This window comes from Dermacentor andersoni, chromosome 4, assembly GCF_023375885.2.
Source record: "Dermacentor andersoni chromosome 4, qqDerAnde1_hic_scaffold, whole genome shotgun sequence".
Taxonomy (NCBI): domain Eukaryota; kingdom Metazoa; phylum Arthropoda; class Arachnida; order Ixodida; family Ixodidae; genus Dermacentor; species Dermacentor andersoni.
In genome coordinates, this window is record NC_092817.1 from 39,851,002 (window position 1) to 40,427,717 (window position 576,716).

General features: G+C 47.4%; 2 protein-coding genes and 1 long non-coding RNA gene across 6 annotated transcripts; 1 reads left to right on the top strand and 2 right to left on the bottom strand.

Annotated features, from left to right (window-relative positions):
• Positions 1–166,459: 166,459 nt before the first annotated feature.
• LOC126536965 (leucine-rich repeat, immunoglobulin-like domain and transmembrane domain-containing protein 3) lies at positions 166,460–461,236 on the bottom strand. Of its 2 annotated transcripts, XM_050184043.3 has the most exons (5): positions 460,202–461,236; positions 318,066–318,141; positions 205,378–206,386; positions 202,389–203,505; positions 166,460–169,598 (listed from the first exon to the last, which is right to left on the bottom strand). In XM_050184043.3, exons 3-4 carry the CDS (start codon positions 205,954–205,956, stop codon positions 202,396–202,398), a joined length of 1,689 nt encoding a protein of 562 aa, XP_050040000.2. In that variant the 5' UTR covers positions 205,957–206,386; positions 318,066–318,141; positions 460,202–461,236; the 3' UTR covers positions 166,460–169,598; positions 202,389–202,395. The 2 variants fall into 2 exon arrangements, with proteins under 2 accessions (XP_050040000.2, XP_054929605.2); XM_055073630.2 differs by lacking the exon at positions 318,066–318,141.
• On the bottom strand, positions 421,691–429,369 carry LOC140217326 (uncharacterized). Of its 3 annotated transcripts, none has more exons than XR_011893819.1 (4): positions 428,459–429,369; positions 427,364–427,468; positions 424,549–424,693; positions 421,691–421,800 (listed from the first exon to the last, which is right to left on the bottom strand). It is a non-coding gene; the product is annotated as an uncharacterized lncRNA (long non-coding RNA). The 3 variants fall into 3 exon arrangements; XR_011893820.1 differs by lacking the exon at positions 428,459–429,369 and adding an exon at positions 428,008–428,024; XR_011893818.1 differs by lacking the exon at positions 428,459–429,369 and having other exon boundaries at positions 427,364–427,998.
• LOC140217226 (uncharacterized) lies at positions 431,143–463,200 on the top strand. Its single transcript, XM_072287597.1, has 5 exons — positions 431,143–431,397; positions 432,291–432,785; positions 432,837–433,564; positions 433,628–433,770; positions 463,115–463,200. The coding sequence occupies exons 1-5, from the start codon at positions 431,143–431,145 to the stop codon at positions 463,198–463,200; spliced, it is 1,707 nt and encodes a 568-aa protein (XP_072143698.1).
• Positions 463,201–576,716: the final 113,516 nt, after the last annotated feature.

Sequence of the window (576,716 nt, forward strand, 5' to 3'; positions counted from 1 at the left end):
GACTTCAAGAGGGAATTGACACTGTTAGTCACGTTCATGTTCTGCTAAGCATGTTGGAACTTGGTCTGTCTGGCAGGTCCTTGCGATGGATCTCTGAATTTCTATCAGGTCGTAAAATATTTGTTCAGACGGGTGAAGAAAAGATTGCTGAACATGTTGTCGTACCACATGGAAGCGTACTCAGCCCCTTCCGTTTTAACTGCATCATGGCTGATTTAACAAGAAGGCTGCCATCACAGTTAAAGTTTTCACTGTATGCAGATGATGTGTGTATTTGGACATCTGGGTCTAATGCTCAACTACTTCAGATGGCATTGCAAGACGGCATAAATATCATCAACCAATTTTTGAGAGAGAGAGGAATGGTACTATCACACGCAAAGACAGCTGTATTGCCCTTCACTCGGAGGCAGTTAAAATTTCACTCTTAATCTGGAAGGACACCCTCTAATGATTGTCACACAGCATCGATTTTTTGGCATAATACTTGATAGGCAGCTATCCTGGGCACCCCACATAAATAAACTCGAAAACGAAGTCAATGCCATAGTGACTGTATTTTGTAGAGAGAGAGAGAGAGAGAGAGAGAGAAAACAAGGATATGAAAGGCAGGGACGTCAACCAGAACAGCAACCGGTTTGCTACAAGCATGGGCAGAGAATAAAGGCATATTGGGGGAACTTGAGAATGACTTCAGTATCGGTAGGCGTCTGGAAGATAACTTATTTGTTCTTACTCAGCATAGTGAAATATCCAGAGTAGAAAGGAGAGCATTAGATGTGGCTTCTTTAAACGTCACAGGAGCGTATAACAACGTAGACCACAACATTCTGTGTGATATTCTGAAAGCGGAAAGCTTAAGCAACGATTGTATACAGCTTTTCAGCGAGGTTTCCCTAGAAAATACCGTTTGCGTTGAGTGGGATGTCATGAAGCGCGAGGAGGAAGTTGATATCAACAAGGGACTGACGTATGGGTGCTTTTTATCTCCACTACTGTTTATGATGTACATGGTAAGGATGGAAAGCGCGCTAGAGGGAAGTAACATCGGGTCTAGGAAGGAAGGAAGGAAGGAAAAAGTAGAGAAGGAAAGGTAGGGAGGTTAAAAAGTTTAGCTTAACCGGTTTGCTACCCTACACATGGGAGAGGAATGGGGGCGAAGAAAGATGGGTAAGGGAGAGAGAGAGAGAGAGAGCACATAGCACAGCACACGCACATCGTCCGTTAGAGTCCATCAATCTGGCATGGTACGTGATATCACTGTCACAGCCGCTTGTCCAATCCCGTCTCTTTCAAAAACCGAAGTGGTCCCTTCGTCGCCGTCACCTGCGATGTCTTCTGTCGGCGGCATATGAAAATCGTGTCGAGGGACAATGGTCTAGTGTCAAGGTGCGCTAGAACGGATGCCAGGGACTGTCGCTGAACATTATATTCTGGACAGTCGCACAGAATGTGTTCCAGCGTCTCCTCGGAAAGACAGGCATTGCAGAGAGCGTTGTCGGCCATACCAATGCGGAATGAGTAAGATTTCGTGAAAGCCACCCCTAGCCATAAGCGATAAAGCAGAGTCGCCCCTCTGGGGCGGAGTCCAGTTGGCACATAGAGATGTATCAAAGAGGGCAGGTGGTATTGACTGTTGCTCTGGTTGGTCTGGCTGTTTGGTGTGCACCATAGAGAGAGCGTGATCTCCTGTGCAAGCCCTCGAAGTCTGCTAGCTGCGTCGGATCGTGAAAGCGGTATGGCCTCTTCTTGTGCGTCAATATCGGGTCTAATTTCTCATACAAACAGGCGGGTGCAGTAGCAGAGCAGCAGCTTCCAGGTTTGTTTTATGCAGACAACATTGTGTTGCTAGCTAACAAGCAAAGTGATATGCAACGTGTGGTTAATATCTGTGGGCAGGAAGGCGAGAATTTAAGTCTGAAATTTAGAGTTAAAAAATCAGATATTATGGTATTCAGAGAAAACAGTGAACAGACAGTATTAGTATTAGGCCAGGAAATACCTCGGGTAAAAGAATATAAACACCTTGCGCCATATTAATAAACGAAGGCAATAGATTATGGAAACACAGGAAGAAACAATAACAACAATGGGGACAAGAAATGCGGCTATATATATATATATATATATATATATATATATATATATATATACAGAGAGAGAGAGAGATGAAGAGGAAAGGCAGGGAAGGTTAACCAGATATTAGTATACGGTTTGCTATCCTACACTGGGGTTGGGAGAAAGGGATTACAAAGAGGACAGAGAGGAAAGGGTTAAAAAAATACACGCACAGAGAAACACATGAAGGGCGTTCCAATTACAGACGTTTACAAACGCCGGTAGATCGAAAGAAGCGCAATAGCGTTTGCATGGCCTTCTTCTGCGACGTTAGGTCCCGTTGATTGTGTAGAATTCCTTCTTCCGATAGTGGCCGGTGGTCTAGCTGGTTGAGCTCGTCGCAAAGGGATTCACCCTGTGGACTGTACTGCGAGCAGTCGCACAAAATATGGCCAATCGATTCTTCATGGCCGCAATGGTCACAGGTTGCGGTTTCGGCCATCTCTATGCGGTCCACGACCAAGCTTTGATGGAACTCGAAGGCTTAATGTGGAATCAAGGGAGTATAGTCGCGAATTCCTGAAATGTGGCTTATTTAATTGCGACGTTGCTCACTGGCGAGCAAGCAGGCGTCAGTTCTAGAAAGTGGTATTGGTACGTGGTGGTCCTCAGTATGGGCTGGACGGGCAGCTTGACCGGCCAGTTCATTGCCGGTAATCCTGCAGTGACTTGGAAGCCATTGGAAAGTTATTTCATGACCTGCATCACTTATATGGACGTCAAAGGGTCATATGACAACGTTATGCCTGAAGCCATCCTCTCTGCTCTCGCAGAGGTTGGAGTGGGTGGTCGGATGTTTCAACGGATACGGAGCTATCTCTCCATGCGATCCTTCTTTGTAAGCACCGAGGAAGGCCGTACTTTTCTACATTATAGCTACCGCGGCGTCCCCCAGGGCGGTGTACTTAGCCCTGTATTATTTAATCTAGCCCTAGTTGCTCTCCTTGGGCGCGTGCCAAGCACAGTCAGGCTATCAATGTACGCGGATGACATCTGCATATGGACGTCTGCAGTAGCACGCCTACAGCTTCCACTGAGAAGAGAGCTACCACCCAAACTGCTTTCTACCTCCGTAATCGAGGCCTGGAAATTTCCTCAGAGAAATGCGCACTAGTGCCATTTACGCGCAAACCCATGACAAACTACAGCGTAATGATAAATGGCCGAATAATACCATATGTTCGACCTTACAAGTTTCTAGGTGTCATAATATAATCGACAGGGCGTTGTCATGGTGCCCTCCCGTATCATACGTGAAAAAACGGTTCAAGTCCACTGTTCAAGTGTTTCACTGGCAAGTGTTGGATAATGTCGACAAGCGCTATGCTACAACTATACAGGGTGCTTTTTCTCGGCTTTCTGCGGTACAGCTTGCCAGCAATAACCAACACAGGCAAACGGAATCTACGCACAGTACAAAGTGTTCAGGCTCAAGCGCTCCGGATCTGTCTAGGCCTGCCTCAGAGTGTATCAACAGTCGCGACTATAGCAATCGCTGATACCACGTTGTCAAGAACCAAATTGAAACTGAAGGGCTGAGAACCCAAATAAGGCATCTTGCTAGGACTCCTCGCCAACGCCTAGCCTCTCTACCAGCAGACAGACCACGCACCTCTTTCAGCCAAACGATAACCGCACATGGTGAATCATTGCCAGCTCGTTTCACTCCGGCTGCGAGACCTTCGATTCCTCCATGGTGCCTCACTTAGCCAAAAATCAACCTGACACTACCTGGCACCACGAAAAAAAATTTATCTATCATCACCAGCCCTTAAACAGCTCGCGTTAGCGCTTTTGTACGAGAACTACCATGACTCTACGCATACCTACACTGATGGATCTGTCCTGCCAAACAGCTCCGCTGCGGCAATCGTGATACTAGAGAAAGTTACAACCATCAAATTTAAGACGACTCACGCGACAACATCGATGGCAGCAGAGATCGCAGCGTTCTTTATTGCCCTTTATTGCATCGTTGATGAGCCGCCACACAAGTAGACGATCTTCTTCGATTCAAAGGCAGCACTGCGATCTCTACTGTCACCTTTACGACGCGGACCGCACGAACACCTAGGATTTTGGATTACAGAGATGATGCCGCTATAATGAAACAAAGAGCCCTATGGGGATAAAATAGGTGCGAGGTGCTCCCGGGTATGTGGAAAGGTGTAATGGTTCATGGACTTACATTTGGAAATGCGGTTGGTTGCTTGAAGTCAGGGGTACAATCAGGACTTGATGGCAAACAGTAAGTCCGTCCGTCCGTCCGTCCGTCCGTCCGTCCGCCCGTCCGTCCGTCCGTCCGTCCGTCCGTCCGTCCGTCCGTCCGTCCATCCATCCATCCATCCATCCATCCATCCGTCCGTCCGTCCGTCCGTCCGTCCGTCCGTCCGTCCGTCCATCCATCCATCCATCCATCCATCCATCCATCCATCCATCCATCCATCCATCCATCCATCCGTCCGTCCGTCCGTCCGTCCGTCCGTCCGTCCGTCCGTCCATCCATCCATCCATCCATCCATCCATCCATCCATCCATCCATCCATCCATCCATCCATCCATCCATCCGTCCGTCCGTCCGTCCGTCCATCCATCCATCCATCCATCCATCCATCCATCCATCCATCCATCCATCCATCCATCCATCCATCCATCCATCCATCCATCCATCCATCCATCCATCCATCCATCTACCTATCATGAACGCCCGTAGACCGCATGTGTCTTAGTAACGCGAATAAGGCCTTCTGCGCGGATGTTTTTTGGAAGTATTGGCTTAGAGCTTTTATTTCTGATTGTGAACGATTGTCCAATTGGTTCAGCACTGTGCACATCTCTTGCTCTCGGATCTATAGCGCGGGATAGGGATACCAAGAACTTTATTAAAAGGATCCTGAGAAGCGCCGGCCCTTAGGGCGACACCGCTGGCCGCTCCCACGTGGGGACAGTTAGGCCTAACCTAACCAAGGCATCGCAGGCTCTCTGGACACCCCAAAGCTGACGATGGTATTCCGAGCTCTTGATGGCTGAGTTCCACTTTTGTTCAGTGAGTTCCTTATCCACTCGTAACGAGGGACACGGCCAGAGCATGTGTGTGTTCAAACACCTTGTGGTGTATATAGTGAACCGACTACCGGTGAAACCGTGATTACGCGCAGCTGTACTTCGCGTCTGTGTCTGGAGGGCATATTTAGCCGCACGGTGAACTAGGCCTGGAAGTTATGTGTATAGCGCGGGTAGACACAAATAATCTGTGCGAGCGTCTCATCACAGCTGCATGTGTCGCACGTGGGGTTGTTGGCTATTCCAATAAGGAAAACATAAGAGTTGGGAAATGGAACGCTTAGGCACAGACGGTACAACATGGTCTGTTCCCTTCGTGGCAGTCCAGGTGGTAGATGCATCAATATGTCCGGAGACAACGAAAGCAAACGGCACATACCAAAAACGTTCAGGTCCCACTGGGGCAAAGTAACGTCACGGGACACCACTCGCAGACCAGCCGCAGCATCTGTTCGCGAAAGCGTAATCAATCCAGTGACCCATTTCATGCGCAGAAAAGGTTTCTTCGTCGGCGTGTTCATTCGCGCTGACGTTGCAATGTCCTGGAAGCCATTGAAATATTATGCTGTGTCCCTTATCATGGCTGCGATGATATATTTGTCGGATTTCTGAGGCCAGTTGTTCATTAGGTAAGTGGCGCAGAGGACTTTGTATGCACTGAAGGGCTGCCTTGGAATCACTAAATACATTGTTACAATGATTCCTGATTAATGAATAAAGTGCTGCATGGAGTGTCGCAAACTCTGCACGCATGGAGGCGGTCTCACATGAAGTTTTCTATTTGACTTCTTTAGATTTTGCTGGGATGATGACTGCAGCAGCAGAGCTGTTTAGTTATACAGAACCATCTTTGTAGACATGTTGGCCGACTCTGTGCACGTTATAAATGTGTTCCGATGTTGCTTGCTTCAAAGCTTGCAACGGCGCTCCAGCTTTCTTTTTGATGCCCGGAATTTTGAAATGTATCTTGCGCCGATCATCGGAAACCCGGCACCAGGCGCTCAAGCAACTAACTTTACTTCTCTTGTACGAGAAATACAGCGACTGCACACACGTCTACACTGATGGATCAACTACATCAACCAGTTCCGGCGGCGCTGTAGTTATACCAGCAATGGGAATAACCAAGCGGTTCAGGACTTCCCATGTCACTACGTCTACAGCTGCAGAGCTCGCGGCTCTCCGCGACGCGCTTCAATTGATAAATACTGAAAGTCCTAGAAAATGGGCAGTCTTCTGCGATTCAAGGCCGGCCTTGCAATGTGTGCATTCATTTCTCCGACATGGAACTCACGATCAGCTCACGTGCGAAATCGCGGAACTTGTCCATCACTTAAGAGAAAAAGGCCATGATATCTCTTTTCAGTGGATACCAGGTCATTGCGGTATCATTGGTAATGATGACGCCGATAAGGCAGCTCGGACGTCAAACCAAGAAGACCGCTGCGTCCCCATTCCGCTCTCAAGGACCGACGCCGCGAGACAACTTGGCATTCTGGCAAGCACTATCTCCTTAGCAGAGTGGAATACCGTACATACAAGGCGCACAAGACTGCACCGACTCAACCCGTCACTTCAACTCAGACCTCCAGCCGGTGTGCACCGGCGTGAAGCGTCTCTTCTGTGTCGGTTATGGCTTGGAGTGGCCTTCACAAATGCCTACTCAGCACTAATTGGAATGGCTGATAGTCCTGCATGTGATGTTTGCGCATGCGAGGAGAACATTGACCACATATTGTGCCATTGTCCTCAATTTCAAGCACAAAGACAGTATTTGTCCGACACATTGAGGAAACTAGACGATCGTCCTCTGAGTGAACAGGCAATATTAGAGCACCGTCCCGACCGATCATCGGCTCAGAAGGCAGTGAAGGCACTTTTGTGTTTTCTCAGAACTTCTGGTTTGCTCGAGCGACTTTAACTGAAGTGCTATCCGTACACGTACCTACACCTTCTCTCTCCCTTCTTTCTCGTCCCCTTCTCCCTTCCCCCAGTGTAGGGTAGCCAACCAGACTACTGACTGGTTAACATCCCTGCCTTCCTGTATTCTTATCTCTCTCTCTCTCTATCTTGCGCCGATGCAGACAGCACAATGGGACTGATAATCGTGCAGTAGGCGTGAATTGCGTTGGCAAGTAGGACTGAAGTTGAATGTGGCCTCATTGTTCGCAAGCAAGCAAGATTCTGTGAGGGAATCCGAGACATGTGTCGGATGTGTGCTCTGAGGACATCTGTAGCAACGTAGACTGTCAAAGGAGAATCTCAGGCAATTTCCACTGTCTCAATCGATGCTCTATTTTTGGGAGACCAAGAGATGTTCTGAGTGCTTGGGCTTGTACACTCTCGTGTGTGTGGATATTTGTAGTGCATTTTCTATTATAGGTAAGCTGTACCGCAGGAAGCCCAAGAATAGGGCTTCATATTCAACTTCGATGGTACCGTAGCGCGTAGAACTTCCCGCGGAGAAACGCGAGAAGCGCCACAGTGGCGGCCTAACGCTGTGTTATGTTCCAGACGCGAGGGCCCCAAGGCAAGTTTCTATAAATCGCGACGCCAAGAAATTGGTGCGTTCGTTTGTAAAGTACACTTTGGCCATTAATCCGCAAGGCATACGCGACCATCGCTTTGCAAATAAAAGCAACGAGTGCCTACTTCTCAGGGGAAAGCTCCAGGCCTTGCCTTCTCAAATATGTTGACACGGCCGTTGAAGCCTTTGAAGTCGTGGGCAGACTTGTACGCGTGTCCTTCCTGATGGTCATATGCAAATATCGCCGGCATATACGGATACCTGTATGGTTTGCGGCAACGAATCGACCAGACGAACGAGCCCCGGGTTGAATAGAGCAGGGCTAAGTGCTTCGCCTTGTGGTACACCGCGACTGGTATAGATAGAGGGCGTTGGTATATCTTCAGTCAAAATAAAGAAATATATTTCATTCAAATAGCTGCATATTCAGTGAAAGGCGTGTCCACCAACCCCTACATATTCTAAGGCGCCCAGATTTGCATGATGAGCTATATTGACGTAGGCGCGTTTAACATCAAGGAACAGGGCCACAGCGATTCATTTCAGGTGTTTCTGGTGCTGTACATACGTCACAAGGTCAATAACGCTATCTATTGACGAGTTTCCACGTCGAAAGCCAGCCATTACCTCTGGATAGACGTTGTAAAATTCCAAGTAACATTCTAACCGTGTAAGGTCCATTCTCTCCCTTACCCTGCTAACTCAGCTGGCCAGTGCTTTTGGACAGTAAGCCGACAATCCTAATGGATATTTGCGAGGCTTGAGGAATGGAACAGAGCGACTGGATTTCCACGTCGTAGGGACCAAGCTGTCACGCCATGAGGCGTTATACAGGCTGTTTTTTTTTAGCTGCACCAAATTTTTAAGATTACAAAAATATAAATCACGGTAATGTTATGTTCACCATTCGAGTGTACGGACTGGCAGCCTCTAGATACAGAGCAATTTCTGCAATTACATGCCTCATCAGCGAAGTTACGGTAATGAACTTTCTAATTATTAACAATAGGTGGGTACAGCAAATGAGCACTTTGAAGCCCCGTCCCCGACGCTACCTATCCCAGCGATTAAATTTTGAATACCGGATTTCATGTGGGAGCTACGCGAACAATTAGTTCCCCTCGGCAGGCTCCTTGTAACCGAAACTGGCTGGGAAAAGAGCGTCTGTGTATCTCCTTGATGTCTGTGGCGTTGGCCTAGCGCTTCAATGGCGGCGGGCTGCCAAATTTACTTCGTCATTCCGTTCGGCCCCTGAAACGGCATTTCGTCGGTGGAAGTGGACATGTGGCGCCCAACGGAATGACGAAGCAAATTTGGCGGACAGCCGGCATTCAAGCGGTAGGCCAACGCCGCACACAACAAGGAGATAACGCAAGCTGTTCGCAGGTGGGACCGGCGGTGACATCGGAGACGTGACGAAAGGCGCGGGGGCAGCTACATCTACGACACAGGCGCTCTTTTTCCACCCAGTTTCGGTTTCAAGGAGCCTGACAAGGGGAACTAATTGTTCGCGTATCTCCCACATGAAATGCGCTATTCAAAATTTAATCGTTTGGGTAGGTAGTGTCGAGGACGGGCTTCAAAGTACTCATTTGGTGTAGCCACGTATTGTTGATAATCAGAAAGTTAACGTAACCTCGCTAATTAGACGTAATTTCAAAATTGTTCTGTATCTAGAGGCTGCCAATCCGTACACTCGAATGGTAAACATAACGTTACCTCGATTTATATATTTCTCATTTTAAGCATTTGGTGTAGCCAAAAAAGAAACTCCTTTATACACCAAGGTGTGCATCTCTGCCCTCTTGACCAAGCTTTGCAAGCGCAGGAGGAGGAAGAGGAGGAGGAGGGGGAGAAGGAGGAAATAAAGAGAGAAGGCAGAGATGTTAACCAGAAATGCGTCTGGGTGACTACCCTAATCTGGGGGACGGGAGAGAGGGAATTGAGAGATGAGATAGCGGGAGGGGAGGGCGGGAGGGAGTACGTCTTACTCTTAGCATGAGCTACAGATCAGACCAGACATCTTTCTGGAAGAGCACGTCATGACACGTCAGCGCAAGCAAGCTGCATCAAATGTGTCCGCTTTTAAACCAGTTCATTTTCCTAGATGACCAGACTGGTAATCTGATAACTGTGTCTCGGTCAGCAAAATCCCTCCTATGACGTCGCACCGTTCCGCCGGATTCCGCCTCCAATGTTGTGCAATCTCCCCCACATATGGTGGAACCTTCTCGCGATATGGGAGCCTGATGTCGATGCCGTTCACACGAAAGACGTTGGCCCCTTGTATCTATTAGGGGGCTCTGTGTGACGGTCATCTTGGAGGGAGCTTCTTTGTTGACCCGTCACTGTTTATATCGGGCATCGCTGCCGTCCTGCGCTATGCTGGCGTGACGTATTGTGAGCTTCATAAAGCTGATTGGTTGCAGGAAAGCAGGGGAAGCTCGAAGGCCGATGGCTCCGCTAGCCGATCGTAACAATATGTGCTCCAAGTTGTGACGCGATCTTGGTCATTCTATGGCCACCATTCCAGCTTCGTAATGTTACTATCGTCATGATGTCACCGTCACGCTTTATACCCCTACCCAACGGCCCAAGTTGTTTAATAGCTTTGACCACTAAATATAGACACGCGGTCATGATGCCGTCGTGGTCGTTCGATCTTCTTTATTCTAGCTTTGTCAACCTACACCTCGCTATACTTTCGTCGTCAAGCCATCGCCGTCATACAGTCGTCATGCTAATAAATGAATACCGGTAAGCGCAGTTTCAAGGCGGGACAAGTCGTCGTGCATTCGTTGTTACGCCAACATCGTGATGTCGTCTTGGTCATACAACCGTCGTCATTCCAGCTTCGTGACCTTACTCTCGCCATGCCGTCGTCGTCTCGCCTTCTATCCTGACCTAGTCGCCAATTATGATCATCATCAGCCTGGTTACGCCCACTGCAGGGCAAAGGCCTCTCCCATACTTCTCCAACTACCCCGGTCATGTACTAATTGTGGCCATGTCGTCCCTGCAAACTTCTTAATCTCATCCACCCAACTAACTTTCTGCCGCCCCCTGCTACGCTTCCCTTCCCTTGAAATCTAGTCCGTAACCCTTAATGACCATCGGTTATCTTCCCTCCTCATTACATGTCCTGCCCATGCCCATTTCTTTTTCTTGGTTTAAACTAAGATGTCATTAACTCGGGTTTGTTCCCTCACCCAATCTGCTCTTTTCTTATCCCTTAACGTTACACCCATCATTCTTCTTTCCATAGCTCGTTGCGTCGTCCTCAATTTAAGTAGAACCCTTTTCGTAAGCCTCCAGGTTTCTGCCCCGTACGTGAGTACTGGTAGGACACAGCTATTATACACTTTTCTCTTTATGGATAATGGCAACCTGCTGTTCATGATCTGAGAATGCCTGCCAAACGCACCCCAGCCAATTCTTATTCTTCTGATTATTTCAGTCTCATGTTCCGGACCCGCGGTCGCTACCTGCCCTAAGTAGATGTATTCCCTTACCACTTCCAGTGCCTCGCTACCTATCGTAAACTGCTGTTCTCCTCCGAGACTGTTAAACATTACTTTAGTTTTCTGCAGATTAATTTTTAGACCCACCCTTATGCTTTGCCTCTCCAGATCAGTGAGCATGCATTGCAATTGGTCCCCTGAGGTACTAAGCCAAACTAAACAGTCGCCAATGTTGTCCACTAACTTGGACCACTAAGTACGGGCTTGCGGTTGTGATGCCGTCGTAGTCTTTGCATCGTCTTTACTCCTGCTTTGTGATCTGACTCTTGTCATGTCATCGTCGTTGAGCCATCGTCGTCACACAATCGTAGACATGCCATCGTCGCCATGCGGTTGTTTTATAATTGTCATCAGTTTAGTAACGTCATCTCAGTGTTGTCAGGCCGTCGTTGCCATACCACCTTCGTCGTTCCAGTCCCGCCAATCTTTCTTCGTGATTCTATTATAATCATACTGTCGTCATTCATTCGTGATTGTGCCGCTGTTGTGATGCCGTCATCGCGAGACGGTCGCTATCATGCATCCGCTGCCAGACCGCCGTCGTCATGCCGTCGTGCTTGCGCCATTGTCATCAGACCAGCTTCGTCATCCAACCCTCGTCATTCCGTCGTCGTCACGCTATATTAGCCATGCAGGTTTCATAATAGAACGATCGTTACGCCATTGTCATCATAGACTTGTCGTCATTGATTGCATCGTTGTCATACAGTCGTCGTCACGCATTCGTTGTAACACCATATTCGCGACGGCGTCGCGGTCGTTACATCGTCGCATTGTAACTTCGACATACAATTCTTTTCATGCCGTCGTCGTGAGCTGTCGTCGTCACACAGCCGTTTTCATACCCTTTTCATCATGCCATCATCGTTTCGCCGTCGTTTCACCATCGTCATTACTTCTGTACAGTCGTCCCACTGTCTTCATTCCGTTGTCGTCTTACCACCTTCACCGATCCTTGTTAGTCATCCCATTGTAATCATGCTGTCATCATTCAGTCGTGATTATGCCAACTTTCTCATGCCATCGTCGTCATTGGTTCGTCGTCACGCAGACGCTATCCTGCATCCGTTGTCACACTGTTGTCGTAATACCATCGTCGTCACGTCACCGTCGCTATGCAGTCGTCACTTCATTGTCCTCATGTCGTTGTCGTCATGCGGTTGCTACACTATTGCATAATCTATTAACCGATATCTCATTGTCCTCATGCTGTCGGCGTTTTACCTCATTTGTTTTTTAATCGATATCATTCTTCGTCATTTCATCGTCACTACGTCGGCGTCACACAGTCGTCGTCATGGCGAAATGCTTATGGGCGGCCTTGGCAAATGGGTGCCATAGCAAAATGGGACGATATCGCAGTATGGGGCATATAACCGAGGCAACAAAACTCTGACGGTTACCACTACACTTGTTTAATAAACGTGACTTCTGGACTACGGTCTGTCGTTACATCGCTCGAATGGTATTCGCATTACCATCGACAGACATCGCGAGATGAGATCTGCCGTAACTTTTTCGACGAAAATGTATAAGCATCATCCAACAGTATCCCCATGTGGCTGGTGTTTGCCTTAAGATGCCTGTTGCCGCACCGTCTCCGGTATATGGAAAGAAAGCAAAATAGAAACGGCAGTGCATTAGGAAGCCGCCATACACATATTCTCGCCAGCTCCTCTGCCAACCCCTCGGTTTAGACGTCCCGTCTCCGCACTTATCGCTTTTTCTTCCTTCGAACTGCGGAAAAGCAACCGTGGCAGCGCCTCTCGGTCGGTCCATTTGCTTGGCGGCGCCGTCGCTCGACCGAGGCTGTCCGAATGCACTTCGGTTCCGACGCGGGACTGTATAGGCAGCGCATCCTCTTTTCCACGACGCCTCCTCCTCTCCAACCTCCCAACGCCACCGCAGGCTGTCAGGCCCTAGCCATGTAAGCCACCCCAATCCATGGACACAGGAGTAGAGAGGAGGCTTACGGGAAAGGGGGGCGGGAAATGGCGGACAAATGCGACTGCAGCGCAGCGGACGCCCGCATACAACGCCACCGGTCCGTTGATTCATGGCGAAGCATGCGAGACCCTCCATCCGTTTCCCGTGCGACCGCCAGCAGGGCCGCCCAGCGGTTCGACGCCGTTATCTTGTCGTCGTTGGCTCCCGTGGGAGGGGCAGCGCCCCCCCACCCCCTTCCTTTCCAGTCATTTTTATTTCTTCCTGCGGTGCTCATCGTTTATTCTAATTCGGGGCCCTGTGCCTTATCTCTCCTTCGGACGCATGCCCCGGTTTTCGCCCGCCAGCCAGCGCGCCCCAGTGTTGCGCGCGGCTCTGCATGTCTGCGCCCTCCTCTTCGCATCTCCATTCGCGTCAACGAACAAGGGGACCAGCGTGTGTCTCTTGAGCTTCTATCGTCGCCGCGGCGACGGACGGGCCAAGCGCGAACTGCAGACTCGACTCTTGTGCCGAAAAGAGCACTCGGTGCCCTACTTCCGCTCATGTTTATATTTGCCGGTGCCACTGCTGCGCTCTCAAGGAGAAAGCAGACTGCGCGCTCACTCACGCGCCATATAGTCGGGGGGTAGGCGCGGCTGCCTGGCTCTCCCTTAATTTACAATCGAGGGTCAAGCCTGTTCGCCCCATCTCTCAGCACCGCCTCCGCTGCACTCAGCGCTCGCGAGGGGGCGCGCGCGACCTTTATGCAAAAGAGAAGAGAAAGAATCGGTAGACCACGCGTTCCATTGTTACTTCTCGCACAATGGCGGAACAAAGGGGAGGCCTTACTCGTACAAGTTGGAAGAAGGAGCGCTCGAGTGCATTTTGATTAATTCGTGCCTTGCAATGAGAGAGATCAAGAAACAGAAACGCGTAGTGCGCGCAGTGCGGACTGCGGTGCCCATTGTTGAATCGGCTCGGGCCGGAGCTTGTTAAGAACATCCGGCCTGGTGGAAGAAAAATGAGAAGCCCAGTCATGTGAAGCGTATATTCTTTTTTTTTTTTTTTTGAATAGCTAAGGATTACGTTTCTTGGAGGGCGACTAGCAGGGACCCAAGAGCTTGCCAGCCACTTATGTGTCAAGTGTTTACCTTTCTTTATTTATATATCTCTCTTTGTCTTTCTTTACCTCTCTTTTTATATCTCTCTTATAAGGTGACAATTCTCTCTTCCTATCTTCGAGACGCCAGCGCTGATCTTCATTAGTTCTCCATTTTTCTGCAGCCTTCAAGCGAGTATTGATAAGAAACCATGTCGCGGAAAACGTTTAAAATACTGCACTTGCCTATAGACGTCACTCGGGCCTTTTCTCATTCATTAAACCGACAAGAATAAGCACTTGAATCTGATAAGAATAGAATGCGAGACCTTCCTATTCGAATGTTCAAAGCTTCCGCGAATGCTTCTTAATAAAAAAAAAAAAATACGATACTTTCTCCGACAGCGTTGTTCTCTGTGATAGAACTCTCAAAGACGCAGCACTGCGGATTGAGAGACGCAATACATGGACAGAACTCAGGCTCCCGTGAAATATCGCAAGAAAGGACAAACTTTGAGCGCCATTCCGATATAAAAAAAAATCATCTGTAACTATAACGAAACTCTCTCACGTAGATTAGGAAAGAACTTTAAATGCGTGTCATAGGGGCTGCCTTTGGTGTCTCACGGCATGACCACTAGAATAAATGAAAGAATCCTTCCCCGCACCAACAAAACGGCTCTGTTGTGATAAATATATATTCTATTTACTTTTGTTACTTCACCTGTCAACACGTTGTAACGTTTTGCCCGTCGTTTCTGACTGTCGCGTGATCCAGAGAGAGGTGCACTCTCTTCAACTTTCGAAAGTGCCAGTGAAGATTTGAAAATTAGATCTTGGTTTACGTGGTGAAAACACGCTATTATTTTCTTAATATTATTCTTATTCAGTTACCTCACAGGCTCCTGAAGGAGTATTGCGTGAGGGGAGGATACAGGGAACTAGCAACAAAAAAAAAGGAGTACAAGGAAATTATACATTGTTAGCGAGTAAACACGAAAGAACAAATATCTAAAAATATAAATAACGCGATAAATGAAACAAAACGATTGTGTGAAGTAGCTAAAAAGGAGCACCAAGAAATTATACAAATGGTAGCTGGTGAAGATGAAAGAACAAGCCTCTAACAATGTTAACGCAATACAAAAAAAAAAAAGAAACTATACAACTTCGCTAGAAGTATTTACTTGGGTGCGCAGTAAGGTTTAGTTGTGATAAATTATGGAAATAATATGCACAAGCGTGCTTTGAAGGATACAGGGTCAAGAATGTCAACTATGTCGTTTGGTAGGTTATTCCAATGCTTAATGACACGTAGTAACGTGGAAGAATTGAAAGCATTGGTTCGACCAAGGATACGCTGCACACTGAGATGATTCTGCAGACGTCGAGATGTGCGAGATGGACGAGTGAGCGGCAGGGTGGACGGGCGCGTGCTATCGACTATTTTGTGAAACAGACAAAGCAATGCTATGGTTCTGCATGATTCAAAAGATGAGAGGGATAAAGTTGATTTATTGCTAGTCATGCTAGGGTCGCGGTGATAATCTCTGACAATGAAGCGGGCGGCGCGGTTTTGGTCTGAGTCGAGAGTCGCGATTAGGAAAGCTTGATGAGGTGACCAGATAGGGGCTGCGAATTCCTGTTGTGGCCTTACGAATGTCTTATAGGCGATTTGCCTGGTGAGGGCAGGAGCATCGCGCAGGTTACGTTTAAGATAACCGAGCGTACGTGAGGCTTTAGCACTTATTTTTTCTATACAATGACAGGTTAGGTGTAAGGAGAATGCCGAGGTAGTTGTATTAGTTGGTGCGTGTGACTGGGTTCTTGTCTAGTGAGCAATCTAAAGCGCAATATTTCTTTTTACGGGTGAATGTTATTAGTTTGCAATTATCAGCGTTTAGGGTCATTTGCCAAGAAGAGAACCAGTTAGTAATACGGTCGTGATCTCGTTGGAGAGCGACGTGATCGGTAGGTGAGCAGATTTGACGATAGATCACACAATCGTCTGCGAACAAGCGAATGGATGACGTTACTTCGGATGGCAGGTCGTTAATATAGATCAGAAAAAGAATTGGTCAGAGGACGCTTCCTCGTGGAACACCAGATGTTACATCGCTGATACTGGAAATAGTTATCGACGACGGTGAATTGCTAACGGAATGACAAGAAATTTCTTATCCAAGATACTGTTAGGGAATCGATGTTTAAGCATGAAAGTTTGGCTATAAGACGGCAATGTGCAACACGATCGAAAGCTTTAGCGAAGTCTATGAAAATGGAATCTGTCTGTGGCACCCTATCCATGTTAAGGAAAATATCTGTAGTCAATTCGAATAGTTGCGTTTCGCATTATAGACCATTTCTAAAACCATGATGATGTTTAAAGAAGAACTTGTTAGTTTCCAAGTGATTTACTACGTTTGAAAGGATTATGTTTTCTAGTAGCTTACCGGGGACGCTTGCTAGTGATATTGGGCGGTAGTTGTTAACAGCGCTTTTATCGCCAGACTTTAAAAGAATGTATAACTTCACCGACCTTTCAGTCATAAGGAACTTCCCATGTTGAGAGGGACTGTTGAAACAAGCGAGAGAGGACTGTGCTAGAGGGCACTACTGTATATTTTAAGATTCTCTACTTTATACCGCCCATGCCGGAAGAAGTGGACATCTTGAGGTTGTTGATCAGCTCAGCAACACCAGTGGTTGTTATATTGATAGGGGCCATGTATAGGTAATCGAGTTTGATGGATGTTGGTATTTTTGAATGGTCTTCCTTTGTAAATACGGCCGCGAAGTAATTGTTAAGGATAGATGCTGAAAGCTCTCGTTCAATCGGCAAGCGAGAACTATCAAGTAGTTGTGAAATGTTGGAATCTTTAACGGGAGAGATCGTTTTCCAAAATTTTTTTGGGTTGTTTTAAAGCAGTGATTGCAGATCGCAAAAGAAAGACTTTTGCTTGGCTTGACGCAGGGCATTGTAGTAGGCTACATCACAAGACTTAAGTTTCCTCCAAGATACAGGTGTGTCCACACGTATGGCAGTCCTGTAGAGACGCTTAATTATTTTTAATTTTTTTTTAGAGTACGAAGAGCTTTACTGAACCATGGTTTCGATGAGTTAATGCGAAATGAAACCTTCGGTATACGCGCATATGCTAACTCCATTAATTTTTTTTTGTACAGTCCCCAATTCTCGTTGACTGTCCGCTCAGAAAAAGTTGCTAAGAATGACGACATGAAGCTTTCCAAACCATTGTTAGTAGCGCTGACGTTTGCTCTTCTGTAATCAAATACTTGTTTAGTTTTTGGGTGACGTGAGCATGAAGGTGTATGAACTGTGAATTGTAATAACCGGTGGTCACTGAACCCATCCGCAAAAGTGATAGTGCTAACCCTCTCGGGCGTGGATGATAGAACAAGACCGAAAGTGTTATTGACACGAGTTGGTTGGTCGGTTAATTGCACTATATGATTATAAGGCATATCGTAGTAGGACACATGGGATTAATTATGGCCACCCTGGAGTTCTTTCACGTGCATCTAAATCAAAGTGCATCAACGTTTTGGTATTTCGCCCCCATCGAAATGTGGACACCGCGACCGGGATCGAACCCGCCATCTCTGTAGCTCAGCAGCCGCATTGCTATAGTCACAAAGCTACCACACCAGATATTGAAGATTTTAGTGGACCCAGAGCCGTGGACCCAATTTCCAAATATTGATTTGGAAATTCTTGAATTGGTATGTTAGGACAGCTGCTACTGTTTTTGGTCGCAAATAACGCTTACCTCAAAATAAGCTTCGGAATCCTGTCTCACCAACTGCGCATAAGACTCGTGTCAGCTAAACAAAAACAAGAACCAACTGCATGTTCCAAGGAGGCGAGGAAGGCTCGCCCATGGTGTATTACCAATACGTTCGTGAAGTTTCCAATCAATCGCTCTGAAGGCAAACGGAGGCGGACAATGGGGGTGGGAGCCCTTCTTCTGGCTGACGTGGCCCATAACTTTAACTGCACTGCGCGCGGGTTGTTGAGATGGAGAATATATACTTATTTGCCCATCGCCATCATTGAAGCCTTTAATGCGATCATCATTCTTCGGCTATCTTACTCAGTGATTGCTCTGCGACCGTCTGTGTACATAACCGTTTCTTTTTTCAACCTCTTCAACAAAAGAGGAACCCACGCCACGCGGCTTCCTCAAGCCTAGATGAGCGTTCACAGACAGGTGGACGTTCAGCGCTCGTGTGTGCTCCTCAATCAGTGCACGTCTGAGTTAACGCTATTATATGAATATGAAAATCAACGAGCACGAGATTAAGTGGGAAAAAGAGAGGTGCTCCTGAGTGAAAACTGAAGTCGTTTACCTGGAGGCACGCCTTAGCATGCTACTATTCAGCGATGATAACTAAAACAATGCGCACAGCGCTCATCCCAGACGCATAGCATGAAACAAAACGCACCACAATCCCAAATACGAAAAACTGATTAAGGTATCTCGTTGAGACCGGTGTGCCGAAATAAACTTAATATGCATCCTTGCAGCGCGGCACCGCGCTTTCAGTATACTATAGTTCAGGAGGATAAAAGGCAAGTAGAGGACAGGAATGTTAACCGGACAGCGTCTGATTGGCTACCCTAGGCTGGGGAAGGCGAAACGGAGAATTGAACGAAAGTGAGAGCAAGTGAAGACGCGGCGAATGCGTGCGTGCGAGCGGACCGCACAACGCAGCCAAGGACGTTCACACAGCACAGTCCCCCTTAATAAGCGCAAGAAACTTGGCAGTCCCGGCCAAATGGCGAAGCATTGACAACGATACCAAAAATTAGCGGTGCGTTTGAACTCCTCGGATGGTGTTGTCACTATACGCGGGTGCGACATGTTGGGGCGACGCAGCACCGAAGGCAACTCCTTCTGGACAGAAGGAACAACGCCCTGACAGCTACCAGGCGTCCCACAACGCGGCCGGGATGAAGAGCACCACCAGTAAAGCTGCAGGCATCGCTCCTGTAAGGTGCACAATACGATATCGACGAGGAACCGCGTGCGTTAGCCATTGCCCAGTGAAATCGGGCCAGTACGCAGGGGAAGATATAACACTGCCCTAGCTCCACCCTAGCTCCACATTGCCCCTGCCCTAGCTTCGTCACCGAGGCCAGTGAACGTAGCCGTTGATGGGTGCGTCCACTTTGATTCGTCCTTTCTGCAACCATACGCACTCTGTGTCTCTGGAGAACTCACTCTTAATGCGCCGTCGAACTGGAACGCATGACAATGAGGACGCCATATGTACAGCCGCACGGCCATCACTGCAGTCTGGTTCATCACTGTCATCATCATCACTACCATCGGTGACATTCACATGTTCGCAGCACTGTCGCTCGTCGCGGAATCGAATAAAGAGCAGTTGAGTCTTGCCGCTTATGCATAGATGCATCGTCGAGTCTTCCAGTAGAAAAGTAGAAGAAAGAGGCACAAAAAGCCTCGCTTGGTCATGCCGCATGCTTGGAGCGTGCGCTGTATAGAACAAGCAGATATATAGCCACGCATCTACCTCTGCTTCGGACGCTCCTGTAGTCCACAGTGGGTGGTTAGACCACTCAGTAAGTGTGATTCACACTGTGCTGTATGCTGTTACTACTAACGAAACGTATTTCATTCGTTGGCGTAAACCTAGCCTTGCAAAAGAGGTCGTCACGCAATGTACCTAAAGGCAACGATATGAACGGTTGTCAAAGTAAACAGCAATATTATTCTCCAGCAGAATGGTACTCAAACTCTTAAGATTGTCATATGTTTGATCACTATTCACTTTTGCTAAACTAGAGCTTACAATGGCATTGAGAAGCTACAGCAAGGCCACATTTGTGAAACGAATTTTCAGAAATGCACAACTGATCTACGAGACTGGCTGTAGGCTCAAACACGTGAGCGCACATCGGGGTAGGTACTCCGTCCACCTCAACGCCAGCGGAACCACCGGCCATGCCGACGAGAACCATCACCAGAAACTGCCGCCTAGCGTATACATGTCATACAACGTGGAGCGCTCACCCAAGACAGTATGCGAAGTGTCCATAGATGTTGCACTGCCTACGCAATATGGCGCCGCCAACAAAAAAAAAGAGGAAAAGAAGAAAAAGAAAGGGAGGTCTGCGGGTGATAATTATTCCGCGATTGCACTATACCCCTGTAAAGGATGCACTGCCGTACTTAAAGGCATGCTGAGGCAAAGCCACCATACAGTACACTTTCCATTAAGATTTCAGATTAAGCAGTGCCGTGACCACGCAAACAGCTCACTTTCGGAACGTTCGGTTTGACTCCTACGACACAAAGTGGGCCGTCCGCCGAATTTGTGAGAACGGGAGGGAGAGCACAACCGATAGACTAGCGAGCGCAACCCCGGAAGTCTGCTTCGCCAGTTTGGGTTTAAATTGGGGATGGTACATCAACGGCAGAATGTTTCTGGAGCTTGAAAAAAAAGCCTCATGCTGAAAACATTATTTTAGTCTCACAACACATGATATTTGCAGCTCAAGTTATGATTGAATGTTACAACCATTTAGTAGCCTCATTATTTTTCTCTGGGCGCTAGGTGGTGTCGCATGCGGACAGCGTTGCGTGTCGTCTGCTGTATGTCGTCTGCACAAAATTGTGCAGAAATGGAATAAACCTGTGAACCTGCATGTTCACAGGTTTATTCCATTCCCCCTGCACTTTGTGAACCAGTTCCCGCAAGTTCAGTGCCCGTTCCTGCTCGTGTCGAACCTGCAAGGCACCACCTGCACGACCGCAGCACTGCCTTTGTGACGAAGCCTGCACTGAGAAACGAATAGCGACGTGCAGGTGCCGTCATGTTAAACAAGTGAAACGAATAGTGAAGTGCGACACCTCGTGAACTTGTGCAGGAAGTTCAAGAAACTTCGTACACTGCAAGCTTGTCTTGCGCCGAGCGACAACGGTGAAAACATACCCTCGCCAAAAAAAAAAAAGCGAGACAACGGCGATTTGCCCAATGACTTCGAACACTGCCGGTTAAAAATGAAAATAATGGCTCTCCCCTAATCGAGAGTAGCTGTAAGCATGAAATAGCTGCTACCGGCAAAGCAGATTGGTTGGAGGTGATACTAGCCACAATCTTAAAATAGGTATAATGCATGTTAGCAACGGCACACCCCACAACACCACACCATAGCGCACGAACCTGCGTTGAACTGAACCTCATTGCAAATGTAGTCTCGATCAAACAGCCATCCGCGGCGCGCCGGGCATGCCGGCTTGGTCACGAAGCGTGGCGCCATCTCTCGAGCTGGCGCAAAACTACCGTCGCGAGACTCACGGACCACTGGCGTTGAACAGACAACCCTGTCTCAGCGCCAAAAGATGACAATCAAGCACATGGTGCCCTGTATCTGCCTTTTGGACGTCGCTATTGGAAATGACAAATAAAACTTTAGCGTACTAGAAGTTGCAGCTTTAATGATATTGTGAACAAACATTAGGAAGAACTCGGAAGCAATACATTTTGTAACTTGTTTAGGCTGTAACTAGCGTATGTAATGCGACACTGTACAAATGGTCGGGGGCCAGAGGCCGCATTTTCTCGAAGGACCCCTCACAAGGCCCCATAACAAATATTGTTATACGCTGGAGGTTATTACGTGCCCTCTAGGGAGCATTCTGCCGCAAAAAGTTTTCAAATCGGCTCACTAATAGCACAGATATAAATATTTTAATACCGCGGACCCATGATTTCAGCAGGCTGGCTCCACAGCCAAGCGAGAGACTCTCTCCACTCGCCCAGTCTAGCCCCCACAAGCGAAATTCCTTCCCTACGATCTCCCATACCGGAGCTCCAGGATCGCGTGACGCTTACGTCATGGGCCCCACCTTCACATTTTTCTCCTCGATTCTTTTTTTTCCGCGCTGCGCACTTCCGCTGACGGCGCTGCGCGCGACCTCTTGTGATTGTATCGTTTCGCCCAGCGCATGATTTTCCGCGCTGTGCGAAAGTACACGTGACTAGTGGTATAATTCAGTGCTGCACGAATACTGAGGCAGAACAAGCGGATTGCAAAGTATGATCACGCGCTGGAACATGGTAGAAAATGACATAGTTTCGATATCTGCGCACGTGCTTGCACGACCATGGGAACAAGCAGACGAAGCGGAAGTACATCTCTCTTACTTCGGTGCGAAGTAAAACAAATAACACGCGGACATTCCGTTTGTGTGCTTTATTATATTCCTAAACTTCAATTCGTCAATTCAAGCAACAGTTCACACAAATGGCATATGTTGCCTTGAATAATTCTCGAAGTCACATGTCACCACGAGCGACGTCACACTGCGGAGACGAGTACGTAGGCGCAGGTACACTAGTACGTCGCCGTCTGGCTTGGAGCACGGTCGCAGCGAGGGAAAGGGAAAACGGCGTTCCGATTGAAATTTCAAACATTTCCGTGGCGAGTAGCGATGTAATACCTTGCAGACACGATCGTTAGTGCGCATTGTATGCTCTGCGCTTGTCAGCTTAAAATGGCCAGACCTGGTGAGGGGCCTCTTAAGTTTTGACTGGTTGTCTGGATGATCTCGTTTTGTTCTTGCAACTTATATAAACATCTCATAGCATCACTACAAGTTATGTAAAGTGTCTCTGTCACATCGTCGTTGTACATAAACATTGCGTACACTGTATATATTAAACATCATTCTATACATGTGACAATTAGTTTATGTGTAACTGTGCCTTCAGTGGCAGCATGTGCTTAATGTTAGTGAGTTCGGGCTCGGACACTACTTTGAAAACGTGCCGTGTATACAATGCTTCGTTTTATGTATATGTTATCGTCCTGGTGGAATTGTGCCCTGATTGTGACTCAGTGTTCGTATCGTCTCTTGTTGATATAAACTTTTTCTAAACTCAACTTGCCCCGATGACGGCTCTGGCTTTTGGCTCAACGTCACTTGAAGGTCGCCGACAACGGTAGCTAAAAGAATTTCACGCTTAAAAACAAGAGGTCACAAAGGAGATGCTTTTGCGCCCCGAGGCCACTGGCTCGCTGGTTACCGAGAACGCCCACCATTCGGTCAAAGAAGTGGAGGCGGAACGCGTCTCTATATCGAAAAACGCATCCCACGACACCCACCGAGGACGGGCGAGCGACAATAAGATGACGAGAGGGGTGGCCATTAGGAGCCGACGGGAAACGCATCGTAAGCTACAAGCAAAACGGCCACTCATTTCAAAGCGAACAGCAAAGTGAACAACCTCGTCGTCCGTGCCACTCCCACCAGATGACGACGTTCGGTTTTCGAACGATTGACAGCAACGTGACGTGCGCGCATTTTTTGGCCCCGTTCTGGCGCAGTGGAAGCCACTGACGCAAGCGTGGCGCCAACGAATCCCGAGAGGGCAACCGAGTGTTCAGAAAAGCGAGCAGCTTGCGAGCTCGCTCACCACGGCTCGCATGAGGCAATTGTGTCTAAAAGGTGGTTTTGCAAGTGCCCGCAAGTTGCGAGCATTACTCGCAGAGTAAGTAAAATTAACAGTACGGACATAATTAGCACAAATATAGACGAAACTTAACCACACTGCACAATAGACTGAACTATTGAGGGATCGGCTCACCTGAACTTTCGGTCAAAAAATGAATATATGCCAACCAAATGTCGACGCTAATGAAGAGAAAGTCGAAGTAACTGCGCGTCAACTACGAGACAAATAAGACATGAAACAAGGGAATAATTACCATGAAAGAGATAGATTAGCGACATATAAATGATATCTCCATATTCTTATATCACAAAATCAACATTTATTCATCGAAACATGTGAACCACCATTACGTAGACGTTGTCTTCTTTAGCGTCGACACTTCGTTGAACCTTCCTTTTTTTTAGCATAATTTACTCGCGCCCCTAATGCACATATTTACAGAGACATGGTAACTGTATCGCGCTTTACATCACGTAATAGTTAAGGGAGGTTCTCGCACCGAAGCTGCAAATGAACCTTGAGGGACGCCATTTGAGAGTGCCAGGGAATAATGTGGCCACCCACGGAGCTTTAACGTTGACCTGAATCTAAACACAGTGGCCAGTTCTCAATCCCCACTTGCCGGCACATGCCCTGCGTGGCCGAGAGTCAAGCCTGAAACCTTGCTCTCGGCAAGAGAAAGCTGCACCCGCTTAACCAGCACGGTGAGTGTTCCGCATGTCGACCGGAGAGCACATAGTCGACCGGAGATGCGCGTAGTTGCGAAGGCAACACCCAACTTGCTCCCGTTGTTTCGCGCATATGCCAAACGAACAGGGAAATGTTTCACCTGTTATCTTATTACAGTCATGTGCGACATACGGACAAAAAAAAGAAAGTCGAGAACGAATCCAGGGTCTCTGGTCTAATATTCAGGCGAAGAGGCCCGTATAGCTCTACGAGACGATTTCCGCGCTTTTCAATGTTTGCACCGGGGATCGGCTCGTTAGCAAGTTAATGAGTAGGAAAACAGCGGCTCGCTAAATCTCTCTCGGGTCGCATGGCTAACGCGCTGGTGCGAATAGAGATGGAAAGAAAAAGAAAAGTGACGCTCGCAAACGAATTTCCGCTTAAGTTGCGTAAATCGAAAGTAGGGTAACAGCGTTCCGCAGTGTGAACGACGAATGAGCGCAAAGTACGCGACCTCGTCGGCAATCGAAATTAAAACGAAATCGAGACAAAACGAACCATGCCCTGAGATTGCGGAGATCACCAAAATTGTTCTCTTTGTATGATTCAGCATTTCCTGCAGACAACTTTTGTCTGCTCCAATACATGCATCCCTTTCTTTCTTTCTTTCTTTCTTTCTTTCTTTCTTTCTTTCTTTCTTTCTTTCTTTCTTTCTTTTCTTTCTTTCTTTCTTTCTTTCTTCATGAACGAACGATGAGTCCCATAGGAAGGAGAATGAAGAGAGCAGTGAAAATTTGTAGAACATAGGGGGGAAAACATCCGCAAGGTTAGCGTTAATAAATGCATCTTCAAGTTTCGTCTCCAGAATATTTCCATTATTTTATTATTTGCTCGATTTCTTGCCGCAGTAGACTGCCAGTAGACAATTTGGGAGGACGTTCTCGTAGCGATCTCCTAACTAACTAACTAACTAACTAACTAACTAACTAACTAACTAACTAACTAACTAACTAACTAACTAACTAACTAACTAACTAACTAACTAACTAACTAACTAACTAACTAACTAACTAACTAACTAACTAACTAACTAACTAACTAACGAACGAACGAACGAACGAACGAACTAGCTAACTAAATAAATAAATAAAAAGAGAGAGATGGGAAGGCAGAGAACCAGAGAAAAATGATAAAAGGTGCTAATGATGACGGGGTGGGTAAAAAGGAGTGGAGGGGTGACATAGTAACGAAGCGAGAAGCACAGTTTATATTTTCGAATAAAAAGGAGGTGACCGAGAACAGCAATACAATATGGCGGATTATACATGTCATATAATCTTATCAGCAAGGTGCGCATAAATTCTTTAAGCTTACCAATCGAGCACAGTGCGACCCAAGAAAAAGCAAATGTTTACTATTACTCAGGTCCAGCGCAGAGTTTAAAAATGTCACATTGGCTTCATGCTGCCTGTTCGGGCGTTTTATTTCTCTCTGCAAAGAGGTACATTGAAATACCCCTTGCTTTTATGATCTTTGCGCATCACCTTTCACCTTTTTTTAACTACAAACGACAAAACCTTTTGGTTGTCCCCTCTTTACTGTGTTTATCTTTTCACTTTTAACTTTTCATGCCACCTCCAGTACACTCCGGGCGACATGGTCGTTAACGGAATTCCTGAGCTCACGTGCAGCAGCCTAAAGTCATAGCCGTCGAGCTACTTGAATGGCTACGTGCAAACAGGGTAATAAACCAAGCCTAATCCTCAAACGAGTCAACGCGGAACCGCTAAAGGCACGCTGTTTTCTTTCACTCAAAGTGGGTGGCTGAGAGGGCTGCTCTTTGCGGATTGAAGCGAGGGCACTCACACAGATGTGCGATTGTTTCATTGCACCCGCAGAAATCACAAAGTGGGCTGTTGGCCATTCCGATAACAAAGAAGTACGCATTTGAAAATGCTACTCCAAGGTATAGACGGACTAGAAGGGTGCAGTTACGTTGTGGATAGTCGGCCGGAACACGGAGCTGTAAATTAGGATCAAGAGTATAAAGGCGTGCACTTGTAAATTCTGATGAATTACACTAAGCTAATGTTAATTCACGAGCAAGTGCGGAAAGCTTTTTCGCGGCGTCGGCTCTTGGAATGACAATGCAGTTGACGCCGTCAGGGCAGATCAGGCAGCTGCGTCCGCTAGATCCTTGTCACGTATGACAGTGACTAGGCAACCACTGTTATATCGTGTCCTTCGTAAACTATATGATGGTGGACTTCTCTGATCTCTGCGACGAACTGCATATGTGATTCGTGGCTCAGTGCTGAGAGTACACTCTGTAAGGCTGCCTTGGAATCACAGAAGGTTACCATGCATGTGGTGGTTCCTCCTGATTGAAATGAAGAGCCGCACGCAGCGCTACCAGTTGAGCAGCTGTCGTTGATGATACATGTGACGTTTTTAGCTGTGTTTTGACGGATCTTGCTGGTATCACCACAGCGGCAGCTGAACTTGTAGGTGTGACCGAGCCATCGATGTACACATGCATGAGGCCACTGTGCACCTCATATAAAAGTCCTAATGTGGGCTGCTTCAGGGCAAACGACGGCATGTTAGCTTTCTTCGTGATTCCTGGGATGGTGAGGCGTATTTCAGGTTTGTGCAGGCGCCATAAAGGTGAGGATGGTGTTGCTACAGGCATGTAGTTCGATGGCAACGAGGTACGATTGGCAACAATTATACGACTGAAAGTTGTGTGTAGCCTTTCTGCAGGAAAAGCAGCAAGATGGTGAGAAGGTTGTCGGGTAACGCGCCGAATATGCGCCCTGAGAGCGTCGGTGACTAACTAAGTACGTTGACATTGGGTGATCTCGAGCTATAAGAATTTTTCGCGCTGTTTCGTAAGACGGAGACACGTCCTTAGGGCTTCCCCTTGTAGCCCCTGGGTTACACGCAAGTTTTTTAGGTGCTACCAAGCACAGGGAGGCTGTCTCTCGCGAAACCGAGGAACAAGGCGTTATAAAGCTGCAACAGTGACCGCACCGATGTCCCCCATAACTTTCCGCCAAGAAATTTGGGGAGATGTATTATTGTCACTAACCTCCTCTTTAGATATGAAAGTGCAGGCTCCCTGATAGGTCGCGGTCGATAATTACCCCCAAAAGAGCGGTGTTTCCATGCGCTTTCCATTGCTTGCCCATTGACACCTACAGAGTAAGGCTTCACTGCCTTCCGAGCGAATGTAACAAGTCAGCATTTCTCTAAAGACAGCTCTAAGTTCTGTTTTCGCAAGTACAGTGATGTTAACGTTGCTGCCGTTGGTAGCCTTGCTCGTAAATCCAGTCGCATTACAGCAGACGCCCAGATGCGGATGTCTTCAGCATAGATTGATACTTGAACTGTGTAGGGCAAGCATCTGACTAGGCCAACGAGCACTGGTTGAATAGCGTCGCGCCCCAACACCCCACCTTGCGGTACTGCTCAGAATGTTTGGGGTTGAGTCGTGGCGTCATCCTGGCGTCATCACAAAGAAATGCCTGTCGGTCAAATAACTGCGCAGCCACTGAAAAGTGCGGCCACCGATTCCGGCTTCAATCAGGGCCTGTATAATGACATAATGTGCTACATTATCATAGGCGCCTTTTATGGCAAGAAATAATGCCGCAGTGAGTCGTTTCAGACGTTTTTGATGTTGAACAAACATGACCAAATCGATGACATTATGTATGCATGGGCGCCCACGCCGGAAGCAAGCCAATGCATCTGGGTACACGTTATAATTTTCCAGGTACCATTCCAGGCGCACCAAAATCATTCTTTTCATTATTTTCCCAATGCGACTGGACAGAGCGATGGGGCGGTACGATGACAAATCTAACGGTGATTTACCGGGTTTGAGAAGTGGAACCAAACCATTGCGCCAAAACTCGTTGTAATGGTTTAGCTGCATGAGTTGTGCTTTCTGCCCAAGATTGCCGAGCGCTGCATAAGTAACGCTGTCCGGCCCCCGTGACGAAGAGCGCCTGCATGTCGCCAGAGCCGCTTCAAGCTCCTCCATTGAAAACATTACATTCTTGCGGGAATCCCGAGGCATAGGAGTGGCACATGGTGTAAGTGCACGTTGGGGCTCCAAGCTGGCCAGTCTTGAGCAAAATTCTACAGCAATGTCAATTTCTCTTTGACCTTGGTGCAAAGCAACAGATTTGAAAGGAACACACTGTTGCTGTTATACGCGAAGTCCACACACGGTTCCCCATATCTGAGATAAGCACTGACGTGGATCCAATGACTCCCTTCATTTTTTCCATCTTTGAGATTGTAGTGCATCAATGCGGCGTTGAATCTTCTTTTGCATCCGCCTTGCCTCTCTGAGATCATGGATGGATTCAGTTCTCCTGTATCTTCTTTCAGCCCGCCGGCGAATCACTCGTAGGCGCCCCCCCCCCCTCCCCACACTGCAGTTCTGCCTCAAATTCTTCATATTTTGGGAAAGGCTGAAAACCGCGCGTAGCCCCTTGCAGGGCTTTTTGAGTATCGTGTTCCAGACTAGAATGGTTTCCTTCCTGATATACTTTCTCCATGTGTGACCAAAACGCCGACCAGTCAATTCCCCGGAGAGTCGTGGAGGAGTATTGAAACAGCTTCTCTATCTTGTGGGAATATGGTCGCTTCCGTATGATTCGATATCTGGGAACCATTGCACGTTTCTTTCAAGGCATCGAGAAACTAGGGTCAAGTCTAGGCAGCTGCTGTATGTAGGCCTGCCTAAGTATGTCGAACTACCATCGTTGAGGCAGTAAAGCTCGTCCTGTGTGGTAAAAGATGCTAGTCTCCTTCCCCTGGAGTCCATCTTAAAACTCCCCTAAAGCGGATGGTGAGCATTGAAATCTTCAGTGAGAATTATAGGGCCGGCTGTCGCCGACAACACGGCGTGCAGTCGTTTAGAGTGGAAGCAACTTGAAGGAGCAATGTAAACAGCGACGAGAGTGAACGTAAGCTTTTTTGTTTTGTGTGTGTGATAACTTTATTTGGAATCCGGCGATTGGGAGGGCCGGACCTGGAGCTGCCTAGATGGCCGCTCGGAGCTGCTGCTCGTGTGCGGCCATCTAGGCTAGGGCTAAGAGCTAGGGCGGCGACCTTAGCCAACGGCATTCCGTAATAAGATCCGACCACGCTTCTCCTAACTCCCCTTCCTTTTTTCCTTAAATAAAACGTTTTCATCATCATCGTCATCATCTGCTCTATTCTTGCGTCTGCCGTCGTTGTAACCTGGATGCATGTTCTTGGGTATATTTGGTACTAGGAGTTTGTCACGAATTTCTCTCGTTATCGTCATCTTTTCCCCGTATAGATTGTGGTAATTCATTCCTAGTTTGCGTAGTATATGCCGTCCCATTTTGGTTTTGGTTAGTCGTTCTGCCTGAGATGTTTGTTGTGCTTCTATGAGTTCGTCCAGTGTGCTGTGGAGTCCTAACTTTAGCAAGAGATCCGTGCTCGTACTGATGAGAATCCCTAGTGCTAGTTTGTATGTCTTTTTTATCAGGTTTTCATTTTAGTCTTTTCAGCTGCAAACCAATTGTTGAAGGCTGCTATGTATGTGAACTGAATGACTGAATACGAATGATTGTATCAGCCGTTTGATACTTTCTCCCTTCATACCCTGGTGTTTGTTAGTATTTTGTTTGATTAATCTCATGGTGTTTGCCACCTTTCTGTCTAACGTCTTTATGGTTTCCCCATTTTTGCCTTTGTTCTCGATTACTAGACCCAGCACATTGAGCTGGTTGACTGACTATTGGGATATTCCGCCCGTTCTTGGTGTGTAGCTTGATTTCCTCATGAGCCTTTTTTCTGTCGTATCCTTCGGGAGGCCTGCCTCTTAGTGTGGGGCGCTACAAGAAAAGTTCAGATTTCTCTGCAGAGCATGTGAGGCCTGTTCCTATGAGGTATTCCTCTACTGTGTTAATTTCAGTCTGGAGTCCTTGTTCTATTGATCCGTCGCTGCCATCACAGGTCCAGATAGTAACATCGTCCGCGTAGATTGTGTGATTCAGGAATTCTATGTGATTTCATTTTTTGGGGAGTCCCATCAAGACGAGATTAAACAGCATCGGCGAGACGACAGCGCCTTGCGGTTACAATTAAACAAACGTACTGGTTGTCGTCGTGAGGTGGGACTGAATGTAACATGTATGCCAGATCACATCTAATAATACAATGACTTTGCTAACATCACCACAGGTAGAGGACATGAATGTCTCATAGCCAGAAATATGTATGATATTCCGGACGTTCGGTTCACAAATTAAGAGCATTTGCAATAGGTTTTCGAAGACAAAGTGTCTGGAATCTGAAATTCTCGATTTGAGGCGGCGGGCATTGCACTGCAATATAGATGCTTTCTTGACTTTCTTGTGGAAGGATAGCGAGGGGTGGGCCATGGTGCTATGCGAAGCTTTCAAGCACTGGAGTCAGCGCGTCCAGTACTTGCAGTGCGCTACGAGCAGCCGGAGTGTCCATGTTTGTGAGTAGTAGACACATGGCATTCGTGAATGACTTTAGCATAGCAATCACTTCTGAATCCTTGTCTCGCATGTGGTCAACTGCAGCAATATTGGACTTTAAATGGCGAGTCATGTGCTGTGGCTCTGGTGCGAGGCATGTCTTCGGTAGTGCTGGCCACACCCCATTTGATGAATCATAAATAACATGGCCACTTTTTTTGCTGACATTCGTGCTCTTATTGAAGACAGAAGGAAGAGGAGGCGGCGTTACCGGACCAAGCATTTCCTTTGAACCGGAAGAGGATTTCGTAGACTTTCGGTTCCGGGAGCGATTTCGCCTAATCGCAGCAGAAGCATCTCTGTGTGATGATCCGTCTCTGGCTATTTCTTTAGGCGTGGACAGTCTTTTGAGGATGCAGCGTGCGAGCCTCGACAATTTGGGGGCTTGAGTCCCGTTGCACGGCAAGTGTCAGTGACGTGTTCGGAACATTGTGGGCACACCGTTGAATTTCGGCAAACAGCACTCCCGTGTGCAATTCTTGGACACCTTCTGCACTGAAGTGGTCTGGGTACGAAAGGCCGTACCCATGCCGAAAGTGGCCTACCTTTACATGTCAGAGTAGGCAGTCACCTTCAAAGACAAGCATGACACAGGTTGAATTGCCAAGGCGCCGAGCTTGCAGTAAGGCAACACCATCTGTTGCAGGTTTGATTAAAATTTGCAGCTCGCTGTCGCTAATCAATGCGTCAATATCATAAAGAACACCAACCGTGGTTTCGTTGTCCTGCGGAATGAGGGCATTGATGTTTCCCAGGAGCTTTACTGCAATCAAAGCATTGATTGCGCTTCGGTTGTGGACATCAATAGCCAGGACGTTCTTTCCATTATTAATTCTGACATCCTTGATTTCTCTTGAGATAAGAGCCTCCAGAGAAACGAAAATCGCTTGTGGACTAAGGCGGTTGACGTTGTCGGCAGGCGTGCCCGGCACAAAAAGAATTGTGTGCACCGATGGCCTTAGTTCTGGCCTGACGGTTGACTTACCTGACGAGAACCTTCCGCTGATGTTTCTTCTCTTGGCCTTCCGGTGTATCACTCTTTCGAAGCCTTCTTCATCATCTGAAGAGTCATCACTTGAGTAGAAGTACAACACAGTGTCCTTGCTGTCAGCTTGACTTGGAGGGCAATTTCTCTTCCTCGAAACGGTTCCTGCCGAAGTAGTCACGTTGCGTCGGCGTTCTGCCGACTCCACTTCCATTGCCGTGACAATGGGAGTGGCGTCTCGCAGTAACACATGGGAGAAAAGCGGAAATACTGCAGTGCGAAGGAACAGTGGTCTCTACAAGAAACACTTCGTCGTCGTATGGAGTAAGTATAACTTGCAGACGATCTTTTTTGTTTGCGATGCTAATGCACAATGTGTTAGTTAGATTAATTGTCATGCCAACTTCATCTCACTACTGTTCAAGAGATATCAATCATTCGTTCAGTAGTACTTGGTCTGAAACACTTTTCACAAGGCAAAAATCAAGGCGATCACCGAGAAACAGCTTGACTTCAATCGAACTGTAGCTTGTTGCGTAATAGGCTTCAACGCACCTAATAATTTGAATCTGAATCCCGAAGGCATGTATCTTATACGAAAGCTTCTTGTAGGATAGCCTGCCAAATGCTTTCATTAAATCGATTGATATAACATCTATTTGTCCATTGGAGTTGATTTCTGAAGCGCAATAACGCAACATTTCAAAGAATTGTTTTACCTTTGAGACAGCCTTGCTGAACCCATGCTGCTCAGTATAAAAAAAAGTTATTGCTTTCCGTATATTCGGCTAACTGCTTCCTAATAATGTGTTCCAAGATTTTACAGACCGTACATGTGATTGAAATGGGACATAAGTTTTCCACGACTGGTTTGTCTCCGGCTTTAAAAATCGGTATTGCTCTGGCCAGAAGCCAGTCATCTGGTACAGTGCCCTGACACAAAGACACGCTAAAGAGTTCGAGAAGAAACGTCGATACCTACTTACCGCAACGTTTCAGAATTAAGTACGTACATCGCTATAAAAATACACCTGAAGCTCAAAAGTTATCTCATTCTCAATATTTCAAACAAATTTGAATTAGTCTTTCTTTCTTATTGCGATAGCAATTATATTGACACTCAAGGCGTATTTCTGCCATCGGCGTCGCCGTCGCCGTGAGGCTCCGTATAAAGTCCAAGGGCGATAAGATCCTTGCCGCGCGCCGTACGCTGTATGCGCGAGTGAAAGCGTTCGAGGGTGAGCCGGCGATCGCAGCTCAATCTCGCGCACACAAGGGAGGAAAGCGGGGAGAAGCGCGCCGCCTTCCGTCGTGGGCAAGGCTTCGAGGGGAGAGCAGTGACGGGGGGGGGGGGGGGGGGGGGGGCTGCGTTCTAGTCTGGCCAGCCCGGGTAGCGGCGCGCGCCCAGCCGGGCCGCTGTATCTTGAAAGCCATCTGCGATGGGTACAGAGTACGTGCTGTGCTGTGTTTACGCGGCGTACTTCACGTTGATGCGACCGGCTGCAAAAACGTTAATTAGCTCGCTGCTGCTGCCACACTTCATCACTCCAGGGTTTTGACAGCGAGTTTCCGCGTTCATCGAGTGAGATGTGTTCAGGTTGACTAGTGTGCGAGTGGCACCATGCTTGTTAACTTAATTAGTATGGCTATGTTTACAAGTCACTATGACCGATATAACTACTACCCTTACTTCGCATAGCTGTCCACTAATTTTCTATCGTAGTCGATGCTTTGCCTTTCGGTCGAAACAGCGACTTTTTGTACCTGTTTTCTTTTTTGCTTTTTTGCACCTTACTGAAAAAAGATTAATCCTAGCGATTGGTAGGAGTAGAAAAATAATTTCGTGCTCAAATTGGCCGGCGGAAATTTTAGAAAGCTGTCAAATTGTAGAAAAACACCGCCAAATTTTAGTTTACAGATTCTGTGACTTCGAACTAATAACCAATATTGTAAATGTGTGAGCTGAATCTGTCGGAGTATGTGAGGTGGACAAATGTATTGCATATTTAGTAAACTGTATGCGGTATAGGATAAGTTGAGGAACTTTACGTATTCGTTAGCACTTTAGTTGAAGTACTTACTTTATTTACGTAAGGCTAATGAATGTCCCGGTCAAAAATGTTATGCGCAGTCTCTTATATATTATTACGATATTACGATACTCAAGGGATGAGCCGCCGCGAGAACGACGACGAAGTGGGTCGGTGCTTTTGGCGCGAGCAAATGTCGGCCTGGCGCTCTGGCTCCAATCCATTGTAAATAGCCTGTAAATAGCCTCTACAGGCAGGCTTGGTCGATGGGCTTTGAGGCTACAAGAATTTTCATATTCCGTGGTCTACAAGTCTGGCCGCCTGCACCAAGACGCTGACAGCTTGTCGCGATACCCTGTTGACGACCCTGACTCCTCTAATATTACCAGTGCTGCTTGCGTAATCTCTGTATCACAGCTGCTTCATTGCGCCGACGAGCGACGTCGTGACGCCTACATCAGAGCACTCATCGACCGTTTTGAACACTCTCTGACCGATGCCACTCTACGCCTCTTCGTCCTCCTTCGTCGTAACCTTCATTCGGACGGCTCTGAGTTCCTACTTGTCATACCTAAACACCTCCGCTCAACCGTTCTAGAAGAGCTTCACCTCGCACCAACGGCAGGACACCTCGGGTATCTCAAACCTATGACCGTGTACGTCGCCGTTTTTTGTGGCCGGGCCTTGCCCGTTCCGTACGACGTTACGTCGCCGCTTGTGAACTTTGCCAACAAAGCAAGAAGCCTTCCCAGCTTCCCTCTGGTTACCTGCAGCCGCTCCACATCCCTGCCGAGCCCTTCCATCGTGTTGGCTTAGACCTTCTCGGCCCATTTCCGGAATCTACGTCAGGAAACAAGTGGGGCTCACTACGCGACTCGCTACGCCGTGACCCGCGCTCTTCCGACCAGTTACGCAACTGACGTTGCGGAGTTCCTTCTACATGATATCATTTTGATGCATGGTGCTCCGCGTCAATTGCTAACAGACCTTGGCCGTACGTTTTTGGCCAAGGTCATTGACGACATCATGCGGGCCTGCTCCACACAGCATAAATTTACCACCTCCTACCACCCTCAAACGAAAGGTCTCACTGATCGTTTGAACCGCACCCTTACCGACATGCTATCGAAATACGTTTCAGACGACCACCGTGACTGGGACCTGGCTCAGCCTTACATTACCTTTGCGTACAATTCTTCCCGTCTCGAAACTGCTGGCTTTTCCCCGTTTTACCTCTTGTATAGCCGAGGACCAACGCTACTACTAGACACTGTGCTTCCGTCCGCCAAAGCTTCAACTAGCGCTTATGCCCGTGATGCAATCGCCCGTGCTGACCATGCTCGTCAACTGGCGCGTTCGTCTACAATTGTCTCAAAGTAAACAGAAGCAATGCTACGACCTCCGTCACCGTGATGTCCATCTTGTGCCAGGCATCCTCGTGTTGCTTTGGTCACCATGGCGTAAAGTTGGCCTTTGTGAGAAACTGCTTTCCTGTTATACAGGCCCATATCGCGTGCTCTGCCAAGTGACCGATGTCACCTATAAAATTGCTCCAGCCACGCCCACTACATCCTCCGCTGTGACAACCAGTGACATTGTCCACGTCGCCCGACTCTCAAGCCCTACAACTCTCCACGCGCCTTGGATATTTAACAGCACCGTGACGGCGCTTTTGCCACCGGGGGGTAGTATTACGATATTACGATACTCAAGAGACCAGCCGCCGCGAGAACGACGACGAAGTGGGTCGGTGCTTTTGGCGCGAGCGAATTTCGGCCTGGCGCTCTGGCTCCAGTCCAGTGTAGATAGCCTGTAAATAGCCTCTTTCGTCTGGGTCTTTCTACACGTAACAATATTAACATTGTACCCTTTATACTGTCTGATATATATGCTTTTTGCAGAATTGCCATATCTGCTTCTGTTGCAGAGTATTATAATTGTTAACTTGATGCTGTATACAGGGTGTCGCAGCCAAATTTAGCCAAAGTGTAAAAATATGCCGATGCACTCTAAGACGACGCGACCAAGCGCATGTTGCTGACTATTATATAGAGTCAGTAACACTATTATTTTTATTCTGTTCAGTTGCATAATTAGCCAAGATTAATTAACTAACTTTGGGAGCAACGAAGTTAGGCGAAAAATTCTAATTTGAAATTTGTAGAGCGCTTTGCAAAATGTCCGACTAAACAATTTCCAACTTTCTATCTATTAGGCATTAGTGTATTTTTCCCCTTACTGCAGATGCCCACGGAATATAAAAAAAATACCCTGTGACAAATCCCCTTGCGCGCCGGGATTGCAGCGCTTCGAAACGCTCCGCGTAAAAACGAACATATCATTTAGCCGGGTGTGCTGCCACTGCGCCTGCTTATCGCTATCATGAACCGCCGCGAGCGAAGCACATCGGTGGCGTAAATCGCACTGCGAACGCCTTCGTCACGGCCCTGTCGCCTTTTAATTGGCGGCAGCGCACCTTGCTAGATTCTATGTTTGTACGAGAAAGAAAAGTGAGCGACATGCATTTGGTCCCGTCGTCTTAGAGTGCATCGGCATATTTTTAAGCTCTGGCTAAAGTTAGCTGAAACGCCCTATATAAGGGTAATGCAAGCTTTGTTTACGGTTTCGCGGTGGAGGCCTACCTGACAAGCTGCGATTTTTTATTGACATTCTGTCATTTCGCTTTTGGAAGTCTAGCTGTGCAGAAGCTTTATCTTTTACACTACAACTAGTTCTGTTTTCCTTACAACAGGCTATTTAACGTGTGTCTATGGTAAACAAGCCCTTCAATAGCTTTTCTTTTTCCCCTTCCGCTATTTTTAATCTTTTGGGCGAACATTTATTTAGTCTTTTTGTAAGGCTAATCAGATAGCCATATTTTTTGCGGGCTTGTTTGCCGCCAGGCTCTAATGTCTTTGAGAGGCTGCGCATGCAGTTTTTCTAACGACAATTTGTGATCTTGTGTTTAAAAAATATCCTTTGTTTCTGATAGATAGTTCTCATTTTTTGCACTAGTCGGTACAGATATTCTATTTAATAATACCGAAAGAAATATTCCTCCTGTGAATATATGCGTCTGCGTCTGATTTATGGATACTTACTGCTCGCACTTGATTCGTATTCCAAAGAAAAATTTATATTCGCCCACCTCTAGTGGGCGAATATAATTTTTTTTATAGAACACAGGGTGTTTCACATAACTTTAGCCAAACTTTGAAATGAAATGCTACGTAGCTGGGCCAAATCAAGGTAATTTTGTCTGCCTCTGCTTGAGATACGCAGATTGTTTCTATTGGATTCGGCCGAATCAGATAATTAGTCTTAATCAATTATATATATCAACTTCTAAAATGTTATAATTAGATGAAAAGTGTCAATGAGGAAATTGTAGAGCAACATGAAAAACTCCCGATACAGTTTTCTGTTGCCCAATACGTGCTGCCTAAAAGTGTTTTTCTTTTTTCGGAGTGTGATAGCAGCCCTCGAATAAACACAAAATTGCCGCGCGACAGGCCGCTCGAGTACTTTGCGTCTATTTGTGGGCTCGTTTCACGCTCGGAAAAAAAAATTATGTAGCACGCATTGGGCAACAGAAAGCTGTATCGGGAGTTCTTCATCTTGCTCTGCAATTTTCTCATTGCACTTTTTGTCTAACAACAATAATTGAGAAGTTGATTGAATAATGAAGACTAGTTACGTAATTAGACGGAATGCAACAAATAATCATAGTATCTCCAAGCGACGGCAAATAATATTGGCTTGGTTTGGTTCTGTCCAGCTACGTCGCATTTGCATATTTTAAATCTTGGGGCATGATAGTTGGCACACCCTGTATATCTCTTCCCGTAACGCACTGTAACGGAGTGTGCACTGAACACGCGCCATGAACTCTCATACGCTGATTTACTCTCAACCTGATGATTTACAACTTCCACCAGCGGGGACACGCCCTGATGGCCACAGAGAGGTGGCATGCAGTGGCAAAAAAGAGCGTACCAAAGCACGTACGGCTGCCACCTGTTGCAGTTCGTTTGTCGGCTACGGCAATTACCTCCGGATTGTTTTATCCACTGTTGTTTCAAGGGAGCTATGAGATTAAGACTTCGATGCTCAGGCTGTCATTCGAATAATTATGGGGTTTTACGTGCCAAAACCACTTTCTGATTATGAGGCACGCCGTAGTGGAGGACTCCGGAAATTTCGACCACCTGGGGTTCTTTAAAGAGCACCTAAATCTAAATACACGAGTGTTTTCGCATTTCGCCCCCATCGAAATGCGGCCGCCGTAGCCGCAACCTCGTGCTCAGCAGCCTAACACCATAGCCACTGAGCAACCACGGCGGTTAGGCTGTAATTCGATGTACAGAGGGCACATGTTTCACTTCACCTTGTTACGTAGTTACCGTCTTGTTGCAAACGGTACTGTCGTCGCCATTGTTATTTCGGCTAATATTCGCGAAAGGATGAGAACCTGAGAAACGATTAGCAATAAGGAAATGCTCCGACCCAAAAACGCCAAAGGTAAACCCAGTCGGCTAGGAACTGGGAGAGAAATAAATAAAGAAACAAGAACAGGACTGGGCAAGTCTGCCCAGTCCCAGTTGACCAAACCACCGGCAGGACATTCGACGTACAGCCATGTACGCATAGCTGACGCACGTGCACACAGTGCGTCAACGCTGACGCTGGTGCCTGCTGACAGTGGAAACAGCGACGTGCGCACAGTTGCGACGCAGTAAAAAGAGCAACCCCTTACAGTTCGTAGAAATAAATCACTGTCGTAAATCAGGACGGCGCATGTTGTCGCGCACGAGCGTTCGAGGAGTACTTGCAAAAGTCGCTCGTCGCAGTCGTATAATGAACGGTGACGCACGAAAGATCTTTATTCTCGGAAAAAAAAAAAAAAGCTCGCGTCTCGCCCACTCACCGCGCGGACGTCACTTGAGCAAACAGCGCTATTTCGGTAACTCGCTCGGCGAACCCCAATTTGGCGCGCGCGAAGCTTTCTTTTTTTCTTTTTCGCAAGGCTGGTACACGTAACGCAACGAGGCCGCCTACTTGCTGCTGGCGGGCGTTTAGCGACTACTTCTCGTCCGGGAAAACTTAATGGCGCGATGAATACGCGGCGCTGCCAGTAAGTACGTCGGAGGCACCTGAGAAAGATACGAGAGAGGCTCTATGGGCCTCTCCTGTCATCACCTCGTTGGTGCCAGAGCCTCGGCAGCTGGCTCGTTCATGGCCGCTCGGCTCCTTTTATGAGCCATTTAAGGGCCAGCAGGCCCAGCCACTCCTCGGCGGGTACAGGGTACAGGCGTCCTCCTGACGATCTCTTCAACAGGCCGCCCCGTTCTGCTCTTCTGTAGCCGTCGCGTTGGAGTGTTGCTTGCCCCCGCAGCGCGGCAGCGGAGAGCCAGCTAGTCGCCGACGAGCAGCGATCGCGGAGTCGTGACCCCGCACCTTCGAAGGCCCTCCTGAGGGTCTCTTGTTTATTGTTCCGCGAGGAGTGCCTGTCATAACGACTCTCGGTTGACTGTTCGTGGTGATATAAGAGAGGGAGAAGTGCGCTTGCGCGTGCTCTTCTTTTGTTTTGTTTTGTTTCGTTTGTTTCTTTGTTTGTTTGTTTGTTTGTTTGTTTGTTTGTTTGTTTGTTTGTTTGTTTGTTTATGGTACTGGTACGGACGGAAATACAGTACATCGAGCAATTGTAACATTTAATTGAATTATGGAGTTTTTTTTTTTTCGCGTGCAGGAACCACGATCTCATTATGAGGCCCGCCGTCGTGGGCGACTCGGGAATAAATTCGACCACTTGGGGTTCTTTGCCGTACACCTTATTCCGGTACGCAGGCATTCACATTTAGCAGTCATCGAAATGCGGCCGCCCGGGTCAGCATTTGATCCCGTGAGTTCGTGCTTAGTAGCGTGACGCCAAAGACACTAGGGCCTTTGTATCTTGCAGCAGAATCATACGCGCGGGTGTTCCAGTTAAAGAAAGAAGCTGTTAGAACTAAAAGGAAAGAAAACAAACAGATGGTATTTATCTGCGCGTATTTCACTTTCCCCTACGCTATTTCTTTTATCCTTCCTCGCGTGTTACACCGAGAGATGCCTGCCATGAACTGGAATAAGTTCGTCAGTTGTCGACAGACTTTCTCTGCTTCTATCAACAACCATTACCATAAAGCAAAGCACCACGTGGTTAGTAGCTTGATTTGTTAACGGTTGCGTTACGTCACTCTTTGTTTAGCTATTTTACTACGTCGAATAGAAGAGCACGTCAGCATAAGAAGAAGCGCAAGGATAATATGTGCTGAGGTTTGCAACTTTAAGTGGAGGAAGGAGTAAATTATTGAGTAGGCAAACTGGAAAGAACTGGGGCAGAAGTCATAAACATTTTCATTCTTAAGTGATCTTTTCCACATGTCGGCCGCCTTCGCTGATAGTATGGCCTTGATCAGGATTGACGGTAATTTTTTTTCTTAGTGACAATTCAAGGGTAAGAGCTTGGCGTGAATACGGGCCTTGATCTATAACGGCGAGCTCATAAAGCATGCGACGTAGCTGATAATCTGCAATTCAGAAAACAAATAAACTGACTCTCCCCTTTTCTCACGATACATTCCGTCAAGAACAAATCCTTTCTCCCTGACCAACCCGTTGTACAGGTGAAGCTATTTGCCGGCTCTTAAATTTTAAGACGTTCGTAACACTAATCGGCAGCAATATAATGCGCAAATAAAAAAAAAACATGTTCCGATATTGCGTTGACAATATATTTCTTGTTAAATTTATTTACATATACTGCGAGCTTTTTTTGTTTTTTGGTCTGTTACGGGGTAAGAATTTTGATTAAGAAGAAATGAGCAAGCCCACAACATTCAGCCGGTCATTACAACAGTACCGGAACAATATACAGATAGCAGCATGTGGCATGTATACGGCATATGCAAACACCATAGGGCTCTTCGAACTAATAGCAAATAATAAGCAAATAAACAATGCGAAAACAACATAAAAATAACATTAAATAGGATACAAATACCATACATTCAACACAATAGAACCTTAAATTAAACAAGTACCCACTCCAATTTCTTACACCACATTGTGGGGAAATTCGTGCCTCCAGGCATATCAGTCTTTAGTTCTATTCCAGTTTTCTATTGTCCTGGGGAAGGAATGAATAATGAATGTTTCAAGACATAGGGGAAGAGAAACTTAAGAAACGTGAGAAGAGAGGCCTCTTTATAGCCGGCTATCCCAAAATACCAACACGCTATTCAACAACCATTAAAAAAACACGCATTCAGCAGCCGTGAGTTGATGACTGAGCTAAGCAGCTCCACTGCAATGTACCCGCACACTTTCCTTAGCAAGCCCAGTTATACAACCGAATGAATGTTTACACCAGCAAAGCTCTCAAGTTTGGCCTACACCTGAATACTGCTGAGCGCTGCTCAGTAACTCTTGTCACTTTGCGCCCTACAAGCGGGCAAATTTATCCTAAGGCCGGTTTAAGTTATTTGTGACATGGCGAAGTCCGCAATTCTCTGGAACATCAAATGTACCAGTCAGGAACGACTCCTCCGAAAATGTACACCTAGGCCAAGGAGCCGGCGGTAAAAGATGGTTCGGTAAGTAAGCGAGAAAGGGGAAATTTTACGGATTATTTTTAATATACTACTTTACGAATAATAGTGTTCTTCACTATTCAGTGATCTTAGCACGACACATGACACTCAAGTTGTCGATCCTATTTCTTTTTTTTTTTGCCTGCGAGAAGCTCATTCATTCAATGGGTGAAACATTAGACCGACGTTTAACTGGGAACATTACAAATTTGCGTTGCCTAAACGTGTGTTGGTTCTGCAGAACATTAAGCCGATTTGTATTAGTACGTCTATAATTAGACTTTTATCAGACCATTCATTACTGCACGTGATCTGCATCAAGAATAGCCATCGCAACATTATGAAGAGAACGATCCTTTCGACCACTCAACATTATGCCATTAGGCTTGCTGGTGGCCTCTGCCCGACCACTCTGTCTTTCCTATAATAAATTCTCTAGATCGTATACAGATCAATATATTTAGACACGACAGTGCTTCCATATGAAGCTTATCGTATTGACGCGGTCAGAATTAGATATATTATTCAAGAGTAATTGAGGAGTAGACATTGACTTTCGAGTTCGTACACAATCTGCGCTTGCTCATTTATATGCCATTCGACGTATGTTAAACCTTTTTGCAAACAACAGGTACTAGCGTGATCATTCCATACGTCTACACTTGGCTCCCTGAATAGCGTGAGCGCGCATAAGTTATACGCCATTATATCTATATTCCTATGCAGCATATATAAGTAGACATGGCATAGTCTGTTGACAGGCGATAGACGGCTTACAGAAAGGCTTAGAGAAAAGACGAAGACGGCGGTTTGAATCTACAGAATCCTGGACCAGGTAGCCCGCCCACCAGCCAGCTCTTTTTACGTTTAATACGGATTCTTTCGTCCTCCGCCGCCAGACTTGTACCTCATGCACCAATGAGAGAGAGATAGAGATAGAGAGAGAGAGAGAGAGAGAGAGATGGAAATGAGAGAAAGGCAGGGAGGTTAACCAAAGTTTAGCGTTGGACTAGTTGATGCTGCATCATCAGAGTTCCTCAGCGCGTCAGATAGGCACAACAAAAATGGTCATTCACGAAGAACTAACAACTCCAAGACTAACAGATCTGTTCTATAGCGCTGAAAAAACCGCCTGAGATGCGCGTGAATCGTCAACCACTGTCTTCAGGCCACGTCCACGTTGAAATTGGCGTACATTATAGTTTCGGCATGCTATCGCTTACATAACGGCACATGTGTTAGACACGTATCGCGGAACGCTCAATCGCCGAAAGCTTGAGCCGCCAGCCGGGCCACCCCCGTTCGGTGACTGCCGGTACTCCGGCATCACGGGGAAAGATGCTGCTCACGCTTTCACTCAGCAAGAATTGAAACAGACGGCAACAAACAGGACGGAAGATGCTAAATGTGTGAAGGGAGACTACTATCAGGGCATTTACATGAACCCGACAGAAGCGGGTCGAGTCGGCTTGCTGGGCTGAAATCGGCCTGTCGAGTTCTCTAGTAAACGCTCGGCGGCCGGGTTGAACGAGCACCGAGTCGGGCTGAGTTAGCCGGAGTGCATGTGGCATGTTGCCCAGCCCGACCCTTTTGCAGAGTGCATGTAAACGCGGAGGAGTCGGGCCAGCCAGCGCTGAGAGTTGCTTGGAACCTGTGTCATCATCCCGATTTATGTGCCAACAGTGGTAATGGTATCAGGATAAGGCAAAGACAGACAGTGCCCAGCTCAACCTCATCGTAATAATAAGACCCCTGGAATATAGCTGTTGCAGCCAGCTACGGGAACCGGATGCCCAATTCGAATGTGTTGATATCTGGGTTCGATGCTGCTTGCTGTCGTTGTCCAGACTCCACAGAAGCGAGTTCACGTAAACGCGGTCACGTGGGTCAGCTCGATTAATGACTTGACCCGTTCGTTAATGGAAACGTAGCCTATGAGCTGGTCAGAACTCGCCTGGTTTTGCAGTCAGCACACTCGTAGGTTTGGAACGGAGTTGGGCTGCGTAAAGCTCCTTAGCAGCGCGTGAATTGAGATGCCACCTCTCGACAAAAGAGAACTACGACTAACCACCGGGGTGAGCTCGCGGGTGACCTCACCCGCCAAGAGGAGGTGTCACTACGAAGAGCCGGCGTGCACGAGTGCGGGTGTCACAACGCCAATCGTTGCATAGCATATATGCACTGACACGACTCTTCGAACTGCCTGTATTGTTCTGCTACACTGTGTTAGTTAAACCTGAGCTACCTTCTACGCTCGTGCCCCGTACTGCAACTCGCCTGTCGACGTCATCTGCTCCGTGTGGGTTTTAATCCCTACCGGCCACCGGAATTTTTGCGGTCGACAAGGCTATAAAATTGTTGGATATTGTTCAAGAAAGAAAGACGACGAATCCTCCTGCGGCCTCTGCCATCAGCATCGCTCCCTCAGTATGCGATGAAACGAAGTGACCGCACGGGTCACAGTCGTAAACTGCACTGGCTCCTGTGAACCGGGAATGACCCGCCGTGGTTGCTCAGTCGCTATGGTGTTTGGCTGCTGAGCACGAGGTCGCGGGATCGAATCCCGGCCGCGGCGGCCGCATTTCGATGAGGGCGAGATGCGAAAAACTCGTGTACTTAGATTTAGGTGCGCGTTAAAGAACCCCAGGTGGTCTAAATTTCCAGAGTCCTCTACTACAGCGTGCCTCATAATCAGAAAGTGGTTTTGGCACGTTAAACCCCATATTTAATTTAACCCGGGAATGATGTACTGAGAGGCGAGACGACCGAGCGGAATGTTGCAGTATGCATCGACCACTCTTTACCTGCGCTCGTTCGCGGATTTCTGTAACAACTGGCGGCCTCAGCGCAGGTTCTTTTACCGTGGCTCTCATTCATCTCTCTCTATCTGTGGCAACGGCCGTCAGCGGCCGGGGTATTCCCGTGACCGCCGTCACTCTGCGCGGGCGCAACATAGAAGTTGCCGAGGAAATTGCGATCGCATTAGCTTGCGCTGGGACGGACGCGAAATTTGTGATCAGTGACAGCAAAACTGCCATACAAAATTTTAGCAAGGGAAGGATCTCGCCCTTAGCGGCCAGAATCCTAGGCCAGAGAAAGCTAAATAGAAAAATTCAAATAATTTGGACTCCGGCGCACGAAGCCGTCCCCGGCAACGAGGCGGCCCACGAGCTGGCTCGAGATCTCTACCGCCGAGCCGCTACGGGGCCCCTCGATGACCAAGGGAGCGGAGAGCGCATTCTAAAATATGGGGAGATCACGCAGCATTATAGATTGGCTCGTAGACTGGTATCCCCGCCAGACCCAAAATTAAACAACAGACAAGCAGTCGCGTGGAGACTACAAACTTATACATATCCGCACCCGGTTATGGCGAACCACATGTTCCCCGAGGCCAGGAGCGATAAATGTAATCTTTGTGGGGCGAGAGGGACCCTCGACCATATAATATGGGAATGTCCGTACTCTCCCGGGGGAACACACAAAATAGATAGTAGAGACGCCTGGGAGACCCTGCTGCGCAGCTCGGACTCTGAGCTCCAGCTCCGGCTCGTCCAACTGGCTGAAGAGGCTGCTGGGACCCAAGACCTCCCAGCCTGCATCTGAGGCGGCGGCACTCGCCCCCTGCCCTGCGTGTCGGGGGGTGGGTAGATCACCTAATCTGTTGGACATTAAAGTTTATTCTATCTATCTATCTGATCTTTCCATTCTCCTTTACCCGTCCCCTAGCGTAGGATAGCTCACCAGACGATCTTCTTGTTACCAACCCTGCCTTCTGCCTTTCTTTCATTCTCCTCCTCCTTCTGTTCCATTTCTACAGAAACAATCACGCTGACAAAATGTTTGATGCCGGAGGGCAAAATAACTTTTAAAAGGGAGGTTAACGACGTTTACGTCAACAGCGTCCTCGTTCCGCAGGCCTTTTGTCAGGAAGGGATCAGTGAAGAGCGCATACGCTACACGCGTCGTCGCTGTACTACTCCGGGGAGACACACGTCAGCCGTCATAACAGCACGAAATGCGCTCGCTTCGAGTGCTTTTTCACCCAGTCGCGCCATTCTTCACGTAATTCTGCAAAGTGAATGCACGCGGTAAATTGGGTATCGCTCGTATGCTTTCGCTCATTCTCGTTTCCAAAAATATGCAAGAAGAAGAAGAAGAAGAAGGAAAGGCCATCACGCGTGTCGCGCGCCCTTCGGCGAGCCTTCTTAAGCCTCGTCAAACGCTTCGCCGGGACGTCGCGAACGTCATCATTGCGGATTCCTCAAACGGCAACTCGCCGAGGGCCTCTCGCTACTCGCACGAACGGAGACGGCGAGGCAACAGCGGCAGCGGCGGCGGCGTCCCCTTTTCGTTACGCCGGGGAGTGGAGTGCATCGTCTTGTCTCGAACTGGAAACGTGCCTCGCGAGCACGTTTCGCAGCCGAGCAGCCACACTTGTACGCGTTCCTCTCTGCGCGGTGATTCCACCCTCTCCCGTATCAGACGAGGTCGAACGCCGGGCTGCGCTAGGAACCACGAGCGGTGAAGCACAGTGGGCCTGTGATCTCTAGTATACTGGAACCGAGCCTTGCGTCAGATGATAGATGATAGATGATAGATATTTATTTCTCTCAAAAAACAAAGTACAGAAATGAGAGAGGACGGAAGGGAAAAAGCTGCCTCCTTCCTGATCTTCCGTCCTCTCTCATTTCTGTACTTTGTTTTTTGAGAGAAATAAATATCTATCATCTATCATCTAACCACTAGGAACTTGCCCGGTTCACTGTCATCCTTAATAAATAAGAAAAAGTGAGGCAGCAACTAGCAGGCATCTTGGCGTTCCGACGCATGTTGCAGTGGTCGACCTCCAGAACATTGCGCAATTTTATTAAACAGCGCCAGGCCTCGGATAATCAGGACAGTTACCACACGAAAGTGCATGCATGTTTATTTATACGCTGCAACAACAGGCACCGTCGACACGTTACATACAAGTGATGACCGCCAATGATACACGCACACACGCAATGCGCACCAACACACATCCACTCTCAGAACCCGCTGTAAGGGGCTTCTGCGTTTACATGAAAACGCAGCAGTTATTTTCCTCGGCAACCCCAGCACCGAATTTGATGAGGATTGTCGCATAAAAAGAAAAGGGAAAACCTAGTGACTGCATGAAGCGGAAGTTTAATTTATGCCATTATTCTTTTTTTCATTGCTGAAATTTTCGGAATTGCTAGAAAAAATTGTTATATCAAGTTTACAACTCTGTAACTCAGCATCAAAGAAATGGCATCACAATACTGTAAACACGCCTAAAAATCAATCTATAGCGGACTAAATTGATGTATTACACTGCCCTGCAATATACCTCTCATTTGTGGGTAGGACTTCTGCAAAACCTTAGTCAACATTGTAAAAATCAGCCGTCAGCTGCAAATTAATGTAAACAATTCTTTTCTCGGTATGCTCTACCAGACGCAGCTTGCCGAAATACGATATCTTAGCTACGGGTTTGTAAACTTCGCGCTTGATTTTTTTTTTACCGACTTTCGAGAATATTCATAAAAATTTACAGCCAGAAATCGAAAGTTTGCTTCAAACATTCTTTAGAATTCAACTTTTTCTCCCAAACTCAACAAATGTCCTTCAAATCGATCCAGTGGTCTTTCAGAAAAACACTGCTGCGTTTTTGTAAATATTTCAAAAGGGAAATGTTTGAAGTTGCATCTTGGCGGAACCAACTCAACACAGCTGTTTCCGCCTAGATGCATCCGTCTATGAACCAACTTGTCCGTAATCGAGCTCTCACGAATGCCGTTTCTAATGAACTGGGTTCACTTATGTGTCGTACAATCCTAATTTAGCTAAAGACGCCACAGCCATGTGCACAGGTTCTTCGCGGTCTTGTGTTTAGATAGCGCCAGGAGATCCCCTTTAAAATGGCAGCTAACAAGCCGAGCTTCTCTGTACGAACCGAGAGCGTGCCACATCGCTCCAGGCACAATTCACGGCGATGACGTAACGCAGCCTTGAAGCACAATCAGGCCTGAGAGGACGCTACCTCTGGTCATCCGGGCAAGTGCGCGACCTCGAGTGCAGGTCGGCACGGCGCTTTCGCGACGGGCTGCGGTGTGGAGGACGAGCGAGCTCAGCTCCGTCAGCGTCTCATTACCATTCGACGAGTGGAGGCAGCCCCGATTGGCTTCGTTTACTAGCTTGCCGATCTTATAGCTGAAGCTGCGTCGGATTTACTGGCATGCAAGGGGCAGGGTTGAGCCAGCGCACTGACTTTGGAAATGACTGAGAGCTGCAGGCGACCGCTGCATTGCGGCGACAACGGTGGTTACCGTCGTGATGCACCAACTGGGTGCGTTTTGGACAATGCTGGTCGAAGAGAGAGAGAGAGAGAGAGAGAGAGGGCGGTTCTAGCATCCCCATTCGAGCGTTTGCGCGTGCGACATGCACTTGACTGCATCTGCTTATGCGTAGGCATATAAGTACGTGCTAGCGCACTTTACACGAGCGTTCACAGGTGCGTTCGTGTGTATTCTCGGGTGATCTTGCAGGCTTAAGTGTGTTTGCAGGTTGGGTGTGCGCACACATGATTTTGTGGACATGTGCACTGGTATGTGCTGACGGGTACTTGACTGCCTATGTGGCTACTCAAAGCAGCTTCAGCAATTTTTTTTGCTATTTTCGCAGACTAGTGCACCACAACACAGGGTTTGCTGGTCTGCTATACAATGAAACAGCAACACCCGTCCGAAGGTACACTCTTCCAAAATTATTCTATACCATAGCTCATCATCATAGATCATCATCCGGTGCTATTATCCAATATTGCACCCACAACACTCTGCGCTATCTAGCGTCGCCACCGAAAAGTTTGCACGTGCCGCGACTGGGGAATGCGTACCTATGCAGACAAGATTTATTGCATTCGACGCGGGTTTGATTACGTCCAGCAATGCATAAATTTTAAAGGATCTTTTTTTCTGTCATTGAAAAGCGACACACAGCCAGTGGCACATAGGTACCCAGTGACCCAAGTTGCATAGCGTGAAAACTGTTCATCAACGATCGGGATACACCCAGCTGCACATAGACATGCAACGATCCAGGTTGGCGTCAGAGAGGTTCACTGAAGAGCGGCCCATACATACTGTCACATGCACGCCCTGTGACCAAAGATGGTCCGACGTTTGGTTTCAAACCCAGTTCACTCATCACAGCAGCACGATGCTAGACTCATTACACCATGCCCTACTAAGGGATCCCAGTTCACGAGAAAATGGTTTGGCACGCTGACAGTCCGATAGATGGGTAAATAGATAGATAGACATCGAAAGTGCGAGAAGTATCCTAAGGATGCTCATCGCATTAAAAGATGGTTCCGGCAAGTACAGCACAATGCAGGGCTTGCACACGCATCAGAAAGAGATAGAAATAACATATAGAGAGCTACTTTACTGAAAGTTTGAGACCTTAGACTAGAAAAATGCCTCGCATGCTAGATGGTATGATTAGGACGGAATAACAAAAGGATAACAAATGCAAAATAATTTCCAAAGACACGAAAAATACAAACATACGTAAATACTTAAACTTCAACTGCAAGTGTACTCATTCACGAAAGGAAGAAAATAAACATAGCCACCGATGAAAGAAATACGTGAACAAAATAAAGGCGACAAGGATTCATTAGGGGCCCTAGTGACGCAAAACAGTCAAAGCCGTTTGTGTCGCGCGTAAAGCTGAATAAGTGGGTCCTTGCAGTCCAATTAAACATCGCAGTTTGCAGGCGAACATTGCGACAGAGGTTAATGGGGCACTTAAGTCGTTTCTTGATGTCTGAAACGCTTGGAAGTACAAATTGGCAGAGCCTAGTCTTCTCGAACGTACGACACGTTGAAGCACTGTGAAGCGGAATTTCAAGCATAAGTCTATCAGTGAAAGCGATGTTGGACCTAATGCTATGATAGCGCGCAATATCGTGCCTGTCACGTAAATTTCACAACTCGGACCCTCATGGAGAAACAGCCCGTACTGTGGTTCACTAGCACTGCACGCATGTAACTTATCATTGTTACTTAGATTCAATGCATTTTATGAACATCATTTTTGTTAATTACAAGCAGTATTGCAGCAAGAACATCAGCATCCAACACCATGAACCAGTATGATGAATAAAAAAATATCAGTACATTTGAGCAGTGCAATAACTAGGATAGATAAAAGCAGCTTGAAAAAATGCAGGAGATCCAACCACTTGGGGCCTATGCACGGTAAAGCTTTGTGTGAAATCATAAAGAGTCTAAACGTGATTACATGGACGCACACGAACACATACGTGCACGCATGGGCGCACGTAAATTACATCGAGCCTTTTGTTAAGCGGAGTTGCTGGCTACAAGGGAGTACGACGGAGGCCTTGAATGCATCATGGGGCCCTATAACATAAAATTATTCCAATGTGTTTTTATTCCAATCTCCTGACGTCACATTTACGTAACCAGCGACGCAAGCATCGGGAGTTAACCTGCATCATTGTTTGAAAAGCCGGATCAAACGCACTCCTCGTTTAAAGGAGGTCAATTTTTTTTTTTTTTTTTTTGCTTTCAAAGCGAATAGTATTGCCTACATTGAGCGGTTTTCCTTATCTAATTGATTGACACGAGGCGAGGAGCACCCTCAAGTGCAGAGGGTTTCGATGGGACCGAGCTAGCTCGCTGAAAATATTTAACCGGATGAAGAGGGAGGTGCTGGCTTCTGCGATTGGCCCGCATTTCCTTACTTAGCTTGCGGTGGCTGGTCGAAAATTTCGGCGGCGTGGAACTGAAAGTTAGGATTGCCGGAAAACGGATCCTTAGCAAAGCAGAGTTGGCCGAGCGACGTCGTAAACGTGCCGAAAGTGCTCGAAAACATTATACGGCCACGGAAAAGGTTTTATTATACACAAGTAAACCCATGGTCCTGGCAGGTGTGAGTAGCCAGTGTCTGAGCGATCGGCGGAAGCCATCTTTTATTCCTTTCGGAACAGGGAAGCCTGAGACTATTCAGGAAAAAATACAGTTTTGTTCGGCATATTTATGCATTTTTAACGTGCACACGTCAGTTTGATGCGGTGAGTTTTTGCAGCTTTGTGACGTTGCGTGAAAGACAGGCGAAGTGGGCGCAGCCCTAAAACTTTTCACCAATAGCAGAGAGTTGTTGGCAAAAAGGCGTCGAATCAGAAATAACCATTTTTCTTTTGTTCGGTTCGATCATGCACAATCAGTGTGTACATACGTCATATCAGATGGGGAGAAATTGCGGTTTTCGTGACGTCTTTTGACTGACAGGCGAAATGGGGGTGACCCGAAAAATTTTTCACGAGCTGTGGAGGGCTGATTGCAGAATTGGAATAGAAATGTTTGGAACAGCTTTACGTTATAGCGCCCATGGTTGCAGAGGCAGCATGCGCATACGTACGCAGCGCAATTGGAATTAATCCTGTTCGCAAGAAGCGTTTACTTCCTCATTAATGAGAAGCCGCGGATGCGCGAAAGCGAGCTTTCCGTTTCTGTTTCGTTCTTTCACCTGCACGGCAGGCGCCGCCGCTGCCGCAGAGGCGCGGAGGTGAGCGCTATCTGGTGGTGCTGCAAGGAACCCAGCGGCGCGCGTACTCCTCTGTGATTTGTTGGCCTATTCGGAAAGTGAACCGCCAGGCCGCAGCCACGGTCGCGAAACTCAGCGACGTTCGCAAAGAAAACCTTCGCTTTTAAAAATGTGTAACGCTTATAAAGCGATTACTTGCAATTCCACGGAATTCAACACACAGAGAAGGAAAGGAAATTCATTGGAAAAGATAAACGTGCTAGCTGCAGAGGCCAAGCTTCCACAACTCCTGCAAGATGATATCGTGGCGGTCCACCGAGTGCTAGCAAAGAACGAAAAAAAAAACGACAGCCATGATTTGTCGCCTTGCGAAAAAACTCAAGCGAGATGAATGGTGGCAAGATAGAAAAAAAAAAACGAGCAGTACTGATGGTAAAGTCGTCTTGGAGGAAAACGTAACAAAGCGAACACGGGCAGTTCTTTACGAAGTGAAAAACTGGGCAAAGGTAAAAGGCTTCAAGTTTGTCTGGCAAAACGATGGGCAAGTCCTCGAACGCAATGCTAAAGTGGGGAAGGCGACAGTCATTTCAAGTTCTTGCGACTTGGATAAGCTATTATAAGAGGCATGGCAGCTTCTCAGATTGCTAACTGAAATCATGACAGGCGCTGGTGAAGGTTATGTACTGCCACACAAACTTAAATGTCACCTAGGACAAGCATATGTGAAATCACTGAAGCGCTTTCACCTAAACAAATGGTCAATAAAGCACGAAGAACCTGAACTTCGTCTCTTTTTTCAGCAGCTTGATAACATATTTGACGTGATAATGCTCACAGAAACATGGAGCACAGATAACGCGAATGTTTTTCGTTTGCCGTCCCACCAGACGTTTTATGTCATTCGGGCTAGTGGTCGTGGTGGTGGAATATGCGCCTTGGTAAAATATGTTTTCACGTGTGAGCTGCTGGAAAATTTCTGCGTAAACACAAGTGACTGTGAACTTCTGCCACTGAAACTGCAAAACACTGTACTTGTGGTCGGTCACCAAATAACAGCCTTCGAATGGAATGATGACCCCGATTTTAGATCACTTAGCAGATTTGTTTGCATTTGTAAATGATTATCATTTTGATCTCATTTTTGGTGGTGAAGTTAATATAAATATGTTAAGCAATGATTCCTCAAAAGTTAAACTCGATGTTCTGTCGAGGGCGAATGGCCTTGCAGATGTCATTAATCTTGCAACAAGAGTGACACTGACTACATCAACGTAAATCGATATTTTTGTTACAAATATAACGCTGGAGAGACTCAGAGCAGGGGTTATTATGGCTCAGCTGAGTTATCATTTACCTGTCTTCTTGTGCTGCAGCAAGAAGGTCAGCAAAAAGAAAAATTCGCCTGTAAATTTAATACAGCGTGTGATAGCGCCAGATTTTTCCACATTTCTCGAAAAACATTTCTATAGCGTCATGGGCTAGTGTGTATAATGAGACAGATGTTTGCGCCACTTATGAAGAATTACATAATATCCTTAAACCCATATATGCCGACTGTTATCCTTTTGTGCGGTTCAAACAGAACACAAATATCCGTAAGCCGTGGATAACCCCCGACCTAGCCGCGAAGCTACAGGAGAAAAATACAATGTTTAGCAGGTTTGTTAAGAACAAAGATCCAGACGGCCTTGAAGAAATTTAAAACTGAATGAAATCGTTTAGACAAAGAACTGACGAAAGCCCGAAAACTGTACTTTAATAATTTATTTACCTCTTCTTCTGGATGCAGAAATACTCTACGGAAGAATCTACACTTCCTGTCAAAGTATAACGTTAAGAATGAGTCAGTTCGTGAAACAAAAAACAATGGCGTCGAGTTGTCAGGTAAAGCGTTAGCCAATGCTTTTAATACTCAGATTGTGAATACCACTGACCAAGTGACATTACGTAATGATTTAGATAATGTCTACTACAATTGCAGCTCTGTTTTTCTTGATCCTGTCAGTGAAACTGAAGTGACATGGGTAATAAGAAGCCTAAATAACCGCAGCGCTACTGATATTGATGGGATGCAAGTAAAGCCTTTGAAACATTTCAACACCAAATGCAAGTTGCTCGTGCGAAGGTACTTATAAGAAAGGTGACAAGAACGATATGCGGAGTTATCGACCTGTTTCCATATTACCCGTGCTCTCAAAGGGATTTGAAAAAAATCAGCCTCACGAGATTTTAGAAATTTGAACAGAAACATAACAGCACTGTTGATTGCCAGTATGGTTTTCGTAAAGGCTTTAGCACTGAGTCGGCACTTCTTGCACAAAAGGGTACATTTTAGACCATATCGAAAAAGAAAATGTGATACTAAGCATATTCATGGATTTCGCAAAGGCATTTCACCTTATTAATCATGACCTGCTCATCAAAAAGCCTGAAAGCTATGGATGCCTCGCTAATCTGCTCATATTTAGAAAACATGCAGCAAATTGTAGACATAGAATGCTTTTGCTCGGATCCATTAGCCGTCTCTTGTGGAGTGCCACAAGGTAGTATTTTGTGGCCTTTTCTTCTTAATCTCTACATAAATGATAGCATCAGTATAGCGCCAGCGATAAAATTCATCCTTTACGCGGATGATACAGGTATATTTTTGTCAGCAAAAGAAACCAACCAAGTTATTCGTCATGCGAACGAAATTCTAGCTAAGCTAGAAATATACCAGAGGGAAACTACCTAAAAATAAATATACAAGAACGAAGGCAGTGTTATTTCTTGCTAGAAATAAAGACATAACAATAAATGAAACTGTCCTGCTGAAATCAACCCCAGTTGAAGTTGTCCCGTGTAATAAAACATTAGGCGTTGTCTTTCACGAAATCATGTCTTGGGATGCACATATAAACTGCTTAACTAGCACACTATCACAAGTGGTTGGACTCGTATATCGAAATACAAGTTTACTGCCGCGTAATGTAATGATGGTACTCTATAATACCTCATTTTGTTCGAGACTTAATTATTGCTGTTTAGTTCGGGCCTCTACGACACAAAACAATCTGAATAAAGTTCACCTTCTACAAAATCGGTTTCTTAGTGCTGTGACAAATGTCTCCATGAAATATCCCTCTGAACCTACATTTAGAGGTATAATGTCTTACCTGTTACAAAGACTTATGATTATCGTCTGTGCAAACGATATAAATAAGAGATAAAGAATAATATTTGTTTCTAGCGCCCGCTAGCAAAGCTAAAGAAACATTCTACCACATATAACGCACTAACGTTTGAGAGATAGGACGCTGACACATGAAGAACAGCATTTGTTTACTATTGTTAAAAAACAGGCTATCGAGATTATTAAGTACACATTGCATAAGAAAACCATTGAACCTGAGAACATTACTTTCAAGAAACTTCGTGACTACTTTAGTAACTAGAAAAGAAAAACGCGAAATCGCTACTCTATTCTTCCATTTGCTTTAGTTTCATTACAATGCCTTCTGTACGTATTTTCTGTCGGTAGTCTATTGTCGGAGTTACGCTCTCTATGTTGAGCCAAGCCTTTGTGTGGATTTATCCTTGTTAATGTAGTACCTTCTGTTTTCTTTAATGGATTGTGAATTTTAACTGTGTTAGATGTATGCAGAAACTTCTGTTTGTTGATTGTGAGTTTAAAAACTTTGTTAGATTTATGGTGTCCTGAAATTTGAATGTATGCGGTTCGTACTTCTGGACATTGAAACGCGATGCCATCAAAGTTGAATGTATTCTTCTTCTTATTTATGCACAAATTTCAATGCTTTTGGATATTTGTTAAATTTTGCATGATTTGCTGACCGCTACGGGAAGTTGCCAGTGCGGGCGCCGGCGGCCTTGTCAAGCTGCCAATATGACAGCTTTTTCTGCAGGCCTCCAGCATCATGTATGCGCGTGAAGCGAGTAAAGTTTATTAATATTATTATTATTATTATTATTATTATTATTATTATTATTATTATTATTATTATTATTATTATTATTAAAGGGAAAATCAGACATCCACCCATTCGTAGCAATTGCTAGCGAAAAATTGGAAAGTTAGAATTGCCCCGCGCAAGGCACCACTGATAAAAGATCACCTCCGGCGCTTGTTGAATGGGTGCCACAGTGCTACAGTTCTTACGAGGGGCGCGGGGGGGGGGGGGGGGGGGGGAGGGGGCGAGCTCCTACTTAAAGAAAGAAGGGGCATCTGCGTCCCCCCCTCCTTTCGGCTTTCGGGACCCCCTGACTTTATTTAAGCTATGTGTATGCCTATGCATACGACATCACATTTCTCGGGGCAGCAAAAGACATCAATTCCATTTACCTTCTTTGCAAGCATACCTTTGTACTCTAGAGACCTGAATTCACAATATTTATCTTCCAGTAAACGTAAACAAAAGTCTAGTCCTTGCCTTTCCGTTTTCCGGGCCGATACAGTTATCTTTAGTATATGATTAGAGAACCGTTCTCCAGGAAGAGTCGCTTAACTACCTGGGTATCACATATGACAGAACGCTTAACTGGTATTCTCACACAGAAAATATAGCAACTAGAGTGCACGAGCCGTAGGTATACTACGCAGAATAAGTGAGGGGCGTTCTCGTATGCGAAGTGACAAATTAATGATGATTTACCATATGTATATACGACCGACCTGGAATATGGCTCTGTTTTGTTTTCCGGAAGTGTAAAATATAAAATAGGACAACTTGTTCTTTTAGAGAGGGAAGCTCTTTGACTATGTTTGGGTCTTCCTAAATTCGTTGCTAAAAAGTGTTATGTGTTATACCAGAAAGCGTGCCTACGTTCTCTTCACACACGATTCCGCATGCTTACGGTGCAGACCTACTAAATAACTTATGAATCTGGTGGCCGCGGTTGCATACTCCACAGGTTGTATTTGTGCAGGCACAATTAGCACCTTTAAATGTTCGTATTAGGAAAATAATTCCGTTTGATATGTCTACAGTGTCACTGAAAATTGAATTTGCGGTCATTTCTTCCCAGTAATGGCAAACTGCTGCCCCCAACATATTTGAATGCCCTTTTGCAACGATATTTTGCCCATTTCCCAATAAATGCAACAGCGACTGATTATTCCTCGTGTGAAGAGAAAGCAGGCATGGGAATATACTCACCATCCCTCGACAATCTTTCATGCCGAACTCCCGCCAAAAACAAAAAGGTTCTTGCTTTGAGAAAGTTACCACTTTGTGCAACACGAGTAGTTATCGTCCCGGATTCTCTTTGTTTGCAGCGCGCTTGACGCGTCTACAAATTCGGAAGCTATGAAGACATTCTATGGATTAGATCCGCCTCAGTTAAGTTTACCTCAATTTACTCTTTAATTAGTATGGGTACCAGGCAACCGGACCATTCATCTTAATGAAACAGCCGATTTTCTAGCATGAGCTTCTTTAAATGGTCGTGCGATATATGTGCTGCGCATATTAGTGTGGCTAGACAAAGGCAGGTTTCTTTTACCGAAGACAGGAAAAGCCCCTCATTAGATAAAGCTACGGACTTTATGCATGTAAATTATTCTTAGAACCGACAATGGTATCCATACCGACGATTCGAAGTATCATTTACAAGGCTGCGTTGCCGTATTCTACCACTTAATCTTCACTTGCACCGATGTAGTCTGGCGATCTTCTCTTTATTCTACCTCTGCAATGAGCCGGAATCCATCGATCGTCTTCTACTATCGTGTAGGCGGTTTTTCGCTCAACGAAAACGATGGTCGGGAATTCCGCTTCGTGGTGTAGGGCTGCCTTTATGCAGTACTGTTCTACTTTCGCTTGGAGTATGTGTATTAGGACACAGTCACAGGAACGTTTGCCGAGCCATTTATAATTACCTCTTCCACACAAAAAGACTACCTATTAACATTTCCCATTTCTCATGATTGATTTACTTCAGGTTTAAAAAATTACCAATTGAAGTTACTCATTATTTAAGTCTGCCCTTTGCTTTAGTTGTTCTTGATATTAGGTTCATGTTACTCCACCTGTCTATGGAAGGCGGATTACTTTTTGTACACCATATTGTTTCATTTATTATTGGTTTCATTCTCGTCCTCGATAATCCGTTTAATTTCCTTAGTTTGTTTTTGTTATATGTGACGCAACAATGTGACGCAATATGTGAAGCTTTAGGGTTGTAAAGTGAATGTTAGTGTTCTTTTAGTGTAATATTAATGCACCTGCCGCTCTGTCCAATGTAAGTCTTCCCGCATTTGAGAGGAATATGATAAACTATACCAGCGTTACAAGGCACAAAAAGGGGCACATGTCTAACACCGCGATCATCTTTTCTTTTTTTGCCACCCTGTTCAAGTTTCCTATTTATCATAGGGCACATGACAGACAACTTGCGGGGCCGAGAAAACTTTATCCACGTCATATCTATTGGCCACGTTCCCTAAACCATGGGATAATCTATGTACATAGGGCGCCACAGCAAACCTTATTTTTTCTGTTTTTCTTGTTTCTTAGCGGGGCCTTTTACCAATTTTAAAAGCTTTTCGCAGGTTAGTGATCATAAATGCACAGGATAACTAGGCTTCTCGAGCCTATCTATTTGTTGTGAAAAACTTTGTTTCATATTGCGTGGACATGACTTAGTAATGGCAAACTTAAGAGCTGAGTAAGCTAGTCATGTCCACACAATATGAAACAATGTTTTTCACAACAAATAGGCTCGAGAAGGCTAGTTATCCTGTGCATTTATTATCACTAACCTGCGAAAAGCTTTTAAAATGGATAAAAAGCCCCCCTAAGAAACAAGAAAAAAGAAAGAAGGTTTGCTGTGGTGCCCTATGTACATAGATTATCCCATGGTTTAGGGAACGTGGCCAATAGATATGACGTGGATAAAGTTTTCTCGGCCCCGCAAGTTGTCTATCATGTGCCCTATGATAAATACGAAACTTCAACAGGGTGGCAAAAAAGAAAAGATGATTGCGGCATTAGACATCCGTCCGTTTTTGTGCCTTGTAACACTGGTATAGTTTATCAGATTCCTCTCAAGTGCGGAAGACTTACATTGGACGGAGCGGCAGGTGCATTAATATTCGACCAGAAGAACACAAACATTTACTTAACAATCCTAATGCTTCACATCTAGCGTTCTAGCGTCACATCGTTTCAATTGCAGTTGTAAACCTTTGTTTGAAGACACGAAAATCCTTTCAAGACACAAACGCCAAACCACACAGGAAATAATCGAGGCATTCCACATTAAATGATTGGGAGAGACTTGCGTTAGCCAGGCATCTTCGTCTCTGTTAGAATGCGAATTTCAGTATTTTCACAACAGGTGTGTTAATCTAAAGTAGTGTCTTTTTGTTGTTTCCTTCTTTGACATCCCTACTTCCTGATATGTTTAACTGATGTCTTCATACCTTGTCATGTTCTTATGTTGCGGTTCTTTTGCAATCACCCATATTTATGTGTTCTTCGTTTCAATAAAAATTTAGTTGAGAGTCGGTGCCCGTGTCACTTCGCGCTACAATCCAAGATGATGTTACCGTACCAACTCGCCCAACTTCCTATCCTTGTGTTCACATAGACACACTCAGACTTGTTCTTTCTTATGTGGCGGGTTATTTTTGTACTTTGTAATAAGATGCAGTGCTTTTCGAATGAAAATGTGATAGTTCGTAGTGAGGTTATTTAAAAAAACTTTTATGCTTAAAATTTAATTGAACAAGCCTGTGCCATCATTCGTTGCTTATGTCTGTGTATTGGTATGGTTTTACTCCTTATGTTCCTTTTTACTTTTAAAATGTGCAAACATTATTATGTAACCATTTCTCTTTTATGAAATAATAAATACCTTTATTCTGACATTTCGTCACAAATTTTACAATGATTTTGTTCAATTAAGTAACCTTAGACTAGCTGATTGTTGTTCTGGTAGCTTAACTTACAATGCCTGTGGGATATTCAGTGCAAGCACATGGTGAAAAATAAACTAAATTATTGGGTATAAGCAGGTCACTGGCAGTAAATGAAGCATACATACATTTCTGGAAATAGTGCATGCTTATATATTAAACAGTATGCACAACTACACATGCAGTTTTGTTTGTAAATGCTGAAACATTCTAAGTGGAAGTGCTTTGTTCCACTTTGTTTGGCTTTCAGTGCTACCTTTAAGTCATATGTGAAGGTACTAGTAGAAGCATCCCGTGGAGGCAAATGACAACTTTGATGAATAGAGGTATAAAATATGTGCTTAAAACGGCAAAAAACTGATTGACAGGCAAACGTATGCTTCTGTAGTACTGCACTTGTTACCGTCACCAATCCGTGCATTGCTTGCGCTCTATTGCATTCAATATGAGCTACAACAACGAGCTGTGGTGTCTTTCCCTCCTGGTCGAGCTGGTGTTGCTGCGAAAATTTTTGACCAAGAAAAGTGGAGGTTTTTAATTATTTCTGAAATGCATGTAACATCATGCTTTTGGCTGTGTGCTGTTTCCATGGAATGATAAATACTGGTGCACCAAGGTGCGGGATATCCTGTGTCCTTAGTGCAGCGCGCGTTATTGCGTTCTGCATCCTGCCGGCAGTGTACTATCACTGCAGAGAAGGATTACGAAAAGCATAGGGCGTGTGCATTGCTGCGATCGTGAAACGTAATTTTTTTTGCCTGAGAGGGTCGCACGTTATATATGCTACCACAGGACGGACCAGAAGCGCAATATGACGACGTCTCACAGATTCTGGCTCATACTGAACAAGGTAGTACCATATCTAAGACTAGGCAGCATTCACAACAGCTAGTCTGTCCATTAACTGCATGGCTGTAGTGAACGCTAAAATACTTGCAGGGACGACACCCTTTTGGAAGGGTGTTGTCCATGCTACACCCATATTGAAAGGGTGGTGTCTGTGTTACGCCCATATAGAAAGGGTGTTGTTTGTTTTACACCCATAGGCAAGGTGACGTCATATTAACACCCTTCCCTTTGTGGGGTGTTAATTTACACCCCTTTGCTTGGGGTGTAGCAATACACCCAAAAAGGGTGTCACCCATGGTACAAGTCATTTACACCCTTAAGGGTGTTAAAATTTTTAGAGTGCATGAGCGTGCTAAAAAAAAAGTATCGAAACGACATGCCAAATCGCAGTGAAGTGCCAAGATGTTCACCCAACGAGACCTGTAGGGCAGTGTATGCCCTCGAGAACCGTTTGGATTCAAAGAATATGGAAGGAATGAATGGTCAGCAATGGAGATAATCAAAAGACGTATATAGTATTGGTGGAAAAAAGAATGACTCGCCGTCCCGGCCCTGCAAAAGTGGATGACCAGTGAAGCCGTTGAATACCTCCGCTACAAGTGCTGGGGGTGGTATGCAAGGCCTTATGGCATTATAGTAATGGTAGTAACGGTAATGTATAGTAATGGGAGTAACGGTAATTTATAGTAATGGGAGTAACGGTAATTTTGACAGCACGCCGCCGCTGGCCGTATTGCCATTTATTTTTCCGTTTGCCGCTCCTAGTATTCACGCAGCTCCCCGGGAGTCCTACCTATGGGTTGCCTACCTATAGCGGTGCTGCAACAACAATGGAATCAGCTGCTGGGCTGGTTCTTTAATATACGAAAGGCTAGTGATGTCACTCCCTAAGTCGCCAGCTGCTGTTGCCGCGGCAGCTTGCGCATCAGTAATCTTTACCGGGAAACGTATGCGGGGAGCATTACGTGCTTCGCACTGTTATCAAGAGCGCCTTGTCATCAATTATCTGGTTCGGATGCTTGTTTTGTTCCTGTTATTTATTGAAACGAAGGCTGTTTTGTACGTTGCATGCGTGATTCCAAAGAATGTATGTACTTTTCAGTTCACTTTGCTGAGTGCTTGAAGCCTACTTCACCTCCACCGCGGCTCGGCCCGGCATGGCACAACCTCCAGGATTGGCCCACAATTTCGACCACGGACGTGGAAACGCAAAATTCCGACCAACGACAGGCGAACAGCTTCGCTGTAAAAAGCAGGGAATAGATTGATTGGACAGTATCTGTTGCAGCTATAGGTAACTAGCTGTACAGGGTAGATATAGAGTTTTTAAGAGAGGCAGAAAATATTAGAGAGATAGGCAACATGCTAGAATGATGAGCATGTAAAGATCACCCGATTAGCTCAGGTGGGCTAGCTATTTATCGCTACCCCGTTTCGAAGTGGATGCCACTAAATCATGAACATCATCATCATCAGCAGCAGCAGAAACGGAAAATAGCAATATTTTTACAGAAAAGGTGAATCTCTCTGGTTTTCTCTGATTAACGCAATACCAGATCACGGGATCACGACCTCTCGTGACTGTTTGTTTAACCGTATTTACAAACGTTCTCGTGTTGCATGGCTATCCTTTTAGGAAGGGACAAAAGAAAAACAAAACTAATAGCAAATATTGCTTTTGCTGACCCCTGACACACTTACACCAGCAGCTAAGCAGATCATGCTCGCCGAAAATTTAGTTTTGTACGCTGCAGTTGAACTCGAGCGCCACAAGATGGCGGCCTCAACGCTCCTCGCCTCCAGTATGTCGTAAACAGTAACAGTTCACCGACAGACCATAAAACTCGCTATTGTGTATCAGTATCGCTGCCTGCCGTAGACTTTATGAAAAAGCGAGTGGCCTGCTAAGAAATCGGTACAATAGTTCGCATGGAGCTAATGACTGCGCAGTACTGTGGAAGATTGAAAAGAATCGCACTAAAAAAAAAAAAAGCGGAAATCTGCCTCGAAGATAAGCCTCATAATATTGACGTCGAATGTCCCTTCCTTCGACGGCAAGAAGGTTGGAAGTTTAAAGTAAAAGAAAAAAAAAGGGAGGGTGAGGGGATTAGAAGGGTATCGCGAAACACGTGATTGAATCATTGACGTGTCTGAACAAGGCACTCCTGCAGGCTTCCAAGAAGGCCTTCGCCCTTATCCTTCCCCTCTGCCTCACCCTCATTCTACTCGCCAAGCAGTGAGCCGGAGACGGTTCAGCCGTTAACGGCTCTACGGTTGCGCCCGGGCTCCCACGATCACGCTCGATTCTACTTCTTCATTCTGCGTATCTTTAATGCTGTCTCCTCTCTATCCGGTTCCTGCCTTCTTCCTTTTTTTTTTCTCGCGCGTTTGCTTTTCTATGTTTCACCTCTGTCGAGGCGCAGTTTCCTCCAACGCGTGCTTCGTGGGGCGGAGAAAATTAATTTCTCCTGCTAAAGACAAGGACTTTTTGAAAGCGGCGCTCATTACATAGAAGCTCGGTTCTCAATTCTCCCGGCGCTTGCTTGCTTCTCCAGCTTCGCAATTTCTTTTCTTCCTTTCACTATTTCTCTCTTTCTCTCTCTCTCTTTCTCTCTAGCTTGTGTGTATCTCAATTTCTTCTTTTACAGTGATCTAAGTGTGTTCCCATGCTCAGCCAACGCGCGCTTAAGCTGTACAGGAAAAGAAGAAGAGGCACGTCGGGCCTCGTGTTGTGGGTGCTGTCTACGCCAGCGCTAATTTCTGAAAGTTTCCCTCTTCAATCCCCGCGGCGATCTCTGAACGCAAATGATCCGCAAAACCGAGACGGGCGAAAGAGGAGGCGACCCTCGCGTGTCGGGTCCATGTAACGCGCGCGCTTTGCGATCGGTCGTTTAGGATCGCGCTCGGTTCTTCGCAGAAGCTCTCCGTGGCCTCGGAGCGCCTTCTCGCCCCAATGCCGATCCCCTTTTCTTTTCTTTCTTTTTTTTTTCTCCACTGCATTGCTGACTCTCTCTCCGACAAACTTAAAGGAAGTGGTGTGAACGCGATTGCTCAGCGGGCTGTGATTTCGCCAGCGCTGCCTGCGAGTCTGCGGTCCCGCCTGGTGCTGGCACCGTAATGAGAGAGAAGGAACAACGGGAAGATTAGGTAGGGGGAACGAGCAACAATGAAAAATGCAGACGGAGTGCCAGTGATTTGAGATTTCGGGCGGGCGCGTCCATTTGTCAGGCCTCCCCCCGGTTGGTATAATTAATGGCCTTGAGCGCAAAATGTTCCCCAAGACCTGTCATATGCGTTCTGCGTTTGAAAACGGAAAAGAAAAAGTCCGCTTACCGTGATTCACCTTCGACTCCCCCATTCGAAGGTTATGCTTAGCTTTGAGACATCACGAGACCTTAAGCATTCTGATTTACACGAAAGCAGAAGCAGACCATGAGCCGAACGACAAATCCGCCGCCTTGTTTGAACAGCAAGCCGAGCACGCTGCTACCTGTAGCTACTGGCCACATTTCATGCTCGAGAATAGTTAATTGATTCATTCATGAGGCTTAACGCTTCTTACCACGACCGGTAATCGAACCTGCTACCTCGTGCCTAGCAGCACACGTGACAGCCACTGTGCCAGCGCAGCGGGTCGTCCTCGAGTCGTTCAGTTCCCGCACACCTTCGTGAACATACACAGGTTCATCGGCGTCCGTGGTTGGGCACGTGTATTTGCCAACCAATGCGTGCGACCTCTTCAACTATACCACCGCTTGCATAACAATTGCGTGCTCTACGCGTTGTCCTTTTAGTAAATTCAAGAGGTTAACTTTGTTAACTTTTAACAAATTTAACAAATTTAACTTTGTTAGAACCTATGTTCGCTGCGAAGGCGCGTCGCGTATGCGCTGACTTCGAGTAAGGGCAAATGCCACCATACATCTCCAGAGCATGGTACACGTCCAAAACGCAAGTAATTCGTTTCCGGGACACATAGGAAGAGAGGCATGAAATAAAGGAGTCTTCTGGACAGAAAGCTTCGAGAAGATAGGAGAAAAAACGGAGTGAAGGACGGGGAGGTTAGCTAGTCATTGCAAGTGCTGGCTGGCCAGCAGGTGGTGGGTAGAGCAAGCCGAGCCGAAATGAAACGACGGGTGAAAGTCTGAACATTTATGAATAGGGAAATATGAAAACAGCTACGCGTAGGATATGGTGTGTCAAAGCCTCCCCAAGCATTTCGTATTCCTTTCTTCACCTAAGAGAAAAACGATTAGTAAAGATTACATCACAGCGCAAGCATAGTTGTTGCTCGGCTGTATACGCCGGACGAAGCTGTCGGTCATCCCTAAAGCTGAAGCTACAGTACGGGCAACCAGATCCAAACCAGCCAGACCCCAGAGTTGTCACCGTTTTCGAAACGTAAACTAACGAGGCTCAAAGGATCCATTTCCGCACAGTGAGCCGCGCAAAGCGGGGACGCCAAGCAAACGTACAAATATAGGCGCACAGACTTTGAGAGCGTCGAATTGACAAGCTTGACACGCGGTAGGCGTCGGGCGCGGCGCGCCATCTTAATTGGTTTTCCATCGCCTTATACCGGGGCGACGCGATAGCGTTGACCCCGACTGCGCCCGACTGGGAACCGAGCAGGGGATTAAAACTGGCGCACGCGGCGGCGGCCTTAATCCGATTTCAGAGTCGCACAGCCAAACAAACACTCGAGGAGAGGTAGGTCTAAATGTAAAAAAAATAGAAGGAAAACACGGATGAAGAATGTAAGGGCAAAAAAACGGTGAAGGCGTCTGAAGCAGAGCGCGTGTTCGACAGATGGATGCGGCTGCAGAGACGGGCCGCCCCGCATTGTGAAAACAGGAGGGCTCGCCGGATTTTGGCCGCTTTTGTTTAGGTCTCGTGGCTCTAGTCCCGAATCGGATGGGGGAAGGAGGTGATGGGAGTGAGCCTGGCTTGCGGCGCCCAACGCGGAGGAAGCAGCATGCGTGAAATTGAGTCGGCGCCCTGAGCGGATCGCGGGACCCGGGTTTGCGGCGCGAGGCTTGGCGCTCTAATCCGTCATGTCCGCCGCGCCCTTCTACCTCGGGGCCTCGATGAACGGTTGGCGCGCGAGCGAGCGAAGCGACTACGCCTTTTGTGAAGGGCGCGCGCGTGGCGCGCATTTGCTTCTATACTGCTCTGCACTACTCCGACACCTCTCTCCTGCTCCTCCTCCTCCTCGTCCTCGCTTTCCTACGCCTCTCCGGATGGTTCTTGTGGAAATGAGGTTATCAGACTCACGCTAAAGCCTCCTCTCATTCCTTCATAAAAGTTGGTTTCTTTTTTATGTGCGTGTCAGAAAACCACCACGCCCTGTTTACAAAAAGAAAGAGAAAAAAAGTTGAAATTGATGGTCGCCTATCATATCTTTACAGAGAAAAATATATGCAAAACTGTGTTTTTTTTTTTTCACATTCTCAACACTTCCGCCACCTATTACCACTGTCTGCTTTGCCTTGGAAAGTTGCTCGTAAAGTGTTAAACAGTACGCGTTTTTTAGTCATTCTGAGGTTAACAGAAGAAGAAAAGGAAGACAACGGCAACAAAGCACATAATGTCATAGGCAGCTCCATCATACTTTTCCCCGCACCAGCCTTTAGAACACCGCTATTCTTTATTGCGCCTTGCTTTCCCGCCGAAAGAAGTACATGTCTTCACGGTTGTTGCGACATCAAACTAAGGCTGTCAGGAACTGTTTATTTAATGCCTAGAGGAGCGTGTCTCCTCAACACCGTACTTTTCGCCAACCGGAACTAAAAGGAAAGTTTTAGCCCAAAGTTTGCATTAGTGGGAAAGTTTCGCGTTTGCATTACGTCATATGTACAACGCAATGCATCGTTAGATCTACGCGTATGGTACCAAAAACTTGCCAACCACGTCTCAGCGAAGGTACTAGTCTCAAGCGCCGAATCATCGAGAATACAAGACCAGCGTTCTTGCACCACTTCGCAAAACAGGTGGGACCAAGTGTCGGTGGCCGGTCACGTATGAATTATTCTGAGAAACATGGTGCGGCAGGGGCTCGAAACGCTTAAGGAAGCTTGCTCTTTTTAACCCTGCTGCTGTTAAAAAATTGCGATTCGTGCACTGCCAGCATCGAAGTGAACAAGAGATGGCAGCGCCGGAGCTTGCGTCGCGCAAGCGGGTACCTCTGGCGCGTGCAACGCTATCGGTGATATTCGGCCGTTTTGAGCCAGCCGAGTTGGGCTGAGTCACTTGCGTATCGTGAGACAGCGATAACACGGTCTAGAACGTCCGCTCATCCCCACTTGTAGGTCACGTATGTTGTCTCAAGGTAGAAAGCAAGCGCGTTGGCGCCAGTATACGATCACTCGTTTCGTTTCCCGGGTACACGTATACCAACCAATGAAGCAGACGACGGAATCCAGAAGTGTTTTCTTTTCGACGGAGTTATTGTACGCTTTGAGCTAGCTGCTTCATTTTTACGCTGGAGGAAAACTGTTTTGCTTTACCAAGAACGTTAGCCTCAGTGCCTTTATTTCAATTTCTTAGGCAAAAGGACAAGTTTGCAACCCCTTACAAAAGCAAAACAGCGCCGTCTGCGCCATTTTGTACGCGTCACACGCACATCAAGCCTCGAAGAAAATTGCGGAATGTACAGAATAGAGCCCCGAATATGGCCAAGTCGCTTACGCTTCACAATATAGCGTTAACACGGCCTGCAGCGTGCGCCAATCACCGCTGGCTGGTCGCTTACGGTTGCTCAAGGCAGAAAGCAAGCACGTTGGTGCCGATATACGATGACTTATTTAGTTTCTCAGACAGGCGCATTCTGAGTAATGAAGCAGACGGTGACTTGCTTCATTACGGTGGCTTGCTTCAGGACGAGGCAGTGAAAACCAGACACACACGAACAATGCGAGCGCAGACGACGGAAATGAGAGGCGCTTTCGACGGAAAAAATCGTACGTTTTGAGCTAGCTGCTTTGCTTTACTGAGGAGGAAAACTACTTTACTTTATGAAGAGCGTTTGTTCCATTAGGCAGTATTAGTTTAGCGTTCGCAACCAAATGTAAACGTATTAGGTACGTAAAGAAATAGCGTTGTCCCCACTGCGAATGCTCTGAACGTTATTGGGTTTCCATGGTTTACGTGCGCCATGATAACGTAAGTTATTTGGCGGGTTTAACGTTCGAATGTTTACGTACGCTGAGAAATAGCGTCGTCGAACATGGCAGCACCCATGGCTCTCGCTTCAGTGTGAATTCCCGTGATGGCTGTGCTCTGACTAGCGTTGGTCTCCAGTAACTATTGAAATGAGCTTTCTCTTTCTCTACACTCACCTGAAACGTTAGTTACGAGCGCATAGCGCGTCCAATTTCTGACATGGTTCGGCGATTCCGGCGCCCGTACGCCTAACGAGACGCGTCAGAATAGCAACAACGGGACGGTCGCTATTGGATTGTCTTGACTTGGATACGTTTGGCACGAGGAACCAGACGGCTGCGTGTTTTATAACGTCTTCCTTCTGTTTGTGTTCCCGTACGGTAAACTAAAAGTCTTGAAAGGACACGCACCGTAACGTCCCGCAAAGGTGATTACGTTTAACGTACGTACAAGACGACAAACGCTATTCTAAAACTGCCTACTGTCTCCATTTCAGTTTCTTAAAGTATACACCCCATGCAAGTGATCTTGCACGCGACAGCGGCAAGCGACGCGATGGAGATGGCTGTCGCGTTCGCTCGTCGCGTACAAGTTGTACCCCACGCGAGCGACGACTTCAAGCGACGTCTCCCCAGTGTTGTCGGTATGAGGGCAGCAATATAGGCGCCGAAACTAGCGTGACGCGTGCTTTATTAACTTAAGTTGATGTGTTTTACTGTAAAAAGCAGCATAAAGTATTTCTGAAAGTCTTGCAGTAGGTTCATATTCTTGCACATATAAAAATTGAATCGTTTGCTCGTTCCGTGCGACAATCGCAAGTACTTGAGTTATGTACACTGTCGTCCTTTATGAAAGGGAACACGCGAGCGCGTGGCATGCGCTCTGCGATGGCTGCCTACAGCACCATCAACCGACAGCTTAAGAATGCACGTCCGCTTTTGGCGTCATCTGTTGGCAAACAAAACAACGAGTCATGGCCGGTGGACAAGCGCTGCTAGATTACACTCCCTCTTCACTCGCGCAACGGGCGATGGTTGTAGCGCGTCGTATGCCGCCAACAAATCGGGCGTGGTGCACAAGCACGGTCGTTATTTTGTTTGCCAATAGATGACGCCAAAAGCGGACGCGCTTTCTTTAGCTGTAGGTTGATGGCACTGCAGGCAGCCGCCGCAGAGCGCAGGCCACGCGCTCGCGTGTTCCCTTTCATAAAGGACGACAGTGTACATCGAGTTCCCGCTTCGCGCTATTAGCTAGTCGCTCATAGCACTTCCGGGCGACGAGCGACGAATTCTAAATTTGCAGAACCGAGCGATCGTGCGACAAGACCGAGCGATCTGTTCACGCGACGGCCCGATCCGTCGCTCCAAGCCGTCGCTCGTCGCTGTCGCGCACAAGATCGCGCTCATGGGGTTTAGCCTTAAAGCGAAAGATCGAGTTTGAGTCTGCTAACGAAAGAAAATCTGCGCCATCAGCGCCGGCGTTGCGCGTATACAAAAGTACGCGTAACGCCGACATAACGCCTCGAAGAAAATGGCGGAATGTCCAGACCAGAGCCCGTGGCGTGCCGTGTGCTGCGCCATGACGAAGCACTCTGCGGTAAGCGCGCGCTCAGCGGCAAGTGTGGCGCGCCGCAATCGTAGCAGACTGCTGCTGTGGCCTATGAGAAGTGCCCTACACGACGTGACGGCGACGTGACTATGGCGCTGTGGCTTTCTGGTGCTGAGCCCGAGGTCGAGTCGGCTAGGGAAGACGACGGTGTTAAAAGCGGTAACATTTCGTGCAGTAAGGCCGACGTGTCCTGACGTGAACTCGGACGTGTAACATGCTCCTGCATGGAGTGGGCTTCCGTGTAACCGGAGCCGTGTAGCTAACGTCAAATAAACCATTTTTCCTTATTCCTACCACTGGACGTATTCGTCGATGGGCTTGGTGGATTCCTTGCCCTAACGCCACCTCGAGCCGCAACAGTCCCGATTTCGCACTACGGCACCACTGTGGCTGCGCCAAACTCGGAAGCTACACTGCCGGTGCTGCCTCATATATTTCTCTCGGATTGCGAGAACCCGACACTGCCAACGACGTTCTCAACGCACAAGACAATGCGCCCGGTGTCCAGACTTGGTGTTCCTACAGCACCGTCTGGACATTTAACCTGGACACCATACCTGGAATTTACCTGAATTCCTTAACGTACACTAATCCGAGACGCGGAATCGCGCCTGGCACTGCAATATCTAAATACATTTTAAATTTTGAATTAGTACAAGAAGCGAACTTGTTTGTATTTTGGCCCGCTGTACTCGCGTGGAAGGTGAACCGTGTTGAAGGATGTTTCACGCGTTCGATATGGGTGAAAAACACGGAAAGAGCTGCAACAAGTGCCTGTGATTTTTCCTTGCTCAATACACTTTATGCATTTCAATTCAATTGGTTGTTTACTTTTGTTACTGCATACATTGCCGGATTTTGTTTGATTGTATGTTGACGTTTACTCCTTCTAAAGAAGTTTTAAGCAATTGGGGTTTAAATGTACTTGCTCCTTCAGCATACTGCGATCTCTTTGTTGTAACACGGTGCATATAGGCGTTCAATTGTCGCCTATAGCATTACGTCCAGGTGCCACAGCATTTGTATGTTGGATGCTAAAATAAAGTATAATTCACATATGTCGCCTCCCGTGTTCACATGGGCTGCCCCTACTATAGCAAGACCTCTGACATCAAGGGACTCTGTTGCTCCGCTATCCTTTTTCTACCTGTTGTTCTGCAGTGATTCGGCAAAAATGGGTTACTGATGCAAGTCACGTCTTATGCTTGATTCTAAACCAAAGAGGCCGCATTCTAATGGGGCGGAATTCAGACGCCTGGAGTTTTACGTGCCACAACGATGATATGTTTATGAGGCACGCCCGTAGTGTGCCACTTCGGATTAAGTTTAACCACCTGGCGGTCTTCAACGTGCTCCCAATGCACGCTACATTTCGTCTCAATCAAACAGTGGCCGCCGCAGCCAGGATTCGTTCGCCAACATCACCGATACAACACTATGGGGGGTACATGTTACGGACCAAAGGATCAAAATTACAGCACAACTCTCCTCTACGGCATCCTTCATATATCCTACGGTATAAAGCTTTAGGGAGGGACATGCCTATATAAAATTCAACGTTTCCTTTTATTGTTTATGGGATAACGAAGCTACTCAAACTACAATCACGCCACTTGTATTTCTTTTTCCCTCCGTCACTGCCACTTATATCCGCAAACCTAATTGCTAGATAAACAATAATTCTACTCACGGTTGTTCAGATTGTCTGTTGTAAAGCGTCGTATTCTTTCTAAACTTCTTCTCTCTCTGTGTGTGTGTGTGTGCGTGCGTGCGTGCGTGCGTGCGTGCGTGCGTGTGTGTGTGTGTGTGTGTGTGTGTGTGTGTGTGTGTGTGTGTGTGTGTGTGTGTGTGTGTGTGTGTGTGTGTGTGTGTGTGTGTGTGTGTGTGTGTGTGTGTGTGTGTGAGAGAGAGAGAGAGAGAGAGAGCGTGCGTGCGTGCGTGTGCGTGTGCGTGTGCCTGTGAGTTCGAGACGATTACATCCGTCAAGCCATAAATATAAAAGAAAGGCGTTTAGGTTCTCATCACCCTCGTCACCGGAAAGCCTTTTCCGCGATATTACGGCAGCCATAGCCAGCGTTGACAGAAAAAGTTCACGTGTCAAGCTTAGCGCTACAGTTGCTGGAAAACGCGTGGACGCGACAGAATTCATGCGCTCTCCAGCGCTTTAGTGAGACAGAGAGAGAGAGACAAGAAGAGTAGGAAAGACAGGGACGTTAGCCAGTGTAAATATCGCCTGGCTACCTTGTGCTGGGGAATGGTGTAAAGAGAATAAAAGGGGAAAGAAGAATCTAAGGCTTAGCGACACCGTAGAAACCCAGAACGGAACTCCGTACGCGTTCCTATTGCAGCGAATACGCCATTTCCTTCAAAATAGAAGCAGCTACGTACCAGCCGCTTATTAACGCACAAAGTCTGACATATACTCACCGTGCACAAGCCACATGGCGCCTACAACGGATTCAGCCGTTCAACTTCCAACAAGCGCCGCCAAATCCAGACGCTTGCTCTTTGACGGAAACGAGACGGCGCATCCGAGTCCGAGCCACGACAAATGCGCATCGCTTGATGCATGACTAGCGCGATCTCGATAAGCGAAACTGTCTGAACCAAGGCCGCCCTATGTGCAAGATGTGCAAGACCGTAGAGTACAGCGCATGCGCAGTTGTAGCCCTGGAGACAGCGTCAGCTCTCGCCTCGAAATGAGCGATGCCAGGTGGATCGTGAATGCGCAGCGTTTCCTTCACCATATAGCTGCTGCCAGCAAGGAAAGCTGCATTTCGCGATTTCTGTAGTCGTTCTCATATTTTGCGCAGCAGGCCAAAGCTATGGGCCTATGGGCCGCGTCACCCAATAAGAGGAGCCAACGTCACCCACGTGCCCATAATGTTCAGCCCGCAACGCATCTCTGTGCGCCTGTACCACCTCCTCTGAGAAGCACGGAGACGACGACGCGCCAAGAAAACGGTCCGTCTGGCCCTGCACATTAGTTTTTCACGACTAAACGAGTACAAAAATTATGCAGATCCCACGAACTGTGGCAATCACTATTACGCGAGACAGTGTGGGTAGCTGACTATCGGGCCTCGTTTGGGGTTGCGCAAGGTGTTCCCGGATTACAATGTGCGCGCCGAAGGCGAGAAACTGTGTCTGTGACGCGACGATGCACGTGACCATAACGACGAGAGGACGGCGACGACGTTGGCATGGCGACGAAGGCGTCCGTGGTGACGATGTGTATCGCGCACTCTAGCATGGGCGACCGAAGCAAGATAAGCTGTCGCAACATCACTGGCCATTTCTGCATTCGATAAGGATCTAGCTCAGAGCGTGCTCACACTGGGGAGCATGCCGAGAGAACTCGATGCGTTCCGCGCCGTAGCCGCAATATTGCGAAGTGGTAGAACGTATTCTGCTTTCCCACTGAACGCACATGACTGAAATACGTGACGCACAATGTGCCACCAAAACACTTCTGTAATGCTAGCGCTGCCAGTTGCCAGATATAGGATTAGAACCGTCTGGTTCCCATCCTCCTGCATACGGCGCTGAGCGTGATGGTGATCGGAGTATCAATGAACTTTGAGACACGCAGCGCCTTAAAAGCGACGCTGGCTTTTTTTCAAGCTTGGCCTGCTCTGACGGCGTAGAAGCGGTGAAGCGAACTACAGACCTGCTACAGACCCCAGCGTGAGAGATTTTGAGTGCGCAAATGCCGATGATTTTGGAAACAGGTAAGAACTGCTGTTTTGTTTGTTACGGCTTTATTAATGCCTAAGCATTCTTTGGCGAGCTCCCCAGCTCTGTCACCCGAAACGTGCAATGCCTTGTATCTGCACAAAAATACGTAATTTGCAATGACATGTAATCGTTATCATAGTGTAAATGAATATGATTGGACGCTTTTAGGGATAATGAACAATTTACAGCAAGGAACAATAACGTAAAAAGAGAATACTCATATGAGACATAGGGCGCCTTAGAAAATGCATGGGTATGCTTATAGTAGCGTTGGACCAACTGAAATTTAGGGGTGAGTCAAATTGAAATTTGTGATTGGGCTAACTTGAAATTTGGACGTGGACCAAATTAAATTTGGGGGTAGGCCAAGTTAAAATTTGGTGGTAGCCCAACTGAAATTTTGGGGAGTGCCACCTCAAATTAGGGGGTGGAGCAACTTGAAATTCGAGGGTGGCCCAACCTAAACTTGGGGTTGGGCCAACTTGAAATTTGGGTGTGGGCCAACTTGAGATTTTGGGGTGGCACAATGTCCAGTTGAATGCTGCGCTGCTGAGCGTCCTTCCAGTTATGAACACCTCACGGGCAGTCCAGCCACGGCCATGGACGTACTGGCTCACTCCACCACTCCATGCAACTAATTACACTCTCTTGCCGGTGCTTATCGAGCACGTCAGAGACGTGTTGGGTGAGGACTGGTAGCTGACCGACCAGAGGTGAGCGCCGGACGCTGGCGTAGGAGGAGGAATAAACTTTTATTGTACAACCAGCACTTTATGATGGCCGGGCCTAAGCCTCCCATGAGGGGACGTCGAGGGCTTGCCTCGCCGCCGCCTCACGGGCGTGCGGGGTCGCCCAGGTTTGGTCATCGAGGGCGGAGCTCCGTAGAGCCTCATGCAACCTCGACGAGAGAGTCGTGGCGTTAGTCTGTGTGTACTGTGTTGGGCACTCAGACAGCATATGCGGAAGCTTAGCCGAGTGAATGCCACAGAACCGGCAGTTGGGGGTAGTGTAGACGTCTGGAAATATAAGGCGGAGGCGGGCGGGTGAAGGGTACGTGTCTGTTTGTAGCAGACGCAGGGTGGTAGGTAGCCGGCGCCCGGCTGAACTTGTGGTGAGGCAGGGGGAAGGTTCGGCGACTGAGGTAAAAGGCCTTAACGAGATCGTTATACGTTGTCAGATTGTCCCTGGTGTCCAATTCATCTCCAGTGACTCCGGCGCGGTTGACTAGGCCTCGCGCAATGGAGTGGGTGACCTCGTTGAGATTGGGGAGGTGTGGGTTGACAGGGCCCGCATGGGCCGGGATCCATGTCAGGGAGATTATGCTGTCACTAGAGTGTGATGCCTGGCAGAGGATGCGAAGAGCTTGGGGAGAAATACGGCCTTTGCTGAAGTTAGTGACGGCTGAGCGAGAGTCACACACCATGGTGTGACAGGTGGGATCTAGAGTGGCCAGTGCTCCCATCAGTTGATAGTCGGCGTTCGTGTTGTCCACTTCTCTACTCTTGTGTCATGTCTGCACGCCTCACTTTTTTGCATAATGAATCCTTACCAACTAGCTAAACTTTCCGTCGTTCTAAACATAAAAGGAGATGTATCCAGCAAGGTACACATCCGGTGCTTATTATTTCCGGTGAAGAGAGAAAGCAGGCGAAATATAAAGAATATGTGGCCACCCTCCCTCGTGTACGGAATAGCAGCAGCATTGAATTCTGTTTCTGCGGGAAAGCAAGCTGCGATAGTCAGTGTTGTATGATACGAATTTTGTATGTGCGCCGAATGCAAGTAGCGACAGACTTAAATCACCCCTGTACGCTGACCGACAAAATAGTGCCAATAAGCGCACGTCTGTTGTGCGTAATAAAAAGAAAATTTCTTCCCAAAGCCTGAACATACAATTTCGGCTCATAGAAATCTCGAAAGAACGTAGACTTCCCGATAAAATAGAGTGTTATATATATTCAGCGGTCTCTTATTTTCTTTCTTTGATTTAGCCATTCGGTATAATGCCGCTGCGTCTGGGTCCATTTTTGAGCAATCCTCTAAAATAGGCATGTGCCCCTGTACCACAACACGTATATAGTTTTCACGTTTTTAGCGCACGAAAAGGGACGGGAGACCGAAATTCGACGCGGACACAGCGCTGTGTCCGCGTCGAATTTCGATCTCTCGTCCCTTTTCGTGCGCTAAAAACGTAAAAGTTACGGACTACCAACAAGCCCAAACTTGCGCTCTTTCACGTATGCATTCCCGGAATGTAGCCAGGTATGTGTCCTATACTTCTCTGTGCATAATACACATGTCAGCGTCATTCCTCCGTCGACAAGAGAGAAACAGAATCAGCATCATCCAATGCATCGCCTTCGTCCTGGCGACATCACTGCATAGATGCCTGACATTGGGCGACGCTTTTTGCATTTCAGCAAAGTTAGTTCACAAGTTATGCCGTGAGCCTAATGCATAAACATAAAACTCTATTATATTGGAGTTGTGAGCTTTCTGGTCAATATACATGAACGTTCCATGAGGTGGCACGGTGCATAACATGGAAGTAAACACAGTTGCACGCATTACCTTTAGTTGCATTAGCCTCGTGCGCGGCCGATGGCTGCTTTCCGGCGACATCAGTCGAGGGCGGGTGGCGTGAGGAGGGCGGGGGCACCAGCTTTTGCCGTCTGCTACGCTCCGGCTATAAGATAGCTTGATTTCCATGCATTTTCTCACCCTCTGACCCCGTGTCGCATAGCATGGCGCTCTCCAATTACTGTCTGTATTTCTGCTAGCTTTAGTTCTATAAACGACAGCATTAAGAAGACAACAAACGTTGTACATTTAATGTATCTTCTATATCACCACCCGATGTAGTAGCCCAAAGGCTATGTCATTGCGCTGCTAAGCTCGAGGTCGCTCATTCGACCCATGCCCTGGCGACTACATTTCGACGGGGGCGAAACGCGAAAATGCTCGCATATACTTAAATTTAGGTGCGCGTTAAACGACCTCAGGTAGTCAGAATGAATCCGGCATCTTCCACTGCGGCGTGTCTCATCATCAGTAATATGGTTGTTTTGACACGTAACATCCCAGAATTTAACCTTTTCAAATAAAGCAAATATTGAGTATAACCACCGCCCTCGCGGGCAGGGAAACGAGCTCGTAACTCAGTCGTAAACATGGCGCCGAGCGAGTAAATGGGTCAACGCAAGACTGGAAACGAGGCAGATCGGAGGACACATTCGCAATATTCTCGCATTGACTAAGTCGCATTGTTGGGGAATGCATATGTTAAATTTCGCTCATAACTTTAGTCACTTGGATTTGCATCTATAAAACTTCTTTCTGACCAGAAAATTTTAATTTGCTCAATGGCTAGCGGTTATGTCTCGAACATTAGTTGTACCACTATCTGTCATGTTTCGCAAACGTCAAGCATGCTTCACACTATTTTCTTGCAAGTAAATCTCATCGCGACTTTCTAATGCAAAAAAAAAAGAAGGTATTTGCTTAAGGTATAGCACAGGACTATTTCTGTTCAACACACTTTCAGACTATATACCGGAGACCACTGGGAAGACATCATGTTATTAGCGCAGAAATAAAAATGCTCTTATAGAAAAAATGCAGGAGCGCCTTTGATTTTCTTGTTGCGCCTTTGTACGTCTACCCTCCCCCCCAACTCGCCTCCCCCCCTTTTTCCCTAGTGCGTCTAGCGCTACAGCTACTCATTTAGTCAAGTACCAGCCAGCCTGCACTTCTGAATTTTTGTTAGGACGGATAGCGGGACGTGTTGGTTGAGCATGATCTGACTTGAAAGGCGCGTGTTTGTGTTTTTCTCTCTTGGCCCGTTGTCGTCTTCTCGCCTTTCACCCCAGATCTTCTAAGCTTTCTTCATTTTTCAGTTTTAAATACGGATAACGCGCTTACAGATCAAAGTTTATTGAAAACGGTGATTTAGGGAAGGCTTGTCGCCTTTCTTTATAGCGCCAATTCTCATCGCTGGACGAATCTCGCCCGGAAAATGTGCCCGCTACCCATGGCAGGAGCAAATAAAGAAAGGGTTACGCTGAGCCGAGTAACTTGCAGGGGCGAGCTGTGGGACGATGGAAGCAATTAAGTTTAATTTAAGAAATGATCTGGCGAAGGTAAGCACAGCAGCACGAGGCTACGTAACTTTGTTCTGACCACTACTTTCGTCCGCACATCTGTCAGACGTTCCAGACCCCATTTTGAGGCAATACTGCTATATCAGTGCGTGCATTAATGCACCGCAGCGACCATTTCGTTTCCTGAGAATGGCATCAAACGTCTATCGTGATATGCCTAACGCGCTGGGCAGTAACAAAATTGAAGTGTCTGTGGCCAATGGAGAGGGGTGACCGAACACGCAGCGCGCGCCCTACAACGAACACAGTATTAAAGCGACGACGCAGTAGCTGAAGGCCAAATGCTGCAGTTCGTCGTCGAAAAAGGACCGACAAATCATTATGAGTGCGCTGCGACAACGGAACAGCGATGACGAGTAAACAACGCCATACGCGCACGTGTATACGCACTGATGACTATGTAGCAGGCGATGCCAGGAGCAATCAATGATGGTGACGATGGCGACTCCGCTCGATTTCACAGCAAATAGTGTCCAGGAACATTCCGCATTTACTGTTCTACAAGCCTGCGGACTCGCATTTGGAAAAATTGAGCGGAGCATGCAGGTCGGCCGAAAGCGCCAAGTTGACTTCACGTAGCAAGGAAGCGGGGCGGCAGCGGAGTCCCCCCTCTGACGTCACACGCAAGAGGGTGCCATTCAAAGATCGCGGGGCTAATAGGATTCAAGAACACATCGCTTGACTAGAACCACGCTTCACGTAGATTCGAAGGTGTGCGCTGTATCTGCCAATTTAGTTTTGTGCATTTACATACTTTGGTATGGGCGCGCGGATTATATGGGAAAAGGACTGGCGTCCTGTCCTTAAATTTGCCATGGAAATGACCTAGCTTCCAATTTGTCCACAGCTGTTAAAGAAATAACGATAAACAGCATTAAAAATGACATTGTTACGTTGCCCCGGGCCTGGATATTCCTGTGCTGATACCTTATTGATGAAAAAGCTAAAATAGCCGCCAATCTGTGCCTGTCAGTGTTTAGTCTACTTGCTCATTGTTAGTGTTTCTCGAGAGTGATTCTCGAATGGCAGGTTCACTGTCGGAAAGCAAGATATCTTCAAATATCTGCTGTAGTCTGCAGCAGCCTTTCGGTGCCATCAGGCGCACCTATATTCCGGGAAGATTTGTCCCGAAGTCATATTCACCGCAAAGGTTCTTTGTCGTTACAGCAAATTAGGCGAGGTCTCTTTTAACCGACGTTCAGACGGCCGCCGTTCAATAAGTTAGGACGGCACGCGAAAGGAACGTTCTTCGAAGCGCAGGCACTGCGGTCTGTTTGTCGCGCAGAATGGATGCTCCGCAATCAATTGCGCACCGGCCGTGCGGCACGCCCGTCCTTTGTGGAGCGACCGAAGAAAGACTTGTGGGCCATGCTGATTCGAGAGAAACCCGATTCCTCTTCAAGCAGAGCGCCGAGGTTTCGGGTCAGAGAAGGAACGCAGAGTCGAAAGAAAGGAAGAGGGCGCGCGCTGCCGTGCGAGGAGGACGGTAAAAAAAAAAAAAAGTTTCCCCCCAGTACGGTAAACTCGAGCTGCTCCGTCGCCGCCGAAACCTCCCAGATTATATTGGCTCATGAATAATTCAAGTTACCCCCTTCCAACAGTGTCTGCCCAGGCAAAACATGCCCCGCGCTTTCGGATGCCCTTGTTCTTGGCTTCGCGATAACGGCCGAGCGAGCGAGCCTCCCTCGGACCAGCGCACTCCTCAAAACATCTCGGCACTGCGCGCGGGCATCGAGCACAGCCGGTTTGCGCCGCAACCGTAGCCGAAACCTCGGCGGGCTGCGGTTGGGAGTCGGCCGTTCAACGAGCACCGCAGCTCAGTACGCGCGAGCACAAACAGCGGCTGGCTGTGTTTCTGCGAGATGCCTGGCCAGCGACTGGCCGCAGGCAGGAAAGGTCTCGTGAGCCGTGTTTGCTTATACTTTCCTGCGCAGCGTCCTTCTATTAAACTGTCTCCCCGTTTGAGGGGGCTGACATCGTGTGGTTGCTGGTAGGTCGACGTTCTCGCGTCTTTGAAGCTTGGCTTGTCAACATTACTTCGTCCTCGATTGTCAAGTCCGAGTGACGTCTGACTAGCTTTTCTTTCTTCTTCTTTTTTTGCTAGTTAGTTCACACTTGTTACGTTGCAACAGACCCAAATCGATACGAGGAAATGACTGGCTCCACAAGAGTTCCATTTTCGGCACCACACACTAGAGGGTCTTCGCGGCGAAGTCACTTCATGTCGCTTTCACGAGAGCGATCTGAACTGTCCGCCCGGCGTCGATGGCGGGCTACGGCTTGTGTGTGACCCCTGGTGGAATACAACGAAACTGCAGTGCAAACTTTGCACATGTGCAGAGTTACGCGCGTGGATGCGAATTAGCAGCATCGGGCTCAGGCGGCCGCTGTGCAGAAAGCAGGACAAACCGCAGGACAAGCCGCAGCTCGCCGTCGACACAGGGCGGACAGTTCAGATCGTTCTCATAAAAACGACGCGAAAGGACTTCGCCGTGGAGACCCTGTAGTTCATGGTGCCGAAAGCGGAGCTCCTATGAAGCCACTCGTCCAGGTTACGCTGTGATTATGCTGCGTGTGCCACTCAGACCTGTGGCTTCCTTCTTTTTTTTTTCTTTTCTCATTGCCGGCGAGAGCTACTACAAACACCGGACACCGGCGACGGCGGTGGTGGCGGTCATCATGGCCAACAGAAACGGCTATTGGAATGAGCCCATAACAGCTTACGCTGTAAAAGTGGAAAGCAAAGTAGGAACATTTGTTACGCTGACGCATGATGAAGTCATAGACTACGCGTGCCCTGGCGTGCCAGATGGCACTCAGCAGCAGCTCTCATAAAATGCGCCGGGGTAGGCAAAGAATGCTTCTCATTAACAAAAGAGCGGCACAGACGTTAGTTCTGGGCGCTATTTTGCGTCCTTAGCGGTTTTTGGTGACCGTGTGCTTGAACCTAAAGTGAGAGGGCGTGAGAAATGACCGCACTTTGGCCATCTTCGCCCAACTATCGCCATGGTCTGGCACGTAGGGAAGCGCTATTACATCGTTGATTTTCTCGCAGAAAGGCACTATCCTCTCCTTCCTGAAACTCGAGAACTCTCTGGGGCGTATTATATTTACCTTTGACACACAAAGGGACACGTAAACCTGGAGAATTTATAGGATGTCTTTTTAAGCTTGTGCATCAGTTTTTCTATACATCAGTCTATGGAAGAGAAGGGAGTCTAAAGACAGTGAGAGTTGACAAATGTTCCTAATAACCTAGTAATGCATAAAATGCACTTTGCATAACAAATTCATAACTAGCCACGAATTTAAGATCGCCGGAACGTACGGAATGCCGTTTTTAGATTATTATCTCCTAATATGGATGAGGTTTCGCGCATGCGACAAGTCTGAGCGACATCCTTTCTTCTTCCGTGTATATATGTTATTTTCATTATTTTCACATCCTACGCCAGCATAGCAGATTTTCAGGCGAATTCCTAGATATGTTCCAAAACGAAATATATAAACGGATTATAGTAAAGCAACTACTCTCTCTCTCTCTCTCTCTTCTATTTCTTATTCCCTTTAGTTTAACCGGATGAAGAAGAGGGGGCTTCCATCACGCACGCAACGCGGCTTGCATGTTGAGGGCGGTGAAATCCAAGACACCGCGGTGGGGACCAGCTTGCAAACAAAAAGCCGCGCAGTCGGTGCCTCCAGCTATTCATCCCCACTTTGCATGGGGCCTCGAGGGCGCGCTTTTGAATACGGGACATGTCGGTTGCGACGCGCGCGTGCCCACTCTCTCTCTCTCTCTCTCTCTCGGGTCGCCATTCCACTCTTCAAAAGTGCACTGCGCGCGCTATCATCTGTCTAATGGATTGCACGAGACTCGCACTTTCCGCTCGCGCAGCCCGATCCGAGTCCTCTTTCTCGTCCCATATCTGCTTTCACGACGCGGTTTCTCCCTCTTTTTCTAACCCTGCGACGAAGCGGCGGCTTCAACTTTCAAGAAGAGCGAAGGTCGGCGCTTTTCTCTCTCTCTCTCTCTCTCTTGGAACGTACCCGTTTTAATTCAGTTTGAAGAATCTCCAACTCTATCCCTCCCCGTCCACATCGTCTGGCTAATAAACGTCGAACACAACCGGGGAGAACAGCAGGAACATCAAAATACGGCGTTTTTTTTCGGTTTCTTTTGGCCGTTTATGTCGTTCTTATCTTCAAGTTTCGGCTCGTATATGCGAGGCCCACCGGTCGCGACGGTCACACGCAACGAGAGGGGCAAGCTGTCCGCGTTCCTCCACCGTTGTATCAGAGCCCGCGCGGCAAGGCGCGCGCGAGCGAGTGCTCGGACCTCGGCTCAAAATGAAGAGCTATGGCGAGCGCGACGCACCGAAGGGCTCAGCTGATGTACGACCCGGTCGTTCTCAATAACGGCCTCGGCTGAGGAGGCGGCCCGCCCCCAAATGAAGACGGAAAGACGAGCGCCGCGCGGAGCTCCGGCGCCTGCTGCTTCTTTCTCAGCCGCTGTACGCGGCGGCGGCCAGGCTGCAGCTGATTGTTATTCCAGTGCCGCTCGCGGCTGTCCTTAGGGGTGCTGTCACACGCTCGCTCGACCAGCAGCGCTTTGAAGCGGCACCTCTCGCGCGTCCTCCTCTCCGCGCTATAGCGAACCTCTTGTTTCTCTCTGTCGCGAACTAGCGAACAGATAACCCCGAAGAGACGAAATTGGTAACAACGATTTCGTCGCGCTCTTATGAGGCGGGGACACGGCGCGAGGAAGTTTTCTTTCTTCGGTCGGCTTTCCCTTCCCCGGGAAAAGTCGTTAGAAGCGCGAACGACAAAGGATCGTGAAGATTGTTCCAAGGGCAAAGGGGGCAGCAAGGGATGGAGGGGGGGGGGGGGGAGGTACGGTGCGCGTGACGACTTTTCTGCCTGCGATTTACGAGATATGCTGGAATGATTTCCTGCCTTCTGTACGAATACGAAAGTGAAGCGATAGCATGTCGCGATCCCCAATTTTTTTCTCTGTGGCGACCATTTACTGCCTCGTGAGGTGAAAGACCGGATGAATCTACGGGGATAAAAAGAATTTGGAAAGCTTAAGACTCATTTTCTGTGTGTCGGTGATACCCGCCTGACATGAACAAAGCTGTCGTTTTCTTTCTTCTTCTTTTTCTCCCCCAATATCTCCTGTGCCTTCTCGGTCACTGTACTTTAAGATGTTTCCAGCTTTCGTGATTCAACCTTTACCGTCTTGTTTTTTGTCAAAGCTCTGCCAGTTCAGCACTGGACTGCGCCTTCCAACTCTATTTTGTAGGCGTAGTATAGTAGCCTGGAGGTAGAGCCTCCGCCTCGTATGAGAGAAGTACTGAGTTTGAATCACGGTACCACAGGGAACCCACAGGTTTTCCTAATAGGTAGAAATGTTCTCCGCCTCGGTGTTCGGCTACATGTGGGGGTTTCTTTTTTTTTTTTTTCTCGTCTCGAAATCGCGCCCTGTACAGTCTGAGAGGTCTCCGGGTGCCTCTCGTCTAACCACAGACCGGTTTCTGGTAAAGCATCCGATCTACTACGCTGTGAGGGGCAGCCGAGAGCTACCACAGGTTAGCTGCTGGTAAAATAGGCACATGAGCGCTACCGGCCAGGCGCATGACCATTACGGGACTTCGATGCTTGGGAAGGACACCCGCCTGATGGGAAATTGCCGGTGTAGAACCGCAGACATCCTTTTCAGATTTGTGCTGTGTTTTTTTTTGTATTGGCTCTTTGCATACCAAACGTAACGCTCTGTACGAACCTCTCCCAAGCAACTCACCCTTGGAAAGCCGCACACCTCGCCGTAGCGCTGTTCTACCGCTTTATATACCGTTGAGTGTCCGGAGGTAGTGACAGAATCACGCACCGTTCCGCAGCCGAGCCGGGTGTCCAAACTACTGGGTCACGGTTGCACTTACACACTTATAGAAGCACTTGTGAAAGTTCTTAATTTTTTTTTTTAGAAATTAGAGAGCTTCAGCAGACAGGTGATTGGGATAGGCTTGTAGTGGCTCACATGAAATGTGCACAACTTCATCGCTTCCCGTTTCACGTGCATGTCATTTAATTTCATTTTTACATGAACCGTCGTTTTTTTTTTAATTAATATGGTGGGAAGAGTGTTGCAGTTCGAAGACTTTGTATAGAGTCGGCAAATTACGAAAGGAAGAACAGAAGAAAACAGAGGCAAGTCACCTAAAAAGAACCTGAAAGAGAGTGGAAAATTGTTAAGGATCAAAGCGGCAGCGGGATTCGAACTACTGACCTAGGCGACAGCTTGCACTGGAATACGTACTGGACCACACTTCTCAACTACAGCGCTTTGGATTGGTTACATACGTACTTTTTTTTACTCATACTGTAGGCGTGTCGGCCGTTACAGGGTGGGTCAAAAGCAGCACTTCAACAATTCGTACAATACATGAATATTCCAATATTACATAAAGCAAAAAAAAAAAATACACGTCAATAGCAGCATTTCGGCAGTTAATACAGTACATTAATAAGGCAGTACATTAATATGCGAACATAAGCGAACAATAAAGATACATAAGCGAAATATTCTGCACATACTCCGATCAATAATACAAGATTATACACAGAGAGAGAGAGAGAGAGAGAGAGAGAGAGAGAAAGAGCAAATGATAAAGGAAAGGTAGGGAGGTTAACCAGGATTGAGCCCGGTTGGCTACCCTACACTGGGGAAAGGGAAAAGGGGACGGAAAGATTAAAAGAAGAAGAGAAAGTCTACTGGGGTCATCGTTCGGTCACTCAGTCCGGATCACAGACTATAAATTTAGCGCTAACAAACGAGCTCATACACATCAAAAAAAAAAAAAAAAAAGTGGTGAGCACATATGCATGCGTGAATATTTCAACGTAGCTTTAAGTTTTTCTCAAATTGTTATGCACTGGTGCTTTCTCGCGTTAACACCGGTAATTCATTCCTTTCTTTAATTGGTCTTGGGAAGAAAGAAAATGCGTAAGTGTTAATGTGCATCTGAGGTATTTGAAAAGTATTATATTTCCTTTTCCGTAGCGTTCTACCTTGTCGTGCTATCAAATACTGTTCACTATTGATGTTGAATGTGTTTTCAGTGAGAAGAAAAAAAGAACTTTAACCTAGCTATGAGCCTACGTTCAGCGAGCGCAAGCAAGTTCAGCAAACTGAGCATTTTGGAGACAGAATCTGTGTGAGAATAACGTGATAGAATAAACCTTGCTGCTCGACGTTGAACTCTCTCAATTAACGCTGACTGATAACGGTCCCAGATTATGCTGGCATATTCTAGCATGGGCCAAATGTACGTTAAATAAGCTGTTAGTTTTACTTACTGTAAGGCTATCTGCAATTTCCGTCGCCAAAACCAAAGCTTCTTTTCCGCAGTTTCGCATATTTTTATAACATGGCTTTACCAGCTTAAGTTCGCGTATATATGTATGCCTAAGTATTTCAGCACGTCAACCGTGGAAAGCACCGAAGAATTCACTGCGTAATTAAAATCGAAAATATGTTTATTTTATTCGTTATGCGCAATACAACAGTTTTACTCTCATTTATTTTCATTTTCCATTTTTCTATAACCCTAAGAGCGTCTTTTAGTAATTGCTGATATTCCGTGATATTAATTTTTTGTATGAGCAATCGTCGGCGGAAAGTCGCACCGTGATACCTTCCCCAATTGCAGAGGAAATGTCATTAATATATATTAAAAATAGTCCAGGACCTAACACAGACCCTTGTGGGACACCAGACATCCCGTTCAACGGCTTTGATTTAGTGTGTTCCACTTCTAGGTATTAAGTTCTGCCCCGGAGGTACACGGTCATCCATTTAATGTTTTCGCGTTTATTCCCATACCAGTCTGTTTCACAATCAATTCTGCATGCAGAACTCTGTCGAATGCTTTCGACAGATCAAGACAGATGGCATCTATCTGTTTCTTATTGTTTAATGCGCTGGCAGATTGTTTAAAGAAGCTGTGTTGTTGTGGAAAGGCGCTGTCGGAATCCGTGTTGGTTGGGAAAAAATTTGTTCGCCTTTTCCATGTACGTGTGAATTGGCTGTACCTTACTGCAATGGACGTAATTAGTCCACACTTTGAACTTGGACTGCACATTAACATAACGTACCTCTAATTTTAAACAAATATAAACAAGGCGGCTTGTTGAGTTTACCGAGGGCGCCGGGGAAATTATTTACGAATCTCATATATACCACATAAAGAAAAAAGAACGTGGGTTCAGTATAATCAATCGCAACGGTTCTGATGGGGATAGGGACGCAAACGTTTACCACGCTTTGTATTACCATGACTCCCCTTTCCACGTAATACAAGCTTGTAACGTAAGAGTTATGTCGGCACACTGGCAAGCATAGCTGACAACGGCTTAACAAAACTTTCGAACACATAACATGTCTCTTCCTTGTATTTTTTTTTTTTTTTTTTTTTTTTGCAAAGGCTGTATTTTACACCCCCGCATTTAACTTCGCATAGGGATTGGCAATAGCGTCCCCCATATTTTTGCAAAATTTTGATCTCGCTGGCATTCGCAGTTCTACCAGGGCAGCTGGCTAAATCTCGCGCCGCATGTAAGGCACGCTCATAACGTTCCAGATTGCTTGTATACATAGCGTATAGGAGAGGCCGCAAATAACCCCAGCCCTTATAACGTTCCCAGTATGTAACAAATTACCTCGCCCTAACTTTCACCAAACAAGGTGCCCTGTTCAGTACACTGAGCACACAACGCGAAGATCATATAAGGCATAGAAATACCAAAAATACGAGGGTTCTGTAATTACACGTAACTCTTAATTAAGCCAGGAAGGTTAAAATTGCGATACACATTGGTCTTTAAGGTAGCCCCGATTCCTGCTAAATATAAGCTTTGTGTTGCGCCGACATCTCTTGTAACATTAGGAAGCGTAACTTATAACGACCACCTGACACTTTCAGGCACTTGCTTACGAATGTTTTTGCGAAAGCTATACATGATCCACATGAATGTACCTTCGTACGCACACACATTTTCTATAGCTATAATTGTCGCCATGTTTGTTAAACATAATCGCGGTGGCAGTTGTAGTTTGCGTCCCTCATAAATCAAACTCCCAGCCCTCCAGAACACTTAAATAAATAATTTATTGAAAAGGTCGCAACTAACCCACACACTTTGAACTTTGCCTACACGTTACCCGTAACCTGCCCTTGATTTTACACTGGAACGCTTGAATAACTAACATTCTATAAATGCTATAATTACCATATACAGATTAAACATTTATTGTTCAAGACTCACAACATGCCTCGTGCTTCAATGAAATGTAAACACCGTGCCTCGCATAGTTCGTCGAGGAGAGCACAGATATGCAACTACATCTCTCGCATAACAAATGAAAATTGGGAGAAAACAGGTATGCAATAATTATTTTGAAGGAGGTTCCTTAGTGATCCAGATTTTTCATAAACTTGGGAGAAGTGGCATATAATGTTTCTGGGCGCTTCAAGTCACATTGACAGCTTGACTTCTAAAAAAAAAGGAAATAAAAAATGCGCATTAGTTGGCAACCTTTTCAAGCCTACTGTTCTGAAGGTGTAATGGTTGCGTAAACAGTGTGTTGCATAAAATGTTCACCAAGATTATCACCATAGGATCAGGGCAACAACTGACTTCAATAAGCCAAAAGAACGGGCTGGCTTCAGGAACGGATACACTAAGATGCATCACGTCCATATCATCAAACAAGTAATTGAGAAATCTGTAGTGTACAATCAATCTCTCCCTATAGATTTCATAGATTATGAAAAGGCATTTGACTGAGTAAATATACCAGCAGTCATGGAGGCATTGCGTAATCAAGGAGTACAGGAGGCACACGTATCTTGATAAACAAGTACAAAGATTCGACAGCTACCTTGTTCAACAAGAAAAGTTCAAAATTATCTATCAAGAAAGAAGTCAGGCAACAACACACAATCTCTCCAATGCTGTTCCCTGCAAGCGTATAAATATTCAATCTATTATACTGTGAAGAGATAGGAGCGAGGATCAGCGGTGAATATCTGAATAATTTTCGGCTTGCAGATGATAAATTGTACTGTTCAGCAACACTGTGAATGGATTGCAACAAAGGAATCAGGACCTTAACTTAACGAAGAAAGTATAAGGGTAGGGTTGAGGATTAATGCGTAAAAGACAAAGGTAATGTTCGACAGCCTGGCAAGAGAACAAGAATTCATGATCGCCAGTCAGCCTCTTAATTCTGAGCAGGAGTACGTTTAGCTAGGTAAATTACTCAAAGAGGGTCCTGACTGCAAGAAGGAAATTTACAGAAGAATAAAAATGTGCTGGATTGCATACGACAGGCATTAGCAAATCCTGGCTGGGAGCTTAGCACTGTCGTTGAAAAGAAAAGTGTTAAATTATTGCGTTCTACCGATTCTGACATATGGGTCAGAAACGTGGAGGTTAACGAGCAAGCTCGAGAACAAGCTAAGGACCGCGCACAAAGCTATGAAACGAAAACTTTTAGGCGTAACGTTAAGAGGCAGGAAGAGAGCGGTGTGGATCAGAAAGCAAACAGGAGTAGCCGATATTCGCGTTGACATTAAGTGAAAAAAATATAGCTGTACAGGACATATAGTTCGTAGGGCAGATAACCGGTGGACGTCTCTAGTTACTGAGTGGTTGCCAAGGGAAAGGAAGTGCAGTTGAGGACGGCAGAAAATTAAGTGCGGGGATGAAATTAGGACATTTGCATGCGCAAGTTGGCATCAATTGGCGCAGGACAGGCGTAATCGGAGATCGCTGGAAAAGTCCTTTATCATGCAGCGGACATAAATACAGGTTATAGTGGCTCCCGTAAAACGAAACAGCAAGCAGTAAAATCGTCCATTGTTGACTTGTGTGCTTTACGTAATCCAAGAGGCGCAATTCACGATATTGCAGTAACTATTTCGGTGGGGAGTTGGGGAGTTATTGTTGTTTGGAGCTTTAGCCTTTTCTCAATTTTTGTCAATTTCTCGCAATTTTCGTAAAATACTCTGTGGCTGACAATGAAATTCCTGCTATATATGTTAAAGAACTTCATTTAATGTAAAGGAATCTTATTGCAATCGTTTCAGTTGCTGCCTAATGCTGATATTTCTTTGCTGCAGGTTCTTCAATAGGTCAATCTGAGTTGCTCCCGAGGTAATGCCTTTATACTGGGTGATCATTTCTAAGTTTTCCTGAATTATTAAAAATCGCCTGTTGCGAATAACATAATTCTACTCCTTGAGCTTAATTATTCATAGAGGTGTGCATTACTTGAACGAGAGATCGAAACACCTAATCAACTAATTAAAGAAATCACTAATTAACTTCGTGTATTATTCTGCGGCACATATTCCAGTTCACAAGTTATAGCCAGTGAACTTACAAGGTGTATCTACTTGAAATTAATCTCCAGTATGACACCGGTTGCGAGATGTGCGCCATCAAACTCGTCGTAAAAATGCACTTTTGTTCCACCTACTTTTTTAACACCGTCTTTCATGCATTGAAGCACAAAAGTAACTGGTACGCCTATGTTTTTGATCCCACACTTTGGGGGAATATATCTCGAAATTGGTATCATCTTGGATACTCATTTTATGTGTATACGTCTTGCAAACTCACTGGCTACAGTTCGTTAATTGCAATATGTGCAGTAAATTAATTAAGTGAATTATACCTTTTTTTAATATAAATGAATTTGTGTTTGCATTTCTTGCGCTAGTAATGTCCACCTATTCAAATAATCCAACTCAAGGACAAGAATTATGCTATATGCCACAGGCGATTTTTTAAAAATTCCGCATGCTTTTGCTCGGTCAGTCAGAGCTTTCGGACAAATTCACTGTATTCTGCGAGTGCCAACTTAGGCGGCGAAAGCTTCACAGCTAACAAAGAAACTTGAACCGGCAAGCTATGTATTGCTCATCGAGACATGTTAAAGATATGGTGAGCATCAACATGTCGATGGCCCGTATATCGCTGCTTTGTGGATGGGAACGACGTAACGGAATGTCCCACGTGACCACCACACTTGTCACACGCAACAGAGACAAAAGCCTGCCGTCTTTCCGCTCGTGTTATAACTCGCAGACATTCCATTTAGGCCGATCTAAATTCGCTCTTATTCCCTCTAGATGACAGCTGTAGGTTTGGTTCTGCGTTCCCATCAGGCTATCTCTGTACACGAATTCACGCTAGCATTCGGTCACATATAGCTGGGACTTGACATCTTTTGTACATAAAATTCAAGACGGTAAGGATCACCAGTACACGTTACGCATTTGCTTAGTTCCAGCAACGCGGTGGCATAAACGGAAAGATGTTCCCTAAATCGCAAGTGCTTCGCCGCCATGTAGCGAATTCGCCGTCTTTAAACACTCTTAAGCGGTGGAATGGAAGCGCAACACTCATTGTGGTGCCGTCAGAACGTAAACATGTGGCCGCGGAGGTCTCTGGGTTTAGTGCTTCCATTAGGTACACGCGGGAACAGTCTCGCGGCGCATTCGAGGGAACGCCATTCCGAGAGAACTCGGCCCGCCATTTGTCGCTTTCACGCTCACTTGACGCGGCTGGTAATTTCCCGCTTTCGTCATTAGTCTTAATTAAAGTGATGGGACCGGCTTGGCGGAAGCGAAGCGGGGGCACTCTTAAAGCCAAGGGCTCCGGGACTTGATTTGCTGTCTTGGGAGCCTTCAGAAAGTTCGAAACCGCCTGTCGCACTTTTTCGTGTTAGCGCTTCGCTGTTTTTGTTTATGTCGAGCTAGAGAGCTTACGAAGCGGCTGCTAGAAGTCGGAATGCATCACTCGTGTCGCACTCTGAATTTCGCCAGCGTCAGAAAACAAAAAATAAACCAGTTTGTAAGCAGTATTTTTCAACGCGTGCGCATAGAATGCGTGCTACCACTGAAACAACTGCGTGGGGACACAGGGTGAATAGCTTTCTTTTGCTGCGATATTTATTTTTTTTTGGATGCAACAAACCCGAATGCGAAGGTGGGAGGAGTGAAGCGGCAAATGTTTGTGACTTTCTTTTTGGTTATTAATATATATTTTGGGAGGGATTAGGTATTTATGTGCCGCCTTATGCTATTGTTAAGCAACATAGTTAATTTTTATCGTGTATAAATGTTACGAGCAAAACTGGTCTTGGTGGCTCAGTGGCTGTGGTGTGTTACTTTTGAGCGCGAGGTCTCTGGTTCGACTCGCTCACAGCAGGCCGCATTCCTATGGAAGCAGAATCCAAAAAAAAAAAAGAAGGGAACCCGCCCGGGTGTCATGCTTTAGGTGTCCATTAAGTAACTCCGCGCGGTCGAAATGATTCCAGAGCCCTCCACTCAGGCGTCCCCCGTAAGCAACTTCAGTTACAGTACGTTCAACCTCCGTTGATAATGGTGATGATGATTCATTTGCATCCCCTCTGAAACGGGCCAACGAAAAACAGTGACACGGTATGCTTGAATTAGTAAGGTATGCTATACATGATTTCTATTCTAACGTTCTTGTATACCCCTCCTCAATCTTTTTTTTTTTCTTATCCAAAAAACTTCTCTATCTACCTTGTACCGCTACCTATCCCTTTAACAGGTATGGTTACATTAATCTCTTCCCTACTTTTTTCCGTCACTAATGTAAACCTATCTTGCTTATCTCGACTGCTCAGTGGTTGATGCTTCCGTCCACGTTACAAGGGGTAGCCAGTGTCACCTATGGGCGCCAACATCTACTGACGCTATAATATAACTATAATAGACCACGTTGGAGGTACTTTCTTTTTCATTCCATAGTTTGCCCCGCGGCATAACACAGGTGAACCTTATTAGATGTACATATATAGCATGGTCGATTCAGTGAAGTCTAGCAGTGATCTACGGTGTGGACCATTGATGCACTGAAGGTAGATCCGCTGAGCGACTTGAATGTATATGCCCTTTCGACCGGTAATGGCGCCTTGACGAACCTAATCCGGGACAACTTCGCAAGATGTGCAGCACGTCTGCGAGAGCAGCTGGTCGACGGCGGAAGGGACAAGAGGCGTCGAAGACTTGCCGACAGCCCGCGCTCTTATAGACAGGTTGCTGCTGCTGTTGACAATGCAGCATCCACGCGGATTCTCATCGCGACCTCCTTGCGGCGAGAGAGACAGCGCGGGAGGTGATTCGCGCAGAGGTATGAATTCTTGTGTGTATAGCGGCGTACGATTTTGTGTTTTAGCAGTCACGCGGAAGGGGAGGGGGAGGGGGAGCACTTTGTGTTGAGGCTGCACCGGTAATGGATATGTACCTGGATATTTGTTCTTTACTGAACAGCGTCTGCTTACAAATGTCCGACGGGAGAAAGACAGCGTATGTTTGCGGGTACGTCGACACTTCGGTACGCACTTTGTCTGCGAAAGGGGATCCATCCGAAAGGCATTATCCCCACTCCCATCTCTCTGTCTCTGTCTCTAAATTATCTATTCCCCTTTCCCTTCCACCAGCGTAGGATATCAAGTCTGATTTTGTCTTCTGGTCTACCTCCCTATCATTCATCTTTCCTTCGTTTCTTTATATCTATCTCTTCTTCTCAAGATGATCGCAGAAATCCCACAATGTTGGGGCGCCAGGAAGCGAATTGCAAGTTATAATTTGTCGCTGTGCTTTCATGTTATCACTGATTTTTGCTTTGTGAATTAACCACAGATATGCCAAGTGTTCGTTTTCAACAGTGCTGCGTAGCAACAACAACAAAACCCGCCTCCATTCGGTCCTGTGAAAATGGCTGTGCTACGCAGCTGTTTCCGACGTTATACAAGCACTACCCCCAGAAGCGACGTACGCCACGCGCGCGCGCACGTGTGCGGAAGTGCAGCATATATGCTCACTCCTTTAGGCCCACCGCCAAGCGCAAGTGCATTATTCGACTAATTGAATTCCTTAAAGTAAATGGTGTCAGAAAATTCGCAAAGTGCGACTAACCCACAGGCTTCAGGCGTGACAGCTTCGGAATGTAATCCGGATATACGAGAATAACGTCATCATCAGGTGGCAACATCACCTGATGGCGTAATCTGATGATATCATCACGTCAAAGCTGACGTGACGGGATGACGTCTTCGTCAGGTGATGATGTCACCCGATGACGTCATGTGCTGCCTCTTGGAGAAGCAGCACGCTGTGCGCTTTCCGCTTCATGGCACTGGCTCCGTGATCGGCCCACATTTTTCTGTGAGCAGCGCCCACGCGGATATGAAAATGCTGACCAACTAGAGGCTAATAACTGCGCGGTAAAAAAAAATCTACATCTCTGTCGAAGTCGTGCTTTGCACAAGCCCTGCCGCGTTACTCGATCTTCTGCATATACTTGAAAGGATTCATCATCATCATCATCATCATCATCATCATCATCATTGTCATCCTATTTTATGTCCCCTGCGGGACGAAGGCTCTCGCTGCGATCTCCAATTACCCCTGTCCTGCGCCAACCGATTCCAACTAGCACCCGCAAATTTCCTAATTTCGTCTCACCATCTAGTCTTCTACCGTCCTCTACTGCGCTTTCCTTCTCTTGGTACCCATTCAGTAGCCCTAATGGTCCAACGGTTATCTAAACTGCGCATTACATGACCTGCCCAGCTCCATTTTTTTCTGTTAATGTCAATTAGAATATCGCCTGTGCCCGCTAACTCTCTGATCCAAACCGCTCTCTTTCTGTCACTTAAAGTTATGCCTCGCATTCTTCATTCCATCGCTCTTTGCGTGGTCCTTAACTTGTTATCAAGCTTCTTTGTCAGTCTCCAAGTCTCGGCCCCATATGTCAGCACATGTAATAATATAATGGTAAGCTTCGAGTCAGGAGCTCACGACGTCTGCCGTATTCGATCCAACCCATTTTTATTCTTCTGCGAATTTCCTTCTCTTGGTTAGGGTTCCCTGTGATTAGTTGACCTAGGTAAACGTACTCCTTCACAGACTCTAGAGGCTGACTGGCGATCCTGAACTCTTGTTCCCTTGCCCGGCTATTGATTCTTATCTTTGTCTTCTGCATATTGATCTTCAACCCCACTCTTACACTCCCCCTGTTAAGGTCCTCGATCATTTCTTGTAACTCGTCTGCAGTGTTGCTGAATAGAACAATGTCATCGGCAAACCGAAGGTTGCTGAGGTATCCTCCGTCAATCCGTACTCCTTAACCTTCCCAGTTTAATAGCTTGAATACTTCTTCCAAGCACGCAGTGAATAGCATCGGAGAGAATGTGTCTCCTTGATTGACCCCTTTCGTTATAGGTATGTTCCTACTTTTCTTGTGTAGAATTAAGGTAGCTGTGGTATCTGTCGATATTTTCCAGGGTAATTACGTAAGCGGTCTGTACTCTTTGATTACGCAATGCCCCTATGACTGCTGGTATCTCTACTGAATCAAATGCTTTTTCGTAATCTATGAAAGCCATATAAAGAGGCTTATTGTACTCTGGGTATTTCTCGATAACCTGATTAATGACATGGATGTGATCCATTGTAGAGTACCCCTTCCTGAAGCCAGCCTGTTCCCTTGGTTGACTAAAGTCCAGTGTTACCCTTATTCTACTGGAGATTATTTCGGTGAATATTTTATATAATACTGGGAGTAAGCTAATGGGCCTATAATTCTACGTCTGCCCTTGTGTGGATTAGTATAATGTTTGCATTCTTCCAGTTTTTGGGACCCTTGCGATCGATAGACAATTTGTATAGACAGCCGCCAGTTTTTCTATCATTACGTCTCCTCCATCTTTGATTAAATCGACTGTTATTCCATCTTCTCCTGCCGCTTTTCCCGTTTCATATCTTGCAAGACCCTTCTGACCTCATCTCTAGCTATAGCAGGAGTTTCTTTATCCGGTTGATAATTGTTTCGAATGGAGCACTACCGAGTCTTCTGGTTACTGTACAGGTCAGTATAGAATTCTTCCGCTGCTTTTATTATACCTTCGAGAGAGAGAGAGAGAGAGAGACAGAAGAAAGGGGAAAGGCAGGGAGGTTAACCAGAGGGGAAAATCCGGTTTACTACCCTACGCTGGGGAGAGAGGGGAGGGGGAGGTAAAGTGGTAACAAAGTAGAGATAAAGAAAGAAAGAAGCGTAGACATACAATCACAGTCGGTCACTGTCGCCGCATATTGCCACCGCACAGCACAGTAGCATTTGCAGCACTATAAACATCTGTTCAGGCTACAGCCGCTTGTCCAATTATGTCGCTCTCAAAAACCGCAACAGTGCCCTCGTGGCCCTCTGCTGCAATGGCTTGTGATGGCGGCATTTTAAGATGAGTTCCTCTGTGAGAGGTTTTCGGTCAAAGCGCGCTATCGCGATTGCGAGTGATCGCCTCTGTAAATTATAGCGTGGACAGTCACAAATAAGGTGTTGAAGAGTCTCCTCGTTACCACAGTCCTCACACGAGGCGTCGTCGGCCCATCGAATTCGGAAAGCAAATGACTCGGTGAAAGCCACCCCTAGCCATATTCGACAAAGCAGGGTAGCTTCGCGACGGCAGAGTCCAGCTGGAATGCAAAGACGTAGAGAGGAGTCAAGATTGTGGAGTCGGTTGTTTTGTAGACTTCCTGCCTTCCACAAGGAGAACGTGATGTCACGGCTGAGCATTCGAAGTTTTCTAGCGGCATCTGTCCTTGATAACGGTATCGGATCCTCTTCGAGATTGCTGATGATATTACCCTGCTTAACCTTCAGTGCATACATCTTGGTTTGTAGTATTCCAAGCTTCTTTCTCACTGATTTCAGGCGGCGTCCATTTTTTACGGCTTCTTCAGTCTTTCTCACGTTATATAGTTTCGAATATCAGTTATTTTCGCCTCAGTTATTTTCGAATATCAGTTATTTTCAATTTTGACAGTTCCGCAAATTCTAACTTATCTCTTGAGTTGGACACTTTCATTCTTTGTCGTTTCTTTATTAGGTCCTTTGTTACTTGGGAGAGCTTGCCTACTGGTTGCCTTGGTGCCTTACCTCCCACATCAATTGCTGCCTCTGAATCTAGCCTTGTTACGGTTTCATTCATTACCTCTGTGTCATCATTATCATTGATTGCTATGTTCTAAGGCTGCATATTTGTTTTCAAGTACCAGCCTAAATTTGTCTATTTTTACCCTTACTGCTTCTAAGTTAACCTATTTCTTCTTGACCAATTTTACTCTTTCTCTGTTCAAATTGAGGTGAATCCTAGCCCTCACTAACCTATGATTACTGCACTTTACCCTGCCTATCACTTCTACATCCTGCACTATGTTGATATCAGCAGAAAGTATTAAATCAACTTCATTTCTTGTGTCACCATTAGGGCTTTTCCAGGTCCACTTTCTGTTGCTACGCTTCCTGAACAAGGCGTTCATTATTCTCAGCTTATTCCTTTCTGCGAATTCTACCAGCGTCTCTCCTTTAGCGTTTCTAGAATCGAAGCCGTAGTTGCCAATTGCCTGTTCACCCGCCTGCATTTCCCCATTTTTGCATTGAAGTCACCCATTACTAATGTATACCGAGTTTGAACTTTTCTCATCGCTAATTCAACATCTTCATAAAACAGATCTACTTCCTCATCGTCGTGACTGCATGTCGGAGTGTAGGCTTGTATTACCTTTAATCTATACCTCTCATCAATTTTGGTTACGACTATTGCTACCCTCTCATTAATGCTGTAGAATTCGTCAATGTTGCCTGCTATGTCGTTATGAATTTGGAATCCTACTCCGTATTGCTTCTTATTTGGGAGACCTCTATAGCAGAGGACATGGCCATGGAGGACATGGAATGTTAACGCTCTGCTCCAAATTCATCTCCGTCACATCACTAACTCAAATATTTTCCAATTAAATGCGCTAACAAGCTGAAAAGTGGTTTGCTAAAGGCAGCTCTGCCACTTAGTAATTTATGTGGAAACCCTTCCAAGGCTATGTCAACTTTGAGCAAGGTACAAATTTTCTCAAAAACACCATTCTTCTTTAGATTGAGCGTCGTAGAAAAAGAAATCAGTCCATGAACAGTTCTGACAAATGGCGTATAGGCGGAATAAACGAACGGCAAACTTGCCTTTTGTAAGTTTTGCGACCCAGCAGCAACACCAGTACGTTAATATGACACCACGATTTTTTAAGTATTCTCATATCCTAGAAGCTCTAAAAGTTAAATCTTCGGTTAGCTTATAATGCGGTGTAATGCGGTGTAATATAAGTTTATCAATAAACCATTCACAAGAACTGGAGCAGACGCCATTCAAATTTAGAGTTCTTTTTTTTCTCGCGTCTCTTCTGCCACATCATTATTTCACTCATGTTATGTCTTACGTCTCGGGAATTTCGGGAGTGTTCAAAGAAGTTTAAATAAGATTCCTCACAAAAACTCAAAGTTTATGCAAGTTTGTACGTATGCATGTTCGCTTTAATAGCACTATCGTGTAGCCGTCTTCTTTGCGCTGTTAGTGCAAACATGTAAGATTCCTCCTGAATGTCATTTTACTAGGAGTCTGACGGGAGCCAACGGATTTTTTCTTGCAAAATAGGTCTAATCGCTTGAAAGGATTATTTTCCACAATTACGATACAATGGCTGTATCACAGATCTCGCACTTCCGAAAATGATATGTTTAATGTTATATAGAAGACGCCTTGGAAGCAGAAAAAAAGCTTACGTCAAATGGGGGCAATCAAGTGAAAGCGTGCTACAGACTACGATACAACCCAAAGCCATTTATTGGTAAATAATTCGATGCGATACAATACAGCACAATGCAATACGATACAATACCCGAGAACCCTGCTTCCTTAAAAGACATGGACGAGGCTGCAGGCTGTAGGTAAGAGTTTCCCTTTAAAGAGACTCTTTAGGTTGACGCCAAGTTAGCATGTCTGGCAAATTATTCTTCAAAGAGTAAATTGGATTTATACGGCGGAAAGAGTATTGGTTACCCCTTATTCATAAAAGTTGTAGGACTGACCTTGCAGGAATGAACTTGCGATATAATGACTCTAAGTCGTACCACAGTAATGCAATCGGCTTTCTAGGCACAGCTGCCGCCGTTTCTGGAGCAAAAGGAGGCAGGCAGAGATAGCGTCATCCGTGATGCTCTTCTGCACATTCACGCGGCGTCCACGTGACCTCCAACACTGGGCGCTCGGGAAGACGGCGTGCATCAATTCACCATCTTTGATGGCTCACCCTCGCATACTTACACTCCCACCCACACAACATCACGTGACCACCAACATATATGGCGCGTGGGCCGCTCATTCTCTTTGCACATGGACTTTATTTCGGACAGCACGGAGTACGACCACGGCAGAAATCCGCCTGAAGTGTAATCGCAATATGGGTAATCACGCAGCGAAATGACGGGTGAATAGGGGGAATGTGTTACAACATAAATACACAGCGTTCTTGGACTGATAATGTAGTGTGGACCTCGTCTTGTGAAATAAGAACCACTGTCCAGATGACGACAAATCAGAAGGGTGCTGCCGAATCGCTCGGAGAAAAAGTTTAGCACATCAACGGAGAAGCTTTGGTTTATTTTTTCTCATTCCCGCATATATTCATGTTGCACCAAGCCTCTATATCATTAATAAGTGCGCTCAACATTGTTTTTGTTTTTGGTCGGTTTGTCTTGGCCGCCTGGCTGTTAGATGCTGGGGGCTGTTGGGCCGGCCGCTATCTCGGCAGATGTATTTAATTATGGCTATATAGTATACAGAAAGATTATATGTCCGTCAAATGAAAGTACCAGCGAATCGGCTGACCTTTGTACGTAGCTTGTATGCTTGTAGGCTGACCGAGTATACCCACCTGTGTTCTAACAGAAAATTCCTTCCGTCATATAACTTGAACACATAATTTTGGCTCATAGGCCTCTAAAGCCCGTAGATATAGTTATAGAACGGTGAATTACGTTTAAGGGATTCCTTGATTTATTTATTTTTTATTTTTTTTATTTTTTTTAGCCACTGAGTATGTGTCGATGTGGGTGTGCCCATTCTTTGCAAATCTCCCAGAATGTTTATGTCCTACTGTGACACAACAGATACAGAATTCCTAAATATTGCTTGATATGCGTCGTAATTTTCCGTGCACGCACCTGTGATCACCATTCTTTCCTCGAAAAGCATATAGTGCATCGGCGTCGTCCTTGTGACATCGCTGGGTACACGTCTCACACTGTGCATCCACCTGATTTGGAGTTGTATTTCGGCATAGCTTGTTAGCGATGTATTGAATAAACATAAAAATTGCATGAGAGGAAAGTTGTGACGTTTATGGTGAATAAACTTAAACATTCCATGAGATTACTCGTTGCATAGCATAAAAGTAAACAAAATTGTACGCATCGCCGTTAGTTGTAAAACATATATAATTAAGCGCTTCACATACATTCCGACATGTGCGTTGGATCTGCATATTTCAGGTTGTTTTTCTACGGCAGATTAACCAGGCCATAATGATAACACTAGCTTGCCCCTCCAGCTATGATGCTTAACACAATTATGAGATCACTTCTGACCCTTTCTAACACTCGAGCTCCAACTGCTCTTTCTTTCTGTTCCTCTAGCAGTGCGTGAGGAGGTTTTCTTTATTTTTGCGTTCAGTATCCCGCTTCTATAAATGGTTCCGTGGAATCTGGTTACACGAAACGTTGTATAAATTCAGATCTTCTCATGTCATGCGGTCATATCATGCAGTAACTGCCTCACGTGCTCTAAACGTCCACGTGCAGCCGCATGTGGACGTTTACGGGAGGTCGATCGACTCTGGGAACATCTTATGTAACAGCGCGAAACAATAAGGAAGGGACGACAATAGAAACCGAATGAAAAGAGCGCTCTTCTATTCGTTCAGTCTCCGTCGTCGCCCCTTCCTTATTTTTCCGCACTGTTACAGAAGTTGCAACGAACCAATTAGCCCAGCCAAGCAACCATCCTGGGATTATCGTTGCCTTCTTTGCCTTGCCGAAACATTCACAACCATCCAAAGACACTGCCTCTCGATAATCCCCCGTCACCATAAACTTGCTTAATCATGTCCCATGTTTCACTCGGAGCTTGCCCTAGCCTAATAAAGAATTTAATGTTAACGCTCTGCTCCGAATTCGTCTCCATCACATCACTAGCTCAAATATTTTCCAATTAAATGCGCTAACAAGCTGAAAATTAGTTTGCTAAGGGCAGCTCTGCCACCTAGTAATTTATGTGGAATCCCTTCCAAGCTTATGTCGACTTTGAGCACCGTACAAATCTCCTCAAAAACACCATTCTTCTTTAGATTGAGCGTCGTAGAAAAAGAAAGTTGTCCTTGAACTTTTCTGACAAATGGCGTATAGGCGGAATAAACGAACGGCAAACTTGCTTTTCTTAATTTTGCGACCTAGCAGCAACGCCGGCGCGTTAGTTTGGCACCTCGATTTTTAATGTATTCTCATATCCTTGAAGCTCTACAAGTTAAGTCTTAGGTTAGTTTAGAATTTGATGGAATATAAGTTGATCAATAGACCATTCACAAGGGCTGGAACCGACGCCATTCAAATTGAGGGTTGATTTTTTTTTCTCCCACCTCTTCTGCCCCATCAGTATTTCACTCATGCTATGTCTTTCGTCTCGGATATGTTGGGAGTGTTCACCAAAGAAGTTTAAATATGATTCCTCGCAAGAACTCCAAGTTTATGCAAGTTTGTACGTATGCATGTTCGCCTTAATAGCACTCTCGTGTCGCCGTCTTCTTTGCCCTGTTAGTGCAAACATGTAAGATTCCTCCTTAATGTCCTTTTACTAGGAGTCTGACAGGAGCCAACGGATTTTTTTCTTGCAAAGCAGGTCGAGTGGATTTCGAAAAAAAGCCGCACCAAACTGATAAACACGAATCGGAATAGAGCTTCCAACTTGCACTCCTATTAGATACGTGCTCGAACCAAGCGCCATGCCTTTCTACCGGGTAGAGTCAAGGCATCTCGTTAAACGCCCTCTCTATCTGACCAAAGCTGGCAAGCGTCCCGCGTTTTGACCCGACATTCAGTGTTACGTATATGATACGAGACCTCTCCCTGTTCCGGCTTTCTAAGTGGGAGATTTCTGTAGGGCACTCCTGAATGCAGACTCAGAAGAGCATGAATAGGTTGTTCATGCCTGTCTTAAAGATGAGACCCCTGTAAACTATGTTTGTATTGTTGAGGACACTAACGGTACTTCCTGCGCCGAATCACAGAACTGGTCCTATGAACTGAACAGTGTGTTTAGAACTCATTTCCCCGCCATACCTAAGTGAAAGATATGTTTTTAAGGGAACTGCTGCGCCAATTTTAATGCAGCGTTACCTTGCATATATATCTCGTTAAGTATTCATTACGTTCTTGTTCAAAACAGGATACTCTCTAAGTACATTCACAATGCATTTGTGACCACGCGGATGAAGACATAAATAATCGATTACTGTAACGTCCGCGATATGATATTGAAAGACGCCGTCTGATAGACCACAGATCCATAACCATTAAAAAGATTCTAGGTCAATGGCCAACAGATACATTACGAAGGCGAGCGCTGGTGGTCCGCCAAATAATTCTGGTTGGGAATAATGCTGTTAAAAAAATTATTATTGCAGTTTCTACTACTTTCTCTGCCCATAACCATTCGAACTGCTGTGGCCTGACTTCCTGTTTTCTGTATTTTGTGTATAACATCTGAGTTCACATTCTAGGACGTCTTATGCGACACCTGCTGGGATTTCAATTTACTGTATGCAAGCCGACTTTTCGCCCTAACGTGTTGTGGTTTATCTATTGTACAATTATGTAAGATCTTTATGTTCAAACTGTCTTTTGATGTGATTTGTGTTCTGAACTGTTTCAATGCACTTATGTCGTCTGATTGTCTGGCGTTTTATATGTTACCTTTCTTTTGCTCAGTGCCGGCTTGGTATGCCATATTTAGTATACCGGTTGTTCAATATTAAGCTTTGTGGTTTTCTTAAAATTAGGAACTGGGAGGCACGCGAAGACCACGTGTAAAAATACGTTATGTGGCCAGGGAGACACAAAGTGAGACGGTAATTATCGCTGTCACCAGCCCAATTAACTAAAATTGAATAATTACATTTTCATTCACTGCATAAAGTGGGTATGTTGGTATTGAAAACTTAGAGGCACTCGTGTTCCTACATATTATCAGTTCGAAGAATTCTTCTAGCGTGTCTGTACTTAGAGGTATCCGGCTGGCGAAATCAAGATATGACAGTGCGGAGTACCCTGCAGTTGTTGCTCTTGATTTGAATAAAACCTACAATACTTGGAAATCAGCAGTCACTTTATTTGCACGACCCAGAAAAGGACAACGTCCGCTAGTCTAGTCACCATTATGCAAGCACGCTGCCCTCCGGCTTCTCCACTCGATCCATCATCTCGGAATGGCAGCTGGCGCCATCGTTACAGACTGCGCAGTCACGTGTTACGACATCGGTTCCGGGTTCTTCGATGTTTTATTTCGCCAGCCTGGAGGGGAAGGGGACAGTTATTATCTTTGCCAATGCATCCGCCCCGTTGTCAGACTAAACGTGGCACGCAAAAGCCGGTCACATGGGGGAGGAGCTTTGCGCTGATTCTCACTCTCTTGCATGGGTAATCGTGCGAACGACAATTAAAATTTGCAGTAGGATATCTCGGAGCACAGACACGCTGGAAGAATTATTCCAGCTGATACCGTGTAGAAGCACGACTGCCTCTAACTTTTCAGTACAAATTTACCCACTTACTGCAGTAAAAAAAAGTTAATTATTCAATTTTAGGTAATTGGGCTACTGGCAGCGCTATTTATCATCTCACTTTGTGTCTCCCTGGCCACACAACTTATTTGCACAGGTGGTCTTCGTGTGCCTCCCAGTGCCTAACATTAAGTAAACAATAAAGCTTAATTTTGAACACGCAGTATACTTATTTATAAGAAAAGGAATAGCCGGTCCCGCCTAAAGGCACCAACATCTCCTAAATATTATATATTAGAAATACCCACTGCAAAGCGAGAGCAAGGTGCTGTGTATGTATGTGAGTGTGTGCGTGTGTGTGTGCGAAAGAGAGCGTTCGCATATGCATGCTTGTATGTCAAGGTTGCACAAAGGCTTCGTAAAATTTCCAGCACTGTGGTTTGTGCACCTGCGCGGCAGTTATTTCTGCACCGCACATCACCATGATTTTCTGTAATTGCACGTACTTGACTCGACGGTCGCCACTTCGCACTACAGCCGTATCGATTTAGTTAGCAATATTTCTCAAAGGGAAGTGGAGAAAAATTGTGCCGAGGAAATGCTCATTTTCGAAAATATGTAAGCGAGGCTTTTGCGAAACGGTAAATAAATTCTATACAACTACGGCGATAAGCACAATTGTATTTACTTTCATACTATACAACTTGCAATCTCGCGCAACGTCTAAGTTTATCCACCGGGAAAGTCACAACTTTAATATCATGCAACTTCTGACTCTTTGGGTACGTAACTATCTATCTACCTATCAATCTAACCGTTTTCAGCACATCGGGCTGCTGTGCTGTGGTAACAAGGTTAGAAACCAACCATCGGACCAACTTGGGTTACCGAGTATGTGGCAACGTGTACGCGCGTGCCGCTCTTCAACGAACCTCCTACGCACCGACATGGATAACTGTAGATGCGAGACTGGGCAGGCACCGTTGTTCGAAGAGACTATTTCACGTCGACTTGGAGCACTAATACGCGCCACTCTGTCTGTGCTAGTATCCAATGAACCTCTTTGATACCGACTTGGCGCACTGGGTGCGTTCCATTAGGTGTGGGCCGCTCTTCAATGAACATATTTAACGCCAATTTTGGTAACTATGGTATGTAAAACGGGTAATGTGGCGCCCTACAATGATGCCTTAAATGTCCTTAAATTAAATCGAATATCTCCTGAAATTTCTCTGACTCTGAGCGGAATCGAACCCACGTCACAAGGGCACCTCAAGGATAGCAACGCGACGTGTTTGCAGGCTGCGACACAAATGTGTCTGCCGCTTTTCTGTGAACGCCTTCCACGCCAACGCTTTTAGCGAGCTGCGCCATCAATACGCTAGGTATGTGCCGCTCTTCATTGAAGGTTTCACGAACTCGGGTCACCGAGTACGTGGCGCTGAGTGTGCGACCAAGTGAGGGAACAATTCTGAGCATTCGCAGGCGCCGGCACGCCACGCTTCTCGTCTCGGAGGCCACGCGCGAACTTCTCGGCAACGCCACTAGAAGGCGCAGCGGGGCCAGAGAGAAGCGCGAGAGAGGAGCCAGATCGTCGCATGACACCTTTGTCAGCTGTCGCGCGCACCGGCACATCATGCATTGTCGGAGGTCACGTGCAGGCTTTGTGGCGGCGGCGCTAGGTCGCGCTCTGTTCTTAGGGAAACGAGAGCAGGGAGAAAGTAAGCGTGCGCGCAGTAGAGATTAGTAAGCAGCGATTGGAAGATTGGTGGAAGTAGGGAAACGCCAAACAACGGAGGCGTGCTAAAACAAAGTTCACAATAGGGGTTCAGAAAGTTTGGTTATGGGAATTCATCGTGGAGTTTTTTTTTTTTTCTTTTTTTTTCTTCTTAACATAGGTGGGAAATTAGGCCATATAATAATAAGAGCTTGGTGCCGCAACCCACCGCCCCGCTCCAAAGGGGACGCTCATAGCACCCATTCATTCATCCATCCATCCATCCATCCATCCATCCATCCATCCATCCAGCGCGAAACGGGAGTCCCACGCAGTACACGCCTCACACATAACTCCTTTCGACGCTGTTAATACATTGAATTGCCATATTATTTCAATGCTAACGCATTACCGCCGACAGTCGTCATGAAATGAATTCTGCCGCATTTTTTTTTTTTTTTTGTAGCCATCTGCTGCACATGCTTCTCTCTACCGTTTATTTTCCAGCGTGATTGGGGGACAATGCGTTAGCGAGCAACATGTTGCATTTCCGACAGCTGATCGCACAGTGTCAGGGAAGAAGCAGCAGTGCTTTCGTATTCAAGCACTTTTGCTGAGGTAACGGACGGACACGGATTGGATGGATGGATGGATGGATGGATGGACGGACGGACGGACGGATGGATGGATGGATGAATGGATGGATGGACTTCAAAACTTCAAAGAACCTGGAAAGGCAATAAGCTATTAAGAGTAACAACGGGTTATTTTTATTGCACTAATCACATCAAGATGGCAAACTTGCAGAGTAATTATTCACACAGTGCAGACTGTAATATGACAACACATTTTTCTTGATCTCTTACCGCTCAGAGAAGAGCCAGTAGTTGAAGACACTGTATCAAGTCAATGAAATCACTGAAGCAGGCTTTGCCCAAAAAGCCAGGTTACAAAGCTTTGTGACCTATCGCATCAGAAAATTTTACGTCATTCAACAGTGCATTCACTCCACTCCCGCCCACAGGAAACAACATTCACCAGAGCACAACGTAGATTTCCAGCATGTTTAATTGAACGACAAGTTTTGTTCCACTGGCACCGCGTAGAGCGCTTTACCGCCTTCCGTGCGGTTTGTGCAGTGTGGTGCGCTGCACCCCGTCATGCTGGAATACAAGTGCCAGTACGATGTGTTTCGTATCACTTCACTAAGGTCCTTGACTTCACATCGTCGAATACCGTACCTGAAACCCGCAGCTGCTCCTCTGAACGCACGATCGACGGTCCCGGACGCTTATTGCAATGGCGATGGCACTGACGGAAACGACGAGTTCGCATGAGTCGGCGATGCGCCCGGAAAGTTGGCTTCGAAGCGGCGCGGATCATTTGACGTCATTTTTCGCGCTCGGCCAATAGCGGTGCGAGCGGCGCCGGAAAAGGTATGCGCAACTCTGCTCCCTGCGGGAGCATATACAGGAACACTACTCGTACCTATTGTATCCCCATAGCGCTCTGTGTTTCATTATGGCCGCATTTCTCTTCCCCTTCACTGTTGTTTTTTCTTGTGCTTCAATATATATATTGCCTTCGTTTATCCATATAGCAAGATATTATGCGAAGCATATTACTAGAGTTCAACCCAGCTCCTCAGGCGCGGTGGTGTCGCCTTCAATGACCTTTGACCCCATGCCATACCACGTGACACCGTGACGTCACGACAGAGGAGAAACGGGGCTCCAACTCGCGCCGTCGCTCGCGGCGTCGCCTTCAAGGCTGACCACGTGACACCGTGACGTCACGACAGAGGAGAAACGGGGCTCCAACTCGCGCCGTCACTCGCGGCGTCGCCGCGGTATATAAGCAGCTGCGCTTGTTTGTAGGTGGCTTTGGCTCAACTCTTGCAAGATGGGCTGGGTGGGAATCGAACCAGGGTCTCCGGAGTGTGAGACGGAGACGCTACCACTGAGCCACGAGTACGATGCTCCAAAGCGGTACAAAAGCGCCTCTAGTGAATGCGGTGTTGCCTTAGACACGAGCTGTTTCTAAGGCTCAGGCGTGCGTCGCTTGCTCAGGCGCACATTTCGTTGCCGCGCCGAACGCTGCGTTGCTCGACGCTCACCGCGTCCAATGCGCGGCGCGTAGTCGCTGCGCCGTAGCCCATTGTCTTACACCCCTTGGTGGGTCGACGGGAACGCTGTCGCGTTCCACTCTTGAAGGCGAAGCAGAGTAACGCATGAGTTGTTTCTTCGTCTAGCCGAACCAAATATAGCCAAGCAACAGCAGTTCACCAGGCTAAACAGTGGTTCAACAACTAAAATAAAGGCTAGTATTCTTCGCATCCTGGGCTTAACCTTAGCTAAGCCACAGCCATTTTTTTTCCCGCTGTTTTTACTAGAGTTTCCTTACTTTTTGGTCCCAGTTCATTAATGAGCCGAACGAGAACCTCGTATAGCCCGATGGCTATGCGCTTAGGAATTTTCTCTTCAGCTTTCTTGCAGTTCAAATTTCTCAGCACCAAATTCTTTTCCACCTGGGTCTCTTTCATGCTTTTTCTTCTTCAAATACAACCTCGTCATTGCCTTGGAAAGATTCGGCTGTTATAATTCGGATGTATGTTAAAGCCGCTTCCCCTTCCAGTTTGTTTAGATCTTCATCTAGGGTATGTTGCTGTATTGTTGTTGACTTTCTGCCTAATAATTGTATGTGGTTCCAAAATATTCTAGGTGCGGCCTTCTTTTTCTCACGTATTTCTGACAATCAACGTTCACTTTCACCTTTTATCTCGGCTTGCACCAGTATTTGAACCAGAGACTTTTTCTCCCGGTATATCTCCCATTTACTGCCCGCTTCTTCTCGCGACAACTGCGCCTTCTTTGCCTGCCTGTGCGCTCGGGATGCTTTCTGTCGTTCGGCGATCCCTTATCGTATCTCCCTGTTCCACCAGCTTTTCGGTTTCTTTTTTACCTTTCCAACGAACATGTTGTTTCTTTTTCCGTATTTCTGTCGTTATTATATTTAGAAGCTCACTGTATTCCCACTCTTTACTTGGCCATTTGCCAAGTTCTTCCTCGACTCTAGTGACTATATTTGTTATTTGTTCAGCGTTCAAATTTGGAGTGGCCATTTTGCCCTCCTTGCTCTCTTTCCCAACTACATATCCGATTTTCAAAATGATGCGTTTATGGTCACTCCCTATGCTGCTATACCCTTCCACATCAATGACCATTTCTCTCAACTTATCATGAATTCCCTGTCATCAGAAAGTAATCAATGGTTGATCACCGGTTTCCCACTTCCCACATGATCTGCCCTTCACACTTAGGCCCTGTATTCACGATAACGAGGTTATGTTGCTCACAAAGGTCTAGCATTGACTTCCTGTTGTTGTCGGTATAGCCATCTAAATCCTGTATGTGGGCATTAATGTCACCTAATAGTATAATTTCAGCATCATTCCCGAAATGCTTAATATCAGAACTTATGCATTGCACTAACTCTTGATTCTTCTTGGTGCAATTATTTCAAATACGTAACGCCCAGCCATGTTCTTTTTTTCCACTCATTGTACCTGATAACTAAAGATGCTCTTGACATTTTGAATTTACTCTTTTCCATTTGGCTCGCTGATGGATGAGCATTCCGATTCCCACTCTCTTTCTTTCCGACTCAGTTCTGTTGCACCCTTCCCATACATAATTCTCAATCACTGGCGGTCTTCCGAGTCTCTAAGGTGCGTTTCTGTAACAGCATACACCCCTATTTGTTCTCTATTTAGCTGCTCCTCAATCTCTACCCACTTTTCCTTTCTTCTGCCGCCCTGCATGTTGCGGCGCACCGCCGAAAGCGCCAGCTCATTGCTCTTGAGCAAAGTACTCCGTCAAAAGGGTCTATAATGCGCTATACGATTATGTGGTCGTTGTACTTTAGAGATACCTCTAAGCCGACACTATATGTTCAAGGTTTGTATAGGAACTGTACATATATATATATATTATCTCCGCAGAACAGACGTGCGCTTACTCTTACTTCTTTATCGGTCAGCGCACAAGATTCATTTAAGCCCGTTCATTGGTAGCTGAACTAGGCGCCCAGATATAACGCATTTGTGTATTCATACACGACTGTCTTTGATGCGTCTTGTTTGTGTCCGCGGCGGTTTCCTTGGTGGACAGTACTTCGGATTTTGTTTGTATGCAATATGGGCCTTTTGTCGTATGTCCGTTTTCGTTCGTACCCTTTGTGGACTCTGTTTTCATGTCTCTCGTGACGTCATACTGTAGGAGCCGATCGTTGGCCGCTCTCATTTTGTTTCTGTATCTAAATAGCCTGTTGAGCATCCTTTGTCCCCAAACGTATCCGCCGAGATAGCGAGTGACACAGCATTAGACAGCAGCAGCCACAGTTGAATTCCGGAAAGTAGGCGAAGAAAGCTTGAATATACAAGAAACGAAGCATGCAACAGAAATGTGATACCATCTTCATCTGACGTGAAATATATTCACAGCACAAGTCACTTAGAATCAGTTAGACAGCGGTCTTAACAGCTGCTTAATGTAATTTGCAAGTGTAACGTGAGTACAAAAACCTCTAAAGTAGAAAGTGAGCTAAAATTTCCTGCTTGAAAAAACAACCCGCCAAAATATACGCCCACTAGGCATGATGATGGACCACGGACTTAGTGTTGCCATCTGTCGGTGCAGGGGCGCAACGCTCGTAGAGTCGCAGGCCTCGCGTCTCGGAGGTCGTGCGATCAATAGAAAGCGCGCGAAGTCTATTTATTTCGAGAAGTGCAGATTGGCTTTTTTTACCGTTAGCTGAACTGCTCACGACCAAGTAGCCGCACTTATTTATTTATTTATTTATTTATTTATTTATTTATTTATTTATTTATCTATCTATATACCTACAGGGCCCGAGGGCATTGCAGAAAGGAGTGGAATGCATGACAATCAAATGTATCTAACACAGAAATGCGACAATACAGAAAACAGAAACATTAACAACAGTTGCCTGCATGCTTCTATTTAGCTCCATTATGGCACTATGCCGTGTGGCGAACCAAGCGCAAAAAAAAAAAAGGAAATGAAAGCACGTGTAGAGCTGCGCTCAAATGTCGCATTACGGAGCATCGTAATCATCAGTGAATTTTGTTCAGACCCTGCAAGATCCGACGTCTTGGCGCACTGGACTATGAGGTCTTGTCAGACGGCATTTCGCCATCACAGCGGCAGCACTCTGTACCTGAAATTGTCCATGTTGTGCGCCTTAAACTGTACTACCAGTGCTAAGAATTTTCTGACTTTGTTTCCCTGTTGCTTTATTTTATGTACTAAGTGCGCTTTTGTTTTTCGCTGTCGTGTTATGGTGTTATCTTTGCAGCACCGGAACGATGATATTTAAGAGGGGGGCGTTGACACACATACTTCTTTATCTGTATCTGGTGACCGCATTTCACTAGATAACAAATGGTAAAAGTTATCACCCAACGCAAGTCGCGCCTTTCTGTATCAGAAGTTTCTCGAATGTTATCGATGGTTCTATCTGTTGTCTATGTTGTCACCGAGGCACGTGTAGTCGAATAAATTCTGTGCGCGACGGGGAAAAATGATGCACACGGTGGTTTTTTATGGAAGCGAATACACGAGCGCGTGGCGTGTGTTCTGTGGAGGCTTCTTAGAGCACCAGCAAGTGGCAGCACGGGCAAGCACGTCCGCTTGTGGCGTCATCTATTGGCGGGCAGAATAACCAGGCATGGCCAATAGGCGAGCGCCTGCTGGAATTAGCTGGACAACCCTCACCCCCGCCGCATGACTATTGCGCAAGGAGCTGTCTGGTGCTAGCAAACCACGCTGGGTACGCAAGCGCACTTGAAACGTGGAAGTGCCAACATACGCCCGGTAATTATTAGGCCTTCATTGTGCATATTAATGTGTGAGCATTCTGGGCTACTTCATTCGTAACCCTGTCCGTCTGTAACGTGTGACACGATGCACTGCATTCACAGGTACACATGAGGTCGTATAGACGAATATATGAGAATGCCTTACGACTAGGTATGACTAGTGAGATTTGTGACTATGAGTGTAGATAGTGAGTACTGAAAAGGTATAATAGCAATGAATGTTAATGAATACTAATCAGATTAATTACGAAAATGTTGTCAAGTGTAACGACGAGAAAATGAGGACAATTAAGAATAGTGAGGCTAATTAAAATTAATTTATGTTAAATTATTACAATCAGAATCAGTTGAGGTTTATTCACGCTATCGGTGAAGTGGGGAGCAAGAGCTGCGCACTGCAAGAAAGTATGCAGAAACTCCACTGAAGTTGTCTAAGGATGCATAAGCATATGCCCCCGAATTTCAGTTCGCCCACATTTCAGTTTGGCCCACCCCTACTATAACCTTCCGCATGCATTTCCTATGGAGCCCATTGGGTATATTCTCTTTGATCTATTTTATTTTTTCTTGTGTGGATTGTTCCTTATCGCTTATAAAGCTACCAATCACCTAAATTTGCACTATTATAACGATTAAAGGTAGTAATTTCGCAAATACGCATTTTTGTACGGATACAAGGCATTACACTTTTCGCGTATCTGCTATATGTTGCTGGAGTACTCGTCGAAGAATGCTTGCGCAATAAAATACGCTGGGTGTACCTATTAAACAGCGGGCATATACGGCATTTGTTGGCCGCTTCCACGTTTCCAGTGCTGCTGGCTTACCGAGCGCGGTTTGCTGGAAGCAGACTGTGCGCTGCACGCCTGGCGCATTCATCTGGCGGGAGTCCAGCAGGCGCTTGCCTATTATCAGCCATGCCTGGTTGTTCTTGCCGCCAGTAGATGACGCCACAAGCGGACGTGCTTCCCCTTGCTGCCACTTTCCTATATAAGCTCTGAGCAGCGACCGCAGAGCACAGGCCACGCGCTCGCGTGTTCCCTCGAGTAATGCGAACCACCCCGTACATTCTAGGACTCGCGCAAGAACCAGCGATTACGCCGGAAGATTCCTCGAGCAACGTATAAATAGCCGACGCGCCTGATCCGCTTATAACATGTTCGACGATCGCCGACTCTGCTCGCTCGACTGTTACTACTTGTTTCGCTGGACGCAAGTTCGCCCGGTACAGAGCTAAATTTGTAACTACCAAGTTTTGACGCTGCATCGTTCTTCACCGTCAGCACGACGTGACAAAATGCGTGAGGCGGTTTTCCAGGCAGACGTGCTTTAGTAAATTCGAAACGGTTACTGTCGGCGTTTCGCTTACCTTTACGTGCATCTTATCCGCATCAAAAACAATTAGTTATCCCATAGTCATTGTAGCGTACACTTAAACGCCATGCGCGCATCCTTCAGCAAATGCGCTTTATTAACCGCACTTGGGCAGAAAAATCCCTATGCTCCGACGAAGGCAGGAAGACCGCTCGCGTGAACGATTCCGCCCACCTCAAATAACCTCTTTGGTACTCTTTGGTTTCATCATATTTTAGGATTTAGGGTTGTGTATAGTATAGTATAGTATAGTATAGTATAGTATAGTATAGTATAGTATAGTATAGTATAGTATAGTATTCGCAAACCTCCTGCTCTTAACCCTCGTGGGGCGTTAAATGAAGCCATGGATAAAAAGATTGAGGCCGCCCGTTCTTCTGCAGGTATTTGCTGCACATCTTCCATTATCCTCTGTTACAGGGAAACATGCAAATACAAATTTGGTTTCTATCACCACAATACATGTGTAAATGTGGGTGAGCGCGCAGACGAAGCACCAGTGAAGGAACATGACAGGGCGTGCGCCCTTTTTCGAAACAACAGAGACGGAACAGAAGACACATTGCAAATGTATTCCATGTTCTGAAGAAACCGCGAGAAAAGAAAGAAAGAAGGAAAGGAAGTGCCTTCAACGTACACAGAAATTAGTAAAAAAAAAAGACCGCTTAAACACTTCTTCAAACAGAAATAAAATGAAGAAATTGGAACGGACTCTCTTAAATGGTTACTATCTTGTTTAGGGCGTTTGGCAGGGCTTTTCGAATCTTCTGTGCCGCGACGTAAGGGCTTGTGTTGGGCATTTTTCATCCGTCACTGCTTCGCGTGTCAAACGGAATAGTTATTTCTTGTGGCTCTGTGATAGGGGTCTTTAATAAATACGTCCTTGCCTATCACCCTCACTTCGAAGCGCTTTATTAAGTCGCAGAAGTATAAGTTTGTTATCGGCAGGAGCTTAAGTTGTCCAAAAATAGGCTTAGAATGTGCCTCATACTTAACGGTAGCCTCATACTTAATGTTTGCACAGTAATGTAGTGACTCGGGATATTTTACTACATTTAAGCTTAATTTGAGTGCCCCATGACATGTTTTTGCTGAACGTTGCACCAACGCGTTTTAACACGGGAACAAATTCAATATAATGCAAACCAAGATAAAGGCTTATGTTCTTGTCTATAACCCTATTTTTCGTTCGGGAAAGGACTTCCATAGTTTTGGACGCATTGATTATTAGAGAATTGTTTAAAGAAGGAACCTAAGACCCTTCCTAGTTGTGTGTGTAATATATATATATATATATTGTTACGTAGGAAGACGCAGATCAAAAGCTATATACAAGTATATTTACAAAGACATACGCCGCACTTGGCCAAGAGGCAACAGCCCGCACTAGCCTCTAATCGTAGTCGTCGTCTTCACGCTGCTCACCTCTTCGTCATCGCAAATACTGTTCCGTAGTACTACCCCCCGGGGCAAAAGCGCCGTTCCGGAGTGACTAAAGGCCGGACTCGGAAGCAGTGCAGTGGGCCTTAAGCCTACTGACGTGCACGACATCACTAGATGCCAGAGCAGAGGACGAGGTTGAACTCACAGAAGCAATTTCGTACGTCACAGGCGTCACCTGGCGCAGCACGCGGTAGGGCCCTGTGTATCGCGAAAGGAGCTTTTCTGAAAGTCCGACGGGACGAGACGGCGACCACAGGAGCCCGAGCACACCAGGCCAAAACTGTACGTCACGGTGGCGGGCGTTGTACTGACGCTGCTGAGTGGTTTGCGAGGCCGTCAGTCGAGTATAGGGCAAGCTGGCGTGCATGGTCTGCAAGGGCGATGGCGTCGCACGCATACTCGCTTATTGAGGTCGCAGCAGGAGGAAGTGCCGTGTCTAGGGGCAAGGTCGGTTCGCTACCGTACAGTAGATAAAATGGAGAAAATCCTGCGGTGTCGTGCCGGGAAGAATTATACGCAAATGTCACGTAAGGAAGGGCAATGTCCCAGTCGTGGTGGTCCTTGGAAACGTACTTGGACAGCATATCGGTAAGAGTACGGTTTAACCACACTGTCAGGCCATTGGTTTGAGGATGGCATGAGGTTATCAGCTTGTGTTGAACGGAGCAGGAACGCACAATGTCGTCGATAACTTTCGAGAGGAAGTTACGACCACTGTCAGTAAGCAGCTGTCGCGGGGCGCCATGAAGCAAGATAATGTCACGCAAGAGAAAGTCCTCAACGTCATGGCGCAACTGGTAGGGAGAGCCCGCGTGATAGCGTATCGGGTGGCGTAATCAGTTGCGACGGCTACCCATTTGTTCCCAGAGGATGACGTGGGAAAGGGACCGAGGAGGTCTTATCCAACACAAAAGAACGGTTCTACAGGGACGGTGATCGGCTGGAAATGACCGCCAGGTAGCACCTGAGGTGTTTCCCGACGCTGGCAGGGATCACAGGCAGCAACATAGCGTCAAACGGAGCGAGCGAGACGAGGCCAATAGAAGCGGCGGCGGACGCGGTCGTACGTGCGGGTTACCCCAAAATGTCCTGCCGTGGGTGTGTCATGCATCTCACAAAGCAGTCTGTCGTAGATGTTTCGGCACGACAAGAAGAAGATCAGATCCGTCAGGGAGGAAGTTCCTTTGATACAGAATGCCGCCCTGGAGGACATATCGGCGAACGGATGCGTCGGTAGGTGTAGAGCGCAGACGCTCGATGAGTGCTCGCAGCGATAGGTCGCGGTACTGCTCATCGGCGATGTTAGCGAAGGCAGACACAGAGAAAATGCTGTTGGCTGTACTACTGTCGGCGTCGTCAGGCTCATCTACCGGGTAGTGAGACAGGCAGTCAGCGTCCTTGTGTAGTCGGACAGATTTGTAGGCGACAGAATACGAATATTCTTGGAGGCGTAAGGCCCAGCGACCAAGTCTTCCTGTATGATCTTTCAGTGAGCATAACCAGCAAAGCGCGTGATAGTCTGTGACAACGGAAAAGGGTCGGTCATATAAGTGTGGGCGGAACTTCGCAACCGCCCAAACTAGGGCCAGATGCTCACGCTCGGTGATGGAATAGTTTTGCTCCGCGGGTGAGAGGAGCCTGCTGGCGTAAGCGATAACACGTTCGTGGCTTCGCTAGCGTTGTGCCTGCACTGCGCCAATTCCGCGACCGCTGGCATCAGTACGGACTTCGGTAGGCGCAGAAGGATCGAAATGGGCCAGAACGGGAGGCGTTGTGAGCAGGTCGATTAGATGCGAGAATGCAGAGGCCTTGTTATCGCCCCACTGGAAAGGGGCGTCTTTCTTCAAAAGCTCGGTTAGGGGTCGTGCTATGGCCGCGAAATTTTTCACGAAACGGTGGAAGTACGAACAAAGGCTGATGAAGCTGCGCACATCCTTGACACACTTCGGAACAGGGAAGTCCGTAACAGCATTGATCTTGCCTGGGTCCGGTTGCATTCCGTTCGCGTCAACGAGATGTCCAAGGACGGCAATCTGACGACGGCCGAATTGGCACTACGATGCGTTGAGTTGCAGACCGGCTCGACGAAAAACGTCCAGGACTGCTGAGAGGCGCTCGAGGTGCGTAGCGAACGTTGGGGAGAATACTATAACGTCGTCTAAGTAGCACAGGCACGTGGTCCACTTGAAACCGTGAAGAAGGGAGTCCGTCATGCGCTCAAAAGTGGCAGGAGTGTAACATAGACCGAACGGCATCACCTTGAATTGATAAAGACTGTCGGGTGTTACAAAAGCAGTCTTCTCGCGGTCGAGATCGTCCACGGCAATCTGCCAGTAGCCGGAGCGAAGGTCAATAGAGGAGAAATAACGAGTACCGTGGCGGCAGTCAAGGGCGTCATGAATCCGAGGTATGGGATACACGTCCTTTTTGGTAACCCTGTTAAGGTGCCGATAATCCACGCAAAATTCCATGAGCCATCCTTCTTTTTTCTTGGTCAAGTGGAGTCAGCCCTCCAAACGGCGATTGACACGGTTGAAGCCTACCTCCAAGGGACCGGACTGCGCTGTTCGCCGGCTAAATCGGAGCTTCTGCTCTACAAGCCCATTCAGCGGGGTCGCCCTCCCAAACACCAATCTGATCACCGACCCTGTGACGCCATCACCCTACGCCTTCAAGATGGCAGTCCTATCCCACACGTCCCTAGTATCCAGGTCCTCGGTGTCACCATCTCTACCAACGGCTCCAACGCCTTGGCTCTCAACAAGATCTGTGCCCAATCTCAAAACACGCTACGACTTCTTAAACGTATCTCTCACCGACGAGGGGGACTCAAAGAAGAAAGCCTTCTCCGCCTCGTGCAATCCTTTGTCATATGTCACATTACTTACGTTGCTGCGTACCTCAACTGGTACCGGGCTGAGAAAAACAAGCACGACACCCTCATACGAGGGGTCTACAAGCAAGCACTTCGCCTCCCGCATTGTACCAGCACAGAACTCTTCAACCAACTGGGAGTTCACAACAACGTTTCCGAACGCATTGAAGCCCAAAAACGCTCTCAGCTTGAACGGCTCACCCTTACTGAAACGGGATGCTTTATTCTATCCACGCTTGACTTCACCTACCATCAGCAACAGGGCCCCAAACAACCGTCCCGACCGACATCCGTAGCTGGATCTACATAGACCCTATCCCTATAAACATGCACCCTGAATATAACAGGGCCCGGCGCCAAGCTCGGGCCGGATCTATCATAAAAGCCCTTGCTTATGTACCTGGCGTCACAGTTGTTGATTCAGCCCAATATTCCCATGGCACACGATTTGTGGCCGTCGCCACACGTGATGAAGTCCTATACCACGCCCCCAGCGTCACTGCACCCACTGCCGAGACGGCTGAAGAAGTGGCCATCGCCCTGGCCATTCTAGATCCCACCTGTCACACCATCGTGTGTGACTCTCGCTCAGCCGACTGGATATGTTGCGCACAAGAATTGCAGCATAAAGTCATTTCCCACAGGAAGTGCCGCCCTTTACGTACGAAGAGAGATTCCTCATGTGGCTGTGAACGTTACCGATCTTTGCACCGATAGCATTGAGGTAGCGGCTGTGAAGATACGGCTCGGCTTTCGAACTCTTTCAGTTGCATCCGTATACGTGTCTCCGCGGAAGAAGGTAGCAATGGATTTGTTTCTCCAGCAGCTTTGTGACCGTTGCCCAGCGCCCCGAATTATCTGCGGTGACTTCAACGCCCATCACTCGGTCTGGGGTGACAGGAACACAGACTCCCGCGGACGCGAACTGGTAGAAGTTATCGACAGTTTGGACCTGTGCGTGGCCAATGACGGAAGTCCCACTTTCTTCCGGCCTCCCGCCTCAGCCACATCTATAGACCTCACTCTGCATTCACCTGACATTCGTGTGAAGTGGTCAACTGCACCTGACCGCATGGGAAGTGATCACTACCCAATTTTTGTGTTTACTGCCGACTTCAATACGCGCGGCACTAAAAGAAGCCATGTTGTTAATTGGGACAAATACAGGGAGCAACTTGCACATGTTTCTGGAGATGTGATAGAAAAAATGATTTATGGCAAGATGGCAGCTACCACGGCGGTCAAGTTGCCTAATCATTTTCCGACTCCAGATTTAAAACTCAGGAACCTTTGCGCAGCGCGCAGAAGGGCGGAGCGACAAATGATGCGGAAGAAGGACGACAGATCCTTGAAGACGACCTATAACAGGCTTAACTCTGCCATTCGTCGCCATACGAACAAGCTCTGTAGGTCGCAGTGGGCGTCCTTCTGCGCCAGCTTGTCTGTTTTTTCACCAATGACGAGAATTTGGCGAGTCATTGGCAGCCTTGCTGGTGATTCTCGTCCTCGTAAGCCTTTCGAAGCGCTTGCACTGCTAAAGCAGAAACCTCTCGCTTGCTTGGCAGAGGAATTTGCAGATGCATTTGTACGTGCAAGCTCAGGAATTCATCAGTGCGCTCGGCCTGCAACATCTACGTCTGTTATGGACGCCCCGTTCACACTTCGAGAGCTACAGACAGCACTCAGCAGCCTGCGGCGTCGATGTGCACCAGGTCCTGACGACATTACCAACCAGATGATGCAGAACCTACCTCTAGAACACCGGAAGATGCTCCTAAGCTTTCTCAATCGAGTATGGGAGACTGGCGACGTCCCTCCTTCATGGAAGGTGGCTTGTGTTGTCCCAGTGCTGAAACCCGGCAAAGAAATGACAGACTTGGCCTCGTATCGACCTGTATCATTGACGTCGTGTGTGGCTAAGCTCATGGAGAAGCTGGCAAGTAAGCGTTTATCATGGTGGCTTGAAGATAGAAGGGCTCTGCCAACATGCATGACTGGATTCCGCACAGGTCTAAGCGCGCAAGATAGCGTCTTGGACTTGATAAGCCACATTGAACATCAAAGAGCTTTCGGCCTCTCAACACTAGCTATTTTCCTAGACGTATCAAAGGCTTATGATAACGTACTTCAAAGTTCAGTACTAAATAGCTTGATGGACATAGGCGTACAGGGCTATCTTCTGCGCTTCATTCACTCACTTATCAGTGATCGTAAAATCCAAGTGCGGTTAGGAAGTACCATAAGCACCGAAAGGGCGGTATCGCGAGGTGTACCTCAGGGAAGTGTTCTTTCCCCGACGCTGTTTAATGTTGTAATGGCTGGTCTTCCCGCTGAAGTGCAAAAACATTGCAGGCATATCCATATGTCGATATACGCGGACGACATTTGTATTTGGTTAAGCGGATATCAACACAAACGTTTAGCTCTGATAGCTCGACAGGCCTTACTTTCAGTTCAAAATTACCTTCAAGGTGTAGGGTTGACTCTCTCGGTGGAAAAATCTGGCTTCATCATGTTTCCAGGTAGAGGAAGACGGTATGCGCGGCTGAAGATAGACATTGATCAATCTTGCCTTCGTCAATTGAAGTACAAACGCTTTTTGGGCGTAATTATTGACTACCGTCTACAGTGGCGACGAGCTGTGGACTCTATTGTGACATCACTATCTCCGCGTCTCAATGTGATCCGTAGAGTTGCAAGTGAGCAATGGGGAAATCACCCTTCTTCAATGATCAGGCTGCACGATGCACTAGTGACGAGTCGAATAATGTACCAGCTCCCTTTAATTTCCCCCTCACTATCACAGCTGGAACGACTTGAGGTTTTGCACAGAAAGGGCCTAAGGAGGGCTCTTGGCGTTCCGCAGTCTGCTCCTAATAATGCAGTACTTTATGAGTCTCTATCGAGACCTCTTAGCCTAGTCGCTTCACAAAGGCTATTGATGCAAATCGGCCGCCTCAAACAGACGATAGCCGGTCGAGCCCTTCTACAGAGCCTTCGAAAGAGATCCGAGTCCCGAGCGTACTTGGCCCTTAATACTATTGGTTACCTGGGTCTTGACGCTAGAGGTCGAACTAAGAGGTTGAATCCACCTTGGTCTTTCGCGAGCCTCGATTGTTCGTTGACAATTCCTCACGTTCGTGCTAAGCGGAGTTCTCCTTTGGCGGCAACACGTTCGCTCGTACTGGAACATCTTGAAACTGAATATGCACGTCATCTTCAAATTTTTACTGATGGCTCTGTGGACAAGGTCAGAGGATCTAGTGCAGCTGCTTTTCATATTCCCGCTTTAAAGTATGATTGGTCGGTTCGCTTCACTACAGTCGTGTCCTCCACAACGGCCGAAAGCGTTGCCATTGAGGCAGCCCTAAAAAAGCTACGGCTTTGTACGCCTCAACCCGTAGTCATTCTTACAGATTCGAAATCCGCCCTTCAAAGGTTAGAGTATGGGTTCCCTACTGATGCTTTAGGTCTAAGCTCCCTACGCTCGGTGCACACTCTCCTTATCAAAGGCTTCTCCATACGATTCCAATGGGTGCCCTCGCACATAGGTATCATAGGCAACGAGATGGCGGACAGCCTTGCCCATAGAGCGCTGTCTGGGAATCCTTTGAGAAAAGTGCCTCAAGAGGACAAGAGACTCTTCAGAGAAGCGGTGTCGTGCCACTTCCACTCTTTGTGGAGCTCACCTCACAAGCCATGTGTGACTAAGGGTCTCAAAAGAAACCAAGCCACTTTACTGCTCCGCATTCGCACGGGCTCTGCTCGTACCCCTGCGTGGATGTGTAAGACTGGCCTGGCGTTGTCACCATTATGTTCAACGTGTGGTGTGTGCGGTGACATAGAACATTACCTTATGTGCTGTACTCTGTATGACGCGGAAAGGAGCGTGTTATTCGGGTCCCTCAAGAGGACAGGAATTCCCCACAGTTCTATACAGGACATTGTTTTCCTGCGCGGGAACCGGTTAGATAGGAAGGAGGTTTCTCGCCTTCTTTTAAATTACCTGCAGGACACGGATTTGGCCTCCACATGGTGACCTTAGGTGTGACTATGTGTAGTGTAGTTGTGAGGTCTGTGTCTGATTTATATGATTTATGTATTTTAAGTGTCGCTACGGTGGAGCAATTGCCGGCAGCTACTGCAAGGCTAATCCCACCAGTAGCCTACAACCACTCAACTCAACTCAACTCAACTCTCGCTCAGCCGTCACTAACTTCAGCAAAGGCCGTATTTCTCCCCAAGCTCTTCGCATTCTCTGCCAGGCACCACACTCTAAGGACAGCATAATCTCCCTGATGTGGATCCCGGCCCATGCGGGCCCTGTCCACCCACACCTCCCCAATCTCAACGAGGTCACCCACTCCATTGCGCGAGGCCTAGTCAACCGCGCCGGAGTCACTGGAGATGAGTTGGACACCAGGGACAATCTGACAACGTATAACGATCTCGTTAAGGCCTTTTACCTCAGTCGCCGAACCTACCCCCGCATCACCCCAAGTTCAGCCAGGCGCAGGCTACCACCCTGCGTCTGCTACAAACAAACACGTACCCTTCACCCGCCCGCCTCCACGTTATATTTCCAGACGTCTACACTACCCCCAACTGCCGGTGCTGTGGCATTCACCCGGCTACGCTTCCGCATATGCTGTGGGAGTGCCCAGCGCAGTACACACAGACTAACACCACGACTCTCTCGTCGAGGTTGCATGAGGCTCTGCGGAGCTCCGCCCTCGACGACCAAACCTGGGCGACCCAGCACGCCCGTGAGGCGGCGGCGAGGCAAGCCCTCGACGTCCCCTCATGGTAGGCTTAGGCCCGGCCATCATAATGTGCTGGTTGTATAATAAAAGTTTATTCCTCCCTCCCTCAAGAGAAACAAGATGGCTGACAACGCATATTGGGCTGACGCCTATGCATTAAAAACAAAGAAGCCTTCCGTGATCATTCATGCCATGTTTCAGGTATAACCGATAGCCAAAGACTAAACGGGCGTTTCCTTCACCGGTGACCTATACTCTACGTGAACTACTCTCTACGTGAACGGCACGAGCTTCGCTATCTCTTTTGCACACACGTTTCACGTTTGTTTGCATATGTTGAGCTTCACGGTATGCGAAATATATGGCCCTATATATATTCAGTGTTACAACCGAGTGAAAAGTGGTTAGACAAGTAGTTACATTATGCCACTTCTGTTGCAGTATTGCAACGCAGGACATGCCTCAGAAGGAGGTTTAAGCCATCGGCGATTGGACCGTTCTACTGCCTCAATCTCGGCTATTTCCGCTTCGTTTCCCCCATTTCGCTTGAAAAGGGGCTTATGCACACGGAAGAACTGCTGCTTTGTAGGAAGATTGCGCGATTAATCGTCTCCGAGCAGCGCTCGCTCCTGCTCAGACTCATTAATTATTTGAAGATTTATTTTCATTTTTTTTTCTTTCGAGAACAAACTGACAGGTAATAAGGGTGGGAACCGTCGTAGTGGGTAGACAGCGCACCGGCAGCTGCTGTACTTTATGCCTTGTCACATGTCCAGGTTTTAAGAAAAGCTGCGCAGAAAAAGAAATGGTTAAGAAAGCTTCGGAAATCCACGTTTAAGAGCGCGTATGTGCTGCTGATTGAAATAAACTACAGAAAAACGGAAGCTGTTGAGAATTCTTGATGTTTAATGCTCCGAAGTTGCATCAAGGGAAAGGGGGGGATCGGTCGTGAGTGGCGCCTTAAAGGAGAGCGCCAGATTAGGGTTGTCCACGTGGGCTCCATAATTATTTAAACATTTTGTCATAGCTATATTAGGCCTACCAGTTTGTACCGTTGTCAGCCAAGACAGGTCATATACGCCAAAGTAGACTCTTCTTTGACCATGTACGAATTAATTGCATTTAAGTTACCATGGGTCACGGGAATGTGGCCAATATGTGACGAATACGCCGTGCGTCGACGACGTGAATTCTGCGCCGACCCGAAAGGTTGAGGCAAATTCACGGAAAGGAAAGTTGGACGCCCACGTGAGTGTGGTACCAACTTACAAAACATGCTAAACAAACGGAGTTCCACGGGTGAAGAATAAGTTGTCCCGGGGTCGACGTTTGATTATCATTATTATTATTATTATTATTATTATTATTATTATTATTATTATTATTATTATTATTATTATTATTATTATTATTATTATTATTATTATTATTATGGCTCAGTTAGTGGCACAGACCCATTGTTGGGGATAGCCCACGAACCAGGTGGTAATATAATTGAAAAATGATATAACTTACCCAGTCAATAACTAATTTATTAGACTTTTGCACATGATCCATTCCATTATCCCTCTTCTTTATTTTTTTTGTCCCCTCGTCATTGCCTCGGACGACGCTATGGCACAGTTATCGTCGCTACCGGCACGGAAACCACAGAAAATTCGGAAGGCAATTGCATTGTTTTGCACGACTGTTCTAGAAGACCTAACAGCGCTAGCGACGGCAAATTCGGTGCGACCGACATGTTTTCTAACATAAAGATGGTGGCGTCTTCTGGATTTCTGCGAACAGTGACATTACGGGGAATGAACAAGCGCCATCCTGCGCAGGAAGGCGCGCAGACCGAAAGAAACGAAGGAAAGGCAACACTATCGACTGATGGAACGACTGGATTGAACTAAAGGAAGCGAAGCAAAGGCATAGGGAGACAAACGAGCGGTGCATCCTAACTTCAAGGGTCACAGCTCTCCAGACCTCACACGATGTGACTCCGTCGCACCGGAAGTAATTAGACCTGGGACGTGGATAACGCCAGTGGTCGCCTACAATGGCGACTAAAATGCAGCACCATATACTGCGGATGATTCGGTCACGCCACAACACTCAGGGAAAGGCAGAAGTACCATGCACGTAACCTTGAAGCTACGGAACGTTTAACATTTATTTCCTACAGGGATGCAGAGTGATGCAAAGCGATGGAAATCTCAATATCATACAGGTAGCTCCAGCCCAGCGGCCTGAAGATTCATCGGAGAGGCCACGAACAGAGACGAAGCTGCTTAACTAAAAACAAAACTTGTATTTACATCACCGCTCGACAAGCTGATCGTAACGAAAAGTGAAGGCTCCTGCTTCTTGGCGAGAGGACGCTTTTTTGTAGCTTCCTCTCGCACCAGAGAGCCAGGGAATCGTCAGTGTCCGCGCTTCGTTTACGGCCGCATGGCACGATTATTTGTGTCAAAGCGCCGAACTGCAACACAGGCGACTTCGTATGTCGTGACATGCTGCGAGGACAAAGGGGGGATGATGCGGCGGTACAGCTGGCAGATCTTTATGTCATAGGAAGAAAAGCCGGGATCAAGGTTTTTTCACATAATAACAAAGTAAAGCGCCCCACACTTCACCTCATGTCAGTATCCTTCATGGAAAACGAGAAGAAAGGGCGTCAACTGAGGGGCCCAATGTTTTATTAGTCATGTCATCAGAAGCTAACAAACACTGACACCAAGGACAACATAGGGGAAATTACTTGTTCTTAATAAATGAAATAAAGAAACGATAAATTAATGGAAATGAAAGTGGATGAAAAACAACTTGTCGCAGGTGGGGAACGATCCCCCAACCTTCGCATTTCACGGGCGATGCTCTACTAATTGAGCTACCGCGGCGCAGTTTCCCCATCCCCTTTCTTGGGTATTTGTTTACAATTAGAATCCTGGGAGTGTTAGCCAGCGCCACCACTCACAGACCTTGGCGGCGGATGTGGAACATCCTTTCTGCCGCAGGTGTCACAAGAACGTGATCTTTATGGGTGAAGGCAACTGGCAACTGGCAAAATCGGGCCCCTCGGTTAACCCCTTTTCTTCTCGTTTATCACATAACGAGGGTCTCGAATGCGGCAACATTGATGCCTTCAACTAGCATGTGTGGGTTTATTTAGCAGCTACCTTCACCCAAAAAGATTACGTTCTCGTGGCGCCTGCGGCAGAAAGGATGCTCCACATCCGCCGCGAAGGTCAGTGAGTGATGGCGCTGACTAACACTCCCACGGTTCTACTAGGAAACATAAATACCCAAGAAAGTGGACGGGGAAACGCCGACGCGGTAGCCCAATTGGTAGAGCATCGCACGCGAAATGCGAAGGTTGCGGGATCGTTCCGCACTTGCGGCAAGTTCCTTTTGTCCTCCACTTTCATTTCCACTAATTTATTGTTTCTTTATTTCATTCATTAAGAACAAATAATTTCCCCTATGTTGTCCTTGGTGTCAGTGTTTGTTGGCTTCTGATGATATCCTTTGTGAAGCAATTTATAATTTGCGAGGAAACCACAAGATAATATAGTTGCCCCAATTTCTAACAATCTACACGCAAATAACTCGTTTGTTTGCTCACTAAAGCACGTACATAAGGGAAACAAAACCGGTGCGCTCATTTAGATGAGTGGATTTTTTATGAGAATTTCTTGAATCTGAATTTTAGTTTCTACAGTGCAGTACCTTCGACGTAGTCGACAAAAGTACCACAATTTTTGAACAATGTGCATGAAACCTAAAGTGTCATGTACTTTTATATTGAAGAAGATTGCGCACAGGGCAAAATGCACACACAGATGCCTACGCGCGCGGACACGGCCATTCATATGCACCGCTTGAAACACGGGGTTTTTGGCGCTTCGAGAGAAAAGATAGAAAGGGAAAGGCAGGGAGGCTAGCCAGATTTGAGTTTCCGGTTCGCTACCCTGCACTGGGGTGGAGAAAGAGTACAGAGAGAGAGAGAGAAAAAAAAAGATAAACAGGTAGGTCGTTTCAATTAAAGGCGTTGACACAAGCAGGTGAATCACAAGAAGCGCAGCAGCGCTTGCACGGCCTTGTGGTGCGATCCTAAGTCGCGTCGATGTTTTAGTATTCTTTCTTCTCACGGAGGCCGGTCGTCTGACGGGTTGAGCACGATGGAAAGCGATTGTCTCTTCACCCTATCGGCAACGTCTTCGTCGTCCGAGTGATGGATCAAGGCACTTCGCCTCGTTTAAGGCCGCCGGGCACGAACATTCGTTGCGGAGGTGAGCCGTAACAGTTGCTACACACTTTCCTTTTATCAACAGTGAATGTACGTAAAGAGACAGCGACATTTCTAATGTGGCAAATATTGTTATCAATGTTGGTAATAGCAGATCGTCTTCCACGTTCCAAACTATGCCACAGAACTTTAAATACGAGACACCTGGTGAGTATTTGAAAGATTATACATATCTCACTGAGTAAGCTTGCCCTATACTTCTAATAAAGGCAAAAGAAAATTCGTACCAATATGTACAGCGCGAAACAAAGTGCTTAATAGTGTATATTTACGTATTTTATCAGCTCACTAAAACATTGTTGTCGTAACATGGAGGATAATGACAGAAAATTAGAAAGGAATCGATTACTAATTCATATTCTCAGCGCACGCTACGTAGAACGCCAGCTTATCCATTTTTGAACTCCGCACCCTATAATGTTATTATCGCTTATTTTGCCGTATTACTAATTTTCTTTCTTTATCGAGATCTCGTCCTGCTCCGAAGGCTGCTCTAATCTCTTGGTGTACAGTGACGGCAAATGTTTATCTCGATCGCGCCGTCATTACAAACTTGATCAAAGTTTGCTCAGACCCGAGCGCTTTCGGACTGTTTTCGTTCGGTGCATGCTATATTCAATTGCCGAAGGGGTTAGAATGTAAAATTTATGCCTGCCCGCGCGCTTCCCACTTCATTAAAAACGCTTCTCGCTTTTGAACAATTAAAGCCCGACTGTATGCCGGCGAGCGAAGAGGTGGTGGCGGTGGTGGTGGGGGGATAATAATAATATAAAAAAAATCGATAATCTGACAGGACCGTTTGTTGTCGGCCAGAACTAATGACGTATCCAGGATTAACGACGTCGCCGATGGCATCGGAAGGCTCGCACCGGGAGTCCCGCTGGCCGCAGTACGGCTCGGGCGCCCAATCAAGCATTCACCACGCCTGGCGTTCGCTCTCTTCGATTGTGGCGCCGTGTTCTTTTGCGAGTCGTTCTTTGCACTCGCTCGCCCGGCACGGGGGAACACCTTCGCTGACCGTGCCTGCTTAATAATTTAGCGCCTCCGCCGCCGCCGCCGCTGCGGAAAGCCGGCCACGTCCTTCTTGCGATATTCATTACAGCCGGCGACCGACACTTGGCAGTTCCCCTGTCAGCGAGCGGTGGCGCTGCTTTCGCCACGATCCGATCCAGCGCCCCGAAATCGCCTCTCGCCGTGCAAACATCCGGCATTCAGGTATTCGGCAAGCCCGTGTGATGCGAGGGTCGCCGGGTCGGAGCTGCGCGTGCAGGTGCGAAAATGCGCTTAGCTCGAGGTCTCACGTTTTGGACGCCCTCGTCGCGTGTTCGCTTTCGGTGATTACTGAAAGCTAGCTACGGACGGTGAGCTCGTCCGCAGCTCATTAACGAACGCGGGAAAGCTACGCCCGTGTGCTGAAAGGAGTTGCGTCATCCCTTTCTTTTTATTCCGCGGAAAAGCTTCGGTGACTGTTATTTCGTATTTGGATGTAGCTGCGACTGTCGTTCGCCGCGAACGAAGTTTGTCAGGCTCGACGACTGTCGAGAGTAGTGATTGTCGAAACCTGAACTCGAAATGCGCAGCCTAGTTGGAAAGACACCTTTTGGAATACGGAAGACTTAGTGATGTAATACTGTGACGTCGCACAGAAAGAAAAAAGACAATTGTTCCTACTTTTAATACGATATGTGGGCAACGCCTGCGGGGTGGTTAGGTTCTTTTCTTACACTCCCTTTTTTTTTTTTTTCGAAAGATGACTTTCAATGTGACCGTCAGCTGTTGGGGGTTAAAAATTAAGGGGTTTTACGTGCCAAAACCACTCTCTGATTATGAGGTACGCCGTAGTGGGGGAGTCCGGGAATTTCGACCACTTGGGGTTCTTTAACGTGCCGCTAAATCTAAGTACACGGGCGTTTTCACATTTCGCCCCTATCGAAATGCGGCCGCCGTGGCCGGGATTCGATCTCGCGACCTTGTGCTCAGCAGCACAACACCATAGCAACTGAGCAACCACGGCGGGTTGCTGTTGGGGGTTGCTAACGCCGTCGGGTACCACACTATACAACACGCGCCAATAAATCAGGCTTGGTATCATGGGGGTTCTAGTTTCTTGTACGTATAGACACCTTGCACCAACCAGATGACGCTCCGACCATTTCATTTGTCGCACCGTCATAGCCTTCTGTATTACATCAGTGCCATCCCCAGGACGCCCAAACCGACGGTCACTGAAAAAGCGCCACTTTCCCAAAAGTTGACCACAGTTTGTGGGGCATGGTTAGGGTTACGTCAACTTTATCGTACGTCATGTCGCACCTCATGCAGAAGCCAAGGAGTGGACACCGGGTGGCAGCAGCGACAAGCCTAAGTGGTGCATACTCTAGCAACAATGTGTATAAAATGTGGTGCCGGGTCTCGCATTTACAAGGAGGAGACTTAGCAAGTATAAAAGTCGGAAACCAAAATATATTTTAATTTGGTATTAAGCGAGAGAGATAGAGAGCAAATGCGAAATGAAAGATAGGGAGGTTAACCAGGACTGAGCCCGACTGGCTACCCTACACTGGGGAAAGGGCAAAGGGGACGGAAAGATGAAAAGAAACTCCACTGGGGATATCGTTCAGTCACTCAGTCCGGATCACAGACGCTGACTCAATCCTGTAGCTTTCAAATATCGCAGTAGCGCTTTCGTGGCCTTTTGTAGCTGCGATATCCGAGGCCATGGTCCCAAGATATTGTTCAAGGTGAACCGTTTTCTATCTAACTGGTTGAGAGCTGTGCAGAGATCTTGTCTTTCATTTTGAAAAGATGGGCAGTAGCACAGTAGATGTTCTATAGTTTCCTCGACAGCGCAGGCATTGCACTCGGCGCTATCAGCCATTCCAGTCAGAAACGTATATGCATTCGTGAATGCGACGCCCAAGCGTAAGCGGCACAGCATTGTTTCCTCATTACGCGGAAGCCCTGGTAACAGCCACAGTTGCATAGATGGATCGAGAGAATGCAATCGATGTTGAGTGAATTCAGGTGTGTGCCACTTCTCCAATGTCATACGGTGCGCTAGCTTGCCTAAGTGTTGGGCTGCGTCAGTCCGCGATAAAGGTATAAAAACAAGGGTTGCTCCTTCCTGTACTTTCCTAGCAGCTTCGTCAATTTCGTCTCTAAACAATAGCTCTGGCGTCACCGACATAATTATGAGGTTATTTATTTATTTATTTATTTATTTATTTATTTATTTATTTATTTATCTTTCACAGTACCCATAAAGCGCCCGTAAGGACATTAGTGTAGGAAGAGGGAGGAAGTGAATTTATTTATTTATTTATTTATTTATTTATTTATTTATTTATTTATTTATTTATTTCACAATAACGCTAAAGGCCCTCTAGGGAGGGTATTACATAGGGCAAAGGTTACATCGGTGAGCCAAAGAAGAGTGCATTAATGTAAATACAACACAAAAACAAAACTGGGATGAGATTAATTACAGTGCATCAACGTAAACACACAGAAGAAACCAAAAAAGAAAAAGAAATAGAAATAGAAAGTACTGCAACATTAAATGATTTGCACAAACTATGACCACGTCACGGAGACTGGTTATCGGCGCATGAAAAAAAAATCAGTTTAAAATCGGAGAGCGAAACGTCATATATATGGTATGCATGGTACTGCGCAAAGCGTCTGTAAATTTCGAGGCATTTGTTTCCGTGACAGTGTGCGATGGCAGATTATCCCACTTTACCGCGGTGCGAGGTATAAATGACTGACCAAATGCAAGAGAACGACACATGATGCATTTGACTTTGCAAGGATTACACCTACGCGGAAAAATGGCTGAGGGCTCACACATGCACTCGTTATGAAGAGATACGTGATAGTAAAGCTTATAGAATAGTGTTAAACGAGATATATTACGACGAATGGACAAGGCTTCAAGCTCGGCGCGATCTTTTAATGCTGTTATACTGGTTTGACATGTATAATCTGAAAAGATGAAGCATACACCACGGTTCCGCAGGGCTTCTAAGTCAGTTATTAGGTATGTCTGATGGGGATACCATATGGCTGAAACGTACTCTATTTTAGGGCGTATTAGTGTTGTGTATGCCAATTTGCGTAAGTGTACGGGAGCATATTTGAGGTTACGTTCATGGAAACCAAGCGAACGGTTTGCAGATGCGAGGATATGGTTAATGTGATTATTCCACGTCAAGTTAGGGGTTAGGTGTACGCCAAGATATTTGTAGCTGGAAACTTGTTCAACAAGGCTGCCGTTTAAGATGTAAGATGTTGAAGTTCGACGTGCCTGATTAGTAAAAAACATGAATTTACTTTTAGCAAGATTTAGAGGCATTAGCCAGGTTGAACACCATGCGTTTATGTCGTTTAGGTCAGACTGAAGAATGTCATGATCACAGTTAGAGTGAATATTACGATATATGACGCAGTCGTGAGCAAATAGTCTGATATTGCATTTGATGCCGTTAGGTAGATCATTAATACAAATTAGGAAAAGTAGAGGCCCAAGCACACTTCCCTGTGGTACACCAGATGTTACGGGGACTAGAGATGAGTTGTGATTGTTAACCGATGTAAATTGTATCCTGTTATAAAGAAAGTATTTTATCCATGTGACAGCAGTACAGTCGATGTTCAGCCGTGTAAGCTTGCGAATGAGTCCCCAATGAGGGACACGGTCAAATGCTTTTGAAAAATCTAAGAATACGGCATCTAAGTGAATTCCGATGTCTATTGATGAATGTATGTAGTAAATGAAGCCAGCGAGCTGAGTGTCACATGAATAGCCTCTGCGAAAACCGTGCTGTTGCTTAAATGTGTGGTTAACACAGCACTTGACGTTAATAACAGCATTGAAGATATAGATAATACATATACATAATAAAATGAAATCTGGTAACAGCTCATTCATACTAATGAAGATAATGACAATAAACATATCAGTTAATATTAACAGCGGGTAACCAACGTTCACAAAAAGTTAAGCATAAGTGTTACAATAAAAAGAAGAATGTTACCATGCTCAATGCGGACCAGTTTGATTGAAAATACATTCCTGAAGCGAGGAAGACAATGCCGAAAGGGAAGCACAGTCAATTTTCTGGGGGAGCTAATTCCGTTCGCGACTTGTTCGGGTGAAAAAAAAAGCGCAATTAAGTAAAATGGTCCTGCATGCAAATTCATGTACACTCAAAGAGTGGCCTGTACGGAGGCTCCTTTATGTATCTTTTTCTTTTCTCATACCCGACTTAGCCTGAAATATTTCACACAAAAAAAAGGTGGATTGAGTGAAAACTATTCAAAATGTTCGGTGATTTGGGCGGGGTCCATAAACACCCCAGCCTAGGTGACGGCCTCGAGTCCTTGGGCACGGGCGGCTTCCTCGGCGTGCCGGACGGCCCACAGTTGATCGGCGAGGTCGTGGCTGAGCAGGGCCGCCTCCCATCGCGCCGCGCGGATCGAGACTGCCGTGTCTACCCCGTTGGTCGGGGTCTCCTGCTGCTCCCTATACCAGTGCATTCCCACAGCATGCGCTGCAGCGTCGCTCTGGCTCCGCACGCTTTTCGATCGTCGGATCAATAAAGGTAGGGGTAACCGTAAATATTTCCACCTGTGTTGACGCAGAGGCCACCTTAAAGCAATTCGGGTGTAAAGTGATCTCTTGGAAAAGTCATATTCACCCTGTCTTAACGGGCCGTTTTCAACTGCGCAAGCTCCGAAGCATCATGCCATACTAGATCATGACATGCTAGAGCAACAATTTCTTACATCGTGTAGCAAAATGAGGCCGCAGGGAGGCAGTATATCATAACACCATGGCGCACCCTTCTCCGGTGTTCCGAAATCAAAGTGGTATCGTAGAAAGAAAGCTAACGGATGCAGTGCCGCACCTCAGCGGTCTTGCCCATATTATTACCCTAAGAAAATGGAACACACCGGAGTTCACCAACAAGCGTTTATATGCCATGGACCCGCAATGACATTGCAACTGGGGAGGAGGAGGAAAGAGAAAAGTAGAAGGCAGGGAGGTTAACCAGAATAACGTCCGGTTGGCTACCCTACACCGGGGGAATGGGAAAGGGGAAAACAAAGATCACAGGGAGAGAGAGGAGGGAAGGAAAGAAGGAAATTGCGGCGAGTTCGCTGACGCGTGTGGTCTTACAGAAATCGTGTTAATAGTCACAGATGGTCGCACAAACCCGTCGTCCTTAAGAAACACAAAAGCGCCTTCACCGCTTTATGGGCCGACGGGCGATGGGGGCGGTGTTCTAGCAGCACCTGCACAGAAAGCGGCCGATTGTCCAGTTTTTGGAAAGCTTTGGCAAGTTCTTGTCTCTCTGAGGCATATCTTGGACAGTGGCACAGCAGGTGGTCGATGTTTTCTTCGGTGCCACAGACCTCGCAAGCTGTACATTGCAACTGAGGTGCCTGGTTATAACCGACGGTAAGAAATGCTACCGTGCCGCTTGCGAATAGGCGTTTCTTCCACAAATGCCTACTCATATCTACTCATATACTTTTGTCCGAAAGTACATTCGCTCGTGCACAGCGTGCCAACGACGCAATCTTCCTGCCCATCGTCCTTCTGGTCCTTTGCAGCCCATTCCTTGTCCATCCCGACCATTCGACCGCGTCGGCATCGATCTCTACGGTCGTCTTCCCTGCACATCAGCTGGCAATCGCTGGATTATTGTCACTGTCGACCATCTCACCCGCTATGCAGAAACTGCGGCACTGCAAACAGCGACAGCCCGCGACGTTGCGTCCTTCCTCCTGCATCACTTCATAATGCGTCATGGGGCACCACGGGAACTTCGAGTGACAGAGGGCGTGCGTTTCTTTCCGAAGTTCTTAACGCCCTTCTGACCGCGTGCCATACCGTCCATCGCACCACTACAGCTTATCATCCGCAAACGAACGGCATAACAGAACGGTTCAACCGTACTTTGGGCGACATGCTATCCATGTACATTACATCGGATCATACCAACTGGGACCTTGTTTTGCCATATGTTACGTACGCCTATAACACCGCTTCACAGGCCACAACGGGATTTTCGCCATTCTTTCTCGTATATGGCCGTGAACCGACCTGTACGCTCGACACCATTCTCCCCTTCCGGCCTGACCCATCAGAGGGCACGCCTCTGTCTGAAGCCTCCAAGTATGCCGAGGAATGCCGTCGGCTGGCTCGTTCGTTCACGACGGAAGACCAGAGTCTCCAAAAATTCTGTCGCGATGATGACCGACCTTCCTAGCTGCACCTACCAGCCGGACTCACTAGTCCGGCTTTGCATACCTTCAAGCACCCCTGGTCTATCCTCTAAACTCCTCGCTCAATACCACGGTCCCTACCGCGACGTACAATAGACGACGCCAGTCAACTACGTCGTCGAGCCGCTAACGCCATCTACTGACTTGAGGTGCCGCAGACGCGAGACAGTCCACGTCCAGAGGCTTAAACCCTATTACGACCCCCTTGTCCTCGCTTCTCCTTGAGTCGTCAGGATGGCTCCTTCTTCTCCAGGGGGCAGTTGTAGCGAAGAAGACTGGCGCGCCCTATGGACGCACTATCATCATCAGCCCGCCGACGAAGAGGGCGCTCTCGGTATCTGACACTCGACTGAGACGGTCGCGTTCCTGACTGCTCAATAAACTGCATAACAATATATATATATATATATATATATATATATATATATATATATATATATATATATGTTTTGATGACAAGTTCAAATGACATATTTCTCATGTATTTCTTATGTTGTTTGTACCACTGTTGTACATCATTGAGGTCACCAGCATTTCAAATAAATAAATAAAGTAAATAAACAGAGATGATGATAATAATAATAATAATAATAATAATAATAATAATAATAATAAAACGCAATTGGGAAATGTCATGCCAGTATTCCGCGAAAGTGAAAAACAAAGCGGAATATAGACAACACAGTGAGGGTGATCAGGGCAGCAATAACATTTTCCCAATCTCTTCACCCGTGATTTTGGCGCAGCCTGCTGATTTCTGGTACTCGCGATGCTCGTCAGTGAACTGATGTATGCAAGTGGAGTGTGTCCAGTAGAGTGATTCCGTGAGCGATGGTAATTTGAACAGCTGGTCTTTACGCCGGTGTCTTCGCGCCAGCAAGGGGCTTGCTCCTTGAAAGCGTGACTCATTTGCCATGAGGGCGGTCTCGATTTTAACATGTCCGACACTGATATGTCGTTTCGCTGTCGTCGCGCACACAGAGCTTCGAAGCCGCAGGTCACTGTTGCCAGTGAAGGCAATTCGTGAGGTGTAACGGGGTGAGGATGTTCGGTATTACATGTACCGCACGAGGATAAGTTGAGTAGAGTGCAAAGTCGGGCAACATCGAAGCATAGGAGCGCTAAAATTCTCGAGAAAGAAAAATCTGACATGAAAGCAACTTTTTTTGTTTGCTGAGAGTCTTTACTACAGTATAATTTTTGGCGTCGTAAGTGTTATAATTGAGCTGTTTCCTAGCACTGTATGTTTAATTAAGTACATGTGTTTCAATGTTAGTTTCTTCCCTTAATTCGTCTTTTTATCTAGTACCAAGTTTATCAATTGTCATCATGGGGAAACATATCCCTGTTTATAGACTTAAACTCAGAGTTTCCCTTTTTCTACTCCTGTTCTAGGACGACCAGTTCTTCCTTTTACTTGCCCTTCCCCCCTTTAAATGAATTACCTAGATTTTCTTTATTCATCTTCTACATGCAACTACTATAACCACAAGAAGAAAGCAAACCGGGGGGGGGGGGGGGTGGACATCATTCACAATCATAAAATGCCAGCACACAATGACATCAAGGAAAGCATAAGGTGAATTCCTTGCCTATCTAATTCTTCAAATGTAGAAACTACAAATAAGCGGAAATACCCGCCGTGGTTGCTTAGTGGCTATGGTGTTAGGCTGCTGAGCACGAGGTCGCGGGATCGAATCCCGGCCATGGCGGCCGCATTTCGATGGAGGCGAAATGCCAAAACACCCGTGTACTTAGATTTAGGTGCACGTTAAAGATCCCCAGGTGGTCGAAATTTCCGGAGTCCTCCACTACGCCGTGCCTCATAATCAGAAAGTGGTTTTGGCCCGTTAAACCCCATAATTTAATTTAAATAAACGAAAATGAAAGTGGCCGCCAATATAACTTGCCGCAGGTGTGATACGAAGTGTAGGACACACTATCTATCACAGGCGTCACGTAGTACGTTGAACGTTTTGGATGAAGGCAACTGACCAATAAACTCTTGCATGCCACCGGAAGACATCAAGGTTACGCCCGCTGGCATCTATTCTGCATGTCTTCTTTTTACGCGCAGAACAAAATCCTTGCCAAAGAAAGATTGCGTTTCGCACACCTAAAGTTCAGAGGCCATCAGGTGTGAATGGAAACAACCGTAGAGCGACCATGGCTGCGTTCAGTAATCTCACGCATCGCGTGCGCGGCCGTATGTACGTCAACGATACGCAGTCCACGTGAGCCCGCGTAGCAAAGATGTCAAACTCATGGCGTCCGCGCTCCTCTCCACGCCCTATATGAATAGTTCATATGCGTGTTTAGTATGCCGGCGCCCATATCCTCATTTCTTGGGGCCACCTCCCGAATTTTCAATGCCGGAAACGAGCGGAGAAACAGAAGCCCGCTTTACAATTCCTCTCGGGACGCCTAAGGTGCCCGGCGGAATAAATTAATACGAAGAAACTGAGGCGCGGTGAAAACAGCAAGCGGACTCGCGGAGACTATTTTTCAGCTTCGTTTCGTGGAAGCGTTCGTTCTAGAGGCTGCTCCGAACCTTTTCTTTTTCCCTCCCTGCACGCGCGTACACCGCACGGCACTGAGACATTCAGGAAAACGCGTGCGACGTGAGCGGAGGAGAATTAAAAAAAAAAAAAAAGAAACGTGAGCCTGAACGTTTACAATCAATGAGAGTAGTAGCAGCAGCAGCAGCAGCAAGTTAAGAACCGCCACGCGGTTCGGGACTTACATTCCACCCTTAAACGAGTAACGGTGCCTCGGCCTTCGAAACAGCGGTAAAAAGAAATACGTTTACAATTAAATGAAAGGATCGGGAACGGCAAAGGCCTCTTGAGAGTTTCGAGAGCGATGGAAGTAAAGGCACTCCCTGTCAGAGAACTTCCTATGCCGCTTTGCCAAGGCAGCCTGGCAAGGCGTATGCGTTACCCCCCAGCGTTACCATCTCTTTTTCTTTTTTCGCATTAATTTTCGCTCGAGCTTTGGTTGCTAGTTTATTACACTCACGCTGATTACACGAAAACAAACAAAGAAACAAATGAAACACTGCTTATCATTCGTGCCACTTTGCGTTGGAGAATGTGTTTAATTTGTCACGTCCTCGTTCTTGCTCTTACTTGAGCCCGTGGCTGGACTTATCTTCAACTGAGACCTCCCGGAGAGAGCTAAAAAAAAAACAGAAATATACATAAAGAGCAACTCCTCGCTGGAGTTCTTTTTTTTTTTTTTTTGCTTCCTAGACAATTGATTATGTATTCTTCTTTATTCCTCCAATAACGATTCTCAACACATTCTTTTAAATTAACACGTCACGACGACAGTAACTATGAAACGTCACTATGGCACTTCAGCGCGCATCACCGGCTATAGGGAAGCACGAAGATTAGCTTCAGAGAGCAGAATGACGGCAACCAAATGTATCGGCGGAGCACTTACTTGGGCTTGACTGATTTCAAGGCGCTTTGCTACGTGCACACACAGTGTTTCCTCTATCCCGCTTTCCTCTTTCTGTTCCCCCTTTCCCTTCCCCCAGTGTAAGGTGGCAAACCGGACGCTCATCTGGTTTACTTTCCTGCTTTTCCTCTCGTTGCTCTCTCTCTCTCTCTCACACTCACTCACTCACTCACTCACTATGGCGTGCACATTGATTTAGATTGCTTTAAGCAGACAGGAACACAGAAGGTGATGACTGACGCCAAATTATGGCGTAAACAACAACAATAATAACAACTACAACTACAACAACAAAGGGGCTTAAAGTAGCGAGTGAGGTGTCCATAGACGTACTTGCGTCTGTGTGTGCTTTCTGATGAATAATTTTTTCTACGTACGTCCCAGGCTATCTACCCTGGCCTGGGATAATGTAACGATTCTATTCCATACTTCATTCTATGTATTCTATGCATATTCTATGAATTTTGCGGGTAATCTAACGATTCTGTTTCAGACTATATTTTCTTTTGCACTCAGTGGTTCGAGCGGTGGTCCGTCCGCATTATCACCGGGACCGGCGGGATGTGAGCGGCTGAATGATAAGAATGAAATTGAATCGAGGGAAAAAATTCTGCCGTTACATCGACGCTGCTTCCATCTTGTTTTCATTAAGGGTGCTTGCGCTGTATGCGGGAGGTTGTAAAGTTTCTCAACCATGTGGGCTGTGCCAAGCCCGTTGTGGGATTTCTAAGCGCAGGAAATTTGCGTACGCTGTGATCTATTCTTAGAGGTAACACCAAAGGAGCACTGAACTCTTTAACATAGAAATTCCTTCTTGAGATTGACCAGCACAAAAAAAAACGTTCGATTATCCCGCATGAGAGAACAGTTGTCCCGCCTTTAACACTTCACACCCAGGTCGCGAACCGCGGGTCGCGACCGAGGCGCCTCCTCTTGAAGTGCTAAATAAAGAACAGTAGCCGAGGGTTGTTGGTCGATCTTGAGCGGTCTCCGCTAGATGGAGCCCGTGCCCGTGGAAGAGACGAGCGCCTTGGGCAACCTTTTTCCCCCCGTGATATCGCTTCTTCCTTCAAACTTCGGGGCGGCAGTGCGCCTAAGTGTCGTAGTCTAAATGCATTGCTGAAAAGAAGGGCTTCTCGGTGCACTTGTTGGTGTGTTAAGTTAATAGGCAAACGCTCACCCGCCGTGGTGGCGTAGTGGCTTCGACGATGCGCTGCTAAGCCCCAGGGTGCGGGATCCAATCCCGGGCGCGGGGGCGGCGGCGGCATTTCGACGGGGGCGACGTGCTATAACGCTCGTCTATGGCATGCATTGGGTGCACGTTAAAGATCCCCAGGTGGTCAAAATTAACCCGGAGTCGCCGACAACGGCGTGCCTCATAGTCATAGCCTGGTTTCGGCCCGTAAAACACCAAAATTTAGTTTAGCCTTATTGCGCTTGTTTATTATGGATGGCATTATAAAATTATACTATCATAGAAGTAGTCGAGTCTTGGACGGGACACCGTAACCTGGCGAGGGGAATGTTTGTTTCCTATAACTTCAGTTGTGCCATAGAAGCAGCAGCGCGGCGTTCCTCTAGCATTGAAATGCATCACGGATGTGCTTAGAAGAAACGTTCGCGCGTCTGACTTACGCGTCATTTTCTACTACGCGGAGGATGCAAAACACTAAACGGGAGAAATAGGTACATCAGCCTATTCACCTCACAGTGTTCCAGCGATTTTTAAACCATACGTCTGCCTCATTGACAGTCTGCATGCTTCCGCGTTCGTGCTTCATGCATGCTGCCTAGGTGGTTTTTATGCTTCCCGATTCAGCCATTTACTTATGTGAAACTGGAGATGTCGGCAATTATATTCTCTCGACTTCGGCACCCACAATGCATTGGTCAGAGATTAAAGGTTGACAACATGAGGTGTTACGAGAGCATTCGATCAGTTATTAAGCAAAATGATTACACAATTTCCATGCTTTGAGGAATAGGGAATCCTGCTTATAAATGATATAAAAATTTCGCTTGTTTAGGAGCACGGCTTTGGGAACGTTCACATGTCAGTCGAGGCACTATGTGACAATTCTGGGACTAGTGACTAGTGACATGCCGCGTCACTACATTCATGCTTCACGTTGTATGAAAAATGCTGTAGCGTGTTGATGTGAATTACACGGTTATCGTTTGTACGTTTGCTTGTGCGTGTGTGGGCATACAACTAGTCGCTCTTGTCAACGTGTATTCGTGCTCTCAACAGCGCGTTAGCGTTGCCATTGTTACTACATGAAAACGTGTAAGCACCCCACAATAGAGAAAGGGACTCGAGCTAGCGATTATCTCCTGTAAGGAATACAACGGTCCCCCGCTTGGTCAGGAGGAAAGAAGAAAGGAACAGAAAGGAGGAGGTATAGCCCCGCGTATCACATCGCACACAAACCAGAGCAGGAACACTAACAATGAAGGTCATGTCCGGTAGTTTAAGATATGTGTAGGAGGTCTGTGTTAACCTCGAATGGATTTTAAGAACGGCGTTTTTTTTTTTAAGTTTTTCATTAAGCGAAGATCAAGCCGTGGGAGCTTTCTCAGCGGCACAGATTAACGACTGCGGAAGTTTGAGAATTGTAACGACAGATGCTCAAGAGTCTCAAAGCCGTTTCAACTTGCGTAGGTGTCGTCGTATTTCTACGAAGTTGAGAGTGTTCACGTGAACTCACGGACACCTCCTACATGTGGGAAATTTTCAGCGTGTGCTCTCGGGCCTCTGTCCGCGCGTTAATCGGAGAAGCGAATGCTTCTTCGCGAACGCTGTCTCGGCGTTCGCACTCATGGCATAGTTATGCGGTGACGGCCGAGCTGCACCAAAACACCCCGCTCGCATCCGCAGGCCAAGCGGCCGACAGGGTCGGGCGCGCGGAAACTTTAAATGGTGGCCGCGGGCGCTTTATCTGACTGGCCAGAACAGAATTAATTGGTTGCGCTGTCAAGATCTACGGTAATTAGAGCGCCCCGTCGTCTGGCACCACAGCTCCGGGCCGGACCATCTGCCGCGGAGAGGCCTCTATAAGGTGGCGTGTGGCAGAAACGCCCTTTTGCGGCAGCGCGCCCTGGCAGGCTGACGGCACGTTGCACGGGAGCGCGGATGGACGTGACACCCGCCTTGGTCCAGATTTGGCCTCCCAATTAGACTTGGGGCCACCGGGATTGACACCCATGGTAATCACACTTTGTCACCCACCACCTCTATCTTGCTTTGTATCTCGGAAACGCCTGTGAAGGCTCGTCTTCGCGATCGAAGCATTGGGGAGAAGAGGGTAGGAGGGACGTTTGGGAACATCCAACGTAGAAGGGGATGGGTTCGTGTTGTCAAGCTATATACTGTATAACTGTGCGGCGTAGCAGACTCGACCAGCTTAGCTAAATGTTTACTTCATCGGGAGCACAGTAATTATATGGGACGCCACTCTCACTCCTTATGTCGGAAAACGTGTCGACTGAGTGCCAAACGATAGGTTTATTGGCCGGTCCTCGACGGCAGGGACATGGAAAGATCGGTAGAATATCCGTCGTCGGTCAATTCGGTTAATGAATTGACGGGAGCAAGCTCTTGATGTCAAGTTGTACTGTATAACATCGCTGCACACCAAACGATTCTGCAAGGGTGCCTGTGTTTGCTTCACCAGTATGATAATTTTAAGGGGAGTTACTTCTCATTTCTTTAATTCTTTATATGTTTCTTATGCAACAGAAAAGAGGGGGGGGAGAACGAAGCCGACCGAAAACTTAACGATGCGTTTATTTGCCAATTTGCACGTGGCATAAGCATGGAGATATAAGAAAAAGCCGGTGTGAATCACTTCGCTTAATATACGCGCCGAAGCCTTTTGAGGTTAGGAAGCCAGACCTGAGCGTATAGATAGCGACGGCTTCTGACCTAGCGATTCGATCGAATATCGCTGCAGTATGCGACGGGATGCTTCGGTGGCTTAACATACCGAATTGGTCTGAGCACCGCTTATAGCGCATTCGGCTACCCAGGGCGTCGCCAAAGTCGCGAGTGTTTGTTCAGTCTGGAGCAACTCTTACGCTTACGGAAGAGTGACACTACACGAAGTTTCCTTAACAGGGTTCTCATAGTGCTCCATGTTTGTAGCTAAGGGCTCTCACTGGAAAACAGCCAGAGGTGGAGTCTCCCGTCTAGGCGCCAAGATTACCGTATGGGCAATTGATTACCGAGGTCCTCTCTGCTCGGCGACGTCCTTGCTGAGCCGTCCATTAAGCGGGCTTGTGCTGTTTTTTGCCTGCGCGGTCCGGTCAGGCGTGAAACCGGTAATAGTATCACGAACACGGTGGGTGTCGCACCGCTACTGCGCTTCCCAAGCCAACTCAAAAAGGTGAAACAGCAGCAGTGTTCTCGACAGCTTTCTGCTCACCGAGAATGTTGTCTTTTTTGTCGAAGGCGGCAACACTAAATGATAAACGGGCATATCGAAAGCCACTCGCTTCTAAACTCCTAACTGGTATCGGAAAGCCCAGACGACGTGGATTTCACATGTCGGCGCTGCTATTCACGCCTGCTCTCCACTGGGCTTCATAGTATCTAGATCTCCGGGCAGGTGAGAGGCATGTGGACGACGCAGGTGTGTAGGCACTTGATAACTCCAACAAATAAGACCCCAACACGTCAATTAACATTAGTAGTCATGTTCGACGATGTGCGGAAAGCTGCGAGAAATAGCGCTGAAATTCCTTTATTGTGAGGGGAGTAATCTCTTTCTGCTATCGCCAAGTCCGGGATTGCTGCGAAGGCGCCCGCATATTCTTCCAAATGTATGCTGCTCTTTCGCTACTTCAAAATTCAGAGATTTTTGTGCAACCATCAGCAGCAGTTGAAGGGTCCTTTCTTATCAAGCAGGTTCGTTGCGGACTTCTGGGGATTTGTTTTTCCTGCACTGCACCTAGTCATAGCCATGACGACAAAAATGGCAACAGAGAGAGGGAGAGAGAAAAGGGAAGAAATGAGAGGGAGGTTAGCCAGTGTAAGAATCGGCTGGCTACCCTGTGCTGGGAAAAGGGGCAAAGGGAATAAAAGGAGAAATAAGAAAAGAAAATGTCGTAGCGCTTAGCATCGCATTATTTAAAATTTTCTCAAACAATGGCCAAAGATGTTTGATTAATGTGCTTTAACATCCCAAAGTGACACATGAGCTATGGGAGGGGTCAGCGCCGAAATAATCTTTACCTCCCTATGTTCTGCAGGACTTCTATTAAAGTTTTTCCAATCCAATCCCTATGTTCTTTGACATGTATGGGAAGCTCTGCACTCGAGCGCTTTGGCATTTCGTCCTAGTCAGAAAAGGGCGCTGTAGCCGGGAATCGAACCAGCAACGTCGTTATCACTTGCAAAACGCAAACGCCATAGCCGCTGAGTAGCAACGAGAAGTAATGAAGAAAGTGATGAAAGAAAAGTAAGAATACAGGAGAAAAATCAAGTTCGGTGAAAACTATTTTCACAATTCTAACCAGTAGAAAAGCGTGCTCTCTAAAGTACTTAGTGCACCTTTTACAAAATTTGCTGCATAAATTACGTGGAGCTTCCACTGACATTTTGATGCCTTATATTGACTTTCTGCGCAGATGTAATAAAATATCGTGCGTTATATTTGCAACGGACCAAGTTAGGTTAGGTGAGGTTAGTTCGTTCACTTCATAGAAACGCCCCCAGGGACACAAAGGCACAAAACGTATAGCGAGAAGAAGAAGAAGAAGAAGGAGAAGAAGAAGAGAGTCATCTCCGAAGGCTTGAAGCGGCTGCTCTATACGGCTTATACCCTGAACAAGAAACCATAAGGTCGCGCCTCCTACGGGGAAGACCAAAGAGAAATGGGTCGCGCACACCTGCGTATACGAGCAGGGGTTCTGATGTAACCTGCATTTCCCGCTCTATTTCCTATCTTTTTTTGTATCCGTCTCCTTCCTCCAATAGCGACGGTGGCGGGGTAGCGTAGCGCGTCGCAGCGAGCAGAGCAGCGCAGCGCAGCGCAGCGCCCGAGCGGCCGCACAACAGGCGCATTCATCTTGCTGCCACCTCCGGGCCCGGCCGGCGTCTGGGAGACGCAGTCGTCGATCAGGCCCGATCTCCGGCGCCAGTGGGATGGCAAGCGGGGGGGGGGGGGGGGGGGGGGGGGCAATTTGCGGTGCGTTCCGCCTGGATGGGCCATGCACGCCGGGGCCGCCTTCTTCCAGCCGGAGACGGCTCGGACACGGCCCGGCGCATCTGTCCCATTCCCCGGCCCGCGGAGAAAGGACCGTGCGCGCCGCACAACCGCCTCCGTACGATGGAAACGACGCAGCGGCCCAAGATCGCTTCATTGAGCTCGCCTCCCCCCTTCATCTCCCCTCCCCCCCCGTCTGGTGCGCGGCAACTGTTTGTAGCAATTATATCTGGAGCTGTTCGGTAAGGTTGCCCGAGACACCGCACCAATTAATTGTTGGATGACGCAAATCTCCATACGAGAACGGGATATTTGGTGACCTTCAATGCCCTGGTGTTTATCCGAGCAAGGGGAAAAGGACAAAGCATTAGACGACAAGGCACCCGACAATACCGCCGTGTTTTATCTTGCCTCGATTTATTTATTTTTTCTCTGATTCTCACGTGATTTAGCTAACTTTCTGCCCTTCTCATCAATTCCGTGCGGTCATGGCGAAAAGTGTGGGCGGCGTTGGCGAGTCACGAAGAAAACTGGCCGTGCGGCCCCGTGAGAGAGGAAGGACTCACCCTTTGTTCGGTGCTAAACTTTCCTGGATCCTATCGCTCGACAGGGTGGTGGTGCACGTGAGAATTAACTGTGGTCACGTGGCAACAGAAGGTCTGTCTTCATTCCTTGTTGTCTAGAGGGGCCTCTTTCGTTCACTGCGTGCGTGCGTGCGTGCGTGCGTTCGTTCGTTCGTTCGTTCGTTCGTTCGTTCGTTCGTTCGTTCGTTCGTTCGTTCGTTCGTTCGTTCGTTCGTTCGTTCGTTCGTTCGTTCGTTCGTTCGTTCTTTCGTTCGTTCGTTCGTAAAATTTATTAAACCTTTCGCTCATTTAAAACACAGTGTAGTCCTTTTTTGACCACTGATAAATGAACTAGGTCCTAGCAGGCGCCGTCGAAATCCATGACGTCACAGCGAGCTAGTGCGGGAACTTCAAGGCGGTGTCGCCACCCGTCTTTCCTTTTTTTTTTCTGCCTTAACACGTCTCGTCTAGCGGTAAAGGTGGCGTTTTTTATATTGGAGAGCGGTAGTTCACTAACACAGACGAAGTTATTTTCTCCTTAATGTCCCTTTAACGTATGCGTCCTCTGCGAACCAAAACAGAACCATGACATCTTTCTACTGGCAATTCTGGATCCGCACTGGAAATAGCACGAAAGAAAAAGGGTCATTCCAGTGTGAAACTGAGCTATGTACGTGCCTTGAAGACGCGCACTTCAGTATGGTTCACCATAAAATGTGAATTGTATCTACTCGCATCGGCACAATAGCAAGAGAACATACCATCCAGCTTCTTCGTTCTTTCTTTTTTTAAATCAAGCACGAGCGCGAAGCGATCCTATATTTCTAGGCACATATAGCGCGAGAGATTCGTTATCATCAGCTTCATTGCGCTCAATTCTGCTGGAAGTGGCGGGCCGTAAATCAATGAAGCGTTCACATTCTCATTTCTTAATGGCGGAAAGCAAAGCTCAGAGATGGTTTTTACGATCTTTGGTTGATGAGCTCGCAGAAACATTCACGTGTCCTAGCGCATAAGTTCACGATACCTGAAGCATGAAGCAAGGTTCTGGTTTTCAACTTCTAATTTCGTCGGCGACGTACTTCGACGTGAAGCGTCGCTCCGCACTGAAGTCGGCGTAAATTCGACGGTGATAATTACCGAAGCTATAACTCTGATGAAGTGAATGATACTATTTCGCTCAGAAGTGCTGCCGTTTTTCTTGATGAAAGTTAACAGCAGCGCCTATTTTACTTGGCGTGAAACATATCCCGTGGAGTAGGTACGTCGCAATTACAGTACCGCAAGCATTCAGCCACTCGGTGCTCTCCTCATTAAAAACAGAGGTCATTGACACTTGTTAATATTTAACGAGAGCTGTTAGCTGATACGCGACGAACAATAAAGGGCGTTCTTTGGATATCTAAGTAATTAACTACTTTGCCGCAGAAATTCGTAAGCTTTAGGTCAGTGCTCCCAAAGAACATTTGCGCTGAAGGCCTTACTAGCATTACTAAGGTTCCTGAAGTCTACAGGGCTTCACGATAGAGTTTAAGAACGCCACCCCCTACCTCTCCATAGTGTACGCGGTTTGTTTGTGCTCGTCTCTCTTTCTCTATCTCTATCTCCCCCTTCCACTTTCTTTCTCTTTTTATTATTTTAAATCTGAAATGACGACAACGGTATAAGGACAACCGTATGACGCCGATGGAAAGACCACGAAAGCATGACGATGACTGTCTGACGTAGGCACAATGAGGACGATGACATAACAACGGTGGCACAATCAGGATTGAGTGACCACAGCACGATTACGATAGATTGACGAAGAAGGAGTGAGTCGATGGAGCGACGAAGGTGGCATGAAAGCTATGATGGCACACGGAATATGCCATGACGTTTCTAAAGTGATCACGATGGTAAGACGACAGGCGACGACGACGTTATGACGACAATGGTATTACGACGACTATGTGACGATGATGGCAACGATCGAAATTTGTCGTCTATGAAGACGACCACGGCGCAATGGCGACGATATCGCTTAACAACTGTATATCAGGGTTATGGGATGACGACCGGGTTATTACAACGATGGCATGACTTGGTCTCTATAAAGATGGCGTGATGATGACGTCGTGACGACGGCGGCATGAGGAGAATCAGATGACAAAGCGAGAGCGACGACGACGGTGGAACGACCATAACGGCATCACGACTACGGTTGAAAACAAATTCGTCACAGCTATATGACGACGGGGATGGCGTGGCGACGACGGTATGCCGAGAGTCGGATGACGAAGCTGTAACGACGACGGTACAACGACTGCGACGGCCTCACGACCAAAAGCACATACACTGTGGGTCAGTTGTGTGTGTGTATATATATATATGTATATATATAGTTAGAAGCGATCAAAGACACCAAGGACAACATAGGGGAAATTACTTGTACACACTAACTGAAATAAGGAAATGTTAATTTAATGGAAAAGCAAGTGGATGAAAAGACAAGTGGCCGCAGGTGGGATACGGAATCACGTCCTCGCATTAGTATGTCTGTGAAACTCGTCTGTGAAACTGAACTTCGTTATTTGTGATGCTGTACTTCTTGATCAGTTCTCGGACAATTCGAAGCACATGTGTTTTCATATGCATCTGTATACATGTTAACTTTATGTGCGTCCCTTGACTCATGTACAGAACTTAGTAATATTTCTGACTAACTGTTCTTGTGATACTTTCGTGCCACATTTTGTTACAAATTTTGATATATTTTTCTTTGCCAAGCGACGAGTCATTGCTGGTGCCACGTAAAAGGGGCGAACCTCTCTTGTTACATCATGGCAATAAAAAAGAGGTAATGAGGTTGATTGATTGATTGATTGATTGATTGATTGATTGATTGATTGATTGATTGATTGATTGATTGATTGATTGATTGATTGATTGATTGATTGATTGATTGATTGATTGATTGATTGATTGGGGTGAAATTCGAAAAATAACTGTTTCAGTCACGGTGTCTCCATTGGAGACGCGACTTTCTGCAAAAAACGATGGAATCACGCTGCACAACAGTGCAGCTAATATGCGCAACATAAATAAACGTAATGAACGCCATCTGATATGAAGCGGCAAAACACTGAATAAAAAGATGTTTGAAGACGGAAAGCTCCGCGTTTTACGAAAGCTCTGGTATGTCGCTGTTCAAATTTCCCTTCTACAGTAATACAGAACAATACGCAGAATAATACAGAACAGTTAAAAACACCTGTTCTGTGTAAATAAATAGCTACTTCTTATTTAAAAAACAGTTACTCAATACAGAAGGTTCTGTTACTGAATAGTCTGACCCTGCTTTCATCCGGGTCTCTTTCACTGTGACTTACTCACTCTTTCTTTACCACGCCAGCGACCCATAGGCACCGCGCGAAAATTTAAAACTGCCGACACTTTTTGGACTTGTGCCATTTAGTTTACAGTCAAATAATCAAATTTTGTTTTTGTTTTTTTTTTAGTATTCCTTTTAATCTTGAGTAGCGGAAATTTTTTAATGTAGTACGAAGATCTCCGTGCGTACTCTATGATCGCGAAGATGCTAGACGCTCACGTTTCCGGACCATCAAGAGAACGACGTCGGCCCGGCAATTATGTCGCGTGCTCGAGTGGTTGTCCGGATGTCAGTGACTCTTAGTTTGATGACAGGTGAATAGAATAGAATTTCGTTCGGGCGAAGCTGACCCACAGAAGCAGCACAGACTGTTGTTTTTATATTTGAGAATTTTATCGGCACTGAAGTTTAGCATTGTTTCTTTAATGCCATTCGTCAATAGCTCATTTTATTTCCCCGTCCTTGCTCTAAACGTGATGCGATTCTGTGAGGTACGATGCGAAGGACCACTGGCCCCGGCAAGTCCAATCGGGCCGTTTTCGTAGGGCTGCAAGTACGAGAAGCGTGTGGCGAAAACCAGGGGGCCACTCTTCGAAATGCGATATTATCTTGTGCGTCGCAGCTTAGAAGAACTGTTTCTTCGAGTTTCATAGGCTGTGAGCCCGTTGATACACCGCTCGCACAGTCTTGAATAAATAATTTCCCTCCTTTCTGTCGACTTCCAAAACGTACCTGCGAAAAAAAGAAGAGTGTTAGTATTGAGTCACGAGGTCTGCAGGTGAGGACGCGACTGCATTTGCATAATAATGCTCATAGAACGGCGAATATCCTTCGCACTCTGGGAGCCTAAAAGATCCATATCTGGAAGTTTTGCAATTGCTCCTGCCGAATATCATAATTCATGACTAATTTATTTAGCAGATTTTGCAAACGTGCCTATAGAGTCAATACAAGAAAATAAAAAGAAGCAGCACCAACACAGCACGTGCTGCAGTTCCTGCCATTATTCTCAAGTCAGTCAACCAATTCAACGGAATAATATAAAGAAAAAAAAAACATGCACAATGACACGGTTAGTGTTATACATAAACACAAAACGTGCGTATTTCTTTCTTGCAAGTCACATTATCCCGAGCTGATTCTGTGCGTGCTTTGACGCAGCATTCTTTTTGTACATACACATTTTTTTTAATGCCCAAACTTCTACTTTCACATATACCACAATACATCATCTTCAGGTAGAACGCTCGAGGATCGCACGACGAATCCTAACGTTCAAATACATTATTCTCTGGCTTCAAGCATATAACTTTCCCTAATTATTCACTTGAGGGAACATGTTGCGACAGCGAAACTAATTCATACAGAACTCGTGCGAACCATATAATGTTTTATTAATGGATACGACTTGAATATTACTTCGCTTCATTTGTGATATTGCAACATGTGTCACATATATTAAAATTTTCAAAGCTCGATAGAGAAAAATTTGTTAATTGCCTACCTGAACAATGTGATTTACAATACGAAATGAACGTCTATCCACTGATATACACCTGAAAAGGTGGGATAGCGCTATCTTTCATAGCAGTTTCTTAAATATCTGATCGGACTAAAAGAACAATAAATGTGATAGCTGTGTTTGTAAGTTAATTCATGCTGGCGGGCTGGTCATATCATTTTATGGAGACTAGTCGCCGAAAATAGCTGGTACAATTTTATGCAGTTAAGGGCGTTCGTTCTTAAGATTCAGTGCGATTGTGTTAAGAGCTCCATGTCACGGAAAATCCGGTGTCAGTGTCGGAGTAGTTCTCCATGAGTGAAAATTTCCGTATATATTTAGGTATGTGTATATGCCACGCCTTGCTATATGACATGCAGTATATGCGGGTTATATTGCCACACCATTCTATCAATACCTTGCTCATACCTTGTCTTATATTCTTTGCAAAGTTATTCCTAGGATTTTTGAGAATGACAGCCCATAAACAAATATCGTGAAAATAAACGCCGACAGCGCATGACTTTTATGTTAAGTCTTCTCAGACTTGAAAGTGCGACTAACTAACTAACTAACCGAAAGTGCGAAAAAAAAAACACTCAGTGCCCTTCCACTCTGTGAAGAAGGATGACTAGCCAAGCAATGTATGTAGGCCACTTAATGACGAACTGCACCTCCGCCGCGGGTCGGCGTGGCATTGCACTATCTTCGGGATGAGCGCACGTATGGGTTTTTTTTTTCTACACACGGACACAATCCTGGGGGAACTAGACCTTAGAAGCTTCGCTCTAACAGCAGGAACCTGAAACTGATGTCTTTTCTTTTTTCCTTTTTGTGGTGTGGCTGTGCACAACCTCCAGAATCGGCCCATGCAAGAGGCCGCGTTTCGAGCAGAAAGCTCGCCTTCGTGCATAGCGTTCGCGGCCAGCATTTCGCGGTAAACATTACGCTTACATAAGCTGCAGTTGCCAGGAAGTGTGAGAAGCAGTCAGGGATCTTCGAATGCTACCGCATTCCACTCTTAAACGTCCGCCACATTTTAGAGCGATAGCTCTACTACTCCGTGTACAAACCCATGCAGAAAACGCCTGTTTCAAGCTAAGCCAAGGTCAAGCTGGGACTTAGCCTGTAATGCGTTGTGGCGTGAAAGCGAACAGCGGCTCAAGGTAAGTCTATCGTCTCGTCACCGCCAGATGCGCTGGCTGCATCCAAGTTCATGACGCTGGGTTCTGTCATGGAGCGAGCAAAAGCAAAGCTCGCGGAAAATGCCCACGTGCTCAACCTTGTCGTAGTAGCAGGTGGGCTAAATGACGTCCTAAACAGGAAAGGAACAAGACTAGCCCAGCGCTTGGCGAAGGGGGTGGACGACTTGCGCGAGCTATCCCCTCACTTTCCGATCGTGGTGTGCACGGTGCCGGAGGTGCCTGTACGTGACAGTCACGTACAAAGAGCCGTAGTGGCTGCTAATGACGCGATATGGAAAATGAGCCGAGAAAAAGGCTTCGAGGTTGTCGAAGTAAACAGGGAAGTGAGAAGGTGTGGTGGTTTTCAACGAGACGGGATCCACTTCAATTACAGGCCCGCACGAGAAGTGGGCCGGCGACTTGCTGGTCGCGCTGTTGCTTTTTTAGCGGTCCCACGGGCGCTCAGGAGGCCAGAGTAGGTAGTAATGAAGAAGGTCCCCTACGGGAACCTCAGTATATCATCACCGTCAACAACAGAAAAAGGAGGAAAGGAAGAAAGAGAGCTCGCCATGCATTAGGCTACATAAACATGCACGGCAGCAGAAGAAAGGAAAAGTGGGCAGAGAGAGAGAGAGGAGAGCAGTTAAATAGAGAACAAATAGGGGGTATGCGCTTACATAACGCACCTTAGAGACTCGGAAGAGCCGCCAGTGATTGAGAATTATGTTTGGGAACGGTGCAACAGAACTAAGTCGGAAAGAAAGGGAGAGGGAGTCGGAATGCTCATCCTTGAGGGAGCCAAATGGAAAAGAGTAAATTCAAAATGTCAATAGCACCTTTGGTTATCAGGTACAATGAGTGGGGAAAGAAGTAAGGACACTCTAGTGAAAGCAGTGGAAAAAACTTTAAAAGATAGACGAATATACCAGACAGTTGGCGACAAAGTAGAATGAATTTAGTTTATCAAGGTAAGGGGGAGAAAGATAGAATTCACTCGTATAGACCGTTGACCATTTACATCGGTAATATACAGGCTAGCAATGCAGGCAATCAAATTAAAGCTTCAAGCATGGGCAGAGAATAGTGGCATTTTGGGAGAACTTCAGAATGGCTTCAGAATTGGTAGGCGTTTAGATGATAATTTATTTGTTCTTACCCAGTGAATTGAAATATCAAAAGTAGAAAGCAGACCGTTATATATGGCCTTCTTAGACATTACCGGAGCCTATGACAACGTATACCCCAACATTTTGTGAGATATTCTGGAAGGGGAAGGCTTACGTGACGATTGTCTACAGCTTTTGAGAGAGTTACCTAGAAAATACCGTTTGCGTTGAATGGAAAGGGATGAGGAGCGAGGAGATAGTTGATATCAACAAGGGACTGAGGCAGGGGTTCATTTTATCCCCATTGCTGCTTATGATGTACATGGTGAAGACGGAGAGGGCGCTAGAAGGAAGCAATATCGGGTTTAATCTCTCATACAAACAGGCGGGTACAGTAGTACAGCAGCAGCTTCCAGGTTTATTTTATGCGGACGACATTGTGTTGCTACCTACCAAGCAAAGTGATTTGCAATGTCTGGCTAATATCTGTGGACAGGAAGGCAACAATTTAGGTTGGAAATTTTGTGTTATAATATCAGGTGTTATGGTATTCAATGAAAACAGTGAACAGACAGTGGGAATACAGGGCCAGGAAATGCCTCGGGTAGGAGAATATAAGTACCTTGGTACAGGGATAAACGAAGGCAATAGATATATGAAACCACAGGAAAAAATAATAACAGTGAAGGGGAAGAGAAATGCAGCCATAATGGAGCACAGAGTGCCATGGGGATACGATAGCTACAAGTTGCTCCGGGGTATGTGGAAAGGTGTAATGGTTCCAGGACCTACTTTTGGAAATGCGGTTGTTTGCTTTAAATAAGGGGTACGATCAGAGCTCGATGGGAACCAAAGGTCAGAGGGACGCCTCGCATTGGTCGCATATGGTCTGGACTAGTTTTGAAGTGAGGGAAGCTCGCAGTAAAATTGAGTATGAAGAACGGCTGAGGAATATGGAAAAAAGTAAATGGGCTGGGAGAGTGTTCAGGAGTCTGTACAAGAAAAACATTGATTCACAGTGGAGGAAAAAAACTAGGAAGCTTACCAGCAAGTATGTGGCTGTAGGGTGGGCAACACAGCAACAAAGAAGGTCACGCGGAAAGTCAGAGAGGTTGAAATAATCTCATGAGTGGCGGCAATGGAAAAGAAACCTGCCATGAGTAACTACTTAAGAGGAAAAAAAGAAATCGAAAAAAAACAACAATTGATGATAACTCAAAGGGAAGCTGATTACTTTTCGAAGCGATATCGAGATGCCTTAGAACACGCACCTATAAAGCGAGATATAAGAAGGAAGAAGAAGCAGGTGCTTGCTGCGGTAAAGCTAGGGAAACAATGGATCATGTTTTATTAGAATGTGAAGACGTCTACCCAGCGGTCGATTTAGGCACCACTGGCCTGCTTGAAGCCCTTGGGTTCAGAGAAAGCTGTGAAAAAGTAAACATACCCGCGATAGAAATTACTAAGAGGCGATTGGAAAAATGGTGGAAGAAAAGTAGGGAAACGACAAAAAGCGGAGACATACAAAAGCGAAGTTCGCAATAGGGAATCAGAAAATTTGGTTATGGGAGTTCATATTGGTTTTTTTCTTTAATTCTTTTTTAGCCTAGGTAGGACATTAGGCAGTATAATAGCAAGAGGTTGCTGGCACAACCGACCACCCCGTTCCAAAGGGGACGCTCATAACATCCATCCTTCCATCCTTCACTGCGCATTGGCGCCTAGAGCGCCGAGCAGCGTCTGTGTGTTGTGGCGCAATTGTAGATGCGGTAGTTGCTGCTACGAAAAGTTAAATGTCTGCAAACCAATGGTCTCGTCCTTTCCAAAAGCAAGCAAAACCGAGCTATCGCTGGACAAACTTAGTTTCGCTGCGTTCAACCACGGCAAATTTTTTTCCGTCCCCCCAACCTCCCATCCACCCTTCTTCTATATGTCAGCGTTCACTATGCGTGCGAAAGTGTCTTTTTCATTTTCATTTTTATTTCCTAATTTTAATTCGTTCAATTTCAAGATAGATTTATGCTTTCCCTATAAGTGAAATGGAGTCGCCATGGAGAGGCTTACCTCTTCTAATGTTTCCAGTTAGACCTCATTTAACCCTGCCTACCTACCTACCTAGCAACTGAAAAGGAAGTCTGCTGGTACAGATGCACACTCGCGACTAACGTTATTTTTTCGTCACGTGAAATGGGCGTGGTAGTGGCCACTAACAAAAAGGCCTAATCAAACCCGTGAACATTGCATACTGAAACTTGCGTTTTGCCACATCGAAAGGACCTACCGTCACAGAAGAAGGCCGTGCAAACGCTATTACGCTTTTTGCGATCTACCGGCCTGTGTGAACGACTTTAACTGAAACGCCTTTTGTGTGTGTGCCTCCATGTGTGCGTGTTTTCTTTTCAATTTTTTTAGCGTTTTCCTCTCTGTCATCTTTCTAACCCCTATCCCCCATCCCCAGTGTAGGGTAGCAAACCGGAGACTCATATCTGGTTAACCTCCCTGCCTTTACTCTTCATTCTCTCTCTCTCTCTCTCTCTCTTGCCATATCAAATTCGGCTCAGTACAGTGGCGCTGTACAGCGCTGCACGCGTGCTTTCGCCGCATCAGTTTCCTTCCTCGCATTCTTAATTTCTTTCTTCTATCCCGTTATCCCTCATCTTCACCGTAAGTAGCAAAACCGGGCATGTGCCCGATGCGCCCTTGCGCCTGGAATGACTTTCCCAAGACACCGGCGTGCTCTGTACGTGTGTGCCCCCCACTCGTTCGCGAAGGACTCTCAGCCTGGCGAAGACGAACGTCGGAGAAACCGTCCAACGCTAGCTTGTATCACTACCCGCTATATATAGTACCTCTTTCGGGGAAATGGAGTGCGGTAAGAAGACAAGATGGAACAACATTTCGCGGTGTCGACAACGTGGGAGTTCAACAGTTTCTCCTTTCTCTTTTTCTCTCTCTTTTAAACTTATCGCGGCGTACTTTAACCGGACAACGGCTGAAAATAGATAACGGAATACTAGAGAAAAGGGGAGGGGAGGGGAATGAAAGAAACGAAGGCAATTTCTTTCCTTTTTTTTCCGAGCATAAAATATTGGCGAGTGAGGTGGGTATTCGAAAACGAGAGCAAAAGAAGCAAGCTGTTGGGAAAAAGCGAAGAAAAAGAAGAAAGCCGGTGGTGGTGGTTAATCTCTGGTCCTGCGGGGTGGTTTCTGGCGCGGCGGCGGCGAGAAGCGACAGGCTTTTCGGCTGGCCGCCCATAGTACTATACCTCGTAGCGTCGTCGCCGGCCATTCGGAGCCAGCTCCATTCGTCTCTGTCGCCAAAAATTAAACGTCCACACACCAGCCGCTCCATATCTCACCCTCTGACTGCTGCCGCCGCCAGCCATGACGCCGATAGGCCTCCCTCCATCACTCTTTCCCCTCGTCCTTTCTACGTCCCTCTCTCTCCCACTCTCTTAAACATCCCCCTCCTCCCCACAACCCACTCACACCCTGCAGACATGACTCGCTCTTCACGAAGACTGGCTTTTGTGGCTTTCAAAGTCGTTATGTCTCACGTCGTTGCTGGCCTTCTCGGTTTTCTTTATCTCCTGTTGGCTCTGCCTTTTTCTACTTACTCTTTTGTTGTGTTCACTAGAATTTTTTTTTTCATTCACTAGACATATTTCTCACCTTGCCATTGTTTGCAAGACTGGAGCTTCTTTTCTTCTTTTTTTTGGTCGCACATTTTTATGGCCAGCGTCCGTCTTATCATTCTTAAATACCATATTGTTTCGTTCCTCTGAGCTTTAAATCTCTTACCTGTCCAATCACCTTGTCGTTACTAACCGCTTTATCCGTTTGGAGCACACACTGCCGGGCAGGAGGACTTCTCAAATACATTCGTAAGCATTGTAACGATTTCACTCAAGCTGTAAATCTACGAACCAGATTTGTGCACTCAAGCTTCTCTGCAAAATGTAGTTTACAAAACTGGGATATCTGCTCTTGATGCAGATTTATGGATTTGTAAACTTCATGCTTCTATTTCCTTCTTTTTATTTCTTTAGCTTGCCGATTTCTGGTGATTTCTGTAAAAAGAAATCGAGTCCATAGATCAAAATTCCGTTTCCTAGATCTGCGGAAATTTACCTTCCTCTCTCAAATGCAACTAATTTCACCCAAATCACTCGAAAATTTCATTAAGGAAATCGGTGCTGGCCCCGAGCTAAATCTTCTTAACCAAGTCCTCCTGCAGTTCACTTTGCTTTACCGCGCAGCGCGGAAGGGTTATCCTGGGACGCGTCTGATTCGTGCAGAAACAGGACACTGTCGGTTGCAGGCTCGCAGCTGTAGGCCAAAATAAATCAAAAGAAGAAATTAGCGTGTGCTCTCCAAGAGGCATGCGTCATTCGTTCCTCCGATTAACCGAGATGATGGACTTAAGCCTGAGCAGCTCTTCGCTCATCGTTCGTAACTATAAACCCCGTACCAGCGATCTTTGCGGATAACGGTGATACGGGACGCGATGGAGATGGCTGTCGCGTCTGCTCGTCGCCTATACAAGTCGAACTCCGCGCGAGCGACGGCATTGAGCGACGTCTCCCCGGTGGTACCCGTATGAGGGCAGAAAATACGCGCCGAAACTGGTGCGACGCATGCTCTAGTAATATAGGTTCATTTGTTTTGCTCTAGAGAGCAGCGTAGATATTTGTGAAGCTCTTGCAGTCAGTTTTATACATCCTTGCACGTATCGAAGTTCGGTCGTTTGCTCGTTCCGTGCGACAACCGGTAGTATGTTACTGATGCACATCATGTTCTTGCTTCCCGCTAATGGCTAGTCGTTCCTAGCACTTCCGGGTGACGAGCGACGAGTTCTAGATTTCTGGAGCCGAGCAATGATGGAGCGACAAGAATTAGCCATCCGTTCGCGCGACCGCCCCTTTCGTCGCTCCAAGCCGTCGCTCGTCACTGTCTCGTACTAAACCGCTCTGATGGGGTTTGGGCTTTAAGGCGAAGTTTTCTTTCCGAAATCATCCCGGCCTTTGCTGGCCGTGGTAGCACGCTGCTGCATAGGACAGGCGAGAGCACGAGTATGTTCCAGTTTCCAATATAAGCCATTGAATTGAATTGTATTATGGAATTTTCCGTGCCACAACCCCGGTTCGATTATGAGGCACGCCGCAGTCCAGGGGGACTCAGGATTAATTTCGACCACCAGGGAATCTTTAACGTGCCCTCAAAGCACATGACACGGGTGTTTCCGCCCCCATCGCGTTTCGGCCGCCGCGGCCGGGATTTGCACCTGCCACCTCGCGCTTAGCAGTGCAACATAGCCGCTAAGCCACCGCGGTGCGTCACTATATAGGCCGTAGACGCTACAATAAAACGGGTTGAGTAACATTCAACCTTACCACTGTCAATCAGCCCAAGTTAGGATGTTATTGCAGCTTACCACAATATATTCGCGTCGTACTTCTCTCTGCCGTTAAACTCTCCCTACCATTCTTCCTTGACAAACATGAAACATCGCCTTCGTCCTCGCGACATCACTGAATCGAGTGTCTCATAGTGTGCATCCGCATGAACTCGGCGTAGCTTGTGAACCGCGCACTGCATAAACATAAACATAACATTACATTATTGTCGTGACCTGTCGGGTGCATACGCAGAAGCATTCGAGAAGATTACGTGATGAATAGCACGACAATAAAAAGAATTGTGCGCATCATGTTTAGTATTATAACATCCAATTAACCACTACATAAAGTCTCACCTTCACATAGATGCCAACATGTGCGTTAGATCGGCATAGGCATTTTAAGGCGAAAGCCTCAAGTGGCTCATACCCTCGATAGCCTTGAAAAAGAAAACGCGTTGCGTTGTTCGGTTCAGTGGTACATAAACTATTATCACCATCAATGGATCATACCCTCCTAAGCAAGCAAAAACTGCAACGAGTCATCCCTCTCGTGATGCTGAGGCTACAAGCAGTCATCAAAGTGAAGCTTACAGTGCATACATTCGTTGGAAACACGCATAAAACGTACAGAAACGCGGCGTCTAGTCGATTGGTACAAGAAAAACATGTTACCTTCTGAATGGTTCATACCCCCGTAAGCAAGCAAAATATGCAAAGGTTCATACCCCCGTAAGGCTGAGGCTACAAGCGCTCAACAAAGTGGAGCGAACAGTGCACACATTCATTAAAATCTTCCATATAACACACAGAGCAGCATACGTTTCCATCCCCTGCTGAGAGGACACTCAACAAAGTGAAGCGAACAGTGCCCACATTCATTAAAATCTTCCATATAACACACAGAACAGCATACGTTTCCATCCCCTGCTGAGAGGATGCAACGTAAAGTCTAACAGAAACGTCGTTGGCGCGAGTGTGACCGCGCTATGCGAGCGCGCGAAGCCGAGGTAATCGTCTAAAACGAGCCAAAGGAGCCGAACTGCGAAAGCAGCAACGCGACGATGCGAAACGGCGCATTATACCGAGGGTGCAGCGGGCTTTCGCCTTGACGTGTTACAAGAGTGTAAAATGCTGCAGGATTTCCTAAATTTTTTTCATGCTTGAAAGTAAATTATTGCCGCGCTAAACTTCCTTTTAGTATTTACGAACGCTTTCACTATGGGTATTTTTCTTGTTTTCTTCAACGTTCTTTTTTTTTGTACATGGGGACAATTTCGTGCAATTTCTCGTACGTAAGAATGGTTGTCATTACGCTATATATACGCGATGACTTCGTGGATACGGTGTTCTGCCGCCGAAAACGACGACGCGGGTTGGAAATTCTGGGCAACGGCCACCACATTTTGATGGAAGCAGAACGCAACATCTCTGGAGTAATTAGATTTACGTTCCCGTCGTGGAACCGTAGAGGTCCGAAACTCGAGAAACGTCCGCTTGAATTATGCAAAGAGAATGCTTGAATAGTATTTGTCGGGTTTGCGTTTCAGCGGGGGTCCAAATACCTGTGCCACCAAAATTCCTATTCTGAAACCTAGAATGACGCACCGTTCGTAAAACAAGCATTTAAAGCTCCGGAACGCTTGCATAATAAGTGATTCACTGCAAACGCCGTAATTAAACGACACACTTTGAACTTTACCGGCACATCATACATATCCTGGTCCCTATTTCCGCTAAGTATGAGAAAAGGGGTCTCTCGTTTTGTAAACCGAAGACGACGCGGGCGCCTCGCAATACACTTGAATATAGGGAGAGAACGAGGATCGAGTAATTATTTTCAAAGCTTATACTTAGGCAGGAAAGGTTGAAGTTTCTCTATAAGTTACATTTTATATGCCTCCCATTTCCACAGAATGTGAATTTAATGACATCTGTGATTCTCCTAGGACACTCCAAAACATGGTACATAAAAGCCGCTATCGAGCCCTTGATGAAGGCATTGTTTGCAAACGGTCTCATTCATCCAACCACACTTAAGATAGGATGCATATCGGCTATCAATTAACTTGCCTGGATTTCCCTGAATTTTATATCTATGGGCTATATATTTCTTCGAGGATAGCAGGGTAATTTGTGCGTCCTTCGTGAAACACATTTAGAACGCTCTGTAGCACTCGCAGCTGTAGTTTATTGCAAAATTCAGGATTCGTCCTCACAAGTAGGGCGCTACGACGTAAAGTTATGCAAAACAATTCTATTCCAATTCTGCAATCAGCACTCCGTGATTTCTGAAGAACTTTTTTGGACCCCTCATATTTCGCTTGTCCGTCGCGCGACGTCACGAAAAGCGCGTTAGCTTCTAATCTGATATGACGTGTACACACTGATCATGCATTATTCTACCGAACAAAGGAAAAATAATTTTTTTTCTGATTCGCTGCCTTTTCGCCAGTAACCCTCTGCCAATGGTCGAAATGCTTGAGGCTGCACCCACATGACCTGTCTGTCACTCGACGTCCCAAAACCGGGAACACTCAATGCGTCAAAGTGACGTGTACGCATTAAAGGTGCATTAATATGCCGAACAAAACTGGATTTTTTTCTGAATAGCCAGAGGCTGCCCCGTTCCGAAAAGAATAGAAGACGGCTGCCGCCGATCGCTCCCGCACTGGCTACTCGCTCCTGCCAGAGAGCGTGGGTTTATTTGTGCGTAACAAAACTTTTTGCGCGGCCGTATAACGATGTCGAGCCCTTTCGGCACGTATTCGACATGGCTCTGCCAACTCTTCTTTGTTGAGGATCCGTTTTTGCGGCATTTTTAACTGTCCGTTGCACGCCGCCGCGAGTTTCGACAAGCCACCGCGAGCTAAGTAAGGGGAAGCGGACCAATAGCAGACTCCGGCACCGCCCTCTTCATCCGGTTATCTATTTTCAGTGCGCTGGCTCGGCCCCATCGAAACCCTCTCCAATTGAGCGTGATCCTCGCCTCTTGTCAGCCAATTAGATAAGAAAAACGGCTGAATGTAGGCTATTCGTTTTGAAAACAAACAAAAGTGACCTCTTATAAACGAGGAGAGCATTTGAGTAGGCTGTTCAGGCAACGCGGCGAGTCGCCGCCCGATGCTTGCGTCGGCGGTGACGCTAATTTGACGCTAGGAGGTTGGAGTAAAAACATATCTCAATAGTTTTACGTTATAGGACCCATAGATAATTTCATTTACACAACAACCATAACCTGTCCCTCACTGAGGACACTGGAGAAACCTACTATGATCCTCGTACGGTGCGTAGAAATAGGGGAAGAAACGGTGGTTCTGTGATTATTTGGGAAGTTCATAATCAAGCCAGAAACATTTAACTTTTTCTGTGATACACATCTAACATTACTCCCATTTCTGTCAAATGTGAACTCGGTGTCAATACAGTTCTCCTAGGACATTGGGAAACATTTCGTATAACCGCAGTATGACACTCCGAAGCACTCATAATTAACTTACACTCTCGAAATTTTTCCCACAAAGATGTAGAACTGTTAACTTTGTGGCACGTTCATTTCTTTCAGAACGATTTGGGAAACTTCCTGCGCGGTACGTAGGAGCTTGTAAATGTCCGGAACGCTTGTATAAGAAAATTCACTGCAAAGGCTGTAATTAATCTACACAGTTCAAATGTTATCGTACATCACCTAGAACATTTTTCTTTCAATGAAGTATAAGCAACGTGCCTCTCTTAGTTCGCACGTAGGACCAGCAAAATCGACTACGTGCCTTAAATAACGCATGAAAATAGAGAAAAAGCGACAAGTCGATGACTATTCTTGAGACACACATTTAACTAATACACACTTCAATACTTCGGTGCACATCACCGATGGCTAACGTTGCCACCATTCTTTCCAAAATTAAAAATACTGCCGCTATTGTATTTTTTCCGTCCCAGGAGAGCTGGGAAACTTTGTACACGTTCTATGCTATAACGCATGATCATAACCTGCTATAACTGGTCGGTTTCTCCTCAAAAACGATACACCGGAGGCATGAAGAACATCCGGTAACGTTGCCGGTCTCTTGCGTTATGGCGATTGCAATTATATAAACACTCGAGGCGCGTTCTCCACGTTGCGGGTGCCGTGCAGTGCAGTCCCGGCATATATATATATATAACAAACGAGAAGAAAAGGCATTTAACCGAGGGGCCCGATGTTTATCAGTCATATCATAAGGAGCCAACAAACGCTGACACGAAGGACAACATAGGGGAAATTACTTGTACTTAATAACTTACTCACCATCATATATATATATATATATATATGTATATATATATATATATATATATATATATATATATATATATATATATATATATATATATATATATATATATATATATGTGTGTGTGTGTGTGTGTGTGTGTGTGTGTGTGTGTGTGTGTGTGTGTGTGTGTGCTTGCGCTGCAGCTGCGTGCATACCACTGTAGTGCGTATACAGCATTGTCTGTGCGGAATGGGCTTTCTTTCTGTCTGTCTCGTATCTCGTACACCAGTGAGGTACGACACCTGCCGTGCCGGTGGCGGGGCTTCTCATCCCGCCAGCGTTGTGAAACGCCTGGATATAAGTAGCGACAGCTAAGGAATAGCATAGTTAGTCTTGGTTAATCTTGATTGCAAGTCCAGGTTAGTCTGGTTGTCTAGCTATGTTGCGGCGTTTAGCCAGTCGTTCGGCGCGCTGTTGGGTCTGTTTCCTGGCGATTCGTTTCCTCTTCATCTCGTTCCGATGTCGATTCCAGGCCTCCTCCTGCTGATCAGAATTGTCGCCGTCCATACTACCGCCTCAACTGTGGTGGCGGTGCATGCGAGCTCTCATTTTCAATCCTCCGACATGTTAATAGGCATGCGACGCAACTGGCTAAGCCAGCGGAGGCGAGCGAAACGACGCGGAACGCGGTGTGGCGTCATGTGCCTCCTCGGAGCACGGCCACGGCGAAATCACAAGTTCGCGGCCAGTAAAGCTTTCGCGTTAAAAGCAAAAAAAAAAAGAAACTCCGATGGAATTCATTTACGGTGGTGGTCTGTACAAGTGAACAAATGTCGGAAGCGCGTCGGCTATACTTATACAAGGCTCGTCGTAGATTCCAGCGTAAACGCTTGCGCTCGCGTGCGTTCCAGAATTTAAAACGCTATTCGCGTCACGCATGCAATCTGATTAGACAATGTTCCCTCGCTTTAGTATCGGCGACAACATTGCAGACCGCCAATACATTAACTAAGGCGTGGCTCGCACCGAGCGATAACATTGCAACAGTTTTTAGCCGGAGACGAGCGGCTGCCGGAAAGAAAGATAAACAAGTAAGCGTGTCAATAACCCCCACTTGGAAAGCATCGCTCCAATTCTGCAAACAGAACATAAAAACGATGAAAAAAAATGCACGTAGAAAAATAAACATAATGCGTACTTGCGTTACAATTCTTCCCAATAGCCGATGACAGCCAATTGCGGTGTCGGACACATTATTAGCGAGGGCAACCGGCCAACGGAAAAGAGCACTTACGAAAGAACAGCGCAGTGAACGGGACTCCAGAGTCACAGAGTTCGCAAGCGCGCGACTTAAGGTACACTGCGTGTACGACTGTAGGTCACGTGCGGTGCCGCTGTGAACGCGTAATGCCGTCGGGCACGACCTCGTAGTCCAGCGCGCCTAGGCGCCGGTGTTTCTTGTATGGCCCGAAATTGCATCACAGTAGTTTTTCACTGAGTCCACGCCGGCGTATTGGCATCTAAACTCAAACATGGTTCCCGGGCTGGTATTCCACGGAGCGTCGTCGAAGATTGTATCGGCTGCCGGTCTTTTGCTCGCTCTTGAAGTACAGGCGGGCGAGCTGTCGTGCGTCTTCGGTGCTCTGCACATAGGCGGCGACGTGGAGGTTGTCTTCGTCGATGACATTTTGTAGCATAGCATCAAGCGTGGTCGCAGGCTTCCTTCCGTAAACCAGCTCGAACGGTGTCGACTGCTTTGCTTCCTGCACTGCCGTGCTGTAGGCAAATGTTATATACAAAACGATGTCCTTTCGCGTCTTGTGCCCGACGTCGACGCACATCGTCAAGATGTCGGCCAGGGTCTTGTTAGGGTGTTCCGTAAGGATAATTCGTCTGCGGGTGGTAGGGGTTTGTCGTCCGGTTACTTGTATCAGTGTGCTGCCACATCGCGTGAGTAAACGCCGCTGTAAAAGCCGTTCCTCTGTCAGCGATTTAGACTTCTGCGGCACCTTGTCGCAGCAGACTGGTCGCGACGAAGAATTTCGCCACTTTGGCCGCATTGATAGGCACTGATAGGCCTAATGTAGCTGTGACCAAAGAGTCCAGTAATTACGGAGCCTACGTGGAAGACTCTAATCCGGAGCTCTTCTTTAAGGCGTCAGTCAGCACCGACTAACCTCCCCCCCCCCCCAACAACCCCGTTCTGCGGCTTTGAAGCATTAGGGCTCGAAAATTCTTCACCATTTTCATTTTCCTAAAGTAAGTCTTCACATCTATTTCTTGATTTCACTCAGCAGCATACATACGTGCGTCAGCGTGGATTTCGGAAGCTTTCTTAACTTGTTCTTTCTGCGCGGCTTTCGTTAAAAGGTGCATGTACACGTGACAAGGTACAAAGTATAGCAGCCGCGGCACGCTGTCTACCCACTACGACGGTTCCCACCCTTATTACCTGTCAGTTTGTTTTTGAAAGAAAAAAAAGAAAAGAAATCTTGAAATAATTAGTGAATCTGAGCAGGAGCGAGCGCTGCTCGGAGACGATTAATCGCGCAGTCTTCCGACAAAGCAGCAGTCTCCTTCCGTGTGTATAAGCCACTTTTCAAGCGAAATGGGGGAAACGAAGCGAAAATAGCTGAGATTGAGGCAGCAGAAAGAGCCAATCGCCGAAGGCTTAAGCCTCCTTGTGAAGGATGTTCTGGGTTGCAATACTGCTACAACAGAAGTGGCATAATGTAACTACTTGTCTAACCACTTTTCACTCGGCTGTAACACTGAATAATGCCATATTTTTTTCATACCGTGAAGCTCAACATATACAAAAGAGATAGCGAAGCTCGTGCCATTAACGTAGAGTATATATGGTCACCCGATAAAAGGAACACCCATTTAGTCTTTGGCTGTCGGTTATAGCTGAAATATGGCATGAATGATCGCGAGAAGCTTTGTTCTTTACATGCATAGGCGTCAGCCTAATACTTGGTGTCAGCCATCTTCTTTCTTTGGATACAATGGAATTTTTTTAGTTGTATTGGCTTTAATATTAGCTATTCTACCCAATCTAGTCAATCTTTCTGGTATTATTTTAAAATTAAGCGGCGATTTGGCTCTAAATGTGAAAGAAATGATCCGGCATTACGTCGCACCTCTTCGAAATCCCGGATCTATGATATGAACCATGTTCACCACATTGGAAAGTGTTCTCGACACACGCCCTGCCTCTTCGCGGAGCCAAGTAGGGCAGCCTACCGTCATATATATATATATATATATATATATATATATATATATATATATATATATATATATATATATATCCACGGAGAAAGCGGTGGTCGGGTGGAGTAATTGTCCGCAACTTTTGCAAGGCTAGCTTCTCCTGCATGGAGTCACACTTCTCCTCCGCCTCCTCCTGGTCCTCGCAGCAGCGACAGGTGCAAAATTATTTATTGTTGAACTGCAGCGCGCGCATAATACGAAGAATAAAGACAGACTTAACAAACAAGCGCTCAATCTTCATGAACACTGGCGACACTTCAGTTCTTTCTTTTTCACACATGAATAAAATAACAGGCACAATAGCTGATGATTTCCCTATAAGAAAGCACGCATGTATATATATAGAGCACACATTATATAGTGGGTCATCGGTCTCACTCCCTGAAAAAGAACTCCATTTCCTGAATGCCGCGTGACGAACTCACGTTTGTTATTTGTTGCAGTTTTTAAAATTTAGTTGAACCACGAAGCTTAGTTTTACACGTGCTAATTTTAGTCATTTGGTGCACCTGCTTTGTCCAGAAGATGTACACCTCCTTTTCCAAAGTAAACTTGCGAGTTCAGAGCTTGTTTGCCAACTCTGCGAGTGTTGGTCGTTCTTTGTACGCACCGTATTTCAACAATGAATCATTTACAACTCGCCAAACGTTCGCTTCTATTGAGATGCAAAGAAGGTGTGCGATAGACCGCTGATAAACAGCGACTGTCGCATAAGTATGCGTCGCCAATCTAAATGTAAAGCGAATGCGCCTGTGTGAACGGCACACTCAGCCGCAAGCGACACAATAATGTTGCATGATAGAGATGTGAGGGATAAAACAAGAACAATAACATTTTGTAAAAATTACTTGTTCTTCTCGATTTTGTTTCCGGTGCTTAAAAACCGAAAATAAAACCTAACAGCCCGAATTTATTCAATAAAATGGAGTACGTTCGTGCAAATCATGCAAAAAATTACGTTAGCGTCATTTTACGAGCACAAACATTCAGGTGATATACGTATTGTATCATCCAGTTTGTATAACATGTTTTGTGGCCGTGGTTGCTGCATCTCCATCGCTTGTTGCTCAAAAAGGCAACCTCCACGTGCGTCGCTTATTGTGGGTAGGGTGGCTAGAACATCACAGTACACGGGGTCTGACCTTTCTATCGGTGAAGAACGACAAGGAGAACGCTCTCATTCATGATGATCACACACACAAAAAAAAACCGGCTTTGAAAGCCACGTCGAATTCTTTGCCTACTCTGTCAATGGACATCCGAGTCAGTACCCAGAACATAATTTGTTTTAGTTTTCAGCTAGTGCTAAAGTTCAGGCGAGCCGAGCGATTAGCGATTCAGTGCAGAGTTTTTGAGTAGATAGCTACTCTGCGCTTGCGCTTCTTGGCGTCAAATCGAGCGCCGCGTTCTGTAGCAGTTCTATTTGGTTTTCGCTGTATTGATACAAAAGCACATCCCCTGCCTTTCCCTCGCAAATTTACAAATTTTTATGCCAGTAGCTTTTCTGCGTGAAGGAACAGCTTGACTTGGACTTCTGTCTCATTCAAACAAATAAAGCTTGCACAGAAGTTCCTTCTTTGCCTTGACTCTCGATTTCGGAGCAAGCTTTCATACTTTAATGTTCCAAGGTAATTGGCTATCTGGGTGCACAACTCGAACTGACGCACTTCTAAATCAATAATTTCGAGCTGTTGCTCGCACAAATGAATTCAGCACTAAGTAACATGTCAGGCGGGTAATTCTTACTCTTCAAGGTACACTAAAGAAACAGGTTGCGCAGTATGAATACATTACGTTTCACAAATGACAAAGAGCCCCCTTTTACCACGGGTACCACGGGGAAAAGTGAGGCAGAAAAACAACGCAAAAAGTGAAATCCGGGTTCCGCCGCTGCCCTCAAGTTTCGAGCTCGCGAAGACGTCTTGGATTTCGAAATCACTTGAAGGTATATATAGTTACCAGTTTTTCATTGAAAAATGACTACATTTCATTTTGCATAAACCAAAGGTTCGACCTAGCAAGTCTTGGCAACTTACCTGGCGTCACAAATGCCCCATGTACGAGAACAAAAATTGAAATGCTCGTCTCTCTTTCTCTTTGTCTCTCCCTTTCGCTATCCTTTTCTCTCTATCCCCCTACTCTTTCCCCCCGTACAGGGTAACAGAAATGCCTCTGGTTAACCTCCCTGCTTTCCTGTGCATCCTCTCACTCTCTCTTTTTCTCAAATCCGTGGCGTCAAATTTAATGACGGCCTCTGCGGTTTCAACAAAAAAAAATTTACTCAATAAAAATGCTTCTTCATTTCTTTCAATTATTCACCCAAACTTTCCTCACAGTTACACCGGAAGCATAGCGCGCAAATGACGATCCACAAAGACCAGACAGGACAAGCGCTAACTTTGTTTGTGTGTAACTATGTTTTACCAACCAGCCCAAGCCTATACTCTTCCGAAGACCATTTCCTCACAGAATGAATAAAATCAGTTCTGGAAGACTACTTCACCATTGTTAACTTATTTAAAGCGGTTCGCAAGAAAGATTGTACTTATGGCTGCTCCTTTCCCACAATACGGTACGGTTAAAGGCAACGACACGTTTCATCTACACAGTTTTTGCCACGCTGAACCCGCAACATGTAATCGACCACGTGGCACCTGCAATCCGAAAAAGCTACACTTCCAGAAGTGTGCGGACGACAGCTTCCACTTCCTCATAGAGTAAAGGGGTACACCCTTCATGGTCGGTAGACGAGAATTCCGAATGCTACCAAGAATCTCCGAGGAAATAAAAAAGGCGGTTATTTGTTGTAGAACCTCAGCATCTTTCGCCCCAACTTTTGAAAACATATTTGCATGAACCCTTGTCTGCTCTTATTATTTCTTTTTGTTTCAGTGTGCTAAGAAAGGTCAGAATATTTTCCCAATATTTCCAAAATTTGCGGGGCATAACGTGGTCACTTTGTGTACGTGTGCTTTCTTTTCACGCCTTCAAAATTTCTGAAAATGTTATGTCTCTAGAAATTGCATCGCAGTGGGAGAGGTTCTGCGGTATCTGTAGCTTCATGAAAAGATCTACAATTCGCAGGTGACAGTTTGAAAAACTGAGAAGGTTCCCATCACCTATCCCTCTTCTTCGCTTCGATATCCCTCTCTCTTCATAGCCTTTCTGCTCTTTTTTTTTCCCTCTTCTCTGTCACCCTTTGCAGAGCGCATTCGAGCCGCCATAAACCGTTGTTTAATTCCCGAATGGACCCGACTGCGTGCAGGACAAATTAACCAAGCGTGCCCAACCAACTCTGTTGTCTACGCTTCTGACCACGGCGGTCGTTCGCTAACTGAGGCCATACATTCTCGAGCCAGCATTGTCGTCGCTGGACGCCGCATGGCCTCAAATGAGTGTCTTCTTGCTGAGCAACAGTGCTTGTTTTAGCTCCTCCGGGAACTATTCTTAAGTGCGTGCCGACTTTTATTTACATTACGTATTTATTGTTTTTATATTCAGCCATCCTCTGTTTACCCTGTATTGTTAGGCTAAGTGATAAGGGGCAGTCATTATCGATGCTGGTTTCTCGTATTCGCAAGTTTAGTACCGAAAAGAACCACCGAGTCAGCAATGAGCAGTTTATTGCGATAAAAGTGATCTTAACAAATCAGCTCGACATTGTTTAGACGCCGTAATTTGCAATTAGTTAAGCCAAGTATGGTCTTTCGCCTTTCGAAATTCGTGTCTTCTTATCTTCGACTCTATCTATTCGGTATCTTTTCTGGGTATCTGTTCTCGTTCTTCCTATAACGACGACCGAGAGTTGATGAGATGGATCACTTTAGGCCAAGTTGCGCTGCGTCACTTGCAGAGAAACGCGATTTCCTAAGGTGCGCCCCCGATGACAATGCAATGCCTGAAAACGCAGGAAAATGCAGATAATGGATAGAAAGATGGTGCCAGCGCAGAGTAACCTGGGGCTCGTAGAGGCGTTGACAGCACACTTACCTCAGATTTGCGGACGAAGTAAGCCGCAGATTGCAGATGAAGTAGGTCAAGAAGTGTGAGTTGGAGGATTAGAGTCCGGAAATGAAAATTCCAGGGAGCTTTGTTCCTGAATCCGCGCCTTTGTTGTCACTTTATTTATGTTCTACGTTCATTATTTCGCGGAGTGATGAAGACTGACTTCGTAAGGCTGCCTTCGGCGTCACTTTTTTTTCTTTACTTTCTTCACTTTTTCTTTCTTTACTGACTGGCTCCCGTTTTGCATCAACCGACTGTAACTACAATCTGTTTGATGGATCAGCTGCCAGGTTAACTGAACATTCCTAGCGTTGTTAACATCCCTGCGTTCTCTCTTCATTTCCTCCTCCTCCTCCTCCTCCTCGCCTGCTATCTGCTGATTGGGGGCCCGTTTCCTGCATTTTACCACTAATGCGCGACGCTCTCCACTATCCTTTAAGGACAAGCGTAGTTCTTGTATCTCGATATGTCACGAAGGTAGAGACGATATCCAAAAACCGATTGCCAGAAGCAACCGTGCTTGTCACGCGATTCGAGCGCAACGGCATCCTAAACGCGGCAAGTTTAACAGAAGTTCACGTTATAACACTTTATCCGTAACCGGCGTTCTGCGCGGAGCAAGCACCAGAAGTAACTTTTTTTTTGTCGAGAGCCAACCACAGGCCAATCCAAGATATGCATCCTTCCTGCGCTCGCGCACAGGGCTACACTGGGCGAGTTCAAAATCCCGCCTAGCGGCGACCGTGCTGTGATGGAGTGCTCGAATCCCCGCGCCATGTCTTTACCGACTCGGCGGGTAGAGACAAATTGCGGGACGTTGCAGAGAATTATCAAAGCTGCTCATATAGCTGTCGGACCGTGTTTTCCTGCATGGCGTGGCAGCCAAGTGGTGAAAAAAGAGGCACGCTTTGGTCGCGTGCAGTGAATACGTAACGAGGTGCGCTGGGAAAAGGGAAACAAAACTAAAGAAAGAAAGAAAAAGGGGGATCGGGGAGGGCTATGAAAGACAGGGGAGGCCAGGGTGGAGGAACGGAATGAATCATCACTATGCGCCGAGCGTAAGGAAAACAAAACATTTTAATATTCGCACGTAATTTGACACCGTTCCTTCGAGAGCAAGATGGATGAGGCCTGCCGGCCTGGGACGACCCATTGTCGCCGCTCAAAATCCCTCCCGCGATCCCCACATAGGGTACGCGGATTAGCGCCGCTAAGGGCGCCCTTAGCCAACTACCTTACGCGGTCGGCGGGGGGAACATGCTATCTTGTCTTTGTTTCGTGTTTTTAAGTTCCTCTCTAGTGTCGTTACAGAGCAATATCTCGACGCTCTCTCTGTCTCTCTTTATTTATTTTACTTTCCTGCGCTTTCTTCCTTTTTTTAATTTCTTCACTTCCTCTTTCCTTACTCTAGCCAACATACTCTCTCCTTCGTGGTCTACCCTTTCTCCTGCGCGCGGTCCTCATTTCCCAAGTTATGCATGTTCCGATACTCTGTTTCCTGCTTCTGCGTCTTCTAGAACGAACGACATTTCGCGAGCCGAGAGACTCTCGCTGTTTAATTAGGTGACCCGCCCGAAAGAAAAAGGTCAGTTTTCTTTCCCTTTTCTTTTTGGTCACGGAGAGCTTAATTTTAAAACTTCGACGTCGAGCAACTTTTCGTTTTTGTGTGGGAGGAATTGAACCTCTCTCCTTCGTCGCTGTGCCCCCGATAGTCTCGCATCGGTAACGTGACGTGGCATACGCCATAGATCTCGTAAATGAAGGAATAAGGCGTTGCACTTTAGCAACAACCACAACAAAAAGAAAAGTAGTAATCCGGGATGGAACACGAAGGTCGATGTCACTACGTTGACCCGCCTCCCCCCCCCCCCCCTCCGCGCAACGTCAATCTCCTGGGGGAGAAGAGGGCGTCTCAATCGTAGTCAGGGAGTCCTCTCGTCTCGAAGGTATTGCACGGCACGCAATCTGCATCAGGCGCATTCGTCCTTGTTCACTTTTTTTTTTTTGTCACGGCGAGCCGATGACGCGCACAAGCACAGACACACACACACAGAACATGAAGGTGGTGCTTCGATATGGCTTTGTTTCTTTCTTCTTTCTTCTTATTTTCGCGCGTGGGATGATCATCCCTTTGCGAACTCCTGTTGATTAAGAAGCTGCAGTAGTAGCAGTAGCAGTTGCAGTAGTAGTAGTAGTAGCAGTAGTCGTGGGCTGCGGCGTGTAGCGTTCGAGGAGCGGCCGCGCGCAAGTGAGTTCGCCACTCCTTCTTTGGTCCGCTTGGTACACAAAGACACTCAAATACGCAGACCGCGAGCCAGCAGGCGCACAGACACAACAATCACGCACCACAACAACTGACGGCCCCTCTTCGCTGCGAAGGAAAGCCTCTTTCATCGCCAACAAGAATATGGGCCACCGCCGTAACGTGTCGTAACTCGCGAGAAACTATCGTTGTCTTAGAGGTCAAGGAACTCGGGCGCCAAGGTGCGGGGGTAGGCGGGCAAAATCGTGGCTCCTTCATATTGCTGGAAATTACCGATTGCGAATTGCCTCAGCCAACACCGCCAATACACTTCCAATGAGGTTCTGGCCTTTGCTATAGGCCCGCTTTGTTTCCTTTGCTTTTGTTTTCTCTTTTCTTTCCTTTTTTGCTATATCTTCAAACTGGCTGCTTTCGTTTTTAACTAGAACCACGTGGGATGTCTTTTTCTTTTCCATTTTATTTCAAGCGACTTTTTTCTCTTCTTTTTTCAACTCTTTCAGCATACTTTACAATCGGCTTCCTTGAGCTGTGGCTCTTGCAATGCTAGGTCTCAACTGTTTTTGTATTCGATGGGGCTTGATAATATTGAGTCGGTGTCTATTGGAAGATGACCCTTCTCGTATCTCATCATCGGTGCAGTTACTTCGACGTTAGCACGTGCGGATTTCTTTATCTCCAGAATGAGGTCTTCGTCACCGTTCACTGTGTGAACCTTATGTGGCCGCAGCTGTTCTGCCTGCTTATTTGTACCTATTTGAGATCAATCGGAGGTCAATCAAACTTTCATTGCAACTGCTAGTACGCTCAACTTAAGTCTGCGACACTTGCAGTGCACGTGAAAAGGGGAAAATAAAAATAAACGCGGATCGACTTAAAGTGCCTACTGCTTGTTGTAAATTCGGCTGCAACACAACATCTGGCGCCCGACTTGCTATGACTTTAATTATAAACTCATTATTCCTTTACCAACGTCAACTTTCGTAAATCTCTCACATAGTTACTTTTCGAACTTGATTTCATTGCGAGATTCTCTGGTAATACTTTATCACGTAAAATATACTTCACGTTTGGATGTACAGCGCTGTGTATAGTTAATGCGGCGTTATTACACTCCAAGCGAACCGACTAGTGGGCTAGATGGTACTGCATAACTTGAGGTTAAGCGCAAGAGTGCATGTAGGACAATAGAAGGGGACGAAGACACAGCGCTACTAACAACTATATAATTATTGCACATGGTTAACATATATATATATATCATGGTACAACGGGAAGAAAAGCCACGGTCATAGCGTAGATTACTTTTCGGCATAATCATCCACTACAGGCCTCTGATTAGAAGCAATAACTCTGTAAGTTGCCCATCTGTCTCGTTCTCAAAAAAAAAAAAAATATTAGAAGCAACAACTCTTTAATTTGCCCATCTTTTTCGTTGTCAGAAAAGATATCCTGTTTCTATCGCGTTGTAGTGGCCTGTGATTGATGATTAGCGAAAAAGTAATCTATTACTGCGACGGTGGCTTTTCTTCCTGTTGTACCATGATATGCGTTAACCACGTGCAATAAAAACTTAGTTGTTAGCAGCAGCGCTGTGTGTTCGTGCCCTTCTATTGTCTTACCGTGCTCTATTGCGCTTAACCTCATGTTATTACACTCATGTCCTCTTACATCGGAGCCATCTCTGTGCAGACGAAAACAGTTGAATTCGATAACGATAACGGAACGTTGTCGCTTAATGTCACTCCTCTTGGTATCATATACAGGCCTCTCAAAACCATCGATGCGCATGGAACTCCAGCCGGCGAAGTGCAGAATGTAAGTTTTTTTCTTCGTCACGGAATGTCCTTGCTACCGTTTATGCTGATGAGCAACAATGATCCAGGCTACTGCTTGGCAGGCATGAACTGCTTGGCAGGCGTCCAATCAGTCCGTCTCCTGTAATAGAAGAGCATAAGAAGAGAAGGGAAGTTAGTTTGCACTTTTACCTGTTCACCGCCATCTGAAATAGCAAGCTCTCGCATGTAGTTTAGCAAACAACGATGTTGGGCTTGTTGCCGCTTAGTTGTCAATGTTTGTGGCGGAGAATATAAGTGGAACAAGGAATAGGCGGACGGAACAGAATGACCAGACCATTACAGGACTGGCAGCTTGAGTTTAAACTTTTCTGTATTTGTCATCGAGCCACAATAACAACGCTTTGTCCGGGTGTTCACACTGTAGTAAATTGATCGAGAATGGTTTCACTTCATCTCCAAATGCACGAGTTCCTTCCTTTCGATTTTGTGGCATAGCAGCGGCACTTTACACAGGGAGAAAGAAAGCGGGGATGCTAACCAGGGGCCGTACTCTTGTTGCGTTACTGTTCGGTGCTTTTTTTCACTTTTGCGTGACGTAACGTCCAGTGCAAAGCCTCGCTAGCGTGATGGATATTTTATAGGTTGACTCGAAAACTTGACGACGTCAAAATAACCCTGATGAGAGGTGTGCCCTCGCTTTCGTAAAAACCATTTCTGCGGGTAATTCAGACGCGTTGAATATGACATTCCCAATTGTGATCGGCCAATCTTACGGTACCAGGAAAGTGTCCAGATGGGTATACATTACGCTAGGGCAAGAAAAGAAGGAGATCAAACATAATTGATGCTTCATTCATTAGTGTACTCAGCGTCATTGGCTTAGCGGAGCAGCATGTAAAATGGACTTGTTAGCTGTTTGTCATTGCGATGAACTGCGTAACATTTTTTATCACTGAAAGTGTCACGTGAATAAAATTGAATAGACAACGAATATCAACAGAAAATGCATAGAATAAGAAGCATCGCATGAATAGAAAAGAAGGCAACTCAAAAGAGAAACATTTCGACGAAAAGATTACCGTTTTCTAAAGCAGCTCACTTAGCTCACTTTGCACTATACAGCGTCATTCATGCCCAATACCGTTGTTTCTTTGGGACATGTAATTTCACCATCTGTGTTGGGCCGGACTGTTGCGCCTATGCTGTATACGTGTTTGTGTCTTGTTGTTGTTTTGTGTTTGAGAAACACCTAAAACACTCCGTCATCTGTTATTCTTTTTTTTTTCGTTTGTGACCCGTGCGTGTGTTGTACTCCTCACTTTCTTTCGTCGCCTCTCTCTCAAAATCCACTTCCCTCACCGCTTGTTTGCCGAGTAGCAAACAACCGGATACTCCCATCTGGTCAACCTCTCTGCCCTTCCTCGCGTCCCTCTCCCGCTTCCTTCCTCTGTCGCTAGCATTCACTCTCGCTCTGTTTAACCATCGTTTTCATCAGCCACACACTCGTCCTATATCCTGCTTTGTTTACTTCCCGCTAAGCTACACCGACCCAGTACGTCAGTGACAGGGTGTTGTTCCCCCTCTTACTCACAGTGGCTTAGAAACCTCAGTTGTGCATTTCCATCACTGCCGCGGTAACACGCACGTTCTCACGTGATCACGTCGTCACTGGCCCGCCGTACCGTGACGATGCGTAGCCCTCAAAGCGACCGGCCGCGACGCTGCCATGCAGCGTGCGGCAGCTAACTTCACGGTGCCCGCTTTTACGAGCGTGGTTGTTTCCGTCTACCTCGTTACGAGTGCTGTTCGCACTTGCCGGGAAATAGGGCACGCGCGATGCGTTATGAGAAAGAACGTTTCCAGGGCGTTCAAAACAAACAACACGTGAAGTGTGCACCAAAATGGGGCAAACGGCACAGGTGGTTAGTATACCACGCAGGCGCACAGATTACCTCAAGCAGTCGTTAAGACAATCCTTACCTTCAGCTTTAAATGGCTACGACTAAGAAAATGTCATTACAAGTACCTTAACCCGGAAACAAACTAAAGCGTATTTTTGTCAACAGAAATAAGTGCGAGCAGATATTAAAAGGGGAGAAAAACAAATTTTTATTCCAGATTGATTGCTGCGTGTCGTTTTCATCCGGACTCGTTTTTTTCTGATCACTTGGAACATGCTAATGGGCGTCTCAGCCATACTGAGAGCAGTGTTAATTTTTGGCTGCATATACACTGTAAGATGTACTCTTATATGTATCCTAGGTGTATTCATGACATCATATCTTTTTATCTTTTCTTTATAATTACGTTGTGATTATATAAGTTAAATGATGAGTAGTTTTCACGTTGTATATCGGACGTCGTTTATTTGTTTTATGTAATTCTGCCTGTTAAAATGAGTGCTTTTATGTTGAATGTCTATGGCAGACGTACTGCTACCGTGTGATTGCGTTCAGGCACATTCAAGTGCTATGTCGCATCTTTTAGCCTGCAGGATCCCCAACAAGCAAAACGTTCTGTATTGTGCATTCTGTAACCACGACGCGAAATAGAGTTGTCTCGAAGCTTGTTGTCGAGTGTATGGAAATGTGAATGAGCCGATTTATTGGCCACGACGCCTAATGCCAATAGCAGACGCGGCACGCCCTTTAGGCGGCGAAAATAGACTACACGCACTCCTCTCCCTCGTCTCTCCTCCCGATGCTAACACAATTTTACCGGGTGCCCTCATTTCAAAAATATGCAATGTTAACTACAGAAGTGGTGTCTGCCAGGCACCGGTAATTTAACTTCTGGTTCAATAATTCTTACAGAAGACCGATGAAAAGGCAGTAGAGCGCGCATATGTCGATATACCCTGTACTAAAGTAGAACTAGCAAACAAGTCGAGCTGATACACATAGAGGGTGTCCCAGCTAACTTTACCCAAGCTGTTCAATGAAAAAGAAGTTAATAATATGGTGCAAGATACAATAATAAAAACAAGGATATTTGGTGGTCAATGTTCTGGCCACCAAACACCGTACGTCTTAAGATCGTATCGTGCAACGTTTTCTTTAATCCTTTTTTTTTTACTTTTGTTGAACAATTTGGCTCTGAGCTGGAATACTCTCCTGCTTAAATAAATATATATATATATATATATATATATATATATATATATATATATATATATATATATATATATATATATATATATATATATATATATATATATATATATATATATATATAAGGCGTGGACGCGCGTGGCTGTGTATGTTTGTACTTACATACTGAGCAAGTCCATGCACTTTAGGAAAACGCATTTAGGCTTTACTACAAAATGCGAGCAAGGAGGAATACAAGGTTACGGCGGTAGTAGCAACCAATGAGCAGGATGAACGCCTTGGGTGAAAGACGCCGCTGAGCTATAACTAAATCTATAAAAATGCAGAGACGCACATGAAGAATTGCTTTCCCGGAGATCTGTATCAGTTTTTTTTACTATTATTATTAGCCTGAACATGATAGGAAGGCGCTGTCGGTGTACATACTCGCTCATACAGCATACGGTGCGCGGCGACGATGATATCGCACTTGGACTTTATACGGAATGTTACGGTGACGCCGACGACGACGGCATAAATGCGCTTGGGGTATCCTTATAATTGCTATTTCCGTAACATGAACATGTTAAACCACTTTTATGGTTATCTCAATCGATAGAACGAGTACCTGAAAATGTTCTCTACTATCATCCCGGATAGTTTCCTAGGATTCTTTATAATCACGATGATTTATGACTGTCGTGAGACTGCAGTCGCCGTAGACTACCTTACACAAAGTGGTGACGTGTGTACCGATAACCCTAAGTCATTTATTGAATATCAGAGGGAAAAAACAAATCAAACATCCCCTTCTAAGCAACCGCGCCTATTATAGACGCTGAACGCTGTGACAAATAGCTTGCCGATAAAAATTACTAATAATCTGGCAAAATAAGCACGGCACGATGTTATCGATGCGGCAGTGTTAAGTTAGCCACTTCTAGGAGCACTAATGTTCTCGTCAAAGAACCGCAGCTCAGCGTTTTATGACAAAAGCGTGCCCCTTGCAACCACCTGCGCCATATATGTAAGCAGTACTTAACATATTACACCAAAACAGCATCGTAAGGGTCGACATATTGATTAGATGAGCCACATACATGCATTGTGCTCGTCGAGCCGTCTTTTCCCCTAACCTTTGCCCCAGTACATGTTAGCCAAACCAGAATCTTGTCCGGTTAACTTCCCTGCCCTTCCCATCCCGTAGCCCTCGTAACACTTGTCTATATACTAAAGGCAACTGAAACGGTTTGTTGTTAAGGTATGATCTGGCTGAGTCTACCACAGGCCGCTGGTTCCATAACAGCGTCATCGAGAATATGTTTCCGCATGCAAATGCCAGCTAGGCGAAGAAACAGCGCATCTTGTGTTTTTAAGATGTGCTCCGCGTTCTTTCTCTGCCATGTTGCCGGACGGTCCAACCTCTCACCTTTTCTGTTGATAATTGGCTGCGACTGTGGATGGATGGATGAATCTTAATACGAACATTCTTTTTGAAACAAGATGGTGGCGGGCGCCACCAACCTCGTTACTTATTCCAATATTTCAACGTTTACTCTCACTGATTAAGAGGAGTCTGGGTGTGCGCGTGTGTGTGTGTGTGTGTGCGTGTGTGTGTGCGTGTGCGTGTGTGTGTGCGTGTGTGTGTGTGTGTGTGTCTGTGCGTGTGTGTGTGTGTGTGTGTGTGTGTGTGTGTGTGTGTGTGTGTGTGTGTGTGTGTGTGTGTGTGTGTGTGTGTGTGTGTGTGTGTGTGTGTGTTTGTTTGTGTGTGCGTGTGTGTGCGTGTGCGTGTGTGCGTGTGTACGTGTGTTCGCGCGCGCGCGCACGCGCGTGGGGGGGGGGGGGGGTCTTTCTCAATGAGTGACGATCGAAATTAAATATTTTGTCGGCCTAACAATTGACGTTGTTTTCATATTGCATATGCCTTACATTTACACCCCCAAGACATCATCTATATATAGAGCCGACATACGCATGCCTACTCCCACAGTACTAGGAAAAATAGGTGTATGGAGGCTTCCTGCCTCCATCTCGATATGCAGTAGCTCTACCTCCATCCATCTGTGGGTGACCCTCGGCGGCCGCTGCGCCAGCTATACCGGCCTTGACGAGCCGTGGTGGGACGCGCCCAGAGAACACAGCTCGCCAGAGCTAGAATATGCAGTCTCGTTGGAAGAGGTGCTAAAACCTCGGCTGTTCTGAGTGTTCTCGGTGTCGTTAACCGGAACTGTGCTGACCTGGGTCACGGCTGAGTCCGGGAACCCAAGCTGGGAACCTCTTATTGAGAACGCTAACCTACGCCAGCCCGACTCTGCAAGCTGTAAGGTGAAGGCGTCACTTGTCACGTTGTGGGGCTTAGGGATAATCTGCTGCCTAGAAGACATAGCACGAAAAGTGGTGATCTCCAGTCAGGCAGAGTACTCGCTCGGAAAAGAGTTGTCTCGAATAGGCGATGGTCGGTACATGGCACAGACTGACACTGCAGCAAAGCGTTCTCAATCTTTATAAAAGTGTACTGATGGCTTTGCACGCTTTCTTGTGGGACAGCCGAGCACTTTAGTTGCATTGAAATTACTTGTCAATCACACGCCACAATTAGAAAGACAGGAGGAAGAACCGTGGAGTTTTACACTGTGTGCTAAAGGGAACACTGGTGTTGCTATGTGCTGAAGCTCCGTGCTTTGCACTGAAGCTACGTGCTCCGCTTTAGTGTAGCTTTTCGGAATAGCCGTTTAATCAGCCCGGTGAGATGTGCAGTACATGCCATTTGCCTGAACTTCGGCATCCTGGCTTGGAGCGTCCCGGCATTCCCGCGGCGACTAATATTAAAGTGGAGGCAACAGCTGGCCACGCAGGCAAGGCGGCAACTTTCAACGCGAAAGACGAACAGAAGTTGTGTCGTCCATTCGACTTCTTTCCCGATTCATGGGACCCCGCGAATTCCACTAAGTGTAAGTCTGCTACATGCTAAAACATATCTACATTATCGCGTGCGATAAATTAACTCGTCGTTGTTGACCTGACACAAAGCAGGACGGCGCTAAAAAAAGCATTACATCTGTCTCTTAAGACTCACGTCAGCGTTGCCCTTTGCGGCATGTGCAGGACGAGCGTCTGAGGCTTAAAGAGACTCGTGCCTGAAAAACTCAGACGCCTTAAGAAAAGCGCGTCAGCTTATATGAAACATTACTTTCTCCCTTCTACGTGAAGACGGAGCATTTTCATCCGACGGCTGTTGCAAAGCGATTTCCTTTTTTTCTTTGCGGACGGCGCGGTAAATGCATCGGGTCTTCAGCGGCTCTCATCGGTGGTGCCGAGCACGTCTGCAGCTGCAGTAAGCTTTGTTTCGCTATTTTGCTTCGAGCCGTAAAAGAGAAGTATTACTCCCCTCTTTCTTTATATATATATATATATATATATATATGGTCATTTTTAGAAACTCCCTCGACAATGTCACGGAACAGCCTGAGATGGATAACGCAGCAGCAGGATAACAGAGTGTCGTCGCCGTGTCTCTGGTGAAAGTGCTGTAAAACACAGCGAGGAGCAACGCTAACTGTATAACTCGTCCCACGTCTGTGTTATTGATGCGCAGAGGCCGTAAACAGTAAGCTAAACTCCAGACCCAAAGTGCGAAGGTATTTGAAGAAGCTGCATACTATAAGATGCTGGGGCTTCGGGCTAGAATGTAGAAAAGCCCTGAAATAAAAGCAATCGGTGAAGGCCTACTTTTTCACGTTATTACGGGTTGATGTTGACAGAGCCGCTTTCAGCTTTGGGCCACTGCCGGCTGTATCGCCTGCGGAGAGAGCCAATGCCTTAGCAACGAAGCAGCGGCCTCTGGCGGTGAAAGTAGAAGCTTCCCGTGTAGTCCCCGGGGTACGATCGGGGCCCGAAAAATACGGCCGGAGAAGCGCTGCCATACTGGAGCGAGTTAGGCGGATGCACTCCAAAGTTTGTCCCGTGTTCGCCCTCCAGGTTCCTGGCTCAAGGAACTTCGTGCTGAACCTACTCCGTTTTCATTAGTTTCCTCTTGTTTTTTTCTTTAAGCCTGAAAGTTCCCTCCTTTATTCTACTTTATTTCTGAAAGTACGAAGTCTGCGAGGAAAATTAACCAGCGGTTCTTTTATTGTTTTGGTTGTCTCCCATGTACTTCTATTAAGGTCCTAAAGTTTTCACCTCTCAAAGGACGGTATTTAAAACATTTCTGTCACGGAAATTCCGCCCGCGATTGATCTTCACCGCGGCGATCGCATTCGTATTGTGTCAATCGTTATTAAGCTTTTCTGTTTAGCTCTGTAACGCTGTTTTCGAAACGCCGCTAATAAGCACCCTAAATTCAATGTCATATCGCTAGAAGTTTATTCTTCCTTTTACGTTGATGAATAGACGTATTGACGGCACCGAATAACTTTGTGATGCACCAAGGAAACTATGTGGTTTGTGTATACACCAATGAAAAAAAAAAAACAATCGTGAGACATTCTACTCTGTGAAGGTGGTCGACCAGCCAAGCTGTTTGTCACACAACACGGTATTAAATCACACGACACGGTATTAAACACATAATTTCGAACAAAGGTACGAACTCATTTATTGTTTTGGTGGGTGGTCACTATTTCACTCGCAACGGCAATCACATTCTTTGATAATGTCAAATCGATGCACATACGCCTCTGGGTGGTCGGTTAGGCGGGATCTGTGTGCAATGGATGTGTCTGCACTACGGAACGCGTAAACCGCTCCCTTTTCGGTGCCGACAATTCCACATTGAAATAACCGACGACAGCAGCGCTAGCGTCATCGTAGCAAATTCAGGCAAAGTGAGTAGCCATGAACCTTACGGGACTATGATTGGATTGAATAAACTTTATTATACGGGTCTATGAGTCATCGCATTTTTTTGTCATCGAATTTTTCGCTTGCTTACGGGGCTTTGAGCCATTGATGATGACAGTTTTCGACATGGTGTTCTCTATGTTGTATGCGTGATTAGAAAGAATTTAAGCACTGTTCGCTTCACTTTGCTGAGTGCTCGTCATTGAGTCATGAGTCATTGCATCTTTTGCCTGTTTACGGAAAAACAATGGAAAGAATGATTTTAACACGTCTGGAATGGTACTTAGAGTAATATGAAATCTATCCACATGCTATGGCCGGATTCAGACGGGGCCGTTCGTCAACAGACAGCGTTGTTGACTTGATAACATTTGTGCAACACCAAAAGGCCTGTAAGCGACTATCTGCTGCTCTGTTTCTAGACGTTAAAGGAGCCTATGATAATGTCACCCATGAAGCCATCCTTAGCACGTTAGAAGCCGTCGGACTGGGTGGTAAGATGTATATGTGGGTGCGCAACTACTTACAGAGGAGACCATTCTACGTGTACACAGAAAATGGCCCGACATCCGAGCATTACGGTAGCCGAGGAGTCCCTCAAGGAGGAGTGCTTAGCCTGACTCTTTTCAATCTCACCCTCAGTGGATTAGTTTACAACCTGCCAAGCACCGTACGACTTTCCATCCATGCGTACGACATCTGCATTTGGGCATCAGGTGTGACACGACTTCAGCTTCACGCTCGGCTTCAGAAGGCAGCCACAATGACATCTTGCTACCTTCGTGAACAAGGACTTGAAATTTCATGTGGAAAGTGCTCAATGGTGGCATTCACAAGGAAGCCAATGTCTGGTTACGGCGTATCTATTAACGGACAACTTATACCATACAGCAGAAGTCACAGATTCTTGGGAGTCGTAATTGACAGAGACCTGTTTCGGACTCCGCACGTCAATTACGTGAAAAAGCGGCTGACTGCTATCTGTCACCTGTTCAGGTTCCTTGCAGGAAAAAGTTGGGGAGTATCTATACACGCTATGTTACAGCTGTACATGGCGTTGTTCGTTGGATTCCTGCGATACAGCCTGCCTGCAATATCCAACACCTGCCAGACTAACCTGCGTACGATTCAGAGTATTCAAGCTCAAGCCCTTAAGATATGTCTTGGCTTACCACGCAGTGCATCAACAGCTGAAACCATTGCCCTTGCGCAGGATTACCCGATCACGACGCACATTACCATTGAGACAGTGCGTATGCATCTCAGGCATTATGCTAGGACCCCTTCCCACCACTTGGCGAGCCTCACTGCTGCAAGGCCCTGCTCGACATTTAGCGGTATTGTCAGTGCACATCGTGCGTCGTTTACTTCAGGGTACGCACCTGCGGCCAAGCCAGCGTTTCCTCCGTGGTGTTTGAGCCGTCCACAAGTACATATAATGATTCCAGGACTACAGAAGAAGACAGATATACCGGCCCCTGCTCTAAAACAGCTGAGCTTACTTCTTCTGCATGAAAAGTACAGCAACCACGTGCACATCTATACCGATGGATCGACTACGTCATGCAGTTCTTCTGGTGCCGTGGCTATACCAATGCGAGGAATGACACTGTGGTTCAAGACATCGCATGTCACGACCTCAATGGCGGCAGAACTAACGGCCCTGCGTCGAGCACTGGAATTCATTGATTCTGAAAGACCTAGAATATGGGCTCTGTTTTGTGATTCAAAACCGGCATTACAGTACACACAGTCAGTTCTCCGACACGGATGTCATGACCAATGGACATACGAAGTGGTGAAACTTTACCATGATGTCCAACAAAAAGGTCACGAGGTCGTTTTTCAATGGGTACCTGACCACTGTGGAATCAGTGGCAATGATTCCGCCGATAACGCTGCTCGCACAGCACATCAAGAAGAGCACAGCGTTCCAATTCCGCTTTCGAGGACTACGCTGCAAGGCAGCTTCGACACCTGGCACGCAGTCTCACACTGACCGAGTGGAACTCGCCAAACTTACGACTTACGCGACTGCATCGACTAAACCCCTCCCTGCAACTCCGACCTCCACTCGGACTCCCTCGACGTGAAGCTGCGCTTCTCTGCCGCCTTTGGTTAGGAGTGGCCTTCACAAAGGCATGCTCTACATTAATTGGAGTGACTGACCGTGCAGCATGCGAGGTCTGTGGCACTGAAGAAAACATCGATCACCTGCTGTGCCACTGTCCAAGATATGCCCCAGACAGACAAGAGCTTGCCAAAGCGTTCCAAAAACTGGACAATCGGCCGCTTTCTGTGCAGGTGCTGGAATACCGCCCCCATCGCCCGCCGGCCCATAAAGCGGTGAAGGCGCTCTTGTGCTTCTTAAGGACGACGGGTTTGTGCGACCATCTGTGACTATTAATGCAATTTCTGTAAGACCACACGCGTCTCAGCGAACTCGCCACAATTTCCTTCTTTCCTTCCCTCCTCTCTCTCCCTGTGATCTTTGTTTTCCCATTTCCCATTCCCCCAGTGTAAGGTAGCCAACCGGACGTTATTCTGGTTAACCTCCCTGCCTTCTACTTTTCTCTTTCCTCCTCCTCCCTACGGGAGCATGAATGCTTACGGGGGGTATGAACCACTGATGATGATAGTTTTTGTTCACGGACAACACAAATGCACGAATCCCTAGCCACATATCGGCCTGCCCTGCTGACTTGAAGCACCGGGGCCGACTTCTGCAGGAGTCCTCCCGCCTGGGGCTCCCATGTTCACGACAAGAAGATATCCTCTTCCCCAGTCGTAATCAGCTACCAGCCTTCCTAAGTGTCATCGAGTACCTCGACTCGTCGGCGCTCTCGGCGAGACTCTAGGAAATTTCAAAGGCGAATAGCCTAACGGCTATTCACCATCTCGGGCCTCCTGATCCGCCTCAACTTCGCTTCTTCTGGGCCACCTCCTATGGTCTATCACCAGTCCACTCCTCCGGTCGAAGCCTATGGGCCTTCCCGGTCGGGCTGCTCCGCTGCTGCCATGGCGACTCTCTACCTTTCTCCCTCCTTCTGTCTCCTTCACTCCCACATCCATCCCCCTGCTGGCGCTGAGCCGCGCTCCCGCAAGGGTTGCAGAAGATAGTGCCAGCCTTTCCTCCTTTCCCCACAAGAACCACTTCTCTTCTCTAGTCACATATCGTTTAACTGTAAAATGCGTGAAGGAATGACGACGACTGCTTGTGCTGGAGCTCACGTCTGCACTAATGTATATCACCTGCCGGCCGGGGCCGACTCGGTTTTCGCTATATCGGGTGCCTGTTCGCGTTGCAAGGTAGCGGCCAGTTGTGCAATGCAGCCGCAACCAGCACTTGCAAAGTGAAAGGAAGAGACAAGGAAAGCTTTGCTCTGAAATGACAGGGATTCGGGTGCTTTACCATCACAACAAAAGGCCCCCGTGGGTAGAAAACTGTGAGGCACTGGTCTGCTCCAACTTCTTAGGACTATCGTAATGTGGTAATGAGAGAGAGAGAGAAAAGTCAAGAGAGCAAACCGGGTTGCACCTGGTTTGCTACCCTACACTGGAGGAGGGAAAAACTTGTTTTCCTTTTCTTCCGCCTTACATTTTTTCTTAATGCACCGGTGAAACAGTGCCGAATTCGGCACCACCCTATCATCTGGTAATCAATGCTGCTTGCGTCAGCTGGTAAAGAACCTGCCCTATCGCGTCAGGGTCGCCCGAGGATGGCGCCATAGAGCAGTGTAAATTATCCTTCGTGTTAGTATCATGACCTAATTCGGCTGGTCGTTTCGGATCGCCGTGGAATCTCTACTATGGCAACGTAAAAGAGCCATAAAGCATTTGTGCTGGCATAAAACGACTTAATTGATGATACTGAAGCCACATTATAACTACCGTACCCAGTTATCCTCGCAGTACTGCTTTAAAGCGTTTTTTTTTTTTGCAACCTTATTATTAGCACTGCCAGAGGGCTCTCAAACGACTACATCAATGTGCCATAAGTGTAGATTTACAGATGCGACCGAGGGTAAGGGAAAGAAGGGAGGCAAGTGGTGGACGTGTTAATCAAAAGCATAACTGCGCTAGAAACAGTTACATCTAGAAACTACATTATTAGTTCGCGGAAGACATTTGCGCCTTGTATTTGCCCTTGCGTGCACCCGTCTCTTCCCGATCTCCTTTTCGCATAGCGGAAACAACAATATAATAATATTTGTAAGAAAATGAAAAGAAACCACGTCATACGGTCATAAATCCACAGCACACAGTCCTATACACCAATGAACATATCAGTATGTTTTTTTTTTTTTGCTTCATGAGCACCACCTCCCATAATAAAGCTAACATAAATGACGAGTTCACGAAGAAAAGCTAGAAGTTCGCATTCATTTCAGAAGCATTACCAGTTCTTAAACCTAAGTCTGCTTGTGCTAGCTTCATGGAGGTTGTTTAGGCAAATACTCAAAAAAAAAACCCGAATGTAAAACGAGAGCTGCCCAGTATAAGCGATAAAAGAAACTTCGCAGGGCGAATAAATATTAAAAAAAATCAGACTCGGTTTCACGCAATTTTTGTTGTCCATAACCAAGTAACTGCTAATGTCAAGTTAACACCGTGTTTGCAATTCTAAATCAGCGCGAGGCAAGAAATAGAAAGAACGAAGCGTAACTCTGGCAGCACGGAAGAGGGTAAAGGACGCCGAGTTGGATCCCGCCGGAAATGGAGGAGCCCCGCATATATTACGTGGGGTAGGGAAAAGGGGGGGGGGGGGAGGGGGGCTGGAAGGGTTGGAAGCTTATCGTAATAATCCCCGGGAACAAGGAACCCCTTTCCCTGCCGTGTCTTTTTCCCCCGAGCGAGGGGTAGAAATAAGGTCAGAGCAACGCAAGGAAGGCGAACCGCCTGGGCTGGCCAAGATCCTCAGCAAAGGCCTGTACCCGACTGCATGTATACTTTGCCATTTCAGCAGTTCTATGCAGCAATGTAGATACTATAGACGCTGCTTTAGCCGATGAGGAAAGGCCGCATTTTGTCAGACTGACAAGAGAGAGAAAAGAGAGAGAGAAAGAGCTGTACCTTCTTCCCCCCGTGCAGGGTAGCAAACCGGACGTGCGTCTGGTTAACCTGCCCGCCTTTGCTCTTTTCTATTTCCGTCTCTCTCTCTCTCTCTCTGTGTGTCCGACTGACTGTGTTCGTCTGCTGCAGTGAACATGCCCACGCCTTTGCGTCGTCGTCTTGCTTCGAAAGAGAGGCACGCGCTGACGATGATAGGTAATGCAGACGGACAATGGTGTTAGCAGCGCAGATGGACAACCGCATTGCCACACAAGAGCACCAGAATACTAGTGGAGCGCGTCCTGCGTAATCTCGTGCAACACTACACCAGAGAGGCACGGTAATGTATACGCACATTGGGCGAATTCCGCTGCGTTGCATAATTCTGATTAGACTAAAGGAGCCTACACGGCGGAATCACCCGAGAAGCTGCGTTTGTTCAGGCAGGAAAGAAAGGTCGTTTCTGCGAGCACAGGACACCGCAAAACGATAGCTGACGTTGCTTAAGCGAGAGTGCATATAACTTGTACAGCGATGGTGTGCGGCACGGATGCGCCGCTGTCAAAAACTCGAGAATTACTTTATTCCGTGCGCCAGAGATAGCCGCAGAGCGAACGTGGTAGAATTCAGAGTACTGCACGGTATTAGTAAGATACCAGGCACTGCTGTGCACACGGGCGGAATGCAGCGCTGAGCAGACCGTAAGAGTTCCCGACCAGTCCACCTTAAGGGAGCGGTGCCTTGTCGCTCACTGGCTCCTTTCACAGTGGGCCGGTGTGCGTCCTTGGCCAGCCGGGCAACGAGGCCTCCGGTATAAGAGGTGGCGGTGTCGTTCCTGGCAGGTTGGGGGGAATCTGAGGATTTCGGGCCGAGTCCCCGCTAATCCCCTCGGGAGTAGACCGGCGGCGGGGTACTAGGTTCGAGACTCTCCGAAAGACGACCAGCGTATATAGACGACAAAAAAACAAAAACAGCAAGGACTCGAAGGAAACAGACGGAATACTTGTGTGGCGCACGCCCGCGGAAATGGGGGAAGGACGCACAGACGGTCGACCGGAAGGGACTGACGGACGGACGAAAAAAGACGGACGGACATGACGATGCACGGCGCTCAATAATCGATGGCCGTGCTCGGAAATAGCGGGCAGCGGGGGAGGGGATTAGGGCCCGTTCGTGTAATGAACGCGCCGCCGCCGACGCTCTGTTCCATAATGAAGGACGGTCGATCCGTTGCCGCCGTCCATGCGAAGATCCGCGGTGCGCATCGACGAGACGTGGCTGGCATGTAGCGCTGTTGCGCCAACCTCCCCCTTCCACCATCACGCCGTGTTCTCACGCGGCCCATGGGCTGTGTGGCGAGCCTTGTCCGACGAGAGAGAGCCACTCGAAATCCCTGTTCTGCCACGCCGCGCTCCCGTGTCTATCTCGCGTCCTGTCTTGAGCGATTAAAAGCTGGTAAATGCCATTACGGTCATCCCAGCCGCCATCTCCCGCAGTCAGTGCACTGTGAGAGAGAGGGACGAGCTTTAATGAACGGAACGCGGAGAGGTCAACCCCGAAAGACATGTTCCAAGGCTTGCTTCGTCGATCCCACCTCGGGACCAGCTGGGGAACGAGAGAGGAAGGGCGGAAGAAAGACTCTAGGGCTAGATTAGTGATAATGATGAAGATAGTTCTCACACAACCATATATAGCGATGTTCCGTACCATTGTCGAGAACGAGTGCAGCGTGGCACCTCAGCGCTCTTGCCCATATTACTTATCTAAGTAAATGGAACACACTGAAATTCACCAACCGGTGCCTATATCTCATGGACCTTGGCGTATGAGATTACAACTTTTACCGGGTGTTAACCGAAGAAAAGAAACTTTACGAACCACCTGCAAGTAGGAGTTTCTTTCCCAAACGCCTCCTCATATTCCTAATTGGAATGATGGACAGTCCCAATTGCAGCAGATATTACGTCTAAGAAACAACCAAATATATCGTGTGTGACTTCCCTACATACGAAGACGAGATGAGTACCTTTTGCACAGCTTTGGAGCACTTAGACGACCGTCCTTTCACAGAGGAGGAGATCTTGGGCCCGTGACCTCATGCGTCTGCTATGTGCAAGGCCACAAAGGTGCTGGTGCGTTTCTTGAGATGCACCAGCCGGTATGAACGCCTGTGACTGACTCAGTGGTGCACGCTTGTATGCGTAACAGTGGACTCTGGCCTTCTTTCTTCCTTCTCCTCTTGCAATCCCCGTTCCCGCTTCCCCAGCGCAGGGTCGCCTACCGGACTCAGCCTGGTTAACGTCCCTCCCTTTCCCTTATTGGCATACATATATATATATATATATATCTTCCGTACACACGATGCCCCGTAATGCTCATCGGTATTTTCCGTTTTCTAGAAAGGCTTGTGCCGACGGAGCCGAAAACAGCACATGTCGAAAGAGATAGGAAAATAGAATTGGTCCGATTGACATCACGACTACGAGTTCTTTCTTTCTATTTAACCACTGAATGGTTCAAAAACCGTTCGCTTTTGTGAAAGCGAGTGCATATTTGTGACTGAAGCTGCATACTAGCTTGATAACAGTGATCTTAATAGTAGAGCGCTTTATTAGAAAAACAAATAACAAAGAGAAGCACTGAGACAGTCTGACATAGCCTCGTTTTAACACGCTGCAGTTTTAAATATGTCACACCAGCTAGCCTAAAAAAAGCTTTCTAGTTAACGGTGGTGAAACGGTATGCTGCAAATCTACCGGCGCAATTCATGTTCATGAAAATAGTAACGCTGATGCGGCCATCAACGCAAAGCAAGAATAAGAAGCATGTGCGCCCTTGTGATAAACGCAAAGGAATGGAACGACTCAGCATGTCTTTTAGAACTTCTGCCGTGTTCCTCCAGACGCCGTTAAACACTGCATATTATCATGACGATGAGCAAAACGAGAACAAGGTGAAAGCAGGAGCCCTGCTTTCACCTTGTTCTCGTTTTGTTCATCGTCTTGAATTTCCATCTCCCGCATTCCCCGTGTTTTCCCTACATATTAACATGTTCCTCAAGAGTACTTGCTATCACGATTGACCCACAATATCCACGGCTTCGAGCGCAGCTGGATTCGGATCGAGCAAGATTGAAAAGCATAATTCATTAGTGTTTTTATTACCCGCGCGGGACTCGTAATATTATTTAATGTTCACTGTAGTCAACGCCGCAGGCTTAGAGCACCAAGAACTGCATGTTTTACTTTTTATTTTTGTTAGTTGCTGCAAACCAAATGCCTACAATCCCACAACAATTGGCGTGGTCGCTGTAGGTCTGTCGTCAAGCTTTTTATGCACTAACGTAAAGGCCTGAAAGTATTGCCATTGCCGCTCGCGGATGGCTTCAATGTCTATAGAAGGGACGCACTTACTGTGAGCAAGCAGAAAGTACCTTGCGGAACGTGCGGTACAGCTTGGAACAGTGAAACTTGCTGGTGTTTGCGGTGCAGTGCCACTTTAGGGCCAAGTTAAAGTTTTCCCTCAAGCTATTTGTTGATGTATGGGAAGAATGCCTCGTTTTGCTAATTGAACCGCGAGAAAGTAAGTGCCATCTATGCCGCTAGAATTTTATAGAGAATGAATGTATTTTTGAACTGGCCGCGTACTATAACCAGGAGATCCAAGTTGCATTATTTTTATTCTAAGTACTTCGAAGTTAAAGTAAAGAAGAAGAAAAAAGAAGGAACAACAGAAACGAAAAGTTCGCAAGAACGTATTGCAACGTCACAGGTGGAGTAATATTTACCTTGGCACGGAAGTCGGCTGTTCAAAAGGAGCGTGACCTTTTCATTATGCTGGTCAACATGGTTTTTCTTGCGTAGCTGGACATGAGGCAACACTCAAAGAATACCAAAGTCCTTGCGGAACTGTTCATCACACTAAGACTCGGCGAAAAGAGAGGTGAACATAGCGCTGTATTGTTGGGTCGGTCGTAAAATCGAACTGCTGTATGCCATCTCGCGCCCGGTTTCGATAATAATGTGTCGGACATCATGGTTCTCTAGTATTCGCTCCTACACAAACGAATAATCCCAGCGCGAGATATCTGCGAATAAATATGTGCCCTAGGGCGCTATAAGGTAAAACTATTCCAAACTTTTCTATTCCGATTCTGTAATCAGCCCTCCGCGATTGGCCAACAACTTTTTTGGACCACCCCCACTTCACCTCACTGTCACGCGATATCCCGAAAACCTCAATACCTCTCCATCTGATATGACGTGTACACACTGATTATGCATGAGTTGACCCAAAAAAGAAAAATAGTTATTTCTGATTCGACGCCTTTTCGCCATTCGCCCCCAGCTATCGGTCAAGAGTTTTCGGGCTGCACCCACTTCACCTGCCTGTCACGCGACATCACAAAACCGCAAGAACTCACCGCGTCAAAGTGACGTGTACGCGATAAAGAAGCATTAATACGCCGAACAAAACTGAATTTTCTTCTGAATAGCCGCAGGCTGCCCCGTTCCGAGAGGAATAAAAGATGGCTACCGCAGATCGCTCAGGCGCTTGCTACTGTTACGTTTCGCCTACAACGCGCGGTAATGCCGGCGCGGATGCAACGGACGCCGGGGCTTTGTTCAAAGCGGCGGACATTTTGGCCCGTTCGACGCCGCCGCAACGCCTACCCGCCAAGCGTGTCCAGGCGTGTTTCAGTGCCACGTGTCTTCGTGTGTGCGTGTGTGTGTGTGTGCCCTCGCTTGTCAAAGCGCGGCAGCCGGGGAGCGGAGTTCCCCGAATGAGGAGCCTGGAGGTCTCTCGGCTCAACCGTTCGCGCCGTCGTGTGGGCGGGTTGGCGATGCGTCACTGCACTCGGTTCAGCAGGTCTCTCGGCTCGACCGTGCGCGCCGTCGTGGGCTCATGCTCCGCCGTCCCGTGACCTTCATCCCGTGACCTTCATCCCGTGACCTTCCCTTTTGGACCGCGACGCCGAGAGTATAAGAGCAGCGGCCCCCGGACGCCAGAGGAGAGGCTCCGATTTGTACTGTTGAGTTACGTGCTCTCCCGTCTCTCCACTTCGGTCGACCTGACCGGCCGCTCTTTTGCTATGTTAGAATAAACAAGTTGTTCTGTTACCAGTCTTCTCATGCTTTGCCGGGACCTTCGGATGCTTCCAGTGCCCCAGGCCGCCAGGCCAACGCTACCCTTGGGGCTTGCGACCCATTGGCAATAACGGGCGTCAGCACCGAGACCCCAACAACTCGGGCCAGCGGTGCGATTACAACATCTGGTGGCAGCGGTGGGATCGCGACAACGGAGGCCAGCAGCGAAGTATGCTGAGCAGCACAACGACCATCCGGGAGCAGCGCAACGAGCCCTGTGTGATGACTGGTTGCCTGCAGCGGAACGACTGCGCTGAAGTCTTGGCTGCAAGGTTTGGTGAGTGCGGGACTTTCTTCTTCTGAGTTTTGCCAGGCTTTTGTTAGTGTCAGAAACAGAGCTGGTAATTGTGGTTGTCGTTGCTGCCGGGTTAGTTTGCGGCAAGACAATAGTAGGCAGTAGAGAAAGCAGCATTCAGAGCAGCCATGGATTTGAAGTCGTTGCGCAAACCGAAATTGCTGGAGCTTGCGAGAGAGTTGGGTCTGGATGTCTCAGACAAACTCAGAAAACCAGAACTGCTAAGGGCTATTCTTGAGTTAGAAGCTGAGGATGACGAGCTGTCGGAATGCCTTGAGACCATTGAGGAGAGGGAGGAGGAAAAAGAGAAACAGGAGCGCGAACTTAAAGAACAGAAAGAGAAAGATGAGCGTGAACGTAAAGAGCAACAAGAGAAAGAAAGAGAGCGCGACCGTCAACACGCTTTGGAAATGAAGCGTCTCGAGTTAGAGATGGAACGCGCTCGTAATGGAAGTCAGGCACACGGTGCAGGAGAACGAGTATTGTTCAAAATGACTGACCTGATGCGGCCGTTTAAGCTTGGAGAGGACATTGGTTTGTTCCTGGTTAACTTTGAGCGAACGTGCGAGAAGCAGGGGTTCTCTCGGGAAACGTGGCCACAGCGCTTGCTCACTTTGCTACCCGGCGAGGCGGCCGACGTAGTCGCTCGCTTGGAGAGAGAGGAGGCAGAGGATTTCGACAAAGTGAAATCGAGTCTGCTAAAAAAGTACCGGCTGTCAGCGGAGGCGTTCCGTCGGAAGTTCCGGGAAAATGAGAAAGGCAGAAGTGAGTCATATACAGAGTTTGCCTACAGGCTAATGTCAAACATGCAGGAGTGGCTCAAAGAAGAGAAAGCGTTTGGTGACCACGAGAAAGTTCTGCAGTGTTTCGGGCTAGAACAGTTTTATAGTCGGTTACCTGAGAACGTGCGGTACTGGGTCTTGGATAGGCCAGACGTTAGTACGGTGGCTAGAGCCGCTGAGTTAGCCGAGGAGTTTGTGACGCGTCGGGCTCGTGGAGCTAAGGACGGTCAAAAGGGTGAATTTGGCTCCAAGTTTGAGAGGCCAAAGTTCACGCCCATGAGAGCAAAGGGGGACACACGTAGTTCGGATGCGAGTGAAAGCAGTCCGACCGAACGTACGGAGACGGCGGCAACCGAAGCCGAACGCAGAAAGCGGTTCGAGATGAGGCAAGCGCGCGTTTGTTATACGTGCCAGAAGCCGGGTCACTTTTCGGCGCAGTGTCCGACCGAACGTAAGGAGACGGCGGCAGCCGAAGCCGAACGCAGAAGGCGGTTCGAGGCGAGGCAAGCGCGCCTGTGTTATACGTGCCAGAAGCCGGGTCACTTTTCGGCGCAGTGCCCAGAAACAAAACCAAAAGTCGTGTTTTTTTCATTAGGCAGCACTGACGAGAACATCAAGCTTCTCGAGCCTTACATGCGAGACCTCCTCGTGAACGGGAAAGAGTGCCGAGTGCTTCGCGATACCGCAGCTACGATGGATGTCGTTCACCCCTCTTACGTAGAACCCGATATGTTCACGGGCGAGTGCGCATGGATCAAGCAAGCAGTGGAAGCTCATAGCGTGTGTCTGCCGGTAGCAAAAGTGCTTATTGAAGGACCTTTCGGAGCACTTGAGACGGAGGCCGCAGTGTCATCTATGCTGCCCCCCCAGTACCCGTACCTATTTTCGAACAGGTCCGATCACCTCCTGCGCGAGAAGGGGCTTTTGTTTGGTGAGGCTAGCGTTCAGGCCTTAACCAGATCGAACGTTCGGGAGCTCGCTGCAAAGGCGGTAGTTGCGGGGCCGACGTTGTTGAACGATGAAAAAGGGTCAGAGGCGCAGCAAGCTGGTATTCAGAGCACGCCCGAACGGGATAAATTTGAGCCTGTAGCGTTAAAGGCACCAGATACTGGAGAGGAAATTCCCGATGCGGGAAAGTTAGAAGAGCTTCCGGTCGAGCTTCCGGGACTAGGCTCAGTGACAAACAGGAAAGACACCGATCAAGTCATTAGTGACTTAATAAGTAAAGCATCGCTGTCGCCTGAGCAGAAAACCGAACTACACCAGCTCTTACAAGAGTTTCAAGGTCTGTTCTCTGAGAGGCCTGGTAGGACTTCTGTCCTTACTCATGACATAGAACTTACCTCCCCAGAGCCAGTACGATCCAAGGCGTACCGGGTGTCACCCCGCCAGAGCGATATTATGGAGGCTGAGGTAAAGAAAATGCTACAGCTCGGTGTTATTGAAGCGGGTGAGAGTGATTATACCTCCCCTTTGATTTTAGTTGAGGTACCGGGCAAGGAACCTCGTCCTTGCGTCGACTACCGCAGGCTTAATTCCATCACTAAGGATCAAATTTATTCGATCCCTAACATCGAGGAGCGCCTTGAGAGAGTGAGTAGCGCTCAGTTTATTTCCACCCTAGATCTTGTCAGGGGTTATTGGCAGGTTCCACTTACAGAAGAGGCTAGGAGGTATGCGGCGTTCATTTCACCAATGGGGACATTCCGTCCTAAAGTTTTGAGTTTTGGTTTGAAGAACGCGCCATACTGCTTTTCAAGCCTCATGGATAAAGTGTTGCGGGGACAGCAAGAATTCGCTTTACCGTATCTAAACGACGTAGCGATATTCTCCGCATCCTGGCCTGAGCATATGGCGCACTTGCGGGCAGTGCTAACCCGCCTGCGCGATGCGGGCTTGACAGTCAAGGCTCCCAAGTGCCAGTTAGCACAGGCCGAGGTTGTCTACCTCGGACACGTGATTGGTCGGGGTCGTCGCCGCCCCTCTGAAATAAAGGTGGCCGCTGTGCGAGACTTCCCGCAACCGCGCACGAAGACCGATATTCGGTCGTTCTTAGGTGTCGCCGGCTACTATCAGAGGTACATCCCCAGGTACTCTGATATCGCGGCTCCCTTGACGGATGCTCTAAGAAAGACAGAGCCGCAAACAGTCGTCTGAGATGAGACGAAGGAAAGAGCTTTTAGCGCCCTAAAGAGCGCCCTAACAAGCCAGCCTGTGCTACGATCGCCCGACTACACAAAAGGGTTCGTTGTTCAGTGTGATGCTAGTGAGCGAGGCATGGGCGTTGTACTGTGCCAACGGGAAAATGGAGAAGTAGAACACCCCGTCCTGTATGCTAGTCGTAAGCTGACGAGTCGTGAGCAGGCGTATAGCGCCACCGAGAAAGAGTGTGCGTGTATCGTGTGGGCCGTTCAGAAATTGTCATGTTACCTAGCCGGCTCGAGGTTTATCATTGAAACGGATCACTGCCCTCTCCAATGGCTGCAGACCATCTCTCCCAAAAATGGCCGCCTCCTGCGCTGGAGCCTCGCTTTGCAACAATATTCCTTTGAGGTGCGTTACAAAAAGGGGAGTCTCAACGGTAACGCCGATGGCTTAAGTCGAAGCCCCTAACGTGGGAATCAGCCTCAAAATTGCTTGTTACTGATGTTTTTCTTCCTGAGGCAGGATTTTTTTTAACTTATTGCTTTTGTGTAGTGTTTCAAAGTGATGATGTGCTTTTTAGTGCAATTTTTCCGATTTGTGGACGCGTTCTGAGTGCTGCTAAACTACTGTAAGGAACTAGGCAGCAGTATAAAAGGGGAAAGAGCCTGGCAGGGCTTAGTGAGGGTTGTGCCGTGCTTGCTGACTGAGCGGTTGACTTTCGGCGTAGTTCTAACGCTTGCCGGAAACGAGAACAAAAATGTCAACTCTCCCGAAGTCACTTTGCAGTGTCCTGTGTGCACCTGAACGTGAGAACGAGGCCTTCTCTGTGCGCTGCGCTCAAGAAACGCCAAAGGACGCCCGACTACGGTTATGAGCATCATCGAGCGACATCCCTCCGGACAGCGGATGCAGTCCCCTGACCATCGGGATCTCCTTCCCCCGGCGGGGCGGTCTGTTACGTTTCGCCTACAACGCGCGGTAATGCCGGCGCGGATGCAACGGACGCCGGGGCTTTGTTCAAAGCGGCGGACATTTTGGCCCGTTCGACGCCGCCGCAACGCCTACCCGCCAAGCGTGTCCAGGCGTGTTTCAGTGCCACGTGTCTTCGTGTGTGCGTGTGTGTGTGTGTGCCCTCGCTTGTCAAAGCGCGGCAGCCGGGGAGCGGAGTTCCCCGAATGAGGAGCCTGGAGGTCTCTCGGCTCAACCGTTCGCGCCGTCGTGTGGGCGGGTTGGCGATGCGTCACTGCACTCGGTTCAGCAGGTCTCTCGGCTCGACCGTGCGCGCCGTCGTGGGCTCATGCTCCACCGTCCCGTGACCTTCATCCCGTGACCTTCATCCCGTGACCTTCCCTTTTGGACCGCGACGCCGAGAGTATAAGAGCAGCTGCCCCCGGACGCCAGAGGAGAGGCTCCGATTTGTACTGTTGAGTTACGTGCTCTCCCGTCTCTCCACTTCGGTCGACCTGACCGGCCACTCTTTTGCTATGTTAGAATAAACAAGTTGTTCTGTTACCAGTCTTCTCATGCTTTGCCGGGACCTTCGGATGCTTCCAGTGCCCCAGGCCGCCAGGCCAACGCTACCCTTGGGGCTTGCGACCCATTGGCAATAACGGGCGTCAGCACCGAGACCCCAACAACTCGGGCCAGCGGTGCGATTACAACACTACTCGCACCTGCCGGAGAGCATGGGTTTATTTGCGTATAATAAAGCTTCTTGCGTGGCCGTGTAACGTTTTCGAGCACTTTCGGCACATTTACGACCTCATTCTGCCAACTCTTCTTTGCTGAGGATTCGTTTTAGCGTCATTCTTAAGCTTCCGTTGCATGCAACCGCGATTTTCGACCAGCCCCCGCAAGCTAAGTAAGGGAAAGCGGACCAATCGCAGACGCGGGCACCACCTTCTTGATCCGGTTATCGACTTTCAGTGCAATGGCTCGGCCCTATCGAATCTCTCTACACTTCAGCATGCTCCTCGCCTCTTGTCAGCCAATTAGATAAGACAAGCCGCTCAGTGTAGGCAATGTTATTCGTTTCTAAACACACAAAGGTGACCTCCTATGAATGAGGAAAGCGTTTGATTGGCCTCTTAAGACAACCCTGCGGGTGACCGCCCGGTGCTTGCGTCAGCGGTTACGCAAATTTGACGTCAGGAGATTGGAATAAAAACATATTGGAATAGTTTTACGTTATAGGGCCCCTAGTCTGCTCAGAAAAAAAAACGAAACCTTTTCGTCAAGAGTGAAGCACATATAGGACGTATTTTGCAAACATCATTTTCTGGAGACGTTAGTCACTTCCTATCATACTGCATTCAGAATGGCCGATTCCGATAATACCGTGTGCGTGACTTGATGTCACAAAGCCACATCGACTTAGCCACTGCCTCTGCACCTTTCATCTGACGTTTTCACCTCGCTGGCAGTCCGTTATGACACGTTGGCTTTCTCTCTAGTTTTAATACTGGATTCCAGCTCTTGAGCAAGACGCACCTTCAGCATCAAGCTATTCCCATGTCACGAACGTCGTAACCGAGCCCGAAATAAATGCAGGCCCACCTTCTCGAATTACAAGCGACGCATGTTCCATAAGCACCGGTTGACTATAGGATTCACGATGACTTCGCACGCTCATGTATACACAGGGCTCTGTATTTAGCCGCGTCATTCGGTTCTAGGGCCGACGCGTTTTGCTTCTCGCTATATATGGGGAGAATTCCAGCGACTTCAAAGACGCCACAGTGTCTCAGTCACCACTTCCCCAGCTGCACTGCGCATGAGTAGATTTAAATTGTGCGCTGGAGCTTTTCGCCTTGCCAGCCGTACACACGTTCTGGTTGATGTGATGACATCAGTGCATAGCTGCCAACGAGTTGCTTCATAGAGTCCTGCGCCAAGTAAACGGCTTCTCTCTGCCAATAGCGGGAAGAATATGGCACAGGAAATACAAGGCCAAAGATAGAGGGGGTAGTACAGGCGCTATACCTTTAACTACTTGGTTTATTGAAGAAATACCGCACCTAAATCGACCGGCGGTGGGAGTGAGACGAAAGTGAGATACGAAAAGCAAGGACGTTAATCAGAATCCAAAAAAGAATGACATATTGCTACCCTACACTGGGGGAGGGGAGATAGAAATATGGCGAAAGAAAAAGTGTAGGAAGGAATCACGTGAACCAGGAGAGAGAGACAAACCAACAGACACATAAAAGAAACGATAAGAAATGAAAAAAGAAAAACAACAAGGCAGTTGGGTTTCACATGCGTGACAAAACAGAACTGACAAAGGCAAAAGCCGCATTACTGTAAACAGCAACAAAGTCATTTAAACAGTACAACTTGGCGGAAACCAAGCTAAGCCATTTTTCAGCAAAATTGCTATGCTTCACCTGCCTGACTGCTTTGTAATGCCTTCGCTTCTACGCGTGACAGTACAAACTACGCCCAGCATCTCAAAGCCTAGATACTAGAAGCGCAAGCGCGGGCATCAACACAGCCAGAAGCCCTTTCCAAGGTGCTCAATCTTTGCCACGCTCAGTACTTGGCCCATAATTGTCACCGTTAGCCTCATACCTGTCAAACAAAGAGGCTTTGTCGAGCAGCCACACGCAGCCCCCAATGACGCCCCGGAGGCATTTTCTGTTCGCTAAGAGGCCCTGAAAAGAGGTATAGACAAACCAGAAGGAGCCACCATCGTCCGATGAGAGAGAGTCATGCGGACAAAAAACAGAACATAATTTTCTACCGGCGAGGAAAGAATTTTCTCGTTACCCATCCCACGCTTTATCTTGGAAAAGAGCTGCTGCTTCTCCACTTTCTTACTTGCCATCAACGTGCCGTCTCTTGCTGGCACTTTGAAAGGCGCGCTCGAATCAGCTTTACCACTTTCATATCTGTTTTGTTCTTCTTTTCTTTATTATTATTTGGTGGAATGGTAACTGTGACTTGTTTGTTCACTGGAAACACACCGCTCTTTGCAGAACGGAACGCTATATGGCTTCGCCGTCGCATTGTCCGGCAGCGCTTTCTTATCGTAGTCGAAACGATGTCATGTGCTTTTCGTCTTTTCACTCTGTTCTTAAACGAAAAGAACTTCCGTTTCAAAAGCTAGTTTTTATCGTTAAGTCTTAACTTAAAGGGGAGGGAAAAACTTGCACTGTGTCCTATACGTGGCACGTTATTTTTCGTTCACGTCTCTCTCGCGCTATGATTTTTTGCTTATTCGTTATCAACCCACTTGCACAAGAAAATGTTTTGGTGATGAAAACGTTGTACGCAAGCCACGTCTTAACTACCTCACGTGTGTTTGTTTGTTTGTTTTGCAGAAGGTAAATTTATACGTCCCCTTCACTACTTCATGGGTGGCAGCAAATTTCACTCAGTGCATTTTCCTTTTCTCTGTACCTCACTTTCTCTTTTTCAACTGACATAAAAGAGGCATTTAGAGACGCAAATTCTGGCGTTAATTCTGTTTCCTTCAACAGTCGTACACTTCCCATGCATTCATGCCATCAAGTTTCCAGCGTATCAAAGATATATGTGCCACGACTCACGGCTCCCATTCGTCAGTGCCTCTTGCAACGGAAGTGTGAATATCATTGCGACCGCAGAAATATTGCAGTAAGCCGCGTTACTCTGCACTGCATCGCATCACGTTACAGCGCAGCTGCGCAATAAGTCTACCGGTAGGACTTTACGTATTAGTTTTAGAAACATTATAATTCATCGCGCCAATTCAGTGCTCTGCTGCGAGCAGTGGGGCTTATGTCAGCCAATCAACGAGAGCCAGCTGCGAGTTCCAAGGAAACGAGGAGGGCTCGTCCACTGCATGGTACTGATATTTCCGTGTTGCTTCCACTCGGCTGTCGCCGTTCGGAGGATGATAAGATGCGCACAGTGGAGGACTCCTTCTTCTGGTTCTCTATCCTGGTTCGCTGACGCAACCCATAGCTCTTGCTGCACTGCACAGAATTAGTGACGCGGACTAAATCCTTTTCTCTGAAAAGTGAATTCGTTCATGCAGAGCAACCAGAATATCGACGATGACAATATCCCTACTATTTCAACACCTGTCACCGGGAACTGTCACAAATATAGCGAAGTCTCTCGTTTAACCGTAATACTGCGCTGCGTATTTAGAAAGAGCATCACGTGAGACATGTGACATGCCATAGCTTCTGGTCACGTGACACAGCGCATCTTCGATCGCGCCGTAAGAGTCGCGTTTCGCCCGCGTACGTACAAATGTTCTTAATTCTGTAGTGCCGGATTTAACCTGTATAACCAAAACAAATATGGAACGCTTCTCGTCAGCTGAAAGCCACTGGAAGACGTACCTTGTCGAGATGGCATCATTCGTGTTGCGTCTCGTGAAACATGCGGATTCTGCGCAGTGAGAAGGATCATTAAGACAAGGACGACGTCGAATCCCATATAAATGCAAATCGCAGCGGCATTCGAAATGTCCTCGTCCAAATGTCGAAGGAACTATGACGTTGCTTGTTTTTTTGTTTGTATGTTTGTTTGCTTGTCTCTCTGTTTGTTTGTTTTTTTGTTTGTTTGTTTGCTTGCTTGCATATTCTCACTACCTCTCATTTTCCTTCTATTTTGTTCTTTTTAAAGCGAAACTTCCTTAGCCCCTTGCACGCGTTTTGGTGAGGTTCGTCGGTTTCTCGTTGCATATACTTCAGGTTATAATATAGAAAACTTATATCTGCTCCGATTGCAAGTGCCAGCATACGGGCTTATAAATACCGTGTACGCTAACCGCCAAAGTTGTGCGAATAAGCACACCCCCATTCTTCGTAATAAAGGAATGCATTTCTACATTAAACCTGAACACTTAATGCCGACTCATAGACATTCTTGAAGCACGCTAACTTCTTTAAAGAACTTCGATTTAGCTTATTTTGCATGATTTAGCCATTCTCCATCACTCGGTGTGAGCCTATTGTTGACTAGTCCTGCAGAATCGGTATACACCAACGTGACACGCGGGATATAGAAGCTGTGACGTTTGCGTCAGGTATAATGAAGCAAACCCAATTATATGCATCACCGTCGGTAGGTTAGTTGCGTAACATTTATTTAACCGCTTCATTAAAGCTTAATTTCACATAGACTTCCATACGTGCGTTAGATCTGCATAATCTAATTTTTCGTCGTTCACGAGAAATAATGTAGTCGCTGCAGCAATGTGCAAAAAAGGTGATCTCAGTGCAATTGACAGCATTTTTTTTTCGCAGAAGAGCCTACCTCTTTAAATACTCATGACTAACTTGATTTCGCCGCAGAAATGTTGCATAATTTATAGACATGCGGCAAGCGTGCAGTGTTCGATTAAATTCGCGGTATTGGACTTGCACCTCCATGGGGGCCTAAAGACGGCTGTTCGGGTGGATTTAAATGATCCGCGCTCGCCGTGGTAGGCATACAAAATTGAATCCTGTCGGCATAGTAGCAGGCAATGGCCCAAGAACTTGTTAGCACATGCAAAATAAGATTATATATATCGAAACAACGCTTTAGTGAATAGGCCCGCTAAACGGCGATATGCAAGTGTGTGTACATTTTCATTCTATGCAACGGATGATCTTATTCAATGTTTCTGTTTGTTTTTTTCAAATGTCGCAATTTTATTATCACGCACCTTTTGCGTTTATGCACCACATTGCTCACAAGCTATGCCAAAATTTAAACAACAAGTCGGCCGGATGCGCGTTGTGAGACACCTACGCAGCGATGTAACAAGGACGAATGTAATGCACGATGCCTTTAGAGAGAATAATGGCGTTGACAGGTGCATGCACAGAGAAGCACTAAGCGTATTTTCTTTTATAACGCATTTCGAACGTCATACATCCAGTAGCTTGGAGTAATGTGCGGTAGACTCTGCAATGTCATCACAATAATGCGCAAAAGGGCCGCAGATTTTGTCAAGCTTTTATGCTCTCGTGGTTGCGCGTGCAAGGACCGTTGCCCTCAGCAACGCATAGAATTGCAGAGTGTGACTGTTCTACTTTGTTCTATAGTGAACTACCACGAAGCATACTAAACAGAAGGCGTCAGTGCTGCGTGAGCCCTTATTGGCTGCTTATTCACGCTGTTTTTCTTGTTATGGTTGCCGCTAAAGAAATCACCAATAAAGGCTACGGAAACAGGCTGTCAACTGTCTCCTAAGGGGCTACAATACCCAACCACCGAGGAGGAAGAGAGCAGAGAGGGTTACACGGCAAAAATAAACGAAAAAAAAAAAAAGAAACGCCGCTAACAACCAGGTGGCGTACTGTGTTACCACGTTATACGCTAGGCTTGACCTCTGTCCCCGCCAAGCAAAGTGTATCTCCTGATCGCCACGCTCATCTGCATAGCGTGTCCTTTGTAGCGTGGCAACCGATATCGCGCACCAGCGTGCCATGCGATGCGCCTCACTGAGTGTCGGTTTGGCAATAGCCAGCAACGCGCGACTAGCTTAACAACAACAACAAAAAAAAAGCCCTGCGGTGCAGCCACGGCTTGCATGTTGCGCGACTACCACAACGACCAGCGAGCCGATGGCGCACACTGGAAAAAGCAACACTCAGATTGCGAGCTTTCGTGGCTAGGGTTGGGAAGGAAGGGGGTACAGGTTGGGGGAGGGAGGGAAGGCGAGCTGTGAAAGTCACTTCCAAAGCGCGCTGGGCGGCCGAGCTAGCTATACGGTGCTCTGCCGCGGAGAGACCGTAGCCTGTAGACCCGCGGTGCCGTTGAACGCACGGCGTGAATCGTATTGCAGAGTGGGCCGTCAACTGGGGCGCGCACTGGGCCTCGCACTGCGAGAACCCCGCGCGCGGCCAGTGAATACTAACTCGCTGCCGCGCTCTGCGCGAACGCCGGAGGAAAGCGTTGCGGCGAGGAGGGTCGTAAGAATCGCGTGAACACACAAACGGGCGGCGGGGCCGGCGCAGTAGTTTCGTTTCTATCAGACGTGACGTGCACGTTTTGCAGCGTGTAAATCTCGTTTGTGCAGCGTCAGCGCGGCCGTGGTTATGATTTATACATGGTCCCCTCGTAAAGGGCGACGCGCCGTGCCATGTGCGCCCGCGTGCTGTCTCTGGTGGCTGGCTCCACTGCGATCTTTCTGCTCGCAGCTGCGGACAGTCGTCCGAAGGTTGTAACAGCGAGCTCCGTTCTCTTTCTTTTCCGCAGCCCGCCAGCTAGCTCAAAACCGTCGCGGGTCGTTTATTATGCACGACTTGACCATACCCCGCGTTTCGGTAGGCTTAACTGTATCGAATTGTCTAAATGAGTACTTGATATGCGCATGTTGCAAGGGCTGGGAGACAACAGCGCACTTATCGTACGAATGATGTTCCGTAAGTGGCATATCTCCCTTTTATATACGTTTATGGCGCCATGACGTTGTTGTAGTGCTTGAAAGAGTTCACATACTCTTTTTGTTTAATACACTCTTACCATAAAAATTAAGAATGGTCCCGCGACACTATCCTCTCTTTGGGGGTTAGCGATACAGCGCTGACGGATCAGCCTTTATTATTATTATTATTCTCGAGGAAAGTCGTGTATCGCGAGGCGCCGGCAACACAAGCAGTCGCTATGTAGCAGCGCTCCGTGAACTTGGGCACACAGGTTAGTCACATTCCTTAGTATGCGAGTCACTACTTTGGCAGCCAACTACTGCACATATCTGCCCTCTACCGCGCCGCATTTTGCAGCATGAATGGAGCACAGTGCGTTAGCGAACACACAATTGCATTGGCGACAGCTGATCGCATAGTAGTGACCCGCCGCGGTAGCTTAGCAGCTATGGTGTTGGGCCGCTGAGCACGAGGTCACGGGATCAAATACCGGCCACGGCGGCCGCATTTAGATTGGGGCTAAATGAAAGCAGGCCCGGGTCCCGTGCACTGGAGGTACGTTAAAGATCCTTGGTGGTCAAAATTAATTCGGAGTCCCCCCCTACAGCGTGCCTCAGAATCAGATCCGAGGTTTTGGCACGTAAAACCCCAGAATACAGTACAATGCAATTCAATTCGCGCAGTAGCAGGGCAGACGCGGTAATGGTTTCGCATTCGTGCACTTTCGCTGAGGCAATGAGCGGCGCGCCGCAGAAAGCGCCATCTCGTTCCACTAGAGCAAACTACTCCGCGAAAAGAGTCAATAACCGTATATGTTAACCAGCCGCGGTAGTTCGGTGGCTACGGCATTGTGGATGAACAATGACCGCCGCATAGTTTCACCCAGCATTGGACCACTACAACCATAGGATCTCAACGAGCATAAGGTCGCCGTTTCGACTGCCGGGAGCGCCAGGCAAATTCAAGTGGTGGAGTGTAACGGAAGAATACTTGTGTACCATGCTGTGGGCGCAGCTTCAAGAACGATAGGCCGCCAAAATAATTTTGTAACCCTCCACAACGGCGCCTCTAATAGCCCGTGTGATGATTATGGACGTTATATTCCATGAATCAATCATATTTGCCAAATTTCTCCTGATACCGCGCGGAACCTCAGAGACTTGCTCACTTAGGTTCACTTACTGCCCTCACTTCAAGCGGTTTCAGCAGAAAAGCGAAAACAATGCCTCAGGATGGGCTAAAAATCGAAGATCTAGCAAAGCAGTGTGTAGTACGTGTAACGCTTTGCCTTCTTCTTCGTTGCGTCTCACTTGTTGTTAAGCTGTGCCGTAGTTAAATTTCAAGCACTTAATACAGCGCTGGAATTCAACAGGTACAGTACTAAAATGTTTAAACCTGTTCGTATGCTAGCATGAATTAGTCTTTTTTTTTTTACGATGCTAAGCTTTGGGCTGCCGGAAAAGCATGATATCCTAAGCCTCAAATGTGCTCTGCTAAAAAAAAGGGGGGGGGGGGGAAGAAAAAGGCAGGGAGGTTAAGCAGGTTTCACCTTGTTTGCTACCCTACACTGGAGGATGGGGAAGCTTGCAGAAAAGAAAGCAGGAAATGTAGACTGAAAGGGATCACAAGTGGTGTTCACGCACACGCAACAGCGTTCACCGCGCAACAAAGGCGTTCGCATAGCCTATACTCCGTTCCATACAGAGCAGTTAACTCTGTGGAAGCTAGAGAGAGTTCTTGCAGTGGCTTCGTTCGCATGTCGATGTAGCTCGATGTGTTTTTACCGCAATTGTGCACAACTGTTCTTTATATAGGCTAAGTATTAATGAAACAGTTTTATTCCTTAGAAACAAACATACTGTGGTATACGAATGCTAATGTGTTGTTGTAGATCATTTTTATTTTTGTTGTTCTTCTGTGGATTTTTTTTATTTGCAACCCGTCGAAAGGAGCCTCACGCTTGGCGCGCACTGAAGCATGGACGGAACGTGCGGTGTGATAAATTTTCTCGGCCGAACTGCTTGTGTAGCTTTCACAACGTTGAGTGCTACGTCTGAAACGGAGTATACTCATCTACAAAAAAAGTTTCAGCGCCTGCTTGTGGCCCTCTGCGCAAATGACGGTTGAGTATGTGCATGGTCTGCTAAGAAAATTGTTACCGTCAACAGGGGAGATTAAAGGTAGAGGGCAAATTATCTGACCTCTGTCGCACTGTTTATCTCTGTACTCCCCAAGCAGTTTCAGCTGCACCGTAAACGCACCTGCCTTCATGCACCACGACTTGGGCTGCGTCACCACACCAGCTGATCAGTGCACACTGCAGGACAAAGGTCTGTCGCAGTGCCCTCGACTACTTCTCTCCTGCGCCAACCGCACTTGCCCTCTGCGTCCAAATTTCGAATTGTCACAGCTTCAGGAAAGCATCTGCCAGCTTCGCCAACGTTTTGTAGCACCGTCAGGCTATGAAAAAAAGAAAAAAAATTATGGGGTTTTACGCGCCAAAACCACTTTCTGATTATGAGGCACGCCGTAGTGGAGGACTCCGGAAATTTAGACCACGTGAGATTCTTTAACGTGCGCCTAAAATCGAAATCGCATTTCGTCTAAATGCGGCTGCCGCGGCCGGCATCGGATCTCGCGATCTCGAGATGAGCAGCCCAAAACCATAGCCACTGAGCAACCACGGCGGGTGGAAAAAAAAAAGGCACGATGAGTGATGAGGAGTCACGTCTGCTAAATCCGATTACTATTAGCCCAGTCTTCGACGGAATCCCGTGTGGTGAGCAAGAACGTATATGATGTAAAAGATGCATTCCCTTGATTAAAATTAAAATTCGTGTCTTGACGTCTGAAGGCGCGTACGATTCTCCTTTTTCACAACGTCGATAAACATATGACATTCGCTCATACTGAGATGTGCTGCAGTAAGCGTGCGTAAATGTCGGGCTTGTTGCTTCATTTTAGTTCAACCTGGTCACCATGACGTAGAGGGTGGGAGAGAGGATTCAAAGGTAAGAATGACGGAGAGTGCAGCCGGAAGAACACGTTTATGAACTGCAGGATCTCACCGGGGCCAAGGGGGTACATAAAGAAGGAGGATGAGGATAAGAGGTTCTGCGCTCACGTGATACTTTGCCAGCCACATCCCACGTCAACAGTGCAAATGACACCGATCTGCAGAGCTTGGCGACTTAGAGGCTCACGAGCAAGGGTTCTATACACTCACCGAGATGTCAGTCGAGGATGTCCGTCTCGTACTCTCGCTCATCTCCGAGCCCCTCGTCCGGCGAGTCCCTCGCGCCCGGCGACAGCGGATTGGCCACGATTCCCGCGGGTCGCTTCCTGGTCGCGCACACCTGTTCGTGCCTCGGCGCACCGGCGGACACGCGCAGCGCGTCCGTCACCACGTCGCTCGCGCCACCGTCCTCCTCCTTGTTCGCGCCGCGGCACGCGCGCAGAGTCCGATACTCGCCGCGCAACACGGCGGCCACGATGCCCGACTTGGCCGTCGCCGGCGCGGGCTTCTTGTTGGAGCTCAGCAGGGGCGCCGGGCTGCCGGACTGCTCCTCGGAGTTGGCCTGCAGGCTGCCGGCGTCCGACGAGCGCTGCTTCGACTCGAGCAGCAGCGACTCGAGTCGCATCTGCGTCTCCTTGGCGGCGCGCGGGCCCCGGGCGGGCCGGCGCACCGCCAGCAGGCAAGCCGAGGCCGCGACTAGGGCCAGGAGCAGAAGTAGGCCTAGCACGATGCCGACTATCTCGGGCGCCGACAGCGCCGCAAGGTCGGCCGAACGCGGTCGCACTATGAGCGTCACGTTGGCCGTCTGATTGCCGGCGCGGTTGGCTGCGGCGCACAGGTAGCGTCCGCTGTCCTTGAGCATCACGTTGATGATGGTGAGCGTGCTCGTCTGCTGCCGGCGGCCGCTCTGGTGCGCCCGCAGCAAGTACATCTGGCGCCCAAACGATATGAGCGACAGGTTGACGATGGCGCGGCTCCGCCACAGCCACCTGACGTTGGCCGCCGGCAGGGAGTCGATGTCGCACTGCAGCGTGGCGTTCTCGCCTTCCACGGCGCCCACGCGCAGCTCACTGGCGGCGATGCGGGGTGCGCAGGCGAAGTCGTCCGGTTCCAGCTGGCTCCAGAGCCGGCGCGCGAGCCTCGGCGGCCCCTCGCAGCGAGGCGGCACCGAGAGCGGCACGTTGCGCTGATGCATCCACTGCCGCAGGCTGCGAAGGCTGCAGTCGCAGTGCCACGGATTGTCGCTCAGGTCTAGCGAGTGCAGCGGTGGCAGTGTGAGGCCGTCCGGGGGTAGCGAGCGCAGTCGATTGCCGTCGAGGCGAAGTACCTGAAGAAAGGCGGAAAGAAAGACAGTCATATGCATGTGCGGCACACGCAGTACACTCGCTCGCAGCGTAAGCTGAAGGAGCGATTCCATGGGACTTCCATTTTCGGCAGCACGTACTAGAGGGTCAACGCGGCGCAGTCTTTATTCGTTGCTTTCACGAGAACGAACTGAACTGCACGGCCACCGTCAATGGCGAGCTGCGCCTTGTGTTGCTCTCTGCACAGCGGTCTGCTGGGCCCGACGTTGCCTAGTTGCATTCAGGCATGGGTTGCTGCCGGTTGCTGCTGAAGAAGCTATGATTCGCTTCTTCAGCAGCAGTTCGTACCTTGCGAGGAGGTTCCATAACGCATACCTAACTCTAAACACAGAGATCAAGACTATGCGGCGCACATGTCGCATTCTTTGACGCGTGGCACGATACCGTTCAGGTGCTGCATGTAGTGGCTCTTGGTGGAATACAACGCAACTGCAATGCAAAGCTTGCACATATGGGTGCTTCGCGACTCGCATCTCGCGTCGCTTGTAATCGCGTGACAAGGAAGGAAGGAAAAAGTGGAGAAGGAAAGGCAGGGAGGTTAACCAGTTTAGCTTAACCGGTTTGCTACCCTGCACATGGGAGAGGGATGGGGGCATGAGAGATGGGGAAGGGAGGGAGAGAGAGAGCACAAAGCACAGCACCCACATCGTCTGTTAGAGTCCGTCACTCTTGCGTAGTACGTGATATCACTGTCACAGCCGCTTGTCCAATGCCGTCTCTTTCAAAAACCGAAGTAGTCCCTTCGTCGCCTTCAGCTGCAATGTCAGGGACCCGATACGATGCTGCTGCTGATGATGAGATGATAATAATTTCTTGGCTTCCCCTTTGAAACGTCGAGGTGACAAATAGTCACCTAGCCTGCTTGATTTGATGAGGTATGCTGTATATGTTTTTCATTCTATCATTTTCGTATAATCCCTCTTAGTCCTATTTTCCTTCGTCAAAACTTCTCGGTCTACCTTGTACTGCTACCTATGCAACGTTCATTGACGAATGCCCCAGGAGCCCTCCGCACATAGACAGCCCTATATTACACCAACATCCACTAATGAGGAATAGGCAGTGGGAGGCATGTCTTGCGGACGAGGGTCGGGAGAGCCAATTGGCTCTTTTGAGCCAAGCCCAGCGAGCCGCTCGTGCCAGTGGGGCCCTGGAATAGGGGCCCCGACCATCGTGCCTTATCTTATTTTTATTCAATAAAGTTTTTACTCACTCACTCCTACATGGCGTGCCGCCTGGTACAATAATACGCAACTACAATGCAAAGTGTGCACGTATGGACGCTACGCGGCGTGCAACTCACATCGCGTGACTCCTTGCGCACTAGGACGCGTGTATAGGGCATGTTTTCTTAGCAGCAAGCAAGCTGCTGCTGCTCCTGATGATGATGATAATGAGGATGATGATAATGATTTCTTATTCAACGGCACAAACCCACTGTCGGGGATAGCCCACGAAGCGGGTGGTAAAACAATTTTTAAAAAAGAATCTTGAATATTTGTAGTTTTAGCGAAAGGAAACGAAAATAATAAATGAGGATGAGAAAGCCAGCGGCAGAAACATGCTGCTGCTGCTGATGATGATGATGATCATCATTTATTAGCACCCCCTTTGAAACGGGGCGGTGGCGAATAGTCACTCAGCCTGCTTAATTAAATGAGGTATGCTGTACACTTTTTTTTTCATTCTAGGTTTTCTGTATACATCTCTTTGTTCTTATTCTTCCTCAAATCTTCTTAGCTGCCTTGTATCGCGACCTAAGCAACTGCATGAATTTGTTATTTCATTATTTCTGTCGCGGTGTAAGGAGCTGGTTATGTAGCGACCCGTAGTACCTCTAGTGACTGCAGGTCGGCAAAGACGTTCGTCTCGAGCCATGCCAGCTGACACTGACTCAGCTCCAGGGAGACGAGGCTATGCAGTCCGCGGAAGCTGTGTCCGGCCAGCCTCTGGATCGGGTTGGCGCTGAGCTGCAGGCGGCGCAGCAGCGGGCAGTAGGGCGCCAGCTTGGGAACGGCCGTGAGGAAGTTGTGGCTGAGGTCGAGCTCGACGAGGTTGTTGAGGCCGCGGAACGCGTCGTCCGCCATCAGGACGATGCCGCAGCGCGACAGGTAGATGCGCTGCAGGTGCACCAGGCGAGCCTGCTGGAAGTGGCCGCCCGGCAGCGTCTTGAGGATATTGCCCGTCAGGTTGAGCACCTGCGTGTCGCTGGGCAGGTGCTGCGGCACGCTGCCCATCAGGCCTGCGCACTCGGCGGTGCGCTTGCCGCCGCTCCACTTGCAGCTGCAGGCCGACGGGCAGCTGCCGCCATGCGGTGAAGCCGTGCCGCCGGCGCCCGCGGCGGCCGCCATGATGATCAGTGAGAGGACGAGGGCACTCGGAGAGAAGGAGGCTCGCGACACAGTCCGGGGCATCGTCGGCGAGCCCCCGTCAAGGAGGCCCGGGTTCGCGCGACGCCGCCGCGGCCATCGGTGGAATATTCGGCCCGGGCTGGTTACGTGGCCTCGCGCGAGGCCCTGTCAGCTGCCCCGGTCACCGGAGAGTTCACGAATTCCCGTGCGGTGCATGGTACGCCGGACCTGCCGTCAGCGGGGCGACGGCTCCGCGCGCTCAAGCTGGGTTCGCATCTATTGCTCGTCAGCTGCTGCTGTCGGGAGACGTCCGACAAGGCTTTCATACCTGGACACTGGCAGTACTCGCATGGTAATGGAAGATGCGCTTGCGTTTTCCTTTATTTTTTCTTTCAGCTCACTCTGTAGAGCGCGCCAGACATGGCCAGGTTGTACCTCTCGAGAACGCAGAATCACGGGGCGTCGTTGATTTCACAGGGCACTTGCTGGAGATCTGAAAGCGAAAAAGAAACACGAACGATGAGTGTGCCGACTCTGTAGGCAGCGGATACTCTACTGAATGTTATTAGTTACGCAGCGATTGCAAAAGAACTCGAAAGCCCTTTGACCTACTAAGAAATGCTGAAACCCGTACTCATAATACGCGCCGCCTTCCGATGCGCTAAAATCAGTTTATTGGAAAAAGCTATGATGGACAATAAAATCGAGTTGGCACTCTTAGCGCGACAAGCCAAGCTCTTTCTCTCCGCAATGCCCGAGAATAATTTGCGCTAAGCTCTCCCACTTATGGTCACAAGTTGCGCTGCCTTTTAGGATGATTCCATTTTCATGCGCATGAGCTTAGTAGTAAGGTTTCAGCACAAAACTACTTAAGGCTACGACTTCTATATGTGATTGCATACGATTGATTATTTTCATTCCGCAATCTGGCAGCTGGAGGTATGAATCTGAATATTTAAATGTAATAAATATCTATCATAGAAAAAAATTTGCATTCGCGTAAAAGATGCGCCAATCTACGAAGTAAATTTACTCGGGCTTCTATGAAAAAAAAAATTCGCTCTTGAAGAAAAATTTGTCCTGCTCTGGGTTCGTACCCGCCAATTTTCCAGAGCTGGCGAGGGCGAAATAAATGAGCACTTGAAGCCCCAAGGGCAAATATTTACACTCATTACATTCATTTTGACTGAATGTGCCACTTATGATGATGATGATCGCAGCAATGACCGAATGAGTAAACATGCAGAACTTCCGAATGTAGGAAAATACCATGACGACAAATACTTTTACGCGCGTAAATGTTGTTAAAGAGAAACACTTTGGGATCCTCATAACACTGTCGACATTGCTCATCACTTCCGGGTAGAATAGAGGCCGTCATCGTTCTTTTTTTATTATTCTTTTTATTACGCGGGAACAATGCATATCGTAATACCAGCCTTACGCCTCGACGCTGCAGATAAAGCGCCCCTGGGCGGAGCGTTTTACGATCTCTGAAAAGCGCCTACGTGCGGAGAAGCAACGTACGTCCACGGGGGATCGGTCAGACAGGCACGTTGCAAAGCGACGCTCACACGTACAACGACCACCCGTGCGCGCGCGCTCGCGTTCGCGCGCACCGACAAACGCGGCACGGACGCTCGAAACAAAAAGGGGGCAGCCGTAACTCCCACTGGCCGGACCGCCCCGCTTCGTCCCGACTGCCGCCCAGCTGGAGATATCAGCGGCCCTTTCGCAACGCCGTAAAGAGCGAAGAAATGGCCTCGCGCAGTGCGCCCGGCGCATGCACTTTGAATGAAGGTCGCGCGTTCGGCCTGCCCTAGTCCCCGTCGCCCTTTTTGCCCTCTCCCCCTCCCCGCTTCAACCTCTCCCGCACGTCGTTGGCATCGGTCCGCCGCGACTGCTTTCGCGCGGCGCGCAGCGCTGTCAATAAAACACGAGCCCCGCGCGATCAGTAGGAGAGCGTGCCCTGCGCTTCACGTATACGTTCGCGGCTCGTGCAGGGCGTGCGCAGCGCTTCGGAGTTGGTGAGTCGCGCGGGGCACCCCGTTCTCGTCCGCCTCCGATACGGTGGCGGGGACTCCACAGCACGCCGAGAAAATAGGGGCGCGATTCGGAAGCGGGAGTGCGACGTTAAAAGGATGGCGAAAAGGTTTGACGAGCACGCCGCCGCGCCCCCCTTTGCAGAGTTCGCCGTAATTCAAGCGCCACTCACAAACCGGCCTATAACACCCGCTCGCAGACGACGCGCGCGTTTCCTTCCGACCCTATGGCGCTCGTCCGGAAGAGGCGGCGAATAATAAAAGCCGGTCTCCGCTTTGAGGGAGCATACACACGTCACTTGCCCTCGTGATGATGGCCTTTTCAGCATAGTTCGGTGAGATCCTGATGCCGTTTTCTTTCTCTCCCCCTTTTCGGGGCAAAGGCTGGTTTTCGTTCCATGTTTTGTGGTTCCGCTTCGGCGCGCGTTCCAGTGGCAACCTGGAGGAAACGACCCCACGGCGCGTGCCCTCCTGCGACAAGCCGGAGCCAGCCCCGAACATTTCTGTTTTCTTTTTTTATGGCACCATACCGAGAAAGCTTCACGCTGAAGCGGTTACGGGGCACAAGACACCCTAGTTTCGAATTGCCTCAGCTTGACGCGCCCTCCCACCGTCTCTTCTGCTTATACACTCTCCGCGTGCTTCCGTTTCGTTCCGCGCACTATTTGTCGTCGGGAAAGCAAAGAGGATATGCTACCTTTTCCCTTTGGGGAATGTCGGATTTATAACCCCCGGCCGCTCTGCGCCGTTCCTCTTTTCACGCCAACGTCGGCAGTGTGTTTCTGAGGCGCGCTCTCTTTCTCTGTATCTCTCGGGTTCTTGCGACTTGTTTAGTGTATATAGCAAGTTCGAGAGGAACGGGTTTTGCACGAACAGTCGGCGCTAAAGCGCAAGCTCGTTCTCGACGGCAACGCCAGAGCCGGCGTTTAAAACGCCGTTTGATTGAGAGTTTGACGTTAGCTCGAGGCGCACTATACCGAGAACTCGGCGCGCGCCTGCCGACCGAGAAAAAAAAAAGGGCTCGCTTCGACGACTATACGACGGCGAGGGAATACACATTACGGCCGCGACCTCGTGGCCTGCTTGGCTGGAGCGTATACGTTCGCTCGGGGCGGCGGGCGTGTTATATGTAGTACGGGGGCGGCTCCACTGTGCTACGTGCGCTTCGGACTCGGAGCCCGGCGCTTTCTTTATTTCGTCGTTTCGCGAGAAACTTTTGATCGAGCCGGAGTTCTTGATTCTGGGCGTGATTCGGACGAGCCGCGGTGCTTTACGGCAGGTCGATGTCTAATAAGGCTTCCCGAGCGACGCTCCCCGCTCTCTCGCCCCTTTCGGTCCCCCCTCCGCGGCGCAATCTATGGCTTCTCCACTTGAGTTTACAAATGCGCAGTGCGGAGAACTAGCGCGAAATAAACAGAAACAAAGGGGAAAAGGCAAAGGAAGAAAGCAAATTGCGTAGTCATCGTATTCAAGGCATCGAAAAGGAGTTTTATATTTAGATGGAGTACGTAAAACTCCTTTTTCTTTTTGTCCTAATATTCGAGAGGCTTAGTGTTTTAACGCTCGACTTTATTCGCCAGACTTTACGATCTCTCCCGAGGAGGATGAACGAAAAATTGCGCTGTAGCTTAAACGTTGCTACATCCGCCCCTTTCGTAAAGAGAAGCCGGTCATATTGTTTAAATTTGTAACCATTGTTGCAGAAGGTCACGATTTCTACTCTTTTTTCTAATCATGATAAGCACTTAAAGCAACATAGAAGATTGCGCCATTGTGCAGGATAGGTTGTAAGCTTTCTTTGGCGCACGTGTTTTGATTTTCCAGCGAGAGTGAGAGAAAGATGTGAATATGCGCAAAAGAAACAAGAAAAGCTTCTTGCGCAAGAATATATGAGTTCATATTTTAAAGATGCGCAAGTTCTGAGCACATCACTTGGTCTTTTTGGCCCGTGGTGTTTTTTCTCCCCAGTAGACTGCTGGTACGGGGTGTTCCGTTCGTCACCGTAGCGGTCGCCATGTGTGTGTGTGTGTGTGTGTGTGTGTGTGTGTGTGTGTGTGTGTGTGTGTGTGTGTGTGTGTGTGTGTGTGTGTGTGTGTGTGTGTGTGTGTGTGTGTGTGTGTCTTTGTTTCTTTCTTGAAACACATGGTGCTTAAAAAAAAGACAGACACAGGGGATGGTGCCGAGTCACGCGAAACCACGTTCTCTCCGCAGCAATCTACCACAAAACATCAATAGCGCCGTTTATAAATCACTACCCTGTATTGTAAAAAATTGGTTTCCACAATGGTTTCCACCATTTATTTACATCACACGAAGTTTTAAGTGAACTAAGCCCAAAAGACCCGCCAGAAATCAGCGATAAAATCGTTTTAGACGGCAGCGAGCGACAGGAACAACCTCCGTAATCTATGCACCTATTGCGCGATACGAAATAGCATCATTAAAAAACCTTTAGTGCGAATACTTATATTTACTCTCGAACCTCCATTACATCGATTTTCAAACAACAAACTTCCATTTTCTGCTTCAAATTCAGAAGCTCTGAAACAAACAAAACAAAAACAAAACGGGAATGTAGGGTCATTAACGCCAGGTGGTGGGTTGCCACAGGTGTAAAAAGAGCAAAGCACTTCTCGGGGGATGTTCGACCGTCGATAATGCTACGAGTGAAGCAGCAGTGTTGCGTGCTCCCTGCGATGTAGTGAAAGAAAAAGGGAAGCGGTAGGCCTAAACCTACATTTGGAAGAGAGAATCATATCGCCATCGTCCAGGCTAGAACCGGGGACAATTAAGTAAAGATAGAAAGCTCGCGTACTTCCCTCGACGTCATGACTCATTTACGTAACTGCACCTTATGTAAAAATAGATAACGAAGTCGCATCGAAGTCAAAGGGCATAAACATAACTGTAGCAACATGTATAGTTTTAGTAAAACCATAAACAAGACTTTCAAATTCAGTCGCGACAAAAAACAAAAATAAATAAATCGTAAGGCGTGGCAGGGCACCAGCGTGACATACTACTGTGTCGTGATGAAAACGATAAAAGTAAGAAACTTTTCAGGCCGGCTATTGTCTCGACAGCAACAGTGAAACCAGGAGAGTGAGAGAGAGAGAAACGGCAGGGAGGTTAACCCGAGGTAAGTTTCCGGTTGGCTACCCTGCACTGGGCTGGGAGGTGTAAAGGTTGGAAAGAGGGCAAACAGAGTAAGAAAAAGAAAAGGACAGGTAACATGGAAGGCAACGTATGCAATACTGGAGGGTGATTCTATACGCCGTTACTTCTTGGCAGCCATTTCTGCAGTCAGCAATACCGGCCTTAATCTTGTTTTAGTCCTGTAAAGCGTGCTTTGGCTGCAATGTATTCTGCATGCAAGAAAGACAACTTTAGAGGACCAGTTACTAAACTTCTGTTTGCCAAGTCACCAACACACAAGCTTTAAATTTTCTTTAATGGTATGCCTCATTCCGGCCCGCCAGTCGACAGAGAGCTTTCAAGACGACTACAGCAGAGGCTCACCGCTGCCCATCGCTGACTTACGGGTACCGTGCATAGCCGCTAGGATTAACCTGCTTCGCACTGAAGCCTTAGCTGACAGCGCTTAAAAACAACTGCCGATGAGCACAAAATGCATAGTGTTGCCACCTAATCGCTTGATAACAGCCCAAATTTTAAAAACACACGCACACAACCAGAGAAAAGAAAAGGGAAACTAAAGAAGAGAAAGAAATATCAGTCACTTTAGCATACACCAAACAGTGTCAAGGCGAAAGCCTGTGCGCTCAAGAGAAATCCATTAAATTACTTGGCAATCTCATTCGAACGCGTTGTTACTTTTTATTACTTGTTGTCTCCCACTAAAGTTAGTGGGTTCGAGTTCCCTAAACAAAGCTACCCTAATAAACATTACCTTAATCAACTTCGCCCTGATTAACACAAAAGGTCGTGGATTCGACTCCCACCAAAGGTCATGGGTTCTAGTGTCCTAATTAACTCTATATTGAATAACTGTACCTTACTGAACTTCACCCTAATTACCACCAAAGGTCGTGGGTTTGAGTGCCTTAACTCTATAATAATTAACTGTGCCTCTTTTTTTTTTTCTTCAGCGAAGCAGCATATGGTTAGCCGATTCGTCCGTCTGTCGCCTGTACGTTGAAAACACATCCGGCGCAACGCCATACATGCGCGAGAAAAAAAAAAGAGAAAGAGAGGTGCGCGATTGGCTGCACCAGTAGTGACGTCGTTGCTGGCCGTCGCAGTCGAAGGCTCATGCAGCAGTTTCTGTCCTGCTCCGAAATGGGTAGGCCACGCGTCCTAGGTACTCCTGAGGAGCAGTCAGTTTTCAATCAGCAACGCCGCGAGCAGAACCCGGAACAAGCTCGTCTACGCCATGCGGATGCTGCAGGCCGGGCACAAGAACAGGATCTTGCGGCCGAGCGTAAGCAGCAACTGCGTACCAACGATCCGGCAGCCTGCAAAGCCGTCGTTTAATGAACCGTCGGGATTAACCCAGTGATAAACACCGGAGCCGCACGTTTCAGCTTCGCTAGTTAATCATCTGTACAAAGTGCTAGGGCGGTGGTTTTTGGCATGATTAGCGGCATCGATGTGACATCGATGTGGAAGGGTCCCTGTGGAAGCAGCGATGAGGAAGAAGACGGCGACGAACTCGCGAGCGCTACGATGTTCTGTACCTCACAACGCGACCTTGAAACATAAGATATGTAAGGATTTCGCCTTAAATATAGGCCGACGTTTCAGGCGACGTTGGCTGCAATAGGGTATGAAACCTGCCCAGTTAGTGTTCCATCTTGTTAAGCGGGTGCGAAACGAGACAAAGGAGGCAAAAAAAAGTGCCATGTAGATAAATGCCGTTGCTTGCTAAGCAAAGTAACGGGCAAGCGCCTTCGCAGTGCACCAGTGGTAGCCAGCCGGTAGTTCCAAGTCTAATGCACTTCTTCCTTTCGTGTGCAATGGCCGGTGGTGTAACCGGCCATGCGCAAAGCGAAGTGCCAGGTGTGTGCGGAGAGCTGGTGGGCGAAACCTTTCGCTCCCGCGATGGCTATCGTGGCAATCGGTTGCGATGGTTTTGCCTGAGTATTTGAGTTCACTGCAAGAAACTGCTCTTCAGCGGTATGCGGAGAAGCCCTTCGGCTGCGGCGAGCAGCACCTTGATCCTTTCCTCGCAGGCAACTGGGAGAACAATCCCGCGACATATATGTTTACCTCGTGAACTTGCCTGTCCTACCTGACGAGGTGCATCGCTAATTGACTGTGGCATTGCACATGCTGTAAATAAACTGTAAATAAACCCATATTCCTCGTTCTCGATGAGAAGCAGTCCATCCCTTCAACAACGTCCTCAGCGTGGATAAGCTGAACGACGGCATGGGCCAGCTACCATCTAATTCATGCCCGACTCCAATCTTGACAACTGGTTACGAGCAGAGGGATTGTCCTCCCAATCCTTACAACTGGCTGACAGCGGTGAGACGGACTTTGCGACGTGGTGCTGAGTCTGTGGTGAGTGCTTGTTTCTTGCTTTGACTCTCTAGGCTTCATTTCGTAGTTGGTCTGTTTAGAACAGTAGGGAAGCTAGATTTTTTATTGTTAGCTAGATTGTGTTTTCCTAGGTAGGTTTAGCGAGCAGGACTAAGGCAGTAAAGCAGCAATCATGGAGTTAAGGACACTGCTGACAGACGAATTGTTGATTGTTGGTGATGAACTGGACCTAGATGTAAGCAAGTAAATGCTAAAATCGGAATTATTGCAGCTAATTTCCGAACAGGCCAGCGAGGAAGAAATTGAAATGGGGTTGGAACTTCTGAAAGAAAGAGAGAAATAGGACAGAGAGAGAGAAGATCGCGAGTTAAGAAAAAATCAACTTGAACTTGAAAGCAAACGTTTGGAGTTGTTTCAAGGAAGTGAAGGGGCTCTGGGACGATCAAGTGAGGCAGAATCATACCGCATGGACAGGTTATTAAAGCCATTTGAGGTTGGGACCAACATAGGCTTGTTCCTATGCAATTTTGAAAGGACTTGCGAGAAGATGAACATCGGTCCGAGTACATGGCCACAGCCGTTGCTGTCTATGTTGCCGTGTGAGGCGACGGAAGTAATCGCCAGACTCAGTGCACAAGATGCATATGATTATGCGAAAGTTAAGGCTAGTCTTCTGAAGAAATACCTCCTTTCAGCCGAAGTTTTCGGCAAAGGTTTAGGAGCACAGGCAAGAAAGATAGCGAGGGGTATCCGGAGTTTGCATATAGCTTAAACGCAAACCTAGGCGAGTGGCTGAAAAGCGCGGAAGCGTACGAGAGCAGAGACAGGATCATTGAATGCATGTGTCTAGAGCAGTTTTACAAAAGCATCCCACCATCTGTGAAGCTGTGGGTGCAAGACAGAGGAAATGTAAACACTGTGGAAAGGGCGGCGGAATTAGCCGAAGAGTACGCAACGTGTAGAAAGCTGAACGCCGAGGACGGTAATTGGGACGGTCGAAATGGACCGCGGAAACAATTTCCGTTCAAAAGGAGTTCGCAGACTAGACGATCGGAGCCTGTAGACGTGGAGGAAAAGCCCTCAGAAAAGAGCGAGGAGAAATCAAACAGGGAAACAGTACCAAAAGAGCAGAAAAGAAAATTCGAATCTTTCAGACCAATCCGCTGCTATAAGTGCCACAAACTGGGACATATAGCTGTAAACTGCGGGAAGCCTAGAGTAGTTTTCTCCTACGTCGATGAAAAGGACGAGAATATGGAACTTTTAAGCCCATATCTTGACGACCTGCAAGTTAAGGGCAAACCATGCCGGGTGCTAAGAGACAGTGCCGCCACGATGGACATTGTCCATCCGTCTTACGTGACGGTAGATGTCTTCACTGGAGAAGTAGCATGGATCAAACAGGTTGTAGCAGAACACAGCGTGTGTCTGCCCATGGCCAAAGTCAAAATCAGTGGACCATTCGGGGAGCTAGTGACAAAGGCGGGTGGTCCCGAATTCGAGTCCCGGACCAGGACGAATTTTTCTTCAACTCTGAGGCTTTTCTTTCGAGGAACCCGTATGGGTTTCCTTTGTAGCAATTGCTACGAACGGGTGGATGTCTGATTTTCCCTTTACTAATTACTTCTCTCCACCTTGCGGGTTTCCGCAGAACTACTACGTCAGACCATGTTGTGTGTCAAAACTGTCTCACATCGTTCGACTGACGTACGCCAACAGATATATTCTACCGCCAAAGGTTAAGCTTCTATTGTACAATGCGCTATTCTACTCGCACATGAAATATTACCAATTAGTTTGGGGGAACACAGCAAAAATGAATTTGCAAAGAATCATAGTATTGCAGAAAAAAAATTTAAGAAATGTTAATCACCGCGTCTGCAGTTTGCATAAAAACGTCCTCAGGAATCACCCTTCCTACCGTCTGCTCTTGAAGGATTATATGATGAAAGTAGACGAGCTATATCCGCATTACTTGTGTTAACGTTATAAGCTTGAAGTAAACAATAACAGCTATTCCCTGCTACGGTTGGCATCGCTTTCTAGAAGGACCACACCTCATGAGAGTCGAAGCATACAGCCATGGCTGATCAAAACGTGCAGGACTGGATACGCACAACAAATGTTAAACAGAACGCTACCGCATTTGTTAAATTTCTGCCATAACAACGAATTCACTCCCAAAACAGCGTCGAAGCAGGAACTGAAACTGCTTTCCTGTGGCAAAACACCTTTCTCATGACAGAATTTCGTATGGTTTTTCACCTCTGCGCATGTACACTATACGCGCTGCAAATTAACAATGTGCGGTCCATACTACACAACGTGTACCATTTTTTTCGTTATTTCTTTCACTATGTAGCGCTTTTTATTCGCACTTTTTTCATGTCTGTACGTTTCCTTAATCATTGGTGTTTCACGCAATTTAAAAGCTTTCTATTTCTCGAGTCAGTTATTCTCTCTCTTATGGACGAGTTATTGCTGCATTACTAATTGTTTGTGGTTTTCATGTTGCTATGCCAAAAATATTTTGTTTCTTGTATTTTGTACTCCGGGGAGCTGGGAACTAGTGAAGCTGACTTGTTAGCTTTTTTTCCCGCACTCCCTCACTTCATGAGTGAAATAAAGAACAATATTATTATTATTTCCCATATTGTGAATTATGCCCCGCCACAAATGAACCAGTAGTCGTGCATAGACGACAGTAGCGAATAGAGCTCAGAACAGTTGGAAACGGGATTTGAAATCAATTTTTCTCAATTAGCACAACAATACAGCAAACGAACACTTTGACTGCAACTGGCATGCCAATGTCATTTATGCATAATGCATCTGCATGATCATGCCTTAGTCAGCATAGATAATGTTGTCAAACGAACACACATTTCAGAGCTAAATTCACTCTCACGCTTTTGATAGATCTAAGCACTAGATGCCACCTCTTTACACTGCTGCCCTATGCAGTGAACAAGGCTGCAGAGAACCTGGATCGGCAGTGATGCGCAATAATGAGAAAGGAGGCGAGAAATACTGAGCACCGACGCGCTCGGGTGTTATTGTTAACCCGAAAGGCTCACTATGCCAACCGGTTACACCACGACTAGCGGGCACCGGATCTCCTAGTTCGTTTATAGCTCTGACAGCGGGCGCTCAGTGATGCGAATGTCAGATTACAGGGGCTGCTGCGTCATATTTGCCGACATTCGATAGCGTGCCATGCCGGCTTTCGAAAACGAGCTTCTAGCCGGCGCACCATGTGTCAGGTCGGAAAACCTGGTGTGTTGGCGCACGTGACAGACACTTCCCTCCCCGAGACGTGTTGAGATGAGCAGGCTCAACACGTCGGCTACATCAAGAGCCAGCGGAGTAGCATACGGTGCCGGATCGTTACCGGTGGCGCAAATTTCTCGCGGTTCCGCTAGCGCACCTGGCTCCGGCAGCCGACGCCAAGCGCGCCGAACAGACCGGAGAGTAAACGAGCCTTTTAGCGTCCGCAGAACGCGGCTGCATAAAGGCGCCTCAGTGAGCAGCGGCAACGGCGCCGCATAAGGTTGGCGCGAGCTCGCGAGCACACCTTGGCCCAGCGTGAGACGATGCCGACCCAGCAGCGCCAGCGGAGAAAGCCGCAGGAGACGGCGGATCGATAGCGGGCGTCACGACGAGGACGGGATTCTTCGCAGCAGCGCCCGCGGCTTCAACCTGGCGGCTGCAGCTGCAGCAGCAGCAGCAAGCAGCCCTCGTTTTCGCCGCCGTCAACGAGTGTTTGATCGCCGTGCGCACCCTTTCACGGCCGAGTACCGCGAGCGCGGCTGCTTCGCGAAATACGGGTCCCGACGAGCGGTGCAAGAGAGCCCGCGTCTTCATTTTGCGCACCGGCGAGCGCCGGCCGCTGCGGAGACCGGGTTCGGGCTCGGTGCCGGGCATAGGTGGCCCAGCATCGGCCCGGGGTTCTGCAGGAGGGCCGCGCCGGTGAGGTGCTTCTCCGCGGGACGGGGCCGGCGCGATCGATGTCTGAGTGCGCCGCTTTCTCTTGCGCCACCGGTGCCCGACCGCCTCTCTCTGCAACCGGGGCTCTGTTTCCTAACCAGGGACCGCCTCGCACAAAGCATTTTTACTCGCGAGAAGATATGGCCGCGGGCTGAAAGCTTCGTTTAAGTGACAGTAACTTACCACTCAATGAACGTGTTGTCGTGTGACAAACGAAATGACACTTGAGGGAAACTTTTTTTTTTTTTCGTGCGTTCGCCAGCTTTCACTTTCGTACCTCTTGGCCAGCGGTAAGGGCGTATATTACGTTATTTTGATGGGGACGCGTACAAATTGGTTGCACCTTCATTGCCAGCAGCCTTAGTTTCAAGCTGAGCTCCACGTTGCGTTTTCTACTAAACAAAGAAAAAAAAACTTGCACGCATCAGGGCTGTTTCTATGTCCATTTTACGAACGCTAGCTGAGCGGCGCAGTGGAGGGATCCACCCATGGGAATATGCACAAATTGTCAGCGGACCATCTTTTTTAAAAATTATTCTTTCCCTATCGAAGGACCACCGTGGCCTGGAGTTGAAACTACGACCTCTGCGTCAAGGGCAGTACTCTGTATCCGTTCAAGCGATGTGTCTAATCGCAAACCCCTGATTGAAATGCGATGTTAGTTACCAGGTTCATAATGTAATTGCGGTGTACTTGTTTCTGTCCGGTATGAAGACGGTCACTAGAACATATCAACAGCATTAAATTGACTGTACAGCGAACACGACGGACAGTGGACGTTCACAATAGATACTAAATATAATTGCAGCTGTTGCTGAAAAAAACAGACGACTTAGTTACTATCGAATAGAGTTAACTGGTGTTAACTAGCGTTAATAGTGTTAACTATCGTTCCGCTTTAGCCGAGAAAGAAGCTGGACTTCAAGCGGAAGTCCATACTCCGAGTTCCCCGTGCTGTGCTCTTCTCTGGGCGCGAAGTAAAGCATAGGCTATCCAGTATGACGCAACAGAGGGGCGTCGCTGAGACAACGGTTATTAATGGGGCCACGATCGTGGCTGCTGCTTGGTGCCCAAATGAACATGTCTGATGGGTAGATAATTCTGCTTGCTCGTGGTTTTGTCGCGATGTGGACAAAAGAATGGCTAACATGACGCATGCGGTTAGAGGGATGGGAGCGGGACGGGAGTCAGATTCAATTGCTAAGTAATAGGGGCTCGCGCCTCAACTATATTGTTATCGTTTTTACTCTTGTTCTACTATCACACCGCAGCAGAGAAGACTGTGCTGCATAACAGCCGATTTAGCACTGACTGCAGTCATGCATGACATGTGATGACATGTGTGATGTCATGCATGACTGCAGTCAGTGCTAAATCGGCTGTTATGCAGCACAGTCTTCTCTGCTGCGGTGTGATAGTAGAACAAGAGTAAAAACGATAACAATATAGTTGAGGCGCGAGCCCCTATTACTTAGCAATTGAATCTGACTCCCGTCCCGCTCCCATCCCTCTAACCGCATGCGTCATGTTAGCCATTCTTTTGTCCACATCGCGACAAAACCACGAGCAAGCAGAATTATCTACCCATCAGACATGACATCATAGACATCATACCCTTAGAGAATAGATACAACTCCCATCAAACTGCCTTACGGGTAGTCTTCATAAGAGTAACAACCAATAACCGTATTTTCCTTTTATACACCGCTTATATCAGCCAGGGCAGGGAAGACATATTAAAATGCTATAAATGAAAACAACAAATATAAGGGGAGTATACAAATGACCGTTTATTCTCATACCAAAAAAAAAATAAATAGGCGTAAGTATTGGAACAGTATTGTAATAAATGGTCAGCTAAGTGAAATTATTGTTCGTCTTCTTACAGGGCAGCACCCCTGGTGGCGGTAAGATGTTAGTGCAGAATTCTAGGCTTGACTGAAACAATTAGCGCGCACTAGCACTGACTGCTACGTCGGTGAAAGGTTTTTCTGCCTTTCGTTGCACCTTTGACTTAATGTGTACATTAACAGCTTGGAAGCTGTAATGTGAGGATTCTATTCGATCGATTAGATGCCGAGCTCGAGGTCTCGGGTTCGATCCCGAGCGCGGCGGCCGCATGCCATTGGAGACAGAATGCAAAAACGCTCGTGTATCGAGCATTGGGTGCACTTAAGAGATTCCCAGTAAGTCAAAATTAATCCGCAGTCTCCCCCCCCCCCCCCCTTCCACTGCAATGTGCCGCATAAACAGATCGTTGTTTGCGATACGAAATAGCCCAGAATTTATTTTTTATGTTCCGTTATTATTATGCGGTTCTTGTGAACGGCGTATCAGAAAGTGTAACCTAGGCGGTGCTCTGCTCGTATTACTAACGAAACGCAGCAAGGAATGGCATTGGAAGGGATTGCTCACATGATCCCGGCTTTTGCAGACGGGTACTGAGCAGCTCATAGTTAAACTCTGTCAAACAAAAGAAATCCCACAGAGAGAGAGTTAAACGGGGTGGGAGAGGCAAGGAGATTAACCGTATTAGATTCTCATTTGCTACCCTGTACTGGGGTAAAAATAGCGGTGAGAAACTCTACACGGTGCTTGGGTTCAATTTCTGGCTGCACTTGCTGTGCTAAGTTTATTGGATTACCGCGAGAGGGCAGTGCCAGTTCAGAATGTTCAAGTGCAGTGCCCACGCTACCCAAACTATTCCAACTAGCGTCTGCGAATTTCTTAATTTCGTCACCCCACCTAGTCTTATGCCGTCGTTGACTGCGTTTCCCATCTGTTGGCACCCATTATGTGACCCTAATGGTCCACCGGTTATCTAACCTACGCATTACATGACCTGCCCAGCTCCATTTTTTCTCTTAATGTCAATTAGAATATCGACTATCCCCGTTTTCTCTCTGATCCACACCGCTCTCTTCCTGTCTAAACGTTACGCCTAATATTCTTCGTTCCATCGCTCTTTGCGTGGTCCTTAACATGTTTTCGAGCTTTTTTGTCAATCTCCATGTTTCTGCCCCATACGTTATCACCGGTAGAATGCACTGATTGTACACCTTTCTTTTTAATGATAATGGTACGCTTCCGTACATATACCTAAACATATACAGGCCATCACAGTCACTTAACCTTACGGGGTTTGAATGCGAAAGTATTATGACTTCTCTAATTGATTGGTTACGTCTATGATACGTGACGTCATACATTGTCCTGTGTCTTTCACAGCTCTACTTAATCCACCTTGCTCTAACTTGTACTAACCTTAATCCACCTTAATCTACTTTATCCCACCGTAATACACCTTTCTGTAATTTGTACCAACCTTAATCCACTTTAATCCACCTGAATTTACTTTATTCCACTTTAATCCACTTCACTCCACCCTAAGTCACCTTACTCTAACTTGTTCTAACTTTAATTCTCTATTACTACTGACTTCATAAAAGACGCTGAGGAGGTCACTCATGATGATGATGATGACGACGATGATGATGATCTTTGTTACAACTAGTCGCGCACACCGCCTGCTTTTCTGCCTCATGGGACGTGTAATGCTTTCGCATTAAAAATTGTCTTAGTTGTCCGTATAATTGTCATCGCAATAAAAGGCGAAATAACTTTTTGCAATAGATGTGTCGCAGCAAAAGAACCCCGACAGCATGGGGGGCGACGGCGAGAAGGAGGACGTAAGAGGCCCAATAGAAGCTCGCCACGTGTATTGCGACTTCTGCTAGCTTGCCTGCCGCATCGTAGACGTAGCCGCTTTCTTGTCAAAGGAACGAGCCGTTGTGGCTGCTGACAGCAAAGGCGTTTCGCTTAACGTGGCTGACACAAAGGCTGGTCCCAATCGCCTGCGCGAAGCCATAGGTACAGCGAGGACACGTTGCTGCATTTTGGCTGCACCTCGTATCGAGTGAGTGCAGGCCAGTCGAGAACCCGCCGAGAACGCTGCGTGCACTCTCACTAAAAAAAATAATAGAACAGTGTAGACGGTGCGTGCTGCGTCGAAAAAGACGAATACGAAAGTTCTGCGCTCCCTGAACTAGTGCATAAGGTGCAGCCAAATCGAAGACACTTCTATTGTTGATGCTTAGTGTAAAACTGAATTTCCCTTCCTCTTCCGATGCGTTCTGACGCCTGTCAAGTTTGTGTCCTGTTTTATGTGTTATTTTCCCCGTCTCGCAACATTTTTTTTTCGACAATACAGAACAATACAGAAACGTAACCGCGAAGCTTATCGTTAAATGCTGAATTTAAAAACAACGAGAGAGAGAGAGAGAGAGAGAGAGAGAGAGAGAGACCCTCACAAGTTTAACAAGAACAGCATATACACGTAAACGAAAATTTACATGCAGTACTTATCGAACAAACATGTTTATTAGGCTGACGCATGAAGTACTCCATCTCCGTTAAATGAAGTAGATGAATAGTTACCATGTTCGATGCATTTGACAACAGCCCGAGGATGACAATGCTGCAGTGCTAAAGTGAACGTATCAAAAAAAGAAGAAGTACAAGAAGCACTCCAATAAGATCCCCGATTTTGCTAGCCGCAACAACGTTAAACAGTAGGCGCAAACTTGTGTACTTCTTATCCCGTTGCGTTCCCTTTAAACCACACGTTAAGTGTAGTTGAGGTCGCGCTCAAGGTTCTCGTAGCCCATCGTAAATTGTCCTGAGCCTTCTTCATTCTTTCTTTCTTTTTTTCGCTGACCTGTACTTTCATTTTAAGCTTTCACGAATCGCGGGGTGTGTAGAGCGCTTCCGCTTAGTGTCGCAAGCCTGACGGCGTCCCAGGGCTTTCGATGACACGCCCTACTCTGCTCTCACGGCACGCTTCGCTTCGGCTTCAATGGCCCGGTCTTGAGCAGTCATGTGGCCTCCCTTTGTACGACTCACTAGGACCCGGGTGCCGCTGTTATCGGCGTCGGCCACTTCGCGTTCGCTCGGTTGCCTGATGCCGCTCGCCTCGCTGGCGGCGTCACTCTGGCTCTTTTTACGGTGCCGCCGCCTACTGCTCTGGGCCTACGGGTTGGTGGGGCCGTTTGAAGGCTGAAGTGAAGTAAATTATATAAGACGACGAAGCGGTGCGTTTCCACGTATATACTATAAGGAGGCGAGTGTACTGTAGTCGGTGAAAACCTAAGAAGTAACTGCCGCTGTAGTTTAGCGGCTATACGGCGTTGCTCTGCTGAGCTCCAGGTCGGGGGTTCGAGAGTGCACGCGGCGACCGGATGTTTGTTTGGGTTCGATATGCAAAAAACGCTCGCGTATACGTAGATCCAGGTGCACGTTAAAGAACACCCCGGAAGGTAAAACCTTACCCGGAGCCTCCCACTACGGCGTGCCTCATAAACAGATTTGGCTTATGGCCCGCACAAACCGAGGGGGCCGAATGCACGAAATTTTCATTTTTCGTAAACAAACTTTGCCATTGGCCGACTACCTTCACTTATATTGTGTGCAGCATCAGGATTGGCTCTCTTACGAACAAGCCTAGCTTAAGAAATATTTGTGAATACAAACCTTTTTTGTTTGTTTGATTCACGGCAATGGTGATCGAAAGGCACTGCTGCGCTCCTTTGGTGGGAAGAGAACTACCCGCTTCGTAGACGCGGCAGAATACACACGAGAACACCGGTTCACGGCGGTAGTCGTAGACATCAACTCCCGGCTTACTCACTCGTGTAGTGTCAGCACGGCATAGCCGGAAACAACGGAAGAGGTTGCGATTGCGCTTGCGCTTAGCGACCCCATTGTGAAGCAGTTCTTAGAGACTCACAATCCGCAGTTCGTGACTACGCGTGGGGACGCATTTCCTACGAAGCTCTCCAGGTCTTAAGCAAAGCTGGTCGGCAGCACTTCGATAGCACCGTGATCATGTGGTTCCCAGCGCACGTCACCCCCTCTCCCCCTTCCTCCCCAACTTGAACGAGGTAACACACCGCTTTGCGCGAGAACTGACCCGCCGCGCAGACTCGGAGACCCCCTCTTCGAGTTCGGACCTCTTGGTTCGAAACACACGAGAAGGCTTAGTCAGATACAACGACATCACCAAGCACTACAATCTACGGAGGCGGATATTGCCCCCCCCCCCCCCCCTTCAGCCTAAAGTGAAACGTCGCCAGGCAGTCGTCTGGCGACAACAGCAGGCACATTTTCCCCGAGGAATACCCGATTGCTCTTTGCAAGTTAAGTCAAGGCAACTAGAGCGAGGCTCTCGCGCATGTCGTGGGAGTGTCCTGTTATAGCAGCTAAAATGGCAGTGGCTCCGGAGGCACTTGCATCAAAGTGGGCCGCCGCTCTGCGCAGCTCCAACCTCAAGACACGAGAATGGGCAGTCCAGCGGGCCCGAGAGGCGGCGACGAGGCAAGGGCTCGAAGTCCCCTCATGGTAGACCTGAGCCCGGGTCGTTAAACTTTGCCAGACTTACAATGAATTCGTTTCCATCCATCCATCGCATTTTGATGGGAGTGTGATGAAAAAAAAAAAAGGAAAATGCTCGCGCATCGCGCTCTGGTGCACGAACGAACCCCAGGTGGTCGCGATTAATCGGAATCTCTAAACTACGGCGCCTCTAATATAGCTCCAGTGTCACTTTGGCACTGGGTTACACCTCCTCAACAAATCAATCAACCTAGGAATTCAGCCCGAGCTCCACCCAGAAAACCACACGGCACCGGCCCACTGTTGCCTTTGCACCCCATTACTATAGTTCCTGAGGGACTCCAATATTGAAAGAAGTTCGTCTCCATCCCGACGTAATGGAAATGAACGAGCGGAATTGGCTGGCGCAACTCCTTTAGTCAGACAACGGCGTACTTGCAGTGGCATTCTTAGTTTGTCACCAACAAACAGACGAAAGAAATTGAGAAGCTAGGTGCTGGATGACACGCATGAGGCGCGAGGCAGGCAGAAGGCGAGACGCAACTGGAGGTTTGTTCACAGTCACCGGATCGACAGTTCTATTTCTAAAAGGGCCATTAACAGTTAGCGCTGTGAAATATAGCAGCCTATTCTCTCGCCTGTTAATCATTGAGATGTGTAGTTATTTCGCGTCTTTAAATATTAACATTCTGACTAGTACCAAGGCGTTGGCACGGTATTGTAGATTTTTGAAGTAATGTTCAGTTGACAAAACTGATTATTTCTGGTTGAGAATAAGGTCCAGGGCTAAAAGCTTCCTGTAAAAGCAGCTTGACGTGGCTTAAAGCCTGCTTGGGGCGCAAAATTCCGCATTCTGCGTTGGTTAATACGTCCGGATCACAATTGCGCATTGCTGAAAGGTTGTGAGCTCGATAACCAGTGGTGGGAACGGTGGTGGGAATAGTTTTCTTTATCTTTGCCAAATGGCGATGATGACATTGAAAATGAGGGTGTCACCTGACGATCTCAACACGATAATAACTATGACTTGACGAGGATGGCGTAACAGAAGAGACAAACGGAGGCTGCAAACACAATCTCGGGCTGCTAACTAGTGTCGCAAATAAAAACTCGCATATCATACTACAAAATATTAAAGATCGCACCTGCAACGCAGCTAACATGTGTGGAACGCGGTGGACAATAAATAACGTTATAATTCGATCCGAAAACGCATGTACAATGGACAGAAAGGAATATAGGGAGGCAGCAGGCTGGCAACTGCCATCGAGAGGAGCACGATGCCTACCTGCCCTTCAGAGAGGAGCAAATAGAAATAGAAGTCGAAGATACGCAGAAGGGACGTGAAAAGCAAGGAAACTGTGCGGATCCCACGCGAAGTGGGCATCTGTGTTACGCGAATAATCTTGCAAATGCCTGGCTATCCAGGATTGTTTGGTATTCCGCAAACCATTACCAAATGAACAAACGTGTTTGTGTAAATTGAGTAGTTGTATGCTTGGGACGCAAGCGCACGTGTGTGTGTGTGTGTGTTGAAATAATAGATGCGCGAAATAATAAAGCAAAAATGAAAATGACGTAATTTTTCTGGCACGGTTGTGCACTGTCTCCGGGACCGGCCCACGCAAGAGGCCGTGTTTCTACCAGAGAGCTCGCCTTTGTGTAAACATTAAGGTGTAAACATTAAACATAAGCTGCACTTGCCGGGAAGCGTAAGAAGCAGTCAGAGCTTTTTGAATGCTCTCACGGCCCACTCTTAAAGGCCAAGCTTAAGGGGAAAATTTAGCTCGGGCCCAACTCCGACGCGGCCTATGCAGATACATGTAAAACACAGAAACGCTTTTTCTGAGATACCCCCTGGACCAATTTTAATGAAATTTGTTGCATTTGAGAGAGAAAGTTAAATTCTAGTGACTGTCGAAGCGAAATTTTGATATACGGCTTGTCCTTTGTTAAAATAATTTTCAAAAATTCCAAAGTTCGAAAAACAAATTAAGCAAGATGTTTACGAATTGATAGCGCTCCATCAAGAACAGATACCGCGGTTCTGTAAACGGCATCCATTAAATAATTCAAAGCGGACAAATTATGTATGTCAATTCATACCTTACGTGAATTCGTTTCGTTGTGTACAAGGGTTTCGCAATGGCTGTATTTCCATATTACTATATTTTTGAGATTCATGTGCCACATATCAATTTTGTCCGCTTTAGATGTACTATTAGATGCAATTCACAAAATTCTGATATTATTTTTTAATTGCTGAGTTACAGAGTTGTAAACTTGATAGTTTCGTTTTCTGAAAATTTCCGATTTCTGCCAATTGTTAACAAAAATTAACGACCTAAATAAAAAATTCTATACCATCGGTCACTATATTTTAAGTTTTTCTTTTAAATGCAACAAACCTCCTCAAATTTTGTGCAGTGATTGACATGAAAAACAAATTCTCTTTTTACATGTATTTAGATAGGAGCACCCGAGCTAAAGCCTCCTCTTAAGCGCCTTCCATGTTTTTTTTAGCTTCAGCCGGCAGGTTTCCAATTGCAACGAAAGCGTAAATGGTGATTTGGCTAACGGTGTTTTCCGAGTTGTCAACGAGGTGACCCAATGATGACGACATCGACTATCATACGACTGTGTATTGCACGTGCACGTTTTTCAACCCGGTGGGGTGACTCGAGTACGTTATGACTTGATGAACCGTCTCCCCAGTTTTGCCATTTGCGCGCTATCGCCTGCAAACTCATTTACTATAGGAGCAAGAAGGGAACAGTGAAACGTTTCTTTCATTCTCTTCCTCCAGGCCATTGTCGAAGCGGCGCAGAAAAGTGTTCTTTACGCGTGGCAACTGATGAAACAGTGTGATGGAGCACCACCGCTCAGCGACGACGCCTTGCTGCGCAGACCTGCTGCCAAGCACACAACGACTCGTTCATTCAGTGTAACCCAATTGCGGGATAAGGTGGCGGGGGGGAGGGCATTCAGCCCACACGCTCAGCATTTGGCGTTCTCGGCACGTGCCGATACACGTAGGCGACGCAGCATATATAGAGGCCATTTCGCCAATTGCCCTTATTTATTACATTTTTTGCGCAACCCACCGAGGCGGACTGCGTAACTCGGCTGATATTGTAGATGGCTTCATTTCGCGTAAAAGCAAAAGAAAAACAAATGTCTGCGGAGCTAGGACGAGGCCAATTTCCCCGCCAGCACTCTCGCCTGATTCGTGGGGGCGCCTGCGTACGAGGTTTGCGAGCGCATTTCTTGTATCTGAGTACTTTTCTTCTTTCTTTTTTTTCTTTACTTTCTTTGCCAGTGCCGGTGACCGGCGCTGTTGATTTACCTGGCGTGCGCATTTGCACATTCGGGCCACGCCCCGTCGAGGGAAAAGACGTAATAATAACAAAGCGAGTTGCTCGATTGCGCTGTGACGTCACATCGAAGTCCGGCTTCGCTCTGTCCGGCGTGCACTGACCCTGAGATTGCCGATTGCTCCCGGTGGTCCTTTCTTTTCCTGAGAAACGAACCCAGACCCGGTACATTTGCTGTGTCGTTATATTCTTACAAACGAACATTACCCAAGGCTGCGCGAATGGTTGTTTCTTGTTGCATTACTATTCTCATTTATTCGCTACAGGTTTCATCACGACGCTATAAGTTTGAGTATGTCATAATTCACCCAGCACCTGGAGTAGCATGTCAGGCGAACGGCAAGGCTAAAATCACCAGCATATCGTTATATTTTGCTTTTCTCTAAGACTGAGTGATACCATTAGCACTGCGCATGCCCCTAGGACGGAAAGGCTATCCATGAAAAATTACTCAAGGCGATGAGATTAAGAACTGACAACTACATGAGTGATGTATCATGGAAGACAGGTTGTATGAGTAATTCCTGCAATGTCTGCATGAAATGGGCGAGCATTGTTTTTGTTTGGCTGTTTTAATTCACCGGGGGATGTGGTATGTGAAAAAAGAATTCAGTGGAGATTAGGTGGTAAATACAAGAGAAGTTAGCATTACGACCCACCTCTTTGAGATTCCTAGATCCATGATTTAAACCCATGTTCACCGCATTGCACAGTATTGTTCAGCAGCTCACTCGACACACGTCCCGCCTCTTCGAGGAGCAAAGTACAACTGACGGTAGGCCGGTGTGTGCGTGCGTGCGTGTGCGTGCGTGTGTGTGTGTGCATGTGTGTGTGTGTGTGTGTGTGTGTGTGTGTGCGTGCGTGCGTGCGTGCGTGTGTGTGTGTGTGTGTGTGTGTGTGTGTGTGTGTGTGTGTGTGTGTGTGTGTGTGTGTGTGTGTGTGTGTGTGTGTGTGTGTGTGTGTGTGTGTGTGTGTGTGTGTGTTGTTTCATGCATAGAAAACGCTGTTTTATGCATTGAAGCACAAAAGTAACTGGAACACGAATACATTTTGTCGGACACATTGAAAATTAATATCTCGAAAGTGGTGCAGCAAGAGACTTTGTTCCAAGTTTATACGCCTTGCGAACTCACCGGCTGTAATTCGTAGGTTGAAATATTTGCTTTAATATAATGAATAAAAAGTTTATTATGATGATTATATGTTAATTATTAAAGTAGGATATTTGATCGCCTCATCGACTAATTTAAGCCAAGGGTTAGAATTGTTCATCTGCAACGGGCAATTCCTCTTTAAATTTTGAACCTCATAATAAAAAACCTCCCGCTAGTGCTAACGTGGGCGTAGCACCCTTGCAGAACTGGTGAAGCGCGAAAATGAAAATAATTTTCTCACTTTAAAATCAAAGGGATTCCGGTCTCGTGTGTACGCTGTAAACCTTGCACAACTAACCAGAACAAATGACTGCGGCTTTTGTAGCTTTGCGGTAAAAAAAAAAAAGATATATTTCCATCCGAGAGAACCCATGACTATGGCGGTGCCTGCTGCCTAGAACAGCAGATATAAAATAAACGCTACACCACTAATTCGTAAGAAGATATCATTTTTCAGTTGTACTGTTACGTTTAGCATAGTTAATAAAGAAAAGGAACGAGTAACCTCGAGAATCAAGCAAGTCGTGCATAAGGAACTAAAAAGAGTAAACCGCGTCTAAGGAGCCACCCGCCGTCTCGGGGGCCAGAGGGCGTCCCATTTATTGCCTCCTCCGTGTTTCTTGAGCAGCTTATGTGGGACGGGGCCCGCAGTTTCCGGGTGGAGAAAATTCTCAGGGAAAAGACGGGCGAATCGTAATGCGCTTCTCACACCGGCATGCATGCACGCGCTCGCTCGCAAGCCTCTTCGCATAGGCTGCAGTCGACAAACACATTGCCGCTCGCTTTCCAACTCAAACTAAGAGAGTTATCGCTCCCTAATCTCTTGCCACATTCCGAAACGCCTGAACAACAATACACACACAAAGAAAACATAGCAAGAGAGAGAGAGAGAGAGAGAGAGGTGGGACATTGGAGCGAGGAATAAGAGAACAACGAAATGAGAGGGGCAACTGTTTAGCACGGCGCACCACCCGCATGTAAGCTACCTCGGGGGAAAAACTGCGCTAGAGTTCTAATCCGCGGCCAACGCTAAGCCCCTTCCTTCACGCCTTCGTCTCCCCGATGAAATAAATCGCTCCTGGGACGCAGGAGGCTGGAAGGATGAACCCCTTCCTTCGTACACAGCTCTGCCCCCCCCCCCCCCCTTCCCAATTTCCCCGGATCTATCCCTGACACCCCGAACCTACGCGCCGGTGAGACGCAGGCGGTGCTGGCTTCGGCGCGTCCTTTTGCTGCGCCAGCCTCACGCCGCGCTTGTGTCTACGCGAAGGAGCGTTCTCTTGAGCGCGCGGTTTGCAGGAGTGGTTGGGAGGGTGGAAGGGGGCAACGAAGGGGTGTTTGGGTAGTAAGAGAGGAAAGGCGAAGGGGGGGGGGGGGGTGCAGAGTTAGCGAGAGCCGCAAACGCTGCGCCCACCCGTGTGCTGTGGTCGGCCGGTGGCGGCATCCGGCACAGAAGCACAGAAGCACAGCAGTCGTTCTAATGACGACTGCTGCGGACCTGCTTTGCATAATGGTTCGCTTTCGCGAGTCGCTCTCGCGGCAGCATTCTGCCACGGCGAAGCACGGCAGCGTCCCTCCCCACTCCCCTCCTCCCCCACCTTCCTCCCAATACGCTTCGCGTGTTGCTTCTTTCCTGAGCGCATACGCTGGCCAAAGCATGCGTACGAGCTCGGGACGTCATTAAAACGGAACGGGAGAGAGAGAAGGGCACCGCCGTGCCTCCGTAAACGACCGTCCGTCCTGTCTCGCGGCCGACGCCCGCTAGATGGGGCAGTGGCTGTCTCGTACCGCGCGCGGCCACGCAACAACAGCGAACAAGATACGCGGTGATTGCTTTCTCTCCCGCTTTCAAGTATAAGCCCGAGGTCGAGCGCCACTGTTGTCGGGCGCTTTATATAAGCGCAGCAAAAACGGGTCTCGTAGGTTAAAAGGGGCGGAAGTCTTCGATTCGACAGACTTCGGCCTTTCAAAGTGCGCCGAGATTAAGCGGAGAGGTGCGTTGCGCCTAATTACAAAGCAGTTGTAGTAGAAGCAACTCGCGCGAAGAATTGATAGAAACAGGCGCTGGGAAACTGCCTCCACTAAGGGCACAACACCCTCTTGCTTGGAAACGGCGCGTGCAGAAGACAACTGCGAAAAACAGAAATAAATAAATAAATAAAACAAAACATGATGTCTTGAGCTGCTGCGTGGACTTGCTCGTCTTGCTTTTTGACATTTAATTAATACAAATCGCTAATCAACTTTGACAAAGAAAAGTATTGTATCAATGCATCCATACAATTTATCTTAATGTGCTGTGTAGTTTAATTTCATTTGCCATGTTTAGTACATACTGTAAAGGTGAAGGTTGCGAGTGTGTCTGAGTCCTTGGCGCAGGCTGTTCCTACTTTCCCACCTTCACCGGACAGTCGCCATTTCAAGACCTTTCCTAATCCGCAGGCAAACGACCCAGCAGGCGAAGGCAGCATCGAAGTCTCCAACAATTGAGGCTGTTTTTCCGTTTAAGTGAGCAGAAGAGAAGTACACAGCGGGATACACAAGCGATTAATTTCTGGTCAGACATACTTTCTTTTTCTTTCAGGGCTCACTGACAGATACCGGGTGCGATGTACGCTAGTACAATGCACCCTAGTTCTGAAGCTGTATTGTCTGCAGCATGTCTTTTGTTATGGCACACCATTGCACAGACATATATTTTAAAATAAAAAAAAATTAAAGAACGGCGTATCCCACGCGCTGTGGAAATCGATGTAAGCGAAGCTTTGTATCCTGTTTGCTTTGATTGGCGATAATTAGCGGGCATGCTAGAGGCAAATGTCTAATTTCTCCACCGTTTAGTCTAATACGAGAGTGGGCAGTTGACGTAAAACATCACCTTGCGTGCACCCCTGCTGTTTGTCTGCGTAGTCTACAGAACACATATGGAGAAGTGTTTGCTTGAGGCGTTGATGTGCATCATTGTTCATATTGTCTCAGAGGAGTTGAGCATTATGCATTATCATTTCCTCATATGGCCCATCGCATCCTGGCAGAATTGTCGAACTTTAACTGAATAATCGTGCTGTACATAATTCAATTGGCATAATTGTAGGTGTACATTGTATACATAAATTCACTGTCTGCACTTTTTTTTCGCTGCGACGCGAAGACGCTCCTGTTCCGTGCGGCGCTTATTTCGGGCCTGGGTGTCCTCGACGTTGAGTGCACGCTTTGGAGCCATTTTACTGGAGCGTGTTTACGTGCTCCTCCTGCATACGTGGCCAGCACGCTGTTGAGACGCCAGCTCCAAGCGCTCTCTTCAGGCTATGGACGATGGTGATGTTTACGCTATCATGGCCCAGCACGTGACCTCCACAGCCCAGCATCTGCATTATTAGACGCGTGGGAAAGCACGCACAGCGCGCGCCATACGCACAAACCGTGACACGCTGCTGCGGCGGTGCCGGCCGGCATGTATGGATGTATGGATGCTATGGGCGTCCCCTTTGCACGGGGCGGTGTGTTGCGCCACTATGCTCTTGTTATTAGGCTGCCTGACGTCGTACTTACGTTAAAAAGAAAAAAAAAAGAAACGAAAAGAAAGCCACGAATGATTCCCATCACCAAACTTTCTGAACCCTTATTGAGAACTTTGTTTCTGTACGCCTCTGTTGTTTGCGTTTCTCTACTTTTCTTCCACCAATCTTCCGATCGCCTCTTACTAATCTGTATTGTGGACATGTTTACTTCCCCCTGCTCTCGCTGAAACCGAGGGCTTGAAGGAGGCCAGAGGGGCCTAAATCGACCGCTGGGCAGATACCTTCACATTCTAATAAAACATGCTCCATCGTTTCCCTAGCTTTACCGCAGCAAGCACATGCTTCTCCTTCCTTGTATCTCGCTTTGTAAGTGCGTGTTCTAAGGCGTCCAGATACAGCTTCGGAAAGTAAGGAGTTTCCCGATGAGTTATCACGAATTATTTCTTTCCCGATTTCGTTCTTTTCCTCTTAGGTATAGTTACTCATAGCAGGTTTCTTTTCCATTGCCGCCACCCATGAGATTATCTCAGCCACTTTGATTTTCCGCTTGGCGTTCTTTGTTGCCATGTTGCTCACCATACCAGTCGCATATTTGCTGGTAAGCTTCCTAGTTCTTGTCCTCCACTGTGAATTAATGTTTTTCCTGTACAAATATATGTACACTCTCCCATCCCATTTACTTTCTTCCACTATTACTTACTCGTTCTTCATAATCAATTTTACTGTGAGCTTCCCTCACTTCAAAACTTGTCCAGCCCATATCACCCTGCACAGCCTCATTTGTAGTCTTCCCGAGAGCGCCCAATGCAAGGCGTCCCACTGACATTTGGTTGCCATCGAGTCCTTTTTGTACCCCTGACTTCAAGCAAACAACCGCATTTCCAAATGCAAGTCCTGGAACCATTACACCTTTCCAAATACCCCGGAGCACCTCGTACCTTCTGTATCCCCATACCGCTCTGTGTTTCATTATGGCCGCATTTCTCTTCGCCTTTACTGTGATTGTTTTTTTCCTGTATCTGCATATATCAATTGCCTTCGTTTTTCCATATACCGAGGTATCTATATTCCTTTAGCCAAGGTATTTCCTGGCCCTGTATGTTCTAACCTGATTTCTTAACGCTAAATTTCAGACCTAAATTCTAGCCTTCCTGTGCACAGATATTAGCCAGACGTTGTATATCACTTTGCTTGTTATAGCTAGCAACACAACGTCGTCCGCATAAAATAAACCTGGAAGCTTCTGCTCTACTACTGTACCCGCCTGTTTGTATGAGAGATTAAACCCGATATTCCCTCAAGCGCCCTTTCCATCCTTCCCATGTACATAATATGCAGCAGTTTATGATGTACCCTGCCTCAGCCCTTTGTTGATATCAACTTTCGCATCGCTTCTCATCCCTTCAAAGTCAACGCAAACGGTATTTTTAGGCAAATTTCTCTCAAATGCTGTACACAATTGTCTCCTAAGCCTTCCCCTTCCAGAATATTTAGAAAATGACGCTGTCTACCTTGTCATGAGCTCCTGTAATCTCTAAAAAAGCCACATATAACGGCCTGCTTTCTACTCTAAATATTTCAACACACTGAGCAAGGACAAGTAAGTTATCATACAGACGCTTACCGACTTAGAAGCCATTGTGAAGTTGTCCCAATGTTCCATTATTCTCTACCCATGCTTGCAGCTTTAATTAAATCGCCTGCACTGCTAACCTGTATATAACCGTTGTAATGATCAACGATCTGTATGAGTGAATTCTATCCTTTTCCCTCTTACTTTTTAAAATTGAATTCCCTCTACTTTGTCGCCAACTGCCTAGTACTCGTCTATCTCTTGATATTTTTGCCACTGCTTTCAACAAAGCTTCGTTAATTTCTGGTCCTAGTTCATTAATCAGCGTAACTGGAACCTCGTCTTGCCCTGGGGCTGTGCGCTTAGGAATTTTCTCTTCAGCTTTCTTCCAGTTGAAACTTGTCAGCACCAGCGCCTTTTCCATCTGGTTCTCTTTCACGCTATCTTCTCCTGAAATGCAACCCCGTCATTGCCTTGGAAAGACTTGTATCTCATTTTTCGGATGTATTTTAATAGCGCGTCCCCATTCAATTTGCTTCCATCTTCGTCTAGGATATGTTCTATTGTTCCAGACTTTCCTGCCTTATAACTTTATGTGGTTCCAAAATATTCTAGGTGCGGTCTTCTTTTTCTCCCGTATTTCTGACAACAAACTTTCACTTTCACCTTTTATCTTTCTTTGAAACAATATTTGAACCATAATTTTTCTTTTCTCCCGGTAAATTTTCCACTTTCTGGCTACTTCATCCTGTGGCAAGTGCGCTTTCTTTGCCCGCCTGTTATCTTGTGATGCTTTCTGTCGTCCGGCGATCACTTCTCGTATCTCCTTGTTTCACCAGCTTTTCGGTTTCTTTTTTTCCTTTCCAACAAGCATGTTACTTCTCTTTCCGTATTTCTGTCGTAATTACACCTACAAGCTCACTGTATTCCCACTCCTGCTTGGCAATTTGCCAAGTTCTTCCTCGACTCTTGTTACTATATTTGTTATTTGTTCAGCGTTCAAATTTGGACTGGCCATTCATTTCTTCTTGCTTTCTTTCTGAGCTACATATTCTATTTTCAAAATGATGTGTTTATAGTCACTCCCTATGCTGCTATACCCTTCCTCGTCAATGACCATTTCTCTCACTTTATCATAGATTCCTTCAGTCATCAGACAGTAATCAATGCTCGATTGCCGGTTTCCCCGTGGTCTTCCCATCACACTTAGGCCCTATATTCACAATAACGAGGTTATGTCCCTCACAAAGACCTAGCAGAGACTTCCTGTTGTTCTCGGTACAGCCGTCTAGGTCCTGTATGTGAGCATTCATGTCACCTATTAGGGCAATTTCGGCATCATTCCCGAAACGCTTAATATCATAACTAAGGCATTCCACTAACTCTTGATTATTGCCGGTCCACAAATACGTTACACCCATCGAAGCTTTCTTTTTAACTTATTGCACCTGATAACCGAAGATTCTCTGTACATATTGAATTTACTCTTTTCTATTTGGCTCCCTGATGGACGAGCATTCCAACTTCCCCTCCCTTTATAATCGATTTAGTTCCGTTGCGCCCTTCCCAAACATAATTCTCAATCACTGGCGGCTCTTCCTACTCTCTAAGGTGCGTTTCTGTAGTCGCATACATCTATATTTGTCCTCTATTTAACTGCACCTCTATCTCTACCCACTTTTCCTTTCTCCTGCCACCATGCATATTAGCCTATTGCATGGCGAGCTCCCTTCCTCCTTTTTTCTGTTATTGACGGCTATGCTATGCTGAGGTTCTCCTAGGTGACCTTCTTCATTACTACATACCCTAGCCTCCTGAGCACCCATGGGACCCTAAAAACATCAACTGCGCGACCAGCAAGTCTCCAGCCCACTTCTCGCCCAAGCCTGTGATTGAAGTGGATCCCATCCGTTGAAAACCACCATAGCTGCTAATTTTACTGTTTACTTCTACAGCCTCGAAACCCTTCTCTCGGCTCATTGTTCACATAGCCTCATTAGACCCCACAACTGCTCTTCGTACGTGACTGTCACGTACAAGCACCTCCGGCACCGTGCACACCACAATCTGCACCTGAGGGGACAGCTCCGCAAGTCGTCTACCCCCTTCACCAAGCGCTGGGCTAGTCCTGTGCCTTTTTTCTTTAGCACGTAATTTAGCCCACTTGCTACTATGACAAGGTTGCGTCTGTGGGCATTTTCTGCCAGCTTTTCTTTTGCTTCCTCCATGACAAAACTCCATGTCCGCCCTGGAAATGTCCCTACCGCCATGCTTTGGTCGCATTTCGCCCTCTCCACAATTGCCTCTGCGCCCCTAGCCAGGTTTGAGTCGCCGGTGGTTATCACCCTTTCGCTCTCTCCTACTGCCGAGGCCTTTCCCTGCTTCCCTTTGTCATGCTTTTCCGCGTCATTAGGACTTGACAAGGCGCATTGACCCCTGCGTTGCTGCTTTTCCTTTGCGGCCGCGTCAAGGTAGGCAAAACACTTTCCAGCTATCCTCACCCCACGTTGCACGCATTCAAAATGCTTTGTTAACACACTTTGTCCTGTCACGTCGGGAGACGTAGTTCCATCGTCACGACCATTCTCAGTCACGATGGCCACCCTGTTTAGCATTTCTTCGGCTTCTTGAAGTCTTTTTTACACCGCCTTCTGTGCATCACGCTCCATATTTAGTTAATTTCTGAGCTCATCGACCTCTTTTACATGCTCATCCTGGAACTCCTCCATTTTCTTTAGTCTAGCATCAAAATCACGATGTCTGCCGATTGACTCGGTTTCCACTCCATTATATTCCTTCCCCTCGTCTACCTTCGATGGATGGATGGGTGGATAGATGCTATGAGCGTCCCCTTTGGATCAAGATGGTGGGTTGAGCCACCAAGCTCTTGTTATTGCCTAATGTCCTACCTATGTTAAAAAAGAAAAGAAAAAAAAAAAACTCGATGAATTCCCATAACCACACTTTCTGAACCCCTGTTGTCCATCGTTTTTTTTTTTCTTTGTTTCTCCGTTGTTTGTCGTTTCCCTGCTTTTCTTCCACCAGTCTTCCAATCGCCTTTTACTCATCTCTATTGTGGACATATTTACTTGCCCCCTGCTCTCGCTGAACCCGAGGCCTTCATGGAGGCCAGTGGTGCCTAAAGCGACAGCTGGGCAGACATCTTCACATTCTAATAAAACATGCTCCATCGTTTCCCTAGCTTTACCTCAGCAAGCACGTGTTTCTTCTTTCTTCTTATATCTCGCCTTATAAGCGCGTGTTCTAAGACGTCCTTATCTCGCTTTGAAAAGTAATGAGCTTTCCTTTGAGTTATGATTGATGCGCGGAGGCGAGCGCCATCTGGTGGTGCTGCTAGAAACCCAGCAGCGCGCGCGATCAAGAATGTATTCTGCGACGCCAGTTTCGGCGATACTATTGCCTTGGTCACGCCTTCGCCATCGGCGTGCACTGATTGGCTGTTTTAGCAAAATAGGATGAGCTGATTGGCTGGTTGAGCACCACGTCATCAGATATTGCTCAACCAGCCAATCAGCGCTCGCCTGACGGTAATACTATCGCCGAGGCGTGAAGCTAAACATTTCGACAGAATTGCCTGTCTGGTTGGCAATTGAAGGCGCCTCCGAAGAAGCCGACAACAAAATTGCTTTCCAGGAAACTGAAACCCTTCAAACAGAGACGAACTCATGGAAGAGGCTACTACTGGAGTCATGGCACATTCAGAATGCGGGGGGTAACATAAACCGCGTGAAGGGCAACCTGCCCTTGTGTATGCCCTTGGCGACATGACGAAAAGAAGAAAAGGACGCCCAGCCAGGTAGACTCCCGCTCTATTCACCAACACAAAAACGTCGGCGCGACCCTGTAACCTCCCCCACCCCCCGCCTCCCCTCAGCGGCACTCTCGCGGGCCAAGCTTCCCCAGCACCGGTCATCCCAGCCCCCCAGCGCCTTGGCAGCCGTCAACCCCCCCCCCCCCCCCCGCCCTTTTTGTTTCTCCCCACCTTCCCGTCTGTGAAGTGTCTCCCCACCTTCCGTGCTCCCCCTTCCTTTCTTTACAAAAGACCCTTTAAAAGCTGCACACCGCCACCCCCCGAAGAACAACCCCCTGAAGAAGGAGCCGAATGGGCTCCGAAACGTCGGGCTAATAAAATTCAGTTATTTGGTTGGAGTCAGCCTGGAAGTCCTAATCGCCGAGGCGACACTGTCACCGAAAAAGATCGTCGCAGAATTCGTCCCCTGGTGGTGTTGCAAGAAACCCAGCGTCCAGCGCGGCAAGACCATCACAGCAGCGCCCGGAAAGTCGGAAGAAGAGGCAAAGAAAACTTCGCTTTACAAACGCAGTAATAGTAACTGTCACTTCTTTTGGTTATCATGTTGCTTCGGAAAACAAAACTATTCGCGAGAACTTTTAATTCTACCTTTCCATCCAAAAGTTGTCGCCAGGGGGCGAAAACCTTCACGAGTTGCTCATGTTCCAATACGCACTTAATGACCCGTCTTCATAGGCGTAGAGGTAGACTGTCTTCTTTGTAGAGAGATGCCCTACGTTGCTCTCTGCCTTGTTTGCTTTGGAGACACATCGCGTGCTGTCGATTCAGCTGTTTCAAGTTAAGTTCAGACTAGACTGACGTTTTGGCATGCTTCGAAAGATCTGCATGCTTGCGCCTCGTCCGTCGGAGTACCTACTTATACAGGGTACTGTCCTTATAGAGGGTGCGGCAGGTATTTGAGCACATAAGAGTCGTCATGTCATAACTGCTTTTTTCGCTTCAACAGTGCTTGTACGTCACCTAGTACACAAGGGTGGCACTTTCGGCGAGTTGGGCAAATAATGCTTCGCTTCAAAACAAGAAAAAGAAAGAGCAAATTGAGTCAAAATTAGATATAGGCTGACTCTCGGTGTGCGCTTCATAGCAGTTCACGAAGAACGTATGCAGGCCAGGTGCCTAACCATAGAGCAGCGAGGCATTTCTCTTTCTTTTCTTCTCCTTTTTTTTTTGTTGACCGGTTTCCAAATCAACAAATCAATGCAATAAATTATTGCCTAAACTGTCATCATGCAATCACACAGAATTGGGTGACATGTTTGAATATAAGAGAATTGAGATAAGGACGTTGTGCAGGGCTAGGGCTAAAGGTTAGTTGCTGACGCTCTGAAAATTTAGTCGTTGCCCGAACTATCAGTAGCGTTCAGAGGCGCTACTCGTGATATTCCGTCTCCTTTCGAACATTATTCGTCACTCATTTTCATTTATCACGCGTTTTTAGCGAGGTCACTGACGTTACTTCTTTGGCCAAGTGATCTAAAAGAATTACGCAGATGTATAATTTTCAGGTGCCCTTGCAAAAGTAGAAAATGATGCCAGACACCCGGGCGGGTTACTTAATTGATTGGTGGACTACACACAACTCGCTATGTTTATCAACTGTTGTAGAACGCAGTGCTTAATAACCAGTTTCTATTCCCCTTTCCCCCACGCCCAGTGTAGCGTAGCAAACCGGGTGCTCTTCTGGTTGACATCCCTGCCTTTCCTGTCCTTGCTTTCTCTGTCTCTCTCTCTACTGCGGCGAGCGTCGCCGCAACCATGCGAACGAGCGCCGCAAACAATGAAAGCGAACGGGGAGCGCAGCGGTAGATGAAAAAAAAAAAAAAGGCCATATTGAAGAGAAGAGGAGGAAAGCGCAGAAGGCGGGTGCAGCGGAACAATGAGGCGGAAAGCGGGGGAGGACTAAGGTGACTATTTTGGCATGTCGGCCATGTTGGTAGGACATGAATGCAGCTTTTCTGCGCACAAGACGAGGACAAAGAAGAGGCTGTGACACACGAGCCCAGACTTACAACAGTGTTTTATTTTGAATAAAGTGACCACATATGTAGCAGAATCCGTGACACATCGCGTGTGCTCCGCCCGCAGAAAATTCCCATCTCTACGCAAGAAGGATAGCTCCTTGGTGGAAAGGGCGATAGACGGTTTTGATACATGGGTGTCACCACACCTGTCAATCAATTCCGCTTCGATGATTTCTCGGGTAAACTGATTAGGATTTTTGCTGACGATTGGGCAAGCACTGTATACCGGTTTACACGTGACCGTATTTGTGGCGTTTGCCTGATTACGCATAAAATTTCTACAGGGGGCATCCAAAAATTCCCCCTCTCATTTCTATCACATTATAGCGATGCCCCCGTAGCGTGTCATTAAGACGTCGTCCGCTCTGGCCAAAATAGTTGGACCCACAGTTCAAAGGCAGATTATAAGCTACTCCTTCTGCACAGTCAAGGAACTTCGACTGATGTCTCTTTTTACATGCAGGTTCTTTGGGGGCACACACACTGGTCAATCGGGTACAAAGATTGCAGTTTATCGGGAGCGAAAACTAAAAACACTTTTACACCACTTTTAGGAGTAACCGATGGGCGACGGCCTGCGCGTGAGCTGAGTTGCCGGCGGTCACGGCATCCGCGGCCGCCTGGGCGATCTCATATGCGCTTCCGAGGAGGCGGTGGGGGCGGGGCAGGGTGCCGTGAGGTGGGGAGGGCTACGCTCGACCGCGGCGGCTGCTGCTGAGGTCAGTCCTCGGTACCAACATGTGTCGCTTTCGTCGTTGGTGGAACGGAAGCGTGAGAACAAAAACGTAGTGCCGCACAAGACGGGCTGTGCGGCGACGATGACTACGATATGGCGCCTGAGTAGCGCATGCGGTCTGTACGGAAACAAAGCACTGCATGAGCAGAGGTCTGTCTGCGACGGCTGATGTGAATCCAACCTACACGCTGCCTCTCGCAATCTCGTGATTAACGAGGCAGACGCGCCACACTTCGCTCCGTTTTGAGCATGGCACAAGAGACAGATTGTCCGCGCCACCAATATATCGCTAAATGAAAATACGCATAGAGCTGCGCTCAAATTTTGCATTAGGGAGTATTGTAATTGTCGGTAAATTTTTCATCAGCCATATTTATCTTGGTTTGCTCACTCATCAAGAGCAATACACTGCGAATGTAACGGCTCGAAAATTCTGCGGAGAGGGTTCTCAGTGGCCCTTATGGCAAGGGTAAGTGTCCACGCAAATTGAGGCAAAACCATTTCGAGCTTGATCCCATCCGGGTACGTCAAAGTGCGTCAACCAGACTGTCATTTCAGAAAGTGTGAGTGACACGCGTATTACACTCTCATAGGACGAGCGTCTACCGGCTAAATGTGATGCACGCGCACGCGCGAACACAACGACACGCGAGCACACACGCTCACACACGCACAAACTGGCCCGGAACTGACATGCCGGCTAAGTGTCAGTGACAGCTTACCTCCCTGCTCCCGCCTGCAACAGCATGACTCACCGAAATAGCAGCGCCGTTACGGCCCGTCTGAGATGTTAAAAGAGACAGGAAAAAGCTCTTGGACAGAGAGCCACTGGGACCAATGCACTGTACCACCAAATGCTGGAAACGGCTTTTGGTTTACTTTTTGACCCGCAAAACAAGATGTGCAAAAGTTCCCCCCGCGAATAGAGCGAATCACCGCCACGACGCGCTCTCAGTGGTCGAAGCATGCCTTCAACGCCACAGTGCACGTAGCCAGAACAGGATTTCATGATTAATAGGAAGGTAATAGGTATTCATGCGGTGGGGAAAATGCGCTCCGATGCTCCTTTATCACGGGCGGCGCGGGTGTCGGAGGGGCGTCCGTGTTACCTGACGAATTCAGTTGGCGAACGCGCGGATGAAACTACCAAGCCTACTCAAGCCTACTACTCAAGATAACAGAGAGCGAAGAGGGAAAGATAGGGAGGTTAACCAAGGGCGTGCCCTGCTGGCTACCCTACAATTGAGAGGGGGAAAGGGAAAGGATAGATCAGGAGAGAAAAGAAACAAAATACCAATGTAAAACAAAGGGGTCTGCGATCGACGCAAAGATCATCCCAGGTGACCGCTCATTGCTTGGTGAAGTGTACGAAATCGACGATGCCCCTTGGTTGGAACGTAAAGTTGTCAGGCATGCGAATAAACCGCTAAATCCAGCTCCCCCGAGACCCTCAGCTCGGATTCGGCATCCGTGCGGATGATATACTTCAGCGCGGGCGTCTCACAATGTCGTCACGTGCGCGTCTCGTGATACACAGATGAAGACCAGCGTCCGCCCCGCTCTGTTTTCTTTTATTTTCACAATGTTCTGTTTTGTCGAAGCACTTGCAATTCATCTTATATAGTAAAAGCACCTGACAGACGCTGTAGAGCTATGACTGGTAAGCGGACGGCCTCATTGAGTTTCCCGAGGCCGGCGTTCTCGAGACTGTGACGCTTCAATCTATCTTTCTCGCTGCTTGTAGATGCGTGTGCGCGTGCGTGCGTGCGTGCGTGTGCGCGCGCGCGCGCGCGCGTGTGTGTGTGTGTGTGTGTGTGTGTGTGTGTGTGTGTGTGTGTGTGTGTGTGTGTGTGTGTGTGTGTGTGTGTGTGTGTGTGTGTGTGTGTGTGTGTGTGTGTGCGCGCGCGCACTAAACTTTCTGCTTCTGGTCTCTATGACTGCTACTACTGCTTTCCGTTCAACAGTACCACAAGCAAATGTGGTATTGCAGGAAACTTAAGGAAACACCGGCTTTTGTCATAACAAAAATAACTTGCACAAATCACCCACATCTGCGGCAACGTACAAAACGATCAGAAAGCAAGTGACTACGGTTCCATTTATTCGAACCAGTGGCTTGCTTTTGATCAAAAATTCGGGTCGACGCATGCAGGATTGCAGAGCTGAGTTTGCGTACACTTTGAATGCACAGTGCAATTCAAGAATGCCTTGTGGGCAGGTTATGATTCAACCTGACTTGACCTCAACTTCGCACATTTTGCTGAAGTTCGCGTTCACAGGACTGGCGAAATCCTGCCGCCGAAGCCAGTTCGGCTAGCTGGATTCTTCGGGTTTCAGGAATATGCATTTTTGCTTTCCTGCGTGAAACTAAAACGCGGTAGCATATCGACTTTAATAAGCAGAATTAACTTTTATATATATATATATATGCACACCAGTTCACTATATCTGGGCATTGCAGCGGAAGCCTCGTGTCAGCCGATAGTGACGCGGATAACCAGCTGCATGCTCCAGAGAATGAAAGCGGGCTCGTCCATCGTACCTAATTTGGACATTGCCCCTTCGGCCCACCCGTCGAACTCCACCGCGTCGTAACCACTTAATTCAATAGGTAGCATCCTAAGAAAAATGCCATTTCAAAATTAAATTAGGTTCAATAAATTATGTGGTTTTACGTGTCAAAACAACGATCTGATTATGAGGCGCGTTGTAGGGGTGACTCCGGAAATCTGGACCACGTGGGGTCGCATTTCGCCTCCATCAAAATGTGGCCGCTGTGGCCGGGATTCGATTCCGCGACCTCGTGCTTAGCAGCCCAACACCATAGCCACTAAGCGACCACGGCGGGTTGCAATTTCAAAAGGTCGGTCGAATTTTCAGCTCGTTTGCAACGTGGAGAAGGCACTCACTTCTAATGGCGTACGCGTTTATAACAGTTCAACATACGTTCCCTGCAACATTATAGCAGTTCTTGAAACTTGGCCTCTGCTTTGAAACATAATTTATTGCAAATGCTGCCCATTGAGTAACAGGAAGTATTGCGGGGAAGTTCGACAAATGGCCGAAGGGGCAGGAGGTGGAGGAATAAATTTTATTTGTATAAATGAGCTGACGATAGAATCGCCCGATGCGGGTGGCGTCCCTATAGTCCAGGATGCCGTGGGCTCACCAGACGATGTTGGTCTTCAGTGCTCGGGCTTGCCAGCTGGGCCTCCCACTGCTCGACAGTTAATGCGGCGACGGTTGGTGTGAATGTATTGTGCCCACATTCCCATACCATATGGAAGAGGCTATTATTTTCTGACAAGCGTGCGCTATTAATGATTCCAAGGCACTTCTATTTAGTCGGCGTCGCCTGGATGGCGGTCAGGGCCGGACAATGGAGGAGCCCTTTTTCTAGTCATCTGTTTCTGATTGGCTGATGGTTCACACACCTTTCGCTGCAGCGCACGAAGTCACCGATATGGAGTACAGGTTTCTAGCTACCCGACGCCGGGACTCCTTGCATGTTTGTTCCCACTGCAATCGTTCCTTTTAGAAAACTTCTCCTTCGCCCCTACACATAACGTTCGTTATTGCGTTTGTACAAGCAACCGCAGCCATTTGTGGCAGTTTCACTTCAGCGTTATAGCACTTCCCTTTCGCAAGAAAATTGCCGATCGGGATCTCGCAAGGGAAAGCGAAGAATGGCCGCTCTTCTTTTTCTGGGTCGCTCGTTTCTGCGGCCCCGCGTCCTGCATTCGTTGCCCCGTCGGGCCCGCCTGAACTGCGGTCTCCAATCTATCCCAGCCGCGGCTGTCTGCGCGGGATTTCCCCGGTTTTGCATTCTCGGCCAAGCCTCGGTTGGCTCGTTTCATCTCCACACTCTTTGTCCGTCTGTTGGGCCTTAAACCCCCCGCCCTACTGTATTAAAGTCTCCCGTCAGGCCAGTGATATGGCGCGGTTCCACGAGCGTTTTTCTTATTCTTTTGTTCGTTTTCTTTTTTCTCGCTGCGGGCGTGCATTTTTCACAGAGCGTGAAATTCAACGTGATGGTAGAAAGAGATCTTCGGGCAAGCGCGTGGTTTTGTCAGTGCTGCAGTGAAAATGAAAATAACCCCTTCGGGCGTTGTGTGCGTCAAAAGCAAGAGAAATCACATAAATAACGATGTTTAATAAGTATTGAGACACTACTGATTGGATATGTGCTGCAAGTTTGAATATGCGCAAAACGATTTTAGTAAAGCGAGTTGGAAGGGCTGGATGTTTGCTCTCGGCGTCAGTACGTCGTCATGTAGCGGGTTCACATCGTTACTTGTTTTTTGTTTGTTTGTTTGTTTGTTTGTTTGTTTGTTTGTTTGTTTGTTTGTTTGTTTGTTTGTTTGTTTGTTTGTTTGACAGTTTTACAGCAAGCACATACTTCAAGTGGCTGTATTGATACTTTCTAAGTATTGTAGACGCCAAAAAATTTAAATTCTGATTTTTGACGATCCCATCGAGGAATCGTCACACGGAGTCCACTTTCTGCGACTTTGACAACACTCACTGGAGTGAAAATTTTTGCAGTTCAGCTGCTGTACGCTTTTCACGATTCTGAAGATGCAAGAAATGTGGCGAAACGAAGCTTTCAATGGACGGAATTATTTGGCGACTGAAGGGGGTAAATCAAGTATGTGGTCGTGCCAGTGGTCATGGATGCTCGTTTTGTACCTAATTTAAAATGTGTGACATGATATAGCTAGGCGCAACGGGATAATAGATCGTTAAGGAAGGAATCACAGGGAGTTCAGCCGGACGTATGTCACTCAGCGGTTATACAAACAATCAGGGAAATGGCCTAATATATAAACAGAACGAAGCACAAACTCAGCTACGGAAAGTGAAAAGGTGCAGCTTCCGTCAAAAGTTCAAAAGTCGCCCGCATGTGGCTCAAGTCTCGTATGGACCCCGATTTCTGCCCGCTTCTCAAACCTTAATATTCAAAAGCCGGAGAAATACCGCGGAACGACTGCGTGCGGCGCTACAGTGCTTATTAAAATCCAGGCATCCACGCATGTGTATTGTTAGTGCGGGGCTCAATGAGACCGGGCCAAGCTTTTGCAACCGACCATTTTGTGGCTGTAGCTTTCTTTTACTGTTAAATATACATAAGCAGCACGTAGACCATTAGATGTCCACGAGGGTTGGAATGTGGGCTTGTTGGTAATGCATCTCCAAGGGGTGCTTTAAAAGACGGGACAAAAGCAGACACACAGGTACACACACAGCGCTATGTGTCTATTAAATATACGCTCTTTGCAGGAAACGCCCTGTCGTAATTTCTTCTATTGGTCACATTGGTATTTTCACGTGTTTTAACAAGCGCAATCAAAGCAGTCATGATTACAGAACGCATGCACACGTGCTTGCATGTGCACTTTTCACTAATGTTATTTATCTCTCTCCCTCTCTCTCTCTCTCTCTCTCTCTCTCTCTCTCTCTCGTTCTCGGGACGAACTATTCAGCGACGCGGTATGACAGGGAGAAGCATTCGTACATTGTTCCCATCTGCATTAATTTCAGCCGAGCGCCAGCGCGTACGCGGAGGCCTTTCACGAAAACGGCGGATGCGCGGGCGAAGCGCACGCCAACAAACAAGAGGACCGGAGGGAACGGAACGCATTCAAGCGCTCAAGCCGCGGCGTTTCTTCGCGTCCCCGGCGAAAAACGCTCTCGTCATCCCACGCCGCTTTGGAGAGCGCGTGCCGCCATAGATTCCGCGCGGCTCTCTCGTTTCGCGCCCCGGGCCAAACCGCATCGCGCTCGAGGAGCCGAGCGGCTGCTGCAATCGCGGCTGCGATTCCTCGCGAAGCGGCGGCCAAACGCGCGCGCGTGTCGCCGAAGCGCCGCCGCCGCCAACACCGGTGAGCGAGGAGCGAGCGGGCGAGCGGTGTGTGTAGTACTACGTGCGCCAGCTCGATCCTTCACGCGACACCGACGCCCGAAGCCCCTCTAGCCCGCCACCCACTCGTGGCTGTCATCTGCAGGCACCCGCGGCGCCTCCCCTTCGCTCCCACCTATATACTCTCTTGCGCTTTTTCCACCGGCATCCCGCTGGGTCGGCGCCCGCTCCTTCTTCGTCTACCGCTGCCGTTGGTGTATTTTGTTCGCCGGCCCAGATAAGAGGCTTTTGCTTTCGTCTCTGCATCCGCGCCGCCTCTCGGGAGCCGCTCTCTTGCTTGCTTGCGGAGCGCTCTCTCAAGCCAGCGCCGTCCGCGCGGTGCAGGATACCTGCGGCGGTTTCGCCGCGGCGCACTCCAGACGACATCATAGCTCCATTAGGGAAGGTGGAAGGGGAGTCGCTCTTCCACGCCTATAATTAACGTCTCCAGAAGCCATGCATCGAGCTCCTGCTGCCGCTGCGCGAGCGGGGAAGGGGAAAGTAGTGTTCCCCGCGCACCTCCTCTCGCGCGTCGCTACACACGCCGGCTCGTTTGCTGTGTGCCACACGGCGCTTTATGCGTGTAGCTGCTCGAGGCGCGTGCGGCGGGGGCGAAGAAGCACGCCGCGTCGCTGTAGCTAAGCGTGGTCGCTTTGCCTGCTGGATGTGGGCGGGTGCCGCAACCGTTGGTGCGCAGCAACGTTCGAGAGCGTGACGTACTCGCGGTTTGGCGTTTATTAATAAGACTTAGTAGCGGTTGGCTACATAAAGGCGAGCGCGCGAGCGCAGCGTCAGCCCTATACTCGACCCACGCAACGCATCCGGGCGGTCCTGGCCGGTGCATAACGACGATGTCTGGTGCTAGGTGGTGCTGTAACTATCCAACGCAAAGTGATCGAATGTTTCTAGAATACAGACCATTAGGGTAGGTAGCCTCACGGTGCTCCGGCTTGGGCTATATTAGGGGCGCCGTAGTGGAGAGAAAGTTTCGGGATAACTTTGACTACGTCAGCGTCTTTAACAGACACCTAAATTCAAATAACGAGTGATTTGGATGAGATCGATCCCCAGTCGGGATGCGGCCCCGACCGCTGGACGCCAATATGTGCCGTCGTCTTTATCATCAGAGCACGAGTTCTTACTAAAATTTGGGAGATATGTAAGAGCACGCAACTGCGAGTGTTCTCAGCAGTTTGGTGTCTAACAGCTGTTAAAAGTTAGCTAATAGTTAAAGCTAATAGCCTCGTGCTGCGATTTTGACAGAGATGCAGTTTCGCACCCATCTAACTTGAATGGTCACTGGGTGCATGATTCTCGTTTTATAGGATTCACCCGTCAGCTTGCGCACCTTGAGATTAACACGAGGACTTAGCTACCCTTCCGGCGCTCGAACAACGAGCTGACATAAGTCCCGGTAGCAGCGCACTGTATTGCCGTTCTTAAGGGCACACTCTTTGTTAATCATATCAATCACGTTTTGTAGTTAATCATATTTTCCTCAATAGAGATTATACGCCTGCCGAGAGGCTCCTGGTACCTCGTTGGTGTTTGGCTCGCCCACAAGTTCGACGCTCAGTACCGGGAATGCGAATGAAAGCAGGACTTTCGTTGCAGGCTCTCACGCAGCTATCTCTACTCATGATGCACGAGACATACAAGGACCACCTCCACATTTATACTGACGGCTCGACAACTGCGGACGGATCTGCAGGAGCTGTGATCTTTCCCGAAAAAGCCGTGACCATACAGCTTAACACATCTCACCGGACAACGTCGACTGCTGCGGAGCTCGCTGCACTTCCAAGCGTGCTTCACATGATCCATGAAGATCTACCACAAAAATGGAGCATATTCACCAATTCGAAGGCAGCCCTGCATTGTCTGCTATCCATTCTACGTCATGGACCACAAGACCAACTTGTGCTGAAAATAAGGCAGCTAGCAGAGGAAGGACATAACACCACTTTTCAGTGGCTCCCAGGCCACTGCGGCATCAAGGGCAATGAAAACGCCGATGAACCTGCTAGGAGGGCTCACGAAGACGCCGTGAAGGAACCCATACCCCTATTAAGAACTGATGTAGCAACAAAGCTTCGCATACTACCGCGTAATGCTACACGATTCATGTGGATACGCCAGGTTTCCAACATACTCGACTGCACCTCTTGTACCCATCCCTCCATGCAACTACGCATTCCATCTGGACTATCCCGAATCGAGACAACTGTTCTCTGCCGACTATGGCTAGGAGTCTCTTTCACGAATGCATTTCTTTGCCGCATCGTAATGGCTCACAGTGCTGCGTGTGATAGTTGCGGCAGCGAGGAATTGTCCTCGCTACAACTCCCAGAGACAGCCGCTTGTGACGGCGTTGGCACGCCTCGTTCACCGGCCGCTCTCTGAGCAGACCATCTCGGAGTGCCGGCTGATGCGACCTTCACACCAGAAGGCGGTGAAGGCACTACTGAAGTTTCTCCGGACAACCGACCTGCTTGAACGACTGTGACACTCCTGCGTTTCCTTGTGTATGTGTTTTTTTTAGTCCTCTCCCACCCTTTTCATGTGTGTGCATCTTTTTCATCTTTTTTAAAGATCTTTCTCTATCCCCTTACTCCTTCCCCAGTGCAGGGTAACAAACTCTACCGTTTAACCTCCCTGCCTTTCTTATCTCTCTCTTAAATATATAAATAAATATATATATATATATATATATATCATATTTGTAGAGGTTAGGAACAGGGTCAGGTTGATTCTTTGTAGTGATTCACCATATGTCGCACGTCCCAATCAATACGTCCAGTATTTTTGCGCTGTTACTGACCCGTGACTGAAATTAGGGTACGTCAGATCAGCCACTAGTAAGTTCAAAAAGCTTTGAAAGCGCTGCCGTGTTTTCTCACCAGAAATTGATTTACGTGACTGCGTGGGTGCTTTTTCACTGCGTGCGCGTGTACTTCGTAACGGTTTACGTGCCGTATTGTTATAATTTAATTGACACAGACGAAGCTTCACTATTTTGCAATGACCCAGTCTCCCTAATTTGATATTTGCGTGCCAGAGGCGTCAGCAGTCGAGTTGTTAACGAGGTTAATTTCTGAGCAGATATAACACAAGCTTTGCCGAATAAAATTGCTTCAGTCTCACCGATAGGATACTTCACATGCCCATCTATAATAGCTCTAAATAACTTGCACTGCAGTAAGAGTGCAACGAAAGCCGCTAAGCTTACACCCGCCGTAGTGTCTCAGCGGCTGTAGCGTTGCGCTGGTAAGCCCGAGGTCGCGGTATCAAATCCCGGCCGCGGCGACCTCATCTTGATGGGGGCGAAATGAAAAACACGCCGGTGTATCGTGCGTTGGGCGCACATTAAAGAACTCCTGGTATGCAATTACAACATTAGTTTTGATAAACACTGGTAAGTGATGCTCACGCACGATGGATCCATGCTGTCAGCTGCTGCAATCCTCCTTAACTAATTCGGTAATGCTGCCTGTCATTTGATGAGAAAAACAAAACATCCTTGAAAAAGCAGTTCGCGCCAACATTTGTAATGTTTACGCGCGTTTGTCGCGTCCTTCTTTTGTCAGTGTGTTTACTTGCGTTGTTCTTCACGTCACGCGATGCCGGGGCACCCGTAAAGCGTGTGTTTCAGCAGCCCGCGACCCTACGTGCTCCCAGTTCCATTTGTTTGTTAACGATGCTAGCCCCGCGTGTTCGTTTTGTTCACAATAAGTACGGACCATAGCCGGCATCATTATGCGGGGCCGGCACCTCCCCTTTGTGTTCACATCAAAAACAAAGACGGGCACCGCAGTGGGACGACTCTCGCTGCAGTAGTGGGATCGAGCGGCCGGTTCTATTCACGGCTCTGCCGCAGTTCACGTATTTATTTGACGGCGCAGCAACGCAACGATCAGGGCCGCTGCCACCGGTCTCACGCCGCGCTATAGATAGTGCGTCTTACTGAGTACACAGCGGGCCCGTTCGCACGCGGTCATTACAGGAGGTTTGAATTGACCGTGCGACATGTACTTCCCGTTCTTCTTTTCTTTTTTATTTCTTACTTTTGTTTTTCTGGGCGCGTTCGCTTTCTTCGTGCAGACGTGAAGGCCGGAGAAATCGTGGGAGAACCTAATTCAATTATCTCGCAGGCGTCTAAACCTAATTAGCGGCGTCATTAAGTCTGTACAATGGCCGCTCGCTCGTGGCCTATGCAGCAACGCCTGCCAGCCACAAAGTCAATATTTGTGTGACGTGCGCTTAATTGGGAAGACCTCCCCCAGTTACAGAAGCAACACCCTGCAACGGCGTCGCCGACTCCGTTGCGCGCGTAAGAAAGACAATGTTCCCGGCTGAAGCGCCACGCCATTTCCGTAGTAAGTTGCGTTCCACTTCCACGGCGGTGGCATTCATTTCCTGTCGCTCCAATCTTGAGGCTCGGATGTGTGGGGTCACATCATTTGCTGTTCGGATGTCGTAGAATTCTGTTGTGCAATTAGATTTTTTTTTTTCGTTTGTTGTCTGTCTGTCTCTCGCTCTCTCTCACAGCGCGAGCGCGAGCGTGCTGGAGAGGTCGCATGGCAAAACAAAGTCATGTGGGCTTTAGCAGTTGATATCGCACAGACTATACCGCCGTCAGAATGAGCAAGATGATTCCTAATGAACTTATTCGTTTCGCCCACAATAATAGGCGAGATATAGATCTCGGGTTGCGCGTAGTGTGTCTTGTGCTATCTTTGTTATGCCGACCAGGGGTCATATTCTGTAAACTTTTCTTTCGAGAGCGGCATCCACGATTGTCCGCCACTGGAGCCATATTGCTTCGGTTTTGTGCCGATGGACAGCAATCCCACCAATCGCGAATTGGCTCTCCGTCCACTTTCATTTCCAAAGTCAATTTCCACTATACTTTCCTTGGCTTCATTGTCCGCTAATGGATTTCATGTTGTACGTAATGAAAAAAAAATCAATTTTCTTGGTTTATCTTGTACTACACGCACTCTGTAGCACTTCAGCAATAAAAAATTTTCTACTAGGTCCTTATCCGCACACGAGCGACCCCGAACTCGTACTCTATGCAACCCTCGGCGACACCTCGAAGACGAGCGAGTTCACGGCGACGCTTTTGATGCTGGTTCTTCCGTTATCACGCTGCAGCACGACAGGTTTCGACACTTCGACTCCCTCCAACATAGTGTTTCTGTATATGCTATCTGCGGGAGCACATTCAGAGACACTAACATGAGCGTCCGCGACCCCTGGTGCCTTTGCTATACAAATTGAACTCAAAGTCATTTGATGTAAACAACTGCGCTTCGTGTAAGGCCTATTTAAACCAGCGAGGCACCTCTGCAACCAGAACGCCAGGATGACCAGTAAGCCTGAACAACCAGTGCTGTCCGCTCAATCCGTGAATATGATGCTGTAAAGCGTATTTTTCTGATATTCTCACTACAATTCAAATCAATTTGGATTCCGACCAGCATGGGGTTATTTAGCGTCCACAGCATCTAAGTGAGCGAACGTTATTGCATTCCGCTGTCACAGGAATACGGCCACCGTGGCTGACAAACGAACCCGCGACCTCATGCTCAGAACCAGAACGCCAGAACCACTGTTCTACCGCGCTATATAGCCCCTTCAGTCACGGCGTCCACATTTCTGGACGCGACCTATTTTTGCCATTCCTGTGCAGTGGTAGCAAATAGAGCACAAGCATTAAGATTAGGGTAAATTGGACATTCTGGTACCCTAAATTGCTTCCATTTTTCTTCTGAGTGATATGTATCGTTACAGAGCACCGCTTTGTTGAAGGCACTACCGTGTTTTACGTGTCGTTTGACGTGGGGCATGTCAGTCACAACCGCAAAATATTTTTTGTTTACAGCGAAGCTGTGAAGTGCTAGTTACTCCAGGATCGTGTCCATGTGTAGACACAAAATTCTGAAGATAGTGCAATGCCGCGCCAACCCGTGGCGGAGGTGCAGTTCGCCATTAAGAGGTCCACATACACAGCTTCGCTGGTCATCCTTCTTCACAGAGTGGAAGGGCAGTGAGCTTTTTTTTTTTTCTTCTTCTTGAAATTCAGCCAATCTATAAATAACTTGTGCATGTAGTATGAGCGGGAGATTTATTCCGTTTTTATGTAGAAACGTAGCCTGACTGACTTTACAATATTCAAATATTTAGTTACTCCGTAATTATGATGACTCATCATAAAATGCACAAGGACTCATTCTACAGAAGCAAGGTGTGAGAGCGGGCTACTTGGTATTCCATGATGATGTAACCAGCGCAAGAGGGGACACAGGACACAAGAAAGGCGACAAGGACAAGCGCTCATTCTACCACCTTGATTTGCTTTCAGTGGAGTCTCAGACACCCTGGCATAAAGTTTTCTATGTTTCACGCGTGTGTCGACAGTTGATCATAATTTGTGACTGAAGGGAATAGGTTAGGTGGAGCGCAGTACACTGTTAATGGGAATACGCTAAATGTTCAGCGCTCATTTTTCTAGCGCTCTAGGTGTATTGCTTTAAGTGCCGAGGTGTATAGCTTTAAGGAGAGAGAGAAAAAATTCACGCATGCTCTAAAATCACGTGTTGCTAGCAAAAAAGATTAGTTGGGGGAGTGGATTAATAACGACGAACTAAAAATCACAACGCGATAATGGCGAGGACAAAGGCCCGTGCGCGCGAGAAGCGCTAATTCTGTGCCTCTTTCCCTTTCTCGTCTGTGTACCTATATCTATTCCTTGTCTTCGTCGCGCTTTAGATATATCTTTCTACGCGTTCCCGTCAACAGCAGATCGCGCAGTACACGTGAGCATTCCCGCGTGACAACGATATTAAAACGTTCTTCCGAAGAACCAGCATTGCGATGCGGGCGCCATAGATAGACGATCACTTTGTGGGCGCTCTCGCGCCGCATGTGTGCGTCTCGCACGCATCAATTTAAGGCAGGCGAGCTCGTTCGGAGAAGGAAACCTCGGGAGGGTTTCATCCGGTGAAAACAGCGCTGCCACTTGTGGCAGCTACATAGTAGAGCCCTGCAGGCGGCGAAGATCGAATTCCAAGACCTGCGAATATTCGGGCCCGCTGTCGACGCACGCGCGCGCGCGCCTTGATTGCCGCCGGAGAAATCATTGGCGCGCGGTATGGCTCGATAAATATTTAATGGGCGTCCCGCGGGAAACGCACGCGCGACCACGGTTCGATCGAGCAGGGTGGGGAAAAGGGAGGGTGAGGCTCCCCGCGCTCTGGAACCACCACCAGAGGCCGCGACACTCGGAGGAGGGGATTGCGTCGTCCCGGAGAAAGAGCGCGCGTCGCGTGGGGCAGCCGGTGATGGCCCGCTTGCGTGAGACTGCGCGCTAAGGCGACGCATGCTGCAGCCGTGCTGTCTCCGTGTGTGGTGTGGTGGCGTGTGCATTTTTTCTTGCTCTTTGAGCTAATGCCGAACGCCAGGAAGGAGGAAAAGAACGAAGGAAAGGTGGCAGTGGATGCCAACGCTTTATTGCTCACCGAGGCGATAAAGAAACCGAATGATGACGCAACCTTGTACGAAAGATATATGTCGGGCAGAGTGGTGAGAAAGCCGTGTGTCGGGGAGATTGAGTGAAAAAAATAAACGCAACTTTATCGTGCGAGGAGAGGTTGGAAGCAAGCGTTCTTCTAACCTCGCAGACAACCCTGCATGCCTACACACTAGAGCAAGAATCGGTGACGTACGTGACGCAATGCTTCCTCCAATGAAAGAAATGGTGCGCAGTGGTTGAGGCGCCTAACGATGACGTCCATGGGAATGAATGAAGGAATTAATGATTGAGGGAGAGAGACGCAAACTGTAATGGTGTGCTGGAGATGCTAGCATGGCTGCTCACCTGACAGAGGGCTAAGGTTTGGCCATGTTGGTAAGCGTATTGAGAATTGAACAGTACAGACTTAGACCAAGGAGAAGGAAACGAGAAACAGTGCTCTCCGTCTGGTCGTTCTATTTCATCAGAGCTTGCGCGGTTTGTTCCTGATGAATGAATGAATGAAATTAAATGTCCAAATTCCGCCCGTCTTTTGTCAGCGAACACGTCTCAGCAGTTGTTGGATTTTTTATTCATCGGCTATATAATATCATTTGCCCGACCATTTAATCCGCTCCCAGTTATCTCCAGAGGATACCGGAAAACAATTGAAAATCGAACCTTGGAATCCGATACCACTGTAATAGGAATGGCGATACAGTCTGAATCCAGCGCGTGTATCTAAATTTATGGTGTCTTCACCTACCACACGGTATGCACGTCTAATGCACTCCAATAAAACGCCTTTACGGGCGATAGCATTGTCAAAAATTTGCAGCTTCAAACAAGTTTCCATGGCACGCTGAAGTGGCTGACGAGTTGAATTCAACCGTATACTGCATTTGCAAGCTACTGACTACGTTTCAAAGTAAAAAAAAAATGCAGTTTTAGAAGAAATGCATAAAGGTTAACCAGAAGTGCACTCATTTGGCTACCCTTTGCTGGAGAGTAAGAAAATTCGCAGGAAAGAAAAACTGGAGTACGGACATTAAATTCACGCAGCCCGCATGTACATGCTAACGTTAACTATAAGTATGAGTATTTGTTTATCCCGTCATTGGCTTCAGCATTTGTTATATAAGCTTTTTTTTAAATCAGGTATATCTCACCCAGGAGACAGATCTTTTCTTGTGCCCATCCTCTATACGGCCTACATTATTGCACCTCTCCATTTCACGTTCAACATGCAAACATAGAGGGAATTCATTCGCTCTCGGATTTCATATTTTGGAAGAGCCTGCAATCACTGTCATTTCATGTCAACAGCGTTACTGGAAGACCTATATAATGCGTCCGGACAAATGAACAGCGAGCTAAACATTGTATTCGGTGGAAAGTAACCACTTCTTCAATATCCGTAACCCAATGTCCGACGTCTATGCCAGAATAAAGAAAAAGCGCACGATGGCAGAGCAACACGAATTGTGTACTAAGCGTGCGATCTAATCCATTGATAGCGAGGAGTGTAACCAAGACACCTTTAGGAAACTTCGCTTTCCACGATGTCAACAACCAACAAGACCATATCAGAACCTTCGCCGATTTGCGAAACGTCACAGATGTTCTTATCGATGCTCTTATCATCAGGACTTTCTTTAGCAATGCTGAAACGACTGGGTCGCATCACCGGGAATTTTGTTCGTTTGAGTGATTCCTCGCTAGCTTTAGCCCTCTTGATCACCGCTCTTCAGTGCACAGCATACCGACATTACAAAAGAAGGGCGTGGGAACCGAAAGTGCGAGAACGATGGTGCATGAACTCGCGGACGTACTGAAGCGTCAACAGCGCTCGTGTAGTACATACTGCCAGGCTTGCACCCTCTCCAAACAGAAGCTCCCGTGCTAACACAGGAAGGCGAGCAAACAAACACAGAGTGGCAGCTATTCGGCTGCCTGGGACCAGTGGTCATAACCGCTCGCAGCTTGCGCAAATCCTTTTACCACCGTGTCAAACAGCGGCCGCGAAAGCTCCGGCCGCGACTCGAGAGCCAGTGATGCAAGCGCGCACCATGGCTCCTCAACGCCCAAGCACGCGCGCCCACGCGTGGAAACCGCTGAAAGCGATCGCCGTGTCTCGAGTGGGGCCGCGAGTGCAACAAGCAAAACACGGCCGCCTGGCCGAGTACGCGCGTACGCGCGCTCGCTCATCATCGCTGCAGCGCTTTCATGCGGAGATAAGCGAGAGGGAAAACGGGCTGCTGTTAGCAGGCTGCAGCATGCTGGCGCAGTCTACCTGAGACCGGTACAGTGTATTCTCTTATGTATATATAACCTGGAGGCTCTTCGCACAGAACTGCAAGTACTAGGAGAGCCAGTTCTGGGCTCCATATCATAAAAAACGTTCTTACGATGGAACTTTTCGTAAGAACAGGCGCGAGCCAATAGCCATGTCGGACGCACGATTAGCGAAAGGAACCAGCCTATGGCAAGCAGCACTTACGAACGGAAAACTTTGTGAATTTGGCGCCTTATCTCTCTTGCGCACCGTACTGCTGACCTAAGCACGCTCTTGCTCACCAAGAGCCGCTTCTGGTACAAGTTGGCGAACTTTAGCTGTAGCAAAGGCGCACATCTTATGCACATCGGTGAAGCAATCGTGTTTGCTGTGGCGTGCATTATAGTGCTATCTGTAGATCAACACCCGGCGAATGACGCATTGTTGCTTTCGAGAGTTCGTGATCATACATATGACACAGAGAGGGCTTCAGACAATGTGGCTCGAACTAGTGCGAACAGTAAATGTATTTTTTAGCCGAAGTAAAGTTTTTCCTGATGCGACATACCGGAGCCACATCTGACAGACATGAGGGTTCAGACAAGAGGCTTGATGAACCAGTGCAAACATTAATTCTTAACTTGCAATCGCAACTTACAGAATTCTCACAGTAGATAATCTAGTTCGCCAGTCAATCGAGAGAGAGAGAGAGAGAGAGAGAGAAATCATAAGCGAAAGGCAGGGAGATTAATCAGGCTGAGCCCGGTAACCTACCCTGCACTATGGAAGGGGAAAAGGGGATTGAAAGAGGAGAAGGAATAAAACTCCGTGTAGATAGTTACCAGTAAAGCATGTAGCATTTATCTGTAAGAACTAGACTCCGTGTGGAAGGTTCCTTTATAGCTTGTATACAGACATACCTGTAGAAAGAGCTATGGATGGCAGGAACGTGTTTAACAAAAAGTTTATCGATCACCCTCGACAGTTCGTAGATTTACGCTTTTACATTTCACGCCTAGGGCGGTATATAAGGTATCTGTGGGCTAAGTACAAACGAAAGGAAATGCCCATTTGTTGAACAGGAAGTCTGCAAGATGTTTACAGGATATGTATAGACTGTCTTACAGTGTTATTAAATGAGGTGACTTACAATTAAGATGGCTTCTGTCGAGCTCGCGGCTAGGTACTTGGTTCTAGCCGGGCTCTCTCAAAGGTGGTTCTGCAATGTTTAAGCAGTCTCGCAGCTCAATGCCGATTTCGAACAGCCACATACTTTGCAGTATGTCACTGGTCGTCAGGTATTAAAGCAAAACAACGAGAGCTATTCGCCAATGACGGAGTTGAGAATCGAACGTTCGACGTATTTGTCTCGATCTCGGCACACCGTCTGTTAAGTCACGGTCGTTCCTTGCAAAGACCACGGTAAAATATGAACAAAGATCCGGACGGTGAACAAAGAGAGTGATGGGCCTAACGATGTGGCTCTAAATTCAGTAAATGTTGGCGAAGTGGTGACGACGATGGATGATCAAAAGAGGAGGAGGGGCAGGACTCGTGTGCATCAAGTATCAACAAAAGATACTGATGAAGTACTAATTTTTTGCTGAAATTCGGCACATTTCTTAAACGAAAGGGCAAGGGCACCGACCAGCAGCCTTTCTCCTTCCGGCTGCTTCTACTTGCCTGCCTCCTTCCATGCCGTGGACCTGTTATCTTACCCTTCCGACCGGCACGTCATCCTTAGTTGATATGTTTACTGGTATTTCGTCCCCGTAAACTGCACTCCCACCGAGCTAAAATGCAAGAAAACATGGTCTCGTGCTATAAGAAAATTAATTAATTAATTACCACCAAGACGGAGAGCGATTTATTATGAGAAAGAAAGCTGAGAGGTTGACCTGAACAGCTATGTTCTAGACTGCTACCCAGCGTTGGGGAAGGGGAAAAGGGCGACAACAGGAGAGAAAGAAAGCGAAAATAATTATGAATATTATGATGATGATGATGACGACGACGAGGAGAATGTTGATATGAAAATAAAAAGGCATACATAAAAGATATATGCAGATCCCCTCCCCTCCCCACCTCCCTCCGCCAACGCGTAATCTAGTAGTCTATGTTAAGGGGATCGTTTGCAGAAACGGTATGGAATGCTATAAGTTTGCCCGTTTCCTTCCTGCGCCTCTGGCGTAAAGGAAACTCCCGCGAGCTCTTGCGCGCGCGTGCTACGCAATGTGACAAATCTTTTATTCGCTTGTATTTTTTCTTTCATTTGTTCCTGTTCATTTTATATGTGACGGCCGCTTCTTGGCCAATCTCCCGTTGTGTGCACGTGTCATAGTATTGTAATAATAATAATAATAATAATAATAATAATAATAATAATAATAACAATAATAATAATAATAATAATAATAATAATAATAATAGCGACGACGACGACGACGACGACGACGACGATGATGATGATGATGATGATGGTGATGCTGATGATGATGATGATGAGCACGTGGCGATCATCTCTAAGAGCTAGTTGGCGTTGGCACGAAATGTAATGAAACTAAAAGTTCAAACGCAACGCTAAACCTGAATTTCTCTCGCTGCCAATGCTTCACCCCTAAGGTGAACTTCTTTAGCATGAGCTATTCAGCAAGATAGTAGCATCCACGGGCCGAAAGCTCCGGGAGGCTTCGCAATCCAGAAGAAAAGTTCATTGTAAAGCTTCGCCTCAAAGTTAAAAATTAACTAGAAGCACTAACTTACCATCGTATATATCTAAGTCAGTGTCTCTCGAAAGACACACAATTGCATCCATGGCCTGACACAAGAACTATTTTGGTCGTGGATCTAAAAGAAGGCTTTCATAAAATGGACATTTATCGATGCGTGTCAAATAGGTCTCCATTGATTGTCTTTGTCGCAAGTACAGCGGGCACATGCGAAGCACGTGTTCGATATAGTTGGCGGCACAACGCTGTTATCACAGTCCGGGCTGTCCACACTGCCAGTAAGATTGCGATCTAGTTGTGTAAAGATCACTCCAAGCTTCGGTTTGTGTACAAGGCTTGCGTGGATTCTTTGGATGTTACATGATATCCTGAAGCGAATCTCGGTAACAAGTGAATGAAGGCGGGGATGACGGTGTTCTGACTGATACCAGTAAGTTGGCTTAGCAACTAGTATGATGTCCAATAGCATAAAGTTATCATCGGTTCATGTAAATGGGACAGGAATGAAATCTGAATTGCTGACAGACAACATTGCCTCTGCGTCGGCGAGCTCATTTTCAGCAAGAGCAACTCATCGAAATATTATGCGGTGCCCGTTGTGCAAGACGGACTCGTAAGGTCTGGCCAGTAAGTATAAGCTATCACGTCCTCGTCTAAGCACATAGACCATAATCTGTAGTGCTGGTTAGCGTCACGAAATACAGTACATGTTTAAGGCGGTTCCTGGGAGAGGTAACGAACTGACTCACGAATGACGGCAATCTGCGCAGCCGTGGACGTTGTCTTGCGATCGAACTTGGTGTTTCGACGAATCGACAAGGCTTGGACAAAGAAAGTAGCCGCGGAGGCGGCCGATGACGTCGATACATCCGTGCAACCGCGTGCTATAGAGGCATATACTTCGTAGATGTGAGATAGCGCTAGTTTCTTCGGACGACTCAATGCTATTCATGATTTCTTGCTGATACCATGAAGGGACAGGCGCACAAGTGGCCTTGAGAGCTACCATGCTGGTGTACTTGAAACTTCAAGCGGAGCAGCACTTTACAGAAATCAATTTATTCGTGCCGAGCGCGAATTCATTAAAAAAAAGAAGCGTCGTGAAATGGTGACTTTCGTGACAGATTATCTATTAAGCGGCAGGCAGACACGCAGAGATTCGCGTGAGCGGCGCACATCATTCAATACGCCTGCTTCCCAACTGTGCCTTCAGTTCGTATGCAGCGTGGTTTACACATGGGCATGCACGCAACGCATGGGCCGGCAAACTTTCGAAGGCACGTAGAGGCAGGAAATCCGCATTTCCGTATCAATATCACCAGTCTGGCTCTATGGCCCAAGAGGGAAGAGGTGGGTATGGAAGCAATTGTGAAAGTAGCGACACCGCGAGAAAGATAAAATGAGCAAACACGAATCGATGAGTGACAACATAAGAGAGAAAGAGAGAGCAAATGTACAAGGAAAGAGGAAAGGCAGCGCTCGCTGATTGGCCAACGTGAGAGTAGAGGCGAGAGGGGTCGAATGGTCGGAGGTATCCCGCTTACGACGCCGCAATTCGCCCGTTTAGCGGGTTAAGCGGCCCGGCGAAATTGCCGCAATCCGCGCGGAGGAACGCGGCGGAATGGTCTGCCCCGGCAGCGCTGGCGCGTTCGCTGTTGTTGCCAGGCGACATAAAATAGGGTGGCTCATAAATTTTACCCGCCGGGCATCGTCATCGGACGCGGCGATATGGCCCAAAGATGGAACCCCGCTGTTTACAAGAGAAGAGGCGTGAACATTCTGAAAACAATCACCCTTGTTGGGCATGCGTTTTATCCTATAAAGAGAAACCGAAATAATTCAAGAAAAAATCTAATAAAGCGCAGCCGCCCAACCAGAATGTTCAAATGCGTACAGATTAATTGACTCGGACGAACACACGCCGCCTTCCCCTTCCCGTTATGCTTATATAGGTGAAGGTATGTGAGCCGCTTTCAGCGCTCTGTTGCTTTCGAATAACGAATATAGTCGAGTGTGAGTGCCGAGTGTGTACTTCATTGCTTTTACATGCACTGCATAATCATTAACGTCGCATTTCATCTTCAACCTCACTTTAGGTTATTGACGCATTTTAAGTGCTGCAGGTGTGGTGTAAAGGGCGACATGAGCTTCTTGCAGGCTATATACCTACAGGTAATCAACATAACATTATTATATTTCTCATAGAAATTTCAGCGAGAGAAATATACGAGATGAGAAAAGCAGGGAGGTTAACCGAAAGGGTGGCTTCTGGTTTGCCACGCTGCATTTGAGAGAAGGGTAAGGGTGAAGGCAAAGACGTAAAGAATAGCCAAGAAAGAAAGCAAACACGCGACGAAGGAGAGAGATAGAGAGGAGGCGAGGAAAGTCTGAGAATATCAAAGCATTTCCAATAGGCCCCTCGAATGCAAAAACTTTAATAGCGCTTGACCGAATTCTTGTTTGGCGTCCATATAGGCCGGCATTCTAAGATTGTCGGCCGCTTTCGATCGAAGTGCCTGCGAAAATATAGTCAACCTGCCAACGAGGTGGACAGTTGCGCCAGTTGCTACATGATTAAATTAGGATGATTCGAGTGAGAGAAAGAAATCAAGAACAAATTAATGGTAGGAAAGTTACCAAGACACCACAGGAAGTCTGGTAGGGAGAAGGGTCAGATATGGGAGGGGCTCACTCGGTGGAGCATCGCGTTCGTCGGCCAGAAGCTTAGGGTTCAGCTCACGCCGGCATCAAATTGTCTTTCATTTCATTTTAATTTTCTTTTTTTTTCTGAATTTTAAGCAAGAGGTTGAGTTTTACTATACTATCCTTAGCTTGATGTGGTCGTTTATGAGTCTAAAGCGTTGACATGGTCTTGTTGGTTTAGGATGCGCCTTTCGACAACGTTCTTTTATATTGAATCATGAAGAATTATGGGGTTTTGCGTGCCAAAACAACTTTCTGATTATGAGGCACGCCGTATTGGAGGACTCCGGTAATTTTGACCACCTGGGGCTCTTTAACGTGCACCTAAATCTAAGTACACGGCTTTTTTCGCATTTCGCCTCCATCGAAATGCGGCCACCGCGGCCGTGATTCGATCCCGCAACCTCGTGCTCAGCAGCCCAACACCATAGCCACTGAGCAACCAAGGCGGGTATATGGCATCATGCCTCCCATGTAGCGCGAATAAAGTCAATATTTGTGATGTAAAATCATGGCTGCTACGGATTGTTTGCTTCCGCGTTATCTCCCTCTTGCATTTCTCTGCCGTAAGTACGTGCCGGCCAATATAACCTGATAACAAACTACGTCATCTTTTTGATAGCCAGCCACTCACAGACTTCATAGATTTAGCCACGTTGCCGACCCGTGCCTTTTTAAAGCTACTTTCAGTCACTTTTGGCATTCATTCAACTATGAAGAGCTGGCGCACTTTTTTTTTTTGTTATGGCTGTATGGCTAATAAAGTTGGAATTCAATATGCGAAAGATATATTCTGTTAATGATATGCATAAACACGCCACCAAATCGACCTAATACCTTCCTTTTCCACGCCTAAAAGCTGAACCTGCACTAAAAGGAAAGAGAGAGCCATGGAGAACGCAGTAATTCATTCCCATTTAATATCATTCGGGTATAACCAAATAATAGGGGGCTTCACGGAACGTCTAATATTAAAACCTTTTAAAAAAACCCGTGAAAGTCAGGCTTAATATTCTCAATAGCGGCACTGGTATAAACGGCGACCGTATAATCTGCTCTACTTGTCGCGATGCTCCTTAAAAAAAATAATTTCGGCATACTCTGGAGATCTTGTAGACGTTTTCCTGAGAGATGGCTAGAATGCAGACAGCCTGTGGACTTAGCGCTTCACACAATTTTGCGGTCTAATTTCTGTGAATTTCCAGCAAATAACACGTTCGAGAGTAATCGGATAGTTAGCCGAAGGAAAACTTATGGTTACCGACTTTCGCCTAGACGCTGTGTGCGAATGCTATGCCGTCGAAAGGACAATTCTGTAAAATGAAAAAGTTGTTTCCAAGGAGTTTGTAAGCTGCTCTAATCTTTTGTTTCGTTGCTTAGACAAACACGCAAACTGTCGACACCTACCGTTGAAATTGTGCTTGCAAAATTATGTGCTTGCGAATCTTCTTTTCTTTCGTTTTGATTATTTATTTAGCACAAAATCATGGCTATAGCACCACTGCTGCACATGTACAACTGTAAATTCACGCCAAACAACGTGAAGATGACATGACGGCCATAAAGAAAGAGGTTTGCTAATTCGATTCACTCCGGAACGTGGAAGTGACACTGCCGGTTTTTCTTTCACAAAAGTAAATTATGTTGCGTACTGTCTCGCACGCAGACATTGATTGATTGAAGCAAAGCAACCACAAGCTGGAATCCCGCGCACATCGGTGGCGCTGCCACTTATGTGTCATCATCATCATATTAATCCTCATCATCCCAATGCTATCACTACTACTACTACTACTACTACTACTACTACTACTACTACTACTACTACTACTACTACTACTACTAATAATAATAATAATAATAATAATAATAATAATAATAATGATAATAATAATAATCAGCCTATTCTTATGCCCACAGCAGGACGAAGGCTTCTCATAGCGATATCGCATTACCAATGCCTTGTGCTGGCTGATCCTGACTTGCGCCTGCAAATTTCGTAATTTCATCATACCGTCCAATTTTCTACCGTACTCGAATGCGTTTCTCTTCCCTTGGAACCCATTCTGTAACTCCAATGGTCCACCGGTTATCTGCCCTACGTGTTAAATGGCCTGCCCAGCTTCACTTATCGTTTGCTCTCTGATACACACCGCTCTCTTCCTGTCGCTCAGCGTTGCGCCTAAGTTTTCGTTCCATCGCTCACTGCGCAGTCCTGACCTTGTTCTCGAGCTTCTTTGTTAACCTGTAAGTTTCTGCCCCATATGTCAGCACCGGTAGAATGCAATGAGTGTACTCTTTTTTTTTCGACGACAATGAAGACTAAAAAGCTTCCAGTAAGGATTTCGTAATGCCTGCCGTATTTACTCCCCCAACCCATTTTTATTCTTCTGTAAATTTCCTTCTCACGGTCAGGGCCCCCTTTGAGTAAATGACCTACATAGGCGTACTCCTGCACAGACGCTAGATGCTGATTTGCGATCATGAATTCTTGTTCCCTTGCCAGGCTTGAACATCACGTTTGCATTATGCATGTTAATCTTGAACCATACTCCTACACTTTCTCGGTTAAGTTCCTCAATCATTTGTTGAAGTTGATCCCCAGTGTTGCTGAACAAAACAATGTCATCTACAAACCGAAAGTTGTTGGGATATTCGGCGTTGATCCTCACTCCTAAGTCTTCCCCGTCTAACAGCTTTAATACTTCTAAGTATGCAGGGAGTAGCATTAGAGTCTCCTTTCTTCATAATTTTCTATGCCGCTTATCTGCAGGCAAGAGTTGTATTTAACTTTTGATTGATTGATTGATTGATTGATTGATTGATTGATTGATTGATTGATTGATTGATTGATTGATTGATTGATTGATTGATTGATTGATTGATTGATTGATTGATTGATTGATTGATTGATTGATTGATTCCATGTTTCCTGCTACGGATTAATGGAATAATTTACAGTTGTCTACGCTCGCAGATATAAGTAAAACACTTTTATGTGACTAAATATTCTTCGTTCATTGAAACTTAATTTTTTTTTGTTTTAACTTCCCAGTCATTCGTTCAGACCTCTTTTCAGTCTACACATCCCGCTATACTTCAGCAGGTTTCATTAAATCGTGATACATCAGATATTGCGCTCCTCTGACGCACACACCCAAACAATGCTTCATATAGGGTGACTCTTCGTGTAAAAGGCGGCTTTAAAACCCGTACTCGGAACATGATCAGCTAAGCAGACCCCGGGGAAGAAGAGGCGTCAGCATCAATAAGTGTAACTCGGGCGTGGCCGCGAGCTAATGCAAGGCGAACACCTTTTTGAGCAGCGGCGAGAAATCGGCGGCAATAACATTGCAAATAAGAAGCTGCGTACTCTCGTCAATTACGCTCGCCGAGGCAAAACTTATAAGCAGTCACGAAGAACGATACAAAACACGAGCAATCTGCATGGCAAATGGCTGAAATGCCTTGAAGCCTGATTGAAAAGCTAGCCGTTGGAAGTGGGCGTGAGAAACCTTAATGCCCGACTTTCTTGCCGAGTTTGGGACGTCAGCTGTAATTACCGAAGGCTGGAGAAAGCTGAAAAAGAAAATCTTGCCATCAGGGATTCCTCCGAGAAGAGCCGAATTCGAGTTTTCAGTGCTGGCAAGAAAGATACAATAAAGTCAGGAAATTCATGCCCGGAAACATGGAATGGAAAATAAGTTAACAATGTAAAAACGACATCAGAATACTAGGATGAACGTATGTCCAAGAAGGAAACCTTGTTAAGGTGGACTGATAGAAATGAGCAAAACACTGAAAGGCGGTATATAATCCATGTAATGGGGAATGTTCGCAAGAAAGATTCGCTGCACCGTAAAAATTATTTTACCATAATGAATACATAATACATCGTCGAGAATAAGAGAAGACGTGCAATATTGTAATTTCAAGATGTCCACTTATTGGAAATTGCGTGTAATGTCGCGTCAGGTTATGGAAAGTCTCCTTTGATGTAGAGCCTCAAGCTTAATGTTGAAGTTAGTCACGTGCATAGTCTGTGCTTTAGAAACGCCCTCTCGCAGTAAGGTGGAGGAGGAGGAGAAGGGTGAGAAAAAGAGGGAAATACAGGGAGGTTAGCCAGTGTAAGCACCGGCTGGGTACCCTGTGCTCGGCAGAAGGGCTGAAGGGAATAATAGGTGATAGAAGGAATAAGAAGTAAAGAGGTAGAAAATTCACACAGTAAGGCGATTAAACGTGCTACAACTTTCAAAGCATTGAAGTGAGCTCAGTAAGGATTTGGCGTTCATTCGAGAGGAGTCTGCATCTGTAAACGGAGACAATCGCCGTTTGAGGAAACATCTTGAGTTTTATAATTTATCAATGCGTGCACAGTTGTATGAAATCAAGCGCCCCTACAACTAATGCCTATACGACCAAATTACCTGTGTAACGGAGGGATAATTGTGTCTCGGTTTTATTCTGAGCGGTGTGGCACACGAGCTTTACAGCGAAGTGACCAGTGCACGGAATGACTTCGCAAGTTCCAAGCACTTCGTTATAAGGGCGGTCGACTGCAGTGTAAGAGAATGCAGCCTTCTTTGTGGAAACTGAACACATTCACGAAAGATAATAATAAACCTGCATCTTTTATTACACCTACAGTCCTTCTTCCTAATGTTGAGTCAGCTTTTACTCAATGCATTTCTCTCACGTAACGATGGTGCAACATTGCGTTATTAAATTAGTGAATGTGCATGCAGGCCGAATGTTCTGGAAAAGTGGGAATGTCTGGAGGTTGCTCCCGTAATGATGCTGCGTGCAGCAGCGAAACATTGTCATGCACAGTTCAGGCTTTCTCTTCGTATAAACGACGTTTCGAGCCACCATAACCTGGTAACAAGTAAAAGCGGGCAGAAGCACCTTCTTTAATAGCCCGGGTCGCTCGCAAAACCAATTCACTTTTCTTTTTATGAATCGCCTAATATATCGTTAAGCGGCGGCCGGACACCGCAAGCATGCGAATTGTTTTCTGGAGCAGTGGAGGGACGGAGACATTCACGAACGGCCTAGCTGTTTCGAGCTGGTAAAATCAGAACCGTGGTTAATACCAGTAATATAACGCCCACAACATCGTCGCTCTCGACAGACATCGTCGAGAATGGCGAGCACTCGAGAAAATATCATCCACTTTCTAACCAAGAGAACTGAGAAACTTTGTACAGAAGCTGCATAAAATGAGAGCAACGAAATCAAATAACTGTGCCGTTTTTGGCCGAAAGCACCAGGTATCACAGTACTGTTTCGGCACTTTTCTCCACTGGTATTGTTCAAGGGACTTCTCCATACCTTCGAGAGACAGGTAGAACCCATCGAAAAATAGCGATACGGCCAGTTAAACTGGTAGACGAAAACACCTGGGTCAGAACGATACAAAAGCAGACTAAAAGTGCGAAGTAACTCCGCGTTCCGGAGGGCCTCCATCTGGCGTACTCGCCACCACCTTCCCATTGCGTGTGTAGCAGCGTGGAGACTATACTGCCCCGCGCAAATTCTTCAACCCGCCCGGTGGCGCGGAGGCCGTTCTCGTGTGGTGTTTGTTCTCGCCGATGGTGATGGCAGCGACGGCGCTATTACAATGGAATGGAGGCAACCCCGTTCGCCGTTCCGCGCCATAACTCCGGTGGCAGCGACGGCGGTTCCTCGAAATCCGGAACGAATGCCGCTCAAACGTGCCTCCGTTGCGGAGAAGATCCGCGGAATGCGACGCCTTCGCCGGGCTATTACAAGCACTGACGTCTGTCTGTAATCGTTTTCTAAAGTCATCTGAAGTGCCTGTCTTCTGTTGTCGTTGTCCGTTTTCTTTATCTCCTCCGGGGGCGCGTCATTTTCTCCTGTCGGTGGAGGCAGTTCCGCCTGGCCTTGAGATTGCGCTTCAAGCATGGCTCTGAGACGGCGGCAATTCTCGAGTCGTGAAAAAGAGACAACGCCAACGTGGCCCAGCGGTAGGAGCGAGTGAAAAAGAAAAAAAAAAGAACAAAAGATACGGGGACATCTGTACCACGGCCACGGCGGCGGTAGCAGCAGCAGCAGCATCATACTCCAACGCATTACGAGGAGTGACGACGACGAAATGAAATTTTGCACGTTTTCCGCTCACGTCAAGACGCTTCCCCCAATCCCTTCGTTGTCTCGCGACCCCTTTCCGAGTGTTACGCGCAAGGAGACGCCCACGATTTATTGGGTTTTATTTCACTTTTGTCTTTGCTGCTTTGCGCACGCTTTTCCGTCACACTGCGGAACTGTCGGTTTGCGAAGGTCGCGTTTACGACCGAATACGCGCGCAGTATAGCGAGGCTTACGTGCGACGCAGTCTTGCTGCGCTGATTTCGTGCAGGATCCGTGCAAGTGGTGGTCTCTCTATACCTCTCAGTGAGCAAAACAAAGCGTGGAAAAAGCAAGCGTGGATCGCAAGCTTGCAGCTGCGTACAGGTGAAGGGAAGCGCGCGTTTGTCACTCCGAAAACGACACGTCTGCGCATATATAGTGTGCAATAACAGATAAACGCAGCTTTTTGGGAAGGCTGGGGGCTCCAGTTTGTACCAACTGTGATTTGAGTCGATCGGGAGATGATTGACCGAACGCGATTCGAGAAAGAATTCCTGCGTCCTGTCCTGGCGTGACACTGACTTGCTTATTCGCGGCACTCACTGTTCAGCAGGGAGGCATTTAAATGTTGGCTAAAACTATTGTGTTGTTTTCACTTGCCTAAATAGTTCATACCGGGCTTTTGACGTGGAATGTATTTCAGTTGGATCAGCATAGGGGGTCGCTTGCTAAAACCGCATGCTACTAAACCGTGCTATGTTATTATTGCTTATTCAATTCAACCGTATGCTACCATCGTGCCTTACTTTAGTGTCGTTGCGTAGAGGAAAGCAGCCATTACTCGATCACCCATGTGTCGCTTGCACAGGTGGAGCCGCTATCGCGCCACGCATGATGAAATGGCAGCCAAATTTAGCCTCTCGCTCGGCGTTCAGAGAGGGATAGCTCGGCAGTACGTTTGTCGGTAGGAACGGGAGTGGCCGCGTTTGAGAGAGAGAGAGAGAAAGAGAAAGAGGGAGAGAGAGGGGGGAAGGCAGGGAGGTCAACCAGAGGAGCACCCGGTTTGCTACCCTAAATGCTCACTCTGCCATAGTAGGTCTAATCCATCAAACTCAAACCGAAGCTCATCAAGAGTTACAAGGTCTCCAAGTGTGTAACTTGTTGCGCAGATATGACGGTTGGTCGGCTATGGCGTCTCCGCGTTCGATCCGTGCAGGGTCGACAAATGGCATGAACAAACAAGGGCGGCAAGACGAAGGGACTCCGATTCGCGCGCTCAGTCTTTTAACCACGGCAGGCCCGCTATACGAATAGGGAGCGGGTACGGTTTTAAGATTGGACAACATAACCCCACTAGCTGTATCACAAGTTAAGCATGCGAACTTTGTAATGCGTGAATAAACGTCCCTTGCGTATATGGCAACGTCACTTCCGTACCCTACTGCCCATATACCATAAGCAGCCCGCACAAGACGTTTCACGATACCCCACTGCGGCTGCGTCCCCGATACAGCCTACCCTGTTCTTTTTTTTTTTTTTCAATTCAGGTTAGCATGCGGTAATAACCTAGAACTATTCTTCGGGTATGTTAATCCGCTGTCAGAGAAAAACAAGAAGAATTTACAGAACAAGCAGGTGCATATACGACTCTTTTTCAGCAATGAGCATCTTGCGGTTATTAAGAACAATGAACTCGGGAGTTTCGAGTGGTTAATAAAGGGAAAATCAGGCATCCATCCGTTCGTAGCAATTGCTACGAGCGCGCGTGGATGCCTGATTTTCCATTTATTAGTTACTTCTCTCCACCTTGCGGGTTTCCCCATAGGTATTATTTCTAGTGGTTTTGTCAAACATTGAACAAGAAAAGTTATTGCGGGTGAATTATAATAAACTTTAAATAATAATTCACAAATCGACAACCAACGTCGCTCCGCCGCAAATTTGGGTTGTTGTCTTCCGCAAACTGGCGTTAGTCTGAGGATTCCTGAGTAGTGGACATGGTTTGAAGAACCACAGGCTTTAATTACCCATTTACTAATGGGTGTTCGAAAGTAACCGATTTTAAAATACAAGAAATGAAACTTGTTGAGTTACTCATCTTATTAGCAAATTTCGCACAAATTTCGCTGTCCGCCATTTGCTGTAAATATACATTGGCCAATAAGGGTTATTTTGTGTCAAATACCCTCTTCATCGCACTTGGAGACTCGCTGAAACAACCGGCATTTGTTTTCGCTTTAATCAACGAGCGACACAGCGGTGTGAGTCGCTCTGCATGGCATGCTGGGTTTTAGGGCTATATACATCGGGCTTAGCGTTCTGTTGCGCAGCGAGCTCACACCGAGTTTTCGAATACATGCCCACAAAACGTGCCCTCAATCCTTCTCGTTTTCGCGCTCTCGCACCCTATACCGACTTCCCTTTTAAGGACCGCGCTAAAACAAAAGAATAAAGGCACGGAGAAGGACGTGCTGTCACAAACACGACCTCGCAGCCAATCGGCCGTTATATCGCCCGGGTGCGGCGCGAACACGAGAAGTCATCGGCACCGATGGGATTCGGAGGCGATTAAAAAGAAGCTCGGCCGCACAGAGGCCTTCAACCTTCTGGCCGCGAGGAGGCGCGCGTGGCGATGGCAGTGGACGTGTCCCACCAATTAGAAATCCCGACGCTTCGCGGATTCGAGCCCCTGTTCAGTGGCGCACACCCAGAGTGCGCGAGGGAGACCGGAACAGGACATCCGGCCTAAAGCTTCGAGTGCTCCTTTTTTGTTTGTTTGTTTGTTTGTGTGGCTTGTTTGCTTGCGCTCTCTCCAGCCATGCGCTTCCATCGAATCCCCATTGGGAATGCGGCACGGGCTCGTTTGCTCCCGACGCGATTCTCATCTCCCCGTTTTGGGCTCGGAACACCGACGACGCTCCTCTACACCGCCGCGGTATAGCGGCGCCTGTTCCATTTTAGGCCGCGGTTTTGGGACGCAGGTTCTTGGGCTCGACAGCGAGTCCTGTGCCCCGGCGAATTCTATTAAACGCGCTGCAGAGCCAGCCCTATAGCTGCTGCCAGCTTTCATTTATACCCCGAATTCGTGCCTACACTTCTCTCGGTTCGAACACTCCTGCACTTTTCCCCTTTCACTTTTCTTTGTCTTCTTACATCTTCACACGTTCGAGGTGGGAGGTGAAAAAAAAGGGAAAGAAGGGAAAACTTCTTTCACCACTCCCAACAACTCGAAACCCTCTCACGATGCGGCCGTCGCCTGCTTGCAATGCAGTCTTGGCCGCTTACGTGCACGACGCAGATGGTGCCGGCATGGAGTTTTCTGCAGAAATGACTAGAAGCAACTCAGGCGCTAGGTGTCTGCGGGAGGTGCAAGGCCATGGCAGCTGAGCCATCATTATATAATGGTGGGTAGTGACGTGAATTTGCCGGAACGTCAGTCTTTGTGGCTTCGAAGGGCTTGAAATTTGAAATTTGAAACTTGAAATTTCAGCAAGCTGTTAGGCTAGAAGCGCAGAAATTTGCAATGAACATATGAATAAATATATGTATTTGCGCAGAGACATGTTGTCTTTGTGCGTTTAGAAGAATATGATCACACGGAAATTTATGGCACGTGCGAGTGGTCACTTCAAGGAAATCTGGTAGCCTTTCAAAGACCGTGCAAGACAGTGAGCTAAGCTCTATTGCGGACGTAAACGGGCTCTAATGTTGATAATGGAGCTAGATAATGAAGCTATGCCCATTTAGCTCTGTTATTACTGTTTTAGAGCTCTATCAACTACTTTTCTAGCATGGACAAAGCTCTATAATACGGCGCAATCGCATGGAAAGGTAAAACGCAGTAAAAAAATTGGAGGACGCTTAAGTTTCGGCTCTAAGAGTCGAACGCGATAATATTCAAAGATCCCTGACTACTTCTCACGCTTCCCGGCAAGTGCAGCTTATGCAGCCGTAGTGTTTACCGGAAAACGCTGGCGGTGAATGCTATGCACGAAGGCGAGCTTTCTGGTAGAAACGCGGCCTCTTGTGGCCGATCCCGGAGGTAGTGATCAGCCGCGCCGAACCTCAAACGGCAGCTGGAAAAGGCGGTTGTGCTTGAGTTTCCGCGTAACAGAATTATGTTTTCTCGTCTATTAAAATTACAATCCGACGCTATGATGTCTGTAGGCTGTGTGTAAGTCATACTTTACGAATTTTCTGTCGCATTTTGCCACGTGGAGGGTCTGCGTGGTTCGGGATGCGTGGTTGTGGAGGCTTTTTCTCTCACGGATCATGCCGCCGACATCAGCGGTTGCCGCCGACATCAGCTGGTGTTGACCAACACCAGCTGTTTCTACGACGCGGGGCCCTTAACGCTATCGCGTTAATACCGCGTCGAGGCCGTGTGAATCCACAAGCACGGAGATTAGACAAATTCATGTACTACCCATCATTCCGATCATAGCTGAGTGATCGCAGCGCAGGAGTTCCCTCTAGTAATTTCTGCCAAGAGCTGTGTGGGTGCCGGCATATATTTTCTTACGAATGCATCATCATCATCCTCATATTATTATTATTATTATTATTATTATTATTATTATTATTATTATTATTATTATACTTCCACTGCAAGACGAACGCCTTTCTCATAAGTCTCACATTACACCTGTTTTTAGCCATTTTATGCCTGTAAATTTCATTCATTTCATCACACCACCGAGTTCTCTGCCGTCCTCAAGTCGAACTTTCCTTGGCACCATTCTGTAACTCTAAGGGACCACCGATTATCTACCCAACGCATCGCATGGCGTTCTAAACTCCATTTCCTTCCTCTTAATTTCAACTAGAATATCGACTGCGCTTGTTTGTTATCTAATCTCTTAACATTACGCCTGTAATTTCTTTCGCTCCATCGCTCGTTGCGCGGTCTTAATAGCTTATCATGAGTTAAAACGGGCACTGCCGCGCTGTTTTATGCATGCGAATGCCGCACGGGTTGGTTGGTTTCAGATTCTAGTGGTGGTGGCGCAACATGTAGTGGTGGTGCAACAGGTGGGGGGAGGATGCTGTTGGTGGTGCAGGAGGGAGGGTTATCTTGGCATGCTTGGTTGGCAATCGTTCCGCCTGAGCATCTCATACGTACGTTGTTACCAATTTCACGTCACCAGACGTCTATCATCTCCGTGCATCAAAGAAAGGTAATGTAAACATAAACTAAGTATGTATGGCGGACAAACGAAGACTTTATATCATGATTCATCCAATGTATAGAAATGACTGCGTTTTAAGCGCAGCCGCGCCCCAAGCCAGCTCCTCACATCCCCGTAACGGGGGTGCTATTCAGGGACGCGGTCATGTAGAGGTTCAGGGGCCCTATAACATAAAAATGTTCCAATATGTTTTACAGCGAAGCTATTAACCTCTAGTTGGTCGGGATTTTTCATGCCCTCATGTATGAACTTTGCTCACTCAAAGACGTGGGCCGATCCCGGAGACTGTGCTAAGAAGCAGGAAGCGCAGTGTGCTGCTTCTCCGAAAGGCACCACATGACGTCATCGGGTAGCATCACTTGACGAAGACGTGATCGCGCTATGTCACGGTTGACGTGATGATGTCATCAGATTACGTCACGGGGCGATACCGTGACATGACGATGCCGCTATCACGTAACATAACGTTTGACGTCATGATGTCCTCACGCGACCTTTGGTATGATGACGTCTTCACGCGACGTTTGAGGCGATGACGCAATCATGTTTCGTCATCATGTCACACGTACAGTCACCATTTGGTCACATGGGTTTTGGTACCATCGGATGCTCATGGGCCATACAATGATTTCGTTTTTATAAAGAATACACCCCTCCGCATTTGTAGTGGTGGTTTTCCACAGCTTCGCTGGGAATCCACTTCCGCAGGGGCCGGGATGGTGAGTCATTTTTTTTTTATTCCAACCTCCTGACGTCAAATTTACGTAACCACCAACGCAAGCATCGGGCGTCGACCCGCAGCGTTGTTTTAACCTCCCAATCAAGCGCTCCCCTCGTTTATAGGAGGTCACTCTTGTTTTCTTTCAAAGCGAATAGCACTGTCTACTTTGACAGGCTTTTCTTATGTAATTGGCTGACTATAGAGGTGAGGAACCCGGAGAACTGGACAGGGTTTCGGTGAGGCCAAGCTAGCCAAGTGAAAGTAGATAACTGGATGAGGAGGGTGGTGCCGGCGTCTGGGATTGGTACGCTTGCCCTGGCTTAGCTTGCGGTGGCTGGTCGAAAATTGCAATGGCGTGCAGCAGAAGGTTAAAATGCCACTAAAGCGGATCTGCAGCGAAGAAGAGTTGGCAGAAGTATGTCTTACTGACCCTTTTCGCGAAGCAGTTTGTTCCAGAGAAATGAGATAGTGCTTTCGGCGGCGCGCCGTACGTTGCCTCAGCTAAAGCGCACGAATACGAAACCATTACCTCTTCTGCACTGCTTCTGTGCGATTAGCTGTCGGTAATGCAACTGGGTTTTCGTTGACCCACTGTGCTCCATTCTCCATTCGTGCTGCAAAATATGGAGTGGTGGACTGAAGACGTGCGCAATAGTTGGCGGCAATAATTGTGACTGGCGTATTAAGGAATAGAATGAATCTGTTTGTCCACCCTCACGAACCACTGCTAAATAAGGACTGTCTGTACTGCCGGCTCTTCGCGATGCAAGGCATCCCTCGAAGATAGAATAAATTTACTCATCCGCCGGGGAAAGACGAAGAAGATGAGTTATTGACCAGCTGCTATTCTTCTTCGCCCTGGTTTTTCAGTTAAAGTTGTGAGTACCGATGTTTCTGTGGTAGTTACAGTATCAAAAGCAATGACTGACGTTCCGCCCCCTCTGCCGTCAAGGTTGGGGGCTCGCCTCCAAGCTGTCAGTCTATCTGCGGTGCCCGACCATCTGACCGTGACTCTGCCAAGGTCATCGAGCTGCTGCTCTGACGTGGAAGGCATGGAATCCAACGGTGGATATGGCGAGGCCACAAACCGCCGATTAAAGAAGATAACTTCGAAGGACTTCAAGCGTGAGTGAGCTTAAGTACAATAAGCCGCCCTCACAGCAAGCGTACGTAATCATCTACATTCCCGTCGCTTCTACAGGCAACCTCGATTCCTCAACAGGCAAACTCTCACTGCATATATCGAGAGGCTGGCTCTTGGGTAAATCAGAGAGGTCCGTAATAATCCCAGAAGAAACATACTTACTGTTGATGTGTCTACACGAGCAATCTTCGACACTTTGAAAGCTGCAACTCAGCTAGGAAATATACTTGTCCTCTCATTCATCGTACATGAGGCAGCACCACCGCCGGTGGGATTTACGATGTGGATATAGATATTGATAAAGGCGATCTACCAACGCTAATCTACCCATCTGTCCATATCACAGGCATACACCGTTCTGAACGATCAAGGTGCATAAAGTCGATTTTGGGGAGAGACAACTTACCAACGCATGTGAAAGTGGGATATGTGGAAGATCCTGTCCGTCCATACGTCCCTAGGCCATTGAGTGCCGTAAATGTCAGAAAATCGGGTTCGTGAATGCTGTGTTCACGAACAAGACGACATGTATCTGATCTGGTGGTGATCACGATGAGTCGACGTGTGATGGGTCTGACTGGAAGCGCCCTAAATGCGATGGGCCGCACGAGGCAATGTCGAAGGATTGTCCGAAATTGAAAACTTAATTACCCGTGTTGACAAAAATGGCGCGAGATCGCTCTACACACAGAGAAGCGGGCTACCAAGGTACACCGCCGCCAGAGGCGCTCTTGTAATCGCAGGAGGAAATCAGCATCGACAACAGGACAATCTGTGCTCCCTTGGAGTACAGAAGAGCAAGTACAGAAGCGCAGCCGAAACGCCAGCATGAACGTGAACCTTCGTCGTCGTATGAGAAAATCAAGGCAATGCTTACACACTTGGTTCGTTCCTTGCGAATGCTGCTTATAGGAGTTAAGGCGCCCGCTGCCAAGGCTGCGGTGCAAATTGTGGACGCACCAGAACCGGTGCTTGCGGCTACATAAAAAGCTAGCAAACACCAAACATGACACCATCAACTTCAAGGTTATCACTGCAGGAAAGGATCAGCCTTCCATAATATGTTAGTGAAATGTACGAGGTCTACGAGGTCGCCTCGGAGATCTTAAAGAGAGAGTGCTTAAGTATCGATTTCCAGTTATTGTGATATGCGATTCGAATATGACATCGACATTTAGACTTTCTAGATTCAAACCATTCGCGTCTGAGACAAGTGGAAATCCTTCCAAAGTTCTGCTGTACGTGTTGTGTGACCTCACGTATTTACTAAAGCAAGTTCCTGTGCACAACAGCAACGAGTACGTTTCTATAACACTGAAGCTAAAGTGCCGCACAATTTCGATCATCGGTGGCTATGTTTCTCCCAGAGGAAGATTTGACGCTGGACACCTGAAGATTATTCTTGACTCCAGCCAAGGACCCCTGGTGACCTCACCGCTCACCGCCATCTTTGGGATAGCAATATCATAAAGATTCGAGGAAGACAACTTCTTGACTTCACAAGCAGCAATGGTCTTGACATCCTGAACGAGAGCTCACCAACATTTTTTTTTCATTCCATGGTGCACAGCAGCTGTCTCAATTTAACTATCGCTTCAGAATGCTTTTCGTCTTCTGCTGCCTGGTGCGCAGATGCTGAAACGTAAGGCAGTGATCCCCTACCTACTTATGTACGGTTGAGATGGTTTACCAAGTTCTCTTGCGCGACGCACTGACTTGTGTGCTTTTCAAAACAGGCTGGAAGAGTCATGCGACTGCATAATTTCTCCGAAAGAGATTGAAGCGCGCATTAGAGCAGCAATGCACACAACAACACGCACCATCCCAACATCAAATTCCAGAACATCCGTTGACGTTATACAGGGTGTCCCACATAACTTGAGCCAAGGATTTAAAAATGAAAGGTGCGTCGGAAGCGAATTGAATCTAACGCATACTATTCGCAATAACCTATGATAACCCAGACACTTTTCTTTTTGCTTTCCCCATAACTGACTAATAATTAAGTTGAATTGCCCAACTTTTTAATTATTGGCTGAGGAGCCTACGTATGATACGCAGATTTGTAGAGCACCTTCGGAAACCACCGATTGAGTTGTCTCCTTTACGATACGTCTCTCGTAGTACTTTTTTCCGGGTTGCAAAGAAATCCCGCGAAATAATGAAAAAAAAACACGTGACGGAGCGCTTGAGCAGTGGTATCGTGCTGCTCTCAAGCATGCGTTCGATGAACAGGGGTCAGGGTCGGCGGGTGGTTCGTTCACTGGATAGCATGATAAACAGTCTGCGTCTTGATGTAATCGGCCCGACTTGTACACTACTGCATAAGAATATTCTTGCAGCCGCAGAGCCCAGCGACCAACCCGGCCGGTAGGATCCTTGAGTTAGAAAAGGCAGCAGAGCGCGTGGTGGTCCGTGATTACAGAGAAGTGCGTGCCATACAAGTACGACGGAATTTGGAAACTGCCTAGACGAGAGCCAGGCATTCACGATCTCTAATCGAATAGTTGCGCTCCGCTGCTGTGAGGAGGCGGTTAGCGTAGGCGATAACAATATGAACCGCAGAACCGCATATAATCATTTGTTTTATGACGTCATGCTTTGCTTGCTTAGACATCTCAATCCGGGCATACCATCGTGCTGCAGTGGAGTCCTAGCCATTGTGGAATGGCTGGAAATGAAGAGGCTGACGCGGAGGCAATAAAAAAGGACACACTGACGGGAAGGTTATACAACCTAATTTTTCCCGGTATGACGTTGATGCCTTGCTCAATGGCTCCATCAAAAATCTATGGACACTTTGCTGAGCTGAATTATGGGGTTTAACGTGCCAAAACCACTTTCTGATTATGAGGCACGCCGTAGTGGAGGACTCCGGAAATTTCGACCACCTGGGGTTCTTTAACGTGCACCTAAATCTAAGTACACGGGTGTTTTCGCATTTCGCCCCAATCGAAAGACACTTTGCTGAGCTAACCTGCGACAGGCGAAAGCCTATCTATGACTGCTTCTGTTGCTGTTGTCTGAGCTGCTCTGCGAACGGACGCCGCCGTGGCCGCGAGCACGGGATGCAATCACAGCCATATGGCTGCAAGGTTTGTCCTTGCATGTCCACGCGCATGTCCGCGCTCTCCCACTCCCCCACTCACACAGCGCTACTGGCATGGCGCCTCTTCTGCTTGCTCCCCTCGCCGGTGATCGCCGCTTCCCTGCGTCGACCACGGACTGCGCCCGGATACTCATGAGCTACTAAAGACTTAGGCCTTAAAACCTCTATGGTGCGACAATGGTACAATCCCGAACATCGGCAAGAGTGCATCCATAGACTGGGCGCTGCTTTGCGATTTCGGCTTCCACTTCGGTTGCGGAGAGGCCAGGAAACATTCATCGATCGATCACGCCTCGGTGTGGCGTACATTCACCGATACCTTCACAAGACTGAACGAGAACGGGACCCTGTCTGTATCGTCTTTGCGTGTGCCCTCAATATGCGGCCGAGCGAAGGACACTTAAGGCTAGTGTTGACTGCTTGGAATAACGCCCCCTTTCGGAAGATTTTAGGCGCGTGGAGAAGAGTTGATCATGTCCGGCTCACCACAAAACCATTCTTGAGCTTTCTATGCTAGACCGGCTTAGACGGTCGTCTTTAGGACCCGTGAGACGTGAAAGCAGTGCGAAATGTGTTTGCGCCGTAACAGTTTGCGTAGACAAGGTTACTCCCGCGAGTATTGTCCAAAGTGCCCATCTGCGTATTGGACAGCATGTATATAGTAGTTCATTGTTCCATATCATAATCACGTGCCACCTACCTTTCCCTGTATCTCCCACTTCCCCTTACCCCAGTGAGAACTAGCAGGCTAGAGACGCGCTCTCCAGGCCGACCTTTCCTCCTTTCTCTTCATTAAAATCTACTCCTCCTCCTCTTTCTCACTAATTTTCCAGCGTTGTGGCGCTAACCTCCAAGCAAATGACTTCACGCCCGGAACATCTACACGAGTGAGTACCGCTCGTTAAACGGTGACAAAGGGAGTAGCGCCGCTTCTTGGCATATAGTAAGTTTTCCGCACGCTTACTGCGCAAATCAACCCTAACTCACACGCAAACTTACGCCCACTTTATCGCAGACGAATCGAGAATAAGTGAACGGGCGCACACTTGAATCTGGGTAACATGGGTAACGGCGACTACACCGACATCACATTAATGTTCGGAGCTGAACGTTTCGTAACGATCCACACAGTAAGCAAGTGACCAGCGATCATACGTATTTGCTACAAGCTATTACAACGTACAGTGCTCACGGAATGAAATAGGACACGGAGCATTTAGTAGAGCCCTACATATGTGCAAAGTACGCGAGAGCACCATGTCATGTCGCTAGGAATTTGGTCACCAAACGTGACGAGGACTCCGGTGTACGCGTTCGCGCCAGAATTACGTCGATGTGACACGAACTGCAGCCGGTTGAAACGAAAGTATGCGCACTACTTAGCCCTAAATTGACGCGTTTCATTCCGTGAGCACTGTACATAACATCTACGCTACAAGCCTTGTGCTCAGCAGGAACAAACCTATCGCAGTAGTGACCGCCCAAAGGGAACTTTACTGAGTGAGAAACGTCACATGCCGCTGCTTAAAATTATTTGCTAAACAAAGAACGAAGCACTAAGCACACTGATAAAAAAAAAGGTAGGAAAGCTTGGAATACATTTTTATCCCTGTCTTTATTACAAGCATCGTATACGCTGCTCGTGCCATTTGGACAAAGCGTAATGCGCTCCGAAAGCACTTACATGTCATTTGAAGCTGTAGCAATGCTTCTCGTGTCGTCCACCCGGTCGCCGTCTTTGATATATGCCGAAAGAAATTAGCAGAGCCGCGCCGGCGTAATGTACAACCATTGCAATCGCAGATGCAGCGGAGACTGCTGAGGCAAGGAATGGACACGTCACCACGTGATCAAACATGGGACCGCCCACGGGATCCCCGTGAAAAGAGTCAATACAGGCCGAAAGGGTTCGACAACGTCATACTGCAACGTATTTCTTTATTAATTTTAAACGCAAATAAATACTTTCTCCCCGACTGCTCCGAGTAGCCATGCCAGAGCGATGGGTGGGCATACGTCTTATATTCTTTTTTTTTATCTTTATGTCTCCCCTTACTCCGTCCCCAGTGCAAGGTAGCAAACTGGAGGTTTATCTTTTCGTTAACCTCCCTGCCTTTCGCCTCTAATTTCTCTCTCTCTCTCTCTCTCTCTCTCTCTCTCTCTCTCTCTTCGGTACGGGGCAATCTCCTGTTATTCCGAAAATAATGTTCAGTTTTGTTCGGCATGTTAAGGTATCTTTAATGCGTACAGGTCACTTTGACTTGGTCAGTTTACGTGGTTTTGTGACGTCGGGCGACAGAAATACGAAGCGTTGATGGAGAAATTGCGGCCACTGACCAAGTCAAGGTGAAAAAACACACAGAGACGTTTCGCAATTTCTTCATCATCATGTTACCTGACCAGACGAACTTTCGTCGAACTCTTGACTACAAATACGAAGCGTGTGCAGCCCGAAATCTTTTGGCAATATCTGAGGGCTAGTTGCGAAAAAGGTGCGGAATCAGAAATATTTTTATGTTCCGTCTTTTCCTGGCATAATCAGTGTGCACGCGTCATATCAGACGAGGATCGCGGTTTTCGTGACGTCGCCAGACAGAGAGACAAAGCGGGGGTAGCCCGAAAAACGTTTGACCAATCGTGGAGGGCTTATTGCAGGAATGGAATAGAAATAGTTTGGAATAGATTTACGTTTTAGAGCCCTAGAAAGCAAAGCCTTAGTGAAACTCTCGCATGATTGGTCAGGACGTTGGTTTCCGACTCACTCTGTTCAGAAAGCGCGCGATTCTGAGCAATCACCCCCCACTGCCGAAACCGCGATTCGTCCACTTCGTCGCCACTGTAAAATTTCGTCATATCGGCAAATTCGCTATCTCCTAAGTTCTGATTGGCTCACAGGGCGGCTGCGGTCTCTCTGATTGGTTCAAAACGCCAACATGTTGGAATTTAACAATGTCATGTAGCACCCCTGTATTCACATTGTGACACAGGGCCCGTTAGGAAACTCGAATAGACGGTGGCGCTTGAGGTTACCCCTCGGTAAAGTCCCTCAATAATTTTAAAGAACGGAAAGGCTTTGATCCAGCTGACGACGCCAGCGATAGGCTGATCAGTGGCATGTGACCTTGCTCCGCCCCTTTGCCGCCATGAAAGTTCCTGCGCGCCGGGCGAAGGTCGCGCGTTTCGCCTGTTGTGCTATGCACATTGCTGCGATAATTTCGTTCCGGGAGGGCCGAAATGCCTTGTTGCTATGCGGTTGGGTGCCGAAACCGGACGGAGGATGACGAGAAGTTATTTTGCATCCCGCGGGGCAACCAGAACCTAACCAGAAGAAAAGTATGGTTGCACAGAATTGAATGGAAGGACTTTGAACCGTCGGTAACTGCACGGCTATGCGAGGCAAGTAACATAGACCGATACAAAGGTGCTATAGAAAGTATACACGTGCGTGTGTCGAGTAGTGATAGTATTTCACTCGCGCGCATGAATGTTGGTGGCCGAAGTTTGTGGAGAAAATTTATTTTAGTTCGTATGACCTAGGATGTGAAGGACCGCAATGCCTTGTTGCTGTGCGGGTGCGTGCCGAGATCAGACGGAGAACGGCAAGAAGTTATTTTGCATTCCACGCGGCAAACAAAACCTAACCAGAAGATAAATGTGGTCGCATAGAATTGGATGTAAAGACTGAACCGTCGGTAAATGCACGACTATGCGAGGAAAGTAACGTAGAGCGATACGAAGGTGCGAGAGAAAGTATACACGTGTGTTTGCAGAGCTACGATAGTATTTCATTCGCGCGCATGGATGTTGACGGCCGAAGTTTGTGGAGATTATTGATTTTAGTGCATTATGAACCCGTTGACTTAGCAAGTGCAGTATGACCTAGCATGCAAGTAAATAGCGGGGCAGAAGCGCATTAACTCGCTGACAGATATCCGCATTGCGTTACGTACGATAAAATATCACAAATTTCAGCAGCAAATTCTACTTTTACACTTTCCTGTGTTTGTGCGCCCATTGTTGACTGCGCTTTAGAATATGTCCAAAAAGTCATTTCCAACTCTGCACATTCTAATCGTATTTTGTGCATTGCATATGTGAATAAATATATTCCTAAGTGCCTACATTACTCTGCTTTTAAAAACAAATACTGCATAGCCACTGCTACCGGCCATCAAATAATGAAGTATAATGCTATATTTCAAAGTACATTACATACAGCTGCGAGCTCGCTCCTTCCAAGTTTCTCTTACACTCGAAGATGTTGCAGTAATCGGCGATGACATTTTACTTATGAAAAACGCACAGCTGCAAATTAACATAAGAAAAACGCCAGAAGTTGCCAGCAAAACACAGTGCAGTAATAGCTAGGCCGATTCGAGTGCGTTTCGTGTAACGGCCCTCTAATTCTTAAGGGGCTTTAGCGGTGCACGGAGGCAAAAAGGCACAAACAGTGTGCGTCATGATTCAAGCTTACGTGGCGACGTCGCACGGTTCACGAGACCCGTCAACCGCATTCACACACGCGCACACACTACGGTCGAGGTTGGTGTGCCGCGGGATTAGATGGCGCTGGCAGCCCGAACACGATCGAGGAGACTCGCTGACACGGTCCATACCGCCGCTTCAAAATGTTACGACAGATGCACTGGCTCGTAGCACTGAACCACAAAAGACAACAGTCGTCGTGTAATCGCTACACGACAGACACACTCAGCGGCAAGAAGAATGTTGGCGCACTGGTTTCCACACACACACAGGATGTTGTTTAGTTACCGTGAGGGTCGCGCGTTTCAGCGACGTTATGTCGAAAGTTTTGCGGTCCAAGCGACTGTCAGCCTTCTTTACACGAATTCTTCATTCAAAGTAACCGCTATGTGTACGCAGCACACTTACAAGAAAAAGAATTCACAGAGCAAACGGGATTAAGCGCAAGCAGTCACCAAGGCTCGCGCTGATAGACACGAAACACATCTCGCGTTATCTTCGGCTCCGACTCCGTGTTGTTCATCTGTCAAGTGCTTCGACACTTTCTTGAAATGCAAGTAAATTAACACTTCATGCTCTTCTTAAATATATGCCGATAATTTACGCTGTGAACATGTAATGTATACGAGCGCAAACGAACGAAATGTAAACATGCGGAATCCAGCCGATCAAGCACTCACTCCATTCTCTTGAGCGTTTTTCTTTCAGCGCTCATTTGAAATTAAAGGACTAGCTTTAGCAGTTCGGGCCCTTCTTTCGTTTTTCGCCACAGCGCAGGCGCCAGTAGGTTTTATTTCCGCGCACGTGCAGATATTTTTTCACCTCACGAATGCCGCGGCGCCGCGGTTTAGCGTGGACGCCGTCTGCTACAGGAACTTCCTATAGGCGGCGCGCGCGGCAGAAGTCGCTTAGCGTTCCTGTATATGCTCCCTGCGGGAGCATATACAGGAACTCTAATGTTGCTACCTTAAAAATTATAGAGGGACCATAACCCCTAGGTAATGTAAAAAACTATCTTGAAGCCGGCACCCTATCATCAATGCACGGCACAGCGCATGCGTGCAGGACCGCCAAGGCTTCCACCCGAGCGCATGCGCTGGCTGTCGCGGAACCACGCGACGTCACCTGCCACTTCCTGGAGTTCTCCCCTGCCGCTGGCGCTTTGACTGTCAGAGCGGAAAGTGCGCTGATTACGTACGCCCGCTGTTCGTCGTTCCGTCACCTTTATTTAATTGTCGCGCTCAACGGCGCTGCTCCGTGGATTCGACGACGCGCAGCGATGCGTCCTGAACGGAAAAGGAAAGAATCAAATTGCGGGGAGGAAGCTCTCTCTCTCTCTCTCTTGAAACGAAACTGTATAGCTTCTGCGGTGTGGTATAAAATGTATAAGAATCACTGGTCCTGATTTTACTTAACCTCGCAAGCCGTTCAGTACGGCTGTCGAGGCATTTCGTTCCGTAGGTGACTTGCAAAAGCAGTTAGAGCGGATTGTGGAACCTCAGATTACTGCGTTATTTATTTATTTTTTTATTTATTTATTTATTTATTTATTTATAATACCTCAGGGGTTCCTTATCGGGTACTTTACAAGAGGGTTTGAAGGTTGACATAACGTTTACGTGAGTGTTGAAGTGGTTTATTTGAAATACTGTTGGGGGAGGGGCAAGTAAACCGTTATGCGATGCCTTGAATTGCGTTCTGAATGTTTACGGTTGATTTCTGTGTGCATGGTACGTCGAAACAGCCTTATTTTGTTTCTGTTTTCATTCTTCTTTCTTTCTTTTTCATGGTATTTCTCCGGGTTAGAGTCACACCGCGATCTTCCTATGAACACCGGTGTGCCACATGAGTCTGCATATATTAGGAGCTCCTTACCTTACGAGAAAAAGAAGTGGGGATAGGCAGGACATGTAATGAGGAGGGAAGATAACCGATGGTCATTAAGGGTTACGGACTGGATTCCAAGGGAAGGGAAGCGTAACAGGGGGCGGCAGAAAGTTAGATGGGCAGATGAGATTAAGAAGTTTGCAGGGACAACATGGCCTCAATTAGTACATGACCGGGGTAGTTGGAGAAGTATGGGAGGAGCCTTTGCCCTGCAGTGGGCGTAACCAGGCTGATGATGATGATGATAATGATGATGATGATGATGACCTTACGAGCTTTCATATAAGAACACCGGAACGTAATGTAGATTGAACTAATCTGGGTGATATATATGTTGCATTTAAAAAAAAAACAAAGTTAAAGTATAGCACATGTTAGAAGCGAAGCTCTTGATTTAAGTCATCGGTGACGTAATAAAACATTAGTGCCCTTCCACTCCGTGAAAAAGGATGACCCGCGAAGCTGTGTATGTGGGTGCCTTAATGGCGAACTGCACCTCCGCCGTGTGTCGGCCCGCAATTGCACTATCTCGGCATTGGCCCACGCAAGAGGAGTGCTTAACGCCGGCTTCACCACTGCCGTGGGTCGGCCCGGCATTGCACTATTTTCGGCATCGGCCCACGTCTGGGGAGTTTGGTGTCTACTCACGGACACGATCCGGGGGGAACTGGCCCTTAACAGCTTCGTTGTAAAATTGGTTACGTCTTTGTGATTCTTAAGTAACCATGTTTTAATTAATTAGGTAATTAGTTTATTACGCGATTATTTGATTAATGGCGATAACTAACACTGGGACAGTGGCACGAGCGCGTTCGCGCGGTAGCGCCGAGGGGCACCAGCGAGCCAGCTGTGGAAGAAGGCGACGACGCTGGAGCCAATCCTGATGCTGATAGTTTTGTGTCTACACACGGACATGATCCTGGAGAAAGTAGCACTTCACAGCTTCGCTGTAAGATGTTGCCAGAGATGCGTAAATTTAGCATTGCAAAATGAAGTATCGTGTTTGCGACTATATAGAAACATACACCGCTATACTGTTCACTGCTTCACTTGTGGAATCGAAGGCATACGAGAGAAAGGGGGGGAAACAGGATATGCAGGAAGGCTAAACCAACGCGCGTCTGGTTTGCCATCCTACCGTAGGTGTAGTGGCAGATACGTTTGCACATTACACGCCGCTCCTATTCATGTGACTAACATGGGAACAACATTCTCTCAAGACCACGAGAAGAACACGACGATTTCGTCTAAATTAAAGAAGAAAAAGGTGATCTTATTTCATATTTATCCCCTTTGGACGCTGTAACATATGCAATTTACAAAATTTTGATACCCATTTCTGATATGGAGTTAAAGAGCACCCAGTAAATTTGGTTTTTCGGCTTTCTTATTTACCTGTTTTCAGAATCTTTTGTAGCCCAATTTAGGTTCTGGAATTAGAATCATGGTTCCAGCTGTGGCGGCAATTTATCTTTATCTCTTAAATTGAAATCAGTTCAGCGGTTGTCCAAATAAAATATTTTATCGCTTTACAAGGGTTCGAATGTATATTCTGGAATCCCAGTTGCTTCTGAGCTAACATGTGTCTGAAATGGCGTGGTAGTGTTCCTAAAGCCTTCTTTGTAAACGTCATTCGATGTCAGAGGCCTTGAACTCTACCTTCATAAAACATACGGCATTCCTCATCCTTCCATCTCCGCACCTCGACCTTGCCTTGCAAAACAGAGCACACGACCCCAGCAGTTGGCTGATAAATGCAAGAAGAACGCGAAGCTTGTTTAGGCTCTGCAGCTTTTCCCAAGGGGGGACGAAACCCACGGGCCCTCTACTGCCATCTGGAAAGGAGACGAAAAAGGAGCAGCGCGGCTCAGCGTGAGAGCACTCACGGTGACGTGATTCCTTCAGTGCAAAGCTTTATTGTCCACTCTGTCCACAGTCCGCGCGGCCATCCATACGTAGCTAAAGCAATCAGAGCTTTAAATCAACCGAGCAGAACGGGCCTCTTCAGGGAGATCCCGCTCTATACACGAGGGGACGGGGGAAAGGAATCGACGCAAGAAAAAGGCGCGAGGCCTTTGACTCCCCGCGTCTCCCCCCACTCGCTCACTCGCCGCACGCTCCTCGGGCATCGACTCAGCAGCGCGGCAGCAATGACCACGGCGGCCAATCAATGAAAACGTCAGAGCGGAGATTCTTCGAGAACCACTAAGAGGCCTGACCCTCGTCTCGTCTCGCCATCGGCACCATTTCGCGCCGCCGCCGGCGGAGGAGGCCGCGTAATGAGCGTAGCCCCCAAAAGGCAGCATTGCTCCCTCCCCCCACTCTCCACCATTTCTTGCTTGCCTGCACCCTTACGTCACCTCCCACCTCTCCCCATCCCCGCTGCTTTGCCCTCCATCTCTTGCGTGTTTGCCACGGGGTCCAACGCGGATTCTCACTGTCGACGCTACAACGTGTGAGGTTCTTTCAGAAGGGGCTTGAAGCGGGAGTGGGGTGAGCCGATCGAGGAAAGCGCAAAATTCCGCCGAGGCTGAAAGGGGAGCACGAGGTGACGACCGCCCCTCGGAGGAAAACACCAAAAAGAGCGCCATCATTCGCCTTCGCCTCTCTCCTTTCTTCCTGCATCTCCCTTTCTCTCTCGCTCTCTTTCTATACGCACTCATTTTCCTTCCTTTTTTTTTCATTTAGTTGTTTGTTTCATCCTTATGTGTATACCTTCGGCACAGCTCAAAGAGGACCGTTGCCCTGCAAACGATCGCTTCCCTGAGCAGCAGGCTGGCCTTGCCCGAAGCGCGAGTTTTTCTTGTCCCCTCCTCTCCCTCCTACCCAAGCCTCGTCCTTCTCGCGGACTCTTCTTTCTGCCGGCAGATTCGGGAGCATCGAAGCGCGAGGACCAATCTTCGCAGCGCCAGCGGTAGCGCGCGGCGCGTCGTCGGAAGCACTGCTCCATCGTCCTTTCCTCGTCGCTGACGCTGCGGCTGCTGCCAACGTCATCTCTCTCTCTCTCTCGTTCCCTCGCGCTCTTTCTACGCACGCGAGTCGTGTTTGCTTCCAATCTAGATTTCGCCATGCACCCTCTGAAAAGCGCACAGCCAGACTCCCCTCGCTTGCTTGCTCAGTTTTGCCATCGTGTACCTTCTTTCCCTCCTTCGCGACCTTATAGTTCCTTTTTTGCTCTTACCCCTTCTACGTCTGTCCATGCCACCTCCCTTCCTATTTCTTTCTTTCTTTCTTTCTTTCTGTATATATTGGAGACTTCTTTTCTCCACCTTTTTCACGCATCTGACTCCGTCCGCTCATAGCTCTAGGTCGTCCGTTTATGCTCTGATCCTGGTTTAGAATGAAATTGAGTCTTGGCTCCTTGTTGTGCTTATTTTGTCTGCCTTGTGAATCCTGGGCATTGAAGAATAAGTCGAGAAAAGAAACCGAAGCATTGCATCATTCGTGCGTTTCGTTTCTTTTTTCTTATCCTTCTTTGTGTCTTGTTTTAGTTTCTGTTGCTCTCGTGTTCTTTCTTCTATTATTATTTGATTTCTGTGCTGACGTTCTCGAAGCGAGCAAAGCGTAGTGTAGTCGCTTGAGCGACCACCTATGACATCGGATGGATTTGCGAGGATTGAACAGACTTTCGCTTTCAGCAGTCTTCCCGTCTAGTTTTGGTGATGTTGTTTGTTCTCTAAAGCGCAAGGCTTGGAAACGAAGGAAGCAATGAAATGACCATCCACCTGAACTATACACAGCTTATCTCACGTATTTAGCGCTCGAGGAGCCACATAACTGCGCGCACTCGCACACGCGGAATTGACGTGAAGGCCACATACAGCTTATATATATATATATATATATATATATATATATATATATATATATATATATATATATATAAGCCTTAATGCATCTTCCAGTTTGTTTTTCTTGGGTTCAGGCTTCTTTTCGACGTGATAAACATATGAACGCTGGCCTTCACACCAACTTCCTTGCTGTGTTCGCCCTAACTGCGCGTGCGACTCTTTCAGTATTTCCAGGGTATATGTTTTTCGGTGTGCGCCTTCCACTGGCCCACTTCGTGTCAGAAAGCCTGTCCCTTTTTAACCCTAACCAATCCAGAGCAAACCAACAGGGTCACAGCGATTTCCGCCTTTTATTAGGAGCAGGAGAAAAGCACTCGCTTTTCTTGATTGCCGCGCTGGCTTACGGTTAAAGCGTGCCTTCCATGGAGAGCGGAGAAAAAAAAAACAAGAAGATGGACTCGCGTGCAGTCGGTGCACGCAAGGAAAGAGACAGATTCGTGTACGAAAGTGAGAGAGAGAGAGAGAGAGAGAGAGAGAGAGAGAGAGACGGAGCTTGTCGGAGCTGGGCCGGAAAAGGAACGGCACCGCCGCGACCGGTTGTTTCGTCGCACGCGGAGAAGCTGGGCCTCCCGGCCCGTTTCCCGGATTAAGATGCGGGTCGTCGCCCGTGCGTTCAGCGCTCATTTAGCAGCGTGTGGGCCGCCACAAATGCCGGCGTGCGTCGCACGCGAGCACTCTGTCTCGGCTAGACACCGCCGTGCAGCACACTGACAACTACGATGTGACGCCGTTTAGAGGAAGCAGCAGCGGATGGGAAACGAGGGCAGACGGGAGTGAACAGAGAACGTTCTGTTGTTGCAACTACAATTAATTCTATTCGACAAAGAGACAAAAAAACAGTTGAAGAATATAAACTGTAGGCGAAAAACGCTTTTTTTTTTTTTGCGTATCGTGAGAGCCGAACGGATGATCTAGTAGTCATCCGTTGTAGCAGTTGGGGTTGTAAATTATGCGCTTGTTTTTCGTTCTGCCGGATGAAAAGCTTTATTAGACTAGGTGTCCGTGCAGTTTATGGAAAAAATTATACATGAGAAGGCTTAGGATGGCGTCGTTGCTTTCTCCGTGCCACCTAACGTTCAAGCGCTAACTCGGTGACAAAGCCTTCAGTTATTCTACGGTTGCAGCACCTGTCAGGTGCCAGTTGGACACATCGGCAGCTGCATCTGGCGGGTTTCATAAACGCCCTGCAGAAAACGTTCTATTGCCTTTAGTACCACCGTCGCTGAACACCACTTGAGACAAACACACCTAACCGTATATAGAGTTGAGCCATCAGGTTCAAGTCAGGATAGTTCGAATGCGCTAAACATAGTTTGTTTTTCTTCTTGCTCTTTCTTGCTTTACTGCCATGCAATATGTACACGTCTGCAGATCGCTTGCATACATGTATTCGTACGAGCCTTGGCCTAGGATGAGACGCCGGCTGCTTTAGAGGCAGAAATGAACCTCGTGGCAAGCCTAGGACGATTGCACACAGTCCTGTGCAATACACTAACATTTGAACAATGCCATCTTCTCCTGATGGAAACATCCCGTTAATATTCAACGAAATATAACTTAATAATGAAACAAAGAAACGATAAATTAATGGAAATCAAAGTGCATTTCGCACGCGAAATGCGAAGATTGTGGGTTCGGTTCCCACCTGCGGCAAGTTGTTTTTTCGTCCACTTTGATTTCCATTAATTTATCGTTTCTTTGTTTCATTTATCAAGTACAAGTAATTTCCCCTTTGTTGTCCTTGGTGTCAGTGTTTGTTGGCTTCTTATAATATGACTAATAAAATCGGGCCCCTCGGTTAACCCCCTTTCTTCTCATATATATATACTATATGTTGTCTCAGAAGAAAACGTAACCTATATATCGAGTAAAGCAGATACTCATCAATGCAAGGCTAACCTGCAGGCTTTCGTTTCAGATTTAACCCGCTCCGAGTGTCTGGATAGCAGCGGCGTTTTTTCTCTAAAAGTATTCGAGAGTACATTTTCTCAAAATACTCAAGTTCCTCCTAGACGCTAAGATGACGCCGAAACCCATTACGGCTTTCCCTGGTCATTCTCGAATGGTATGTTGAAGCAGGTCCGCTTTCATCTCTTGTGCACAGTGATGTTATAGAGTAGGTTAATTTGGTTGCAGCGACATGTTATCGAACAAGCATGCAACCTGACTTTCCCTACACCGTTGAGCGCGCAGCGCTAACGCAGTGATAACAGCGACAGACGTTCTCACACCAACGATGTGGACACCTATACCCGGCGTCATTAGCTTCATGCAGTGCAGCGAAGGCTAAGGCCAGCGTCAGCCAATCAGTAACGAGATCGGGCAGCGTGGAGGAACAGAGCTCGGCTATTCTGTGCTACTAATCTTTCCGCGACGTTTCCATTCAGTCCACATTGCGCGGAGAGGGGTTCCAACCGGACGATGGAGTAATCCTTCTTGAAGTTCTCTTTTCCCGGTTGACTCACGTGACCCATAGCGTTCTCTGTACCACGCTGAGTTGGCTAAATGCAGTACAAGCGCGACCCGTGGCTTTGGCTGCACTGCACAGCGACATGGAGTGCAGGCGAAGCCGCCACCCTGGCGACGACGACGACGCTGCAGCGTTGTTGCTGTTCTTATATTACATTTTTATTCCTTTTCTTTTTTCTCGCTCGCCGAGGGGCTCAGTTTGTCCCTTGACTTATGGCCGGAGGATGGTCGACGAGAAGGTTTCCACGGGTGCTGCAGCGGACGGGCTCCAGCCGGGTGTTGCGCGGCAGACCGCTCGCCATCTTTGTCGCTGATCGAAACGGCCCCCTCCGGCTCACGCAGCTGAGCCGCGGCGAACCTTTAAACTGTCGTGACCGGAATCCTCTGCCGCTTTCCGCGTCGCCAACGCCCGCGGCTGCATTTATTGCTTTTGCTGGCCTTCCGCACGTCGGTACTGTTTCTCGGGGCGGCTGGTTAAGCCCGGGCATGAACGTATCACTCCATGATCGAGAAGAGTTATGCTTTCTTAAGTGGCCGTTAAGAGGAGAAGCCTTGCGCTTCGACTGTACGTCCAACGTCCATGCGTTCCTGTGACTTATTTTAACTGCGATATGCGAACAGATTATCAGCGCTTCGTGCCCATATGCGCGCTTTGTACAGCTGCGACATGAACGCATTTTTAATGCGCTCGAGTGGGTTGAGCCAGTGCTGTCTGCCTCGATTCGCTTGCGCCGAGTTCATGTAAACGACTTTATTTTAGTCATTGCGTTCAGTTTTTCGGTACGTGAGCTTGGTAAACCGAGGGACAAACAGGCAAACGCGTTACAATGACCTGCCGTAGGCCCACCATTTAATAAAATAAGAAATAAGAGTGAGATAAGAAAAAAAAGGAAAGCATTGGCAATAATTGTCCACTTTACAATGTAAGATGAAAAATACGGCAGAAGTAGATGATTACAAAAATACACCAATACACAACAATACAATAGGGGAATAGCGGAAACAATGTGTAAACAACAATAGTTGAAACAATGAAAAATAGAAGTTACAATGCACAGCATTCATCATTTACTGAACAACTTGTGTACCGCATTACCTCAGTAGGACAGTACATATACTTCAGCAACAGCTATAACGCATTTGACACGCGACTTTTCGTTGCGCGTTAGTGGACCTCCATTGATTATTGACTCTCGCTGTTAAATGTCTTGTGCAAGTTGCTTGGCAGTTTAAAGCGAACAGCTTTATTTGGCTCTTCCGCCCATTTTCGCCGTAGCCGAACTTTTAACCTCCGATATAAATAAAGCGCCGATACAACGGCCACTTGCTCTCTCACGTGGCCTCCGAGATTACGCAGCCCGTTGTCAGAGGCCCGTTCAGAGGAGCCCGCTAATCTCGAAGGCCACGTCTCGCACAATCGAGCCGCGGAGTGCATTCGTCGCCGAATGCCAATTGTTCTAGTCCTTTGAAGCACACGAGCCGTCGCGCGAGAGCTCTGGTGCGTCTGAAGCTTTGCATGGTGTGTTTGAGCGGTGCTTGAGAAGGACAGACCCTCTCCCACAGCCAGTGGAAGAGTGCTTTACAGGTGGGAGAGGAGGCCGGCAGCCAACTTCCACGCCGGCGCCTCTGGAGACAACAGACATATGACAAATCGGCTTATAATTTCATATGTATAGCCACCTTTACTACCACTACTTATATGCTGGTAAACTGCTGTTTTCTCTACGGAAATACGCAATGAAACAAGAAACGCTACCTAATATCGTCACAAATACACCTTCGAGAGCGTCGTTTCTTTAATAAAGCAAATAGCTTTCTAGCCGCCTTCGGCTATTCGCTTCCATTGGCAGTCTTGATCGACGCTTTCTGTATAATTTGTTCTTGCGGTTGATTAATCTTTCCACGTGGCAGGATCATCACGCTGCAGAATGCAATCCGCTAGAAAACTTCGAATGCTCTCCCGTCATATCACGTTCTCTTTGTGGAACACAGGAAGTTTTCAGAGCAATCGGCTGCACAACCTAGACTCCTCTCTATGCCTTTGCATCCCAGCTGGATTCTGCCATCGCGAAACTACCCTGCTTTGTCGAATATGACCAGGGGCGGCTTTCACTAAGTCCTTTGCATTCCGGATCGGATAGGCCGACGACGCCTCGCGTGATGACTGTGGTAGCGAGGAGGCTCTTCAACGCCTTCTCTGTGACTGTCCTCGCTACAATTTACAGAGACGATCGCTAGAAATCGCGATAGCGCGATTCGGCCAAAGACCTCTAACAGAGGAACTTATTTTAGAATGCCGACATCACAAGCCATCGCAGCGGAGGGCGACGAAGGCACTGTTGCACGTTTCAAGGGCAACAGCATTGGACAAGCGGCTGTAGCCTGTACAGGTGTTTATAGTGCTGCAAGTGCTACTGTGCTGTGTGGTGACGGTATGCGGTGAGAGTATTTGACTGTGATTGTATGTCTATGCTCCTTTCTTTATCTCTACTGTGCTATCACTTTACCTCCACCTCTCTTCACAGCGTGGGGTAGCGAACCGTTAACCTCCCTGCCCTTTCCCCTTTCTTCTGTCTCTTTATCTCTCTCTTCTCACTCATGCACCCGCTGTTTCTTTTTATCACCATAAGGTGTACTACGGTAAATTAGAGTTATTCGTTATATCTCTTTCGGGGGCATTTTTTTTTTCACCTGTTCCTCCACTGATATCATTTCGCACGCGGCAGCATAATTGGGTGGCGAAAAGTGTACTCTGTCGCCCCTCACAGACAAGGATAAATCTTCCAGCAAGGAAAGTTGTCCTGCTTGATCAGGTTCAGCGTCCCTTCTGTTTCCTTCTTCTTTCTTTCTTACGCTGGCATCCTCTGAGGACCAGTGGATCTTGCGCAGGCCAAGAGTGGCCGCTCGGAGTCCGCACAGCCTCGGTCCCGGGCCTCACCCCGTCGTGTATCGATCAGGACCAGTCAGCGTCGCTGGGAGAAGAAGCTATCGCTGCCGCAGGACTCACGTCTCCCACCGGGACGGCGCATCTGTCAGCCCGCGTTACTCCCTCACTCCGCGGGCAGCGCAGGCGCGGCAACTACTCTCTCTCTCGGTGTTTGCTTCCACCTTGCCTGCCCTTTCGGGCGCCTCTTCGAGCAGCAGCGAGGAAACGGGTGTTAGCCTTCGTAGACGGTTTTATTTTTTTCCTCCTTTCGCGCTCTCTCTTGTTATTACGTGTTGCTCCCACACGATATCTACAGCGTACGTACGCTACACTGATTGGGGTGGCCGCATCATACGCGTCGCGGATCCGTCGATTGGTTGGATCCGGGACTCGCTGCTTCTCTGGGCGATTATTTTCTGTATTCGTTTGTCTTGCCTTTGAGGAAAAGTTATCCGTCCTGCCACTCCACTTTTTTCGATGAATTTAAATGAGCCAAATCTTTCACTTTCGTGAAAGTGTCTTCCAGAGTTCATTCATTGAATTTCCTTGGACGTGTAAAACTCTACTGAAAGGCCGTGAGTGATCTATTTCAGCTCGTTGCACTGCTATCGAGTCTCTTTTTTTTTTTAAAAGAAGCAATTCGTACTTTTGTCTTGCACTTTCTTCGGGAGTACACTAGAAAGTTCTAACTAAAAAGTTCGGCATATGAGACACTGAAGCAAGCAGGAATAAAAACATTTTTTTTTTATTTTAGCAAACAAAACAAAGTAGAGTTTCGAAAAAATATTCAGTGGCGATTTAGCAGAAAATGCAAGAGAAATGATTTCACATTACGCCGTGCCTCTTTGAGATCTCGGATATATGATTTAAACCGCGTTCATCACATTTCAAAAGTGTTGTTCAGGGGCTTAGTCGACTCCAGAGTGTCGAACCGAAACTTTTTTTCGTTACGATTTTCGCTTCCGTTCACTGAAAACAGCCCAATTCCGGTTTAACTCCACATAGAAAAAAATAACAGTTAAAGCCGTTTATAACTAGTTCAAGGTGCTTTTTTTTTTGCATAACCGAAAAATAATTACACGAAAACAGCACGCGTTTATTTTGTACAAAGACTCGACGTTGTTGCTAAGCTGCATTGAAAGATTACGCCTGTTGTTTGTTCTTCAGGGTGCCTACATTTACAGAATAATTAAGAATATCCAACATCAACGTTGGAGCTTATGTGAAGCCAAGCTTTATTGAGGGAGAGAGAGAGAGGGGGGGGGGGCTTAAATTGAAGAAACGCAGAGACTCCTCCAGCGTGCTGCTTTGCTCAGGGAGAAAGTGAAGAGGAGTTAAGCGTGGAACTGAGGAGTAATTATGAGGATAGGCAGTAGGATGCGATTATATGTACCAGGAGTTTCTGAAAAGACCTCAAGTAATATTGTTTTTAATCATGTGTGACCAATAGCGCAATTCTAATCCTTAAGCTACATTGTTCAATAGGGTGGACATTATTTGCACGAGAAATCGAATTCCAGAATTGACTAAATAACAAAAAAGATCCCTAAATTTTAACACATTACCTTACTGCACATACTGCAATTTACAAATGGTAACCGGGAAGTTCGCAAAACGCATTCACTATAAACAAGTTTTCAGGATGGCACCAGCTTCGATATATTAAATTCCCGAACTTCGCGACAAAATGCATTGGCGGTCCAGTTACTTTCGCTCTTCAATACACAAAACGATGTTATGTTGATGGCGCATGTCTTGAAGGTGATGTCATTCACAGAATTCCTTTTAGGTTAATATTTCTTGCAGGCTCACCGGCTACAATTGTTAAATTGCAATATTTGCAACAAGGTATTTAGTTAAAAGCTTAATTACTTACGTTATATTATTAGTCGAATGTGGATACTAATTTCTCGTGCAAGTAATCAAGGAATCTTCGAGTACACCTGCTCAAGGACTAGAATTGTGCTATCTGCCACGCGCAATATTTAAAAGCTACCTAAGGTCTTCGCACAGACCTCTGGTATATACGTACACGCTCGTGTCTGAAGGTCCCGTTCACAGCCCTGAATCTAGACCTCTATTAAGTGGACATTCTGACGGAGTTCCGATGGCTCGCTTAATTTACATGTTCGTTCGATGGCCCAGTAACACTATTTAACTGAACAGCTTGTTGTTAATAGGTTCTAACGAAAGAACCAGCACCTGTCATGCGCATTCATAATGAGGACAATGCAACAAGTGTACGTGTTGCACTGTTTCCGGTACTTTGCACGAGGCACAGTTTGGCGAGTCCGCCGGTCAGATGCTATGCAAATATTGTCGCGCTAACACAACACCTAGTCTGCCCCGTGACGCGATGCCCTGAATACCGTACTAACGGTGCTGCTACATTTAAATTCACGAGAACATAGTGTATATACTTACAAATGAGGTAGCGTAGTTGAGACACAAGAGCAGGCGATGCACGGATAAAAAACTACAGGAAAGGTGGCCGACGTGAACCGACAAACCGTTATTTTGACCTGTCGGTTTTGTTCCGGAGTGTAAAAATATCGTGACGCTTCAGCTCAGACCCGGTTCGAGCAAAAATAACGTTTTTCTTTTTTCGGTTTTCCGTTCAGTTTCGGTTCGATACTCCGCTCTCGACAAACCTCCTGCCTCTTCGAGGAGCGAAGTGTAACTGACAGTGGCTGGAACAGACCACCAACGGGGTTCAACAAAGGCGCGTTTCTTCGGCAACAAGTAAGAACTTATACGACGAATGCGCGGAGTCAGAGCGGCAGCGTCTTCCATTCCCACGCCTCTCCTTATATAGTGAATACCTTTGTTTATTTATTTATTTATTTATTTACAAAGTACCTACATCGCCACAAAGGCATTACGTAGGGGGGAACAAAATACAACCAGTAATACAGAGAAGCTTTCGGACAGATATACTGACAAACAGAATCACTACAATAACTGTTAGAGAAAGGCGTACAAGTAACGTGAAACAAGCAGGTTCCAAGATATATAACACATACATTTGTTTTACAAGAGCGCCGTCACAGCATTGAATAGAATAGTTCGTTATTTGACACATTTACTATATGATTTGATAAACTGTTCCATTGTCTAATTGTTTTGGGGAAAAAAGAGTAGTAAAAAGTGTTTGTTCTGCAGTTATAGGCTGAGATCTTTTTGTTGTTATCACAGCGACTCGATATATAATCTGGTTCCAGGAGATAGTTATAGCGATTAATACCTGTCTGATTATTATATATTCGGTGCAATAGTTTAAGCCTTAACTTCTGCCTACGCATATGTAGTAGATCCCATCCTAAAGTGGCCTTCATTTCGGAAATGCTAGAGTACGGGCTGTAATTATTGCAAACAAACCTTGCTGCTTGGTTCTGTAGTTTTTCCAGTCTATTGATGAGGTAATCTTGATAGGGATCCCATATTACACAAGCATAATCAAGTATTGTTCTAACATGTAAGAAGTATAAAGTTTCTTTAACTTCGCGTGTTGCCTGTTTAAAATTTCTGCGAATAAAATGTAACATCCTGCTAGCTTTTGCTATGACAGTGTCAATCTGTTTATGCCAAGTGAGTGATTCGGTAAAATAGACTCCTAAATACTTATATTCCGACTGTACGTCGATAAGCGTGCCATTGATGTTATATCGTTGCTGAAATTTGGATAATTTTTTGGAAAAACTTACGCTACTGCACTTTTTTATATTTAAGTTCATGTTCCATTTTTTACACCAGATCGCTACCTTATCTAAATCTGTTTGCAATGTATCTATGTCATCTTCAGTGGTAATTTCTCTGTAAATCACACAGTCATCAGCAAATAGTTTTATGGGTGATGTAATTAGTTCGACAATGTCATTTATGTAGATTAAAAATAGCAAGGGCCCCAGTACGCTTCCCTGAGGAACGCCCGAAGAAACAGTTATTGGTGAAGATGCAACGTTGTTTAAGACAACAGACTGGGTTCTTCCGTTTAGGTAGTTGCGTATCCAATTTTGAACGTTTTCGTTTATATATAATGCAGCGAGCTTTACATCTAGGAGCTTATGGGACACAATATCGAAAGCTTTTTGAAAATCAATAAAAACGGCGTCTACCTGACTATTGTTATCAATGGTTTTAGATAACAAGTGCTGGAATTCTATTAGTTGTGTGTTGCAGGAATAGCCTTTTCGGAATCCGTGCTGGGAAGGTGTAAAAAAAGCGTTTGAGTCAAGGAATGCAGATATGTTACTATATAAAATGTGTTCGAATATTTTGCAACATATTGACGTTAGTGAAATCGGCCTATAGTTTTCTGTGAGTTTTCTGTCGCCCGATTTAAAAACAGGTGTCACGCTTGCCGTTTTCCAATCTTGGGGAATGAGGCCTGTTTCAAGGGAAAGCTTATAAATGATCGTTAAATACGGAGAAATGATACCATGACACTCTTTAAGGACTACTGGCGATATTCCATCAGGTCCAATTGCTTTTGTGTCGTCTAAATGCCGTAATAAAGAGTCGACGCCACTAACATCAAATTCAATATCTGGCATCATATCGCCTCGATTGGCGTTGTTCAAAAGCGAAGTCTCCCCAGCAGGTAATAGCGAAAACACAGATTGGAAGTACTTGTTGAAGCATTCCGCCCTCTGATAGTCCGACGTCACGGTTTTGCCGTCAACAGTTAAAGATGGTATCGATATGTCTTCTTTTCGATTTTGTTTTACATATTTCCAAAAAGATTTTGGGTTTTCTCTCAAGTCCTTGTTTAATTTAACAAAGAAGGTATCTTTGGCAGCTTTAATTGTTGCTTTCAATAGCTTATTTATCTCTTGCAAGCGTTTCTGATTTGCCAGACTGGTGTCGGCAGAAAATGTTTTATACGTTTGTCTTGCTTTCCTTACAAGTTTACGTATTTCTACGTTAAACCAAGGTTTTTGTTTTTTTCGTTGCCGCAGGTACCTGCATGGAACATGACTTTCGACTAGTTCAAGTATTTTGTCCCGAAATGCTGGCTGATTCATCCGTTTTCGTGGTTGGTGGTTTGTGGCCTGTGGTTGTCGGTCGCTGGTCCGACTTTCACCGCCGATGCATACGCGCCGATAGTAATGGGCGCATGCTCAGGCGCGCGACCGAGTTCGTGCAGTGCGCTCGTCGATAGCTCTCTGAGACGCTCGTGCTGTCGCAGTGAGCCGTCCGAAGGTTTACTGGTCGCCTTCTACGTCGTCGCTCTCGCGCCGCCAAACACACGTATGGAGAATCGGCGTATATTTAAAGCCACATTACAATACCGCTACAGTTGTGCTCTGCGTGAATACGTACTGAAGCAACAAACGCTAGCTAAATATGCTCACTGCAACGAATATACTTCTTCAAGTGCATCGTTCCATTCATAAAAGTGGATACCTTTCTAGAAGCCTTCGGCTGTTCGCTTACGTTGACAATCATCGTCGATGGTTTCCGCACAGTTTTTGCTTTCCTTCTTTTTGGCGCAGTGTAGTTCGGTGCGCGTCAGAATCAGAATCGGTTTTATTGTGAGGAACAGAAAGATTGCAGAATGTTAATATACAGAAAGAGGTCCCGAAGTCAAAGACTGCAATCGGACCGCCTTTCCGAAATGAACATAATAAAACACATGTTGCAGTAAGTTGCAACAAGGAACAATTAGAGGCTCGCAACTTAAATAGCATAATTTTATTATGAAATGTGCATAAATAAGAAGCACATAACCACTCTCACAGTATGTTATTAAACACTATGTTTAATGAACAGTATAAATGGCATGACGTACACAACCTAATTAGCGAACTCGAATACATATGCACAACAAGCAAATCAAACAGCAATATTATGGCATCACAATGAAAACTAAATGAAGGCCCACTGAAAGAATAGTTACGAGTGTGAACTAAGCATCAGCACGGGACAGAATATATTCTTTTAGTTGTTTCTTAACATTGTGAATTTTAGACGCTTTTACATCTAATGGTAGTGTGTTCTAGAAAGCGACGGATGAAAGATGGACACTCTACTTACCATAAATAATATGTATCTTCGGTAAAATGAAGTTCCCATTTATTGCAAACGTGTTGAAATAGGTGTTTGTCAGAGAAGATTGCGGTATGAAGCTATCTCAACTGTGTAATGGATTTGTCGGAACAAATCAATTACGGACATACATATTTTACGTGCATGCAGTCAAAACATGAATACATGTGTCTCTCTACCTTTTTTTTTTCTTTCCTCCTTGAATAAAGTTTTTTTTCTCCTCGTGAACGCACTCTAAACAATGTTTGATTGCCACCGTTATATCATCGGTTTATCTCGTGCACGCTGGCGCTCTGTATAGGTTTCTAGAATTTCGCTAACTTGCGACACTGCTCGAACTTCTTCGCAGCTCCCCCCCCCCCCCCCTCCCGAACCCGATCTGTTTCTGCAGACTTTCGCAAGAACCCGTGAATTAGCTTGCGTGACGAAAACCTCCGCATCTTGTTGCACTCTTTCTTCCTTGCCCTTTACTTCGTCTTCTTTCCTCTCAACTTTCAGCGTTAGACGAAGTGCGCGAACTTCGTTACTTTCTTTTTAAACACTTTTACGGGCTATCTTCCTTCGGCCCGCTTCTCTCGCCACCATCGAGTGCTATGCGCAAGGGAGGTGGTGCAATCCGATAGTGGCAGAGCCACGCGCGAAGGCTTTGAGCGCTCTCCATCCAGCCTGACGACAGTTCCGCGGCTTCCTCTCCTTCCTGCATACGCGCTCGCTCCGAAGCCGTGGATCACTCGCTTCGCGGTCGGAGTGGCGGCAAAAGCTCGCCTGGCGACAGCGCGCGGCCGTGATTCAGGTTCGGGAAATGAAAGAGAGAGTAGTGAAAAGAGTAGAAGAACGCAACGAAAGGCACTTCGCGCGAGCCGCCGCCAGCGTGTAGCCTCCGAGATTCCTTCCCTCCGTCCCTGCTCGATCTCTCTCACCTCCAGCCTCGGTGCGCGTGACGCTAGCCCGTTCACTGGTTGCTCGCGTTTCTTCTTAGTGGTGCCCACCCTGAAAAATGGTCTCCGCATGCAACGTCGGCGCCTCGGTTGAAAAATGAATGCGGCCCTCTTCTTCTCGACCGGCGCGCGCGCATTCGTCGTCGTCCGAGGGCTGCCTGCCGTCGTATTCTTATTCATCTAGTGGCGGTGTCGCCAACGCCGTTCCCGCGGCATTTGCGCACCCTTCCCTCTCTCCCCTCACCGTCTCTTTCAGTTTCGCTTTGCACGGGATGCGAATGTGCTTCGTCGAAGAAAACTTCTCCCGAGACATCTCCGTTTCAAGTCGCCACATGCTCGTTCGACTCGTCGCCCTCAAGCTGATGACATTCGTGTGAATGGGTTCTCGCAGGTCGGCTTCTTTCACCTCATAACTTTCTGTTCTTCTTTTCTTTGTTTCTTTTGCCTCTCCTTTCGTCTTTCCTATCTTTCTTTATTTTGTTCCTTCTTTGTGTTTGGAGAGCAGCCACTGTCGATATATATATATATATATATATATATATATATATATATATATATATATATATATCTTGAGAAATGTCAAGCCGGCTGCTCAGCGAAGCCCAATTGCCTGAAATATGACGGCCAATTTACTTTAATGTAGCAGCTGCCGGTAATACTACCCCTTTCCACGTGCCTTAATTCGTTCCTATTTTATTTAAAGCACAATCGCAGTTTGAGCAATGTGTTGGCCGCTACGGTTTCGTAGGAATAGTGCGTTGCTGTAAAGCCACCTTGACACCTTCCAAAAGGGGCCTAGGCCGAGGTGTTCAATTAGCCCACGATGAATTTCTGTCGTTTACTTTGAAGCTAATTCAGTGTTATTGTGAGATGCCCTGCGAAAAACGAAACTTCTTTCGTTTGCGCTAAGGTGCGGTTCCTCTTTGGCAAGCGTATACCCGCTAGGACGAGTTCATTGGATAACGCTTTTTCCAGCGCCAAGATACGTCAAACGACTAAACCAGACAGCACAGAGAGCTGGCTATCAACTAACGCATTAGCGACAGTTAGTGCCCCTAATACTATGCGTTTGGTTTACAGCGACTCATTTGGTAGTCAACAAGACAGAGCGCTGACGTCAGTTAGCAGGTCGCGTTCGTTCACTGTGGCGTTCTGTTGCTGAGCACGAGGCCTAAGGTTCGACGGCGGCGAAATATGGAAATGCTTTGCGCGCTTGAATTTAGGTGCACGTTTAAAAACCAAAATTATACCGGAGACCTATTCCTCAACTGCAGTGTGGATTTGGTACGCTAGGCCTAATGAATAGATCAAAATTATTTATAGTTAGCGCTCTCTCTCTCGGGTGGTCTATTCGTATGTCGCGTCGTTGCACTGAAGATAGCACCATGCTAGCTTGTTACCGCGCCATGTTGTTACGCTGTCCAAATTCTCCTCAACGCAACTTCTGCGGAAAAGAACTAGCTGAAAATAATTAAACTTCTGGCTAATACGATATGACGCCTGTCTTCCAAGAATCATGAATAACTAATAAGCGCCGTAACACTAGAATGTTCCCGCAAGACTTTAGGGATTTACTATTTAAAACGTATATTAGGTCAGCGCTGGAATATGCTTGTACTGTATGGGACCCGCCAACAAAGAACGACAGACAAATATTAGGAAGAATCCAGAACTTAGCGGCCCGCTATGTTTGTGGAAATTATAGTGTGTATAGCGATACATTAGTGTGTCTGGCATAAAACAGGAATTAGAATGGGAACCCCTTGAAGTAAGAAGGAGAAAGATAAGGCTTAAATTTTTTTCATAATATATATTACAATAAGATTGCTATTCCTAGGGAGAAGTACATTTTTCATCCACACTACAGATCCGAGCGGGTTGATCATAACCATATAAAATGCGTGAATTCAGGTCAAGAACCTATATGTTCAAGATGTCGTTTTTTCCTCACACTGTTCGAGAATAGAATGATTTATCTTCATTTCTTGTTAGTATTACTGACAATGAAGTGTTTGCATTGTCATTGTGACTGCCCTTGTAATATCTTTTTTTTGTACAACCCCCCCACTGTAGTGCCACTGTGGCGCTGTGGGTAAATAAATAAATAAAATAAATAAAAAAAGATAAATAAACATGCCTAGTATAAGCTTGTAGCTCGCAGCCTCACTTCCGCCTGCTCCAGAAACGTTGCGCAAGAAATTCGTCCACATTATCAGGCGCTATGTTCACACGCTGTGCACGTTTGGGTTTTCTTTTATTATGAAGTACCAGATAATGCATTTACTGACATCTTCCGTCTGAACTAAAGCATGGGCGAAAAAAAAAAGGAAAACCTTATTACGTTTCCACTGCAAGCTTTTAAAATATTAGCTCAATTCATTTCAGACACATGGTATGAAAACTACACATCCCGGCTTATATTCGCACAGAATTTTTTTTTCCTTACAACTGTTCATAAGGTCAGATGCCAGTAAATCGGAACGTTGAACACGTTCTCGGCGAATGCGACCAACCAATAGCAAACGGCACTTTCGAACGAAAAGCTTTGCTAATTCGGCCCCCGTTATTTAACCTCCATGCCCGGAAATATTTTTACAGAAATGTATTCCTCAACGGCACCAAACAACGAAGTGATCACTGTAAGGTGCACATGCATGCGTCCACTCGCAACCTAAACAAAAAGATTTAGGATAGAAAAAAAGGAAAAAAAAACTTTCCTTATAAGCATACTGATTTCGCTCATTGAAGACTCAATAACACAACCAGAGAAACAGAGAGACAGGATGCATAGAAACCCAGGGAGGTTAACCAGAGGCAGTTCCGATTAGCTACCCTGCACCGGGGGAAGGAGTAGGGGAATAAAAAGAGAAAGAGAGTGCAAAGAAGGGAGAGAGAGGAGGGAGGGAAAGAGAGACGAGCAATAACATAATGAAGCATATCGGTGAAGCTCGGATTGGCGATACTTAACTATAAAGGGAACGAACGAAATTACTCGTGCGTTGAAGCCGTCACGATCAATGAAACACTTCAGCTGCCTGCAAAAGGCACGAAACATACGCGCCTGTATAACCTCCACAACCCCGCGTCGTCTTTAAGCCCATACGCAAAGTAGGAGGCAGTATATCGCATGAATTAAGAATTAAAAAAATGCGGTCGCCTCAAAACGGAAGGAAGGGTTGAAGGGAGTGAGGCCCCCTTTTCAATTTGTACGCATTCAATATGCAAGTCTTCGGTTCTCCTCTCGAGAGGGGATGAATTTCTTGTTTTGCATCGCGCCCTCTCCTCTCGGCCCATTTCTCGGCGCTGTCACGCCACTCGGCCACGAAACCCCCCAAAGTGGGCGGCCCAGCTCCGTGGTGTATAGGCACGGCCGGTGGCGGACGTCGAATAACGATCTCTCTAATGAAGGCGGCGGGAGCGCGGCTGAGACCCCAAATGGAAATCCTCGCCGCCTCAAGGCTCATCGCAGCCGTTCAGCTCAGGCGACCTCGCCACAGCGCCGCACACGCATATATATATATATATATATATATATATATATATATATATATATATATATATATATATATATATATATATATATATGCGCACACGTGTGCCGGTGTGCGCACGCGCTCATGCGACTCAAAAGTGGAGTAAAAGGGTGTGTGGGTGGGAGTCTGCCAGGCAGTGCACGGTCTGGAAGGGGGAACTCCTTCGCGTGTCGGCCGCTTTCGCGAGACACTCCAAGACGAGGCGGCGACAGGGGTCCGCGCGAGTGCAAATTTCCATCCCGGCGGTCGGTCGGTCGGTCGGTTGGTCGCCGCTTAAGAGGCGTTCGTGCGTTACAAAACTCCTGCGCTGCTCCCAGCGGAGAGGGGGGATGTTGGAGGAGGGGTGAATAACGATCGCGACTCAAAACGGCCGATTACCGCGCCTAAATATTTAAGCGCGCTGCTTTCGCCGCCGCCGCCACGACGGCACACACGTGCAGACACGGACACACACACACACACACACACACACACACACATACACACACGCACGTACACACGTAGGCGCGTGGCTCTTGAAGGGAGGCGCGATCTCGCGCGGTCGCACCTCGGCATGCGTCGCTCGTCGGTCCTTCGTTCAGCGCGAGCTGCACGAATGTTGGTTGCTCGCGTCGAGCGTTGAGGTAACGCAACGAAAGCGCCAAAAACGCACTCGCCCCGACTGTTCATGGCCGCGTTTCAACTCGTCGTGTCTCGTCTGCTTGCGTGAGCTACTGACGGCGCACAGTTCGATTTGAACGGGAAAAAAATTGAAGAGACCTACATTTTTCTTTACAAGTACGTGCCGGGGAAATACGGAGGAAATTCATTTGGAATACGGCACAGAGTATAGAGCTTAAGTAGACTCCTCTAACATGCAGAAAGGTGTATGTTATGTCAATCGCAGATGCAATAATAATTTAATGCGATTCTCTGTCCCGTAACAAGGTATATAATGAGCAGGCTGGGCATCGTCTCGATGTACGCCTGTGGGGAAGCGCACTCTTCCTAGGATCCTTTGCAGGCGCATTGCTCAATATCCGATTAGCCTTTCCAAGCAGTCTTTCGCAGTATATATATATATATATATATATATATATATATATATATATATATATATATATATATAGTCACTCACTGTCGGCACTTCTTCAATCATGCCCTCCCCCACCCCATCTCGCACACGCACCAACACGTTCGGGAAAACCACGTCCAGTGCTTTTTTGGAGTGATGAAGATTCCATGAGGGGAATCAGTTCCTTCAATTGGGTTCGATGCGATCGGAATAAAAGCCTACGAAATTAGCCTGGCAGCGAATATATGACCGAAGCCGTGAGCGTCACATTCGCGATAAATGTGCTCAATCGCACCTTGGCAGCTGCGCCGAGTAATTTCTTCTTGTCTCGTGGAAGATACGCCGACAATTACCACCATATATATATATATAAATATATATATATATATATATATATATATATATATATATATATATATATATATATATAAAGAGAGAGATAGAGAGAGAGAGAGAGAGAGTGAGAGAGCATAAGCAAATTCACGTACGACTGCTTCTTCTATAGAGACGACAGGGATTTCATCCACGTTTCGATGGCTTCTGGCATCGAACTGCCTCCAACAATAGCCGATTCGTGAACGCTGGCTTCTCCCTCCTACACGCACACACACACGCACTTTCTTTATTTTGTTCTCCCTCCTTTAACTGCGTGAACTCGCAGCGCATCATCTGCCGCTGTAGCCGCAGCGGTTCTATCAGCGATGCTCTGGATGAAGTGTAGGCATTGAGGACTGTCGAACTGGAAAGCGCTGTTCAGGAAGGTTCACTTCTCAACGATCCTGTCTACATAGTCGAACTGATTTCAGCCGCCTCACATTCTTCCTTTCTTTTTCTTCCTTTTTTCTGCCGGCTCCGCGCGAAACCATTGTGTGCTTCGTTCTGGAGCAGAGATCCTCCGCAGTAACTTTCTCCACACGGAAGACGACGACGGAAGTTCGATACTCCCATTCCCACCCCCTTCGGCTTTGTTATTTCGTTTTTTTTTTTGTTCCCTCTTGCCTCATCTGTAAAGATTTTACACTCGGCGCGAGATGTGAACTGGGTTTTGCTCCTACCACACTACTATACCCCACTACTCGGCCACAACCTCTTGTGCTGTACGTTATATATACCTTCCTGCGCTTTGCAGCTCGTCGCTTTAGCGCGCACTCGTCGCACTTTGCTCGGCGCCCGGCCCTTGCTTCTTCCATTGTGTTCCACTCGATGTATTATTTATAACGAAGAGGCGAGGGACTCTGGCGCGACGTCTGGCCTAACCCCCGCCCACCTACTCTGACACGGTGATCTTCGAGTGAAAAGAAAGATTTAGACCACCCCGTCTTCAATTTCCCCTTCAAAGGAAACCCCGCCGCGGCGCCAACCAGAACGCCCGCGGGCACCAATGACGAGCCAAACTGGAAATCTGGCTTCGTTTTGCTCTGTTTTATTTTTCCATCTATTTGTATTTCTTCAAAAGAAATGCAGGCACGCTGTCTAGGTATTTTCCTTTTTCTTCTTCTTCTTCAATCTTTTTTTGATCGTGTCGCGCTTTTTCCGTTTCTCGCCTGCAGCCGACGAGCGCTTCGTAGCCACAACTGGGATGTGCTGAGCATGCGAGGTTGTTGTGCCTGGTGCTTCCTGTTTGTTTGTTGTTTCCTTGATCTTGAGGTCCGCAGTGAGTACTGAGCCTGTAGCTGACAGTGCTCAGGCAGATGTGTAGTGCGTGCTCTATTCAGCTCGTAGATTGGCAGAATAAGTGGCCACTCACTCGCACTGAGTCATACTCGCCAGTATTTTCGCATGTAATGTACTAACTAGCACCCATGTACACTCACGCACTCGTCGGCGCTCACTCGCCATTCCTAGTCGCTTCTGTTCGGACTCAACGGCACTCACTCATGCTACCACTCGCGTCCGTTAACACTATAGACCTACCGACAATCGCGTTTATTACTCGCGTTCACTTCGAACTCACTGACAGTCGTTCCCACTTACACTCACTGGCAATGACTCCCGTTCAGACACCAGGTCCACTCACGCCATTCGATCGTCACGCTCATTGACGTTCTATCTCGCACCCTTGCAATGAGTGTCGAGTGACTACATCAGAGATTTCGCCAGTTAGTATGCTAACGTATGCTATTAATAAGCTGCGCTCTTGGCATTTCTGATATTTACAAGTATGGAGAAACGTTCGACGCCGGATCGATTGCCTCCTTATATAGCGCGCCGTTGCTGCATACTATTTAAGAAGTCGCTACTAAGAGCTCCGCGAAAGCTCCGTTTATCGCAGACCTATGCCACTGCTTGCGCATTTCCTCACTGGCGGTGACACTGAAGCGTTAACGATATACTAAATTACACCAGCATTCCTGGAGACGTACTTCGTAAGGATTCTTTTTTTCCCCCGATTACGTTTATTAGTTTGACAACTCGTCCAGTGAAGTGGTCGATTCTGGAAATGCCTGTGGAGCGAGCGCGAGCCAATGAATGAGGAAACGCATGACGTTTAGCATGCGTCCAAACGTAACAAGTTTAAATAATTTATTTCAGTGTTAAAGCCCCCTGAGAAGTTGTGTGTGTGCGCGTGCCTGCGTGTGCGTGCATGCGCGCATGTGTGTGTGTGTGTTTTATTTCTTTTGATTAGTAGTAGTACGAGTAATGATACCACTGCAAATTTTAACCCTCCTGGGTCGCATTTCCAAAAAGTGCTTTTTGCCCGAATGTATGTATTTATTATCGCCCGTCTCGCCCAGCCGCCGATACCGGCGACAGCGGAAGCGAAGGTTCGTATGTGCTGATGACGAACGGCAAAAATACTGAAGACGTATCACGAAATTTCCCATAGGCATCGCTTGAGGCGTCGCGCGCTCCCACCGCCGGCCAAGCAACTCGATAAAACGCAAGCGGTCCCGTTTAGGCGGCTCCAGACAAACACGTATACCACACCCAAAGTACATTAACAAAATCGCAGGGGGCAAGGAAAGCGACCTATGTAGGCTACATTCACAAACAGGGACACTCACACTCATAATGTGGGAATGCACCTCGCTTCCGTTCTCTCATCCCCCCGTAAGCAGCGAGACTGACTGGACAGCCTGGCTCAGGTCCGGGGACGTCGACCGACAGCTTGAACTGGTGGACTGGGCGGAGATTCGAAGGCCAAGCAAGCCCAGGGCCTTACTTGAGCCCGATCCCTCAGCCACATCCCCCTTTCCCCTTCCCGCTTTCAATAAAGTTTACCACCACCACCTGAAGCATAAAATGAATTGTTGGAAAATATAGTCCCCAATTTCTTTCTGGGGTGAGCAGTAAATGCAGAATGAGAAATATATGGGGTCCCTGCAAGGCCTTCTTTGTTAGCGTGGTTAGTCGAGTTACCAAGGAAACACGCCTTATCGAGGGTAAAGATGTTACCTTCCATTGTACTGCCGGATGACATGTAGCGTTCCAAGTGTGTGTGCTGGTCTAATGGGCACGAGGGTATGGCGCGTTGCCTGGAAATCGGGAAGTAACAAGCATCCCTAATCTGCGAAAAACCATTAACAATCCGAAAAACGTGATCGCGAGAATCGACCGATAAGTGATCGACGAGCCGGCGGTGGCAGCCAATTGGGAAACCCCGCTGGAAGGCAAAACGAATCGAGAGCGAGGTCAGCAGACTAAGAAGTCGATAGTATCCGTCTGCCTATCCGCTCGTTTGTCTCTCCGTCAATCAATTCGTTAACTAAGCCCTCCATTAGTTAGTGAGTTGGCCGAAACAAGGCACAGCGACGCTGATGGCAAGTAACCGAGCTTCAGAGATCGTTTATCATGATACATTGAGGAACTTATATTGCTTGACCATTCTTTATCCCGCTCTACGGTGCTATTTTTTACAGCGAAGCTATTTATAGCTAGGGTTCTATGGATTTTTCGTGTCCGTCAACAAATCTCTGTGCGCAAAAACTCCGCACACGAATTTAATGCAAAATCCCTTCATTCTATGCAAAAGCTAATAAGCCTCATCACTTGGATATGCATGTTGAGTAGTTTAGCTATCAATAGGCACCATTTTCAATATCATTAGACTTTCAGGTAGATTATATTGTTGTTGTTTTTTCTTGCTTACGTGGGTATCAGCCATTGCTAAAGGGGGTATGAACCATTCATTGTCTTACGTAACGGACAAATTTCTCGTTGGGTAAGCATAAAAAGACTTACGCATTTAATCCCAGAGGTGATACGAAAATGTGCGTGCGCACCTATAATCACTCCTGTTTTATCGAAACATAACAAAATACATGAAAGTTGACCGCTAAGACTAGTCTATCATTTACTTTTTATAATTAGTTAGTTCACAGTGAAGCTGTAAAAATTGTGGAGTTCCGCTCTGCTGTCAATACATGCGCTTCTACGGGAGGGAAACGGACATCCCCATGTTTGTCGAGTATATGATAAAACTCTAGTCCTTCCAAGTTTCATTAAGCTAATTAACTAAGAAGTATGCTCAATCGCAAATTACAAACGTATTTTGCTTCGTGCACTCATTTGGCTTTGCTGTCCAACCACGTTCACACCTTAGATTGGGGGCGAATTTGTGAGCACGACAGCTTCGCTGGCATTCCACCATCACGCTTGGCCTATATGTAGTTTTATTCGTTTCGGCACTGCGCAATGGCTTTGTTATTATTGTTACTCTGCTTAAATGTAGTATCGACCGGTATTCAGTATGCTAGGCTAAATTACAATGCACTGTGGTTATCGTATAGGCGTTCGCAGTGTACATTGAGGCTCATTCAATGAGAATCATTTCAACCTTTGGTATCATCGACTATAGGTCCTTGAACTTGATGCATTACATTTGCTCGTTGAAAGCTTCTTTGTTTGATTCTCTCGTTATATCAATCAATCATTCCATCTCCAGACATAGAGGCAAGTTTATATCATAGTTTCAAAAAGCCGATAAGCTTAAATACATTCTTGTTTTAGCGAAACTTGCCTTTCTTACCCGGCTAAAACATGAGGAAGTACAACAGGTCATATACGCGTGTTTTGCGCATGCAAGTTGCTTATATGTAGTTACGTGTAGTTACGTTATTCTCCTCCTCTGCAATACTGCGAACTTCTGTGCGTGTTCTCGCAACTCCTTTTTGTGCTTTCACTTCTTGACAGAAATTGTGTATGTGCTTGCGTGTGCTCATGTTCAGTTCCGTGCCTTCCTTTACACTTGTGCAGAACTCCATGTCTGTTCGTGTTATAATGACTGTGTTGAATGCTTTCTGGTGGTGCTTTCTTTCAGTTTGCCCTGCGACAAGACGTAGACGGCGGCGCTCGAGGCCCTGACCTCTCCTTTGTGTTCCTATCAATAATAATAAAGCAAACTAACACTAGAGAGGATGAACTAACGCGCACTTGGTTTTCTTCTTCGGAACTTCCACACACACACGCACATATCTTCAATAGCTCTCCCACTACCAGCAAAGACTAACACCTGTGAGCACTCCCACGCACAATTTCCCTCCATACTCTTATTGTCTCTCCTTTAACTACATTGCCTCCTTCTCTTTTACCTTAAACAAACAGGTTTGGTATCGTTATCTAGAGAAACGCACCGACCAGAAACGAGGACTTGGAAGCCTCCAGGTGTTTAATTCTGCTGTCAGCAGCACGTGTCGGGTTTGTACCGCCCGTCGAACACGAAGAAGAAAACGAAACAGAAAGAGAGAGAGAGAGAGAGAAAAGAAACAAACAGGTTCGGCGAGTCTCCTTCTAAGGCCTTCGTTATCCCATTCCGAGTGTCCTTTCTTCCTTTCAGCAGAGATCTTTTCAACGTAATCAACCCTGCCTGCCTCGAACAAAATGGCGAGGCGTTGAAAAGAAAAAGAGAAAAAAAAAAGGAAGGGCAAGAGGTGACACAGACACCAAGAGCTCGCGTTTCACACTCGGCTTTTGTTCGGACACGGTGGCGTTGCAGCCGAACGGGGCTCCTGCCCAGGCCGGCCTGCCGGATAAGCACGTTCAGTACGCGTGTCGCAGGCAAAGTGTATATATAACTCGCTGGGAATTTCAGCGCGGTATGTTTGGCACGCGTACAATTTTCCCGCTAACGGTGGGTAGCAAACGTGAAATGGTTCCTTTCCACCAGCCACGCCATGGTGCTGTTTACTTGGTCTGCTTAGCCTGCCCTGTGTCCTCCTCGCCCGCCGCTCGGGCCGACGAGGACGTCGAGGCACCCTAGCCACAGAACACCTATACAAACTTAGAGAAGGGAAACTGTACCTTCCACAGTGCTACGGAAATAAGCATAGCGGTGGCGTCGTGAACTAAAGTATGCGACCACAGGTGGCGCTGTACAACAGGAAACGGAAACGGGGTTTTGCACACGCTTTACCAGGTGTTCTGTGGCTTTACTGGGTTTCTGGCTGCTGCGCCTCGATCGTGCTCCCGCCAGTTTAGTTGCTGTGTAGCAAACGTAGCGCCTACATATTTATGTAGGCGCTACGTTTGCCACACAGCAACCAAACTGGCGGGAGCACGATCGAGGCGCAGCAGAATACATGTAGCGCTGAGTCATATCGAGTTAAGGCACACTCTAAACTGACTTTTAAAGGCATCCCGAGCGGTTTTTCGTTTATTACGCCGCCGTTGCCCTGAGTTAAATTGTGCCGCCGCGCTCCAGCTGTTGCATTTCGTGTAGGGCTACTGACAGAATGCGGTTTCCAGGTGGCACGATGGCCTCGACTGGAATAAACGCACACGACACCAAAGATTGAGTAAGCCTGAAAATATTTTATTTGCATTTTACAAGTACAACAAAAAGCACACGTCTACGCATCCACACAAACGCGGTTACATAGTCAAGAACATAGTCAAGAAATGGCTCATTAATAAGGGTAGCACAAACGCACAAGAAAGAAGACCTAAGCTACAAAACGTACGGTCGGCTGCTAAGTATAATAATTTCCCTGTCACCGCGTGTCACTTTTATACAGCATCTTTACAGCACTACCAGGCCGGGTAGTTTGGCGGAAAGAACGCAACCGCTTATACGGCCGTCAGCTGCCTCTTCCTTACGGGTGTCATAATTATCCTAATCTCCGCATCAACGTCGTGCAAGTTCGCATACAGGTATCTGTATCTGAACCATATGTGCCAGCTTAATACACGTGTAGTGAAATTATGATAACCACTGCGTCTTATCAAACGTATTGGTTTTGCAAATGCGCATTACAGCTGACGGAACGACATACTGTAAGTGAAGCACAAGAGAGCAAGGACAAAAGGAGGATACAACATTTGAAGAAATGAAGAATTAGTAGGCATACAGCAAACAAGCGATGACGGAGAACACACAATGATGCATCGGGTGTTCTGTGACATCGGTTTGCGTACTTGCGGTGTTATGGAGATCAACGGCATAAAAACGTACCTTCAAGCGTACTCCCTCAACCTCCGCCGCATTCATTATGATAATCAACGCCTAAACAAAATGAGGCACTATTCTTTGCCAAGAGTAGACCTTTTTACAGCAAGTCTATGTAATGACTCGCAGACGAAACCAGCATGCTTTCGAAAATGTTTTACCGCCGTAGTATTCGAACGCCAACGGCCAGGAAACACATCGATACCAATAGGCTGTCGGCTGTCGGTGGTTAATCGAGCACAAAAACTTTGACGCTATGACTAAAAAGCAGCTTCAACAATCAAATTTTTAAAAAATCAACTGCCTATTTGCCTGAGGTAAAAAAGCATCCTTAGACACCTCGATTGTTCATGTCAATGGTTTGTGTAAATTAAAAAATTCAGCATGTTCAGCGCCCCTAGCAGAGAAAGCACAAATTAAAGTAGTCGACCAAATTACAGTAGCTCCACTTGCGCGCTTACGCTGAAACGCGCCTCGATTGATTTTTCGCCCTCTGTGGCCATTTGTTGAACTTGAGAGTGTGCGGGGCCTGCCCTAGCCTGCCTGCCGAAAAGAGCATCGCAGCTCTCGGCGTGCTCTTGCTGCTTCGAGTGTGCGGCGGCGACGGTGGAAGGTGCGCGGGACGAAAAACGTTGCTGCGCAAAGAAGCTGGCCTCGATTGCGGCGACACGAATGAAACACGAGGTGTCGCGGTATACGTGCTAAAAAAGAAAGAGAGGAAAGTGAAAAGAATAAATGCATAAATGAGGGCCGCCAGCGTATGTTCCGCGCGTTTGGTGCCGACGAGCCTCGCGACCTATGCTTCATCCGACCAAATCCGTACACTGCAGTGACAGCTACGGGCCCCGCAAGTCAGCCAGAAAATGGGAAAACCGAAGAAGGGGATCGTCCTCTATTGTCTGCTACTCGTCGTGCTTCGCGCGTCGCCGGCTTAATGAAACCCGCCACGGAAGGATTAGCGCCGCGCAATGGGCGTCTTGCGCTGGAGTTTGAGGTATAGTAGCGGCGCCTAGTGGCGGCGCGGGAAACGACATCTGGGTCGTACCAGCTTGGGTCGCATTGAGCCCTGGCTGTGGCGAAGCACGTTTCTAGGCCGAGTTTTGCGTCGATTCGCACTTTTTTCTGCCCTGTTGGAAGTGCGAAAAGGCTCATCACTTCTCACAGACCACGCTGCGAGCCGGTCGCAGCCTATAGTTAAGCGAAAACGGACTCTCCGTGTGCCGTGGGACGTAATGCTGGAAGCAGAAGGAATCGGCAACGCCGATCCGGAGGGACCTAGCTCAGTATTGAAAAAGCGTCACCGTCGATACTGCTGCGTCGTGGGCTGCCATGAAAAAGAAGGCCTGAATCCCAACATCCGATTCTATCGTTTCCCTTCAAGGCCTCACGAAGCGGAGCGTCGGGCGCGCTGTATAACTGCAGTTCGTCGCGCTGGGTAAGCGAAACTTCGCGCCATGCTGACTGCTTCACCTGTCTTGAAGCTTGCTTGATTATAGATCTGCGTTCTAAAATTCGGTCTTTTGCACCTACAGTCCCGACGACAGACCGACATAGCAGCAGGCATGGCTGGTGATTCACGATTCGAAACCCGGCCACAGCGACAATTCGACCAGTGCGAAGTGGTGAAGTGCCCAGTGTGTGCAAATGACCACAAATGGCCGGGCTGATTCGGTGAATTCACTACCCCACTACGAGCAGCGCAGGTTAGAGAGTTAAATGTGCTCATACTTGACCTCAATTAAGCCAGCATGTTGAGGCAGCGCAGCAAGATAGTATTGATTACAGCAGATCGATTTTCGAGCGTTATCATTAAAAGCTACATCAATCGAGCAGCGCACGAGCTCGCACTGCAGCGCGATTCGCACGTACGTGCGAGCTCATATGCATTGCATCAGTTATTACCAGTTACTAAAAGGGACAGATGGCCGCTACTACAACGCAGGCATAACTACTTGTTTAGCGGCATGCAGTCAACAAAGATTGCAGGAGACCCGCCGTTTCGCGGCATGTCGAAAGACCGCTGCCGTCGCGGCGCGTACCGTCGTGTGCTCGAGCAGTTCCGTACACATGATGTCTGCTTATCGCTGCTGTGGATTCATTTATAGCAAGCATTTCGTCGCGTTTGTGCGCCTGAATCTAGCAGCGTGCAAACCTTACCTGAAGTTCCACTTCGTACGCGACTCGCTTCACTTGCGATTGACACCGTGCTAAAACTTCGCCGCTTAATTCTTGAACGGCATACACGTATTCGGCACTGCATAATTTCTTGCCTTTACGCAGCGTGCCACTCCTGAAAAAATCTTCGGCGCCCGATATTCGCTGCAGGCCGTGACAACACAACCGAAAGTGGCGGGTCCATATTGTAAACGTGCTTTCCGAAGCAGACGACCGAGCTTGGTACGACCCATTTTAGCACAGAGGGCGCTTTTTCGCACCTTTTTCGCAGCGCCCCCTGGGCAATGCAAGAGCCCCATGGGCGATCCTTCCTCCTTTCTCAGGAACGCGCAGCCCGTCTCTCGTTGCTGATTGCCTGACGCATGCGCTCGCCTATGCCACGCTGCACGGAGAAGACGAGGCGAAGTATAAATGCCAGGCAACTGACACGACGATGGGAATGTGCGCTGGCTTTTAGCGAAAACGTGCTCGCGTTCTTCTTCGCCCAGCTCGGCGCGAGAGGCGGGCGACGACTCGCTCTCGTCGTACCCAGCGAGGCTAAGTCTCTCTCTCTCTCTCTCTCTTAGTTTGATGCGCCTGGAGAGCGTCGTGGAGTAGGGCTGAATACAGTGCGACTGGGAACCGAGTGATTGCGCTTGCATGAAGTGCACCTTCCTCTTATTGTTTTTTTATTGTTTTATTGCGATAGCACTTACGTAGACACTTCAGGCGCATTTTTGCCGTCGCCGTCGCCGTGACGTTCCGTAAGAGACCAAGGGTGATAACGCCGTCGCCGCGCGACGTATGCTGCACTTGCGAGTGAAAGCTCGCGAGGGACGCCGACAATCGCAGCTCAATTTGGCGATCGCGAACGAAGAAAGCGGAGAGCGCCGTTTTCATTCGCACGAAAGGTCATGGGGAGATGGGAGGGAGAGAGAGGAGGGTAGTGCGGTGTTGTGCCAACACCCTCTGGAGGGGCTGTTGGTTGTGCTCTGGCAGCAACTGCGCATTTCGCGACCGGGCGCAAATTGAACTGACGATCGCGGTTCAGTTTCGCGCGCTATATACGGAGGGAAGCGGAGAGGCAGCGCGGGAAAGGGGGGGGGGGGGGGGTCTTTGACTCCGCCAAGCGCGTATTTTGCACGGCCGCACGCGGTCGCGCGCGCCGTATATTGAAATGGATCTACAGACAGCTCATACCTTTGTGCGCGCTGTGTTCTCGCTGCTGTTGCGTGGAAACGATAGACCGCACGAAAGTCACTTCGCTCGCTGCTGCTGCCGCACTTGTTCACACCAGCATTTTGACAGCGAGTGTCCGCGCTCATCGAGTGTGATGTGTTCTTGTTTGCTAGTGCACGCTGGCACTATGCTTGTTAATTCAGTTAGTAAGCGAATGTTTCCAATTTTACACGGCCGGTAAAGCTGCTGTCGTTACTTCGTATAGTAGTGTACCAATTTGCTGTCGCAATCGATGCTTCGCCTCTCGGGCGAAAATGCAAAGAATTTTTTTTCTTTCTTAGGGGAGAGGAGGAGGCCTACGACATCGTAACTTAGCTTCCTATATAGACGATGCGCCCATCTCAAGCACAGGAAAAAAGAGGCATCGATTAGATATTTATTCGAATTTGTCCGTACTTAAAATTCATTAATAACGTGACGTGCAGTTACCGGCCCTGCTTTACATTACCTCTACTGTGTGTGTTCATCTTTGCTCTTTGAGTTTGTCATCTTGCTCTTTCGTTCCTCTTTTCTTCCTTTCTTGTAATCTTCCATTTCTATGTTTCTGTCTCTTCCTCCTTTCTGAAGAGTAGGCTGGCGTAGTGCTTCTTCCGGTGATAGTTGCCAGCCTGCTTCTCGCTTTTTCTTTCCTGTCAAGTGTATATACGTTTTCTAAACAAATAACATTATTATTATTATTATTATTATTATTATTATTATTATTGTTGTTGTTGTTGTTGTTGTTGTTGTTGTTGTTGTTGTTGTTGTTGTTGTTGTTGTTGTTGTTGTTGTTGTTGTTGTTGTTGTTGTTGTTGTTGTTGTTGTTGTTGTTGTTGTTGTTTGACACAATTTCTATCGTCCCTCACCATCTCCCCTGAAGTAGCACGCCGAGCCTGTTGCTAGGCTAGTTTCTCTGGATATCATCAATCTCTCGCTCTTCTCGTCATCTTTGTCAAGGCAACAGAGGTACGTCCACCTAGCTAAACGTCGCCAAGTCTGTCGAGGTATACCGTATCTCTCGGCCAGCCAGTTCATCCCACAGAAGTGCGATAACCTTATTAGGTGTGTATAAGAAACATCAATTTTTCTCTCTCTTTTTCTTTCTCTTTTTTTTCTTTAGAAGACGCCCTGGTTTTCCTCCTGGTCACGCAGGCAGGATGGGGAGGACAGCCCTACCATATAAACCACAAGTGTCGGATTTCGATTGCTGAACTCACATAATATGCGCTGTTATCTATTCTATAGAAGTGGTGCGAACCTCAAGTTACTGCAATGTGCACAGATGTGGGACAGAACTGCTGCGCACACTACGCAACGCGCATTTCGTTCTCCCAGAGAATGGAGTTTGTTGTTGCTGTTGTTGCGGTCGTGGTCGTCGTTTCAAACATGTGTAATTTTTACTTGAAATATAGAAAAAGGGAAACCGAGAGATTTAGGGCGAACACAGCGTTTCAAGCTCCTCTTTCTTTTTTTAATCCTCTTACGTTTCAAGCTAACGTTCCTCTCAATCCACGGTGTCCTGCAGAGCAGTCAACATTTAATAAGGAAAACGAATTGCTGGCGCCGCATTCGTTCCGTGTTTCTCTCTTTTTATCTCGCGATCTCGCTTCCTCTTAATCACGAGGCAAATATACGTAACAGGAAACACAAGAACTTTGTTGCTCACATTTCACGGCCAGAAAACAAAAAAAGAAGTTAAGCGTGTACACTCTGCTTTTCTTATTAGCCATGCGTTACAAACGAAACCAGGCAAAGCCGCTCGCCAGTGAATAAGGCTGCTTTAACGTTATTTAACAGCCTCGTTCGAGGAAAAAATATACAGAAGAAATAATACACAATATATATATATATATATATATATATAATGCAGCAGTATCTCCAGAGAGCGCACCATCGGCACGCTATACGCACTGGTACGCCCCGTTCGGCTTGGTGCCGCAGGAGATTTGTTCCTGGCGTTCTCCCTCTCTCTCTTTCTTCTCATGATCTCTGTAAGCGCTAGTCTGCTTTTTCGTTTCATTTTTTTTTTCTTATTTCTCTTTCAGCGATATAAATGCAGAAACCTGAATGGTCTGGCACAGCAGTGGTGGGCCGAATGCGCGCCCATCGATTTCTCTGTTCGAGGCAAACTGATCCCCCGTAATGATCCCCGTGCGCTGTACTGCAGCGCCCATCGAACCTTGCCGGCCCTGTTCAACCTCGCTCCCTGCCACCCCACATCCCTCCTCCCCCTTTTTTTTTCTTTTTTTTAATTATTATTTTTTTAAATTCCGCTACCTTGCTCTTTTAGTGCTCGCCATCGCGGAGAAGGCTTTCGCGTGATGTCATTTGCGCTTGCAAATTTAAAACTCCTTCCCCGCGCAGTTCTCTCGGATACGGGGCAACGTCTTTCTTGCTCATGGCGAATCGCCGTGGGGGGAGGGGGAGGGGAACGGGCGAGAGAGAGTTGCCGTTTTGAAGGAGGGCCGAGCTCTGAAAAAAGCGTACATAAGGCGACGAAGACGATAACGGCGAAGCAGAGAAAAATGTTGCGGAAACTTTTAAAGGTGGTGGTCTTCGCGTGCTCTGACAGAATTTCTCATGACGCCGGCGGTCTCAAGTGTAATGAGTATTTTTCTTTCCTTTTACGCTCGCTTCCCCGACGATGCTGCTGACGAATACGATCGAGACTGAAATAGGAGAGAGAAAAATAAAAAGGAAAGCGAAGTTACGAACCCAGCCTCCTCAGTTGCTCTCTGCCTCCTCCTTCTTCCGGTTCCGGTGGACAAGTGCGCGCCGATGAAAACTCGACCTGCAGTTCAACGTGAAGCAAAATGCGCACTTCATTTCAGGAACGGTCACGCGACTAAGCAGAAATATATTCTGAAATGTTTTATTCTACAATACAGAAACAAATAGCGCCGAACACGGCTCTAAGAGAAGGACGACACAAACAGCACTGTTTGTATCGTTCTTTATTGCGTTGGTGTTCTTCCATTTATAACGTACACATATATTTTAGTACTGCATTAATTACTTCGCCGTCTTTCTTTTTTACAGATTTAGACATTTTTGTTGCTGTGGTCATCCTTTTGTCAATGTGTGGAAGATACCCATACATACATTATGTGGGGGCACATACTTTTGTGGGTATATGCCACGTGATAAGGAATCAACATGAACTTCGTCCCAGGTTTCGAGCTGTTTTTTGCCGATTCAGTATGCACACCTTGGCAGAGTTCGTTCGTTCGCTCGTTCGTTCAGGCACTTCGAGTTCAGCATGAAAAAATTTTCGCCAATAAATAGCGTAGGACTCACTGCGAAAGAGGCGTAGAATCGTGTTCTTTTTGTTTCCCTCCTATTGTTTGTTCTAATTATGAATAATCAGTGTGTACATGTCAGATCGGATGGGGAGCTCTCGCGGTTGTCGTAACGTCGCGCCACAGGCAGGTGAAGTGGGGGTGGCCCGAAAAAATGCTTGACCAGTCGTGGAGGGCTGCGGACAGAAATGGAATGGAAACAGACTGGAATAGCTTTACGTTATAATGCCCGTGATTTAGATAAATGCCAGCGCTTTTGCATTCCACCCTCATCAGAATACGACCGCCATATCCAAGAGTCGAGCCCATCACTTCATATCAGCAGCAGGTATTCCACAATTCGTGAATCAACGTAGCCTAGTTTTCCATGTTTCGATTTTTGAAAATAAAGAAGGAAGAAATTAGTAAATCACAGCGGTGGGTCCTGTATGATGAGTGGCGAGGGTGAATGGTCAGTAAAGAAAGCTCGTAAAATAGGTCACCGAAGGGCGAGCATTCCTGAAAAACATCAATAAATAATATACGTCAAAAGATATGCCAAGGAAAACAAAAACGGCAACAAAATGAGCAAAGAAGAAAAAAATATGTCGGTGAGAAAAAAAAAAAAACATCTCGTCAGTTGAGCACCTACGGCCATATATTCATCGCACAGTCAGAAAGCGCAATACGTATATCGACAACACGCCAACTTCCAATCACCGAGCACTTTACCAGCGTATCTGCACAGTCACTACGCGAGAAATATTAGGAGAAAAGAACCGCGCACACGGAGTAGAATAAAGTACTACTCTACAGTACCACGTCCAATTCAATGACGATACATTCCAAAGAAGAAGAAGAAGAAGCCTGCCCGCCACAGTAGCACAAAAGGCTATGGCCCGAAGTCGCGGGTTCAATCACGATGGCGGCGCCTGCGTAGCAGTGAGGTCGGAATGCAGCACTACTCGTGTGTCCCGTGCATTGGGTGCACGTTAGAGAACGCCAGTTGGCGGCAATTATTCGGCAGCTCTTCAAAACGGCGTGCCTCATAGCCCACTGTGCAGGTCTCGTACGTTCAACCTAACAATTTTATGGACAACTGAAAAGTGAAAAACAAGCATAACGAGTACCTGTGAAGCTGCCACAGAAGTGACAGTGACGTGCACTTATGAAGACAAAACGTTTATCTAATAAACGGCGACTTAATTCCTTTAAATGCGAAAGAAAAATAGCGCGTCGTGAGGAACGAAGGGCGAGAAGATATAAAAGACGGGACAAATAATTTTCTTTTGTGGACAAACGCGCACACGAAATCACACATACACAAACAAACAGACAAACAAACAAACAAACAAATAAAATAATTACTGAATATCACCCATGGCACGCGCTGTTTCATTATACACCTGCTGATGCGTTCTCCGTAATGCAGGCACGAATGCCTCTACTCTCGGTGTCTGTGTGCGGCACGAAATACCACGCGAATCGCGCTGCGTGTTAGCGCACGTGGTTAACGCAGCGTTGTTGGAGTTAAGCCCAGCGAGGGTAGCGTTGATTACGGCGGTCTAAACTCGTCGAATACTTAAATAAGTGTCCAGGAGATTTAAATGAGAGTCGTCCGGCTCGGGCGCCTGCTTTCCCCTCGACCTGCACGGTAAATATTCTCGCTCCCTTAAGAGTACTGGTTTGTCCCGTACGGCTAACACCGTCGTACCCCAAGAGTAAGAGCGAACCGTTAGTGCTCTTCGTAAAATTTTGAAATTTTTGAAGTTCTTTTCTTTGGCTACCTTTTGTGGCACGTAAACATGACGGCACAAGACCTGTTTGAAACAGTATTATTATTTCTTTTGAAAACATACGTACACCTAACAGGAAAGGAAAAGCGAAGAGCAGGCTGGCAACTGCCACCGGAAGGGACACAACGCCTGTCTGCTCTTCATATAGAAGGAGACAGAAACATAGAAATGTAAGATAGGGAGGAGAGGAGGAAAGAAGTAAGAACAAGCGACAGGACAAATATCAAAGAATAAAGCAGAACGCACACAGCAGAGGTCACGCACGATTGGGCAGGTAACTGCAGATCACGCTACTAAAGAATGGTGAAATATAAGAAGTAGTGCGTGAAGTCTCTTCATTTACAAAAGAGAAAGGTGCTACAAACGCAAACTCAAAGTTAGTTGCCTCTAGAAAAGTGAGGAGAGCGCGTTGAGCCCGATCGAGACGCACAACCACTGGGGTACAAACATTCGTCGAGTGTCGTACACCGCAGGGCAAGGGGATGATTGTCTCTCACAGGTAACGTGCACTGCGCAATGGAAGCGGGACATTACAGTACCAGGTGCTGCAGTGTCTCGCCTCAACCGCAAAACACACACGATGGACTGGCTACACGTTCCTTGTCGGCATGAACGCTCACACACCTTCACTCAGCCAACCTTTGGCTTGAGTAGCTGTGCTCTAGCGCGACGAGGCAAGCTTCCACCATGAACACGGGGCGGGAGCGTTTCATTTGCGATGCTTTCGTCTGGATGCTGCTTGAGTAGGTGTCGGCGAAACAGCAGACGAGCGTCATCAAGCTTGCACAAAATTTCAGTGCAGACACACTCGTTATGAGCGCAAGTCGAAGCCGGCCGATCAGCCTCTTCATTTCGAGCGGTCCGTTGAACTTATCACTGCACAACGAGAGATACACCACGTGATTCGATTTTGTTGGAAGAGTCAGTAATGTTGCGCACAACTGGACAATCATTATAACAGCGCTGTAATCAACTAAAGGCAGCTCGGGAGTCCGTAAAGATGGCAATATTCCATGCGGTTAACTCCTATTGCGCGTATTTCGGTGCAACATTAATCGCTGCCAGCTCCGCAGTTTACGAGGCTGGATGGGGTTTATGAAATATATGTCGTACTTGAGTCGAAGGGCGGAAAAAAGCTGCAGAGGTGCCTTGGCCGTCGCTGTGTACAGGTGTACCTATGAATACTTGAAGATACCCTGGAAATCTTTCGAACCTGTCTGACTGAGTGAATCGGAATATTGCTGAAGCAGGCATATCGGACTTTTAATGTATGTCAGGGATCCTGAGATAAATCGGGAATACGTGTTTGGTGATATCTTTCGGAGGCGGAAGCTTAAATGAAACAGCGTGTTCAAAACCGCCAACAATGTTCATAAATAATGACGCCGTTTTCCCGTGGAGAAGACGGGTGGTGAATCAGACGATCAAAGAACAATTGACCATTCGATGAGCGGTGCAGACGCTCAATGTAATGTAGAGCTGTCTAATCTGTTTGCAGCCTGAGGGGTAATTGATGCGCTTCAGTGGGTGATACAACAAATTGGGCATCACGAGGTAATCCATGCATCAGCCGTTGGGCAACGCGATGATCTCGTTTGAGTTGGGCCATCAAACTAGGTAGCACAAGACAGTTAACGCATACATCATGCCTGAGGGTAGAGATGACTTGTGCACCTGCAGAACCGTTGTTTGGTCGCAGCCGGCAACTGTAGCAGTAAAAGCGGCCACATACTTAAGGGGGGATTGCGATTTCAGATAACACGAAAGATGCCCGAAGCAATATTTAATAGCTATCGCTGCCAAACTCTTGTGTCAGAGAGAGAGAGAGAGAGAATGAAGAGGAAAGGCAGGGAGGTTAACCAGATGTGAGTCTCCGGTTTGCTACCCTACACTGGGGATGGGGGATAGGGGTTAGAAAGATGACAGAGAGGAAAACGCAAAAAAAAGAAAAAAAAACACGCACACATGGAGGCACACACACAAAAGGCGTTCCAGTTAAAGTCGTTCACAAAGGCAGGTAGATCGCAAAAAGCGCAATAGCGCTTGGACGGCCTTCTTCTGTGACGGTAGGTCCTTTCGATGTTGCAGAATTCTTTTTTCGGATAGCGCTTGGTCGTCCAGTTGGTCAAGTTCGTGGCGAAGGCATGCCCTCTGTGTACTGTACTGCGGGCAGGCACACAAAATATGGCCAATTGATTCTTCATGGCCGCAGTGGTCACAGGTTGGGCTGTCGGTCATCCCTATGCGGAATGCATAGGCTTTAGTAAAGGCAACGCCCAACCAAAGTCGATATAAAAGCGTGGCGTCTCTACGTCGAAGCTGTGATGGCGCTCGAAGACTTAGTGTTGGATCAAGTGAGTACAGTCGCGTGTTTCTTAAATGTGGCTCATTCCATTGCGACGCGGTGCACTGCCGAGCAAGTAGGCGGAGCTTCCGTGCTGCGTCAGTTCTAGAATGAGGAATTGGGACGTGGCGCTCCTCAGTATGGGCTGAGCGGGCAGCGTGATCCGCCCGTTCATTGCCGATAATCCCGCAGTCACTTGGAAGCCACTGAAAGGTTATCTCATGGCCTGCTTCACTTATATGTTGCAACGTCTCTGTAATATGGAATATTAGTTGTTCGTGTGGTCCGCGTCGTAAAGGTGACAGTAGAGACTGCAGTGCCGCCTTCGAATCGCAGAATATTGTCCATTTATGTGGTGGTTCATCACCAATGTGATGAAGGGCAGTAAAGAGCGCTGCGAGCTCTGCTGCCGTCGATGTTGTCGCGTGGGTCGTCTTAAATTTGATTGTTGTAGCTTTCGCTGGTATGACGATTGCCGCCGCGGAGCTACTTGGAAGGACAAATCCATCAGTGTAAATATGCGTAGAATCACGGTAATTCTCGTACAAATGTAGTAGCGTGAGCTGTCTAAGGGCTGGCGATGATAGATCAGCTTTTTTCGAGATACCAGGTATTGTGAGGTTGATTTTTGGCTGAGCGAGGCACCATGGAGGAATCGAAGGTCTCGCAGCCGGGGTGAAACAAGCTGGCAATGATTCATCATGTGCGGTTATCGTCCGGCTGAAAGATGTGTGGGGTCTGTCCGCTGTTAGGGAGGCCAAGTGGTGACGAGGAGTCCTGGTCAGATGCCTTATATGGGTCCTGAGTACTTCAATTTCAATGTGGGTCCTGACAAGGTGATCTCCAGCGATTGCTATCGTAGCCACTGTTGAAGCACTCTGAGGCAGGCCTAGACAGATCCGGAGCACTTGACCCTGAAGACTTTGTATTGTGCGTAGATTTGTTTTACCTGTGTTGTTTATTGCTGGCAAGCTGTATCGCAGAAATCCTAGGAAAAGCACCCTGTACAGTTGCAACATCGCACTTGGCGACATCCCCCAGGGCTTGCCAGCGAAAAACTTGAAGAGGTGACAGATGCCTGTCAACCGTTTTTTCACGTATGATACGTGTGGGCTCCATGACAAGTCCCTGTCGATTATGACACCTAGGAACGTGTACGATCGGACCTGTCGTATTATTTGGCCATTTATCATTACATTGTAGTTGGCCATGGGTTTGCGCGTAAATGGCAGTAGTGCGCATTTCTCTGAGGAAATTTCCAGGCCTCGATTACGAAGGTAGAGAACAGTTTGTGTGGCGGCTCTCTGAATTCTCGCTCGCAACTGTAGGCGTGTTACTGCAGACGTCCATATGCAGATGTCATCCGCGTACATTGATAGCCTGACTGTAGTTGGCACGTGCTCAAGGAGAGCAATTAGTGTTAGATTAAATAACACAGGGCTAAGTACACCGCCCTGGGGGACGCCGCGGTAGCTATAATGTAGACAAGTATGGCCTTCTTCGGTGCTTACAAAAAAGGATCGCATGGATAAATAACTCCGTATCCATTTAAACATCCGACCACCCACTCCTACCTCTGCGAGAGCAGAGAGGATGGCTTCATGCGTAACGTTGTCATACGCCCCTTTAACGTCGAGGAATAAGGAAGCGCAGAGACGCTTACGGCATTTCTCATGTTGAATATCTTGTGTCAAATATTTAGGTGCGTGCTAGGGGGTTTGAATTAGTACAGAGTATTCAAATCCGCCCGCCTTCTCTCATAGCAGATGTAGTCTGAACTCGCTCCCGAGTAGAGTGCGTTCTTTAACAGCCCTGTGGTTAAGGGTGTCAGCCATGGAAAAAAGCAGCACCCTCAAGGGTGCGAAAAGCTTTCCTCTATGTTTCGCATAACAAATAACCTGAGCGCCACTGAAACACGAATATTCATCACTTTGCCACCCAGACACACTTGCCTTCAGTTTTCGCTAGATGCCACGACCTCAAGTACGGCTAAACTTTTATTGTTTTCAAAAATGCTCATAACCGCAGGCTCGCGTTCACGCGTGGGCGCGCACGCCATACGTTATAGTTTAATTGGACTTGTTCGTTTTTTAATTAACATCGATAGCTTCCACGCTTGCCCGGTGCCCTGAACCACGCTCCCTTCTCTTAAAAAAGAAAGAAAAAGATGCGGAACAGGACAATGCCACGCGAAATTGAATTTCGTGGCACGCTGCCATAATAAAAGCAGTAACGCCCAGGCACGCGCCAACGAAAAAGACTAAGCAGGATGGCTCAACGTGCGAATGTTCATTAGGTTCAAAAATTACTGCGGCCGACCCCGTGGGGTCACGCATACTGTTATTAACGCCCCGGTGTGCTTTAATTACAACATTCCCGGCATCCAACGCAGAATGCTCGCGAATATGAGATTCTAAGCCAAGATTTCGGATTATACGTTAGAACTGCTGATATTCCGCCTCCTGCTAGCAGTGTACACACGCGCGGAAAGAGAAAAAAAGAAGAAGAAAAGAAACCGAGCTCGCGAGTCCCAAGCCGCGAGCTTCTTAGGAGGCAATTACGCGCCCTCTCCTTCATCTCGGGGCAAACGGGGTGACCGGCCCGCGAGCTGCACGGCGCAGAACAAACAGGGCTCACAACAACGCCGGCGGCGGCGAACGGTGGGTGCTCCAAGCAGCGTGCGAACGAGCTTGCGCGTTCGGGGCAGAGTGCCCCGCTCCTTCGTACACACGTACGCGCGCAGGCTCATACTGAGGGAGGGGGGGGGGGGGGGAGCAGCGCAACCTACCCACCAGCCCCTTCCTTTACCCGGGGCGCGCGCGCGCGAGCTCGAATCGCGAGCATTTGCGGAGTCGCGGCCGAGACTTTGTGGCCTGAATATTTCATGCGGCGGGGGCCCCGGCGCGGCGACGAACAGTGTGCGCGCGCGGAGGGCGAACAGCAACTTCCTTTTAGGCTAATGTCCCCGGAGCGCCCCAGTTCCGCGCGGACGCCTCCTTTCTTCCGCCCGTGGCGCGCGCCCGGAAGCAGGCTTCCGCACTCCCTTCTCTTCCTCCGGCCGTCCACTTCCTCCGCCGTCCCAGCGCGGACCGCTTCGCTTTTGTTTTATCTATACTTGCAAACCTCGACGAGAGCACCTCGAGAGAGGAGGCGTCGGCGTCGGTAGATCGAGCACGCCGGAGCGAGGCGGGTGTGTTCTAGCGTGTCCCAAGAGTCAGCGGAGGTCCTTTGTGCGCTAGCCTGCGACCGGTCGTCGTCGTCGCGGCGTTACTACGTTCGTGGCAACGCGCGGGCTGAACTATAGGTATAGTGTTTCTAACACGTCTCTCTTATGAGGATTTCCTTTTCGAGGGTGCCTCGCTCGTCTTCTTGCTCTCTTAGAAAGACCGGCATCCCTGCGAAGTGTTTTAGCTGGAAAGGAAGTATGAGACAAAATGTCGTAGCGACGCCCGAAAGGCGAAGAGTCGATTGCGATAGCAAATTATTATACAGCTATACGAAGTAAGGATAGCAGTCCTTTTCGGTCATATAATCTTGTGAACGTTCGCTTACTGACTAAACTAAGAAGCATTGTGTCACGCGCGCACCGGCAGGCATGAACACAACTCGATCACCGCGGACACTTGCTGTCAAAATGCTGGCGTTAGGAAGAGCGGCAGCAGCAGCGAGCGAATTGTCCTTCATGCTGCCTCTCGCTTCAACGCGAACAAAGCGGTGAGAACACAGTGCACGCGAAGTCATCAGACCTCGGCGCGCCTAGACGGTGCCTACCGCAGATCGCTTACAAGACACGGCCCGGGCGGCCGCGCTCAGCCGCGCTACACGCAGCCGCCGGCGAAGTGGAACGCCTTCCTCACCCCCCCCCCCCCCCCCCCCCCCACCCTTTTTTGCCTTACGCGCGATGGAAGACGGTGCACTTCCTCCCCACCCTCCGCCTTCGCGCGAGCGTGATCGAGCCACCATCCTTGTCGGCTCACATTTACACACTTTCACTCGTACCCACAGCATACGGTACGTGGCCACGATGTTGTCGCACTTAGACTGTTTATTTATTTATTTATTTATTTATTTATTTATTTATTTATTTATTTATTTATTTATTTATTTATTTATCAATGTCATTGCGGCGTTACATAGAGAAGTGGTACAACTGTGGTGCGTTGTTGCAGATTTAGGTCTTGAACTTGTATTGATCAGGGTTGCTGGCGATGGGCGCGGGGAGGTGATTCCATTCCGATGACGTCCTTGGTACGAATCAATGAAATTACGAGTTGGGGCGGCAGCTTGGCACTTGAACTTTTAAACGATGGTACCGAACATCAGTGCGACGGCGACTGCTATGACGACGACAGTGGAAATACTTCTGGAGTGTCTGTATAATTGACATCGCAATAAAGGAACCAACTTTGTCGTCATGCTGCTCGGGAATGATCTGTATTGGTGAAGCAGGCGGACGGCTATGCAACTATATGCGACAGCTATACAACTATGAACAAATCTACGCAGCGGTGTACTACACTAAGCAATGGGCAATATAATGTGATACAACGTCGTACATTCTCTGTCATACAAAGAATGAGATGCATCGACACAGTTCACGATGTGAGGTGGTAAATGGTGGGAGCAAGCTTTAATTGGCTTCCACAGCGCCACAAACATCCTCTCGCGCTCGAAGGCAGTGTGTCGTGCTGACAGCTAACACCCATTGAACGCCATGACGCCAAACCACGACCCGCACCTGCAACTGTCAAGTTCATTACTCCGAGGTGCATGGACCCTTACAGAAGTCAATACAATAATAAAAACCCAGTACCCGGCCTAATCATCGTGTAAGAGTTATTCGTGTACAGAGAGAGAGAGAGAGAGAGAGAAAGGAACGACACATAGGAGGGCATGGAGGTTAACTAGAGGCAGCTACGGTTGGCTCCTCTGCATGGAGGAAGGAGTAGGTGGATAAACAGGTTATGACAGCAGAAGGAAAGAGAGGGGAGAGAAAGAGAGACGAGCGCAAACAAGCCGCGTATACGCTGTACGCCATTATTGCATGCTGTTACATGCCGACTCGTGCCAAGATCATCCAATAAACGTCGTTTATATTGGCTCCACCGAGAAGGGAAAAAATCGTAGCATGTAATTTGAACAAAATTCGTAAGTACCGTCGAAAACAACCACAAGTGTTTCAACGACGACGACAACAGCAGCATGACGACAAGGACAACGACTATTACAGCTCCACAACAGGATAGCTTTCACGTTCAGCCCCCGTGATCGAATCCTTGCGGGCAACAGAGATTCCTGGCGGCATTTTCCGTCAAAGAGCACGATGGAGATAAGCACAGCGATAATGCCTATGAGAGCTCTCACGAAATCTGCATGAAGTACCCTCGACACCTTATCCATCGCTGTGAAAGGATGACCAGTCAAGAAGAATGGTGGGCCGCCAATAGGCCTATGCCATTTTAAATGCTTGTATTCGTCATTAGAGGCTTCTATCGCGTGTGTCTGCATCATCAATTCATTGTTGCAAGAGAGTATTACCTTACTTTATAACATGGTAGGCGTGCCTTCGAACGATTCCGAGAAGTCCTACGTTCAAATACAAGAAGAGAAATTGCGCAGTTTGTTCAGCCCTTCCGCGGAAAGCACAATGCCTTGGTACGCAGCTTAACACCGACGGAACTGGCAATCATTCCTGCAGCTTGTATTGTCACGTGGGTACACGTGTCAGTATTATATACCAAAAAGGAGTCTAGTCCCACAGTTGCGAAATGGCGCGTCTCCTCACTTTGTTTCTTGAAAGTGTTGGGCTGGTCTCCTATTAATGAAAATCTTTCTAAAGCAGCAGTTATTACGCAACGCAGCATAATTAAGTGCTAAGCGTTAAGCAGGACTAACGTCACCTAAGAACGTTAACATCATCAGCTCCGCCATGCACACCACCAGATGCACAGAGCAAGTCTTATTTTTTTTCACCAGAAAAGTGCATCCTCTACGCACCTACAGAACACTGTTCCGAGGTACAGCTTCCTTCGTGGGTTGTGCATCCCGTGGCTGAATTTAAAATCGTGAAAGCGGCAAAGCTCCAAACCAAGATTTTTGTGCGAATAGCATTACTTGACTGCTTCAGTCAGGCGTGTTGAGCCTATCTATCTATCTATCTATCTATCTATCTATCTATCTATCTATCTATCTATCTATCTATCTATCTATCTATCTATCTATCTATCTATCTATCTATCTATCTATCTATCTATCTATCTATCTTTCTTTCTTTCTTTCTTTCTTTCTTTCTTTCTTTCTTTCCTTATTTCTTTCTTACGCCGACCCAGTGGTCTAAGTTCTCTACCTGCTTGGGCCACAAGGTCGTGGTCGTTCCGTTAACGCCATTCCAGTTTCGCGACCTTATACACTCGTCATGCCCTCATCACCACGCCTTCTACTCCGGACCAGTGGTTCAAATTGTCTAATAGCTTGGACCACTAGGTATGTGTTCGGGGTCGTGATGCCATTGTGTTGGCTGCGTTGTCGTCATTCCAGATTTGTCATCCAACTCCCGTCGTGCTGTCGTCGTGACACAGTCTTCGTCATGCCAGTAACGCTTCACTTCAGTAACGTCATCGAAGTGTCGTCAAGCCGTCGTCGTCATACTACCTTCATCATTCCGTCGACGTCTTTCCTTCTTCGTCCTTGTATTGTAATCATGCTGTTGTCATTCAGTCGTGATTATGCCGCCCTCTTCGTGTCACCGTCAGACAGCCGCTATCACGCCTCCGTTGTCAGACCGCCGTCGTAATGCCGTCGTGGTAGTGCCATCTACGTCACTCCAGCTTCGTCATCCAAAACTCGTCCTGACATCGTCTTCACGCCATCGTCGCCATGCAGCTTTCGTGATACAGACATCGTCACGCCATTGTCCTTATGCCGTTGTCACGCCATCGTCTTCACAGCACCATCGCCAAACAGTAGTTGTCGTGCATTCGTTGTCATACCATCATTGTAATGCCGCCGCGGTCATTCATCGTCATCATTGTAACTTCGATCTCCAATCCTTGACATACAGTTGTCACCATACTGTTATCTTCATGTCATCACCGTCACGATGTCGTTTCCTCACCATCCTCACTTCGCTATCGTTATCCCATTGTTATCGTGCCACCGTCGTCAGGCCACCTTTGTCGATCGATCGACGTCATCCTTTGGTCATCATTCGCAGTAATCATGCTTTCGCCATTCAATCGTGATATGCCACCGTTGTCATGCTATCGTCATCATTGCGTTGTCAGCACACGTACGTTATTTCTTTCTTTATTATTGAAATGAAAATAAAAGAGAGAGATGTAGTCACCGTATAATGGGGACGGCTACTCCTATTCTCAGAGCAGAAAAAGAAAAACAATATAAAACGATATACGTAGTATGAAAATGAAGAGAAACCACGTCACAGGCCATAAATCCACCGCACACAGCCCTATACCTCCACGAACACACACACACACACATATATATATATATATATATATATATATATATATATATATATATATATATATATATATATATATATATATATATATATATATATACATAAAAGGCGAAGGCAATCATGCATCCGTTGTCATACCGTCTTCGTCATGGCGTCTTGGTTGTGTCATCGTCGTCGCGTTGTCGTCGCGTTGTCATCGCTATACCATCGTCATAATTTATCGACATCTCATTGTCGTCAAGCCGTCGTCGTTATAGCCTCTATCGTGCCATTGATATCGTTCCTTGTTCGTCAGTTGATCATGACTGCGTCGACGTCATACAGTCGTCGACATGTCTCCATGCTCACGCACGGCCTTGCCTAGCGAATGTCGTAGCAAAGGGTGACTATATCAGAGTTTATGGCACATAGCCAAAGCAACGCAAGTCTCAGAATTACCACTGCAGGTGGTCAATAGACGTCACTTCAGGAATGTGGTCTGCCGGTATATTGCTCAATTGCTATTCGCATTACTGTCGACTGTCATCGTAAGGTGAGTTCTGCCGCGATTTTACTTTCTTTAGTTCCACCGACACAGGGTCTTCGCGCAATGTCTCAAACGCTTCCACTGGCCACGTTCGTCATAAAAATGTCACGGCGGCCTTTTTCAATTCCTTTATATCATTCCCCGGGCAAACTTCTCCTTCATGTACACGTTCTTTTTGTATTGTAAAGCGAGGTCGTTCGTGCTAAAAAGCTTAACTCCAACGTTTGGATTATTTTGAAACCTTTCTTTTTTTCATTGAGCGTTACTGCAGTATCGCGCACCCTCGTGAGGGTACACGCGCGGCCAACGTGCGTTTTCTTTCTCCACATCTCCGTTAATTCCCGCTAGAGGGCTTCGCGAAAAAAAAAAAAAGAGAGGACACGGAAAGTTTCTCTACGCGCTTCGTTTAACCAACTAGTTACTAGCAAGAAACTACTTTACCTTCCGCGGGCTTTATCGTAATTTTGCTGCGGCTGTATTATCCGCTACGATTCTATTCCTCGAAAAAGCATGTTCCTTTATTTATTTATTTTTTTCTTTTGCTCGTCACCACTCCTTCAGCGACATGTTCAGCCCTGTTCACCTAATGATGCTCCTTGAAAAAGGCGAGCTTCAAATCCACGGTATCTATGCATGCCGTACGTACAGGAGATACAAATGAGCGCTTCCGAAAGAGCAGTTTGTACCGCTTTAGGAACTCCGCTATACTGTCTTGGACAGCGCCATTTTTCTTCATTCATTCCTATTTTTCCATCGGGACCATATAAAGAAACGCTAAATGAGCCAACCTGCTCGACGAGATTTGGTTCTTCATAGCTGCGTGGCTTCCGACCAAAAGCAAATGAAAAAAAGACGATTGATGTCTGTTGAAAGGGCGGGCTATCAACTGAAATGTTGTGAACTGGAGAAAACCGGAAGCAGCTCTATTTGGGCTAAAATAAAGAGCTTACTTTCTGATCTCTGTAAGTAATCCACCTCAAGCAACCGAACGAAAAGGGAGATGTTTTTTCGAGCGTGTGTGTCCAAAATGTAGCCTACCAGAGTCTTTTGAGCCGAGGAAAATACCGCGCTGAATATGGCACACGCATGAATTATTGATCACTCTAAGGAGCGCAGCAGTAACGTGTTCAAAAACAAAATATGATGTCCTTGCTTGATGTCCTTGCTTGAAATTTTTATGTGCTTGTTTGAGAGAGCTGTTTGTGATGCAGTGGGAGAGGTTAAACACGGTTGGCTAGCCTACGCTGGCGGAGAGAGAGATGAACGCTAAGGAATGAGCAGGGAAACAAAAACAAGAGAGAAGATTTAGGGCCACATCCAGACACAGCGCTGATCACTACTCAACGGAAGGCGGTTGTACAAATCCGCTGACTTTCGAAAATCCCTTTGAACGCTCTGACAGGCTCGGTTTTTGCGTAGACGACGGTCAAAACCAAGGTCCGAAAAGTATTTTCTCCTTTGTGGTCGGTCTAAAAGACTCGAAGCACTAACGGTTGTCAAAGAGGTACAGCGGTCAATTAAGGAAGTGCTCTATAGCTTGTTCGCATCGACGAGGAGCAGCGCGCGGAAATAGGAGCCTGTGAACGTGTGCCCAGCCATTTAGTTCACTGAGCTAGGTTTTCTTTTTTCTTTTTTAATGCGAAGCATTTCTTCGCGAACATTTGCCACTTTGACAGCATCTATATAGCCGCCTACGTCTTGCTGCTCTCATGTTCGTTTCGTTAACTCGGTGTGTACCGAAATTGACACAGTATGACAAGAGTGTATGACGAACGTAAATGATCGGTCATGACATGAAAATATCATGACATGTGTGCCATGTAGGTCATGAAACAGCTACCTACGTCCTGGTACTCTCATGGTCGTGAACTTGGTATGTTTGAAAATTGGCATAGTATTAAAAAAGTGCATGACGACCATAAATGATGGGTCATGACTGCGTGCCACGTAGGTCATGAAACAACCACTTAAGTCTTGGTATGTACCAAAATTGGCATAAATGATGTGATGAACATAAATGATAGGTCATGACATGAATGTCATGACATGCGTGTCATATAGGTCATGGAACAGCCACTCACGTCTTGATGCTCTCATGGTGTGTTTCGTTAACTTGGTAGACTCCGCGCAGACTGCTTCGCATAACATCGATTCCCACAGGACGTGGGATATGCCGGCTTCTTTTTTTCTTCTTCTTTTTCTTTTTTTTACTGTGGAGTTTGTGCCGTAGTCTAATTTGCAAGTAAGCGCCGATATATTCACAGGCGACAATTGGTCAGTCCGGCGAGCTTCACTGTCCACGGGTCACGTGACGAGCAAGCGAGCTGCGCGGCCGCCGCGCCGCATCCTCTCTCGAGAACTGGACAGACTGCCCGTCCGTCATCCGTCGTCCCATTCTTTACGAAGCGCTAAGAAATAAGACAACCTGGAGAGACATATTTTATTTTTTTTACTAATGATTTCGCGCCAGTTTTGGCGCTACAGGCCGCACCGCGTCACGGAGCGGCGTCGAGGAGCGGCGTCTATCACTCTTGTAAGACAGGCGTTTCCTGCCAGCGAAAGAGGAGCGCCTCAACGACGACAGACGAGGACGGAGCACCGCATTAGAGGATACGCGACGCCTGTCCTTCGGACGCTCACTGACAACGCACCTTCCTTGAACGGCTTCTTTCTGCTGAATGGCAGATCACCCCATCCCGGGGAAGGAGGAAAAGTAAGTAAATAAATAAAAAAAACACCGCCTTTATGCTCGGACAAAAGGAGGAGTCCTCGGGGGTGCTCGACAGAAGAAAAAAAAAAACGGCGCAAATCTGGACGACCAAGAGTCGTATACCTGCGCCAAAGAAATATCGCTCTGACTCCAGTCCTTCGGCGTTGTTTTCTCTCTTTGACCATAGTGCTTCTGCAGGTTAGCGCAGCTTAGAAAGCGCCTCCCATTTATTCCTTTCTCGTTTATGCGTGCACTATTTTCCACCATGCGTATGAGCCTTGACACGCAGTTGTGCACAAAGCGCCCAGTCTTAACTGACGAAGCTAGAATGTATACGCTGAACCCGCTCTACCTCAAAATAATTAAATAAATAAATAAATAAATACATAAATAAATAACAGTGTGGCCTCCGGGCGGATTAGCCTCCTGTTGGTGCAAGGTACATGCGGTACGTGCAACCAACAACGAGTAGCCTCCTTTGTTAGTTACGTAAATTTTGGAATTTTCAATTTTAGGGCGCCTGATGTCAGCGGCGTTTAAATGAATCCGACAAAGTGGAGTCGAGTTGGCTTGTCGGGCCGAAAACCGCTGGTCGAGCTTTTATGTAAACGAAAGCGGATCGGGCCTATTGAGCGCCGAGGCACGTTTACACAACCCTCCGGTAAGGGGTGGTTTGACTTGCCATATTCGCTTGGCAAAATGAACGTAAATGTGGTCGGGTCGCGCTCGGTAATCTCGACATTTTTCTGACTCGACCTCCTCGCGTCGAGTTTATGTAAACGAAGCTAAAGAGTCCGTGAGCTAAACTATGCGGAGCACTTCTTAACATTATACGATTCTGGGGGGCCAGTGCTCTACTATGGAGCGAAACGCATTACTTTCCCCGTGACTATACATGTATAGTCCCGCGATTGCGTACAAGGTTTAGTGTTTCCAGAAGGCCACCAAATCGTCAGATGATAAATATCGTGCCTTCTGCTTGTGTTACACGACAGTGGACTTTGAAGCGTGTGGTGACGAACCGTATATATCTTGAAAGGGCCGCTATGGGCGGGGCAATTGCCGGCCTCGGTGGTCGAGCTAAACCCGCCTCTTTCAATAGAGAGTCTTAGATTAGGGAACGCAAGCGGCTTGCATACGCAAGAGCTAGGCTTCACGGCACTGCGCATGCGCACACTCTGACGTAGGGGTCTGCGCATGCGCAGTGCCGTGGACCCTATTTCTTGCGTACGCAAGCCGCTTGCGTCCCCTAATCTAAGACTCTAATATCTTCCCCCAACGACCACCACTACCGCCGCGCTCCTTGGTACGCGAACGTCTGACTTACGAGGGAACTGCTACAGCTTCCCCAGCGCATCAGTATACCACAGCCATGTTGTCGAGTTAACGTGCAAGAATTTCATTGTTTAAACGTGTAAATGTGCTTTTCTCTACATAAAGGTTCTAGGCGCTCGCCGCACTTTCAAGATGACCCCATTATTTGGCCCTAACGGGAACGAGGGAGCGCCAGAAATGACCGAAGCAGCAGAATTTTATTTTTCTAAGGAGTAGCGCTGCGTCAGCGCTCATCTTGTTATCCTCATCACGTAAAGGTATTCCTGCCCTGCGCATGTTCCTTGACCATGTGAACTCAAGAGGCTAAATTATCAGAGCTTTTCTTTCGTAAATACTATAATTTGCCGTTGACTCGCTGCCTTCGTCAACATTATGTCCAACGCCAGGATTGGTTGGAATTCGCTTCTACGAACAATTATAACGTATAAGTTTTGTTTGTGAATGTGGGTCAAGAGCAATGCGTTGTTTTTCTTGCTTTTCTTACTCGTTACATTTTCTATTAGTCTCAATAAACCTTGGTCGGATGAGAGCGCCTTGTTATTGAATATGTATCTTCGCAGGTGTCCAGGGATAATAGTCATATGTGCTTCCGTCTCGTGTTTTGCGGTTGTATGTAAGTTTAAATATTCCTTACAAACTCACAGAAACCTCACTCAGGGGCTATCCCTGGCGTTATGCTGCAAGATCGCATGTTAAGATCCCGGCCGCGGCGCCTTCATTCCCATGGGGACAGAGTAGAACAACGACCGAATAGCTATAGTAAGGTGCAGGTTAAATAATTCCGGGTGGTCGAATGCAATCCGCAGTCCATCACTACGGGGTCCCTCAGAGTACCATTGTTGCTTTGCTATGTTAAACTCCACGAATCAGTCAATCAAAAGCGTCACGTGTCCGTAGGCTCGGTGAAATTGACCTACTTATGCCTCCTCGTACATTGCCTCCACGCTTGGCCCACACATCTATCCAGCCAGCGTGCTGCGTGCGTTAAGTGCCATCCTGTCAAGACCCAGTCCCAACGTCACGCAAGAACAAGAGAACACACATGCACTGCATGGTAATGCGCTTCGACAACAGCCTTGAGTGCGGCCCGAAAGCATGTCATCACTCAAATCGCTCCATCAAAACAAGCGTAAGAAGAAAGATTCATCAGATGGAGGCGAGAACACCGGGGCTAGCGAGGACAAGTGTATAGCATAGACAAGCCAATAACGCGACACGTCGCGTGACAACTCCTAGCGTGATTCCCGCGCAGAGACCGTACGCGGTGAGTCTGGTACGTTTTGACATATGGATGATACGAAAAAGGATGCATAGATGAAAAAGTGTCATCACTACAACTTTCCAAAACTGATGCGAAAAAAAGAAAAGCACTTCTTTTTTGGCCCTAAGCAGATAACGCTTTTAGATGGTGTCAAGCAGGATTCAGTCGAGCTCTAACAAGCTCTGCCCAAACACCATCTGTCACAGCTCGCCGGATAACAAATAAAGTTCTGGCATCCGTACAACAGAGAATCGAAGCTTTAAGCTTAAGAAAGGCCTAGCTACCGAACGAAAAAAGAAAATGGGCCGTAATTTCCAAAGCGCTTCTCTGTCATTGCAGGCACGCGTTTCGTGGGGATGGATTAGATCAGACCTCTTAGCTCGAAGTAAGTTGAACGTGATTGTGTCACTTGGGCTGCGGAACGCGTCCCCACAGCCGAGCCGAAAGTTGCTTCTCTTCGTTTGTCGCTCCCTGTCAGGGCTGCCCGCTCTCTGCTCGACAAAGTTAACACCGTTCACGCAGAGCAGCACGCCCGGTGGCGGCCGTGGGCCCGGTCGCATTAGATTTCCTGGCCAGCGATTTTCGGTCCACTTCAATCATGGACTTCACCGTCGGACCGTCACACCCGGGTAGAGACTGTCAGCTTGCGCCTCAGCCCGTCGCGACGCCGGAGCGTCGAAGCGACTGCCGAGCGCAGATGAGATAACCTCCCGTTAAAAGAAGCAACTGCACGCCTCGCGTGAAAACAAAGCGATTCCTTTTCTTCAGTCTTCTACCGCTTCACCTTGCCCGCTGGCAGAACCGGCAAATGTCGCTGCGGCCCGCTCCTTCCCGCGAGAAAAAAAAAAAGGAAGAAGAAACAAGGCTGAAAAAGGAGCGGGTAACAGATGCGAGCTGAGGTGAAAGCGCAAAGCGGAAAAAGAGTGAAGAGTTGGGGAACCAAAGAAGGCTTTGTTTTTTCTTTTTTTTTTCTCGGCGCGCCCGAGCGCTGGTGACCCTGGGAGCCAGAAAGGATTAGGACTTGCCGGGGACAGCCATTTTCCAGGCGGGGTCTCATGGGACGGTGTGCTGCTTGCAGGGCGGAAAAGCCTTGTCGGGAGGGAAGAAGAACGACCGTTTTTTTTTTTTTTCTTCCGCCGCCAGAGGGCTCGCGCTCTCTTCGCAGGCTGTGTGCGTGTGTGCCCAGCAGCTTAGGAGACGGCGGCCGCCGCGCCACTTCGCGCCAGCCAACTCGGTCAGGCACCGAGTCCAGGAAGGAAGAGAACGTCCGGCCAGATTTATAGCGAGCCTATTAGAGGCAGGTTTTAAATTAACGACTCTTCCTTTTCACGCGGACGCCGTCGCCGGTTCTCTGCGTTGTTAGAGTGAACTCACGCGTTTCGGGCTCGCGCGCGCCCGAGGAGCTTGCGCTCGGGCCGCGCGCGCGGGCGTCGGAGATCTCTCGGCCGGCAACTCCGAGATTGCGGCGCCGGCTGGCCGCTTAATCTTTTCTTTTTTTGCTCTTGTTTATTCTATACCAGAGGAGGTCATGCACCTTTATCTTGTCTAGAGTGCTCTTATTTCTTCCCCTCCGGTGGGCGCGGGAGCTTTGGAGTCGAAAAGTTTGTCCCCTCAGTGGCGAGCGACTTTCTTCCCGTGCCTGCCGGCGGGGGTTCTGTAATTGCGCCGTAATTAAACAACGTCCGTAATCTTAGCCCGAGGAGGGGAATGTCCCCCTTGTTTCTCGGGCTCCTTAATTCGCCTGTGTTATGTGCCCCCAGAAAACCCGTCGTCGCCCCGCAGCACTCAGGGCACATGTAGCTACGGACCAAGTTAATGGGTAAAAAAAAAAGGAACAAAGAAAAACGACTGTCGTTTTCTTCCGCTCTGACACTGCCCAGCGGTCCGAATAAAGGATCAGTAGCTTCAACTTTAACGGTCAGCGCCGACTGCTATACTCAAGAGGCTCAAAAACAGCCCTTTCTCTTGCTAACCTTTCCTACTTGCGAAAGTGGGTTTATACACTTTTCAACTGGTGCGTGAGCATTTATCTGAAACGTCTTTCGTGTCGTTTGTACCTCCGAGATGTGCGCACAGATGGCGTTTCGCATGTGATAGCAAGTTATACGATCGGTTCACACTGGCTGTCATCTCTCTGTGTGGGGCCTCTTGTGCGTCATGTGTGCACTCATGCCATAAACAAAGGTGGGAAAGAAAGACGCAGAGGTGTGTACCTGAATCTCGGAGGCGACAGCTGCCCTTTGTCGAGTACACGCTTGATGGCGCTCGGACGTTTAATCAAGGCGCGTAGTATCGATTTCTATCTATTCTATCTTGTATCTATCTCTAATTCTATCGTCAGCTTGCCCCTGTTGTGTGCGAGAGATACCTGAACTATCCATCGCTTCTCCTTTCAGCGGCAGTTTTCGTGGCAGTAGTTTAACCGCCATGGTATCAGTGGCTGTGGTGTTGGGATCCTGAGCTTGTGGTCGCGTGTTCGATCCCCTTCTAGGGGGCCGCATTTTGATTGCGGCGAAATGCAAAAAAAAAAAAAATAATAATCGTGTACTTGGATTTATAGGCGCACGTTAAAGGGACACTAAAGGCAAATACTAAGTCAAGCTAAAGTGATAGAATAGTGCTCAATAATGTCTAAGGCGTCGATATTATCGCGAACAGAGCCTTAATAATGGAGAAATCGAGGTAAATGCAGGACATAATTAGAGACTTCTCCGGGACATTCAAGCCCTTGCCCGATGACGAAAACACTCCTCAGTTAAATTCTGTCACTAGTACTCAACTACTCATGGCAAAAAAAAAAAAAAATCCTTGTGTTGTATTATAAGATGAAATAAAATTCTACTTGTCCAGTTCTATTTCATATTTAGAAAAAAGAAATTGAATTTACCGTTGACAACGACGCGGGCGGTCTAAAGGTTTCGTTTTCGCTCAACTCTGCGGCGCCCATGCTTTCGTGTTTCAGTAGTTTCGTTATCGCGTAATGCTGCGCTTGTTCTGCTGGCTCGCGAAACTCGCGCAAACTGCAAGTAGCAGAGAATTAAACCTCCATGTGATGTCGCGGGATGCCCGAACGGTCTAAGCCGCTTGAACAAAAAGCAGCTGCAGCGGCGAATCCACCGCTCTGTTTTGACTCGGTACCGCCGTCGGTCGGTTCTACTCACCGACGGCAGCAAAGGGTGGTGATGGCGTATGCAACGTCTCCACTGCCCCGGTTGGGTGGCGGAAGTCTTGAATTTCGAAAAAGGTATTCGGGCCCGTCAGATACAATTTTCTCGCAAATGAAATCTTTTTCTTGGCACGAAACAAGCGTTGCGAGGTTTATAGAATGGTATTTAGACAGTACAGCTCGACTTAGTACTCGCCTTTAGTGTCCCTTCGAGGAATCCCAGGTGATCAAAATTATTTCGGTGTCGCCCCTACGGCGTGTCTCACATTAATATCGTGGTACTGGCGCGTAAGATCTCCAGAACTTGAGTTGCTTTGTACCATCATCGCATACAGGGAGCGGAAACGACGCACATATGCTCCTTTTTCATCGCAATAATTGGCGTTATTTAGTAGCAACAGCTGGCTGCAAGATGGTGGCTACGCAGCCAGTCACCTCTTTATTCAGCACATAATGAGGAGACGAAACCGTCGCTTCGAACAGCCTATAAATACCCATCAGTGAGCGAACAAACGCCTGTAGCGCCTAGGGACATCGATCGGGCATAACGAGCAAGTATGGCAGACGAGGCTGCAGTGCCGGAGACGATCAAAAAAATTTCCCCGAGAAAAAAAAAGAAAAAGAAAAACGAACCCTCTTTAAGAGCAACGCGCCCCGCGGCAGTCGATACTCGTCGTGCGTGTCATTTATGTTTCGAGTTGTCGTAATTGTCGCCGGTGAACGTCAACTAGCTCCACCCGTGCCTCCACTCCCGCGACTTCGCGGGCGAGGCGCATTTGCGCCCCGCGACGACGACGAGGTGCCCCTCTAAGATTTCTGTTCACCTTTTATTATGCTTAACTTTTTTTTTCTCTCCTCTCGCCTCTACCTCCCGAGGCTATTCTCGCGCTTTACGCGAGTGTGTCTCTCTTCCATAGCGCGAACGTTTGTCCCGCGCCGCGCAGTATAAGCGGGAGGCGGGCGCATGTTCATTTTTGAAGAGTACGAAGGAGAACTCGCTCCTCATCGTCGTCATCGTCTTCTTTTTCTCGTACCGTCTTTTTCCGATGCCTTCCTCGCAGCCCCCGTCCGAACAAGAACATGAACGATGAAGCGCCGCTCGCCACCCGGCTGCAGGAGCCAGAGGACGACGATTCTACTCTGCGCCCACCAACCAGAGAGGTGGTGGGGTGGTGGTTGAGGGGTACGGGGGCGAAGGGCTGGGGGGGGGGCGAGGGGGTGGGGGGGGAGGCGTTCTCCAAGTTACGGTCGGGAGCCCGGCAAAGCGCCGAGCTCATTTCTCTTTCTTAACCGAGCGAGATCTGAAATCGATGGCTCGCCGCTGCGGCGCGAGCGACGGCGGACTTCCGTAGCGTTCGGCGCTCATCAGAATCTACTTAAACGACGGCCGACAACGGCGCGACCGCTTTTCCTTGAGGAGGGCGGGGGAGGGAAAGGGGGAGGAACGTGGTGGTGGGTTGATGGAGGGATCGGGGGGGGGGGGGGAGGGGACGTGATGACTGCACTACCGCTAGCAGCAACCCGCGCCTTCCCTCTCCCTCTTCCGCCCAGTAGTCCGTTGTGTCCCCTCGTCGACTGTGGCTCGCGCAAGGCCTATACGGAGCCCCCAGCAGTGTATATAGTGCGCGGCGGCCGATCTTCAGCGCGTTCCCCCCTTAATGGCGGCTCTCTTCCTCTTCAGAGGCGTCCGACCAGGAGAAAGTGATAAACGCTATCCTTTACCGAGAAGACCCTCCTCGAACCACTAGCCGCCTTCCTTTCTTTCCTTTACTTTTTCGCTCTTTATTTTCTCGTCTGTACATCTTTCTTTGTCGTGCCTTCGGGAGGGAATGTATATCTCCTCGGGATGAGACGCGATCGCTTCGGTGGATCACCCCATCTCTCTTCGAACGCATTTACCTTCTCGTGGCAAGGAGATGCGCTCTGCTGTGCGAATTAGATCCGGGACGGCCTTGGCGCCTGTGCATAAACGGCGTTTGCGTCGCGTTTGCCGCAACAGTGGTGTCGGGGCAGCAGGTTTCCAAGCGCGTACAGATTTCAAGCTAAGACAGTTCTTAGCCGCCGCTATGAGAAATCAGCTCCGCGGCCGTCAAAGATGGCGTCAAAGCTCACTCGTCCTCATGCTACTGATAAGCCACTGCGATGCGATATAGCATTAAGAGGAGCGGCTTAGTCGGGTACTAATTCATCGCTTCCGAGATCGTCACGCTGTACAGACCATAATTACTAGATGTACTGATTACTAAATATACCAGAACTCTGGTGCTGCCATCGTTCAGCCACCATGGAAATGACGGAAAGTACATGGATTTATCTGATCTTCGTAGTTGTGGATTCATGCGTTCTTGTGGCTTTGTTTAATGCGCTTCATTTGTCTTCATTGTCCTAAATTTCAAAGCGAGCTGTACTTTTTTTTAAAGTGCAGAATACTCTGCGAACGAGCGTTACTAAGTGCAGTGACTCAACCTGTCGGGGTGGCTGAATTGAAACACGGCATGCGTCTCAACATGCTGGCTTTGCCGCGAGGGCGTCCTATGCCGCTTGCGAATGCATGTGTTCGTGACGCATGTGGAAATCGCGCATGGATGTCGGGAATGCCAGCATAGATGAACAGTCTGCGAGGCGACACCTAAGTTAAAGTCTTAGATACACGCGTGATGCCCTCAAGCACATGATTGAACCGCCAGAGCGGTTTCGAGAGCTTGATAGTTTGATGTCTGTGATATCCTCTTTGGATGCATTTTAAATCAGTACAGTCTATACAAATGAAGTAATATTAGTGGTCAGCACCAAGTGACCTGCTTTATACGCGTTTACGTAGTGTTGCGATTTACGTAATAAAGACAAAAGAAAGCGTCCGGTGGCGCAATGGTTTCAGTACCGGGTTCCCGCACTAGATGTCCTGTGTTCGAATACTGCCGTCGGACAATTTTAATAACGTTTATTTTATTATTTATTACACACTACATCGTTGAAAATGACGAATTTACAAAGTCGTGGAGCCGTTTAAGCCAGAAGCACGAGGTTTAGGCTATGTACTTCCCATAACTCCCATGATGGCTGAAGCGCCCCGATGGCAGCTTCCGTTGACACTAGAGCTATAGTTCCCTCTTGTAATTATTGTATCAAACCGTGTGGTACAGACCGTATCAACTTATTTGAAGAATGTATGCACATCGTGTGCCGGTAAGAGATACGATCCAGCTACACCTTGGGCACATTGACTTTAAGATGGGTCCGCATTATAAACTACATTAAACAGCCTTGCGAGAGTGCACGTCTGTTATCTCGTCGATATTGTCACGCGCGTTTCTTCATGATGTATGCTGCATAACTACTGCTGCTGTTTTGTTTTGCCGTTCGAAATGTACCTGTGGTACGAGCGTACTATTGTGGTCGCGATGATTCGCGACTGCTGATAGCTACTGTAAAGCATGACGTGCATGTATGGTCAAGTTTCGAAGTTGTCTGTATAGGTGGGCGGTAACGTATTCCATTCCGACATTTAAAGGATAGTTCCGTGCAGCTGACGGCGCTCCACCTTACGTATAGACGATCGCCCGTTCACAACGTAGGCGCACTTTCCTGCTGAGCAGCTGTCTTTCTTTTCCGTGCGGGCCTCAAGTTCACCCCAAATAAAAGGTTCTCCTTTTCCCTGTATCGTTCGCCGTCTTCGTGCGTACGCGCGCTGTACTGTCAGCACGAATTCAAGCACGAACGGCATAATGCATACCCGCAGCAAAACGGAAGGCGTATTATACAGCGCGCGCCGTCGGCCTGTTATCACCAGAGGCAGCAGGCCCGCACACATGGTTTGCCCGCAGGGTGCGAAGATGCTCTCCCTGTGGTGCGATAGTTTTGCTTTCGTTTTATTCTATTTTGTTTCACTTGAAAGCGAGGAAACCAAAAAGAGAAAACAGAACTAAAACTATCGCAGTAGGGCTGGTATCCTCGCACACCCTTCGGGCAAACCCGATGTACGGGCCTGTCTCTGCAGTGATGGCTGGCCGACGACGCCGCACTGCGCAGTGCCCGGCGATTGAGGCGCGATACACTGAAGCGCAAGGTGGTCGGCCCTTTCGGCGCTACCGGTGAAGGCTGGATGATCGTAGAAGCCCCCCCCCCCCCGAATGCAGTCACCCTCCATCAGAAACGTACTCGCTTGGTTACACAAATGCATCGTATCAGTCTCCCCAGGCCCAGCGCCCACTCTGGAGGAAAAAAAAAAAGAGTTCCAGAAGCCGCACCCTCCGAGTATCGCCTTTCACTGGCCGAGCACTGTGCATTCAGTTATGCTTCAGGCACGCGCTTCACTGTTGACGTTTCAAGTCAGGCTGATGGTAGGTGACAACATACCCGCACATCACGATATCGTGCTGTCAGGGTCGGTTCGCCCGCGCCGTCGATTAGCCTATACCTCTGGCATCGGTGAGCTTCAGTTTACGCAGACACCATGTGCGAAGCCGTAGAGTATGATGTAATCTATGCTGCCGTACTTAAAACTCCTCGGGCATCCTGTATTCCGCAGGGCTTTAAAAAACAGTGCTTCGCAATATCACGTGTTACTGTCATCTGAGGTTGCTTTGCCAACGTCATAATGCCGGCGAACACCTCCGCTGTGACGCTCAAAACAAGTGCAACAAAGATGTACATATTACATAGGAGAGTGAAGCCGAGCGTCAGCGTGTCGACAGTTTGAGCATGCGGCTAGGAAATGCAATGCAGTGCTGTAGCGTTAACATCGATAGTCATCCCGGATGAATATTGCGTACTTTCCTAATTATTGCTACTACAGTAAGTAAGTGTAGTAAATAATGTGGGGTGCACTGACGCTTTCCCGTATTTTTTTTTTTTTCGAGAGCTTAGAGAGCGTGGACCTTCATTAAACGAAAACATAATATCAGCTGCGGCGGCTCACCCGCTACGGGGCTGCGCTACTGAGCGCTAGGTTGCGGCTTTGATTCCCGTCCGCGGCGACCTCATTCCGATGAAAGCGGTATGAAAAAAAAATTGTGTACCGTTCAATGGGCGCACTTGAAAGAATTTGCGGCCGTCTGTTTGTGTATTTCATTGTTCGTATACGTCTCATTAAGCGCGTTGCCGTTCACTAAGGAATCTCAGATGATCAAAATTGATCCTGAATTTACCTATACGACGTTTCTCAAAACACTCTGTGCAGTTTCGGAACGTTAAAGGCCATAATTTAGCTTAATCTTAAGAACTGACAAATCGAAAACCTCATGTGCGACTCCTTTGAACAAGCACCGAGGTGAAAAAAATTAAAGTAATGCGACGCTAGTGGTTGGTATTCAAATGCATTATTTGAAAGAGGATGCAGTATGGTATAGAGTCATAGCTCTCCGCAGCTTGTTCAGAACAGATTTCACTCGCTGCAGTGAATGCTTTCTTAAGTTACATGACGCGAAGCAGCGATGATTGGTTGGTTCATGAAGTAAAGGTCGCAGGGCAACACAGCGGCAGGGAGACACGACGCAGAAGAGGGCGCAGAATTAAGATGCGTGGGGTTGTTTAACGTGCACGTATATACCTAAGTGTTCGATGCTAACTTCACAGCGCGAAAGAGGGACAAAAAAGGAAAAGCTGAGAGACGGAGACAAGCACTGGCTTGAACTTCCAGAGGCACATTCACTCGTAACCCTTTACGAGCAAAGATGCCTCTGAAAAGATAGCTGCCTCTGAAAGTTCAAGTCAGTGCTTGTCACCGTCCCTCATGTTTTCGTCCTTGTCTATTTTGGGCATTGCGAATTTGGCATTATGGATCACCAGCTATAGTGCGCTAGTAGTACACTCTGCTAATTGCACGAGATTTTTAGCACTTCGCCCACCTGCAGAGTTATAGAAGATGAACTTTAATCACAAGGATGACTCAGCGGCCTAAGCAGATGGGGAAGGTAAGTGGTTAGTAAGAATTAATAAATGAATGAATAAAATGTTGACAATTACATTAAAGATCAAATTATGGAGTTTGACGCGCCAAAACCGCGGCCTGATTATGAGACACGCCGTAGTGGGGAACTCCGGACCCCCTGGGGTTCTTTAACGTACACCTTAATCTGAGTACGAGGTTGTTTTCGCATTTAGCCCTCATAGAAATGCGGCTACCGTGGCCGGTATTCGATCCTGCGACCTCGTGCTAAGCAGCCCAGCACCATAGCCACAAGCAACCACGGCGAGTGACAGTCACTTTAGCGTACGCTAAAGAGGATGAAGATGAAAACCTGCGTGCCAAGAAGGCATTCATTAAATTACTTGACATTTTCATTTGAGTGCGTTGTTATTTCCTATTACTTGTCTTCTACCACCAAAGGTCGTGAGTTCGACTGCCTTAATTAACTTCGCCCTAATTAACACAATAATTCGTAAGTTTGATTCTCGACCTTCACGATGTCAACTGGAATGCAACTTGGAGATGTGGCCGGTTCGCCAATACCTCCAAGCTGGTTCGCTTGAATTTTAGTCCCATAATGCCCGACAACTAATTTTTCCACCCATGAGGAATATAAGGCTTTCACCTAAATAAATAAGTAAATAAAAGTACACCTTCACAGCCTGTCGGTCCAGCCGGCTTTGTGCACGAACTCCCATAGAACTTATACTTCGCAGGGCATTGGCTTAGGAGCAGGCCTCCAGTGAATTCCGGTTGCCGCGGCCGAGCCCCGAACCCATGACCTTGGGCCCAGCAGCGGGACGCCATATCCACCGCGGCAGATTTGCGAAACAGTGCAAGCCTTACTCCGTGCAGAGAACATGATAACCAGCTGCCATTGCCACCCTTTCTCACTTTGGACGACAAAAAAAAAAAAAACTTCTTTTATTTATTGTTTCGCGTTCGAAGTTCTTTCGTGGACGAAGAGAAAAAGAAGGGGAGGGGGGAGGGGTTTAATATCAAGTACAAAATGGAATAACAAGCACCGCTAGAGGAGTGAAATTGGCCGGAAGGACCATTATTCGCGATTCCTAATGTACCACGTTACTCTTTTCTTTTTCTTCTGCTGCTGCTTTCCCGGCGAGCAGGTAACGACTGCAATGATGTTCCTTTATTTGTAGCACATCGACTCGAACAGACAGTGCCACAGTAACGAGCTCCAACTCACCTCTTCTCACAAAGACCCTCCTTTGCCTTGTTCTTTTGTTTCTTTTTATTGCTCTCTATCCCTGTCGTCTAGCTGGGCAAATTCAACTTGTGTCCAAGCAAACAAGGATCCCACTCAAAACCCAGGGCACGTTCGCTGCCGTCGCCCAAACACCCTCCGGTCGCGCAGTCTATGCGTTCCCACTGACTTCGCATTTTCTCCTTTTCGTGCCTCTTTTTTTTTATACTTTTCGCTTGCTATGCGTGCCTTCTTTGAGCAGGGTAAGAGGGGAAAAAAAGGGGAAGAAAAAGAAAAGAAACGACTGCCTGGCGGAGTGGTGGACTCGGAGAAGTGCCGACGACGTTATGTCGCCCAAAGGGGAGCGAGGTTCTTGCTGAGCGGCGCACACTTGCGTTTCCGCAAACGAGCACCGGCGCTGCCTGCCTGCCTGTCTTACAAGATAATCGCGGCCTGACAGGAAGAACCCCGGGCCGCGAGAGAGAGAGAGCGAGCGCGGGTCAGCTCATCCGTTTTCCCGCGGTCCCAGCTCGCCGAAAGCGAGGCTGAATGGAGAAAGCGGGAGCAGCTGCCGCCCCTGCGGTGTTTTGCCAGGACATTCGTGTCGTATAGCGCGCGCTTCCTGCTTGCTGCGTTCGCGGCCTCTGTAGGTGTTCGTCGTAGGCTGCCGTTTTGATCGCACACTCGCTCACTATCATCGACGTCGTCGTTATCCTCTCGCATCGGCCAATCGTAACCATCGCATCATCAGGGGCATCTGGCCAGCGACAGGGCGTAAGCCTGCTTGCGAAACAGCAAACAAAAGATGGGAGGGGGGAGGGGGGGAGGGGGGACTCTCAACGTGGTATTGAATAGTTCAATTTTGTAGGAGCAGTGTTCAGACGAAGCACAAGGAAAAAGGCGTACACACAACGCACTGTGCTTCAGTCTAAGCGCTGGCACTTGAATATGCTAACTAGGCTGTACCAACCGACCCGAGTTTCTACGTTATCATGTCACCGAACCTGAGACCTGAGGTGGACGTCGCGACACCACCGCGTGACGTTATCGCACGGTCTTTGTTTTGTTTCCACTTCTCTTTTTACAGTGAAGCTGTATATAGCTACCCTCCGGCGGTGGCCGATGTCTGTCCGTCTACGCGACGCGACAACACGAAAACATTTTCGTCACCAGTTTCTCGCGAATGCTCTGTAGCTCTCAATCTAAGGCAGGTATCTCGGAAAAAATTAAACAGAAATTGGTCGCTAAGACGACTCTATCATTACGCAGAGTTTCATTTGCTTGTTTTAATTAGTTAGTTCACAGTGAAGCTCAAAACGTTGCAGAATTCCCGTCTGTGAATACATGGCCGTCTGCGGAGGGAGTATGGTTACAGAAAACAACTGTATCTTTTGTTTTATCGAACCTATACCGCAACAAATTATATGACAATTAGCCGCTAAGACGACTCTCACATTACTCTGAGTTTCATCTACCTTTCATATTTACGTAATTGACAGTAAGGTTGTAAATACTGTGAAATTCCGGTCTGCCATGCGGTGGTACTTGCACACCTTACTGCTTCATAAAAGAATAAGAATAAATCACTCCCCTACCAAAGGTGTATTCGTTGTCTGTGTCCTTGAATAATAATAATAATAATAATAATAATAATAATAATAATAATAATAATAATAATAATACCCATATATACACAGATGTATAGATTGAGATAAAACACTCCACAGCTTCCCTGCTCGTCCTCCTTGAAACAGTAGAAGGGCTGATGAATTTTGTTCGTCAGAACAGGCGCTCGCTCCATCCTATGTGTGTGTAATCGGCAGCTATCTCTATTCCTTCTCGTTAAACGAGCGCCGAAGCATCAACCGAGAGTTCAAACGCGAGATCACGTGTTCAGTAGCAGAGCTGCATATCCGCTTAGATACCTCGGCGAACCTAAAAAAAAAAAAATGGAACGCGAATGAAGTGGGTTATTCATAAGTGGGTCAGCAGTGCAGCCCCTTACATTGTCGTGGCGAAAAACAACAAGCGCATCACGGCGGCGCGTCCGAAAATGTTTCCGACGTCGTTGCGGGCGGCTATACACTGCGCTGGGGGAGGGGAGTGGGGGGCAGGCAAAACGCAAGGCTCCTCACAGCGCCGGGATGCTAGACAGAGAATTTATTGTCCGGGCGACGCCTTCGGCACTGTTGTATGTGTAGCCAGCACAAGTGAGGGACGGGCGCCGCACAAAGCCTTGCGCGAGGCTAAGAACGTCGACCGGCGGCGCGCTCCTTCTCTAATTGAAGCAACTCCGCCTCTGCACGGCGACGAAGAATAAAGGGGACAAGGCACTTTCCCCTTCTTACTTCCTCCTCAGAGCTTCTCCCCCACCAGCTCCTCTGCATTCTTTTCTCTTCTCCTCCTCTTTCCTCTTGGAGGGTCGCGCTCCCCCCCCCCCTTCCTCCTCGGTACCCAGCGGCCGCCTAATGAACAACGGCGCGAGCCGGCACGTTCATTAATAACCGGCTGTTTATCGTGGCGCTGACGCGCCCGAGCATTGGGGTGGGCGGCAGAAGGGGGGGAGGGGGGTGTTGTGTTGTTCTTCCGGGACCCCGGGTTTTCTCGCTCAGCCCCCCCCCCCCCTCTCCCCCTCCAACCTCCACTGGACAGCAGCGTCTCCTTATCGGAGAACGACGCCTCGCACCGTTTGTCACGCGGTGCTTCCCCGCACCACCGGCCGCGTCTCGCGTGTTTGTGTGCGTGCCGCGGCACGCTGCTTTGGGACTCGAGACGGCGTCCAGCCGAGGCTTGTCTCGGGCTCGAATAATCGTTTTTTCCCCCTCGCCCTCGGTTCTTCGCGGCGTACAAACGTCGCCGCCGATGCGCGGCCTCGTGTGGTCGGGCCCCGTTTCGCGCATCAAAAGGTGCCGACGTGAGCACCTGTCGGTTTCCCTATTGTCACTGTCCAGATCGTCGAGATTACGAAAACAAATGCATATTATCCGTCTCGAATATAGATGCCATCTTGGGGGCGGGCATCCAAGTAGCAGCATCCATCGACGGAGAAAAAGAATATGTTTCGACGGGATAACTGAATTACGCTTGCAAGCAGTCGGTTTGCCAGGTGTGCTTTGGGAGCCGTGAAGGGCATACAATATACTCTGCCGCAACAACGTTGTGTAATGCGGAGAAAGCTAGGAAATGTGTAGTTCAGTTAGTAGTGAGAGGCGGCTGTGGGTATTAAGAATGAATGAGGACTCGCTCGTTATGCGCTACTAATACTTCCGTGAAGCTTTCAATAAGTCGGCGTTTTACTGACGGGAATCAGTGGACGACACTGGCGTAGCACCTGTGGTTCTCGTTTTTGGGTGGCTGACGCGACACATAGTTTTCGCTGCACTACTGTTGCTCTGTACGCAGAGTCGATGAGATAGAGTGTAGTTATGAGGTCAGTACAGTTTTCCACTGGTCGACCAGCTTTTCTGACGATATCACCTACATCACTACTGGCTGGAACCAGCTCTTACGAACAGTTCTAGCGTAAGCGTTCTTCTTTTTGTGTGTGTGTGTGTGTGTGAGTAGCGGTCTATGTAAGCATGTGCATCTGAAAATGATCGTTAAAGCCCTTCGAACTGAGCTCAATAGCTATGATTTCATAAGGGCAGCGCTGGCGATCTTATTTTTTGAACACGTAACTGTTTGTCAAGCAATTAACTCCGTTATTATTTACTCCTCGCACTCCAGAATTCACCGGTCTAGACTACTTGGCAATATTAAACTTCATTGGGAACTTTCAAAAGGTCAAGTAAATATGGGACAATCAATTTTACTTAAGCAAACAAAAATTGTTCGTTGGTCTCATTGGTGATATTGAAAATTTTAAAGTGAAAGCGTCTCTGCAGTGAGCCATATGAGAACAGCTGACCTCCTCATAAAAAAAGCCTTTTTTTTTTCTGGAGATATTTGCAAAAACATTTGCAAAGCAGCAGATTTTAGCTTCAGAGCGTGGACATTTGCCGGTGAAGTTGATAGCAAAACAGGTCAAGCATCAACTGCGCACCTGCTTTTTTTTAACAATATAATCATTCCCTTAATACTTTCCTAATTACTCCTCCCAAATCATTTCCAAATTATGTCATCTGAACGGTGCTTCCTTTGTGTCTATTTGCCATGGGTCTCCCGCTGTAACGTAAGAATGCTCATCCTGACATAGAGCACATTTGACCTGGAGTTAATCCTTCCCACACAAGTGAATATTTATTTTTTATTGCTTTTTTTTCTTTTAACGTTGAACAATTCAAGAATACATTTCTTTTGAGCCAGATCCCTAGAGATATTAACGCCCTTTTTTTCTCGGACAAAACCACTTGCTCACGACAGCACTTGGCCACGTAGCCAGATTTGAGGACTACCGCTCCAAAAGTTCTTTTATAATCTTCTTGTTCTAGACTCCGCCTTGCTCGATGTGTCACTGTTTATAGCAGCAGCCATAGGCGCTTCTTTAAGATAAGCACAAGAATTGCATTTTCAGCCTATCGGTTGTCATTTACACGTTGGTTCCGGTGACATCCCCCCCCCCCCCCCCACCACACCCGCTCATTCCTTCCTAAAAATATCTAGGCATTTTCCATTTCCTAACTAGCACCTTACTAGCGCAAATTTTCTTTGTTACTTGCTGATGGCGAAATCTGAAAAACGACAGTCATAAAAAAGTTTCCAGACTCCCAAGTTAAGCTTTTCTAGGCATTCGTGGTTTCTTTCAATTTAACCCACTTCAGAAAAGATTTCAAGTTACAGCAGCAATAAGCACAACAACGAACAAAAACAAATACCGACACAAAGTGAACGACCAGTAACGACTACAGGCGAAGTAACTATTCCTTCGCACTAAAATGAAACGAGAGTTCGCACTCATTTTAGGAGACCTCATCTTCTATTTTCCCTTTTTGTCTTCTTTTTTGTGTGTATGTGTTTTCTCATTTCCGCCTCAGTTTGGCGCCCTCCAACGCCGGACGCACACATTTCACTTCCTTGAACTTAACGACGAGAAACAAGAGCAGTTTTCTACTTCCTTGCTCCATGCTCAGCCGCCTCGCCTCTGCAGCAGCAGCAGCTTCTTCGCATCCGCAGTTTCGCGTCCATCCACGCGGAACCACTTTCTCCGCTAAAGCGTATACGCGGGAGCAAACCAAGCAGAGCCAAACCACCCGGACACACCAACAAACCAACACAGACGCACTCCGGAAAGAACACCACGCAGCGCGCTCTCTCGGCTCCCATTCTCACGGGGGACAAGAACTGGTAGAAAAAAAAAGAGAAAGATTGGAAACGACAGAAACCCAAGCGCGATAAATGTGGTTTGTAAGGCGCGCTGCCTAACGTCGTATATGGCGGGCGGCTTACGATGCGAGAGGTCCGTACACGGCGCGGTGCGCAGCCCGCACAGCGCAGGTGCACCCGAAGAAAGGCAATCATCCTTTCTTCGTTCGTTTGGATGGAGTCTGCGGAGAAACGACGCCGCGTGCGAATAGGTATAAACGCCGCCGCCAAGGCTGCCATCACCGCTGGCGCAGAGAGCTACTCCACTTTCCTTCAGTGTCGTGCAGCGCTGCCGAAGCTACGAGTCGGGTCATCAGCTTCATTTGGGAAGCGAGCAGTGTGGTTCGGAGCCCAGAACTGGTAGTAGGCATGTCAGGAGACGGGGCGACAAAAGCCTTAGTAGAAGCTGAAGATGGCAGGCCTGCTATCTGCAAGACTTGCTACTTAGTGATGAAGTTTTGAGATGACATGCAATAGCATGCCATGAACATGAGATAAAGTACAGGCGACTGAGAAGACGGACGAAAAACAAGGAAGACAGAAGATATGAATGAACAGACAAATCAGTCCTCTGATGACTAACAAAATACCAAATATCAACAAACCACATATGAGCCGTTTCGACGTAATGTGGCAAAGCACTGGAGGCTTATAAACAGCCGCACTCAGCAACTCAAGAAGGCGATGACGCGTATAGACGTCTAAGTAATAAGCCGCGTCTCCCTCCGCATCACGGCATCGTCTGCTCAGTCTCATCCCAATTTAGTTGGTTAAGCTGGTTGTAGCACATTCCTTTGGCCGCAGCGCCAAGCGCACCAAGGGCACAAAAACGCAGAAACCGTGGGCGCCGACTAAATCAACAGAACGCTGACTAACAAAAGCGTGTTATTGATTAGCGCTGTTAACGCCAGTAGTGCGTGTTCCTGCGTTCTTCTTTTCATTGTCTGTCATGAGCTGCAGCCTGAAGAATTCTCAACCGAGAGAGAAGGAGCGCAGTTTCGCAGCTTCCGGTCCAGAGGCACTTTATTTTCAGATGTTACAGAGACAAAGTAGCGCTGGTGTGGCATCATGAAGTCGCATGCGGCGACGCTGCTTTCATTTGCAGTGGAAGCGAAGCCCTATACTAGCGTGAATGTGCTCGAGATACGAGATTAATGCGCGAGGACAATTTACACGTTTTCTAAGGTAATTTGGCGAAGATTACCATCCGAGGCGGCATGCAGCGAAGAGGAAGCGCGTGTCGATATATTCGCCAGATTTTTCTGTACGAGCAATGCGTGGCCAGGGCTCTTACGAACGTGCAGCTCTTCTTCAATAGATAACTGAAGGCATTTGCGCTCTGAATCACGACGTCGCATAAATGAACTGACATCCTGTACAAGCAACTGGAGGGACCGATAAGTGGCGAGTGGTGCCTGTAGCGTTAACACTTTCGACACGCCATGTTCGACAATGGGATCGCATGTTCTTTTACGAGGGAGTGGACATGTTCACGTAGTTCTACGTGTTTCTTTGAAGCTTTATCATTTTCTTTACGCTCAAGCGGAAGTGCCTTGTCTGCCAAATCGGGGAGACTATGTCGAAGGCCGCCAAGATGAGAAAGGGGAGAGCTGACCGAGTGGAAAAGGAGGGCGCCTGGAGGGGGAGAAGAGGAACGCCTGCCGAGGAAGTTACGGAGGAGCACACGGCGGAGGCGAGGAGGAGCGCATGGCAGAGGGGAGGAGGTGGGCAGGCGGAGGCGCGCTGGGTTTACCTTCTTTTGCAGTTGGTACGGACTTTGTGTGCGCTATGGATGTACCGGGTCCGTCTGGCAATCGAGAGACCGAGCGTCGACTGAGAAGGACGGAGCAGCAACGCAAGCGGCGGCAGGCCGAGCGCGAGTCGACCGCGACCCCGAAGTCGTTGGCAAGCGCTTTGCACGAGCTGTACAAGACCGGCAAAAGACTCGGGTTAGGTGTGTCCAGAAGGCTTCCGAAGAACGTGCTAGGTGGCTTGCGACAATGCGGGTGTGTCAGGCAAGACAGCATGACTTAGAAACTCCCGAACAGCAATCATATGCTTGCGCATGACCAACGTTCACGAAGCCAGAGGTCGCTATGATTTTTTTAATGTAAAGCAGCCATAGTTTTTTTTCTTTTTAATTCGTCTTTTCCTGTTCTCATCGATGTCTAGTGCCTCGATTATCAGCGTAACTTACAAGAATGGTAAGATTACCTATGTTTCTCAAACCGACTACTACAGTACATAGGCGCGACTCTCCATGGCTGTCTTCGATTAAACTACTTTGTCGACATTGTGATAAGTAATGTAATAGAATATGTACTGGTCGGTGCGTAACGCGAGTTACAAAAGAATAAGAGAAGTTTTATTTTGAAGTATACTCTGCACGTGCTGTGGGCTCAACAGTGAAACACTGTGCTGCTCCACAAACTAGTTACGACTGCGACTGAATTTGCGGCGCCGATGCCTGCGTGTGAACTCGTGGACGTTATCTTAAGCACTGTCCTGCGAATAGCGCAATATTACTTGGTGTTGCTTTTTTTCTTTTTTTAGCGTCGTGCCGTTCTAAACCCATCCCGACTTAATAGCACAAGTGGCGACTTCTGTGTTTTTATAAAAAACTATTCGTAGTGCTAGTGCATTTTGCTTGTATGCTGTTTCCAAAATACGCGTTGTGCACTCGTGTCTGATATCCCGATATTTGTGAGATCTGACATCTCATCTTTTCTGAGACCATTTCTGTTTTGGTCGGAAATTACATGTGTTCAGATATACCACATATTTTTTAATATAGATTATGAAACAGCGTCCTGGCATTTCGTGTTGACCCGCCGCAGTAGTTCAATGGCTACTCGAGATCGAGACAGCGGATTAGATCTCGGCCGCGGCGGCCTCTTCTAGACGCGAACGAAATGCAAAAACACTCGTGTACTTAGATTTAGGTGCACGTTAAAGAACCCCAGGTGGTCGAAATTTCCGGAGTCCTCCACTACGGCGTGCCTCATAATCAGAAAGTGGTTTTGGCACGTAAAATGCCATAATTGTCTTTTTTTTTTTTTGTCATAGGTATGGTATTCCGATTTCCCACTTCTCTGGTAGCCAAGTTTCCCATGCTGTCGCAGGTAGTAAACACCGGCGGCGACTACAACGCGGCAAGGGCACCGCAGCATCAGTGGTCTGCAAAGCACAGAACTAAGATTTCTTCGCGCATTCTATCAGCGCCTGAGCATGCCCCATATAGCTTCTGGCTCCCCCCTTCGACCCCCCCTCCCCCCCATGGCCTTCGCGAAGCGCAAGTATTAAGTCCCATTTCCGTTGCCGAGAGGCCACTGCGCTGTATTGCCCCAGACGAGTCTGTCGCCTCGGCACTGCTCCGGTGGCTCTCGCAATTCGCTGCGTCCCCCGCTATATTTCAATCCTCGCGCGCGCGCGCGCGCCCCCGTTTCTCTCTTCTTCTTCTCTTTTTCTTATCACCTTTCCGTTTCTTTATCTCGTAGCTGCGTCATTACGTAACACGAGTGCGGGGCGCAGACATCTCGCACTATTTCCTCCCTTATGAGTCATATATGGAACGGAAAATAAAGCAAAAGGAAAAAAGAGGAAGCATGTCGTAGCGGCGGAAAGTGTTAAATCTGTGGCCTTATATAAACCGGTATTACGTTTTCTTTTTTTTTTTTTCCCCTCTTCTTCCTTTCCTCTTTTTTTTTTCTTTCGTCGTTCCGGGCAGCCCAAAGCTGCGTCGTACAGAGAGAGATTTGCGGAAGCAAGACACGATTTAGTGCGTTGTAGAGGAGGGGAAAACATATTTCAAAGAAATGTACTTCATTTCATATTCTTTGTTTTAGTGGCTTTTATTGACTAAAAAAAACATGAAAAATGAGAACTTCGAAAAGGGACTGAAAGCATGAAGGTTGGACATGTCGGGGTCTTTCTTGTTGCTTTTCTCTTCTTCCTTTTCTTTTCTTGAGGAAACGCAGTTCCTTTGCCATGCAGGAACACCATAAGGGCGCAATAAGCTAACAATTCCAATTTAAGGGCTTGGGGGGGGGGGGGGGGGGGGACAATGCGGTATTCTCACCAAACGAAAACACATCTATCGTTCCTGTTCTGCATCTTTGTCTTTCTTCTTTTTTAATGACTTGCTGTGGAGAGTTCGAGATAGTAGATAAGGCAGCTGCAGCGCTTCCCTGTGCCAAACAAGAACAAAAATAATTGTACTAAAACAGAATAAAAATGAAATACAAGGTAAGAAAATGTCCCCTGCGTCGGCAGCAAGAGCCATTGTAACATACAGCTAGCAACAGTCTATCCGATCAGCACAGATACCGGGCGCAAGAATGTTTAAACTTTGGCGTAGACAGACAGACAGACAGACAGGGAGGGAGGGAGGGAGGGAGGGAGGGAGGGAGGGAGGGAGGGAGGGAGATTAATCACGTCACGACCACCTACGCCCATCCATCTCTAGACAAGGCCGCAGTACATGGTACAGACACATCACTTTGGCGAAATTACCTTGCACGGAACGGTTGCGTGGTGGGCTCGTATAACGAAAGTAAATAGCGTGTTAAATGGAAATTCAATATTATTCGATGTATCATAGGTATTAAGTGGAATGACACACTAAAGTCACCTGTAAAGTTGCATGTAGTTTTTGTACGATAAGCTGCGAGTTATGCAATGTTTGTTTCAGTCATATGGACGTAGGCTTATCGACATGATAGTCCGCAGACTCCCTATTAAAAAAGAAAGGTGTGAATGCTCAAGCCCGTATATAAGTTTGTGTTCATGAAAGGACTTTGCTTCCTTTCCTGACAAATTGGTGACTGTCCCAGCTACTGGACTGTCATTTCAGTGATGACGCTTGTATGTATATTCACGCTATTTGTGCACTTGTGACCCGTTCGTGTCTAAAGTGCTTCATTGTTATTCTTTCTTTTTTCTTTGCTTCCTTTTTCTTCTTTATTCTTGCCAAAGTAACGTTTTTCGAATTTCCGAACAGCCTGCCCCAAGGAGGCCTACATTCCAGTTTTCTGACATTAGGAAAAAAAAAGCTAAAGAAAATGGTTGTTCTCGAACGTTCGACCTCTGCGTCGTGAAACTCCCAGCGAGGTATTAAGGCCCACCGTAACTCGTGGGCCCAAACATAAACCGTTGCGCATTCTTCCTTCCCCACAAACCTTTTTTTTTTTTTTTTTTAGGATGCAGGAAGTGTCTCTGGGGAGACTTCTTGCACGGGTAGTTCTTATGCCTGCCGCTAGTTGAACCTTTCATTTATACAGTTCGAAGACTATTTCCGATGTACGAAGTGCTACGCTCCTGCGTATGCAGCTGATGAGCGCGATCAAACTCGACCATGCCCTGGGACAAGGATTGTCCGCAAGAACACACTCAAGGTTGTTAAGTTACCGGCTGACCAGCCTGACGACTGGGAGCGAGAGACAATTCTATCAGGCGCTCAGATCTGCTTCAAACGGTCCTGGATGGTCGTATTTACTTTCTTTTCCATATTATGCCGCGTTATTTCAGCCCGTACGAAATAAAATTTTAAAAGAAGTTCAGAGCAAGCCTTATATATATATATATATATATATATATATATATATATATATATATATTTTGTAGTGACTGCCCGCACGTCGCTCCTAATAGTTCCTGGAACCATTCCGGTATTAAACAACGTATTTCTTTGTTGCGCGTAAGAATAGGCTAGCTATCACTATGCATGCTTCGCAATTTGGACGCACGAAAACTCTCACCTTCTATAATTATGGTGATTATAAGTGTACTAAATGCTGTGGCTTATCGCCGCTTGAGGTGCTACAACTTTCACTCTTCGCGGACTGGTTCTCCATCAGTACTTCAGTGCATCATTTCCTTAGTGTCTTTTTTTTTTTTTTTTTTTTACTGAGACTAAACCTTAAAAAACAGCACCGAATTACAACGTAATAAAATGCCGGAACTAGCTGCATCGCAGAAGAGAAACAACGGCGCCGCTATACAGCCTGATTTTTCACCCCACCTAGGTTCCGCCTCTTTCGCTAGGCCCGTTTTACTTTCTCACAGGACCGACCAGTTTCTCTCTCTCTCTCTCTCTTTCGGCTCGTGCTACTGCTTCTCGGCTGGCGCGACGCGCATAGTAGAGGCGAAGTATGCAGTCGGGATTTATGTCCTCGGTGCACCTTATAACGCGCTCTGAACTCCCACGGCTCGCTGTATCACGCGCTCAAGGAGAGCGGAGGCGCAGTTCTCGGCCACCGCCGCCGACAGCTCGAAGAGAGAAAAAGGCGCGCACGCTGGCGACGACAAATGCCGCTGAAGGACGCGGAAGAAGCAAAACAAGTGCACCGCAGAGGAGCGGCCGAGGGACACTCGCCGGCGTGACAAACGGGAGCAGGAAAAGCGCGCGCTTGTGTAGTCACCAGTTGAGAGAGAGCGAGAGAAAGGGAACGATGGAAACGCCGTCGGAGACAAAAAAAAAAAAATAAAAGTACGTCGAAAGCGCTTCCTTCATTTGTTTGTTCTCTTTAACCCCCGCAGGCAGGCAGGCACGCACGCGAGCGAGCGAGCTTGAGCCATACGCTTGCGTCTTGGCGAGGAACGGAAAAGAAATTGTTAGGGCCATAATTTCGGCCGCTGCCGCCAAGCAGGTCGAGGTTTAGGGAGTGTAGTGGAAGCGTCGCCGCCGCTGTCGTTGTTCTGGTGGCCGCGGCGCTCCGTCACTGCAAGCACGCGAGAGCGCCATTTCGCGGGCATCCTACGCCTTTGCGTGCGTAACACCCCACCCTCCCTTTTCCTCCCTTCAGTGCAACAGCGCGCGCAGCGACAGCTGTCATTTATCGCTGCAGCGACCGAGATTTTCTCGCTGTCTCTCTTTCCCTATCTCTCTCTCTTTCCCTGGCGTCTCTTTGAGAACAGCTTCTTAAATAATGGGGTTTTGCTTGCTAAAACCACGATTTGATCGTGAGGCGCAATGTGGTAAGGGACTCCAGAATAACTTGGACCACCAGGGGTTCTTTAACGCGCACCTAAATCAAAGTACACGGGTGTTTTTGCATTTCGCCCCCATCGAAATGCGGTCGCCGTGGCCGGGATTCGATCCCGCGACCACGCGCTTAGCAGGCAAACACCATAGCCACTAAGCAACCATGGCGGAAAACAGCTATCACTGTCAAAAGGAAAACTGCTATCTCAACCAAACGGCTTAGGACACGATGATTATCAATCTCTCTTTTTTCTCTTGTGATAACCATTTCCGTCTCCTCTTCCACTTACCCACCGTTAACTGTTTTTCATTTGCCAGCGATAGCAAATGTCCGCTTTACAGCGATAGCGTTTGTGAAGACTTTCCAGGTTTAATTAAGAAGCATCGTCGCAGGTCTTCAGAGTCGTGTAATCAACATTACGTCGCCAGGTGAGAGTTAATGTTGCCTGCCGGGGTGGCGCAGGGAATTCGGCGTTGCAATATGCAAAAACGCCCCCGTGCCGTGCGTTAGGTGCGCATTCAAGAACCTGAGGCAACCAAGATTAATCCGGAGTCCCTCATCACCGCGTGTCTCCTAATCATATCGTGGTGTTGACACGTAACACACCAGAATTTAATTTTTAATAGTTATATTTCAACTCTTGTTAGGAAAAGAAGGCATCGCAGGCCATGGTGTCTAAGCAGGGACTCTGACTTAACGAATTCCAACCAACTACGCCACGTTATCGACAAAGTTCGTGCGCTGAGGGCAATATTACGTCGCGAGTGTTGCCGGAGAACAATAATAAACGAGCATCGATGTTAGAGCAGTTCGGCGATGCCTGCAGTAAGAAGTGAAAAAATGTGTGAGAGCGACGTTTTCCATGGCTTTCAAGAGCGTGTGGAATTAATTTTGCTTGACTCTTCCGTAATGTATGTATGTATGTATGTATGTATGTATGTATGTATGTATGTATGTATGTATGTATGTATGTATGTATGTATGTATGTATGTATGTATGTATGTATGTATGTATGTATGTATGTTCAGGGATATATTCAAGGATATATCTGAAAAAGTTTTTTTTTCTATCTCCGTCTCTAGCAGACTTTCAATACACGTCCCTAGTTCGGCGAAATTAATGCAGGCGGCGCCGAGACTTCGGGCCACGCCACTTCTTTCCGATCAAAGTTGCAGAGGCAAGAGAGCCTTCGACGACACACCCCGGTGTAATTTATCGCTACTCCTTCCCATTGAAGGTTTCTCTTCGTACTTTTCTTGGAAAATTTTCGGGCATGTCGGGCCGGAGAAGTCCTTCAAGAAGACTCACTAAAATGAAGGAGAAGCGAGTAGGAGTCTTCCGTTTCTTTCGTTTTTCTGTTCGCTGCTCCGGTTATATATATATATATATATATATATATATATATATATATATATATATATATATATATATATATATATATATATGTGTGTGTGTGTGTGTGTGTGTGTGTGTGTGTGTGTGTGTGTGTGTGTGTGTGTGTGTGTGCGTGCGTGCGTGTGTGTGTGTGTGTGCGTTTCTTGCTTTGTTTGGGGGCCGTAAGCTCTTTTCCTTTTTTTGTCCCCCTTTCTGGTTGTTCTCTCTCTCTTCTGTTCCACTCCGAATTTTTCAAAATTCCGCTTTGTAGACTCGACTGCCCTTTTCTAAAGCTTTTCTAAAGTTTGCGATGAGACTCCTACGAGTCAGCTTCCCCGCTACTTACGCGAGAGAGGCGTCGCAACTGCAGTCCCGGAGGGGAGCGAGTCCCTGCAGGCGTGACTTTCACGTGTCGCGGCGGCGGAGTCCGTGCAGCGGCCCGTGCCGCCCGCCCGTGGCTCGAACCCTTAGACACGCAGTGGAGCGGACCCGGCCCGACGGACAGGCAGCCATCAGAGCGTCTTATCGGACACTTCGCAGACACCATGCGGGACGCTGGGCTCCCCTTCGCTGGTGCACGGCTCATGAGACATTTTGCCCCGCGCTCCTTTGCTGCTAGCCTCGTGGCAGAAGATGAGAAGGACTCTTCTTTTCTTTTTTTTTCATTCCTTCTCTCTCGTTTTCACCGGGTCACCTGTCGTCCTGGAGCAAACGACCAGGCAACTTGGGAGAAAGAAAAAAGAACCTCATTCGGAGTATTTTGTCTGCGAATGTCGGCTTGACAGACCGACTGTTGTTAAAGCTTACTGACACATATCTTCGAAGTTGTTGAAGCTCTGCGGAATGCTTCTCGCGCCTGAATGTACTTAAAAAAGATGTTTTTCAATTCTGGACTTGCAAGTGCCGAAACCACGATATGATTATGAGGCGCACCGTAGTGGATTTGCACTACTCCCAGCGACAGCTGACGAACCTACAGCTCACTGGGCCTTCTTCGTTCCAGCCCTGCCGCAGCTTTCGCTTTTTTTTTCTTTTTTTACTTTCACCCACCGTACGTAAGATTGAACGACTCAAGAAGACGTCAGAACAGTCGCTATGTGCAACGTAACGTTGTTGACGTGCGTCTGGTGGATTGAGGCCGTTCGAACGAAGAAGCGAGTATGCCGTGTTTTGAATCATCTCTGTCAGCACGGCTGCGTAATATTGCGCTCAACGATGCGTGCGCCTTCGCGGCCTTCCGATAAACACGCCAGCTGTGTCGGGTCACCGACAGATACAAACTTTCAACTCCACGCGTTTCACATGGGCCTCCCTTCTTTCCCCTTCTCCCCCGGTTTGCGTGTTTCTTTCTTTTCTTTTTTTCTGAAAGCAAGAACTCACTATGACTCAGCGGCATGCCGATGAAGCTCTTTTTGTTTCCTATCGGCGAAGGAATTGCTTCACTCCGGCATTCGCAGCGCGCACTTCGCTTCGCGCTGTCTGCGTGTCCTTTCTGTTTCTTTCTGTTACGAGCCCCTAGGGCTCGCGAAGCGACCCGCTCGCGGCTTCGTCGACCTTACAGCGGCTTCTCGCGTGCGCAGTTTTTTTGGAGAGTGAAGCCGGCGAAAGGACCCTGCGCAAAGGGCAAATGAGCTCCGCGAGGATCGCTAGAGGAAAAATAAAGAAAGGTCGCGCGACTTTGCTCGCGAAAAAGAAGCAGGTCGCGCACACAAAACGAAGAGTCATGCGTATGCATACATGGTAGCACACGTGCCGTATACGTCGCGAGGCCGCGTGGTTAAGGGGGGAAAAAATGCCGAGTAGTTCACGTTCGCGTACCGGGGGTTTTTCCCTCTGTAATGAGCGTCGTTCTCTACGTCTGAGAAGATTGGTTCTTTAGCGCGCGCGCCTTGCTCGGGCAAGTATTGCCGTCTTTTCGGGACTTGTTGCTTTCCTTTCTTTTCTTTCGTTTTCCCTCTTTACTCGGGGCATATTTCGTGCAAACGAACTTGGAAGCAAGCCGACTTCAGTCTGACTGCCCGCCCATTTCTCAGCGGCGCGCTGGTGTAATCCCTGCCTCGCAGCGCGACGTGACTCCTGCGCCCTCTTTCAACGCGACGCGCGTTTCGAGATTCGGTTCCATTGTGCCCAGGCAGAACGCACACTTAATCGAGTCGCCTCTTATTAAAAGCGAGCCTTTGTGAAAGATACGCGAGAACGCAAACATCGGCTCAGACTTCGTTCTTTTAGGTCTGCACGTGTCGTCATTACGACCATGCAGAGATCTACAGAAAGACAGGGTGTTTCATAAAAAAAAACCGGAGAACAACTAGAAATGTTTTGCTGGTGGCCACGCCTGTGGCATGCTACTTCCCATGCATGCAATGACGAACGGCGAGGCACGTGCGATGTACGCACAGCAGTGTTTCGAGAGTTTTCAGGAGGCATTCAGAAAGCCGCTCCTTCTTTCTTCTTTTCTTTTCTTTTTTTTTTTTGTTGCTGTGAGTTTGATTTAATCCGAGACAAGACATCTAATTGCTCGCGGTAACGCTTGCCAAGACAATAACCGAAAAAATGTAAGGCGTCGTTAAGAAACATACCGGTACAAGGGAACGAAGATGTCGTTTCTACATGACAACAGCTGCTTGCGCGAGCCGAGAGCTGTACGTTATAACGAGATTGCATTGTGTGACTTTAGCCTTTTACTTTAATATATCTAACGAAATGAAATCGCGCAACGCGTCTGTTGCTCGTTATATTCTAAGCCGCAATACAGAACCAGTGATAAAATAAAGATAAGGCTGTCTACTTCGGCAAAAGAGAAATTTTCACCCTTTCCCCCTAAACAGCGCTTTCAATATTAAGCGTAATATTTGTGTAATCATCTCTCCCTGGTTCGACTATCCTCACGCAGAAAAGCTTTGGCGTCCTTTACCTTCCGGATAAATTTTATTACCACCGTTTTTCTCTTTTCGCAACGAATTCATCACGATGCCTGTCTGTCCTTAATCGCGCGTAGATAAGCAAAACAAATTTGTGTGCGTTCATCGCGAAGCATTTTTTCCCTGAAGCACATATATGTGCCATTCTCTTCGGAACACTGGAATCATCTGTCCATGAAGTTTGTGACAATATGGGGCTGCACACTTCAGAAGAACATTGAATCGGCCTTTCTTGGCTGCCTATTTCATTTTGCATTGTACGTTGTGTGGTAATAGTATTGTACATTGAACGATGCATCGGGTGGTACATTGTATGGTATGGTACATTATGTATACATATATGGACGTTTCTTGCACTTTATATGGTTTCGGCACGGGTGTTGCTTCGTCTGTAATTATGCTACTGCACTCTGCAGATATTTTAACCTTGCTTACGTTTTTCTACTGCCAATATTACCATGCACCCCCCCCCCCCTCCATAATGTCTCGGGGACTTAAGCCCCTTAAACAAAATGAACGGGAACTATATGACCACCGCATTCAATCCATTTATTTCAATCAAAATTTAGATATAACTTATGGGGTTTTACGTGCCAAAACCACGATGTTATTATGGGGCACGCCTTAGTGGGAGACTCCGGAATAATTCGCACCACCAGGGGTTCTTTAACGTGCACCTTGAATCTAAATACACGGGTGTTTTCACATTTTGCCCCCATCGAAATGCCGCCGCCGTGACCGGGATTCGATCCCGCGATCTCGTGCTTAGCAGCCCAACACCATATCCACTAAGTTCAATCCATTAGGTTGCTGTTGAGTTTGGATGTGAGTGAGCCCGTCTTAACTTACTCTTAGTGAGAATTAGTCCGAGTGAGTTCGAATCTGAAAGGTATATTTTGTGAGTGAGTGAGTGAGTGAGTGAGTGAGTGAGTGAGTGAGTGAGTGAGTGAGTGAGTGAGTGAGTGAGTGAGTGAGTGAGTGAGTGAGTGAGTGAGTGAGTGAGTGAGTGAGTGAGTGAGTGAGTGAGTGAGTGAGTGAGTGAGTGAGTGTTCTGATCATTTTGCTCTGCCATTTACTTGTGAAATGCGATTCTGAGCATTTCTTCGGATACCGAAGTCCCCATGCCTCTCCACGACCATCCGTACGGTTTCTGTCATCTCCGTGTATGTGCACAGGCAAATCTTATCTCACGCCTACCTTCCCTTCTTTCTCGCTTCTGCATGCCCCTTAGTAACGTGATTACGGTAGAACGCCGAACGCTCGTCTAGTCTTCATTCTTGTTCTTCTGCACGTATTCATTTTCCCTATCGTGGGTTGCATCGCGAGCACTGAGCCGAGTTACGACGCTTGAAGCGGGAGACACAAGGTGCGATTTTCCGTGCGATCTGTCGTACGGCGCGTCGTGTGCGACTTGCCGCATGCGGCGATTCGGGACACATGGTACGAATGACCGAGCGGCGGGTAGCTCCGCCCAGAACCGGCGCCCCTGCGTGGAAGCTCGGAATGCTGCGTAACTTCGAACGGAAAGTGAAAGCAAACGTATTTGCACAGCTCTCTTGTTTGAAACAAACGATGGCAATATAAACACGCCTATGCAAGCACTGTAGACGTGTTTCCGCAAGGCCGCGTCAGCAGTAACGGCTCCTTTGACAGCCGCCGATGGCTATAGGAGCCGGCAGGCACAGCTCGCTCGGCCATCGAATCCGACACCGGTGGCGCTTGTGACACGATCGCTTGCAGCTCGTATAACGAAGCGTCTATGTTAGTCGGCACAACGTGTACACAGTTATCGTACGCTTAATTTGCAGCACATTTGATTTCATTGGCGCCGACGGAAGCGAACGAGCATGCCAGGCGAGCTTGCGATCGCTGGGAGACTGTGTAGGCCTAGCTCGCCGGCCGGCTATCCGAGGACAAGGGCCCATGCCGATGCGTCCGCAGCTCGTAATAAAGCGCCTAAATTCATCAGCACAATCAATGCCTGAACATTTATGTTTCTCTTAAGTGAAAATACGGTTAGTTTTCTCGGTGCCGTTAGTAGCGATGAGTAAACACGCCAGTCAGGCGAGCCGCTTCGTATAGACGATTGCTGGCGCATCTGCGCTGACCGCGTCCGATTGCAAATCACGCCAACTATTTACTATATCGCACAACGTTTTATAACATGCACTCTTTCGAGGCCACTTTATTCTATCATTTATTTCGTGTCAGAAACAAATTACAGCTTATTTATGTGCCGCCGTCACCGGCGAAAAAGGCCTTCGTTTCGACCAGGGAGAAAAAAAAAACAGACATGATCGGAGCGGCGAGGCGCTTGCTCGCCGGCCCCGCCCCGTCGGGTCTACGTGGCCGTGACGTTCGCGCTACCGGCGCTGTCATAGGCTGCGGCCGCCCGACCGATGCGGCAGTCGCACGACAATATTCAGCGAGTTGGTCGCATGCGGGGCGTGCGATTCGGCGCCGCGTGCGGCGGATTTGGTTGAAAACCTGTTGAGTGCGGCTGCCGATGCGAATGGTCGTACGACCGATCGCACCCAAAATCGCACCATGTGTCTCCCGCTTGAAGCAGTTGCCGAACAGTCTAATCGAAGCATACTGACAGTCCCGTAAATAACATGGGAACGACTTCTCGGCAACCTGTCGTTGACTGTTTTCTACAACACTCTCCAATCATTTCGGCCCCTAAAACGCTTCAGGACAGGTCCAATCATCTTTGGGTATTTCTATAAGCCACAGTACGTCATCCTACGGACGTTGTATCAAGGACGCGACGGCCACCTAGTGGTAACCACTGGTACTATATGACTTGACCTGCTGTCCTTTTGGCATAATGTACAATGCTTATTCTTCCTTCTGTACATATACAAATCTGAATTCTCACGCGTATAGGTAACGAAGCGCTGACTTTTCTTTCTTTTTTTTTTCTCCTGTCTCGTATATACTGTTCCTTTCGCTCTCTGGACCCGGAAGCAATCGCGCCGTCGCCGGCAGTCTGATTTCAGCGGGCTTCGCTGCATTATACCGCGCCTCCGCAGAGGAGCGCGCGACACCCTCGGCATCAGCACCGGGCCGCATCGCCGTCCTCCCGTGTTTAATTAACCCCAGGCCCAGCGCGCGCGACGCGACGCGACCGCCGAATGCTCGGGCTGTTGGCCGCGCGTTCGAGTCACTGCCAGCGAGCGCAGAGCAGCTTTCGCTTTCTTTCTTTTTTCTTTTATTCCCGCACGGTGCCGTCCCTTGTCACCGTGCCTGTTCGCTTATGCTAATCCCGAACGTCCTGCGTGCCGCCCGCCTTCCTGCTGGCGCATGCGAGTCTTTCTTCATTTTAGTTCGCCCGCCTTTCGCTCGCGTGAATGGGTGCATTAGAAGCAGGACACAGCGGGTGCTGCTCAGCGGCTTGTCGCTCTTCTTGCTTTTATTACGTCACTGTTAATTCCGCAACGCGCGAGCCTGTATAGCGGCTGGGGCCACGAACTGAATGAAATGCATGCATATTGAAAGCATTTACTTTACCTTCGTTTTGCTGTGGCCTTCCGTTTCTTTGTTTTGTTTCGTTTTACCAGCAATACGGGCTCGAGAAAGGAGCGCCAATGTGCAAGCACTGTTCTGAATGAATGCTCGCGTTGGGAAGGTTCGTTTTGGAATGCCGGGGTTGCTGGTCTTACGTGATTACTTTCGCTTGCAACGTAATTCAATTTTCGATTCTCTTGAAAAAATGCGAAGCTGAAGACGAGCTCACTATGGCCGCTGGTTTTGGGAGAACTTGTTAAACTAAGGTAAATGCTCAGGGTCCACGCGCAAGCCTTCAAGTTGCTAGCAGCTGTCTTGTGCGACGTTCTTAGTGCGTATACGAGACAACAAAAAAAAATTAAATTACGGGGTTTTACGTGCCAAAACCACTTTCTGATTATGAGGCACGCCGTAGTGGAGGACTCCGGAAATTTCGACCACCTGGGGTTCTTTAACGTGCACCTAAATCTAAGTGCACGGGTGTTTTCGCATTTCGCCCCCATCGAAATGCGGCCGCCGTGGCCGGGATTCGATCCCGCGACCTCGTGCTCAGCAGCCCAACACCATAGCCACTGAGCAACCACGGCGGGTTACGAGACAACAGTCCAATATTTCTTGTTAAGGCTTTACATTAACATGCCAGCATTCAATGCGTCTCTCTGAATTTCACGGACGCCATAACAAGGCGATGTCGAAATTCCGCTCAACTCAGAGAGAGAGAGAGAGAGAAATAAAAGAAAGCAGGGTGTATTAAGCAGCTTGCAGCTGGTTTGCTACCCTACAGTAGGGAAGGTTTGTCAATTCCTTTACTTTGTAAACATTCACCCCTATTCATAAGAAATTTATGTGACAACTTATAGCATGTTAGTGTACTATATTGTAGTGCGACTTTATATATCTTTTCAACTGAGCTGTCTGAGAGGTTAAGAAATTATCGCCGCTCATGCCACTGCCATGATACCCATAAGAAATACCTGTATTCTTCGGGCGTTGCAGTGATTTAAATAGCTACAGGTAGCGCTTATTTCTCATCAACTTCGTTGTCACGTGGAATTGAATGTTTAACAGGCCTGTAGCTTCGTTACATCAAAAAAAAAAAGTTATTCCGGATCTGATTGTTTGTATTGGAGTAGGTTCGTGTCAGTCATTTCATACTATTTCTTTTCATTACTTCTTATCATCGCAACTAGAGGAAGTTTTGGGAGCGTTGGAAGTTCGACGTACAAAAATATATTCGGAATTTCAATTTGCGTAATACGAACTCTGTAAGGCATCAAAATAACGAATTCTCTCATTTCGCACACTCAAAAAAAGAACATGCAAAGTACTCCAGCTAGACACATGTCACCGACGCAGCTTATTGCAAGTCAGTATGTTAAGCTCAAAGGAAAATTTCACGTTACACCTGTGGTTTAAAGAGTGCCCAGAGTTTGCTGTCATGTTCAGTGACGGCGCTGGCGTGCGGAGCGGTATTCATAAATCAGAGGAGCACGAAACAAGTGGCGAAGCCGAACCTTAAAGGGTTAAGCAGCTCACGCGACTCGTAGATCAAATGGCGGGTCTGCTCTTCGCCCGGTGGTGTGTTATCATCTCATTTACTCTATCCTTGAGGTGATGTAAAAAAAGGGGAAACTTTCTTTGTCGTTTTTCGACGATCATGCAAGCGTAACACACGTCCTTATTTGCATAACATACGCCTACAGTACGTATCAAGCATACAATGGAACAAAAGTAAGTGAACAGTCATGATCTTATCTTTAACAAAATGAGCATATCGCGCCTATGGCTTTCTTCTGCTATGCAGAGTAAACATAATCTTTCTTATGCAAAAAGGGTGAGGCATGCAGACAGGACACAAGAGTAGAGAAGTGGACGACACGAACGCCGACTGAAGGGTGCACTGAGGCGAAAAAAAGAAAGAAGACACAAAACTCATCTGCGCAAGCTCTTGAATGGTATCACCACGTGTCAGTCGGGTACACGTGCCTATATCTTTCTATGTTTTATGTCATCTTCTCGCGTCCGTGTATCTCATACCTGTGCGCGCCATTGAGTATCCAAGACCACGAGTGGCGTGTGTCCTGCAGCACGTTCGTCGAACTGACAGCAAGCGACTCGTATGACGAATTACGTGACAACATGCCTAGCTTCGCCTCTACGGTGGAACGCTCATTACGCTACAGGCAAATGGGTGACGTCCCCAAGCCAGATGCGCATAAGCCAATCGTCTTTATTATTTTGTTCGAGTTGGCGCACGGCCTTCGTCACCAGAGCGGCTACGTGGACGAGGCGCTTACTTCTTCTTCTTCTTCTTCTTCTTCTTCTTCTTCTTTTTCTTCTTCTTCTTCTTCTTCTTCTTCTTCTTTTTCTTCTTCTTCTTCTTCTTCCATTCTGCTTACTGAATGCTGCAGTCATCGCTGACGCACACTGCGGGACGTCGCCACAGATCACAGGCAATCAGATACTAACGGTGAGAGAGCAGGAGATAAAAGAAGGAAAAGCAGGGAGGTTCACGGGGCGGAAGTCCGATTGGCAGGGTGACAAGGCGTCGAATAAATGTGCAATGTAAACGCTCGGTCGCTGATTTATTTATTTATTTATTTATTTATTTATTTATTTATTTATTTATTTATTCATTCATTCATATATATGCCTACCATTTCCGAGCTAAACGTCTCGGTTGCGTAGAGTAGAAGAGCACTTTCAATATAACAAATAGCGCCCATACCACGGGAATACCAAAAGTGGGCTTCGTTGCGAGAATATTTTAGTGAGTGTGGAGAAAGCCAACTTTACAACAATAATACCTGCTTTGTTTTTGTTTTTCTTTTCCTGATACTCACCCCCCTCCCCCACACACACAAACATATATATATATATATATATATATATACGTATTGTGAGACAAATGTTGTGAGACAAACGTAGAAGAATGTAGACCGGAAGGCGGCCTAAAACAGGTCTCGTACTCCGATAACTCAGTTTTACGATGTTGCGACATCAAGATATCGACGCAGTGCGACCGTCAAGAGTGACGAGGGCGACGAACGGTGCGCTGCACGTGACAGTTATCAACCAGCATTGGTTATTTTTTTTGATTATATGAGCAAGCTATATGAACCGAAATACAGGATATCAATAGGAGGAAGCAGATGACGTTGCTTTTTCAGGCGGATTGTTTGCTTGCAAGGCGAATCTGTTTCATTAAATGGACAGATAACCGCCCAGAAAACGATTCGAGATAACCCCTTTGATGGAATGATTCCTTATCGTAGTGGCTAAAACGAGCCATGTTTGCTTTGTTTTTTTTTTCATTACACGTGGATTTATATCTTTAATTCATCACTAAAAGTCGCGAAAAATGACCTTTGGCGCCCCACGCGGCAAAAACATGAAGCTGCATAAGTGGTCCCACCACGTGACCTTCTACTAGTGTACGCGGTTCCTGTATTTCTTTTTATTAGTATTGAAATTCAGTATACTTTTTATTATTATAAGTTTTTTTTCCTCACTTACAGTGTGCAGATAAGCCTTGGTTTGTAGTGAGCAGAAAAGTGGCGCTGCCTTCGCCTTCATTTTCGATGAGTTGGCTTGGCTCGTCTATCGACAGAACGACGACGATGAAGGCCAGCCAGCCATGATGTAGGCGTGTACTTGGGGAAAAAACGCGGTAAAAAAATATAAGAAATGTCTGTACGACAACGCTAACTTATTGCACCAGCTCTTTTTATTTCCAAGAGTGGTTGAAAAGTTCAAAACGTAGGTGGTTAATCACGGTTACACTCACTCCTGTGAAAGCAGAAGGATGGGCGGCTTTCACCACTTGCGAGACGGGCTATCGACATCGCTCTCACTTCTCAGCGTTGCTGGAGGAGGGACTCTTACTTTTCTTTAGAGGCTGCTCAGATCGAAAAATTATGCTTACTAAATATCCACGTGCTTTAGGAAGTATAACCGTTGCAGACGTAAACACTACCGAAGGTGAGCTTCGCGTGGCGCCATAAAAACTAGGTGCTTAAAAGTTGGTTGCGAGTCCCATTAATATTATTGAAGGAAAAGCCAAAGACGAAGCAGAAGTTGCCTAACAATGGTAATACTGTGGTCCACGTGGCGGTAATAGAAAGCTGACCATATAAGATTAGAGGCAACGGCACAAGTTGAGGAAATCAAGCAGGAAATTAGTTAAGAAATGCCTTCTGTGTTCAGAAGACTTGCGAGTCTAAACGGTGCGTAATAGCGTGTTGCCCATTTCTTTTACCGCTTCACACTTTAGGCATGGCATGGCAAGAACTTTATTTTAGTCCAGAGAAACTAGAGTCCGAGGGCACAAGCCCCCAGGCTAAGTCGGTGGCTCCGCCCACGTAGGCACCGGTAGGCCAAAGGCTTTCCCGATGTCGTGAGCTCTCAGGACGGCCAGGAGTTGATCTTGGAGGACTTCGCTGGATATGCGCCGACTCCAGTCCTCCTCACTGTTGAGATCCGAAGCCCTTTGGTTGGGGCACAGCCAGAACATATGATCAAATAGACATGGAGTGTGTCCACAACTTTTACATTCCGCGGGATAATCCTGGTCAATTTTGTTAAGCACAAAAGGTGTGGGATAAGATTTAGTTTGAATCATTCTTAATGTGACTGCCTGAGCTCGGTTGAGCTTGTGATGGGGGGGAGGAAAAGACCTCCTGCCGTCCCTATAGTGTGAGGTGATCTCGTGAAAAGTAGTAGGTGGGTCTTTGTAGGAGCCGCAGTCATCCTGGAGCAGTTGCGGCATCTGATGTGCGGCATGTGAGATCTCGCACAGCAGAGTGAGCTTGCTCATTAGGATTGCAGCCATTGGGGCTGACCGAGTGGCCCTGATGAGCCGGAAACCAGACTAGGTGTGAGCTATCCAGTTGGTCGTAATTATGAGTATTAATACTATGCATAAGTAACTTGTGTGCTTCCACTGAGACGAAGCCGGCTGAGCGGCGAGAAAAAGAACCAGCCACGAGACTTCCTGGCACCGTGTTAGCGTCGTAAAAAGAAACTCCGCTCACCAGCAAAACACCACGTAACAAGAAAGCTCGCTGATGTCCAGAACGACGGGAGAGTGCCAAGTGAAGGGAAATGCGCCCGCTGAAGCATGCTACTATCAGTGACGGGAACACTGGGCGGTAGTAAAAACATGTTTTGCAAGATCCGTCAGTATCTTCTAGTTCTGGACACCCCGATGGAGATGCATGTACATTCACATAACCTACCCGCATACACGGGCTCGCTATCAATACACATAAGAAAATAAGAAAAATACATGCGAATTATTGCCCAATGCGATCACGTTTTTGTTTTCTTCTTTATTTTTTGCAACCGCCCAAGAAAGCGTTCTCGGATACAGTCATCTCGATTCAGAACGAATGTCACCGGAGAGGAAAAGTAAACATGTGAAAGAAACCAACGGTGATGTATTCAAAGCATAACAAGCAGTACATAATAAAGTGCACGCGCCGTTTTTTCTGGAGTTCTCCGCAGTACTCCGATGCGTTTTGCAACACAGCGCCTGCTCGCGCCGCATGTATCAGGCAGCATCAGGTGCGAGCTCCGAACGAGGCATCAAAAATGAATATACGAAACAGCAACAACAGATAAGTTAACTTCGTTCCACGCTTCCTTGGTCTACGTTCTCATTCTTTTTTTTTTCCTTGGAGCGTCGTTGCCTGCCGAAGTTGACCGTACGCTGCTATTTTTTCTTACACTTGAAAGAAGGCCCCGAGTGCGTTACGAAATGTATCCGGTCTGAGCGCTATCGAGCGAGGAGTGACATAGGAGCATCGCGCGTGTCGCGACGACCATGCTCGATCCGTAACCGAATTTGAGTGCACGTCGGTGGCACTGGTCCGAGACCGGGTGATATATATTTTCTCTCTCTCTCTCTCTCGAGGAGAGGAGATTCTCGAGCGCAGGCCGACGCCATCCGCACCACATCGTTGTCTTCCCCCAGCTCCCCGTAGTTTAGAGAGGGTTCTCTCGAGAAAGCGTTTTCACTCGAAGGTGTCGTCCATGCGGTTCGCTCGAACTTCCTTTCTTTTCTTTTTTTTCTTTTCTGCCCCATTCTAAGGCTGGATGCCCGCGGATACACGTTGGAGGCCTTTGCGCCGCGCACGTAAATAGAGATACATAGACGTGTCACGCTAGCCGCGCACCTATGCCGCGCCGCCGCAGGCAGCTTCTTATTCAATTTGCAGCTTCGGCGATCGCGCTTTTTTTTTTTTTGCGATCGTGTTAACAAACCGAAGTGCGACGATAAACAAACGTAAAACGCCGACGGACGAGCCACGAAAGCGCGGCAGAACGAAGTAGGAGGAGGAACGTGTAAATATGCATCTGTGTATACATAGGGGGGACAACGGGCACCTGGGGCCGCTGAACGTAGAGGGACAAAAAATTGCCTCGCTTCGTGTGACCACGAAAAATAGAAAGTCAGGAAAAAGAAAAAAGAAAGAAAGAAAGAAAGAAAGAAAGAAAGAAAGAAAGAAAGAAACAAAGAAAGAAAGGAAGTTACAACGCACACCGACGGCGTATGTGATCTGAAGAAGCTGGGTTGGGATGGTATCTTCAAATTCCGAAAAGCTAATAAAGAAAGAAAAAACAATGTTAGCCGAAGAGAGAGCCAGAGAATTCGAGCAAGCGTAATGCGATGCAGTCCTGAGAACCGAAGAGGCGCGACGCGAGTAGAAAAAGAGAAAAAAAATGAAGAAAAGGAAAGCATAAATGAAGAAACATCCTGAACCGTGCCAGGATTTACACAAGCAGTACAACACGGCACTCGGAATGTCTTGTTCGCTGAGGACGGCCTCAGCTCGCCTCGAACTGTACGCGCTTGTAGTTCTTCCTCATTTTTATCCTTATGTGTATTTTTGTTTCTTGGCACGTTTTGCGAGCAGTGCAAATTATTCTAGGTACCTGCTCTTTATTTTCCAACGTCCCTGTTACTCTACCGTCTCGTTCGACGACGTTTCTTTTTATTTCGATAACGTCGTTGTCGCGTCGCGTCAGGCCGTGCGCGCTGCCGCCAGAGTGGGTGCTGGCACGTGTATGGAGAGGAGGTCGCCCCCCTCACCCACTCTCCCTCCCCCCTATCCCAACATCCACGAACACGTCTCCGCTTCGGGCGCGTGGGTGTTCATCTGCAATTTAAATGGGCCTCCTGTTAAACGCCCCACTTGTTTAACCCTTCGCAGAACAAGACGTCGCCAGCGGGATTGTTTTTTCTTTCTTTTATTTGCTTTTAACCTTTTCTCCTTCTGTCGCTTGCCTAGACTATCCAGTAAACCTCGTATCTCTGCACCCTTTCTATAGTTGTGCTTTGCGCACACAATCTGTACTGCCTTAGTGCGCAGCTCATCTACATTCGACCAAGCCACACTCCAACGATTCTGTATGTGTGCATATTGTTCGGGTGTTTTTTTATTCGAAATTTTCATGATCGCTAGCGTGAATAGGTAAGAAGGAGCAGGTAAGAAGGGAGCCTGTTAGTCCCTGTCAGAGAGATGACTGAGGCGCATAGTCGGGGGTGTCTCGGGCTATGTGATGCGACAATGATAGAGTTATAATAAAGCTTCCCCACCTGATCACACCCTTGCATTGATTTTTTTTTCTGTAGAGAGACATTTCTATTTCGCCCCCTTTCTCTTCCATTTCTATGTCTCTGTCTCCCTCCTTACTGAATAATAGGAAAGCGTTGTGCACCTTTCGGTCGCAGTTCCTTATATATATATATGTGTGTGTGTGTGTGTGTGTGTGTGTGTGTGTGTGTGTGTGTGTGTGTGTGTGTGTGGTCCCGTGGGTCACAGCCATTGACCATAGTGAAGAAAATCGAAGAAGCCATTGGATGTTGTTACAGAGAGAAGGTAGGCTTAAATTATATTTACAGGGTATTTACAACGCAGCCACTGACATGCGAGGCATACAAGACGGAAGACAGTCCTCGCAGCATCAGCGAGCGTCGTCGTCTTCTGTACTGTCCTCAGCTTCGTCTCTGACAGCGCTTGGTAACAATTTCATGCGCTATTCCACTGAGAGGCCTGTGTGTTTGGAGATACCTGTAAGCCGACGTTATATGTACAGGTTTTATGTCGTGATTTATTGTTTCGTTGCACAGAATCGTAATACTTACAGTTCGTCAGCATGCAGGGGGTGGGGGCGAATATGAGCCAGCCAGCGTATCTGTAGTGCTGCTCCCGCACCAATTACATATGCCCTGGTTAAGGCCCTCTTTGCGGCAGAATTAGATAATGAAACAAGGTAACGCTGCCTAAATGTCCTCAAACACAAACGCGCTCCTTCAAGCGCATCATTCCTGTAACAAAGCCAAGGGCTTTCTGGAAACGTTCTGGAAACGCTCTACTATTGGCTTACATTGACAATCATCGTCGATGGTTTATGCATGCCTTTGTTTTTATTTATTTAGATGCCTTCAGGACCGGTATAGGGTGTTACAGAAGGGAATGGGCAAATCAAATATTACGAACACAAATAGAAATACCAGGACGCAACATGCTCTTCAAGAGCATTTTTAATGTCACTCCGATCTGCAATATAAACATTGGAGGTGGGCAAGTGGTTCCAGCCATTACATGTATTGAGGAATGAAATAATGAAAGTGTTGGTTTGTACGGAAACGAGGGGCAGACGCTTTGTGACCATGGTCGATATGCGAGCGTTCGAATGAAGAATGAGAAAGTAACTCTTCCTTAAGATGTGGCTTGCGATAATGAATCTTATTAAATAAGGCGAGACGTGCTGCTTGTTTTTTTTTTTTTTTTTTTTTTTTTTTTACACGAAGAAAGCAGAGGGAGGCGTAGCGCTGTTCTCGTTGAGGAAACGCTGGAAAGACGGGAAGTAGTCGGAGAAGATGAAACGTGCGCTGCGATTCTGCACGCTGTTTGAATCTGACTCGATTTGATGTTTGACTTGAATTCTCGACATCTTTCATTTTGTGGCGTTCTGCTTGCCGGCCATTGAACTTCTCGTACTCCGCAAGTATACCCGGCGAGATTCCGACTCTGCAACCACAGCAGCGACGCCAAAAATACTTTTACACCCTTTCGCTGCGCCAGCACTCTTCCTGCGTCAGCCTTCCTCAACACCGCCCAAGGGCGGGAGCAGCGAAAAAAGGGTGGCGTAGTCAAAGAAAGGCTTCGAAGCAGCTGCGTTCAACAATCTAGCGTCTAACGAAGGCCGCGGTAACATCTTTAATACCGTCAAAATCAATCAATCATGTCAGCCTTTCATTTTATCCTCCGCTGACACCTCGCACGCTCCTAAGCGCCGGACGCACGCGAAAACATCGCGGCTCGTGAGAATTCGAGAGAAATAAAAATAGATGAAGCAAGCTAAAACGCGAAGCAGAGCGGGGAAAGGCATCGCCCGACATGCAAAGCACATCGCTTTTTCTTTTCAACTGTCTTTCGTTCAGACACCCGTCACTGTCCTGTGCACACGGGTTGTAAATTGACGCTCTCGCGTTATTCTTTGCTCTCCAACTCGCAGAGCGGGCGGCCCTGGGCCAACGCAGCTCCGCTACCTTCGGCGGGACGAAGAGAACTGCGAACGAGTCACTACGCCGTTCGGCACGGAGAGGGAGGGAAAAGCGAAGAGAGGGGCAGTCTCTTTCGGCTTCTTTAATTACAACAGGTGTCGGAGCCCGACGGGTATAATTAGAGTCGCGGGTTTGTTTAAACATTTAGTCTGCGACCAGATGCAATTACGGGACGCTTATCTCGTATAGTTGGTTGGAGCGCGGGCTCGCTCGCGCGCTGAATTCGCGACTGCCTCGGGAAAACGAGCGTTCTCCTACTTCGTCGCAGCCAACAAAAGACTAATCGTCTTCGCGGCAGGTTATTAAGTGACGTGCCTGATGAATTATGGTTCGTTCCCTCCGCGCCGCTGCATGCGAAGGCGTCGCGGCGGAGTTTGAAAAATACGCGAGTGTGTGAACGACTGTTTTCGTAAGCGCGGGAAACGAAATCCTCTTTGAAGACAATACGTGCCAAGCGTGAAAGTGTTCATTTTTTTTTAATGCGCGCGGGCAGATGTAACGTTGCGAGGTGATGCAATTAAGCCGTCGTTTTCCCCGACTCGCACGCGCTGCGCTGCGCCAGCGGGAATCTTTTCGCTGACGCCATTTTGTTCTATGCGGTCGCTACCCCGCGAAGCGCCCGTGCGCGTAGGAGAAGGCTATCTGAGTGATAGTACTGCGCAATTTCTCCCAATTTAATATCAAATATTCAGTAATGCTTCAGCTACGCAGTATGCGGGAGGTGACCGGATGTGACAGTGTCGTTCAGCGACCGCAAAGTGCAGCGCGACAAATTCACTATGGCGGCGCTATGTAGGTGCATATAGTTTTACACAGCCGCCGTGACCAGATACTCGTTTCGCAACGCACGTGTCCATTACGTTTTAAATTGTAAACGACACCACGCATACGGTGCAGCTAGGTCCTTTTTAGTTTTAGAACATATCTGTCCAGCCTGTTCGTGTCCGTACTAAATCAGGTAAACATCCGTTTCAGCTACATAATAATCGCCGACGTATGTGCTAGTGTCTGCGCGTGCTAATCAGTCGCATTTCTGTCCTGCTCGTACTCGGATTACGTCTTACATGTCTGTGCTCGCAGGCGCGTGTACACACACACACACACACACACACACACACACACACACACACACACACATATATATATATTATAGGAAGCATTCGGGTCCTTAAGGTGCAATGCAGATAACGGAAATCATTTTTTTTTTTATCACTAATCCGACAACAGGAAGAAAATAGGTCTGGTGTATGGATTGGAGTTGGCCTCGATGCATTTACTTGGAGACGCGCTGTACTGCGCCTAAGCGAAACGAAAGCAACATTGTTGTTTTCACGAGCGGAGAAACACGCTGGCCGCATTTCCGGGATGCAAGTAAAGCGTCGGCATTGCGCCGAGTGAAACAGACGCTCCGACGGAGGCGTGCCTCTAACGGGCACTCCGTGGTCGTCGCTTAAGAACCGCAAGTCATTCGACAGTGAGTTACGCAACTCGCTGGCTTGTGTATCTACGGTTAGTCTCTCCATTTTGTTCGAATATCCACCGAGCCTTGCTGACCGGACATGTGCAGCGCGTACAGGTGAGGTAAATGGACTAGAGAAAGCGGCATCCAGAAATCGCAACCAGCGCCGTTAATGCGCACGCTACGTACTGCAGTGCGGGCTGTCTGCGCAGAAGCTTTGAAATGGCGCGCTCATCGTGCCCCGCGGGGCGCACGCGAGGACTACCGGGCGCGCGTCCAGCAATGAGGTGCACGAATCGCACGTGCGCGAATCTACTTCCTCTGACCAATCATAAATATCGGGGCTCGAAGTGCGGCGTTCGGAGAGCATCTATAAATTATAAACGCAGAGGGACGCCCAAATAAATCTGCTCTCTCCCTCTCTCTCTCTACGCCTCTGCTGGGCTCTTTCTCGTCAAACCATGCAGTGCTGCAAAAGACTAGAGTAGGCTTCAGCTCATCAGGAGACCCAACCTACTCAGCTCTTCACGGGCATACGCCGCTCTTATTAGGTTATTTTTCATTTAATGTGTCGCTGTGTACCCTTTTCTTGTTCCGCGAGTCATAAGTAACCTGCAATATAGCGGCTTCTCTTGTTTCTGTTCAAAAGTCACAGAGGTGCGAATGTCAAAATGTATCAAAAAGGCTACCTCGGGAATTACCTTGCGACTTTGCAGTGGCCCAATGTGCTGCTGATGTGGCCGGTTTCTCCACGTAACTATAGAGCCTGCGGCGCTCAACGGGGGAGGCAACTGGGCGAATGGCTTTGCACCCTGACTCCATTAGCTTTGATGCAACGCACTATAAATCATGCAAAAGCTCGCTTTCATAGAAATGCCAAGCATGTCGGTCAATTCCGTGACTTACCCTGGCCCCTCCTCCAGGCCATGCAGTCACACTACCGAGATTTATCTCGTGCTACACTACATGCAAAAACCACCCCTACCTAGAGCCTTTCATAACGCTCCCTCGCCACTCGTTTCCAAGCGCTGCCTATCATTTCGTCTGCATTTCAATTTACAAAAGTTCATTCCAATATAATTAACAATGAACGTTCGCAAATAAAATGTACAGAATCTAGGCGGGCCACCTGATAAGAAAATTTCAAAAGCGATCCACTGCTTTATGCGGTCGAGAAAATGCAGCGAAATAAACACAAGGTTAGATGTTGGGCGCTCATGCAAACTGAAGAACGGAAGCGTTACGTCTGCACAGAGTGCAAAAGATGAGGACCATAAGACATAAATAGAATGCCACGAAATGGATAGCAATGTCACGCATACATTAAGAACGAGTATAAATCCTCATCCTGGCGCATAGAGCTTCGATACTTTGTACGGCCGCCGACGGTATCTGTAACAGTGCTGCACAATTTCACCCATGCAGAGCATGCCCACGAGCACGTGCCCGTTACTCTCTCATTTTTCTTGTGTTTCCACGCGGCGCACACATGGCCCCCTCTGCCTCTGTTGACGCCCGACCGTACAGAGCACGGCGAACTAGCAAGGCTCGAAGCGAGGAAGGGAATCAGCGACCAGGAGCGGCGCCCCAAACGGATCGCGAGAAACGGGCGAGACGGGGTTGACGACTCGGGCGGCGGCCACCGTCTTCTCTTCCACGGTGGTGCGGGCGAGCACGTTCCATCGACATTCCATCGATGCCGTACGTAACCTGAGGTCCCGGCCCATCCCGGACACGTACGCCCGGGGGAGGAGCGGCAGAAGGACGGCGGCTGCCGCCTCCCGGCCGCAGTATTGACGGTGCGAGTACGAGCCTGCGACGCTCCTGCGATGGGGTGGAGTGGGTTGGGGGGTGGGTGAGGAAGGGGGAAGTGGGGGGGGGGGGGGGAGTATACGGCGGCGGCAGTGGAAGACGAGAGGGGCCAGCTGGTCGCTTCCAATTCGGCAACGAAAACCGTGAAACGGTCTCCCTCCTTGCGCCCGCGGCTGCAAGGAAAGAAAAGGAAAGGTACGCCGCCACGAGGCTGCCAGGCACTTTCGTTCTCGTTCTCTTCATTTGCTCTTCCTGCTCTTTTGGGGAAACAAGGAAAGAGAGCGGGGAGTGGAAGACGAGAGGCGCTGCTTCTCGTTCTCCTCGTTCGATCGCAGCCGTTGCCACCAGCGCGGCGAGACGAACGTGCCTCGAGAGCACGACACGGCGAGGGAATGCGACGCGATGAGTGCGCGCGCCCTTCTATGCGGCACAGGAGGACGGCCGGAGGCCATCGTCGTGCTCGAGGGTCTGTCGCTGGTCGGCGAGGGCGGCATGAGTGTCGCGAGTTGCGACAACTGAGCGCTGAGGCTTAGCGCCCGAGCTGGCGGCAGGTAAGGCCGATGGATGAACAGCGTACGGAGGCCAGCTCCTTCGCGAGTCATCAGCGTCGTGCGTCGTTCAGGCGCCTTATAGGTGCGGCGGAGCGTCCATTCGTGACCTTACGTTCATCAGAACATCGCATATATAACACGCGACAGAAGGCCAACTTCCCATGGAGCAACTCCAAAGAAAGATGTTTGTTACTGATATTTCCTCTGTTGTTGCTATGACGGAAAAATAGGAAGTTCTTGCAACTCCTAAGGTTAGGTCAGTGCGGTGGGCGTCGCAATTGTCTCCAGTACATACATCGTAATTGCCTTCAGCCACGCATGACTGCGCTCTCGAAATTTCAAAAAAAAAATTGACAGTACCTTCTTCTTTCCCACTGTCAATTTTTTTTTTTTTTTTGAAGCGGACAACAACGACCGCAGAGCCAGTTGACGCTGCACCCACAAATGTAAAATTGATAAGCCGTTGAGCGTATAAGACCACCATGGGACTGAACGTGCCACGATCGCGCAGCGTATTGTTGTGTGCTTACATTGGGTGTCATAACTCTTGCGGAAATTGCGCGGACACCAGCCAGTACGTTGGCTTCAATAGCTTTAAAGGGACTCGAAAGCATGAGGTGTAAAAATACCAACGCAGAAAACGCCCACACACAGACACGCACAACCGCACTTAAAGCGGAGCCAATGACGTACGACTGATCAAGACACAGCACCGATGCGACTGAAGGTTTGCGTGCTTATCAAAGTTTTTACATAAACTATCACTTGACTAAATTGCGATTTCGAATGAAAATATTGCTCGCGCATTACGGTGAATTTCCTACTCTTTCATTGGGCATTACAAGTAAACAAAACCTGTACAAAAAACATCAGTCGATGAGTACCCCCTCCCCTCCCCCAAGCTAGTGCAACAAAGATTCATAACCCAGTTCAGTTTTGTTTAAAATTGATTGCAGTGGCGAGCCTCAGGAAGAAAATAGCGTAGCACGGCTGTTCCGTTGTTTTTTCTGTTGCACGGCAAAAAATTAATATATCTATACAAAAAACATCAAGAAAGTAATGATAAAGTTAACATTAATAACGATAAAGATGCCACGATGAAGAGAGTCAGAATTTATGTTCTGCCTATAGGCAGCTACACAAATTCGGGATACAGATTGAAATCAGTTACCGTTAGGGCAGGATTCCTCCATGCGCTACAAACATGGAATTCGGGTACAAACACACATACAGAACCCGTCGTACAGAAAACAGAGACCCTAGCAGCATATTCTGGCTGTCGGAAGTCGAACGAAAGACTCGAGTCCCACTTCACGTCAGGCGGCACATTAAGAGCACGGGCCTGTCCCATTTTCTTTGCGTCGCTAGTAAGGTCACCAGGCTTCATACAAAGCTGCGTCATTAGGCTCGCAAGCGATTGGGCCAATTTGTCGCTCAGAAATCTTTTCAGTCAGAAAAACAGAGAGTCGCTACGACCCGGAAGAGTCCTTCTAAGAAGTTCTTCTTAATTAGAATCGCGTTTTCTTTCCGAGTCCTGAAATACATTCATCTTCTTCTTCTTTGTGTGTGTGTGTATGTGTGTGTGTGTGTGTGTGTGTGTGTGTGTGTGTGTGTGTGTGTGTGTGTGTGTGTGTGTGTGTGTGTGTGTGTGTGTGTGTGTGTGTGTGTGTGTGTGTGTGTGTGTGTGTGTGTGTGTGTGTGTGTGTGTGTGTGTGTGTGTGTGTGTGTGTGTGTGTGTGTGTGTGTGTGTGTGTGTGTGTGTGCGTGTGTGTGTGTGTGTGTAGCCGGCGCACGCCTAGCTCACGTGATCCCTAATAAGTGCAGATTTATTGTTACTTTGAGATATCCTAATGAGCGGAGAAACGTTCTATGTGGGCTTCACATTTCCGAATCCCCTACTTCGTATTCTCGTTCTCTCTCGAGCTCTGTGAACGTGTATTACTTTCCAATGTTTTCGCCCCACTTCTGTGCACGATCGCGCGGCCGCACGTCCGTACAATGGCTTTGTACTGCCTAAATAGTAATAGTCATGATTGCGTCATGAAGACCTTTAAAGACCTTTAATTCTATCGATGCAAATATAACACGATAGTGATCCTTGTCTCACTGAAGCCGGAAGTAATCAAAGCCACACATGAAAGTGGTGAAAACGTTTACTTCGCATATTATGTTATGGCTTCAGGTGTTAAGACCAAAAACTATTTATAGAATACGTTAGGTAAGTGGTTTACAAATGTGAAAGAAATTGTCGAACAAACTGGTCAAACAGTTTACTCTTCCCTTTTCCCTGCCCTCTTATTATTGAGCCTACGGCTATGCAAGCCTCAATTCTCTGAACCTCAACCTCAATTCTCTGAAAGTGATGTAGCAAAAATAAATAAATAAATAAATAAACACACACAAACACACACACACAAACACACTCAGTGGCGATATAGCGGTAAATGCAACGGTAAATGCGTCACAATTACGCCGCACCCCCTTGAGATCCCGGATATATATATATATATATATACATATATATATATATATATATATATATATATATATATATATATATATATATATATATATATATATATATATATATATATATATATATATATATATATATATATATATATATACGAGACAAAGGGTCTCGTGCCAGCCCCGAAGGTGTAAAATAAAAAAAAAAAGAAGACGAACGTAATGGCGTATCGTTTTACTGACGTTTAGGCCGGAGGACTGGCCTCCGTCGATGTATATATATTTGCTTACATACACTTTTTCCTCACTTTGACACTCCTAATGCTAGCGCGTTAAAAACATTATAGATACATTCATATTAGTAACATAATACCGCCATTAACACGGAAACGATACCAACCATTCGTAGAAGCAGAAGGGCTATAAACATATATAGTTCATAACATACGCTCTCTGCGTTAATGGTCGGAAAACCCTTCGTACGCTAACTGTTCGTAAGAGCAAGTCCCTACCAAACGTGGCTAGGTTGTACGTTATATTTGCGATTATATTTGTGTAGGCGGCCGGCCAATGATAAACAGCGCTTATGTAAAACAAAAAAAAAAGCTTTGTGAATTTGGGTTGTTTGCTTACGTTTTCTCTTTCCTTCCGGACTGTTATTTATTTATTTATTTAAAAGTTAGCATATATAAATTTGAACTCATACTTCGAAATCTATTTTATCACAGTGCACATTTAATCGAAAGAGACTTAGAGAATAAAGGCAGCGCAAAGCGCTGACTGCAACCGGTTTATTACCACGCGAAGCGTTTGTAAATATACAATTCAATGAATACGCGCGCCGAAACAACAACAAAGCCAAGACGAAACGTGAAGGCCCCTCCTTGATAGCTGTGAAAGATCTCGCGCGATTTAAAGCAAGGCCGCATACAAAACAGAACCAAAATCAAGACTGGCCTATGAACCTATATTGTTCAGACCGAGTCACCACGTTAACCGCGGCATCCATGAAACAGCCGTTATTGGGTCACTAGTCATAAAAAGAGAGGCTCCTTATCACTTAACAACACCCACGACCATGCTGGCGCAATATGATTTTAGCTTTGATATCTCGCCGACTTCAACTATTTCCCTCGCGTTCATGTTAGGGCTTAAAGAAAATTGCGTCGGCATGCCGTCGGTGTTGTTAATTGATAAGGAGCGCCTCTTTTAGGCATAGTGAGACACAATAACGGTTGTTTCAAGGCTACCGGTTCACGTGGTGACTCGGTCTACAGAGTACGTTCGTAGTGCATTCTTGCTTTTTTTTTTTGTATGTGACGTGGCTTTTATTCGCACGAGATTTTTCACCGCTATCGAGAAGTGGCTTTCACGTATCGTCTTGGCTTTGTTGTTTCTGCGCGCGCGTATATGCGTCGAACTGTATATATACAAGCACTTCGGGTGGTAATAAATTGATTGCAGTCAGCGCTTTGTGGTGTCTTTGCTCTACCAGTCACTGTCGATTTAATGTGCGCTGCGATCAAATAGGCATGCATAACCAACTAGCAAACCAGTTCGTCCCGAGCAAGCTCGTACTCCAAGCTGCGGCATAAGACACACAGGGACGCAAGAAAGCAAAACGTAAAAGCGCACGGTATAGGCGAAAGGAACCGGGCGTTTAATTGAATTACAAAAGCGCAATTCTCTTCTCATATTTCGTTGCCCTGAAATTGTACACGGTATTATGCTCGAGTTCCCATTGTACGTGAGATTTTACGGCACTCCGTGGTTAGCGCAGTAAAAGCTTACCCCGTGTGGCCAGTGGGCTGTTTACACTGGCCCCAACTGCTGCTCTTATTTCCTTCTATAGCGGTCGTTCAATCCCTTCGGCGGTTTCTCCTCGGCGAGATATTTGCGGTCCACGCCGAAGGCACTTATCTCTGCAGTACGGCCGGAGCGATTTCTTTGCTCGCCGTCTCGGTTCGCGCCAAATTGAACTAGAAGCGAGAACTCTGATTCTTCTTTTTTTTTTTAAGTTTTCTATGAATTTATAATCTAGAAAAGTTCATCGTAAACTCGCTCGTGCGAAAAAGCGTCGCAACGAGGCGTCACCCAACAAACCAAGAAGTGACGAAATGCACAAAGAACAAAAAAGACACACACACACGCGCGCGCGCCCACACACACACGCACACACAGACATACATACGATGATGTCCATTTTATTACGGAACTTCTTGTGTGCTCAAGTATTGCAAAACACCCTTAGCCAGAGCCCTTCCCGAGTTTACGGTGTACCTTGTGAACTGGAGTTAAGCATTAAGTAAATAAACCTTACTTGTTAAATATCGTATAAGTTAATGCGGTTGTGCTACGCCGATGTGGATAAATATTGCGCAAATGTGCTAATAGGCAGCACACCTTTTCTTTGGTGTCTCATACATAATTACACAATGAATGAAATACAATAATGGACCAAAGGACTGTTGTAAAAGGTGACGCAGTCGTATTTATTAAAGCAGTATTTTTTTTAATGAGAGACATTTTTGAGGCATTAAACCGTAATTAAACGGGCAGTCACGTAAAAGATATATAATCAGACTGTATCAGCACATTACGATTCTTTATAACAAGTAGGCCCAACACAAGGCAGCAAGCACCATAAAAGTAAAAGGGGAAGTAGTGACGTCTTCTACCATTTTTTTTTCTTCTTCTAGGAATGCTTGAGACATTACAATGCGTGCAAACGGCAGATCGTGTCTAAGCAGTTGTCGGTAGTTACAAAGAAAAATTGTGGCTTGTACGATGAAACAACCCATAAGCTTTCATAGCCTTCTCTGTGTTTTTCCTTTACAACCCTTTTCTCTCTCTCTCTCCTAAAGTAAACGTATTTGACTTTTTAAAGAAAAAGTGTTTAAATATTATGAACAGTGACTACGATAATGGGTGTTTGCGAACACCATATATATATATATATATATATATATATATATATATATATATATATATATATATATATATATATATATTACAAGCCTATGAACGGCTCGGTATAGTACATGAGCTTATGACTTCCCGTATACAATTACCTGTATCAGAGAATGCCCATTCGTTCTGTAAACACGAAATAAAACACTATGAAATAAGAAAGTAGTTTGCAATATATCTGTCTTGATTGTCGAAAGTTTGCTTCACTAACGGAAGCCCCCAGTAACACCGTCATCTATGGATGTCACGCAATGACGTCGTCCCTGTCGCCGTTTTCTCGACTGCAACTATGACACTCGCCAATGCTTCGTCTTGTCCACAAACGCTGAAAGGAGGACCGTAACGTACTATCTGTAGACTGCTATAAGGCATTGCCTAACGCCATTTTGCCACCGTAAACCTAAGGGAACAACGCTAGAGAGCATTAGAAATAGCGCAACCAAGCGTCTTTGCGTACCCAAAGCTCTGCTAGCGTTCGTTTGTATAACTCTACGCGAGTTCTCTTGCGCAACCGGCGATTTGCGTCACCTAAATTTGTGTAAGCAAAACCTGAAGCTCCAAACTGTCACGATATGTTCAAGTTTCGGTTTTGCGTCTGAAAATTGTAAGGCTAGCTTTCTCGCGAGGCAGTTTGCCCGCCCAGCTAATGGCTATACTTCATTTTTTTAATCCGCACATATACTACAACAGTTTGCTTGTCTTATGAGGTGGAAAATGTAGGCGCGGCTGCTAGGATGAAACCATGCGCAAGAGGCAAGCCTCGGCTTGTGCAGCTAGCAGTTTGTATTAATTTTTGCCATGATCGGAGCCGCTATTAGTTGGGCCAACAGGCAATGCACTTGCTAATTGGAAAAATTGCCTATTGCAGCTTTCTGGCTATGAATTTGTTTTTGTCAGGCAGGGAAACGCATGAAGGAACACTGTGCAAAGTTTTTTTTTTTTTTTTTTTTTTTTTATAAAAATCCTCTACGCACCCTCCACACCTCTCTAACTCATCCAGACACCGTAACATAAGGGATGTCGAGGTTATTGTAGCACTTTCCTCGACTTCCACGCGTTGCTATAAATGAAGCTGCACTTTGTCAGGAGCGCGAAAGCTGGCACAACTTCATGAGAGTAGCTTGGGTGTCTAGTCTGTCAATCTAGCCAGAGCCTGTCAGCCTAGGTTTACTTATTTATTTATTTTGGAAGCTGAGATCTTTCACAAGGTTTTAGCAGGGTGTGGAACACACAAGTACACTCATACGAACATACATTACAAGCAACCTTGCCGATGCTTAAATTCAACATGGGAAAAAGGACAGGATACAAGCAAAAGGGAGCAAATAAATTATGTGCGATAGAGTCAAGAATGCAGCTGCGCCTGAAAACGGGATAGAAAATTTAGGGTAACGACTTCATCAGGAAGTTTATTATAATAAACTATTGTTCTTGTAAAATAAGAGTATTTCAAGCAGTTCTTATGCGCTGTTAACGGGGTTCCTGCTAGGGAGTGTTCATGACGAGTATAGCATAGCCTGGAAATTCAGTGAGAAACTTAGAATCAATTTTTTTTTTGTCTGCCATAATCATGCTCCATCCAATAAACACTTATAACGTTGGCGATATTCTGATATCATAATTTACCGGCCGCGAGTCTAGTTTGATACCAGTCCCCCAGAACAGCTTGCAAAAACAGCGAAGCCAATTTTTTTTTTCTTCTTTTACGGTACACTGTTTGCCGACAACACGGTCAGCGAAACTGTCACCACATCCGTACGACACCCCGTCTTTGCTGAGCACAATCGAGCTGTCTTTTCTTCGCTTAAACGAAGAAGTAACGAAAGGCGCTGCATACTAACTGCACTGCTTCGACGGCGTGCAGCAGTTACCGCAGGCTGTTCTTTGTCGCTTCCACGAGGGGGATCAGCCAGAGCCGCGTCCTTTTCCCGCGAGGAGCAATCGGCCAGCTCCGAGCGGCCGTGCTCGCACACCACGGCCGCCGCATTACCGAGAGCCAACTTCGCGGAAACAGACGTCGGGCCCAGCGTCCGCAGCACGGCTGTGCGCGCCTCCTCCCAGCAGCTGCTGCCGTGCCGGGGCTCGATTAAACAAGCCGGTCGCGAGTCACGTCTCCGCTGGCCCGGCCGCCGCGCGTTGGTCGAGCCGCCGGTGCCGAAGAAACGGCACGTGGCCCAGCGAGGGCCGCAGCGCCGAGCACGTCGTCCTAAACGAACTCGCCGCGAGGCGGCCCGGTCACGCCACGTAACCGCTGGCTCGCCCCTTTCCCGTCGCCGTGCTCGTACCCTCCCACTCACCCACCCCACTCAGTCGCTCCCCACGAGTCCCCCTCCCCACCAGCACCACCAGCGTGACCCCATCGCTCGACAGATACAAACACCGGCCGGCACGCTGGCAGCGGGGACAACGCGCTGATGGTCCGACGCCCGATTTCTTGAACTTTGGGACGTGCCCAGGCAGCGGGCGGGCTATGCGGTACAGAGCGAGAGGGGTAAGGGTGGCATGTGGCCAGCCGAAAACGACCGCGAGCGCGGTCATGTCGCCCACTTGCCGTGAATCCTGTTTTTAGAAGCGCGTTTCGACTTCGTATTGATTGCTCCGAACGAGGCCGTTGTTCGGCGTGCTAACTTAGTAACTGCGCGGTACCGTGTGAACCTGTGTGGCTAATCGTCTCAGTCCGCGAGTAGATGAAAAGGCTGCTTTTGCGCGTCAAAGCTATGCGCGGCAATGCGCTTGGCGAACGCGTGGGAAGACTTGCATGAGTGTCTTAAGCGAGGTAAGGAATCGGTGTTGCGTTTCCCGTGAAGGCGGAAAGCCGTATATGCATTTACAGTGAAAGAAAGGTCAGAAGACTAGGGCCCTACAGCTCGGGCTTTGAACTCTGTTTACTGCGGCAGCAGCGGGTTCCCACGATGGATACCGCCATATTCTAAAAAAAAAGAATGATTGCGGTGCGCACGATGTAGTCCTCGTTCGCCCGTTCGCCACAGTATTCACTGGTGTGGCCTCCGGAGTACATGCACGGACGCCACCACCAGTCACACATTATGCGGGGGTGCGAAATTCCTCACAAATTACCGATGCGCCTAAAGTGCGCGATAGCGCTGTGGTTAACTCGTCCCGCTTCCGACTACACATGGCCGCTCGGGGCACGAGCTCAACTTCCAGTGGTGGTGGACAAAATTGTTTTTCTTGGTTTCTTTCTGTGACGAGAGAGAGGATGAAGAGATAGCCCACCGATAAAGGACGACGACGGCGTAGCGCTAAGGACTAATGGCCACAGCAAATTTAGTTCCGCGCTCTTCAAGAGCACGTCTGCAATTGCAGCAAGAAAACAAAAAAAGAAAGGAGAGATAAAGAGGGGGGGGGGGGGGGCGGAGATTGTGGCATCTCTGGAAAGAGTCATCAGGTAATTCATTCACTACTGCAACGCGTAGTAGTGGACAGTGCGTGGTGGAGCGGTTGAATACAGAAGCACGGAAGATAAGAAAGAATCAACGCAAGCTTTTTCGTAACTACGCCCGCACCGTTTTGTACAGTCTACGCATGCAACTAGGCTCCATTCCCCTGCGTAGTAGTACACCTTACTCCTCTGGTTAACCATCCCAGCTTCCACCTGGCTTTACTCTCTATCTCTCTCACACACACACACACACACACACAAATGTAATTCTGTGAGTTACAGAATGTTACAACAGCGCACTGAAGACGAATACGAAGGCGTCGACAATCAAGCAACCAAGCACTGTGTTACGCGCATATATTTTTTGCTCATCACGGAAACGTACGCTTTTGTGCAACGTCTCATTGGAGCGACGGGCGCACTGCCAGTGTCTTAGTGAGTTATTAGCGTAATTAAAAGAATATCCCAGGAGGCGATCGGCAGCGAACACGGGTTCACTGCCGATCGTGCTGTTGCTCAATCTATGTAGCACACGGTGGTGTTACATGAAGCGCGACAGGTATTGTTATTCCAGTAGCCGCTCGATATGAAGATCCGAAGCTTCGAGGCAACCTGTGCTTCAAGATAACAAAAATAAAATGATTGAGCTTTAACGTCCCAATGCAAAGCACCGCATATGTTATGACAGATGCATGATGATGAATTGCTCTGGAAGAATTTTGATCATTTGGAGTTATTTAATGCGCACCTAAATATACTACACACGCGAGCTTTCTTTTTTTTTTTTCCTTCAGTACTCCTTGGAATGCGGCCGCAGCTTCTGCCGGGAATCAAAGCCGCTACCTCGTGCTCAACAGCCGAACGCCATAGTGGTTGAGGACAGGCCCGTGTGCCTCAAGATCAACAGTAAGTTTGCTGTTGTGAAGCCACTGCATGGTGCTACCGAAACTTGCTTCCTACGGTACCGCTGTCAGAGCCCGAAGTTGTCGCTGCCGGTTGCCCACAGAAATGTCCGGGTGGGGCTTATGCTGGAAGAAACCTTCTTCCATGCGAGACCCGTCTGCGCATGTTTAACGTCATCACGGCCGCCGTCCATAACAAACGAAGAAAGAAAAGAAAAAGAAGGTGAAACGGGTGGATGCGAAGAAAATCACAGGTCAGCCGCCTGGCGTCAGGAATACGGCCGTATACTCCGGTTGGGTACAGAGCGACGAGAGCAGAGGCACTCGGCGCATGCGCACTCAATGCCCCCCCCCCCCCCCCTGCCCCCCGCTTATAATGAGCCCTCGCTATATACGTACCTCGGGGGACCGATTCCGGTGCGACGTAATCGCGCGCGCGCGTGGCCTCGTGTGTGTGTAGTGTACGCACGAACTGAGAGGCGTCCTCGGCCCAGCGAAGCCCTGCAACCTCTCCCCCCCCCCCACTCACTTCCACGAAGCTTCGCTCGATGTTTCGCGAAATGCATCATTAACGACCCATCAATATTCAAACGACGTTTTCGACCCCGCTCAAACATTAACAATCAGCCAGAACGCGCCCCGTCGCGTAGCGGCAAAAGGATCATACGCGTATTGACCCGCTCCTTCGACGTGGAACCCCTCACCTCTCTCTCCGTCTATCTCTTTATTTTCTTTTATTACAGTAGCTTCTACATTCATAAAGTCGACGACCGCGACGTGTACTTTCCTGATAAGAACACACACGGCATTGAAGACACAAAATATATACTCGGGAAGCTCCGTTTGATGAGCATGGATAACCTTTTTATTTATTTAATGGAATGGTTCAGCCATGAAATTGCCTCCTTATCTGTTCCTTGTAGCTTTTTCTTCGCCTTCTTATTTTTATTTTTTATTTACTAAAGGGATCTGGGCTCGAGCTTCTTCAGCCCGCTGGCGCGGCTATAGCTTTGATCGCTGCTCCTTAGTTGCGTCAGCCAAGTCTGTAGCGAGATGAGTACGGTACCTTGAAGGCACAAGTGCGATAAAGTGTAGCCTTTAAGGGCCTAAGAACCGCTGTCATCTTTCCCGTCTCGAGCAGCTTGCATGTAATAACGGCCACCCAAGTAGCGAAAGGTGCTTTTTTTTTTCTGTCAAACAATATTATTATGATATCTAAAGAAAGAAAATTACCTCCACCTTTTATTGCCGGTAATTCTTAACGTTGAATTCTTTTTTTCTCTTGCTCTTCATTTCATGTAATCCTGACTTTTTCATTTAATAATTATGTTTATACATTCTTTTTTCACTGTTCCTGTTTTTACCTTTATTTCGCATGATGTTCTTTTTTTCACCAGTGGATTCATAGAAAAGAAAAGGAAAACAAAAATTTTGAGCTATTTTGCGCTCGTTACTGATTGTGAACCACGCACTGCAGCCTTTCTATGTCCCGGCTGTATTGTGCTGTCCAAAATCGTGAAAGTGATGCTGGGCCGATCACCCATAGTTTGTGGCCAATCACTGAAGTGGATGCGTATCGCCAAATTTGAGCGTTATGAACAACAAGCGTCGAAACGAGCGCTATAGACACATGAGACCAGCTGTTCTCAAATTCAATAAACTTTACTAAACAAGTAACAAGGCACGGCCAGTTTAACCACAGGCATTATACGGGCCTCCGATCGGGAGACCGCTGTACGCAATCTGCATGCCTTAAAGACCGAAGAGCATGGATATCGTATACGGCCACCCACCTCCGTGTTCTGGGCTTGCCAGCCATGGCTCTCGGCTCCGTCTGACTAGTACCGTGCATTGTTGCGTAATCCAGACTGGGCGTGAGTCCTACAGGGAATGGTGTTGTGGGCCCGTGTTAACAAAAATCACTCAAGCTAGAACTTTTCCTAAGAGCAAATTCCGGTCAATCCGGGCGCTAAGTATATTATTATAAAAACTGCACGCGACATTGCAGCGCGGAGCGGACGACGTCTACGAGTTGCCGGTCTCGTTAAAGCTAACTTTAATTATACGCACTTGCACTTTCTTTCCGTTCGTATCTCGTTCATTCTCACGAAATTACAGGGATAAGCATACGTAATTACACGTGCTTGGACTTGTCTGACGCGGTTTGCGCGCACACTGCCATATCGGGATAATGTACGCAAGCTTTTCGTGTGCGCTCAGTTTGCGCAAACTGCAGGGAACAAAGAAGGTAGGACGGAGAGGTAAGGCGCGAAAAGAGAGGTGCCCCAAAGTAAGCGTCACGAAGAGACTTGCAGCGCACAAACTTCCACATCATGTCACTGCGATCAAAAAAACAAAATTAACTTACTCGCGAAACGGCTACCCTCCTTTATCGAAGTAGCTCCGGCTACACTGACTGGATGATACGATTCCTCTTTCTGTGCCGTATTTGGTGATATGAACGATGTGGTGCACTTCCTCCTGTTGTGACATTATGTTCAACGTGGAATGAAATGCATTGTTTCACAGGCTAAAGAAGGAGGATATGCCGCACGCAAGCTTTCAAGACGTATAGCGTTCCCCAAAGGGCCCTGAGTAATCAGGAAAGGAGCCCTATGCCTGTTGGTTGCCTTCCTTCGAGGCACTGAATTGATCCAACGCAAGAAATGCCTCAGGCAGAATAACTACCGGCCCAGCAGTCCAGGCTAACCGCGGCTGTGTGCAACACCCACCCCATAACTACCACCATGACAGGAGCCCATTGATATGGCGGGAGTGTTCTTGTGCTCTGCTTTCTTTTTTTCTTTCTTTTTTGCGTGTGTCCAGCTAGTGCTAAAGGCTAAAGCGTGCAAGAGCGAGAGACAGACAAGGAAACTTATTATGAACGCCTGAGAGATCGACCTGACCTACCATGTTCTAGCCTGCTGGTCACCGCGTAGAGGTAGAGGGAAAGATGAATATTGAAGAAGAAGAAGAAGGAAAAGAAAGAGAAGAAGAAGAAGAAGAAGACGACGACGACGACGACGACGACGATGATGATGATGATGATGGTGGTGGTGGTGGTGGTGGTGGTGGTGGTGGTGGTGGTGGTGGTGGTGGTGGTGGTGGTGGTGGTGGTGGTCGTGGTCGTGGTGGTGGTCGTGGTGGTGGTGGTAAAAGAAATCGCATGAAAAAAATGGACTTATCCGGAAGAAGCTGATTAGTATGATATACCAATTTCGGTGTCTGTCAAAAAACCCACAATTGTCTTCATGGCCCGACACAAGCATTATATTCGCCACGGACCGAAAAGAAGGCTTTCGGGAAGTGGCCGGTTATCCATACATGCCAAAGATCGCTTCATTGATCGGCTTAATGAACCCAGTACAGCCAACCAGAAAGAACACTCGAGCTTCGCATTATAGCGCTGCCATGCGTTTTCTCGCGGAGGCGTGGCAATAGATTGCTGCCCTTACTTTATTGCTACTAGACAAACACACCAACTGAAGGAAGCAGGGCGCCATATATCGCGTGCACACGGCGCCGGCAAGCGAAATCACGCACGGAGCGCATGCGAAATTCGCAGGTTCCCCTGAGTGCAAAAGGCTGTCCGACGTATGGGAGCCGCGCAAAGTTTGTTGAAGCGCTTGCGCGCATTCGGGGCTGTCCCGTCCGACTGTCCGTCGTCCCAGTCTCCAATGTGGGTCAGCGGAGCTCGACTCTCGGCGTGTCGCCGCCGCCGCCGTCGCGTTCGCGACGCGACGAGTATATAGTGGGAAACGGGGAGTGGGGGACGGGCGGGGGGGAGGGGGGAAGGGAAGGGGGGGGGGGGAAGGCTTCGAGTACGCCACCCCGCAGTGGCGAAGCGTGGGCGACCGCGACGGCCCGTAGCGCGTGACCGGCTTGCCAGCTATGCTCCCGGCTGCGTCTGATTAATACCGTGCATTGTTGCGGACGCCAGGCTGAGCGTGAGTCCTACAGGGAATGCTTCTCTGGGCGCGTGTTCACAAAAAGCACTTACGCTAGAACTTTTCCTAAGAGCGAATTCCGGCCAATCCGCGTGCTAAGCATATTATTAGCGAAGGCTGTCAGCCAATGGCAAAGAACGCTTACGAACGAAGAGCTTTCGGAATTGGCATCATCAAATTACACAAACATTCCGGAATTCGCTATTTTGTCTGTTCTGATTGGCTCGCGCGGATTCTACGGCCTCTCCGATTGGCTCGAAGTGTCAACGTGGTGGAATTCGACGATGCAGAATTTGACAAGTCTCCAGAATAACACCCCACCAATCGATGACCAAGTAGCGTCCTCAATGTATAGGCAGTCGTCCAACACTCTTGAACTGCCGCGGCAGGCGGCAACAGTTGAGACAGTTCCAGACAGGCGGCAACAGTTCTCAACGCGAAATCATCATTAATACATGCGCTGCAGCGCTTTCCTCGATCAACCGGTCTCTATAAATTCGTAAAACAGAAATTGTGTTCACAAAAACGCTGCAGTTGATCGTAAACGAGGTGACAGAGAATCGTGTTGCAGGACCTATTAGCGAAGATGGCTGGTCAATAAAAAACAGCGCTTACGAATAAAAATATTTGTCAATACGGCTGGCTCCGTATCCACAAAGCTTTCGTTGCGCAATTATCCCCCGGGCTTTTTGACATCACTGAGGCGATCATGTCGTTGTCCTGGCGTAAGCACTCATGTAAGAGCGGTTTTGTGAATACCAGTTGATCCCGATTCCTCTTTGTTTTCTCCAGTGCGTGTTATGTCTGCCTCACATACTATAAACGGGTATCTCTCATCTTACTCCTATCTTCATTTTACGATTTGCTGTTCCTTCTCCGCCCCCCCCCCCCCCCAAGATCATAGTAGTGTAACGGCGGTTGGCTATGTCACGATAATTACACTACTCCTAGTCAGATAACTGAGGCTATAGGTGGCATTGGGTTCGTTCATTGCTTGGAATGGAGACCATTTTAAAGACTAAATGGAGAATGGAGACCAACTCATGCTTCATCGAAACAGCTCAAGCATGCGCAATTGGCAACACAGTTAGGATGTGTACGAAAGTAAATACCCATTCTAATCCACCTTCTATTTAACAAACATTACTTCATCTCCAATTATTATTTAGATCGTACACGGTTTACTACTTCAAGAAAAGGGATATTAAACTGGATACTCATACCTGCTTGACTTCCCATGTCTTGCCACTCATGCTATATTATTTACCTGCTTGACTTCCCATGTCTTGCCACTCATGCTATATTATTATTTGTCCAGTTACTTTCTGTGAATTTATGTACGCCTCTCTCGGCCATGCATCGCGCGAGACGACTTGTGAAGTCGTGGCTCCCGATTGGCGGACTCCTCTGACTTTCTTCCACGGCACTGGGCGGCATACATATAGTATATCAATGCGATATCGCTCGGTAAAGATCACCTTGTGAATCGAGCACTGTTCCCGCCTCCCGCATCCACGCGTTTTCGTGGATGCTAAAGTTTCTCTCGCCTTTCCCACTCCCGCATATTATACGAGCTCGCCCAACAACGCGCGTTCGCCAGCGCTGCATGGTTTTAATGGCCCGCAGTACACGCGTGGCGACGCCGCACTGCTGAGGTCAAAAGTGTCGACCTTTCCCTCCCCCTTCATCGTCATCGTCATTTCCCTCAGGCTTGTAATCAAGCAAATGAGAGAGGCAACACCCCCCCCCCCAACCTCCTCCTCCCCCTCCTCCTTCGGGCGAACGTGACCGGCGCGACTAATGGGACCACACGCCGGCACCCGCGGGGAACGGATTCATAATCAAAGTCGCGCGCTGGGCCGCCCCAAGGCATTCCGATTGCGGCTCACCGGTTGTCGCGTCCGAGCGCGCCACGGGGCGCGGCCGCCGCGTCTCCATCGCGCCCGCGTCACGGCCACTTAGGACAACAGGGCCCGCCGCGGCGGCAGCGGCAGCGAGCGCTCTGCCGGGAAAGTCCCGTACGTGCCGACGGGTTGGTCGTGTGGCCAACGGAGAGAACGAGTACGTCTGCCCGCGAAGCAACAGGAGCACTCTATGGGAATGAGTACCCGGCGCGAGAAAAGACTTACATAATTGAACTCTTACACAGCGAGGGGCTTGAATCGCGGCTTTGAAAGTCACTCTGAAACGCTACTCGTGCCTTTTCGTCCCCATAGTCGCCATCATGACTTCTCTCTCTCTAATCGCGGCACAGAGTAGCAGGCTACAGGAGTCAAGCTCAGGCCGAACTCTCGGCCATTTCCTTGATAAATTTCTCTCGCGCTCTCTCTCCTTTTTCCTCTCTCTTTACCTTTCCTACTATAGCCGGATACAACTTTAGAAAAAAGGGAAGGCCCCGCCCAGATGACCGAAGCGCGACAGCCGATTGCCTCCGCGACTAAAATAGTCCCGCTCAAGAAATCGTGTTTAAAACACGTAATTCTTGGTATAAATGAAGACGTTTGTATTTTGATGACTGGTTGGGTAGTGCTCTCATGATTGGAATGCTACAGCACATGCCGGATCGCGGGAGAAAAATAACCCCGTGCCTTCTACAATGCTGCGCGTCGTCTGCTTTTTAGCTTCATTGCAAGGGACTAAAGAAGAAGAGCAGCTCTGCCTGGCTCTTGCGCAGGTTTACATGTACACGGCACATTTACTATTCGTTTTCCGAGCTTAATATGAATCAGTGGCTATTTAACAAGTAAGTTAAAAAAAAAACTGTGCACTTATCGAAACCATTACAAACCTGGGGCGAGAAGATCGTGGCAGGAAAGTTACAAAAATGTTTCATTCATCGTTCAAATAAATACTCTTGGTTTTAGATAGTATAAGATTTATATATATTTTTTTGCGTTTTCACAGATTTACTTTCCAGAATGTGATAAGGTTCTTTTTTTTTTTCGTTCCTTCTCACTTTTTTTTTTTTTGCAAGCCTGCAGTCTCGCCAGTTCGCGTAGCGTAGCGTCAGCGACGCTCGCTGCAACCTTTCGTCGCCAGATCACGGCTAAAAATAAATGCATGCCGCAGAAATGGTTCATCGTAAGCTCGCAATAATATTTCCGGCATGATAGACCACCACTAACAGTTTCGGAATTCCCTCCGACGAGGGGCAGACGCGAACGACTGGCGCGATTCGGCCTATAGTTGGACGCGCGGGCGGCCATCTTCTCCATCGGCGGGGCCTATAGCTAACCGGCCGTCGGGCTCGTGACGTCAGTCTAGAGTGCGCGCCCATTGGTGGAAGCTCGTGTCCATCCACCCTGGAGCAGTAAACGCCCCTTTTTTCTAAAGCTGTACCCGACTATTTATAGATGGGACAGTGGCACGGCGATCATTCGACCACCATGGGTATGACAGGCAGCGAATGTATACGTCATATGTTCGGGCTGGTGCTTTCAGAAAGGCCTGTGGCGCTACCTATTACATTTTGCCTTACTAAATTTCGAACAGCCCATAGGCCATATTCGCAGACGTTTTCGTTCGTAAGTGCTCCTTGCTTTCGGCCAGCAGCCTTCGCGGTAATATTCCCAGCTTCAGAATCGGCTGGGAGGTGCTCTTACGGAGAGCTGTAGCGTATAGAGGTCTTTCTGTGAACACGGGTCCATACTTTTTTTTCCAAACGCATGAAGGCAATAATTTTCTACGCATACGCGTAGCGCGACGTTCTGCATTTATGACGCAATACTTTGTTGTAGGTGATCGATTCGCAATATCGTGATGCAGTTTGAAGTCGGAAGGACGAAGCTTGCCAAAATACATGCAGCCGCTATCGTTCCCATGCCGACTGAACCGCCACACATGAAGTTTCCGTATAGACGCCAGTGATCCGGTTCCCTCCAGCGATATATATGTAGGGGTAAAAAATTCATGGGAGACTGTGTCGTCTTTACAGCGCAAAGGCAGGTGAAATCAGAATGATGCGACGAGAGCTTGATAAAGCGAAGCTTTCTTTTTTTTTTTTTTTTTTTGCGAATCCCCGTGAACTTTTGCGGCCATGGCTGCTGGCGGAGTCAGTGCTGCTGTTGCTGCTTTGATGAATCCCTCGCAAGTTAATAAAGCAAGCATTTCTAACCTTTCTATGTCTACTTTCCTAACGCTTCGGCTACAATCGCACGTATACTTCCATTGTGATACCTCTTTGAGGTAATCGCCGCGTGGTGATGACCATGATGATTTCCATACTACGGCACATAGCCCTAATGGGGGATTACCGAAGAAGCGCTAGGGACACCTAAAATAAACGAGAAGAAATGTAAAAATACAAGGCAACATAAAAGTTGTCGCAGTGCCTAGCACGGGTGCGTTAGAGCACAATTTGTGTGCGTCAGTTTTCTTTACGCCAAAGACACAGAAATGAAATGGGAAATTTATAGCATTTCATTAACTGCTTCATGAAATCTTCGCTTCACACTGATACAAAAATATGCGTAGGATCTGCATATGTATTTTTTTTTCTAATTGTAGGTTCCTTCAAAACTGCTTCTTACAGACATCACTCAAGCGGTGTTGTCTTAAGCAGTGATCTTCGGCACTGATGAGCGTTGATGTAAGCGACCTTCATCAGAAGATGAGGGCCGCGCAGTGGCGATACCCGTGTTCTTCACGCCGTTGACGTTTAAGTGTGGTGGTACTGAGACCTCAAAATCATTGGCGGCTAGGTATGGAGGACAACGTATCGAAGCGTGAACGCGACTGAACTATGCAATGGTACCGGGTTAGCCTACACTTGTGTAGATTATGTCCCCGTCTTTTCATCATTTAACAGACAACAGCGCCATGCCTGCCGCTTGATTATACTTAGGCAAGCTTCTCCAATGCGTATTGCCCGATCCCTCAGCTACCTCCCCCCTTCTCCCGCGCCCTTTTCAATAAAGTTTATCACCCCCAATGCCTATTAAAATATATCTCACATTTCCCTCAGCAACCTTGTTGAAGCACAACATGGTTTCCTTTCCTCATATTGGATGTCTATCTTCACCGTCACGTGAGCTGCTGCTCAAACATTGCCTTAACAGAGAGCAAAATCACTGCTACGCGTTCAAAAAACTGCTGCACTCGAACAACTTAGATTAATGGATCTCGCGCGTGGCAGTTAAATGATTTCTTTCCGCTGCACCGCTAAAGACCAGTGAACATCATTCGCGTGGTCGTTGTCATGCATGGGTTACATTTGTACTGGGCGTTTCTTTGGGAAGACGCTTTTAATCTTCAGTTCGGTGCTTCTACAAGGGCTCCCTGTTTCCCGATTCTTTGGAGCCGCAAAGGCGGGACCATTATTCACGCAGCGGCGCTCAATGTAGCCAGCTACGCAACAGAAGCGGCCGTTTTTACATAACTCTCGGCCTAATCTGCTGCAATGGCCACACTGCTTGTTCGCTTCGTTCATTTTTCGGCCGGGACTGATTGCACAACGGAGTTGGGCTACACCACGGTGTTTATGGAGAAATGCAATTTGTGCTCGCTGTTTTCTTTTTTGACGAATGACTGCAGACCTGCTGGGCGAATAAGCGGGACTGCGTTACTTCCGCTGCCGTTTACGCGCACGCGGGGCCGGAGCTCGTCTTTCGCGAGAGCACAGCATCGATCGCTCCCGAATGACGAGAGGGCGGCAGTGCGCGAGAGCATTGTTGCGGCTCAACACGACCCTTTTATTTAGTCTGCAAACGATGGCGACAAGCCGTTTTCCGTCGGGTTGCTTCATTTGTCTACGGCTTCCTTTGTAGACGTGTCAAGGCGTAGAGTTCCCCTTGCTCATATGAGGCTAGAGGAGCGCGCAGACACACACACACTGCATGCAGTACTATAGACTACCATAGGTTGTTCCTTTTTCTTCTCTCTCTCTCTCTCTCTCCTATATCTGTCTCTTTCTCTGTACCTTTTTTTTGTGATCGAAGTTGTCGTACCTTGTGTTTGTTGTGCAGACTGCTTCTTGTACTCGGTTGACTTTGTTGCCTCCGTGTTTGTCGGCTGTTTGTCGGCCGTCTTTGGCAATAATATGCCCAATATCATGATTGGCCCACATCTGCTCTTAGGAACCCTTGTGGAGAGAAAGCAGTTTTGTGAATTAATACAAGCTCTGATAGCCCTTTACACGGTAGAGCTCTAATGTGGTTTCTCGAAAATGCTCGCCAACGTGCAGTGACCATAGGGTACAAGGCTCAGTCTTAGAAGCTGTGGCAAAAAAGAGCTTAGACTGTGCCGAAAGACTGAAAAAATGTTTGAAGCACAGAGCCTGTGGCAAGGCTTGGTGTGTTTTCCGCGTTGCTTCACGTAATAGCATTAGAGTGACGATTCGTGATTAATGCATTAGTCATGAATTTTTATCTAGTTAAACACAAGAGGCCCTCGCATTTCCTTCGCACGCACGCACGCACGCACGCACGCACACACACACACACGCACGCACGCACACACACACACACACAAATTCAGCTACAATTTTTTAGTGTGAGAAAGCTTGTTGAACTATATTTTACTAAACGCCTTTCCTGTGAATACTCTCGCTAACACGAATGTTTGCAGTTTTCCTTTTGAGCTTATGATTAAGAACACCGAGGGTATCTCCTCGATGAAGCTGCGCAGAGGCCATTGTCGAATGAAAACACAGCGAGTTGTGTAGTTCTTCTTTACCGTAATAAGGAGCGTTCGTAAAGCTAGCTTCATTCTATAATGAAGTTAGGTTAGGTTAGACCAGCGCTGAGCGAAGCACGCCAACGCGCACATTGGTTATACGCATATACTTTGTGCGGCTGGAAAATTTTTCATTTTCTCAGTGCAGAAATTAGGCGCAGGACATGCATTAACTGCGCGTGTAATTGAGACCTCAAAACAGGGGACACAACAAAAGAAAGGTGGTATGTAATAAAAGAAATGTTTGTGGCTAAACCACTACCTTTTAAAACACATTACCAATCCAATCAAGGTTTTTTGTAGTAGAGGTGCGGCCATTATAGATTTAGCACGAATAATTGAGCGACAGAAAGTTCGTACAAGTATAACCAAACCTTAAATGAGTCACTGCAGCACAAACCGATAAAATCAAAACTAACGAGGTTAATTACAATGCTAATTTAAAGATATCACAATAACAGCACGGGACTTACATCATGTAACAATAGATTACAGTGTGCGCGAGTCGTACATGGAAGTGATCGCCGGTAGACCAACAACGGTTGCAAATTGCAGTAGTACAGCAAGTTGGGCGAGATGGGTTCCGTTAATAATCAGATGAGAGAGCGCAATGAAAGTAAAGCATAACCAAAGTAAAGAGTATTGTTCTCATTGCGGTTTAGCGTTCTTTACTTTCATTACGAACGGTTGCATAACACGACATTGCTACTGGAAATGCAAATGATATTCAAGTTATGAAAAAATATGCATAAAGAAGTTTACCAACTTCTAGTTGCCCAGCTCCTAGCTGCCCAGCTCCCAGGAAAACAAATCGCGCCAATTTTTGCAGGGCGCGCATAACGAGCTACATAACTTCCTACTGCAACTACAATTCATTGTTTCCGCCAGAAGTGCGTTCCAGTGTAGCGTAATAATTAGTCTGTACTTTGTTCCTAATTGTCACATGTGAGCGCTGCTCTAGGAAATACCCAAATTTCATAAGTTTTCGAGGTATACCCGCACTAGGGAGGTCTTCCTTAGGTATACGCTGCGCGGTAAGACCAGCCACGAGTGCAAAATACCGCTTCTACACTGGCTCTAGAACAGCTTCAAGAAAAACGTCGCTGCCCGCATGCCGACAGGTGACAAGACGTCAAAAATCGTTTTATACTTCAATAAACAAACCCGCGAGGTGGATGCGCATTGTCAGTGCCTGCGTAACGTCTTATCTTATCCGGATATAACACTGAAAGTCCTCCTTTGCTAATAGACTATCAATTTCCTAGCGCACTCCACCTTTTCCTCGTAATGCTGCAGGGCTCCGTGCTAGCACCATTTTTTGTTTATTTTACACATAAATGACATTACGAATAAGGTGCATGTACGGATACGTCTCGTTGCGGTCGTCTGCGTGTTATATAAAAAAACTTTTTTTCAGCAAAAGCAAGTGCGACTAAATACACCTTTGAGCAACGTCATACAATGGCGTAATGCCTGGCAAATGGGGATCAATCTAGAAAAAGAAAACGGTAGCGAGGTCAGTCAGAAATAAGAAATCAAAACTGAGCTTCCCCTATGGCTTTGGCAATGGCATTCTTACAACAGTAACCGAAAAAGAAATACTTTGGTGACATTATTTCTGATGATCCAAGCTCAAAAATCCAAGTGCAAAACACAACCAAAAAAAGCAGTGAACATGTTATCATTCCTTAAGTGCGCCTTTCGTTTTGCAACATCAGATACCGAGTTACTCGCATGTAAGGTCCTTATCCGTCCAATCTTAGAATACGCAAACATCGTCTGGCGTCCCTATCTATATGCAAAAGTATATACACCTGCTCGAATCGATGCAACGAAAAGCGGTTCGCTTTATCTACAACAGGTACCGGCGTACTGATTCCACTATGGAGCTGCCTTCCTGTATAGACAAAGACACATTATCAAGTCGCGTAACACTTCAGAGAGCGAAGTTCTTATGACAATTAATGCGTAACGGATTCAACGTAGATCCTTCTACTTACATTAATTTTAACCGCTCTAGGGAAACGCGTCCCAAGCATGAATTTACGATGAATGAGTACTCTTCTATGAACAACATACAGGGTGTTTCAGCGAACACGTTCAAGAACTCTTAAAGTTTGTCTTTGGCAGGTCGCACAATTCTTGTTCATGAGGTGGTCTACTCGAAGTGGCGGACACTACTTGCACACAAAAATTAAATGCATAGTCGACTAATTAACAGAAATTCACAAATTAAGTTTTAACTAATTACCTTATGGCCCATATTGCAATATACGAATTCTAGCCGTGGAGTTCGCAAGGCGGATACATTTGGAACGAATACTCAGAAAAACATCAGTTTCGAGATATTAATTCCCTAACTATGCGGACAAATGCGATGGCGTTCCAGTTACTTTTGTGCTGGAATGCACAAAACTGCGTTTTGTTAAGAAAGCAACTGGAACACCAGAGCATTTCTCCGCAAAGTTCGGGAATTAATATCGCGAAACTGCCGTCATCTTGAAAATTCATTCCAAGTGGATCCGCCTTGCGAACTCCACGGCTAGAATTTGCAAATTACAATATCACCCATAAAGTCATTAGTTAAAAACTTAATGAGCGAATTTTCTTTAAATAGCCGATTATGCATTTCATTATTATTTTTTTTTTGCAAGTGATATCCGCCTCTTCGAGTAGATCAGCTCATTAACTAGAATTCAGCTATCTATGTTCAAGACTGGATATGTCCACTTATGAATGCTTTGATTTGTCGTCTTTCTACACCAGATTGCTATCTACCATATTTTATTATTAATTGTTTTTGTAACTTCTTGTACATAAACCCACTCCTGTAACAGTCCCAAGTGGGACTCACAGTATATTCAAATAAAATGAATAAATTAAATAACGCAAAAGCATTTTCACTATGTATGACTAAGCTTTACCATTATCTCTTCGTTCTTAGGGAAGGGGGTCAGGGAGATTGCGTACAGTGCTGTCTCTCGTAGGAAATAAACCAAAAATCCATGCGCGGATCAGATTTTCTTTGCTGGAAAACATGTTCTTCGGGGTCGGGTAACTCTCCTAACATCTCCCGGTGTACGTGATTTCGATATCCTTTACATGTGATTATAATCCCTGCTAGGCACCAGCAAATCCTTTCTCAAAGCTGAACCGCAGCCTGCGACATCTCACTGACGCAGCAAAAGTTCGCGCCGCTGCAATATCGGAAACGAGGGTTCGACATTCGACCTTTACCCCAAAGGGTTCTCCTAGTACCTTGGCCAGACACTTGTCATATGCGATATGTTCTTGAGGGGGTTAACCAATCCCTGCAGGAGACTGGTCTCGATTTCGAGCTTCAGACTCGACTGTTCATATTCGTTCGTGCTATCACTTCGTGCGTGCTGCTCGTGAGGACTTTTCTCTCTTTGTTCTTTTACCCCTTTTCTCCTTTCCCAATGTTGAGTAGCTGGTCAGAACTTTTATTCAGACCAACTTGTCATCTTTTATATCGCTACAAATGTATATCTGTTTCTCTCTCTCTCTCTTTCCAGCCGTGTGCGTGTGGGAAAGAAAGTTTCAAAGCCTCCTATGTTGGCCCGAGCGCCAGGACCTTGTTGCCCTGGCCTGGGCTCTCAAATTATCGAGCTTTTACTTTGAGTAGAATGACCACCCGTGACCAGCTCCGCGCCGAAGACGTAGTCTCGACTGGCTGGCCCGTGACTTATACTTCGTCACTGGCAGCGGTTCAACGGGGCTTCGCTTCCCAAAACAACAACAAGGGGTGTAGAAAAACGCCGCAGTGAAAAGCTCCATTTTAATTTTGACTAGAGAGAGAGAGAGAGAGAATGATAAATGAAAGGTAGGGAGGTTCACCAGGACTCAGCCCGGTTGGCTATCCTACACTGGGGGCGGGAAAAAGGGGAGGGATAGCTGAAGAGTATTTTGCCTGACTGTGCGTTTGTGACGTACACTCAAAGGTGGGTGCACACGCGGGTTCTGTAAATTTGTGTGGACAGAGCTAGAGAATCTTTTATTGACTCCAAAAAATAGGTTAAGCCGAAACCACTATACAACTTATTCGCAACCTTTGCTCCGCACGTTCCGCGTTTGCAATGCACACAAATATACCTCTGAGCAGTAGTTAACCACTGCGCATAATATCACGCTAAACACAGCTACGCCACCATGCACTCAGCCACCGTGCGTAGGCTGCCTGTCACAGTAGGTCCTCTCTTGTAGGCTCACAGTTCATCTCTCTAAGCTTCGTAGCTCATAGATCTAAAATCACAGTTCGTCCGCGGCTTGTGTCAGCATCCAGCCTCTTAATGACATTCTAAGGTATCGCCATAAGGGTCGGCGCAACAACTAACCGGCGACATCTATAGCTTTACGCAAGACCTCGTCCGAGCCACACCGCAGAAGGTATGAGCGACTTGAGAATTAACTCGAGAAAGACAAATGCCCCAGCTACCGGCAGCGAAACGATTTTTTTTTCTTTCAAGGTGGCCAAGCTTGACACACTTATTAGCACTATCAACCCTATTCCTCCTTAAAGAAGATCAGAAAAAAAAAGAGACGCACCGCTGAAGAAAGCAAAGTGCGCGTAATAGCGGCGGCAAACACATTTGCGGTGGGAACCCATAAAAGAAAACTGTTGCTTTTAGACGACGCGGACGAGCGGGCACCAGCGCGTCGCGCGGAGCGTCCACGTCAACGCTTCCGGACAAAAACATAATCGCGTTGCCGCCAGCGACGAGGAACTGTTGACCTCCGCCTTATATACGTCTCACCGACTCGAAAGGATAACAACGCAATTTCCGCTCGACCGCGCGCTAAGGCTGGGACGCCGGGGGAGGACGTAAGGAAAGTATACAATGGTAGAGCAAAAAAAATAGAGAGGAAGTGCGCGGGGAGGAAGGCTTCCGGTTTTGTTTTCAGTGTCGCCTTACCGATTCCTACCCCCCCCCCCCCCCCCACCCCATCACGCCCTTTGCTCGCGATTCGCTCTCCCGGTATTTTGTTCTCGCGACGACATTGGTGAAAAGGCGCTGCGCGATCACAAAAGAGGAAGCAGAAGAACAGCGAAAGCGATGGAACGAAGTCAAGTCGAGGCCAAAGCGTGAGCCCATTCGCGTCCAGCACACCAACCCCACCCCCTCCTTACCTTTTCCCGGCTAGCCTCGTCCATCAGGCTAGCCGATCCTCGAAACAAAGCTACGAATAAACACCCTGGTGAGGAAACATAAACTTGGGACCTTTTCTGCGTGGCGTCAAAGGCGAATAGAAGAACGAGGCTGGTAAATGGAAGGTATGTGTGTGAGGGAGTGGGTACGGGATGGGGTGAAGGCTTGGCGAGGAGGGGTGTCACCGAAGTTTCGAAACTGCAGAAAAAAAAAAGCCCGCGTCTCTGTAGCTGCGCGACGCAGGTTGGCACCTCAGATTTTGCTGCGGCGAGAAAAAGAGGCTTGCGAGAAAGGGAAATAATGAAACATACAGAAAAGCGAAAATCTGTAGTATACGCATACACTTGCCAGAACGCGGCGGCCACGCCGAGCTGCATGATGGAGGGCACTTTTAAAAGCTGCTACGCCCAAGACAAGCAGCGGTGCGTGTGAAAGGCCAACAAGGGAATGTCAAGACGACGTGTGGGGAACTGCGGCTGTTATGCGTTGCGAGAAGAAAGAACAAAGAAAAAAACAATAATAGAAAACAGTCATGTCAATTGATAGAGCACTTACTGGAGGATTACTCGCCCGCTTTTTGATTACGGCGCTATCTTTTTCTTTAGTATTCTTTTCTCTTTTTTTTTCAATTCCTTGCTCTTACTTCTGCTACTCCGCAAAGCCCCGTGTGCTGCATGCGGGCCTGTATTTACAGCAACGTGTTTGCACGTAATCACTTCCTAAGATCAGAAGTCTGCCAGTCGTCATGTTGGACATATTATCACTCAAATGAAGAGCCAGTGGCAAGAAAGACTTGAGTTAAAAAGGGTGTTTTTAATTCAACCTATACACAGCGAAGCTCTATCGACAAAACTGTTAAGAGGAAGGTTTAGCTCATCGTCTCCTAATTACATGGGAAAGGAGAAATCGTTCTTTTTTTTTTTTTATCGGTAACCGCTGCACCAAATTTGATTAGCTTTGCTGCATTAAAAAGAAAAAGTTAAAATCTAGTGGCTGTTCGCAGAGAATTTTCGAATTAGGCTGTCAGTGCTGTAGTAAAATTGTTGAAAATCAGAAAACGAAACTATCATGTTTATACCACTGTAAGTCAGCAATTAGAAATGATAACGCACTTTCGTAAATTACATCTAACAGTACATCTAAAGCGGACAAACTTGATCTGTTATACACGGCTCTCAAATAAACCAATGATATGTGTCTGGGACCTTTACAAAACCCTTGTAAACAACAAAAATTCCCCGTAAGGCATAGATTGGTATATCACATTTGTCCGCTTGGGATGCTCGAACGGATGCAGTGTACAGAAACTCGACATCTGTCCTTGAGGCAGAGCTACCATGCAGTTCGCACACCTCGTGTATCTATTTCTTTCTTCAAGCTTACCAAATTTTGAAAGTAACTTTTAAAAGATTTCTACTTCAAAACAAGATTTCAAAATCAGAATTCTACTTTCAAGTGTCACTATAATTTAGCTTTCCCTATCGAATGCAACAAATTTCTTTATGATCGGCCCAGTAGTTATCTCAGAGATGCATTTTTGCGCGTTACTTGTTATTTGAATAGTAGGCATCGGTGTTGGGCCCGAGTTAAAGCTTCGTCTTAAAGGGGCCCTGAACCAACCCTCGGGCTATCCGCATAGTCTGCGGATAGCTTACGCTTCTCCCAACACCTCAGCCAAGTTTTGCAGCCGTGCGCAAGCAGCTCGCAAGCGAATCGCGAAGTCACTTTTCTCTCAAACGCGCTATTTTCAACAGAACCCTGCTCCTCACTCTTTTGTGAACACTTTGTTTCGTAATATAGCGGATTCCAATACGCGGCTGCTATTGGCCAACAGCTGAAATCAATCAAGAAGGGTGTTTGGATCAGTGCGTTTCTTGCTGCTGTTGCTGTGTATATTTATAGACGAAACTTCATAAACAGGCTGAAGTAAACGAAAATCCGCCTTGGAATTTTGATAATGTCCACGTGTTTCCGGAAGAAGCCGGCTGTCGTCTGCTCACGCGCCGCCGCGGCCGCGTGCGTGGGGCCACCCCGATTATCGGTATCGTAGCCGCCGGGTCTCGCTAATTTTGACAAGTTTTGTACGCTCAACTAGCCTCGAGAGAGAGAGAGATAGCACTTTATTTACACCCGTCAGAGAGTATGGGTGATCGGGTGAGACGCAGCTCTCCCTATCACCGTCTACCTCCCCCCTAGACGTCGGCCGGAATCAGTTGGCTTCCGGCGGCGGCCTGGGCTTGACGGATGGCCTGTTTTTGGGCTTGCTCTTCCTGGCTATGGAACGAGGATTCCCATGACTCTCTGTTTCCATGTAGGCCGTTTAGTGCTGGGCAAGCCCAAAGCATGTGATTTAGCGTTGCTGTGCCTTCACAGTTTTTACATTTTGGAGAGTGCACCTCAGGATGCCATTTGTGCAGAATATACGGGTTTGGGAAGGTACCTGTCTGCAGTTTTCGCCATATTACCTCTTCCTGCTTTGTGAGAGATCTATGGGGGGGAGGCAAAGTTCTCCTCCCCATTCTGTAGTGTTCTAGAATTTCTCTGTATGTGGTTAACTCTCGCTTTTTGGACAGGAAGTAATCCGCCTGCGCTGGGGCCCGGTGTGTGAGTCCTCGGGCGACCTCATTGGCGATCTCGTTCCCTGTGAGTCCACTATGAGCGGGTGCCCATATTATCCTAATTAGGTCGTTAGGTACGTTCTCCTTGCCTGCTTGCAGGATTTTGCCGGCCTCTTTGGAAACCTTACCTTTGTCATAGGCTTTGATTGCAGTTTTAGAATCGGTGATGACTATTCTAGTTGATGGGTGTGTGATTGCCAGGGCAATCGCCGCCATCTCTGCCTCATCTGGTGAAGAGTGTCGTACGCTACAGCTAGAGACTAGCGCGCCTTTGTCGCTCACTACTACTGCAGCATAATGCCCCTCTGGGTATTCTGCCGCATCGGTGTACACTACCCCTTGTGTTTGGAGGAGGGAGCCTTGGAGTCTTTGGACCCTGCTTCTCCTGCGTTCCTTGTTGTGTATGGGGTGCATGTTTCTTGGGATAGGGGTTATTCTTAACTTGTTAGCAATTTCTTTGGGGATGACGGTTATCCTATCACGTGATTCTGGGTTTTGATAGCCCAGGTTTCTGAGGATGGATCGGCCCGTTTTGCTGCCAGTTAGTCTGATATATTGTGCCGTGAGTTTCGCCTCGCACATTTCCTCTAGGGTGTTCGACACTCCTAGGTTCAGAATCATCTCGGTTGATGTGCATGCTGGTAAACCTAGTGCTGTTTTGACACCTTTCCTGATGAGAATGTCTACCTTGTCTCTCTCTGCTTTAGTTGTTTTTAAGTACGGGATAGCGTAGGTGATTCTGCTAATGATGAAAGAATGAACGAGCCGAAGTAGGTTTGCCTCTTTCATCCCCGCGTTTTTGTTTGCTATCCTCCTGAGAAGCCTGCATGTTTGGTTGGTCGTGGCGGCTAGTCGGTTAATTGTTTCGGTGTTTTTCCCATTTTGTTGTATCCACATACCCAGTATCCTGATCTTGTCCACCCTTGGTACCGGGGTGTTGTTGACCAGGAGCTGGATATTGACCTGCTGCTTGCCCATGATGAGCATCTCCGATTTTTCCGGCGAGCATTTTAGCCCTATGGGTCTCAGATAGCATTCCGTTTCCCATATTGCCCTTTGTAGGGTGCCTTCTATTTGGCCATCGCTCCCCCCTCTGTCGACCCAAAGGGTGAGGTCGTCAGCATAGAGTGTGTGGCAGAGGCCTTCTATCTTTCTGAGTCGTGCTGGCAGCCCGATCATTGCAATATTGAACAAGGTAGGGGAGAGCACTGATCCCTGCGGTGTTCCCTTGTTGCCTAGCTTAATGTTTTTTCTTATTGTGCCCCCGATTTCTATGTTCACCGTTCGGTCCGTGAGGAAGCTTTTGATATAGTTGTATAGCTTGCTTCCAACATTTAGGTGACTGAGGTGTGACAGGATCGCTCTGTGTTTGACGTTGTCAAATGCTTTGCTGACGTCCAGTCCGACTATGACTCTCGAGTCGCTAGTCTTCCGTTCCAATACTTGTTCTTTGAGTTGTAGCATGACGTCAGTTGTGGACAGTTGTTGTCTGAAACCAATCATGCTGTCTGGGTAGAGTTCCTTACTTTCCAAGTAATCGTTGAGCCTAGTCTGTATGACGTGTTCCATGAGCTTGGCTACACAGGAGGTTAACGAGATTGGCCTAAGGTTCTCAAGTTTGAGTTCCTTTCCTGATTTGGGGATGAGGACTAGATTTGCTGTCTTCCACTCCCCGGGTATCTCCCCCCGTTCCCAACACTTTTGAAAGAATGCTGTCAGTTGCTGGAGGGAGTGGTCATCGAGGTTTCGAAGCATCTTATTGGTGACCCCATCTGGGCCAGCCGCGGTTTTTCCGCTGAGCCTGTTTAAGGCAGCTTGGACCTCTCTTAAGGTGATTGGTTGGTCCAGCTCTTCGTTGTTTTCGCCACTGTAGTCGGGCAATGTTTCGGTGTTTGTTTCTCCTATGTACCTGTCTTTGATCTGGTTTATCATATCCTCCTCCGACCCCTGGAAATTGTGGGTTAGTCGTTGCATTTGTCTCCTGGTCTCAGCTTTGGTGTTGTCTGGGTCTAAGAGGTGTCTCAATAGTTTCCAGGTGGTGACGGAGCTTAATTGACCGTCTAGTCTATCGCAGATGTCGTTCCAGTGTTGTCTATTTAGGGTTTGGGCATGGCTCTCAATTTCCTTGTTGAGAGCTGCTATTCTTCTTCTCAGGTTACGGTTGCCCCTTTTTTGGGCTAGCTCGGTTTCTGCTTCGTTTTTTTTCCGCCACAGCTGTCTCATGTGGCTATCAACCCAGTTTTGTTCCTCATCTAATTCTACTTCCTCCTCAGCCTCTTTGCACGCCCGCTTAATGCCATTGGTCCATTCAACTATGTCGGTGATCGCCCCACAATCCGCTCCATTGGTTCGGAAGGACTGCCAGTTGATAGATTTTAGGATTTTTCTCTCCCGTTTGATGTTTACTCCGTTTTGGACAACGATCTCTATGATTCTGTGGTCACTGCCCAGGTTCTCTCTCGTGTTGTGCCAAGTAGCCTCAACGTCCGCTCCGACCATGGCCAGGTCGGGGGAGGTGTCGAATGACACGCTGTTCCCCTGCCTTGTCGGTGCGAGTGGATCGTTGAGGAGTGTTAAATTGCATTTCATCATAGCGTCCCATAATTCCCTTCCCTTTATCTGGGAGTAGTGGTAGCCCCATGCTTGGTGGGGAGCATTAAAATCCCCTACTATTACGAGACGCTGCTTACCCCGTGCTAATGCTTGCGCTTTGGCAAAGAGCTCCCTGAAGCCACAGCCTTTCCTTAGTTTAGGAGAGCTGTAGACGTTTATGACTAGCAGGCTGCGTTCTTTCCGCCTCTGCGGTAGAATCTCCGTTAACACATAGTCAATCTGCGTGCATCCTACCTCATGCTGTATGACGGTGATATTTCTCTTCACCAGGGTAGCAGTCTGAGTGTTTGGCGACTGGCCTGGGTATGTTTTGTATCCGCTGAGTTTAGCGTTTTTCCCACACTCTTGCAGCGCGATGATGTCGGGACCATCGCATCCCGCAAGGTAGGCTTGGAGAACGTTTCTTTTTTTTATAAAGCCCCTACAGTTCCATTGCCATATTGTGTTTGCCCTAGTGTTGAGTCTGGCCATGGTTCAACCGCAGAAAGAGTTGGTTTTGCTGTTCTGCCAGTTGATCAAGGCGAGTTCCCATTGGGATGACTAGTTGGCTGAGCTGGGCTGAGAGTTGGTCTATCCTCTCCGCGTTACGCTGGGTAGCTATGGCCGCCTGCTGTACTACCTCTTTGAGTTGCTGCATGTCTACCTCAAGTTTTTCTGCCCTGCCCTCTGCGATTTCAAGGCCCGAAGCGGTATTTTTAACTCGCTTTTTCTTTGGTGGTGCAGATACCTCTTGCTCTGATTCGGACGACGTATCGGCCATGGCATCCTGACGCGCTGCCGGTTGTCTAATGAGTTGAGCCTTGAGCTCAGTGTTCTCCCTTTGCAACTCGATAACGTGATTACGGAGCTCCTGCATCTGAGCCACTGTTTGCTCCTGGTAAAGTTTCCATTGTTCCTGTTGCTGTTTCATCATTTCGTGTTGTTGTTGCATTTGCTCTTTGAGCTCCCTCACTATGTCAGAGTCATGGGAATTCCCCGCTTCCCAGCCTACCTTTTTGATGGTTGTTGTCCCTTGCTTCTTTGGCGGGGTGGGGGTGGCCTGCTGTGGTAGCCTCGGAAAGGATGCTGACCGGCGGCGCTCCTTGCTCGTGGCCCGCGTCTTGCTAGCGTCCCGCCGGCTGCGATGCTCTGGTAGTTTCTTCTCCGCCTCCTCCTGTTGCTGCAGCTTCTCCCATTGTCGTTTCTTAACGATGTATGGCGTTCTGAAGATCCCCTTGCAGATTCTGGCGCCAGTGGGGTGCGGTTGGCCGCACAGCTTGCAGGTGGGGTTGCAGTCGTGTCCCTCGCTTGGGTTGGGGATGCCGCAGCCTCTGCATTTCTCTTCCTTGCTCTCGCAAACGTCGGAACGATGTCCCAGGGCTCCGCACTTATAGCATACGTCGTACTTTTTTTTGTACAAATAACAGTTCAGGATGGCACCTAGACATTTGATTTTCCTCGGTACCTCCTTGGTGGCGAATGTGAGCATGATGGTCTTGCTCTGTCCTAGTCGCCTGATCGCCAGCACCTTGGGGTTCTCCTCATGTTCTGCTATCCCCTGCGTGATCTTTTGCAGTGAGGTCTGTAGTCCTATGCCGTGGATGACGCCTCTCGAGAAGTCGTCGGGTACTGCCAGGTGAACGGTGACTTCGTGCACTTTTCCTTCAATCTCCAGGTTTGTGAGGCGTAGGAGCTTGTCTCTTGCCTCCGTGCTGGGGGTGAAGAAGACCAAAATTCCTTGCTTCTCGTTCTTTACAAGCTGGCACGCCTTGTTCCATTCAATCTTCGCAGCTACATGTATGGCTTCGGTCAGGGTTGGTCCATCGTACTGTTTGACTACCATGCCTCCCTTGGGGCGGAAAATGATTCTCCATCCATTTTCGGGAAGCTTGACTTGGTTCGAGGCGATCGATTTCTCCGCGTGCTGTTTGCCGTCGCGCTTCGCTGATGGTGGTGGGGTGTCTTCTGAGACGCGCTTGGCGTTCCGTGCCCATTTCTCCTCGAGGTTGCATTTGTTGAGTACTGTGATCCAATCCGGGGCGTCGAGCTCGCCCTGTTCGGCGCTGCGACCTTCCACGGTGATATTCATTCCTTCTGTTGGCTGCCGCACAGCTGACGCGGCGGCACCGGGGGCTTCGGTAAGCCTTAGCCCACGTTAGGCCCAGTGGCCGGCGTTCGTGTTAGCGCGTCGGCACCACGGCTGGCAGACGTGTGGCTCTAAGGTGGCGAAAAATCCACTTACGGACCAAACGCTGGTGTCCGCAGAGTCCTCGCAGCTTCCGATTGATGATTTTAACCAGCTCTGGTCGATCCGTCAACATTTGCCGCTAGAAATCACTGCAGGAAGACAGAGCCGACGTGATACACGTCCGCTCGTCACGGCCCCCTAGCGGCATCCTTCCAACTAGCCTCGAACCACGCGAAACTTAAGGTCAGACCACACGAACGCTTGCCAGCGCTTGCTTGCTCTTGGCCGCTCTTGGTTAAACGCATTGGCGGACTTATTGATAGCGCTTCAAAAAAAAAAAAAAAAATCGCAAGGTTGATGTGGCTGCAAACCGTCGGTCTAGCTGGCGAAGGACAGAGCCGGTCCGCACCACGTAGCACTGTCAGGCTAGGGCATATGAGCGCGAGCGCGCACTCAAGCCCTGTCGTGCGTAACAAACGCTCCGCCTACGCTGTGCAGTTGCATGTAGCGGCGAGCTACTACGTAGCGTAAGTACCGCGGCCGCCGCGGGGTGCCGCGACGAGTCTACTGGCTAAGCGCACTTCTGTTCACTGAGGACTACCGCATTCATATTACGTTTGACGTCGTAGGGCCAAAATCGAAAGTAGCGCCCTCTACGTTAACATCCAAAGTCAAATTTGAACTGCTCACCACTGTGGCTTTCAGTAGGGGGCGAGCTTTGTGGGCACGCCCGCTCCGTCGTAGTCTTCGCAGTGCAAGGCATTGAAGGAGCGGAAGCACCGCGAAGGCCGTGTTTCAGTGCCAATGACTCCGCTTCTGTTTAACGCACTAAAGTACTTTCTGCCTTAATATGTGAATTCGCCCAATGGGGCCGAAATGGCAGGGTATGGAAAAAGTACTAACAAAACTTTTCGTTCGTGCTTTTTTGCCGTTGGCCAGTTGCCTTCGCTAATAATAATCCAACACCGGGATTGGCTGGAACTCGATCTTACGAACTATACTAGCCCAAGTTATTTGTTATGAATAAGGTCGAATTCACACAACTTCTCGTTCGTAAGTGCTCTCTGCCGTTGGCCAGAGGGGCCTTTAATTCCTAATCATATTTGTAGCATCAAGATTTACTGGAACTGGCTGTTACGAGCAATTATAGGGAACGAGTTCTTTTTTTAGTGCGAGCCCAGAACTGGTGTCCTATCACCTGGCAGTCAGCATAATCCCCACACTAGTCGCGCGGATATATTTTTGACTTTCTTATACCAGTTATGAGCTTGATGCCAATCTTATGTCGTCGTTATGCTAATCTTCTTCGAGTACAAAAGTTTACGTGGAAGTATTAATAGGTGGCATATTGAACGTATGTTTGCATGCGTAATTTTTATCGTAGACCAACATTACGCTCGTTTCGACGAACAATAAGAGCCGCTTCAAAGGGGAAAAGGAAAGAAAGAAAAGAAAAGGAAAAAAGATTCACCACTGCGTTTCAGACATTTCGGGTACCTTTTTCGCCAGTCCCCTGGGCAACTGTCTCTTTGTTTTTAGGGCTGCCTGTGTAAACAGAGCAACAAAAGAAAATCAATGACAGTACATTTCCATAGTTATATTGGATTACCGGTTCGAAGTTAGATAAAAAGACATTTTTGTGCATTCGCTTACTTATTCAATTCTGATATTTGGTGCCTGCGATGCCTTTATTTTTTATTGTAGTAAACAAACTTTTTCTCCCTTCTGAAAGCATTGCTACCTTCGAGCATGTTGCCGGTGGGCCACAGGCGACGTAACAGCAAATCACAAAGGCAAGAGCGCCAGCGGTGCAAGCAACAGAGCGTGTGATGAAAGACCTTTAGGCGGAAGTGCCGAAAAAAAGACAAATGTAAACAATGAACACCAAACCGGCGCCATGTATACTGATGGATCGCCTCGAGCCATTTTTGCTCTTCCTATTAGCTTAATTCTTCCGCAATCATGTGTTGGTCCACCGGTGCTTAGCAAGCAAACATAGAAAAATGTATTTGAGGATTGCGCCGCAGGAAACAACAACGTGACCCCTTTGTGCATCGTTCCGCCTTCTTCTCTTTTGTGCTCTTTCTTTGTTTGTTTCAGAACCAAACACTGGGGATGGCTTCCAACATTTACAATGGGCTTCCATTTACAAAGGGTCCTTCGGCGCTTTTGAGGCTTTCATTTTGTTTGTCATGCGACGAGGGGCAGTTGGTGCTCCCTAAAGGTACCAATCTCTTCTGTAATATCATGTTATTAAAAAAAAAATAAGTGTGCTGGAGCGTCATCTTTGTCCATTCGTACGAGAGAGAAAGAGAGAGAATTGAAGGAAGAAAAAGGATGGTTGACCAGACGTGCATTCGGTTTGCTACCCTGCGCAGCGGAAGAAGGTTGGTCAGGGGATGAAACGGAAGAACTAAAGGAGATAAAGCACTGAGGGCGTTGGTACCTCCTAAGGTGCACATCGAAACTGCAGTCACTCGATAAGGTCATGTCGTCTTCAGAAACTACATCAATGCACGTATCGCTTTCTGGGCTTGCGAGGCATGTGGCCGTGAGTCCGAGTGCCTTTGTCAGCGGCAACGACTTTGGATCCGGGAGATCTAACGCGGCGCGGAGTAGAAGACGCTAGCCGCCATAGCGGAAAGAGACACAGATGATATGTTTGATAGACACCCACCGCTGTCGCAGAAAGGTGTGTCAGCTTCCTGCGACAGCTTCAGAGCTATGCGTTCGTGATCATCACGAGGAACGGATAGCTATATCGATCTACGAGAAACACTGCAGACCCCTTTTGAAGCTAGCGCAAAATCAGAACTCACGAAAAGAAAAAGATGTTACTACGTTACTATGGTTCGCAAGAACAGATGTCAGCTACTCGTTTTGTTAAACATAATATTAAGTTTTAAGCTTTATGCAGCCAAATCTAGAGAACGTAAACGAGCTGGCCGTAGAAAAGAACGCAAGAAAGGTACACAAGTGAATGCCAAAGCAGTACAAGAGAACGCAAGCTGGGCGTGAGGCTTGGGATAAGTAAGAACAGTTGGGTGCGCTATTTTTCAAAACTGCCCATGACTAGCGAATGCAGTCCAATGTTCGACGAGGTAGTCCAATGGCCACTAGAGGTTCCTTGTTCAGAATGAAGAGAAGTGCACGATGCATGAATAACACATGCAAAGTCTATTGGTGATAGTCTACACTTAATGTGTGTCTGGCATAGACAAGCATAAATATTTGAATCCTTTCTCGCTCATCTTAAATGTAAGTAAAGGGTGCCATATTTGCACCGTAATGCTTGTTTCTTTCAACTTTAGGTGAGTGCTCATGTTATTTTAACCATTGTTTCCGAAGGTCACCTGCCGATGTCACACAGCTCTCACGAGCGAAATGTTTGCCGACTTCGGCGAAGAGGTGTGCTCGAGCGATGAAATCGCAATGGGCCGCGATCTAATGCGTGCATTTATTCGCATTTCCTATTTCGAGCACGAAATAGGTTGGTTGTCGGGAAACCGAAACTTCAGAGCAAAGTTAGGCGCATAGTTTCGTAAGTGACGAGCCCACCACGTGTTGTAGCGTGTTAAAGGACCGTCACAATGTCATTGGACCATAAGAACTGCGCGAGAGAAGGAAAAGAAAATAGAAAAGGGGGTTAAGCACGAGGTCGCGGGATAGAATCCCGGCCACGGCGGCCGTATTTCGATGGGGGCGAAATGCGAAAGCACCCGTGTACTTAGATTTATGGGCACGTTAAAGAAGCCCAGGTGGTCCGAATTTCCGGAGTCCCCCACTACAGCGTCTCTCATAATCAGATCGTGGTTTTGGCACGTAAAACACCCATAGTTAATTTTGTTTAATTAGGAAAAAGAAAAATGAAGGAAGAGAGACGTTATGCCTGCTGCGCCCAACGACTCCACGTCCACCCTGTCAGGCATCTACTATTAATTATCACCGTGGTGCTTTCGCCTTTCCCATATTCTGCTTTCCTGCCTCCCTTTGGTGTCCCTGTTTCATTCTTTTCACAAAACAAAAACGAAAAAAGGAGAAGGAAAGCTACGCAATACCTTCCAACAAAAACAAAGTCGTTTCCCATGATTATCTTTCCTTTGGTACTCAATATTCACCCTGGCTGCGATGTTTACGTACGAGATGACTGGTCTACGTCAACTCTGCGAGCATGCGGTGTGAACGGGGAACAGCCTCTAGACGAGCAGCTGCCTGCAGCAAACAAAAGATGTTCACGTTTCCCGGAAACGAAGAGCCGGAATAATCAGCAGCCAAACGTTGGGCCCCCTACAACGACTCCCTCTCTTAACTCCTTTTTGATCTGTACAGCTCGTCGAGAAGCTTTTCCCAAAAGTCTTTTTTCTTTTACCTTTTTTCTTTTTCTCGCTCCCTCTCGGAAGCTTCCAGTTATTCCTAGCGATGTTTTCCAAGCGAGTAGACGCTTGCAGGGAGGCCCGGTTTCGCCTAAGAAACTGCTCTCGGTTCGTGCTCGTGGGAAGACCCGGCGCTAATTAACAAAACGCCGAGCTACAAATGTCCCTGCTTAATTGGATTGCGACGTGCTCTCCCGTGTAACTGCTCCGGAGAACGTAACTCTTCCCAAGCTCAGCGCGTGAGTTTCGCAGAGAACCTTGCCCGAGTGCTCACTTCCTTCCTGCGCAGTTTTCGTTTCCTTGCTTCTTGCCAAGCTTGTCATCCTAGCATATAAAGCTCCCCTCGCTGCAAGAAGGTCGAGCAATTAAATGATAATCTGAGCACGAATTACTCCGCCTTGCTTATTACCTAATGCTAATGTGAATATGATCGTCTTTTCCCTGTTTTTTGTTTCTTTTCTTTTCACAAATTTATTTAGGAGCTTCATGTTTTGCCTTCGCTCCTGGAGGAACCATGTAGCGCAGTCAATTTTGTAGTCTATACTTTCAACCTAGTTACGGCGATCGCACATGATCGATATTTTTATGCGAGAGAGAGGGTGGGATATAAGGAAAGCAGGGATGTTAACCAGTCAGGAAACTGGTTGGCTACCCTACGCTGGGGAAAGGGAGAAGGAAAAGGGAGAGAGATACCAGATGGTAAATCGACAGCCGCGGAAAGGTGTAGCTCGAATTAGAACCCCGGACCAGAACGAGTTCTGCGAACTGCGAAGCTCTCTTGATGAGGAGGCCGTGTTGGGTTCCCCTTGTAGCTTCGTGCTACTGTATGGGTGGATGATATCACAGCGAAGCTGCTATCCTCTAGTTGGTCGGAATTTCTCGTGGCGTGCTCACCCCCCCCCCCCCCCCAAAAAAAAAAAAGAACGGCGGCTGTAGAAGGGGTTTGTGTCTGAGTTTCCGCGTAACAGAATTGTGTTTTCTCTATATTCGAATTACAGTCCGATGCTGTGTTATCTGTAGGTTGTTTGTAAGTCGTACTTTACGAATTTTGTGACACAGTTTGCTTTGAGAAATTCAATTAGTTCAATAACGCACTTGCGCCAGGCGGAGGGCTTACAAGGATGAGGATGTATGCTACACTTCCGCAAACGTGCGTGCGTGTGTGACGAACGTTTTCGCATATGTTAGTGAGTGAGGGCTCTGACATTACTTTGAAAACGTGCCGTGTGTACAATCCTTCGTTTTTTTTTTTTTATATGTTATGGTCCCGGTGGAACTGTGCCACAATTGTGACTCAGGTGTTCGTATCGTCTCTTGTTGAAATAAACTTTTTTTCTAAACACATCTGTCCTTGATGCGTGGGTGCTCTACCCGTTGCATCTGTAGCACAGCGTGTGCCGGGACAGTAATTGACTTTATGGCAAGCACTGTCCGACAACATACCATCATGTCCGCTAGAGAAGGGGCTTGTGTTCGAGTTTCCGCGCAACAGAATTATCTTTTCTCGTATATTCGAATTACAATTCGATGGTATCATAATAATAAATTATGGGGTTTTGTGTGCCAAAACTAAGGTCCGATTGTGAGGCACGCCGTAGTGAGGGACTCCGGAATAATTTGGACCACCTAGGGTTCCTTAACGTGCACCTAAATCTAAGTAGACGGGTGTTTCCATATTTCGCCCCCATCGAAATGCGACCGCGGTGGCCGGGATCTGATCCCGCGTACTCGTTCCTAGCAGCCCAGCATCCCAGCCATTAACCAACCACGGCGAATGATGTTATCATGCCTGTAGGTTGTGTATAAGTCGTATATTCTACGAACTTTGTGACACAGTTTACGTTGCGAAATTCAATTAGATCAATAACGCACTATCCTCAGGCGGAGGATCTACAACAATGACGATGGACCTCAAACGGCAGCTGGAAAAGGGCTTTGTCTTTTAAGCTTCCGCGTAGCAGAATTATGTTTTCTCGCATATTCGTATTAGAATCCGAAGCTATAATCTCTGTAGCTTGTGTGTGAGCCGTGCTTCACGCATTTGCTTACGCAATTTACTTCTAAACTTTAATTTAGTTCAGTAAGACACTTGCGCTTGGCGGACGGCCTAGCAGAATGAGCATGTATGCTGCACTTCGCTACATGTGCGTGCTAGCGTGACGCGCGTCGCTTGTTGTGGTAGTGCGTCACTACTCTGAAAACGCGGCGTGTTTAGAATGCTTCGTTTTGTGCATATGTTATCGTCTTCGTGTAATTGTGCCATGATTGTTACTCAGTGTTCGTGTCGTCTCTTGTTGAAATAAACTCTTTCTACACACGCAGTGCGTCAGTTGGATGGCGGCGCTTGTCTAACGTCCGCGCCAACTTCGCTGTACATCCACTTTCGCAGGGTAGAGTGCAGCTCTCAGGCGCCCGTTCCTGGGTTCAGGGGGGCGCTGCGAGCAGCCGAAGCGAGCGGACGCGTGTCACATGCGCTCCGTGAATTTCGGGTGTTTTGGCCCGGTCAAACCAATTAGATCGCCCAAATTTTTGTGGGAATCGACGCCGGAAGCGAAGCGGACCACGAGGACACTAAATTCAAGCCGGTACGTCCAAAATTTTCGGATTTACCGGACTTTGAATTTTCCGAGTGGCCGACCAGGCGCTAAGCCTAACGAGGCCTAGCACGAGTACGGGGCTTCGAGGTCTTCCCCCGGCTTCGGCCAGCGGCGAGGCGGACCCAGAGCGATGGCCCGACACGACATCCCGAGCTACGACCACCTCACGATATCACGACTACTGACCACCGCCACCGAGGCGCAAGATTTCATGGAACAAGACCCGCACGAAGCCGTCGTCGCCGCACCGTCGACGGCGGTAGGCCTACCCCGAGGAGGAGGCACCCGACCGACCCCAGGCAGCACCCCAGCGACAACGTCGGCCCCCGCGTCGGCGTCAAACCCGCAAGTAAACCATTTAATTCGAGATCCGGACCCGGAATGGGAAATCGCCATGTCTAGTCGGCAAAAGAGACGCCAGCGCGGAGGCCCGGTTTTGGCAGGAACGCCGCATGGCAACATCCAATCACAGAACGCCGCCATGATGTCAGGCGCCGCGCCAGCTGCGCCCGGCGAAGGAGTGAGAGGAGGAGCGCCGCCGCCGAGGAGGAGGCTGCCGCCGCTCCCGCGCGAAGATTTAAAGATCGTCCTGAGGCCGAAGGGACTCGCAGTCAAGGACTTGCACACGCACCAAGTGGCGCGGGCGGTGGTGGCAGCCACCGGCCAGGGCTGTAAGGCGGAAGACTTTATAGTCCGGCTGCGCAACGGCTCCAATATCATAATCATCAGTACCAACGACGAAGAAGCGGCCCAGAAAATCAGACGGATCACTGAGCTGACTTTTGGCGGGAAGAGCTACGCAATGAACAGCCACGTCGCGGCGCCCGAGGGGACGCTGCGCGGAGTCATCCACGGCGTCGACCCGGGGACTCCGGCCGAAGAACTGAAGGCGAACCTCCGCGTCCGCACCCAAGGAGTAAAGGTCCTGGCAGCCAGAATGCTCGGGCGATCCAGCACCGCCGTCGTCACTTTCGACGGCCCACGTCTCCCCAAGCAAGTCATATATTACGGCGGGGAGATGTGGTGCTACGCGTATCGCCCGACGCGGCAAGTCTGCTACGCCTGCGGTCAGCAAGGACACCGGACAGCCCTACTAGAAAATCCTATTTGTTTTCAAACGGGTTTCATCAAATAGGGTTATGGAACGGGACCCCGTTTGATCCTGTTCAGTCCTGACCTGTTTAAATCCTGTTTATTCCTGTTTAAACCTGACCCGTTTAAATCCTGTTTAAACCTGACCCGTTTAAATCCTGTTTGATCCTGACCCGTTTAAATCCTGTTTAATCCTGACCCGTTTAATCCCGTCCTATCTAACCCAGACCTGTTTGCCCCTGTTCAGACCTATATTTTGCTGCATTCATACCTGGTCCTTTCAGAATGGATTGATGTTGCTTAATATAATTTACTCTTAAACCTATTTTGTACATTTGTGTATTTGCAATCAGCATTGAAGAGAAGTAGATCTGCATTATGTTTGCAACAAGAATGCCACTTTCACACGTAGGTTTGCCTGGTACATTGCTTGATACGAAGATAAACACAATTTTCGGCATAAATTGATTAGCACTACCAACACTGATGTGATACATCATGAACAAATTTTGTATGACCCACGAGTACGTTCTCTATGTATGACCTACAAGAAAATGCACCCTGAAGAAGACTGTACCTCATTTTCATATTTACTACTAGTATGCAAATGTAATTCTTGCAGATTTAGTATTTGTTCGATTACTTGTACTCGTTTTAATGCAGTGCTTTTTGTTGTAATCGTTTGTTCACAAATCCACAGTAAAGCGTAATTTTGGGGTGAAAAATGTCAGGCAAAGTATTGGCATGTACTTGTAAGTGAAAAAGACAAGTATACTTTACGTAGGTATTTCTGTACACCAACTTGAGCTTTCATTAAGCCTGAAGTCATCCGGCTTAAAAAAAAGCATGTCATAAATGTCCCAAGCACTGTTTATTGGACCTTCTAACGGTTTTTCGATGCATCCAGTCTGCCGAGAGAAGACCGCTGGAGTGGGTTGCTTGGGTGAGAGCGAGCAGGGCACCTGAAAAAGTAAAGCCAATAATTTATCTTGACTCATGCAACAGGTTGGCACATAGGCAAATTCGCCTATGTTCCCACAGATAAGAAAGGTTCAGCATTCCGGTCATAGGAGATAATGAATAAATCTTATTGAAAAATATGTGGTTTCATGCAATGCCTATGTTTCAAGGGAACATGGAGTACTGTGGGAGAATAAGCTGTCATAATTAGCAGGCGATTGAAGCAAGTGTTATAGGAAAAAGATGGACACATCGTTTGATTAGCAATAATTACTAGTATTGAAGCAACAGAATACAAACATGAAATACCTTTAAAAACAACACCGACAGGTTGAGATAATAAATTATTCAGAAACTAAACCCTTCTGCCAGCAAAATACCGTAGTGTACTGGCTTTGACATTGCGCTGCTCAGGCAGAGGGCGTGGGATTGAATCCCGGCCACAATGGCTGCATTTAGATGGCAGGGAAATGCCAAAACCCCTATGTAAGGTCTATTGGGTACACGTTAAAGGAGACTAGGGATCCCGCCAACTTGAAGTTATAAAAACCGGGGTAAATTTCGAGATAAGCAAACTCACAAAAGTAGAAGGCCCTGGCCATGCGAAGACCATATAAAGCCTTTTAAGGTAGGTGCCAGCAGCCGCAAAATTTCTTGCAAAAGCGAAATATAGCAGAAGCGGTATTTTTCCGTAGATCACTTTTGCAAGGTATTTTACAACTTGACACCCGACATGTTGGGCATCTACGGGCAACAGCAATTCTTGCACAGATCATAGCAAACACTGTTGCACCTAGGTATACATAGACACATAGGTATAGGTACAGTCGCCGACTGATTTTCCGGACTCCGAAAATTCGGACTTGATTACTCGGTCTGCTTCACGGCACCGCCATTCTCCCCATGGACCATAATGTATAACAACTTCCGAAAGTTCGGTCGCCTTGCAACCTCTCGTCTGATTTTTCGGACACTCCTTGAGCCAACTTGATCGAGAGCACCATGCACCGACTCTGACCGTTGCATGGTTCTACTTGCTGAACGACATTTTTGTTTTGAATGGAGCCTCCTTGCTGCCCCACGAAGTGGCGCTACTGCAAATCCCTGCTCATCATCATCGTCTCTGCCTGGTTTGTAGCTACAGCAGTTCCGGTCTCAGCTTAGTATGCCATGTCAAGACAATCCAGCAGCCGATTTGTTTGTTTCTTCGTGCACGACGCTGCGAGTAGGCCAGGTTTTTTGTTTGTGCAACTGATGTCGGCGTGACGATGTTTGATGAAGCAAGATGGGCCAATTCATTCCACTAATATCTAGAATAGCTACCTGTAAGCACCACCTACCTTTCAACAACATTTGCAAAGCAAAAAACCTCATCCTGAAAAGTCTGCACATGACGACATCGGTAGCATCATCAGCGTGGGGCCTCAAGATAATTCGGCAAGCCAAGAAATTACTGACAGCACGAGTGCAAGCATGCCAACAGGAAATCAGTGGCTGAATAATGCACCTTCTACCAATTGGTAGACAGCGCATTTTCGCAAAGCCCTAACTATAGCAGATCATTGTTCAGGAGTTCCCGAATGCACAACTCTATGCCATTTTCACACAGACTCTAGGGAAGCACCTCTGCACAGTTGCAAGAAAAAAAGCTAGATGCCCCAAGAGAAATGAGCCCACTCAAGCCATGGAAGTTGTGTTTACCTTGTCTTCCTACAACTACTCAAAACCTAGGACTGCTGTTTTGCACAAGGGAACAAACGTCAACATTGGTGCCTCGCCCAACACAAGTGGTCTGCGCTGTAGAAGGTGCCATAAGTCAGCCCACAGATGAGGCCCACACCAGTGCTGTCAGTGTGCTGTACAAATTGCAGAAGCACAGCCTACAAGCTTGTCTGCCTTAGTGTGATCGCACCAATGAACGAAAACTAACGAATCAAGTTTGTTTCGTGCCGAGAACAGTTGCCTCATGCTGGCTTGGTTTGTTGTGTAGGCATGTAAATAATGAAAAAGCCTGCATCACTATCTCTGGAAAAAAAATCATGTAACAAAGCACGTACAGTACACAGGTGCAGTGTCTATCACATACCATTTCGTGCAGTAGAGGCTACATCGGATAAACCGGCCAATGTATAAATGACTGGCAGCGTGACCAAGCAAACTTGATGCATGGGTCAGTTAGCAGTGGTAGTGCACTGCTCTCGGCGCACATGCACCTATGTTTGAAAGCTGCTTGATCGTGACAAAATATAAAGACAAAAGCGCTGGAGAGATATCTGAGGCTTTTCTTATATGTATGACGAGGAACCTAGCGCTAGCTCCCCATGCAGAGAATTACTAGACAGTGAGACTGCTTCTTATCATTGTAAAACAAGTGTCACGCTCACCATGTTTCTGTGCGAACAGCATGTATTCAGATCTATTCTCCCCCTTTCACCTTTTGCACAATATCACTGTGCGAGCAATAATACTGAACTGTTAGTAGCACTCTGTCCTGTTGCCTCCTTTCTTTCCTTGTGAATTGTGTGCTAAATAAGGCTTTTTTTGGTGAAAGAGTGCTAGTTTAACGCATAAACTAGCGCCATGGCACTTTGCAATAAAGGACTGTTATAATTCTCTAAAAATTTGTCCATGCAGAACAGTGTCAAAAGAACACCTTAAAGAAAGAACATGAGTGTATCTATCATAAAGACCAATCCTTGTCTTTTTTCCTTAACATAATTTTCAATACCGATATTGAAGTACAAGCTCACCATATTATATCACCTTGTCAATGAAGCAAGGCACAATGGTGCCCAACTGTCGCGGGACCAACTTGGATGTGGAGATCAGCGCAGATCAGCAACATAGCATGGTCTGCTTACACTTCTTCTCCAGGTCCAGCCATACCTACAGCAGCTATAAAACAAGTGAGCTTAGAATCACAAGCGAAACAATATAAAAAGTGACACTGAACAAAGCAACTTTCGTTAAGCATAAATAGGATCGAAATGCTGACATTATGCCCATAAGTAACTTCACTTTGAGCAACAAAGCATCCAATTTAAGAAAGATTATATGTATCAGCTATCTATGTGAGAAAGATTAATCGAACGCCCTCTATTTGCCATACCCCTCCCCTTATGCATGGATGTCTCCCTGACTGAGTGAGCTGATCCCAGGTATAGTGTAATTAAAGGTTGTCACTTGGTGGGCCAATCCCGATACCATTGCATGACTTGTACAATAATTTTAATGTGTTGTAATGCTGGCCATCCTGCAGGCACTGCAACATTATAGCACCCATAAGGCTAATGGTATTACCTGATAAGGTTAACTAATAGGTGTCCCCAGAAGCATAACTCGGCATGTATACTCGGAGGCCATTATTATAAGAGAAGCAATGGCAGAGGTGAAGCTTTATCCTGTGCCATATGCAAAATGGCCGAGCACGCCCAGCTTCTGGTTACATTCTCACTTGTGACCACTGCAACAGGCTGACTGACATGCGTAACCAGCAGTTTGTAGGACCACATTTTCATACCCTGCAATTTGTTTTACATCTGAAGAGATCAGCCTCAAGCTCCATGATGCGCTGCACTCAAGAAGCATTATAAACTGGCAACATTTAAATGCTATGCTGCATGGTTTGTTGCATGCTTTAGGAATTTACTTATTTATTATACACATAGCTCATAGGCTCCAGTTGGAGTATTGCATGAGGTGGCAAGAAAACAAATTTGAACAAGGAGAACATTCAACAAAACAAGTCAGACCAAAGAAGAAAAAATAACATACTCTCCTAATGGGACTATGTATCTGGCAGCTAGCTTCTAAAAAAGACAATTAGGAATCTTTTACTACTGGTAGCGCTTTAGGGGATGGAATGTAGAATTCCAAGCTTCATACACTTTTAAGCCACCTTTCGTGGCTTTTTGTTTTGAACTCCTATTCTCTGTACTATTATAGAAATGAATACCCCCTCCAAAATAAAACAAAGAAAAACATGTAATGCACAGTAATGTAACACAATAATGTAATGCACAACAGTGAATACTTAGAAAAATGTAATTAAGAACATGGAGTCTATGTGGGCACAGATGTTAGAAGTCTACATGAAAGCATAATAATAAAGGTGGGCAAAGCATTTATGCTTTTGTCGGGCAAGCTGCAGCAAGACATACAGGTAAAGCATGCCTCACAACACAGTCCCTAAAAATATCTGTCACAATACAGTGAGTAGGTATATCATGCATATCTACAATAGCTCCTAATTATATTTAACTCAGAGGGGGCTACCTATGTAACTTGATCAAACTGAAGGTGGGCCAAATTCTAAATATACGATTCAAGTAGACAGAAAATGGACGTTATGAAAATGCATCTACAGCAAAAGTGTTGTACATTATTGTTGTACATTATGTCATACCTGCCAACCTGTGAACATAATATTTTGTAAAAATGCTGCAGACACTAAATTCTTTGTTGGGGACATAGCACACATTATTTTAAAGCTTGCTCTCAGCACCCCCATTGTTGCATACACACACACACATTATTAATAAAGGGAAAATCGCACATCTACCCGCTCGTAGCAATTGCTACAAAAGAAACCCGTACGGATTCCTCGAAAGGAAAGCCTCACAATTGAAAAAAAGAAACCGTCCAGGTCTGGGACTCAAACCCGGGACCACCGCCTTTCCGGGACAGCCGCTTTACCATCTAAGATAACCAGGCGGCTAGCAGATGGCCGGGCCAAGTCGAATTTGTCGACAACATGAAGCAAAGGCAAGGGTCTGACGTAATAGTTCTGCGGAAATGCGCAAGGTGTAGAGAAGTAATTAATAAAGGAGAAAAAAATATTATGTCAAACCCTTGCTTTTGCTTCGCGTTGTCAAGTAATTCGACTTCGCCCTGCCATGTGCTAGCCAGCTGGTTATCTCAGATGGTAGAGTGGCTGCCTCGGAAAGGCGGTAGTCCCGGGTTCGAGTCCCGGACCAGGACGAATTTTTCTTCAACTGTGCGGCTTTCCTTTTGAGGAACACATACAGGTTTCCTTTGTTGCAAATGGTACGAGCGGGTGGATGTCTGATTTTCCCTTTATTAATTACTTCTCTCCACCTCGTGTGTTTGCGCAGAACTTTACGTCACACACACATTATCAACCATCATTTAACTTGTCGTGCAGCACGAAAAGCAGCAGCGAACTTGAAACCAGTAACTGACAACATTTTTTTTTAGATTACAGAGCTTTACGCTGCTTCAGGAATTTATCTGACTAAACTTCCTAAAAGCACGTGCCCCTCTGATGTTCTGGTTAGAGATATTGCATCGCTAATAATAAAGCAGTACAAGTACCATTATAATTAATTTTTTACATGCATTTTAACAATGTCATACCGTCAATCTCTCAACAGCTTTAAAACATCTTAACCAACACAACTTCATTGTCTTTCTAAAATGACATTAATAAAATTGTAAAATGAGCCCACATTTGTAAACCCACGAAAAATTCAGGAGTTTCCAAACATGGATGATACCAACAAAATCTGCAGCTCTTGTAAGTGGCAGCAACTGCTTTGCACACACCTTGTCACAGCATGCACATCAGGTACTTTTCCGTGCTGTTGAGGCTGCAGAAGTGCCGCAGGTGCATATGTGGAGGTGCCTCTGGTTCACAAAATCTTGCCATCCCTAAACAATAATAAATACTTATTTATTGTAATCCCTGCTGAAACTGCAAACTTGTGATATAAAAAGATCACGTCATATTTTGAAAAAAGTCTCATACAACCAGTTACATGAAGCTGCAACTGGTTGTGCAAATATCTGATTGTAACATCACAGGCGGTTAAATAACACGTAAATCGAACTGTAGAGAACATGAATCTACTATGAAAAGGTTCACACAAACGTACAGCTGTATAACGTGAAATGTGAATTGTACTATCAAAAAATTCCTTAGGACATGAAAAGCGTTCCAAAACCTAACTTGTCTATGCGGCGCAACAAAGCACTGCTCCCAAAGGACGATGCGCTTAAAATTACAACAGACCACCTCATTTCTGGAGAGACAATACAGAAAAGAGAAAGATTTTTCGATTAAAAAGAAACATTGCTTATGTAATTTCGGCTTCTCTGCTAGATCGGAATCCTTTACAAGTACACGAAAACACACAGGACACTAATACACGTCATCTGACGACACACTATAAACAGAAGAATTTCCATACAAGCTAAAAATCTGGCCATGCGTCGACGAAGAAATCGGGTGCTATCTCGCGCAGCTGTGAGCTGTGACGACGACACATCGACGTACTACTTCTAGAAATGACTACACCATTTCTTAATGAAAAATTATGTACACAAACAGTAACTTTCGTTGCTTGAATTTTTGTGCCCATTTAGATCAAAGAACCACCCGCGCTAGCGTGCTTCATAGGTGAAAGTAAATAAACCACAGATAGAGCTGTTGGTAACATGAATACGTTTTAGGGCAATTTCCATGGAACTTTTTGCTAAATGTGCACTGCGACATGAAGAACAACCATTTGAAAAGCACATTTATAATTCTTGCTGCTTTACAAATCCGGATCCGGTTGTTGTACGGATCTTGCGATACGTACAACAACGCACACTTCACGAACCATAGACAGGAAGAATGCGCGCAAGCGCCGGACTTACCTTTCTAGGCGTACTCGGAAAACGCTCCTTTTAGCGTCACAGGTGCCGCGGCATCGACTGCACCAACGGTCCTTCCGGCGCACACACTGTTGAATTGCGGATCAACTACAGGACGTAAGAGCACAACTTTCACCAAATTCTTCCGTACAGCGCGATACGATGCGACAGTGCCAGAGGAGGAGATCCTGCTCATGAGCCCGGAACAAAGGAAGCGCGAAGGGTCATATCTTCGACATCGGCGCACCACACGAAGGATACTGCGGGCTACATTACGCGGTCCCAGGGGTTTTGTGATTCTCAATGCATACAAAATGCACCACAATTTCTCTCGGCACAGCGTACACACGATTAAACAACTACATCGGACGGCGTCAATGCAGCAAGCACTCACATGTGGCGACAACTGAGGACGGCAAAATAATATCACCTGTAACTTTACCGGCGCTACCTGTGCTGCCATCTGTAGGCCGCCACCGAAAGCGACCGTGCTTTCGGTGATCTCATGGATGGTGACGGCGTTGTATTTCGATGTTATGCGAGTCGTACAGCGTCTTGTACGACGTGTTTCAGCAACGTTGCTTTTAATAGAGAGGACAGCAATCTGCGTATACGCCGTATAGACGTCTCACCCACTTGAAAAACACAACAGCAAATTTTCAGTCTGTCGTATTTTGGGACGTTGTGACTGTCGTTCTGTTCTCTGTAGTGTGACGCCCTGTAGTCGAAAATTCTGTAGTTCCTGATCAATATTTGATTAAAAATTGACAGAGGTCATTTTAAGGTTATGTAAAATTATTAATACGAAATAAAATAAAAAAATAAAAGTAGAAAAAAAAATGCCTTTTGCCTAGGATTCGAACTTAGGACCTGACGGTTCCGAGACAAGCATCTTACCACTGCACCACGCCGAACATCGCGGCTGGCGTATGCTGAAGCTATGTAAAGAGTGTAAATTGCTGTCTGGGTTGCTGTTTACATTTCCATTTTAAAAGCCACGATGCGCTTTCACTTCACCGCGTCAACTGCCGCATCTCTAGATGAGCAAAAGTGTTGTTACCATCGACAGGTACATCGTGGAGTGCTAGACCTTCGATTTTGCTGTAACGATATCCATATTTCATACGAAATTCAGAAACAGACAACGGTGACCGGGGACACTGAGGGTTGTTACTGCTAATTTCGACAGTTGTCTCTTGCTCTTTACACTTTTGAGCTCGCATATAATTCGTGTGTTCAATACAATATAGCTACATAAACACTCGTGGGTGAGTCTTCATCTCGACAGAATACTGGCTTCTCACGGCAGCGCTGTACCAGATTAATGAGACCCGAGCGAGACAGCTTTTCACGCAACTTTGTGGAACAATCCAAAACTTCTTTCCCGCTTCGCATATGCTTGTGCAATATTTCTGGGAAATTAACTAATGTGTCAGTGTAACCGCACATGTAAGTCCACAGGCCTGTGTGCCCCATCTTACCAAATAAAACAAAGCGGATACGCAGCCATTCCCGCAGATGGTATGATTTTGATCAGCGGCCGATTTTGAGGAGGCCGGTAGGGCGTTGCTGGTGCCGCGTCGTCACGGCACAATTATAACAATTGGCAACGTCGACTTTAATGCCGGTGTCGGTGCTATCAGTACTGCCGGCTCCAAAGAAGCACGATTGAATACCGCGCAAGAAAAAAAGTACAGTGTACACCACCGATGCGAAGCTGACATTTTAAAGGGCCGCGACGGAAAGTGCTTCTGTTGCGACTTCAGAACTCTTGGCCGTCGCGACCGAATGTTTCTGTTGCGACGTCAGAATCGCTGTCGTAACGTCAGAAATGTCTGTCGCAACTTCAGAAACGTTAGGAACTTCTGTCGTACAACAGAAATTGCTGTAGTTGCAGCAGGAATTCCTGTGTCTTTTTCAACTGGGCAGGACCGGGAATCGGTTTGAAATTCGCAGCTAGCATATCGCAGTTTGGTCTGTGAATGTTCCGAGGTGGTCACGCAATTTCTGTAGAGCTTGATAATGGCCCCAATTTAGCACTAGGGGCTAAATTGTCAGGATGTCGAACAATAAAAAGTTCCTCCCCAGTTCTATTCAAGCATTAAACTCGTATGCATGATACCATCCAGTATGGTTGCCACAAAGCTCCAGAATAAACCAGCTTTTGTGCCAAACAGGCGACCCTATATGGTGCCACTGTGTCCAGTATAAGCCAGTTTAGTTGCAAACAGGGCCCCTGTTAAGACCCATTTCTGCTTGAACTGGTCGTGCCTATACCTGCTTGCATGCCAAACGGGACCCCGCTCAGCCCTGTTCATGTGTGAACTGGTCCAGTTTATACCTGTTTGCATGCCAAACGGGACCCCGTTCAGACCTGTTCGTGTGTAAACTGGTCCAGTTTATACCTGTTTGCATGCCAAACGGGACCCCGTTCAAACCTGTTCGTGTGTAAACTGGTCCTGTTTATACCTGTTTGTTGCTAAACAGGTCCCTGTTAAAACCAGTTTAAACCTGTATAACCCAGTTTGAATTTAAATAGGATTTTCCAATAGGGAGACGTCTGCCCGAGCCCGGAGTCCAAGACCTGCCGGCAGTGCGGCAGCCAGAATCCAGTCGAAGGCCACGAGTGCACACCCAAGTGCCTGCTGTGCGGGGGCGACCACGCGGCCGGCACCAAGGACTGCAAGATGAGACTCAAGACGGCGAGCGAGCTGCGGTGGGGCAAGCCGCCACAGCCGCAGCAGCAGCGCCGCAGCCGCAGCAAGAGCCACGGCGGCGGCGGAGCCAGACGTCCACGGTGGTTCTCGGACGAGGGTGACGAGAGCCAGCAGAGGGGGCGGAGCCGTAGCCGGAGCCGAGACCGGGACGGGTCCTGGCCACCCCCACCTCCGAAGGGCCAGCAGCCAAAGAAGCAGCAGCAACAGAAGCAAGGAGGAGTTAAGGTAAGCTGGGGAGCCGGCCCTCCCATCACGCTTTTTCCAGATGCTCCGCACTCAAACCCAAAAACAGACAATACCAAGGACAAAATAATTGAGGAACTAAGGAAGGAAAACCAACAATTAAGGAGACAACTTAATGACATAATTAAAGAACTACAAGAGATTAGACGGCTAGGTTTCGTCTCGCCGCCCTCGTACTCCTCGCCTATTAGGGTAGCTTCGCCACCGAAGACCCCTAGCCCCGTTCAACAGGTGACCGGAGAACTAAGCTTTAATGATAAGCTAGAGAGCTTTATGCAAAGTATGCAGCAAATGCAACAAGAAACACAGAAACAGATGAAGGATATGCAGAAGGAACTGCAGAATACCCAACAAAAGATGGCCCTCCAGGAGCAGGGATTCCGAAACTACATTAAGAACCAGAACACTCAAAAGATAATAGACTCTAGAGAAAGACTCTTTAACGAGCGCCGTTTTGGCGGTAGCACAGAAACCCTAGGAGCGACTAACCCATCGACCTCAACAACATGGCAGGAAACAACCAATTAGACATTTGGCAGTGGAACTGCAGGGGTTACAAGCGCAAGCAAGGGCTCCTGCAGCAACTCATTTATCACAGAGGAACCGCGCCAGACTTGATACTACTACAGGAAACCTTTAGCACTCCGGCACTTAGGGGCTACACGTGCCTGGAGAAAGGGAATACCGCGACACTCATAAGTAACAAAATCGTCACCATAGCTCACGACGAGATTAAGGATACAAATATCGAGCACGTGATAACGGAGATTATTCCTAAAAAGAAAAGGAAATCGAAGAGCACTTTCGTAATTAACGTATACAGCTCGCCCAAACAAAGGGACGGGGACTTTCTAAAACTTTTTGCCGAAGCCAAGAGGCTAGCGGGACACAACAGCCTAGTGATAGCGGGAGATTTCAACGCTAAGAGCCCCCTGTGGGGTTACGCCAAAGAGGATAAGAAAGGGAGGGCGATTAGCACGGCCGCGGAAAATGCGGGATGCGAGCTCCTAACCGACGAGGCCCAGCCTACCAGAATGGGTAACAGCGTCAGTGTAGACACGTGCCCCGACCTCACGTTTGTCAAGAACGCCAAGAACGCGGAATGGGAGAACCTGCTGGAAAACCTGGGCAGCGAACACCACGTCCTCCGCCTAGTACTCGAGGCGGAAAACACGAAGAGAAAGATCGGCTCGACCAGACTGACGGACTGGGACGCCTTCAGAAGACACTGCAGAGAACTGGGCGGCGACATCACTTCCCCGGAAGAATGGAGCCAACAGTTGAAGCAAATCCAGGAGCTCTACACCCGCGAGGTGGACAGAACAGAACAGGCACCGGAGGTGGACAAGCGGCTGCTGGGGCTATGGGAAGCACGCCGCGGCCTCACCAAGCGCTGGAAGAAGCAGAGAATGAACAAGAAGCTAAAGAAGAAGATTGCGGAGATCACCAAGAAGGCCGAGGAGTACGCGACGCAACTGGCCAGACAGGAGTGGCAGCAATTCACCGACTCGCTAAACGGCACCCTCAGCACGGCCAGGACGTGGCAGATACTCCGAGGCCTACTGGACCCCAGCAAGAGCAAGCGAGAGAGCAGCAACTCGATCCAGAGGCTGATCCACCTATTCCAAGGCACCGACGAGCAGCTGCTCGAGGAGGTCCGCAAGAAATGCTACGGAACGGGAGAGCCGGAGGGATACCGCGGTGAGTACCGAGGCGAAGACAACCCGGACATGGACCGACCCATCTCGAGGGAGGAGGTCGTCGAGGTCATCAGATCGGCCACCAAGAACACGGCGGCGGGAGCGGACAGAGTCCGGAACTCCCTCATACGCAACCTGAGCGACGGAGCGATAGACCAGCTCGTCAAGTACCTAAACACGTTGTGGCAAGAAGGGAAAGTTCCGGCGGAGTGGAAGCACGCCATCGTCGTAATGATCCCCAAGCCCGGAAAGAAAATCCAGATTGAGAACCTGAGGCCCATCTCGCTGACGTCGTGCCTAGGAAAACTCTACGAGAAAATCGTCACCAAGCGCATCCAGCGGCACCTAGAAAACGGAAGATACTATCCAAACTCGATGTTTGGGTTCAGGGCCAACCTGTCGACGCAAGACGTTCTGCTGCAGCTCGAGAAGGAAGTCCTGACTACAATGCCGAGAAAGGGCGAAAACGTCGTCATGGCCCTCGACGTCAAAGGGGCCTTTGACAACGTCAGCCACGAGGCCATCATGGAGGGCCTCAACAATACAAACTGCGGCAGGAAGACCCACGACTACGTCAGGGACTTCCTCTCGGGCAGAACGGCGACGGTCGGCCTGGGCGAGCTGAGGAGCGGTATCTTTGCAACGCCTAGCAGAGGTACGCCCCAAGGCTCGGTAATCTCGCCCGTACTGTTTAACGTGGCGATGCTGGGCCTAGCGCAGAGACTCGAAAAGATCCAGGGAATCCGGCACGCGATGTATGCGGACGACATCACGGTCTGGACCACCTGCGGAACCTTGGAAGAAAAGCGAGCGGCGCTGCAAGATGCGGCCAAGTGCGTCGAAGACTACGTGAAGGAGAGGGGCCTCAGGTGCTCCACCGAAAAGTCCGAACTGCTAAGAGTCGGCAGACATCCCACCAAGGCGAAACTGGAGGTCAGCCTCGAAGGACAACTCATCCCCGAACGCAACATGATACGCGTCCTCGGCATGTGGCTGCAAGGCAGCAGAAAGTGCAACCACACCATCGGCCTCCTCAAGAAGTCGACCGAGAACGTGAGCAGAATGATAAGCAGGGTCTCCCAGAAGAGGCACGGCATGAGAGAAGAAGACACTCTCAAGCTCGTCAACAGCCTGATCGTCAGCAGAATCATGTACTCGCTACCCTACCAAGTGAGGACTAAAACGACCAACGAAGAGATTGAAGTCGTCCTGAGGAAAGCCTACAAGACGGCGCTGCACCTGCCGAGAAACACCTCCAACGAAAAGCTGATGCAACTAGGGGTGAGCAACACCTTCGTCGAAATGGCGGAAGCACAGCGGAAAGCGCAAATGAAAAGACTAACGGGGACCTACACGGGGCGAAACCTGATCGGTAGGCTGGGCTTCGAAATAGGAGACGTCGACCGGTACGAGGACGTACCGGCGGGAATTAGGAAAACCTTTAATGTAAAGCCTATACCGAAGAACATGGATCCCAGGCTCCACGAAGGCAGAAGGAAAGCTAGGGCCGAATACATAGCAAAGACAGTGGCTAGAGAAGAGAACACTCTCTTCACGGACGCGAGCATAAGTTTAATAGGAAGCGAGGCAAAGGCCATCGCGGTAGTAATGAACAAGGAGGAAAAGCTTGTCTCGTGCGTCTCGGCCGAGATACGGAGCGTAGCTGAAGCCGAGGAAATCGCCGTGGCGCTGGCGGCGATGCAAGGATATAGGGAGAATAAATCGCTAAATATTCTCACAGACTCGAAAGAGACTTGTCGCAACTACATGAGGGGCAGAATATGCAAAACTGCCCTTAGGATCCTCAGAGGGGGTAACCCCTCGGAGGAGGCGAAAATCAAACACAATCTGATCTGGATACCTGGACACGAGGGCATAAGGGGTAACGAGGCGGCGGACGGTCTAGCTCGAGCTAATAGATTCCGGGCTGGGCAGCAGCAGGAGTACCGCGCTAGTTACGCCGGGATCCTCAGTGACAGTTATTCGGAATTACTGCAACACTACAGGGGGACTAGATTCAAGTACCCACCGCCCCATAAAGCGCTGACGAAGGAGGAAGCAACGGGCTGGCGTAGGCTCCAGACAAACACCTTCCCCAACCTTTTCATATTCAACAAGATGTTCCCAACGCAGTATAGGGACACCTGCCCCTGGTGCGGGGCTACACCCACACTCTATCACATAACTTGGGAGTGCGAACGAAACGACGCATTCCGCGATCATAAACCCCCGAGTGCGGAGCATTGGGAGAGCCGGCTCGTCAGCTGCGAACTCGCCGTCCAAAGAAGGATGGTGGAGCACGCTAGGGACGCGGCCAAACTCAGTGGAGCCCTGGACTGAGGGACCACCCGTGCTGAAGAGGCTTCCCTTCGACGAGAAGACAGCGTGAAGAAGAGAAGACCTCGATCCGCGAGAATTCCATTTTATAATTCAATAAATGTTTTTCTCTCTCTCTCTCTCTCTGGGTTCAGCGTCGGCGTCCCTCGGCGTAACCGCGCGAACGCGCTCGTGCCACTGCTCGCGCGTTCGTCGTCGTCTTTCGCAACTGGCTCCGATGCCGCTCATCGTTCCAGCGTTCCCATATTGCCCCACCATTTGTGAAGGCGTTGACGGCACTGGCCCACTGCCGGCCGCTGCCGGGATTTCGGTCTCAAATGCTTTGCCTCAAAATATCGCGAAAGGCAAACACGTAACGAGCTGCGCTCAAATTTCGCGTTACTAACCACCGTATTCAGAAATGGATCCTAACTTGAAGCCCACGCTTGACTAAATTTAAATGACGCCTGTCATGAACGCACCAAAGGAAACGCGCATGAGCGTCTTTGGCATGTTCACACCATCATTTGTATCAAGTGAAGCATGGGCTATATGTTAAGATGCATTTCTGCATACGGAGGTAATTATTGTAATCGTCGGATACCTTTTCCCCCTTTAATAAACATTCCCCCCCCCCCCCCCCCCCTTGCGACTTTCCGCAGAACTGAACTGACACGTGTTCGGTAGCCCCCCATATTCACAACTTCCAGAAAAAATACATTTCAAAGATAAAACGTAATGGCAAAAAGAAAATGTTTCGTACTTTGATGATGACACGGTGTTTTGTTACGCAAAGGCCAACTATGGCTAAACAATGCAAGGCCAGGTTTCGTATTTTAGACTAAACCACATAAAAAATAAAGTGTACTTCGTTTATATAGATCTTCGATTATCTCCCAGCTCAAATCCGATGACAGTGAACCTTACTAGGTACTTAAGTTCACTGCGCCTGTATTTGCTTGTCAACTTCATACAAAAAAAAAAGAGAACTAGCCAGGAATTTGTGAAATTAATCATTGCTGCAGAATTTTAATAAAGGTACGCGTAGCTGGCCAAGATAAGCGAGGTACATCAATAAGCCACAAAGATAGTGCTCATTCATGACAATAAGCATACCATGCTATATTAATTGTACAAACTACTTAATAGCCAAGTGCAACGGTGAGAAAATATAGGACGAACTTTCAAGAAACCTACCAAGTTAAGCAGTCTCCATATTAACTACGACAGAGCTTAATAGTGAAGACCAGATCACGCACAACTTATGGTTTACACAAATACCAGAACTTCTCAATAAGTACCCTGACATAATAAACTAATAAAGTCTAGAGTATCTCCAACACAATTTAAGAAGCAAGTTAAAGCCCTATTTCTATTGAAACAGGTGTGAGATTTTAACCCCTGAACCAATTCTCGGTATTATTCTTGCGTATTACATTGTAATCTTCTTTTTTTTTTCATTGTGTGTTATGTGGATTTATTTCATTATGTGTATGCACTGTGTATTAGGTTTGATTTTCAGTGATTTTCATTCCGTCAAAGGAACTGCACATTTCACTGCATTTCACTGTATTTGCATTGCTGTATTGTATCTGTGCCGGCATATGACGTGTAATCATCTGTGAATAAGATTTGCTGCCTACGCTGTCAGGGTGGCATAGCCTAGTTAGGCTCTATCCGGGCCTGTTGCTGCGCCTCCTGAGCCAATTTGTAAAAAATTGTCTCAAAAGAAAGAAAGAAAGAAAGAAAGAAAAAGAAAATAAACAAAGACTAAACAACACGAAATACGAGAGCTCCGCGGCATAAAAAGATACTCTGTTTCACAGTGTCACACCGAATGATGCATTTCGAATGCGTCACGAGATATATTGTTACTTTTTCTTACTTTTTATATCGTTTCCTGCTTGTCTTTCACGTGCCATCTACACCGCCATCATCATTATCATAAATCTACTGCAGAAGGGAGGCTCATCTCCGAGCAATCTCCGGTTGCTACTGACCAGCGTGTGCAGACTTCATCACTACACCTGCAAGTTTACTGATCCTATACACTCGTATAAACTGGGCCGCTTCATTGCACTTCCCTTCCAGTGTCAATGATTACGTTATTCAAGTACACCGGCTCTTATTTACTGTCGGTCATTACATTGCCTCCCACACTTCATTTGTTCCTGTTAATATTGACTAGAATGCCCATTAGTCGTGTTTGCCGTCGAATCCATAACGCCGTCTTCCTATCTACTGAAGTGACCCGAAAAATATTCATGTAAACATAATCGTATATAAGCACAACAGAAAGAGAGAGAGAGAGAGAGAATCGGGCTAGATTTTTTTTTTTTCTGGGAGAGACACGATGCCCACCAATTCGAAGGGGAAAGAAAGAAAATGTGATTAGGAAGGAGAAAGAAAAAAAAAGAAAGAGAATAGGGAAGTACACCACACCATCACACACAGAGCATGATCACTACAGACGAGAGTCGAGTCCCGTGGTTGACATCAATTCCAGCACAGTATTGTGAGCCTCGTATCGAGTTGAATCACAACCAAACGAAAATGACTGCAGACTTGTGCGATCTCGCAGAATCGCCAGCTCAAGACGCAGCCATACAAACTCCTAGCTGACCTCCGCCGTGAAACCGCTGTACCGCGACGTGAGAAACAAAAATTACGGCTTACTGATGAAAAAAGTCCGCGCATATAACTTAGTGTCTATTCGAATGGGATGTACGCGAGGTAACCTTTATTTAATAATCATTGATCGTTATGTTCCAACGAAGCCTACGTTGCACTTACGTTCTATATCGACCACGCCGTCGCACGCCGACTTTTGTGATAAACGGTGTCTTGGTAAGCCCGAACAGGCAGAAGAACAAAGCCGAGTACGCCGACGCCAGCTTGAAGTTCTTTCACTAGCCCTTCGTGATGTCAAGTACTTTGGCAGCACTCTAGAGCGTGCTCTCGACTGCTTCATAGTTCGCCAACCAACAAAATTGCAGCGCATTCTAAATTCTGTAGGAACTTTTCCTGCACAAACGGAGCCCGAATTCGCGAACATGCTTTCGAAAGTCCATGACGTCGCCTTCACGTAGCGGCGCTGCAGTATGGGCGCCAAACGGAGACTTCGGGCTTTCATTTTTTTTTCGATAACGAGCAAATTTTTTACCAGTCAAACAAATGAAACTTGAGCTTGCTTGAACTTTTGAGAGCAACGCCTCTCAGACCTTTGTTTGCCTTTTCTTTTAATTTATTGTTTGTTTGTTTGTTTGTTTGTTTGTTTGTTTGTTTGTTTGTTTGTTTGTTTGTTTGTTTGTTTGTTTGTTTGTTTGTTTGTTTGTTTGTTTGACCCTTCCAAGGTTCCATATGTATGAACAAGCGACAATGAGCAGCCACCAATGAGCAGCCACAAACTCATGTATATAGGAGATGTTTTTGCCCTTGTTAAATAGCCAGAGCGTTACTATGTTTTTTACACATTGCGTTTTCGCTGTATGCCTTGTACAGGGGGGCTCGGGCGTCCCTCAAGTGATTGTGTTCACTTATTACCCGGGCCTACCCGCATCGTTGATTTATTGGCGATGTAAATAAACTCGACTGCAACTTCAACTTCATCCATGATGCCAAGCTCTCCTACGCACACATATAAGAACAATTAAGAAAAACCTAACCTCACCTAAACCAAACTCGAACCTCGATATAACACCGAGCCAGAATAAACTAATTTACCGTTTCTGTATAGCGCTCCGTTGAAACGTTACGCCTATCGTATTTCTTTCTTTTTTCATTTATTTATTTATTCCGTGCCGTTAGTGAGAACCTTTCCGACGACCATCGCAAGGTCTCTCTCTCTCTTCCCTAATAAGGCCGTTATCGCCGGCGCATGCAAACACAGACGCGCCGCCCTGAGCAGCGAGGGCGAGCTGCAGAATTCCGGCGTGGCGAATAAAGGCGAGCGCAGAGCACCTGTGCCGAGCACTCAGCTCTGTCCTTGGAGGCACCAAACGAGAGAGAAATTCTGTTTCGGATGTACGTTGGTGTGGCGGAGCTGAACATAAAATCGTCTCAAAAAGAAATAAAAATCAGAGGAGGGAGTAGGAGTGGGAGGGAAGCTATTGCTAAAAAAGATGTATTCTCACTGGAATAGAATCGCTAACGAGCGTATAATACGCTTATTAAATGCTCTAGGAGGAGTGGTGGAGGCAGTTAGTGCTGGTTAATAGGTTATATCGTTTTTTTTTTCGTTTTCTTTTAATAGTTGCGAGTCTCACAATTACTGACAGCGGTGACGGTTGCTAAACAGCCGAGCACGTTTACATCCAGGCAAACATATAATCGGCCCGGTGTCGATTACGGCGCGATCATTAAAACCTTGCCGCAATTAAAGCTCTTCCGTCGGTCGAGGAGCAGGTGACACCGCCCGTCGCCTGATGCCGTCGCTCTGCTTTTACGACGTTTCCCAGCGGCTCTTGCAAAAGGTAGTCGCTTGAGAAACACCCCTTTTGTTCCGGTGCCTCCGCGTAGGCAGTGAAAGCGCCCCAACGCAAAGTTGTAGCACAGAATCAACCTCGACGAGCGCAGGTGGTGCACAGATGCTATATTTCAAATAAGGCACTGCGTCGCCTTTCATAACGTAAAGCCAAAAGGGAGCGTCAAGTTTGGGTGAATTTCTCGTGGCAGCCCGTTCCCTCTGTGTGCCAGTCCACAGTGAGCAGGCCGAACGGCTTACGCCACAGTTACGCAGTTCCACTGCATCGCGGTGAAATTCTAGCGATCGCTGAACGACTAGACGCAGGTTATTCGGCTTCATCCATTGGCGTCCCGAAATTAACGCCCGAGTTTATTTACCATGCAGGCATTCTCAAAACTTCTCATAAGTAAGAACCTATCCTCAATAGCCAACGTTACGATGTTCGCGGTGTTATCCTGGACACTATCAAATTCTACATCTTGTCAGTTCTCGTTGGCTCATCGGGTTGTTACGGCTTCTCCGATTGGTTCACAAAAGCCAACATTGCGTAATATGACTGTGTCCAGAAAAGCAACCCACCACCCATGATGGCGCTCATCCTGGCGATGGCTAATCACGGGTGGTACTTGCCTAATTGTTTATTAAATTGTGGGGTTTAACGTCCCAAAACATGCGCGGTAGGTTATGAGGGAGTACTTAGTGGAGCGCTCCGGGTTATTTTCGACCACTTAGGTTTCCTTAACGGGCAACCAGAGCACAGAAAAAGAAGGTTTTTGCGTTCGGCCCCCATCAAAATGTGGCTGCCCTGGCTGGTAACCTAACTTATCTTCTTAAATACATGCCCTAGTTTTCCACGTAGTTTACGCCGCTAATCTACAGGTATCGCGAAGTCTGATTCTGATACGGCCGTTTGCGCCTACCCTCTTACCATGTCCCCACCTCCCTAGCTACGTCCTGGTCTCCTGCCGCCTTCTTTACAGTACATCTGTAGTCGCATTAGCAGCACAGGACCTGGAAGCTGGGAGCTGAGACGTCGCGTTGTTAGGGAGTCACATCCCCCACACTACTTCGGGTGAAATAGCCCCAGGGACGCTTATTGCTTTCATGCTCACGTCGTTGCGTGCTTTGCAATTCAAGCACAGTGCGAACGTGCTGACATCATGGCTGTAAACTTCCGGGTGCTTTCCCTTTTCTTATCTCGGAAGTGACGCTGCAGGCATCTTGCGCCTCTTCATGCAATATTCAAATTTACCGGACGAGTCTTCCGCGCCTGCCTTTGAATGCTTTTCCTGCCGAAAGAAACCGGGAAGTTGGTTAGGCAAGGAATGGCTGCCGTGCGCGCTAATGTATTTAAATTTATGGAATCTTCGCAGACGACGTAGTGCTTGCCGCATCAGGGTGACCGACCTCTATGCGGTGCGGCCCCTCTAACGTTTTTAACACATACACACAAACATACCTTGGGAGCCCCTGTACCTTTTCAAACACGTTTGTTTGAACAAGGCAAGACCAAGTGGTAGTCCTTTGCTATACACTGCAAAGGTAAAGCCGGGCCTTTTCGATGTTTGCCATGCGAAAGCAACGCCTTAACTTCTCATAACTTGATATTTTCTTTTTCTTTTTGCCTGGAGAAGAAAGATGTTTGAATTGTTGTTCAAAATACTTTTAGGTGAAGGTAGAAAATGCAAAATTAGACTCGCTGCATTTCCTTCCTCTGGGTTAAATTTGCGGACTTGTTACGAAAAGCGAAAACGGGCGTTGGACCCGGATGAATGTGTCTCTGTATCCACACGTTTTCGCACCGTACAAGCGTTTACTTGCCAGGCGAACCGTCCCGCGTAACGTGCAAAAAACGCATAACAAACGAGTAAGTGCTGTAAACTAATTAGTGTTGCAGAGGGAGCGAACGCGATTTCTTCACCCGGAATGGAAGCAGCCGAGCGAGTGGCTAGGAATGCTCCCATTACCTCGTTGGAAGCTCTGTTTGCAGAGCATCAGTTTCTCATTCAAAGACGACGGCACACCGACATTGCTTTTGTTTATAGGAGCGCTACGCATGATGCCGGTGTCAGGTGTTCACATCGCTTAACCGTCCCATTCGTATTTAACCACTCACATTTGCTACGTCATTGGACTTTGATTTGGGCAAGCATGTTCATAGTCAACTGGTGAGAACAAAGTGCAGAATTGACAAGGACAAGAACACGCAGTACACGGTACGAGCTCTTGCTTACAACTAAAATGCTACTGCAGCAACAACGTCTTTACAAGCGCAAAGTGAGTAATATCACACTACTACTCACAATCTGCCTCGCTGGAACCTTCGAAGACCATACCTACCCTAAGTGACAACAATTCCAGGCAGTCTCTAACAATAACAGTATACTGTGTGTTCATTGTCATTTTCGTGAAGAGGTTTTACTGATACGTCTCGAAATCGCGAAAGCAGGCTTGAAGAACAGCGCGCGAAAGTTAATAAGCAACGCCAGATATGGAGTTTTGGTTACGTTAGTAAGCACGCTTGCATGCACTTGGCAGTTAGGCCACCCGCCGTGGTTGCTCAGTGGCTATGGTGTTGGGCTGCTGAGCACGAGGTCGCGGGATCGAATCCAGGCCACGGCGGCCGCATTTCGATGGGGGCGGAATGCGAAAACACCCGTGTACTTAGATTTAAGTGCACGTTAATGAACCCCAGGTAGTCGAAATTTCCGGAGTCCTTCACTACGGAGTGTCTCATAATCAGAAAGTGGTTTTGGCACGTTAAACCCCATAATTTTTTTTAGCAGTTAGGCCGACTCACAACGTTCGCTCAGCTCCGTGCGACACCCTGAAAGGCTGCGACAGTGCAACATCCCAAGTTTCACACCTTTTGCACTTCACGTCGAGCCCGCTGCATCATTTACAGGCCCTGTGCTTCCGCCAACGACGCCGATAAGGCAGCTCGAACGTCAAACCAAGAACACCGCTGCGTCCCCATTCCTCTCTCAAGGACCGACGCCGCGAGGCAACTTGGCATTCTAGCACGCACGATCTCCTTAGCAGAGTGGAATAGCGCACATACAAGGCGCACACGACTGCACAGACTAAACCCGTCACTTCAACTCAGACCTCCAGCTGGTCTGCACCGACGTGAAGCGTCTCTTCTGTGTCGTTTATGGCTGGGAGTTGCCTTCACGAATGCCTACTCAGCACTAATTGGAATGGCTGATAGTCCTGCATGTGATGTTTGCGGATGCGAGGAGAACATTGAGCACTTATTGTGCCATTGTCCTCAATTTCAAGCCCGAAGACAATCTTTGTCCAACACATTGAGGAAATTAGATGATCGTCCTCTGAGTGAACAGACAATACTAGAGCACCGTCCCAACCGATCATCGGCTCAGAAAGCAGTGAAGGCACTTCTGTGTTTTCTCAGAACTTCTGGTTTGAGCGAGCGGCTTTAACTCAAGTGCTGTCCGTACACGTATCTACACCTTCTCTCTCCCTTCTCTCTCTTCCCCTTCTCCCTCCCATCCCCCATCATAGGGTAGCCAACCAGACTATTGACTGGTTAACATCCCTGCCTTCCTGTATTCCTCTCTCTCTCTCTCTCTCTCTCTCTCTCTCTCTCTCTCTCTCTCTCTCTCTCTCTCTCTCTCTCTGAGCTTCCTTTCGACGGGTTCGCCGTGATCACAAACGCAAAGAATGCAAACTATTTCGGCCGTGCTGTAGGCATCTTTCCAACAATGGAGCGCAGAAAAAAATGTTTTGTGAAAGTGGTATCCTAAATACGAACGCAAGCCAGTCCAAAGCGACCAGAATGCGCTCCCGCGTTCCTAGAGTCACTTGAATTTTAGGAGCGCCTCAAGACAGATTTGAAAATGTACATTTGTCACTAAATCGGGCTTGAAAGCCGGCTGCGATTCAATTGCACGTAGGACTCCCATGTAATTAGGCGTACCAGGGACCGAATCCACAAGCATTTTCGATCGTAAGTGCTCTTTTTATCTCCCCAGCCGCGTTCGCGAATAATACGTCTAACATCAGAATTTCCCGTAAGTTTCTCTTGCAAAAAATTATAGCGTGACAACTTTCTCTGAATATGGGCGCACGTTGCTTCTTCTTTTCTTCTAGCTTCCGTGATCGATCAAACTAATTCTCACGTGTTGTTTATTTATCCGTCGGTTTATAGCTCCAAAATAATGAAGCAGCAGCCCGGGTGAACCTTCTACAGATATCGTTACAAAGTCAACACTCTGCGCACCACTTTTACTAAGCAGCGTATCCCAGCCTGTAAAAAAAGAAAAATAGAGTATGCGGCGATAGAGTGGGGAGAGGGGAGGTTACGGGTACGAGAACATTGTACGGGCTTGGTCTCGCGTCTTCTCCTAAAAATCGCGCCTCCGATCGAGGCCCCGCCTCAGTACTCGATAACATCAGCAACGAATAGGAAAAAAAAAACTGCTCTCCCTCCGAAGTCATCGCAGGGTAGAGTTAACGCCTTATTAAATTTCTACCTATGCCAACATCGCTTCTTCTATAGCCAACACCCACCTACCTCCTGATCTAATTTCGCTACACGCGTTCGCTTCCCCCCAATGCCTGCAATGTGAGCAGCGTAATGCGCGACACGAAGTGAGAACATGATTGGACACCGGCATCTATAGGCCGAACACGCTTCACCACACCCTACCATTCTCGTTAGCTTCGCTTCTCTTTCTCTCTGTCTAATTCCCCCCACCCCCTGCCCCACGTCTAATAAAGGTAAGCCAACATGCACAACGGTGTGGAGACGTGCCGGACGTTGGCAACGAAGAGCTCGGAGCAGAAACAGCGGAGTGCGCCGGAGCCCCCGTAGTCGAGGCAACGTCAGACGCGATAGTTTCGTGTGTGTAGCTGATTATGAGACTCCAGTGACGGCGGGTGGCCGAAGCGCTTCGTGATTTTTAATCTCGGAGGCGTATCGGTAAACACGGCAATTGAGTGTGCTCCTCCCTCTCCGCAGTGCACAGGCACTATCGAGATTTAGGCACGCTGTCACGCTGCGAAAAGTAAAAAAGAAGAAAGCGGAGGGCACGTTTTATCTGGTATGCTGTTCTGGCCGTGGTAGTCGGTGGCCGTGTGGGCAAGAACACGCGCCGCTCGTAAAATGCCGGCCCGGCTGAGTCATTTTCTGTTACATTACTCGTCCTTTTCCAGAGCGGTGTAGTGCTTTCCATTTTTTACTTCGCACAGGCGCATAGTAATGAACGAAAAAGAAAAAGGGTAAACCAGACAAGAAAATGTCGTAATTTATTTTATGATATAGTTTGAGTTAGTCGAACTGCTCAATTACGTACAATTTCTTCTTGACATAATTTCTTTTCACTCTCCTTCGAGTACGGCTTTCTCTTGCCTTTCAGCCCCGCCACCCGATTCTTGACCTATACACATACCATTCTTACTATACCACATACCATATTCGTGATCAGCCCCTACCCCCCCCCCCTCCACCACCACCACCCCCACCTTCTGTTATAACTGCAGTGTTCTTCTTATCATTTCTCAGCTGAAGTCTACAGCTACACGTGCCAATCTGGTTGCCTATCTTATGTTTTCTTACTTCGTTTCCCTTCCCCTCATTCCCTAACCTGTCTTTATATTCCGACGTGCACTGCAAGTAAACGCCCATTCTTCCAGCTTGTAAGCGTGTGTCTGCCTCGCCTGCGTCAAGCGCAGTGTCCGACTTACGATGTAACACCTTCATAATCGTCATCATCGTCGTCGTCATCTTCGTTGTTGTTGCTATTGTCATCATTATCGTTAACGTCATCATCATGGTCTGGTTTCTGTGCAGATGTCAGGTTCGTTTTTTGTTGATATCGAAAAGGTCCAGGTATGGTAATAATATTGGGGACTATGACTCCGGTTTCCGATGTAACTTTGTGTTATTTTCGGGTGGGCGACAATATATATATTTTTTTTGCCTTTCATGAATGATGTTCCTCCACCTTGTGTGCTTCCGCAGTACTGAGACGGGCTATTGTAAACGCACGGCCACATTAGCGGTTAACTGATCGTGGAAAGCCGCTCGCGGCAGAATGTTCCAGGGCTCCCTTTGAAATATACAGTAGCAGGCGTCTCCGCCACAGCGGAACTCACGTGACAGCCTCGCCCTCCTCTTGAATCATTGTTAGGCTGGCTGTTGCTGTATTACTGAAGCCGAGATCACTGATAATTCCTAGCGGAGCCAAAAGGGGGCGGAAGTCCCTCACGGGGCTTGCCCACGTGAATTAATCAGGCGCTTCTCATTGGTTTACCCAATTGACGGCACGCGGCACGCGGCACGCCACAAAAGTACCGCCGGGACCCATCCTCTTCGCGCCACGCTGCCGTGCATCGCGCCGCTCGCATATTTACCCTCGTGTGTGTCCGTGACTTAGCGATTTTGTTGTAATGCTATTCAATTTCGTGATTTGTCAGTTGTTCGAGCGGCGCTCCGCCCTCGTCACCAACTGGACCGGCCGTCTATGAACGGCGGACGATAATAAAACAATAGAACGAAGTGAAAGGAACCGCTACATTATACCAACCCTCATTTCTCGTCGAGTTCCTGGTGTTCAGTAGCATTTACGGGAAAATCTCATTCTGTATTATGAGTGTACGTTCTGATTTGAATATGTCGTTTTAATGAGGCGTCCTTAGACGACCTGCAAAACCGAGCCCCAAACGAACATTGCGCAGGTAAACCAGTACCGCTACGCAAGTGCTTCCTGTCCAAACTTCTCGGCGCTAAAGTAAAAGCCGTTCTTTGTCGTTTCCTTCTCCACGCCTTGGCTGTGAGAGATGCCACCAGGGCTACGTCTACTCGGCGAGACACCGACGCAAAGCCCTGAGAAAATGGCATAGAAACTAGGTCCACATGCCTTACAATTGTGTGAATACCATCGCGATAGTCATTATCAGGATCGGCCCGTGAATGCCTTTGATTTCACGGCCTCCGGGATCGACTCGCGTTACAAATCACATTAAAAACCCTTGCGACAGCGAATATCGTGCGCTGACGTCAGGATCGGCCCACCTTTGATTACACCTTTGATTAGCGCCTCTGATAACCAGCTTTCATTACATAGCCTCCTGGACCAGCCCAGTCTTGATTACGTCATCTCAGGGATCGGCCGAGCACTGTTACACTGCCTCCGCGATCGGCCCAGTTTACTCGGCGATACAGCCAGACGAAGGTGCGCCAAACCCAGATGTGCTAGGCAACGCAACTAGTACGTGGACGCAAAGGAAGAACGAGACCCCCGCTCAGCGCTGTGTGTGCGCGTGTGTGTGCGTGCGCCCGCGTTCCATCTCTGCGTCCATCTAACATAGTCGCGCTACACCGAAAAATCCTTCACGATCACGTTCCGACAAGCCCAAATCTCAACACTGATTGAGTGAAGTAGAAAAGGGAAGCTTCGCTCCGAAACAAAACACTGTGATAACATCGTCACCGCCGACCCTGATCACCTTCGCATTGTTCTAGACTGATATACCTCCGTTTGGGGAGGCGATAATAACCCGAGCGCACTCGGGACACTCGAATGGCTCGCGCCGATCCCAAGCAAGGCTGGCGGCCAATGCAATAACTCGCCGACGACCGCCATGCCACGGGGCATGCATGCCGTGCCAGCCGCGTGTGAAAGGGGAGCAGGGCCTCGCTTCGGAGGCGCGAGCAGCGAAGGCGCAGGTATCAACGCGTTTCGCGGTACGCCCCGCGGCGGGGCCGTTTCTCCGCTTTTACGGCCTGCCGGGCCGCTTCGTCGGCGGCCCGCGTCGTATATGGGCGCATTCGGCTTTGGAAACGCGTGTGCGCGCCGGACGGAGGCTTCGGGCCGACCGACGGCTACGCGACCGCGATTCGCGGTGCTCGTAAAAACGGGTCTCCCGGATGGAGCGCTGAGCTGCCCCGACCGCGGCTCCGAGCCTCGGCACCAGCCTGTCATCGAAAGCACGCGGTGTTTGTTTCTGTAATTTATTTATTTATTTATTTATTTATTTATTTGCTTTCCCTGTGGCTAAGTGCTCCGACGTAACGTTCCGGCGCGCGATCGTCACGCTTTGCATCGCGACTCCGGGCTGTGTTCCAGCCTTTTTTCTTTCTTTACTTTTCCAGCTTTCAACGCGTTTGTTCACGGGTTATTTGGGCCTACGTTTACTCTTATTACTTACTTCTTTCTTTTTAACGCTGCAGCTAGAAAGTTAGTTAGCCTAACTCGCACGCTAAACTATCCTCTCATCGGGCATGCCTCTGTCGCATTAAAGGTGCGAAATTTCTGGGTCACGGCAATAGCGCACTAAATTCTGCGGCACGCTGGTATACTAAATTAATAGGTGGGGTCGAACGCTTTTATAACAAAGTGCTTGAGACATCGGAAAGTATGCGCTGTGCAGTTCGCATCATTGTAAAGGTCGCACACCGCACCATCTCCCAGTAGAACCAGTACAGACTTATTCCTTCGTTATACAAGTAATTTCGTTGTAGAGGCATTCGACTGCATATATATATATATATATATATATATATATATATATATATATATATATATATATTTATTTATATATACCATGTGCTTGGGCCTATCGAACGGTGACTAGGCTGATGTTTATTGAAAGCGTTACAAATAAAAACTGAGGAAGACAGAAAGCAAGAACTAGAAAGACATGGAGATCATTAGGACGAATCTGTGGCTTGACTACGCTACACAAGGGAAAGAGAACAAAGTGCAAACGGAACCACGGCCATACATAGAGTTACGAACTCTACGCACCCAGTCCACTCTACAGCCATCGCCATGGAATACGCGTATGTTGTTCATCACGATGAACTATGCAGTGCGTGTTTTCTGTCGCTAACGACGCGGCTTGGTATTTTGCGGGCGTTAGCCTCTGTTAACTAACATATGCTCACGCTAAACGCCTGCCGACCTCAAGATAAATTTTATTGACGGAGCTAAGTTAGGCGGCGTAGATGTCAGTCTCGTGGTGTGAGTCGGTGTGTAACGCGAATTGTGCTGAATCAAATCGGCACATGCACCTCACGAAAGAGAAGATGCTATAGCATCAAATAGGCATATAAAAAAAAGCATCCAACTGTCTCAATGCATTCTAGAGCGTCACACAACGGTTTACGCACATCAGCAACAGCATAAGACATTACTGTGCATCCTAATTAGTCAACGAAAATCAGCACGGTCAACCGGGTATTGCATTGACTCCGGAATTGACCCACGTATATTACAGCGGCGTCCTAGACAGATGCAGTTCCAAGAAGGAGCTTTGCGACACTGGGTGCCTTCACAACGAAGCTGCTTTCACGCGCGTAGAGGACGTGAAAGAGGTCGCGGATGAGAATAAAATCAGGACGCTGAATTGCTTCCCCATCCCAACGCCTCGTGTAGTATATTGTGTCGTTGCGTGTTGTTCTTTACATGACAATGTATCCATAGTTTTGTATATGCCTGCATAACATCATAAATAGTTGCATAGCTGTGTATGTCATTGCACAGTGTTGTATATAGCCGCAGAGCTACCACTGGCATGAAGAAGTAACGTGAGGACAGGGGCAGTTTCTTTTTCCTTCCTCTGCCTTGTGACTTTAACTCACTCTAACACCCGTCACACAGGACTTCTCAGAGTGAACAATGCTAAATAGGAAAGAATGCCGTAGAACTTTGACCTCATCAAAAGCGTGACATTGGCGCGGAATCGAAAGGGGAAATTCTTGTTTAGATTTTTTCTTTAAGTTTTTTCTTCTAAACATATGCAGAGATGGATTTCTAGCAGTTTAGGCTATGTTGCTCATTGTCTTGCGTGTTCGTCCCAGTGACCGCAATCACAAAACTTCGTTCGTGAGTGTTATTTTGCCAATAGGTGGTCGCCTTCGCTAATGGTATATCCACTTTTAGATTCGGCTGGAATTTTTTTTCTCACGAAGAATTCTACCATACGCGCATTTATTAATGCGGATCAAGTTGCCGATTCAGACATTTATCTAGCCCATGTAAACACTAAATGCCGCACGGGGATGCATGTGAACGCTAATAAGATGGCGTTCTTGCCACAAGATCATCAATATTAATTGCTGCAGGCAACCTGCATGTATACACTAAAACAGTGTAGCCTCCAAAATTCTGACGCGTAACTTATACTTGATAGTGCGTTATAGCGGCTATCTGAATACAAACCCTTCGATTTTATGTAGTTTACTTGTTACCCAAACTAAATAGGCGCCTGTAAAGCGGGCATTTTTGCAATAACGATCGCACTGCAAAAAAGCATTCGCTACGTTGAAAGAATGTAAGGAGCATAAGATGTTGGCCGCGGCAATCAATGCAGATCTCTTTCTAATGACGCCGGCCAGTCACGCGCGTGTCACAACGAATTGACCCACATACGTTACCGTTGATCAATCAGGAACATTGATCAGCTGTTGCTCACATGGTAAGTGCGTACCCCGTACTATCAAGGTTCTTGAAACAAACAAAAGAAAGTGGTAGTATCGTAAGAAAGCGACTGGTAAGGCAGCAACCGCTCATGCGTTCAAGAAATCACCGGAGCTCAAGTTGCTAGCGTATGCAAGCAAACAAAGCTTTGTTTATATGACGGCAGTCTGTCACGCAGATCCTGCAAAAAAATGACCCACATCAAATGTATCTGCTCGATCGTACAAATCGATGAGCTGTTACATATCACGAGAGCCTTCAATTTCTTAATGATCTCAATGCTGTACGCATTTCAAATGCCCCTACGAACTCATTAAAGCGTGCGTTCCTGTCCTTGACCCTTTCCATAACTTGTCCTTTCGTGTCCTCCGCAGCATTGACGCAAATGACTCTACTGGGGGTCAACTTTCAGTGGCTGAGCACACAATGCTACAGAACCGAACCAAACATGTAAGAATTGAGCTGAATATAGTTCTTAAAAGTAAGAAAAAAAATTTACTCGCCATCCTGGCCCTGCGAAAGTGGGTGCTCAGTGAAGCTGTTGAAAATATATGCAATGCTCTATTGCTTTGTAGTAATAATAGTAATGACAGTAATGAGAGTAATTGTGATTTTAACAGTACGCTGCTGCCCATAGCGGTGCTGCAACAACATCGAAATCAGTTGCTAGGCTGGTTCCTTCACATACTAAAGGCTACGGAGGTCACTCCCCACGTCGCAAGCTGCCGTTGCCAAGGCAGCTTGCGCAACAGTAATCTTTACCGGAAAACCTATGCGGGGAGCGCTATGCACTGTCATCAGGAACGCCTTGTTATCAATTATGTGCTACGGATGGCTGTTTTGCGCTCGTTCCTTATTGAAACGTATGCTGTTCTGTATGTTGTGTGCGCGATTGCTAAGAATGTATGCGCTGTTCGCTTCACTTTGCTCAATGCTTGAAGTCGCTGCCTTACGGGGGTACGAGCCACTCCTCCTGGCCCTGCACAGCCACTGTGATCGGCCCACAATTTTGCTGACATATTGCGGTCCACATTTTTTTCGTCTCCGCTTCGCACACACACAAAAAAAATGCTGACCAACTAGAGGCTAACAGCTTCGCTGTAAAGAAACTACAAGTTGCAACCTTAGACGACTTGTTTTAGTGTTTCAGAAACACTATACGCTAGTTTACGCGCTTCTTTCTCACGGGAACCGGCAAAAATGTTGAAACAACCTGCACACACAAGAAACGAATGTATCTGCGAATACATGACGGCATCCTTACACGAATCCATACCCTCCTAACCACGAATTCGTTGCCGTCCTTGGGTCGTGTATTAAGATTACAATAAATAACTGACGCCACGGGTTTTCAGTGTCCCTTATCTAGACTAGCGTCGACTCCATTTTGTCTCACTATTCCTGCAGCGTGCAGTCGGTGTAAAAAGCGTATACACGGCGACGGGGACCAATAAAGGTTTCATATTTCAATACTGAGCCCGGAAACCGGGATTTCAATTTTCAAATGCACTATCACAATGCAGCGTCCAAAATTCTGCGGCTTATTTTCATACCTGAAAGCGCATTAGAACTGCCAGTTCAATAGAAGCTATACGGTTGAACGCAGTCGAATTCTCCAAGCACGAGAGGTTTCTGTAAAGCAAGCATTTTTGCAATAATGGTCGCATTGCAGAAAAGCCATCGCTAGCCGCGAAGACTGCGGAAGTTGAGAAATAAAATTGTGCCGGAACCATCGACGATGATTGCCACTACAAACGAATAGCGGAGCGCTTCTATAACTATTCTCTATAAGAAATAGACGACGCGCCTGGATGCATATATTTGTTGTAGTGAGAATATTTAGGTAGCGTTTGTTGCTTCGTTGCTCAATTTCGCCCAGAACGGGACCGGCATTCACAAAACGCTCTCACGACAGATTTGTTCGTTAAAGAATATTTCAGCCAATCCTTAATCTGGGCACGTCATAAGCGAAGATAGCCGGCAGATTGGCAAAGAACACTTAGAAACGAAAAGCCTCATTAAATTCGGCCACAGAGTCGTTTACAGCGCTATAGTGTAGCGGTTTAGTGTAGGGGGCTATAGGTATGAGCCAATGCGTCCCATGTGTGTTGCCTCCAGCAGCGCGAGAGCCGGTGGAGGGGATCAGGAAGCGACTGTCATCCTCCTCTCCCGCTACGGGAGTCCTCTCCCACATCCGCCAGCGGTGGAGATGGCGGCGGGAGAACAATAGCAGCTGTCCTTTCTGAGGGCTCCACCACAGCATCTGAACCTCCACACGCTACAAAGCTCTCGCGCAACAGCACATACGTGTAAAAAATACTATAATAGTTGGTGTTCGGTGACGAAGGCACCCTATAACTTGGTTGCACGAGACCACACACCTATCACTGAACACGAAAACGGGCGAAAGAACCAAGGAATGCTATTCGCTTTGGAACGATTAATGTCTACAAACTGAGCAGGCATACCGATATTCGGATTTTCATTGAGTACTAACATATGCGAACAACAACTTTTTGCACAGTTTTGCTGGCAGCAGTTAACAAACTGCTCATTTATTGAACATTTTTCTCCAGTACACGGTCCTAAACATTTCAACGGTGACTGTGACTAGCCAGGTCACTTTCCTGCTGCCAGTGTTTCTGTCCGGATGTCGTCGATTTCAATGTGTTGTAACTTTAAGTCAGAGTGTCGGAACGAAACGTTTTTCATTCTGGCTTTAGTTTCGTTCCACTGAAAAAAGTTCTGTTCCGGTTCTGCTCCTGAACAAACGAAAAGTATCCGTAACTGTTCATAACGGTTTTGGTTCGCATGCGAAAATTCTCGAAGCAAAGTAACGATAAAAACATAGTATTTGATTTTCTCAATAAATGAATTATGAATTCTGAGACGATCCTCAGCGTCTAGGCACTGAGCATGATCTCAGAAGCAGCACGCCATCGAATGTACTCGCCGAAATGTGAGGCCGCAGTTCGGATAAAACGAACTTAAACGGACATAAACGAACGATAGAACTTCAGTAACAAAGCGTCGTACCCGTGGAAAACGAAACGATAAGCTCTTCAGCGTGCAAGCCCTGGGTTCCGCTACGATGCGGATCTGCTAGTGAGTGCACCGAGCGGCAAGATTAGATTAGTGGAGTGCTCGACGGGCTATAGCTAGCACTATCCATGCTTGAAATACGTGCTTGTGCAGACCCCTAAGATACGCGTTGATTCTGACGTTGCCTGACGTCGGTCGTTTCGGATTGCCTATTTTCTCCTTGAACCGAAAACCGATCAAAAATATTTATGTTTGACTCCGAAACAAAAAAAATAAATAAATAACGTTTTGGGTACGTTCTCGGTCCGGTCAAAAATATTGTTTGTTTCTTTACCCCGTTTTCATTTTCGTTCTGTTCCGGTACACTGCTTTCGGTACATTTTTATTGCTTATCTTCGAATAGAACTGCGGACTATTTATTGTTACAGAAAGATGGAGGGATAGTCGCATCGGTAAAAAAAATTCTGCGCGGGAACTTGAAAACACTAGCAGTGGGTGTAAAGAAACTGGTGCGCCGCTTCGAACAGCGGCTGCCCGTCTGAAAGCCTAGACGTCGTCCGTTATCGAAGAGACGACGTCGCGGTGGCTCGCTGCCACGAACACGTGCACAAGACGATGATAAAGCGTCGACACCGGATGCGTGGCTCGGCCCGCGCCAGCGTTCGTACGTCGCACATCGGGGTGCGGTTTGTCCGCAGCGAGGGTGCCGCCGATTGTGAGAAATATCTTTCGGGAATGGTGCGTGTCATCTTCCAGAATGTGAGCGCGCGCATGCCTGGGCGCGGCGTTCGCGTTTTCCGCCACTGTCACCGTTTAACCAGAACGTTTTTTTTTTCTCATTTTCTAACGGCGTGTTTGAATAAACGCAAGCGTCATTTGTCGCAGCGTTTTCCGCGCTTCAAAGACATTTGTGAGCCGACATTATATGGTACTGTTTTATGTAGCAATTTATTTATTTATTTTTGTTACGCAGAACAAGCTGCGGAAAAGAAACGATGCCGATCGACTAGCCGCGCTGCACGTTCTTGTGTTTCGCGAGCTTTCCTTCAGGCTTGGAAGCAAGCTTCCATGTATCATGCACTGGGTGACAGAAAGCTGGATCGGGGAATTTGTCAGGGTGGTGTACCATTTTCTCATCGAGAGTTTAGCTCTGAATATAATATCTGGGCTGTTTATTATCTATGGTAACTAACTATGTAACAAAGCGACGTAAACAATTGTCTGACTTGCCCCAAGCAGCGGCAGACAACATCAGTTTTGTTCTGTCCAGCTACGCGGCACATGCATTTAATTTTTGCAGAAGTCACGTGGTACGTGTGGTACAAGCCCGTTCGCAAGTGCCTGCGAAGGTTACCAAGGTAACAACGAAGGTAACGAAGGTTACAAGTGCGTACAAGCGTTCGCTGGTATGCGCACGTGTGACATCCGTATAGATTACCCACAAACACATCCGCCGAGATACTGACCGATCCAGCAGCCATGCCAAAACGCGGGAGGATAAACAGAGAATGCTTCGCCTTTACAATGCCACCGACTCCTGCGCTTCGACTACACAACTCGCATGTGGCCGAATAAAAACGTTACGACTGCAATTCATGTAAGTTTAGTAAACCTGACCGCACTTAACCAGCGCGAACCGGTTAAACTACGCCGCAATAACGTCTCCCGGTCACTCGTTTTCGGACCTCGCGAACAACTTAAAACGCGCCATAACAAAGCCCACACCGGGGGGCATGCGCGGTTTGTTATTGCTCAATTATTCATCGGAGAGTGAACGGCGCTAGTGCCCGGCATCGAGAAAAAACTCGGAATCTGCGGTCATTTCTGCTTTGAATGCAGCCGTATATCGAGCCTATGCGTTCCACGCAACCGCGTGGCCAGACGCGTCCGTCTGGTCGCGTGGCTGTTTCTTCTCAGTGTCGGATATTGGAAACGGGCTGCTTCATGGTTTTACTCAGAAAGCGGGTGTATACGCCGAATCCCACAGGAAATGCTGCGCGGCAGACATTTACGTCTCGATCGTTTGCCTCTGCTTTGTCCATTTGTACATTCCCATTTATTTCTTCCCCCTTTCTCACGCGTCATTAATTTCTTTCCCTGAAATTGAAGTAAATATGTAAAATGTGAAATAAGAGTGTTGTTTGTTTGTGCTGTCACCTTGTATTCGCCTTGTTGATTGCCGTTTTATGTTAACATTGTTGCGTTAAGGGTTTCTTTTTTTTTTCGTGGGTGCTTGAGATTTTCGTGCGCTCAGTCGACGGTTAGACGACGCTTCAAACTAAAGGTCGCCTGTTTTCCTAGACGGCGACATTTCTGGTGGAGGTGTGGAGCGACCTCGATGTATGCAACAGACGCATCCTAGAACCGAGAACATCGGCGCCGTACCGGAGCTTTTACACCGGTGCCCCGTGCCAGCCGCAGAATTCAGGGACTTGCCCCTGAGATATATATACCTTCTTTTTTTTCGACCCTTCGCTTTCGCTGAACCAAAATAGGAGAAAGGTAAACAAATCGCTATTGGCGTTCTTTTCTACGACCTGAGGATCGATATGCCCGACATTTATTTGGTAAAGGTTCACTGACGGTCAGCCTGTAATACACAGGCCTCGACTCTGCAATCTCGTCTCAGTCGATAATGTGCCCTCTCTTCTCGTCTTCAGAAGACAATTACCGTTCTATCTGCCTCGAAATAAAGTTTTGATGCGAGGTCGTGCGTGTTCTTCATATTTTGCGCGATTTAGATTGTATTCCAACCATACTTGCACTACACGCCGCCCTAAGAAGCGAGTGAATATTCGCATCAAATCAGAAAAAAAAAAGAAAGGAAGACAACAAAACGCAGTTTGAGACCCGTATTCACAAAATACTTATCTTAAGGTGCTTTGTAAAAACAACCGCCGACCAATCGTGTTAGCGAACATATTATTTATGAAAAGTAAACAGCCAATGAGAAAAGTTCTCACGAAATGAAAAAAAAAACAAATATCTATTCGACCCCCGAAAGCGCATGATAGCCTCCCTTGGTGGTACTTTTATTTTTCAATTTCTGCTTCTCATTTGTGCATGTTCGTTTGACAGTCGAATGTTGCCAGAAAGCCTCCGATTAATGTCGTCAAGACTTTGAATAACCATCAACTATAAAAATCGATCAAGTGCCTCCTTCTTTTTTGGCTCGAAGAGCGAAACAAAAGACCCGCGAAATTTCCGAGTGCCCAATTTTCGCTATGAACACTGATTAGCACCATTGTTCTGTAGGAAAAAAAAACGAAAAGAAAAAACAATGCTCTACTTGTACAGTAATTGATCTTGCAGCACATAGTGAAATAATGAAATGACTCAACATAGCTTTCCTTTTACTTATTTTTTTCCTTTTTAACCCTAACGGCTTCTTGAAAAAGCTGGAATGCCTTTTCTGATAAGAACCTCTCGGTTGCTTACGTCTCTTCAATCATGGCTGCAGCACCGCTGCTAATGCCAAGGAATCGGATGGCTGTATGTATCAACAAGTAAATAATAAAGAGCTAAAAGTTATTCTTTCACAGACTTCGCATATTAACTGCGATATCATAATCAATTAGAATGCCTTAATTTCTCTTTGTTTCTTTTTTTTTCGAATGGTTAGTTTACCCCCCCCCCCCCCCCCCCCCAAGGCCACCTTCACAAAAGTGCTCTTCACGACAGTGCTGTCATCGTCCTTTATTTGTAAGTAGTCTTTTTTATTAGAATGCACTCACAAAGCTCTGCTATATTATTTGTTACGGCTTAAATATTTTTGCTTAACAGCGAGGGTTCCACAACGGTACATATTGGACAAACGAGTACCACTGAACTTGGCATTATGAAAAGGGTAATAAAAAACATTTTAAATAATTTTTTAATTCTTTTTGACTTACCAGTTAAACTTCATTACACCAATGCAATGAAACGCGCATTCATAACGGGACATGCTGTCTCGTCTCTCCAGGGACGTCTGCAAAACGTCTTCCCTCGCGTTTCCGTCATGGCCACTTTTAAATAACGTAACTCACATAAGCGCCTTCCGGTTTACTTTCCGCGAGTGCCGCAATATTTCTAGACGGTAATCACGTCCTCTCAAGACGCCGCGGCCGAACCCGGTCGATAGAGGCGATTGCGTGGCAAACGCAACGATTCGTTAGAACACACCTCTGCCTTTTCCTAAACTCTAACCCTAAACTTCTGAGCCTTTAAGTTTGAGTATTGACGTATTTCGGGATACCTCCTGAAAAAAAGGAAAGCATGTAACGTCTTTTGCCGTTACTATATACTTGGAGTGTGTTTAAAGCGACAAGGCTGACAGCGATCAGCCGACCATTGAGGCTATGTAAATAATAAAAAAAAGAAACGCATTGCGAAGGTTTGGACCATCCATTACTCAAACAAAAACCAAGCCCTACCAATCCTTCATCTCGTGGTCAAAAAAAGAAACAGGCTTAGAAAATTGAAGCTGCAGATTTTCATTTCTATAGAACTGAAAATGCGAAATCGTCAGTATGATGCCTACATCGAAGTGCAGCGCTTTATTCATAGCGCACATAATGTACCCAACAGTTATTTCGTAAGGCGAGAGTCTGGTCAGTCATTCCGGATGGCGTTCAAAAAATTTGCAACCGGGGGCCATCGTATCGTGTGCGCTACGTGAACCAGAGGCAACCGCACGCCTATATTTGAACTGAAGAATGACTTCCGAATCGCGTGGACGTCGCCTTGAAAGCTCGCCGGGGTAGTTTGTTTAAGGAAGATTGTACGCGCGTAAATGGTCCTTCGGTCACCCTTTCGGTCCGTCACTCTCACCAGCTGAATTTTGAAGCACGCAAAAGACCAGTCGTGTTCTGCGTTTAATAGTAGTCAAGAGCAAAGCGCTCAATGCCAGAATGTATGCTGTGATGGGCGCAGCACAAACCTGTCTGAGCGTCGCTTACTAAGAAAATATGGAAATTTTGTTGCATTTTAACGTTTGTGGAAAGGTAATTCGTGGGAATAAATCCACGTGCATTTTCTTTACTTTTCATTGTACAATCATCGTATAACAGAACGTTGTGATTTAATTTACAAATTTAATTGCTGACACGTAGTAGACTTTCTTGTTATTATCGTGATTATATTGCGTTTTTCATATACGCAGTTATACCGTTAGTATTCTAGTGCACGTACCAATTCGCTGGAGCTCTGCCTAAGCACCTTAACAATTTTGCAGTATAGTGATTATGCAAAGAAGTGCTGCATTTGTGTATGTTCAAGTAAACTGGACACAAACTGATACTCTGAAAGTAGATTATTCAGAAAGGTCAAAGCCGGCCTACTTGCAATTCGTGGCTGATTTTCTACACTGCAGACGACCAGCAGACGCGCAAGAAAGCAGAAAACACCGCACCACTCACGTCGTCTGTTTCTCTGCTCATCCGTACATCGTCTGCACGGTAGACAATCCCCTTAGAAGAGTAAGCGTGTATACTACAGAAAAGCCGAGTCATCTTTTATTTTTATTCCTTTTCTCCATCGAATGCGCAAAAAAAGAAACAGCGAGTCGAGCGATGTTTTGCAACCGGTGAAAACAGCGCACCCGCAAGAATGACCCCGTCGGCGAGAAGTCGGCCCGGTGCTGCGCCTCCTTCTTGCTGCCGCGCGACGGCCTGGCGCTCTCGTCAAACAAGCGCATCCGTCTCCATCAAGGGACGACACCGCGAAATCGGCGCGCATATTCCCGGGCTCGCCCTCGTGCAGCCAGCGGGATCCAGGGCGAGTCCCCCTCTCGCACGCAGGCTGCAAATGCTTTGTGGCGAGACGAGCGACGATTACGCTGCAGACTCAGCGGGCGTCGTCCCGCCGCTTAACCTGTGCAGCCACGCCGTGCGGCCAACATTTCGGCGCTCGCCGGTGTGCTCATTAACTGGTCCGGCCGATTGGTCCCTAAAGGAGCATTCTAATGAGCCGCCCTATCAGCTAGTTTGCGGGGCCTTCGGTCGTAATCATCATTTATCATGGTTTCCCCTGTAAAGCTGTCTCTGCCACGCTGTTTCACTCGCGTTGAAGCCGCGCCACGCCGGACGCTGTCGGCGCGCTTCCGTGGAAGGAGCGAAGTGCGCGGGTTTCTCCTGCGTTAATTCTGAAATTCAGGAAGTTGGGACAGAGTAGGGGCGGGCTACCTCAACATACTAGCCAATAAAGAAAGTAATGCAAATATAAAGTGCACTTTCTTGTTTGGTTGCAGTCCTTTTAACAAGGCGAAGTGTCGTCGCATATATATATATATATATATATATATAGTTATGGCTGAGGAAATCACGCTGGTCCCGGTAGTAAAATGAAGAAGAAGAGTACGACGTCCGTTCACTAAGCACAGTATACTTGACTGACGTTTCGGCTGGTGGACCGGCCTTTGTCAAAGTCAAGACTAGACTTTGACTGTGTCAAGACCAGACTTTGACAAAGGCTGGTCCACCAGCCGAAACGTCAGTCAAATATACTGTGCTTGTTGAACGTACATCGTACTCCTCTTCTTCGTTATATATATATTTTTTTTTTCATTCGTGGATACCTGAGGTTATTTAACGTGCTTGCCGCAGGAACAAACCTTCCCTCGAAGAAGTCAACTATCCTAAAACCAAATTTTCTTCAAAACATCGCAAACAACGAATGACGGAATTTAAAATGTTTCTCGCCGTTTGTTATTCCGGCTTTCAGCTTCTGCCATCCCAACCGATGACTATTAGCTACCAAGACGACGACAACGCCGGTATGTTTCTCTCTTTTTTTTTTTTTCAGCGCAAGTGAACGAGCTTTACGAGATAACTCACCTGCAGGAGCCGATCCGGGAGACGGTGCACCCGGCGGCATAATTCGCCGCGGTTTCCAAAAGAGTTGTCCGCCCGGGTCTATCCGCAAATCAAAACGTTCGCGGCGACTTCGCAGATGGAGGTTTGTCACCCACAACCGCGCGACTACGCGCAGCACAGATGACGTCAAAAATCTTCGGAGCGTACGGAGGAGCGGCGCAGCAGTTCACCAACCACGCGTCCGTGCACGACACCGGCCCGACAGGCTCTGCTGCTGGGCCGAACGAGCGCGCCCGTAGGACGAACCGCGTGCTCTCCGCGCGCGCTCTCGCGGCGTCGACGAGAAGGAGCGCGCCGGCGAGGGGATTCATTTTTCCTCTTTTTTTCACCCGTCATCCTTCCTCCGTGCATCGGGGAAGGCTGTGCGCACACACGGCCTCGTGTGGTTTCGTGCTGGAGATTTCATTTCATACTCGGGGAGCTACGCTGGATTCGACCGAATTCGAAGGAGGACTGAGGTTTATGTTTAACAAATTTGCCAAGTTAAGTTCACCCTCTGAAACAGTGGTAGCCAATGGTACGCAGCCACTGCAAGTGCAGAGGCAAAGGTGCAGACTAGAATCTTTCTCCAGACGCTACAATACGAAATTGCCTCCAGATCCATAGCTACGCTTATTTTACCTTTAGCTAGCAAGCCCGCCTCACGCGTCCAAGAAAACGGACAACCTGACAGACCGACCCCGACCGACGGAACTATTTATTTATTTATTTATTCATTCATTCATTCATTCATTCATTCATTCATTCATTCATTCATTCATTCATTCATTCATTCATTCATTCATTTATTTTATTGTCCCAAAGCAACTCTGGGTTGCTATGATGGACGCCGTGGCAGAGGACTCCAGAATAATTTTGGCCACCTTGGTTGTGTAACGTGCACATGAATATAACTGCACGAGCGTTTTGTTGGCTATAAGTGCTTTATTTTCCCCCTGTATTACCCACCCTGCTTGAACCTCAACTCCGCCGTTTTCTTCGTTTTTTTTTGTACTTCTTTTTAGGGATTTCGCGGGGCTTTGTTAGGAAAGGTTGAATTTTGTTGAGCATTGGCCTCGTAGCGTTTCTTTAAAGCATCCAAGTGATTTACGTTCACAACTCACTTGCAATTTCTAAAGTATACATATGTCCCGAATATTGCTGACTACCGGCGCGTTCTCCACGTCTCGTTGAAGTTTTCTTAGTGTTTCCACGTAATTACGGAACTGCAGGTACTTCAACAGTCCGTCACACATGCTTACAGGGCACCAGATTTGCGAGAACGCTCAAACCGGATGTGCGTCTTGTTAACCGCCCTGCCTTTCCTCTCTTCTATTTCTCTCTCTCGCTCTATCTCTTTCTCTAACTCTTACTCTCAATTCTCGCGGCGCATATAGGCACATAGTGTTGAATTCCAAGTCGCAGCCTGTGCTAATTTTTGCGACATACACGGTCGTCCGTTAACTTAGACGCTCCATGCCATCGAAGAACCGAAATTCCAATTCTCTCGTAGAATTTATGTCCCGTAAACGTCTGTGGCGAACTGTACTATCTTTGTGTATATTCCTGTACTGTTTTCTGTGTCTTCCCGGGCTTGTGAGCGGAAATTTACATAATTTCGCAAGAGAGAGAGAGGGAGAGAGAGAGAGAATGCAGAAAAAGGCAGGGAGGTTAACCAGAGGTAGTTCCGGTTGGCTACCCTGCACGGGGAAAGGGTTAAGGGGTATAAAAAGAGAAACAGAGTGGAAGGGGGAGATAAAGAGAAAGAGAGACGAGCATGAACAAAGTGCGTACACTACAGAGCGGTAAGGGGCGGCATTCTTAAAGTCTATCGTGAAGCCCCGTAGACCGCAGGAACCTTAATAACGCGAGTAAGGCCTTCAACGCGGATGTTTTTTTTTTTTTTTTTTCGGAGCACTGGCCTAAAGCTTTGAGTTCTGATAGAGGACGATTGTTCAACTGGTCCAGTACTCTGCACATCACTTGTCTCTGAGCGCTATATCGCGGGCAGACTCATATAATATGTGCGAGCGTCTCATCGATGTTGCATGTGTCACACGTGGGGCTGTTGGCCATTCCAATGAGGAAAGCATATGAGTTCGTAAAGGCAACGCCTAGCCACAGACGGTATAGCATGGTCTGTATTGTTAAACTGTTAGAACACAAAGGGTGTTAACAACCTAGTGCCTTTTCTGTAATCTCGCAAATAGCTCCTTAAAAAAGTGGCAGAACACATATCCCTCCCGTCTGTCCATGTAAGCGAGGCTTTCTTAGTTTTGGAAAACGGTGCATCGAAACACAAATCAGGGCATGCACATTGCGCAGATCTTTTTATTTACAAATAACGATGCGTCCATGGTTGCGGATTCGTCATTTGTTTTCGTTTTGCTCCGCAGCTGCCTGGATCTTCCGACAGAGCGCCATCCACAGATCAGAGAAAGGATTTTCTGCAGTCGATTTTATATAGGCCTGATGACGTCAATTGCATCTTTCTGATTGGTTAATAGTTCAGAGAATCAGCTACATACATTCGCGATGCCATAGCGCAAGCCGACATAGATCGTCATATCACTCACGAACGACGTCCAAGGCTTCCCGAAAAGCTCTGTATGATTAGGGCCACAGGGACGCCTGTTACTGCTCAGGTTCCCTGGTGCTTCTCCGGCCTCCGTCTCTCCGTATCCGTATCTCAGAAAAGGTCTAGTGCTGCTACGATGGCCCCGATAGACTGTTACGCTAAGTTACCCACGCTGCTTGCCAAGTTGAACCAGTCGGCGATCCAGGGCGGCCCACGCGACCGTCCTCAACTATCGTGCACGTCATGAGTCTTAAGACGTACGTCACGACTGCCTCTGTTCCGTCCTGACAAGCTCCGGGTCGGTGCTCTCGCCCCAGGGGGCAGCGTGGCGAGACAGTCGAGCGAATGGTACTGTCGGTCGTACGACGACGACAGCGACGAAGGGGCCAGAGGCACGGGCTAGAGCCTCGCATCGGTCGCGGCTACCTATGGTTCTTGTAACCTGACAGTTAACTGTAAAAATGCACAATCCCCGTGGCAATGTTAACGCGACACTTCCAGCGAATGAACGGATCACGACAAGTCGGAGTATGTTTGATGCTATACCTGGATGATATTTGCACCACAGCATTCCCAGTGGGTCAATTTGGTTCTACATTCATAGATGATTCCACCCCCCCCCCCCCCATTTTTTTAAATTTTTATAACGTTTTCGAAACAGTCAAATTGTAGCAGCTCGTGATCACTGAACGAATTGGAGATAACAACTGCGTTTAAGGTAGCTTTAAAAGAAGCGACGAGCTCGTTCGAAGCGACGAAGGTTAGTAGAAATGCACGTGCTGCCCGTCATTACTACGGTGCCTTAACCGCCGTAGTGGCTGTGCACGTTGACAGTATAGCTACGGTAGTATAGCCGCAGATTTGATTTTGAAACTGTAGGCTAAGTTCCCATCGAGCGAAGTGATTGATTCAGCGATGTCATCTGACACTGACGCAATCGCCCGTACCCGCATCCTTCTCTCCTATGCCATCGTCCTCCTCACCCAGTGCTCTATTTGCTTCTTTCTCGCCTCATTTCACCCCCTTGCTCCTCTTCCAACATTTGCACAATTAGGTAGGATTCCGATCCTTTTAAGAAATCATTTGCACACTAGTTCACCCCCCTCGCCTCAACGCTCCTTCTTATCACTCTTTCTCCTGGCTGTTTTCACCGAGCGTTCTTGAATGATCAGTATAATACTGTCGCATTAAAAAGTAGGTAAGTAAGATATTTTAGGCAAGTCTCTTCCGCAATAAGAACATCGTTATCGTTCACCGTGTGAACATTGTCATAACCACGCGCCTATAATATTCATTTTTTTCGTCATTTTCGTGTCATCAATTATAGTTGCGTATTTCTATTTTTCTTCTTTTTCCCCCTTTTTCTTAGCATATATTAAACCATCTAGGGTCACTTTTCGCTATCTTGATTTTTTATCTGCCCTCTGAAAGTTCAATGCCTTGTCGCTGATTGTTGACGTCGTCTTCAAGTTAGCTTGCAAAAAGGACTAACCGTCGCCAACATGTATATACCGAAATTTCGAAGTTCATTTCCACTTCAATAAGTAAGACAGTTCTCATTTCCTCTTGGCTAATTATTGTCGCGTTGTATTGACGGTGAAAAACGACGCAGTGTGAGAACTGTGAGTTACAAATTTCACTCTTTATTGGGGGAACTTGTGCCCAGCAAAACAAGTAACACAAGCACAACAATAGGGGCGAGCAAGGTCGGCGATCGTCGAAAATTTTATCTGCGGGTCATGCGCGTCGGCTTTCATACATGACTCGTCGAACGTTCCAGCGTAATCGCTGGTGCCCGCGTGCCTTCCATAAAGTTTTACACAATTCGTTCCGCGCACACGATCTGATTACACAAGGTTCGGCGAGAACATACGCAACATATAGAATCAACGATAACATTCGAGTAAGCTCCAATCATGCAGGCGCGACTTACGCAGATCGACAACATTAATTTGTTAGCGGGTGAAATGGCGGTCCCGAAAAAAGGATAATTAAGTGCATGTGTCGAGGTCCCCCTCTTAAAGAACATCATCCCAATGCTGAAAAAACGAGGGAAAGACACTAGCATGAAGTAAAGAAAGATAACAAACAAAGAAACGAGGTCCGAGAGTTCGTAAGCGCGGGTAGAACTGCTCAAGGCGCAAAACACAGACCATTTCAGGCCCTGAACGGCGCCGCATGTGATTGCGAAATGCCGCCTGGCACGACCTCATAGTCCTGCGTGCCAATATGTTGGATGATCTTGTAGGGTCCGAAATAGCGTCGCAAAAGCTTCTCGCTAAGTCCTCGTCGGCATATTTGAGTCCAAACCCGAACACGGTCGCCGAGCTGGTACTCCACGTAGCGTCGCCAAAGATTGTAGCGCCGGCTGTCGGTCCTCTGCTTGTTCGTGATGAACAGGAGAGCGAGCTGTTGGGCTTATTCGGCACCCTGCATATAGGCCGCGACGCCAATATTCTCTTTGTCGGTGACGTGCGGCAGCATGGCGTCGAGAGTCCATCGTCGGTTTTCTTCCGTAAACCAGCTTGAACGTCGTCGTCTGCGTTGACCCATATCGGATGAATACAACAAGCAAGTTTCTCAAAGAAGTTTGTCCATCGACCAACTTCTTCCAGCCCCGTGTTCGACACTAGCTTGCCTACCTTCATCTAAGGGTCTATGTTTCATTGTCGGTCGTGACGGTCGATACATCCTCTTACGAGGAAATGACACGCCTCAGATAAGCGTTAATAAGTAAGTGCACATACATAGACCTCTTCGGTAACTAGTTTTTTTTTTTAAATCTAAAATGACCTTAGTTCCAAATGCAGGTTATCAGTTAAACTTATGTGTCGAAATTAGTAACATTGCTTTCTTCAAAAAACTTCCCTTACAAAAAAAAGAAATACCGGAGATTATGTGCTAGTGTCATAGTGAAACTAATTAAAGTATTGCTATTGACGTCTACGACAACGAAACTAAGGGTTTTCGGTTTAGGCACACTCGTTCGGTATGGACACCACCTATAAAGAGAAAAAAGCCGGTAAGGTAGGTTTCTCTCGACATAGCTTTTTTTTTAGAGGCTCTTTAGCAGGTGGTTCAGACGTGCGAGCATCAGACATAAGCAACGTCCTCACTTGCGGAAATAAGCGCGCGCAAGAGCGACGCGCTTATTTCGGCAGCGCTTGTGGTGCCGTCTTCTCGTATCGTGTCACGTCTTTGTTTTGCGTTGTTAACAACAGGATGGAAAACCAACAAGCCCAAGCTGCTATTCTAGAGAATTCTTGCCGCGGAAGCGTCTTTCGCGGGGCGCGTTTTTAAGCTCGCCGCCGCGCTTATATACGCGAGTGAGGACGGACCTATCAGCGTTGTCGCCTGTAAATTGAAAAGAATATGTAAAGCATGCTTCTCCACGCAAAGAGTTTTAATGCGAGTAGGCCAACTTCAAAAACCTCCCCTTTTTTTTTTTTTAGAGTTTTAAAGTGCAACTGAAGAACTTTTTTTTTAAAGTGAGCTTTCAGTGAATTATTAAAGTTTTTCACCCCCTGAATACGACAATCATAAATTAATACGACAGAACTCACCGCTACTCGCTTTATTTAGCAAAAACAAGCCGCAGCGTTTGTCGTAGACGCCGCGCGTTGATTGACGACATGGAGGAAAGAAACAAAATGGGAGAGGCCCTGACGTCACGTTCCTGAAGTCGGAAAGGCAGCCCTGCTGGTGTGCCATCTCCCTTTGGGCCTGCAATCAGCTCGCTGGAGCAGATAGGCGCGAGCTTGCGTTGCTACGAGCCGCCGGAATTGCGTGCTGCTGACGACCGTCAGCACAAAGCCTACGAAACTTCTGTAACAGTTCTTGTGGAGCAGACGAGCTGTTCTGTTTTTCCGTGGCACGTTGAAGAAGACGACAAAGACTTGTACCGTGGTTACTTGAGTGTCTCTGTTGCTGACTGACATTCACACTCATAGACCCTAAACACAAATTTCAAGCTTACACTCCACGCTCCAAAGTCAGCTTGCCTCGCCAACAGATTGTGCTGCGAGAAGGACATGGACCGAAGAATCTTATCTTATTTTTCAGAGGCCGAAAGCAGCAGCGAGAGTTTCAGGAGCGCGGTTGATATGGCAACGTCGGTGTTTGGGGTACCACTCCCAGTGCTCCGTTGCGAAAAACAACACGTGGCTTCCACGACGTTTTCTCTAACACGTCCGTGCCGGCCGGGGCCTCTCTTACGCTTTCCTTCCTCCGTGGTTGACGGGCTCTGTTGGCGAAGACGATCGAGACGTCATCTTAGGTATCGGCGAGGTGCGTGATTCGAATAGAGTGCTCACGTGACCCCTGTGTGGACGTCTTCCTCGCGCCCCGTCTTTCGCCTCTATGCTTGGCGCGCGAGGGGGAAGGGGGGGGCGTCAACCGAAATTTAAACGGCAATTGCAGCGCTGCTACGTGCATAATCGAGAAAATAACTAGGAGTTGAATTATACAGACTTCCAAATTACCGTAAATCTTCCAATTCTAAAGCATCTTCAGCTTCCCTTTATGTGGATCATATTCCCGACGGTCTGGAAGTCATGTGAGCTCGCCTCGCGCAGGCACGCGCACGTGCCACTGTTCGCACGTTCGTCGTTGTCTTCTTCCACAGCTGGCTCCGATGCCGCTTGTCATGCCAAGGAAACGGCAAATTAAGATAGAGTCAATTCAGGCACTCGAACCCACGACCTTCGGTGGAAGTCGAACCTACGACCTTTGGAGGGAGTTGAACCCTCGAACTCTGGGAGACAAACCGAGTTTTAATTAGGGCTAAGTTAATTAAGGTATAGTTAATTATGGTACCGTCAATTAAGGCACTCGAACCCACGACCTTTGGCTGGAAAAAATACGTATTTAGTAGCAACGCATTCGAATTAGAAGGCCAAGTAATTTAATGAATGTCTGTTGAGCGCGCAGGCTTTCGTCTTCACCCTTTTTGGCGTATGCTAAAGTGACTGTCAATTTTTTCTTATTGTGATAGCAATTATAAGTACACTACAGGGGCATTTCTGCCGTCAGCGTCGCCGCGAGATTCCGTATAAAGTCCAGCGGTGATAAAATCGTCGCCGCGCGCCGTGTGCTGCATGTGCGAGAGAAAGCGTGCGAGGGTGAGCCGGCGATCACGGCTCAGTCTCGCCTACGCAACGCAGGAAAGCGGGGAGGAAGCACGCCGTCTTCCGTCGCGTGCAGGCCTTCTGGAGGAGGGTAAGGAAGGAGGGAAGGTGCGTTCTACTCCGGGCGGCCCAGACGACCACGCGCACCCCACCTGGTCGCTGTATCTTGAAAGCCATCTGCGACGGGTAGTCCGCGCTGCGCTGTGTTTTCGCGGCTTAGTTCGCATTAATGCGAGCAGCAAGCACGATGGTCAATTCGCTCACTGTTGCTGCCGCGTTTCCTCGCTGCAGCAGTTTGATACCAAGTTTTTGCATTCATCGAGTTACATGTGTTCATGTTTGCTTGTGCGCGCGTGGCACCATGCTTGTTAATTTAGCTAGTATGTCTATTTTTACAGGTTTATACGGCAGCTAAATCTACTATCCTTACTTCATATAACAGTCCACTAATTTGCTATCGCAGATGCTTTGCCTTTTGGGAGAAACTGACTTTTTTTCATATTCATGCGATAACAGTTACTAGCAGTTCGAAATTAGGTTTGCTTTGTCTGTCCTTCCTGTCACAGTGACGAGGATGGCTACGATCGCGGTGGTCATGGTCAAAATATTATCGACAAAACGCAAAAACGGTAGCTTTTTCCCATCTCCCCCCCCCCCCCCCCAAAAAAAAAGAAGAGCGCTTAGAACAATACCTTGCCCACTAGCATCACCAAAAACCAAACTTGGGTCTTACGGCTATCACGGAAGTCGGACGCTGTAACCACTCAGCTATCGGGCACCATTCGCGCTTGATAAAAGTTTCTCCCTTCTTTCAGCAGGCTCTTGCGCTTCTGTATCTTCTATTCAAAGCTTCATGCCCCTTCAACATACATTCTTCTTTCCATTTCCCACAGAATCCTTCATACACTTCACGAAGTTGTCTACTTTGCAAACATCGTTCACTCACGAGTAGCGCAGCATCAAGCAGACATTTGAAGAGATGTGAAAGAAAGAAGCTCGTGAATATATATACATGCACGCAGGCCATAATCTTTGTCGGCTACACTGTTGCATCGGTTTACTCAATCCCACCCTCTCGTGGCGGGTGCTACGTCAGCCAGGCGGAAAGGCGTTCAAATGATTGATTGCGCCAGCTCCGCATAGCAGTCGGAGCGTCGGCAGGTGGTCATTTCTCTAACCATTACCATTGTTTTTCATGCACCGCTGCGCACAATCCCTCACACGGCGATGTAGGGGGGTGGGGGGACATTGAAAATGTTTTGTAATAAAATAATGGTGGCCTAGTATCATTTCAGCGCTTAAGCCTTAGCAGCAGACGTTCGTAAGCATCTTAGAAAGTAGAGAAACTTACTCTGAAAATTCATACCACAGAGAATACATACAAACTGGACATGTGTTCTCGGCGCAATCCTCCAGCCTATACATTAGAATTCGTGTCACCATGAACTAAGTCTTCTTCATTTCTTCTTCTTCTTCTTCTTCTTCTTCTTCTTAATCTTGTCCCATTCGACTGTATAAATCGAAGACTGTTTCCCGCTGGCTCCAATTAATCCTTTCTTACGTCAGTGGACTCTATACTAAGCCTGCTCACCACATAGCACCAGCTACTCCTGTGCCGTTCTCGGCTGCTTTACCCTTCTTTAGACACCATTCTAATGTTCAATTCCTCAGTACAGCACGCACAGACGACGGCACACAGAAGACGCGATAAGAACGGTAATACGAGCGCTGCCTAACTGATTGTTTATGCGGGAAACATTCAACACTATACGCACAACCATGCGCTAAACGCATACACCACGTAAAATCCGAGCATCTCATCTTGCAGACTCATCACTCGTGTTCTAAAAGGGAATTTTCACTATGTAGTAGTGTTAAGGAAGCTTGGCGTACGCATCTGTTACGATTCTGCTTCATCAAATACACTTCCATAATCTCTCGGTATACAGCATCTCTGTGTCTCAAGAAAACTACAGCCACATGAAGCTATGTCCCAAGAGATTTCCTAACAGATTATGGAAGCATACTTTATAAATCATAGTGGCAATAACTGCGTAACCCAAGCTTCAAATAGCCAACGCACCACGTGAAAACGTACTGGTCGATGGTAAGACAAGATGATAAATGGTCGATCGTAACGTCCAGTTAATAATTGGCGTTTGTTTTTTTTTTTTTTTTCAATCGACACAAATATTCAGTGCCCGTGCCGATGACGTTCTCCAAAGAGAGGCATGCGCTATATAATAAAGGCGTCTTCTAGCGCGTCACCAATGCCAACAATAAATCTGACAGCAAACTACTACACTATGCACACGACAAGGGAGAGTACCAACGCTGTCGACTAATGTTTTGTAAGCAAACATTTCCTAGTTTTCACTTTTTACTTCCTCTAAACCTCATTCTCCAATGCGCGTAGCATACTGCAAATCATCGTTTGACCTTGAGGGAGCGCTGCTTCTGCTATGAGTGAAAGAAAGACGCTTTCGATGTTCTTGCATGACACAGGCTTGTGGAGCTCCGTTCTGTCACGTGACCGTGTTTGTACTGAGAGCATTATTTGTAATAGGTTTGTGTGTTTTCGAGCGTCTTACGTTTTTATTGTGCTCGTTTTCATTAACTTTCCTTTTCTTCTTTACATTTTGCGTCCGAGCAATGAGGAGGAGCATACCACGTATATGGCTAATCTGACATATCTATCTATCTATCTATCTATCTATCTATCTATCTATCTATCTATCTATCTATCTATCTATCTATCTATCTATCTATCTATCTATCTATCTATCTATCTATCTATCTATCTATCTATCTATCTATCTATGATGTTATGGTAAGCATGTAATGGCTATAAACGGGGCTATCGGTCTTTCGGTCAAGCTGTCGCAGGGAGTTTTACCCTTCTGCTTTATCCTTGCGCCTAAACTACAGTTCAAGTGCAAGACATTCAGGGCACCATTCTCAACTCTCAACGTTGCACCCGCGTTTTATAGTGTCTTTCCCGACAGTAAAGCTTCGGCTCAAGACTAGTGTTGCATCCTGAGTGGTTATATCTCTCATTTGTTGTTATCTGCGGCTCAACTATTCCCAGTCAAAAACCGTCGACCTTCGCAATAGCGCTGATTCGGATAGTTTAGGGCTTTATGTACACAGGCCAAGACGGTTGTCTCGTACGCGCTCGTGATGGCCAAATCAGCTGCCAGAACATGAGTCGATTAGCAGGGTGAGATAAGAGGAGGTACCTGCATGGTATCATGCATGGCCTCGGAGATGCCGCCCGATCTCTTAGGCTATGCTGGTTCTGTAGACGCACATGCTCACATCCAGCCGGTTTCGCACAAGGTGTCATCTCTATCGATGCGCCAGCGCAGTTAAGAGCACGTGGCTCGCGTGCTCTAAACAATCCTCAGCCTCAACGTGTCTGGGACGCAGGCTCATAAACTGTGGGCGCTCACTGAGTGCTATATTTGCACCGTCGGCATGCGCTCCGTCTGCTATAGTTTCAGGGCGAAGCGATTTGAAAGAACAGAGGTCCCTCTGAATCGCATCGGCGCCTCGCTCTCCCCGGCGCATATGGAACGAGCCGTCTCGGGCGCGGTGATCTCCGTTTAGTTTCTTTTATTTTGGCACCCGATCCCAATTTCCGCTCCCAATCGGAAGGGGCCACATCGCGCAAAGTGCCTCGCGCCCCATATCGACGCACTCGGCAATTTACGCGCTGATAGATCTGCGATTGACTGCGTTCCGAGGCAGGCCACGCGCGCAGTGCGCCCGCCTTTCGACTGGTTACTCTAACGCGCGCGTGCGAAAGCACGCCCAACCTACGCCACACAAAGAAACAAACAAAAAGTGTACAGAAACGCAAGTAAAACTGCTTTAACAACGAGTGAAAAACAACGCACTGGATCGAATCACTCTGACCTCCCGTTCCCCACCCACCCCTCTTCATTTCCGCCCGCTCGCTGAGTAGGAGGTGTACTGAACGATGGGCTGAAAATGCGTCCACGCGCCCTCCCGCTCCCGTTCAGCCCACTACCCTTTCGGGGCGATGCGGCGGCCGAGCGACTGAGTGCGCCAACATTTGGCCGAGTGCCTGTGCCAGGCGTTCAGTGGCCGACGAGCGGATAGCGCGCATGCCAGCGTCGCAAAACAGATGCCCCACCGCTCCTAGAAGAGAAGCTGCAGGTGAGAGAGAAAGAGGAAGGAGGGAGGGGGGAGGGGGAGAAGAGAATGGTGGCAGCGCAGGGACGTCCGGCAGACAGCCAGGCAGTCGCCGAAACGCGCAGCTCCGCCGCCCGCTGCTGCGATGGCGGCGCGAGCTCCCGCAAGGTGAGCACGCGGAGCGCAGAGGGAAACGAAAAGGAGGAGGGGATAAGGATGGGTCAGTATCCCAAAAATGCAAGCGCCACACGCCAGCCGCGACGCGGGCCGTTGCAAACGGCGCGCGTCGGCCGGAGCTATACCGTCCCGGATTCCCGACGTTCCTGAGTTTCGCGACAGTTCGGCTTCACCGTCTCTCTCTCTCGCTTTATGTATAGTTTCTTTTTCGGCGCCAGGCCGTCCCGCGCGGTGCCTGCGTGCGTTATAGCGCGCGTCAGTCGTCGGCCCAATGGCGCCGTGAATCGCAACGTCCGCGGCCCGCGATGGCAGAACCCAACGCCGAGCACTGCCGAAGGCGCGAGCCCGAGCAGCCGCTCGGGAGGGTCCTTCCGCGTCGGCTATCGTTTCGGCTGGCGCTCCCAAGCACCTTCTCCTCCTCCTTCTACCGCCCCGATAGGAGCCGGCCGGCCAGGCCAGGGCCGTGCCGCGCTGTTGCTGCCGCCGTTGTTGCCTGTCCGTGGAGGATATGGCTCCCTTGCAGTCACTCGTATACGACTGCTGCGGTACATTTCGGCTCTGATATAGCGGCCGTAATCCTTTTTTATGCTGCCGGCGCTTGCACGCCGCCGCTTCTTCTCTCTTTCTCGCGTCACTCCTTCTTACAAGGCCGTGTTTTTTTGGGGGATATCGCGGTGTTTCCATCGCTTTTAGTTTCTTCTCGCTCTCCGTAAAGGAAAAAAAAAAAAAATAAGGGATAGACATAGCGGGTGAGTCGCCGTGTATAGCAATCCGGGAATGCCCTTTCTTTTTTTTATTTTTGTTTTTTCTTCATCTGTCGGTGTTGTATCGAGCGGGGAAAAAAGGGCTCTTATGTCTGTCGGAGGCATGTAAGCGAATTGGCGTAATCGCGGCGCATTTCTTGAGCGCTGAAAACTTGGAAATACTTTTGAGTGAAGCGAAAAAAGGAAGCCAAGCACTCCTACCAATTCGCGAAAATAACGTCGCCGTATATGTGAACTGTCCTGCTCCGAAGTCATGTTCTGGTTCGGCGTCTTCGTCTGCTATTGCAGTTGAGTAAATATGAGGGCAATAATTCTTTTGTGTGAAGGCGCTCTTACAAATGGCGTTATCGAAAGCGCGAAGTGAGGCATGCTAGCTGTTTGTTTATCGGACAAAAATGTTGAAAGCATAAGGAATTGGCTGACCGCTTGTTATTTTGTTATATCCCGTCTGCGGGCCTTCATATCTTAATTAATCAGCACTGAAATGCTAAATACAATATCGATGCAAGTTTTGGCTGTATAGTGTATGGTTTTAGTTCTTGTTGATCGAGGGACGCGCATCCACTCGCAGATAGCTTGCATATTTGTAGGTATGAATAAACTTGTCACATTTTATTACCCTTACCTTTTCATTCGCTTATGTGTGTAGTTCTTCCGACCACGCTTCAATAGAGAGAGTTGGAAGCCAAAGACATGTTTATCCTGTGAATAAAGTCCCGTCGTCGCTACGTGGGACTAGCCGGGTGCGCGACGAGTTCGCGTCCTCGCCGGACCTGCAATAAAGTTTCTTCACTCACTCACTCACTCACTCACTCACTCACTCACTCACTCACTCACTCACTCACTCACTCACTCACTCACTCACTCACTCACTCACTCACCCACTCACTCACTCACTGTTTCAAACGTTTCTGAGCACGTACACCAGGCGGCCCCAGTAAGGCATTCTGTACATAACCTTCGCATAAAAGGCTTCCCTGTGCTTTCATTAAACATAAAAAAGCCGTTATCTTTTTAAGATAATTTCAATTTTGTGCGGTGATGGTTCATACTAATTGTGGATAGTTGTAGTATGGCCGTTTTCGTATCTCGCAGTTATTATCCTGAATGCTCTTTTACTGACAAATTAATTGCGCGAGTTGTCCGTCTCGTAACGTTGCTTTCTAGTATATGGACGTTCTTTCTCTTTGAATTCTTCGTGTACTTCTTCCAACGCCCTCTGCCTCCCGCTGCTGGCATGAGCGTCTTGCGCATAAACACTAAGCGTTCCTGCTTGAGGAGCTGCGCGCGTACCACACACCATGGGGCATGCAGGGGTCTGAGCGGAAACGGACAGTAAACTTGCAGCTACGAAACGCCGATGGCTTTCTTTCGCTCTCGATCATCTCGTGCACCATAAAGGTGCGACGCTCTCAAACGGCGCCTGCAGGGCGCCTCACCGTGCGCGCCAGCATTTTGAGACTCCTGCTAACTGCGAGGGCGCTGTTTCTGCTGCACAGCAGCGGTTGCCGCGCGTGCTTTGTCCCCATACCAGTGTATTTCTCCCGCATATTGATAGAACACCGATCGAGGAACTACGCCGCAACGCTATATAAACATTGCTATCACTTTCACGTGCTGTCACTTGCTATCACTTTCAGATGTGGCAAATCATTGCCACATTTTTCTACTTCGCTCTCGCTCTATCTATCTATCTATCTATCTATCTATCTATCTATCTATCTATCTATCTATCTATCTATCTATCTATCTATCTATCTATCTATCTATCTATCTATCTATCTATCTATCTATCTATCTATCTATCTATCTATCTATCTATCTCTTTCTCTCTATCTCTCTCTTCTTTTCCTTTCTTCTTCCTTTGTTTTGCTACCTTCAGCATCAAAGTCTTACAGTGTGTGATCTTACTTGTCAAGTGATATGCCAATCATTTTGTATTCCTCATTTTGTTATCTTTGGTGGCCTTTTCTCCGACTGCCTCCCAACAGCTAATTCTACGGCAAGTGTAGCGGTTCAAGAAGACTTCCCTTAACATTGAATTGACCATTTTATAGGCATCCTCGCTCAAAATCGGGCCAGTCAAAGCCGCCCCTGAAGGATTCGTCGAACTCAGTGCATTACAAAAAAACAAAAGGAACTTGTATGTACTGTGTGTCCCAGCTAATGTTAGTCGAGCTGTTCACTGAAAAAGAAAATACTAAAAACACGCCGTGCAAGATAAAATTGCAGGACCTATGATTTTAGGTCATCATACCTGTGGCAACCGAACACAATTAAATATTTTTTTTTATGACCTCGCTAACCTGTGATACCCTATATATTTTTATTACTGCATAGATGCCTTGGCACTAAGAATATTGAACACCTCTAATCTACAGCACCCCTTTCCCCCCTTTTTTTCTTTCTTTCTTGCCCATATTACGTGATAACAGACCACATTGATCGCCGTTGCAAGCGTATTTTAACGACCAACGATTGCCGAAGCAGTTCTCGTTAACCATATTGCGAACTCTTTGAAAACAACATGCGCTATACTTAATTATTCACTCCCTAATTTCAATTCGCCAATATGTGACTGCGACGTCCGCTACGCGACATTCGTAAGTCACCCATTTTTTATTTCTTTGTCTATAAGTGTTAGCCGTTATTTTTTTCTTCAATGTATCGAGTGTGCAAATATTTCCCAAAGCGTGCTTGAGATCAAAAAACAGCTGCTGTGTTAAAGTTGAGAAGGTAGTAGGGGAAAGCAAACATCCGCCAGGGGAATGAAGTGCCGAAAAAATATGCGCTGTGTTCCTGGCCTGCGCGGCGGTTCTTCAAAGCGCCGAGCCGAACCGAGCCGATCCAAGTCTACACCGGTTGTATGCGCAGTTGTGTTTGCCTCTACCTAATCTAAATAAGTGTGCTTTTCTTTTGAGCTGTTTTAGTGCAGAAGCATAAACATCGACGCAGTGAGACATGCACGTGCTGAAATTTCTCTGCGGTCGTTCCGCTCTTAAAACGATAAAGGTATATTTAACTAGACGGCCATAATGTGGTTTGACCAGCACAAGCCATTACGTTCCGGGTCTGAAATGAGACTGTTTGCAAGATTACGGGGCCAACTTTCGTTTCAGGTTTGCGCTACTTCGACTTTGAACTTCGTGTAAAGTTTGTTGCAAAGTCGCGCCCACAACGTAAACTGCAGATTTGTGAGATTCACGTATGTGCGAGTGTAGTATTCGTGTGCCCCTAGAGATAGCCCCTTTTGCAAGAGCACGCAAACCGGTGACGTGCTTGGAGAACTGGGTTCAACCACGGGTTAACGTTAACTCTTTCGATACCGCGCCTATAGAAATCTACCTATTAACGGCAGTCATTCTGCGCTTTGTTAAAAAGTTCCCTTGGAATCCTCATGCGAGCAACATCATGCACCGTCTAAAATGTCGATTGAACTTTTAACTTTTAGTCAGATTTGATAATTTTCGGCCGATCAGGGAGGTCTGGAAAAGTATAAGTTCAACTGGAGGTATCGTCGAAACTAGCAATTCCTCAATAAAAAGACGCAAAATTTACGCTTCGCTACGCGTAGAAACGTAACATCTTTTTTTTTTAATGAAAGCTGCAGGGAAGACACAGAAGCTTCTCTCTGGTTGTCAATTTTCCGTTCCGACGAATGTGCTATTTAACAATGTCTCAAGCGACGGTAGTTAAACATTAGTGCATGTTATTTTGTTTGTTTGTTTGTTTGTTTGTTTGTTTGTTTGTTTGTTTGTTTGTTTGTTCGTTTGTTTGTTTGTTTGCTTGTTTGTTTGTTTGTTTGTTTGTTTGTTTGTTTGTTTGTTTGTTTGTTTGTTTGTTTGTTTGTTTGTTTGTTTGTTTGTTTGTTTGTTTGTTTGTTTGTTTGTTTGTTTGTTTGTTTGTTTGTTTGTTTGTTTGTTTGTTTGTTTGTTTGTTATTTCGTTTGCTATTTCGTTTGTTTGTTATTTCGTTTGTTAACACCCCGACGGCCCGAGGGCATTTGCAGAGGGGAGTAGAAGAATTAAAAAGAATTATTCCTGGTTATACAATATTAAATAATTATTCACGACCAACTCCCTTTATTTCCTCATCCTCCTCCTCCTCCTTAAGTGGCGCAGTTAGTTCCGAGCAGCAGCTACCACGTGGCGGAGTGACCTTTGCTGCATTATCTGCATTCGCAGGTTTTAGTGAAGAAACGCAAAGCGTAATCGTGTATGTTACAAGCCGTGTCGTGAGGATTTCAGGATTCGCACTCCGTACTATGAAGAGTCCTCCGCAACTACTCTTCATGTAATCCAGCCTAAAATGTATGCAGAGATGATAGGACCACGAAAAACTTGCAGTAAGGCGGTATTTGGGATATAGAAATTTTGTTATAACATTTGTTTACGGCATATTATTCTCTCTCACAGGTTGTACCCTTGGAGCGTCTTTTACGGGTACTACTCAACGAGCAGTTGTAAGTGCCACCTGAAGACGACAGCATGCCCTCCATTTTCACGTAATCTCTTTTTTTAATTACGAGTACTGTCACAGATAACAAACAATTTTTTGCTAATCCCATGTTTTAGTGTCTAGGTAGATTGTCAGATGAGATGTTTCGGCCCCTTCGTTTATGAGAGCCTTACGGTTTCGCGAACTCTCTACAAAACCATTCGGGCGGAAAGGACCAGCCAACGCCTGACTTCGTCCCTTGCTCACTCTTTTCTTCGCCGTCTACAGGCGATAGCTTAGCCTTCCAATAAATGTCGCCGTTCGCGAATTAGAGAAACTAAAAAAAAGAAGCGGCTAGCAATTATGAGGCCCCGGCGTTCATTACGAAATCTGCGGCCGCCGTCCGATTAGCGCACGCCTCCCAAGACCATGAGAGGAGGATATTCCTTGTTCGTTTTCCCTTTTTCGTTTTTTTATAGTTTTTCTTTTTCGGTCTCGCTTTGAGGATGCAGGGTGATAACCGCCATCGCGGCAGCATCCTCCCAAAGTCTACAAGGCGGCTTTTTGCAGGCACGACGAACAACGTTGGCCTCTCGGTTACGTCAGAACACGCGCTCTGCCTAATGCGAGCGCTTCGACGTTAGACGGGTCGCTGTCAACTTGTCAGGCTCAGGTGGCAGCTGACCCCCCCCCCCTTCCCCGCTACTCCTCGGCGGTCGCAAAGAACGGCCGAGGTGAATGCGTCGCTTGGGAGGGAAGCGACAAGCTGCGGATGGAACCACTGGCTTGGATCGGATATATATGGCACAGTGAGGGGAAGGGAATGTGGAAATAGGTTGAGACTAGGAGCAGGGCTGCAACGTGACGGGGAAACGGGGGATGGAGAGGCTGTTGCAAGGAGGGGAAGGGAAGTACAGTGTGCTGCGCTGCACCGAGATTCGTTCACAGCTAACCCAATCAGGGCCCGCTCTCATTAAGGCGCTTTCCTAATGAGCTTCATTACGGGCCATGCGCTGGATGAAACGTCTTTCCTTTTTCGGCCGCCATCGCCCCTAAACCTCGCTCGCAAGCGCTGGGCAACCTTGGGCTGGCAAACAAGGTCCCATCGGTTCCGGCCGGTCTTCACCCCTACCCAGAGTTTTCCTACGCGGGCGCCAATCGAAGCGGCAATCAGTGGCGACGATGTAACCCTCAGCGCCGTCGCTTGCTTCGCGTGTGCGTTCAAAAAAGAACCATCGCTTCTTTCTGCTCCAGCGCCTCTTCCATCTTGTCCCCTCCTCCCGCCCCCCAACCCCGTCATATGTACTTCTTACAGATTTGCTAGCCGACCACATCGGGAGAAAAAAAGGTAACCAAGGATGCATTGACAACACTAGCGCGGTTTTGTAACTGTCACGCTACCAAGAACCTCCTGACAGCATGGCGGCGGTAAACCTGAAATTACTCCTTTGTAGAAGGCTGCGAACAATGCTGCAGCCTCGCTCATAAAGTAAGACCTTGTCCAAACATTTTCAAAAACAGCATTTGAGCAGTATTGCACATTTGAAAGAGCCCGGCACATTAGCACAGAGATTAAACGCGTTCGCACTTACAGTGCTTTTGAGCGTGATTTCGCCAAAATATCATTCCTCAAAACCGTGCGCCCTAGTCAGCGCTTCAGACAAAGTAGAAGAACGTGTGAATCTCGTGCGAAGTGCGGAGGCAAACGTAGTGCTTTCCAAAGTGTGAAGCTGAACATCGTACGAAGCACTGAAGCGAACGCAATTCTCCCGAAAATGCGAAGACGAATATCGCGTGAAGTTAAACACAGTAAGTTGGAACACCGTACAAAGAACAGTATGCTAAAGCACGAAGCTTGAACTGGTGCGAAGTGATAGAGAAAATGTAGCGTTTCCAAAGTACGAAACTGAGTCCAGTAACAAGTGCTAAAACAAAACGCTGTTCTGCCCAAAGTGTGAAGCTTAAATTCCAACTTCAAAACACTGCTACGATATTCTGAGCGACAAAGTTCCAAATACTTTCGGATACTCTCGTCTACAAACCATTAATCATTGTTTCCAAAGGAAAAAAAAAAGTAAGCTCTGAGTGCTTAAATAGGCGCGTGTTACGCACATTCATTCCATCACTTAAAAAATTTTGTGACGTCAATTATAACCACAGGTCGAGGAAGTGACAGACGAACCATCGCGCTCGATAGCCGCGGTCGTTTCGCTTATTTGTTTTATCTTCGGGTCCCAATTAGTTCAAAACTCTGGGCACTTGATTTGAATATTGAGCTCCGCTGCTCGATGTCTGTTGTCGTTGCGCATTAATAATGCACGAGGATGGCAAATAGGCTCTGAAAGCTTGTCAACAGTAGAGCTATTTCACAATATGTTTTGCTTAGCAAGGTTGATTGTCTACGCTGCGACAGATATTGATAATTTGGTGCGAGCGCGGCCAGAGTTGATTACCACACGAGCCAAACAATTGTTGGCGCACGATAGGTAACATGTAGGTTTGTTACAGAAATTGCCCTTTGATTGAGAGAGACGGAGTTCTGTGTGCTGCTGTGGCCATGAAATAAAAAAAAACGTGTATGACGTCATTATTGAGGGCCAAAAGTATTCTGCAGAAAGAAGAACGTTAGCGAATAAATTAGGAGCTCTGCACCAGTGCCCACTTTGCTATCAACAAAATACTTCGACCATTATCAGCAAGTCCCCTTCAGAAAAAGGCAAAACGCATTCCTAAAATGCAGTTTAGTGGACACAGAGTTATATCAGGGTTTTTGATAAGTGGGCTGGGTAACGATGTATGGAGCGGTACCTTTTGTGCTCAGTATTGTGGGCTGAGCTCGAAATTATCTGTGGGTTTGGGACTTCCATTCATGCAAGTCTTCAAAGGACCCTTAGCTAAATACTAATTACTGTGAAGGGTATCCCGCATTTGTGTAGCGGCCTGGATAGTGGTTAGACGTTGTTTGAACGCTCCGTCGTAGCAGCGTTATGTTATGTTTATCAGCGTATATATTCAGCTCTTGCATTAATTATCAACAAAACAAGCATGTGCAACTGACTCGTCCTTTCTTTATCTTTGTATTTCTTTTTTATTTTTATTTACTTTTCCGTGTGTGTGGAACACACATATATGTAGTATATGGCGCACGTATTTTCTACCTCAGTTCATCCCCAGCCACTCATTTCTAACAGAACAGAGAACGGAGCACGACTGTAAAATCACTACTAAAAAACTCCGTACGCATGTTTCTCCGCACAACGCGGACGACGCCACCAATTAGACATAAACTAGAAAACGTTGTACACCCGCTTGTCGAACTTTACACTAATGACGCATTCCACTGGCAGAACAGAAGCGGATGCAAAGAGCAGAGCGGAGCAGAGCAGTAGCGCAGAGAGGATGCCACTGCTCCTCCCCCCGTTGAAACGTTGCAGGCGAGGGCGTTGCATCAGTTGCTTACGCCTTCATGACAAGGAAGAACCACGAAGACTAAGAAGATCTGTTCAGGTCATTACGTGACCAGTGCGACCACTACATGACCTGGACTGACTTTGTATGCACGTGTTGTTATCTGCGACTTTGAAAGGGCGACCATGAATGTTGTCAAGGCTGTCTTCAGGGACGACGTTACGATAACGGTGTGCTTCTTCCATCTGTGCCAAAGCACCTGGCGAAAAATTAGAGCTCGGGCTGATCAACCTTTACAGGCAAGATCAGGAGTTTCGAACTTTCATGGGAATGTTGGACGCCCTCGCTTTCCTACCGCTTGATGACGTGCAAGGCGGAATGACCGCATTGAAAGGTTTAATGGCAGAAGCTGGCCGAGAAATACTCGAATATTTTGACGCAACAAATGTTTCGGGTGCCTACAGGCGGGTAAACAGACCTGGCAACATTATTAGTTTGCGGCGAACACCTCTCACTTATCCTCGTGCGATGCGGAAGGTCTACTCGGCCACTCTTGATGGGGGACACAGGAGGAACAATCATGCAAAGACCTGGTACAGAAGGCTGGGAAGCATGGTGGGCCACAGCCGCCCAACAGTGAGGAAGACCATTGACACCTTACGCTCGGAAGAGGCTACCGTGACAATGAAGATGGCCCAGTCTCGAGTCGGTGTACCCCCAAAGAAAGGAACAAGTCAACGCTCATGGCCATGCAGCAGCGTGTTCACAACCTATGTGAAGACTGCAGTGTCGGGACGATGAAAATTGAAAATTGACTGAAGACCATTGGAAATACGATTCGGTTTTGCAATGTTGTTTTGTTCACTTTACTCTTGCTCTGTACGCTTCATCCTTTAGCCGTGTTTTTGTTGCTTTGCATTGTCATTCCTTTCGTTTATCCTCATTTTCACTTCGTTATTCTGTCTCATTTCACCCAGAAATTCAATTCCTTTTACTTTTGTCAACTTCTATTGAGTTTTGCTTCCATCCTTTTATGGTTTTAGCTTTCATCTTATGACGTTTTTGTTGTGTTTTTGTTTCCCGCTTCTTGTTTTTCTTTCCACGTGCTGTAGTTCTGTGCTGGTCCGTCACAGCGCTATCGCGGCTTAGACTACGTTTCCCCGTGGCAATCTGCGACATTGCATGTACAGCGATTCTGCCTCTCCGCATGGACGTGGCTATACAACAGACAGATGGTGGCTGTCCATAAAAAAAGAAATTAAGGCAGCAGTAAAGGAGTGCCCCAAGTCAAGTGAGTCTCTCAATAGTTGGGTCCTTCAGCCAAATAACCGACAGGAGTGCTTTATTGTGTGCTTTCTTTTTTTTTTTTTTTTGGCATGACCTGCACTACATGACTGTAATGTCCCCTGGTACTGCAAAATATTTCATGCTTACATTTATTCTCGAAGCCATGAAAGTGTCCATTGATAGGCCTGTGTACTGTCCGACTGTCAGGCGCATGTTAAAGAACCCAAAGTGGCCGAGAATTACTCGGAGCCCTTCACTACGGCGCCCCTCATATATGGCCTGAGTCGCTTTGGGACCTTAAACCCTCATAAGCCTAAGCAAAGTGTCGAATAAAGAGTGCAGGGCCGCTATTTTGCAGCGATGCCTTATGCCTTATTCTATGCTATTCTTATCATCCACCACACACGGCCGCCTGATCCCGTTGATAATGTGGCCAGACCGTCGCTCTGACCACTGGCCAAGCGCAAAAAGTCTGAAAAAGCATAGAATCGGAAAAGGCATCGCTACAAGATACCGGCCCAGTTCTCTGTCAAGTGAGTTCGCGCAGAAATCGTTCTTCGGTTAATTTTTCACTTGGGGACCTTTTTCTAAAGAGTGATTCCTGTGGGGATGTATATTCCAGGGACGTATCTTCCGGGGGCATTTCTTCCGGGGACGTATTTTCCTACACCCGCTCCGCGAGCATTTGCGAGGACGGAGGTGCATCACGTGACCGCATTGCTTACCTTCCCGCAGTAGTTATCGGGTGAAGTTCGCTCCTCAGGCGTCATTGCTGCCGCACACTGAAGCAAAGAAAGTTGTTATTTGAGTGGAGCTCTCTTCGTCAGGGCAGTCTGAAGTTTTCAAGCTTCCCTGACGAAATGAAGTTCCTCTCAAAAGTATATTTATCAAAACCTGTTTTAACAGCTCCTGATGCTTGTGAATCGTGACAATATATATTGTAAAAAGTATTTCGTGTTTAATCCCTCGTTCGCGTAACATTTTGGTGAAAGTCAGTGTTCCCCGTTCTCGCCCGCTGCCGCCGCACCGTCACCGTCCAGCTTTCCCCCATGACTCCCGATGACGACAACTCGTCTGCATCTACGGCTGCGGCTCAACGTACATCACGGTTACCAATCCCCTCGGTCCTGGCATATTCTCTGGCCAAGATAATGTTTACGTCGAGGACTCGCTCAATATATAGGCACGTGTTAGCCAGAGCAACCGCTGCGACCCTACCACAATGCTAGCAAATGAGATACTCTGCTTGGGCTGAAAACCGCGTGTCTGGTTCTGCGCGCATGAGGACGAACCATCTAGCTGGGATGCCTTCAAGAAGAAGCCCCGCGACGTCTTTGCAAATCCGACCGGTTGCCAATTGAATGCAAGAAAAGACCGGGCTACTCGAGTGCAGTCTTAAACTTAATCGTATGTCTCGTACACACAAGAGTTTGTCGCTCTTTGCCGGAAAGTCGACGAGAAAATAGCCGAGGTTAACGAAGTAGGCCACGTCCTCAAAGGGATTGCGGACGACGCGTTCAACTTGTTGATATGCAACAACGTTTTCACCGTCGACGTCATTGTCAAGGAATGCCGCCGCTTCGAGGTAGCCAAAAGCTGCCGCGTCATTCCACAGTTCTCCCGTCTCCCTGATACGGCTGCGACGTCGTCTCGCGTCGGCCTTACCACTACACCGCTATTCAATGTGAACGTGACGCGCATAGTTCGCGGCGAGCTTGAGACTTGCAAGTCCATGAATACATGAAAAATTGCCGCACGACTGGCCACTCGAGGCACTTTGCGTGTATTCGCGGGCTTCGGTCATGCTTGGAAAAACACCTTTATGTAGGAGCTATTGAGGAAAGAGCTGTATCGGGAACTTATTGAAGTTGCTCTACAATTTTCTCATTGACACTTTTCATATAAATATAATATTTGAGATGTTGAATAATTGGTTTATGCTAATCATGTAGTTAGGTGGAACGTAAAAGGTCTGAGTTTCTCCAAGTGACGGCAAACGGCATTACTTTGCTTCTGTCCAGTTAGGTGGCATTTGCATATATATAAAGTTTGTCGAATTACGTGGAGCATCCGGTATGCACTTTGTGCAGTAGTGGCACCATGTGCCGCGACAATTCAAACTAGAGGAGTGCTTGGTTTCTTGTTTGTTTGTTCTTTGTGTGTGTTTCTTCCACTCTGCCCTCACCGCAAAGTACTCGCATGTGTGATCCCGACGGTATACACTTATATTATTAGGGCACAAAGCCACCTTTATAAGCCGATAATGCATGAACGCACATTCTCCGAAATGCCCTGAGTTTGCGAGCAATCTGCTTAGTTATTCCTACCACCTCCTTCGTGCTTTTAATCAAGTATGCTTTATAATGTGCAGTGCAATGGACAAGAAACTTTCTGTTGTTGCGAATACCAGGATGTCATAAATGTGTGGCGTATTTTGTTAGAATGCTGGGTGCATCATTCGCGAACTTTTAGAAGAATACTCGCTTCAGCTCTATTCGTATTCGATTCGCTTCTGGCACTATTCGATTCGTGTTTGAGTTCGTCTCGAAAGCTCCTGTTCGCACACTCCTATCGTTTGGGGCGTGCGCATCGATAAAATGAGCCCGGATTTTTTTTTTTTTTTAAGCTATGCATGTAGCGGCACACGAAGTGTGTGATCCGTTATTGCCTTTGATGCGAAAGCATCAAATGGCCCGTTGATCGAAAACGCCGGCGGCGTCCGTAGCAACGAAACGGCACCTAAAATCCCTTTGGCTGCGACGCCCCGTCAGGAGCGCGCCTCGACTGAGCAGAGATGGCGACAATGCAATACAATACAATACAATACAATACAATACAATACAATGCAATGTTTATTGTGCATAAAGGAAAACAAAGTACATATAGCAGGCCTACCAAAGCCTCAGAGGGCTTGACTGACGCGACGCGACGCACAAAGTTTTCGACACGCAGCGAAGTCTGACTCATAACGCGAAGCGCAGCGGCGTCGAGCAGCGGCGGTGAGCCCCGAAGAACGTAGTGAACATTTAGCACAGAAACGTGAAGTGCAGAAGCGTCGATCCGATGGAGTGAGACAGGAGCGGATCTGCAAAACTCGGTAAGATACCCCTCAGCCAAACCCGAAAACATTGCTCCCCGCGCAAAACGTGGAGGACCGCTCAGCGGCGTTCAACTGGACATTAATGCTTTCGCATTCCCAACTCGTAAGAAGTGCTTAGATCTCCTCGGATTTTTTTTTTTTTTCAGAAGACAAGCCAATGGACAAGTATCATTTACGCAGCTGACCTTATTTGTAAGGTGATCATGAATTGCAAGGGAAATGTTGATGCAGGTTTGATTATTTGGCTAAAGGCATTGGTCATCTTTGCCATTGTATTCAACTTGAACATCCAGGAACGGAGAGGTAGAGCGGGAATACTAGGCAAGTTAAACAGAACAAGGTCACGTTGGCAGCCCATTATCGGAAATAGGGTAAAGGAAGGGAACATTCGAAGAGGGAAACAGAAATAAAATGCACGCGCCGATGACAGTGTCTCGCTTCTCAGTCTCAACTTGGCAGCATGCGACACTGCCCGAAGATACTGTACCCCGAAAGAACTCTACTACTGCTAGAACAACTCGCGAAAGCAGTTCGCATGCCCTAGAAAAGTGCTTGAACACCTTCAAAGATCTAACTGCTACGCAGACAAAGTTCTGGGCCAGCGTCCCAGAATTATTTCTTAAAGCGAGAGGGGATTCAGGGGACAAGCACTGCGCGTCGGAGATGGAAGCTAACCCCCATCTCTTGGCGATTCTCCTTCCCTGACACTTGTTTTGTTGTTGTCGTAGCCCATACGTGCTGTCGAATATAATTCGTTGTCCGAGGCCCACTCCCAATAAGCTTCATTTCGGAAACAGGCTCTCCATGTCCCGCCGAAGACGTGTTGAAGCAAATTTGCATGCAAATTCACGCAAACCGTTGGCACAGCTGTAATGAGGTCCTCCGCATAGCTTAGAGCTCATCGGTGGGGCGACTGCGAGTAAACGAAGCAGAACAAACGCGGGGGTGGCCCCTGACGCGTTTACACGACGGCGGCCCGGAAGGTATGCAGGCACTTGGAAGTTCGGGACCTCTTGAACAACTCTTGAACTTTGGGACCCTCGTTGTATTAATAATACTGTTCTCTGTCTGTAATGGGCAATTTAACAACTTCAACGCGAACTCCACCTTTCGCCCGGGACCGTCCTTCCTCAAGAGTGATAAGTAAGACACGTGGCAGCTATATTATACCCTTCAGGCAGACTTGCACAACGAGAGAGAAAAAAAAACAGGAGATCAAATGGAAAGAAGTTAAACTCATAAACGGCCCGGTCGACTACTCTGCACTGGATCATGGGAAAAGGGTGGAAAATATGAGAATAAGAAACTTGTACACGTCTGAAATACTCCGCGCAAAAGAAATCAGTGGTGGTTTAGCGGGGAATGCGAGAGAAATGCTTTAGCATTACGTCGGCACCTTTTTGAGGTCCCGGGTGTATGATTCAAGCCGCGTTCACCACATTGCAAGGTGTTCTTTAAGAGTTCAGACGACACACGTCCTATGAATGTCTTTTTTTTTTCTTTTTTCAAAAAAGAAAGAAAAGCTGGACCAAATTGCTAAAAATTGCCCGCATCACATGGCACAATTGCAACCATCGATCTAAATTGCTCGATGAGGCAGTCATTACTTCTACAACAAATCAGACTGAATAATTGAATAAATAACATAGTTACGCTAATTAACATCAAACATTATTTGCTTTACGGTACATATTTCCATCTACGAAATATAGCCGGTGAGGTCGCAGGGCGTATCCACTTGTAATGAATTCTTAAGACTGTACCAGTTTCGCAATATTAATTTTCAGAGTTTCCGTCGAACTGCATTCGCGTTCCAGTTACTTTATCTTGGGAAACCTTTGTTTTATGCGTTGAAGCACAAAAGTAACTGGAACACCAATGCATTTCGTCAGACACGTTGAAAATTGTTATCTTGAAACAGGTGCAGTCCAGAGAATTCGTTCGAAGTGGATGGACGAGACAGCCTAAAGTTTGCCCGCGCGGCACCAGCACCGAATGCTCCCCTAGCGGACCGATGGAAGTTTCGAAGGTCGTCGCTGCGCTAGCGCGCGCCCGTGTTCTGTACGGCGGGAGCGCTCGATCGTGCGCGTGGTTTTTGCGATGCCGAGTGCGACCTCATCAGCCAGGAAAGGTGGCACGCAATACTGCTGTGTTGTTGATTGCCACAGCAGTCTCGAAAATACTAAAGGCCGTACGCCGCCCATGAATTTCTACAGATTTCCGGGGAAGTGGTAGGAGAAGGACCGACGACAAGCATGGATAACTGCAGTTCGCCGAGTCACGTAAGTGAGTGAGTGAGTGAAGAAAATTTGTTGTGAACGCCTGCAGAACGGTTAGCCTTCCCCTGTTAGGGAGGCGTTACCGTGACGCGGCCATGACGTCTTCGCGGCGTGTGGCGCCTCTACTTCGGCCGCGGCCGCACTATTCCCTTTGGTCGACCACGCCTGCCCCTCTTTTGGGGTGGCAGCCTCCCTCCGGTTTCGCTCGGTCGTTGCCTTTCGAGGGCCGCCGAGATCTGCTGGACGGCCTGTGTTTGGACATCTTGGTCATAGCACCTCGTTGCGGCCTCGAGCCGCGGCGGGATCGTTGTCATCGTTGCAGCTTCGTGCGGATTCTTAGCACAGTCCCAAAGGATGTGAGCTGCAGTGGCTCTTTCCTTTTGGCACACACAACACAGATCACTTTCATAAACACTTGGACACACGTGCCTCATCAGCACCGGGGTGAATAACGACCCTGTTTGAAGTTGTCGATATAAAACCGCCTCCTTACGGGTCAAGCCCGTATGAGGTGGCGGCATAGTCCTTCGCTCTAGTCGGTACCATTTCACAATTTCGTTGTAGGAAGTCATTTTGTCCCTGGTTTCCCACCACCACGACGTCAGTCTCATACTTTCGCATTCGCGCGCAATGTCACGGCCGCTCGATGAAAGCGGAGTAGTGATATGCCTGTCTTTAGCGCACGGCCGTTTGTTTAGTCGTGCCGCGTAGTTGAATTGTGGTGGCATAATACGCCGTTTGTCAGCGGTAAATGCATGCGTGTTGCCCCGCTAAGCAAGACGACGCGAGCTCGATTCCCGGCTACGGCGGCCGCTTTTCGATAGGGGCGAAATGCAAGAACACCCTTGTTACCCTGTACTTTTATTTTTGTGCACGTTAAAGAACCCCCGGAAGTTAAAGTTATTTATGAGACTCCCCATTACAGCGTGCCTCATTATGATTTCGTGGTTTTGGCATGGTTTTGGCACTTAGAACCCCCGAATGCCTTCCCTCGCGATCGGCATGGACGAGCTCAAGAGAATTATTTCCTTTTTCCAAACGCTGCAACTTAAATCACTAGTCGTGCAGGTAACGAAAGGGGCCGCGCGCTACTCTTGTGTGGTAGCAGACCGTATTTAATGCAAGCCGCGGTCGTCGCGTGCGTCGGTAAGCTGCAGATCGGAAAGCAGCCGCTCTAGACCTGCGCGTTATGTTTATTGTTTGGCCATGCTTTCTAAATACACAATATCCTAACATGCTTTAAGGTAATTACCACCTTGCACATTCTTCCTGATTCATTCTTCCTGCCAAAAATCTTCGTTTCCTGTAGAAGCCGGCCATCGGCGCGAGCTTACTTCAGCTGCTCGCCCGGCGAGGAACTTGATTTGCTTTGGTGAGGCATGTATCGCTAATGCTTACGCCCGTGCTGCTGGTCCCAGGTTAATCCCTGGTTAACGTGGTGTCGGTTCATTTCGCGGAGCAGTCTGTAGGAGCCAATTCTCATGAGCAGTGAAAAGATACTTTGCTGACTAATGCAATTAGTTGCAATGACTCCAACATCTGCATTGAATAAGGCGCGATATACATTAAATATTTATTGCAGCATGATATAAGGCAGTATGCGCCTATGTAGTACCTAAATTGTTCATTTTGAGCAGATGTGTGTTTTGGCTGTTGTGCTCTAGGATTTTGTGTACTCTGGGAAGGAAGCTGCAGCGCACTGACAAGGACAAGGCGGACACACACAAGAATACATGACACTCGCTGTGCTTGTAACACTCCCTTTGTACTGGTCAGTGCGCCGCTTCACCAACACGGTATGATTATTAATCACCAACTCGCCCAACTTTCCACATTACTGCGTTAGCTTTATAATAATGCAGTTCTCTTCGTGCCATGCAGTGATGTTATGTGACAAGAAATAGGCAGTACAAGTTACAGGCATCTCCGAATCACCATATGTTAAAGGCGTGTACAGCTTGCCAAAAACATCTTAATTTGTGATTTGTCTGAACCTAAGGCTTAGAGGGTATAAGGAGCTATAAGCTAGGCCACGTTGCTGAAGATGGGAAGACGGTCTTTCTCGTTAGTATAGTGCCATGCTTATAGGTGCCTAATGCATGTGCTCTTTCTGTGCTCGCACTGCTGATGACGCTCCCTGGGAGCCATCAAAAAATACGCGAATTTGCAGCACCCATTTCGTTGACAACTGCAAGAGTGACCTAAGTCAGCATCCATCATAAATCCCTACCATCTTCCCACCTGTATACAGAAAGAAAGCACCAGATCGAGAGAGGGCGAAAAGGTGTGACTGGCAGTGTGCAAGTATCATAACTTGTAGTGGTAGCACTCTTGTAGAATAATATATGCACACAATCACAGGAACGTTACCTTTGCGAACATATTATTGGGAGTAATTTAATTCCCACAACAAATAGGCACGCATACTGCCTCATTTCTATGTGATGCAGATGGGAGCGGCATCTAACAGACCAATGGCAATCACAGCAGTCTTCTCAGTAGTCAGCACCACAGGGACATGTGCTTTCATACTGCAGCGACAACAGCTATTTAGCAGCAGAAAGACACATGTGAAACAGACTCCAGAACATTCCTTTCTGAAGTGACGGAACCGTCAAAAAGCAGCCCAATGGATCTGCAGTCATCGAGTAGTAGGACAACAGAAGTGCCAGAGTGACTTATGTTGTAATTGAAATAAAAGTGGCTAAATTTCTGAGCTTGGTGCGTACTCGAGGTCGTATACGATCTTGTCGGACACCTGTGACACGCACTTGGCTTTCGCTGTCCCATCAGCGTCCACAATTTGTTCAACGCCGTACACGTGCGGAAGCAGAAGCTCCCCTTTCGTGAGGTTGCCGCCACGAAAAGAGCTGTCGGCGTAGGCAACCTTCTTGAAACCGCACTGTAATCTTTGCATCGCTGTTCTGAGAGAGTCGACAGCTACATGTGTCTGGATTATATGATCTCCGGAGTCGAGACCGTTCACCGAGTCAAAGATACTCGGACCGTGGCCACACCCGTCATTGGCTCGAAAAGCGATACGTGCACTAGTGCAGTACTTGAAGTGCACCGGCTTAAGAGACCGCTTATAGTGTCCTTGTGTATGGTGTCCCTCCCACACCGTACTCAGTGCTTACTCTCTCCCTTTCTTCCCCCACCCCCGGTGTAGGGTAGCAAACCGGATGCTGTTCTGGTTGACCTCCCTGCCTTCCCTATCCTTGTTTTCTTTCTCTCTCTTGTATCGCTGTTGCGCAAGCAGGCGATCTGCCGCTGTCGAAAACGGAGCACCGTGAGCACGAGCAGCGAAGAAAAGCGCGGACGAAACAAAGTAAACAACGCGAAGACTGCGCCATGGCGCGACCGCGCTGCTTGACGTTTCCACATTGGGGACGCTGTCATGAGGCGCAGTAGCACCACCTGGCCATGGTTTTCTCGCTCTTCCGCTGGGGAGACACCCCCCCCCCCCCCCTCATCGCATGCACTCGCCCGCGTACCTTGCGAGAGCCATGTTGTTAGCGCCTTGCGAACTCACCGGCTATGATTCGTAGATTGAAATGTGTGCCGTAGAGAAATAAGTAAGAACTTGATTATCGTAATAATGTTAACTAGTCAATTAAGAATGTTGACACTTCACACACACACACACACACACAGTTCTTTTCACTTTGACACTCTTAATGCTCACGCATTAATATAATGCTCTATCCAGAGGATATGATAAAGCTCTTTACTGGGGTGCTACTGCAGAGACGCAAACGCCCTGCATTTTGCCGGAAAGTCTTCGCCTCCCCCCCTCCCCCCCCCCCCCGTCCCGTCCCGTCCACCCCTCCGTAACCGCAACAGCAATCGCTCTAAGACATCTTCTTCTACGTGATGGCGTGCTCGTGTGCTGCATTTAGTCAAGCGCGCAACTCAGGTGCGGGGGCGCGTGTCAAGGCGCTAACAACATGGCTCTCGCAAGGTGCGCGGGTGAGTGCATGCGATGAGGGGAGGGGGGTCTTCCCAGCGGCAGAGCCCTGCCTTTCTTTTCTCTTCCTTTTTTTTCCCCATCCCCACGACCGGCGCAAGTGCAGCGGAAACGGGCGGCACCTTGAGACGGCAAAGACAGGCGCTGTCGGAACCAGCGCTTCACAGCTCGCAGAGCAGAAGTGCGCCGTTTATTCTCGCGATGGGAGTGCGTGCTCAAAGAAGAAGAAAGAGAAATGAAAAAGGTGGGTCAAGGCACTGCCCGTCAGCTTGTGAAAGGAGGCCCATGTTTTATATTGTGTGTGTTTTTTTTTTCTCTCCTCTTGTAAATGTGGGGCCGCGGAGGCGACCGCAGTCACATTTATTCTACCAGCGTGCACAGAGAACGTGTACTTCTTTTTTTTGTCTTCATAGAAGGAGTGTAAAACTAGACTAGTTGGTAAGCGTTGAACATAGTGCAAATAACGACACGAATAACAGAAGACGCAACAAGAAACAGAATGAACTTTTAACCAACCACTGAACGTTTATTTGAAAAAGAAAAGTGTAATGTAAAGGCAATGAAGCACGCATTCGCCCGTGCAAACAAGGCCTAAGCAGACAGCCGTGGCGTAGAGTTACCTAAAAAAGAATTTACCACAGGCAACTGTGGTGCTACCGTCTACGCGAGCTGCAAGCATGACGGTTCAGTTAGCGCGGTAACGACTTCTAGTACAATGGTTTGCCTACACTTCGTCCTTGTGGCTTCAAACGGCTTTGTAAATTTGCAAGCTGGTAATTTTCGACAAAATGTTGCGTTACAAATGTCACAATCCTCAGTGATTATGCGCGTTTGCAAACTCGTATTGCCTTCTGCGTTTAAACAGGTGTGCTTTGAAATTTAGGCCAATAAAGGCAGATAAAGCATAGTGTGTTTTAAAGCACTAATGCATGCTTAGAAGAAGTATTCAAGCCATTAGACCGGGAAGGCCTTAGGAGCGAGCGTCAATGGCTAATATCTCAACAACCTTCGCTTTGCAGATGACGTCGTCCTGTTCATCCACGCTGGGGATGAGTTGTAACAAATGATTGAGGGCCTTAACCGAGAAAGTGCAAGAGTAGAGTTAAAGATTAGCATGCAGCAGAAAAACATAATGTTCAATAGCCTGGCAAGAGCACAGTAATTCACGGTCGCCCGTCAGCCTCTAGAATCTGTGCAGGAGTACGTTTATCTAGGTCAATTACTCACAGGAGACCCTGATAACGAGAAGGAAATTTAGAGAAGAACAAGAATGGGCCGGAGTACATACGGCAGGCAATACCGAATCCTGACGGGGTGCTTACCACCGTCGCTGAAAAGAAAAGTGCAGAATCATTACATTGTACCGGTGCTAACTTATGGGGCAGTAACCTGGAGTATAACAAAGAAGCCCGAGAGCAAGTTAAGGACCGCGCAAAGAGCGACGGAACGAAAAGCATCACGCGAAACGTGAAGAGACGGCAGGAGAGCGGTGTGGACCAGAGAGAAAACGGGGATAGCCGATATTCTAGTTGACATTAAGAGAAAAAAGAAAACTGGAGCCGGTCAGGCGATGCGATGCGTAGGCTGGATAAGCAGTGGACCGTTAGAGTTACAGAATGGGCGCCAAACTGGAGGAAAGTGTAGTCGAGAACGGCAGGAAATTAGGTGGCGTGATGAAATTACGAAATTTGCAGGCGCTAGATGGAATCAGCTAGCGTGTAATTGCAGATCGTCCAGAGAGGCCTTCGTTATGGGCATAAACATATGCGGCGACGGCAGCTTCTGCTACCAACACCACTTCGAGGGAAAATGTCCTGTAATCAGAGGTGATCACATAGGGTCGTTGATATCTTTTTTTTATGTAATAGCAACCCGAGAGCCTTGCGCCCCGCTGAACGGCGACGTGTGTTCTAGGATGTTGTCTGTAGACAAATAGGCTGTTCGCCCTGTTGTGTTAATGCGTAGGAGTTAACTGCAAGAGGTACACTAAAGGTGAAAATGAAAGATGAAAATTTTAATGAGCCAAGTAGGCTTTCGTGATCCTGCTTGCCTTTATTTAGCCGAAAGCGGATAATGGGCGCATCTTTATTTATTTATTTATTTATTTATTTATTTATTTATTTATTTATTTATTTATTTATTTATTTATTTATTTATTTATTTCTGCAGGCCCTGAACGGGCCCAAGCATGGTAGGCAAGAAATAAAATTACAGCTATGAAGCAGAATAGGCAATACACAGAACACATACGTAATATTTCAAGCAGACTACTCAATGTGAATATTTGGTACGTCTCTTAGTCTGTTCCACTAGGTTGTAGTTCTAGGAAAAAACCAGTTCTTAAACGTATCGGTTCTTGCGAAATAGGGTGTTAGGGAAGGCGGCTTGACATGTCGTGTTAGTCTATAGTTGCTAGCGGTGACAGGGATTCGTTAGGGTCTACAGCAAGCTTTTCCGACAGTACGAGGGATATAAATTGAATTCGCTGAGATTTTCTGCGTAATTAGAGGGTAGCGTTATCTTTCCTTAGTTTTGTAAGGTAGTCATGCCGAGAGTACTTTGAGTAAATGAAGCTCACGGTATTTTTCTGTATTCGTTCAATTTTGGTTATACTGTTGTCAGTATACGGGTCCCAATAAACAACGCATGCGCATACAAGTGCGCGTCATATCATAGTAGTGTAACTGATTAGTTAAGTGCCTGAAAGAGCGCTTTGTAGCTTGTGTCTCCAGTAAACATGCTTTCAAAGGCCCACGTGCATATTTTCTCAATATGCATGCTCCAAGATATGTGGTTTGTGATAGTAACGCCCAGGTATTTGTGGCCTGAAACTTCCTGTGAGAGGAAATAACCGAGGCTGGAAGTGTTAAAATTTGGTAGTCTTCTTACGCGTCGCACCAAGAAGGACAGTTTTTGTTTTTCCGCATTATTAACCATTTCCCATGTTTTGTACCAACCGAGTATACTCCTAAGGCAAGTGTTAAGTTCAACTCTATCATCGCTAGCACAGATCTCGCGGTATGTATCTTTTCTTGTGTAATATTTACCACAAAATACCCTTGCCAGTCAGGGGAACGTGGATCGTTTTTACGTAACTAAAAGAGTTGGTCTTCAGTTTCCCTGAAGAAGCAATAATTAATGACACAAAGATTAGTTCAATCGGCGCATCTTATTTCCCCGAGTTCACAAGATTAGAAAACGACTTTGTTTTAGCTCTAATACTGGTGCTGTAAGCAACCTACAAGTAGGTTTCATCGAACTTTCAAAGAAAGAAGATGTCCCGAAAGTTTCTCCTGTGCTTGTCAACTCCTGCGGGCGACATCTCCATACTTCTTTTTGTAACCTAGATTCTGAACGCCATAAATTCGAGCATAAAAGGCAACAAAATCTCGCTCAGAAATCGAGGCGCTTGCCACTTAAGGTAACCATAGATCCTTGTTACATTTCATCGAACATAACCTACTATACATGTATATTTATAATTTACACGCACCAAGCGCTTTATGCCGCAGGGCAAACTTTAAAAAAAAAGGGAAAGTGTATTCTCAGCAGTCAGAGCGCACTGAGTATATAATAATCGCGATATTTAGGCTTACATCAACACGCAGGGCACGGAGTCACGTCGCTTTGTATCAGCTCCAGAGATCAAAGGATAGGTTTCTTTTTTGCCCCCACCATTTGATGTACGCATTTCCAAGGTGAACGGGGAAATATTCCCAAACGCTTCGTAGTGTGCTAAATCGCCGTCGCCGGGGCACCACAACATCATTCCGCTTTCTACACGCAACAGCAGCTTGAATAGCGGACGCTTTTGGGAGATGAGAGACTCGCGTCCTCATTTTCCGGGAAGGGGGGCTTTCTCGCACGGCGCGTTTGGCTCGCACGTCATGCATATCACGTCGCCGGAGCCCTATGAGCTGCCACAGCAGCTCCGTAAAGAAAAATAAAAGAAAAAAAAACGAGAGAAGAGAAATAGAAAGCGTCGTGGCGCCTGGCTGTCCGAATCTCGGCGAGATTCGTGTATGACGTTAAAAGCGTACCAGGCAGACCGACGCATATTGCCTATAGTGTCTGCATCACTCCGGTTATATAGAGCGCCATGATTTTACGAGCTTGGTGCTTGTGCGAGATGCGGGACTGAAGGTTTTTAGTACACACCTGCAGACTCTGCCGAGTTTTCTGTTATATTTTGCGATTTTCGGCTCATTCTACAATTTCACGAAACTTTTACGAAAAATAAGATGCCGGAAGGGTGGAGGAGCGAGAGTGGGCAAGGGGGGGGGCGAATATTAGAAAAAAGAGATTCATACACAAAAAAAGACGCACTGTGACCCTTTTGTCGAACAGCGTTTTATTTATTTTTTTCTTTGTTCTTTAATACCAACATCAACGTTTACTCATCGGAAGGTATGGTTATACCGATGACACACTCTTGTGTTTTCCTTAACCGACCTCCGCCCTGTGGTCTACGTTCTTTCTCTCACGCTCAGCGAAAGTTTGTTCCACGGACATTTTGGGGACGAGCGTCGGCCCAAGGAGGTGAGGTTCTTCGAAAAACTCGGTCCGTTCACAGGCTCGAAAATACACTTCAGTCACTCTGGAACTTAATACAGGTTCAAACTTCCATAGTGTGCTATACTCAGCCGGATTTTTTCCATCCGCTTACCAGCTTCCCCACGCAGGTCTTGAGGCATCGCTTGATTTATTCAGAACTGATCTGGTCTGTTCGAGACCAGGGCCCAAACTCACTAAAAGCTCTTTCGCTAGAATCGTTCGTAAGACCAAATTCCACCCAATCCTGATGCTAGACATGTTACTAACGAAGGTCTCCGGTCAATGGCCAAGATCACTTACGAACGGAAAGATTAGTGAATTCAGCCACAGATCAGTTCACACCAGTAGCGAGAAGAAAATCATGTTGACGACAACTCGAGAAGACGGGACTCAAGCTACTTGGTAGGAAGCGAAGAAAGTGTATAAGGCTGGTTTTGCTGCAGTTCGGAAGCGTCTGCCAAGGCCTGCGCACGAGAAGGTGGTGTTCAAGCTGCGCCGAGGAACTTTCAGCTCCCTCGTAAGATGCGATCCCATTGCACGTGGAAATAAAACCGCGGAAAAACGAATATAATAGTGGCTGTGGGCTGTACCCTTGGGCTTGTCATCACAGTACAACGTATAAGGTAGCGATACGCAGGCAGTTCGCCTCTCCCATGCGCACTTTTCCACCTTGGTAAAACTCCGTCGGAGTACCGCAACGACTGGTGTTTAACATGGCATTCGACAAAGCACTGCGTTGTTGTCTGCGTCGTCTGCACAGCGTGTGACGCAACGCCATTTCGGAGGACACGGTACCGTGGTCGTCTGCACTTGCCGCTGGAGAAGCTAAGTGCCTTATTCAAGAGTTTAAATACATACAGGAAGTGTCTCAACCAGCTGGGTCAGTTAATTTTACAGTCATGGTGGAGAGCACAAACGGTACGCGAAGAGGGGAAAAGAAAAAAGTAAGATATATTCATATCCAACACACATGTTAGAATCTATGTAAAGCGAGGAGGAGGAGGAAGTAAACTTTATTGCTCTAGAAAGAGTAATTCAGTGGTCGGGCCGGATGTCTTCATCTTCTATTGGTTGATGACGATCCCCGGCCTGCATGGTTGGCGCCCCTATTCCAGGGCACCACTGAGCATGGCTGCTCGTCGGGCATGATCCACCAGCCTCCGTTGGAGGCTAGGGTCGCCGCTAGAGAGCACGCTCTTCCACTGCTCCGCACTCGGACTTTCTATTTTGTGGAATGCCTTATTCGTATTGCACTCCCTTGTGATGTGATAAAGTGTGGGAATTGCGGCACACCACGGGCATGTGTCCCTGTATTGACTTGGGAACATCTTGCATCTGCAGCTTTCGCCACTAAACTGCCTGTTGTTGAGTGAGTGTATTGTGGGGCGGGGGATATATGATCCTCGTCTCTCTATGGTAATTTAGTATGTCAGAGTACGTTGGGATCACTGTCATGAAATCCTCAGGATCTCTGTTTAGATCCGCTCGGTTTGTATGCTCGCGAGCGATCCTATCAACCCTTTGGTTGCCCTCAATCTCAGTGTGCCCCGGTACCCAAAAGATGGTGTGTCTGATGCGTTTATTCTGTTGGCCAGCGGGGAGGAAGATTTGGAGCGCTTTTTGACCGATTTTGCCGTTGATGTAGTTTCGGTATGCTTCCTTGGAGTCTGTTAGAATTATAAGGGATCTATTTGTGCGGTAGCCCTCCACAGCTACTAGAGCAGCAGCCATATCCTCTCCCTCGGTTACCGTACAATCCCGTGCCGACGCGCAAGCGATTTCCCTCTAGTCCGAGTCTATTACTGCCGCAACGACTCCTTGTTCTGTTTGCCTTCGTTCTCGAGGATATACCGCGGCGTCCGTGTATACCGTGTCCGCCTTGGTTGCTAGGTATTTTTCTACATACTTTGCCCTAGCGTTCCGCCTGGCTGTGTGCAAATTCAGGTCCATGTTTCTTGGCAGGGAACCTACCTTGATGGTGCTGCGATACTCATCGGGTAGGTTTGCCGTTCTTTGTTCTTCCCTTTCAATTTCTTTGTGCCCCAGTTCTTTTAGGAGCTTTCTGCCCATGGTAGTCTGCTGGAGTCTGAGTAGCTGCGACCCTAATTGTGCTTCTTTGAGCTCCTCGAACGTGTTGTGGAGTCCGAGGGCCAGCAGCTTCTCTGTCGAGGTGTTGGCCGGCAGGTGAAGCGCTGTTTTGAATGCTTTCCTTATGATGGCGTCGGCCTGGTCCCGTTCGCCTTTGTTTGTGTTGTAATATGATAGGGCGTACGTAATCCGGCTGATTACGAGGCTCTTAACCAACTTGACTGTATCTTCCTCCTTCATCCCGCTTCTTTTTTGCGAGACGTGGGTGATCATACGTGCTACCTGTGCCGTCGCTTGCTTGAGTAGGTTTATGGTGTGTGTGCAGCGTTGATTGCTCTGCACCCACATTCCCAGAATCCTGACGGCTTCTTTTTCTGGTATCTTTTGTCCTTCTAGGGTGACGCTGATTTGTTCTTCCGAGCGTTTTCCTCTTCTGACTCTCAGGAGCTCTGACTTCTCCGTCGAGCAGGCGAGGCCTCTTTCCCTAACACATTTTTCCACGCATGTTGCTGCGGCTTGTAGTCGTTCTTCTTTTTGGCTGAGCGAGCCTTGGTTAGTCCAGACGGTGATATCGTCGGCATAAGTGGCGTGATGTATGCCGTCGATCTCTTCCAGCTTCCGGGCTATCCCAATCATTGCAATGTTGAAAAGGATCGGTGAGATCATGGATCCCTGCGGGGTTCCTTTGTTAGGCGTGTGGAACTTGTCTGTCCGCAGGTCTCCTAATTCCACCGTGGCTGTTCTGTTTGATAGGAACGCTGTCACATAGCCGTGGATTCTTCGTCCGCGGTTGAGATCGTCCAGTCCCTTGAGGATGGCCGCGCGGCTGACGTTGTCGAACGCTCCTTTGACAACGAGTGCCATTATTATGTTTTCTCCATTGTAGGAATGTTGCTTAGAACCCCCTCTTTAATTTGTAGTAGGACGTTTAATTTGTAGTAGTGGGTTGATAATTTGGTGCGAAAGCCGAACATACCGTGGGGATACAGATCTTCGTCTTCCATGTATTGTTGTAGCCTCCTTGTCACGATTCGCTCGTACAACTTGCCAAGGCACGAAGTGGGTGATATCGGCCGTAGGTTTTCTACCAGTAGCTTTTTCCCTGGCTTGGAGATCATAACTACCTCCGTATGTTTATATTCCTCTGGCAGTGTCCCCGCTTCCCAATGTGTGTTGAGGAAGTTCGTCAGCTGTGCGACCGCCTCATCACTTAGGTTTCGGATTAGTGCGTTTCTAATCTTGTCCGCGCCTGCTGCTGTGTTCCGGGTCGATGCCTTAACTGCTGCGAAAACTTCCTCCATGGCGATGGGTCTGTCTAGGTCGGGGTTTTCTTCGCCTCGGTATCTCTCCATGTACGCTTCGGGTTTATCTAGCCCGTAGCACTTTACACGGACTTTTTCCAGTAGCTCTTCTTCTGTCCTTTCAAATTGGTGAACTAGTCTTTGGATGGCCTTGCTACTTTCTGACTTGGTCTTGGTTGGGTCCATTAGAGCCTTGAGGATACGCCAGGTCTTTGCGGTGCTGAGGGTTCTATTCAGCGAGTCGCTAAACTTTTGCCAACTTTGTCGTGTGAGTTGGGCTGCGTATTCCTCTGCCTCCTTGGTAACCTCTGCTATCTTCTTTTTAGCTTCTTATTTAGTCGTTGTTTCTTCCACCTTTTGGTTAGTCCACGCCTTGCCTCCCATAGCCTGAGGAGTCGCGAGTACATCTCCGGTGTTTGCTCTGACCTTTCGACCTCCTGGGTGTATCGTTGTTGTATTTCCTTAAGTTGTTTGCACCATTCCTCTATGGAGGTTATCCCCCCCCCCCCTCCATGTGCTTGCATTCTTTGCGAAAAGCGTTGCAGTCCGTTATTTTGGCTGTTCCTATCTTGCGCTTGATGTTCTCTGCTGACACTTGCGTTCTTAAAATGTAATGGTCGCTACCCAGGTTTTCCAGCAGATTCTGCCACGTGGCTTGCCTAGCCCCCCTGACGTATGTCAGGTCTGGGCATGTGTCGGGACTAATGCTGTTGCCTAGGCGCGTTGGTTGGTTTGCGTCCGTTAAGAGGGTGCAGCTTGTGATTTATGCTGCGTCGCTAACTTGCGTTCCCTTCTTAGTGTCTTTTTGATATCCCCAGCTCTGCCCCCTGGCATTAATGTCGCCCAATGTAAGCAGGGTGTTGGATTTCGCTAGCTTGCTGGCTCCTATGAAAAGTTTCTGAAAATCCCCGTTATTTTGTCGCGGTGGACTGTATAAGTTTATGATAAAAGTGCTCTGTTTGTTTTCCCTTTGTCTTTGGAGTTATCTCTGTCGCGATGCGTTCTATCTGCGTGTCCGGAATTTCATCGTGTGCTATGGCGACTAGATTTTGCTAATTAAGGTGGCCGTGCGATCTTTTTCTTGGCACGCGTATCCCGTGAGTGTCGGCACGGTGTTTGTCTCCTGCAGCGCGATTATGTCAGGAGGACTTAACTGTGAATATATGAATTGCTGCAGCGGGCCTTACTTTTTGCGGTAGCCTCTGCAGTTCCACTGCCATATATCTAATGTGTTGTGTCTAGCCATGTTGGTTAATCGTTGGTTGTTGTTATACTTTGGTTTTCGGTGCCGAATCTTTTTTCGTGATAGAGTCTATCTCTAGCCTCATTTGTTATCTTTCGCGTATTTTGATTTTTTATGTATTTGCGAAAACTTTGATCTTGCATTGCGATCTTTTGTTGCATTAAATTCATTTGCTCCTGCATTTTTTGCATAAAGGATTGCATTTGCATTTCTACGGTTCTCTTTTCTGGCTGCTGTGGCTGTTGCTCCATAACTAGAGGTGGAGTCTGCTGTCGCGGCAGGCTACCCACCCTTTGCTCTCGCAGTTCCCTGATTAGTTCTTTGATTCTCTCCTCTAGTTGTTCTGTTTTCTTCCTACTCTGCTCTAGTTCTCGCCTTAGAGCCTTATTCTCTTCCCTTAGTTGTTTAAGTTCGTTGTCGTTATTGTTATTTATTGTTATTATCCGAGTGCGGAAACAGTTATTTGGGAGGGCCTGCCCCCCAGCTTACCTTAACTCCGCCCTTCTTTTGTTGTTGTTGTGGTTTTGGCTGCTGTATCCACTGCCCTTTGGCTGCGGGTGGTGGCCCCAGCGGTGGGAAGGAGCTGTCCCTGGACTGGCTCCGGTCCCGGCTCCGCGTGTGCCTCTGCTCTCCTTCCGAGCTCAGCCACATGGGAGAGCGCCTACGGCTCCGGCTTCGCCCTCGGCTTTTCTGCGGGGCTCGTCCTCGCAGCTCGTCGATGTTCTTGAGGCGCATCCGGCAGTCCCTGGTACCGGCGGTGTGTTCGCCTCCACATACCAGGCACTTTGGTTGGCACTCATGCCCTTCAACTGGGTTGTTTGCTCCGCACTGCCTGCAGGATCTCGCTCCCGGAGTTGGGCAGACGTCCGAGCGGTGTCCTTGTGTGCCGCATACGTAGCAAAACTGTCTGATTGGTCTGTAGGGGTATGTCTTGTATTCTACTGCGCTGAAGATGACCCACTTGGGAATGATGGGGCCGTCGAAGGTGATTAGCGCCGTCTCCGACTTGCCCAGCATCCTTGCCGCCAGGATCTCCATCCTTTGAGTGCGTAGTCGCAGCTTGGATTCCAGTATCTCAGATGGTAGTCCTATCGGTAGCCCGTGGATTACCGCCCGCTTTACGTCCCCAGGCATGGCCACGTAAGCGTTTACTTCGTAATTGATGCCGCTGTATGGGAGGTACTTGATCTTCCTGATGACGTCCGCAACTTCTTCCTTGGAAGCGCTTGCGATGACGATGTTGGACCCTGGTCGGTGCCTGACCAGAAAGTCTTCTTCCTTGAATTTCATCCCGCAGGCCTCTATGATGGCTTGCGTTGCTTGATATGGTTTCATGTCCTTGATTTGAAACGATGTCCTTGAACCGTCGTCTCTTGCTTCCGATGTTGCTGATCACGTGACCTGTGTGTGTGTGTCGGGGCAAAGAGCGAGTACGCAAGGGCAAGACCGAGAATTGTTGGTGGCTTGAAGCGAGCCGTCTTCTTGCGCTTCCATTGATGGAGGTCACGTGACCTGTGGGTGTCGGGGCAAAGGGCGAGTATGCAAGGGCGAACCGAGCAGGGCTGGTGCGCTCTCTACCGGCGCGCCCTTTGAATTGGAAGTCCCTCTACTGAGTTTGGAGACGCTGCACAGTTGGAACGTTTAAGGGAGTGTCAGCACGCGTAACGTTCGCTTCAGGACAAGCATGGACGCTCTTAACTCCCAGTGATCGTCATCACGCCAGCGTTGTGCCGGCTAGTGCTCGTGGTCATCGAGTGACCTGTGTTCGTGAGTGTCTGCGGGTGCGTCCCATCATTCTTGCTTAGTTAGTAAGCGAGCGTTTACTGCAATTTGTACTGCGCACAAAAGCGTGAACCTTAATTCGTGCAACGGGCTAACACTTTTATATCGCTATCAATGCTTTACTTTTCAGGTCAAACTGAGACTTTTTTTTTCGTCTATTCCGTTACCGCTATCTGGCACGATTGTTGCAGAAGGCTGCGCATTGCGTTGGGGAAATTTTTTCATGTGCATTATAATACCCTAAGTTCGTAAGACATGATTTCGTGGGGGAGTAAAGCAGGTACCAAACTACTTTTGGCCGAATATTGATTGCGATCAAGGCTGACCATTCCTATTATTTAGCCGCTATGCAAAATCGGGGCTTACCATCTTCCTTGGAAACAGTCGTTATTCCTTGGCGCAAATGCAGCTTACGCAAACGCAGCGTCACCCCTTGACGCAGCGTATGTGCCGCTAAAATAAAAGATAACTTCAACCTTTGGTAGTGGCTCACCAGTGTCGTCTCAAGCAGACCAGCGTAAGTCTACCTTGCTATGCGTGTTTCTATTTCCCTGTCTGTGGTTCGCATCAAACCACAGTTCAAATACCTTTTTATAGCTCATGACTTTCTACAGTATAGGGTACAGGTTGAAAAGAAAAATCACAGATTCTCATGATTTGCTCAAGTGACTGTAACGCGGTAGCACTATGAGATCTTATAATTCGATTATTATTTATCGACATCGGCATGACTTCTTCTATCTCAAGTTCACCTGGTTAGTTATTCTGATATTATGACCTATTGCTGCTGTCTGCGAGTCTGCTACTTCGCCTGCGGTCAAAGCAGCATATTGCAATGAATGTTTGTTGTTGTTGTTGTTGTTGTTGTTGTTGTTGTTGTTGTTGTTGTTGTTGTTGTTGTTGTTGTTGTTGTTGTTAAAAAATTAAATTATGGGGTTTTACGTGCCAAAACCACTTTCTGATTATGAGGCACGCCGTAGTGGAGGACTCCGGAAATTTCGACCACCTGGGGTTCTTTAACGTGCACCTAAATCTAAGTACACGGGTGTTTTCGCATTTCGCCCCCATCGAAATGCGGCCGCCGTGGCCGGGATTCGATCCCGCGACCTCGTGCTCGGCAGCCTAACACCATAGCCACTGAGCAACCACGGCGGGTCTTGTTGTTGTTGTTGTTGTTGTTGTTGTTGTCGTCGTCGTCGTCGCCGGCCATAGCCATCGCTGTATAGCAACACACGCGCGCATATACTTATGCCCATCACAGCTACCGCTTTTACAACCACCTCCATTCAGCGCAATGTGATGTAGTGTGCGTGCCGCACACTTGCGCCACCACCGCCGCTCATTCTGCCGTCACGTGCCTCCCAACGTCACACCACTCTGCTACTGCTCCCCGCTCCATCGCAGCTCTCATCCTGTCAGCTGCTCCGCCGCGCACATACCTTTTTACATAGCGAAAGTTCAAGTTATAACCTGCATAATGCTATCAGATTAAAAGCCTCGCGAGGGCTAGTATCATACCCTGATATCAGGATCGGTACGATCACGCCTTTCAATGTGCTACTACAACCTCCGAGATCGGCGCTCATCCCCGTTACAAGACCCGGTACAAATTCAATAGCCCCCCATTTTAATGTCCATAACCTTACTGTACGTAAAGAGTGCTGTACTGACACGGTTCATAGCTACCGTTATGAATAGCACAGTAGAGGCAGACCTCTTTAAATGAGATTTTATTACGTCTGTGCTTTTGCGTCTCTCCCGCGGCGTCAAGCAAATCGAGCGTGACAGCCAAGCCTATAGAAGCCTATAGTATAACCTGGCAAGTACACATGAGTTTCACGCCAGTGCGTGTCTGTCTCGGTACGCACCATCGCAGCGAACCGCGCGGCCAACCAGCAAGTGCGACAGCGGCGACGACCGGCGCTAATGACGTCTGGGGAGTGATTCGCTTTCGCGACGTGCTCCTTTTTCTTTCTTCTTATTATTTTTTGGCGACGCGGTGTCGCACAGCGTCGGGCGGGACGCGTCGTTCGTCTGCGGCGCCCGCGTCTTGTCTCTGCTCCGGCGAGTTAGCGCGCGTGCAGGCGCGCGCGCGTGCGCCACTATAGCGGGGCTTTCTTTTTGTGTGTGGCCATTCAGCGGTCACAATGGGAAACACTGATCGATCGCGCGGGCCCTCCGCCGGCTTGTCCCGCGCTTTTTTGCAGAGCGCCGCAAACTCTTCTCGCGTGCCTGTTTGCCGCGTGTGTTTGCGTGTCTGCCAGTCCTTTTGGGCCGCGCACTCGCAATACCGCGGGCACCGCGGGGCGATGCTTCCGCAGCTTTCAGTTTTATAGTTGCCCTTCTCTCGAACCCTCTCTCCTCACGCACACTCACAGACAGAGCCACAGACACGCAACTTCTGCGTCGTGCCACAGTCCCCGCTTTCTTACGCCGTCTCGTTGCGACGGCGCCTTCCCTTCGCGCACCTCCCTCGTCGCTCCGTTTTGTTTCTATTCCTTCCGGCGCGCGCTGTTATCAACGCCAGGTGAAGTGCAAAAGACTCCTTAATGCCGCGCGGGCTCTTTTGTTCCCAGCTTGGCGGTCGAGACGCAGACGGTCTTCCTTATTATTCTTATTCTCAACCTTGCCCTTTCGTTCTTTCTTTCGCTCACATTCTCTCTCTCTATCTCCTCCCTGTCTTTTATTCTCTTTCGAGCGCACCTCCTTATGGCGACCCCGTACCTTCCAGCATGGCAACTCCGGATGTCTCTTCTCGCGGTTCGTTTTCTTCATTAGCGCTTCCTGGGATTCAGCGTCTCGCGGGCAGGGCCACCTTCCTAGTAATTATGGCACACCGGTTTTGCGGCCTCTACTGCTGGCGTTGATGCGCCTTTTTGTTGCTCCGCTCTCTTCTTGGTCGCGTTTGTTACGCGCTCGCTTCTGTTTGTGGCGCGCTTCGTAAAGCGGCCCGTGCTGTCTCGTCGCAATCGATTAAGACGCATGGCGAGAAGCAAGCCAGCCCGAGCCTTTCTGGCTTTTGTGCGCGGCGAGGGCGCCTCTGAATGCTGCCACCCTCTCGTTCTTATGACTTGCGTGGCCTGCAGCCTCGCTGTCTCTGATTGCGACATTGTGAATCGTTCGGCTTTTGTTTTATGTTTTCTTTCCCGCTTTCATCTTTCTGTGCTCTGCATCACTTTGTGAAGGGATGGCTCTCGTGCACGTATGCAAACTAATTTAAATAGCGAATCCATTGTTAACGGTTCCAGAGTCAAGGGCGAAAGAACACAATGGCAAAGAGGCATTCTTTCCTCGCGGCGAACATGCTAGCTTTATGCGACTTTTGTTGTTATCCTGCCCTTATCCGTCGCGCGTCTTCCTTTTCTATGATGATTTTCGGGACCTGAAGTTACCGCGAAATGAGCGGACCTATTACTTTTTTGACAACACGAATTAAGTTTAGCTACCTCCTATTCCTTCATTTATTTGTTCTTTATTTGTGCTTGGCATCGGCAGCCACTTTCCATGTTCACTAGATTCTGAAAGTTCTGCAATGCTGTTGCATTAATTGCCTTTTTTTAGCTATCAGTTTCGTCTCACATTTCTGTTCCCTGCGCATTCTCTGTACTTCGTTTGAAATGGTTAGGTTTGATTGTGCGCCTGTTTCAAACTTGTTTAATTATTCGATGACATTAAGCACTCATAACCTGAATTTACTGCATTAAAACGTTCTCGTGTTTGAATTTCCATTAAAGGTTTCATAAAGCTTCTCGGATCGTCTAAATATATTTTTATACCGCTTTCTGCCTTAACGCGGAAGGCGTTTGGAGATTTATCCCAATATATATACAGCTAAAGGCATCCACCGCAGAAAAAAAAAGAAAGAAAAAGAAGAGAGAGAGAGAATGTCTTTATAAATGGCACCTACATTTACTTCGTGCATATTGCCTCGGAAATCCCATTGCTTAGCATCTTCAGGAACCTAGTAGGACAATCGGTATTACGGTTGTTCATATGAGCAGCTTTTTCAGACGTCTCAGGCAAGTCCATGAAAGAGAAGGCTGACAACAACGTGACGGTATAGCAATAAGATACACATGAAACTTACTGGCCAAAGACCAATCGACGCAGTGCACCGCAGTTTCTCTCTCTCTCTTTCTCTCTCTCTCTCTCTCGCTCTCTCTTGTAAGCGTTCATCAACTGGCCAAGCTATCTACGTTGCTACAAAAAAAAAAGGAAAGAAACATGCGGGTTCTTGAGAAAGAAAGCTTCGCAGTTGAAGATTTCGTCCAAAAAGAAATCGATTGCCCCGCCTTGTACAGGTTCGTGTGAGCCCCCCCCCCCCCCCCCCCCCTTCAGCTACACGCCTACCAGTTTCCATTGAACTTTATTTCATGAAGGAGAGACGACGACGAAGTGTCTTTTGATACGGCGCTGTTCTTTATAGCTGCAGTTTATTTCTGTGAAAACCTAAGTTCATCCGCTGGTCCTCACTCCCTGCTCGGTCGTGATGGAAGTGGACAACCCCGCACGTCTGCCGGCGACGGCGGCGTCAGCGGCGGCCGCCTCCAGGAAGCGGATCGGTCAGCAGAGCGACACCGACAGCGAGGACACCCATGTCTACTCTCTCAGCAGTGAGGACACTTCCGATGACGTCTTGCAGCTTGTGCACAGCCGCAGAGCTAAAAGAAAGAACACCAGGACATCCTCATCGTCAAGCACGCAAACAGATAGACACAGAGGCCGGACGCCAATACCATCATATTTGCGCCCCTGCTTCCCACCGTCAACATGAAGCTACTTAACAGGCAATCTGTGTCGATGTCACTGGAAGCCCTAGTGCCAAATGAAATATCGGACATTCGAGTGAACACCCGAAAAAATCTACTGGTGGTTGATGTCCAGCATGCTGCTGCTATGATTACTCTACGCAGCGTAACGGACCTGGATGGCATTCAGGTGCGCTATTACATCCCTCTGGGATCTGACGTAGTCACTGGCGTTATCTTCGACGTAGACGTCGCCGTCCTTAATAACGACTTGCCGATTCTTATCAAGCCAGCCAATGATGAGGTCATTGTTGATGTTAAGCGGCTAGGCAGTTCACGCTGCGTGAAGATAGCATTCTAGGGTAAATATATACCCTCGCATGTTAAGGTGGGACACTTCAGACATGCAGTGCGGCCTTTCATTGCAAAACATCTTCAGTGCCGCAAATGCATGAAACTGGGACACGTGAGCAGCGTCTGCGAAAATCAGGCAGCATGCCCCCGCTGCGGCGAACCCCACGCTGCAGATAAATGTGGCGCGACTGTAATGAAATGTTCAAACTGCGGAGGGTCACATGAAGCTTCACCGAAGAAATACCCACATATTAAGAAGGAAATAGCCATCTTGAAAGAGATGGCGAGAGATCATTCATCTCATCGCGAAGTCACCGATCAAATCAGGAAGCGACGTTCACGTCGCCGGCGCTCCTCAAGGAAGACTGTTGCCTCTGCGACGCGCATGCCACTTCCTACAACACCACCTCCTCCTGTACCACCCAGGCCAGACACTGTGCAAAGGACCGCGAAGAGCAAGTCCACTGAGAAGACCACATCTGCCGAATCTTGGCCGGCTCTACCGAAACGCACAGCATTCACCAACAGAATCACAGTAAACTTTTGCTGGACAACCCCCGACGTCTACTGTCGGCGATTTGTGCGACCAAGACAGGCAAGTGGCTGATATGCTGCATTCGCTAATTAATACAATGCGCATTATACCGAACAAGCTGAAAACACCAGCAACTCGAAGTACTCTGCAAATACTGAATGCACTAAATCCAGTGCTTGCTATAGCATCGTTTAAGCATCATGGCTCGACCAATAGGTCCCTTCCGCACTGAACTTAAAAGTGCGTCGATCTTTCAGTGGAATGCCAGGGGTCTAAGGACCCGTATAGCAGACTTTCGCGAATGGCTTATTCGCCAGGTGCTTATTCTTACAGACCGAAGACGGCCCAACTTCAGACCATTACATCTGACGTGGTGTGCCACAGGGTGGAGTGTTGAGCCCTATTTTGTTCAACCTCGTCCTGGTAGGACTAGCGGAGTACCTACCGCAGACAGTTCATGTCTCAATATACGCCGACGACATTTGCATCTGGGCCTCTGCGGTGACTCGCCCTCAGGTACGAGCCAGGCTTCAGCGGGCGGCAACCATGACGGCGTCTTATCTCCGAGAACAAAGCCTCAGTTGGTCTACTGAAAAGTGTGCGTTGGTTTGTTTTACGCGCAAACAAATGTCATTGTATCCTGTTTCAATCAATGGTCAAGCTGTATACTGAGTTAAGACACATCGCTTTCTGGGCGTCATCATTGACCGCAACCTCTCGTGGAGCCCTCACTGCTTCTATCTGAAGAAGAAGTTAGTCGCCACTGCTCAGGTCTTCAAATTTCTATGCGGGAAGAACTGGGGTACACCAGTCCATTCTATGATGCAGCAGTACAGGGTACTGTTTCTCGGACTCTTACGTTACAGCCTACCAGTGTTGTCAAATGCATGCAAGACGAACTTTCGCGCTTTGGAGATCATACAAGGTCAAGCCCTACGCACGTGTTTAGGGCTGCCTCGGTGCACCTCAACAGTAGCAACAATTGCCATCGCGGGAGACCATATAATCCAGACACATGTAGCTATCGACTCTCTCAGAGCTCACATTCGCCATCTGTCAAGGATCCCCGATTATCATTTGGCCTCCCTACCAACCCAGAGACCTCAGGCGACCTTTTCACGAGTGATTAGCGCTCATCAAGAGTGCATACCGACATCTATTACACCGGCGGCGAAGCCTTTATCTCCCCTATAGTGCATGCGACAGCCTCAAGTGAATTTCGCTATTCCTGGAATTACAAAAAATTGCAATCATCTATCACCGGCTCTGAAGCAACTTACGCTCCTATTACTGCACCAGACGTATCATAACCACATTCACATATATACCTATGGTTCGACCTCACCTACCAGCTCAACTGCCGCATTCGTCGTTCCAGCTAGGCAGGTTACAGTTAGATTCAAATTGTCACACATGACTACATCTACGTCGGCAGAACTTCCAGCTCTCCATGCCACTATGACGTACATCACCGAAGAGCCAACAGAGAAGTGGGTCATATTTTGTGATTCTAAGGCAGCTCTTCACAGTATGAAGTCTGCATTACATCACAGAACTTACGAGCAGATGATATCTGACATCAGGGAAGTGCACCACCCTGCTCTGGAAAGAGGGCACCACATTATATTTCAATAGATTCCTGCTCACTGTGGCATCGTCGGCAACAAACTAGCTGACAAGGCTGCCCGGTCTGCCCACGAAGATACCCAGACGGGTCCAACACCTTTAGCGAGGTCGGACGCTGCCAGGTAACTTCGCCTACATGCACGCAAAAAGTCACAAGATCTCTGGATTTCAAGTACCTTCAATTGCCGATTACATAAACTGGACCCCACGCTACGGCTACAACTGCCATTTAGCCTTTCCCTCGGCGAAACAACCTTGCTTTGCCGCTTGTGGCTGGGAGTGGCGTTCACGAACGCATACTCCTATCTTTTGGGAATGGCCGAGAGCCCGATGTGCGACTCCTGTGGGTGCGAGGAAACCATCGAGCACCTATTGTGCACCTGCCCTCGCTACGATGTCCAACATCTCTCTCTGCGGCAGACTTTGCACCGACTGGACTCAAGACCGTTCACTGAGTCAAAGATACTCGGACCGTGGCCACACCCGTCACTGGCTCGAAAAGCGATTCCTGCACTAGTGCAGTACTCGAAGTGCACCGGCTTAAGAGACTGTTAATAGTGTCCCTGTGTATAGTGTCCCTCCCACACGCACTCAGTGCTTGCTCTCTCCCTTTTTTCCTCTTTCTATTCCTCTCTCCCCCACCCCCAGTGTAGGGTAGCAAACCGGATGCTCTTCTGGTTGACTTCCCTGCCTTTCCTATCCGTGTTTCTTTTCTCTCTCTTTATTTCATGAAACTTCCTCCCCTAATCGAATCCCCTTTTAAAACTGACTATACAAGTTTATTTATTTATTTATTTATTTATTTATTTATTTATTTATTTATTTATTTATTTATTTATTTATTTATTTGGGTCTACTTCGTTTCTTTCTTCGGTGGCTGTTGGTCGGGGCTGCACTCTAAAAAATTTCGTACCATAAAGGGTGTTTGCTTGCCCCATGGGTAACACCCCTACCTCTAGGGCTTTAAAAAAAATTATAGCGCTCGACAACTGGAGCTCTAACCAGGCGTGCGACGAGTAAAAGCGCAGTATCCGACATAAATAAGTGTTCCACGGGAAATTTTCAAGCAATAGCTTTGAAAGTTCATTTAATGCACTTTTCGTGTCGTCTGTCGGAGCTATCATCATTTTTACTTGCCATAAAAAAACAGCAAACGCGACACCATCCCTGGTTCCTACCAACTATTCGATATTGCCGCTTAAACGTTACACTCTGAAAAAAGTTTACACCCTTTGGGTCGTACCTTGTCCCACAGCGATAGTCGTCATGTGTCTTACCTGCATTTCCTGTCTTTGACGCTGCGAGTCCGGCGCTTCCAAGTCAGGAACGACTTGCGCGTTATCTGCGTGACGAAGCATTCTCGACAGGAAAGTAGCGGGCGCCGAGTTTTCAAGAAAGGAAATGCAAGCAAGGCAGATGACGATTATCGTTGTAGGAGAAGATAAGCCCCGAAGGGTGTAGACCTTTTTAAGAGTGTAGCGTGTTAGTCATGGAACAACGGAACGCCCTTTGTACACCCATAAAGGTGTAAACAGCTTAAAGTGTACTTGGCAAAGGCGCTGAATAAAATGGCGCGCGTTGTGGGGCTCGTTATTCGTCGAACGCCAGCTCTTTGAGGCACACATGCTGTCGCTCGAGAACTCTGGGACGTCTCAGAGTTTCCATGTTCTGGTGGAGCGCTTGCTCTATACTATTGCCACCATAGGTGAGCTATTTAGCGGCTTTGTTCTCTGCGGAATCAGGCAACGAAACTATAAACGCCCGCTAAATATTCCCAGTGCAACAAGCGAACGCCGCCAAGTGCATACACTTGTTTTAGAAATCAATAGCTTTCTAGAAGCGTCCGGCTATATTCGCTGACGTTTACAATCGTCGTCGATTGTTTTCTACACGCTTCTCTTCTTTTAGTTCGTTTTTGTTAGCTACACCGCAACTCTGTGTTGGAGACGCACCAAATTATCGCCAATCGAGGTTCCTCGCATTCAAAAAAAAATCTGCCGTTAAATTATTCTCTTATCGACAAGTAATATGATGCTCGACATCTTCGTGACAAGCATCTTCAAAAAAAGTAAACGAATTGGGGGCGCAATGCGAGCCCACGAAGAGAAGTACTTTAGCAGTGCCATCCTTTACCACGTCCAGATGGTCTATATATTAACCATCCTCGATGGCAGCTGATTATGCCTTCTGTGACATTGAACATCCAAATACTCGAAAATAAATCGGCAATCGGCAGTACTCTGCGCTAGAGGCACTATTCCTCACACTCCACCAAATGAACCGGTTCCCATGAGTGTTCGACATTCTTCTTCGCGGACCGGTTTGCATTGAATGCAGGCTAAAACATGGCTTTCAAAGGTACCGCATAGCAATTAGACAGAAGATGCCGACTATCCGATACACGACACCATTTGCAGTGACAGAGCTGCTTGAGATATCACAAGCCGCAAGATTTATTGCCGAGAGTGACCGCAGTGGACACCACATGGTATATGTCAACCCTAAATGAATCCTAAAGTGATAAATGAATTCTATTTTCATGTGGGTGACTCCAAGGCTTACGAAACCACGAAAAGATTACCAATACTTCTCTCGCTGGAAATGAGGTCGATTTTCAGTGGCTACCTAGCCACGTAGCGTCGCAAAGAACTTAGGCATCGCAACGTTGTCGACGTGGTCATCTTCCTCCTCCTCCTCTTCTTCCTCCTCCTCCTCCTCCTCCCCCTCCTCCTCCTCCTTTTTTCTGCGTAAGTCCCATCACTTCAGCAGAACAGTGCTGCAAGTACGTCAGCTTACGCGCTTATGCCAGGCTTGCGGTTTGAACAACTGCGCTCAGGCGGAGCAACTTCCCGCGCCGAGAGAGAGCGACAGAAAAAGACAAAGGAAAGACAGGGAGGTTAACCAGAGATTATCTCCGGTTGGCTACCCTATACTGGGGGAGGGGCAAAGGGATGCGATCGGTGAGAGAAAGAAAAGGATGAAAAAAATGCCTACACACACACGCACACACACGTACCCACGACTGCCATGGTAATTAACACTACCTCACCGCCTGTACAGCAACAACACAATCATTTTCCTTAATGTAGCCCTGCAGTTTATGTAATTTTATTAAGTAATTACACTATCGAACAGCACTCGCCTAGAGGACAATAAAGTGCAACACCACAGGTAAAGCAAAAAAAAAAAAAAACTATGGAGGCACCTAAGCAATTCTTATGATGTGTAAATGCGAGAGCATTGCATGTCGCTGGGTCACTGAGTCGCTGCGTCACTGCGTCACTGAGTCGCTGTGTCGCTGAGTTATGTCACTGAGTTTAGTGCTGCGGCGAAATGTTGCTGAGTTTAATGCTGCTGCGTTATGTTTCCGAGTTTAATGTTGCTGCTTATGAGGTCGCAACAACGCAAGACGACAAACCGGCCATATAACTCCGCCATAGAACTCCGCATATATATATATATATATATATATATATATATATATATATATTTGCAGAGATCTCATTAAAGTAGGGTGTTATGTAATATGTAATACATATTTTGTAATACCCCCATATTGGAGGTCTTTAATGTGGTAAAGCGAATAAAGCGAAGTAGTGTTTCACGCACATTGCGTTGAGCGTCCTTTCACGGTGACGCCACTTTTCAGCACGACGACACCATTTTGCCGAGTGATGACAGCATTTTTCTGAGTGGCACCACGGTGTCGACACTACATTTCCCGATTGGGATCGTAGGCGAACTCCACCTCATACTTTGGGGGGGGGGGGGGAGAAGGGGGGGATGTCGTAGTGGTCGTCCGACGGGTACCTGACGCGCGTTGCATCTTGCTCGTCGTCGTCGTCATCGTCGTCGTCCATGGGCTTCGGCGACGGCGTCTGCAGGCCCCTGACAAAGCGAAAGGCAGAGCGAGTGGTTGCAGTACAATCGAGTTGAAGCTCGCCGTGCTTGCTCCGCAGCCGCTCGCTCTGCCATCTGGTGAACAGCCCGCCAGGCGCAGGCTCGAAGATATTCATCACTGTCAACAGCGGCGCAATGCAACGGCGGCGCAGGGGTTAGCGCGATCGGCTGTGGGGTGGTGGCCGTGGGGCGGAGGATCGAATCCTCATCAAGCCCCTTTTCTCTTTAGCTGGATGTAGATGACGTAATTTGTGCGCCGCTTTTCTGCCACGGCTTTTTCGATGACGGCGGGGTCGCACAATGAGCCATGTAATGTTCTCGCATTGAAAACATCCGAAGACACCTAAATGCTTCTTATGAGTTGTGAATACGAAAGCATTAACCTCCAATTAAACGCCGAGCACTGAGCAGTCCTTGTGAACTCCTCAGCTTCTGTGCGTGTGGTCATAGGTTCGAAACTCACTACCGCTAGCGTTTTCCCTTTCGAACTTATTCTGGTCTTTTTTTTTATATAAACATAAATTTCTTCATAGCGATTACCGAGGCGAAGTTAGAAAGCAGGCGAGAGCTTGTGCGGTCAAGGAACGCGCGGATAACACAGGATTCCGAGAGCGAGGGTGACGTGGCGTCGCGGCGATGCCCTCTCCCCTCACGCAACACCTGGCGCGCTACTGCAGCAGTAGGTGCGTGCCCTTTTGCCCTCTCTGGTCCGTCGAGGCGCGCACGTGACGTGGCGTCGCAGCCAATGGTAATTTAGGTGTCGTTTCGCGGCTACAGACGCCGGCTTTTTCCCTCAATGGGCCATTTGATGCTTTCGCACCAAAATTAATAAAGAAATCAGCGGTTTTCGGGAGTTCTAGTGCAGCAAAAGTAAAAGCAACATCCTCCGCTTTAACGTACCTCTCTGTTTTGCATCGTTTTCAAACATGCTTTGTGACCTTGGGTAACCAGTAAGTGGGAGTTGGCCCTTTCGCAAGCATAACTTCTCTTTTTGTTTTATTTTTGTGTTTATCGTTTTAAGTTGTGGAGTGCGCACGTCATCCACGGGCACCTAATGGGGTTTGAAAGCACCGTGCATTCAAACCTTCATTAAGTATCGTAAGAACACCGTGGCCACGCGGCGCATTTCGTGAGAGGAGAAACAAAACGCACGCTTATACTATACTTGAAACCGTGATTACAATAATCGACTTGATCTGACGCAATACGCAGCAAGCACATTCGAGTGTACATTTGCGTTTCGAAAATGCAATGTAGTTAGAAGAGTAAGCGTCAGCAGCGCGTTGCAGAAGAAGACTTACAGGAGCCACGAATCAGCTCGGCACGGCGTAAATGAACTATTAGGCAGTATTACACAGTCCCATTAAGTTTGAGCGAAAGGATTGAAAATTGAGCTTTGAAATGGCACTTGGCGTAAGACGTCAAAACTAAGTTTAATCAACAAAGAACTCAATTGTCTGGAGAAATTGTTTGTCTGATCGAGTGGCATGACTGTGCTCTCGGGATGCGCTGACCATTTGGCGTCGCAGTAAACTAAGTTTCAGTAATCGCGCTTCTTATTTTAGTGCATATGTTCTTTCAATTAAAAGTCGCTGTTAGTCTGCGCTCCTGTGTAATCTTTCCTCGGCCCGTGGTTTAGCGCTCCGCCAAATTAGTTTCAGAGAGCATGATGACATCGTGGGGTATAACTGATAGTCTGCTACAACAGACTGGAAACACTGCCTGATACTGCAGGATTGTGTACGTGCTTTACGTGGTGACCTGTTCTTTTCGTCCCTCTTTCTCTTTCTAATCCTCTTAAATTTTCACCTTTGCAGAATAGCCAACCATGACTAGCCCTAGTTGACTTCCCAATCTTTCTATGTACCCTTTCTCTCTCTCACCCTTTCTTTGATGAGAGACAATGCTTCTGTTATTTTTATCTGTAACCTACCTTCCAGATCTAGCACTTCCCTAGCGATCCCTGGATAATCTGCGTATCGCAACATAGCACATATTGCCTGTGATTTGGCGCTTAGAAGTAATGATCACATGTAACTGAAAGCGTAATGTACTTTACTACGGTTCGCACGACTCAATGATTATTTTTAAACAGAAATAAAGAAAGAGTTCATGACATTCTTTCGCTCATTACGCTGCTGCTAAGTGCTGGTTCCTGTCACGTCGTGAACAGTAGTTTTAAGGAGAATAGGTGATACAGAGCGCAGACGCAGAAAGTTCCGGTGTTAGAACCCTTAAACTCTTCCTGAGCTGGACTTACTAAACTCTTCGCAACCAAGCCCATCGCGGTAAGGGCTATTGCTTGCTCTCTATGAAATCTCTAACACGAAACAGGTTAAGTACTGACATGTATGTGAAAGCAGTTAAGTTCGAAGCGATAACTGTTTCGGTAGCACTCACTTCTTCCTAAACACTGCAACGTCCTGTGACTTGTTACATCAGCAACAGACATTAACGCACCCAGAATGGACTAGAACATTCTAGAGCAAGTTGACCATTTGCTCGTAACGAGTGTTTTCAAGCGGCTTTGTTGGTGCGGCAGGCGAAAGAGTCAATCAAGGCGGTGACGTTATGGCGGGGGTGATACTTTTCAAGGGCGAATTGGTTACGGGCGGCTGCAACGAAGTTTCAGAAGGCGCTCTCGAAAAATATCGACCAAACCTGCCCTTTGAAAAACAGGTACGAGAAAACTGGCAAAAAAAGATCCGAACAAAGCCTGCCACCGAACTTAGATCGAACATGCAGCCACTATGTTCCCGCATTGGATTGGATTGGAAAAACTTTAATAGAAGTCCTGCAGGACGCACGTCAGCGCGCAGTGGGCGTCTCCCACGCAGGGACCGACAGGGAGTACCTGGCGGCCGCTGCGCGAGCCTGCATGCATTGGCGTTCCCGCATGCATTGGCGCTTTTTAGTTTATATTGGAGAAACTATAACTTCACTCAGGAGAACAGCGCGGTGCAGCGGAAATTAGCGCTAGCGCCGTGCTGTCTGGAGATCCCCCGATAATCATGCTTTTTGAAAGTGCCGCAGAACTTCGTACTGGTTGGCTGTGCATTAATCTAGCTAACGGCGCAATAACGCGAAACAAAAAAGAAATACTGAGAAACGCCACAGAAACATTATACAGCCTTGTACGCATCGTCCAGTTCACTTGTCCATTTTGTTTCGCGCTGTTAACTTGAGTTTGCTGTTAACCGACTCAGGTAAGTAAAATGCCAGTCTGCCATTAACCAGCTCGGTAGAAAAAATAAAAAAACGCCATTGACCAGCATCGTTGCTCCCACATCTCGTATTGTTTGCTAACTTGAAGCTCAGTCTTTGCAAGAGTCTGTGGAATCGAACCACGGACAAGTCGGTGCCGATACTAACAGTAAACTTACACGGCCACGTGCTTCCTGTCGAGCGTGCTTTTTTATATCGCTGAGATAACGCTCACCAGTGGGAGTGAGGGGGGGGGGAGCAACAACGTCCGGGAGGACAAAAGCACTCGTTGCTGGCTTACGTGAGCCTTTCACTAGATATAGTGCAACCGACAAAGTTCCAAGAATGTACGCAGCAATAGTAAATGCAAAGTACTCCCCTTGAAAGCTCCGTACAGAAGGTAAAGAAGAAAGATAGCTACGCCACGCTTGCATGCGCCCTTTCATATCACGCTATAAGACTGCGCGAAACGCCTTAGGCACTATCGGGTAAAAAAGGACAGTGGAGAAAATATGTTTTATACAACAGCAATTATGCTCACATGGACCGCGAAGCTTCCGTTACTGAGTGAAATAAAGTTGCCTCGTAAATACTCGATGAAGCGCAGTATAATTTATATCTTAGACAATTCCTTTTCTTTTTTTGAGTTCTTGTTCTTACTTCTTCAACTATTCGTATTTCAATCGCAACCCCCTTGTTGATATCACTTACAATAGCCGACGTCTCGTGGTGTCGACATCAACCCTCTTGTTGATACCGCTTTTTCGTTTCAATCTTCGGGACCGGCGGGGAAGGACCTTGAAATACTTGCAAAATATTTATGCAAGAGACTTCTTGAAAGCGTGAGAGAATGCGATTATATTAAAGGAGTGTTTCTCAAACTTTTCTAGCAAGTCACCCCATTCAGCAGTGCCAAACATAATGTGAGCCCTCCGCTTCACCTTCCCCTTTTATCAGCCTTTTGAAAAATTCCTTTTTTTAATGACGGAGATACATTTACATTTCATATTTATTTTAAATACATTAGCCAAAGCAGATAAAGCTAACAAAAATGTTTGTTAATGTGTTTTTAGCCAGGACTGATTTAATCACGTAATTTAGTGAGAAGAATGTATTTGCTTTCTTGATACAGGCAAAATCATTACGAATCAAAGGGATCGATTTGCTTCTGTGGCCAGCATTTCGCGAGCTTACAATCAAGGAAGAAGTTATGGGGGTTGGGAGAAAAAAGTCCGGGCAGCCGCGTCGTCATTTATTCCCGACTATATCTGCTGAATCCCAATACTACAGTTTCGATGAGATCAAATAGGCTGTGGTGGGCAGCCGTGTTCGGTGAAGTTGTTTCTTTTCTCTTTTTTTTTTCTTTTTTTATGTGGTGACCGAAGGTTTAGATCACCATTTATCTTGTTTTGCTGTTCATCCTGCGGCTAAAGCTATTACAACACCCTGCATAATAAATATTGTTCCAGGGTTGACATGCATATATAGTCTTTTGTTACTCTTGAAGAAAATAGCGTTGGCACAGCATGTTCACCGAGATTTAAAAAATCATCTCTCTTCGGGTGAGCACAATGTTCATACAGTTGAACCCTCCATGAACCCCCAAGAAGGGGTCATGACCCATTTGTGATTCATGACTCGTAGTTGCAGGAACACTGTATTGAGGTATTCTGCTCACCCTAACCATTGAATTGATTCGCCGTCCGTCTCTGTCTGCAATTGCATGTTCATCGTATTTTATTTGTTTGCTTGATTCTCAAGGTACACGACATTTCATGATTGTCATGGCGCGGTAGCTAGGTGCCACGAAATACGTCCCACATGTCTCCTAGCACCGTGCCAACACAGAGCACAGTCATCAATACAGCCAAAGTGAGCGAGAGAGGTCACGAGGAAAAGGCAGACAGATTAACCAGAACATTTCACATGGTCGATGGTACACCGTATTCGGCGCATAATAAAACGCCAAAGAGCATAATCTAAAGTGCTGTGAACAAAACTGACTTTTCAAAATTATAAAAGAATTTACTAGTGAACTACTTCATATATACAAAATAGAGTGCAAAGAACGACATGTAATGTTACAAACAACCCATAAAATATAATTTTGATTGCGCCCTGAACGTAACCAGAGATGAAGTTTGTACTGTGCGCTCAATTAACGAATAATGAATGCTTAGCAAGTTAAGAACCTGCCATTTAATAGCCTGCATGCCTTAATGTGTTCTTGTCCGTACTTTAACGAAACGTCTGCTTCCCCAGGATATGTAGTTATACCGTTGCATGCAGAAAACAAAATTCTCCCGATCCACTTCGAGCTTTAAGAAGGTGATTTCCGAGAACCTTTGTTTATATGAAATATTGGTGTTTAATATACACCCCTGCTTAAAGTACGAAAGAGGGTGCCCACACAGGGATAACTTCACACATTCACAGATTGTTGAAGCGAATAATCTTTGTTTGTTTGTTTGTTTGTTTGTGTTTGTTTGTTTGTGTTTGTTTGTTTGTTTGTTTGTTTGTTTGTTTGTTTGTTTGTTTGTTTGTTTGTTTGTTTGTTTGTTTGTTTGTTTGTTTGTTTGTTTGTTTGTTTGTTTGTTTGTTTGTTTGGTTGGTTGCTTGCTTGCTTGCTTGCTTGCTTGCTTGCTTGCTTGCTTGCTTGCTTGCGCGTGTGCTTGTTTGTTTGTTTTTGCGCAGCTTATTACCAGCTCGCATCGCTGCATCAGCACGGAACCCAAAACCAAAGAGTGATCGTGTTTGTGAGAGAATCATGCTGTATGCTAAGCATTACGTCGCCGCTTGTATTTACGACCCAGTTCCCTTTCGTCGCGACACTCGTGTAAGTGCGTGCGTGCGTGCGTGCGTCGACCCCACTTGCCGCGGCAACAAGTTCATTGGCACCATTTGTGATAATGCAATCATACTTTGCATTCTCAATACTGCCGACTGCAGTGCTGTTGTGTCGTGCCACCTCCGAGTATACGGTCCTGCTAGCCAGTTCGCCACGCACTCAGCGCCAACGGCATTAAGTGAGCCAACAGATGTGTTCATACCGTATATGTATAATGGCTAATATATGGCTAATGCCAGTATAGTTATGAACTTATTGTCTGCAGAATATGGCTGATGGTGCCGTAAAAGCCATCGTACCCTTGCAAAGTAGGGTGTTCAGTAAAAAACGGAAGAAAAAAATCGTCTTCTTGGCTCATTTATTTCCGAAATAAAGAAGAAAAAGAAAGAGCCGCTTGCTCTTCCAGCAGATGAAACGAGTCAAACACATTAGGACTTTGACATACAACGTTAAGTGGTTTTATTCAGCGCTCCAAACATTTCTTCGCGATGTCGCTTTTTTTTTCTGTAAAACTGGCTTTTCTGCATAAAGGGTCTTGCTGCTAAGAAGCGAGATACTGGCAAAGTGGAATGAGTGGGTCTGTAGACATTTTCATTCAGGTTGCATCCAAGTCTTGAAGAACTGAAGTTTCAAAGTTTCAAAGTTTATTACTTCAAAGTTTAATGCAAAGTTTAAGCACCGAATAATTAAAACAGGGTCACGTACACTAATACACAAACAAGAAAAGAACGTTACATCGCAATTAAAGAAGATTTGCTCGCGCTGCGGCAGGTTTGGCAACTACAAAAGCACCACAGAAACGCACCTGAAATCCCACGGCTAAAATTAAAAGTTCGTCTTGTGTCATTCACGTGCTCTGTACTAATTGTCTAGCTGTCACAATAAATCCTGATCAAACCTGACTTCGTCTCTATTGCGCGTGCGCTTGGCAACGGCTACCCGTACCCCTAGGCATGTAACCTCCGAGCTTCACAGATATAGTATGTGTACTGGGAAGCCATTATAAAGGTGGTGTTATAAATGTGGTGTCGTTCGTTCTGCAGTCACGAGCCCCCAGGACGCAGGCAGAGCCCTCTGGCTGGCGGCGGGCTTACTTCCGTTGATCATGTGTTTAACCAGTGCACTCCCCAGCTGCGCTCGCACGTCATCTGCTATCGTCACTATCTGCACGGCATCTGTAAATAACAGGTCATGAAGTCTCGTGAGCGTTCGCCTTGACTTTCGAAGTTTCACTGCAGTGTCCGCAGAAATGGCGCTCGTGTCAGCTAGGCGCTCAATAAATGTCGTCTGCCTTACAAGACATCGGAAAGCAAGCTTTTCTGGCGTGAAAATTGAGAAACCGAAGACGCGAAAGGGTAATTCCTGCGTGGTTAGCCGCGGCCTGTCCCCAACCATCATGGTCCCAAGTACCTGGCGCCACATTCACAAAGATATTCTTGTTTGTAACAAATGTTTGTCATTCAGCAGCCATCTTCATCAATGACGTTTGTATCTGAATTGTGCCTGGTCCTGTTTTTTACAAACCGCTCTAGCGTACAGAATGTTCACGTATCACCACACAGCTCGACAGGTTGGACATTAGGCACGGCAGCTTTCTCTGCTTGGTGAAACTCCGGCCACTCTTCCTGGTATACTTTCTTGTGCGGTTCACCAGAACTATTCGCTCTGATCAGCAATGAATTTACACCCTCTGACAAAGTCAGATGCACGACTTTTCTGTAGGTGATTCTAGAATGTCAAACTGATAAAGCTTTTTACAGATCTGCGCAAAGCTTTACGTAACTACACATCTTAGACAGTCTGGCCTCCGTCTGGTCACTGGTCACTGGTCTCCGTCTCACATTCCCTCTTCCGTACCTCGGCTTGATCCCAATTCCTTACTTTTTCTAAAATTTCCAAATGTTCCTAACTTTCTCAAACTCACGGCGACTACGTCGGAATGAGTTCTTTTCTGATCGTCCCCCTGATAATATATGTAGCAACGAAGCGAGTAAGACGCGCAGGTCGTAAAAACAGACAACAGCCTCGGAGATCTCTGGCGTGGCGCAACGCGCTACGCCGGAGATTTTGGAGGCGCTATGCAAGTTGTGGGACAAGCTTCGAGATATACTGCAGCGTAGTCGTCTCCTACGCAGCGAACTTCAGCCCCAACTTGCGGCCGCAATGATAAATTTCAGATTGTGCGGCTGGCATCGTGGGCTTGGCTACATTATAGCACGGTTAAAAAAAGAGACAGGGTAATGATGCGCAAACAGTTACCATTTTAGAACTAAAAGAGCTTTAACGGACTTCCTGCACAATACGGAGGTTACTCAGTATTGTGCTTAAGAAATTGGTTTTATTGGTATTGTTTTCTTTTATTATGCTGTAAGGCAGACCTCCTAGAAATTAAAAGGAAAAAAAGAAAAGTTATAGAACATATTTACTTCACAGGACTACAAGACGGGAAAAAAAGCTAATGTGAAGGAGTGCAGAGCAATCTCCGTTTCTCGAGTTCTTTCAAAAGCAGACTGATAGCTTAGCACAATCTCTCTCTCTCTCTCTCCCTCTCTCTCTCTCTCTCTCTCTCTCTCTCTCTCTCTCTCTCTCTTTTCCTTCTTCTTTTTTTTTTGAGCCTGTGCAATTCAGCCGTATTGTGACTAAATATAGATATAAAAAATGATACGCTACATGTGAAGAGCTATTAAGTTAACGCATGTTTCATTTCTAACAAGATAGAAAAAAAACTCCACCCTCATCGGCTACTTAGCGTCGAAAATGTTGACATACGCCAAATATCGCCGCCGCAGTCGTAGTTAAGCAAATATTCTACCGATTTCCCCGCGCAAACACAATCTCCTGGCAACTATGTTTGTTAGAGAAAAATATTTCACAAGGTATACGAGGCTGAATTATGTCAATAGCGACGCTGAAGGACCAGCCGAAGCAGAATAACCTGTCCATAAAGAGAATGCGGCTTTATGCGTATTTGCTTTGCAATTTCGAGACAATATGGAACCCCCGCGAGCGCGGGAGACCTGCTGCAGCGATCTTTAATGACAAGGAGGGGTTGCCAACGCATAGTGAAAAGTGGTTTTCGCGGAAGACCCTTCCTTCATACCCTAAATTGCACATGTACGTGTGCTTCAAATTACACGTTTCTGTGCCTGGAATCGTTGGTTGTCTTTGTTCTTTCCCTGTAATTTAGCGTGTACGTTAGTCTGCTAAGTTAAAGTGAATGTACGCGATACAGTTTGTCTTTCTTAAGCGACGTTACAATGATATTGCGAGAGTTCCTATCTGAGTTCTCAGAGGTTGTTCTCTTTCTGAAACATAACGACAAACCGCCGATTGCTAGATCGTGAGTGAGTTTGGAAAATTTGTATTCTCAACACACAAACACACTAAAAAGCGCATTCTAGCAAATCTTCTTTAATCTTTTTTGCTTAATGCTGCACGTTAGTTTTCAGATTCACGAACGGCCTTTGAGTTATCCTTGCATAAATTTGATGCAATGGTCAGGTCGCGACGAGGTTCGCCCCATTAGATGTCGTTTTTTTTTATTGAAATGTAGTGGTTTTACCCAATGTGTCGTTTTTTTTTTCTTCGTATCTTCTAAAACGAACACAATGGTTTATTTCCAGTTATTCGGGAGGGACGAAATCAAACCGATAATGGCAAAGGTACTCCTAGTACGATCATCTCTAGAGAGTGTAGAGCGCAAGGGTACGTCAGTGACATGGTGGGACAGAACCGCGGAAACGTACAGGTACGTCACTGACACTGAAAGGGCTAAATTGCTTGTACAGTGAAAGCTGGACAACGTGTACTAAACCGGTGACGTGTACTAAACCGGTGACATGTACTAATCCGGTGTGTGCGCGCATGTGTTCCTTTCCTCGGTCAAACTGATGTCAGTGTCATCCTTCTATGTAATAAAGAGAATCGATGAAATACCCGTTGCGTCTCAGTGGCGCATACCTCTTCCGAAGGATTGGCCAAAATTGGGCGCATGCGCATACCCTATGGCGCAGACATGGCGCAGCTTAAACGTAAGAAATTCAAGAAAGAAAAAAAAGAAGCCGCTGAATCTACTGCGCTATTTCATTAGAAGTCGTTGTGAGAGGCGGCGGGAACAAGCAGCCGCCGTAGCCACGGTTTATTTAGGCCGGCCAGCCATATATAGCAGCGGGATCTCGGGAACGACCGACACACACCGCAACCGCTCAGGTCGAGCGCCTCGGCGCGTTGCTTGCTCGCGCTACATGCACGTGAACCGCCTTCCTCGCCGACTCCTCAGGCGATAGTGGCGCCGCTACGGTTACGTTTGCTGCCAATTATGACAGGAGTTCAAAGTACGACGAATGCTAGTCGTTAACTCTGCTGCGTACATAAAGTGTCGAGTTCAGTCGTACGTTATGCAGACATTGTATCGCGTCCCCTGCGCTTTGTGCAGCGTATTTCAGGTGCACCCCCCCCCCCCCCCCGCCCCAGCCAAGTGCCAGAAATAAATTTCTCCGAGAATGGTCTGGCGTTGATGGTTGCCAGACGTCGCAGTGGTCTTTAATAGAGTGCCCGCTTTGACCGCGCGCACGTTCCTCTTCGCAGTCGCCGAACGCGCTGGGAACAATTGCCGTGCAGAAACCGTTAATACTGCGGCGCTTTCGACCACATCGCCGCAGGCCATCTCTATATGCGATATTAGCGGTGTCTGGCGTTCACTGACCTTGTGCCACGGCAGATCGTGCGCGCTAAAGGCTGGACCGCAACACCAGACCGACCGGCTCATCTCGAATGCAGCGATCGAATTTGCGTGCCGTCGCATCGAACCCTTTTCGTTTCCTTTTCCTGCCGGCATCGATGAATGAGGAAGCCGAGCGCTTGCCACGTGGCGTGCTTTCGTTTCACCGACGCAGCCTGTACGGGCATTGCGCTTTCCAAGTCTGCGACCCTCGATATGCCTGCTGAAAGAAAATGTGCTGTTTGCGGCGCGATACACACCATACCCAGAGAAAGGAGAGGAATATGGCAGAAACAGAGGGCAGAAGTAATCGATGACGATAATCATTGTAAGCGAATAGCTCGAATGAACGAACGAACGAACGAATGAACTGAGCGAGTGAAAGTTCTTCTTGCTGAGTCCGACCACCGACCAACCACGAAAGCTGCCGATAGAGCCAAAGAAAGCTCTTGGCTTTGTTAGGCGCCATTCCGCACTCCGCTACGCTAACGTGTAGTAACGCGAACCCTGAGTCACACGACTGCTTCAACCCAACGCAATTATACGACTGTATATACTCGCTGCCGGACTTCAGTCGTAAAGCAGGAGTCCTCGCAAATACAGTTTTACCCGTTTTTTTTTTTAACTATTCCCCTTTTTCTTTATGTTCGTGTTCATGATATAATTCATGATAACAAGGTTTTAGTGCCGTTCCCGGTCAGTGTTATAGGCTCATCCAACGTCTCAAATGGTGTTGCTCCTTTACAGGGACACTAACCAGAAAAACTAAGTTCAGCTATATTTGTAAATTAAATTTTTACAATACAAAAGCAATTATATGACAACTGGCCGCTAAAACGACTCTATCGTTACGCCGAGTTTCATTTACTTTTCCTAATTAGATAGTTCACAGTGAAGTTGTAAACGCTGCGGGATTCCCGTCTGCTGTATGTACATGCGCTTCTACGGCAGGGAAACGGACAGCTCCATGTTTCTCTGCTACGATAGTCCTTCCAATTTTTTTTTTTTTTTTTGCGTAATTCCTTTTTTATTAAGCCACCGCAGAGGGTAAAGAGTGACGACTTTTCCATTTCACAGGCGTAAGTTACTAGTGCAGCAAATCCTCGTTGTAAGGAAACTGGTTTATCCGAAATATTACTCTCTTCAAAGGTGTTGTGTTTCTTTTTTCTCTTTCTTTTTTGCTTGGTTTTTGTGTGGTCCCGCCGTACTTCGGCTCTCTTACAGCTCATCAGCTTCTAACAAAATGTTGCTTATAGCAAAGGTCAACTTCCTGTCCCGGTGACTTCTTTGCAACTAGGGTTTGCTGTATGCAGATTAATCTCATCCTTTAGTCTCCCTGTACACCCAGCACATGGTTGGTCGTTCGCGTCGGCACACGCACTTTCGCATCCAGTCCGAGTGACATACAGGCACGCGCACATACGACCGGTCTGCTTCGCACGCAGCGCGCTGAACGCACCGAACCTTTGTCCCGGCCCCGCTGTTTCCGCGCTGTCAGTCTACGCTGGTCGCGGAAGCGCCACTCGAAAACGCGGGCGGCAAAAGTTGGGGGCGAGGAGGGGGGGAGGTAGAGAGAAAGAAAATACGAAAAGAAAGCACGTGAAGCGAGAACTATAGCAATGGTGGTCGCCGGCACCACACTGCATGCCACAACGGCGGGCTCTTGCTAATGACGGAGCCGTTAATGGACGCAGCCAATCGGCGGCACTTGTGGAGGAGCGCTACAAGCCATCACAAAGCGCTTTCCGCCGGAAGCACGGAACTGTAGGGGCGGCATAAACACAGCGTAGCCTACCAACGGCCATATAACTTCGCACGCCACTACGCTTCCTTTCTCATCTTCTCTCTCTCTCTCTTCTCTTGCCACTCATCCTTCTTTTCCTTCTTTCCACTTCTTTGTCTCTCTCTGTGCTCGCGACTCTTTCCGTGCACTTACAGGAGCACAGTCTATAGCAAAGCTTTGTCCGTTGTAATTTGAAGACGCTGACGTGGTTAGCTTGTCACGCGCGCACCGTGCATATAACGACCGAATCACAGCACTGTAACTGCTCCTCTTCTTGTTTTCTTCGCCTGCTGCGAGAGGACGGGAAACTGATGTCCTTGGACGGCGTAGACGATGGGGTAGTTCTTCGAGCGTGTGTGTCGGCAAAATGTGTTCCTCTTAACGTGACTGATCGCGTGTTCAGTGCGCACGCCGGTGTTCGCAAAATTGCTTTGCTGGTATTTATAGCCTTCAAACCCGCTCTCGAGCAAGGAATGTTTCGAGTTGATGAAAAAATCTTCAACTAACGAATGTCTGCCGCTAAGGCCTCTGTTCTTCTTGCTTTTATTTTTTCATCAAATGAGTTTGCGCGGTCTTGCGAAAAACGTTCTTGCGCTTTCTCGTTTTTGTAGGCTTGCTGTAATGGGCTTTTGTTTTCAGTCGATCAAAGCCACTCTCGTGACAGTTCAACATAGAAATGCGCACGATTGACATTTGTTGTGGCTTCAAAACACGCTGAATAGAACTACCTGTATTAACTTTGAACGGCATGTATTCACGGGTTCAAACTATACCGATTGGTGGCACTGAAAAGGGCCCGTATTTACAAAGCTTCTCTAACACAATAGCATTGTTTCAGTGGCCTGCATTCGGGTGCAGCCAGCCTGCATGGCCAGCCGGCCAGTCAGTCCGTCAGACAGTCAGTCAGTCTGTCCAGCTAGAGATAAATAAATCAGTCAGACAGGTCACTCCGGCTTCAGTCAATCAGACTAGCCTGTTAGTCAGACCAGTTAATCCAGGAAGCCCGTTAATCAGCCAGTCAGTCAAACGAACCATAAATAAAACAATAAAAAATAATAAACCAATACATCGAGCCAGCCAGCCAGCCAGCCAGCCAGCCAGCTGGCCAGTTGGCCTTGGAAGGGACCACCCGCTAGTGGGTCAGACCAGCAGACATGCATTCTAGTTAAACCAGCATGTACAGCCAACCAGTGGAACAGTCAGTCATGTAAAGTGACGCCTGACGTCGTAGCTACGTAGAACAAATAGCTATTGTAAACTTTTACACTGATCGGATGTTATCATTCAAACCGGACGAAAAATAACCGTAGCCTCGACTCCACCACGGGGCTGCCACCATCACTTACGGTAAAAGCCCGGCTTCAACCTTTCAATGTAAGAACGCACACTTTCGTAAAGGTTGCTGCGACAAGAGAGCGTGGAACCTGCCTCAATTGCCATTTCTACCGCACTACAGCCTCGGCACTTAATTCTCCCGCGTCGTTATGCAGTAATGCGGTGGCCATCACCTTACGGGGGGCATTCGTTCCCCAAAAGTTCGCAACGACCTCGCCGAGTCGCGAGTGGGTGTCCGTCGCGGGGAAACAACCAGGGCGTGTCGCGCAGCTGCTTTCGCGGGCAGCGCGGCTCGCGCGAGTGACGGGACATCGCGCAGACACCGCGCGCTCTGTGTCCCGAGCCGGGCCGGGCCCGAGCAGCAGCGGGCCAGGAACCGACATGTGTGCTCACTGGCCGGGGCACTATTTGCGCACGTGAGGCGAATCAATGGCGCGACCGGGCAGGCAGCGCGAGTTCGAGTCGGCCGCTTCTGTTTGCCGCGGAAAGCGAGCGAAGAGAGCGAAGCGCGCTTTTGTTTCGCAACGCGCTTCGAATGCTGGATAAGCGAGGGCAGCGGCGCAGTGCGTATAGAACGGCCCGCGTGATACGCTAACCACGCCTCCGCTTGCCCTGCTCACTCTGCCGCGGCTACCGGTTGCGATGCGTTTATGATTGAACTGCGCGGGGAGGTGAGGAAAGAGAGGAAGGCGTCTGTTTAATGAGAGCGCCGGAGTATACGAATGAAGGTGCAATCAGAGAGTATTTCGATGCGGCCATCGCGCGCTTGCTTCCTTTTCTCACACGCAAACCGCGCACGCGCCTGTGGATGGATGTGGCGTGTGTATTTAGTTTGCAACGCCCGTGTGTCTTCGTTTGCCGCATTCTGCTGCTATCGGACGCTTGAGATGTGCTCGTATAACGAGCAACCCGCAAGAATCGCGAAAGTCGGCATACTTGAAGGTGGAAACGGCTTAATCGCATGGCCTGCTGACAGGGTGCCAACGCTAGCGGCCCGACCGATGAGCTTTTGTCCGGCACCTCTGAGCACAAGGTGTCGCCGAAATCAGCGCACCATAAAGCGGTGCACTTATTCGAGCATTTACTCGAAGAACCGTAGCGCACTCGACACCAGCTAATACACTTGCTGTAATATTGAGTGACGCGCATTGTCGTGCATCCGGTTAGCACTGGGCTGTGTTTTTATGACTTATTAATCGCACAAAGCACACATGCTGTTGCACATCAACGAAAACTTGAAAAAAAAAAGTCACAGTTTCGCCCCAAAGGCGAAGCATCGACTGCAATAGCAAATTACTGGACAGCTATACGAAGTAAGGATAGTAGTTTTATTGGCAGTATCAACTTGGAAACATAGGCATACTAAATTAACAAGCATGGTGTCACGCGCGCACAAGCTAACATGAATGCACCTAACTCGATGACAGCTAAAGCTCGCTGTCAAACGCTACAGTAAGGAAACACGGCAGCGGCAGCGAGCGAATTGACTTTCGTGCAGCCGCATGCATCAACGCGAACTACGCCGCGAAAACCCAGCGCCGCGCGGTCTCTGTACCTGTCGCCGATGGCTTTCAAGATACAGCGGCCCGGTAGGACGCACGCGGCAGCCCGGGCCGCCCAGAGTAGGACGCGCTGCCCCTCCCTACCCTCCCCCCGAAGCCTTGCACGGAATGGAAGGCGACGCGCTTCCTCCCCGCTTTCCGCCGTTGCGTGCGCGAGATTGAGCATCGATCGCTGGTGCATCCTCGCACGCCTTCACGCTAGCATACAGCATACGGCGCGCGGCGACGATTTTATCGCCCTTGGACTTTATACGGAACCTCACAAAAACGCCGACACCGACGGCAGAAATGCGCCCGAAGTGTCCATATATTTCCTATAGCAATAAAAACGTTTTCACATTTATCTCTGGACATGAGGTGTACGCTCGTACAGAAAAAACAACTACGAAATATTACTTCAGTGAGGTTAATTAGTGCAATGATTATTTAATTAGCTTGCTAAACTTACCATAACTGAAACTTGCTCTGACGTATCCGAAACGCTACTGTATGTTTTGTGAGGATGATCATGATTTTTATTGCACCAGGCATTTATTAGCTACGCATTTCGACATTCATGAAACATCACGCTAGAAGCCACGCACGCAGAAATGAAGTAAACGAAAGAAGCTCAATAATTTACGCGTGTCCGAACCAAGGCCTCCACTGCTCTAAAGCGGGTGCTCTGCGACTACGCCACTACCGCATTCATTTAAGCGAGGCTTTGTTTGCTTTGGCGGGGCGTTTCTTTACATTTGTCTTGATGGGGTAATATACAGGGGCTTTAGGCGTATCAGATGTGCTACGCCATCAAGCGAAGAATGCATGAAAGTATTAGCCGACTACATTGCGTTCGAGATGTACGACACGGCGCTGTAGGTTGCTCCCGTGCCGGCCTATACGAGCTTCGGCGAGTGCCTCCTGAAGCCTATACACGCCGAAGGTTTTCGTTCAAACCGAAGTCGCCTCACAAAAAATCGGCAGCCGTCACGGCCCTTCCTGCACGTTCCGTTGTCAAGGTGCGCTATCGCGTTTAATAGGAGCTGCAACGTGCGAGCCTTGGCTGTAGCGACGCTCTCGAAAGAAAAGTAGAGAGGGTGTCGCCATCTTAGCAATGCACATACCCGCCCCTTTGCGTCATCTGCTTTCTTTGCGAAGCGATAATACACTGGTCCGCCGAGCGGCTATCGCTCCAACGCGGATTAAAAAAAAAGAAAAAACACGACCCATGTTCCCCGAAGGGACCCCGTATTTCGCGTGAGCGTACTTTTTCTCATTTCTGCCTTCATTGTTTATCTCATTGTTATCTTATTGTTTGTCTAACTGTTCACCTTATTGTTTGTCTAATTATTTCTCTTATTTTCTAGCCCACTTCAAGACAGCACAATTACGAGACAGGGCCTTATTAAAGGACTTTTGTTTCCCATTTCATTCACTAGGATCCGCTGCTGCTGTTACTTCTTCGTCTACTTTATCTTCCGAACCACACGCCTCCACCTCCTCCTCTTCTTTCGATCCGTATCCTTCGTCTGTCGACACATCATCTTGCGTGATCACGATAAGGACCCGCTCTGTCCATACTACTTCACAGCGAAGAAACACCGACTGGTCTTTCCACGCGCCAATACAGGGGTGGTATTCTGCAAGAGTCCACCTAGTGGACTGTCCATTTCGGCCGCTGCTGAGTGACTAGGGCCGCTCGTCCCCTCCTCTCTTGTACAACTGCATCCAATCAGCAGCGGCCGAAATGAACAGTCCACTAGGTGGACTCTTGCAGAATACCCTAGCCAATCAGCAGCGGCCGAAATGGACAGTCCACCTAGTGGATTGTCCATTTCGGCCGCTGCTGATTGGCTAGGGCCGCTCGTCTCCTCCTCTCTTGTACAACTGCATCCAATCAGCAGCGGCCGAAATGGATAGTCCACTAGGTGGACTCTTGCAGAATACCCTAAATACCCTAGCCAATCAACAGCGGCCGAAATGGACAGTCCACCTAGTGGACTGTCCATTTCGGCTGCTGCTGATTGGCTAGAGCCGCTCGTCCCCTCCTCTCTTGTACAACTGCATCCAATCAGCAGCGGCCGAAATGGACATTCCACTAGGTGGACTCTTACGGAATACCACCCCTGTATCGGCGCGTGGGATTACGTGCCTCTCCGAGTGCCGAGTCACCGAGTATGCCGTGCGCTGAAATCATCCGCTCCGTGTCGCGCTACCTGTGCGAGTTGGCACCGCCCCAGCTGTGCCGCTGACGTCATTCGCAACGCCGCTCGCTTATACCCTTCAGTCACGACGTACACAATTGTGGACTTCCACAATTGTGTACACAATAAACAATAAGGACTTCCAGGCTGCTCTGTGGGCCGCTGTATTTTCGCTCCGCGAAGAATTAAAGCAGACAACTTGAAACATGGGGGTATGCGCATTTCTGGAATGGCGAAACCCCTTTCACTCGTTTTCTCGAGAGCGTAGCTGCGGCAACGGCTCGCGTGTTGCAGCTCATATTGAGCGCGACAGTACATCTTTCCAAGAGTTGCTCTCGACTCACGGATGCGACGTTCCGGAGAACTACAAATTTCGCTGTTAACGATGATCCAAACCACAACTTAAGGTGAATTTGTCCGTTTCCAGGGGCACAAAGTGATCACAGTTACTGGACAGTTCACGGTTGCGTTCATGTGAAGAAATCTGAAGATTGCTTATGTAAGCGTTCGTTCGGTTGTATAACTGGTACTGCTAGGTAAAGAGGTCCAGTGCAGTCCAGCAGCTTAGAGCAGTCGTTGACTCGGAGCTGCTGGGTCTGTATCCCCTTTTACGTGTGTGATGTGTGCGCGTGCAGCATTCTCTTCTAGGAATCGGCATTCCGGACCATGCTGGCACTACCCGTCTCTAATTTCAGTGTTTTTTTTTTCTTTTGTATGCTCGCTTAACTTATTGTTTTCGTTCCATGATCTCCAGATTCGCAGGTGAAAAAGCAGCAGCCGTTACGACTTGTGAGGTGACTACAGAAGTCTACTTTCGTTTTAATTACAATATAAAAATGCATCGCCCCATTCGTGCTTAGTGACAATTGCGCGTTACGATTTCCGTTGCTCATTCGCGGCGCAGCTCAAGTCTGCCAAGATGTCCATCAAGAAAGCAACCAGAGCGTTCTTAAGGGACTCATGCAACGCCAGCGTCAACTGTTTTTCCGCGAAGTTTGGCAACCGTGCGCCGACACCTTGCCTCACGCTGGGCCGTATACGTCGCCTCGTGCAACCACGAGTTTCACGAGGAGCGATAGCGCATAGCGCACACGCCATGCAAATGATGTCTTGGAAGAACAACAGCCGCGTGTTTATCGCGTCACGCTTCAAGCACGCGATAAAAAAGAAGCTACTACTTCCACCGCACTTTGAAAGGCATCGAATTATCGATTTCAATGCGTTGTGCGTGTGCCATGCACTCCTTTTGGTTTTCAACAGAGAAAGCTTTTGAATGCAGAGTGGACGAGACAGAAATAAAATCTGATCAAACACCACTCAACGGAGCTATGACGAAGGCAATAGTGCGTGACTTTTCCACAAAGTTTCGCCGATACGTCAAAAGCTAAGGCGACCATCGCGATGTTATCGAAGCCCTTAGTTGTGGTGCGGAGGTTCAGTTCGTTGGAAAGCGGGGCCTGGAGGGTGCATTGTTTGTTGCTTCAAATCTCCACTCCTGTGAGCCTTTTTTCATGTTTGGATCTAGTAATAGAGTCACGCAAAATATATTTGCCAAAGAAAATCAAAACACTTTTTTTTTTCTTTTTTGTCCGCACGCACACCCCGACAAGGCATCACAGTTGTAGTCTATGCGAATATGAGCCACAAACGGCTTCACAGAGAGGGAGCGCAAGATAAAATATTGTACCGTGCGTCAGAGATATAAATCTACTGACAAAGAAAAGCAGTCCAAGTTGCAACGTATAAGCACAGTTGCGAAATCTGGAAAAGCGAATTATTTTATATCCGTAAGTGAGACACCCTTCCACTATTTCTGTATAGGCATTTGAATTGTCGCTTACCCATTTCACTTGACGCTTTCTGAAGCCTGACGCCATTTTGCGTTTACGCATGCCTTCAAGATGTGCAGGGGAGGCGGTCATTCTTTTTTCTTCGCACGTGCGCGAACACGAACGGGGTGGCGTGCTTCTCAGTCAAACGCGGTGAGACAGCTGCGATGGAGAGGCGTTCGTTGTCTGCTTTCTCGCGTCTTCGCTTCAACGTGTCACGTTAGGTGCACAGCAGTGCGAGTGTGGATCGATGCAAAAACAAGTCGAAGAAACGCACACGTTTCAGCAATGCATATAAGGGCAAGCAGGTCACACACAGACTTGCTCTAAATTTTACAGCGCCACGCCCGTGCTAGCACAACACTGTATTGACAAAGTTCAGAGTTAAATTGAACGTCACTTGACTTGTGGCCTACCATTTAGTAACTATGCTCGGGTATAGAGATGCAAAATTTCCGGAAATTTTGAGCAATCGGAAAAAAACCTGTTTTTTCTCACGTTTTTTCCCGAAATTTTGGAAAAAATGGAAAAGAACAAATTTTCTTTAGCATACGGCAGTAGTTTATTGGCAAATGTCAAAAGCCATAACTCTCCTTATGTAAATAACAGGAGTGAAATGCTTTCTGCCTTTTCACAAAGGAATGCAGGGTTTAACAGATCGAAGGCAGACCAGAAGTATCACCGCGAACGCGTTCAGTTCTCTGTGAATCGGTGCGGCTTCCTAGAATTGTTACGGCACTTCAAACAAGGAACAAAGAACACTGAAATGTCTCTTCTGTGGATATTTCGTCGTGGCTTCGACTATGGAAACATTGGTCGAGATGGTAAAACGATGAAGTTCTACCTCTTATTCAGAGTCAATATCACTGACTTCATCTGTAGCATTCTTCATTATGTTGAGATGTGCGTGTACAAAAACAAGCTTTTGCACCGTTTCATTACGCAGCCTGTTCCTACGCAGAGTATGAATGTTGGCCAAGTCGGACCAGTTCCGCTCACAAGTAGCTGATGATGGTGGAATCTGTAAAATGTTTCGAGCCAGAGGCATCACTGTTTTACTCGTGCAGATTCCCTCCCACCATGTTGAAGGAGGCATGTGGTTAGCGGAAGCCCATATTCCGGACCTTGACCATATGCTTGAATTCGTCCTGTATTCTGCCACATCGGAGTACACTTTTCCAACTTCGAGGTTCATGTGCGTACTGTGCTCCGAGATCCAGTGACAGCGGATCCACGTATCCCGCCAACGGTCTCCCCGACCTTGAAGGGCATCCACACGTCGGAAATTGGCCGTACCATTGCAGAATTTGCTTCCACACGACTTTATATGCGGACTTCCGCCACAGGTTGCACACGTGTACGGCGGAAAGTCAAGGTTGAACAATAACGGGAACCAAACCATGAGAAACCGCCCCCGAATGACGGAGCTACGCTAACGCTGGAGCTGACATTATGTGACGTCGATGGCAAGTGGCCAGCCGCCGTTTGGTGTTTCGGTATCATGTGCGACGTTTCGGTTTCGCGTTCAGTGTTTCCGTTTCACATTCAACGCTGGGTGTCGCCTAAGCTTTATTTCTGTACGTTTTTCCCCGCGGAAATTTTGCCCAATTTTTCCAACTGCGCCGGAAAAAACGAGAAAAAACCTGTTTCTTTCCGGAATTTTCCCGTTTTTTTCCGCACTTCGCATCTCTACTCGGGTAACATGAAGACCTAAACTCGCAAATTGACCTGATGCACAAGGTGTGTTTGTGCAGCAAATTCCTTTCCCTAACTTCGTTTATAGTGCAGTTACCTAAACCACATGAAAAAATAAGACCTAATTTACCCCATAACCATAATCGTACTTATTTATTTATTTATTTATTTATTTATTTATTTATTTATTTATTTATTTATTTTTGCTTCGGATAACTGAGTTGTTCAAGCAGAAAATTTTGCATAAGTGGATAAAGAGTGCATATATATATATATATATATATATATATAAAGCATCACATGTCTTTATCTGAGAAACATGGAGGTTTTTATCTACAGTACCATGTGAAGATATCGGGTCATGGATAAGGGGCTTATGTGTTCTCTTACTAACAGATAAATAATTAAATAACTGTGATTAGCTAATTCGCATAGATGGGCATAACAGCGGCATACTGCAATAAGTGAGGAGCTCAAACGCAGTTCGAGTACGCCTACGTAAGAGTGTACCACATCAAAAGGTCTGCTCGCGTTGAGCTGTATCGTAACGCCGGCAGGCCGACAGCCCGTGTATTTCAATGGACGTGGCGGGTCGAGGTCCAGCGCGAGTATACGCTTACCTAAAGCGTGGTTCTCAATCAGGGCATTTCCATGAACCCAACAAAAGCTTGTCGGGCTGATATTTGATTGCCGTACTCATGTAAACACTAGATGGTCGTTCTCATGTAAACGGGCTGAGCGAGAGCCGAGTCGGACATGGTGAGCCAGACTGCACTGAAAAGGTTGAGCCAACCCGACAAATTCGAAGCGCACATGTAGACGCGGGCGGGTCGGGTAGGCGGCTCGCAGGCAGCAGCGATTAACCGAACTTCCTTTTGAAAAGTCTTGTGGCTTTAGTTTGTCTTGGCTCTTGCACAGCAAGCATAATGGTCTGAACGAACCTCTCCCAAGCAGCGCACCCCTGGAAAGCCGGACACCTGGCCGTGCGGTTGGTTGCATTGGGCTCATAAGTCGGTGGGTGTCCGGTGGTGGGTTTCTAGCCAATGCACCCTCCACTGCCAAATCCGGGCATCTTACCTACTGGACAACAGCTGCGGTTGTGATCTGCGGTTATATCTCTGGGCCTTGACGCAGGCTTTCGCAACAAATCGACCCGTCAGCTTGGAGTTCATGTAAAGACTGTCGGGTGGGGCAGTCTGAGCCCGACGTCTGACTCGACCAGCTCCTCTCTGGTTCACGTAAACGTAGACAATGGGAGCGCTGGTCTTCCTACAGATGACGTCACCGTCGGCGCGCAGCACCTTCTGTTACCTAGGGAAAGGTGCTGGCTGTACAGCAACGCCGAAAAGCGCGCTATCGCCAAGACGTGACTGGTCCTGCGACAGCATGCAGGTATGAGCTGTCTGCCGGTGTGTGCCGACTCCGTTTTCACTGTTGCTTCGACAACGAACGACCAATCGATAGTGCCCCGTGCGGTCTCTTTTCTTCGCCTCCCGCATGTAAACGCAATCTCGCGGCACGCAATGAAAACACCACACACACTGCACAAACTTGTCCGCAGTCACGCAATTCGCGAGCCAGCGCAGAACCTGCAGTGAGGACATAGCTTAGCCAAATAACTACACCGATTTCCCGTGCCGCTACTCCATGTTTTCCCTACAGGATAGGTTGCTCTCTATCCCTGCTCAGCTGATGGCAAACTCGCCGTCTCGTTCACGTATACGCTGCCAAAGGAAGCGAAAAAAATGTTCTCGCGTTTGGCTACGTGGACACCGATGCAGCGCTCGCGTTGTATACACAGCACCTGTGTACAGGACCACCGGCGGTATATGAACACATGATTGCGTGCTGGTATGAGCATAACAGCGCACTGAAATGGAAATCCCGATCTTTAATTAGGAGCTAGTTGCGCTGCGTGAAAAATAATCCCGTTTTATTTCATATACAGGACTCATGCTGGCGGAATGATAACGGGTATTCGTACGGAACATCATCTCACTTTTGAGGAGCAACCATGTCAATTAATAAAGGCTCCTCTATGACGCAATGGCAGAGAGAGAGAGAGAACAACCTTATAGTGTGCTCGGGATGTGGTCAAGGGGAGGGGAAGAGGTGGGAGATCCTCTTCTGTTTTCTTACCCCTTTAGGCGGCAGCCAGGAGTCCTTGGGCCCCGGCGGCGTCTTCATCCATCCAGACGAGTCGGACTTGCACTTCAGGATCGGAGCTGAGCAGTGCGGTCTCCTACTGCTCCGCAGACCTGATTTCTAAAGGAGAGTGTTCTTTCTGTTGGACGTGACTACGTTTGAGGGTGCACGACCAAACATGTGCTGAAGGTCTGCCCTGCCTTTGCAAATTTTGCATTAGGCTGTATGCAGTCCTGGGTAACAGCGGCTGTAGGCTACAGGGTTAGGGAAGGTGTTGGTCTAGAGCAAACGCCATGCCACCGATTGCCACTTAGTTAAAGTTCTGCGTGCTACAGGATACTTGGCCCTCACCCGTCTATAATGATCAAGGATGTCCCGATAGGACACCAGCCTGTCCCGCCCCGACCGCCGAAACGAGTAAGCATCAGCGGTGGAAAGGTCAACGTCTCGTTTGGTTAGACCTCGAGCCGTGTTGTGCGCGTTCTCGTTCCCCGGGACGCCGGAGTGGGCCGGCGCCTAGACGATTTGGACTCCCTTGACTCGCTTGCCACGAAAACCGGGCAGCAGGATGTTGAGTGCTCCGGACGACACACGCACCCTTGCGAAATTTAGGATGGCCGACTTGGAGTCGCTCACTATGAATTTGTATTTGGAGGATGCCGTCATTGCCAGGGCAATGGCCACTTCCTGCCCAACTACCGGCGACGTTGTGAGGATCGTGCTGGAAGCGATTGAATGGCCCTGTCGATTTACTATTGCTATGGCCATGGCGTCGCGATCGTCATAATCAGCGGCGTCCACGTAGACCATGCCCTCAGACCTCTCGAATCTCTTCTGCGTTGTCTGTGCTCTTACCCGTCTCCGTTCCGCGTTATATGTCGGGTGCGTGTGTTTGGGTAGTGGCTGAACGTAGATGTTGTCCTGGGGAGGTATTCCGTAAGAGTCGACAAAGTGGACTTGTCCATTTCATCTGTTTCATTTCGTCCATTTCAGCTGAAGTGCTGATTGGCTGTGGCGCCTCGCTGCTGCGGACGCGCAGCCAATAAGAATTGAACAGCAGACGAAGTGGACATGTCCACTAGGTGGACTCTTATGGAATACCTGCCCTTATCTCCGCTGGGATGTCCAATTTGGCTCCGGATCGGGATTCGTGATTAATGTTAAGGGATTGTAAAATGTACCGCCATGTCCGGCTCTTGGAGAGCCTTTCCAGTTTAGTGGTCCTCTGAGCTTCGATCAGCTCGTCTAGGGTATTGTGCAGCACAATTGCTTCGAACCGTTCGTTCGAGGCTATGACGGGTATGCCTAGTGCCCGTTTGAAGGCCTTCCTGATCATGGCGTCTATTTTGTTCTTTTCGTCGATCCTGAGATGAAATAGCAGAGAAACTTGGGATAGTTGTTGAACGTTCTCATACTTGGCAAAACGCCGGTAAAAAATAGACCAGGAGAAAGAAAGGGACGTACACACGCGCGTGCGCTGACTCACATTTACATATGTAATAGTACTGAAAACTGACCGGGTTGGTAGCTATTCGTTATGATACTTCAGCGCGCACAAACGAGGACACAAGCACAGGTAACAAACATGTGAGTGTTAAGGTAACACACATGGTAAACACGCAGGTAACGCGGGGAGAGAGAGAGAGAGAAAAGAAAGAAAGGAAAGGTAAGTTAACCAAAAGATATCTCTGGTTGTCTAACCTTTATTGGGCAAGGATTGCTGAACGACTGAGGTGCTTCCTCTCCGTTACGGTGGCACTTGTAAGGAAAAATTTTTCTTGAAGCACGGAGGTACGAAGGGCAGGCGCAAAAACGTGCCATCATCTCTTGCTTGAAAAATGAGTCTCTAATTAACTTAAACGACGGGGTTGCATGACCCCAAACTGTGCATTGGGCTACGAGTGATGGCGTAGCTAGCGGAAGGCTCCTAATTAGTTTTGGCCACCTGGGGTTGTTTAACGCACACCCGAGGCACCGGGTACACGAACGACGTGCTTTGCATTTCGCCCATATCGAACTGCAGCCGCCGTGGTCGGGAATCGAACTTCCTACCCCGTGCTCAGCAAAAATGACTATACACAGGGAATTTTCGGTGAGGTTGAACATTCTAAGAAACCTGCGCGGCAGCATTAAGGTGCACCAGTTGTGAAGTTAACACCTCTGTAATGCCAATTGTTTTGCAAGCTACCAGAACATGCGAGGTGGTGCGCTTTAGAAGCGCCTAAAAACGAGAGAATATGACGACGGGAAGTCGGGAGGGGGGGGGGGGGGGGGGGGGTCTTTAATTCCTTTCACTCGACGCCCGATGCAGGGAATCACACAAAGATAGCTCGGGGCTTTCTCGGAACGCTAACATATTCATGCGCAAATCAATGAGTCTTCCTTTTCCGACAAACAAAATAATAATTTGAACCATCTACACCAGCGCGTCATTTGCAGGTTTTCCGATTCTCCCTAAGTTAGCACATTATATATAAGATACATCGCAAGCACTCTGTCGGGCGTTGATACAGATACCAGACAACTGAGTTGTCACAAGCACTTTAATTTTGAATTCATCGTCGTATCGTGAGACATGAACGATACATCCTCTTGCTTTCTTTTTCTTTCTTTTTCTTCTGTGTTTTCTCCTATAAGTCCGAAAGCATCCTCTGCTTCCCTCCGACATTTCTTCTTGGCGATCACCCACTGCTGGCGCTTATCGTCCCAGATGATGCTACCACTTTGGGCCAATCAGCGACGAGGACGCACTCTGTTCATTCTCCTGCCCCCCCCCCCCCCCCCCCCCCATACCACACTCTATGGCTCCGTGATCGATGAATGTACCAAATTTTATACCAGGCCTTCTGATAAATTTCAATCATGCAAACCTTGTATTCGGCGTACCGCCACTTTATTTTGTTTGCATTTTTGTTCACAATACTTTACACCGAAAACACGATCCCTCACCATTTTCCCCCATTACATGCTCTCTTTTTTTTTTCCTCGGCATAAGGTGGTAGCTGCAGTTTGCTCTGTACCTGCGGTATCTTTTACCGCGGTCCCAAATTTTGTTGCACTCGGCCTTTAAGAAACTCTCCACAACCACGCATGAGTCCCAGTAAACAATATATTAAACTATATAGTATACTAGTTACCTCATCTGCGAAACTTTCTTTTTTGAGAAACCCGTACGGGTTTCCAATCTAGGTTTGAACTGCATTTGGGTAGTTGACAATTTCACCTTTTATGAACCTTCCTCCACGTTGCGGGATCACGCAGACCTGATTACCCATATATAGTACACTCACAAGCAGTGGTCGAACCACGAATGTCGCCGGAGCCAACGTTCTTCCAACAAGAGGTACTTGACTTCATCAGGGCACTGCCCTGGCTAAAGACACGTCTCCTAGTCGAAGCGTAGCACCCTCCTCGAGTACCCTTTCATATTACCATAAAGAAACCATCACTAGCAGGCAGGTTTTGGAGGACCAGCGCCTAACCAGACGGAAGTGCGCTCCTCCCCATCCCAGCCTAAGCAACCAACAAGCCAGGGACTGGCGCCGACTTCAAACAAACACATAACCGCTCATATCGACACTGCACGCAATCTTTCCAGAGGTATACACAAGCATGATATGTACCTGGTGTAACGACCACACAGCCACACTGACACACATTACTTACCAGTGTACGGAGCGCCCTGCCCAGGCAGTATCTAGGCTGGTGAGTTCATCACAAACACTCATGACGTGTTCTTGGTAGGCACGGCTTTCCGAGCTGGCACTGGGAAGCCAACTGGCGACCCTGGGCCAGGCCCGGCGAGCCGCTGCGGCCTGTGGGGCGGGCTCTACAAGAGGGCTCCACCCGAGATTAACCACACGGAGTTCCTTCGTACAATAAAGTTTATTCTTCTCCTGGCTCCGGCGACATTTCGTCGTCCGACCACGGCTCATCGCGTCAAGCCTTCACCTTCCTGCGAACTTCTGTCTCTTGTCTGGGTTTAGTGCACGAAACGACAAGGTGATTTTCTCCGCATGCAGCGAGCGTCTGTAATTGGTTTCTCCAGTCGTCGTCGCCCAGCCGCGTTATCGGACTTTCTACGCACGCTGCCACGTACTACGCTGCCCCGATCGATTCACGACCGCGGCCCTCGTGGAAGGCAACAGCGTGAAACCGCGCGAAACACTCGCACTGCGTGCGAGCATGTGTGCGTGTGCGACGTGCTTGCGCTGCGCGATGAGCTCGTATTTCTCATTCGCCGAGTGGGACGGCAGGACGATGCGTGGCCGGGATTCGTGAGAGAACGTTTTGTGAGAACGGGGGGAGGGCTGCAACAATCGTTGTATGCGAACGAGATTTAAGCGAAGGCGCCGCCGAATATGCGACGCGCAGCTCCTGGGAGGGAAACAAAAATAAATGAACTGCGAATCCTGCAGGCATCAGACAGAGATATTCTCTCTGCTTGTCTTTCTCTTTCTCTCCTTGCGAGACGACTGGCAGGCCATCCACACGAGCGAAAGCTCCATGCCGGTTGCGCAAGAGAGTGCGTCGGCGCTGACCAGCCTGCAACGTATACGCATTTCGGCGCGCTGCACGTGTGCGTGAGACACCCAGTATATATTGAAAGACAGAAACGGGTGTCCTCCCTGGCGGAAGCTGCAACCGGTGCCAATAACGCCCCGGTCCGAGCCGTTCATATCAGGACCGTGTTTCCTGGCGTTTCCTCATCTTCTTCGCGCGTTCGTCCCCTTTGCTGCGTGACCCGCTCTACCGCGCACCCCATCCCCTTTGCACCCTTCACTCACACACACGCACAGGCACGCGCGCTTCCTTCACTATCCTCGGCGCGCTGATGTGAGCCGTCAGATATCGACGAACGTGCGTGAACCCAAATGCAATAGCAGCCGGGCCCCGATCGACTTGGCCCAGTTCGGCCTTATCGGATCAGCGGTGGCGGCTGCCTCCCCCTCACCCCACCCCTCTGCCCTTGCCGTAGTCTCACGACGCCTTCGCCCGTGCTTGCCAGGGTGGGGACACGCTTTCCACCGGCCGGTACGTATGACTCTGAGCAGTGAGCGATGCTCCGTGCTCGCGTTTGCCGATGCGGATTCGCGCCGTGGGAGGCGGGGGAAGCGCGATCGTGACCTATCGCGAATTCTCCTTGGACATCGGGCGAGGTCCCAAAAACCCACCGGCGCGTATGCAAAGAGATGAGAGTCAAAGGTTTGGCTCGGCGTTTCCTTTTTTCGCGCAGTCCGTGCGAACGGAGGAGGAGCGAGCTTACACGTATACTAGAGACGAGGGCACGTATTTAATAAGTGCGTCAGCGGGGAGTCCCAGTGGCTCATAACGCGCGCACATTGTTTAAGCGCCGCTGGAACGCTGCAGGAGAAGATAAAAACGAACATCGCTCTCTCCTTTTGTCGCCTTTATTTTCTCGCTCTCTCATATCTCGGTTCTCGCTTTCTTGATCGTCGCTCTGCGTCTTGTCGGAAAGGAAGTGAACGAAGAGAGGAGGAAGAAGCCGAGTGACGATGACAAAAAGAATGAATGAAACTGAAGTGAAAAAGAAAGGAACTGCAAACGTACAAACACAAATATTTCAATGTCGCAGAATTAAATATGGCGAAATGAGCCGCCAAGTCGCACGGAAGTTCACTATCCGGAAATCGGCCAGATTTCTTTTTTTTTTTTTTTTGTGCCGTCTCTCTCTTCCTCTCGCCTTTTTCGGTGAACAGTCTCGGAATTCAATTTCCGAGCTATCAGTGCCTTCAAGGAACCCCCCTAAGAGCGAAAAGAAGCACTTGTCCCGTTTTTTTGCTCATGTTGACTCTGTGAAGACTTCTTTTTAAATAATAATAACGAAAAGGTAAGCGCGCACTTTGCAAACATGACAGCGCCGCTCATCTCCGGTGTGAGGTATGTGTGCGTGTGCGTGCGCGCTGTAGTCTCTAAATCCCCCGTCCTTGAGGGAAAAATAAACAAACTTGTGACCCAGGAACGAAGATAGCGGATTCTCTTAATCTTATTCACTTCGGTAATCCGCGAAATAAAAAGAAAGTGGAGCGAAAGCTCAGACACTGGAGCAAAAGCTCGCGCTGCCCTTTATGTGATTCCCCCACTGTCATCACCGGTCCGTTATCTCGCGTCGCTGAAATAGCCTGAACATGTGTGTGTGTGTGTGTGTGTGTGTGTGTGTGTGTGTGTGTGTGTGTGTGTGTGTGTGTGTGTGTGTGTGTGTGTGTGTGTGTGTGTGTGTGTGTGTGTGTGTGTGTGTGTGTGTGTGTGTGTGTGTGTGTGTGTGTCTGTCCACGCACACACAAGGAACGACTCAACCGGAATGCCAAAAAGAGAAAGAAAACTCATGCTTGATGCGTCTTGATGACAGCGTTAGACCTCCTTTACAAAAATTATAATAAAGGACACAATGGACGTCCTCTCTCTATTGCGCTTTTGTTTTCTATATTATATTTTTTGTTTCTGTGACAAACGTTTCTGGTGGTAGCTTTTTCCACCCTGTCCGCCTTCCTTATAATGACCGCCCCTAGAAGTCTGGGGCGCATAGTTTCTGAAAATTGTGCCTTCTTGGGAAATTACCCGTTTTTTATTATTTTTGTCTTTCTATCTCTCTTTCTTTTTCCTTTCTTTCTTTCTTTCTTTATTTATTTTTTCCTGTGTTCCATTTGTGGGTATTTTCAAGTTTCCTTTGTTCCTTCCTTTTACTGTGCCCTCCAGCGGTTTTTGTCTACAGATATTCTGAAAATTCTGCTCGCGTACCTTTCTTTCTCGCACTTCTCCTTTGCCAGTGTTCCGTGCAGTGTTGTCACCGTCCGTTAAAAAGGAACTGAACACGTAGCAAAAATTAGGCGGCCAGCCACCAACGACAATACGCCAGTCCAGTATCCGTTTCTTATTTTTGCTCGTTTCCTCGTTCGTGTTCCTTCCTGGTTCGCTTTGAAGCTGCAGCTATCAGCTAGGGGCATCATATTTGCCAAAGTGCTTGTTCCTTTTGCCTTTCGAGAGTTTCCAACGCGGAAGTAAACGCCTCGCAGAGAATCCGTGGTTTGGGTTGGGTGGTTGTGATTCGCTTTTGAGACACGCGAAAACGTCAAAAAGCACCGAACAAAGAAAGCCTCACTGACTCGACACAAGCGCTGAGCACAACTCGGAACTTGTTTCGAGCGCGCTTTGTCTTTCATTTTTCGCACTGTCCTTTTCTTTGTGCCTCACGTGACCTCAAAGTATAGTTTGCTGTCCTTGTAGTGTTTCTGAGACTCGTTCTGAAAAATGAACGTGGGAGTATCCTGCAAGCTGAAATGCGGCTTCAAGCTGCAGCCGCATTTCAAATGACGGCGAAATGCAAAAAGGGCCGTGCATATGGGGGGCATGCTAAAGATCCCTTGGTGGTCAAAATTAATTAGGAATCCCCCACTACAGCGTGCCTCACAGTCAAATCGCAAAACCCCAGCATTCATTCATTCATTCATTCATTCATTCATTCATTCATTCATTCATTCATTCACAGACAGACAGACAGACAGACAGATAGACAGACAGACAGACAGACAGACAGACAGACAGATAGATAGATAGATAGATAGATAGATAGATAGATAGATAGATAGATAGATAGATAGATAGATAGATAGATAGATAGATAGATAGATAGATAGATAGATAGATAGATAGATAGATAGATAGATAGATAGATAGATAGATAGATAGATAGATAGATAGATAGATAGATAGATAGATAGATAGATAGATAGATAGATAGATAGATAGATAGATAGATAGATAGATAGATAAACTTTCTTGATACAAAATTTGATTGGCCTTCGCCCGCACCTTCCGTTTGGCCCGTCCCCGGCACTGCTTCCCCTGTTTAGCCATAATATGGATAACATTCAGCTCATACAGTACATGAAGGCGACTGAATTGAGTACCCGGCTGCACCGTGTGTCGTAGCTTACATTAACCAAGCTTTTAAACATTAAAAAAGGTATAAAAGGTCACGATGCAAGAAGATATTATAAGACCTACAGTGTTCGGTCGTCAGACCTCTGGCGCCCGAACAGTGAAGGTCTTATAATCGTATCTTGCACCGCGTTGCTTATATCGTTCTTTCTTTTAACAGCTTGGCTTACGTTAGCTGGGACACCCTATAGATTACCCGGCACCTTGATTAATGTGCCTGAATGCAGCTAGTCTGGTGTTTTGTTTTTGGTTTCCTCTACCTTTTCGCTGCCCCATCACCCGTACCACGCGTAAGGTAGCAAATTGGACAAAGTTTAGTTAACCTACCTGCATCTCTCTCTCTCTCTCTCTCTCTCTCTCTCTCTCTCTCTCTCTCTCTCTCTCTCTCTCTCTCTCTCTCTCTCTCTCTCTCTCTCTCTCTCTCTCTCTCTCTCTCTCTCTCTCTCTCTCGCTCGCTCTCTCTCTCTCTCAAATGAGTAATCTTATGCAGCCACAAAAGCCTACATATAACACCAACCATCCTAAATAAATACTCTTCCGCTCTTCTCTCGGTTTGAAGAGCTCTAGTCGTTCGTTCGTTCGTTCGTTCGTTCGTTCGTTCGTTCGTTCGTTCGTTCGTTCGTTCGTTCATTCGTTTGTTTGTTTGTTTGTTTGTTTGTTTGTTTGTTTGTTTGTTCGTTTGTTTGTTTGTTTACTGTGTATTGCCTTTATTTCACTGTTTTCTGCCATCAATTCTTCAGCTTTGGCAACCCGCTACACCTCCGCGGTGACAACCCGATAAGATTTAGCGTTTCTTTGAGTTGAGTGAAAGCGCAACTTCTACCAACAGGTTTTGGACGTGTTGCGATCTCTTGTCGTCACCGTTCGCACATTTTCTCTCCAAGGCCGCACCATCATCAATCACACTGACGACCACCCAGAGACTCTCGAGTATCGTGAACATCTGATGCTAGAAGATTTGCGACGCTGAACCCATGTCGAAGGAGAGACTCTGATGGAGACATCGACTAGGAGGAGTGATGAATGTGACGAGAAATGGTGGCGATTCTGATGAAAAAAAAACTTCAAATAAAATGCGATAGAACATGCCCTGGACGTCCTGAGAAGAAATGGTGCTCTCTAGAAAAACAAAGAAACAAAGGATTGTATTAGACAGTTCTACAGAATGTTCCTGTTTACAAGCATGCAGTTCTAACTACATTCGAGAAGCTTTTGAGATATGTATGGCGCACTCCTCCTTTCTTCTTAGTAGGAAGCTTTTTTTATCGAGATGCAAAAGCAAGTAGGGCGCAAAAAGCGCTAGGTACTGAAGCGCTATTGAGTTTTATTAGACATCGTCAGAGGCAACCTATTAATTGAGTGAAAAATGCACCGCTGTCAAAAGCTAAGACAATTTGTACAACTGCGCCAACCAATTACGTTCGCTCACTTACATGACGTCACGATGGAGGCGAAATTCTTTCGGTACCGCGGTGTCACTCGGGGACTGTGCTTTGGAGGGCGCAGGTAGACAGGGCAGCTGCACAGGGCCGGTGTAGTGCAGTTCTGTAGGCGAAGCTTAAAGAAAATTCTATAGGAAGCCCGCGAGCATGTTAGTAACAACCTCCCAAACACATTCCTCCGTGCTCCTTATTTTTGCGAACCACACAGAAAGGTGTGCCGGCAACACCCTTTGCGAGTGTAGGTGTTCGCTCAACATTTAGCTTCTTTTACGAGAGTACTCAAACGACACACAGCTAAGAGAACCAAGCATCCGCGCACCGAAAATTACCTCTGCTTGAGCACCAACAGCGCGAACGCGCTCCACCTATTCCAACTCAACAACTGCGTGCAGTGCAGCGAAACCTATACAGGTCGCGTCAATCAACCAGAAAGGAGCACCGAACGGAATCCTCCCTTGCCCGCCTCTAACAGCCGCTCGCTCGACGCCGACTAAATGGAAGCGTCTCGGAAGAACTATTAGCGCACGATGGGCTTCTCCTCATCCAGTGCACTGTCTCATCCTGCCCCCTCAGCAACAAACAGCCGGCTCTCGTTTACCGATTGGCCGACACGAACCCCATCCTCCACTGCACTGCACACAACTGGTGAGGCGATTTGTATAAGAGAACGAGAACCCTCACAAGTGAGGTCAAATATGAGGCAAGCAATCGTTCCCGCCTGAAGGAGGCCTCGGCCGGATCCTTTGTTCGTAGAGCGAGGTCACGCCATAACCTTCCCCTTGACATTCATGCACCGACCACGGCCCAGAGCGACACGCCTCGTTAGCCTCCGGCGCTTATTTTTCGCAGTCATCGTTCCCGTCGCCTTTCCGCTTCGTCCCAGCGCACCTCGCTGTTTCGCGTCGCACTTCCACTTCCGCGACACTTGGGACCGGGCGGAAATAAACGCCGAGGAGAAGCTTCCATTAAACTGCTGCGAAGCGAAGGCAGGCGGCACAGGGCGGATGCCGCTGGCCTCGAGCGTTGCGGTGCGAGTCGCAGCCGGTGGCCACGGGTCCGTCTCATTAACTTCGCGCGCGCGCGCGCAATCCGGCCGTCCCCGCCGGGAGGGGGCACCAGCGGCCGGAGGAGACGGGCTCCCCTTCCTTTGAGTGTCTGGTCCCTCCCGCTCTGCTCGGCGCCTGACAAACATCCGCGCGCAAATCGAAGCCTCGAGCGCTGGGACAACAGCGGCGGTGACGATGCCGACGAAGAAGAAGCAAGCGAGCGCACGCAGACACCAGCCCACACTTCCAGCACGGACTTCGACTGATTTATAAATGATTCGTCGCACTAATTACCCTTATTAATGCCTCCGCCAGAGTGAACCGGTCGCCTCGGCTTAGCGCGCGCGCTTGTCTGCCTGGTGCGAGAGTATTTTTCTCCATTTCTTTCCTCTTCCTTCTTTATTATTCCTTTCTTTCTGGTAGAGAAGGATCTTTTTGTGCCCACTTCCTTTTTTTTTTACTTCGCAATCACTTACCGTCCCCAACCTCTTCTGATTCTTTTTTTTTTTTTGCCCCTGTTTCGTATTTCAGCATAGCAACTCGGGCTCGGCTCTCAGCCCATCTCCAGCAACAAAGGCCACCTCTTTCTTTTCATTTCTCACATATTTTTCAACTGAGGCACCTACCCTTGCACGCGAGCTCCTAGCAGTATGCTCGCGCCTATCTCTGCATTTCCTCCCCCGTGATTCCTGCGAGAGGCAAGAGCCATAATCGGCAGTCATGCTTGACTATCTCCGCTCTTCAGTCGGCGGCGTGCGCGCGCGGCGCCCTCTAGGATGCCCGGCAAACCGGGCTGCCGTCGTTAAGGGCGCGAACCGACCCCGCTGCATTAAGGATCCTTCGCGCAAGTTTTGCTTCTCTCGCACGAACGCCCCTACACTGCATACGCGGTGCCGCATATGGCGCAAACGATTTTACAGAAAGCAAAAGCGTTCCCCTATACTTGACCGCGCTACGCGGGTTTGTAGCGTCACTGCACCATACTCGATAGAGCGTTTGATGGTGCCTGTATAGTGGATAGAGTTAGCACGTCGGTGTCTGCAAGCCATCGTGACGTAAACGTGAGATGATGATGATGAGTATGATGATGGTGAGGATGATGATGATTATTTATTTGCATGCCGTTTGAAACGTGGCAGTGACAAATTGTCACCTAGCCTATTTGATTCAATCAGATACGCTATACATGATCGGCCTAAAGTCCCTCAATAGAGGGACCTTAGATCGGCCGGATTGGTAGCGCGAATTGGTGGTACAGAGCTCAGCCTGCGCCACCAGGTTCAGCTCTCAGCCTCAACTCAACCGAGTAATCAAGTGTATTGTACTCCGCTGCTTGCGTTCATTTTCGGCAGCGACGTAACTGTGAACGCGTTCCCTTTTAAATGTTCTTTTTCTTTTTACAATAACACTCACGGAGCACGAAAGCGTCTCTATATGGCATCGTGGTTAGATGAAGCGTCACAAGCTGTAGCTGCTAGCGTCCGGTAAACCAATATTATATTTCCGGTAAGCGTCATTGATCAAGTATACTGGCATACTTGGAACGTAATAAAACGAGAACATTAGCGGTGCCATCCAGTGACACTCAGTTCAACCACGACATAAAGAACTAGTATTCCAACTACGGGCAACACGTTACTCAAGCGCTGGTTGGTGTAAAAGCAGCGCCAACAACATGATCGCGAAAGTATATAGGCTCTTATTGTTGTTATCCTTCAAGGGAGGAAGGGGGCCATAATAAAGAAAATGTTTCTAACCTGTATCACGTAAACTGGAATGCTTTATACGGACAGGCAATATATATATATATATATATATATATATATATATATATATATATATATATATATATATATACATATATATATATATATATATATATATATATATATATATATATATATATACATATACATATACATATATGTGTGTGTGTGTGTGTGTGTGTGTGTGTGTGTGTGTGTGTGTGTGTGTGTGTGTGTGTGTGAAGAAAAAACACTCCGTTAAAGGGACGCCACAGAACACCAAGTAAGTTTAGAATATATCAAGTATTCTTTCAAAACTCTTATGTGTGTCTATTTTCCTGAGGAGGTTGATTACGAGCGCAGAAAATGAAGGCCAATCGTCGCTTTCTCGAATTTCGCGGGCACGTCAATAGAACGCCACAGATTTCTAAATATATTCTCGTGTTTGGGCCGTCTTTGGAAAGAAAGGTTTCGGGGATTTTCATGGTTGAGCATCTGGTAGAGTCATCATGGAACGGAGCCTTTCTTTATTGATAGACAGTTATTAAATTAAAATAAATTATGGGGTTTTACGTGCCAAAACCACTTTCTGATTATGATGCACGCCGTAGTGGAGGACTCTGGAAATTTAGACCACCTGGGGTTCTTTAACGTGCACCTAAATCTAAGTACACGCTGTTTTCGCACTTCGCCCCCATCGAAATGCGGCCGCCGTGGCCGGGATTCGATCTCACGACCTCGTGCTCAGCAGCCTAACACCATAGCCACTGAGCAACCACGGCGGGTTTGATAGACAGTTATCCGAACCTGAGCAAAGTGGTATGAAATTCTATGATTTCACCGGTAGTGTGAGCTTAAATATAGTGACGATACCGGTCTTCCGTATTTACTTCATTATTGGCTTTTTCAAGCCTCCGTTATCGGTAAGATTGAGCATTCAGGTATTCAAAAAGCACAAATACCGTATTTCCGCGCGTATAACCTGCACGAAATAGTCATAAAATGTGACGTAAAGTCGGGATACGAGTTTTACTGTACGTTCTGGTAATTTCGCCTTGAGATGTGGCTTCACGGCAGCCAAAATTTTGCCTTGAAATGTAACTTTACGGCAGCGTGAAGCGTGCTGCGGTGAAGCCACCAATAACGGGACGAAACTTTAAGCCATTTAAGGTTTTATCTTCTTTCACTCCATGAATATTTTCTCTCTCTCTCTCTCTCTCTCTCTATCTCTATCTCTCCTAGAGAACCCTACCCTCTTTACGCCTCAACGTCTCTCTTCTCTCGTGCCAGTGCCAACTATTGCCGCGTGTCAATGATTAGGATTTCCATATAATGGCACATACGCACAACGGGGGATCGGCAAAGAAGAGTGTTCCGAGTGTAAATGACGACGACGACGACGACGACGACGATGATGATGATGATGACGATGATTATGATGATGATGGGGGTGATGATGATGATGATGATGACGACGACGACGGTGGTGGTGGTTGTGGTGGTGGTGGTGGTGCTGCTGCTGCTGATGGTGATGACGATATATATATAATGATGATATGCATACAATGGCACATACCAGCAACGGGGGAGCTGGCCGAGAAGCGAGCGGTACAATCGCACAAACTCACAAAAGGGGATTGGTCAAGAAGTGGGAGGCACATGTCGAGGCAGCGCCAACTATTTTTTATAGCTCTTTCAGAGGATCGCCGCGTGTTGATCACGAATATGATTCGCATACTGCGGCACACATCCACAACGTGGAATCGGCCAAGGAGCGGTCGGTACGTTTAAAACAAATAAAAAGTGTAATGGTGAGAAGCACACAAGAGGCCCGACTCTCCGAACGCCTTCTTTATCGGCCTCTTGTGTGCTTCTCGCCATTACGATGGCGCAACGGCGAACAGCCAGGTTTAAGGTGACGCAGGCTTAAGCACAGTGCTTCGGAAGCGTCTTCATACTCTACCGCCAGGGCTTCAGCAACCGCAACGTGATTACACGCAAGCAAGTAGTTCCGATTTTCCTGGCCATGGACTCCCAGACGTGCACTACTGCCCGGCTTGTGGACGTTGTCCGTGGCTCCTCGGCCGGATTCGCAAGTGTACGTGTGCTGCGCTACTCGCAGGCACCATCGCATGAACTCGCCACAGCACCCGGGGATGGCGTCCAGGCCTCCACGGCGGCTTTCTGCTTGGACAACGCTGGGGACGTTACCCAAGCGACCTCTGAGCTGTCACAACAGCTGCAAGATGGGGCCAGCTGTTTTACTGCAGCCGTCGGTCACCCAACTATCACAACCCCTGCAAAGACAACAGTTACCGAATTCCACAGATTCCAGGACAACCCAGCTTTGCGGACACGGATTCCTTATACAGGCAAGCGTTATACTTGTTCCGAGAACGACAAAAGATTGGTTGCCGAACGGAAACTTCGGGATGCCACCAAAGCCTGGCATATGCACGAGGGTAACGTCTACTGTTCGTGCGCAGAATGGAGTAGAGCTTTCTTAAGTGCATCCGGCGGCTTTCCTTCCAACTATGATGGTCACTTCGCACGCATGCGATCTCGACATCAAGTCTCACAGGAAGACGTAACTGCATAGGTTTACGACAAACTGAGACTCCTTGACGAATGCAACCTAACATGACCCTCTCCAGCTGCTAGGCTACACGTCGTGGATGGATTGCTGGAGTCTGCTCTCGCTGCCATCTTGGCTTCAGATCCTGCAGAAGCAACATCAGACGCCTTTGCCCGTAATTCCACAGAGCTAGAGCACAACGCAAGTCGCCGTATGATTGCCGTAGTGTCGGAAGCTGGTTCGTCGCAAGCGCGCAGCAACGGGGACTCGCCAGCTCTTACTGCAACAGTCACCCTCGCAGCTACATATACTGTAGCCACTTGAAACAACACAGAACAGTCTCGTTTCTCTTGCTACAAGTTCTGTCACTGGAATCGGTGACATTTCTGCTCTTGTGGAAACAGGTACTGAATGATCCGCAATACTTTCGCGCCATGCTCCATCCACACTTCAATCTTGGACAAAGCCCGCATCGCATTCTATCGGAGACAGGGTTCTACCAATCGGTACATAAGACATAATGATACAGACAGCTGCTGGCAGAAGGTTCACTTAATCACTTAACCACTTAATCACATAATCCAGCTAAAACTAAACACTGTTATTTCGACAGATGCCTTACAAACTGAAGAAAATATCTGGTATTAGCATTTTCTCACCGCTATTGACTGGTCGTTTTTGCTGAGGTTTTCTGATTTCGAACCCGTATTTTTGGCTGAGTTTCTGGCAGTTGTATTGCCCTTCGAAATTATCTGTCTCGACAGTTGTTGCAGTAAGGGATTCTTTATCACCATGTTCAGCTCTCACTGCAAATAAGGGTTCACAGCTTTTATGTACATTCCATTCCTTGGTTCCCTCACACTTAACACCCTAATTAGATTGGTCTGCGTGTTTCGCCACAAAATATTAGTTCTAATGAAATAGCAGATTTTTTGGCGAGAGTAGACCTTAGTGATCCCGTTTTCTCAATACATCCTGCGTCAGCTTAGCTGCTTCTAGGTTCAGAAGCCATGCAGTTATGCAAGATTGTTGGAATCAATCATTAACAAATGTAACGGAGTGTAGACATCTCTTACGTCTTTGGAGTCGAAATTTCTGCCGTACCCGAGGAATTAACGGCTAGGATCTCCACTAAATTGCGCTGACGAGTGCCTGCCTTAAACTATTATCTTCATGGAGCGCTGGTCTGGTTCCCTCCCGCTTGTGTTCATTATGTAGTGATGATCAGACGATAGACCCCTATTTCTTGTTGCGCCGTAGTATCTCATCATTAAGGAGAACTAATTCAGAAGGACCGTTTCAATGTATTGAATTAACCTTTCCATTCATAATATTCTGTTTTTAGTACCCTCCATTAGAGGACATTGCCATGGGGATGTCTGTGCAGCTGAGTTTCTACTTAATTCAGGACGATTTTTTCGCTAAATTCTTAAAACGTTACGTTATCTGATTTTTCTCTTGTTCTTATAAATTTTCTCATTTGTGTTTTTCTTTAGAATTCGCTCATTATTTTTCTAACCCTTTTTTTTTTTCCTAATTGACACGTGTGCTTCTCTGCACTGCACATCAACTAACTGCTGCTCCAGTCATCCTTCAGATGAAGACGAAGCTGCACGTCCTGGGGCTTGTCTCTTGCGCATGGCTTCATCGTGATAGCAACGCCTACGTTTTCTACGTCATAAGACAAACAAACTGTGCCCGCAAGAAAATGACTACGCCGCCATTAACTGGGCAAACTGCCTAACATGAACACTATGTTTACAATCATGAGAAGTGCCTGTAAAGTGGGTATGAGCCATATGTAGAGGCAAACCAGCCAGCCAACCGAAATGGGACCGCAGTGTGCATCAAGTGTGAAAGAGATGTCTGCTCGAGCGGAACAAAAACGCCTTCGTTGCGCTGCTTAGCGTGATGCAGAACGGGAGCACTTTTTTTTTCTCGCTCGTAATTGCAAATCGGAATGGCGATGCGGTGGTGGTCCCGCAGTGAGCTGGGAACGTGACGATCATAGAAGTCAGAAGCGCGAGGGATCGAGACGTAGAACGATTCTCGTTACGTCTCGTATTTCTCGACACACGCATGTCCGCTTCTCACCGTTGTGCCAAGCAAACAACGCCGACAACAAGAACAGGCTGTTAGAATATGCGATCCACGAGTTCTTTTTGCTGCATCGCCTGCACTCATGACGTGGCGCGTTATCGACCATGTGTATGGTCCTTGGTTGAAGACGCATCGCCGGTTACGAGCACTTACGTTATATGGGGTAATTATGGTAAGCCAAATATAAGAAGTTTCGAAGACGCTGTTGGATATCGTGCGCTATTCCATTAAGAGGTATGTGTGCATTAGAGACGTCTGGGAGGTGAAATTGTATTACATGTGTGCTGTCGTAATTTATTGTTTAATTAGACAAAACGGGTGTGCGCTCACTGGTACAACTTTGGACGTCAACATGCAGTGCTTATACCGGGTGCCGCACGTAACTCGAGCCAAATTTTAAATATAGGCAAGTGCCACGTAGCTGGACGGAACAAAAGGTAATGTTGTTTGCCGTCGCTCAGAGACACTAAGATAATTCTGTGCGTTCCGCCTAATTACATTATTAGTCTTAATTAATTCATCAGTTTCTCAAATATTACAATTAGATGAAAAGCGTCAATGAGAAAAATGTAGAGCAACAGGAAAAACTCCCGATACAGCTTTCTGTTGCTCAATACGTGCTACATAAAGGCGTTTTTCTAAGCATGAGAGAAGCCCGCGAATTCCCAAAAAATGTTAAAAAAAATTAATGATAGGGTTTTACGTGCCAAAACCACTTCCTGATTATGAGGCACGTTGTAGTGGGGGACACCGAAAATCTGCACCACCTGGGCTTCTTTAATGTGCACCTAAATCTAAGTACACGGGTGTTTCTTTCATATCGCCTCCATCGAAACGCGGCCGCCGTGGCCAGGATTCGGTCCCGCGACCTCGTGCTTAGCAGCCTAACAACATAGCCACTAAGCAACCACGGCGGGTTCCACGGAACGTCTCGAGTGGCTACCGCGCGGCAATTTTTCAGTGAGTCATTTCCACAAATTCGGGACCAAAACTCTGCTATCACGCAGCACTGAGTGCCGGGTAAGGGCCATAAATGCGCATGTTACCAGACGGAAGTACTCTGTCGGAGTTGCTATATCTGATACTTGTTGAGGCTCGCCCGATCTTTCGAAATATATATATATATATATATATATATATATATATATATATATATATATATATATATATAAATTCTGCACATTGAGTTGCGCTGGTATAACGCGGTAAAGTTCATACAGATTTACTGAAGGGGCAATGTCCGAAATTTCTGGGAATGTTAACGCATCTGCTCACAAAAAAAAAAAGAAAGAATGGGCTGTGATTCTGTAGGTGGCACAAGTCTGCCAAGTTTTCTTGTTGTATGCAACTCTGAGGCCGTTTGCATGTAATAAGCACATTCGTGCTAAATAGGCGATGACTAAGTGCATGGAGAGCGGAATGGGGGGGGGGGAAGGGGAACAGATCACGAGACCTCTACGTCTCGACAACCCTATCCAGCCTGCTTCGTGCAGCAGCGCGCGGCTCGTTCCCGTTGCTGCAGACATCAGATATCGCGCTCCTTCTCGTAAAATTGTACAAAATATGTACGTACAGTAGTAAGCAGTGAGCCATTTTTAAACGAGGCACGCTTCATTAAACGCGCAAAGCGCGGACGGACTCCGTTTATCGGCGGAGGGATACGGGAGAGAAAAAAAGGGACCCGCTGCAGCTTTGCGCGAGCGAGCGCGTGCGCGCGTGCGTGAATATGGTGGATCCCCGGTGCCCGTGCGGGTCGGTCCCGCCGCAGCGTTTGCTCGCAAAATCGCTCGAGCCGGGAGGTTGAGAGGGCGACGCCGATCGGACGCCGTCCTCGTCTCGTCTCGCGTGAACGCGTCATTTGCTTGCCGATATGCCGGGAACAAATAGGAGACGAGAGGCTTCGCGCGCTGTAAATTTTTTGGGTAGCTGGATCGCCTCGCGTGTGGCGGGTCCGCTTTGGGTAATAAAGTAGGTCGGCTTTGCACTCGCGACGTTTGAACGAATAAGAGAAAGGAAGCAACACTGGGCTATACTTCAAGGCTGTCGCGGACGGAGCAGCGAAGATCGAGCGAAGGTTCGAAAAATTCCTCTGAAAAGGTCACTTCGTAGTTGCGCAACTTTGGTAAATTATGCTCCTTTAACCGCCATTAGGTCGGGGTTATAACGTGAGCTGCGGAGGCTTGGTTAGGCAGAAAAGTCGGGAACGTAGAAGACTGGTGGCGAGGTCACATTAAAAATGAAAAGTGATTGCCACCTGAACCTGGCCTCCTCTTGCCTCTCTTCGTGGGCATTTCTCGAAATGTCCGAATAAAAACAAAATAAAACTTAATATTACCTGATCTGTCGCGGTGCGTTATAGTGGCTAAGGGGTCCAGCTGCTCAGAACGAGGTGGCGGGTTCGAATTCTGGCGACGGTGGTCATCCCATCAGGAGCGGAAATTTGAGAGTGAAGAGCCATGACCTTCACTTCCATTCGTCAATAAAGAATCTTACGTCGATGAAGTACGAATACCTTTTGATGAGATGATCCTAAATGAATACTTAAGTTCAACCAAGGCATGTAACACAAATATCAGATCCTCAGGACAGTCACGTCCCATATTATATCAAGGTTAGACGCTACCGCGTCTTATAGTTGTATTTTAATTTGAACTGATTTCATACAATCAAGTAGTGGCCTTTTAAATGCAGCTTTGCCTAGTCAGCGAAGTTTCAGTGCAGACTTCGTTCGTTCGTTCGTTCGTTCGTTCGTTCGTTCGTTCGTTCGTTCGTTCGTTCGTTCGTTCGTTCGTTCGTTCGTTCGTTCGTTCGTTCGTTCGTTCGTTCGTTCGTTCGTTTCGTTCGTTCGTTCGTTCGTTCGTTTCGTTCGTTTCGTTCGTTTCGTTCGTTTCGTTCGTTCGTTCGTTTCGTTCGTTCGTTCGTTCGTTCGTTCGTTCGTTCGTTCGTTCGTTCGTTCGTTCGTTCGTTCGTTCGTTCGTTCGTTCGTTCTTTCTTTCTTTCCACCCACCCTAGCTTCAGGAGGGACTGTGATTGGAATCGGAACATTACATCTGCGTGAAGGTCCACGCCGTAGCACCGAGCAAAAGGAAAACTCAAGTTAGAAGTAACTTGGCAAACTCAAGTGTATTGCAATAAGATGGCGAGTTTGGCTAGTTGGATGACGTTCATATTTGGGTTTGCATTAAAGCGCATGGGAGACGCGTGCACAGAACGGAAGTGGACAGGACAGCGCTTGACTCTCAACTGGTTTTTTTTATTATACAGAAAAAAACAATTATAAAGAAGACACAGCCTTCTTCGCGCATGCATAGCAAAGCAAGGTGTGACATTCATGATAGGAGCGCCAAGGCTTAAATCCCTCAAAAGCTTATCGCAATTGTCTGTCTAGATACGCATATTCCCTATCATGCAGCGTAATGTTTGTTTGACTGACGCAAATATGGTACGCCTCGACTACTTCATGATTTACTTGATCTCTTTGTCGAAAAATAATCTGCGTGTCACTAAACTGTGGTTTACACCCACCATTTCCACAGTTTCTGCAGTGCACGGCTAAATGAGTATAGCTTGTAGATTTTAACGATGCGCTGTGTTCCCTAAGGCGATCGTTTCTGCATCTGTCGGATTGCCTCACACATACTTTGCCGCAGGGGATTTGCCCCTAGGTATTGTTCTGTCAACCATCAAAACAAGTTTGTTAAATGCAAACTGGGGTTGGTTTACCTTATCCTCTTCCCTTGCGGCAATGTGGGGCAATCCGGTAGATGCGTTAACTATGGAGTTAGGGAACAACACAACGGATCGTTAAAGATCTACGAGCTATGCTCGTCTAGCCATGAACTGCAGAAACTGCAGAAATGGTGTGTGTAAATCACAATCTAGCGACACGCAGATTATTTTTCGACACGAAGATCAAGCAACTCGTGAATTAGCCGAGGCGTACCATATTAGAAAAAGGGGGACTGATTGCGTCAGTCAAAGATTGCGCTGCATGATAGGGAATACGCGCATCTAGACAAGTGTGATATACTTTTGAGGGGTTTAAGTCTTGGCGCTACTATCATGGATGTCACATCTTGTTTTGCTGTGCGTGTGCGTGGAAGACTGTATCTTTTTTTACGAATGCTTTTTCTGTCCGAAAAAAAAAGCAGTCGAGAGTCAAGCGCTGTCCTGTCTACTTCCTTTCTGTGTCCGCGTCTTCGATGAGCTTTAATTCTAACTCAAATATGAACTCAAAAGAGAAAAGCACGTAGGAAAGTGAGTCATAAATAAAGTGTTCGCGGTACAAACATTTCAAGCTTATTAAACTCAAGAAGCGAATGGAAGGGTAGAACAGGTATAAGAAACAAGAGCAACCCAAACGTTAAAATAGATAAACTCTCTGTATCATCCAGTAAATAACAAAAATACAGGACTACAGGAATCAAGAACGAGAGAACGTGATAAACTATTTCCCCCTAAATTGTAGCAACGAAACACTTGTGTATATTGTCGTGTACTATGTAAATTTGTTTCTTTTTTATCTTTAACATAATTTTTAAAAATGACCTGCGGCATGTAGCATACTAGCTAGATTGCTCTAAAAAGCGGCATCATTTGCACAAGAAGTCTAAATGTATAATCAGCTAATTACTATTTCTTAACGTTAATCTTTAAATTTATTGCTCTAAGGCATATATTTTAATCTTGGAATTGTAGCCGGTAAGTTTGCAAGTCATATTCAGTTGGAACAAATTATGAGGATTACACTAGTTTCGAGATATCCGTTCCCATACTTCGCAACAAGATGCATTGGTGCCCTAGTTATTTTTTACCTTCAATGCATAAAAAAGGCACTTCGTAAAAAAATAAGTGCAGTCAACAGCGCAATTTTACCGCGTTTGGCGATGCTTCTCTCAAAACTAAACTTAGCTTTAAGAAGGTCTTTCCAAATAATTAAGTGAATCTGCATTGAAAACTTTCAGTTCGTAAATTGCAATATCTGGTCTAAAGCAATTAATGAATGAGTTCATTAGTAAAATAATGTTTATTAGCCAGTTGCGCATTTTGTGCAAGGAATGTCAGCCAGTTCTAATAAACCAGCTCAATAAGTAGATTTGTGCTATACGTCACGGGCATTTATTTTAATTGGCGGATCTCAACCATATGTGTCAATCAGCGAAAAACGAAGCTTTGTTGTTGTTGTTGTTGTTGTTGTTCGTTTCTTTGATCGTTTCTTTTCTACACTCGGCTTTTGTAGCCGGCTTCACTGCCTGCCCCTTGACTCTTGTCCTACTTGTCTATTGGGGCACCTACACCATAGCATCTGCGTAGTCGCAAATAACCAATGGCTTAAGTTGTCTATTGGAAAAAGTACCTAGTACCACATGCCCAGATGCATATACCCAGTGACCCAAATTGTCTAGTCAATACGCAGTGGCAAAACCTCAGTGACCCAAGATCTTCCATGATCGGCACGACAGCATGTAGCAGCCAGCACCCGCAAAGTGGGGCGAAGAGTCAAAAAAAGCTTCGCTTCAAATTTTTTTAGCATCGCAAAAAAAGACACCTGCCAGTTATATCGGTCTTCCAAGGTGGCCTGTCGGGTTGTTTGGTGACCCATAGCTCTGCGTGAAGAGCGCTTAAGAGCTGCAAGGTTTCTGCGCGTCTAACAATAACAAAACACCAATTTGGAAGGCGCCTTCGTCTGACTGTGGTTCATGTCCGTTTTTCGCCCTGCTCACTGAGATCTCTCGATCTAAAATGAACAGCGTTGCCAAAAAGTGCCTCGGGTACCGCGGTGAGCGAAGAAGGAAAACAAACTGTCAAGGCAGTACATACTGAAGACAAACGGTCAAGAGAATGGAACGCGACGTGAGGCATAATAAATTTAAAGTTGCGCTTCTGCCTACGGGTGAAGTCTAAACCAGCCGATTCAAGGTGATAAGTTATTCAATTGAAAGTGTCTAGACAGCGTACTGCTGTCGCAATTCTGAAAAGCAATACCCCTTTGCAGGCAATGACCTCAAAACGAGGTAACATTTGATAACGTCGTAACGTGGCTTGAAGTGCTAAAACGATAAATTTTTAGTTTCGTTCTTCTCAATCTTTGTTCTTTTTTTTCATGTCGTCATCAAAGGCGCAATATTGCTGGAAGACAACGACCACAACATCCCTTTTGCGGAGTGGACTTCTGCACATAGATACAACGAAAACTTTGCTCAGTCGCAGGACCATTTGACATCCGAATTAAGAGAAATTACGACCTATATGTTTTGGAAAAGAGACTCGATGATATCGATGCCTTCCCTGAACATTGCTGTTTCGTCGTTAAGAAATTCTTTGACAAGACAGTCCCCTCTACCCATGAAGGCCGCCAGACACTTCCAATTCCTTTTTGTGAAGACGAACGTTGCAAGACGACTTCGTTTATTTACTCGAACAGCTTTCTGGAGTTCTCCGAGGATCTCTAGGACTCGTCCGTGTGCCCTGGGGAGCTGTATTTGTGGTCTTTTCACGTTACAGCTTGCCGGTCACTCAACACTGGCCGCATGCAGATAACGCTGGCGTTGTTAAACGAGGTACATAGCGGGAGAAAGCACATTTACACTAACGGGATCGGTCTCCTCCACTAGCTCTGTTACGGGTTATACTGTCATCACGGCCTTACTAGTCACAATCAAGTTCAAGCTGTCCCATATGACGATGTCTACAGCAACAGAACTTGCCGCTCAACGTGCCGCTCAATTAATTACATCGTAGAAGCACAACCGCGAAAGTGGGTAGTACTCTGCGACTCTAAGGCAACCCCTTCAGAGTTTGCAGTCAGCATGACGACGTAGACTGTAATGGACATGTCTTCTTCCGATGCTGCCGGGTCGCTGCGGCATCGTCAGTAACGACATTGTTGATGATGTAGCCCGGTCGGTTCATAAATAAAGCCAGAAAATTCCCCATACCCTTGTCGAGAATAGACACCGCGAGGGGTTTTTGTTTGCTTACTCATACCAGGACGCAAACTTGCTAAAACATTGCAGGTATTTCTAACTGCCGCCTACACAGACTGAATCATTCACTGAAGCTGCAAGTGCCATCGCACCCATTTCCACAGTGATGCAACTTCACGGTGCTGCCTCTTTAGGGGTGGCTTAAAAGCCTGCTCATTTGTTATAGCATGGGTAGACTGCCCCGTGTGTGACTAGTGCAAATATGAAAATACTATCGAACACGTATTGTGTTTTCGTCTTCGTTATAACGTTGAAGGCGAGTCTTCGGGCAGTGTTCAATTGGGCTAGATCGTAGAACATATTCCGAGGCAAGGGTTCCTGGACCATGGCCTCTTGGTTCGCGGGCTTCACTGGCCTCAGTGACCGACTGTAGACATGATGGGTAGCTCTATGTGTTCTCACTGCTACTGTTTCCTTCTCTATCCTTCCTTTTCTCTCCGTTTTTTATTTTCATTCCTTAACCCCCCTTTTCCCTTGCTAAGGTATCAAGCCGGACGCGCGTTTGCTGATTGACTTCCCTACGTTTCCTCTCTCCCCTTGACCTCCAACTGGCCTGTCCCGCTCCGGCGAAGCCTAACTGCACCCTCTCGAGCAATATGAAAGGAAACAAAGCAAATGCTTTCAAAATGCTGTAGTGGCTAAACATACGTTGCCAGCACAAACGTGCACAGTGCCACTAAACGTTAGAAGGAGCGCTACCTGGTGCATGTAAAATTGTCACATTTGAATTCGCCGATCACGAGAAATTGTGTCTTGAAAGAAAATTCGCTCTTCCCGCTCATATTCTCATGGCTGTACCTTTTACCTTTGGTAATGGCGTTTACAAACGCTTATTCTTTCCGTATTGTAATGACCGACAGGCCATCGTGCAACTCTTGTGTATGCCAGAAAACCACTGAGCGTATGTTAACACCTGTCCTCAATGTGACTTCAAGTGCCTTCTTCTCCATTTCCTGTTAAGCTGGCTGGAATTCATTCTCAGAGTCGAATACTTTGTGCACCGTAACTAGATCCCATCATCATCACCAGCAGCAGCAGCAGCCTATTTTATGTCCACTGCAGGACGAAGGCCTCTCCCTGCGATCTCCAATTACCCCTGTCCTGCGCCAACCAATTCCAACTAGCACCCGCAAATTTCATAATTTCGTAGCACCACCTAGTCTTCTGCCGTCCTCTACTGCGCTTCCCTTCTCTTGGTACCCATTTTGTCACCCTAATGGTCAAACTTATCTAATCTGCGCATGACATGACCTGCCGAGCGCCATTTCTTTCTCTTAATGTAAATTAGAATATCGTATGTACCCGTTTGCTCTCTGATCCAAACCGCTCTCTTTCTGTCTCTTAAAGTTATGTCTAGCATTCTTTGTTCCATTGCTCTTTGCGCGGCCCTTAACTTGTTCTCAAGCTTCTTTGTCCGTCTCCAAGTCTCTGCCCCATATGTCAGCACCGGTAAAATGCACTGATTGTATACCTTCCTTTTTCAATGATAACGGTAAGCTTCCTGTCAGAAGCTGACAATGTCTGCCGTATGCGATCCAACCCATTTTTATTCTTCTATGAATTTCCTTCTCAGGATAATGGTTCCCCGTGATTAATTGACCTAAGTAAACGTACTCCTTCACAGACTCTAAAGGCTGACTTGCGATCCTATGATCTTGTTCCGTTGCCCGATTATTCATCATTATCTTTGTCTTCTGTATATTAATCTTCCACCCCACTCTTACACTCTCTCTGTTAAGGTCCTCAAGCATTTGTTGTAACTCGTCGGTAGTGTTGCTGAAAAGAACAATGTCATCGGCAAACCGAACACTGCAAAGGTATTCCCCGTCGATCCTTACTCCTAAGCCTTCCCAGTTTAATAGCTTGAATACTTCTTCCAAGCACGCAGTGAATAGCATTGGATAGATTGTGTCCCCTTGTCTGACCCTTTTCTTTATAGGTATCTTCCTACTTTTCTAGTGTAGAATTAAGGTGACCGTGGAATCTCTGTACATATTTTCCAAGGCATTTACGTAAGCGGTTTGTACTCCTTGATTACGCAATGACTCTATGACTGCTGGTATCTCTACTGAATCAAATGCCTTTTCGCAATCTATGAAAGCCATATAAAGAGGCTCATTGTACTCTGCGGATTTCTCCATTACCTGATTGATGGCATGGATGTGATCCATTGTAGAGTTTTCCTTCCTGAAACCTGCCTGTTCCCATGGTTGACTAAAGTCCAGTGTTGCCCTTATTCTATTGGATATTATCTTGGTGAATATATTATATAATGCTGGGAGTAGGCTAATGGCTCTATAATTTCTCAGTTCTTTAACGTCTCCCTTTTTGTGGATTAGTATAATGTTTGCATTCTTCCAGTTTTCTGGGAACCTTGCAGTCGATAGACACTTCGTATATAGAGCCGCCAGTTTTCCAAGCAGTATGTCTCCTCCGACTGTTATTCCATCTTCTCCTGCCTTTTTTCCGTGTTTCATGTCTTGCAAGGCCCTTCTGACCATCATCGCTAGTTATAGGAGCAGTTTCTGAACCCTGTTCATTACTGTTTTTAGTGGAGGTATCCTGACTCCTCTGAGTACTGTACAGGTCAGTATAGAATTCTTCCGCTGCGTTTACTATACTTTCGAGATTACTGATGATATTACCCTGCTCATCTTCCAGTGCATGCATCTTGGTTTGTCCTATGCCAAGTTTCTCACTGATTTCAGGCTCCGTCCAGTTTTTACGACTTCTTCAGTCTTTCTCACATTACAGTTTCGAATGTAACTTATTTTCGCCTGGTTGATCAGTTTTGACAGTTCTGCAAATTTTATCTTATCTCTTGAGTTGGACACTTTCATTCTGTCATTTCTTTTTAGGCCTTTTGTTACTTGGGAGAGCTAGCCTGCTGGTTGTCTTGGTGTCTTGCCTCCCACTTCAATTGCTACCTCTGAAGCCAGCCAATTTACGGTTTCACTCATTACCTCTATGTCATCTCTGTTCTAAGGCTGCATATTTGTTTGAAAGCACCAGCTTGAATTCGTCTGCTTTTACCCTTACTGCCTCTAGGTTGACCTGTTTCTTCTTGACCAATTTTACTCTTTCTCTCTTCAAATAGAGGTGAATCCTAGCACTCACTAACCTATGATCACTGCACTTTACGCTACCTATCACTTCTACATCCTGCACTATGCTGGGATCGGCAGAAAGTATGAAATCAATTTCATGTCTTGTTTCACCATTTGGGCTTTTCCAGGTCCACTTTCTGTAGCTACGCTTCCTGAATAAGGTGTTCATTATTCTCAGCTTATTCCTTTCTGCGAATTATACCAGCATCTCTCCTCTAGCGTTTCTAGAATCGACGCCGTAGTTGCCAATTGCTTGTTCACCCGCCTCCCTTTTCCCCACTTTTGCATTGAAGTCACCCATTACTAGAGTATGCTGAGTTTGCGCTTTTCTCATCGCTAATTCAGCATCTTCATAAAACTGATCTACTTCCTCATCATCGTGACTGGATGTTGGAGCGTAGGCTTAAGTGTACTACCTTTAATCTATACCTCTTTTTAAGTTTGATTACGACTACTGCTACCCTCTCATTAATGCTGTAGAATTCGTCAATATTGCCCGCTATGTCATTATGGATTAGGAATCCTACCCCGTATCACTTCTTATTTGGGAGACCGCTATAACAGAGGACGTGGCCGTTACTCAGCAATGTATAAGCCTCACCAGTTTTTCTAATCTCACTAAGGCCGATAATATCCCAAACAATGTCTGATAGTTCCTCAAAGAGTCCTGCTAAAGTAGCCTCACTCGACAGAGTTCGGCTGTTAAAGGTTGACAGGGTCAGTTTCCATTGGCGGCCTGTCCGGACCCAGAAATTCTTAGCACCCTTTGCTGCGTTACAGGTCTGGCCGCCGCCTTGGTCAGGTGCTCCGTAGCTGCTGGGGACTGAGGGCCGTGGGTTAGTTGTAGGAATCATCAGGGAAGTAGTGGCCGAGTACTGCACCAGGGAGGCCAATTCCTGTTCTGGTGAGGGAGTGTCTTTGTTCATGCTTAGTGGGCCGTCCTAATTTGGTTGTACCTCGCTGGTGCGAAATGTAGTTCGCTAGTTACTGCAGTTCTTGAAGTTCAGATGCTTGGGCGGCCGCCAATAGTCATCTCGCGTGCTCATAAGTTCCCACTCTCTCCCTTTTTATTTTTACACTTTCTATCCTTAGCCCTTCCTGCAGGGCAGCGAGCCGAACGTTCGTCTGATTCATTTCCACAACTTTCCTCTCCATGCTCGAGCGCCTATTTTCCTTTCTTCTTAGTAAAAGAAACACCATGAGGCGTAGAAGAAATCATAAAACACCTCCTGCGCGACTTTCCAACATACGAAAATGAGAGGCTCGCCCTTAGGAGAGATTTGGGGCACTTGAGATGACAGGCCTTTCGAAGAAGAGAAGATTTCGGGACCGTGGCCTCGTGCGTCTGCGATGTGCAAAGCCACAAAAGCACAGCGGCGCTTGTTGAGGTGCACCAGCACGTATGACCGCTTGTGATGACATGAACAATGAACGCCTCATTCTCTGTGAGTCCTTGCTAAGTGGGAACTTGTCTCCTTCTTCTGATCTTTCAGTCCCATTTGCCCCTTTCCCAGTGCAGGACAGCCAGCCAGCCTTAGCCTGCTTAACCTTCCAAACGTTTCCTTAATAACTTTTTATGCTTTTTCATCACTTTCTTTTCCTGTCTTTCATCATCTTTCCTTCTTTCTTCTCGTCTTTTCACTATTTATATCTCCTTCCCTTCTGGCTGACCTCGCTAGCGTTTTCTCGCTCTCTGTCTTTCTCTGTCTCAACAACAGTGCTGCTAACGAATATTTGAAAGCAAGAGTAGTTGATGAAGCATAACTTTTAAAAGAGTGGCGCTAATTAACACACACCTTTCTTCTTTAATTCAGCTCTATCGAATGTTTACCTTTGACAGACAAATTAGACAGGTCGACCGCCTCCTCCTCCAGGATGGCACTCGCCCTCTCTACGTCGTCTGTGTATGCGTTAATGTATGCGTTAACTAAAGAAAAAAAGCGCGCGATACATGCCACATGCATTCGAGTTCGTCTTCAATGGCTTGTGCTACACGTGCAAAGTGCCAGCTCTGCGCCAATGGAACTAAAGCTCCAGTTTCCTTTACCATGGTAAGAAAGAAAGAAAGAAAGAAAGAAAGAAAGAAAGAAAGAAAGAAAGAAAGAAAGAGAAGAGAAGAGAAAGAATGAATAACACCAAGAGAACGACCTGCCAGCTTCGCTTTCTGTACTGAGAAGACAAAGCATCCGCCAGCTCAATGCACCGTTTCGCATTTATAGTAGAAACGAGAGAGGTCGCACAAAATGCTCAGGACAGAAGTCGACAGTACCATCGATCGCGCTGACAGTGGCGTTTCTTTTCCCTACCCTGTAAAGAACAAACGAAGCGGTGAGGGTATTCAGTGGCGTGGTTGTCGCGTATATTACAAGGACTTGCAGTAGGCATTGCTCCTCTACCACCCCGACCCCTTGACGGCGTTATGCGTTTAGATCGAGCGAGGCAGGACAGCGTTTTTCTTTTACGCCACTAGCAGCGGCCGTCTTTTTTCTTTTTTTGAACATTGTAAAGTAGTTTTTTTTTTCGTAATGCATGTCCCTTCCTGTGTGTTAGTGTCGTTGGGTGTGTAGTATTGCGATGCCTCTTTCTCGAACCTCGACCCGCGTTACTATTGGGTAGCGTGGCGTTGTCGGCAGGCTGCAGACGTCCGGTAGACCATGGCGAACAGGCAGGGACGAGACGATTTCTAGTGCTAAACTTGCACTGTTTATTCAATGCATTGTGAAGGATATAGAAGAAGAGAATGAATGAAAAATACATTGCGGGGCTGCTTAAATAGGCCCGCTAAACTTGTAGGCGGGATCTTGCGCACGTCAACGTCGCGTGACATGCACTGAGTCTGGTCGGGGATGGGCGTCTGATCTTTTCTCCTAGGCAACATCGCACGTGCTTGCCTCCTCTGGCGGCAACCCGCGGGTCCTGTTTGGTTCGTGGAAAGGGTGGAAAGAGTCGGGCAGTTCGCGGAACTCCCCTAGGGTCGCACTGTTCGTGAAAAGTGTTCTTCCCTAGAGCCGCACACACACAAAGGGGCCTGTCATCACTGCGGGGTGGCTGCCAGACCGGCAACCACTCGAGACAACCATAGCAAATTAGGGATCCATCCTCCGTTTCGATGAGGCATGGTCGTTGAGCATCATGTCTGCCCGGAGTTTTACACGCCGACCGAAACAGTAGTGAGTTCCTTGCTTTGCACAGAAAATACGAGTCTTGGCGAGCACTGACTGGTCCACACTAAGATCCCGTTGCTCCTTTCGTATAAATAATTTGCATTGACATCATCTTGGCCACTATCCTAGGGTGCTAGCCCATCGAGCTGTGTAGACATGAAGCGTGACAGCACGACAGTTGCGCCATGCACCGACCGTAAAATCAATAACAGTAAAAAAGAAACAGTCACCATCAAAAAAAAAGAAGAAAAGAATGATGCGCGCGTGACAATTATGTGCAACGGTGAGAAGCTCTGTCTGTGACGTCACGTGCAAGCTATCTAGAACATACACTTCGTGCAGACTCACCCCGCAGTTGTAGCCGGCTACTCACCAAGACCAGTAGCAGTAACGTGACTGTGCTATTTTTTAATCTTAAATGAATAGAAGCAGCCGAAGTGACAAACAACGAGTAAATGAAAAGCAGTCACGATTAGTAGATAACATGTGGCACAATAGAGGCGATCAAAAAGCTCTGAAGAAGGATTAGAACAGAACAACACGTCGTGCCATGTTCTTTTATTTATTTATTTATTTATTTATTTATTTATTTATTTATTTATTTATTTACTTAATTATTTATCTATCTATCAAAGTTCAACACAATCCTCGGCAGTATATCACACAGCTAATGTCGACCAGCGCCAGTACTGGCCTGGTGGGATCACCGAGTATTACCTAAGTTACCAGAAATATGAATGAACTCAAATTGATTATTATTAGGAGTGTTCAAATAGCGAATTTTTTTTTATCGAATCGCATACTAATCTTCGTGAAAGACTATCTCCGAATACCGAATGAAAATACCGAATATCTTCTCATTCGTAAACGATGGGAAATATAAAATTTGCATGAGTCCGTTTGGTAAAAACTAGGAACTTATCTACGTTATTTGGTATACGTCTGTGACATTCCCTTCACCTTGCACATCCGGTCAATAGAGGTTGGAAATGATTCGCTGCTTGCAGTTATGTAGCATTCACTACGACAACGTTAGTGACGAAACAAGGGATCTGTGCGTCATGGGGAGTGTTGTTGTTGTTGTTGTTGTTGTTGTTGTTGTTGTTGTTGTTGTTGTCGTCGTCGTCGTCGTCGTCGTCGTCGTCGTCGTCGTCGTCGTCGTACAACTTTTTTCATCAACGTATAAGTTCTGTTAGAGTGGAATAAATACAGCAGAATAAAACACGTTGTATTTCTCTTTATTTATCGTTGTTCGCACTTAGCCCAAAAGTAGAATGTTTAATAACGGCGCTCTAAAGGACCCTGATTTCCTTGAATGCTCAAAGATAGATAAGGTCGGTTAGTACTAATCAATAAAGTCATTCGTTATAAACCTGAAAAAGCCCTAATGCGTGGTTCACGTGCGAGAGTGGCTGGAAGTTGAACCCTGACTTTACTAAACCTCGCTGGAATGATGATTTTTTTTTTTTTTACTTACAAGGTGCAATTTTTCCGAATATATTCGATCGGGCTCAATGCTTTAGGGATGAAAAGCTCATTATAGACCGTTAATGGCGTTTCAAATTAACCTTTCTCCGAATCTTGTCGGTTTCCCCGATCTCCCCAAGTCTATAGTCTAGCACAGCTCGTCAACAAAGCGCAGTAGATAAGCAGGAAAAAATTTGCCGACGGTGTTTTGAGCGAAGACACATAAAGCGAAAGTGAGCAGCCGCTAAAGTAGCGCTGCATAAATACATATAGCATGCCGTTCAGGCAACGGTCCTACTTTACGCAGTTAAGAGTATCACAGTGGCAAGAACAAACACTTTGCAAAGATAGGATAGCGCTCTGGGCGAAATTTAGTTGATCATAATCATGCTAAAGATGGAGAAGCAGTTGAATAAAAATGTATTGCTGAAAGAACTATACTGGTTTGGCTTCGTTATTTAAGGCACACTTGTATAGAAATTATTGGCTGAAAAAGAAAGAAAAGAAACGAATACAAGGAAACACACACATACTGCCGTCGTTTGTGTTTCTTGGTAGTGGTTTTCTTTATTTGTTTTTGCACCATGATTCTTTTTTTTTATGTGTTACTATAACTAACGCAAGCGAAATATTTGTTTCTATAAAGTTCGTTGAAGCACATCTAAAAAACAAACAGTCTCTCTGCAGCTTATTAAACAACGTTCAACGATCTCGGGCACATCGCACGCGGAGCAATCATCGCACAAGGCCTCTGTTTCGCAAGAATGCGGCGTCTAGTGCGGAAGCTATATACTACTCTACGAAGCGTGCTTCTTGCGTTCAACAGTGGTCTCCACGCATGCGTCCCACACTGAGCAGACGATGCTCTGACGCGCATGAAAAAAGCGGCGTCGGAACGCATGCAGCCGCCTTATCCCGCTGCTGATTGATGTTGACACCAGCTGGCATCTTCCACATCACCGAATTACTGTGAAAGAATCTCTCTGAGCCCATCAGATATAGCAGCATTCCTTCGGACGATGTACTTCTGCTCGCGCAATGCATCGCGCATGTCTGGGGAAGGAGTGCCGTCCAAAAAGAAAAGAACGAAGGAGTAATGCGAGGCGACGGGCAATTTGTCATCGAACACGTGGGGTGGCAACAAAGACGGTGACAATCTGCGCACTTTCTACACACCGCAACATACAGCGACAACATAAGATTACACAAAGTCAAGGCTTTCAATGCCAACAAGACATTGCGAAACTTGCTGCTGTAATTAGTTTTAAACACTCTAGTGGCATGTATACGTTAATGTATCGCAGTGCGTGGTACACCGGATACGCAGATAGGACACATGAGCGATGATGACGATGATGGAAGTGGTGGTTGTGGTGGTCCATGGTTTCTAATCGCGTCCTCTTTTAAATGGGCGGCGACAAATAGTCGCCTAGCCAGCTCGAGCTAATCACGTTTCACTACACACATACTGCAGTCTGGAATTCTTTTTTTTCTATCCCTTCTCGACATTCTTTGTCTTCATTAAAGCCACTATCTCATATACACCTAGTATAAAGTTATGTATACCTGCAGTGACTCCGTCTCTGTCTGTTCCCCGCTTGTTCTCCTCGGATTCTGTAAACGGCTCTTGTCACAACGCTCCCGTCAGCTTAGGACCCCTTTCATTCTGGAAGATGGACTTTTCCTACACGGTCCTGGCCGGGCGAATATCTCGGCATGCATCGCAATGCGCCGAGTCAAGGCCGAGTCGTCTCGGCATTTTTGCTTCAGCCGACGCGTGTCTCTTCTTGTTACGAATATTCGTTCCGTTCTGAATTCCGTCGTAGGTTCGGTCAGATCGTCTGACCGAACGTACGGCAGCAGCCAAACCTATTGCAACAAGGTTCACTGCATGTTTCCCGGCAAAACACGGGAGTGACGCAAGGCATGTGTTAGCCGCACATCGTGAAATCCTGCTATCGCCTCCCCTGCCCCCAAAATTATTGGTCTGTTTGCCGGCTTTTCGTCACTGTTTCGCGCATCCGTCGACATTCGCGTTCTCTCCACACGTGAGGAGGCGGCTTTGATGACGTCACCGGTCGCAAGTTACAATACCATCGTCACGTCGTGATCGGCTGTGACGTATTTGTCGGCCGTCACACCCGCTGCTGTGTTACAAGCAGCGGTATACATGATTTGATCTATGCGTGAAACACTGCAGCGCGACTGTATAACGCTCGCTCACATCGGAACGTTCGTCAAGTGCGCAGCAGAGCACGGCTCGGTGGCGTGTGTGGAGGGTAGTGGCGGCAGCGCTATACGTAGCGTTCGTTGTAAAGCAACAAATGAGCCGTCGGGGACGCCTAAGTGCCTTCGTTGTACAGGCAAGTTGGTTGTAGTGGTTCTCGTTGCGCAGGAGCTCACAATACTTCTGGAAGGAATTCGACCGGGACATAATCAGTACTTCATTATACAGGTTGTTTCGTTGTAGAGGAGTTCGTTGCAGAGGCATTCCACTATTTGACTCGAAAACCGAATCGAGCAGGATACTATTCGGTTCTTTGTTTGAATGTTTCGCATATTCGCGCACCCCTATTTTTAACCATATAGTTGGAGTCTCCAACAATTTCTTGAGCTGCCGAATCTCTTACTCTCCGCGGAATCAAGCGGGACGCTAGACGTCTTCCACATTGTGAACCGTTTCGAGAATTTTCGTGAGGTTGCAAGGGACACGGCCGAACGGACCTGAGAAACAGCGGAAGCCTGCATGCGCGCAGGTTGCAGCCAAAGTATGCGCGGGAGATAGTTATATGGTCTTTCGCGCTAAACGAGGTCTTTGTTTTAACGAAGTCACTTTCAGCAGCCGTCCAAGGCCTTATGTGGCGGTCTAACTGTATTAGCTTACCAGGCGCGTTATAGAGGCACGAAGGCTTCGCTCCATCAGCTTCTATGTATCTCGCTAGAGAGGTGCAGGGTCGCGCCGCTTATACTCTTTATTGCACGAAGCCTGTCGTTCCCTGACAGGGCCTCATTCCGCCTTACCCTTTAACAAGCTCTTCCAATACCGTGCGCTTAGCTCCTGAACGGCTCCGTTTTAGGAGCGCAAAATGTCGCTGTCTAGCCTGACAAGGTCCGTCACGCTTCCCCGGAAAGAAAGAATAAGAATAAGAAGAAAATGGTCGCCCTAAAGCGAGGGCGTCAGGGACAGATGTGGCAAGCTTCGACCGTCGCAGCATGTACGCTCTCTGAGTCACGCGATTGAGCGAGATCCGCCGATCACGTGGGTGGAAAACAAACAAATAGAAAGCATCGCGCCAGCTACCTAGCGTGTAATCAAAATGCTGCGTGGCACAATCTGTCTTTTGAGTGTCATACGCGTGGCGGACGCACGTTTGAAAAGCGAGGTGTAAAAAAAAATAAAGTATGTCCGCTTCGCTAGATGCGTCACGGAGAAAAGAATACAACGGTCTTTGGCCAGTTCTTGTTTGCGAGTGTGTATATAGAGGATACTTTAGCGAAAAGCGTGCGAGGCAGGCGATACAACCATGCCCTTGGACTGATCTATTTGTTAGTCTTTTTTGTATTTTTGAAGGTAGTATACGAAAGGGGTCGAACAAAGGGAGAACGAATACCCTTCAAACCGATCTCTCCCTCTCTCCCTCTTTGTGTGTGCGTGCGCTACAGGAACATTTTCCTTATTTCTTTCTTTCCCTTTTTTTTTTCTTTTTTCGTTCCTTCCACAGAGCAGATGTCCGGCTGCCGGATTGTCTGCTCGTGTTATCGAATCGATGGCTCTGCGCTGGAAAATAAAGTTAGCTGTCGGACAGCCTTGATGTTTGCGCCAGGAATTCAATTTTCCCTCCAACGCGCAAACGCCCGGCGCAAGAGGCTGGACTCCGAAAGTGCCACCAAGCGTGGCACACGCACCTCGAAAGAAGCATGGATCGACGCAGTGAGAAGGAGAAAAGAAAGAACGAAGAGAGAAGCAGAAAAGAAAGAAAGAAGAGGTCAGAACGTATGACGAAACTAATAAGATTGACAAATAATAAAAGCCTCGGGTCCCAGAGCTTCCTCTATACATAGATCTACCTTAAAACTTTTCTTACATTTTTTTTTCGCTTTCCTCGAGTATGGCTCCTGCGTATACAGAGACAACAGCTCGCGACTGGTGGCCGATGCAAGAATGTTTCCTGATGGATGCCGTATGCTCCGTTCTTCTTCATTCCTTTTTTTTTTTCTGTCTAACCCTTTCTTCATTCGAAAGAGAACCGTTTTTGCTCACCGTTCCAAAGAAAAAAAAAGGAACAAAATAGAGGGATTGAGAGAAAATTCTCCTCCGCAACACTTCTGCATCGAAGCAGGCCACCTTTCTTCTTTGCCCTTGCACTCCTTTCTTTCATGCGTACTTTTTTTTTACTACTGTTGTTCCTTCTCGGTGATGGGTTGCGTCCGAATGCATCGGGCACACGTGCTAAACACGCTTTTCGTCGCTCAATCGCTTTTTCAACCAAAGTGGACCGCACTCCTCTTCTTCCCTGTAGCGTCGTACGCAGTTGTGTATTTTTCGCACCTTCGAATTGGATAAACAGCCCACCGTAATCGCGTCAGCTGTCGAAATGGGAAAGGGCCCTTTTGTTCTTTCTTTTTTATTTTTGTTTTCTCCTGCGACCTCTGCACCCTTGCTTTCTCGGGCTCGTTTCGTCGAAAGGATCTCGGCCACGCCTGTCGGAGAACGTTGCGCGCAATACCGTGAGACGAGACTTTTAAGCGGCGAAAGCGCATCTCTTTTCCCCGTTTTTTTTTTTTTTTCTTGTCTCCTGGATGTCATGCTCCCAGGCATGACATCCTTGTGCCGCGCATCGTCCGTCGATGATTACGTATGTGCGTTCCATTCTCTGGAACATTCTCTTTGAATAACTTTATGGTCACATGACGTAACGAGGTCATCATTAACTTTATTATTGGTAACGTTCTTCATCTTGAAATACTTGCCCCGGTTTATGACCTTTTTTTTTAGATTCATTTCTTTCTTGTTTGGGGCTTTCGTTTTCGATGCTACATGCTCATGGGGCCGCACCTTTTACGCATTCGCATACGTTTGTGCTCATTTTCACTGTGATTGATTGATTGATTGATTGATTGATTGATTGATTGATTGATTGATTGATTGATTGATTGATTGATTGATTGATTGATTGATTGATTGATTGATTGATTGATTGATTGATTGATTGATTTAAAGATACGCTGAGAGTTTGATAGTCGCCTAGACGGCAGTGCTAACGTGCATTTAAATTAAGTACTTGAGCGTCCTTTGCAACATAACGTAATCCTTTGGCGTGGCTTGGAGGCTCAGTATTAAAGTAAATGTAGAATATGTGGAGGGCATGGGCTTCATCTCCAGTTCACTGTCCTTTTCTTTTTTTGCGGGGCCCGGATGGCATATGCTCGTTCGTAATGGTAACAGTTACCGCGCTGCACATCACCCTAATTTCCTCTCCGAAAACAAGAAACTCTTCAGCGATGGCATGAGCGCCTTATTTACAGCGAAGACAATTGGGGTCTGGGGTCTATGCTGTGGTGACTTCTGAGAGGAGGACCGGAGCGCTGTTTAGAATACGGTATGCAATGTTGGCCACATGGCCACAATTTGTACATGACCGGGGTAGTTGGAGAAGTATGGGAGAGGCCTTTGCCCTGCATGCAGTGGGCGTAACCAGGCTGATTATTATTATTATTATTATTATTATTATTATTATTATTATTATTATTATTATTATTATTATTATTATTATTATTATTATTATTATTATTATTATTATTATTATTATTATATAAAGACCGTGGTTCTACACCTGGAGATAGATCAATATTTACTTGCCAATATTTCTTTTCTTTATCTTTTCTCATAGTCGTAATTGTAGATGGCAGTGATAGGCCGAATAGAATAAACTCGTGCATCCCCAACTCCAATTTAACGTAGCTCCAATGTTCTACTACATGTTGTTCATTCTAAATATGAAAAATTGGCATCGTAATTCACGGCTTTATAATTCTGGGATGGTGTACCCAACACCACTGAATTTTCATTATGCTTTCACCAGCCGCGGTGGTGTAGCGGCTATGGTGTTGCGCTGCTGAGCACGAGGTGGCGAGATGAAATCCCGGCCGCGGTGGCCGCACTTCGATGGAGGCGAGATGCAAAAGCACTCACGTCCCGTGCTTCATAATCAAATCGTGGCTTTGGCATGTAAAACTGCAGAATTCAATTCACCATCCTTTCATGTCTTTAAACATGCCCTTAAGGTTTCCAATATGTATAGCTAAGTTTACAGCTTTCGTTATATTACTTTTGCCATTTGTATGTATTGACAGTATATTTATGCACCAGGATTATATACTGATCATTATACTTCATTTGTTTGATTTTTCTTTGTTGTATTTTAAGTGATTGTGTTTGTATTACCTGCCTTGTTGATCTTTCATACTTATCTACATGTTATTATTAACCGAGGGTCCCGTTGCAGACTTTGACTTCGGGACCCTCGTCTGCATATTATCTCTAACCCATCCGTTGTATTTAAAGAATAATAAACTAAATCTGAATCTCAAAACAAAAGAGTTATTCCATTTTCCGCAGAACTGATTCCTGCCCTTCGAGTTTATTTATTAACGGCGAGATGGCGTCTATCCGCTCGCGACATTAATTATGTAGTACATTGCATTATGAGGAGTTACTTAAGTAGCTACTAATCCCGGTTAAGTGTCTTCTAATCCGCTCTTTGACTGTGACTGAGCGTGCGCTCCTGCTTTTGTCCGCGTATCATTGAAGGTACTCTCGCCGCTGATCTTTCTTTCTTGCTTTCTTTTCCCTCTCTCTCTCTCTATCTTTCTCTCTCTCTCTTCTTTTTTGGACAACCCGTGTCGCTTCGCACTCAGCGTCATATGTTTGGGCTCGTATTCGCCGCCGCATCGGCTTGCCTCGATTCCTCCCTGTGTGGCACGCATGTTCATGCGTTCTAGTACTAGTAGTAGTACTAGTAGTAGTACTAGTAGTAGTACTCGTAGCTGTGTATTAGCACGCACTTCCCGCTTAGCGACGCGAATTTCTTCAAGATTCGTCTTAGTTCAGACATGCTTTATCCGCCCTACGTGGTACATAACTAACGGCGTACCAACTATTTCTCGAGTGTCGAGGGGGGGAGGCAAACCGTAAACGAACTGATCTCTCTCTCTCTCCCTCTCCCTCTCTCTCTCTCTGTATATATATATATATATATATATATATATATATTGCGAATTACTATCTCATTAAGTGAAGGAATGCGTCGGTCGGTCATTTTTTATATTTCACAAACATTTACGTATTTTTCCATCACACATGATGAACCATGGGAACCCGAAATTTATTAAATTTGAATTTATTTCTTTAAACTATATAAAATCTTATGATGATGCCCGGACAAAAGGCAATGAGTACCTGAAAGAGGTCCCTGATGGGGTCCAATAGCAGCTGTACAGTGCACATAAAAATGCACAATTGCTACAAACAGTTTTAATAATCAAACAAAGAATTGTAATTGGTGTGTAAGTATATACAGCAGAAATGTACCGCTAGTTAAGGTAATAGTATTGTCGAGGTTGTAAACAGCAAAGTACGATCAGCATTGATGACTCGCACTATTCAAAAGAAGAAAGAAAGACAGCTGTGTGCGACCTTGAAGAAATACAAACCAATTACTGGCGAAGCTGGTTTCATTTGAGCAGTTGCAATAATAGTTTCAGTTCCCTGTAATCATATCGCATAGTTTAAAATTTGCCCAGACATTACTATTCCCCGTTTGAAACTTCGTCCGCATGTAGTACTTTGGAACACTTTTTGTTGGGAAATCTTAAAGGGCCAGTAATTCATCAACGCACGTGTTACTTCGACAGAACGTTTCCCATGGTGCCCTCCTTCCCTCCGTCCTTCCCTTCCCTCCCCACCCAATTTTAGGAAGATATTATATCGGCTGAGTTCTCAGTTCCCCCAGGGCAGCGAGGTGAATTCTAATTTGTTCGTAAGACACATTCTAAATTAACTGCAAATTTCATAATTAGTACCCTGACTTTGAAGCTTACTTACATATTGCCCATAGCGTGCCCTTTATTTTCGCCAAATATAAACACAGCGTCTTGTTTAGTTCACCGAGGATGTCGCTGAAACCAACT

Coding starts and splice junctions, on each gene's coding strand:
- LOC126536965 (XM_055073630.2), bottom strand. CDS start 205,956: ATGCCCCGGACTGTGTCGCGAGCCTCCTTCTCTCCGAGTGCCCTCGTC. Junction 203,506..205,377: donor CCGACCTGCAGTCACTAGAG/GTACTACGGGTC, acceptor GCCTTTCTTCAG/GTACTTCGCCTCGACGGCAA.
- LOC140217226 (XM_072287597.1), top strand. CDS start 431,143: ATGAGACTCAAGACGGCGAGCGAGCTGCGGTGGGGCAAGCCGCCACAG. Junction 431,398..432,290: donor AGAAGCAAGGAGGAGTTAAG/GTAAGCTGGGGA, acceptor GCCGAAGCCAAG/AGGCTAGCGGGACACAACAG. Junction 432,786..432,836: donor GGCTGCTGGGGCTATGGGAA/GCACGCCGCGGC, acceptor ATGAACAAGAAG/CTAAAGAAGAAGATTGCGGA.